General features: G+C 36.3%; 2 protein-coding genes across 2 annotated transcripts; both read right to left on the bottom strand.

The window, feature by feature from the left end:
- Positions 1-35,846: 35,846 nt before the first annotated feature.
- On the bottom strand, positions 35,847-95,528 carry ZNHIT6 (zinc finger HIT-type containing 6). Its single transcript, XM_032424710.1, has 10 exons — positions 94,666-95,528; positions 93,268-93,333; positions 93,074-93,180; positions 92,903-92,988; positions 83,343-83,446; positions 62,033-62,101; positions 61,201-61,281; positions 59,660-59,737; positions 40,641-40,765; positions 35,847-36,867 (listed from the first exon to the last, which is right to left on the bottom strand). The coding sequence occupies exons 1-10, from the start codon at positions 95,322-95,324 to the stop codon at positions 36,827-36,829; spliced, it is 1,416 nt and encodes a 471-aa protein (XP_032280601.1). The 5' UTR covers positions 95,325-95,528; the 3' UTR covers positions 35,847-36,826.
- A 17,037-nt stretch (positions 95,529-112,565) lies between these two features.
- COL24A1 (collagen type XXIV alpha 1 chain) lies at positions 112,566-497,479 on the bottom strand. The gene is made up of 61 exons (XM_032424689.1): positions 497,393-497,479; positions 497,046-497,176; positions 487,502-487,566; positions 461,185-462,536; positions 446,751-446,804; positions 444,083-444,136; positions 421,233-421,286; positions 418,000-418,053; positions 405,441-405,485; positions 400,555-400,608; positions 398,899-398,943; positions 391,616-391,669; positions 388,695-388,739; positions 370,650-370,703; positions 368,543-368,587; positions 361,398-361,451; positions 361,277-361,321; positions 360,976-361,029; positions 360,656-360,709; positions 355,801-355,854; positions 338,585-338,638; positions 317,581-317,634; positions 315,877-315,921; positions 311,522-311,575; positions 308,392-308,436; positions 278,550-278,603; positions 275,086-275,139; positions 273,530-273,583; positions 272,134-272,187; positions 262,910-262,963; positions 262,580-262,624; positions 262,415-262,459; positions 246,299-246,352; positions 237,762-237,815; positions 231,292-231,345; positions 230,844-230,897; positions 229,271-229,324; positions 228,995-229,102; positions 205,479-205,532; positions 203,532-203,639; positions 200,570-200,623; positions 200,261-200,314; positions 199,575-199,631; positions 194,570-194,623; positions 187,757-187,810; positions 187,593-187,646; positions 182,227-182,280; positions 181,003-181,110; positions 159,816-159,923; positions 158,089-158,196; positions 157,941-157,994; positions 157,215-157,277; positions 152,870-152,923; positions 148,570-148,605; positions 140,943-140,978; positions 140,820-140,846; positions 126,955-127,020; positions 126,140-126,308; positions 119,702-119,811; positions 116,678-116,893; positions 112,566-113,584 (listed from the first exon to the last, which is right to left on the bottom strand). Exons 2-61 carry the CDS (start codon positions 497,099-497,101, stop codon positions 113,438-113,440), a joined length of 5,127 nt encoding a protein of 1,708 aa, XP_032280580.1. The 5' UTR covers positions 497,102-497,176; positions 497,393-497,479; the 3' UTR covers positions 112,566-113,437.
- Positions 497,480-501,189: the final 3,710 nt, after the last annotated feature.

Genomic DNA, 501,189 nt, shown 5'->3' with positions numbered 1-501,189 from the left:
TGCATGCTCTCATTCTGTCCTTCAACGATTGCTCCTTTTGGAATGTGGTGCAGCCGTTAAGAGAATTCTCATGCCTGTGACTCTCCTCTCAGCTTTTCCATCCATGGAATGGGCCCCAAGTACAACCTTTTACGCCTTCCCTGCTCAAAGATCTTGGAAGGCTTCCTGAGGTACCACATGGTTCATCTTGAGTCATTTTCCATGATTCACCTGTGGTGTCAGAACCGATCCTCATGCAGCTTTTGGGTTGCTCTGTCCCCGAAATGTGCACACAAAAAAGATCACCCATTTTTGATTTAGGGGATGATACTTCCCTTTGTGAATGGTTTGTACACCATGCCAACTAGGGGGCTAAACCTGGTAAGGAAAGGGATGGATGGAAGTATAAGCCGAAGAGAAAAATCTGTCCATGATTACTGAAACGTACTTGATAGACGTGTGCCTATTTCTCACTGAGAACAGTACCAGGGATTAAAGGTCCCTGTACTTCAGGAGGTCACTGTCTGTGGGAGCGGCAGATCAAAACAAATCATTTTAATTCACGAGGAATGTGAGTGTGGGAGGTTACCTTGCATGGCCAAGGCCAGAGATGGGACTAGAACCCACATCTCCCACCCCCAGGACAGGATTTTTTCCCGAACCTTGGAGCTGTCACCAAGCTCAGCAGGTGTAACTATGTACAGGGCAGACATGTTGAAAGCCATTTTCTCTAGGGGCCAGGGGTTTGGGGGCTGAGAGAGGCACGCACAAAGCCCTGCAGAGCCAGACTGCAGAGCCTTTGCTTCAGGGCAAGCTGACAAGGGCCTGGGGAAAGGCATTCCAGGCAGAGGGAACAGCCTGGGCAAAAGCAAGGACGTACTCTGGACAGTCTTGGGCTGCTGTGGCTCATGATCGGGTGCAGAGTGTCTGCCTTCACGTTCTTCCATGTGGGGGGCCTCCCAAGGATGTCCAGAGAGCTCGGCCTCAGGTTCTTATTGTCTGAGGTCACTGAGCCTCCTGAAAGTATTTCAGGAATGTGGAGGCCTGACTCACTCTCTTCCTTGAGTTCACAGTCTGAAGTTCGTAAAATCGCTTTCTCCTTTAGTCATTCTTATTCAAACATCGGCCCACATGCTTCACAGATGGGGCTGGCAGGAGGAATCCGGGGACACATTTTTTGCTCAGGATGTGAAAGGAGATCAAGGGGAGATTATTCATCAGGGGCCAGGCCCCTTTCACAGGGGCCATCCACACACATAGGGAACAGGCTGGCTGGCTGGCGCAGGGAGCAGAGAGCCCTGGCAGAAAGGAAGCTGTGCAAGCTTTTATCTCTGTGCCTTGGTCTTCTCATCTGTAAACAGGGACAGTAACCACACCTGTTTCAGGGAGTCGTGATGACGGTTAAATGAGTTAATCCACATAAAGTACTCAGAACACTGCCTGACACGGAATAAGCATTTGAGAAATCCTAGTTTATTATTGATATTATTGCTCATAGTTGGCAAAAGAGTGAGTTTTCTAAACACAAAGTGATGGGGGACAGGAAGTGTTCCTGGAACAGGACCACAGGAAGTCAACCTGGAAGACGTCCCCTGCAGCGTACAGAGCTGTCTGGACGAGGATGACTTGGGCCACAGCATACCCACAGTGGGAACGGCAGTGCCAAGGCTTGGATGAGAAGAAACTCAAGTGTCACATCTGGCCAGATGCCAAAGACAAAGTTTCAACTACAGTCTTCTTCCAGGATGGAAACGGGTATCAAAATGCGCAGAGAATAAACACAGGGGACAGGGAAGAGACAGTGGGAGCATGGGCTGGGCTTCCAAATAGCCCTGCGCAGAGTTCCAAATTGGTCATTCACCTTATTTCTCCTGCTGCCATGTAGGCAATGAAATTATCAGCAAGGCAGGCTAAGCACAGATCAGATGCTCTATGTTCCTCCTTTCTGATTCCAGGTCATTTTAGAGGACTGAAAATGCCTGGAGACTTCCAGATCAAAACTGCCACACACACTGCCTCCAAGCTGGTTTTGAGATCTCTCCTAGAACACATCATCAGTTGTCTTGACTCAGAGTTGAGTCCAAGCGGTCTTTCCATTGTTGGAATTCTGTTTGGACAAGGTGAACCTCTCTCTACCTTTCAGAACACTCCTCAGGGAAACTTTCACTTCTGCCCAACTTAGACAAAGCACCAGGCACAGGAGTGAGCCCCAGAGAAGGAAAGCACCCAGCCCCGTGGGGCCTCGGGAATGTCTGGCCGGCACAGTGCTTGATTTCTTCCTTTTACTTCGGTCCCTCAGTCCCCATCGCCTCTCCTCTTCCCCTCAGTTGGAAAGGGCAGGCACCTGCCTCCTTGTGCTTCCGTCACTGTAGTGACCACAAGGTAAGAATCCCATATGAATTTGAAAGACTTTTTTTTTTACAAAAAGTAAAAATACTCCCAGTGGAAGAGAGGATTCAAGGGTTTCACTGAAAGGCATTGAAAAACACTATTACCGGCTCAAAGAGAAAGATGGCTGAACAGATATGAGAAGAAGGCTACATCAGCCCTATTTTCAGACCAATGAGCAGATATAAATTACATTACTGTCTTGTTTCATGAAAAGAGACTAGAGTTGAGACGAGGTGATTCTTGAAAGAAGAAAAGGTTATTAGATTCCTTACTATTAATCATTAAAATTTCTCAATTTTTTATTAACTAGCTTTTTAAAAAAATAATAAAATACGTGCTTATGGCAAATAATTCAGGATAGAAGGAAATAAGGTGAAAAGTAAAATTCCTTTCCTCCACTCCACACCCTCCTTCCCACACCTTCCTGAGTCCCACTCCCCAGGGAGAAACCACTTTTAATAGTTTCTTCCCCATTTTTCTAGAACTTTCTATGTACATTCCAATCTCCTCTGACACTACTCTCCTCCTTATTCACCCACAAGAGGCCTTCAAACTTGGGATCTCATAATATTCTACTTCCTTTGTCAGAAAAGTTCTTCTAGTCTTTGCAAGGCTGGCTCCATTATTCTGCTAATATCTACTTCAGAATTGTCGCCTACCGGAGAGATTTCCTGTGACCTCTCTAAATAAAGAGGAATCCTATCAACACCACCATTCTCTACCCTGACAGTCCATGCTCACCACTGCCTACCCAACCCTTAGCACAATGTCTAGCACGCAGAAGGTATTTGATAAATATATGATGGATACACGCATGAGTACATCAGGTGCGTGTGTGCACGCACACGTACAGATGGTATCACACAAAGAATTCTGCCCAAAATGGTAATAAAAATAATTAACATTTCTCAAGCACTTATGTTGCAAGGACTATTCCAAGCTTTTTACCTGTGTTCTTCCATTTGGTTTTTATAACAACCCCATAAGACAGGTACTAATACTATCTTAAATAGGAAACCAAGAGATGGAGCCACAGGGAGGTTAAGGAACTTCTTAAGGTCACACAGCCTGCAAATGACAGAGTCAGCACATATAAATTTACCTTCATTTAAAAATGACTATTTAGCCTTAATTAATATATTTTTAATTTTTAATATACACAACATAAGATTTACCATTTTAACCATTTTTAAGTGTAGTTTGGAGACATTAAGTAAATCCACATTCTTGTGCAACCACCACCACCATCCAACTCCAGAACTTTTCTCACCTTCCCAAACTGAAACTCTGCACCCATTAAACAAAAACTCCCCATCCCCTCCTCCCCCCAGCCTCTGGCAGCCACCATGTTATTTTCTGTCTCTATTAACTTGACTACTCTAAAGTTCCTCATATAAGTGAAATCATACAGTATTTGTCCTTCTGTGTCTTATTTCACTTAGTATAATATCTTCTTTAATTAATGTTTTAATGAATAATTTTATTAATAATTTTAATGTTCTGGGGCGCCTGGGTGGCTCAGTCGTTAAGCGTCTGCCTTCGGCTCAGGTCATGATCTCAGGGTCCTGGGATCAAGCCCTGTATCGGGCTCCCTGCTCAGCAGGAAGCCTGCTTCTCCCTCTCCCACTCCCCCTGCTTGTGTTCCCTCTCTGTGTCTCTCTCTGTCAAATAAATAAATAAAATCTTTAAAAAAATAATTTTAATGTTCTACTCAGACGCACGATACAAAACTCAAAAGGCACAAAAAGACATGGAGTAAAAAGCAAGTTCTCCTCCTACCTCTGTCTCCAAGCACCACAGGGCAACCACTCTTCCCAGTGGCCTTCCATATACAATTACATACCTACACAAATATTTTTTACACAATGAATAGCATATTCTGCATATTGCTCTGTTATGTGCATTTCCCGCTTAACTATATACCTTAGAGATAGCTCCACATCACTGTACATAGACCTGCCTCTTAGTTAATTATTTTTATTGAAATATGTACATACAGAAAAGCGCATATGCTGTAAGTATGTTTACAGCTGGATAAATCTTCAAAAGCTGAACACACCCGTATAAACAGCAGCCCGATCAAGAAACAGAATGTCACCAGTTCCCCGGGAGTCCCTCTCCGACACCTTTCCAGACACGACCCATCCCCTCACCAAGGGTAACCACTCTTCTGACTCCTGAACAGACTAGATTAGGTTCGTCTGTTTATGCAGGTTTTACGGAAAGCATCCCACTGCCCATACTCTTGTGTCTGGCTCCCTTCATTCACCATTATGCTGGGGAGATGCATCCACGTCACTGAATTTTGGGGGATAGGTAACAATATCCTTGGATCAGCGAAAGCCCCGTCCCCGCCGGCTGGAGGTCTTGCGTGTGGTACGCACAGTCTCTCCACCTCGCCCTCGAGACCCTTGAAGAGTCCACAGCTGGCCAGAATGCACCTCCAGCTGAAGAAGTGATGAAAACCAGCAGCCGTGGGTTGAGGTCTGTGCAGAAAGTCCCACGGGAGCGAGGAGAGGGGAGAAAGGCACAGCAGCCCTGCCCTCGGATCAGCACCCCTGCAGCCGCGGCTCAGGAAGACATGCCGCTTGAGGCCTCCTTCACTCCGCCAAGAACTCAAATCTCGGATTCCCTGAACATGCGGATTCATGACAAAGCACTGGTTTGCGTTCCCTTTGCAAATGTTACTTTTAAAGTGGAGTCAAAACTACTTCCAAGTGAAGAGCTAAGCAGCTTTAACTAATATCAGCAAAGGGCCTAAGAAAAGAGATGTAGTTGATGCATTCCATCTGTTTGTCTCTTCTGCCCTAAGACTCAGGACAAAATACCCGTTTGGGAAAGGAACTGTCACACACAGGGCAGGAACAACGTACCAACAGGCCAGAGTTGGACATGCTATCCAGCTTGGGCTGCCCACTTACGAATTCGAAATCCCTGTCAAATCAGTCCCCAACTTCACCCCCATCCCTGGTCTAGCAATGACATGAGTATGTATTTCCAGATATGAGCTGTTAAGTGGCAGAACCCATGGGCACATTTGTGTGGGGCCAATCATCACTGCCCTGAGTGGCTCAGGAGGCAACATGCAGGACTGCATTCTTGTGGTTTGCCTTTCCAGAAAGGCCTTTCCAAAGCACCACATGCTGCCCGCACTGGGTCCAGCAGAAGAGGGGGAGGCAGAGGATGTGCCCTATGGCAGACTCTGCTTCACCAGAATAATACCATGCTTCTTGCTTTGGCCCATTGCATTCCTTCTCCCCACAAAGGCCTTCTCCTGGAAGGCTGCACTGCATGGGCCCCCCAGAAGAGCTCCTCTCTATTTACGTGACAACCTGTAACAAATAAGTATAGTGGCTCCAGGGTATCCTGATCTCATTTGGGTAATTTAGCAGCAAAAATTTACTGAAAACTCAAGATAATCCAGAAATCATCCCCTGCCTTTCACTTAGGATGTGGAAGGAGAGAAAAGAAAGAAAAAAAAAAAAGAATAAACATAGGAACAGAAGAATAAAGAGCTTATGGGAGAAGGTGAAAACAAACCTTATCCCACGTCCAGACAGAATATTCCATTTAAATGCTTTATAAAGATTTTCGTTGATGAGTTAGAGAGTACTGTCTAAGGCATGCTACTTTATGGTGACTTCTCAGTCTGGTACTTATTGAAAGGTGTTATATACCCATTGCAGGCAAAAGGAAAAGATACAGGGGAGGACCACATACTCCCAAGGCTAGTTAAGGACAAAGGAGGGTCTGCCAAGGCCAGAGCCAACTTTTAGTCTATATCACTAAGGGTTGCTGTTCCTCTGGCCCAGCAGCCTGTGGAGGCCACTCCTGGGTAACCATCTACCACCCTGTTTGGCTGTATTCCACATTCCTTCTTGGAAACTTCTCTAAAAAAAGAGAATGGAGATGAAAAACGCCCACAGGGAAAGTTTTCATAAGGGCCCACAAACTCAACTGGCTGGAATCTGAAGAGGGCAAAATATGGAATGTTCACCCCGAATGACTGAATAGAAGATAAGCAAACATCAGGTGACAGAGCAAACACACAGGAAATATGATCTACCTGCCCCAGGAAGGACTACAGTTCTTGAGTTCATCTTTAAATGGGAGCAGGTTCTTATTGACTCTGGGGTTTTGAATCCAAGTCTGAGAAAAAGCTGCACTCTTGATTCTAGGAAGAATAGTAGAGTGCAAGGGCCAAGGATTTTTAGAGCTGGTATAGACTGGAACCAGCCCCGTGGGAATAGAAGTTCCAAGAATCAACAGTAGCTGGCAGCAGAGAGCCTCTCCAGGCTGGAGGATGGCAGGATCCTTGCCTGTCCATGCCAGAAGGTACCTTAGAGATGGCCCAACACGGAGCCCTTTGTTTTTCAGGTGAGGAACCCCAGGTCCAGAAAGGGTAAAAGGCTTGTCCAGAGTCACACAGTCGGTGTGTGACACACAGTTGGGAGCAGAGCCGGTGAGCTGACTTTGATTGCCCTGCCTCGGCCAATGTGTGACGCAGGACCACGACAGTTGTGGGTCAGAAAGAAGGGGAAAAGTTATGCGCTTTGAGAGTCATTAGTAATCCTATCATTAGACACACAGTTAACATCATTAACCAGCGAAACATGCTAATGTGTTTAGTGTGAGAGGCAATACTTACTGCACTAATGAGGTGACTGGTGCCAGGAGCCATTTATGGCAGACATTTTTTTTTCAAGTTTACAATTGTAGCAATAATACATACATAAAAAGAGATTTACACATTTCCTGTCTAAACACACACCTGACCATTCTATTATGTAGACTGAGTGAACATATGTCCCCTAATTTTGTCAGAAAAAAAAAAAACTTCAGTTGAATTATAGACAGACTGAAGACAAAGTTATATGGCATATAGTTTAAAAACAAAATTGGTTAGGTCCCCCTCCCCTTTTCTCCTATTTATTAGTTTTAGAAAAGTGACTTCATTCCTAATGAAGGTGTTAAGAAAGCAGACGCAAAGACAAAGGTCCATTCAATCAGCGCTACGCATGTGCCGGGAGGGTGAGGAACGGTTTGCCCAACTGTGGAGTCCCCAGCTTGGGGCAAGGTCCCATGCCCATGAAAAGCATGCCTATGAAAAGCATGGGTGAGTCAGTATATTTTAGATGCTTTTTTTTTTAAAGGCCCTTCAAGGAGCTAAGAGAAACTAGAGCACTCAGGTTGAGGGAGGATACAGACTTTTTTCTCATTGTTTCCTAATGTAGGTTAGAACATCAACAGTCTAGAATGCTGAAAGAGACCTCTTGTATTCTATTTGAGATAGATGAATGGCATACTGTCATAGCCACGTAGGTCTAGAAGGCCTTCAGAAATCACCTAATCCAGCATCTTCATTTTCCAGATCAGAAAACAGAGGCTCGGTTAGATCCAGTAACTTGATAAAGGTTCGCACAAGCTCTCTGTATGCTCTGCCAAGCTCCAGTGTGTATACTGGAGAAAGGGGTTGGGGGTAGGGTGGTGCAGACAACCTTTCAACAGGTCTGTGAATCTTCCAAAACGCAAGCCATACAAAAAATGTATACAGAGTGTTTTCCTGGAAGATTTCGATCTACATGAATTAAACTTGAAGATTTAAATGAAGATTTTAAGACATTACAATTATAATAATTATCCAGCCCTCCAAAGTGTTCATTCAGAGTAGGAAGCAGGTGTGAGCACTTTGGAGATGGGCCTTCTGTTCTCTTGGAGGTGCTCAGGCCTATGCTGACTGCTGCTGGTGACATGGAGTGGGGAGATCAGAGCAAATGCTGAGAGGAAAGCACTGTTCCAGCTGACAGTGTCACCAACTTGCTGAGACTCAGCATCCTCATTGCTTGCAGGGGGTGACCCTTGACAGCTGAAGTATACACTTTTCAGCAATTGTCCAGTCTGACGACAATTTTGTGATGACACAAAACCAAGTTTGGCCAGCACTGAACACCCCTGGCTCCTCCAAAGTGCTCCAAAGCTCAAAGCCCAAAAGAGAGCTTGATGAATGAGCCCACAGCCTTGGAACATAAATGGGATGCTGTTACCACTGCAGAATGACGGCTGCCATTTAATGAGCACTTACTATGTATGGTGCTCATGACCTGTTACCTCGTTTTTGCTCAACAAGAGCAATGCATGGTAAGGGTAACTGCTCTCTGTTTCAGAGATAGGAAAAAAAGGCCAGCCATGGCCCAGTAACTTGGACAAAGACACCTGGCCAGGTAGTGGCAGATCGAATTAAACTCCACTGTCTGACTCTAACTCCCCTGCCTCCTCGGTTAGGACCCAGGCAGGTGGAGCTGCACTCATGCATCAGTATTCCAGATTTTAAGTTATTGTCAAGAGCCCCCCTTAATTCCAGTGTTCGTTTGGAGGCCTGTTTTCTGAAACTTCACGTTTGTTTTTCATGCATGCCTATGACTTCCTTCAATTTCTCTGCAAATTTCCACCAAATAAAACCATATGCACTTCCACAGCAACACTGCAACACAAACATGGTGTAATCTTTGTCCACTGCAGTACACAGCTTGAAAGGTTTAAAAGAAAGAAAGAAAGAAAACCCAAAAAACCAAAAAACCCAAAAAAACAAAAAACAACGACATCTGTATACAGTTGAACCGAATCCCAGGGTAACAAATACAAAAATACACTTGGTTCTTTTCTTTAAATGTTTTCTCTTTTCTTTGTAATAGTTTTAGAACAGAAACTGGGTTGCAACACTTGTGACTAAGCAGGGCGCCCATCCGGTGACCGATGAGCCATCGGGGCGGCGCGGGCCTCCTGCGGGACAACGGCTACTGCCCTCCGCGCGAGCGCCAGTCCCCGCCCAGGAGCTCCCGCCGCTGGCGCTAGAGCACGCGGGGACCCCGGGGCCGCGCGCCCGGCCTCGTGGACCCCAGAGCGGCGCTGGCCTCCACGCCGGGTCGGGTTCCCGCGGGAGGCTGGGCGCGACCCGCCCCGCAGGACGGCGCGTGGCTGTGGGGAAGGGGGGGGGGGCTGCTGGCCCCTCCCGGCCCGCCCGCTGCTGCGCGGGGCGCGGGGCTCGGGGCCGCGGGGGCTGCCCGTCCCTGCCATCCCCGCGCGCTCCCTCCGCACGCCCAGGCGCGGTGCCCGCCGCGGCCCGTTTCATCCTCCGCACCAGCCTCCCGCGGCGGGATTAGCCACATTTTACCAACGAAGGCCTCCACCCTCCCGGAAGACAGCCACTGGCCCAAGGTGACACGGCTGGAAAGGAAGAGTGGAGGGACTTGAATCCAGGACTTTTTTTTTTCTTTTACTCTACTTCGCGTGGCCCCTGGCTGCTAGGGTTCGGGGGAACCTATCTGTAGCCCCGTGCGACCTGTGCGGTGACTCCCCGGTTGCGCCTCCAGGGGACCGGCTGGGTTTGGAGGCATCGGCTGCCGTGAAGCAGGTAAAGGCGGGTTTGTCTGTCTGCGGTCCCTGCTTTCCCCTCCGCTTCTCTCTCCTCCCTGGAGCCCAGGCTTTTTAAGCGCTTCCTCTGTCCTGACAAATGCAGACGCCTCAGAAAGGAAGACATCTCAAGCAACTAGTCAGTTGGGGTTGTGCGGTGACTGGCTCCTGTTCCTATAGGAAGGTCCAGCACTCACTAGCTGAAGGGGGAAGAAATTCACCCGGTAAATGCCATTCTCCGGGCTGCACATTCGTGAACCCGAGAAACTTGCTATGACCAGGTGCTAAATCCTGAAGAATATGTTCCTTGGCTGCTTCCTCACCGGACTTGTGCTGAGGTACCCGATGATCTACTGAGGTGGCAGGTAGGAGGCTGAGGGACAGCCAAGTGGTGATAACAAGAAAACCTGTCACTTCTGGACTACTTAGGAGGTGCCAGGTGCTCTGAGGAGCTCTTTAGAAGATTTCATCCTCACAAACCCAGGAGGCAGTATGATTATTCTGCTTTAACCCATGAGAGATCCAAAGCTTTCAGAGGTATCTGTCCTGTCCAAGATCCTGCGGTGGCAGAGCCGGGTTCTGCCCAGGGCTGCAGACTCCAGAGCCTGTGACTTCCCCATAGAAGGGGATGGGGACTGCTCATCGGAGACACACAAATAAGAGTGCACAGGGAGACCACATTATTCCTCAGACTCTCAGGCGAATTTGAACCAGCTTTAAGATATGGGGTGGGGGTGGGGGGACGGGGACATCCCTGCTTCTTGTCCAAATCCAAAGAGGAGATCCAAGGTTTCAGTCAGGAAGGCTCTTTTTTTAATCAATTGTTTTTTGTTTTCAGAACTAAGGTGGAAATGACCCAGTGAGGAAGGAAAATGAGCAAGGCCTGCCCTGGTCACATAATTAAAACATATATGCTGGCCAAAGGTACATCACTCCCCCACCTCTCCCTTCAGTGAGAGAAAGGCCCTTTCTGAACCGGAGGCCTATTAAAGCATTCCACTGGAGAATTCTCTGACCCTTCTGAAGGGATACTGTGAGAACCTTGTTCCTTAGAATGCAGTCACACAAAGGGTTTTGTGCAAATACCCAGCCATGATTCTATAAATGCAAAGAAGCATTAGGGATGGTATGTGAACAAAAGCTGGACAGAGGATGCACGCCCAGATGCTGAAGTTGGCCAGGTTGCAATCTGAATGATCTAATGTTTTCTGGCTCCTTCTTGCTTCGCTTTTCTAATTTGGTTTGAATATTTGCATTACTGTATTATTTTCCCTGTACAATTGCTGTTGTCTGTACACAATTAGGTCATTTTCCTAGTTGGGTGAGGATACGCTTCAGACGTGAGATGAACTACAGCTGGTAGCTGGTTCTCTCCTGAGATGTGCATTTAGATCCCCATCTTGTTGATCCCAAAGACTCTACCTGCACCCAAGATCCGAAAGTTTTAATGTAGGTCATTCAACCAAGTGGAAAGAACCACAGCATCCCTTTGTAATGGTGGGTAAGCACATCTTGTTTCTATAACTTTCGGGTTGATTTGCTGATCTAATCATGCTGTTCCTTGGGCCAAACCTAACCTTGTATCGTAATGCTCCAGACAAAAGAAAGGGCTGTTTCCTGGCGGCCTGTGGCTTCTTAGGTCTGTGGAAGTCTGCTAAAGTAGACCCTGAGCAAGGGAGAAGGAAAGGGAAGTACCAGGGTGAAGAGGATGGGCAAGCTGCCCCCAGAGGTGAACCCAGAAATGCACATAGATGTTCAAGCCAGTACAAGAGGTTGAACTTTGACCTAGGACTTTGAAGAGGGAATGAAAGGGGATCCCAGAGGAATGGAGGCTTATTTTGCAGATGAAAGCTGATTTGGGCCATGTTCACAAAGTGCTCTGCAATCCCTCACCGGTGTAAAATCTCACTGATACACATGCCTCTAATCCAGCTTTCTCACCTCTCTGGAATTTGTGGCCCTTTGGGCAAGGCCAGTGCTATATTTTATGTGTGTGATACCTTTAAAATAAGGTGGGGCCAAACAAATGGAAAGGACAGGCTGTGATTAAAGTCACCGGGGAAGCCCCCTGACTCTTAAAGTGCTTTGTAATCAGACATGACCACACTTAGCTCATCGAGTGCTGCATTCTGGCAGGACCATCTCTCTGGCTCAACCTTCTCATGGTTCCTGCTTGCTTCCTCTCCCCATTCCTGAGATCTGAATCTATGACGCTGACCTTGTTTCTCCTCTCTCCTTTCCTTTTTATCCAAATAATTCATTCATCATTTGTTTACTAGATATTTGATCACCTTCTGTGTCACATCTGTTCTAGATGCTGGAGTTACAACCAGTGAATAAGGAGTCTCTGCTCTCACAGAGCTCAGTCTAAAGAGGAACACTGACCACAAAGTGTGATAGGCATCATGTGAAGGGAAGCCCACTTCAAGCATTTAGCAGTGATTGAATCAGGATGCAGCTAAGACTCAAAGAGATGGTTCTCACAGATGGCTGATGACAAGATTGGAGCTAGAGAGACCATTCAGGAATCGAAGCCTGGCCTCCTGCCACCACTTCCTTCCTAAGGCTATCTAGAGTGCCACAGTTGGTCTTTTTTGGTCTTTTTCATCCAGTTACACAGAGTTCACACTTAGCCTTCTCCCAAGACTATGCTATTCCCACCTCAGTAAAACACTCATTTGTCACTAAAGCCAGATATGTGCCCTACCTCCGAGAACTGATGTGCTGATAAACTGAGCTGACAGATAGAAAAGTGCTTTGAGAACTGCACTGCAATACAATTCTAAGTACTAAAGCTACTATCAAAGTAACATTTAGTTCCATCGACAAATCAGCCAAGGGATTAACCACTAGTCAATACCAGGTTCTGTGGGAGTGAAGCTATCGAAGCTATCTTCATGGATATAGTATGGCTCCATCCCTAAAGGAATTTATGACAAGCTGATGGTACAAAGATAAAGAGAAAACAAAGTAGGCATTTATGGAGTGCTTGTCATGTGGTTTTCCTTACAGTATCTCAAATAATCCTCACAGTCGTCTAGGGATATAGGCATTATTTTCTTCCTGGATGGAACGCCCTCCCCCAATCCCTGTCTGTTCAAGCACAATATAGCATAGTAGCTAAAAGCCCTGGATCAGGACTCAAACTGCTTGAATTCATATCCAGGCACTGCCAATTGCTTTCTATATGACAGGGAACATTACTCAAATTCTCTATGCTTCAGTTGTAAAATTGAGATGCTAAGAATAGTACCTATCTTATGCTTTCTTGTAAGGATATCGTGACCATACATGTTAAGTACTTGCCACAGTGCTTGGTCCAGAGTAAGCATGAGATAAAAGGTAGGTATTATTATTATTATCCAGCTCCAACACCTTTGTATCTGCAAAACCTTCCCAGATCCCCCATTAGAATTGGTCTCTTTTACCCCTACATCCTCTCATCACTGTGGGCATGCCTCTAAGCATATTTTTAAGTGTACCTGGTTATTAGTGTCTGATACAGAAAAACCAATAAAAATGTTGATGGTTGGATAAATGGATGTTTCTGTCTCCCAAAATTATATCACATGTTCATAGAAGGCAAAATATTGTGTTTCTAGCTATAAGACAGAACATCTGGATATCCTAGATAAAATATAACAAATATACTTTTAAATGCATAGTCAAACTCTCATGCAAATTAGGGAAATCCTCATTACACATGTGTGTACGCACACAGACTGGGATTCAAAATGGTAAATTGCCACTGGAGCTCTGCTGCTTTGGGAAGCCTGTCTATCCCAGTGACTTTGAGGCTTGGTTTTAGGGGCATTATGGGAGACACGAGACCAGGCTTAGTGCCCTCAAAAGATGGAGAGTAGGAATAGCGAATTCTGCATAAAAGTGAGACTCACAAAAGGATACATACTAAATGAAAGAACAGACTAGAAAAAAAGCCTACCTATCTGCAATGAAGAGAAATGAGAAACTTTGTCTGTCTTAGCCTGGACTCGTAAGATGTTAAAACACAATCTTTCCCTCACACAAGTGTAGGATTTGAAATTTATACTATCTGCATGGTCTGGGAAACTTCAGCTGTAAATTAGTTTAAATTGGCCCCAGGTTGGTAGCATACCAGGGCACCTGGCAGAAGCAGCTCTTTTGTGGACATTCCACAAGCTTCATGGGAGTCTAACAGATAAAGTTCCAGTGAACATAAGATCACAATTAAAATGATAACCATGCTAGGAAACACACAAGCTACCCTGAGTGAAAGCCAGTAGAAACCACAATGAACAGAATTAGACATTATATAACAGTTCTCGTATACCAAATATCAAGTGTTTAAAATGTTTAAAGCAATAGAAAGGGGAAACAAAAACATGAAAAAAGAATAAACAGAATCTAAAAAGACCAGGCAGAATTGAGAAAAAGCCAAATACTACTTCTGAAAATAAAAAGGATAATTATTAAAATTAGAAACAGGAAGCAAGTACAACAGATACAGATAAAGAGAGAATTAGAGAACTGGAAGATAAATCTGAAGACATTACTCAGGATACAGCAAAAAAGGGGAAGGCAAAGAAATGGGAAACAAGATGTTAAAGAGGTCAGGAAGAAAAAAAATAGAAATGTGAGAAAGGCAGTATTTAGAGAAAAAGGGCTAAAATACTTCCAGAATTAAGGGAAAGAAGTAGGCTTGTTTAATCTTTGACTCTAAAGCATCTGGCAAGTGCCTGGTACATAGTAGATGCCCAGTAAATGTTTGTTAAGTTGAACTGACACATGTGCTATAGCATTTGCTTGTCCATTACTTCAGACACCTATTTATTTAAAAAATTCACCAGAGATACAGTTGTGAATGAAACAGACAAAATCCTTGTCTTTATTGACCTTGTGTTCTGGATGAAGAAGGCAAATAATAAACAAGTGAGCAAACTAATACTCAAGATCCTTTTTGATTATAAGAAGTGATATGAAGAAGTAAAAGCGTTATTTAGTAGATATATTTGGACGAGGATTTCATTGAAGAAGTGAGACCTCAATGATAAAAAGTCAAGTGAAAGAACACATCCTAAGCAAAGTATATAGCAAGTAAAAGGGCAATGAATGAAAAATAATGTGGCATTTTCAAGGAAGAGAAAGAAGCCAGTGTGTCTGGAGTTCCATGAGTGACATGGAGAGTGATATGAGATGTGATCTGAGAAGTGGGCAGGAGAAATGGGATTTTTTTTTTTTTCCTGAGAGCAGCAGGAAGTCATTGGAAGATTTTAAGTGTAGGAAGCAGTGTGTTCTGTTACCTTGGCCACTGTGTGGTGTGGGAATGGACTGTAGTGGGAAAAGAATGGAAACAAGGAGCCTCATTGGTGATTTCAGTTGTCCAGGCATAAGATGATAGAAACTCAGACCAGGATGATGGCTGTGCATATGGAGAAAAGTGTTTGGATTTAGCTGTTTTTTGATGTAAAAGGTGAAGGAAAGAAAAGGAGGAATCATGCATGATTCCTATTTTTGGATTGAGCAATTAGTTGAAGTGTAGTGCCATTTTCCAAGATGGAGAAGAGTTCTACTCTTCTCGAGTAACACTTGGGTGGGGGTGAGGTGGGAACATGAAGCAGGAGTTCTGTTTTGGGCATGTTAAGCTTGAGAAGCTTATCAGACATCTAAGTAAACAGCGCTATATAAGAATATGGAGGAGCTCAGGAAAATGAGCCCCAAGTGAAGGAACGGTCATATATTGAGATGTAGGTTTCTTTCAAGATCTCCTTAATAGTGTAGGCTTGGACAGGGGTACACATAGGAGACTGACCACTTCCAGCTGCAGACCCTGTGGGAATAGTCAATGTAGCTCCAGAGTTCAGAAGACTCTGCCTGCCCAGTGTCCAACCCAGAGGGGAGCCTGGAGTCTTCCAGCCCCATCTAAACCCATTGCTTTTGGTAGCGGCTGTAGTTTTAAGCCAGCGTGCAGTCTGAAAGATGCCAAAAGACTGAGTACAGAAACGGCGTGGTGACAAACCTAAGTGGCTCTTGTGTGAGGAAGGGTGGAGAAGTCATCAGATAATCTGGCTCCCACCCACTCCCACCCACCAGCTCAGAGCATTGTATCTAAGAGATCCAAGGGAGTAGAGTCAAGAATATGATGCATCAGGAGGTACAAAGAAAAAGGAGATCCCAGCATGAGGTAATGACTGTAAAATGCCATAGCCCATTACATAAGCGAAAGTGAAACCTCTGAGGAACAAATAAACAAAGGGTATCATATTGATATAAAAATACAAGAAGCTCACTCTGTGGTTGCTGACACACATCACTGTGGAAACAAAACCATGTCCAAAGTGGCTATGGTTAAACTTGGAACCACATGACAGGAGCTTTAGGAAGTTCCAAAATAATCAAGAATAACTTGAACAAAGTAGCATTCTTCCCCAGGCTTATGGTTTTGAGAGAAGGGACGAGCATTCCTCTGGAGAGGAGGGACAGCAATTCAAGGGGTCAAACTGACTCAAGGTTCATTTGAAAGAAGGAAATTACTGCAGCCTTGGAAAAGGACCATCAGTTGACTGACACTAGTCAGGATTCACTCTCAAGTCCATGAGACTATAGTAGAATACTTTCCTTCTCAGCACTGCCCCCCACATATGTATATATCCATCCTTACTGAGAAATCTGTCTTTTTTTTATTGCTCAGGAAAACCAAGACTATCACTTTAGTTCTGTACCTGATCATGTCCACTTTACCTTGGCCACTAGGAAACTCAGAACCAAATTAAGTACATAAAACTTTAGGTAAGCATGTAGCCTGTGTGGCAGCTTCATTGTTGGCTTAATCTTGTTTTTATATCCTTATTTTTCTCTCATTCACCATTTTCTGATTTAAAAACAAAACAAAAACAGTGTATTTGACCTACAATGTGTTTTGGAATAAAGTAGAATACAAATAAATAAACTTTCTGCCCAAACAAGGCAGCATGAAAAGCAGGCACCTGGTGGTATTATGCCATCCCAGTGAGCCAAAGAGGTTCTAATTACTGTCTGTTAGACACTCACGTCAGAATCATTAAGTTCATTAGATAGACAGGAATCTTGCTTCAGCCATAAACAAGATGACAAATTAAACATTCATGAACAAAAGAAGGAGGTATTCAAAGTAAGAAGGGCAGAGCCAATAAAAACAATCAAATGCGCAATTCTAATTCCTGTAGGGGGTGATTTCCACCCAGCCCAGGGTAAAGCTTCCAGGAGGAGCTCCTCTGGCCTGCCTGGGTGGTTCTCTTACAGAAACTTGGCTGTGTCCTGGGTATAGCTGGTCCCTCAGCTTTCACCTACTAGGATCGACCACAATCTTGTCTAGACAAGTGGGTCAAAACCTCTGGAAAGGTTACTTGGCCTGGTTTCTGATTATTTCTTTACATTTTAATAGTTTTTATTCATTTTTTGTTCTTTCTTAAATTACCAAAGTTATTCAACTTTTTTAAATTATAAAGGTAACACAAAGGCAATAAAAATTCAAGTAATATCAAAGACATAAAATAAAAAATCAAACTTCCCCTTCTTTACCTCCCATTCCATTGCTTCTCCCCATTCATCAAGAGTAACCAGCAATATCTGTTCAGTATGGATACTTCTGGATCTTTTCTATGCACATTCAGACATATTTACATATGTATACATATACTCATAAAGTTTATGTATAGCTTTGTGTTTTTTTAAAGAATTTTTTATTCACATTATTCTGTAACTTATTTTTTGCACTCATTAAAATATTGTGGATTCTACTTCTATTACATACATATCAACCACATTTTTTATAATGGCTCCTGAATGAATCATGAATCAGTAAAACTATACCATACTATATTCAGTCTATTAAGGAGCATTTACACTGTTTCTAATATTTTGATAGTACAAGTTAATGTCACAATGAACATTCTTATACTTGTATCTTTTTGCTGTTTTTCTTTCTAAGGAGAACTGCTGGATCAAGGGTATGCATGTGTTAAATTGTGATAGGCACTGCCAACTTGCCTTCCAGGAGGATTGACCAATTTGCACTTCTACCAACTATGAAAGAGTACCCTTTGTTCACATTCTCATCCACAATGGAGGGTGCCAGTTTTTTAAATTTTGGCAGAACTGATTGACAAGAACACAGTACTTATTTTAATTTGTCTTTGGCCAGTAGTAAGGCTGATCATCATTTTTAGTCCTTCTTTTTACAATGGCTACAATGAAAGACAAAGTTGAAGGTGTGGTTTTGGTTTCTTTTTGATACAGATGACCATCAAAACAGTGATATTTTGAGCTATTGATCCCTATGAAGATCCACATGTGAATGTTACACATTTCCATGTCAGGAAAGTCAGTCATAACTGAACTTCTAAGGCCAAATTGTACCTGGTGTTTATTCTTGGATTCATTTAATGGCTTTGGTCCAAAGTATTAAAAGATGTCAGAACTGTATTCTGATAATGTTCTCTTGTACCACCATTATCACACTAACAGTTATATGTAACAGAAACAACTCTGATCAAATTATGGAAAAAGAAACATATTAGACAACTATTGGGATCCCACTATTGAGTTAATTAATGGATGAAAGGGTCCCAGGAACACCATGGTGGTCTCACAGCAGGCATGGTATGGCTGGAAGGTCACCTCCAAACAGCAAATGTTTTAAGTTTCTAGATCTCTGTGCTCAAGCCTAATTCTCTTTTTTCTTTCTTCTTTCGTTCTTTTTTTTCTTTTCCTTCTTTCTTTTTCTTTTTCTTATTCTTTCTTTCTTTCTTTTTTCTTTCTTTCTTTCTTTTTCTTTCCTTTTTCTTTCTTTCTTTCCTTTTTTTTTTTTCTTTCCCTCCCTTCCTTCTCTTTCGAGAGAGCATGCGAGCAGGGGAAGGGGCAGAGGGAGAGAGAATCTCAAGCAGGGCTCCACGCTCAGCACGGAGCCTGATGTGGGGCTTGATCTTATGACCCCAAGATCATAACCTGAGCCAAAATCAAGAGTCAGATGCTTAACCGACTGAGCCACCCAGGCGCCCCCAAGAGTCTAATTCTAGGAAGAAAACATTTTATTGGCTTAACTTGGGCCTCAAGGGAGGGCAGGCTCTTAATTACAGTCCCAACAGACAACAGACTGAATCCAACAGGAAAGAGATCCTTCTTCAAAAGGAAATGAAGTACCCTTAGGAAGTGAAATGGATGCTCCTTAGCTAAAAAACAAACAAACAAAACTATCCCCTACACTCAACTTTACAATCGCCATCTCCTTCTCTTCACCTTGTAAACCTGCCCAGTCCCCACAGTCATACAGATAATCTGACAGCATGCTCCTCACATCCAAAAGGGGAGCTTGTGCGGCAGAAAAATGGACACCATCCTATTCGTTACATTTTGTGCAATGCTTGTTCAAGAACCTTCCACTGTTCCAGCCCTGGGATTAAAATATTGAAGTCTTAGAATAAGAACAATAATCCTGAGAGGTTTTTTTGTTTTGTTTTTGTTTTTTTTTTTAAGATTTTATTTATTTATTTGTCAGAGAAAGAAAGAGCACAAGCAGGGGTAGTGGCAGGCAGAGGAAGAAGCAGGCTCCCTGCAGGGAACTCAATGCAGGGCTGGATCCCAGGACCCTGGGATCATGACCTGAGCCAAAGGCAGATGCTTAACCAAGCCACCCAGGCCTCCCCTGAGAGGTTTTAATATTGGTCTTCACTCATTCTCCCTTCTCCTTGGTTATCCTTAAATGCACAGAAATTGTCTATTCATCTAGTCATCCATGCAACCACTATTTATAGAGAGCAACCTTGTGCTAGACATTGTTGTAGGTTCTGAGGGGACAGCAATGAAATGGAAAGACATGGTCTCTGTCCTGGTAATAGATGAGGCTGGAAAGAGTAAGCAAGGTTGGAACTTGGACTTTGGAGTTTACCTGAAAAGCAACAGAAAGTTACTCAAAGGTTTTGGGCAGGCAAGAAACATGATCAGATTATACTTTAGATAACATCATTCTAAATGGACAGACAGACAGAGTGGACTCCAAGGGTCAAGAACAGAAGCCAAGAGACCAGACAGAGGATCAATGAGGTAGCTAGAAAAGATGGTAGCCTGGACTAGTTTGGTTGGCCAAAGAATACAGAGATATGCACAGAATAAAGAGATATTTAGGAGGTAGAATGAACAGGATTAGGTGATTAAAGTGTTATAGGAAAGAGACAAATATAACTCTGGTATTTCTGGTATGAGCAACTGGATGACTGGTGATGACAATGGGTAGCCCAGGAGGAGCTGGTTAGAGGCAGGTGGAGAAAAGGATAAATTAGCTGTGGGTCACATTGAGTACATGTGTGATTTGCATGTCAAGTTAGGTGTCTGGTCTCAAGTTCAGTAGGGATATTCAGAATATGGAGTTATCAAGGGACATGAAGCCAAGGAGTTAGAAGACTCTGCCCAAGGAGAAGGTGTAAATTGAACACAGAGGGTCACCAACATTGGACTCATAGTTTAAATAAGAAACCCTGGAGTATTCTGCCTCAAGAATTATAACTCCGTATCCTGTGCAAGTCCACATCAAGTCTTCTCCATCGCAGTTTATTCTATAGGCCGTAACAACAGCCAGCTCCTTCATCTGAGGAGATTAATGACTTAGGCAACAGTCCTGGTGGATCCACCATTTGCTTCAGCTTGGAGAAAGATTCCCAACTACTTCTGTTCTGTTCCATCTTGTCTGCAGAAAGAGGTGTTCCTCATCATGCCCATATTCTCACACAAATTGTGCAGGTAGGTCCCCACCTCTGGTTCAAGCCACTGGACCCCGGGCTACACAGGCTACGGGTTGGTGGGGGTGGGATGGTGGGGTCAACCCTTGAGGAGAGCCCAGCCCTGACTAAGGCCCTGCCTTCTACTCTGTTCTTTTGTCCTCATGGCAGATTGGAGGATGGCATTTCCTCCACACAGTGTGGTCCCAGTTGCCCCCCTCCTGCCTCTCTCCCTCACTTCAGTGCTAGGTTAGCCAGTCACTGGATATGGAAAAACTGTGCATTTGCTGGATACTTTGGGTCTTTGTTTCTGTTTCTGTCTGAGGTACCAAAAAAAGAGAAGAAGAGAAAAGAAATACACAGGAAGCACATTAGTAGGCTGAGCTAGGACTGTGCTACACTTTCGGATGACAGCTTACCTACAGACAGAGGATTCAGGGATCAAGCTGGAGTTCTTAATATTGCCAGGAGATACCCAGAAGGCTGGGAATAGGGCGAAAGATCAGACACCTAAAGCTGTTGAAAACCACACAGAGTTTTGGTAAATATATGCACAATTTAAAAAACTTCTTTGCACAGCGCCTGGGTGGCTCAGTCGTAGGGCGTCTGCCTTCGGCTCAGGTCATGATCCCAGGGTCCTGGGATCCCTGCTCAGCAGGAAGCCTGCTTCCTCCTCTCCCACTCCCCCTGCTTGTGTTCCCTCTCTCGCTGTGTCTCTGTCAAATAAATAAATAAAATCTTAAAAAAAAAAACTTTTTTGCAAAAATATAGGTGTCTTCAGGTTAGCCCTCCCTGTTAATCCAAGGAATTGCTTGAGCCTCGTGGCCTAGTCCATGATCCCGGCTCTGACTGTGGCTGCCCATGAAGGCCTCAGTGAATTCCTCTTGGAGCCTCCAGACTTCCTTGGCTGGTAACTTGTTCCTCTTGGGACAGTTTTGCCTGAGTTGAACGGCCTGGCCCCCAGCTGTGTGCCGGCCCTCTCTCCGGTAAGAGGAAACGCTTTCAGTTTAGTCCATTAACACAAACATTCAGAAGCAAACATTCAAAAGCCACAGATCATGTTCACATAAATAAAACAGGATTAAGGAAAGTTGCACCCCAAGAAACCAAAGGGGCATTTAAAAAACTGCCCTTGCCTTCCAAGTAGGCAAGCGGGTGGCAAAGCCACAGCGATTCCAAAGGCTTGTGTGCCTGGTAGAGCTGGGTGGCGGAGGCCACAGACCTTTGAAGAGGAAATGCCATCCCCGGGACAGGCAGGCAGCCAGCCCCTGAGTCCTGAAAGTACCAGAGAGGAGCAGAAAGCAGTGAAGGAGAAGGGGGAGTGCAGTGAGGAAGTGAAAAAGGGGAGGAAGGAACAGAGCAAATAAATGGGGAGACTCTTCCCGACTAGGGTCCCCACACCCAGACCAAAGAGTCACTAGACAGAGCAATTCACTGTGCCCCTGAGACCAAGCCTGGGCATGGAGAGTCCTGGGCGGTGGGCACAGCCCAGGGTGACTAAGGCTTTGAGGAGGGGAGTGCGTCGCAGCTGAGGGGTGGAGAGGGGTGGTGGTGTCTGGGCTGAGAGATGCCTTCTTTTTGAACGCTTCAGAGGAAATTAACTTTACAAGGTGCCTCCCTGTCTTCCAGAGTTATTTAAAAGAAAGGAGGGAGTAAAGAAGAAATGGAAAAACGGTAATACCTCAGGAAGGGCTATGTGATCCTAAGAGAAGGAAATGAGAGGAAGATTAAGTGACGAATGTGCAACCTCTCCTCGGGGAGGAAGAACTCTGAATGTGACCTTGTGCAAATGAAAAAGAAACACAACCACCAATGTGGCAAAGGGCAAAATGCGCCCGTGTGCGCCCACGTGTGCGCGCACACACTCACACCCCCCAGCTTTGAATATCTAAATGACTAAATGCTGTAAGACTCCAAGAGTCTGTCAGTACTCCTGTCTCAAGAAGGCAGCACTGAATGCTAAAGGAATGGCAGCGAGTGGGGGAGTTGGTGTAAATCATGGGGTCACCAGAAGGTATAAATCTGGGAACCTTTGCAAGTCTTAACAGTGGGGCCAGTAGATGGATAGCTAGGCACTGACTGCTCTTTTGTTGAAGAAAAAAATAAAAAAAACAAAAAAAACCCCACTACATCTAAAAACTCGTAAAAAAAACCCCCCAAAACCAAGGAAGCCAACTGAAGCCATCTATTTCACAGGGTAGGAAGCCAGGTGTTTTCCTGCGTGTTAAAAAACCAGGATTTAAATTTTTAAAACCCTCCTGCCTGACAATAATCCTCAGATCAGATGAGGCTACCCTCGCCCAACTCTGGTAAGCCCTGCCAGTGTTTGAAAGCACAATCCTTAGAAGCCTGTGCCTGCCCAGACACATGCATCCAGTAACTTCTTAGATTCAAAACTGCGTTCAGGTAGAATGGCAAATCCCAGGTTGAAAAAAAAAAATTGGGAGAGAAACAACCCATCTATTGCTTCTTTTCTGTCTCTGCACTCCTAAGTCCTTTAGTCCCTCAAAGTCACTTAGGATGGCAGTCTAGAAGGACTTTGATGCCTCTAGAGGTGGCCCTCAGGGTGGGGGGCCTCCTCATGCAGGAGATACCCCTGGGCCTTCCAGATCGCACTGTGTTTAGCCCACTGGTGAAGGAAACAGCTCTAGCTAGTTTCTGCTGGCTCCTTCATCAAAGCTGCTCCTTGAACCTCTCAAAGCTCCACTCCTTCCAACATGGAAGCCCAAAGAGGGTTAGGAATTTTCTTCACCAAATTAACAGAGTATCCTGATTGATGTACTTTAGGACAGAAACTAACCAAAGCAAAGTATACAAGGTCATGATGGACAGCTCCATTCTTCATGGGCTAATTTTTATTTTCAATTTTTCTTATTATTTTGTGTACCAACAGATTTAGAAACAATCATAGCCATGGTATACTGAATGCTTTATCATGTGCCAGATGCTATGTATATATCTTGTATAATTCTTATAAGCCTGAAATGGGTACCATATTGTTTCCTTGGTTAACTGAGGCTCAAAGAGGCTGTATAGCTTGTGAGAGGCTATACAACTAGTAAATCATAGAGTCATAGTTTGAACTCAGTTCTATTTAACACCCAAACCAGTTCCTTTAATCAGTATACTAGATTGGCTCCAGGGGCAAAGATAGTTTTATTTCTGTAGCAGGGAGAAACTAGTAAGAAATTCCATGGTGAGACCTTTGACTAGTATAACCCAATGTTCTGCCTCCGATATTGAACAGCAAGGACATTAGGTAGGCAAGGCTAGGACACTGTATTAAAAAAGTCAAATAATCTAAATACCTTTTTATTGCTCATTAATCTATGTTTAACCCATTAATGTTTTCAGTCTACATAAATCTCTTGGATACTAGGTTCTATAACTTTATCATTTTATTCATTCACTATATTTTTATGTCTCCTGAAACTACTTTTGTTAAGTTTCAAGGGAAGCCCTCATGCTCTAGTATTCCCAGATTTATTTAAAATATTTTATTTATTTGAGAGTGAGCGAGAGAGAGAGAGAGGTAGTGAGAGTGAGAGAGAGAGCACGAGCAAGGGTGAGGGGCAGAGGGAGAGGAAGCAGCAGACTCCCCACTGAGCAGGGAACCCAACGTGGGGCTCAGTCCTAGGACCCTGGGATCATGACCTGAGCCGAAGGCAGATGCTCAATGGACTGAGCCACCCAGGCACCCTAGTATTCCCAGATTTAATAAAATTGCTGATAGAATCAAGATAAAAAAAAAAAAATCTCAACAGACTGGAATGAAAAGTAGTAAGAAAAAGCCACATTATTCTATTCAGGCTGCCTGAAGAGAAACATGAGGTCCAGGACAAAGGGTGGGATTACTTTGGTTTAGTCTTCACTGCATATATAGTAAGTCATGTTCTAGACACACAGGTTTAATAACAACAAAGACATTTGAGTGTTAAATCAAACAAGAATGATGAGAAAATGACAGAGTGATTCAAAACCACATTCCGTGAGTGTGCATGCAAGTGTATGTACGTGTGTGTGCACGTGTATGTGTTGTGTTGAGGAAGAAGTGGAGGGGGGCAGAGTAACTGACTTGAACATTTGAAGGTGGGGAGTGGATTCAGAGGGAAGAACTGGAACCAAATGCAAAGAAATTGCAAAGGGCTGATTTTGGTGCAGTGTAAGGGAGAATTTTCTAACTCTCAGAACTGCTAAAATGGAATGTGCTGCCTCAAATGGTGATAAGCTTCCCATCTGTGGGGGTATTCAAGTTGAGGCTGAATGACCATTTGTGAGAGATGCTGTTGGGGGAATTCTGACATTGGAGGTGGGTGAGGGTTCAGAAGTGACTCCATGATCTTCAGGATCCCTCCCAGTTATCAGATTCCACACTTAATATCTCTCACCCTTCATTCACCATCTGGGCAATCCCTAAAAAAGCTATTAATCTCTCAAAGCTTCAATTTCCCCTTCAGTAAAAGCATTACATAAAACCTGTGAAATCACAAGTTTGATGTGAAAGTGCTAGTTATATTTTACTAGGATTCATCACAATAATTATATTTATGAAAATAAAAAATATTCATGAATCACCTAAAAATCACCTTGCTTACCTCCTGAGGCACCTTGGGAGGCCCTGGACCAGCTGATCTCTATGATCCTTTTGGGTGTCAGATGCCAAGATTCTATGGTTCTGCAGACTTGACATGTTGGAGGTGAGCACAGAGGAGAGCTGTTTAGAAAAGATGACAAGACCACTAACAGGAGGTGCTCATTTAAACTTGCTCACATTCTCTCTATCATCACTTGGGAAATTGTTACTGCTGCAGTTGCGAATGAGAGTAAAGAAAGCATGCCAGAAGGACTGCAGAATGACAGGAAAATGTTACTAGGATCATCTCTCAACTCCACTTCTAGTTTGATTCTCAGGCTGGCTCTCCCTATGGCACCATATATGGGTACGCAGCCCCATGTAAGTTAGCCCAATGAGGAAGAGAGATGGAGTTTTAGCATTCTTAGTGAAAATGGGATTGACATGCCCATTCCTGAACCAATTACTTTGGCTGAGAGGGTGGAATGGGGAGAGGGGTATCAATCTCAGCCAAACCACACAGATGAGAATGAGGAGAAGTAGCTCTCAAAGGATATGTGGAGTATTAGATAGAAGGACTAAGCAATGTTGGATAGTCCAAGCTCTGGCCACCTAACATCATCCCACAGCTTCCAAACATACAGGCCACACTCCCTTCCCAAAGGGAGATAATATAAAAGCTCATCCAGTTACTAAAGCTAGATCCAAGTCCAATATTTAAGTCAATGTGCAAATCATGTCAAATAACTCTTCATGGTTCAGTGATCTGTGGGTAAATAGTTAAGTTTAACCACACCCTATATATAATAGGAAAGAGAAAACAGAACTGCAATAAAAATTCCAAATTGCAGAGGGGAGAATGTGAAACATCCGGTGGCCATCAGTCCTCACACATATTACAATCTTTTTGGGCAGAAATGGCAAAGACTCCCTATCTTGCAGTGAGGTGAAGGTCTGGGGTTGCCTCAATTTCACTCTCCAAGAGGATCTCCCTTGTCCAACCTCTTTAGAGGACCATACAGCTTTAGCAGCCACTGCTGGTTGGTGTAACACTAGAGTGTATGAGTGCTGGGGGATGGGGCTCTGAGGACCGATTTAGGGGTTGGGCAATCATTTTGGTCACTGGGGATTTCTCTGTGATATAAATCCCTTGTGACTTTTTTTTTTTAAGGATTTTATTTATTTGAGAGAGAGTGAGCAAGAGAGAGAGAAAATGAGTGGGGGAGGAGAGGGAGCAGCAGACTCCCTGTGGAGCAGGGAGCCGGATGTGGGACTGGATCCCAGGCCCCTGGGATCATGACCCGAGCCGAAGGCAGACGCTTAACTGACTGAGCCACCCAGGCGCCCCCCTCATGACTTTAGTTGGCTCCCATCTGTGTGTTTTTGGTTGTGATGTTTAACTTTATGTGTCAACTTGACTGGGCCAGGTAGTGCCCAGATATTTGGGCAAACATTATTCTAGATGTTTCTGTTAGGATATTTTGGATGAGATTAACATTTAAATTAGAAGACTGAGGAAAGTAGATTGCTCTCCCAAATGTAGGTGGGTCTCAGCCAATCAAATGAAGGCCTGAAAAGAACAAAAAGGCTGACCCTTCCCAGAGTAAGAATTCCTCTTCCTGACCACCTTTGAACTAGGACATTCCTTCAGACTTGAACTGAAACACATTAGCTCTCCTGGGTTTCTAGCTTGCTGTCTCACCTTGCAGATCTAGAATTGTCAGACTCCAAAATCACATGAGCCAATTCCGTATAATAAATCTATTTCGAACTGGAGGGTATTATGCTGAGCGAAATAAGTCAATCAGAGAAAGACAATTATCATATGGTTTCACTCATATGTGGAACATAAGAAACAGGTGAGAGGACTGTAGGGAAGGGAGGGAAAACAGAATGGGAAGTCATCAGAGAGGGAGAAAACCCATGAGAGACTCTTAACTATGGAAACAAACTGAGGATTGCTGGAGGGGAAGTGGGTGGGATGATGGGGTAATTGGATCATGGGCATGAAGGAGGGCACGTGATGTGATAACCACTGGGTGCTATATGCAACTGATAAATTACTGAACACTACACCTGAAATTAATGATGTACCATAAGTTGGCTAACTGAATTTAAATAAAAATTAAAGAATTTTTAAAAAGACAAGAAAAAAATATTAAATTTCTCTTTCTGTATACACACCCTTTTGGTTCTGTTTAGAGAACCCTGATTAATACACTGGTCAATTCTGTGGGTTAGTAATAAAAGTAGAGATCCAGTTGATTATAATAGCTTTTCATTTAGAGTACAGGTTTGGGATGGTTATAATTAAGGGCTTCTGCTTCCATATTGGCCTCTGTCTGGGGGCAATACAAAGCAATGACCTAGAGAGGGGAGGAACAGCCCCTTTGCCAGAGGGCTGCACACCAGCTGCATCTTTTCAAAAGGCATGGATGTCCCTTTGGACAGGTTGACAGGGTATAACAAGAGGATTCTAGAAGAGGCTTCGGAGATCACACTTATTCCAGGGCCTAATCTTTCCCTTCTCCCTTATTTTGCTCAAACTAACTTAACTGTAGGAAGGAATCTGGCTTTTCCATTCAGTCGAGGATCCCAAACTACTGCCTCAGTCTACTTGGGACTACCCATCACAAGCAGAAAGCATTTCTTATAGCAAGGCTCTATTTTATGCTTTCTTGTTTTTTAGAGGCATTAGTTTCAAGGTAAATCTCTCTTTCTTATAAGATTTACAAAGGCTTCAACTTATAATCAATCCATCCTACAGCCTGAACTTTTTGTCCAAGTCCCTTAATTTGGCACCCCAGGGAGACATATGAACTGAAGGTCCCAATATACATTAGACAATGGGAAAACCAACTATTCCAGTACCACAAAGCAAGAATTGCTAATGGTCAACTATAGTCCTTGTCCTCCAACACCCATTTAATTCTCCTCTCAGAGGAGGTCCACAACTTTTAGTCAATCACATTGCCACCCAGCGTCAAGACTTTCTTTGGTTTCCTTGTAAGTAGGTGTGGCCACATGGCCAAGTTCTATAAATGGGATGTCACAGAAGTGCTGTATGCAACTGCCATAAAATGTCCTTAAAGGGAAAGTTAAGATTATTTTTCCTTTATGGACAAATGTTGTCCCTACCAACACTCTAGTCTAGGACAGAGGCTCTCCTCACGATCTTGATTCAGCCAATTCCATAATCAAGGGCCTATAACTTGCCACACTTCATTTTCTGGTTTCAAATTCTGATATAGTTGACAGAAAATCCAACATACAAATACTTGAATAAGGAAAAAGAAAAGGAATGTATTGGCTAGTGCAACTGAACACTCCACGGGGATAGATGGCTTGGCTTCAGGCTGGCTCTCCTTACAGTAGCAAAACAGGCTAACCCACTTTCAGCCTTACATTTTTACAGCAGGGGAGAGTCCATGCCCTGCCTGTTTTATAGTTCCCTCAGATCGCACCAGCTTAGGCCACCTGCACAGTTGGAACCAAACATGTGGTCACAGGAGTGGGATACTCTGATCTGTTTAGGCTGATGAAAACCCACCCAGGAGCTAGGGTTGGGCTTAATCCCATCCAAACCAGATGGCTGAGAACAAAGGGGAGCTGGTAGTTTCCCAGAGGAACTCAAGGCATGGTTACCAGAAAGAAGGGGGATGCCTGTCAGGGAGCAAACAACAAGACTTTTACTATACCTTTTAATATAAGCCATACTTGTACCATCATTTGGCCTCAGCTTTCTAGATTCCTTACTACTCTTTGGAGAATGACAAAATGGGACTGTAGGAGATTACAGATGATAATGAAGTACTTCTGGGCGGGCTACATTACAGAATTTCAAATCAAGTACTTTTTGATGTGTGATATAAGCTGAGACATAACTTGCTTGCCCTCTCACTGCTAGGGGCGCCCAAGTTTGGTAGGAAAAAGAGAATCTGATTGCTTAGAAAGAAAACCAAGCCAAATCTCACAACTGCTCCCCTTGCCACTTAGGAAAGTGAGAAAAGAACCTCTGGATCGTGTTCTCCCTTTGACTGTCCACACACAGGTCAGCCACAAACAGTGGCTTCCTTCTTACAGAGTCCCATGAATTCATTCCCGGGGAGACCGGATGCCCGCTCCCACTTGGCTCTCCTCAGCACCTCAAGTTTTCCATTTCTAATGCTTAGAAGTTCTGTTTGTGAGGGTCCAACTGTGGCAGAAACTATTTACAGGCTTCTAAGATGTACTAGCGGCAGAGGCCAAAGATGTTGGCCGAACAACTGACCAACCTTTCCAGGGAGAGATCTGAAGCAGAGGGTGTGAACAAACACCTTCCAATCTGTCAGGAACATGGAAAAAACTGCTGTCTCCTCTGTGTTGGCGGGGGCCCAAAAGCACAGCATCCCAGCACCTGGTTATTAACCAGCCACCGAAACTTCAAAACACAGAGGTTGGACCCTACTGTTTTTCTTTAGGAACACAGAACAGTGGTCAAGAGTAGGACCACAGGGCTTCCAGTTTTCTAGGAAAACTAAGAAGTTACTGGGCATTTGGGACTATCTTTGCACCACAGATTTATACCATATGGACTTAAACTAGAATCAACTGTTCAAGGAGCCAAAAGAAATCATGACACCAAGAGGTGGTGTGTGACGGTCTCTTCTCAAAGTAGAAATAACTTTGAGTGCTTAGCAGAAACCTGGGAGAAGGGAGGTCTTTCTGAAGTTAAGAGCAAAACCACCATTCCAGAGTCCCTGCATGACGTACCCTAGGGAGATAGAAAATTCCCCCTTTAAAAATCAAGTGGTTTAATGTACTTCTCTCCTTGGTTATATAGTTTAAAGCATGAGAAGTGGCTTGAGTTCTATGGAATTAAGAATGAAAACTCACATTTCCCTGTTTACAAGGCCTTTCATTTGTCTGCTCTGGTCTTTTCATGGGTTTCCTCCCACCATCCCATTTCCACTTCCGAAGCCATTCCCGATTCCCAAGAGGTCCTGAAATGATGCTTCCTCCCATGGGTTGTCCTAACTACCCCCCAGCCTGAGCCCCCCCCCCCAAGCCTGTCCTGTCCAGAGGCAAGGCTCAATCGCTCTCAGCTGGAGTCACCAGCATGCCCAGCACATGTCCCTCCTGCAACATGACAATCATTAGCAGTTGTCTTTGCATCCTTATGTCCTTTCCCCGTGGGCCTATCCCAAGGAGTCCTGGAGAGCCAGGTGTCCTGAGGTCTGCTGCAACTGCTCTGAGCGGTGCTCAGACTGACAGTACACAATGCATAATGGCCAGCAAAACAGACTTGAGCCTAATACCCCGGAATCCACTGAAGGAAACTGGCATAAGCATTAACAGCTGCTTTCAAACCAACTGAAGTGACTGAAGTTTTTATGCTCAAACCAGCGAAATATGTGAGTACCATGGATGAAATACCCAGAGAGGAACAAAACATACTAGGAGAAACTCAGCCTGCTGTCCATCATCGAAGAGAAAAAGCTCCAAGCAAAGCAGTTTCACAAATTATGAAGAAACTGGCCTTTTCCAAAAAATGACCAGACCAAGCTCACTCAGGAGGTTATGTAGCCTAAAGGTTAAGAACATGACCTCTGAAGCCCAACTGGCCTTGGTTTGAATCCGGGCTCACCTCTTTACTCTCCATGTGACTGACCTGTGGCTCAGTTTCTCTGCCCATATCCTACAAAAGGGGGATGATGGTACTGTACTCAAGGGACTCTCGAGCCCACATTTTAACATCTCTGAAATCTTTAGTTGTGAAATAGCTTTTGGCCAGGCCACAGTCACGATGTAGTTCTCACTGCTTGTGCATACGTGGACTTGGTGGCTGTTTCTGGTGGCACGAGTGGATAACTGCAGCCTTTCAGTATTTGGGTCCACAAATCACTGTCTTGATTGCTGGGAAGCTCTCAGAATGCCTTACCCAGTAATTTCACTTAAGTTTTTCTTTTTATATTAGCACAGAGTGATACAAAAACTTGTCTCAATACCCTATTACATCAATTCTGCACTATTATTTCATATTTTACCATCTCGAGTCAGGATGTGTCACACAATTCTGTTTTTCATTCCTGTAGGTATACAAAATAGTGTGTCTTATAAATCGATGGGAGTGTTACATTTTTTTTTTAATTTTTAGTTTTTTTAAAGATTTTATTTATTTGAGAGAGAGAGAGAGAGAGAGAGAGCACATGAGAGGGGGAGGGCCAGAGGGAGAAGCAGACTCCCTGCTGAGCAGGGAGCCCGATGCGGGACTCGATCCTGGGACTCCAGGATCATGACCTGAGCCGAAGGCAGTCGCTTAACCAACTGAGCCACCCAGGCGCCCTAGATTTTTTTTTTAAAGATTTTATTTATTTATTTGAGAGAGAGAGAATGAGAGGGAGGAGGGTCAGAGGGAGAAGCAGACCCCCCGCTGAGCAGGGAGCCTGATGTGGGACTTGATCCCAGGACTCCAGGATCATGACCTGAGCCGAAGGCAGTCGCTTAACCAACTGAGCCACCCAGACGCCCGATGGAGTGTAGATTTGTTGAAATAAAATGACTAAAAGAGCTCTCTAAGTATAAACAGTCTAAATTGAGTTTTTAAAAAGCATTATGTCATTAATGTAACTGGCAGCCATCTTTTCTTTCTTAGTGTTACATAAAATACACATCGTATCATTAATGACATTTTAGGTTCAAAGAAACCCAGCAGTACCTATCTCACAGGATTGTGAGGATTCAGTGACTGATAGTTATGTTTACAATGGTGCCTAGATCATGCTAAGTTCTGGGTTTTTAGCTATTAATATTATCCTATCAGTCAGGGGTTTTGCCATAGATTGAAGGAGATCAATCTATAAAAATTAAAACTTTTTATAAAATCTTTTGATCTAAAGAGGTTTCCTACTCCTCCCACCTCATCTCAACGCCCGATCTTCCCTGAGGGCTTACGTCATGCCAGTAACTGTGCTTCCGTTCTCATGCAAGTATCAACCATAGATTTGGCCCTTTAAGACTAGAAGAATTTCACCAATAATTATATAGACAGGAAGAAAGATAATGCCAGGTACAGAGAGGAATCAAGAGAAGGAAAATATTCAAGCTCCATCATTTACCATTTAGCAATTTGGCCTAAGAATAAGCTTTAACCTCTATGCTTGGGTTTTTCATCTGTAAAATGGATTTAAGGTAAATCCTGTCAGTGATGCTGCCAACATGACCATTTCCATTCCCCACCTAACCCCTGTTCACAAGTGGCAGGTGGGCTCAAATTCTTAACTCTTGGTGGAGCTGAGGAATACGAGAGGGGAGGTGAAGCTGGGGAAAGAAATGGCAGGCTGTCTCAGGAAGTGGGGAAGCAGGGGGTGGGTTAATTTCAGATAAGGATGATGAAACAGGCATCACCTACCTAGGAGATTGCTGGACTCACGCTGTTATCCTAGAAGTACAAGTCAGATACAGGACTGACTCAGATTTGTCCCATCGACATTTCAGCCTGAGTGGCATCTGCCACCATGTGGTACCAAACTACAGAATGGACTTGGGACTCTACGGTCAGCTGCTTGGAATTCCTGGACAGTTAGTTGTACCAACGCAGCCTGTCCTATCTTTCAGCCTGCAACAATGCAAACCCATTTCACGTTACTGCATTTTTTGTTTTATACCCCACTTACTGCAGGGCTTTACTCTCACATCCACTTCACTAGACTGTTGTGAGAAATCTTAAATGTTGATCCAAGTACATAAAGTGCTTGGAATAATGGTTGGTATTTTGTAAGCTATTAATACATGTTAGCTATTACTCTTATTATTAGTATGATGTTAAACACATTTAATAACCAGTATGGCATTAGCATCAGACAATCAGGAGACACATCCAGTGTGAACATTAACTATGACTTCTATATGCGGGGATCACAACTATTACTGCTCAAGCCAGGTCTCAGAGAATAGGTAGAATGCGTTCATGGAGAGACAATGCACCAGAAGAAAGGCACAGAAGGGCGAAAAAACCTGGAATGTCCATAAAACCTTTATGTTGTTTCGTGACTGAGGCAAAGGGTGGAAAAAGAAAGGGGAGGAAGTGGGGGAGGGAGGAAGGGAAGGGAGAGAGACAGAGAGAGAGACACCAAGGGAGGAGGCTGTAAAACTAGGAGGTTGGGGCCAAGTCATAAAGGGTAAGGGTTTTGGTACTTTATTCAGCAAGAAAGAAAACCGGCAATAGATTTGCGTAGTAGCTCATCAAAGGCTAAAGGATGCATTCAGTTATGAAGTTCAAAATGAGCGAAGTTGCCACACTCCAATATGGAAAATGTTTACATTATAGTTCTTTTTAAAGAACATGCGCACACATACTTTAGATAGCTTTCACTGACCAAAGTTGAAAGAATACACTTTGTAGTGAAGTAAGATCCCCCAAATTTATTTAAGGGCCTATTTTTATTTAAGTAGTGTTCATTTTTAAAAGTATTTTCCTCCAGTACAACTCTAATTTCAATATCAAAATTTCTCAAATGTTGATGAAACTGGAAGTTTCCAAATCTGTGATGGCAACGGATTGGTGCTGTGTGCATGTGATGAAACCAACAGCAACAAAATGTCAAACACAAATGGAAAGTATTTTTTTTTTAAAGTCTATAATGGCAACTCAAAGCAGCAATGGCATCAAGTAGGAATTAAAATCTCTAGTTAAAGCCAATGCGGGTTTACAGGTTAGTTTTGAATTTTACTCCTTATGTTATTTCAAATCAGAAGACTCTTGCTACTCAAACTCAAAGAGGGTACAACGAACATCTGTTAGTTTTGTATTCTCAGTAACCATCTTGCCTCTCCTGTTCCCTACCCTCTTCCTTTTTCTGATAATTTCTCCTTCCTCTGGGGTAGCTCCTCTCTGGATCAGCTCAGGGATGGAATGTGATTGATTGTAGGCAAAATCAAAGTTCTTTCCCAAATTTTGTATAACGTGCTGCCATGCTTTATGATGATGTAAACTGACACTGTCAATGGCTGCCATCTACAATTCTCACCTCACTGCCTCCCTCCCCAAAGAGAAAGTTGGCCTGAAAGAGAAAACCAACCCAGGAAAACAAATCAGAGCTAAGTATGAGAGATGGAAAGATGGCTTCCTAGGGTGTTTGGACCAAGCCACGCCTGGACTTCCCTGTGTATGAGCCAATAAGTTGCCATTCATGCTTATGCTAGCCTGAGTTGGGTTTCTGTTACTTGCAACTGAAGAACGATTGGTTAATACAGTACCTACTTGAAAATAAATTTTAACACAGTAGTATATGATTAAATAAAAGCAGACTGGTATCTTTACTTAAAACTTAATGACTAATATGAAATCAGGTATAACACACCGTATATGTCAACCAAATTAAACCAAATGTATAAGAAAATGGTTGGCATTAGTTAGGTGTTTAACATTTCACTACACACTGTGAAACCTGAACCACACTACTTGCTACAGGGAAACAAATTGGCTCAACTACACTTTGGAATCTTAAATATCTATTATACTAACTCTCTTTAACTCCTATTTATAATATGAACAGGTGCAAGCTTTGTTTACTGTAATTTATGGCTATTAATCCCATATATAATAATTAGCAATTATGAAAGGCCTACCTTGCCTTTGAAATCATTGTTTAAAAAATAAAGAAGGCCAGGTGAAGCTTTCCTCCTTTTAAAATGTGATTCATGAACAAAATGCAGGATGTTGAACTTAACATGGGTCAGGGAGTTTGTTTATTCATCCGAATTTATCAAGAATCCAAACGGAGAGGGCCTCAAAAAAAAAAAAAATTAAGTCTAACTACTACGGACTTCTAGGGCTCTTGGTGAATTATTCCCACTTCACCCCCTCCAAGCAGTTGTCACAGTTACTCACTCAAACATGTTTATTGTAAATCCTGTGGGAATAAATATGTATATTAATCAAATGAGCTGATAGTTATATTTAAGGGAACTATGCTAAATTCTTTCCTAAGGAACAGTCTATAATTGAAAAATCTAATAGAATTCTAGACTATAGGGATGGCAAAGATGCACTGTATCATGCAGATGTTTTCCCCCTTTCGGGGGAGGTATAGGGCAGGGGGGAAAGTATAGGATAAATCCTTTGGTTGTCCAGTTTTCAATTAAAATTCTAGAAGACATGGAACTCAGTACTTTTCTTGGAAATGAGACTATGTCATAACAGATTTCACTATCAGGAAACTGCTCTCCATCTGATATTCAGATCATATGCTCCTGGTGTGTACTTTATCCCACTTTTCCCACTAACAATTCTGTGACACATTTGATTCAACTCATCCTACTTCTTGCCTGTTTCAAGAAAACAAATTTCACTTTTAGATTAAATATGAATCCTTTGAAATCCCATTTAGTTGTCTCCCCAGAAATACTGTGAAAAACCTAATTCTACACAAACCTTTCACGTATGAGGAAGATTCCTGAAGCTGCTTTAGGAAGTATAGCTATTTCTCAAATTGCAATACCTTATTTTCTATGAATTACAGTTCCACTATTACTTTTATACTAAGGGTCTTTGTGGCATTATTGTCTTTGGATTCGCTTCTCCAGTTTTGACCTCCAGGTTACACATAGTTGTGTTCTACAAGTTTCTCCTATGCTCATCTTCTCATTTCTATTTTTCCCAAGCCTCTTTAATTAATGCCTCTGGCTTCTTTTTCATCTAAAACTTATCCCAATTATAAACTAAAAATGAATTCACCAATGTCCCATTTTATCATTGTTTTCTTAACCATTAAGTACACAGATGCAACACAGATGTAATAATCTTTTACTCTTTTATAGCCATATTGCAATTTCATAACTGTATAAATTCCAATAAAACTAGGAAACTTTAATTTCAATATGTGAGATCATAATGTATACAGAGCTGCCATAAGGTATAAATTAAGCCATGTATATACATAAATGCACATATACATTCCAGTAACACTTTGAAGAGTTCCAAGTGTTTCTTTCTTTAGTTATTGCTGGATGTTTCAAAACAGCATAAAACTGCTCATCACAACACCCCTGTATGGTAATGAGGAGAGGGGAACGGGATGAAAGGCACAGAATTCATAATAAGACACAGCTCACTCTGCAAACAAGGAGAGCCAAATTTGTGAGCACTGATGGTTCAAACAACGAGAAGCCATTGATTTTGTGAACTGAATATAAGAAGTAATAGTTAATAGTATTTATTTATCCTTTACATGTGACACTGAACTAGATGCTACCCAAGTAAAAAAGACCCACTCAGTCATCTCAAGAGGGTGAGTTACAAATAATCCCCAAAGACAAGAATGGGGAACGATGGGTCAGTCCTCCTGTGCCTACCTGGTGTGTCACACAGCCTTTATGTTTAGTGAGGTTCTACCAACGAGACTGCCAGCTTTGTGGCTGACACAGGTGATTCTTGGGTTTGGTCTTGCATCAAACTAAACAAAAAAAGTTTTCAGCCTTGGAATTAAGCATATTAAAACCCTGGGCCTAACTGAAATAAGCACTATGCTGGTCAGGTGCAGAAAAGGGGTTATTACTAGGAATAAGGGCCTTACAAGTCAATCTAAGAGGCCAGAAAATACACCTTTTAAAAAAAACTTTTAGATTGTTTAATTACTCTCAGAGAAACAAAAAATTTCAACCACCCACTGACAATATCCCAGTCATCCAACAGCTAGTCAATGCATAGTCAGTCCTCTGCAATTGTCTGGGAATTTTCACCTTCTTCCTCCAGAAGAAGTGCTCAATTTTCATTGCCAATGTTCTTGGGAGATTCACTTTTCACTGAAAAAAAATAAGTAAACATACAGTCAAGTGTTTATACTGTTTCTGTTTAGCTTGTTCTGTTTTTCCTTCTTCTCTCCTCCCTTCTGATGCATACCAACAGCACTGCTCATGGGGACAGACAAACCATGTCATGTTCCAGGCGGCCGGGATATACAGTTCTGGCCACAATAAAGAAACGAAGTCTGAAAGTGGCAATTATAGTTTGTGAGGCAACATCCTTCCTGACTCTGTGGAAGACTTGGGAATGGTCACTTCACAGTGTGGTTATGATCCCATATTCGTACCAATGGAAAGATCACTATTATCACATAGGCTGGCCAAGTGTGGTTGGAATATATTTTTCCATAATTTTTTTTTTTTTAAACTTAAAATTGAGGGTCAGTGTATGTTGAGTGAATGTGGGCTCAGAGAAGACTAATCGCCATCTCCTTCCTTTCATAGGAAATATAACTTAGAGCAGAAATGGAGCTCCTTTAAAGGAGCTGTCCTGACTGGAGCAAGCAAGACTATGATTCACTTACTAAACTGAGAGTTCCTTAAGGAGAGAGACTAGATCTTTCCTCCTTATATCTAACCTCCCAGTGTAGCCTGTTTGCTGAATCAATATGAATGCAAGTCAACCAGAGTAACAGCTCTATTTCATTGCATAGTGAAGCTAAAAGGAAATAATATATTAAAACACTATGAAAATTAAGGTTAAAACACAGACTACTTTGCTTCAGCCGTATAGCCTTTTATTTCCATTGTGTAGATGAGGGAAATAAAGCTCAGAGGCAGAGTAAATGCTCAAGGGCCCACAGCTTAGTGAGAGCTGATGCTAGAATCATAAACCTAGATCTTGCCTCATATTCAACTATCAAGTTCTGTGGGGTTTGTCGATGGTACCTAGATTTAAGATTGTCCCAGCAACCACAATGTTTACTGAATCCTTTTTTATGAGTAAAGGATTGAAACAGGTTCAATCCAAGATACAGTCCTGATCCTTGTGGAATTTTATAAACTCTAGCACAGTCCTTCAAGTATCTCCACGATAATACAAGTCAGTTTTTCTCCTCTGGCTTTCTTTGCAATGTATACACATTTTATTATAGCACCTATTGCACTGTAAAGTTTACATGTGTGCTCTTGTGCCTGAGATCCATCCCCATCTCCTCACCCCAATATGTCACACACAGTGAAAAAGAGGAAGAGAAAGGGGGGTAAGGAAGAATGAGGGGAGGAGAGAGGGAGGGAGAATGGATGAAAGGATATATTGGCCCAACAAGAGACTGGTGAATGAGTAGCTCCTATGTTATATATTTTCACTAATTGAAGTCATCAGTTTGGGTTGGATTCCTTTTCAAAAGGCAGAGGCATTTTCTATTGGAGTTATCTTAGAACAACAGAGAAACACATTTTGCTGATATTTTTAAATTAATGGAGCTTTGTACTACTGCAGTGTGGGGGAAACCCTTCTCTTTCTTTGCTTCCTGAACTGTCCTGTTTTCTTCTTTTACTGCACTCCATTTTTTTTTTCTTAAGACTGAAAAGCAGCAGCTCTTATTAAATCATCTAAATCTACTAGCTACCTTTGGCAAATAGGGACCTGTGAAGCAAGTAACACCATTCTGAGCACTTCCCACTGGACTGATACAAGATGGGTGATCAGCACTCCACATTTTCAATCTAGTGGGCTACCTTAATGGCTCAATCTTTTATAGTCAATCTTTTACATTCCTTAAAAAGCAAAAAGCAAACAAACAAAACTTGCCTATTGCCCATCAATACTGGCAGACTTTTGAAAAACTGTGGCAATCTACAACTATAGCAAACATTGTAACAATGATCAAGTGTGAAAACTACTGAATGCCAGCCCAGAAACACATTTTTCCCAAACGAGAAGAGAGACACCTTGTGCTATGAACTCAAGATCAAAATCCAACATTTTTGCCTCCGGAGAGAGAAGGAATTTCAAGGCTTTCCAAAGAAAATGCCCTGTTCTTATATAACCCTCCTCCTGCATTAAGGGACCACCCTGCAGAATATCCAAAGCTATGAGAATATACAAAAAAACAGATACCCTGAAGTGCTCAAACAAAGAAATGCACGTACAAAACACCTGGCATTATTTTTAAAGTGTATTTATGATGTGACAACACTGATATGGTCCTTAAGATCCTGTCAGACCCTCATTAAGTTTTTCGCCACAGCAGCTCTAAAGGATCCTCTATCCTGAAAGCATGAGTCACTTGTCTTCCTGTAAATAAGTCAAATATCATATACCCACCAAAAAACAGCCAATTTTACTTAATCAGGTTCCAAGTACACTACAAAAATAGCCTTTTCATTTTGCTTCATTACAGGAAGCCTTCATTCAGTGTGCATTCCTAAACAAGGTGAAAGAGGAGCTGTGTGTGCTCTGTTTATTTACACAGACATGTTTGCCCTGGCTAGTAACCCACATTACTAAACAACTTTCCCTGAAACTAACATTTAGAGCTATGTGAATTATATAAGGAAAAAGTAAGGTATTACACAGCTAAAAAAAAAAAAAGTGAAATTGGTCATTTATAACACTCTTATAATTTGAGAAAATAAAATCAGATATTCTCAAATTGTGAAAAATATATAGTCAATAATTAATCTAAAGATTTAGAGGCCCATAACCGATTACTAGAAACTTCATGTTTGCTACCTAAAATTCTAGATTCAAATTGTGACGCTGACAAAATTTTGGCCACTTTGAAAAAAAAATTTCTCTTTTGCTAAGAAAAAAACCTATTATATACATGTAAGAGAACACCTTAAAACAAAGGTTACTGCCTATTTCAGCCTATACTGCTGGTGTAATAATAAAACCTAAACCACATGTTTCGAGTAATATTATTTAAAAAATAGATTTCAATCCAATCCAAGGATTCACTGGCCATCTGGAGACTGTTAAAATGAAACTTGGCCTGTAACTATTATTCTTAGCTGAAAGAGGTATCTAATGGTTTTGAGTTGAGTCACCTCTCTCCCTTTTAAAAAGTAATTTCTGAATTTTATTCATCCTCTAGAATTTGCATTCAGAAACACAAGTAACTTACTCTAATCAGCAGTTGCAACTATGGATAAGTCATTTTAGATACTAAACTTTTACATATACCATTTCCAGTTTTAATACTTCCAATTCTACTACTCACCAAAGAGGGACAAGTATCTACTTTTAAAGAATCACTAAAATGACAAGGAATATAGCCAAAGAAACAAACATCAAGGAAAATAAAACCAGTGTGTTTAAAAAAAAGAGATAAAGGTCAAGTCAATGTCACTAGCTTATTCTAAACACAGTCCAAATTTTAAACATGACATTCTTTTAAACATTATCCCTTTCTATAAGGTAAGATACTAAAAATGTTTTATAATCCCTCATTTTAGGAATCTCTAAAGAAAGAGTTTTAACTAGAGAGTAAATTTATCTGATATTGGACAGACTGTTACTTAAAGGCTATTAGCTTTAAAAAAGACAAAAACCTGTAGAACTCCAATAAGGCAAAGAATGTCGTTTTATAGCCAAACTTACCCTTTCATTTTGAATTGATATTATAAGCTACATGCTCTCAAACACGACAGAATCAGCAGCTCATTCATTTGGTTCTTTACATTAACTATAGCTAGCTATAGAGCAAATTCAGTTAAGTGTGTAAATACAGTGGGAAAACAAATATATAAAGAAATAAACACAGTTGTGTAATTGCTCAGGTTCACTAGAGTTATTCTAAGCATTACAGGAACAAATTTATATTTACCTTGGTGAAGAACTTCCATGTCATGACTGGATTCTTTTAATACCACATGTAATGTTGGATACTCAATGATCACTTTGTTCCTCAAATTGTCACGGAGACTTCTGTAAGGATCCAGTTCATAATACCTTACAATAAAAAAAGCAAAACAAAAATTAAAAACAGCCTTAATATTCAAAGTTACTGATAAGATATATCAGAGTCCCTTACATTAAAAAATTTTTAAATGTTAATGACATTAATTCAATAGTTATTTCCTTATAATATAGTAAGTTTAATGCCTCTAAAAAAACCAGTTAAAAGTGCTATTATTATACACGTTCTAAAGCTAAATAAAGAGCATATCAAATAATTTGACATTAGAAAAGCTTGAGAACAAGTCATTTTCAGATCAAGGAATAAAGACTAACTTTTATACAATATCTATGGTTTGATGTGTCATGAATTCTTCCTGGATCAGGCAATGACTAGGTCAAAACTCAAATCCTCAAATATATTTAGTTTGAGCCTTAAAAGAAAAACAAAAACTATCCCATGATAATTTTCAGTAATATATGGTGTTAAAATAACTGCTTACAAATACTTCTGTAAAAAGTTAATTCTAATTATAAATAGTTTCCAGAAATTTACATTGCCATACAATTAAATTTGGCCTTCCTTTATTTTGAAATAAAAAACAAACAAACAAAAAACAATGAGTTTCTGGATGAGCCTAAAACACAAAATTTAAGGAATATGGAGTCTATCAGTCATGACACAGCTGTCAAATGTGTCACAGGTAATTAGATGCTAATGTTCCTTAAGGTATGAAACTCTCAAGTCATTACTTAAAAAAAAACAAAAAACAAAAAACACTTTTTTTTTTTTTAGTTGATTAAAGATGCATTCCCCTAACATTCTCCCCCTTGCTTGCTTTCTGGAATAGCAGAGAAAGGGGTGGAATTTCATCTAGCTCATTAGGAGTTGCATATGGGTATGTGTTGGCATGTTAATATCATGTCACATTAAAGATGAAAAAGTTGAGAACATGTCCACCAGTGTAGTCATAATTCTCCAACTTCCATCTCTATTTTCTTCCACCAATGACAGATGATATTCACATGCAACACACACATCCTAAGGGATACCCAGCCTGATGGAGCTGTAACTCCATCCTTTTCCCTCCCACTCAAGAAAGCATACTGGATACAAGTGATCAAGAGTGAGGTTATCACTGGAATATATTTGAATCTGCTGTAATTTTGTTAAGAGTAAATCACTTACAAACTTTGGTATTTCCTAATTAGTAAGAGATTATTTGCACAGTAACTCGTAGCTGAGTGAGACATGCAGTGCACTTCTGAAGAACTCCTGGTGTAGTGATCTCTCTGTAAGTTTGTTCCATGGAATACTTCTCAAATAAGGGGAAAAAAGTGCTTAACAAAATGAAAAGACAAACCTGCTATAGAAACTGATTTCTTTTTCAGAAGTAGGTGACAAGTGAGAGAACAACTATACTTGACTTATGTTTGCCTGACTACATTCCCTACCCTTGGAATTCCATTCTTCATTTTAGAGTCATAGAAAATTTTTTATGTTGAAAAAAACATGAAATGCAAAATACTCAGTTTTCCTAAACCAGCCACCCCAGTGCCCATAGGCCACGGAATGCATACATTCTTTTCCCTGTGTAATGTAACACAGATGTTCTTACAATACTTTAAAAGTGGTTCCAGCATTCAAGGATTAAATGCTTCACATCTTTTAAACATTATTTCCCTTTGAATTAAGCAGTGTCTTTTTTTTTAAAGTTAGCAGTAATTACACATAAGAGAAAAATGAGATTGAATTAGATATCAAAGTATAAGATTAACTTTTAAAGTAAAATATAAAATGGATATAACCAAATTTTTCTTAGGAGAAAATAAGACTTGAATTCTCAAATGAGAAATTTTCAAGTAGTATCCTACAAACACTTGCAGTAACTTATCTTCTGTGAATTTAAATGAATCACAAGACTTCTATTAAGAAACATTTCACAAATAAGGGAATGTTTTCTACTTATTTCAGTTTTTGGTAATTTTCAGTGTAGACTTAACATTTTAGGTAATTTGTTTCTTTTCATAATATTCAATCTTCATTAGGTTTCTCTATAGCTCCAAAGTTGAATTAAAAAAAAAAAATTCTTCAAAAGCCACATGGTAACTGGAAGCCTAATACTCTTGCTGATACAGTATAAAATATGTTCCCAGCAGAGGAACATCTAGAGATACTTAAAAATTACCATATAAGTTATACATTACTTCAACCTTAAAACTACAATGCTTACTTGTTTAGTTAAAAAAAATTTTTGGTCCCTGTTTTATGTGCGTAGCAGGCCCTTCTACTCTTCTTTCTACTTTAACAAAGCACTTAGGATGCAAAAATTTATAAGAACTTATAATGAATTATTTTTAAAATACTGTATTCAAAATACAATGAAAATCTGGTATGTTGTATGGTTTTCATTAGAACCGCTGAATTTTGTGTTTACCCTAAAATGTTGCAAACTTCTAATCACAACAATATTGGTACTGAGTGTCAGTAAGCTTCTAGGCTTCAGCTTTCAAGTCTGTTAAAGAGGTTGGACTTCACTAGATCATCTTTTAGTTGAAATCCTGAATTTCTTTATTTTTCTACTACTAATGGTTACTCTTAGTCTACCATTAAAATTTGCCCGTAAATGTAAAAAGAAAATTATGCAAACTGTTTATAAAGAAAAGCCATCAAACACATATGGGGTAACATTTTGTGACTTGTAGTTAAATGAAGCAGCAACTTTTAGTGGCTGCTTGGGTTTGGGGCCCAACACTGTGAGTTAAAGTCCATCACTTACTGGTCTGTGATTCTGGACAAGTTACTTTACTTCTCTGATCCCTAGTTTCTACACGTGAAACTGGAGAATGACAGTGTCACTTCAGAGAGTTATTGTGGGCTTAAATGATAGAACAAAGACACTGCTAGCTCAGTTACTGAAGCCATGAACAAAGTTTTACATCTGTATAATTACCTAAAATAAAACACATTCTGATAGGAACTTTAGTTCAGGACAGTCATTGGACTTCTTCAGAGTAACAAAGAATGGCACTTATTATGTTAGCACGGAAACACATATTTGCCTTTTTATGCATTTTACATTTTAAATATAGAATTACAACTTTCAAACTATTATTTTAGATCACATTTCCTTCCAGGAGGCTAAAAGTACTTTGAATGTTTCCATTTCTATTATCTTTAGGCAAGTTGTAGAGTCCAGCTTGGCACTGCCTAAAACATTTAGGCCTTAGCTCTTTTGCAAGCCATTAAGTTACTGAATCCTAAGGGACAGCTTTATCTGTTTGAAATTTGCTCAGACTCTGGAGTTCCCATTAGTAGAATGGCTCTACTACCCTAAGACAAACTACTTAGGTTTGGAAGAATTAAGACACCAACATTTGTCTTTTTTTTTTTTTTTTTTAACCCTTAGGGACCCTCTCAGACATTTCCTCTTGTTATTTCACTTGCTCACCCTCACAGGCTTGCTAGCTGACCCTGCTCCAGGCAGCTTCACAGGGGCATTATAAGGGCAGCATGGCTCAGTAGGCTAAACAGCTGTTACAGTGATTGACATTATATAAATAAAAGTTGTCTTGATAGTCAAGGGTGTGTTTTTAATCTTGGCTCTGTTACTAACTTTCAAAGAAACTGCCCAAGTTCTCAACTTCTTCCTCTACTTTATTTGCAAATTAGGATTTTAAAAAAATTTCTCCTAACTCAAAAGAAGACAGAATTTTAAAGTCACAAACCACTTTATTTCCCATCACTGACACTCCTTAGATCATTTCCCTTTCCCCTCCTAAAAAATATTGAAACTAAATATGAATATTCTCCAAACTTAATAATCTAATAGTAGTCCCTAGGCCACAGAACTTTTCCCACTAAAAAATAAAATCACTGGATGAGGTGATCACCAAGTTGACTCCAGCTTTAAAATTCTACAAGTTTTGATGTATTTTTTAAGGATCTTATTTATTTAACAGAGAGAGAGAGAGCGTACAAACAGGGGGAGTGGCAGGCAGAGGGAGAGGGAGAAGCAGGCTCCCGGCCGAGCAGAGAGTCAGATGCAGGGCTTGATCCCAGGACCCTGGGATCATGACCTGAGCTGAAGGCAGACACTCAACTGACTGAGCCCCTACAAGGCTTTTTTTTTTTTTTAAGATTTTATTTATTTGAGAGAGAGAGAGTGAGTGAGAGAGCATAAGAGCAGGGTGAGAGGCAGGGGGAGAACCAGACTCCCCACTGAGCAGGAAGCCCGACGTGGGGCCTGATCTGGGGACTCTGGGATTATGACCTGGAAAGGCAGACACTTAACTGACTGAGCCACCAAGGCGCCCACCCTTACATGTTTCGATATTTATGTGATATTTATAGCACTTAACTTATGTTCTTAACCGTTGCATTTATTTCTCAATCTAGATTTCTGAGTTAAAAGTGCAACTAACTGATTCCAAATGTACAAGGTTGAATCTTTGGCTATTAAAAAAGTTACTATATATGTATATATGTATGTAAGCAAGCTCTATGCCCAGCGTGGGGTTTGAACTCACGATCCGAGATGAAGAGTCGCATGCTCTACTGACTGAGCCAGCCAAGAGCCCCAAATTAACCTTAATATAAATCAGTTATCTGATAGTTAACTGTTTTTAAGGTATGGCTCATCCTGGCGTAACTGAATTATGGTTTTTGAATCAACTGCAAACTAATTGTTTTAGATTCACATTTATCAAATTCCTTGAAAATAACAGAAACTTTAAAGTACTAAACTTTATGTAATAAAGTAGAAAGTAAATGGATTAGAGAAACAAACTGGTTTTCAAAATCCAAATGAAAAGGAAGAAACCAGATTGTTAAAGAAGACGCAGAGTAGGAGAAGAAAATACATAAACTGAAACATATAAAACCAAACTAAGTACAGGGGTCAGAGAGTTTAAATTCTTCTGTTTAAAAGAAAAAGGTACTATTTAAAATTTCTCCAAATAATATTCCTATGTCACAATTTCTGCAATTCATACAGTCCAAGTCATATTAGAAACAGATCTTGCCAAAGTTGAATTTTTTTCTTACCTAATTTCTCCTAGTTTTCATATTAAAAAAAAAAAAAAGCCAACAGTAGTTGAATTAATAATTTGCTGCACTTTATTTTGGGACTTTAATATAGCTATGTAAATGAGGACTACAAGTGCTTGATATGGGGCACCAGTCATGAGCTGCGTAGTACAGACATATGCCTCCTCTTTCAAAAGGAAAGCTCAACAGTTCATAACTGCAGTGGTAAATGATTCTAGTCTATCCACGGTATGAAAGCTACGGGATGTGGTAAAACAGTGGCCAATTACATATTTTAAAACTTTAAGGAGAGCCTTACAAGGCTCTTACTTGTTCTAGATGCCATTTGTTCAGTCTTTCCTGATCCTTACTGGAAGCTCAATTACTTTTAAATCCAGAGGCTTGGGTTCCAATCTTAAGATCCTTAAGGATCTTAAGGTCCTTAAGATCTGTGACTCCTCAAGGGTACTCCATTTTCTTCATCAGTATAATGACAGAAAAGTTATCTATTCAAGGGCTAGCTTGTAAAGATTTAATAAGTGAATTTAACAGATGAAAATGGCACTTGTCCAATAAGATTTTATACTCCAAAGATTTTTTATAATAAAGCATCTCTAGGAGAGAAATGACATACTAGTCAGGAATTATGTTCATGATGTATGATGAGACTAGTTAGTAGAAAAAGCATATCTTGTAGAGAGACCTAAGTCCAAATCCTGGCTTTGTAACTAGTTCACGATGTATGATGAGACCAGTTAGTAGAAAAAGCGTATCTTGTAGAGACACCTAAGTCCAAATCCTGGCTTTGTAACTATAAATTGGTTTCTTTTGGGTAGGTCAATTTCTGAGCTTAACTTTCCTATCTTGTAGAGATATAGTACGTACTTCATTACAATTAATGCATGTGGAAATGTAAACACTTATTCATCAATTAATTCCTCAAATATTTATTTAGTATCTACCACATACAGGTGGTCTGCTAGGTAACAGAAGTTCACAGAAATAAATCCCACAGTTTACTGAGGGTACTAGTCAAAGAAATAATTACCACATTTCATTGGGACAAGTGCTATGATAGAAATGTAAAGCTAAGTAGATACTCAAAAAACATTCTCTCTTCTTCCTTACTCACCTGCACATATTCTTTCAGGCTGCACAGTACACTCAATATCTAGGTACTTCATTTGCTAACCCTAGCTACCTCTCCCACTTAACTGGTTCTTAAAAGCCCTCCTCCTTCAAAGACTTTCTAATTAACATAGGGAATTTTAATTAGCCTTACTCTTGTCAACAAAACATATTTCTTTTGGTACTAAATTGACTGTAAGAGTATGATTACAGACTTAATCTTCAAAAAAATTTTTTTTAAGATTTACTTATTTATTTGGCAGAGAGAGTGAGCACAAGCAGGGGGAGTGGCAGGCAGAGGGAGAAGCAGCTCTCCTCAGAGCAGGGAGCCTGACACAGGGCTCTATCCCAGGACCCTGCGATCATGACCTGAGCCAAATGAGCCACCCAGGCGCCCCTTAATCTTCAATTTTTATTAGGAAGTATCATTTTGCAAAATATGATCAGTTTCCTCAGAGAAACTTTTGCTTAAACGTTAAATAGTTCATGAATTAACTACATCACAGAATTATATCACTTTAGAAATGGCAAGAATTTAGTCTTTTTTTTGTCTTCCAGCTGAGGGCAATGAAGCCCTGAGAAATTAAGTACCTTACTCAGGGTCATTCAAGGAGATGCAGGGTTGGGGCTACTGAAAGCAGATCTTGAATTCCTTCACTCTACTGTTTGCTTGTTCACTTATTCCTCACTCAATACATATTTACTGAGGGTCTACATTGTACCAGACACTGTTCAAGGCTCTGGGAAAATAGGGGTGAACTATTAGGTATTCACTAGAGGTCAAGGATGAAGGCTTTTCAGGAAGAAAGTATATGTATAAGGTACACAGAGTCAGGAGTAAGCTAGTGTCCACAGGACTAAGTGGAAAGTAGATATGGGAATATACATAGAATTCATAGTTTGGGTACTTATAAAAAAATTAAAGAGAAAGGCTGGAGGAGGTTGAACCTCTTTGGCTAAAATGAAATACCTGAAATCACTTAGAAATGTCAACTAATCATGTCATTATTACCACCGAAGAGTATATAAAGTTGGTTACAAATTACCGTATAACTAGAATGTATAAATTTAGTACATTAACATTGAGAATTAAAATATATTTCCCAGGACACCTGCGTGGCTCAGTTGGTTAAGCGTCTGCCTTCAGCTCAGGTCATGATCCCAGGATCCTGGGATCGAGTCCCACATCAGGCTCCTTGCTCAGCGGGGAGCCTGCTTCTCCCTCTGCCTGATGCTCCCCCTGTTCTCTCTCTCTCTCTCTCTGACAAATAAACAAATAAAATCTTTAAAAAAATAAAATATATTTCCCAAGCTTTTAGAGAAAACTCTCACTTTATATTTCTCATAATTTCTGTAACTAGTAATGAATATAGTATATATTTGAAATGAGATCACTATGGGAACTGTAGACTTATAATCTAGTAAGAATCTGACCATCACATCACTTTGGATCTTCAGTACAGCCTCTCAAATTAAAATTCTCAAGTTCACAACTACTGAAACTTTAATAGTTGTGCTTGCATCTGTCCTGTAAATACTAACCCAGCTTTGCCAACTGGCTGAGCTTCAGCTTCCCTACAGCTAAGTTTACAGTTCTTATCATAAAACTGCTTTAAGTAGAATTCCCCGCATAAAACCCACTGGATATGTCTTCTCTGATAAAAATATTTAGTACCTCACTCTACGTATTTCCTTTATATGTATGGACATTCTTCAGATTGATTTTAACATTTTCTAGTCTTCAAATGATCTCTTGCTTCCTTTGTTCTAAGGTCTAGATCTGAAATGTGGTCAAAGGTTAATACCATTTTGAGCACGTACTCATCTTGATCATGGCTTTCACTCTGAAAAATAATCAACAATCCCAAAAAGGCGTAACAAAGAACTGGGGTTGGGTTTACATAATCTAAGAACACGCATTATGTCCATTTACGGCATGTGCTCTATTGAAGAAAACATACTAATGCATTGGGAGACAGGCAGGCCTAGGTCTGGATCTAGGTACCACCATTTGGTGGTTACGAAGCTGCAGTCAGGGCTCTCTATGCAATTATAATGTGTAAAACTTAAAATGCATGTATAATGTAACATAATCATAATGTATACAAATGCTTACCAAAGCACCTATGAACCAAAGCACCTATGAAACAGTAGAGGCACTCAATAAGAGGTTGTTATTAATAGTTATTATGTTTCGTAAAGATACCTATTTGCCTCTAGATTTAACCTTGTTTTAAACTCACCCTTGCAGCAAACTTTTTTGTGTGTTTGGGAAAACTTATTCAGGATCTTCACACTTTTTTGGTTATATATAACTTAAAATAGTTTTGGAAAACAATGATACTTTTGTGTATATATATATTTTAAAGATTTTATTTGAGAGAGAGAAAGAGAGTGACAGAAGAGAGAATGCACATGCCAATGAGGGGAGGAGTAGAGGAGGAGGGGGGAGGGAGGGGAAAGAATCTCAAGCAGACACCGCACTGAGCGTGGATGAGCCCATTGTGGGGCTCAGTCTCACAATTCTGAGGTCACGACCTGAGCTAAAACCAAAGTTGGACGCTTAATGGACTGAGCCACCCAGGTGCCCCACTTTTGTATATTTTTAAATAGATTATCTTAACTTTCATTTAAAATCTTTACTCACAAGTTTAAATAGATGCAAAGAACATAATTTATTGTGTAAATACTGATTTAAAATGAAAATGTTACCTTACTCTTAAGTAAATTCACTCAAATCTAAATACCATAGCAATTTGATACCGATTATCATCCATTTAAAATGCTCTTCTCTTTTTTCCTTTTTTTCCAAGCTCTTCCTTAATAATTAGAAATCTTATATGGTTTCCTCTTCCTCTTGAACTTGTATTTCCACTCCCAATTCTCCAAAGAATTTTACCCTGAGTAATGCATTTATGTTTGAAAATCTTTTATTGATTACCCATTTATACTTTTCTGTAACAAAATGTGTATGTAAGCTAAAAAATTAATTTTACTACCTATGACCTTAATACTTTTAATGTTAAAAATACTTTATTAGTATAAAATTGATCAAAACACAAACATACTACATTTGAAGTAAAATTTTTACTGGAAATGCATCTCATGATGGGCAATCATGGGTGATGGCATCTTCTATTACAGGCAAGTTTGCTTACTATCGTTAAGTACTCATTAATAGAATCAAATTCCAAAAGGAAAACAAGAAAATTTAAGTAACCCCATCTAGAGACATACTGCTGTCTTTACTAACCCTTCAGCACAGTTACTTTCAAGGGATCTAATAAAAAGGCAACAATGGAGCCTGCAATTTTTGTAAGACAAGACATCTGAAAGTAATTAATGCTGTTCTTAGACATTCTGGAATTCCTTTAATGTTCTCTGATAATATATTTAATTCTGTACCAATATTCTCAAAATAATGTTAACTTCTAACACCTTGTTTTCTAATGGCAGGACATTTTTAAAAATCCTAACTTTTAACTACATACTATAAATTTCTTACTTAGAATATCTTCAAAGTATATTTTTTAATTATTTTCTGTAAGCCTGAAATAATTTAATTTTCCAGTTCCAGTCCAATTAGGCAAAGGGTACAGACTAATATCTTTAAAGATGTAAAAATTTGATTTCAAAAAATCCATCTTAATATCAAATTATGTATTTCTTTATACATCTTCAACAATTCAACTGAATAAACATCTGCCAAATACTTATTATACAGAAAACATGTCAAACACTGTATGGGAACCAAAAATGTCCTCAAGGAGTTTACCACCCTGGCCAGTGTTTCTCAAAGTATGATCACAGGGAAAACTTAGGACGCAGAGACTGTAAAAAATGCAGGTTTCTGGGTCCTATATGAAACTGATAAACCAGAGCCTCTGAGGGTAGGCTGGAAATCTGTATTTCCAACGACTGTCCTAAATGATTATGATAGACACTGAAATATGAGAAGCACTTTGTGAGAAAAGAAGAAATACAGGTTAAATGTTCAGTTGGGGAGATGTTTAAGGTAAGGAGGAATAATTGGCCAGTAGGGATACGGGTTAAGTGAAAAGCAAGGAGGGGTGTGGCAGGGCTATGAGGAAAGGCAGGCAAGAGACCAGGCTCTTAGAATCAACTAAGGCTGAGAGGTGGTATCTTGCAGGCAGAGCTGAGAGTCAGGGAAATCAGAATCTGAGCAAGTTACATGAACTGGAGATCAGCTCTGCCTAAGGTAGAAAAGGTCTTTGCTTGCTGGGCGGGGGGGGGGGGGGGGGGGGCTTAAGCGGGGGAGGGATTTGTGTTAGTGAAAGCCAAAAGGAGGTCAGGTGGGTCTCACTAGAGGCCTTTACATAGGCAAAATCAATTTCTCTAAAACAACATAGGAAAAAATATCTTACCTCTTTAATTTCACTAAAAATGATTTTTAAAATATTTCGTGTTACAGATCAAAAGAAAGTAAAGTAACTTTAGTTTTTATTTAAAAAACAACCTCTTCAGCATGGAAATAAAATCTAAGAGAAAGAGCTCATATTTTTGGTTTTTCTTTTTCAAAAAAAGAAAAAGAAAAAAAAAAGTGCTCCAAAAATTATTAACTACAACCAGCACAGTAGGAAACAGCTAATAAAATCTGTGCAAGTACAGTAGGGTAGTGTCCCCAAGAAGAGTAATAACCTTCTGTGATGCTCATTAAGTCAAAGCCTAAATAATACTTTAATTTCGCTTGGGTTTAAAGTCTAAACTCTTAACTTTAGATGCCAATCTTTGGAAATAGAATGAAGGCAACTGGTGTGTGCTTCCATCAAAAAATGCCAAGTCTCACGTGTCTATGCAAAATGCCCATGCCTTCCACTGGGCACTTGTTATGCCTTATATATAAAATACATATCTATTGTAGCATTTACCATATATCTACCTTCTCTCCTAGACTGTGAGCTCCTTGAAGGCTAGTCTTTTAGATGCCTGTGTAACCCTAGTGCTTAACACTGAGCTGGCATAGGGAAGGGACTCCATGATACTTTAGGTCAAGTTCATTTATCAAGAAGCCTGTCTTTTGAGCAGGAACTGCTTTTTCTGAAGTAACTTTTAATTATACTGGGCAGTTGTTATAATCTCTTTCTATTTTTCTCTCTCATTTTCCATACTGAGAATTGAAGCCCTCAACTGATTAAATGATATAGTGACAAATAACCAATAAAAAATGCTTTAGGGGTGCCTGAGTGGCTCAGCTGGTTAAGCGTCCAACTCTTGATCTCTGCTCAGGTCTTATCTCAGGGTTATGAGTTCAAGCCCCATGTTGGGCTCCATGCTGGGTGTAGAGCCTACTTAAAAAAAAAAAAAGTCCTTCAGAGCAGAGATTGGTAAAGTACGGTCAGCAGGCCAAATCCAACCCACTGTCTGTTTTGTAAGTAAAGTCTTACTGGAACATAAGTCATACCCATTCATTTATGTATTATCTATAGATGCTTATGTGCTATAATAGCAGAGTTGACAATTTTGACTGTATGGCCCACCATGCCAAAAATGTTTACTCTCTGGCCATTTTAGAAAAAGTTGTCCCAGTCCTGCTTTTGGGTATTAAAGTGGTATCAACACCTAGCAAATAGCAAGCATACATACATTTAAGTGAATTAGTACACTACTTATTAAAAAATTATCACTGAAATTCCTACTATGGGAAAGTCATTGACTTAGTACTGCAGGAAATATAAAGATGAAGATGCCTAATGTAGTTTTCAAAAGGGAGTTTATCATCGAATAGGATAAATCTTGTTGGGAGAAAAATAAGACATGATTGCAGGAAACTATGAGAAGTACAACACATTTTTTAAGGCTCAAAGGATAAGGAAATCACATCCAGTTGGTGGGAAGGGATAGGCTCCACTGCAAATACTGATAAACAATAGTCACTCAGAAAAATGGAGAGGAGAGACTCATTACGGAGGCAACCATGTAAGCCAGGTAAGGGAGAAATGAAAGATGGCTCTAAGGTCTTATGTCTCACTGTAAGAATGACAGTGCCAATAACAAGGATTAAGTATCAACATTTGCTGACTGCTTACTAGATGCCAGGAACATAATCAACCCATTTAATCTATATTTAAAAGAAAACACACACACACACACACACACACCCAGGAAGAAACAGATGCGGTGTGATGAGATCTAAATGGTCTGAGTTTAAGATTTAATGAGATGTGTTAAGATAGCTACAAACCAGGATTTGGAGTTTGGGAGAAAGGTTGAAAATATCTACATCTGGGAGTCATTGTACAGAAATAATACTTGATAACACCTTAAGTACACAAGCTCCTCAAACCTCATATTCTCCCAATATCCAATTTATGCTAAAAGAAACAGAAACTAACATGATTGGGTATCTGCCCCCACGTGGTTAATGGTGAGCATGTTGAGAGTATAGCTAATATTGAACTTAGTTCCCACAAGCATAAGAAATACAAAATGGCTGAAACAAGTTGTTATTTAAAAAAAAGTAATGCATAATACAGTCCACTGCTGGCTACATGGAATTTTTTTGTTTTAAACAGATTTCCTCCTTTTTCTAAGGAAGTGATCTTTAGGATTAAAACAATAATAAAACCCTTATATTGAGTCAATTCTGCAAGATGTTGACTGAATATCGCAATTCTCATTTTTTATAATTTTTTTAAAAAGATTTTATTTATTTGAGAAAGAAAGAGAGGGAGAGCGAGCACAAGCAGGCTCCCCAATGAGCAGAGAGCCCAGCGTGGGGCTTGATCCCAGGACCCTGAGATCATGACCTGAGTGAGCCAAAGGCAGACGCTTAACATCATTGAGCCCCCCTGGCGCCCCTATGGCAACTCTTAATACATGAAGAAGATGTACTGACCAAGAGTGATTTGCTATGTGCCAGGCACTGTGCTAAGCAGCTAACATCACAAAGTAATCTTCACAACAATGCACTATTGCTTCTGTTTTGATCCCCACTTTCAGGTGGGAAAACAGGCTTAGTAACTTTCCAAGGTTTGAACCAAATTTATAACATTATTTTGACTTCATAGAAAATCTACTTTGATGTTGGTTCTTGCATAAAAACAAAAAGGTTATTAATTGGAACATCTCATAATTTGGGTTAGGTTTGCGGAGCAGTGATCTAATAAGCTTAGTATTTACAATGGTGAGACTTTTGGTCTACAAGTCTAGTCTGGAACCTCTCAAAGTAAAATCAGGTCTAGTCCACAAATTATGTATTCCGAAAGGATAATATTACTATTTCTTACTGGAATATGATATAAACTCACTCTGAAGGGATCCTAGTAACAAATGAGTAGTATAAAAAGGCCATTGTTTTTATTTATTTTTAAAGATTTTATTTATTTATTTGACAGAGAGAGAGAGAGAGAGCGCACACAAGCAGGGGGAGCAGCAGGCAGTGGGAGAGGGATAAGCAGGCTCCCTGCTGAGCAGAGAGCCCGATGTGGGATTCGATCCCAGGACCCTGGGATCATGACCTGAGCCGAAGGCAGATGCTTAACGACTGAGCTACCCAGGCGCCCAAAAGGCCATTGTTTTTAAAAATAATGTTCCAGAAAATGATGCCACTTCTACTTAAAACTCAATGTGCCCTAAGACTCTCCAGGCCCTATCTGCATCTCTCCAAAAACAGATCCATGCCAGGAACCTTAGTCACCTTTGCTTCCTGTTTGTTTTCCCCCACTATAGTAGAACTATACCCCATTCATTCTTGTATAAACCCCAGTTTTTATTTATAGCCTTCAAAGATAAAATGTGCTTAATTAATGGTTTTTGAGTAAATTTGGCAAGAATTATCCCATAACAGCTTAAACCACATCTTTATCAAAAGTAGGACCTTATAGGGGCGCCTGCGTGATGCAGTTGGTTAAGCACCTGACTCTTGGTTTGGCTCAGGTCTTGGATCTTGGAGTTGTGGGATCGAGCCCCACGTTGGGCTCCGTGCTCAGAGTGAAGTCTGCTTGGAATTCTCTCTCCCTCTGCCCCTCCCTCCCAATGTCTCGCTCTAATAAATAAATCTTAAAAAAAGAAAAAAACCCAAAATAAAAAGGACCTTACATAAACATCAAAGCAGCAAAGTAAACATAAAGAACAGAAAATGTATCTCAACTTCCTTATGGGAAATAAATGGTTTCACTAGTAAATACAATACAGAAAACAGATTTGGAAAATTGCAATTGAATGAACAGTACCAAACTTGGGAGTATTCTAAATTCTTCAGTCAGTAACAACTTAAGTGAGCAGCAATACAATGACTGCCTCTTATAGTACCTGGCATTACCAACATAGGTTTGGCATTACCAACATAGGTTTGGCATTACCAACATAGGTTTTTCTGTTTCAAAACCACTCATTTACTTTCTGAGAATAGAGAGCTGGTTAAGAAATGATGTGGCAAGAGATAAAGGGTGGCCTGCTAACACAAGCACCTTTCATGAATTCTCCTCCACTGAGATTGTAAGCTCCACAGGGGCAGAAACGGTTCTCCTTACTGTCATCACCCTAATGTCTGGAATACCCACCTGGACCACAGTGGGCATCACTGTCTGCAAGTGAATGAATACACAAATTTACTTAAGAAGCCATATTAGCTCTTGTAAGAAAACACAAATTCAAACTCTGTGTATTCTGGAAAGAAAACTCCCAAACAGATCAGCAGCAAATTCCTTAGGGTTAGACATGCATTCTATAATTCCCTAAATCTAAAAATAAAAGTCATGTATGGCAAAGCTAAAAATGGAAACATTTAAGATTGCTCTAGCTGATCAGGTATATCATGAGACAACTATCATAAACCCTCCAAGAATGGAAAACACAGCCAGTAGAAACTGGCAACATCAAGGATTTGGTAAAAAGACTTTACTCTGGAGTCATGGGAATGCTGTAAATCGTAGGATACATTTAAAATCAACAGCCACAAGGAAACTACATGTTTTTGCCTTGTACTTTTTAGGAAATAATAAAATCCTATTTTAGCATGCTTATCTTATATTAGAAGCCTAACATTTTAAAACCTATAATAATCTTACTTAGATGTTCTCTGAATGTTTAATGATACTAGTGTAATTAAGTATACAATCAAATGTTAAGTGCTCATCTTATCCTATCTATGAATGCATTATCTGAAAAACACTGTGATTTAAAAAATCTTTAATTAAAAAAATCAAATGAAAATCTATTTCTAAAAGTATTCTCATGTATCTAATTTCATTAGTCATGATTAGAAAATACTTGAAAACTGGGAAGTTTTATAGAAATTAGGATCACTATATCATGAAGTTGACTTAACAATCAGAAATATATGATGTACCTTATCCCAACTTAGAATAAAAACTCCTTCACTGGAGTTTCCGAGGACCTAGGTTGTAACCTTCCCTTTCTTCCTAATGTTTTCATAGATCACTGAGTTCAAATAAACAACTCAAATGGGGAAATTTGGATGGCAAGTTTTTTATATAGATAAGAGAAAGTCAAAATATTTTTCATCTTATTCAGATTGGCTGAGGTTTAGTATCAAAACAGCCTATTCTAGGTATTCCTTGAACAACACTCACCTTTTACTTTATTCATCTATCATTGTTTTCCCTGTGGGGATTAAGGTTAACCCAAGGCCCAACTTTGGTGCTCTATGGGTTCCTAAAGAAGGTATAAAATAAGAGAAAATAAAGGACCCTAAAGGAAAATGAAGCACAGAAAAATTGAGTGCCTAGAATTAGGTCATTCAGTGTACTTCTCTGACCTTGTTTTGGGTTCAGGTTTACCCTCTCTGTTAAATTAAACCTTTCCAATCTGACTGGTATCTTCCTGTGCTCTGGTCTCTCTCTATCCTGATGTCTTTCTAATGCAATTGCGTGAAATGATTTTCCCAACTGCTCCCCTCTGGATCATGTCATGCTATAGGCATTTCTGCCAGCCACTCTCCTGGAAAACCCTGGTCTGCTAGGACATGCTGAGGTCTCCATCTCGAAATCTCTATCCTCTTTGCTCTTCAAGCATTTATAGCACACATTTCCAAATTAAAAATGAATGCTATCTGAGCCCAAACAGCCTGTCCTGTATTATAAACTTTAAAATACTCAGTATCCACCTTTTAACATGTACAATTTTGGTTTCCTTGAATTTTGGAAGAAGAGGATACTAATGCCAAAGAGTCAAGTTTGACTGGCTCAGTGAGCTGGCACATTTCTTTACTGGCCACTCCCCAGTTTGCCTTGACTTAAAATAAAAATAGAGCAAACCTCCTTCTGGTAATGGAGGAAATAAAAATGGAAACAACAAAGAAACAAAACAAAAATCATAATAAACTAACACAAAACAAAAAAGGAAAAAGAAAACCCCAACCTTTTGTTCTTAGCAGTTGTACCAAAATTATAATGGGTTGTTTTCCTTAGCTTTGGTAAAGAAATTTAATTATTAGCCGAACAGATTAGGTAAACAGGGTGACCGTGGTCAAGATGATGCCCAACCTCACCAAAATATTTTTATTAAGTCTAGAAAAGCAATATGGTATTTCAAACACATACTTGTTAAGAAAACAAATAATTACATTCATGCAGCCATTAAAATAGTAGCCAATGGCTGCTATCTGTAATTATTCAAGGCCTGGTAAGTACAACAAAGGAAATGATGAAGCAATCAGTTGGATGGGTAGCACTTTTACTGTCTCCCTTCCAATCCTTCTGGAGCCATTTACATGTTATCCCCACACTGGCAGTCTAGGACAAGGAGCTGGTAAATGCTCAGAGTGGTGCAGAAGTGTTAGAATGTTGGACACATCAGGGCGCCTGGGTGGCTCAGTTGGTTAAGCGACTGCCTTCGGCTCAGGTCATGATCCTGGAGTCCCTGGATCGAGTCCCGCATCGGGCTCCCTGCTCAGCAGGGAGTCTGCTTTGCCCTCTGACCCTATCCCCTCTCATGTGTTCTCTCTCATTCTCTCTCTCTCAAATAAATAAATAAAATCTTAAAAAAAAAAAAAAAAAAATACTTAAAAAAAAAAAAAAAAAAAAAAGAATGTTGGACACATCAGCAGGTTGTCATGAGAAGACTTGGGAGAGTATGTATTAGTTCCATGGCCCAGAGAAGATGAGATGAGACAACCATCCAGAAAGCAATTTCATTTTTCATAAAAACCCTCACAGGTGTTCTTTTAACAGGCTTATTGAGACTGAAGCCACAGTATACCCATCAAGAGTGCACCATGTAAATGTGAGTAACATTTACAAGAATTAACTAAGTAAGATATAGTAAATGTTAAGAAAGGAACTGAATTTAAATGAGATAACAGATAATAAAAGGAGAAATTATTTAATGACTGACAGGAGGTAAATTCCAAGGGAATGTTGCAAATTGTTTTGTTTAAACATGAATTGTATGAAATTTACTTTAAGATTTTACTAGGCAAAACTGAAAGAATGCACCTTTTACATCAGTATTTCTCACTAATTACATAAATGTTTGATTACCAATTTTAGAAATACTGACTTTGGTTAGCATGGATGTTACAACTGGATAAACTATCTTTGCAAAACCCACAAAACCTTCTATCCCTCTCTCATTTGAGATTCCAAATCTTTCAGGGGAAGGAGGAGAGTTAAAGCATGAACTGCATGTACATATACAAATTAAGAAGTCTAGGGAAAAAACTATGTGATAGAAAACTTGAATTTTTTTTATCATTGAACCATGATCAATGATATGAAGTTGCGAGTATTTGAGATATGTTGGTAAAAGGTGGTCAAGATTTGGTGTTTAAATCTGTTCTTAGCTACAAGTCTTACAATCTTATGTGTAGACATTTTGTAAGAATCCATTTATCTGGAGTAGTAATAATAAAATCATGCACTTACCATGTGCTGAATGAACTATCTTAATCTTTCACGACGATCTTCTTTATTTTTCTAACATTTTATTTATTTGAGAGAGAGAGAGAGAGAGGGAGGGAGGGAGGGGGCGCACGCACAAGCAGGGGGAGCGGCAGAGGGAGAAGGAGAAGCAGGCTCCCCGCTGAGCAGGGGGGTCTGACTCGGGCGGGGCTCCATCCCAGGACCCTGGGATCATGACCTGAGCTGAAGGCAGACGCTAACCAACCGAGCCACCCAGGTGCCCCTGGGATTTCAACCCAGCTCTGCTGGGTTTCACAGCTTGGACTCTAAAACCTCTATGCTACGCTAACAAATCAAATCATAGGTGAGACTGACCAGATACAGTCTGAGTTGATTCTAGTAGTTTTGTTACTTGAACAATGGAAGAGCATCAAAGGTCATAAAAGATCAGTGTTTTGTAATTCAGTACAACGACAACGTAACTGGCATGTAAGCAGACTTTGTAGAGACTCCCAGAGATGGTTTGGTGTAGTCTATTTTACCACTCCATTAATGAAGGAACAGAGCCCAGTAAAGTTAAGAACTTTCTCAAATAATATGGTTTGTTAGATCCCAGCTCTCTTTACATTTCTCTGCAGAGAAAGCAATATATGCAATGCTCAGTTGATCACATTAATTTTTGCATTTCCAAAGGCAAAAACGTGAACACTCAAACTCTGTTGTAGAGAATATTTCTTGAAGTAAGTTCAAATGGGAATTAGGAATCTTTTACTTGTACATAATGCCATTTTAAGATATTTTAACCAGAGTAATTTTTCAATTGAATTTATTCTGTAAGTGTGATTATTTTAAAATTTTAATTTGAAAATCATAGTAGTATAATAACCAGCTACTTAAGCTAATCAAGCTACTTAATTATATTACAGAATTAGAAAATATATAAAGAAATGGGGAGGGAAGCAATTTTACCTTACTAAATTTTGCTGCATATATTCAACCTTCATTAAAATTTGGACCCCAGTTTGAGAGCGAATGTAGGCTTTCAACCTGAAATAAAAATGTCATATTGAAGGAAGCAAAACTGATTTTTAATATATTTCAAGATAGTATCTATGGAAGACCAAATATTTATGAGTAGCTAATAATACTTAAAATTCAACTATCCAAGCATAGAAAAGAGGTTAAAGATATTTTCTAACCAAGGATTTGAATTTTAAAAAATTACCTTTCTTCTCTCTGTAAAATATCTTGAATTAAAAAATATCTATTTCAGTTAAATTAAGTTAAACTTGTTATTTTATTTATTTTAATTAAATGTATCCAATTTAGTGACAGGTACTTTGTCTTACTGCCAAACACATGACCAATGATAACAACTGGATTATCAGTAATAAGAAGGAAAGAAATCCAACCACTATACGTGTGCCAAAGACACTACTGAATATGGGGCATGGATCTGGTTCAGTCTGGGCAACACTTTTTATTAGAAGTAGAAGATGAGATTTAACTAGAATTGGACCAGACATTTTAGAATCCACCCAGTCTAAAATTTAAACACCAGGTTACTCTGGAACCAAACCAAGCATTCATATCCCAAGCAGGTACCATCTGGAGAAAACAAAGTCAAAGGGGTTCCTGCTCAGGAAAACTAATTCACACTCTAATAATAGTTTCCCTTTTTGAGTGCTGCCTACTGTGCGCTAGGCCCTGTACTGGGAACTTTATTTTTGCTTTTTTTTTTTTTTTTTGAAGCTTCAAATAACCTTAGCTAGTGGATATTATCATTCTCATTTTACTGATGAAAAAATTAAGGTCCAGAAGTTAAGTAACTTACTCCTTGATCACACAGCTAAAAAGGGACAGAGCGAGCTATTCTAGCCTAGATATTCATAATTGAATCTTTCTACTACTCTAGGTTAACCATTTTTGTTAATGCTATATTTCTGGACAGGAGGCAGAGTGTATCTTAATTAGTTTTATGAAGACTTGGCTGAAACAGAATTCCCTGTCTTTAACAGTTACTTGGAAACTCTTAATTTTCAATGTTTTTGATTCAACTCTAAAGAAGTTTGATTTGAGAGTTAACAGTGCAGACTCTGATTCCAGACTGCCTGGGTTTAAATTCCAGCTTCCCTGCTTATTTGCTATATGAATCATTTAACCACTTTAAGGCTTAGTTTCCCCATCTGCAAAATGGGTATAATAGCAGTAATCTACCTTAAAGGGTTACTGTGAAGATTAAATTAATTAACACATATTTATTATCTCTTTCAATGAGGATCTGGAAAACAGTAAATACTAAGTATTACACACTGTTTTTATTGCTATCCAAAAGCATCATCTGTGACTGACAAAGCCTTGAGTAAATACCAAGGAAATGGCACAGAAAGTAAACTGCACTGACATACCATATTCTAACAAAGTCATAGCTTTACATAATAAATACGCACATAACCAGTAACTCAACATTTTTAATAATTTCAGAAAATTACAATATTTTTGAACCATACCTTTGACGAATTACAGGATCAGACTTTTCAGGATCAATGTAAGGTCTTAGGATTTCATTAATAGTTTTATCATCTGGTACTCTTCCCAACAACAACAAAAAAACAAAAACAAAACTTACATTATAAGTTTCTACTAATGGTGTTAACTTGGAATTACTAAATCTTGTGGCTTTTTTGTTTATATGACTGAACACAGATCTTTTATTTTACTCTTGGCAAAATATAACATCCTTTTAAACAAAAATTACTTAGGAAAAAAGCTCAAAAAGACTTCTTGGACACACTTAAAAAGTCCTAAAAAGCAGTATTTTGAGAAGCTCCCTATAAATCAATTATAAAAATATGAAACCTCTTTTAACACACACCTGTGCTCACAGATGAGAAGAACGAACTCAGGGTAAATATATTTGAAAGCTGCAGAAATATAAAATCTGAAAAAAGGTTGCAAATGATGCTACTTTCAGTGCATGTTCAAGTTTATTCATTCTAAATCATAAGACCAGGGTAAAAAATTGATACTACTTTCCCTGGAAATAAAGGATTTCAGGTTTTTCAACTTTCCGGTAAATATGCTCATTGTTTAGAACTATAAATCTGTGAAAACAAAATTAAGACACTGCTTTGAATGAGTAACTTCCCTCAATCAATTATACATATTCATATAAAGTCCTTTCTGTGACTTTAGTCTGGTATACAACTTCAAAGATAACAACTTAGTTATCCATTCTACTCCTGACATACATTTAATGATGTCACATTTAAGTTAACAGTTTATTGTAAATACAAAAACACAATAAGAACAAAGAAGTTCTTAATAGTGGTAATACTATACCTTTTTTCTATGTACACAGCTTGACTCTGAGGAAACTGGAGCTTCACATGCCAACAAAACTGTTGTTTTCTAAATTAGAAGATAATCTTATGAGGATCAAGGTAGACAATAAAAGTTTGAGCACAAATCAAACCTCTTGGATTTTTGTTTTCCAATACTAATTCAAAAAGTATTCCTTGAATTTAATGATTTAATGTATCTTTTCTATTTTCTCTTTTCTAAGATTTCAGAGGCTGTGTTTTTTAAACAACATACCTGTAAGGATTTTTAAGAGGAAAACAAAATTAAGTGCAGCAGTTCTGAATTACAAGGACTTTACATTCCTGAATTAGAAGGCAATTTCTCACAGTTCAGGGGCTTTTGAGATCAGTGTGTTACTACTCGAAGTTTACAAATAAATTTGCTCATCTCTAAAAACAATGAGCTGATGTCTTTGCCTAACTAGTCTGGAAATTAGGTGAATGAAGTGTTGTCTGGTTGCGACCAGTTGGCTGCAGACACACTTCTGAGCAATGAGTACGTGCATTCAGTAGCAAAACAGTAGACAACAAGCTGGTTGCTAAGCAGAACGCACTCTGAGCTAGAGTCCTTTTGCTTTCAGGTCTAAACTTTGGTTTGATACAGGATCAACAGTAATAATTCACTAAATGTCTAATTTTAGCATAATGACCACATGTTCTATTTAACATACCTAAATTTGGTGACATTATATGCCATTCTTTCTTTAAAAAAAAATTTAATGCTTGAAATAATGAATCCAACAGAGAAATTTAAATGTTTTCACCATATGATGGTTTTACATGTTTTCCTTACTTAGAAGAAATTTCTAACAACCCACTGGCAAGTTAATGGCCAACAGTATGTCCAAGCAAATGACCAGCATCACTAGAAATCTAACCCCTAGCAGCATGGCTCCAAAATCTCAAATAATTTTCTTTCAATACAATCTAAGTATCTCTCACTAAACATTTATATGATTTAGTCAACTTTTTGTCAGAAGACAATAACCATAAAAGCAAGTAAAAATCCTTCTGTTATGGTAAGTCTACCACAGATCTGCTTATGGAAGTTTTCTTTAGTAACAAGACAGTTTTTGGCATTAGCTAGAAAAAATATGCTTGATTATGCTTATGTTGAAAGTGCCATTTACCATATAAGAAACAATCATGTTAAGTTTAGTGTTCGTTTTTTTGATAGAACAAAGCCATAAAACACCCTTTACTAATTTAAAGACCAGATGTCTAAAATCTCAGAGGAAAAAACTCTAAAAAAATCTGAATGCAAATATAACAGTTCCTGGTTTTAAATAAACAATTCTTCCAAAACAAAACACTCTGCAATGTTCGTTATCTGCCAAACAGGTATCACATCATATCACCATCAAGAGGCTCAGAGATTCCACATTTCTTTTTTTTCCTAAAGATTTTATTTATTTATTTATTCATTTGAGAGAGAGAGAGCAGGAGCACAAGCATGGGGGGGGGGCAGGGAGGGAGGGAGGGAGAAAGAATCTCAAGCAGATTCTGTGCTGATTGGAGTGTGGAGCCCAACACGGGGCTAGATCTCACAACCCTGAGATCACGACCTGAGCTGAAACCAAGTCAGATACTCAACCAGCTGAGCCACCTAGGCACCCAATTCCACATTTCTTAGTAAGAAATAAACTGATTTTTAAATCTTAATGTATAATATGGTTTCTTTCTAAATATATTTGTTTTTTCCATGTTAAGTTATAGGGGAGAAAAAAGATAATGAATTCGTCATCTTACGGAATTGTAAATCATATTCAATTACTCCAATCATTGCTTGAGTAATTTCAAGAACCATTTATCTTTCTTAACATTCAGTAGACCCTAAATACCTTTGGAAAGTACTTAGCATTCCAAAAACAAAGGAAGAAAAGCCCTTGGAAATAATTTTATTTGCTACAGTTAACTAGTTGTGATTGTAAAGAAGTCATTCACTACTGTTTTATTATATATACATTGCTAAATTAGGACTATTATAAAAATCTTTCCATATTTGGTCTCAGTTCAAACATGAACAAATTTGAAAAGTACGTTTACTTTTTAAAAATGTGACCTTGCAATTTTTCAAAAACAAAGAAAAAGAGTATAAAGAACACTCAATGTACCCATACTCAAGATTAAACCAACTTGCATATTGCCATATTTGTTTGAAATACTTTTTTCTTCTATGGAATAGAAAGTTATTTCTACTGTTCCTTGATCAAATTCCCTTCCCATCCATCATCAGAGGTAGCTAATTTCCTGAGGCTGGGTGTGTATTCTTGCCATCTATGGTTTTATATTTTATGTATATATACATACACATACCTATAAACAATATAGTATTTTGTGTAATATTAACATTTACTTCAAAGTTATCATACTCTATCTAAATATCCTATGCCTTGCTTTCATTTACATTATACTTTAAATTTATAATACATACAGATTAGTTCATTAGTTTAAACCGTTGTACAGTATTTCATTTTGTGAAAAATTCCAAAATCTATTTATCCATTCTCTACTGATAGACATTATGACTGCTTCCAATTTTTTATCATTTGTTCTTCCATATTAAATTACAGTATAGAAAAAAATAAAAGACTATCCCTAGGGATGGGTCTATCATTTACCTCTACTGGTACACAAAATTAAGTTAGCTTCATTGAAAAACTGCCTATACCTTTTAACTCTATGGTAGTGTAAAAAGCATTTGCAAACAGTAATTCAGAATAGAAGATTTAAGTGAAAGAATGGACAGAGAGGTTGAAGGGTACTGTATAAAGAATTCCTGAAATGGCTGAGTTAATCTATCTCTAAAGTAGTTGCCAATTATTTAGTGTTCCTGAAACTGATGTAGTCCTGCCATGGGCAATCAAATCTCTTCTAAGTCTCAAAGAATTAGGTTTCTGTAATTATTTAATTTTAATTCCAGTGTAGTTAACATATAGTGTTCCATCAGTGCTCATCATGATAGGCACTAGCATCTATTTCACACCCCCGCCCCCACTTCCCCTCTGGTAACCATCAGTTTGTTCTTCAAAGAATTAAGTTCGTTTCCCACTTTTCATAATTATATATAGCGATATATGCCCCAATTACAAAAATACACATACACCAAAATCCCAACAACATTATTTTGAGGGAGATTGTGAGTAATTTTATGTTTTTTGTATTAGTAAATTTTCTAAAAGAACATTGTAAAGGGAAAAGTAACACTTTGGTGAGTACCTTTATGCATACACACGTTTTTGTATTTTAGACTGTTTTGTAAAGACAGATTCCAAGGAGTAGAATCACTGGGCTAGAACAGGGTTTCATAACCTACGCAGCGCTGACATTTTGGACCACATACTTCTTGGTTATGGCGGCGGGGTGGAGGGGAAGGGGGTGGTGGTGGTGGGAAGACAGGGGAGACACTTTCCCCTGCAGGATGTTTAACAGCATCCCTCGAGATGCCACTAGCAACACCCATTCTTCCAGCTGTGACAACCAAAGAGGCCCCCAATTACTGCAGATGTCCTCTGGGAGGCAGAATCACCACTTAATGAGAACCAATGGGATAGAGGTTAAAACATTTACTATTACTCCTACTACATTAAGACTACTATTCCCTAAATTCAACAAAATGCCTTCAACTATAATAATGTCACTGTGTCCTTGCCATAATTACCAATGTTCTCACGAATGGAAATACTATACCCAAATATTCTAGGTAACTTAGGTACCTCAAGGCACTATGTCTAGAATTTGATAACAGACTAGTGAAGAAAACGGTGGGAGTTGTTAAACCTAATGTCCCCTTCTGGACCACCTGACAAAGTAAGAGAACAGTGACCTCTCTCTGAGTCCCATGAAACTAAAAAACTACTCATGCATAGCAAAGCTTTTTCTCCTATCCCCTCAATCATGCATTCTTAATGCGGGCAGCATCACCCCAAAGGGGGTAAAGTTTGTTCCTGGAAGGGCTAAAAAAAATCTTAAATACCATGGTGTGTGGGCTTCCAAAGGGCCACTGTATATAAACAAATAAGACAAATAAGTACACAATATATCTATGGTATCAAATATCATGGAGGAGCGATTAAAGGGAAAATGTCTAAAAGGGCTCCTTGGGAGGCAATAAAATAATAATAAAAAAGATTGAGAAACACATATATATATTAAAAGAGGAAAATAAATATTATTTTACACTTGGTTTTAATAAGGTAATACAAGACACTTACTTAACAGCTAATGCTTATTAGAAACTGTTAAGGGTCATTCTCTCCCACAGTTTCAAGAAAATAGTATGTGTATGATGACACAAATTTACAGGGGATGGAAGTTCTATACCCATGCCTGTAATTATTCTTCTAACTCCATGACTTAAAATCGCTAATTTTCATATCTGGAATCCTACCATAATTCCAAGGAAAAAGAGCAGAAAACAAAGGCATCAGGTCCTTTTAAAATGGCACTGATCTCTTGATACAGTAAGATTTTCAAGCTCATTTATAACCAAAGAAATATAAATAGAAATATTTTTACCTGTCAGATTTATAAGATGTTGTTAAAATTAGAAATACTAGAGAAGTGTGGTGAAATGGACACTTTCCATTGTTGATAGGAATATAAACTGGTGTAAGCTTTTGGCAGTTCAATTTCATAAAAGCTATAAATAAATATTCATAACGAAAAAAATACACATATTTTTGCCTCAAGAGTTTTATTCCCAGGAATTTATTCCAAGGAAATAATTGGACAAGTAATGACATATGCTCATGTCCACTGTGTCACTCTAGAAAAAAAAAAAACAATCTGAATGGATATCATCAAAGAACTGATAAATAAATTATAGCAGATCTACATAATGAATGAAAAGATGAGGCAGAACTATATGCACTAAGGTAGAAAAATGTACGTGTTGAATGAGGGCATATATCCTTAAAATATATATTCATACATGTGTTTACAAGTATGAAGGACATGCCCCAAACTTTTAACTATGGTTATTTCTTGCCATTACGGAAGGACTTAATCCTACTTTATATATCTCTATTAAATCTCTGACATAATGACTTGCTAATTTTTATCAGCAAAGTAAAAAATGTTTCCATTGGAAAGTACAGGATGGTAGTCCTAGAAAGGACAGGACTAATTTTAATTTAATTTTATTAATTAATTTTAAATTAATTAAAATTCATTATTAAATATTTAATTATTTAATTTTATTAATTAAATTTAAAAAGAATTAATTCTTTTTCAACCTAAAAATATTCCTTATTCGAAATGTTCTTTTAAGAGGTTTCCTTTTTTATCTCAGAAATTATTACCCAACCAGAACTAGGATTACTTATCTAATCATTTTGACAGCTTCAAAGCTATCTTCCTCAAGAAATATGCCACAGCTAAAAGTTACATATGAAGGCTGAATTCTAAGAACTAAGATTTCTAATATAAAATTTAAATGAGCTTGAATACTTTTGTTCTTAAAAAAAATCACCAATTTCCATTCCACTCTCTCACTGACTAACCAATATTTACTCAAAGACTCCAAAGGACTCCCCAGGCATTAAGGATGCGAACAAAGGGAATGAGGCCAAGGAAAGCTTCTGTTCGGAGCCTAAGTCAACCACCAATCCCGGGCACTGTGTTTCCCTTCCATATGGCTGAGAGAGGAGGAGTACAGAGTTTCCATATGAAAGCACCTTGTTCTTCATGGATGCTGTACAGAGGAAGAATACTCAACATGCTGTATGGACCAGAGGTAGGACAGGGCGAAAGTTAAGCGGACTCTGTGCTTGAATCCTACTCTTAACCAATTTATAAAACTTGATGTGATCTTGAGCAAGAGACAAATCTGTGACTCAGGTTTCTCACAGTAAAGTGGAGATAACAATAGTATTTATATCATAGGATCAAATGAGTAAATATACGTTGAGAGCTCAGAACATATAAAAAATGTTAGTTACTGTTATTGCCATTGTTATAATTCTACATTCAATTCAATGTTCTGAATTATGAAGCTTAGAACAGAAATATTCACAGGTCCTTTAACTGAGAATATTTTGCCACGAGTTCCTAACCAAATTCCACTTACACTGAATTTAGTGTTTAGTGGCTAGAGATGAAACTGAACATCTGGATTCGTCTTAGATTATTAAAAGCCCTGAATGTTCTGCTAAACACTATGGATTTTATTCTGTGGTTCATGCACCAACAACAAAGGTTTTTATTTTTATTTATTTATTTATTTATTAAGATTTTTTTGTTTATTTTTTAACAGAAAGAGAGACAGCGAGAGAGGGAACACAAGCAGGAAGAGTGGGAGAGGGAGAAGCAGGCCTCCCGCCAAGCAGGGAGCCTGATGCGGGACTCGATCCCAGGACTCTGGGACCATGACCTGAGCCAAAGGCAGAGGCTTAACGACTGAGCCACCCAGGCGCCCGATGCACCAACAACAAAGGTTTTTAAAGAATGAAATGAAGGGCTTAGAGAGAGACTCATCATCCTACTACTTAACTCCCCTAGTAAATATTTCTATAGTATATTCTACAGTAATACTGATTCTAAACATTAACTTTTCAGCCCTTGTTTGTAATTATTAAGGGAAACTTCTCACACTAATTTTGAGAAGCACAATGACAGATCATGTCAGTTCAAATACGTCTAAAATTTTTACTTCTGATTTTTAAATACAGGTGACTCCGTGGGAGTAAGCTAAAGCTAGAATTTCCACATGTCTATCTTCAGAATACTATACCACTAATTAAATTAGTAAAGTCTACAGATTATCAAACCTACCAGCAGATCCTTTTACCAGAGAGCACTAGCAAGTAGCAATAGTAATAACAATAGTTTATTAAGTGCTTTTAATATGTCAGACATTGTTCTAAATGTTTTACATGTATTAATTCATTTAATTCTTATAACTCTGAGATGAATGCCATTATTTCATTTTACAGATGAGAACCCTAAGATAGAGAAAAGTCCCTATTTCAAGGTCATTATTCAGCTGGAAAGTTGCAGAGGTGGGATTTGAACCCAGATAGTACAGTAACTCCAGAGTCTATACTCTAATCAGCTATACCATTATGAACTTACCAGAACTGCAAGTTCAATAACAAACCATGTATTTTTATGTACTGTTAATTCAAACGCAGCTCAGTTATATTTTATATATTTGCCTTTGTATTCTGTAATCATTTATGAGTTATAGTTTAATTGCCTCCTTGGCAATCTCTTACCACTATCCTCCTTCCTAATCCATAACCATACTTTGATGAATGGAACCCATTCCCTACCTCTAGGGGCATGCACTTAACTGGTTAACCAGGCTTAAGAAAATCACTATCCTAGATTTTCCTTGATACAACAGCTCAGGCTCAGGACTGGGCAGATGACCTAGGTGGTCCAATCGTGAATTTCAGGCTTCCTGTTCAGTAATGCTGGGAGAGAAGCACTCCTAGATGTTTACTGCAACTCAAACTGTTACCAGGGGCACACTATGACCATGAGGATTCAGCTGACACCACTGAAGATACAATGGAGAATCAGCAATAAACTGGGTTGTTGATGATGTAATCAAGTCATTTTATCTATTAACTCTGAAGTCCATCCTACCTCTGGACATTCAGTTATGATCGCTTTTTATAGCTCAAACCGGTTTGAATTGGGTATTTTATTTCAAGCAACATCAAGCATCTTGATATAAGGAATTAAAGTTTCTTCTTTCTAGGTTTCACCTTTCATTTTGAAGCAGTAGAAAGGGAAGATAGACTAATCTGTAAATTGTCAACTCTTATGAAATTTGGAAGCAGCACAAACTACCTGAAGGAATTTCAGGAAAAAACCATTTGTTCCACCATCAGTTATAAAACCTTACTTTAATTTAAAGTGGAAAGAAAATGTACCAAATTCTGAAACCTTCGAGGAGAAAACAAATATATAAAGTATCTACATAATCCTTCACTCACAGGCATTTTATCTTTTAAAATACATTTCAAGAGCAAATTTTAGAGTCTCAAGAATAAACATAACTATTCCTCATAAAAATAATCCATCTATTTTATTAGGATTGGTACCATAATAAGTGTTTTTGGAAGAGTGAATACAAAGGATCTGTGTAGTTACTTAGCATGGATTAAAATTACTGGAATTGGGGAGAATGAAAACCATAATTTTATATGTCTCACATCATTATGAAAATACTTTGAAAAGTTCCAGTTATATATTACATTTTGCTCTTTTAAAAATTAGTTTCACCACTACACAATAATAATAGGAAACAGGTTAAGTATGTGGTACTGGCTTTAGTAGACAGTATATTAAGAAAATGGATATAGCAGGTGAAGACTGAAATGAAAAAGTACATTTTGCTTCAAATAACTGATAAATACTTGAGCACTTAATAAAGCAGTTCTCAAATGGGAGCTGTACCAACCTGGGCGGTGGGGACATTTGGAAATGGCCAGGCATTTCTGACTGTTCCAAGACTGGGAAGCACTTTAGGCATTTTAGTGGGCAGAGACAAGAAATGCTAACCTTCCTGTAATGCATGGGAGAGTCCCACGCAACAAAAAACTGTCCTGTTCAAAATGCCAATAGAGCCCCTACTAAGAAACACTAGAATGCAGAAGGGAGAGCAGATATATATGCATTACCAAAAACCGAATGCCAGCACTAAATGCAGCATGTGTTTCATATTAACTGTGGAGAAAATATGCAGTATAGAAACTGCAGCAAACAGAAATAATGGAGAAGATGAGCTATCATGTGTATTTTCACAGATGGCTAGAAAATAATGGATGAGGAAAACATTCTAAGATTAAGCATGGTGACCAGCCTGGGTACACTCGGTTGAAATCAGGTGGGGACAAACTATGAAAATTCATATTTAGTATGGGTCCCTCATGCCAACAGGAACAGTTTCTGCTCCAAGTATGACTGTCTAAACTCCCTGGCATGGCATATAAAGTCCTGTAAAGCCCAGCCCCAGTGGGGCTCTCTCCAACCTTATCCCCTACCACTTACCAACTCCCAACCTAGTTCCAGACACACCAAACTACATACACTGTCTTAAATTTACTACTTTATCCTTTTGCATCTGATATCCTCACCACAAGATCATCCTTAAACCTACACTTAACTTCTTGATTTTGAGCAGGTGATCATCACAATAAAAACACATTTTATAAAGATGTATCAGACAGCTGTGTATCGAGTGACTGAGGTAGGGAGGCCACTAACAAGTTCCTCAATAGTCCAGGGTGAGACAAGGTGGGCCTGCATGGGAGAATACAGTTGATAAATGCTACAGTGAAGGAAGTGGAAAGGGACAGATGGCCGAGGCATATCATGAAGTAGTCGACCCGGGGACTGCGGAAGGACTTTCCTAACTGAACCAGGATGGGGACCCCAAGATAACCAAGGGTGTTTTCCATTTCCATGAATGCTGGCTAATTGCTATTATGGAAAAGTACAACCTCTGTGATGCTATGTCACAGAAACTTCCTCACCACTGCCTACTTGGCCCCCATAAGGAAATGCCTGTTTGGGGAACCAGTAAGTTTCTACTTTTTCACACTGTTTTTTTCTAAATCCCTGCTGTTGCTCTGAAATCCTTCCACCAAACTAGATCACTGCAAAATCCACTTGTCCCCCCATGACCACAACTGTTATACCCGTCATTTCCTTTTCCTTTGCTCTTTTCTAAAGTCAGTTTGCAGTCAAGTACAAACCCATACTACTTCTGGGTCATCACGCAAATAAAATACTGTGCTTTATGAAGTGTATCACCATATAACTGCTTAAGGAAAAAAATGCTACTGACACTAATAAAGAGGTAGATGGGTATATTACTGCAATATAATTAGAATGCTGTAATTTTATCCGAAGGAAAAAAAGTAATATTCCAAATCTGTAAAAGGTTATTTCTTTACAAGAGAGACATCTAGTGGTAGCTTCTAAAACAGGACTGGAGCTCAATTATTAATTCATACTGTTGTTAAATAATGGGCACACTTCTACCATCTTCATACTCTAAGAGAGACTTAGACTCTCTTAGACATTCCGTATTAGTACATTCAGACCTGTTCCATTCTTTTTCCATTGTAAAAACATGCCATAATTTAAGTAGTCCACTATTGGCAAATTATTTAGATTCATACCACTCTTTTGCTATTACAAACAACACTGCACTCAATATCCTTGTACATACTCCATTTTCCATTTAAATGGTTGTATCTATCAAATAAATTTCTAGAAATGGAATTGCCAGGTGAACAGTAATTATCATGTCTTCCTGATCCATCTCTTTTCCACTACCGACCTTACCTTTGTCCTGGGGCCAGTGTTTATTTTAAACAATTAGGACATTTTAGAAAAGATAATCTGAAAACCTTCTCAATAGCATACATTAAGAAATCCTGGAGAAATAAAATAAACAGACTGAGCTCATCAGCAAGTAAGAGATATCTTCCGGAACCAGAAGGAAGCAGGAACTAAAGATCCTGGAAGGATGCTAAAGCAACACCTGCTCTGGAAACCTTTGCCAATTTTGGTACCGAGAGGCTGTTGACAACCACGGGGTGACAGGAGACAAGATCTTGGGCCCACATATGTTGGAGACCTCAAACTAGGATCACAACATAAAACTACTGAAAGTGTAAACCAGAAAAATCCTGCCCACTAGCAAAGGAAGACAACTAGGAAACGTGTGGACCTTAGCTCCGGCTCTAGGGAGAAAGGTAGAGAGGGTAGAGGGAAAGATCTCAATTGAGAATGCGAAACTGTAGTTTCCTCACATTGGTTGGGATTCAAATTATTCCTACTAATATAGTCTGAGAAACTTAAGACTAAGAAATTAAAGAGGATCCTGAATTGGTGCCATGAGTATCTTGGCATAAGCAAATGCATGCCACCTTCTATGTCAACTTGTGTTCACAGCTACTTTTTAGAAGAAAAAAACAAGGAAACCAGCCACCATAGTCAAAAGTCAGCAGAAACAGCACACAGCAGTAACAGACTTCCAAGAACTTCTAATACTGGAATTATTTACACAGATAATAAATGTTCTAAATTATTAAACAAAGGGTTAAACATGAGAAAAGAATATAGTTTGATCTAAAAGAGCAGATAGATTTGGGAAAGACACAGAACTTCTAGAAATGAAAAACAAAACTGAAACAGAAAAACACTCAGTGCATGAGCTAAAGATAAGATTAATCAGACACAGCTGAGGAGATAGTGACTTGTATAACTGAATAAATTACCCCGAATGTAACAAAGACAAACAAATGAGAGATTAAAATAATGCCTTAGAATTTCCAGAACTGTCATATTCAGAAAGCACAAATCCCAAGGAAGATAAATTAAAAAAAAAAAATCACATGAAGACCCATATCATACTGAAACTGTAGAACTCCAAAGACAAAAGTGAAGATCTGAAAAGCAAGTGAAAGAAAAAAAAAAGACTATATAAAAAACAGTGTTCTCAAAAGTGGCAAAAAAGGTAAGAAGACAAGGGAATAAATAACTGAATAGAAGCATTAAAATAAAATATCAAGATATTTCATATTCAGCTAAACTATCATTCAAAAGTGAGGGTAAGCGATATGATCCCATATATGGAATTTTAAATAAGGCAAAAACTCATCACCAGGACATCACAGGATGTCCCTGGCAAGGAGAGGAGCTAATAAGGAAAGACCTTTCTGGGGTGATGGTAATATTCTATATATTCATAGGGACTGTGTTAAATAGATATAGGCATACCTTGGAGATAATCATGGGTTTAGTTTCAGACCACTGTAATGAAAGTAAGTACTGCAACAAAGCCAGTGAAATGAATTCTTTGGTTTCCCAGTGATAAAAAGTTATTTTTACACTATACTGCAGTCTGTTAAGTGTGCAGTATTATGTCTAAAAAAAGTACATACCTTAATTAAAAAATACTTTATTGCTAAAAAAAAAAGGCTAACCATCATCTGAGATTTCTGTGAGTCATAATCTTTTTGCTGGGGGAGGGTCTTGCCTCAGTATTGATGGCTGCTGACTGATCAGGGTGACAATTTTTAAAAGTAAGACAACAATCAAGTTTGCTGCATCGACTGACTCTTCCTTTCACAAATGATTTCTCTGTAGCATGTGATGCCGTTTGATAGCACTTTACCCACAGAACTTCTTTCAAAACTGAGGCCAATCCTCTCAAACCCTACCACTGCTTTATCAACTAAGTTTATGTAACATTCTTAATCCTTTGTTGTCATTTCAACAATCTTCAGAGCACCTACACCAAGAGTAGATTCCATCTCAAGAAACCACTTTCTTCAGCCGTAAGAAGAAACTCCTTATCCGTGAAAGTTGTACGGAGACAGCAGCCATTCACATTTTCCGGCTCCACTTCTAGTTCTCCTGCTATGTCTACCACATCTGCAGTTACCGCCTCCATGAAAGTCTTAAACCCCTCAACGTCTTCCATGAGGGTTGATATTACTTCTTCTAAACACACCTGTCAATGTTGATATTTTGACTTTTTCCCATAAATCACAAATGTTTTTCATGGCATCTAGAATGGTGAGACCCCTTCCAGAAGGTTTTCAATGGACTCTGCCCAGGTCCATTAGAGGAACCACTATCTATGGCAGCTATAGACTTAAGAAATCTTTTTTTTAAAGATTTTATTTATTTATTTGACAGAGAAAGACACAGCAAGAGGGGGAACACAAGCAGGGGGAGTGGGAGAGGGAGAAGCAGGCCTCCTGCTGAGCAGGGAGCCCGATGCGGGGCTCAATCCCAGGACCCTGAGATCATGACCTGAGCCGAAGGCAGACGCTTAACAACTGACTGAGCCACCCAGGCGCCCCTGAAAGGTATTTCTTAAATAGTAAGACCTGAAGGTCTAAATGACTCCCTGACCCATGGGCTGCAGAATGGACGCTGTGTTAGCAGGAATGAAAACATTCACCTTATTGTCCAGCTCCATCAGAGCTCTTGGGTGACCAGATGCATTGTCAATGAGCAGCAATATTTTGAAAGAAATCTTTTTTGTCTGAACAGTAGTTCTCAACAGTGGGCTTAAAATATTCAGTAAACCATGTTATAAACAGATGTGCTGTTATCCAGGTTTTGTTTTTCCATTTATAGAGCATAAGCTGAGTAGATTTAGCATGCTAGGATTTTTGGAACAGTAAAAGAGCCTTGGCTTCAACTTAAACTCCCCAGCTGCATTAGTCCCTAATAAGTAGTCAGCCTGGCCCTGAAGCTTTGAAGCCAGGTATTGACCTCCTCCCTAGCTAGGAAAAGTCTAGAGAGCATTTTCTTCCAATATAAGGCTGTTTTGTCTACACTGAAAATCTGTTGTTTAGTGTAATCACCTCTAATTATATTGGCTAGATCTTCTGGATAACTTGCTGCAGCTTCTACATCAGTACTTGCTACTTTACCTTGCATTTTTATGTTGCAGGGAGGGCTTCTTTCCTTAAACCTCACACACCAACCTCTGCTAGCTTCAGACTTTCTTCTGCAGTGTCCTCACTTCTCTCAGCCTTCATAGAATTAAAAAGATTTAGAGCCTTGATCTGGATTAGGCTTTGGCTTACAGAAATGTCACTGGTTTATCTTCTACCCAGACCATTTAATCTTTCTTCATATCAGCAATAGGCTGTTCTGCTTTCTTATCATTCCTGTGTTCACTGGAGTAGCACTTCTAATTTCCTTCAAGAACTTTTCCTTTGCATTCAGAACTTGGCTAACTATTTAGCACAAGAAGCCTAGCTTTAGGCCTATCTTGGCTGTGACATGCCTTCTTCATTAAGCTTAATCATTTCTAGCTTTTGCTTTAAAGTAAGAGACATGAGACTCTTTCTTACATCTGAACACTTAGGAGGTCACTAGAGCATTATTAATTGACCTAATTTCAATACTGTTGTATTTCAGGGAAGGCCTGAAAAGAGGGAGAAAGATGGGGAATGGCCAGTTGGTGGAACAGTCAGAACCCACGCAACATTTATCAATTAAGTTCACTGTCTCATATGGGTGCAGTTCATGGCACCCCAAAACAATTACAACAGTAACATCAAAGATCACTGATCACGATCACTGTGACAAATAAGAACGAAGAAGTTTGAAATACTGTGACTATTACCAAAATGTGACATAGAGGCATGAAGCAAGCAAATATGTTGTTGGAAAAATGGCACCAAACGCCCTGCTCGATGCAGTGTTGCCACAAACCTTCGACTTGTAAAAAAACACAGTATCTGCAAAGCACAATAAAGTGAAGTGCAACAAAAAAAGGTATTATGCATTTGTCAAAACTCAACAAGTGTACCCTTAAGATCTGTGCATTTCACTGCATGCAAATTTTATATCAATAGGAAAAATGAGCTTCCTATCTTTCAGATAACTGTTTAAACTCTGTTTTTTCTTTCACTGAACATATCATAATGTCATTTCAAGACAATTCTTCCACATCTAATTTGTTTTTGTTTAATGGGTACCTAGAATTCCACCTTGGGAACATACCATCAATCTACCTCAGTCCCATAGTAGTGACACTTGAGTTGTTGCCAGTTTTTACACTATTAAAAATAATGCTGGAATAGATATGTGTAATTCTGTAAACTGTACGAATACATTTGTGGGATAAATTACTTGAGTATGCATATATAGTATTTTGAGAAATAATACCAAGTTGCCTTCTAAAATGACCACTAATGTATATTCTCAACAACAGTGGAAGAGCAAATTGGCCTGGTTAACCCATACCTTCATTAGATATTATCAATATATACTTATAGGCCATGTATTTATATGTATATACCTTTCTATGATATATATATATATATATATATATATATATATCTTTCCATGACCATCTATTCCTATCTTTTTCCTAATTAGGTACTAGTCTTTTTTCTTATTCGCGCATAAACACTCTTTGTCATATATGCTAAAGATTTTTTTTTTTGTCTAATTAGTCTTTTGAGCTTACTACGGTCTTTTTTTTACCATACCATTTTAAAAAATTTTATGTTTAGTTATTTTTTTTCCTTTATGGCTTTGGATGAGGTATTTCCTCTCTTCAAGATTATGAAAATATACCAGTATTTCTTATTTCAAGTTTAGGATTTTGATCCACCTGAAATTCTAGTTAAAATCCCAGCTTTTCCCTGATAAACAGCAAGCTGACTCAACCCCATTTATTAATTATCTGTATTAATTTGAAATGCTACCTTCATCATATGCTAGAGTACCAAATAGCCTTCCACCTACTTTCTATAATTTAAGCTACCTGTGGATTTCTATGTCAACACCAAAAAATTTTACTAGAATTTCATAAATTTTAATGAGCCCAGCCTCGTTACTCCTCTTTTTCAGGATTTTCCTGGTGCTTCTTCCATGTTTATTCTTCAAAATGAACTTGTCATTTTATCATAAACTCCTTCCTTCTTCTCAAAAAAGAAAAAAATTCTCAAATCAAAACCAAACAAAATTAGTATTTTGATTAGGATCACATTATTCTTTTAAGAAATGTTATTTCTATAATACTGCATCTCCTAAGCACAGGTACCTTTTTCCATTTGTTCTAATCTTTTAAGTTATTCAGTAGAGTTTAGGTTTTCTTTATACAGATCTTTCATATTTCCTCCGTAGTTTTTGATTAGCATTGGGTGAAAGTGACCATAAGTTATACATCTCACAAAGAGATGAGGTAAAGGAGTTACCTCTGAAAGCGTCACTATTTTAAGGAATAGTCTGGGATCTGCTCCAAAGTAAGTAGGGAACCCTTCTACTGGACACATTTCCTTATCAGGCTCCTCTATTTTTTGAGAGAGAAGGTCAGTCTTGTTTTGGCTCAATTTATTCTTAATATAAGCATCCCTTAACTTTTCTTTGTTCATTAAAGTTACCCATTAGGACATTCCTACAAATTCACTAGTCCTCTAAAATTCATCACTATTAAATACATTTAAAAAATTTACTTTATTTTATTTTTATATATAGAGAGAGTGAGTGGGGGAGGGCGGGAGGGGAGTGAGAAAGAGAGAATCTTAAGCAGGCTCCAGCCCAGCATGGAGCCTGACGTGGAGCTCGATCTCATGACCTCGAGATCGTGACCTGAGCGAAAATCAAGTGAGGCGCTTAACTGAGCAAGCCACCCAGGTGCCCCACTATTGAATACATTTTTGATCTCACAGATTGATTAGTGTTATACCCCACTTTGACTATAAAATGAAAATTACACTTCCTATTCTTACAAAAAGTCACACATCACACAATTTTGCGTGTGAGATTTAAGAGATTCACACTCATACTGGTGAAAAACTCCTGCCATAAGGATGCCTGGATTTACAATGAACCTTCGCTTCTAAGGTACCCACTGCGCCTGCTATATAACCTACTGCTAGTTCTACAGAGAACTCAGGCACAATGGGACAGTAGTCACACTTCACATGTATTTATGTGGGGTAACACCCACAAAGAATTCTTCACTCTGTTCAAAAATTACCATTGGAACGTTTACTTCTAAACAAGTTCAATTTGAGTTTTTGACTATATTGTAACTCAAGCTGCTTAAACAAGCAAATGAGCAATTTAATATTGTGGGAGTTACAGCAATCATCTTAGTACCCAGGACCAAAATCTCACGTGAACAGTTACAGTAAAATCCCCAAATATCTGAAACCGAAAGTTTTCTCAGTAACTCCTCTGCCAGCAAAACCTGCCTGAGCCAGTTTACAATCATTATTTACCCATTATAATGTAAACATTTGTAGGTTTCACTGTAAACATAGTATCCTTTGATTATGTAATGCTGCTGAGACCGCCTAGAGGTGAATATAATAATTTTACCACATCCCCAAGGATTTCAGATAAGAGAAAGCAGACCTTGAATTGTCATTGTGTATTATTTACTAAGTGCCAGGTACTACTTTAGGTATAATTCCATTTAATCCTCTCAACACAGTAAATTCAATCTTGCCCAAGATCACCCAGTGTGTACTAAATGGTAGAGGCAATATTCAAATTCAGGTTTATCTGAGTCAAAGCATTAATCACTTTTGAAAGTTGAAAAAAAGTACTGAAAATGAACCTCTTAAAAATAGAATACTGGGGCATGGGAAGTGAAAATAATCCTTTGAAAAGATTTAGTATCCCCCCATCCCTCCTTCCAGCAATCATTTTAAATAACACATCATCTAATAACACTAAATCATAAAGTAACACTTAAAATCATTAAAACCTAGTCATTTTCATATGAATGGCTAAGAAAACAAAGGTATCCTAAAGAAGGTAATTCTAAATTTTCTAAATTTTGTTCCATTTTTTTCTCCTACAAGTGAAGTACAGGACCTTATATATTTATCTTGCTACTTATACACCACCTTTGAGCAATAGAAATTTTTTGCAATCCTGATTCTACTATACATTAAGTTCAAGAAGTAGGTCTTCTGTATTAATCTAAATCATTGGTTCTCAAGTAGGGGTAATTTTGTCTCTCCCCTTTGCCCCAACTCCGGGAAACATCTGGTAATCTCTGGAGACATTTCCTGTTGCCACAAGAAAGGTGGGTGGGCAGAGGCGTGTATGTGTGTGTGTTACCAACATCTAGTGGGTAGAGGCCAGGGATGCTACTAAACATCCTAAAATGCACAAAATAGCCCCCCACAACAAAGAATTCTCTGGCTCAAAATGTCAGCAGGGCCAAGATGAGAAATCATGATCTAAATCACTGATGGAAATGCTGAAGAAGAATGAACAAAATACTGGGACACACTAAAGAGATTTCCAAGCTGATTATCAATTAACTAACCAGCAATATTCTCAATATTCAGTATGGCTTTCATCTAACTGGGAACTCACCTTAATGCTTTATTCATCTGTCATCTGAATACAGACATTTTAAATTCAGTTAGTAGCAAAACCATTTTCATTTTAAAAATAATAATGGGCAATTTAACAAAACAAATGGAAAATTTAGTTGCACAGATTTTGAATTATTTTTATTATTATTTATAATTTATTATTTTTTTCACTGAACTGACCCCCAAAATGGTCCTATGAATGAAAGATCATCTTACCATAATGGATTGGATTAAGTCAAACTTTACACTCTGAAACATGTATTTAAATATTCCATATCTCAGTAGAATTAAATAAAAGCAAATTTTAAAAAAATGTCATTTCAACCTTTCAAATTAGCAACATTTTTTTTTTAAAGAGAAAACTCAGTGGTAGTGAGACGTTTAAACAGGTATTCTCATATACTACAAATGGAAATGAAAACTGGTTTAGTCCCAGTTTATTATTAAAAGTCACACTTCACAGATGAGGAAACTGAGGCAAAAAGAAGTTAGGTGGTTTAGCTTAGTATCACATAGCTAGGAGGAGGCTGATTATAAATTTGAATATAGGCAGCCTGGCTCCAATTTCTGCTCTTAACTACTCCATCTTACTATCTCTATGTTGTAGAGACTTTTTACAACTATTTAAAATGCATCAAAAATGATTGTAAGACCAAATTAAAGGATAAACAGACTGGTGAAAATATTCCCTATGTATGGAACAGAGTAAGATGAGCTATAAACGGGCACATCTTAAAAAAAAAAATTCAACAGCTCACCCTTTCCAATAATTAGATGTAATCTCTGTATTCTCTGATCCAGTAAGTCTACTTTCTAGGGACTGATTGTACAGAAAAAGTCATGTAAACACAAAACAATTTCTTCAAGAAGAATTATTTAATGTAATGTTTATTATGGCATTATTTCTAATAATTAGAAACTAGAAATAAGCTAAATGTTCATGAATATGGGAATAATTAAATAAATTAAAATACAGTAGCCATAGCTGGAATATACTACTTAGCAATAAGGCAGATTTGCATTAACAAGAAAAGAGCTCCTAGCTGCAGAAAAAAGTATTCTTTTATTTATAAAAATTTAGTAATGTTTAACTTAAAAAGAGTCATGTAACTTTGTTTACTCTTATGCATTTAATATTATGTTTTATTTTATTAATGGAAAAAAAGAAGAAAACATGATTGAAGGAAACATGAAGCGTTATCAGTGGTCATCTCTACATAATGGAATTGTAGGTGCTATTTTTCCTTTAAACTTTTTAATGATGAGGCTATATTATTTTTACAGTTGCTACATACACTGATTCCTTCCTACACTCCAGTTAGTGATTAGGTAAATTAATACATTAAAGGTCACAACTCAGGGCGCCTGGGTGGCTCAGTTGGTTAAGCGTCTGCCTTCGGCTCAGGTCATGATCCCCAGGTCCTGGGACTGAGCCCCACATTGGGCACCCTGCTCAGTGGGGATCTTCTTCTCCCTCTCCCATTGCCCCTCCCCGCACTTGTGTGCTTTCTCTCCCTGTCTCAAATAAAGTCTTAAAAAAAAAAAGTCACAACTCTACACAATAACTACCATCAGCTCCATTTTACAGATGTGAAAACAGCAAAGAAATTGACTCTAAAGCCTATTATGAACTATGCTGCTAATCTCATGTGAAAACACTAAAAAATTTTAAGAAAACCAACTCCAAATAACTATAAATTTATGAGCAAAAGGCATAATGTAAAAGGAGTCCAATTTGCTACTTCAGAGATCCGAGGTGTTCCAAAATAACCAACTATAAATTTGGGTTCTAAACCCAAGAAATATACTGAAAGTTAGAGGCGCCTGGGTGGCTCAGTCCTTAAGTGTCTGCCTTCAGCTCAGGTCATGATCCTAGGGTCCTGGGATCAAGCCCCACATCGGGCTCCCTGCTCAGTGGGGAGCCTGCTTCTCCCTCTCCCACTCCCCCTGCTTGTGTTCCCTCTCTCGCTGTCTCTGTCTGTCAAATAAATAAATAAATAAAATCTTAAAAAAAAAAAAAAAGAAATATACTGAATGTTTATTTTTGGAAACAAAACAAAACAAAACCTTCCTACATACATTCATGTATCTAGAGACCCCAAAATTTTTCATTTGAGGATATATGCTTTTTAGTACTAAGAACTAAGCTCTGATGATAATCTGAATGGTTTCCTTCATAACACAGGAATACATTTTATATTTGAGAAGACACAAACCAATTACCTTAAATTTCAAATAAATTATGTCAATTTCTAAATATGTCGGTTTCAAAATGCACACTGGAATCATCTCATATTTGATAAATGAAAAACATTACTTTATTTCTGAAAGCTACCCAGGAAAAAGGAAAACCACTTTTACAAATATTTGCCTTGAAATATATAAAATAAATGGATAACACCATCTTCTAATATAACTTCTTTTGAAAAGGTGGAAAGTTTATTAGAATAATGATTATTCTGATGGTTTTGCCTTTTCAGTTTATGAAGCGATAAAACTGTGAGGGAACCTTAGTTTACCTACTACAACCCCCACATCATACAGATGAGGCCCAGAGAAAGTAATTTGCTCAAGGCCTTGCAGTTACTAAGAGCCTGAAAAAGGTAAAACTCACTCAGGATTTTTTACTCTAAATCCAGAATCTTGACGTTTGAAAAGTATTACCTAATAATTTAGTGGGCTACTTACAGTATTTTGGGATCCTGTTCTCCTCTGTACTAATGGGACCTTTTAGACCTAGCACTGACAGAAAGCAGCAGACTAATCTCTATTATATTATCCGTACTCACAGATTTACTATAGAGTAAATGTTTTCCAAGCCTCTCTCTTTTCCAACATTGGCTTTCAAGTGCATCTTATTGGAACCCCAAAGTGGAAGCGATATAAAAACCAAATTGCTCTAGTCAAAATTGTACAGGGGTCCTGCTTTGATTTATCATTTTGTCCTTGTAACCTCTGAAATACTTCCATGGTACCTTAGGTCTCAGGTATACATATATACACACATACATATACACACACACATACCATAAGCCCAAATTTTTATTAGTCACATGACATAAAATTAGTGTAAGTTTCTAAATGCTTTTCTGTTTTTTTTTTTTTTTAAAGATTTTATTTATTTATTTGAGAGACAGACAGTGAGAGAGAGTGCACGAGAGGGGATAGGGTCAGAGGGAGGAGCAGACTCCCCACTGAGCAGGGAGTCCAATGCGGGACTCGATCCTGGGACTCCAGGATCATGACCTGAGCCGAAGGCAGTCGCTTAACCAACTGAGCCACCCAGGCGCCCATAAATGCTTATTGTGCAATTATCTTGGCATAGACCAATAACAAAAAGCTTACAGACTACACTTTGAGTAACAATGCTCTATAGCAAACCAAACCTTAAAAGATGTTCCTGATCAAATCAGAATACCCAATATACTAAGAATGCAGTTAGAAACTTACCTCTTATCAAAAAATGTTGAATTTTCTTTTCTCTTGGTGAATCCATTGGGTAGAAGCTTTAAGTTAATACCTTGTCTTCTGGCACGATTTTTCATAAAGTACATCTAATAACCAAAAATAAATAAATAGACAAATTAATTTTAAAATGCCTTAAATTTCAGAAGTGAATAAACAATGTTCAAAATATAACAGTTAAGATTTATTGGGTACTTATGTTTCACAAACTGCACTAAACAGCAATATCTCATTTAATCCTCACAATAGTATCAGATAGGCACTTTACTACCCCCAGTCTAGGAACGAAAGTTAATGAGATGCCAACATTATATAGCTATTTCCTGAGAGAGCCTGTGTATACTCAGGTATATCTAATTCTAGAGCCTGTGTTTTTAACCATACATTCTATAAGCCAAAAGAAGGATTTAATGGGATTTTTAAAAATATAGGTCATCTGGCAATTCATAGGGGCCACCTGTACAGTGCCTTTTCTTTTACCGAAGGGTTTATACCATATATAGCTGTCTACGTGCCTGCTTTGATTATTAGACAGGTAGTTACATTCGGGGGGAACCATGGCATTGCCTAGTACAAGGCCCAACTTAAAGTAGTCACTGCTGTAGAATACACAAAATGGGATATGTGAATAATCTGGCTCTGAAATGTGTTACTCCGCTGACCATCTGCGTTGGCTGAGCTGAACTAGTCAACTCCAGAGAGTAGTGAAGGAAGTAATATCATTAAGACTTCTTCCTTGATCACTCAAATGGCAAAGTATAAATGCAAGTTTTTGGTTAAGTGAATGGGAATCTAGAATTTGCAATGCAAAGAGTTTGACAATTAAATCATAAGCCAAGGGAAAAGAAGAATCAGTTATCATTTGTTAAGAAGGGAAATAATTTAAGAAATTACATGCAATTTTATAACTCATGGGACTTTGGTTTCAGTAATGGCAATGATTATAAGGACCAACCCTCCCACTGAAAACACCTAAGCATTACAGATAATGGAGGAAATAAATATATGTAATAAAATATATTTAAAAATCACCTTAAAAGCATTGAAGAGCTGAAAAAAAAAACCCAGGAAAAGACAAGCCAATATTTAGTGAGAAGTGAAAACTCAGAGAGGTAAGCAAAGCAATGAAGCCACTTTTGCAATGTCTGGCAAATATAGGCTTTCCCTTTCAACAGCCTTCTCAGTAAGAGGGTCAGAGTTAAGATCCTGTAATCTTCTAGGAACTCCTCCTCAAATGAATCTCAGTAACAGAATATGCCTATTAGGCAATAATAAGATAAGGATGAACCAGAAATAAACACCGTCCCCAGAGCATGCGAGGAAATTTATATTGGAATGACTGGAACAGAGGGGAAAAAGGAAAAACAATTCATCAGAAGCTGTGGCCATGGGCCAGTTCTTGCTAAGATTTGAAATGATTTGCCTTGCTTGTGTAGTCAAGGGAATCTTAAACTTTCAACTTGGTTTAAGATAGGTTCAGATTTGCAATATTCCCAGGTACCTGGCAGAATAAAAGAAGGCCTGCGTCCTACTCTTCAGAAAGGTCTCACAAGTAATTTAAGAAAAAAAAGGAGTACTCAATAAAAAATAAAGCATAAATAATGCAAGAAAACAAAGGTCAGTGGACAAGAACCAAAAGAGAAAAAAGAGGTAGCTGAGAATTCCCCATATATTCAGACACTAAAAGGATCATACACAGACTGTAGAACAGCTCTGCAAAATTTAAAAACGTAACAGCTTGAAAATATGTGCAGTGAAGAGAAACTATAAAAACTGACTCAGGAGATTTTTTAAAGAACTAAATAAAACTAGAACATTTCCAGAATACATTACAGAGACAAAAGAGATCTAAAACATTAGAGATGTTAAAGGGTAGGTAAGATACGGGGAGAAGACTTAACTCACTTTCAATGGTAGTTTTAGAAGAAGGGAAGGAATAAGGCAGAGGTAATCTTTTAATAGAAATGGGCTGAAAATGTCCCAGAACTGATGGACGATATGCCACAGATTCAAGAAATCTAACAATTCTCAAGTTAAGATGAATAAAAAGAAATTTGCATTTTCGTATTATAGCACAAATACAGAATACCAAAGATAAAAAAATGCAGCCAGATTAAAAGATTTTAAAGGCGGTTAAAGACCAAGTGGGATTTATTCCTGGGCTGCAAGGTTGGTTCAACATCTGCAAATCAATCAATGTGATACAATACATTAATAAAAGAAAGAACAAGAAATCATATGATCCTCTCAATAGATGCAGAAAAAGCATTTGACAAAGTACAGCATCCTTTCTTGATTAAAACTCTTCAGAGTGTAGGGATAGAGGGTACATACCTCAATATCATAAAAGCCATCTATGAAAAACCCATAGCAAATATCATTCTCAATGGGGAAAAACTCAGAGCTTTCCCGCTAAGGTCAGGAACACGGCAGGGATGTCCACTATCACCACTGCTATTCAACATAGTACTAGAAGTCCTAGCCACAGCAATCAGACAACAAAAAGAAATAAAAGGCATCCAAATTGGCAAAAAAGTAGTCAAACTCTCACTCTTTGCAGATGATATGATACTTTATGTGGAAAATCCCAAAGACTCCACCCCAAAACTGCTAGAACTCATACAGGAATTCAGTCAAGTGGCAGGATATAAAACCAATGCACAGAAATCAGTGGCATTTATATACACCAACAAGACAGAAGAAAGAGAAATTAAGGAGTCGATCCCATTTACAATTGCACCCAAAACCATAAGATACCTAGGAATAAATCTAACCAAAGAGGCAAAGAATCTGTACTCAGAAAAGTATAGAATACTCATGAAAGAAATTGAGGAAGACACAAAGAAATGGAAAAACGTTCCATGCTCATGGACTGGAAGAACAAATATTGTGAAGATGTCAATGCTACCTAGAGCAATCTACACATTCAATGCAATCCCTATCAAAACACCATCAACTTTTTTTCAAAGAAATGGAACAAATAATTCTAAAATTTGTATGGAACCAGAAAAGATCCTGAATAGCCAGAGGAATGTTGAAAAAGAAAAGCAAAGCTGGTGGCATCACAATTCCAGACTTCCAGCTCTACTACAAAGCTGTCATCATCAAGACAGTATGGTACTGACCCAAAAACAGACACATAGATCAATGGAACAGAATAGAGAGCCCAGAAATGGACCCTCAACTCTATGGTCAACTAATCTTTGACAAAGCAGGAAAGAATGTCCAATGGAAAAAAGACAGTCTCTTCAACAAATGGTGTTGGGAAAATTGGACAGCCACATGCAGAAGAATGAAACTGGACCATTTCCTTACACCACACACAAAAACAGACTCAAAATGGTTGAAAGACCTAAATGTGAGACAGGAGCCCATCAAAATCCTAAAGAAGAACACAGGCAGCAACCTCTTCGGCCTCAGCCGCGGCAACTTCTTCCTAGAAACATCACCAAAGGCAAGGGAAACAAGGGCAAAAATGAACTATTGGGACTTCATCAAGATAAAAAGCTTTTGCACAGCAAAAGAAACAGTCAACAAAACCAAAAGACAACCGACAGAATGGGAGAAGATATTTGCAAATGACATATCAGATAAAGGGCTAGTATTCAAAATCTATAAAGAACTTATCAAACTCAACACCCAAAGAACAAAGAATCCAATCGAGAAATGGGCAGAAGACATGAACAGACATATTTCCAAAGAAGACATCCAAATGGCCAACAGACACATGAAAAAGTGCTCAACATCGCTCGGCATCAGGGAAATCCAAATCAAAACCACAATGAGATACCACCTCACACCAGTCAGAATGGCTAAAATTAACAAGTCAGGAAATGACAGATGTTGGCGAGGATGTGGAGAAAGAGGAACCCTCCTACACTGTTGGTGGGAATGCAAGCCGGTGCAGCCACTGTGGAAAACAGTGTGGAGGTTCCTCAAAAAGTTGAAAATAGAGCTACCCTATGACCCAGCAATTGCACTACTGGGTATTTACCCCAAAGATACAAATGCAGTGACCCGAAGGGCTCCTGCACCCCAGTATTTATAGCAGCAATGTCCACAACAGCCAAACTATGGAAAGAGCCAAGATGTCCATCAACAGACGAATGGATGAAGATGTGCTACACACACACACACACACACACACACACACACACAGAGAATATTACGCAGCCATCAAAAAACCCTGAAATCTTGCCATTTACAACGACTTGGATAGAACTAGAGGGTATTATGCTCAGCAAAATAAGTCAATCAGAGAAAGACATGTATCATATGATCTCACTGATATGAGGAATTCTTAATCTCAGGAAACAAACTGAGGGTTGCTGGAGTGGTGGGGGGTGGGATGGATGGGGTGGCTGGGTGATAAGACATTGGGGAGGGTATGTGCTATGGTGAGAGGTGTGAATTGTGTAAGACTGATGAATCACAGACCTGTACCTCTAAAACAAATAATACATTATATGTTAAAAAAAAAAAAAGATAGTACGAAGGTTAAAAATGAAGGGGGGGAAATCGGAGGGGGAGACGAACCATGAGAGACTATGGACTCTGAGAAACAAACTGAGGGTTCTAGAGGGGAGGGGGTTGGGGGGATGGGCTAGCGTGGTGATGGGTATTAAAGAGGGCATGTATTGAATGGAGCTCTGGGTATTATACGCAAACAATGAATCATGGAACACTACTTCAAAAACTAATGATGTAATGTATGGTGATTAACATAACATAATAAAACAAAATTAAAAAAAACTAAATCTGAAAAAAAAATTTTTTTACCTAAATATATTCAAATATACACTGACTGAAAATTTAAAAATGATCCTGACTGAACTAAAAAAAACCAACCCTTTTTATTATCAAAAAAAAAAAAAAAAAGAAAGGGCAGTTAAAATTCCAGGTGACTGCAACAATAACAATGGAAGCCATAAGACACTGGAACACTAATTCTAAACCAGAATTCCATACAGAAAAATAATTTCAAAGTGAAGAATGGCAAATAAATAGAAATTCAAAAAAACCCAAAAATCCGACAGAGGAACCCAAGACATGGCAAAGAGCAAACCCTCTCTAAAGGAAATTCTGAAGGATATACTTGAAGCAGGAAAAAAGTGATCTCTCAGATGTAAGATTTAAGATGATGACAGAAGGAATAAAGAGCAAAGAAAGTGGGCTATATAAAGATAAAACTCAAGGGGCGCATGGGTGGCTCAGTGGGTTGTCTGACTTGGGCTCAGGTCATGATCCAGCCCGGTATCCAGCTCCACACTCAATGGGGACTCTGCTTCTCCCTCTTCCTCTGTTCCTTCTGCTGGTTGTGCGCGCTCTCTCTCAAATAACGTTAAATGGAATTTAAGGTAACTGCTGGTAAACTGTTATCTGCCTGCTACTTATCTTTATAAATAAATTCTGTTGGAATGTAGCCCTACCCATTCATTTATATATTGTTTATGACCATATGGCCTGGAAAAAATATTGACTATTTGACCCTTTACAGAAAAAGTTTGCCAACTCCTGTTCTAAGGTCTTTTGCGTTGTTTAGGCACAGGGTTCAGGTACTACTTAACTTTAGATACTGGCAAATTAAGCATGCATGTTGTAATGTCTAGCTTAACCAATGAAAGGATAGAAAAAGGGTGTGTAACTTCTAAACTGATAAAGAGAAAAAAATCAAATAACTAAAAAAAAAAAAGTCCAAAAGAAGAAAAAAAAAACTGGTACAAATAGCAAAAATAATGTGACACATTTAAAATCAAATATATAGGTAATTTTATTAAAATGTAAATAAACTTAATGATTTAGTTAAAAGTTACAGACTATCACATGGAAGAACTGGAAATATCCAGAACATAAGGACACAGAAAGGCCTTAAGTAAGGAAAAAACAGACCATGCAAATATCAAGCAAAGAACTGATATAAGCAATACTTTATAAGTATTAGTCAAAGCACACAAAAAGCTAGAGACAAAGAGGGTCACCTCATAATGCCCAAGGATAAATACACCAAGAAGTATTTCCTGAGGTATGCATTTAATAATTTAGCCTTAAAACATATAAAGCAAAACAAACTGAACCACAAGGGGAAACAAATCAAACAGGCCTGTTTATTTACTGGGAAATGTTAACATATTTCTTTTTGAAAGTTATAGAAGAAACGCATACACAAAAAAGTCAGTAATTATAAACAATTTGAACAAAATTAATAAACCTGACCTATAAAGGGTATATAGAGTACTATATTCAGCAACTGCAGAATATTCTTTTTTTCAAGCAAACAGAGAACATTACAAAATTTGATCATATACTGGGCCACAAACACAAGTACTGATGTATTTTAAAGGAATGTTCTCTGACTGCAGTGCAATTAAGCTAAACATAAAAAAGAAAGATATAATAAAAGTCACATTAAGAAAATAGAAAAAACACATAACAGCAACTGATCTAAGAAAAAAAGACATAAGTAACCAATATCACAAATGAAATTATTACAATTCCTATAGAGCTGTAAAGGAGAGGTTTATGAAGAACTTTATGTCAATAAATTTGAAAACTTAGGTCAAATGGACAAATTCTTAGAAAAATGTAATCTAGTAACACTAACTCAAGAAGACAGAGAAAACCTGAAGAATCCCACAAATAGTAAAGACTATACCTCAGTGGCCCAAACTCTAAGCCCATACTGGTTCCTTAATAATTTTACCAAACTCCCAAGGAAGAAGTAATTCCAATATTAGTGAATGCATCCAAGAATAAAATGGGAACATTCCCAAATAATTTTATGAAACTAGAATTATTTTGATATGGAAACCTGAGAATACCAAAAAGGAAAATTAAAGGTTAATCTCACTCATGAAGAGAAATACAAAATGAGAGCATGGATAAGGTGAACACACACATATAATTCACATGAATTCTGCAGAGTATAAAAAGCATGATATGATAATAACACACCATGCAAATTTAGCTTAAAATAGAAAACAAATTAAAAAGATCGTTCATATTAGAAAATTATAGATTAAAAGAACAAAAATGAAATAATCAAATACAAAAAAAGCACCTGATAAAATATAACCACCATTCATAATAAAATCTGATAGCAAACTAGGACTAGAACCTCTATAATCTACACATTAAATTTAATCTAGAAAAAATTTAAGAGCAAACATCATGGTGCAATCTTGGAGGTTTTCCTTCTATAATGAGAAGTTATAAAACAAAGACGTACAGAAGAGTTAACATAGCAGGCCTGAGACAGTTATCTTTAGGTGGTTTTGCTTGCAAGGCTGTCCCTTGGCTGGTGCCTGGAAATTTGAATGATTGTAAATGGTTCCCTACACTGACTTTCCCTAAAACAGTAAGTGTGGTTCACTGTGCCTGAATTATTTGTATAAACAACATGGTTTTATTTGCTTTCCTTCTGGGAGTCTGGAATTTGGCACTTGCTAGGCAGAGGGAGGGTGCTTCTGTGACCAGCTCCAATAAAAACCTTGGGCAGTGCATTTCTAATGAGATTGCCTAGTAGACAATACTTCACAAGTGTTACCACAACTCACTGACAGAGGAATTAACTGCATACTGTGTAACTCCAGATGGAGAGGATTCTTGGAAGCTTGCAACTGGATTCTTTCAGATTTTGCTCCTTCTCTTTTTGCTAATTTTGCTCTATATTCTTTCACTGTAACAATTTTTAGCCTTGAGTACAAGTGTATGTTGAATCATGAGAATCCATCTAGCAAATCAAACCTAGGGAGGACGTGGGACTTACAACATAAATATCTACTATCATCATTAGTACTTGACAATGAATGGGAAGTCCTAGCTATTCCAGTAAGAAAAAGAGAAGAATAGGGTGCCTGGGTGGCTCAGTCGTTAAGCGTCTGCCTTCGGCTCAGGTCATGATCCCAGGGTCCTGGGATCGAGTCCCACATCGGGCTCCCTGCTTGGCAGGAAGCCTGCTTCTCGCTCTCCCACTCCCCCTGCCTGTGTTCCTGCTCTCGCTATCTCTCTCTCTGTCAAATAAATAAATAAAATCTTTAAAAAAAATAAAAATAAAAAAAAATAAAAAAAAGAAAAAGAGAAGAATAAGGATAGAAAGATAAAAACAAATTGGGATGAACTGTTTATAGAGAAAATCTCAAGGAATCTATAGATAAGGCACAAGTATAGATTTTAATTCTATAAAATGCAGATTATAATGCCATAAAATAAATAACAACAAAAATTACATTCCTAAATACCAGTGAAGAGATTAAAAATAAAAAAGAAATACTATTTTAAAAAGCATGAAAAAATAGGGGCGCCTGGGTGGCTCAGTCGGTTAAGCGTCTGCCTTCGGCTCAGGTCATGATCCCAGGGTCCTGGGATCGAGCCCCGCATCGGGCTCCCTGCTCTGCGGGAAGCCTGCTTCTCCCTCTCCCACTCCCCCTGCTTGTGTTCCCTCTCTCGTTGTCTCTCTCTCTGTCAAATAAATAAAATCTTAAAAAAAAAAAATTAAAAAAAAAAAAAAAATGAAATGTCAAGTCTGTACCAGTAATAACAATAAAATAAGGTGTTTTAAAAGTGCTAAAATGCTGCAACTCCAAAGCTAAAATGGTCTTTGAAAAAGGAACATAATTCTATGACATGATTTAATAACACTATTAAAGAATTTCTAGAATAGCAGTTGCAAATATTTCAAATACATAAGCTTTAATTTGCATACTTAGCTTAAGGAATGCAAAAGGGATGAAAGAGTATGAAAATTAGGTGTAGTAGAAGAGAAAGCCCTCTTAGTTCTTCCTTCAAAATTAGAATCTAAACACTTCCCAATAATTTAACAGCATTATCCAAGCCACCATCATTTTTCACCTCAACAGCAACAGCTTTGTAACTAGACTCCCTGCTTTCAACCTTCCATTCTTGCCTACTAACGCTCATTTTTCAGACAGCAGCAAGAGTGATCTTTCAAAAAGCAAACATGCTCAAAACCCTCCCATGGCTTCTATTTTCACTTAGAATATATTAGGAGCCCTCACCAGTTTCTCTAAGCTCATGTTCAACATTCTCCTTACTCACCTATGCTTCGGTCACCCCGTCCCCATTTTAATCCTCAAATATACCAACCTCATTCCTAACTCAGTCTTACACTTTTGTCACTACCTGGAAGAGTCTTCCTCCAAAGATTCACGTGGCTGCCTCTTTCTCATCATTCAGATCACTGCTTAAATGTCATCTCTCAGAGAAGCTTCTCCTGACTACCATATTGAAAATACTCACGACCTCCTCCCAACAAACACCATTTTCATTTCCTTTTATCTCCTGTGCTTTATTTTCTACATGCACTTAACTCTATCTGAAATTATATTTGTTCCTCTACTCATCTCCTGTCTCTCCCCACAAAATACAAGCTACATGAGGGGAAGAACTTTGTTTTGGTCACTGATGTATCCCTGGTAATTGGAATAGGTCTGGATCAAAACAGCCACTTACTACATTTATTAGGTGAAAAAAACGAATCTAACTGATTAAAAGAATTCTAACTGGAAGAGATGGAAAGAAGTACTTACATGTTTATTGCTTATTGGTCTTTTCAAGAAAGCATCTCTAGAAATGTGGTCTGCTGTTCTTGCCACATCTTCCAAAAACCGATAATCTAAAAATTTCAAAATAGAAAAATAAACAAATGACATATGCCAATGGCCAGGAAGCATCAATCTGCTATGCATAAGATGACTCACCACTTAGGAGATTCATTTCAGTAAACTGTTGTATGGAAACATATGCAGTCTTATCTCGAACTCCATTACAGGTCAGTTCTGCTTTGTGTTTCTTTACACAGGGCAAACTGAAGAGACAAATGAGGTGGTACTTTTATATTGTGAGGTAAGAAAGGTACAGACAGAGGTAGTAAGGTAGGAAATTACATACATACCTGCAGGAATATCGCATACAACGTGGACATTTGTACTTTGCTTCTTCTGTACCACAAGTTTCACACCTACAAAAGCCCACAAGAAACTTAATAAGTTATCAAATATTAATTCTACTTATTGACTTATAAATTTTCAATGCTGAGTCAATTACTCATCACAATTTATAGACATGTAGTCAGTAAACAAAGTATATGGAAGTTACTCTGATAAAATACTTGATAGCTGTCAAACATCCTTAGAACATTCTCCTCCAGGAAACTGTCTTCATCTCCAAATGACAACTACATTTACAACATTGTTAGTACTACATAATCTAAAAAAACATATATTAAATTAAAAAAGAAATCTCACTTTTGACTTCTTTTTCTACTGCAATCAGAGAATGAGATTATTCATTAATATTTTAACTTGTAATTCCTGGCAGTCTGCTAAAGATTGTGTGTGTGTGTGTGTGTGTGTGTGCGCGCGCGCATATAACCAGAAGTCCAATCCATGAATTTACATACCTTAAAGCAAATATACCACAAAAAGAATATGAGACCAAGTCAAATTTACAGAGTATCAGCTGTATCTTTTCTCCTCATCTCCACACCCAACTTAAAATTAGCATTAAAATAATCTAGAAATGCTATTACCCTAAGCTCATGTTCAACATTCTCCTTACTCACCTATGCTTCAGTCACCCCGTCCCCATTTTAATCCTCAAATATACCAACCTCATTCCTAACTCAGTCTTACACTTTTGTCACTACCTGGAAGTCTTCCTCCAAATTATCATTATCATCTATCTCCAATTACTCTTGTAGGATCTTGGGATACTGACAACCAAACTACAGTCATTTCTATTTGGCCCACTGTGTTCTAGACAGTAATAGTCCCAAGAATCTGATCACTCTTATTTCCCATGCTGTCACATGATCATACACCATAAGGAAATTAAATATAAAGCAATAAATATGCATACTATCCATAGAGAAAGTAAACAGCTGGGTGAGTTCAAGTGCATTTTTGTCTAATTTTAACTTAATCCATGTTGTCATTGTTAGTTTTATTAGACTTTTCCTTATGTCTATCCTCTTTTAAAGAATACTGAGTCAAGAGCATATTAAGTCAAATCAGAATCTGGTCCAAGGGTTTTCTGGTCCCCAGAATTTTCACTTCCTTACTTGGTCATTGTCCACTGGCCACTAACAGCCTGACATATTTTCACTGCATTTGTTGTCCTTTGACAAAACCCTGCCTTACCAATTACCCCCTCCCTCCACCACCAACATGCACGCTCCAGGGACCCAAGTTTGCATTTATTTTTCATTATTCCACACTGCTAGATTTCCTTCAATCCAGACAACAGAGGACTCCACAGCTTTATTTCCCCAATGAATTTCTCCCTGTCCTACCTTGACATGGCCAGTTTCCGTTTGAAACCCACTGGGGGATTTATCTGAGGCTCTTCTTTCACCTTTGTATCATCCATCACTTCTTCCTTTGGGAAATACTTCTCTTCTTTTACACAAACTTCATCCATCATTTCCTCCTTTTTTATGTTTTGAGCAACAAACACCTCCTCTTTTATCTCCAAGTTATCTTTCTTCTCTTCCTTCACATCTAGCCAGTCCATCACCTCTTCCTTCACCTTCACTTTCTCTTCTTTTACCTCTGCTCCATCCACTTTCTCTTCTTTTACCACAAAACTACTACCCATCTCCTGCTTCACCTCCAAACTGCCTGGTTTCTCCTCTTTCACCTCAGGCCCATCCTCCACCTCCTGCTTTACCCACCGGCCATCCAGCATCCCGTCTTCCATTTCCGACCAGTCCATAACTTCTTGTTTCACAACCGTTAGGTCCACTCGCATCTCCTCTGCCGTTTGTCCACTTCCTTCTCTATCCTCTGTCTTCATTCCTGCCTGTCCATTCCCCGCTTCTACACTGCCAGCGTCCGTCCCTGCTGTGCCCCCGACTCTCTCCCTACCGGACTCGAGCCTTAGCCGCGCCCCCTCAGCTCCACTCTGCAGACCTCCTCCCAACGTCCCTTCATTTTCAACAGGCGTATCCATCAGCTCACGACCTCTGGCCTTCGCTGCCACTCTGTCCTTCAGTGTGGCTTGTCCACGCCAAAAAGAACGAATTCTGGGGCGGAACACCGACAGTCGCCCACGTGCGGGACCGAAAGCCCTATGCAGCAAACGCCGGCCTGCAGCTTTCGTCCAAATCGTCGTAAAGCAACACTTCCGCGCCTCGCCACTTCACGACTCGTAGAGCCCTTTACGGCTCTGCGGCAGTCCGGCCCAGAGACACTGCGAGAATCGGCGTGAGGCCACGCCCCTGTGAGCTCACTTTTGGGGCGGGGCTTCGTCAAACCCTGCCCCCGGGGAGGCAGCCTCCGGCCGCTCTTCCCGCCCCCAATCTGTGCTTGGCCATACTCCTCCGTAAAGAGTGGGGGTGAGGGGCGGAGCAGGGAGAGGCAAATCCCTGACAGTTTTGGAACGGTTAAGACCCACCCTGGTCTGTATGATCTTGTATGAAAATGGAAGAAACACTTGATGCCACGCCTCGGCAAGCTTCATTCTTCACCTATGCACTAGAGACGATGGTGTTGTTATGTGAAGATTAAATGGAATCATGCATGGAAATAAGCCAGTAGTTACTGAAATAAACTCAATAGATGGTGGCTATTGTCACAGGGAATCCTGAGAGGTTTCAGATAGGAAAGAAGGAATTAATTTTTATTCTTTAAGTTCCGTCAGTAACAGCCCACAACAGCCAGTTTCCCATTCCCAGCATCCTACAGGATTCTCTCTTTAAAACAAACAGGGTTGCTGGAGTGGTGGGGGTGGGAGGGATGGGGTGGCTGGGTGATAGACATTGGGGAGGGTATGTGCTATGGTGAGCGCTGTGAATTGTGTAAGACTGATGAATCACAGACCTGTACCTCTGAAACAAATAATACATTATATGTTAAAAAAAAAAAAAAAAGATAGTAGGAAGGGAAAAATGAAGGGGGGGAATTGCAGGGGGAGACGAACCATGAGAGACTATGGACTCTGAGAAACAAACAGGGTTCTAGAGGGGAGGGGGTGGGGGGAAGGGTTAACCTGGTGATGGATATTAAAGAGGGCACGTATTGAATGGAGCACTGGGTGTTATAGGCAAACAATGACTCATGGAACACAACATCAAAGAAAAATAAATAAATAGGAAAAAAAAAAGAACGTGTGTGTGTGTGTGTGTGTGTGTATCCCTAAACACTGGGCCAAAATTTCAATCCCCAGGAATAGAAGATCTAAAAAATAATACAAAAATGCAAAAAACAAAAACCACACTTTTGTCTATCTCAATTACTTTTCTTTTTTTTTTTTTTAAAGATTTTATTTATTTATTTGACAGAGAGAGACAGCAAGAGAGGGAACACAAGCAGGGGGAGTGGGAGAGGGAGAAGCAGCCTTCCCGCCAAGCAGGAGCCCCATGCGGGGCTCGATCCCAGGACCCTGGGATCATGACCTGAGCCGAAGGCAGACACTTAACGACTGAGCCACCCAGGCGCCCCTCTCAATCACTTTTCAAAATTATTATTATTACAGGCGCCTGGGTGGCTCAGTTGGTTAAGCGACTGCCTTCGGCTCAGGTCATGATCCTGGAGTCCCGGGATCGAGTCCCGCATCGGGCTCCCTGCTCAGCAGGGAGTCTGCTTCTCCCTCTGACCCTCCCCCCTCTCATGTGCTCTCTCTCATTCTCTCTCTCTCAAATAAATAAATAAAATCTTAAAAAAAAAAAATTATTATTATTACATACGGGGCATTAGGCACTTTCACCTAATCTTCACATCATGTCTGTGAGGTGAGGTATTTTTCTCACTGTGTAAGGAAACTTCATAGGAGATATATTTTTCTTGCTGCATAAAGGAGGCTTCAAAGAAATGGCTTCTCAGCTGTAGTTTGCTTTGTATTATCTCCTCAATGCAGGGCATTTAACTGTTCTCACTCATTTGCAAGTTGGTCAAAGAATGGGAATTTTGAATGGGTGAGCAGAGTGAGGGAGGGAGAAAATTTCGAAACCTAGTTGGGGCACCAGGGATTAAGTAGTGCTGGAAGGAGCACAGAAGTAAATTGGGAGAGTTTAGTACAATCTTCTTATGGGTTGTGAGAAAGAAGCTTCCAGAGGAATCATATGGATAGTCTCTTTTGGAGATACTTAGAGGTGCTAGCTGCCCGTGGAGTCAAAGAAAGCCTGATTGGATTTTCAGGCCAGATCACATATTTACACAGGGGAAAGGGGCTAAATGGTAGAAAGAATCCATGTGGTTTTTGCTAAAGACAAGATTTGTGAGATGGGAGCAACAAGAGGGAGTGTTGATCCTCAAGAGAATAAAACCATCCAGATTTCTATTTAAGAAAGGGAAAAGTTCTGGAACTACAGATCAGACACCAGAAGCATAAAGACTGTAAGATTTTAAAACTTTTGTCATTTCCCTACATTTGTTCTTGTAATCTGTGTTTTTTTAACAGTCACTGGAGGAAAAATTGTTAAACCAGTAAGGCTCCTTGATGGCTTTACAGCTAATCATTTACTTAAGTTAAACAATCCACACTGTGGGACGGTAGTTTTAATGGAGATACTGGAAGTTGTGGCGGTCTTGTTGAATGGTAGTTTTGAAGGAAAAGGGAGGCTTGAGTAGTCCTGAAGGAGGGAACTTTGGGTTGTTGGAGTATAGAGCACAGCATTGTATGCAAGGATGGAGATAGGACAAGGACAAAGAAAGGGAGGCAGAAGTTATGTGGAGCTGTCGCTGAATTCCTATCCAGTTCCTCAAACTCCTTTCTCCCCCTTTTCCACCTCGGTGGAGTAGGGGGACAAGCCCAGCTCCTTCACTATAGGATTGTGCCTATCATTTCTGTCTCCTGTCTCTGCACCAGGCATCACCTTGCAGCTTTCCTAACCACTTTGAGAAGTGGCCCTTTGTCAAAGTCATAGTTGAGTTCATTTTAACAGCCAGAAACTTAGGAGTGCTTTCTAGGAAAGCATCTTAGCTGTGACTGAAAAGCCATGAAAAAGTGTATCTTAGGGATGGTTAAATCATTTCAGCAGCTCAGCAGGCTCTTTGTGTAGTCAACCGTCTGCTTGACTATAGAATGAAGATTAGAAGGGCCTTTCCTGACCTGTCAGTAGACAGGTAAGAAAACAAAGACCCAGAGAAATAAAATGATTTGTTCAAGATTAAATGGCTATTTAGTGGCAGCACTGACACAGAAAATTAACATTCTGGTCAAAGCCCTTTGTTTGCACTTGAGCTAGCTTAAGATAAAGGCCAAGAGTTGGAATTTCAACTGTGTCCACACAAGAGCCAGGAACCAGAAAGCCTGGAAGTCTGAGTTTTATTGTGTATGGGTATGTGTTGTGATGTGTTGCAGGTTGGGCTATTCAGAAACAGATACTGATAGGAGTTGTTAGGGATCGCTACCTGTGAAGAGAAAGGGGAGGAAGGAGGATCGGCCAGAGAAAGCATTTAAATTGTGATGCAGGTCAGACCAGCCTTGGCCAACCTGACAGGTAGCTCAGAGAAAGCATTTTTCTTTAGAGTGTCCCACTTCAGGCAGAACTGCCTCATACTTTATATCTGGCCCCACTGGGTCATCTGACACAGGCTGCCCCAGCAAGGGCATGATCTTGGGCAAGAGGCTTCTCTGCAGCTGGAGCTGACAGCTGGACTGCACTCTTTGTGGCCAGGTAGCAAGTCCTTCTTTGAAGAAGATCTGGGTGGCACATATCCGTGGCTACCACGGTATGAATGTGTGCCTCTAGCCACATGGCCTTTTGTCACTGAGTTGGCTTCATTCTACTTTCTTTGTAGGGAAGTTGTCTCTCTTCTCCATGTACCTTGTTAAAAAAATACTGCCATTCCACAACTCCAAAGTTTATATATCCTCAGTGCTTATATAATCATGGAGACTCACTATTGTCTAATTCCAAATGTCTGGGGAAAAGAATCTGATTGGATCAGCCAAGTAAGGGAAGTAGGGAAAAGCTCTGGGTTTAAATCTCCTTTGCCAGTAGCTAGGTGACCACTCTGAGTCTCAGTCAATCTATCTGTAAAATGGCGATAGTTATATGTATTTCACAGATCTATTTTGAGAATTAAATAAGACAATGTATGTGAAAGAGCTTTGTAAACAGTAAAGCATTCTACAAATATAAGTATTATTTTCCTTATCCTACCAGTAATTTTGAGAGTCCTGCTGATGATAGCTTGCTTAATTGTTTTCTCTTTTGGATCATGGAGGACAAAGTTGAGATAATCACATTTCCCAGTTCTTGGCATATTCTTCTCATGTGCAACAATACTTTCCTTAATATTTTTGCTATTTGTACATCTCCACTATCATTACCCTCCCCTTCACTCTTATACATTTAATATGACTCCATATATATATATATATATATATATATATATATATATATATATGTCTGTGAAATACGTAGAATTGTTTTATTGTGTGTATCTTTTTAATAGCTTCATTGAGGTATAATTCACATAAAATAAAATATGTCTATAATAAACATACAATTCAATAATTTAAACTTGAAATTTTATACAGTTTTGCAACCATCACCAAAATCCAGGTTTAGAACATTTCCATCTACTCCCATCCAATACCCTTGTTCCCATCTGCAGTCAATCCCTGTTCCCATCCCCAGCCCCATGCAACCATTGATCTAATTTCTATTCCTATAGATTTGCCCCTCCTGGAAATTTCATATGAAATAATATAATAGGTGGTCTTTTGAGTCTGGCCTCTTTTATTAAGCTTAAAGTTTTTGAGGTTCATCCATGTTGTAGCATGTCTCAGTAGTTTATTCCTTTTTATTGCTGAATAATATTCCATTGTATGGATATATCACATTTTGCTCATTCATCAGTTGATGGGCATTTGGATTGTTTCCAGGTTTGGTGTTATGAGAAATTCTGCTTCTACATTCCCATACAAGTCTTTGTGTGTATATTCTCATTTCTCTTGAGTAGGTACCTAGGAGTGGAATTTCTAGACCATATCGTAAGTTTACATTTAATTTTTAAGAAAGAGCCAAACTGTTTTCCAAAGTAACTATACCATTTTACATTCCCACTGGCAATGTATGAGGGTTCCAGTTTTTCTACATCCTTGCCAACGGTTGGTATTTATTGTCAATCTTTTTGATTATGGATAGATAATGGTATCTCACTATGAATTTAATTTGCATTTCTTTAATGATTAATAATGCTGAGCATTTTTTCATGTGCTTACTGGCCAGTTCTCTATCTGAATTAGTGACATATTCAAATCTGCTTTTAATTAATTGTTTTTTATTACCAAATTGTAGTAGTTCTTCATATATTATGGATAAAAATCTTTTGTAGATAGCCATCAGGATGTTCCTTAATGATTCCCACCTCCTGCTATTCATGCCAATGTATAAAACTTTCCCAAATTATCCAGGATTGGCCTGTGTTACTGATAACATACAGCAGAAGTATATTGTGTTGCTCCTGAGATTAGGTTTGAAAAATGGCTGTGGTTTCTGTTTCAGGCAATTGCTCTCTTACTCCTCTCCTAGATCACTTACTCTGAGGGAAGCAAGCTGCCATGTTCTGAGTTGCCCTACCAGGAGGGCTCATGTAGCAGGGAGCTAAACTCTCTATTATAAGGCTGAACTGTGTCCCTCCAGATTTCATATGTTGAAACCCTAATCCCTAGGACCTCAAAATGTGGCTGTATTTGGAGATAGGGCCTTTAAAAGATGATTAAGTTAAAATGAGGCCATTCAGGTGGACCTTAATTCAGTCTGTCTGGTGTACTTCTAGAAGGGGAAATTTGGACACAAATAGAGATCAGGGATGTGTGCACACAGAGGAAAGACCACATGAAGACATAGCAAGAAGGAGGTCACCTGCAAGCCAAAGAGAGAGGCCTCAGAAGAAAACAAACCTGCCAACACTTGATTTTGGAATTCTGGCCTGCAGAACTGTTAGAAAATAAGTTTCTGTTATTCAAGCCACACATTTGACCTATTTTCTTATAGCAGCCCTAGCAAACTAATACACTGGGCAACAACCAGCGAGGAGCTGAGGCCTGTCAACAGCCATGGGAGTGAGCTTGGAAGCAGATTCTCCAGTCCTAGTCAAGGCTTGACATGGCTGCAGCTCTGGTCAGCAGTTGCTCCTCATATTCAAAAATTGGGTGACATAATAAATATTTGTTATATTAAACTGTTAAGTTTCGGGGCAGTTGCTACACAGCAATAGATAATTAATACCAAATCCTTGTATGGTTTGCAAATATATTCTCCCACTATGTGACTAGTTTTTAATTTTCCTAATTATGTCTTTTAAAGAGCACAAGTTTGGTATTTCAGTGAAGTCCAGTTTATGAGTTTTTCAAATGAATTCTGCTTTTCGTGTCACACTAAAAAGTTTTTGGCTAGCCCAATGTACCAAAGATTATCTCCTATATATTCTAGAAGTTTTATAGTTTTAGCTCTTACATTTAGAGCTATGATCCATGTTGAGTTTTTTTATAGAGCAAATTAATGATTTATTTTTCGCATATGGATCTCTTCTTATCCAAGCACCGTTTGTTGAAAAGATCATCCTTCCCCCTTGAATTGCCTTGATATTTTGTAAAAAATGAAGTCATCACAAATATAAGGGTTTATTTCTGCACTTTCTGTTTCATTGATTTATATGTCTATGCACCAACACCATACTTTCTCGATGATAATTTTATAGTAAGTTTTCAAACTGGGTAATTAAGTCCTCCTCCATTGGTCCTTTTTCAAAATTGTGTTGGTCATCATAGCATAACAGATAGAGATGTTGAATCACTATGTTGTACACCTGAATATAATGTAACATCGTGTGTCAACTATACTAAAAATTTTTTTAAAAAAATATGTTGGCTATTCTAGGTCTTTTGCATGTCCATATAGATATTAGGATTAGTTTATCAATTTCTACATAAGAGCTTGCTGGGATTTTGACAGGGATAAGGTGGAATATATAGATCACTTGAAGAGAAGTAGCATGTTAACAATAGTGTGTCTTACAATCTATGAAAATGGAATGTCACTCATTTATTTAGATTGTCTTTAATTTCACTTAACAATGCTGTGTAGTTTTCAGTGTACAAGTTTTTGCATGTCTTTTGCTTAATGTATTCCTAAGTATTTTATTCTTTTTTTTTAATTAAGTAAGCTCTACACCCAATGTTGGGCTTGAACTCATGACCCTAAGATCAAGAGTCCCATGCTCTACCGCCTGAGCTAGCCAGACATCCCAGTATTTTATTCTTTCTGATGTGATTTTGAAAGAAATTATTTAATTTCATTTTTGGATTTTCCATCACTAGCCTAAAACAATGCAATGGTTTTTTTATATTGATTTTGTATATTGCAACCTCACTATTCATTTTTTTATTATATATATTATATATAGCTGGATTCAATTAGCTAATATATTTTTTAGGAGATTTCATATATGTTTATGAAGGATGTTTGTCTATAGCTCTCTTTTCTTGTAATGTTGTCATGTTTTGTTATCAGAGTTCTTTATGCTTTTTAGGAGAGTTCCCTAACTAATTTCTACTTTGCTCATTTGTTATTTGATGGTATCCAATCTTAGCCAACACATCCACTAAGTTCATTTCAATCACTATATTTTTCATAACCCGTTTCTCCAGCTTCTTTTTGCTTCATATTACTAATATTCTCCCTTATCTCTTTGGAGATATTTCTTTTACTCATTTAACATTTCTCACTTTTTAAAAAAAGATTTTATTTATTTATTTGAGAGAGAGAGATAGCGAGAGCAGGAACACAAGCAGGGGGAGTGGGAGAGGGAGAAGCAGGCTTCCCGCGGAGCAGGGAGCCGGATGCGGGACTCGATCCCAGGACCCTGGGATCATGACCTGAGCTGAAGGCAGCTGCTTAACGACTGAGCCACCCAGGCACCCCTAACATTTCTCACTTTTTAAAAAATCTATTAATTTTGCTCCACTAGTACAAATTGTACAGTTTTCTAAGAAAGTTCTTTTATGGAATTACACTCTTCAGATGCTGTAATATTTTCCCCTGTGATCTCATATTCACTTGGGAGTATCAGCATCTTCAGCTGTTAATTCATACTTGAAAGGGAGGATCAAAAGCCTGAGACTTGGATTGTGATTCTTCTGATTTTTTTTTTTTTCGAGGTGGCTGGTAGGAAAGAGAGTGGATGAGTCTTAGGGTAGAATGCTTCTGATGTTATAGTCAGAGCTCCACTAGAACCACTCGGGCCTTTCATGAGGAAAACATGCCCCATATGCCTGCATTTGCCATCCCTTTCAAGAACTACTATATTCTGTGGTTTCACCCAGGGTAGAAGGAAGAGAAAAGAACTGTTGCAAGCCAAACTGTATGTATAGTTATCAGCTTCCCTGATGTTACTCCACCTCCATGGGCAGGTGTTGGGCTGGCCCTGCTGTTGGCCCTTGAGTTGAGGTGGGCTGTGATCCACCCAGGTTAATGTGGGTAGACAAGGGCAGAACCAGAGATACTATCCCTCCATTTTACCCTTTACCTCCGTCAGTGTCCATCTATGACTCTAGGCCTTCCTTTCCCACCACAATGGGCCCCAACTCCCTTTCATCTTCTACAGGCTTCTCAGTATTTCTGAGAAGGCTCCAAGATCCATTACCACCCTCTCATTTATATGACATCTTCAGGATTAGACTTGGGGACTCCAGGAAGTATTGGCTTCTTTTTATAATTGGCTATCTTTTTCAGCAACTGGATTCTCCAGATTTATTTAAAAAATAGGGATGATAGTAACTTTCTGAAATAATTTCAGAGGTGTCCTAAACATCCTTCCTACTGGGCTTCCCATGATATTGCTCAAATTTTTCCAGGATGCAAGATGTTTTATTATATCCACAAAGGTTTCATTATATTCGCAACTTTGAGGCAATGTAGCAATTCCCGTATACTTGTCCATGGACTGTTTTATCAGCATCACCCCGTGTGCTTGATAAGATTTCTGGGTCTTTCCATAGAGGTACTTAATCAAAATAGAGCTACTGGAAAATCTTTTAACAAGCATCTCTGTGTGTACTTACGATGTATAGGCAGGTTTGCGAATCACTGGGTGAAGGCATTACAATTACATAGTCCAAGATGGTAGCCACAGTAGCTATGGAGCCCTTGGAATGTGGTTATCCAAACTGAGATGTACTGTAAATATAAAATGTACACTGACTTTCAGAGATTCAGTACATAAAAAAAGAATGTAAAATATCTCATTAATAACATTTTTATATTGATCACATGTTGAAATGGAAATATTTTAGATATATTAGGTTATGTATAATACATTATTAAAATTAATTGCACTGGTTTTGTTTTGTTTTTACTTTTTTAAATGTGGCTACTAGAAAATCTTAAATTACATATGTGGCTTATATATTTCTATTGGGCAGTGTTGCACTAGAAGAGGTTATTAGAATTCAAACTCCAATTAGCTGAGATTTAGACAATAGAAAATTCAAGAATCAGCTAAATGTAGTGGTTCATTTGTTAATTCAGTCAATAAATATTTGTCTCTTCATTCTTCAGATTGTAGCCTGAGCATCTTTGCAAATCACAAGTCTGATAATGTCAGCCAACTCCTTAAAACCCTTCAATGTCTAATCGTTGTTCTTAGGATAAAGAACTAAATCCTTATCATGGCCTTGCAAAGATCCCTCATAATCTGACCCATATCTTCTCTTCACCCTCATGTCTAATTACTCATCCTTCAGATGGAAGAAGGCCCTACTTTCCTAGGGAAGCATTCCTTAGGCACTCCTCCTCCCCTCTGCTCCAGCCTAGGTCAGAGTTCATGTATATGTGTGTGTTTCTTTCAGAGCACTGGTTTCAAGTTGTAATGATATATTCATGAATACTATCATTTGATTAACATGGTTTCTCTCCTAGATAGGAAGCTCATTGAGCACAGGGACTTTGCCTTTTTTGCTCAATTTGAATTGCCAACTCAGAGCACAGTCTCTAGTTCACAATATGCAATAAAACATGAAGACATGGAGGACTTGAGCACCTATTTGCATCATACACTGTGCCATTCTATGTGATTATAAGCATTAAAATCTACACTTTGCCTTCAGGGAGGTCACAGTGTAGTGAAGGGAGACAGGCATGTGAAAAGCAGTAACAACTCACTGAAGCAAGTGTAGAAGACAGAATGTGACCCAAAGAGGAAGCAGCATGCATTCCTTTGTGGGAAAAGTTAAGAAAGGTTTCCCAAGGAGCTAACTTGAGGAAAGAGTAGGAATTGGCCAGGAGAAAAAGGCAGGAGAACTTTCCAGGCAAAGGAATGAAACATATAGTATGTTCAGAGAACATGAGATAAGTTAGGTATGGCTGGAGTATACAGACTTTGATGAGAAAAAAGGGTGAGCAGGTTGACAGGTAATCAGAGGCCCCGTCACCAAGGCCTTATAGGCCTTGCAGAAAAGCTTGCATTTCTTTATCCTATAGGTGATCGGGAGCCAGTTTCATTTCCTCAGCTTGGGTTCTGAGGTTGGGACACAGAGAAAAAACCACAGATTTGTTCTGGGTATGATTATTCTTTAGCAGGGGAGCATGACATACTATGATTTGGATGGGCCTATTATTACAACACAAGTAACTTGTTTCCAAAGAATTGGCCAGATCTATTACTGGCAAAAGCATTATTTGGATCAAACAAACAAATCATGATTCAGGAGGTTCAATCATAATTGATGAGCCTTTAGAAGGATCCAACAATTGGGTCATTACTATTAGAGGAATCCAGGACCTAATACAGAAGGCCTAACTATTTGCAGCAGGGGGGTACATGAAATAGATTTCTAAAAAGGTTTTAGAAAAAAATTTACTGAAAAATATCTAAAATATTTATTATCTTTTAACATCTGAACCCTGAAGTCAGCAATAATATTGGTTATAAAATCAAACTAAATAAAGTCTGATTGTTTTAATTTCTCACTTCCAACTATTAAACCAAAAAATTGTTGGTATCTAGTAATTAATTTTTGTTCAAAGTTTTTTATTTTTCATTGTAGGAAGACTTGGAAAAATGTATAGTGTTTTTCTATGGCATACTGAATTATGTAGGAAATATTTGGGAACAACTAAAAATTATTTTAACTGAATGTTCTATATATTGTCTGGGCATTTGTTTTGGTAGTTAAATGGCTTAACCTCTTTTACAAATTAAAACACTCAACTGAGAAAAATTGAATGTAATATCAATGAAGTTCAAATAAAGTTTTTATATTCTAATAGTTGAGGGAGATCTTTATCCCTTCATGAAGAATGTCTGTTTCATGAAACTGGATTTCCAGTGTCTGCTTCAAGAAATGAGAAGTTTTCAGGAAGGGGGTGGGGGGATGGGTTAGCCTGGTGATGGGTATTAAGGAGGACACGTGTTGAATGGAGCACTGGGGGTTATACGGAAACAACAAATCATGGAACACTACATCAAAAACTAATGATGTAATGAATGGTGACTAACATAATAAAATAAAATTTTTAAAAAAAGAAATGAGAAGTTTTCTTGAGTTTCAACTCTAAATTTGTCCTAAACTAGATACCTTGTAAAATCAAATTATTTTTAATGGATTGTTAGTGAGATTACTTTGCCCTTGTGTGCAGTCCTGAAATTCCACTGCTAGTATAGCCAAGATGATAGCTCGGATTCCCCACCAGTTGCTCTTCTCTACAGAGGTGCCATTTTTCTAAATTAGCTTTGAATTATACCAGGACTCTGAATCCAAAGCACACAGATTGCATAATTGTGTACCCGGGCTGAGGTGGTAACGACTTAATCATACCTTCAGAGCCAATTACTATGTAGGTCATGGTAGAAAAGCTGTGCTTGAAGAGGGCAGAGCACATTACATTGAAGGCTTAGCTGACACTTACTTCTGAAACTATGAAAGCTGCTAGTCTTGTATGGGAGGAGAAACTTAACATGTTGGTCAGAAAATGAGGTGTGTCACAGTGCGTACTGCTGAACACCATGTTTCTACTGCTCAGGTCATTTCTGTGCCACTAGCAACATTCCCTCTTTTTGTTTATTGTAGTCATCAAACAAAAACTTGTTATTTCCTATAGAAAGAACAACATTTATGTTTCATTCCAGGTAAAAAGCAGGGATAGATCTAGGTTTTGTGAAGCCCGAGGCTCATACAACTTAGGGTCCTCTTTATGGAAAATAGCTAAAAATTACTGTACTTTTGCAAACTTTACAAACATAAATGCCCACGTGAAGACATTTTTGAAGGCTACTTCAGGGTCCTAAAGCTTAAATTTATTAGTTTCAATGGTAACTTTGCCTCTATATAAAGCATATGTCATCTTCTCTTGCTTCTTTCAAGTTCACCTAAAATATGAAGGATGGAAGGAAGGAAAGAAAAGTACAGGAAAGTATAAATAGGTGGATAAAACCAAATAAATATTGTCAGTTTAAAATATTAGAAAATATCCCAAAGGATTCTAAATATGTGCAGAATTAAAATACCTGACAATAACATTCCAAAATGTCAGAGAGAGATAAGTGGAGTTAAAGTTTTGTAATATCCTTGAGTTGTCTGGAAAGTAGAAAAGTACTAATTTATGTGGCCTCTACAAAGTCAAGGATACTTATTATTGCCTTTAAAGTAGCCACTAAAAGAAAATAAAAATAATGTTTAACAAGCTAAAAGAGGGAAAATGGAATAAAAAAATATTTTACCAATCCAAAGGAAGAAAAAAGAAACAGAGATGCGACAAATATAAAATAATAGTAAAATATTAGGTTTAAAAGAAAATATAATAGTAATTACATTAACTAAACAGACTAATACTCTTAAGAGTCTAAAATTGTCAAAGTAGTTTAAATATAAATAAATCTACAAGCATATGCTGAGTATAACAAATATGCCTAAACAGAAGGATGCAGAAAGGTTAAAAATAAAAAGAGGAACAAAGATGTACCGTGTTGACACTAACAAGTTACAACACAGAATTGGTATGGTCCAAGCATTTACACCATGAAAACTGGCTAACGCTATAGGTAGGGATTGTTTCTCTTTTCACCTTGGAGGGCTAGTTATTAAACATTTACCAGTACACCTCTGAATAAAGCTGTGGTAAATTTGAATGCAACTAATTACAAGTATAAAGCAAAAATGTGAGATGTAAAAGGAAAAACAGGAGTGTCCATAATCACAGTTGGAGATTTTTAACACATCTCCCTCATATAACTAGTAGAAGCGGACCAAAAAAAAAAAAAAAAATTGCCCAGTATAGATAAAGAAACAGAGAATTAGTGACTTAACCAAGTACCCCAAACTGATGAGTGAGAGGGTTGGAACTGAATTCAAGTTTTATGCATCTAAATCCAATATTCCTTCTGCTCTGGTTTTAAATCACAAAAAAGATTGGTGATATTTACTTATAATGACCACTGTAATTCCTACATTAATATACAAAAATGGGGAGAAAAGGGAGGCACATTATGTACTTATATACTGTTATAGTTGTACCTTATTTCTAGAAAGCCTTTATATATAATCTATGTTCTAAAAATATAAAATTTATTGTTACAAAACAAATTATGGGCATGACTGTAAAACAGACGAATAATCTTATTAAGGGATTCACCACCACCTCCTCGGTGATAACTAGCATGGAGCTTATCCATTAAATCTTCAATGATGTTGTTGCTTCAACAAGAGCAGCAGCTAAGGCTTACAGAGTGATTGATGGCTTTGTGCCAGGCAGTTTTATACTTTCCCATGGTAATTTATTAAATCCATTCAACCAGTAAGTGAGATAATGTGACAGTTAATTTTATGTGTCAATTTGACCAGCCATAGGTGTCCATGTTAAAAATTATTTCTGGGTGTTTCTGTGATAGTGTTTCTGGAGGAGATTAGTCTTTGAACGAGTGGACTCAGTAAAGTAAATTGTCCGTCTCCCACAATGTGCATGGGCATCATCCAATCCACTGAGGGCCTGAATCAAACAAAAGGCAGAGTAAGGAAGAATGTGCCCTTTTTGCTTTGTCCGCCTGCTTGAGTTGGGACCTGTCATCTTCACCGGCCCCCAGACTGGATTTTAATCCATTGGCTACCCTGGTTCTCAGGCCTTTGGATTTAACTGAATTACATCACTGGCTTTCCTGGGTCTCTAGTTTACTGGCTGCAGATTGTGGGAATTCTCAGCTTCCATAATTGTGTAAGCCAATCCATCATAATGTTTCCATATAAAAACATAAAATAAAAAATATTTTTATATATCATACATATATATCATAATAATATTATATGTATATTATATATAAAATCTGTATTTCTACTTATATCTATCTATATCTCCCACTGGTTCTGTTTCTCTAAGAACACTAACTCATAAAGATTTTTACTTTTATTATCCTCATTTTGCAGTGAAGAAACTGAGGCAATGAAGAATAATATACCCAAAGTCACACAGCTAATGCCCAGAAGTACTCTTAACCACTACACATATTATACTGCCTATGATTATGTTGATTAATATGTCCTTTAAATTTAATATTTCAAAAACAAAAAAAACATAAGGTAAGGTATTTCTATTTTATATATATTTCTTAAATGATATCTAGGAAAACCACTTATGTCTCTGAAATAAATTTTTTTTGGGGGGAACGAAAGGTATGGCACATAGAAACTCTAGTTTCTTTTATTTAGAATCAACCTCTGCTCCTTTTAAAAAACAATTCTATGGTCCTCAAGCAGGAAATCAGACATATTTGCCATTGCTCCATTAAAAAAAATTGTGGTAAAATGTACAACATAACATTGGTCATTTAAATCATTTTAAGTGTCGATTCAGTTGCACTGAGTACATTCACATGTTGTGCAACCATCCATCTCCAGAACTCTGTCATCATCCCAAACAGAAACTCTGTACTCATTAAAAAATAATTCCCCATTTTCACCTCCCCCAGCCTGTGATAACCTCTGTTGTATTTCCTGTCTTTGAATTTGTCTATTCTTGATACTTCAGATAATTTACCCTTTTTTGTCTGGCTTATTTCACATAGCATAATGTTTTCAAGGTAATCAGTGTTGTAGCATATGTCAGAATTTCATTCCTATTTAAGACTGAATAATATTCCATTGTATGTTCATACCACATTTTGTTAATCAATTCAACTGTGGATGCACATTCGGGTTGTTTCCATCTTTTGGCTGTTCTGAATAATATCTCTATGAACACTTGTGTACAAATATCTGTTTGGGTCCCTTCTTTCAATTCTTTTGGGCATATACACAACTTAGAATTACTGGGTTATATTGTAATTCTATGTTTAACTTTTGAGAAACTGCCAAACTATTTTCCACAATGGCTGCACCATTTTACATTCCAACCAGCAACATACAAAGGTTCCACTTTATCCACATCCTTACCAATGCTTGTTACTTTCCTTGTTTTTCTTTTTTTTTGTTTGTGCTTTTTTTTTCTTTTTTTGAGATTTTATTTATTTATTTGAGAGAGACACAGTGAGAGAGGGAACACAAGCAGGGGGAGTGTGAGAGGGAGAAGCAGGCTTCCCACGGAGCAGGGAGCCTGATGTGGTGCTCGATCCCAGGACCTTAGGATCATGACCTGAGCCCAGGGCAGATGCTCAACGACTGAGCCACCCAGGCACTCCTGTTTCGTAGTGAGTGTCAAGTGGTATCTACCTATGGCTTTGGTTTGCATTTTCCTAATAACTAGAGATGTTGAACACCTTTTCATTTGTTGGTCATTTAATGTATCTTCTTTGGAGGAATGTCTATTAAGTCCTTTGCCCATTTTTCAATTGGATTGCTTTATATTTTGAGTTGTAGAAGTTTAATTAAATTAATTAATTGATTAATTAAATTTTGGTGCAAAATGGTGGGTTTTTTTTAAAGATTTTATTTATTTATTTGACAGAGAGAGACACAGCGAGAGAAGGATCACAAGCAGGGGGGAGTGGGAGAGGGAGAAGCAGGCTTCCCGCTGAGCAGGGAGCCTGATGTGGGGCTCGATCCCAGGACCCTGGGATCATGACCTGAGCTGAAGGCAGATGCTTAACGAGCCACCCAGGTGCTCCAAAAATGATGGTTTTATTAAAGCATGGGAACAGGATCTGTGGATAGAAAGAGCTGCCGAGCTGTAGGAGTTTTAAAAAAATACATTCTGGGATATTAATTCCTTATCAGATATAAGATTTGCACATTTTTTCTCCCATTCTGTGGGATGTCTTTTTACTCTCTTGATAGTGTCCTTTGATGTACAGAAGTTCTTAATTTTGATGTAGTCCAATTTATCTTTTTTTTTTTGAACATGCTTTTAGTGTCATCTCCAAGAAATCATTGCTAAATCCATTGTCATGAAGACTTTCCCCTATGTTTTCTTCTAAGAGTTTTATAGGTTTAGCTCTTATATTTAGCACTTTGCTCCATTTGAGTTGTTCTGTATATGATATCAGATAAGGGTCCAACTTCATTCTTTTGCATGTGGATATCCAGTTTTCCCAGCACCATTTGTTGAAAAAACTGTCCTTTCCCCATTGAATGGTCTTGGCACCTTTGTTGAAAGTCAGTTGACCATATATGAGAGAGTTTATTCTGTGCCATGACCTCATTTTGTACAAGTAGGAGATAAACCCTATAATCCTCTTATAGGTATGTAACAGATACTTTGTAATGATGCAAATGTACAGAGTACAGAAGGACTATGCCAGAGGGCTATCATACATAATAAAAGGACCTGGTAACAAAAGAAGAAAAACGAACACCACCAAAAAAAGATTTAAAGCACATTTTTATTATAGATAGGTAAGTGTGGTTTGCTGTGGCTAAAGATATGTTTATAATGGATGTACAAGCTTTTCTATATACCAAAAGGTATAATATTTTTCTTTTAATACTGAACTAGCACTTCTCTGACAAGGAAAGTCTGAATGGGCTGGGCCTATTTTAAATGGCTAAAGACTTTTTTTTTTTCCTGAATGTTGCTTTAAAGACTGGTAAATTGAATTCTTTTAGGTCCCAACACAGTAAATTTAAGAATAGTGAAATAAAATCAATGAATACTACAAAACATGTAATTCCTATGAAGCAGAAATAATGGTTTTTATAATTTAAAAGCAGCAATTTCAAAAGATTCGCTGAATTAAAACTTTACAAAATATATATATACATAGTATCATTCCAGATGATCATGGATTTTTAAAAATAGTATATCACAACCCCAAACTCTAACCCAAACCTACTACTGGAAGTAGCTGGCCTGTAATATTTTTTACAACAATTTAAAAAATAAAAACAAAAGAAACCTCCCAATTCTCTTGTGCGTGAGCACAGGTGATGACAGCGTGCTGGCTTTGATTCCATATCCACGAAGAGAATTTTAAAATAGAACAAGGACTTCACATAAATAATGTCTTACTTGCTATTAAGTATGTAGCCAAACAAATTAAAATAAGTACTAACAACCAAAACATATCTTGATGTAACCAGTACATACACTCTTAAAGAATGACAAAGACGAAAAAAGAAACAAAATAGTCTCTGAAAGCCACAAGCACCTTGTTTTAGAAAGAGCACCGAGCAACACAAAAAGGCAACACGTAAGAGGTAGTGCACCACCGGCTAAGATGTATATGCCCATTGGGGACCTGAATACAGCTTAGTGTTTGGGAAAATAAGACATGTTAGACTGTGGCTTGTAATTTTTAGACAGAAGCATGGCACATTTGGAAGCATTAGCCAGTATTGCTCCACAGTGCTCTGCATCTCCAGCTGTCTAATGGGTACTTTGCTCTCAGTCAAAAAATAGAGGATACCCTGAAGAATTCCATGTTTATAAATTTTCAGTTCTAGGGAATTCTCTAAGAAAGCTCAGATCAATATAATTTTTTAAAGAATTAAATACTTTATCAATTATAGTCCTTTAAAAAATGCCTTTTCTCCTTCTTAGGAGGAAATCTTTTCTTCCTGAGATTCTTTAAGATTTAGCCAATGCTTTATTCCATGCCTTTCACAATGATAGTATCTTTCTGTCTGAATTTTTCCCTCTGCAGCAATTACCTGGCCAACAGCACGAATTCTGAACTAATTCAGAAACCTTAGAGAAAGCATACGGAACTGCTTTCCATGTAGTACTTCCTCTGGGTTTTGAGATGAGGAAGTTTTTGTACTTCAGTTACTGGAAGCTGATTAGGGTCCTGGGTGTGAAAAAGGAATTTTGCCTTATGCCACCTGCCATCTTGAATCTGTAAAACAAGAACAAAATGCTTTGGTATGTAATTGTGTCATTAGCAGTCATTCTCAGCAGACAATGCCCTTCACTGTCAGACAACGAAGATTTAGTTAAGGATTAGAGATAACGAATAGAAAGTGCCCAGAACAAAGTCAGTGCTGGTATTGAGTAAGCGCTCAATGGTAACAATCACTAGGGCTAATTGAAAACATGGGTTCATTCCTTTCTCTAAATGGTACCGAGTGTTCTGATTTTTCAGTCTCAGGGACTACGGCTAGGCTTCTGCTTCTGTTGTCTGTGGATCATTGGACCAGATATAAATTAAAAGGCTGTACTATTCCTAATCTGACGAACACCCATCTGTTGTGTGTTCCTTCATCTGGGGCTGGTTCTTTAGGATGGGCATTCTTGGATGAAACGCAACGAGCTATCTCACCCTCTCTGAACTTCAGGCAGGAAATAACCAGAATTGCTTCAGTCAGAAGTAAATTATAATTATGTTGAATCACCTTTTAGGTTTCTTTTTTTCCAGTCTGTGGTTACTGTTTACACAGTTTGTTTCCTCTCTTCTTTCTAGGCCTTTCTGTTTTTCTTATTACTGTATGCTCTTTTGTTTCTGACAAATTCTACTATGGAACAAAAACATATCATAAACTCTCTTATGATTAAGATCAACAAGAAAGAATAGAGAAATACAATTGACTAGTTTTGTGAAGCTTTTTATTAAGGAGTTTATTCACTTACTCGTTTACAGAATTATCATGATATAAATTTTAAAATTTGAAGGATCCTTAGCGATTATTTAAGCTATAAATTCCATTTACTAGTCATCAGCTTGGTATGTGTGTGTAAGACACCATTAGATTAACTCGTTAAGTCTTTCAAGCAATATTTATTGAATACTAAGTACAATTGGCACAGTTGAATAAGATGTAATCCTCTATTTTCTAACAGTGCTTGGGAAATATGAAGATAAATAAATTAGTTCTGGCTTTTTTTTTTTTTTTTAAAGATTTTATTTATTTATTTAAGAGAGAGAATGAGAGAGAGAGCACATGAGAGGGGGGAGGGTCAGAGGGAGAAGCAGACTCCCTGCCGAGCAGGGAGCCCGATGCGGGACTCGATCCCGGGACTCCAGGATCATGACCTGAGCCGAAGGCAGTCGCTCAACCAACTGAGCCACCCAGGCGCCCTAGTTCTGGCTTTTGGATACTAGCAGCTTATAAATCTAGTTGGAGAGGGGAAACACAAACACATAGACATAACACAAGACAACACATAGTGAGCACAGCATAAATAACGTAGACAGTGAGTGCTAAATTCCTCATTTCCAACTGAAGTACTCAGGGAAAGCTTCATGAGTTCAGAATTCAGAATTTAAAATGGGCCTTCAAGTATGCCTAGTATTTCCACTTAGTTAGAGAGGTAGAGAAGGCATTTCAGAGAAAGATAATGACATGAGTAAAAACAAACATACAAACAAAAAACTGCTGGAAAAGTAGAAGATGGTTGCAAAAATAAGCCTAACATGGGGATGAAGTGCAGATTTTGATAGAAATCCAGGTACCACCATTCTCTTTACGTATAAAATTTGAAAAATAAAAACTCACCTCACACGGTTGTGAGGATTAAATGAGATTTCAGTTAAAGTACCTAGCAGTATAGTGTGGCATGGGCTTTGGAGTTATACACACCTAGGGTTTATTTCTTGCTCTCCACTAATTAGCTACATGATCTTGAGCAAGTTATTTAACCTCTCCGTGCCTTCACTTTCCTACCTATAAAATGAAACTTCTTTACAAAGCTGTTATAATTAAATAAAATAATGTATGTAATAAAGGGTAACTGCTATATAATAAGGCCCCAATGACTAATAGTAGGAATTATTGTTGATTTTATTATTATTATTAACAGATCAGTTTGGCCATACTTGAGGGTTAACAACCACTGAAAGCCCAAACTAGAAAGGCAGGTGGGGCCTGACTGTTTTAAGTGCTAAACAAAGAGCTGGTAAGTTTAGATTGTGTCTCAGAGATAGTAGCGAGTCACTGAAAGTTTCTGGAAAAAATTATTAAAGTTAAATGAGTTTCTTGATAATATTGATCTCTTTGCTTATAGAGAATGAGCCATATATTTCTAACTGTTTGCCTCTCATTTTTCACATACTCATGCACTATTTGTCTGAAAACAAAATGTGAAAAAGTAGAGTCCCCTGGAAATGGTAAGAGATGTTAAATCACGGGCTTCATGGTACACACGAACAGGAAACCAAGCTACTTAAAGTCATTAACGATATGTATGTAAAGTGGCTGCTCTTTATAACAGGGTTGGGAAATTCTTCTGTAAAGGGCTAGGTAACAAATGTTTTAGATTTTGTGAGCCATAGTCTGTCACATTTATTTGACTCTGTCATCATAGTGTGACAACAACCATAGATAATAAGTAAACGAATGAGTGTGGCTATGTTCCAATAACATTTATTTACAAAAACAAGTGGTGGGCTGGATTTGGTCTGTGGACTGTAGTTTGCTGACACCTGCTTTATACCACAGTATTTTAAAATTATAGATTTTTCAACATTTGTTACTTAATTTTAGTAAGAAAAATGAGCTATTATTCAAATATTGATTTTTAGGGCCAGTCAGTCTGCAATTCTGCCCATATTTGGTATCAAGTATAGGGACTGACAAGATGAAATACAACGGACTTGCCTCTATAACCTGTATTCCATACATAATGAGATGTCGAATTACAGTAGTGAAAATATAAGAAATCAATCTATTTATTTATATGCTCTTTCTATCCATGCAGGGGTAATATAAATATTTCATATGAGCAATAAAAATTAAATTTATGTATTAACGTCTGTTTTGCATATAAAAATCCATGGATGACCAGTGGGTGTGACAGAAGTTGACAAGATATGATATAAGCAAATGATTGATTCTGAAAAATGTAATGTCATTACAAATCGGGCACATTAAAACTTACTACCCTTCTGGATCTTCAGTTTGCAGTTAAAGTCTTAAATCCATTGTTTTAATTTTATGGCCTTATCAATTTTATGTTAGTTATACTGAACAATTCTAAAAGTGCCATCCCTTACCTTGCAGTCATCTGAAAGCACTTTCGGTTCAAGTAGAGTGTTTTCTTCAAAAATCTGGCCATTCCATCCCTTGAAGCCAATAGGCAATCCTGAGCCATTTGACCGAGCACTTGTCCACACTGGTGTGTTTAGACAGTGAATGGTGATAATATGGGTGGCTTCTGAGCTCAGTAAGTGAAGGAAGTTCATCTGGACTTTTCCAACTCCAAACTCCAACTAATGTCATAGAAATAATATACAGGTTATAAGGTGGCAATTGAGAAACTTATAATTTGGGGGAATCTGGGGAAAGTCCTTGAAATGCAGCCTTGAGAAAGCCCCTTTCCTTGGCATTTAAGTGCCAGTCAACAATATGCTGATAAATGCTTAACCACTGGCTCTTGCAAGGGTGGAGTGGGGGCGGTAATCCCTGATTTATAGCATTTTCCAATTTCCATGGTATAAACACTCCTACTGTGACTGGCTTCAGGCAATCATGGTAGTATCACTGAACACGGAGCTGGAAAGGGGTGTTAACAATAGGGTCTCCTGAATCTGTATGAGCTGGCTTCAGCATGCCATTAGGCTACTAGACATGACCAAAAAATGTTATATAAATTATATATAATTTATATACTTCCCTTTGAAGATCTTTTTTTGAGTTTCCAAAGATAAGTTACAAGTTGCAATAATACCTGTTGAGTAGTTTTAACTATGAGAGCCTTTAAAGACAAGGATAGAATCTTATTCTTTGTGTCGCCAGACCCTAATGCAGTTCCAGTCATAGAGTGGAGTCATCAATAAATGTTTATTAAAATGAATGAATGCATGAACAAGTATTAATAATAAAGTCAACAATACAGAGCAAAATTGGAGCAAGGAGTTCTGACTGCAGATTTCCCAGGCTTGGACAAGGCAGTAGATTTTTCTATAGCTTTTGACATTATTATTATTATTTTATTATTATTCAAGCAGGCATATTGTCATAACATAAGTGAACAAAAGTGGTTTCTACAAGGAATTTATATTAATTTCCAAACATAAAATTAGAATTTTATTTGTAATGTTTAGTCCATCATAAAGAGGCAGCAGCTAAAATGTGCAGTCTGTTGGTCTCTGTAGCTGTTATGAGGTATCAGAGAAGGAAAAGGTATCAGAGAAGGAAAAAAAAAAAGACAACAACCAAAAAAATTAAAGAAAAAGAGAAGAAAGGCAAAAAAAGAAGGTCAATGAGGATGAAAACATGGAAGGATCATCATAAGGAACATTAGAGTTTAAGTAGTTCAGGTTCCTTTATTTTATAGCTGAGAATCACAAACTTGTAAACTATTTAATCTTTCTGAGCCTTAGTGTCTTTGTTGGTAAAGTGGAGTATGACACTGACATGGCAGGATTGTTGTAAGGACTTAAGGTGCCAAATGTCACTTACCTACCACAGTGCCTGGCACAGAGTAGGCTCTTTTGTGGCTCAGAGTGTCATTTGCCAGGTTAGTAGAGGGACAGAGACTAGAACTCAGGTCCCTGATTCCAAGTCTACCATTCTTTCCACTACCTGCCCACTCTTTCTCAGGCTGAGTTTATAGATAGGAGAGATGGGAGAGTTGATTCAGCAAGGAAGGAATTACAGTGCAGCAACTTCACTGTTCCTATCTCCTTTGTACACACTTCCTGGTCCCCATCTGTCTTCTGTGATAATCCAAATAAAATTCCTGGGCCAGATCCAGGGGCATGAGGATGATCATGCAGATATTTTGGAATTAGGACTATCATGCTGATCTTCATCAGAGGAACATAGATTCCCTAGGAATGGAAGAATCTTTCCTGCCTCTGCTTTGAGAGTAATAATGGTGAATGCCCACCGCGATGAACTGGTGAAACACCCTTAATGAAGAGGGATATTTTAGAAAAGGGCAGTGAGACAATAAGCAGCTACAGAGACTAACAGACTGCACATTTTAGCTGCTGCCTCTTTATGATGGACTAAACATACAAAGGGCAGGTGTATCAGTTATTTGTCAATGAGAAATAAGTCCTTGGTAATAATACCAAACTGGTTTAACCACAAAAAGAAAGAAATGCAGTTTTGATTTCTTCAATATATGTTATAGGCAGAACTAAACTCTAGGTTTTACAAATGCTTGTTATAATCCCAGTATCATACCAAACTAACTTCATTCGTTTTATTATACTTGAAAGAAGTTTTAAAAAATATTCAATGGATGTTTAAGGGAGGTTCTTTGTGCTAAATCATCAAAAATAGCAAATTTTGTGGCAAAATTCCTCTTTTAATGATGTCATTTTCAGAAAACCTTTAGGTAACTGATTACTAATTATAAACATTGCAGCTGTTCGGGGATTTTCTAATGTATTTATATGCATAAGAAAATATGTTTCACTTTTTTTTTTTGAGAGAGAGAGAGAGCTTGCATGGTGGGGGGGGAGGGAGGCCAGGGAGGGGCAGAGGAAGAGGGAGAGAAAGAATCCCAAGCAAACTTCCTGCTGAGATCACGACCTGAGCCAAAACCAAGAGTCAGCCGCTCAACTGACTGAGCCACCCAGGTGTGCGTCCCCCAACATTTCTAAAAGGAAATTAAAAAGCATAATCAGTAGAATAAGCCATGACATGCCAATCATAAAATACACAATCAAAATATCAAGATTCTACTAGAATGTTTTTTAAAAACAAAAAATTCTTTCTTATATATGGTAGAGAATGATACCTTGCTTCCATTCATAAAAATCATAATTATTTAGGGGCGCCTGGGTGGCTCAGATGGTTAAGCATCTGCCTTCGGCTCAGGTCATGATCCCAGGGTCCTGGGATCGAGCCCCGCATCGGGCTCCCGCTCTGCGGGAAGCCTGCCTCTCCTCCTCCCTCTGCCACTCCCCTTGCTTGTGTTCCCTCTCTCGCTGTGTCTCTCTCTGTCAAATAAATAAATAAAATCTTTTAAAAAAATCATAATTATTTAAAGTGACAGAATTTAAAAAATCCTGTTCACTGATACTGGGCAAGTACCTGCATATATTCTACAATTCAATACATACCTTTGTTACAGAAACAGGAGATACACATGTCTGACCACCAGCACTGAAATTACAGAAAACCTCAATGGCATCTGAAGGGCATCCGAGATTTGGATCAATCCAGTATTTTCCTATTAATTCATTGTAAAACATAAAAATACTTAAACTCCACACTAAAACATATTTGAACCATCATTGCAAATTATCATACTTTAAAAATATATTTTTATAGTCTTAACTGTAAAAAAACTTAGAAGATTATAAAGATATTTACATTTAGTCAATGAATGAAAGCTGCGAGTATTATGTAAAATTGATACCCAAAATACTGGGTTTTTCATATAACTATCAATTTAAGGGCATTTTATAATTTTGACAAAAAATGATAGAATGGCTGAATTTACTGCTTCTTTCCACAGATGAGCTCATCAGCTTAAAGGGAACTGTCTAAAATTACATAGTTAATAGAAAAGTTGCAGTTGATGTGGTGTACTTGTATACATCTGTTCTATGTCATTACAGAGTTTAAAAATGAATATATATATATATATTAAACAGAAACAACTTCAATCTGCCTGAGGTAAAATATTATCTTTATGATAATTAGAATAAAAATAATAAAACATCCTTTGTTTTCATAGAAAGAAAATGTACAATTAAATGGTTATCATTTTTGTGCTTTCTTCATCAGATTTGTGAGAAAAATTGAAATCCCTACAGCCAGTGTAAGCCTGCCAACCTTTGTCTTCACTGAATGCCCAGCAGAATCAAATGGAGTCTTAAAGTCAGCCTATAGGAAATACTCAGGCTGAAAAAGTACTGATCTAGATCTTAATTCCAGAGTAACAGGCTCAGAATATTGAAGTAGAACCTTATTCTAACAGCAAAGACTAAGAATTTTTGAATGAGATAGCCCTGCTTTTTTTGCATTAAAAAGGCAAGACAGTCAAACGGTATTTGGCAAATGTCATTTCTACCGTAGGTAGAAGAAATCCTTGTCCGTTCCATCCTTACCCTATTGCAAAGATTCCTCTACCTCATGCTGGGCTTCCTCTCTGGTCCATTATTTTAGACTTCCAAAACATCCTCAACTCTTCTTTCCTTGACTATTCTACTAATCCTTCAAAATGAATACTTGCTGAACTGGTGGATCCAAGAGTAGGGACTGTCCTCTATTGCAGTGTTTTCAAATTTGGTGGCATTAGAACCATCTGTTAAAACTCAGATAGCTGGGCCTCATCCCCAGAGTTGCTGATTCATTCAGTTAGGGCTTGAGAATCTGTATTTCAACAGAATCTCATTCTGGTCCAGGGACATTTGAAGAACCACTGATCTATTGCAATATGGAAGAAAGGGGTGAAAGAAATCCTATCCTCTGGTCCCTTTTTGTCCCCTTCCCTTAGAATTTTGGACGTTTCGGGGCGCCTGGGTGGCTCAGTCGGTTAAGCATCTGCCTTCGGCTCAGGTCATGATCCCAGGGTCCTGGGATCGAGCCCCGCATCGGGCTCCCTGCTCCGTGGGAAGCCTGCTTCTCCCTCTCCCACTCCCCCTGCTTGTGTTCCCTCTCTCGCTGTGTCTCTCTCTGGCAAATAAATAAATAAAATCTTTAAAAAAAAAAAAAAAAAGAATTTTGGACGTTTTGTCAAATTTATAGAAATGAGTGCGGGACTTTTTACCAGGATCTAATGCAGGCTTTCAATTTTGTCTAATGGGGTAAAAACATTATCTTCACTACTATCTCTTCTCTTCCAAGAAACAGTTTCCTTCTATTATGTGAGCTAATAAATTCCTTATAAAAAGTTTTCCATCAAGCAAACTCTTGTTGTTATATAGGGTAGGATTCTTTGAATTCAAGCATTATGTTGTATAATGGTGACCTGGTAGGGACTTCGTAATTTTTTTCAGGATATGTTGAGCTATTAATGAAGCACTATACCATAATATATCTTTTGTAGGCCTAAATGTTCTAACCCAAAACTGGCTCTCCCCTGAGGACAGTGCTTCCCTTTCAGCCCTTTCAAGTTCTGCCACAGCCTCTATTAGCATTGTGCCGGGAGTAGGGAAGGTGTCTTTCCTGCTCTTCATTGCCACCTCCATTCTCCCTATTTTTTCCCTAAAACAACTCCATGGTAAAATTACTGTCATTACATTATGTCATCCATTACCCCTTCCCATTGCAGTCATCCACTTTCTTGGAAGATTTTAGCATTGGATGGCTATCACTTTCAGAAAATCTATTTATGACCCAAGTCTTGATGATTTTAAATTCACATGGATAGCACTTCCAACACCCTGGCCTCTCAGTTCCTTGAACTCTTCTGCCAGTGTTCTCTATCCTTCCACTGCTCCCCCCTACTGCCCCATTCACTTTAACCATTAACTTCCCAGGCCATATTCTAGCCTTTGTTATTACCTACAACTAGAATTCTGTCATAATTTCACCTCTTCTCTTTTAAGCTCATTCACTCTGGTGTCCTAACTCTAATAAATTCTTCCATTCCATCAGAACCTAATATCCATTGATACTACCACTTTTTTCATCATCTCTCATCATATGTGAATCATATGTTCAATTCTCTTCCTACCCAAGTAAACCCCTAGTCCTTTACTATAATTACTTCCTTGGAGACTTCCTTAACATCCCTGCCCTGCCTCACTTCAGTGTACTTGTCTTATAAAGTCCCAGTCTTATAGAAATCCAGTTTTGTGCCTAATCTGTGCCCGAACTCACGCAGCTAAATATGGCTAAAGAAAAACACAACCATGCAGGGGCGCCTGGGTGGCTCTGATGGTTAAGCATCTGCCTTCGTCTTGGGTCATGATCCCAGGGTCGTGGGATCGAGCCCCACTCTTGGGTCCTGATCCCAGGGTCCTGGGATCGAGCCCCACATCGGGCTCCCTGTTCAGCGGGGAGCCTGCTTCTCCCTCTCCCTCTGCCTCTCCCCTGTTCATGCTCTCTCTCTCTCTCTCTGTATTTCTGTGTCTCAGATGAATAAATAAAATCTTAAAAAAAAAAAAAAAAAAAAGAAAAATACAACCATGCTGACTTGACTCACTTTAAATTCAAATGTTTGTAAGGCTGCCAGATAACGACACTATGTTTCCCTTGTTAGTTCCCTCTGTCACTCACCTAGCTCACTAGTTGAAACCTTTTCTTCTTCCCTCAACTTTATTATACCTATTCCTTCATCCTTATTCTTGACTGATAACCTTTCAATTTCACTAAGCCAACCAAAGCAATCTGAAAGGAACTTCTCTAACCTCCCACTGCTACAACCATTTACCTATCTGTATTTGCGCACATATATTCTGTCTTCCTTGTTACTCTTGTGAATAACCTGTGTTCCTATATAAGGCTTACCTTGTCTATTATACCTTCAGTTTCAAATTCTTCCTCTCTTATTTTTCTTTGGGGTCTAATTCTGTTTGCTATTTCTGCCAGCTCTCATTCGTGGTGTTTTATCAACCAGTACTCCTTATTACCATTGATTATGTGCTGGGCACTCTATTTGAGAAATGATTTGTGGAAATAATTTGAGCCCTAGGATGATATATTTTATAGAAGATTTTAGTTTCTGTCAGAATGGGGTGGGGGTATGAGCAATCTGGAACCATCTTAGTCCAAGTTCAAAGCTTAAGATTCTGAGCTATCTTCATGATGTGAAGCTAGGTTACAATCTGTATGAATGTCTCTTTTCTTCCAGTTTATGTTTGGTCTTAGAATGCAGCCCTTTGAAAGCCTAAATCCCCACACTTGGTGGACCACAGATTCTAACTTTTGACTCCTAGCCCCATGAAGCCACCAAAAGCAGTACTTAGTTTGTGAACACACCCAGGGCAAAAGCAGCTCTAAATGTGTTCTGTTCATCTCTCTGCAGTCTTCTTCAAAATGTTGGCTTGAAATGTCCTCACTATTTTGTTAGCTATTTGATGCTTTTAACTTAAAAAACATTTTTAAAAAAAATTTAGCCAGGCAATTTGAATTACCTGCTTCATTATTGGAAATGATACTCTCTGGCTCTACAATTTTCTCTTAAAATTGGATAAAGTTTTAACCACTACCATTCCTCTAAACTGCTCCTGTGAAGGTCATCACAGAACCTCATGCTGCTAAATCCAGTAGCCTCTCTGTCTTAACTTTACCCGACTGGGACCCAGTTGATCCCTTCCTCTTCAGGCAAACATTTTCTTCACTCCACATGCATCTAGTTTTCCTCCTATCAGGTATAGCTGCTTCTTAGTTTTCTTTGCTGGTTCCTTCTCATTTCACTGATCTCCAAACATTGAAGAGCCCTAAGGCATAGTGTTTAGACCTCTTAGCTTTTCTTTCTCCACCTACTCTTTAGGGAGTCTTAAGCAGTCATAGGGCATTGGATGCTATTTATATGCAAGTAAATTCATAATTTTTACCCCTAGCCAGGACCCCTCTTTTTAACAGCCACCTTCCTCTTGGACATTCTTACTGATCCTTAACAGACATCTCAAATGAAACGTATCTAAAACTGAACTCCTGATCTTCTCCCTAAAACTTGCTTCTCCATCTCTATTACAGCAACCCCACACTTCCATCTGTTAGTCAAAAACCTTGTTAAGAGTCATCCTCTATCCTTCTATTTCTCTCTTAACCCACATCCAATTATCATCACAAACTGCTGGCTCTACTTTAAAGCATAGCCAAAGACTCGATCATTTCTTACCACTTCCTCTGCCACCAACTCTAGGTCAACCCATCATCATCTCTTACCTGGGTTTTTTCAATGGCCTTTTCAGTGGCTTCTTTTACACTTGTCTTCATTATATTTGCAATACATTAGCCAGAGTAATATTTTAAAAATCTAAGTCAAATCATATCATTTCTTTGCTGAAATACTTTTAATGGCTTCCCACCTTATTCAGAATAAAAGCTGGAGTCTTGAGAGTAGTCTATGAGATCCTATATTATCTGTTTTTTTGATATCTTTCTGACTTCATTTCCTACCACTTTCCTCTTACGCACTCTCTTTTAGTCACACTGGCCTTCTTGCTAATCCTAGAACACACTGAGGACACTCATTCCCAGGGCCTTTGCAGGTGTTCTTTCTGCCTGGAAAGCTCTTTCCCTAGATTTCCTGTAGCTTGTACCCTTCGCTCCTTCTGATATTTCCCAAATGCCATGTTCTCAGACATGCCTTATCTAACTACTATATTTAAAACTAACCCCACTCCACTTTCTATCCTATCCTCCTTCCCTGCCGTTTTGTGTTTCCCTATAGCATTTACAGTCTCCTAGGGATGAAAATACTTTTGGGCATTAAAACCTTTCTGATACTTTGCAATCCATACCACTTAGCTATTTTTCCTACAAGGAAGGCAGACCTTGAATTAGATTTTAGTCATTTGTATGCCTTAAAATGTCTTTTTTCCTTTCAATTCTATAGAATTGCAGTTTTATGCCTTCAAATATGGGAAAGAATCACTTAGAATTACTATAGGCAGTTGTAACTATAAATATCAGTTTAGTTTTTGTGGTAATCTAGGGCAAGAAATATCTATAGAAGTTAAGCATTTTATCAATATAAATAAAATGAATATTTTCATTGCACTTCTATTGGAAGTATGTGTTTTTGGACAAAAATGGGTGAGTGTGTGTGTGTGTGTGTGTGTGTTATGTGGCATATATGTATATAAGTTAAATAAAATATGGACTACTATTCACCCTACAGAAGGACATAACATGATTTTTTTTTTTCAAATCAGCATATGTGTCACTGTGTTAGAAATAGAATTTTTAGTAAAAAATGGTAACTACTAATAATGATTGTACAGCTGACCACAGACCCAATAAAAATTAAAGTTAAATGATATATTGCAACAGACAGGGTTCCCCTACTTATCATTAGATATATAACTGTTCTACTTGCTTTAAAACTTTTCCTTGATGCTTCTACTCTAAATTCATTTTTGCACCTCTGGTTAATGGATTTGGGGTATCCCTGTAGGGACAAAAAATTCCAAGAATTAAATGATGCATTTAATTTCCATTTTGTGTAAAAATCATAATGTTAGGAGGTATGGTGGTAGGGGCTCTATTATATGTTTTTTCATGTTGCCACCTCTGGTGGACCTGACAGGTACTCCTGTTAACCCAAAGGTCAGTCCTTTCTATTTTAATTTTTAACATGAATGTGATATGTTCCAGGCACAAAGTGTAAGCAAGTGATATAGTTAGGGTGGAATAGGAAAAATTGGGGATCAATAAGGCTTTGCAGAAGACATTTTTAATGTGAACTCTCAGAAAAGGATACTCTGACTTCAGAGTTATGTCTCCCTCTAAGAGTATTTGTTTTTTTGAAAACACTAAAATGCCTTTTACAAGGGTTTTATCAAAATCATTATGATTTGAAATGAATACACTGTAAATCTCAGACACACTGAAATGATGAAATTGGACATCAGAGTTTGAAAAAACCAAGAACTTACCATCTGATACTTTGTGTTCACAGTTAAGCAAATCTTTACAGATTCGTGCTGGGTTATCTCGTGTGCCAAGAGGATTCTTGATGCTGTGCAGTAAATTGCTAAGGTAGTTCAGGGTTTTGAATATCTCTGCACTGTAGTCAATTAAAGTCACTTCGGTATTCTGGTAGCTCTGCCAAGTCATCATAGGAATCATATTAGCAAAAAAGCATAGAGTAGCCATTACCAGTATGTAATCCTCATGATCAACATGGACCAAGGCAGAAGAAAAATGTATTCTTGCTGTATGCAATGAGTTGGGAGTGGGGTGTAAAAAACAGTTTATATTTAAATATAGGCTTATGTGTAAGTTTTATTAATCTTGATCCTAAATAAGAGATTAAATTCACTCTAAAGGCCTAGTTTTCAAGCTAACATGAAACTTAACAATTATTATGGCTACTGTAGTATAATGTTTTAAAGAAAATCATACATTGAATAGAGTTTAAATAAGAAAAATGAGTAACAATGATAGATCCCATTTTAAGAAATGGCTAGGCTTCATTTAACTTCATTTAACTTCATTTTCTTCTACAGTATCTAATTCCTTATTTAAAAAATTCCTTAAACATATTACATTTTGTTTTAAATGTTTTCCTTAAAAAACATTCCATGCATATATTTGTTTATTAAAAAATGCTTACTTTGTCCTTAAAAATAGTTTCATTATGTTCAATCTAAGTACAATCTTTGAGATAAAGCCACATTTTGGACTCTGAAAAAACTTTGTTTAATTTGTATATTGAGAGTGCCAATGTAAATAAAGCCAGATATATTACCTCCATCTGTAGGGCAGTATGTGATTCAATCAAGGCTTGAATAGCAGCATTGATATCCATTTGTTTCTGTGTAAAACAAAACCATTTGAGATTAGCAGTAACATCAACACTGAGGACTCTAAAGTAAAGGCTGTAAATTCTGAAAGCAGTGCTATTAAAGTATACCAGACTTATTACCTGAAGAGGGTTTGTAACTCTTATGGTTAGATCTTGCAAATTTTGCCTGGATATCTGAAAGGACAATATGCTGCCTTCATCCAAATCTCGAAAGTCTCCTAATTAAAACAGGACCAAAGTCTAGAGCCCTCAAATGAAAAACTATTTGTCACTGCTACATAAAAACACATGCAAAAGTTACTCAAATGGAAGAAGAATGAAGTATGACCCCCTCAGTTAATAAATTGTAAGGTGAAGAATAAATAACTGTAGTAATTTATAACAGTTACATTCTTGGAAGGAAAATATAATAAAATACTACTGTCCTGAGGTAGTCATCACATTCGTTTAATCTGATACTTTTGCGGTCTTAAAAACAATTTCTGAAGTTGGAAAATGCACCATTTGTCCCAAAAGAAATAATACAGCATGAATCCAATCTCCTCCTGTATTTAATAAAAGATATTTTTAGAGAAGGGCTCAGCATAACCATTAGTAAAAGTCTTTTTGTATTTTATTTTTTAAAAAGCTTGGATACTAAGAAGTATGAGTGGGGAGAAAGTTCTGTGAAATAGCATCTGTATCAACAAATCAAGCAATCTAATTTCTTTCAGAATGATTGTGCTGCTAAGATATCTTTTTACTTGGAGGGCCATACAATAAAAACTGTTTTCAACAGATCTCTCGTAACTCATGGCTAGTAATTTGAAAAACTATTTAAAATGATGGGACAATCAATAAAATACACTCTTCCTTGCCTCAACATGTGGTTTTCATATTGGAAAATAATTGAATCATTCTGTATATATATATACTGCCAAATACTGTGATACATATTGAGGACAAAACAGTACGCTAAAAAGAAAACTTCCCTTGTGAAGCTGAAGTTTAAGGGAGAGAAAGGCACTAACCAAATCTTAAAACTACGTACTTACAAATTGTGATATGTGCTAATGAAAGAAAAAAATGTGCTTGGACCCATAAAGAGATTAGGGGGTTTCAGTGAAATCTGGAGGAGAAGAGCTTTGGAAGGAGTAGGTCAGGGGAGGTTTCTTTGAAACAATGACATTTGATTTGAGATCTGAAGACTAAATAAGAATTTGGCTGGGGTGGGAGGGTGGTGGGATTTCCAGACAGAGTAATAGCCTTGCACAAAAGCTATCAGATAGAGAAGCGTGGTCTATTCACAAAGCAGGAAGGATCAGCCTTTCTGGTTCTATGCAGGATAATTCTGACCATCATTCCTGTATGGATGAGCAGATTTTGTGCATGGGTCCCATAAAAATATTCACACTAAACATGGGCAACTGAATTAAGTACTAAATAGTAGCCACCTTTGTATTTTCCAGTTGGTTTGTGAATAGGGCTTTGATCTTAGAAAACCTAGCATAAGCAGTTCCCAGACTCTTCAGCTCAAGACTTTATGCACTTTTAAGTATTATTAAGGGCCTTAAAGAACTTTTATTCATGTGAGTTACAGCTTTTGATATTTACCACAGTGGAAATTAAAACACAAATTTTAAGATTATTTGTGTTAACTGCTTTAAAATAACCCATATGTTAATACAAATATTTTAATGAAAAATAACTGTATTTTCCAAAACAGAAAAGTGTGATAAGAATGGCACTGTTTTACACGTTTGTACATATCTTTAATGTCTGGATTGATAGAAGATAGCTAGATTATCATATTTCTTTCAGTATTCAATCTGTTATGATACGTTATTTTAGTTGAAATATATGAAGAAAATCTGGGCTTATAGAGATATATAGTTGGAAATAGGATTCTTTTATTTTTTGAAAAGATTTTATTTTTTTATTTCAGAGAGAGCATGCTCTGGTGAATAGAGGGAGGGGTAGAGGAGGAGGGAGAGGGACTAGCAGATACCACCCTGAGCATGGAGCCCACGGTGGGCACATCCCACCACCCTGAGAGGAAATAGGATTATTTTAGTAACCTTTTCAGATAATTGTGGATATTCTTTGATACAACAGCAAAACTTGACAAATGATAGTTTAAGGGTTAGTTGAAATGTGAAATCTGAAATCAAGTCTGAACTTTTTGTGCTTTTTATATTAAAATCTATTGCTCTATCTTAAACTGTGAAAGACTCATGTATCCACGATTTTGTTACCATCATGCATTGCTTATTTAGAAAATACTGATTTATGGAATTAGGCAGATCTTCCAAATACTGACACATTTCATTATTAATATCACACAATTACTTTTGTTAACATCATCACCAATCTCGTCAGAAAAATATAAGTACAGGGAAGCTATCAAGCACAGTGGTAAATGCAAGTTTTCCCGAATTTTTATTTTTGCTTGGCATCAACTTCTGTCAGTTTTCTTGAAATGACAGGCTCACTTAATTCATGTTTAAGGAAATATCTGCCAAATACTCATGTCTGTATAACACTGTTAGTCTGTCAAGTAAATATGGTATTCTATGAAAAGAGCAGCTAGTTCAGTTTGAGGCAAACATTATACTTCAGTATGTAGCAGAAGCATTCTTCTATATGTTATTCTATTTCATCACACAGATTATTAAAAAGCTATATACTCAAGACTGGAGTATTTAGGAGACAGAAAAAACTGGAGTAATGACCTCGCAGAACTGTCTCTCCTATAAAAGCAATGAGAAAACTGGAAAAAATGTCAGAATGAAGATTTTCCAGGACTACGGAAATTAACAAAATGCTTGCAGCAATATGGGGAGCATTTATTTAAGAAAAATAGCTGAATCTCGTTAAGGGCAGTGAGCTTCATGTAACTTTAATTTGCCCCATTCCCATGTCTTCCTTCCTTTCTTTCTTTTTCCCCCATGTCCTCCTTTTCAGTTCTGTAGTAGCTAAAAAATAACACCACATAATTACAGTAAAAACAAGAAGCCTAAAAGCCATGGGGTGGGGGGGCATGCAGAATGGTGTTGGAGTTGCTTCCAAGAGTCATTTCCAGTGAATTATCATTATCTGACCTGTTTGGTGGTTCCCTGGAAGACACTACTAGCAAAGCTGTTTTTATTTTACCTGACTCATAGCTCATCCAATGCAAAACACCTTTTCTCTTGAAGCATTTTTCAAAAACATTTAGAGGGAATTGTTTAACTCTGTGGCTGTCTGGAGCATTGGACAACAGTTGGGGCAAACAATAAGTTAACAAAAAGCTTACAAGAAAAAGGTAGGGAATGAGATGTCCACAAAGACTCTGAAAATCTTTGACATATTTCTGGAAATCTAAAAGTCCATATGCATATGTAAGGTTGTGCACATTCTTAGAAAATATCTGAGATGACCCTAAGTTCTCTCCTCTGGCTTTCAGTCTCTGTGAAATCAGGAAGTTAAAGCTAAGGTGTAGTTTTCAGTTGCCTGGCTGAGCAATGAAGGGGTGCCCCAACATACACAGAGACATTTGGTAAAAACTGGGAGATTTACTCATTCTTTCATTTAAGGAAATCTCTTTCCAATTGTTAGCTGGCCACTAAGCTAATTGAGTAGACTTTAGTGGTCACACTTGTCAAAGAACACAGACTTTATAATATTCAGAAAAGTCACTAAACAAACAACAAGAAATAGCAACAAAAATAAACCCAGGGGCCGGGGGGAGCAATTTTATTTCTAGAAATGCCACATTACATTATTTACAATGTACAGTTTTCAACAAAACAACAACAAAAGACATGCAAATAAACATTAAAGTATGGCCCATAAGCAAACAAAAATGCAATCAATCGATAGACACTGCTCCTGAGGGAGCCCAGATGTTGTACTATGTATACAAAGATATTTATTAGCTATTTTAGATATGTTCAGAAAACTAAAGGAAACCATGTCTATAGAACTAAAGGAAAATATGAAAAAGATATCTTATAAATAAAGAATATCAATTGCAAAAAAATAGAAATTATGGAAAAGAACCAAATAGAAATTCTGCAGTTGGAAGGTACAAAAAAATGAAATGAAAATTTACTAGAGAGGCTCAACAGTAGATTTCAGTAACACAAGAATCAATGAACCTGAAGACAGGTTTATTGAGATTTTCCAGTCAGAAGAGTATACAGATAAAAGAGTGAAAAAAATGAACAGAGGCTCTGAAACTTATGGAACACCAACAAGAATAGTAACATATGCATAATGGGAGTCTCAGAAAGGGAGAAGAGAGAAAAAGGGGCAGAAAGAATATTTCAAGAAATAATGGCTGTAAGACAGAGATGAAAGAAATTAAACAAGAAGACACAAACAAAAGGAAAGATATTCCATGCTTGGATTAAAAGAATTAATATTGTTAAAATGCCCATACTACCCAAAGCAATCTACAGAGTCATGCAATCCCTTAACAAAATCCAATGGCACTTTTCACAGAAATAGAACAAACAATTCTAAAATTTTTATGGAATCACAAAAGACCTTGAATAGCCAAAGCAATCTTGAGAAAGAAGAACAAAGCTGGAGGTATCATGCTCCCTAATTTCAAACTATATTAAAATCTATAGTAATCAAAACAGTATGATATTGGCATTAAAGCTGACACATAGACCAATGGAACAGAATAGAGAACTCAGAAATAAATCCATGCTTATGTGGCCAATTAACTTACAAGAAGGGAGCCAAAAATATACAATGGGGAAGGGGCAGTCTCTTCAATAAATGGTATTGGGAAAACAGGACAGCCACATGCGATAGGATGAAACTGGACCACTACCTTACCCATACACAAACATTAACTCAAAATGGATAAAGACTTGAAAAAAAACACAGGTGGTAAGCTCCTCGATATCAGTTTTGGTGATAATTTTTTTTTGTATTTGACAACGAAAGCAAAGGTAACAAAAAATATAAACAAGTGAGACCACATCAAACTAAAAAGCTGCACAGCAAAAGAAACAATCAGCAAAATGAAAAGGCAACCTACTGAATGGGAGAAAATATTTGCAAATCATATAATCTGGTAAGGGGTTAATATCCAAAGTATATAGAGAATTCATACAACTCAATAGCAAAAAAACCCAAAACAATCCAATTAAAAATTGGGCAGAAGATCTGAATTGACATTTTTTCCAAAGAAGACATACAAATGGCCAAGAGGTTTATGAAAAGGTGCTTAACATCACTAATCATCAGGGAGGTGCAAATCAAAACCACAATAAGCTATCACTTCACAACTGTTAGAATGGCTATTATCAAAAGATAAGAAATAACAAGTGTTGGAGAGGATGTGGAGAAAGGGAAGCTCTTGTACAGTGTTTTTGGAAATGTAAATTGGTAGAGCCACTGTGAAAAACAATATGGAGATTCCTCAAAAAAATAATAGAATTACCAAATGATCCAGCTAGTCTAATTCTGGGTATTTATCTGAAGAATACAAAAATGCTAATTTGAAAACATATATGATTTCCTATGTTCACTGCAACATTATTTACAATAGACAAGAAATGGAAATAACCTAAACCACCTGAAACTAATACAATGTTATATGTCAATTATACCTCAATTATAAAAAAAGGAAGAGCTGAACATTTGATGAGAAACACTAACCTACAAATCCAAGAAGCTCAGCAAACTCCCCAGACACATCATAATCAAACTGTTGAAAGCTAAAGAAAAACAGAAAATTTTGAGAGCAGAAAAAGAGAAGACTCGTTAGACCCAGGAGATCCTCAATGAGGTTAACAGATAAATTTTCATAAAAAATCATAAAGGCAAGAAGGCAGTGGAATGACACATTCAGAGTGTTGAAAGAAAAAGACTGTCAACCAAGGATTCTATATCCAACAAAACTATCCTTTGAAAATGAAGGAAAAATGAAAACATTCCTAGATAAACAAAAACTAAGAGAATTTATCACTAGCAAAGCTTCCCTAGAAAGATAATAAAGGCAGTCCTTTAAATTGAAATTAAAGGCTACGAGGAAGAAACTTGAAACCAAATGAAGAAATAAAGAGCCCTCAACTCTATGGTCAACTAATCTTTGACAAATCAGGAAAAAATATCCAATGGAAAAAAGACAGTCTCTTCAATAAGTGGTGCTGGGAAAATTGGACAGTTACATATAGAAGAATGAAACTGGACCATTCCCTTACACTATACACAAGATAAACTCAAAATGGATGAAAGACCTCAATGTGGGACAGGAATCCATCAAAATCCTAGAGGAGAACAAAGGCAGTTACCTCTTCGACATTGGCCACAGTAATTTCTTTCAAGACATGTCTCCAAAGGCAAGGGAAACAAAAGCAAAAATGAACTCTTGACTTCATCAAGATAAAAAGCTTCTGCACAGCAAAGGAAACAGTCAACAAAACTAAGAGGCAGCCCACAGAATGGGAGAAGATATTTGCAAATGACATTACAGATAAAGGGCTGATATCCAAGATCTATAAAGAACTTCTCAAACTCAACACTCAAAAAGCTAATAACCCAGTCAAAAAACGGGCAGAACACATGAACAAACACTTTTCAAGAGAAGACATACAAATGGCTAACAGACACATGAAAAAATGCTCAACATCACTAGCCATCAGGGAAATACAAATCAAAACCACAATGAGATACCACCTTACACCGGTTAGAATGGTAAGAATTAACAAAACAGGAGACAACAAATGTTGGCAAGGATGTGGAGAAAGGGGAACCCTCTTACACTGCTGGTGGGAATGAAAGCTAGTACAGCCACTCTGGATAACAGTATGGAGGTTCCTCAAGATGTTAAGAATAGAGCTACCCTACAATCCAGCAATTGCACTACTAGGTGTTTATCCCAAAATACAGATGTAGTGAAAAGAAGGGGCATGTGCACCCCAGTGTTCATAGGAGCAATGTCCGCAATAGCCAAACTGTGGAAGGAGCTGAGATGCCCTTCAACAGATGAATGGATAAAGAAGATGTGGTACATATACACAATGGATTATTCAGCCATCAGAAACGATGCATACCCACCATTTGCATAGACATGGATGGAACTGGAGGGGATTATGTTAAGTGAAGTAAGTCAAGCAGAGAAAGGCAATTATCATATGGTTTCACTCATATGTGGAACATAAGCAATAACACGAGGACCATAGGGGAAGGGAGGGAAATCCAAAGGGGGAGAAATCAGAGAGGGAGATGAACCATGAGAGACTATGGACCCCGAGAAACAATCTGGGGGTTTCAGAGGGGAGGGGATTGGGGGGTAACAGGGTAATGGGTATTGAGGAGGGCACTTGCTGTGATGAACACTGCGTGTTATACTTAACTAATGAATCACTGAACACTACATCAAAAATTAATTATGTACTATACAGTGGTTAACTGAACATAAAAGAAAAAAGTATAGTTGAAGTCCAAAAAAAAAAAAAAAAAAGAGTACTGCTAAACATAGCTATACAGGTAAATATAAAAGAGAATATAGATTCTAAATAGTCAAAATAATCCTGAAAAAGAAGAAAAGAGTTGAAGGCCTCACACTTCAATTTCAAAACTTACTACAAAGCTACAGTAATCAAAACAGTGGTACTATCATAAAGATAGACATAGACCAATTGACTAGAATAGAATCCAGGAGTAGACCTTCACACATACGGTCAAATGATTTTTGACCAAGGTGTCAAGACCCTTCAATTGGGAAAGAAAAGTCTTCAGCAAATAGTGCTGGAAAAATTTGATATTCACATACAAAAGAATGAAGTTAGACCCTTACCTCACATCATATATAAAAATAAACTCAAAATAAATCAAAGACTTAAATAAAGGACTAAACCTATAAACCTCTTAGAAAAAATAGGGGAAAAACTTCATTACATTGGATTTGGCAATGGTTTCTTGGATATGACAGTAAAAGCAAGGTAAGAAAATACAGACAAATTGGACTACATCAGAATTAAAGACTGTGCAAAAGACACTATCAACAGAGTGAAAAGGCAACCCATGGAATGGAAGGAAATATTTGTGTCATATACTGGATAAGGGATTAATATCCACAGTATATAAAGAACTCCTACAACCTAACAACAACAAGCAACCCAATTCAAAAATGGGCAAAGGACTTGAATAGACATTTTCCAAAGAATATATATAACTCAATGAGCACATGAAAAGATGTTCAACCTCACTAATCATTAGGGAAATGCAAATCAAAACCACAAGTAGATACCACTTCACACCCATTAGGATGGGTGTTATAAAAAACAAACAAACAAACTAGAATATATAAAGTGTTGACAAGGATGTGGAGATATTGGAACCCTGTGCAGTGCTGGTGGGAATGTGTTAGGGTGCAGCTGCTATAAAAAAAACAGTAAAACAGTACCTCAAAAAATTAAACATAGAATTACTGTATGATTCCGCAATGCCACTTCTGGGTATGTACCAAAATGAATTGAAAGGAAAGACTCAAACAGATACCTGTACACCTATGTTCATAGCAGCATTATTCACAATAATCAAAAGATGGAAACAACTTAAATGTCCACCTGGATAAACCAGATGTATATATACAGACAATGGAATATTATTCAGCCTTAAAAAGGAAAGAAATTCCAACACACGCTGCAATGCAGATGAATCTTGAAGATATTATGCTAAGTGAAATAAGCCAGTCATAAAAGGTAAAATACTGTATGACTGTCACTTACATGATGTTCCTGGAGTAGTCAAATTAATAGAGACAGAAAGTAGAATGGTAGTTGCCAGATGCTGGGGAAAGGAGGAATGGGGGAATTATTATTTAATGGGTACGGAGCTTCAGTTTTGAAAGAGCAAAAAAGTTCTGGCGATGGATAGTGGAGATGGCTGCACAACACGTGAAGGTACTTAATGCTACTGAACTGTACACTTAAAATGGTTAAAATGATAAATTTATGTTATGTATATTTTACCAAAATTAACAATAATAAATAAATAAACAAACAAACAAACAAATAAATATGCTCATTATCCCTTACACTCAACCATCCCACTGCTGGGAATTAGTCCTATGGATATTCTGCAAAATGATAAGCATGGGGACTGGACATTTGTACTGTTTGTATTAGTAAAAGATTGGAAACAAACATCCACCAACAGAGGACTTACATGACTATTAAGTAAAATGACTATTTTTTAATTTTCTGTGAATGGGTGGCGGTGAAGAACACAATGGCTTTTAGTAGATTAATAGTGTAGAGTATGTTTCTGAATGCATAGTAAGGTACCAGCAATTTTAAATGTTAACCCAATGAAAAAGGCTTTTATTCCCCCTCCCAATAGGCATTAGAAAGAAAAGAAATGTCATAACAGTCACTCATAAATTTTCTTGGCAGTACACATATTTGTATAATTCCCAATATAGTCCCAAAGCCTAGCTCATGCCTGGCACATAGTAGGCATTCAATTTGTTGAAATTATTAATGTTTTCCCAAGGATAGTCTTTAGTGAGGGCAGGCTCAGAGAGACTATTAAGAGGATTTGCTGGGGGAAGACTTTCAGCAAATCTAAGTGCCCACATCTGAGTGTAAAACTCTCATTAGGTGCAGTGAAGGAATCCGAAAGCAGAAGCTCCCTCCATGTGCTCTTGTTAGAGAGAACACGTTCTCACATGAAAATCCCTTAAAGTTTATAAACATGAACATAAAATAGAATATAGAGAATAAGAAGTAATCAGATTGTTGGCACTAATGAGGGGAATTAGGATTCATTATACCTTGGGGGGAAATGAAATCTTCATAATTCTTCCCCAACTTATTTGAATAAAATTTAGATCTAATCTGAGCACTCTAGTATTTTGAGGAACAGTGTTATTTTTAAGGTTTCTGAAGTCTTAAGATAACTGGATAGGGTAAACATTGATGGGATAAGAACTGATTTCAGGTCATACCCCTCTCCACCGTGGAAGTAACCGCTTGTCCTAGGGAACCAGGACTATACCAGCAGCTGCAACCTCTATATTCACCAATCCAGGTTTCACAGTTGACCCTCTAATTGGAGTAAATCAGTTGAATACTCCTTATCTCATTTAATTATTTTTAATGATTACTGCTTCCACCCCCTACTCTAACACACATACTCATCTTGTTCTTCCCTGCTCCCCACCAATCATTTTTGGTTAACTTTGACAGCCTGTTGTAGATTTGTTAGTTTCTAAATATTTTACCATGTGCACTGAGGTCTGGCCATCACTGTGATAATATCCTCAAACCCAAAAGCACCGTCAATATATATTCCTTTTCCTGAAACACTTTTTAGCTATTCCTCTTTAGGAACTTGGGCACGTTACTTTACTTCCGTAGGTATTAAGAAAAGGGAGTTAAACTGGATTCGAGGTTTTCAAACTTATCTTGACCCATAGCAAGAAATATATTTTTACTTCATGATAAGGCTCACCCAAAAATACATACATTTAACTGAAAAGTTTTACAAAACCATATTTATTCTTACTAGGGTTGATATACTGAATTTTTTTTGCTTTTTTAATTGAAATAAAACTCACATAACATAAAATCCACCATCTTAACCATTTTTTAAAGTGTACAATTCAGTTGCTTTTAGTAATTCACTATGTTGTGTAGCCATTATCACTACCTAATTTTGGAATATTTCCATCACCTCTAAAAGAAACCTCATACCCATCAAGCAGTCACTCCCTGTATTTTTATCTCTTTCATTTAATTTCATTTTGAAAGAATTCTGAATAAGACTCACTAAACTGTTCCAATCCATGAGCGTGGAATGTTTTTCCATCTCTTTGTGTCTTCCTCAATTTCTTTCATAAGTGTTCTGTAGTTTCTAGAGCATAGATCCTTTACGTCTTTGGTTAGGTTTATTCCTATGTATCTTATGGTTTCTGGAGCTGTTGTAAATGGAATTGATACTTTAATTTCTCTTTCTTCAGTTACACTGTTAGTGTACAGAAATGCAACTGATTTCTGTGCATTGATTTTGTATCCTGAAACGTTGCCGAATTGCTGTATGAGTTCTAATAACTTGGGGGTGGAGTCCTTTGGGTTTTCCACATAAAGTATCATGTCATCTGCGAAGAGAGAGAGTTTGACTTCTTTGCCAACATGGATGCCTTTTATTTCTTTTTGTTGTCTGATTGCTGAGGCTAGGACTTCTATCTAGTACTATGTTGAACAATAATGGTTAGAGTGGGCATCCTTGTCGTGTTCCTGACTTTAAGAGAAAAGCTCTCAGTTTTCCCCCATTGAGAATGATATTCGTGTGGGCTTTTCATAGATGGCTTTTATGATGTTGAGGTATGTTCCCTCTATCCCTGTACTTCGAAGAGTTTTATTTTATTTATTTATTTTAAAGATTCTATTTATTTGACAGAGAGAGAGACAGACAGTGAGAGAGGGAACACAAGCAGGGGGAGTGGGAGAGGGAGAAGCAGGCTTCCCACTGAGCAGGAAGCCCGATGCGGGGCTCCATCCCAGGACCCTGGGACCACGACCTGAGCCGAAGGCAGACGCTTAATGAGTGAGCCACCCAGGCGCCCCGAAGATTTTTAATCAGGAAAGGATGTTGTATTATTTTGTCAAATGCTTTTTTAAGAAAAAAGAATCACTAATGAGTCACAAGTCAGTCTCAAATAATGGCTAAATAAATTACTAAGAGAACATCTATCTCTAATTCTATGATCCTATTCCATTCTAGACATTATTTCCCTCCAAGTGAAATATTCTATCTTGGAGGATTTCCACTGAAATTTTCCAAGAGATGCAACTTGCTTTTTAGACTCATTTATTCATTCATTCAACACTTATTAAAAGCTTGGATGGAAAAGAAATTAAAAAAATAGAGAGTTCACAATCTCATAATAGAAAGAGACTGGCATGAAAATGATTATCAATACAAAGGGGAAGTTCTACCTTGCAGTGTGATGAGAAGGAATTAAGAAGAATTTCAAAGAAGATATGATCATAAGTTGACCTTAGAAAAAATATATAGGTATTTTCTCATTGACATTTAGACTCCTTCTCAGGGTTACACTGCCGCTTTCCTACCATGGCCTGTGCAAGTCCCAGGCAGATAATATAAGGAAACTAGCTTTCATGCTGACCAAGAGGAAGGAAGACAAAAAGGAAAGAAAGGAAGAAAAGAAGGAAATAAAGAAACTAAAATTTATTAAGTATCTACAATGTGACAAGCACATATATTTTCTTATTTAATCCTCCTAATAATTCCTCAAAGTATATATTCTTATCCACGTTTTGTTCAGAGCAAAAATCTCTCATACTACTTCATTTTGGCTGTATAGGAACACATACAAACATTTTTCAAGTGAGACAGGGCTATGGTGCCACAAGGTTTGGTATTTCAATGTGAAAACTTTCACTAAACACCTCTAATTTGCCAGTGATCTTTTAGGACTTATATCAAAGTCATTATAAAGTGAGAAGAAAACTGATGAAGGTATTTGTAACCCATGCTTCGTGGAGAGCTAGAGGGGAAGGAGGACCAGAAGTAGAGAATACTTTAAGATTAGAGACAGGCATTCCTACTGATGCTCATGCCAGGGAAGGTTTCAATCCCCCAGTCAGATGGCCAGAAACGGGGAGTAATTTTTAAAAATCATGGGGAATGAAACTCCTGTTTCCAAGGATATAATCTTCCTGTGGCATCTTGCTTGAGAGTTATTCTTTGCCCTGATGAAAAGCTGAAAGGAATGAAGCATTTCTGGCCTGCTGAGAATAGACCACAGTGATCCACCTGCTAGAACTGTCAAAGATCCAAACAATACTAGAGCAGCATGTAGAAATAAGTAAGGCCAGAAAGCATAGGACTAGGCCTCGTTTAGGATAATACAGCCAATGATGGATCTTTTTTAGGCAGGAAATCTGAACAAGGACCATTGTATTTGACCAGGCTGCTGTAAGAGTGGGGCAAGGGTGAAGGTTGGGGATGGAAGGAGACCTCTTGCAGGAAGAAGGAAGACACATAGATTATTGAGTATGAGAGTGAATGCAAAGCATGTGGGGAACCAAACTTGGAACGTTAGAGTCCAGGAGATAACAGCTGAGAATGAGGCAACAGAAGCATTGCTTCAAAGATAAGGATAGAAAAAAAAAAGAAAAAAGATAAGGGTAGAGAGCTCTGGGATGTCATAGGTAACAAGCAAATACATAAATCTGAGGGCTTCTACAGCCACCAGCAACTGAGAAGGATTCACGTAAAGCCTAAGAAGTGGGTTACTGTTTGGTAGAAAAAGAACATTTAAAAAAGGAGAGCCAGAACTCAGAATTAGGGAGAAATGGAAGGAGTTAGTATTTTTTTGAGCACCTATTATGTCAGGCACTGTGCTGTATGCTTTACTTCTTATTTAAAACTCATGGGACACCTGGGTTCTTCAGTTGGCTGAGCGTCCAACTCTTGATTTTAGCTCAGGTCATGATCCCAGGGTCATGGGATTGAGCCCCAGGTTGGGCTCCCCCCCTCAGTGGGAAGTCTGCTTAAGATTCTCTGTCTCCTTCTGCCCCCCACCACTCTCTCTCTCTCAAATAAATAAACAAATGTTAAAAAAGTAAAATAAAACTCAAATCCACCCAAGAAAGTAAGAGACCTTTCCCATTTTATAGACAAGAAGTCTGGGGTTTAGATTTTGTTACTGTAGTTGGGAAGACTCTATATCAGATTAGCAAAAAGAACAGAGGTAGGGAGGAGAAACACCTTTTAACAGGGAATTAGAAGAAGCTTTAAAAAGCTTTAATGTAATATACTAAGATAAAGTAAACAAAACCAAGAAAACTTACCCTTGGGCCTGGTGCTCCAGGTGGACCCTATAACATAACAAATTTTAATTTTTCAGTAGAGATCTCAAACCAGGCAAGCATATAAGCATCGATGTAAACAGATATAAATGTAAATAAACTCACTGGAGGCCCTGGTTGACCTCTTGGCCCTTGGGGACCCTAGAAAAAATGGAGACAAAGCACAGTATGTATATCTTATGCTTTCAGTTTGGTATAAACAAGACAACTAAGATTCAACCTCTACCACTGCCTTTCCTGTGAGGCAGGTCATAAGATTCAAAGTTGCTTTACTGTATTGAAGTTATATGCTCTTTTTATTCAACTTTCACACACATTCATGAACAAGCTGGATATTTACTTTCATGTTTTATTGATATTACTAGGAACTGAATTTATTCGTTTTAATAAACAATTATAAATGTAACATTTAAAAAAGTTAATACTGCTTAAGTATGTTTTTCCTGTTATTTCTATCTACCATCCACCTTATCAGCAAAGATGGAAACTTTCATGTTCTTAGACACCTCCTTTTCCATCAACATCCACCTATAATTTGGCTACCTACTACTATTGAATTGACCTCCAAATCTCTCCAAAATACTACTTCTCCGTCTTCACAGCAACTGTCTTAGTTTAGTGTTAATCATGTGTTATACACTGAATGTTTGTGTCCCCCCTTCCCCCCCATCCTGCCCCAGATTAACATATTAAAGCCTTAATCTCCAATGTGATGGCATTTGGATGTGGGGTCTTTAGGAGGTAATTAGGTCATGTGGAGCCCTTATAAATGGTAGTGACCTTCTAAGAAGAGACACCAGAAAAATGATCTCTCTACCATATGAGGATACAGCAAGAAGGCAGCTGTCTGCAAACCAGGAAGAAGATCCTCACTTGACACTGAACCTACCAGCACCTTGATCTTGGACTTCAGAGCCTCTAAACTTAGAGAAATAATGTTTGCTGTTTAAGCCATCCAGTCTATGGCAATTTGTTATAGCAGCCCTAGCCAAGACATCACATTTTGCTTGGACTCCTAATCTGATGTCTTGACTTTATTCTTTCTACTCTGCTAACTATATTTTACTTATAAAATGGAAATCTAATCAGGTCATTATTTAGTTAAGATTATTCAATGGCTCTTTATTGTCTAGAAGATAAGTTATAAACTTCCTAACAGTGATAGCTACTATTTATTGAGAACTTACTACGTACTAAGTCGTGTGCTCACTTTTTGAGAACTAACTATATGCCAAGTTGTGTGCTATATTTCAGTTAAGAGAATGGCAACCAGCAAATAACCGGACAGAGCTAGGATTAAAATTGAAGTCAACTGAATAAAAAAGTATATGTTCTTAATCAATGTACACCACTGCCTCCTCTTCAAAATACGGGCCTCACCTCTACTTACTCCCCCCAACACACCTACACTCCATCCATAACCAACTACTTATAGATCTCTGAATCTTCAAAGTTCTTTCACACATGCTTTCTTTTGCATGTGCTATTTCCTTGACCAGGAATGCTCTTCCTTACTTTCTCTGTCTGTTTAACTCTAATTCCTCTTCCAGTATGTCTTTAAAACCCTATACCCACCTTGCTCACCCCTCCCTGGCTACCTTTCTCCTGTTCAACCAACCACTTCTGCATTCCATAGTACATAACACAGTGGAAAATCCCTAGGAACCCTTAAGAGTGTCTTAGTCACCTTTTCATTTTCTGGAACAAGAATAGTGACTACTTTGTAGCAGGTGTTTGAAAATTGTTATTGAATGAATGGATATTGTTAAAATTAACTAGTATTAATTTAGAAATTAGAATAATTAAAATGTGTAGAGCAAAATGTGAAAAGTTATGTTGACAGTTTTCAAAATGAAACAACAGTAATTGGGGCGCCTGGGTGGCTCAGTCCTGAAGCGTCTGCCTTTGGCTCAGGTCATGATCCCAGGGTCCTGGGATCCAGCCCCACATTGGACTCCCTGCTCAGTGGGAAGCCTGCTTCTCCCTCTCCCACCCCCCTGCTTGTATTCCCTCTCTCGCTGTCTCTTTCTCTGTCAAAAAATCAATAAAAAATCTTTAAAAAAAAAAAAGAAAGAAACAACAGTATTCACTGTTAAGAATGTCTGCTCAAACTATGGACTCTGAGAAACAAACTGAGGATTCTAGAGGGGAAGGGGGTGGGGGATGGGTTAGCCCGGTAATGGGTATTAAAGAGGGCACGTACTGCATGGAGCACTGAGTGTTATACACAAACAATGAATCATGGAACACTACATCAAAAACTAATGATGTAATGTATGGTGATTAACATAACATAATAATAAAAAAAATGTCTGCTCAAGGCGAGCCTGCGTGGCTCAGTCAGTTAAGCATCTGACTTTGGCTCAGGTCATGATCTCAGGGTCATGGGATCCAGCTCCACATCCAAGTCCCTGATCAGCGGGGAGTCTGCTTGTCTTTCTCCCTCTGCCCCTCCCACTGCTTGTGCTCTCTCTCTCTCAAATAAATAAATAAAATCTTAAAAAAGAAAAAGAATGTCTGCTCGGGGTGCCTGGGTGGCTCAGTCATTAAACGTCTGCCTTCAGCTCAGGTCGTGATCTCAGGGTCCTGGAATCGAGCCCCGCATCCAGCTCCCTGCTCGGCGGAAAGTCTGCTTCTCCCTCTTCCTCTGCCTGTCCCCCCAACTTGTGCTCTCTCTCTCTCTCTGAAATGAATAAATTAAATCTTAAAAAAAAAAAAAGAATGCTCAAACTTTCACTTATTTGATGGTCAGCTGAATGTTAAGATGACATTGAGTCAAATTCAGATTATGGTTAAAAGATGACAAGACACAATTTATCTTCAGTTGAGATTTGAATAATGTTGATGTTATGCTTGACTTATATTAAGTACTGCCAGAGCTGTTGATTCTAAATATCCTGTGACAACTAGAGCCAACAATAGTAACTTAAAAAATGATAGAGTACTCCAGTACCATGCTTGCTGGCCATTTCTTAGTTTGCATGGCTTATGATTACAATTTAAAGTAAAGAATGTACAAAACTTGTACCTCAGGAGCTGCATGATAAATTACGGAAATGTCATATCGGAGATAGCCTTTAAATATATAGAGGCTCAGAATGAATTTGGCTGTGTAAGTTTCTCCATTCTGGAACAACATTGTAAAAATAAACAATTGACATTTCACTCCACTTGGCATATTTCTGATATTTGCAAAATCTCTCTGGTGGTTCAGGACAAAACATATGTCTTATCTTTGACTTTGAAAGAGGAATTTATCATAAAAAGAAGAAACTATTTCTACTGCTGATTTTATTAATTTCTTTTCAGCTTGTTATCCAAAACAAGTCAGGTCATCGCAAATATGATCAAATGAAATACTTGCAACCAAACAAGACAGAGCAAGACAACCCTAAGAAAATAACTACATAGAACAAGGCAGTTAGCCAAGTAAAACAAAATATTATTCAAAAATATAGCATTTATTAGTTCTTTTCTATTCCTTTAGCTCACTCTCTCTAGATACTATAGAAAAAGTATCTAAAGCAGTTTATAAAAAAGCAGTTTAAAATGAAACTATGATTGTCTATGTTAATTTCCTAAAGGGAAACCAAATTAATGTGAATGGTTATGGTGATAATTTGGCCATAGTCAAAGCACTACTATTGGAAATAGACTCTCTTTCCATTTAATCCCAGAATTCACATTTGATCCTCCAAAGGTAACATATTTTTTCTTACTCTTTAAAAATACTGGTAAGTGCATGTCCTTGAACCCGAGTTTGCCTTTATGTAAATGCAATCTTGACTTAGTTTCATAATCTTCACTTTAGGCTGGCTTAGGTACAGAGAGCTTCCTTATTCTCATTTATAAATTGAGAAGCTTACATTATAGGATGTTTAGTGGCATCCCTAGTCTCTACTCACTAGATGCAACTAGCAACTCTCCCTTTTCCACAGTTGTGACAACCAAATATGTCTCTACATATTGCCAAATGTCTCCTGTGGTGTGTGTAGCTGGGGAGATGGCTCCTGGTTGAGAACCACTGATTTAGAGGGTTTAATTGGTAATTTAGTAATATTAAATAATATTTATTAGAAGTAGTATGATTAGGATGGAATCAGTGAATTATAAGGAACAGAAGATAACTACAATTAGGAATCTACTCATGTGGAATCTGCCATATAAATGGCTGAGGTATTCTTAATGTATGTATGTATGTATGCATGTATCTATCTTATACCATCTTCTTGCCCAAGTTGCTCCTAAAGCTTATTTTCTGAGACATACTATAATTAATAGAAAAGTACAATAGTGTGGGAATTGGGAGACCTGGGCTCTGGTCTTATCTCTGTACCTAATTAACTGTATGTCCTTGAGTGAGTTGCTACACATTTAAATCTCAGATATCTCAACTGTAACAAGATTTGGTGAAGATAAATCTCTAAGATTCACTTTAAAATTGTGATTTTCAAACATTTTATCAATTTTCTTCTTCATATTTTATATTTGAAGAAAGAAGGTGACCACACACATACAAGTTGGGAATTTTAAATTTGAAGTTTGTATGAATATAAGGAAGTATGTATTTGAATTAAAAGAGTTTGATAATTTTTTATTTGGATGAATTATACTATCTATGAATTTTAAAAAGAATCATATACATATGTACTTTAAATTCTTAATTTGTTAATATTTAGGACATATTTTCCCATAACTTAGCTTTTCCTTATAAGGCATCTTCTTCACTTTCAAACTGGAGGCAAATAAGATAATTCTGCTAATCAAGAACTGTAAAGACACATGAACTTAGACATAATATGTGAGAAAATGTCAATTGTATTCTTCAACATTTTACTGATTTTCATTAAATAATATGCTATAAAAATGAGGCAGCTAATCTAAAAATTTAAATGCTGAGATCATTCTCTATTTTTTCCACTTCTGTGGCTTTAAGCTATATGTTTCAAGTTGTGTCATTTTGTCAAAATCCTTTTCAGATGATTGACACCAGGGTATTATTTTTGTTATGAGTTAAAATTTTATTTTTTTACTAATTGTATCTTATATTTCTGGTGATCATTTTTGCATTACTTACTTCATAAATTAATCACATTCTAACGGTGTTTGGTGCCTCATGGAAACCAGGAGATTTTTATAACTTTTTAAGATTAATTTGCCATTAACATAATAGTTTTGAAGCAGGGGAGAGGAAGGGGCTCTACACACTATATGCTAGGAAGGCTTCTTAAGATGTCATAAAACTCTGGGTCAGTTTAGAGCATATATATATATATCTCTCTATATATATGCCTATATATATATATATATATATATAGGAGTGCGAGGACTTATTTTTAAAATAGTCCATAGGCAGGCAGATATGGAGCACATACAGGCAGATATGGAGCAAATATAGAATAGAAAGGAAAAAGTCACTCTTTAATATATGGCAATACAAAAACAACTTTCTTAGCGGTGGAGAGGACCTATTTGGGACCAACACTAGAGTTTATAATGTTAAATTGTAGAAGATATAAAGCTTCCTAGCCAAGAAACCCAAATTTATTCTAAAGGGGCTACATTCATGTGTTGTATAATGAGCTGTAACCTTTTTTTTTTTTTTAATTTTAAGGCATTGAGTAATGATTTGGTCTTGGTATAAAATGGCATAGCTTTATAAATTCTTATGCCATCCTCACAGAAGATTGAAAAATAAGATTTATAAATCCTGCTTGATAGATTCTTACATTTCTGATCTTTGTATGAAGAGCGAAGTATCATATTTGTCTCAATACAATAGATCTTGGCTAATAAAAATTCATTCCAAAAATGCCCCACGTACTGGTATTATTTGAGGATCATCCTCCGCCTTGAGGATATATTCGGAAACATAATAGGTACCTAGAAGTCTTTAGGCAGTCAGTTACTTAAACACAGAAATGGAAAATTCAATTCAACAAATAAACAATTTAAAATTTATCCTCGAGAGTCACTCATATTATACAGATTCTTCCTTTCAAATGTTTAAAGACAACTATCATGTCCTAACACCTCAAATGTTTTCTAATTCATTCACCGGTAATTTACTAAATGTTTATTGAACACGAGCTGTAAGGTAGGCACCATCTTAGGTGTTACAGACACAGCTTTATGACAAACAACAGATAAAACTGTCTGTGTCATGGAGCCCATAATCTAGTGAGGAGAGATATAAAAAGCAAGAAACCCAAATAAATACGTAATATGTCAGGTTGTAAGGAAGCAGATTAAGAGAAGATAGGGAATCTCAGGCAGATGGGGGCATTGCTATTTTACATAGGCTAGTGAGAAAAAGCCTCTCTGAGAAGAGGACATTTAAGTCGAGACTAAGGAACACTTCCCAGGCTTTGTACTATGTCCTGACTACTAGTTATTATGTCCACAGGTGGCAGTTGGGTTGAGGATAAAGTGTGAGCAAGTAAGTCCACCTTGAGCAAATTATCTTTAAATTACAACTTCATGAATAGGAACTACAGGGATAAAGAGCATGGGCAAGAAAAAAACAGGTGCAAAACTCGGGAAGTGAAGAGAGAGCAGTGAGAACAAAGGAAAGGGATGCTCAGGTTGCAGAAGTCTGGCAAGGGCAAAACATTCCAGCTATTTCGACTGGTTTTTCCAGGACATGGCTCCCAGATAGATCACTGATCTGAGAGAGCCCTTCTCTGAATGTGCTTGACTTTTGTCCATGTTCCCCTGTGGGGATGGCCTGACTGGTGCCACCACCTGCTTTATTCTGGATGCCATATGTCTATCAGCACAACCTAAAATTTCAGGCATAATCCGCTGAATTTGCAATCCGTCAGAGCCGCTGAATTTTCTTTCATACGATTTGCCTGTGACATTGTCATAGGGCCTTGCGGTTTCCTAACCCTGATTTGATCCCTCTGGGGATTCTTAGGCTATCTAAAATCACTTAATTTCCCTTCTTCAGCTAATTAACATAACTGCAACTTACTTATTCAGAGTCCCAAGCATACTCTACAGTGAAAAGAGAAAATGTCAGCTGTCAATGTAATTTCATTACCTTTTAAGCAAGACTTTTCTGCAACCTTTAAGTTTATTCTTATTTGCCTTCTGTACTTGGTTTCACTCCCCCTCATTTTACTCCATGCCTGCGCTCTGTTTAAGCTGGTGCTTTAGTAAGTTCAGCAGAATCTCTGCTGGGAAAGTGGCCTCTTTACAAAATATCTTCTTTAACCTGGAAGAACTGGCATCCCAGAAAAGTAGGAAATAGTGCCAGCGTAAGCCATAGAGGGCCAGAATGTGCTATGTACCTTTTGTCCATCTTCTCACAATTGTTTCCAGTTGGCTGCAATATATAGCTCATGATTTGCTTCTGCTTTGCCCCTCTTGGGCACTGACCGGACACAGCGGCCATACCCCTAAGGCGACCTGGCTGTGCTCTTCCCCCAGCACTGGTGTAGAAGGCTCACAGAGCAAATGCCTGACGCCCGACAAGGCAAATATGCCATTTCACACAGTGCCTGGCAAGAATTGGACTGGCAGGTTCTTAAACATGTTTAGGGGTTATATTCAGGTCTCACTACAATGTACCACATAGATTAGTTCTACTTCCTGAAAACTGTAATTTTATTTTTATTCCACAAGTATTAGAGACATAATAATGAAAAAAATCAAACAAGGCCCTTGCTTTTATGGAACTTACATAGCCTAGTGACAAGTGATAGTATAACCACAAATTTAAACTTACAGTTTCACCTCTAATGCCTTTTTCACCTCTGGGTCCCTACAAGAAAACAAAAAATGTTGGTTTAGTGCTACTGGGTTATTTACCCAATGTAGTTGAGGCTATATACAGAAACATGATAACTTATGTTTTTGTTTTATCTAGCAAGACTTCTTTAGCAAATTTATATAAATTCTAGTTTCCTTTTCCTAAAGTAAGCAAAGCAAAACATAAACAAAAACAATTTATTGATTTATCATGTTGTGCACAAAGTGAGACAGGGATAACAAGCACTCAGTTAAGTCAAAACAGCTTATCTGACAATCAAATACAGATCAATTTAGAAGGGAAGTTACCAGATTAAATTCTTCTAATATTGTTTACCTCAGCCTTTGAAAACCTTGTTTCTAGGGTGATGTCCTCCTTTTCTTTCATTTTCTCTTTCTATTCCTCCTTCTGAGCTACATCCCACAAACTTTGCTATGTTGTATACAAGAACATTCAGTTTGAAATATTTTCTAACTTTCCTTGAGACTTTCTCTTTGATCCATGGATAATTTAGAAGCACATGGTTTAATTTTCAAGTGTTTGGAGATTTTCTTATTATCTTTCCAGTTTACTGATTTTTACTTTAATTCCATTATGGCCATAGAACATACCTTGTATGACTTCAGTTCTTTTAAGTTTAGTAAAAAGTTTTTTAATGATTCAAAATATGGTCTATTTCAGTGATTTTCCATGTACACTTGAAGAGAAAGTATAGTCTGTTATTAGACGGACCTACTATTTAAAAAATTTCTGCTAATATTTTTGTTTTCATCCTTGTGGAAATTACATATGTATTTTTTATTTTAAAAATGAGATACTACTATTCATCTTTTCAAAACCTGAATTTATACTTTCACAATATGTTATGAATATTTTCCATATTAATCCACATTCTTCCAGATAATTATAATGCTTATTTGTGCTTAATCAAGTATAATCTTTTTATTGAATTTCCTATTAGATTATTTCTAATTTTGATCATGATACCACTGTGACAACTATCCTTGTACTCTATAAAAATTGTCCTCCAGAAAGTTTGTTTGAGATTGCATGCACGCCTGCAATATATGGGAGTGTATGTCTTCTGACACACCATGTACTATCATTCTTTGTTCATCTTGCAGGTTAAAAATACGATCTCATTATTTCACCACTGATATCACTTCTTTTGTGTTTCCTGTCTTGTTCTGAACTCCTTTTAAACCGGGATATTAACTTTCAAAAACTAATTTTTAAGATACCTTTATAGAACTTGTTTTTATGCCCCCCCCCCCACCTCCAGCCCAGTATTAACAAATTGGTATGTACGGTTTTCATACCTTTTTTCCTCATCAGTATTGACAAATATATTTATGTATGTATGGGGTGATTTGTTATATTTCATAATACTGATATCATATTATATACTCTTGTATGCATCAGATTTTTCACACTTAATACATCATGAACAACCACAAGGCAGCTGAACTAGATATAACTGTTTTTAATAGTTGCGTAGTATTCTATGAAATGGCTAGACCATGGTTTACACAACCATTCTTTTACAGATGAACATGTGATTTCAAGTTTTGGTAATACAGCCATTACTGTGAAAAAAATCTTTGTAAACATTCCTTAGTGTACTGAGTGCTTAATTTCTGTGGCAAAAATTCCTCCAGGTGGAACTGATTGGTCATAAGGTATATGCACTTACATTTTAACAAATATCTTTCCATGAAGGCTATAATTCACATTTCTACTAGTGACTGTTTTCCCTAATACCCTTCTGAGAAGTTAGATATAATATCTTATTATTACTTTAATTTGCATTCTGTGACTGTAAGTTACGAGAGCATCTTTCCAAATAAATATTGACCTTTTGGATTTGTTCTTCAATTTTCTATTGAGTTTTCTATCTTTTTCATACCAACTTGTAAGAGCTCTTTATACATGAAGTCATTTATGTTTTTGCAATTACTTTTCCCCAGCTTATATTAATTTTGTTTATGGAATCTTTTTCCATTCAAAATTTTAAAATTTTCAAGCAAACACATATTCTGTTCTTTTATATAGTTTTAAGATTTCCTTTCTTATATAAAAGGTCTTCTCAACCCTTAAGCTACACTTCAGCTTTCTAGATTTTTTTTTATACTTTAAAGTCTTTAAAAAAAAAGATTAAAGAAGTTGCGTGAAAGAGGGTTCCAATTTCTTACAGCAACAGTAGGACTAAAAATAATTCCATCTCCTTTCCCTATCACTGGTATAGGAATGGGCATGTGGCTGATCAATGGACATGAGGAAAAATGCTATGGGAGACTTCTGGAAAAAAACTTTATTTTTTCCCAAGATAGGGCTGTTTTCACATTGGATAATTATGTCTGGATGTAATTGCTGAGAAATTGTAGTCATCTTGCTAGAAGCCTAATTATGAAGCTAACACTCAGGATGGCAGAGTAGAGACATGGAAAGAACCTGGTCTTAGATAACATGATTGAGTCACTAAGTTAACCAAATCTGAAGCCCTTCCTACCTCTGGGCTTCCCATATGTGATATAAATTTCCTTATTATTAAAACCAGTTTGATTCTGGGTTCCTATTAATTTACAGCCCCAATCATCCAGATATACCATTTTTGTTATAATTAAATTCCTATATATTCTGAGATCTAATTCTGGGCTCTAGCCTGTTTACACTCATCTATTTGTTTATTCCTTTGTACTACCATATAGTTTCATTTACAATGACTTAGAAGTAATGTTTCCTTATTTGGAAAAGCAAGTCTTTCATCCCCCACCACTATTTTTTCTTTTTTTCCCACAAAGTATTGGCCATTCTCAAGTGCTTATTCTTTCATAGTGAATTTTTCTTAGAAGTTTCTTTGGAATGGAAAAAATGGAATATGGAAAATATTTGGTGTGCATGTTGAATATCATAAGGACCTTTAAGAACTATCTATAAACAAAAGATATTTTAATTGAGCCATTTCTTTATTATAGTTTCCTTGACCAATTAAATTTTCACATTTTTTGACAGAGGACAACAATCATTCAGTAATCACAAATTTGTGTTTCTTAGCTTGCTGAAGAACCACCCACCAAAATCTGAGAATTCTCCCGCTTACATAGCTCTGAGTGGTAAATGCTGAATATAGCTCTGAGTGGTAAATGCTAAAAATCTAGAGAAATGGTGAGTTACACTTTTTATTTTGTAAAACCAAAAATTCAGCAGTTTTGGTGGGAAATTCTTCCCTAATTTATCAAAGAGAATATACTTTATACTCAAAGCATTCCATTTTATATATTAAGACTGTGTGCCTCTCCATATAATACTTTCAAAGGATTCAAAATATTGATTCCCGGCAGGGAATACCTCTTTCCTTTCCAAATCTCAACTTGTCCCTACCTATTGGGTTCTTCCTCTTATAGGTTTACACTACTGTTAGTATTGTAAAACTCTCCCCTGACCACTCTGCCAACCATTGTCTTATTTTTCTGTTTTACTTCATACTCAAATTTCTAAAGGCACCGGCCTCTACTAACTGTCTCAGTTTCCTGTCCAGACACAGCTTGAATGGGGGCAGAAAGAGCACTGATCTTGAAGGAAGAAACATCACCTATGTAATTCACTAGTTGTACCACCATGAATAACTAGGTGAACCTCTGTAAACTTAATCTGTTTCCCCATGTCTTAAATAGAAATAATACCTACTTCAAAAGTTTGGCAGGAATTTGAGAAAAGTTATTAAATATTTATATTTATTTCCTTCCTTACTGCAGTCTGTACTTTATCTTCTACTACAATTTATTTTCTTAAAGATCACTGTTAACCACTCCTTACTTGAAACTCATCTATCTGAACCTTGTGCTTTTCTGTTTTCCTGGTATTCCCACCAACTGTCTCTTTCCTTTATAGTAGGTCGGCACTTCCAAAGACTCAAATCTTGGCTGCCTGCAGTTCTTTTGCTAAGCTTTCTCCTTCAGAAAATGGATTCCTTTTATTGCTTTAGTGATCACCTCTATACTAATGATGCTCAGCCCCTTCTCCCCTGCTCCAGTTCTATTTTCCTTTCTTAACTCAAGTTTTAAGTGTCTACCTCACTATATACACCCCCTTCATTACACATATGATCTCTAAGTTCTCAGGAACCACCTTCTAAATGAAAATGTACATCTATTTTTGCCCTTGGCTTCTCAAATAGCCAGGGTGATCCTTTTTGGATTACTCTAGAAATAGGGTTAAAGAGGAAAAAACAAGAATATGAAAAAGAAAAGGAAGACCTATATTGTAACAAACTTACAGTTCTACCTGTTGGGCCTATTATACCTTCTTTGCCAAAGGGGCCAGTGTTTCCCTGTTGAGGTAAAAGAAAATCAGTCAGTCTCACTGCCAGTATAATGCAGAAAAATTCTAGAAAATTTCTTGTGCAATGGTAAAATAGTCCATGTCCACATAATTCCAGTTTTTAGTATAAAATCTCATAGTATCAGAAGAAATCATAGTACTTTTGATTTGCCGTATGTGACACAATTCTATATATTATTATAGATTCCTATCAGGAGAGTTACATCTGTATAACTTCTAACAAACTGATAAATCAGCATCACAATTTTTATACGGTGATAATTTCAATGATGCCATTTTACATGTGGGTCGTTACATAACAAATGCAATCACTTTACATAAAAAGACTACATAGAATGATGAACAAAATAAAAAAGATGTGGTTCATATATGCAATGGAATATTACTCAGCCATCAGAAAGGATGAATACCCACCATTTGCATCGACATGGATGGAACTGGAGGGGATTATGCTAAGTGAAATAAGTCAAGCAGAGAAAGACAATCATATGGTTTCACTCATATGTGGAACATAAGGAATAGCACTGAGGACCATGGGGGAAGGGAGGGAAAACCGAATGGGAAGAAATCAGAGAGGGAGACAAACCATGAGAGACCCTGGACTCCGGGAACCAAACTGAGGGTTACAGAAGGGGGGGGTGGGGGGATGGGTAACCGGGTGATGGGTATTAAGGAGGGCACGTGTGGTGATGAGCACTGGGTGTTACACACAACTAATGAATCGTTGAACACTACATCAAAAACTAATGATGTATTGGGCGCCTGGGTGGCTCAGTTGGTTAAGCGACTGCCTTCGGCTCAGGTCATGATCCTGGAGTCCCTGGATCGAGTCCCGCATCAGGCTCCCTGCTTGGCAGGGAGTCTGCTTCTCCCTCTGACCCTCCCCCCTCTCATGTGCTCTCTCTCATTCTCTCTCTCTCAAATAAATAAATAAAATCTTTAAAAAAAAAATCTTTAAAAAAAAAACTAATGATGTATTATATGCTGGCTAACTGAACATAATAATAAAAAAAAGAAAAAAAATTTTGAATAACTTTCTTTATAAACGTTGAAGGAGATATCTGAGTGACATGCAGTATGGAATTGAGAGAAGGTTTGGGAAAGAAACACAGAACATCATATGTGACCAACTTCAGTTTCTCCATCTGTTAAATAAGATTGCCTGTGTCATAGGGCCATTGTGAGAATTAAATGTGAAAAATGATTTTGAAACTGTAAGCTGTTATTGATTATGAAGATAACTTTGAATAAGCTCAATCTGGTCAACTCTTCCCTAACTATGTATGGAACCTATCTTTTTTTTTTTATTGAAGTATAACTCACATACAATATCCTATTAGTTTCAGGTGTACATCACAGTGACTCAATATTTTTATGCATTACAAAATGACCCCACATTAAGTCTAGTTACTACCTAGTATACAAAGCTATTACAATATTACTGACTACATTTCCTATTCTGTAAATTACATCCTCATGACTTACTTATTTTATAACTGGAAGTTTGTACCTCTTAATTCCCCTCACCTATTTTGCCTGCCCCCAACCCCTCCCCTCTAGTTACCAACAGTTTGTTTCCTTTTATCTATGTATCTGCTTCAGTTTTGTTTTGTTGGCTTGTTTTATTTTTTAGATTCCACATACAAGTAAGATCATACTGTATTTTCCTTTCTCTGTCTGACTTACCACTTTTTTATGAATACAAAATACCTGTTGTAGTTATTTTCCCTCAACCCCCACTCCCACTCGCAGCAAATTTCAGTCTTTCTGGCTCACACTTAACCTGAATTCTTAAACGTAGTTATCTAATAGGCTTTCTCTTTGTCCAACTCCTGCCAAGGTACAGAAAATACTAGCAATTGAGATCATTATGTCATAAAGTCCATCCACAGATACCCTAGAATGAGATAAATTAGCTGGTACTATAAAAGTAAATCTAATGGAATCACTTTTAAATACAAAGACTGACTTTAAGTGATAATTTGTAAATATGGTACCCAAATCTCAAAGATCCACAATCAAATCAAGAGAGTTGATTTCTTAACCTAATCAAATTTAAGCCCTAGACTGGTTTATCACTGAAAAAAGTCAGCAAAGTTTTCATCTAATGAACTTCACCATGATCTGACTCTCTAAAATAATGATTTGTTAAAAGAATGGAGAGGTATACATGAACTCTAGAAAATAGTAGGCCAAACAGCAAAAAATTGTCTATGTTTATCTAAATGTGTCTGAAACATGAGGTGTTATTATTTTATTATTTATTATATATTTTATACTTTTAGAGAGGGAGAGAGAGGTGGTGGGGGAGAGGCAGAGGAAGAGGGAGAGAGAGAATCTCAAGCAGGCTCCACGCCCAGCAAGGAGCACGAGGCGGGGCTCCATTTCACAAGCCTGACATCATGACCTGAGCTGAAGTTAAGAGTCAGAGACTTAATGGACTAAGTCACCCAGGCGCCTCTGAGGTGTTATGATTTTAATGGTTGGTACCAGCTAACTACATAAATACATCTTTGAGATGAAGAACAATTAATCCAAATTTCCTACTTCAATTAATTTAATTTAATCATCTAGTATTTATTGATTATTGAGCAAGAACTAGTTACTAGGCCACTTAATATCCATTCTATATTCTAATTATGCAATTAGCAGGCAACCTTATAACATATTATTTGGCCAATCAGCTGTGGATTCAAATTTTGGCTCTTTGAGCAAATTACCTTTCAGAGACTTAGTTTCCCCACCTGAAAAATGGGGATAATATCATCTCACACAGGATTTTTATCAGGATTAAATGATATAAGGGTCACAACCTGAACACTGGTAAATAATAGTTTTTTGCTAAATAGTAACCTATCGTGACTTTTCATTGTCTTTATAATGACTTAATAAGAGATATCTGCAATTATAAATTAGTATTTGTGAGCAGTTACCAGAACTTTACTGTTGGTGAACTGATAAAGTTTCTGGAGCTGCAAAGCAGTATAGGCTCAGACTCTGGCCTAAAGAGACCCAGCACTTGGTAAGATTCTGCTTAGGACAGATGCGAGGCAGGGAGCCAACTTCTCTTTGACAATATCAAGAAAGGACTAGTTAATTGAGAAAGCTTCGTAAAACTAGAATGAAGGTATTTAATTAATAGAGAACTTAATATATGTAAGAACTTAAAAGTGATATTTATTATAAAGAAGCCTGTCCACATATAACCCACCTGTGGATAATCAAGAATTGGGCCTTATATAAAAGCACCAACTTTCCATGGTTCTTCGGAAATCATAAAAATAACTAATAAATTTGCACCTGAAGAAATGTTGAGGCGGGTCTTTAAACAAATATTTCTCATGAAAACACTGACCTCTGCATTACCGAAAATAATTTATTATAAGGGTTGGAGAAGGGGTGTAGGATTTCAAAAATTTGACTTTTCATTTAATATTTTGCACAAGATAGTGGTTTTCAGCTGTAAAGTTCTTTAAGATTCCTTTCTCCTGTTTCTGGACCTGTCTCCTTCTTCTTTCTGCTGTCTCCACCCTTGCCCCAGTAGCTGCTGTTAGTTAAGGGGGTGCTACTGCTAAAGTCAAACCACTCTTTGGTTTTATAGCTTTTTTTTTTTTTCAGTTTTATAGATCATCTCATCAATTAGGAGACTGTGGTTAATGAAAACAAAAAGAAAACAAAAGGCAAAACAAACAAACAAAAACCAGTAATTGCTGATGGCTTACCTATCGCTATTTCTATTTGCTACAGTTTGCAATTCTAGGCACTAAACAGCTAACTGGAGTTCTTCAAACACCAGTCTTTGCAACTCTTTAAGCAGTTCCTCATCACTCTCCAGGGATATACCTCTGAGCTGGGAAAACATAGCTATTGGGAAATATTTTTCAAAGTGTGGTGTGAGGAACTCTGGTGGCAAGCCTCCTCCAAGTGGTGTGTGGGGCTGGTCTCTGGTTGTATTAATGCTTATAACATGAAACTGCTTTATGTTTTTGTTCCTAGTGTGAGTTAATAAATACATTATCCAGTATCAACATTAATTCTGATATATATTTTCTAAAGTAAGAACTGGGAAAATGGGTGGTCTATGTTGTCCTTTGCTCAAATTAATATATGAACTGAAAAAGGCTGAGAACCTTTGCATGGGATCTACTGAGTTTCTATCTTAAAAGTCATTTTATTAAGTTATTAATTTGGAGTATATTAATTTTAGAGTTCTTAATGCTAATTCCCACAATAAGCAAAGAATCACAATTTCCCAGCAAGTAGAATGACTTTATACTTACTCTCTGCCCAATAGGACCTTTAGGACCTGATATTCCAACAACGCCAACATCTCCCTCAGGACCCTAAAAATATAATAAAAATAAAAAGTCAAAATCTTTAATTCTATATGAACATTTTATAAGTGAAATAATCTTGTAACAATCTATTGAGTCGGCTCTTAAAAAATGGAATGTTAATGTAAACGGATAGTTAATGATGTACATGCTGAAGTACTATGGAGGAATTGTTCTGAAGTATGCAAGTTACTTTGAAGTATACCAAAATGAATCCAGAGAGGGAGAGAGGGACAGAGAGATTCATGATAGCAGGTAGAATAAAAAGTTATGGTAGAATCTAGGTAATAGATATATGGGTTTTCATTCATTCTCTCAACTTTGCTGTATGTTTGAAAATTTTCAAAATGAAATGTTATATGCAAACAATGAATCATGGAACACTACATCAAAAACTAATGATGTAATGTATGATGATTAACATAATAAAATAAACTAAAAAAAGTTTGGGAAAATGGAATATGAGGGGACAAAGGTGAGTTATTCAATAAAATTGGTAGGAAAATATATAGCTACATAAAATTTAAAATTAATATTTAATATTCAAAATTCAAATATATAACTGTACCAATGGATATTTTGCAGATTAAGAAATACAAAGGCTCAAGTCAGAGACTAAATATTGGTATTTCGACATCTTTCTGATGAATAGCAGAAAATGTGTAAACATACTCTGGGGCCTGGGAATCCTTGGAAACCTGTCAAACCTTGAACACCATGTTCTCCCTGCAATATGAACAGACAGGATAATCATTATTGTGCAATGGTGGCCTGGCCTGTAGAATAATAATACTTAGTGAATTTCTGAGTTGGCACATACAGGCTGCCCTTTCAGACCAGGCTCTCCACATGGTCCTTGATCACCTTGTGCTCCTCGGTGACCTCTTTTACCTTGAATGCCAGGTTGACCAGGTAGTCCTTGTTCACCCTATGGACAAAAAAAAAAAAGAAAGAAAGAAAGAAAGAAAGGTGATCTTGACTTTAGAATCTACAAACATATTGGGTTTTAAATGAAACCCAAATACAGGTCCATCCTTAGGCATAAGTACAAGGCACTGGGGAAATCAAATTCTGCATGGTCATTCTCCCTGCCAATATTTTCACACAGTCATATTTGATTATAATAAGCGATAAGTGTAACAGTGGAGAAAGAATTCCAGGGATTGTGGTCATAAGTGTGGAAAGAAGAGGGAAGGGGGAACCTAAAAACTATGAGGAGGATAGTGGGGTTAAAGAGAGAATGGTGAGAGGTGGTATGTGTGAGGGGGTGTTTATATATAATGGAATTTGTATTTTATTTGAATTGGCATTATTTTGCTGTGTTTTCCTCACCATACAGAGATGATTCAGCTGATATCAGAAACAGAGCATGGTATCCTGAAGTGTGAACCCTGGTTTTTGCCATGGTTATCTTTTCAATCCTATCATTAAGAAATTTCCATTACTTGTTTCCCAAGGTTCCCTTTCGTATATATTCCCTTCATCTCCTAAAATTCCACTTTAAAGATATACTTAAGCACCACTGTTCTATTTGTAAAAGTTAAGTCTTTTCTAAATTTATTTCATTTTTGAAATGAAAGTTGCAGTATCTTTCACACCACCTCTAAAAATAAGAATCAGGAGGAGTTTAGAGATAGGTTAATGAAAAATGATACTTGGTAGATTTTGATCAAAGATTCTTTAAGATTAGCAAATTATTCTTCACTGTCTGGAAACAAAGATACAACTTTGGGACGTGACAAATATGGATCCTTTTTATTGCCAACTCATACTTGAGAGATAGGAATTTTATTTCACTTCCTAGTTTTAGCCGTGGCTCAGCTACATTGAATTTTAGTCGAAAGGGATGAGTCATTTCCAGTTTACCCATATGGGTCAGAATACCAGAATACATTCTTTAGGAGTGGAACTATGAAAATCAAATTAAGAGGTGATAATGATGAGGGTGCCAACATCTTAATCCTTGTCTTTTATGAAATTGCTTTAGATACTGAACTAAAGTTGTGTGGGTTGTATGGGTCAATTCTGCATTGAGATAATTCTAAAACAGGTTTTGTTTAGAAAGCCTTATTGAATATACACTACTCCATAAAATGAATGTTAATCCAAGATTTAATTATGATCACTTTGACTCTAAGAAATAAGCTCTACTCTAATCAGATTTATTAATTGGTTGGTTAGATTCAGATTCAGAGGAATAGGAAGTGTTTCTAAGAAAGTATGTCTCTGGAAGTAAATAAGATTTCTCTTTTTAGGAGAAGGTGGATGACAGGAAAGAAGAAACAGAACGAGTCAAAGAGCATTTTTTAAAGCATTGCCAATACTGAGTTAATGAGTTGTTCTGGCAAATTACATCCACTGTGGCTATCACAGGAGATGAGTATGTCCAGGCCACACACTTTCCTTTTCCTCCTAATGTGTATTTATTTTTGGTCAAATTTACTAAAAGCTATTAATCTTACCATCCTGTGATCTAGCCAATGAACTCAGGGACAATACGTTTGTCAATAGTGCTGTTCATCTATCAGAAAAAAATGTGAAAAGTACCTTTGGGCCTGGAACCCCTGGGCTTCCCGGAAGGCCTGATGAGCCCTTGGCTCCTCGAGGACCTGGAGACCCCGCCAGTCCCGTTCTTCCTGGGCTGCCTCTGGTGCCCTAAGAAATAAGATATAAAAATTGGGGCATTTCCTAAAAATCCATCCAGAGGCTCAGTATATGTAGGAGGGGTTGGTCTTCTGAAAGGCTGCTGTTGACACACGGCCCAGGTTTGAGAGTTATCCTGGGCTTCTTTCCCAAATAAGTGAAATATTCAAGTAATGTTTTGACTCACCTAAAGTCTCTAATTATAGTTAATGTAATGGTCTGAGGTATTTAAAACGAAAATACTGAGGCAGTATAGTCTGTCAGTTCCTTCTGACTTAAACAGCCTAGGTGTAAAGTATGTGTGTTGTATTTTAACATTCTGTATTGTATTCTGAGTATGCATGACAACTCTAATAACTGATTAATATTTCCTTAGGAAAAATATTCTATGGATATTAACTAGACCTATTGTGGTGATCATTTCTCAATATACACATATATCGAATCATTATGCTGTATATCTGAAACTAATATAATATTTTATGTCCCTTATATAGATTTCAATTTAAAAAAAGACTAAGAGGGTGCCTGGGTGGCTCAGTTGGTTAAGCGACTGCCTTCGGCTCAGGTCATGATCCTGGAGTCCCAGGATCGAGTCCCACATCAGGCTCCCTGTTCGGCAGGGAGTCTGCTTCTCCCTCTGACCCTCCTCCCTCTCATTCTCTCTCTCTCAAATAAATAAATAAAATCTTTAAAAAATAAAAATAAAAATAAATAAAAAAAAATAAAAAAAGACTAAGAAATTTTAAAAAAAGTTTGAGTGGTTCTTTTGTTAGCTCAGCATGGAAAATCACTTATTGATATGACTTAAATCATGTCCTCAAAGTAAACTTGCTTGAGATTATTAGCCTTGCGGCAAGAACAATGGCCTGGAATGTTAAAGACAGTGAAGCAGCATGAGTAGCCAATTAAAAAACAAGGCAAATGTTTTTGAGTGGTTTTCCTTGCCTCTTGATGAAGCAATAGATGCTACCAATACTACTCAGTTGTTTCTTTGGGGAGTCAATGCTGTCCTGAAGTGACTGAAGAACTAACTTACGTGAATAGTTTGTAGATTGACCATAGGTGAGAATATTTTCAAAGAATTTAAAACACTAAATCAGTACAACCTCAAGTGGAATCTGCTCAAATGTGATAAAACTGATAGCAATGCAAAGGGAGAAGATTTATTGAACAAATTTACAAAACTTGTGAAAATGTAAGGTATTTAAAGCTATGGATATTCATTGTATTATTCACCACCAGGTACACTGAGGAAAACACTCAGATCTAGCATGTGTTTTTGAACCAGTAGCGTCAACAGTGAATTCCATTGACTCTCGCAACCTTCATCTATTCTGTGATATTTTTTTGTGAAAATAGAAACTGAATATCCTAATTTTCTCTATCACACAGCAATCTGATGGCTTAGCAGGGATAAAGTTTTATTGATATATTTTGAGAATGAGATTGAAATGTTTTTGAACGGGAAGAACCACCCTCAACCTCTATTATTTAATAATGAATGGCTCTAGAAACTAGATTTTGCTGCAGACTCTATAATGTTTATCAATTAATTTAACTTAAAATTACAAGGCAAAACAATGTCTATATGTGAAACATATACTTTGGTAGTCATTTCTTTTTCTTTTCTTTTTTTAAGGGTGAGGGCAGGGGCAGGGGCAGAGGCAGAGGGAGAGTGAAAATCTTAAGCAGGCTCCATGTCCAGCACAGAGCCCAATACAGAGCTTGATCTCACAACCCTGAGATCATGGCCTAAGCCAAATTCAAGAGTTGAAAGCTTAACTGACTGAGTCACTTGGGCGCCCCAAGTAATTTCTTTTTTTTTTTTTTAAGTCATTTTTTTTTTAAAAGTATTCTCTATACCCAACATGGAGCTTGAACTCACAACGTCAAGATCAAGAGTCACATGCTCTACTGACTGAGCCAGCCAGGCACACCATGGTAAAGTTATTCTGATGACAATTAATGTTTGAATCACAAGTAACGTCAAGCAACTTTATACATTTCCTGTGGTGTCAAAAATTAAAACAATAAGTGAGATCTTCATTTCCCACACAAATTTGCAGTGGGTAGATTTTCTGAGCTCAGCTTCTTTCAGTAGCATTTTTTAGCACTAGAGGGAAGAAATCTCTACACCTCAAAATCCATTCAACTGTGCAGCTGAGGAGTTCCCACCTAACAGTTCAACTAGAAATGCTAATATACAATGTAATGACATGCTAGAAGGCAAATAATCAAGAGAAGAATCTAACAGCATTTTATAAATTCCTTCCAAGTAATTAATATGCACAATTAAAATCATATGTTCATGAATTTGGCAGTACCTATCAGTGTGAAAAGAATTTTCAAAGATAAAATATGGAAAACATGGAAAATCTCATTATAGGTCAGCATTAACAAATAAAAAGAAAATTTTGATGATAGGAAACTGTAATAAGCTAAATATTATCTCTCCTCCCACAAATCATTCTATTTTTTCTCATTAGTAGACTTGCATTACAAAAAAATTATACTATATTATTGTATTTTAAATTTCATAAAGAAAAATTTTGTGAAAAATCTATTTTCTCTGGTTACATAAGTTCTTAAATAATATCCTTAATTTTGCCTCTTGCTCTGCAAAGCCTAAAATAGTTACTAATATTTACAAAAAACATTTGCCAACCCCTATTTTAGAAGATGACTGCTACTTTCTGAGTTGATTCCTGGGATACTAAACTGGGGTGTGCAATCATTCTTCTAGGCATTCAGCAAATATTTGATTATGATATAGAATATCATTTATGTGAAAGGAAGGTACCATGGGAAGCCCTATGAGGAATACAAATATAAATAAAATATGGTTTTTGTTTTCAGGAAGCTTAAAATTAAGTGAAAAAGATAAAATGTAATATATAAATAAGTTATAATAAAGACAAATATTTTTAAAATTGCCAGATGAGAAGAGAGATACAAAGCAAATACTAGAAGGGTCCCCTTGGTGCTAATCAAAAAAGGAATTACTGAGAAAGTAGAGTAGAACAAGATCATAAGATAAAGATATTGCTGGGGCCCCTGGGGGGCTCAGTCAGTTAAGAGTCCGACTCTTGATTTTGGCTCAGGTCATGATCTCAGGGTTGTGAGATCGAGCCCTGCATTAGAGCCCCAGCTCTGCACTGAGCATGGAGCCTGCTTGGGATTCTCTTTCCCTCTCCCCCTACCCCCCCCCCACATATGCTTTCTCTCTCTCAAAAAAAATAAAAGATAAAGATATTGCCCTTAAAGTTACAAATGTGATAGGAGAGGTGATTTTATCTCTTACCATTTCTCTGTATTAGTGGCTCTCAATATACATAAGGAACAATTATGAGGACAAAATCCTCATTGGGGGAAGGTAAAAGGGAGGGGAGAAAGAGAGACAGAAGGACAGTAGGGGAGAGAGTGAGAAGAGGGAGGGAAAGAGAGAGAGAGACAGAAAGAGAGGGAGGAAACAGGGCAGGGTACAGAGAAAAGAGAGTGAGAGAGAGAGGGAGAGGGAGAGGGAGATCGATCCACATTGTGGACTTAAGATTCAGGTGGTATGGTTCTCCCCATGTTGCTTGCATCATTAACATAAGTGCACTAATCTCTATTTCCTTCCCCTTGGGACATGAACTTGAGAACCCTGGATTCATGTAATCTATCCTATTTCTTTTCCCTTGCCACACAAACCCTGGATTCATGACATGGTGTCATTTTAGAAATCATCAATGCAAATGAGAGCAAATCCAGTCATAGACTTTAGGATATACAATTTCAAAAATGTTCAATGAAGACATAGCTGTTATACCAATGACCAGGTCTCTAATAGGAATATGACTTTACAGAAAAGGCAAGTCTCAAAAACAAAATTCTGATAAACAGTGTCCTCCCCACTAAAAACAAAAACAGGTGAGAAACCTAAAGAAACCAACAGCTTGCAGAGAAGGAAGGGTATGTAAGCAAGGGAAAAAACAAAACAAAACAAAACAAAACAAAACATAGAGACCTAGGTCAATATATAGATTAGTTCCAGAGTTAAACTAGGTGGAAAGTAGATCAGTGTAAGGACTTTTTAAAAATTTTTTTAATTTTCAATTTTTAATTTTTTTTTTAAATTTTATTTTTACTATGTTATGATAGTCACCATACGGTACATCATTAGTTTTTGATATAGTGTTCCACGATTCATTGTTTTCGTATAACACCCAGTGCTCCATGCAATACATGCCCTCCTTAATACCCATCACCGGGCTAACCCATCCCCCCACCCTCAGTGTAAGGATTAAAAAAAAAAAAAAGGTGGATTGTCTTGCAAGGCTGTGAACATCCTCTCCTTAAATGTATTACAGAGGTAACAAATGCCACAGGAGAGGATACCACAGGACAGATTACCCTAGACAGTTTTAGGATACCTCAACATTCTGGAATTCTAATGTAGTAGCACTTCACTTGTAATTTTAGGCAATTTTTTAAGACCTTTATTCACCAACAGGAAAAAAATGTATCTTTTGGGTGATTCACGGACAACAGACATTCAGATACTGCTGAACACTCCTAAAGTCAATAGGTATTTTTAGCGGAGAATAAAAGGACCCTAAGACTAGTCCTTAGGGTTAACTGAAAACTAGAAACTTTACTTGCAGTGCTATCACACATTTAACAGAGCACAATGAATATGTTCCAAGTCATTTACTCTTCATGTTGGTTTCTTAGAGAGAAATTTGAGGATAGTAGCAGAGTGTTCTGGACAAAGTTCCAAACAATGTTTCATACAAGTAGAGAACAAATATTTCTTATTATGAACACAAAGATGGGTGAGTAATTTTGCTTTCAAGAGAAACAGATGCTAATGCCTAGGCATTCTTTCCTGTGTCTTCTAAATGATTTGTTTAAAACCCATCAGCAAAGAGCAAGTCATTCTGAGCAAATTTTTAAAAGTAAATAAAATCATATTTAATTTATTCATAAATGCTGAAACCAATAAACAGTTCACCTGAGTCTTAAAAAAAGTTAATAGTATGATAATAATACATGATGTCTCATGGCTAGAGACTGCTATTATCTTCAGATAGGAGTCAGATTCCCTGGTGAGTAATTTTTTTTTTAATTAACATATAATTGACATATAATATTATGTAAGTTTAAAGTCCACATATTGTTTTGGTACTTTATGTTTATGTATTACAATGCGATTATTACAGTAGTGTTAGCTAATACCTTTATTATAGCACATGTTTATAATTTCTTTTTTGTGCTGAGAACAGTTAAGATTTAGTCTGCTAGCAACTTTGAAATTTACAATATGGTATTGTTGACTATAATCACTATGTTGTGCATTAGATCTCCAGAACTTATTTATTTACTAGTTGTAAGTCTGTACCCTTAAGTTGGTTTTCAACTCTGCAGGAAGTGTCAATTTTGACTGGACTGAAACTGGTGACTGCTTGGGTCAGTCAGTAATCAATAATATTAGCCACAACAAGAGTTACTTTTTATTGTCTTCTGTGTATCAGAAACCGTAATGGTAAAGAGAGAGAGAGAGAAGGAGAGAAGGAGAGAAAGAGAGAAAGAGAGAAAGAAAGAAAGAAATGGAAAGAAAGAAAGAAAGAAAGAAAGAAAGAAAGAAAGAAAGAAAGAAAGAAAGAGAAAGAAAGAAAGAAAAAGAAAGGAAGGAAGAGAGGGAGGGAGGGAGGAAGGATAAAGAAAGAAACTACAATGGTAATATGGTTGTATTATTTTATTTAATCTGTCAGTGAAGGAAAGAAGAGGGCCCTCCTTATCTTTCACTTTGACTTCCCTGTGGGGAAAGGAAAGAAGGGTATGTAAGCATATACATGTTTATGTATAAAACTGCCTTTTTTCTGGAACTGAATGGAAAGATCTGGGATGGAAAATGGAGTTATCTGCATACATTTAGAGGACAGAAAGAGAAAGATTTTGGAACAATGATGACTAGTTTGTATATGATAGTGGAACATAACAAAGTGAATGTCACTCTGTTACTTCCTAGGCCCCTTAATTTAGTTGTCTTAATTTCATTATAATTGAAACAAATATAATAAGGAATAAGTAACAAAGAAATAAAATTTGTTAAATACAGGCAACAGTAGAAATCCACATTTTAAAGTAGATTAACAAAGGAAAACCATCTTTAAAACTATGTTGAATGAAAAGAAAAATATTTTTGATGTTAATTTTGATTTCTCAACAGCAGAATGATAAATTTAAAATGACACTAAACTTCAAATTAGTTGTTTTTCTTTAAAGTAGCACCTTGAAAATTACTAGAAAGTTTTTTTCCTTTCCCTATTTCCAAGCATCCTCTGTGCTCATAGCATTATGTTTATATAGTTATTTACTGTGTGAGAAAATAGCAATTAAAATTAATTTACTTTCTATAGTACAAAAAAATATGTATGATGCCCTGAATTTTTTTGCATTATTAGGCAACATAAGTACTGCATTTTTTGTTAAGCCAGCAAACCAGTGAGTTATAAAAGTAATGCTTTGCTTCCTTTATTCCAAGCAACTAAAAACACTTCTGTTTAAGGATTTCTCATTTTATTTGGTTTACTAAATATATCCCCCCTAGGAAAGAATTGGCTGTTTAAAAAATGTGGGATAGTAATTATTAGGTGATTATATGCAAGGCTATATTATATAAAAATAATGTAGCATTCATAACATTTTCCTTCAGTGCCAGTCATAAGTAATGTGGCCAAATGCTGGAAATAAGATTTATGAATGAGCTGTGCACTCAAGTCAGGAGGTAACTTTAGTTTTGAATCTCTAAACATATTAAAGCTTATGGAACTTGGAGCAGGGTTGAGACAAATCATAGAGTAGTGGAGACAAGTCAGGTTTGCTTGACTTAGGTCTATTCCCAAGAGTATACAAAACTAACTCTTGTTCAGCCTTAATGAATACAGGCATTTCAACATTGTATTACCTCACAGAAATTATTTCTACATTTCCATTAGAACTACTGATGGTTTACCAGTCTTGCAAAATGGACAGTGCAAATGTCACTCTAATATTGGGCAAAATTAATGTATCTTATGAAATCTCCTTTACTCAGGTCTTAATCTATAATCCAGGACTAACAGGGACTGGAAGAGGGTATTTCATTTATACTTTGGCTCTTAGACATGTCTAGGCTCACACTACTATGAGGAAATAAACGTCCATCTTTTATTTCAAAAATAACAAATCTATATCCATACTCTTATTTGATCCTCTGATAATCCTGTGAACATGCCAATTCTTTCCTAACTGCAGGTTTTCCCATTTTGGTTCCTTTACATAGTATGTTTTGTTCCTCATTCTTTATATGCCTAGCTCAGTCTTACCTTCTCAAGGGAGATATAGATAACTATACCCAAGTATGACCTCCTCCATGAGGCCTCCACTGTCTACTCCATCTATAATCTATCTCCCACATGCTCTATCTCAAAACACTATTTATTTCTTTCATAGTACTTAGCACAATTTGGAATTAACTGATTTCTTTATATATGGACTACTAACCAATTACTGGGCTGATTCATATTATATAATGAATTCTTTTTCTTTTTTTTAGGTCAAAAATGGTCAAATGTCAGTATGCCTGGGTGGCTCAGTTGGTTAGGTGTCTGCCTTCAGCTCAGGTCATGATCCCAGGGTCCTGGGATCGAGTCCTGTATCAGGCTCCTTGCTCAGTGGGGAGCCTGCTTCTCCCTCTGCCTGTCGCTCTCCCTGCTTGTGCTCTGTCTCTCTCTCTCCGACAAATAAACAAAATATTTTTAAAAAATGGTTAAATGTCAGACATTTCTTGCTGTTCCATGTATGTTTCATGGAGGCAGTTCTTTGTCTATCTTGTTCAGTGCTATATTCTCTAACTCCTGGCTCATATTAAGCACTGAACAAATATGTTGAATGAATGAATGTTAGCTTAACCATGGATATCTATTATTACGGGAAGATGATAATAGCAATAAGGGCATGTAGTCTGCTAAACACTTCACATACAAACCATATGAAATAGGTATTATTACATTCCTGTTATAGATGATGCTTAAGATGTTAAGTAGCTGACACATCTTAATTTTATTCAGGACTCCAAAGTCACAGTTATTATGCAAAGACCATTCATTCTTCAAATGTTTTTTGAGTTTCTTCTTCTTTTTTAAAGATTTTATTTATTTATTTATTTGAGAGAGAGAATGAGAGAGCGAGCATGAGTGGGGCGGGAGGGAGAGGGACAAGCAGACTCCCCACCGAGCAGGGAGACCGATGCAGGGCTCAATCCCAGGACCCTGGAATCATGACCTGAGCCAAAGGCAGACGCTTAACCAACTAAGCCACCCAGGCACCCGTATTGAGCTTCTCCTATGGACCTGAGGCTGCTGAGTGTTAGGGCTGCAAAGATGAATAAAACACAACCCCAATTCTACATGAGTTTGCCATCTTTTATTGCAGAAAGACATGAAGATATGTAATCAACAACCATATGATCTGTACTCTGATGGAAGCAGTGTATACAAGTTCAGAGCAGGGATGCTTAACTCTGACTGGAGAGTCCAAGGAAGAGTGTCTGAAGGAGGTAACAGTTCAGTTAAGTCCTGAAAGAGCAAGAAATTGTTCATCCTAAAGTTAGAGAGAAAGATGGAAGAGCTTTCCAAGCAGAGGGCATAAATGACATGTACAAAGGCATGAAAGTAAGGAAAATATACAGAATTTGGGGGGAATACCTAATTAAGCATAGCTGAATAGGTATAGCATAGTGGTTAAGAACACAGGCTCTGAATCTAGATTGCCTGATTTTGAATTCTGGCTCTATTATTTGTTGTCTATGTGGCCTCAGGCAGGTTACTTAGTCTCTCTGAGTCTCACCTTCCTTTTCTGTAACCTAGAGATAATAACTATACCTACTTCATGGGGGTTTTTGTGAGGATTAAATAACTTCATACATATTCAGCACTTTGAATAGTGCCTGGCACATAGTAAGCTTTTAATAATTGTTAGCTGTCATTATGACTGAAATGCACAGCAAATGTGAGGTGAAAGGTAGAATATAAGACTGGAAATGTAAACAGAGACCAGATAATGAAGATCAACATTCCACAAAGAGTATGAACTTTATTGGACTGGGAGTCACTGAAGATTCAACTAGGAAAGTTACATCCTTTAGCAAATCTTTCATTTTGTTGCTAATAAGCAGCCAAACAGACTGTGTTTTGTCTGTTCTGGAAGCGTTCCTAATGAGCAGTAAATGGGCCAAAACAAGCAGCAGGGGAAGAGGGAGAAAGTAGCAATCAGGATAAGCCATAACTGGAAATCACCCTCTTAATAATCAAGAGTTGACAGGATCTGCTGAATGTAGATCTGGCAAATGCAAGTATGTTTCTTTCTCCAAAATACTGTGAAGAAAGAAATGAATCTTCTCAGAAACAGAAGTTTCTTTAGTATGATTAGCTCACAGGCTAGAGAGCACAACAGATGGGTGGCAGGGCTGCTGGTGTTCCTAACAGAGGCTTCCATGGTGGTCCTGCTACTCTGTGCTTGGACTATGAGTGGGCTGATGAAGTGTGTTTTCCCTTCTTATACTGGACACAATCCACAGTGGAAAACTCAAGACTTTCGATGTTCTTTTAGGACAAGCATCTCATTTTCTACAACACTTAAGCCTGTGTTCACCTGACAAAGTGCAAAGTCAAGATTGAAAGGCCTCCATTTGTCTTAAGTCAAGATGTTAGGTTTGTTTCTTTCCCTCTTTTCCAATAACCAACTTTATTAGTTGCAGCAATAAAAAATAAAAAGACTGGTAAGCCTTCATTTTGATGACAAATAGATTTACGATCTTTGCAGAGAAAAGTTGTTTTCCTTTTTCATAAATGATGGAGACACTACACAAGTCCAACTCGATGAAAACAGCATGGTAGACTCATTTACTACAGATGTGCTAAGTTGACTAGTCTCAAAACACTCATTTATACAGAAGGAAATTCACACAGGCAACTGTGAGGCTCCCCAATACTGTCCTTCACTTATAGTCACATGACTTTGAAAAAACACTGAAACTGTGGAGTGAATATGCCAAGAATTCTTTAACTCCTTGGCCACATCAAAAAAAGAAAGAACATTGTTTAGGAAAATCAGGCAGTTGCATAATGCTAGAAATCCCAGAATAAATATTTTTCTCAGTGGAAAAATCCAGCAGTCTTTAAAGGTAAGCCAAGAAACACCACGGTGCCATGATTTAAAAAAAAAAAAAAAAGACCAATGGAAAGATGTCCTTATCCGTTGTTGAAAATATTCCAGGGAATATGCTAGTATTTAGAGACTGTGTTACTTTCTCTTAATTAGTTTTTCTATTGCCATAGTAAGTTTCAGAAATAAATAGAAATCATTTTACCTAGTGACCAGTTTAGCCATTGTTATCTAATGTCACTGACCAGACTAGTTCCTTATAAAGTATCACCATTCTAATTTCATATCATATATTCTACAGGAAACAGAAACATTTGTAGAAAGTATTTCCATATTCATAAATACTAATAGCATGTGTAAACTTTGGGGTTAAAAAGGGGATTCCTCTAGGGAAAGTTATTATTTTTTTTTATTTTGATGGATACAAAACACTTCAATATTTATGACATCCTGATATTCAAAGTATGCATGTGAAATTTTTCTAACTTATTCTTTGAAAATGCTAAAAGTAGGAGATGAATTATGATCTGATACCTAATTTCTTACTAATGGCAATAGCAGATACCATTCAATTTCATGGCCCTAGGCGATATACTGCAGCAATATTCAACATTATTGTAATTCACATCAATTTCTTTCATCACAAAACTCCATGAGATTTTTATACTAGCCCTATATAAAGGGACACGTAGCTCAGAATCTGTTTTTTAAAAATGACTGCCCAGTTAGAAGTAGAATAGTTTCAGAAGCGGAACTAGAATGTGCATGTTTTATGGTCTAATTTATACTCAGATTCTCCTTTCTCTTGATTATGTCTTCAGACTCTCATCTCTACTAGGTCCATCTAGCATTTAAATGTGCTCAAGGTTCTCTCACTTCAAAATAACTTCTACTTTAATTTCAGTTTCCTCTCTAGTTATTGCCCTACTTTCTCTTTCAGAGTTGAATTTCTCCATTGAATTGTCTGAATATCTGATTTCCTCACTGTCCACTCTCCTCAAGCTCTGCAATCCTATTTCTGCCCCCACTAATCAAATCAAATGGCTATTTGCTGAAGTTACCGATGACCTCCATATTCTAAAATATAATGGTTATAATTTTATCTTTTTTAGATTTTGGTACCAGTCAGGGTCCTTATTTGCAAACATCAGAAACCAATTCTGGATAATTTAAACAGAAAATTTACTGAAAAGTCATTGAATAGCTCATAAAATCACAGGTAAATCCAGAAAGCCAGGTTTTGAAAATGCACAGAATTGAAGGAAGTTTAGGCAGCCAGAGTTTGGACACTGCAGTGTGCATCACTGCGGCTGCTGGACATGGACTCCGGTCACCCCTGGAAATTGAGTACTACTGATGTTACTGCCACTGCCACTAGAAGAGAATCTCTATCATCCCTGCTTCTGCATATCACAAACTCCCCAGCCAAAGGTCTTGGTGGACACAACTGATTGGTTCGGCCTAAGTCATGGGCCTATATCCCTGTTTCAAGGAGGAACTGGAAGGTGTCTAGAATTTGACTTCTGTAGAAAGTGGCCTCTCATTGGGGTGCCTGGGTGGCTCAGTGGGTTAAGCATCTGACTTGATTTTGGCTCAGGTCACGATCTCAGCGTTGTGAGATCGAGCCCCGCATCGGGCTCCATGCTCAGCAGGGAGCCTGCTTGAAGATTCTCTCTCTCTCTCTCCCTCTGCCCCTCCCCCCACTTGCAGTCTCTCTCACTAAAATAAATCTTTAAAAAGAAAAAGGAAAAAAAGTGGCCTCCCCCACCAAGATCAAACAGAGAGTAAACACAAACATTTATAAACATAAAAATGAGGTTAAGATGCTGAGTAGCCAAAAAAACAGAAGCAAAATTAAAGAATACATGTCCAACACAATCTCTCAGGATTATTAAATATAGTTGATAACTTCCTCCTTGAAATATTTTTTCTCCTATCTATTATGATCACTCCCTGTCAGTCTCCTTTGTAGTCTCCTCTTTCCGCCTTTACCCGACTTCTTTTTTTTAAAATATTTTATTTACTTATTTGACAGAGAGAGAGACAGTGAGAGAGGGAACACAAGCCGGGGGAGCGGGAGAGGGAGAAGCAGGCTTCCCGCTGAGCAGGGAGCCCGATGCGGGGCTCGATCCCAGGACCCTGGGACCATGACCTGAGCCGAAGGCAGATGCTTAACGACTGAGCCACCCAGGCACCCCTTTACTTGACTTCTAAATGATGGCATTCCTCACAGCTTGATACTGGACTTTCTTTCCATTGTTTACTTAATATTGGTGTTTTTCTTCATTTGTTCCCCAAATCTATTCACTGCTTCTTCTCTATCTTGCTGTTTGGGAATTTGACCTTCATGGACTGCATCACCTGGGTTCCTTTGTCCTCTGTTGACTCTCAGTTGAGGTTGGCCAATGGGCTACATATCACTAGGATATTAGAGGAGGGAGGGGTACTACCTTTATTTCTCCCATTTCCTCCTGGCTTTGACATTCTGTCAGTGGCTGGGTTACTTTCAACTATAGCTCCTGTGAGGTGCTCCTTTTCTGACAGCTCCAGCTCTCAACTGGAGTCTCAACTTGACATTATTTCTTTCCTTTAACCTTTCAGCTCTAAGGGCAGTAACCACTTTCTACTGTTGATAGCCTCTGGATTCCCCCAACATCCCTCTTGACTGTCTTAACCCTGTCAACATTTCTGTAAATATTCTCTTTAATATTCAAAAGTAGGGTATTTCATCTACTTTCTAACATGACCGATTAAGTACATTTTTGTACACTAATGACTCTCACATTTATATCTGACCTCCTCTCTGAGCTCTAGCCTAGAATATTTAATTGCCTACTTAACATCTCCATCTGGATCTTATAACCTTGCCCATAAAATCTGGGTCTCCTTCAGTGTTTGCTTTTTTTTTAGTGATGGGCACTATGATGCACTGAGTTAGAAATTCGTACAAGTTAGAAATTTGGAAGTTATCCTTGACATCCATCTCTTTCCCTTACCTCCCATAATCAAATATCAAGTCTTATAAAAGCTACCTCCTAAATACTACTAAATCCACCCACTTCTTTCCATTTCCACTTCACTAGTCTAGTCCAAACCATGGACATATGTAGCCTGGAATACTGCATTACATAGTCTTCTTATTAGTCTCCTGCATGTACTCTTGCTCCTTTCAATCCATTTTCCATAATGAAGCCAGAGGGAGTCCTTTAAAAATGTAAAATTGGACAATGTCCCTCAATAGAGTCCTACTGTCTTCAGATAATGCTCAATATCCTTAATATGTCCTTCAACATGCCCCATGATGTGGTTCCTGTATACCTTAATGGTACCTAGTCTACATCTTGCTACACCTTGCTCATTAAACTTTAGTCACAATTGCTCTTGTTCTGGTACTTCAAACATACTAGGTTCTTCCTAGATTTTTCTATGCTGTTGTCTCTGCATAGAATGTTTCTTTCTGGCTTTCCTCACCCACAATAATCATTCCTAATTTACTAACTCCTACTTATTGTTCAGTGTCATCTCTCTCTCCCTACCCCCTCATTTCAAGCTACTTTACTGAGGTAAATTTGGCATAAAGTAAATTACAAAGTATATAATTTGATAAGTCAGCATAAAGGATTTCACACATCTGTGAAAACATCATCATAATCAAGATAACAGATCCGCCCTCTCCTCCAAAAGTCTTACCCTGTCCCTTTGTAAGCCCTCCTTCTCACACCTCCCTATATACACTCCATCTATCGGATCCCCCCAATTTGCCTTCTGTCACTACAGATTAGTTTACAATTTCTTGAATTTTACATAAGTAGAATCATATAGTATGTGCCTTTTATGGGTCTGTGTTTTTTTTTTCAAGTAGGCTCCGCACCCAGCATGAAGCCCAATGTGGGGCTTGAACTCATGACCCTGAGACCTCAAGACCTGAGGGGCTTGACTCAAGACCTGAGCTGAGACCAAGTCGGATGCTCAACCTACTGAGCCACCCAGGCACCCCTGTCTGCTTTTTTTCACTCAGCATATTTGAGATTCATTCATGTTGTAGCATGTATCAGTAGCTCATTCTTTTTATTGCAAACTAATATTTCATTGTACATATGTACCATAGTTTTTTTAGCCAGTCACCTTTTGATGAACATTTGGGTCATTTCCATTTTGGGGCTATTACAAAGATAAGTGCTATAAATATTCATGGACAAGTTTATGTGTGGACATATGTTTTCATTTCTCTTGGCTAAGAGTAAAAAGGCTGAGTCCTATGATAGGTATATGTTTAATGTTTTAAGATACTGCCAATGCCAAAATTAACATCTTAATAGTATTAAGTGTTCTGACCTGTGAACATAGTATATATACCACTTGTTTAGGTCTACTTTAATTTTTGTCAGAAATGCTTTATAGTTTTCAGCATATAGGTTTGTACTTTTGGGGGGTCAAATTATCCCATTTTGGTACTATTGTAAGTACTGTTTTTTATTTTTATTTTTATTTTTATTTTTTTTAAGGTTTTATTTATTTATTTGTCAGAGAGAGACAGAGCACAAGCAGGGAGAGTGGGAGGCAGAGGGAGAAGCAGGCTCCCCGATGAGCAGGGAGCCTGATGTGGGACTCGATCCCAGGACCCTGGGATCATGACCTGAGCTGAAGGCAGCTGTTTAACCAACTGAGCCACCCAGGCACCCATAAGTACTGTTTTTTAAATGTCACTTTCTGAATGTTCACTGTTAGTATATAGAAATACAATTCAAATTTGTATATTGATCTTACATCCTCCAACTTTGCTAAATTTACTTAATTTTTTTGGTAGATTCTTAAAGATTTTCTACATAGACGATCATGTTGTATATGAATAAAGACAGTTCTATTTCTTCCATTTCAATCTGGGTGGGTTTTATTTCTTTTTATTACCCTGACTAGAACCTGATTGCATTGATTAGAACCTCCAGTACAGTGTTAATGTGTCATTTAAATGTAAGAGGGTAATACAGATATCTGTAGGCATATGAGGCCTCAGAAGGTTTGTCTCACAAATACCTATATTGGAAATACTTTTTGGAGGAAGTACTGAAATAACAAAAGAAACAAATTCAAGAGATTCTATAAAGGTTATTGAAAGTAATAGTGATAAAATAGCTTAATTAAGTTCACTACTCAAAAAAGAAGCAATGGAAATAAAAACAGAAAGTAAATGCGTAAAAACTTAAAGTCAGGGGCACCTGGATGGCACAGTCAGTTAAGTGTCTGACTCCTGGTTTTGGCTCAGGTCGTGATTTCAGGGTTGTGAGATCGAGCTCCACGTGGGGCTTTGTGCTCAGCGTGGAGTCTGTTTGAGACTCTCTCTCCCTCTGCCCCTCCTCCTATGCTCACGCTTTCTCTCTCAAATAAATAAATCTTTTTAAAAAAAACCTAAAAGTCAAAGTTCAAGGCAATATAAAAAAATGATGAAGGCAAAGAGTAGTTTATAGAAACAAAAGGAAACGAGAGCACACACAAATACTTATTTTGTTAGAGAGAAGATACAGATAGCGATATATTTAACAAATCAATACAGTTAAATACATACACATTTGGTTTTAAGTTCAGTGCAACTGCTACGAGAACATCCACCAAAAAAGAAACGGCAACTTTGCAACAATTCTAAACAATGTCAGTGATAGAACAGTCTTTCCCATTAGTGCTGCTATCATCACGCTTATTTAGTTGGGTTTGGCTAATGGAACATCCTGGCAGGGGATTGGAGGTCAGGGGAAGACTGAAATCTGCAGCAGATTCAGGATGTCATGTAAGCTACCTTGCTATTTGCATCTTATGATTGAGCAAGGATAATACCCAATAAGGACCATAATTGTATATATCTTATAAGATTATTAGCCTATCTAATGGGAATCAAGAAAGAAAGAAAAAAAACGAAAACAAAAAAGATAGAGAAGGAAAATACAGAATCAAGATGGAAAATAGTGGAGAAATTTTAGATGCATCCTCTACGATCTACAGCAGAAGGATGTTCACTATTGCTGCTACTGTTCAACATAGCACTGAAGGTCCCTGCCAACTTATGTGGAAGGAAAAAGAAGTGAGTGTAAGAAAAGAGATCAATCTGCCATTATTTGAAGATGATATTATCTACCTCAAAAACCCAATAGAGTCACAAAAGGAAATTATTAGAAATTTTTAAGAATCCAGTTGTATAGAATATATCCTGAATCAGTAACATTTATTTAAACTAGTAGTAACTGGGGGCGCCTGGGTGGCATAGTCAGTTAAGCATCTGATTCTTGGTTTTGGCTCAGTCGTGATCTCAGGGTCATGAGATTGAGCCCTATGACAGGCTCCATGCTCAGCGTGGAGTCTGCTTAGATTCCCTCTCTCTCCCTCTGACCCTCCCTACCATGCTCTCTCTCTCTCCCTCTAAAATAAATACATAAATCTTAAAAAAAGAATTGTATAAATAAAAAAATAAAATAAACTAGTAATAACTAACTAGAGAATAAAATAATACACAAGGCCTTTATTAAGGGGCAATATTGCATATTGATAAGAGCAAAGAATATGGAGTTAGGCTGCTTTTGTGGCAATGAGACAATGAAAGTGACAATCTCTCAGTGCCTCAGTATGTATGTAGGTATGTATTTTTTTTTTAAATTGGGGTATAGTTGACCTCAGTTTCTTCATGTATAAAATAAGGATCATAACTGTATGTATCTTATAAGATTATAAAGATTAAGTGAGTCAATATAGTCAAACACTTATCACGGTACCTGGTACATACTTAGCATTCTATGAATTTTTGCCATTATTATTTTGGAGCTATTCTATTATAGCACAGTAAAGATGATAAAAATAAATATTTCCTCTCTTTTATTGGATAACTACAATGATAAGATATGAATTTTCTCCCAATATATCTATGAATTCAAGGCAAACCCAATGACAATTCAAATTTTCGTTATGTTTTTAGGGAAACTCAGCAAATCTAATCTCAAATGTATGTGGTAGAAGTATAAAGAAGGGGGACTTGCTCTATTAAATATGAGGACACATTACAAAGCCATAGAATAAGAACAGTGTGATAATACAAACAGACCAGGGGACAGCCAATTTTTTCTGTAAAAGGGCCAGAGAGTAAATATTTTAGATTTTGTGAGGCCATTGGTCTTTGTTGCAACTACTCAACTGTGCTTTGTAGTGCAAAAGCAGCTGTATGTAAACAAAACACTGTGGCTGTGTGCCAATAAAATTAATTTATGGATACTGAAATTTACGTTTCATGTAGTTTTCACACGTGACAAAACCTTCTTCTTCTGTTTATTTTTTTCTACCATTAAAAATGTAAAAACCGGCTTAGCTCATGGGCCATACAAATACAGATCCATCTGGTTCATCAGGTGTAGTTTGCTGATACCCAGAATGGAATGCTGATATAGACCATGTATAAATGAGAACTTAAATAGAGTTCGTTGGATGTTTTCTGTTTGTTTTTGAGATCCAGTCCCTGCCCTTCTCCACCCCACTCTATGCTCTGGCAGGTTCTTTACCCTCTAGCTGTTGGTTAGTGACATACGAAGGGGAGGTAGATGGGAGAGAGCCCCACTCTTGGTACAGGCAGAAAGGGAATATATTGTCGTTAGTGAATTTTTAAAACAATAATAACACCTTTTTTCATCATCATATACTGGCAATTCTAAACAATGTCAGTGATAAAACAGTCCTCCCCATTAGTGCTGCTATTATCACCCTTATTTAGTTGGGTTTGGCTAATGGGACATCCCAGCAGGGGGTCAGGGGGAGACTAAAATCTGCAGCAGATTCGGGATGCTATGTACGCTACCTTGCTATTTGCACCTTAGGATTGAGCAACGATAATATCCAATAATAACAGAGAGGTCTGTGGCTGGTAGAGATACTGTATGGACCTTCCGAGAACCCCTCTGTAACAGAATCACAGCTTATATCCATAAGGTTTTGAAGATAAGCCACGCCTTCCTTTGTCACGTGTAATTTCCCATCTGGAATGCAGTTCTGCCCTTGCACTGCTTAAAACTGAATAACAGACCTTGAGACATCAAACGACTATGTGCCCTGAATTGCCCATTATGAGCTAGGTGATATCTGATCCGCGGAATCATAAAACTGGATGTGCAGCAGCAGCATTCTCCTCCTAAATGGAAATGGCCTATATTGAGACTGGGTGCTATCAGGTCCAGAAAAAGCAAACAAAATACGGAAGCAGCCAATTAAGAGTTCCATGATACCTGCTCAACTGCTTTACCTATGCTCCTTCAGCCTAGAGAACTCCCTTTCCCAGTAATGGAGGACGGAAAAGCTCAGATCTGATCTATGGATAGATCTGCACTGAACGTCACCATCAGCTAGAAGTGAAAGTCTGCTACATTAAAGCCTGAAAGATATCATCAGTAAAGGGAGATCTTCCCAGCGGGCAGAACTTGGGCAATCCATATCTACGGGCAATCCATATATCCTTGTCTGGTTATTTGCCACCAAACAGCCCTGGTTGATACTCTTAGAGTCCCAACTGCCTTTTGGAATAGCCCTGAGTGCAAATAGCCTCAGCATCTGGCTTTAAGCCCCTTTCATTCTTGTCTGTTCCATGTAGGACCAGTGACTTGATTTCACGCATAATCTTTCACCCGCACAGTCAATAAAAACAGTGTGGCAGATTCTAGCAACAAGGCTTGGAGTGGCATCAGATGAAATCAGTATCTTATTTGTGTTGATTATTTTCTGCATTGGCTTTCTCTTAGCCATTAAATTACTGTCCTTTAAGCATGATGCCACTATTGAAGAAGGGTGTAGAGTTGTTAGAAAATGTCTATTTTCTTGCTAGAAACTAGCAGCAGGTAACAGTCACTTGCCACATTGCTGTTTTTATGCCTAGAAAACAATTCATATTTTAGTCATCTAAATCAATGTTTTCATTCCATGGAATTTTCAATCCTTTCTAGGGAGAACTTCAGGTGTCACATATTGCCAGAAAAAAAGTTGTCTGTCACATGAACCATTAAGTAAACTGATATAAAACATAATTGATAACTTTGACCTGTCACTAATATCTGATGATTGCCTAATATACTGGATTATCTGAAATTCTTATTAAACACATTTATGTAGGATCCTGGTTTCTATTATCCATATCTGGAATGAGTATCTGAATTAGTAGTATTAGCCAGACAAGAAATGATTCCCTCTTCCTAGTAATTAAATAAATCTGTTTGCTATTAGTAGTATTTACAATTCACTTTTAAAACCGTCCGTCCACATACATACCACCTCCATGATCAAGCTTGTGTTCGGCAGCAAGAAATATGATATGTTTTGAAGTGTGGTTTTTTTCGTTTCAACTCTCAAAATCTTATGTAAAGCAATAAGGTAAGATTCGCTATAACGTTTCCCAGTAAAACTTAATCCACAAAAATACAGACTCTCAGAACAATTCAATATGTTTTAAAAATCCCCAACCTCATTTTTAAAAAAGATTTTATTTATTTATTTGACAGAGAGAGAGAGAGCACAAGTAGGCAGAGAGCAGGCAGAGGGAGAGAGAGAAGCAGGCTCCCGCTGAGCAGAGAGCTCAACTCGGGGCTGAATCCCAGGACCCTGGGATCATGACCTGAGCCGAAGGCAGACGCTTAACCGATGGAGCCACTCAGGGGCACCCCCCAACCTCATTTTAAGACTAGGACATGGTGAGTCTGGAGAGCAGCATGAGAATGAGGGTCCAGTGCATAAACGCCCTTAACGACTGAGATCTCAAATGAAAGAAAATCCTCTTTCAACCAGACTGATGTTGATGGCAGACAGAAGTCTATAAAATAACTATTTTAATTAAAAATATCAGACTGCTGTCAAAGTTTTCTAGGTCTTAACCTGTTGCTCTGATGTTCTGACATATTGCCTCCAAAACAAATAGAAGCCATGTTTAGACTCCTTAAAAATATTCATCTTTTCAGATAGAATCTGGCTGTATTACTTCTGAAATAACTAAATTGTCTAGCTCATAGTTTCTTAATTAAATTAATTAATTAATTAGTTAATTAACTATTTCAAATGAGATATCTCATCATAATGAAAGAAGAATATTAGTTTGGGTTTGGGCTTAGGTTTAGCACCATGCTATATTTAAATAAACAAGTAGGATTGATTTAGTATTTAAGAAAAGAAAAACAGGTCCACAGATAACCACATCCAAATAGCAGAAATGTAAAAGGGTAAATATTACAGGGTTCTTGAAAGTACATGGTTTATTATTCTAATATTTCAAGTGAAAACACAACGTTAGATTAAAAAAATCTGGATTATGAAGACATTAGAGAAGGAAAGAGAAGAAATGGCTAAATGAAGACAAAATATGATTTTTAAGTTTCTGATCAAATAAATAAGATAAACATTTGCATAAAAGTCAGAAAGAAGCTATATCATTGCATCACCACTAGATGAACACAGAGAAAACATTCACACAATTTTTATAAAATACTGAGGCTGTAAAAGTAAAGGGAAAATGAATTTTTGCAGAATTTCCATTGAGTTACTGCCAACCCTTAAATATTCCAAAGGTGGCTTAAGATATTTGATGAACTCAAGACATAGCCAGGTTGTGTAGTCCCTAAAATTTTGCTTCTTTATGGTTCTTATTTATATGTTTTATATGTGCAAAAATGGCATGTGTTATTTATAATATGAGTTGTTAGATATAAAATATCCAAGAGAATATACTCATTGACATTCCCTGAAGATCATAAACACAATTCCAAAACAACTATTAAAGCAGGGGTTGGCTAATCTGAGCCAATATTAAAACTAAGAAAGCCCAAATATATATGGTCTAGCAAACAGACGCTTATAAATAAGAAAGGAAAAGTAAAGAGAGATTCATTCTACTCACAGGCAGTCCCTGTTTTCCTGGTAGCCCAACTTTTCCAGAGTTTCCTGAAATGCCATCAGCTCCCTGGTATCCTTGCATGCCTTTTGGCCCAGGTAGGCCAGGAAGACCCTTGGTAGTCAAAAATTAAGTGGATTATAGAGAGATGTTGTACAAATGTTTAAATGACAAATACCTGTATATTTGGGTATATTTTTAATACCCCACTCCCGGATAAATTTTCCTGTTTCCTTAATTCTTTTTTGGATTCAACAGAACAGGTAACTGTCTTTAAAAGTTCCTTAAACAGAAATGCCAAGCTAACTAAAATGTACTGTGCAAGCTTTTGAGCTTTAGTGCAATTCTCTTGTATTTTTCATTGTGCTGGCCTCTGCTCTATCCAGCTATGGAGAAAAGTCAGCCGTATCTTCACCTGTCAGTTTACGATACAGCTATACTTTACCATCAGCAAAACCTCATGTTGTGTTATTTTCTCAAGAAACAAGTTATGGTCCTTTTTGTTGCCACTCCAAACTAGATAATTATATGACTGCATAAAGGTCTGAACATTTTGTTTCTACTCTTGGGCAAGTGCATTTTATCTGTATGAATCTCTGATCTGAATGTGTTTATAATTTATGTTCATTTTCTTTTCTTTTTTTGAACCAACGCAGGACACCCAAAGTAGGCATCTAGCTCTTGGCTACGGAAGCCCAGCAGGAAGTAAGTCTTTGCTAATAAGCCAGTCAACACATATTTGCTTGGCTAGAGGAAACTGATGGCTAAGGTAAAATTAATCTTTGTTCTGCGATGAAATGATTTAAAACATTTTCTTCTAAGACTTTCTGTTCTACTTGCCAGGAAACTGAGAGGATGTGTCCTTCAATTACAATCCAGCTCATGCTTTTTGTTCATGCTTGAGGATCTCTGACCTTTGTCACCAATCATTTAGTCATATTTCAAGTTCCCTGTTTTCAGTCAGGATCAGAGAGTAAGATGAGTCCACAGAGAGAGCTCCATAACAATGGAAAATAGCATCCTTCAATTGCAGAGACTTAAACAGCAATCTTGGTTTTGAGCTAATGGTCATATTTTGTTCCCTGTGTTCCAGCTCGAGCTTAAATTTTTTTTTTGAAGACAAGCTGATTTATCCAACACTTGTCATAATTGGCCCCAAACTTTTCTGCTTGCTGAAGCTGCCAATTCTATTTAGAAAAACAAGAAAGATGAAAAGGGCCTGCTACTTACAGGAATCCCAGGTTTCCCAGAAGGACCAGGAGCTCCTTTTTTCCCCCTAGGGCCCTAAAAATGTGAAGCACAGTTGTCACTTAATTGTAATAAACTTAACTAAGCTGAAGGCATAGAAAAGAACCCTGAGACGGGGATGCTGCAGCCAGTCCTGCCTAGTCCTGGCTAACTGTACATCACCGAGATTTCTGTTTAACTTCCCTGGGAGCCATTTTCTTTATATGAAAATGGGAGAATTTGACCAGATAATCTATGAATTTCCATCTAGCTCCAAATTCTAGGATTTAAGAATTTAAATCTTGGCTCTAAAAGGGAATTAAATATTAGTTAATAAATGTCCACGTTTTCAGACAGGGCCTTTGTCTTCCTATTGAAAGTGGCTAAGTGCTTCACTAATTTCATGAACATTTATTGACTATTTTGTATGTGCTGGGGATGCAAAGTCAAAGTTACTGATCTCAAGGCACTCACAGTGTAGTAAGGGACATGAATCAATAGCCTAAAATGTGCTTATCTGGAAGCACGGAGAAGAACATACTTGTGAATCAAAGAAAAGATATTTATTTCCCACGGAACTCTTTGTTTTTCCATGTGTGAGATGTTTTAAATCATAATTGATTCAGCAGTAACTGGTCTGCCAGGATAGTTAGGAACTTTGCCCTTTGCGAATCATGCCATTATTCTGATGATATCCTAAAATTATTTTAAAAAGAAAAAGGTGGAAAAGAGTGACCTAGTTCACAAATAAGAAAAAGAGGCCTATTGTCATTACCAGACACATTTCTCAGAAGTCATCGAAAGTTCTCACAAACAGAATAATTCCACCAAAATGGGATGTTACGTTATTCAAATTTGAAGATAAATTGTGCCAAAGATTCAAACTGACAACAATAACAAAGTAAATAAGTTCATAACATATTACATCCTCTGAAAATGATCTTAACATTTCAAGAAGAAATAGTATATGCAGTCATAGAAAAAAAGGGTATTTTCTGTAAGAGATAAAAATCCAACTTTGTTAAAATTTGATAGTGGGGAGATATATGAACTAAGAGTTCTACCTCCAGCTTGGAAAACTATTTTACTCGCCTTAAAAAGTCACTAATGTAAGGTCCTTCTAAGGGTAAGGAAACCAGGAAATGAAACAGTAGATGATTTGACTTTAGTTGAAGAAGATGCAATTCCTGGAATAATATGATCTCTAAAATACAATATATCTTTTAGGACAAAATAAGGAAGTAAAATAAACAAATAAGATTTTAAATATTGAAAAAATTGTGATTTCAGTTATCTCTAATATCACTAATTGAATAGTATATGAACTGTGATAATATTCAAATATGTTAACCAGAGTGTTTTTTTCCTTTACAGTATTTTTCTTTATACAAAGTGATAGATCTGTTCTAGATTTTAGATTTTCAAAACAGACTTTTCCTTAGCTTATGAATTTCAAAATAGTCCTCTGAAACTCATGGTGGAGTAATAATTTGAGAAGGATATAATATTTTGGGAAGAATATATTTTTAAATGCAAAAGCCTGATTTTTAAAAATTTAAAGCCTATATTTGAGTATCAAAAACCAAGGTGACAAAGAATTCAAATCATGCATCTTGCCATAAAGAACAGATTTAGAATTATAATAGTATAAGAGAAAATTTTTCCTATTTAAGGGGATATAAAGATGTTCAAGTTGGAGAAAGGTAAGAAGAGAAGTAAAAGAGAAGCAAGACTGTTCAACCCTGACAGGGATCTCTGAGAAGGGCCCTTTACACCTCACTCTGCCCTCAAGTCCTAGCTTGGGTAGAAGCAATACCCTCAGATAAGTGTGGGGGATTTGGGCACAGAGACAATGGCTAGGGAGACTAAAGTCTTCATTTAGAGGCTCACATAAACTACACTGAGTGTCAGCAATAGAGTAGAAATTTCTGTAGGAGATGTCTAGGCCAGTGGGCTTGAGAAAGTCTGAGTCCCGCAAGCACCCAGCATGGTATAGGAATTAGAATGTATTTCCACGTGGCCAAGAACAGAAGCATATAGCAGTAAGGGCCTATATAAGGAGACTTTGTACCTTTTCTATACTCAGAAAATAGCTGTACATGTCAGCAAGGTAGGGCCTTGGTAGATGTCAACATGGTGGGATCATAAGCAACTGGGAATCTACATGGATAATATGCATTTCAGTGTATACTATTATAAATAGATGACCTAAGACCAAACTCACCTTCCATTCCTCTTCCCCACCACTGCTACCCAGAATGTAACTGCAAACTTGACAAGAGAGTGAATAGGGAAAACTCTAAATCAAATGTAGGATATTTGTGTGGATGGAGTAAAAGGCACTCAACTGATTAGATTTCCACCAATTAGGTTTCTACCACCAGGAAGGATGGGCACTCAGGACAGATGTTAAGTTCCATTATAAAGAACACAAAAAACAAAGTTTTATTTTTAGTATACCTGAGTTTATGTCTTATGGTTCAGACATACTACACATGTAAGTAAGGGTTTTACTCCAAATGTTCATATAACAAAATAAAAACAAAGAGATTCACATATCATCACAGATTGATTACATTTTGGGATGACCATATGTTGGGGATTATTTCAGAAAAGTTAAATGTTGTGTACTGAAATCTACATGTATGGGTCTATTATCATGAAAATTAGAATGGTATTCAGACTTGGATGGGCATCAGGAAGCAGCTCCCAATAGAATAACATGAAAAGGAAAGTATGACTATGAAGTATTTTTTGCTACTTGTAATAGGACAATTGTGGCAAAATCTGTCTATTGAAGACAAAAAGTGTTTAGCAAATAACAAAACTATAGTCTCTGCTGTTTTGAGATGTTCGATTCAGGAAATATTTCTTTATTACAGTTATTATCATCATACTAAAAGGAAGTAGGCCAGCTAGAAAAAAAACATAGTCTCACAATTGAGATTTTAAATGTATAACAAGATCAACAGGGGCGCCTCAGTCCTTAAGCGTCTGCCTTCAGCTCAGGTCATGATCCCAGGGTTCTGGTATCAAGCCCCACATTGGGCTCCCTGCTCAGCAGGAAACCTGCTTCTCCCTCTCCTACTTCCCCTGCTTGTGTTCCCTCTCTCTCTGTCAAATAATAAGTAAATAAAAATCTTAAAAAAAAATAAAGATCAACAAAGTGTAGAACATTGATAGAAGGTAGTCTAATTCTTTCGATAATGGACATTTTAAAATGTGTCATTATAGTCCAAACCCTTGTTTGCTTTTTATTTAAATGAAACTGAAAGACAGTTACCTCAATACTTTGCTAGTTCTAACTTTGTTAGAGAGGATAGCTTTACAATATAAACATAGATTTAGAGTTAGGCAATAATTACTCTTTTTCTCTTCTTTTTTTTAAACCAAGAAATTTCAATTCACTAAAATCTGGAATTTTGTTTTGGAAGAAAAATAAGATTTTGGCTTGAGTCTTAGTCTTTGAAAGCCATTATAGGACAGTTCACTACATTTGAATTAAAAAAGTCTTTGAAAATGTAGTGGTTGCGCAATCGGCTTGATTTGCTCTTTTTCTCTACAGTTGCCCACTGTCTCATGCATGAGAGGCCAATGAATAAGTTAGTTGGTTAAGTAAGATTAATCATATTTTACTTAATTTATAAAAGATCTCAAAGTAATAGAAGACTTTTGTATAACATTGAGAGTCAGGAAATTTCTAGTGTTGGTTCTGTTGTTAACTAATTCTGTGATCTTAGGTAACTCCCTGAAATTTAAATTTCTTCATCTGAAAAATGAGAGGGTGGTCCAGATGATTTTAAAGGTTCATTTGCAAACCTAAAAAACTTTGCAGCTTTGCAAAAACAAGATGACAACAATTGGACAAGATCCACCTGGCCACTGAAGGTGTCCCTCCTGAATAATACATGGTCAATGATTATTCTTGTAGCAATTACGACTATTTTAAATTCTAAGAGGGTTTTTAATGTAACCTTGAACTGTATGCCAGCATTGCCCAAAGCAGGATAGAACTAATTCCCTGGGATTATACAGAATTTAAACCATGGTTTCTCAGAATCTTTTGGCTCTAATACACAGGGAGAGTTGACCATGGCTGCTGGAAATGTAGTTGTCTGGTAAGAATATTTGAATTTCATTGACATAATTTTAATAGATAGTAATAAATACTTTAAAAATTTCTTCTTCCTGACATATGTCAAAAAAGAAAAAGAAAATACTGAGAATATGAAAGTATTGATTGTAAGAGATTAGAAATTTTAGGATCAAACCTTGGGAGAGCATTTGCATCCTTAGGCACTTAATGCAAATATAAGGAAATCAAATGAAAACAGTAGTAGTGTTCTAGGTTCATAGCTTTTTCCACTATTTTTTCCAATTTGGGTATTAAAAATTGTAAGTAAATGGGACAATTACCTTCTCTCTCTGCATTTTTTCTTGTTAAGACTTGCCTTCAATGGGATACTTTTATTTTTTATTTACTAGTTCTTATTTATTAAGGAACCTGACAGGGAGTTACTAGGTAGATGTCAAGACTATTCAAAATGGCTGTAGGTGAGTGAGCACCTATGTAATATCAGATTCAACCTAATTTTACTACTTATTCCTGCAAGTAGGAAACACAAAGTATGGATGAAGACTTAACAAATTAGGAGAAATGTGGTCTCAAATTGATTACTTTTTATCCATTCTCACCTAATTTATTATTAAAATACATGTGTTTTCTTAAGAATTTAATTTAAAATCAATAGCAGGTGAAATCAGAATGCTATGAAAAGCAAGGTAGCAATGAACTGATGGTACAAATTACAAAGCAAGTTATAAGGCAACAACCTTCCATAAGGTTGAGGCAACATCAGTGCATAGGGAAAGAGATGTCTAAATTCAATAGCTAATACATTTGTAGGTTATTTGATAACAGATAATTGGCTTGTCTTATGGAAAAAAATATTTTAAACCAATTGTGAGTCTGTGTCACATAGTCAAACTATTTCTACCCTTATCCTTACTACAACGAAATAGGTTTCACTGATAGGTTTTCACTTTTCAACACTGGTTTTAAGGCTTATTTATATTTTTGCTTGAAACCCCAAGGAGAGACCATTCGTTTTGGACAACTTTAGGCAATTTTCACAAAGCCAGAAGAGGCTGCTGGTAAAGGGAAATTGGGATGGCAGTCAAAACACATGAAATAATCAATAATCATGTTTTAGCACAATTATTAACAAACACTCTGATTAGAGGCCTACAGTGATCCTTGCTCTGGAAGTGTGAATGATCATTTAAATTACAATGAACAGTAGCTCTTATGCTCTTGCCTTCTCAAACAAACAATAAGTATCAAATTGTCTTAAATAATTTCAACTTACTTCAGATCCTCTCTCTCCTTTTAGTCCTCCTTCACCCTGGTCACCTGGCTCACCCTTTAGTAGGAAACCAAACAGAAACCATGTATGAAGCAGAGACCAAATAAGATATATAAACATTAATTTTTTTCAATGCCAGAATTACAAAGAGTGTTTTCAAAACATACTGGGGGCCCTTGTTGTCCAGCAGCACCTCTTGGTCCTGGTAAACCCACATGACCCTAGGAATACAAAAGATTATATTATTAGAATAAATAGAGACATGTAATTTAGAGAATAGGGTAGTATCACTTAAAATGGTAGCAAAATGTTACAAAATGCAATTTAAACATCAGGAATTATGATTCTCTCTCTGAAATGTTATAGAACATAGTATCTATTGGATATGATGATAACTGAGAAAGAGTGTAAAGTTTTGCTTTGTTTTGCACATAGGTTAATGTAGTGGGGTGAATGGTGGCCCACCAAAAGATGTCTATGTCTTAATCCCCAGAACCTGTGAATATGATTTCATTTGGAAAAATGGTCTTTGCAGATATCATTGAGTTAATGATTTTAAAAAGATATTATCATGAATTGTCTATGACAAGTACCCTTAAAAGAGAGAGACACACACAAACAACAAAGGAGAGGGCCATGTAAAGACAGAGGCAGACACTGGAGTGATGTAGCCACAAGGAGCACTGTCAGCCACCAGAAGCCAGAAGAGTAAAGGGAGGATTCTCCTCTAGAGCCTGTGGGAGGGAAGACGGTCTACTAACACCTCAATTTCAGATTCCTGGTATCTGGAACTATGAGACAATAAATTTCTATTGTTTTGTTGTTGTTGTTGTTTTTATTTATTTATTTTTTTATTATGTTATGTTAATCATACATCACATCATTAATTTTTGATGTAGTGTTCCATGATTCATTGTTTGCATATAACACCCAGTGTTTTAAACCACCCAGTTTACAGTAATTTGGTCAGGAAACTAGTACAGTAAATAACCATAGGAATAGAGAGTTTGAGAATAAATTTCTTTCTTCAACCTATTCCCACTGTGGAAGTGACTATGATCTCCATTTTTACAAACTAAGTTCATACCATTTGGATAGATTTATTGAGTTGAAAACTGGAAGTTGTTACTCTATATAATGCCAAGGCACATCAAGTGACTTTGATATTCAGCAATCTGTCATTACCCTAGTCCTCCTAAGAAGGAATGCTGACCTACCACATTTCCCTTTTCAAGTGTGTAAATAGAAACTAGCAAAAACCCAAAGGCATGTCAGGGTATGCATGAAGAATTCTGCATGTAATCTCTTTTATCCCCTTCCCTACTGTCCTCTTTGTTTCAGATTATTTCTTCCTACTCTCTGTGTATTACAGAAAGAATGCCATAGACTCATCTGTTTTCCTGGACTAGGAGAAGCAAGGATTGCCTACATAGGCTAACGAATTTATCTCATAGAAAGATCAGTTGAAGCCTTCTTTGTTTGTATTCTTTGAGGCAAATGTTTATGGTTTTAAGATCCAACTTCCTGATTAAAAGAAAAAAAAAAAGGAATCCTGTTTAAGAGAATGAACAGTGGCAAGAGGGAAAGGCTAGTTTGGAAAGCTTTCTATAGAACGTGGCCATAACTAAAGAGAATACCATGGCCTTACCTGACCAGAATCAGGTCAGTCAAGAGGAAGTTTGGTACAAGTAAATATGATGATTATAGGTCATTTATTGAGCAGAACTCAGGAGAGAAGTGATTGGTGAAAACCTGGAGTTACAAAGCGCAGTGAGACTGAGCATACGAGCGAACTATAAAACTCAAAACCATGAATGGCCAATTGTGATTTTGCTACCATTTTTGTCTGTAGTTTACAGGGACCCTTTTAGAATGATCACAGAATAGCTTCTCTTGGTTTTGTGAAGTCTGGATACAAATCTCACTAAAAACAAACATGCTTTCTAGGAGTTTCACTATAATTCCTCTGGTTCTTTCTATTACAATAAAAATTGACAAAGGCCATTTTTCTGCAGTGTTAAAAATTAAATATGCTGTAGTAAATATTATTATGAAGTCATGTAGGCCAGGTTATGGGAAATGACTGACTTTGCCTAATGATATTAGTGGTGGGATGTGCTAAATGGCCAAGAGGAGCTAGATGGTCAAGGATTTTATAAGGGAAGTGATGATAAGCTGAATCTTGAAGGATGAAAGTTCCAGGCAGGAAAGTAAAAAGAAGACATTCTGGCAGAGGAGATAGCATGGGGGAATAAATGGAGATTCATCTGACAGAACATGTTAAGAAGAGAATGGATTTGAGAGGGCTATCACTGGGGATAGGGAGTCTACTTAGGAAGTTATTAAAGTAATTCAGACAAAAATGATGAAACCTAAACTAAACTAGGGCAAAGTGGCTAGATAGCAGAGCTATCTGAGGTCGAAAGAAGTGGCCAAATGGATTTGAGAGATGAGAGGAGAGAGAAAGGAGTGAGAGGAGGGAAAGAATGAGAGAGACAAAGAGACAGAAAGAAACACAGGGAGAGCAATAGACACACACAGAGAAAAACAGACACATAGAGAGAGCAATAGAGAGACACAGACCTAGACAGACAGAGAGAGAGGGATGATTCATTTATTGGCTTGAACACCTTAATGTCTGATGGTAGCATTCACTGAATTGGGGACATAGAAAGAAGAGGATCAAATTTGGGGAGGATGATGGAACCGTTGTATAGGACATACTGAGGTAGAGGTGCCTGTGATGATATCCAATAGCAATTTGGATATGCATGCCTGACGCTAAGGAGTGATAACAACTGAGGATTTAAACATTGTTCTTTTATTGTGCGCAAAGATGTTATGGACTTTGCCAAACCAAAGTGGAATGGAGTTTGAGCTAGAACATAAGTTATTCAATGTACTTCTAGGATTCATCTCACACAAGTTTAGTCTGACTTCATCTTGGGTATGTGTATATTTCTGCCCATAGCTTTAAAAAGCCGATGTTGTCAGTATAATATGCTTATTCCCACTATGTACTCTGGTTTTCTCAAGCCTCAGATGAATTTATCTTGACCTATAGAATGTATAGCTTTCTGGATGACAGCTATAATTTACTATATCTGTTTTTATACTGATTAAATGTTCTTATTCTATATGTCTTCTGCATGTGATGTCCACAGAGGTAAGGACTGTGCCTGGGGTGTCCAGTATTAAATTCATGGCACCTAGTTCTGCTCCTGGCCCATGGCAGACTACAAAAATACAGAGACCAGAGATTTTGTTATGCATGATACATAAGATCTGTCATGTATAATAATGCCTAGTGAGTATTTACTGATGACAATGAGCAAGACACATGATTTTTATAATTCAAAAGGAAAAAAGAACAAAGGATGGTGAAAAAGATTTTTAAAAATTTCTAATTGTTCATAGCCAAATGGAAACAAAATCTGCATTATCCATTCCATTTTTTAAAAAGATTTATTTATTTATTTGAGAGAGAGAGAGGGAAAGAGAGTGTATGTCTGCACCCCAATGGGGAGAGGGGCAAGGGGAAAGAATCTTCAAGCAGACTCCCTGCTGAACCCAAAGCTCAATGTGGGGCTCTATCTCATGACCCTGATATCATGACCTGAGCCGAACCAAGAGTGGGACACTTGCCTGAGCCACCCAGGCACCCCCATTCCATTTTTTTTTATCCAGTAGGATAACCTTGAGTTCACCACAATTGTAAGAATATTTGTGAATATAAAAATGTTTTTAAAAAGGTTGGTGATTATTCAGCCATAAAAAGGAATGAAGTACTAATACATTCTACATTGATGAACTTTGAAAACATTATGTTGAATGAAATGAAGCCAGACACAAAAAGCTATATATTGTATGATTCCATTTATATGAAATATCCAGGATAGATAAATCAATAGAGATATAAAGCAGAGTAATGGTTGCCAAAGGCTGGGAGAAATACAGAGTGACTGCTTAATGGGTATGGTGCTTCCTTTTGGGGTGATGAAAATGTTCTAAAACTATGTAGTGTGTGATAGTTTTCAATATTGAGAATGTACTAAAAATCTCTGAATTGTACACTTTAAAATGGTTAAAATGGGGGTACCTGGGTGGCTCAGTCTGTTAAGGATCTGCCTTCAGCCCAGGTCATGATCTCAGGGTCCTTGGGATCAAGCCCCACGTTGTCGGGCTCCCTGCTCAGCAGGGAGCCTGCTTCTCCCTCTCCCTCTACCCCTCCCCCCACTTGTGTTCTCTCTCTCTCTCTCTCTCTCTCTCAAATAAATGAAATCTTAAAAAAAATAAAATAAAATGGTTAAAATGTATATTTTATATTATGTGTATTTTTTTTAAAGATTTTATTTATTTGAGAGAGAGAGAGAGCACAAGCAGGGGGAGCAGGCAGAGGAAGAAGCGGGCTCTCTGCTCTACGGGACTCGATCCCAGGACTCTGGGATCATGATCTGAGCCGAAGGCAGAGGCTTAACCAACTGAGCCATCCAGGCGACCCTATTATGTGTATTTTAGCACAACAAAAAAGAAGGCTTGATGATAATGCTAACCCTCATTTTACTAGAGTGAAAGGATAGTATATACATTTTAAAATTAGAGAAAAGCAAACATTTAAAAATTTCACCTGAGGCTACAACAGAATAACTCTAAATAAAGCATGGTTCCCCTGCATGAATCAAACTTGTGCTTGGGAAAACTTGGCAGGGGACAAGTGCGGATATTTCATGGCTCTCAGATGTCTAAGCAATAAAATTATCGTGGCTGTCTGGCTTAAGATGGCTTGTTTAGAATAAAACCAGCAACAAATGAAAAAATGACCTCTAAAACCTATAGGTTAGACAAAGGATAGAATAAGACAGAAAGGAAGATGTGGATCAAATTAATTCATGAAATATCCACAAGTGAAAACTTCACCAAGAGTATTTGTGGAATGAGGAAGGAGAAATAGATTCCACAGTAGGCCCAGGAAGAAGTTCTCAGATGAAGGATTTCTGAATAAGGTGTGACTATCCAGAATAAGGCAGGCAGGGTTTTTCTTCTGCTAGCCAGGTGAAGAGATTCTTTTCTTCTTCCAAAAAAAAATAGTTACCTGTTTGTTTGGCAGTAAATTTGCTGGTTTAGCTACCAAATGTTTTGTAGTTGGTAGAGGCCAAAAGAAGATAGTGCAAGAACCTGATTTTCCTGAGAATGTTTGAAGTTATGCACAGCAGAAACGAAGTTTTAGATGCTTCTCAAATTATTCTGGAAGCAGTGGGTTGGCTTCTCAACCCAAAGAAAACCTAATTTCAAGTAAATACACTGGCTTCCTTGGATTAAGAAACACTTATAGATACAAACTGTTATATAAATTTGAAATAGAATATATATATATGACATCCTAAAAATGTTTCTCCAAAAATAGAAGAAATGCAAGATGGCCACCACAACAATTTCACAAACATTTACAGCTACCTTCAACATTTGCTTCAAAGAGAATTTTAGGAAGTGAAAGTTGATTTTTTAGATTTCGGCCCTGAGAAAATGAATTTATTAATGATAATTATCTACCTACCAGCTTGTTCATTCAATCTGGCTATGTAAATCTTCATTTCAGATATGATTACTGAAATTTTATATGAGAGGGGTATATTGGATCAAATAACCCATCAATTCATTATTAAAAATGAATTATGTTTATATGCATATTATATGCTATTATATACAAAGCTCAGAACAAAACATTGTAGAAGACAGAAATCATATTCAAATTGGAGAGCTAAGATATCTACACATTAAAAATAATCAGCAAAAATATCGCAACAGAAGATGGTAAAATATTTCTGTTGAATGATTTTTATAAATAATAAATATTATAGGACTACAGAATAGGGAAAGATTCCTGTTCGGGTGAGTTGGGAAAAAAGAAGTTTGAACTAAATTATAAAATATAGATAGGATTTATGTAAATAAAGAGTAGATAATCCTGTGAGTAAGCACAGAATGTTGTGAGCAAAGGAAGGACATAGAAACTATAGGAAGAGAATTAGCAGATGACCATTTTGTTTCGCTATTGACACTGTAAATAGGAAGAGAAGAGAGATGAGGCAAGAATACAGAACATCCTTAACAGGAATGTGCTAATAAAAAAATGACACAGAATAAATTCTACACTTAGTCTAATATAATTTTGGCTGATGAAGTTGGTCTCATAAAATACTTCTAAGAATGGAAGAGGACAAGAATTGACAGAAGGCTTGAAAGTATGACATTCATCCTCCCACTTGGCAACTCTTTATTGAATTCCTACTATACACCAGGAACATTATGTTCTAGAAATTGGGGATATAATGATGAGAAAGCCAGACAAGAGTCTTATTTTCATGGATCTTACTTTTTGGTAGGGAAAAATAGACTAAACAAAAAAACCCCACAAATGTATAAAAAAAAGAGGTAAGATAATATAGATAGCATTAAATATGATATAAAGTGATGGATAGAAAGGGCAGTTAGAGAAGGTCTTTCAGGAAGTAACATTTTAGTTGAGATCTTAATGATGAGAAAAAAGCAGCAATGGGAGAAGACAAAGATGATTCTAGAAAGAAGGAACAGAAAGTACAAAGAGCTAGGCTTGTTCCAGGATCAAAACCACAAGACATTACTAATAACTCAGTGATGCTTCTTCTTTTTTTTTTTTTTTTAAGATTTTATTATTTATTTGAGAGAACAAGAAAGACAGAGAGAGAGAGAAAGAGAGAGAGACAGAGCATGAGGGGGGGAGGGGCAGAGGGAGAGGAGGAAGCAGACTTCCCACTGAGCTGGGAGCCTGACTAGGGGCTTGATCCCCTGACACTGAGATCCTGACCTGAGCCGAAGTCAGACACTTAACCGACTGAGCCATCCAGGCGTCCCAGTGATGCTTATTTTCATTTGAAACTGAGAAAAATCACAGAGAACACTAATTCAATGTAGAAGCAAGGTGTGAAATTTGCTGTATTTACCTTATAGCCCTCTGCTCCAGGCTCTCCTCTCTCTCCTTGTTCCCCAACTGGACCCTGCAGAGACCACATGCAAAAATAATCAATTTCACAGTTGGATCTAAGTATTTGTGAATGAAGATAATACAGTTAGTGTGGAATATTTTTTTCCAAAAATATGAAACCAAATGTATAACAATTTGCTTAGTTCCACTAAATAATTTCAAAAGATTGAATTTCAATAAAAACAAGAACATCATAAGCATGGAATTATTTAAAGAGAATCTCATAATGATTCTGCAAGAAAAAATATTGAAGAAATGAAGTCCACTTAAACAATATAAATTTTCAGATGGATAAAATATGTTAGGCATGTTGGCAAAATAACTTGCATTTTTACTTAATGTTAAAATGATAAAGATTTAATCTGAATCATTCATTAATTAGAAGACTATATTTAATAATCTTTTTATTGATTTATTTTTATTTTTTTGAAGTGCAGTTGACATACAATATTATATTAGTTTTAGGCATACAACATAATGATTCGACATTTATACACATTATGAAATGATTACCAGAATAAGTCTGGTCACCATCTGTCACCATATGTAGCTATTATAATATTATTGACTGTACTCACTATGCTATACTTTACATCCCCATGACTTATTTATTTTATAACTGGAAGTTTGTAACTCTTAATCCCCTTCACCTATTTCATCCATCTCCCTACACCGTCCTCTCTGGACAGTTTGTTCTGTGATTTAATAAGTCTGTTTATGTTTTGTTTTGTTTGCTTTGTTTTTTAGACTCCACATATAAGTAAAATCATACAGTATTTTCTTTCTTTAACTTATTTCACTTAGCATAATGCCCTGTAGGTGCACCTATGTTGTCACAAATGGCAAGATTTCACTCCTTTTTATGGCTGAGTAGTATCACATTGTGTGTGTGTGTGGGGATGTGTGTGTGTGTGTGTGCATACACATACTACATCTTCTTTACCCATTCATCTATCAGTAAACACTTAGGTTGTTTTCATATCTTGGCTCTTGTAAGTAATGCTGCAATGAACATATGGGTGCATGTCTCTTTTCAAATTATGTTTTTCATTTCCTTCAGGTAAATACCCATAAGTCGAATAGCTGGATCATACAGTATTTCTATTTTTAATTTTTTGAGGACTCTCCATACCGTTTTAAATAGTGGCTACACCAATTTACATTCCCACCAACAGTTCATGAAGGTGGGATTTTTTTCCACATACTTGCCAGCATTTATTTCTTGTTTGTTTGTTTTTTTTATACTAGTCATTCTGACAGCTGTGAGATGAAATCTCATTGTGATTTTGATTTGTATTTCCCTGATTAGTGATGTTGAGCATCTTTTCATGTGTCAATTGGCCTTCTCTATGTCTTCTTTGGAAAAATACCTACTCAGGTCCTCTACCCATTTTTAAAAAATCAGATTGTTTTATTTGTGTTGAGTTGTAGGAGTGCTTTATATATTTTGGATAATAATCCCTTATTGGAGATATCATTTGCAAATATACCCTCCAATTTAGAAGGTTGCCTTTTTGTTTTTTTGAAAAAACGTTTTAGTTTGATGTAATCCCAATTGTTTATTTTTGCTTTTGTTGCCTTTGCCTGAGGAGACAGATCCAAAAAAATATTTCTAAGACTGATGTGCAAGAGTTTACACCTGTTTTCTTTTGGAAGTTTTAGGATTTCTGGTCTTACATTTAGGCCTTTACTTCATTTTGAGTTTATTTTTGCATGTAGTGGGAAAAAAGTAGTCCAGTTTCATTCTTTTGCATGCAGCTGTCCAGTTTCTCCAACATTATTTATTGAAAAGACTATCCTTTCCCCACAGTATATTCTTGCCTCTTTTGTCATAGATCAATTGATCATAGAAGTGTGTGTTTATTTCTGGGCTCTCTATTCTGTTCCATTGATCTATGTATCTATTTTTGTGGCAGTACCATACTGTTTGATAACCATAGCTTTATAGTACAGTTTGAACCAGGCAGCATGATACCTGAAGCTTTGTTCTTCTTTTTCAAGATTCTTTTGGCTATTTAGGGTCTTGTCATTCCATACGAGTTTTAAGATCATTTGTTCTAGTTCTGTGAAAAACCCTATTGGAATTTTGCTAGGAATTGTATTAAATCTATAGGCTGCTTTGGATAGTATGAACATCTTAACAATATTAATTCTTCCAACTCATGAACATGGTATATATTTCCATTTATTTTTGTCATCTTCAGTTCTTTCATCAATGTCTTATAGTTTTCAGAATACAAGTATTTCACCTCCTTGGTTAAAATTATTTCTAGAGATTTTATTATTTTCAATTCAATTGTAAATGATTGTTTTCTTAATTTCTCATGATAGTTTGTTACTATTGTATAGAAATGCAACATTTCTACATATTAATTTTGTATCCTGAAACTTTACTTAATTTAGTAGTTGTAATAGCTTTTTGGTGAAATCTTTATTTTCCATTTATAGTATAATGTCATCTGCAAATATTGACAGCTTTATTTCTGTCTTACCAATGTGGATGCCTTTTCTTTCTTTTTCTTCTCTGATTGCTATGGCTAGGATTTCTAGTACTATGTTGAATAAGAGTGGTGAGAGTAGGCACCTTTCTATTGTTCCTGATCTTAGAGGAAAAGCTTCAGCTTACACCATTGAGTATGATGTTAGTTGTAGCTTTGTCATATATGGCCTTTCTTATGGAGGTTTTTATTGAGAGTTTTCATCATAAGTGGATGTTGAATTTCATCAAATGCTTTTTCTGCATCTATTGAGAGGATCATATGATTTTTATCCTTAATTTTGTTTTTGTTTTTTTAAAGATTTTACTTGACAGAGAGAGAGAGCTCAAGGATTGGGAGCAGCAGAGGGAGAAGGAGAAGCAGGCTCTCCGCTGAGCAGGGAGCCCAATGTGGGGCTTGATACCAGGACTCTGGGATCATGACCTGAGCCAAAGGCAGATGCTGAACCGACTGAGCCATCCAGGCACCCCATCCTTCATTTTGTTAATGTGTGTATCAAGTTGATTGATTTGAAATACTGAACTATACTTGCATTCCTGGAATAAATCTTACTTGATCGTGGTATATGATCCTTTTAATGTATTGCTGAATTCTGTTTGCTAATATTTTGTCAAGGATTTTTGCATCTATGTTCTTGCATGTATATTCTATGTTCATCTATGATATTGGCCTGTGATTTTCTTTTCTTTTTTTTTTTTCTTTGTACTGCCTTTATCTGGTTTTGGTATCAGGATAATGCTAGCCTCATAGAATGGATTTGAAAGCATTCTTCCTCTAATTATTTTTTGAGTAGTTTGAGAAGTATAGGTATTAATGCCTCTTTAAATGTTTGGTAGAATTCACCTGTGAAACTGTCTCGTCCTGGACTTTGGTTTATTGGGAGTTTTTTGATTACTGATTCATTTTTATTACCAGTAATCAGCCTGTTCAAATTTCTATTCCTTCCTGATTCAGTCTTGGAAGATTATACATGTTTAGGAATTTATCCATTTCTTCTAGGTTGTCCAATTTATTGGCATATAACTAATTGTAGTAGACTGGGAGATGCTGTTTTTATTTTCATTTGTCTTCAGGTATTTTTTGATTTCCTCTTTAATTCTTCATTGACCCCTTGTTTGGTTAGTAGCATGTTGTTTAGCTTCCGTGTACTTGTGGGGTTTTTTTCCAGTTTTTTTTTTCTTGGTATTTATTTCTAGTTTTATACTATTATAATCAGAAAAGATGCTTGATATGATTTCAGCCTTCTTAAATTTATTAAGACTTGCTTTGTGGCCCAACATGTGATCTAACCTAGAGAATGTTCCATGTGCACTTAAGAAGAATGAGTGTTCTGCTGTTTTTGAATGTTCTGTATATATCCATTAGGTCCCTCTGGTCCATGTGTTGTTTAAGGCTACTATTTTCTTTCTGGATGATCCATCCATAGATGTAAGTGCCCTACTTTATTGTATTACTGTTGATTTCTCCCTTTATGTCTGTTAATATTTGCTTTATAAATTTAGGTGCTCCTAAGTTGGTTGCATAGATATTTACAATTGTTATATCCTCTAGTTGAATTGATCCTTTTATCACTACATAATGCCCTTCCTAATGTCTTGTTACAGTCTTTGTTTCAATGTCAATTTTATCTGATATGAGTATGCTACCCAGGTTTTTTTCGTTTCCATTTGAATGGAATATTTTCTTTTCCATCCTTTCACTTTCAATCCATGTGTGTCTTTAGGTATGAAGTGAATCTCTTATAGGCAGCACATAGATGGGTCTTGTTTTTCTTATCTACTCAGTCACCTTGTGTCTTTTGATTGGAGCATTTAGCCCACTTACATTTAAAGTAATTATTGAAAGGTATGTACTTATTGACATTTTGTTAATTGTTTCCTGGTTGTATTTGTAGTTCTTTTCTGTTCTTCTCTTGCTCTCTTCCCTTGTGATTTGATGATTTTTTTTAGTGGTATATTTGGATTCTTTTCTCTCTCACTCTCTTTTTTGTGAATCTATCATAGGTTTTTGGCTTGCAGTTTCCATGAGTTTCATATTTTACACCCAATGTACATAGCAGTCTATTTTAAGTTGATAGTCCCTTAAGTTCAAGCACATTCTAAAAGTCCTACATTTTTATTCTCCTTCCCCATATTTTGTGTATTTGTTGTCATAATTTACATTTTTTATTTTGTGTATCCCTTAGCTAATTACTGTAGATATAGTTGTTTTTACTATATTTTTGGGGGGGCAGAGGGAGATGGGGAGAGAGAGAATCTTAAGCAAGCTCCACACCTAACATGGAGCCCAACACAGATGGGGCTTTGCATTTAGATTATATAGCTACAAATAGTGTATGCCTATAAAAATCATGTTATGAAACTAACAAAACAAAACTCCTTGAAAAGATGTGATTGGTGCTGTCAATCTATTATCTTCATTGCATTTTATCTTGAAACATCAAAATAATTTTAGAAAAAGACCTACTGGTTCACCTCGAGGCCCAGGTGGTCCTAGTACTGTGCTATCTTCTCCTGGATAACCCTGTAATGAAGATAATGATTTATAAACAAAACCAAATTAATAAAATAACCTTTGAAATATGCAGGCTATTATTGTCTAACATGTTATGAAATATACTATCTTTATCTATTTAAATGGAAAACTTTTACCTATAAAACTTAGCATAGGATATTTTATACAGGTGTGATTCCTATAGGTTCTAAGAAGTGTCAATCTGCTTTAATTACATAAAAAGCAGTTTAGGAATTTGCTCGAAATTTCAAGTTTGCAATGATACTGTAAATCAACAGGAGTACTGTTGTAGTTATTCTTAATCCATAAAAAATTTTACTACAAATGTACCAGTTATTTAATCTGTAGTCTCACAATTTCTTTAATAAGTAATTAATTTTACTTTTACAAAGCTTTACAGATTGCAAAGTGCTTTAACATATATTATTTCATGAATATCTTGAGATAGCCGATTGAAGACATCTTAATGACTTGTTTACATTTTTGTCTTTTATTATTTATCTTTTAGAATTTGCAGTACTTCCCAAGTTGAAAAGTGTTTCTTTTATTCTTTGAAAATGTTTCCATGCATATTTTCAGAAAGAACACAAAAATTTAATATTTAACTTTAGGATTAAAAAGTCAATATACACACATACCTTTTCTCCTTTAGGTCCTGGCAACCCAGAAAGTCCTGGTTGACCCTGATGGCCCTAACAAAAGGACAAGTAAGCAGACATTCTCCATACAATTTGTGCATGTTCTACCTAATAACACCAAGGTCATCCTATTAGATATGGCAATATTCTGAATGAAAAACGAGATTTATTCTCTAGGCGGTTGAGGCCTAAATATATTAGAAAGGTTGTTATCAGTGAGATTTCATCTTAATTTGCATATTTGAGATGACATCTTTATATAACTATTTTCATGTAAATACATTTTAATTTCCAATTAGAAATGATTACCCTATATCCTGGAATTCCTGGTTCTCCATGAGGTCCCATCAATCCTAAGTGTCCCTAAAAAACAAAGCAAATATTAGAGAGAAAACAAACAACTGTTTAAACCATTAAACTTATACTCTTATTATTTATTTATTTAGTACTTTTATTACTTAAAATTTAGATTTTTTGAGGTATAATATTTTACTTAGTCTGAAATGGAAAACAAAAAATAACACTCTAACTTTTGTCTTATTTTTCTTCTGAACCACAAAAGTCCTACCAAAAACATGTCTCTGTAGTTTATTTCTGGTATGAATATTCTTAATCATATTAAGAAAAATATTTTCAGTTGTTAGAATCTGGTAGGTTTCTAGTAAGTTCTTGGAAATGTAGTTTGCACCTGTCCAGGTTTATGGTAGATGTGCATCACTGAATATTAGAATATAGTCTGATAGTTTTTCATATTGTCACAATGGGATCAAGGAGAACATATTCATTGATAGTTTCAGATGCTTTGATAAACAAAGTTTCAGCTCTGGTCAAACTTGTTAAAATAGAAATGATTGACAACTTATGTACAATAATCACCCTATTATTGCTTTTCTTATCAATAATTTGCAGATGAGGATACTATATAAATTAGGGCTAATTAATAAATGCCCCCAAAATACTGAAAATGTGACTCAGATAACTGAAAAGAGCAAAAATAATAATCCTAATAATGAATGTCTTATCTTTCATACTATTAAAAAGTTTCCACATCAACTCTCCTATTTGAGTTTGAAACTAAACAGGAGATGAGAAAATTAAGGCAGAGACTAGGTATATGCCTAACCAAATATCAAACTAGAAATTCTAAATATGATTATTTATCCAAAGAACCCATGAGAACCACCTATCATTAAAGTGGATATAAAGTAAAAATATTAAAGTAAATAGGTATCTTACACAGCATCAATAAGAAGATATAATGGGAAAAAGGACTGCATTATAAATCATAAAATCCGTAAGAAACTAACAATAAACCTAACAAGATAGAGGTAAGAACAGAATGAAGGAAATAACAAAACTTGATTAAAAGGTATATAAGAAGATATAAGTAAATGGAAAGACATATAGTGCTTCTCTACTGAAAGATTCAATATTAAAGAACTTAAAGAGCTGATTTTAAAGTTCACATGGAAGAGAGAATTATGGTAAGAGATGAACTTTTTAGAGAAATGAAATATGGAGTACTTGCCCTGACAGATCTCAAAAAATACTGTAATAGTAAAATAATTTAAGTAGTGTGGTATTGGACCTAAAAACAGACTAACAGAGTGACAGAAGAAAACAGAGAGAATGAAAAAAGCCAATAAATATTTGAGAGTTTAGTTTATGGTAAGGGTAGTATTTCAGAAAAGTGGGAAATAGATTGACTATTAAATGATTTTGAGACAACTGAATATCAATTTGGAAAAGAGAAAATCAGTTCTTTACAACTTATTTCATAGCAAAGAAATAATTTTCATATAAGTTAGGGGTAAAAACAAAGCTATAAAAGTATTAGAAAGATATAGAAGAGTGTTTTTATATACTTTAGGTGGGAAAGGCATTTCTAATGAAGAAATAAAACCTAGAACTGTAAAGTAAAAAACTGACAAATTTGGCTATATAATTAACCTTCTGTCCAGCAAAAGATATCACAAAAAATATTAAAAGATAAATGATAGAAAGGGAAATGTATTTGTAATATATTTTATAACATATTTAACAAAATATATTATCTAAAATATATAAGGCATTATTGCAAGTCAATAAGAAAAAAACAACCTAATATAAACCATGTAAAGTACACATGAAAAGGCAATTTCCAGAAAAAAATACAAATTACTTTATTGCAATCAGGGAAATGTAAATAGAAAGAAAATGAGACACACTTATCAGATTGTAAAACATCAAAAGAGTTAATAGGAAGTATTGGTGGTGGGAGAGTGAATTTGATGAAACCTTTTGGGAAGGTTAAATATGTGTCAATATTCAAAAAGTGAATATTCTTTTTAAACAAAATCCAAAGTAGCAGCCTACTCTGATGGCAAGACTCCAGATTAATTCTGATGTTCATTAAAAATTAATCATATAAAGTACTTTAACATATAAGCCAAAAGCAGAGAAATATTAATAATTTAAATAAAAGGAAGTAAGAAAGACCTGAAGTAGTAAGATGAATATGTAAAAAGAGCCTGAGATAAACTTTCCTCAGACAACAGATGGATTATGCAATGCTCTCAAGAAGGCGTTGGTAAAAAGTCTAGCGTTTGTGACATTTAATGGAGAGTAGGAAATACATGCATTTTGTATATAAGCTTATGAAACAGTGAAAACACTAAACACTAAATCACAAATATTCTGCATCTCTTGTGCTAGGACTTTCTGAACTGGTCCAATATATTAGCAATAAAATTTTGCTATTATAGGTTCAGAGGTGTTATGCGACCCTTGCTTCCAACATCATATAAAATTCATGCAAAAGATTAAATATTAGATGTTATGGATATTGATCACAGCTGGTTAAAAAAATCTCCAGATAAGCATGTGGAGTCCAAGCTTATAAATAAAACCTTTAAATAAATCTAATTTTCAAAGCAATTTGCCAATCCTGACAGTGTAGTTTTATACAGATATTAAATTCTGACTTTAAGTGCAAAGAATATAAACTTTCTTACTTAGGAGTTATAATCTGATTTTTTTAAAACTTCATTTCATATTTTATTTCCATTTTGAGTTTTTTTTTCCCCTCTCCCTTTTCCATGTCCAGAAACCACTAAGCCATTTAAGTACTGTGGAATGCTTACAATTCTCCACAGCCCATGGAGGTAGATTATTTTCAATGGAACTATTGCTTTCTCTGTAAAATTAATCAAGGGATGAAACTTTAAGGACATGGATACATTTCTTTTCCATCCACAGTGAACTCAGGTCTGGAAACAAATCAAATACTAACCACAGCACCTCTAGTTCCTCTGGCACCCTTAGGACCACTTTCCCCAATTTGTCCAGGAGCACCTCTGCTTCCAATTTCTCCTGTGGGCCCTATTTGTCCTTTATCACCCTGTGGATGTCATTAATAAGAGAGAAAAGTGAGAAAAAACAAATTTTTACTTAGATGAATTAACTATATCATATACTTGGAATGACACCAGAGGATATTCTGTAAGCAAAATTCTGTAAATAGTAACTTTGCTTTAATTTAATAGTAGTAGAGACCATCACTGATAATAAGAAACCATCACCACCTAGGTTAACCTAAAGATATAACTAAAAGTAATTTAGGAGAAAGAACATTTAAAAAATAATTTTGGCCTAACAAGCAGGGGAGATTTGGTGTTCTTGCTGAATTACAAAATAACCAAGATTTTTATTTTGAAAGTTGTTATGTATGTATGTTTGCATGCATGCACGTATTTCTTGTCATCATGAGAAAACACAGGCCCTATGAGAAGCCTGTTTCTATAGACAACTTCAATGCCACAAAGATCTATTTAATGCAAAAAGGTTCCAGTGTACGGTTCTGTATATTCAGAATCATCACTCACTGGTTTGGAGTCTGCCTTTAAAAATCCATAACATTTTTTTTAATCGATAATATTTTTATATCATTTTGCATCCTTTTAAAAACTAGTTAGTTGCCTTCTGTTTTCCATCAAGCTGACTGATCATTCTCTACCACCAAAATACAGCTTCTTTGAAGCAACTTTAAGTACTATAATTCGTTTTCTGAAAGTGGGAACCAACCTGTTCTATTATTGATATTCAAGTAGATACAAAGAAAAACTAGACTGTGATCATAGTCAGGAAGTTTTTGGTATTCATAATAATTCCCAGGGGTGCAGGTTATTGTAAGGACTTATACTGTCCCACTTCTAATGTTGATTTTAGATATAACATTATGTATGATGAAAAGAGACTTCAATATTGGGGTTATTTTCATGGGCAAGAATAGCTACTAAATATTTAAGTGATGAATCACTGAATTCTACTCCTGCAACTAATATTATACTTTATCTTAACTAACTAGATTTAAATAAAAACTTGAAACATTAAAAGAAAAAGAATGGCTACTAAAATTTACCTCATTAATTTTTCTTTACCTTTTATTCTCACTTATACTGTCCCTACATTATGACAAAGATGGAGTGGGTGTATATTAGTAGAAATGATAAAATTAGACTTTGGGGACTAGATATGGTATGATTTGAAGCTAAATACAGTAATATATTCAGAACTGTTGTGGTAGAATTAAGAAAATCATTTCTGTCTCATCAATACTTGAATAAATTTTTGACCCCATACAAAGATGAATTTTTCATTATAACATTCTAGAATTTTATAAATATATCATTTTTTAGTAAAATATAAAAGAAACAAATAAACCACATTCTTTATTTGTGTTTCTTAGCCAATATATGGGAAAAATAAAATCAATCATTAACCTTTTCAATTTAGATAAACATAGTACAAATAAACACAGAAACAATTGTAGTCATATTCCTTTCCCCTAACCATTTTACTAAAGTTGTTACCAAATACCACAAATGGTATAATGTTTTCCTTTTCTCTCTTTTCCTGCCCATAGTCTACTAAAGAATTTTTGGCAAACAGGAAAAAGGAAAGGCAAAGATTTTTATACAAACTACAAAGTAGGAAATTTGCCTTTAAATAATTAAGGTGATGGGTACTCCTAAGTAGAGTTAAATATTAACTTATACAAAAATGCCTTTTAAAAACAATTTATAGTACTTTATTACTTTATATCTAGTGCAAATAAAAACATCACAACATCCTATGGAGCTCGGGGCACATCAGAAGAAAGATGTACCATAAAAAGATGTAAAAAAAAAAAAAAAGATGTAAAAAAAAAACCCATAAAAAGATGTTAAAAAAAAATTACCTTTTTCCCTGGACGACCTCTTTGTCCTGGAATTCCCACAATTCCTTCAGTTCCCTGGATATCCAATATAAAAAAGAAAATAAACTGTTAAGGAAAGGACTAAATGGAGTGTTTAAATACTTACATCACATAACCACTGCATTGAACACTATGTAAAAATGAGGATTACTTTTCAACAATAAATATTGTTTGAATATTTATTTATTTTTAAAGATTTTATTTATTTTAGAGAGTGCGTGCACGAGTCGGGAGAGGGGAAGAGAGATAGGGAGAGAATCTCAAGCAGATTCTGCACCAAGCACCTAGCCCCACGTAGGCTCCCCTGAGATCATGACCTGAGCCAAAACCTAGAGTCCGAGGCTCAACCAACTGAGCCACCCAGGTGCCCCTGTGTAATTGTTTAAAAATACGTCACAATGATTTAGAGGTCTAGCTGTTACTAGTGAGTAAAATTTACATATAGAAATCAGCAAAGATAGATAAAATTAAACTGTTCTTTATTAGAGGGAAAAAATTACTTGGTTTCAGTGTAACCCATTTTAATTGGTGAGAAAAGTAAACCCAGTGCATCCGTTTTAGCAGTTCTATGAGCTACTGTGGGTTCAACATCTTGTTGATGGTGTAGGATTATAAAATATATCTAAAACATGGTCAAGAAGAATCTCAAAATCTTATTGGAGTAGATTAGGAGATTTTCTTTAGTCTGTGGAAAAAAGGAGAGAGGGAAATACATGGAGAAAAAAGGAGGTAGTCATATTAAACTGTTTAAAACAATATTTTCATTTCAATCTGTATTTTGGTTAGACAGAAATTTTTAATATATACTTTTTTAAAGTAAAAATTGGCTAAAATATTTCAGATGTCATGTGAATTTGCAGGTCAACAATAATTAGGCTTAAATGAGACCACAGTAAGCCAGAGGATGCAAGTTCTAAAATGGCTAAGAATTAATCACAGCACTCCTTGCATTAGTTGGAAATGAAAATGGAAATCTCAAATTTGTGTCCCAAAGCTTGGCAAACGGCAAAAATGACGTAGACAAGAAATAAATTGCGGTTTACCACTGTGCTATGTGGGCTCTTGATAAATATTTGTTGAACGAATAAACAGATACCTAAGGAAGTGACTCATACCGTATGTTCCTGAGCAAATGCTCTTCTAGCCTCAGAAAGTCACTGAATTTAGAAGCCAAAATGGTTAAGTTCTATTGCTGTAGTTCTAGCTGCATCCAGAGGTTGAAATGATAGTTGCACTAACCCGAGATTTCTTTGTGGTTAATGTGGAGTTTTAAAAAGAGGCAGATTAACCTTCATCAGAGGTTAATAGTGTGAACTTTTAAAAGTTAGGCTGCTCGTTTCATATTCTGGCTCTGTACCTTACTGCAATAGGACCCTAAGTAGATTATTTAACTTCTAAAGACCCCAGTTTCCCATTAATATAAAAGAGGTAAAATAATACCTTTTCAAAAGGTTACTAAGATTAAATGAGATAATGCGTGAAATGCTTAGAAAGAACTGGACTTATACTGAAGAACTTAGCTCAGTGTTAGTTCTTACTAACTATTGTTGCCTTTTTAAGGTGTATTATGTAATATTTAAATATATATAAAAAGATATTAGAAGGTACAATAAATACCCATGTACCCACCACCTACTTGAAGAAAAAGAAGCAATATACATATGTACATACTTGAAGTCCCTTTACACATACCTTTCCAAACGCGTTACCCTCTCTCTTCACTCAGGTGCAACCATTGCCCTCAATTGGTTTATCATTCCCATGCATTTCTTTATACTTTTACTCCATTTGAAATATATGGCTATTCTGCATCTTTTCAAACTTGAAATAAGCATACTTTGTGTATACTTTTGAAACTTTTTAAACACACATTTTGTTTTTGAAATTAATCAATGTCTTTAATCCATTCACTTTGTTTTTAATTCTACAGGATTCCATTTTCTTATCACAACTTATTTAAACACTTTCCTACTGATGAGTTTTTGGTGTGGGTTTTTTTTTCTGTTATAGATAATGTGCTGCAATAAATACCTTGTGCATCCCTCTATGTGCCATGTCAGTTTTGTTTGTTTGCTTGTTTTGTTTTGTTTTTTAGGGTAGAGCCCCTGAAGTTAAATTGCTGAATTATAAAATATGTGCATCATCAAGTAGACAAGATATTGTCAAATTGTTCTCCGAAGTAGCTTTGTCAATTTACACTTCCACAGCAATGTTTGAGTCCAATTACTCCAAATCTTCTGTAATGCTTGGTACTATCAGACTTAAAATATATCCATCTCATTATGGAAAATGATATACTGTTGTGTTTTCAATTTGCATATTTCTGATTACTAAGGAGGAATGATTATCTATTCATAAAGTTATCTGGCATCTATATGTGAATCTCTGGCTCTTATCTTCTGTCCAGTATTCTCCTGAGTTATTCTTACTGAGTTATACATAAAAGGTTTTTTTTTTATTTATGTTATGTTAATCACCACACATTACATTAGTTTTTGATGTAGTGTTCCATGATTCATTGTTTGCGTATAACACCCAGTGCTCCATTCAGTACGTGCCCTTAAAAGTTTTTATACATATTCCTGATACTTGTATTTTGCTCATTCTATATAATACAGATCTCTTCTCTCAGCCTGCAGCTTATTTTCTCACTTTGTTTAACATAACTTTTGATTAATACAAGTTTGCAGTTTTAACGTAGTCATATTCATCAATATTTTCTTATTTCTTTCACTGTTTACGAGATCCTTCTCCTCTCCCTCAGGTGTTCATGAAATATTCTCATAAATGTTCTCATATTTAACATTTTGATTTTCACAGTTAGGTCTTCAATTGGAATTTCATTCTTCTGTGTGTGTGCACATTTGTGTGAAGGAGCTGTTTTATTTTGTTTTCCATTTGGATAACCAACTGTACCAGTACCATTTATTGAATATTTCATCCTTTCCTTAATGATTTGAAATCTATAATCAATTTATCAAACTTCAAGTTTCAAAATATGCTGAGATCTCTGTCTAGGTTATCTTCTATTTCCACTGGTCTCTTCCTGTGAATGAGTATGACACTGACCAAATTACTCTAGCTTTAATAATAAGTTATGATATCAGGTAGGGCAAGTCCTCTCTTCCACACACCGCTGTGCTCCCACCCCCTGCAACTTGTTCTTGAAAACTGTCTTGATATTGGCCCTTCGTTCTTCCACATTCCTTTTAAAATCACTTTTCATGAATCATGTCCTATAAAAAATTCTTGTGAGGATTTAGACTAAAATTATACTGGATTTATAGACTAATTTAGGGGAGAGATGATAATTTTTTGATATTGAGTCATCCTATCCACGAATATAAAATATCTCCCCATTTATTTAGGTCTTTGTTAATAAACATATTTTTTTCAATAAAATTTTGCAAATCTTTGGTTAGATTTATTCCTAGGCACTTAATTTTGTTGTTGATTGTATTGTAAATAGTATTTTTTAAAGTTTTCTAACTGCTTGTTGCTGGGGAAGAAGAATGGAATCTATATTTTTGCATATTCTTATATTTAGCATCTTGCTAAAATCTCATTAATTTTAATAATTGATCTGTAGATTATTTCTCTTGTTTTATTACACTGGCTGGGTCTCTGAGTAAATGTTGAAGAGAAATAGTGAATAGTGGTGATCTTTGCTCATTTCTTTGAAGTTTCACCATTACGTATGACAGTCAATATGGATATTAAATCTTTAGAAATACTTTTTGTTTCATCTATTGAGATTATATTTTTTTCTTTCTTTAATTTGTAGTTATGTGACTTAAACTTAAAGTCCTTAAAAATGTTAGGCTTTTGTTGCAATACTTGTATGAGAGGGAATTCATAAACCCTTTTCTTATATCAGCACTCCATAACTGCACTGAACTCAAATATTCAGGTGTCAGCTGACACTACTGTGTGGAAATGCTATCTGCCAACCAATAATGCAGTTTAAGTATCATCGTGTTTATATATTTAAATATTAATAAAAATTTGTGGATAAAGTAAAAATGTGACAAATTTAAGTCTCACAAATGTGTATAATTGAGAAATTTGTTATTATTCTGCAAGATGGCTTGCACATTCTTCAAACTTCCATTCTCACCTCATTTTCAAGTTAATAACCTTGCCTCATACTGCACTGAGACCAGCGGCAATCAAGCAAGAGCCATCTCTTCCCAACACCCAACCTACCAGCACGCCTCCTTATGTACGCACATATTGTTCCCCTTTTCTGACGAAGGAAGAAGTTTCCCTGTTTCTTCTCTGAGGCCAGCTCCTCACTTGCATCTAAACCCCATGTCCTTTTCAAGGCCTTCTCCTACACTTGCACTATCAATTTTTTTCTCTTAAATAATCACTTCCAACAGCAATTAAATATGCCAGGTAACACTCATTTGAGAAAAATCCTTCCTTGACCTCATGTCCCTCCCTCCCTTTCTATTCACTCATTCAATTTCTCATGTACTTTTCTAGTTCCATTTTTGCTTCCCCATCATAACAAAGCATTTTTTTTTTTTTTTTTAAAGATTTTTATTTATTTATTGAGAGAGAGAGAGAGCATGAGAGAGAGGAGGGTCAGAGAGAGAAGCAGACCCCCCGCTGAGCAGGGAGCCCGATGCGGGACTCGATCCCGGGACTCCAGGATCATGACCTGAGCCGAAGGCAGTCACTTAACCAACTGAGCCACCCAGGCGCCCCCATAACAAAGCATTTTGAAAGATTTGTGTATGCTCATTGTCACTATTTCCTTACTTCTCATTCTGTCTTCATTTGGGCTTTTGTTCTTACCACAACTCTGAAATTGCTTCCTTTTGGACAACTGACCTTCAAATAGCCAAATCCAATAATCCAATGGCTCATTTTATCTGAAACTATTTTCCATTCTTGCAACTTTTTAAAACTTTTGTTTACATGGCAGCATGCTTCTCAAATTTTCTACGTACTTAAAGCATCTCTTTATCTCCTTATAGCCTAATGATTCCTGAAGTTATGTCACCTGTCCTGACTGCACCAGTGACCTTCTGATTTTCCCACCTACTGACATCTTTTTGAATTTCTAATAGGCATCTCAAACTTTATGTTTCCCAAACTGAGCCTTGAACTCCCTCTTCAAACCCCTAAACCATGTCTCTCCTTGTCTTCCCCATCTCTGCTGTAATGGGGCAATATTTTGAAAATCATTAAAATTGCTTTTCTATTTTGCCTTTTTGAATATATAGACTTTACCCTATTCACCTTGAGGGGTTTGTATGCCAAAGGGCTGAATGTATTGAGAAAATTTTTCTGTTTTCATTGTTTCCAACTTTAAAATTCACAAGTTGAGCCTGGAGCACCCAGCACATGGGCTGTCCTATATTATAGAAAAGACACACTTTCCAGCTACTGCAATAGAACTCTAAGGCTTTTACTAGATTATAGAAGGATGAGGATATGACATAGGGGAAATATAGAGACAGCCAGGTTTGGTTTTTTTTGATTCCAGGAGTATGCAGGAAGGCAAAGAGGGAGGGAGAGACATAGATGTTCAGATTTTCCTCTTTCTGAGTTTTGGCAGAGTAAAACCTTTGTTCCCTACTACCTCTTCAGGATGCAGGAAAGTTACCTTCTTTTTAGATATCACTTGGTTTATGGCCACATCAATTTGGATGCTCAGGAAAGTAAAAATGAGGAACATTTGTTAAATTTTCCTGAGCTACTCCTTGATTCCTATATGATGTAGATGGGAACTTAGAAACCCCTGGGGAGCTTGTGTGTGTGTGTGTGGGGGGTGGTCATTACTCTAGAAAGATGGGGCTCTGCCATAAGGGCTGAGAGCAGATTTCCTGGACTAGAACTGAATGAGAATCCAGAAGACCTGAGAGGGATCTGCAGATTAGTGGAAGCTGACAGGGAACACCACCCCGCCCCCAACCAAAGAAATGAAAACTACTAGCTAGAGACATCATCATCACAGACCAGCAGGGTAGGCAGTAAGCAAATTGACAAGGGATGTTTCTATGTCCCTATCATTATGAATAACACCGGCATCTAGAACCAATATCTCTTCATCCTTGCCATCAGCAGACATTCAGACTCTCTAATGGAAAGGAGTAAAAGAGGGAGGTCGAGAACTGATCAATTTGAGAACCACATCGTAAGAGTCTGAGTCTTATCTAAAGAGACTACTAATTTATAGGAATAAATTGTTTAAGCTTTCAGCTGAGTTGGATTTAAAAATTTCTTCTCCTGGGGCACCTGGGTGGCTCAGTTGGTTAAGTGTCTGCCTTTGGTTCAGGTCATGATCCCATAGGGTCCTGGGATGGAGCCCTGTATCAGGCTCCCTGCTCAGCAGGGGAGTCTGCTTCTCTCTCTCCCTTTGTCCCTACCCCACTAATGCTCTCTCTCTCTCTTGCTTACTCTCAAATAAATAAATAAAATCTTTAAAAAATAAAAAAAATAAAAATTTCTTTTCCCCCCAGACACCAACAACTCCTCACTAATCAGTAAGTTAGAGCTTGTGAGGAAACCCAGATGAACCAAAAATAATGAAATCACATATTTGCACATATGTAAGTACCAATTTGTAGCCCCATACTACATTTAATAGTATGATTACCAATTCAATTACTCCAGCTAAAACCTAGGATTTATTCTTTATAAATTTTTTCCTCTTTCTCAACATCCAAACAATGAGCAAATCCAGTCAGCTATATCTCCAAAATATGTCTTGAATTGGATCACTATTCTCTATCTCTATTGCCCCCTTACATTCCAAACCACCATACCACTTTTCATCTACACTACTGCCACAGCCTTCTAAGTCCACTTTTAACCTCATAGTCTGTTTCTTCAAAATACCCCACATTATCACTAACAATGTTAATCAAACACATCTCCCTGTTTAAAACCTTCCAAATGGCTGTCCACTGAAATCAGAATCATCTCCAAACCTCTTATCATGGTCTGTAATCCTCCACATGATCTGGCTCCTTCTATTTCTCTGACATCATGTTTTCCAGTTGCTTATTACATTCTAGCTACTTGGCCGTATTTCTCCCTTTCTAACAGTGCATCTAATAAATGCCCTTTCTGCCTTAGGGCATTTGCATTAGATGTTCCCTCTGCCTAGAAAGCTTTTTCTTAGATATTCACATGACTGGCTTCTTCTTATCTTCAGGCATCTCGCTCAGTGTAACCCTAGGTAGTCCTTTTGTGACCACCCCAATTTAAAGTAGCCTATACTTAGTCACTCTTTATCCCATTACCATGTTTTATTTTCTTCACAGCACTTATCACTATCAGAAATTAACCATTCTTGTTTACATTGCCTTCCCACACTACAGTGTAAGTTCCAAGATGGAAGGGAACTTGCCTGTTTTGTTTATTGCTATAACATTAGTACCCAGAACTATGCCTGGTATATAATTGATGCTTAATAAATACTTAATAAACAAATGAATGATAGAATGCATGCCCAAAGTAGAAAATATTTAGCCTTAATCAGACAGTAACCTAGTCTACTTGGTATCCATTTGTAAAGAAATAACATCTTAAAAAGCATGTACTAAAGTTGGAAGTAAAACCAAAGTTTATGAATAAAAGGTGAAGAGTAGTGAGACATTTTTATACTACTAAAACTTCTAGTTTCTAAGAAATGTAGCATATGGATCTACTTGGAACATTTTGCACAGTAAACTTTTGTACACGGAAGAACACATTATGTGTGAAAAAGGGGGTTGACTGTATTCTATATTGTATTTTCTTCTGACATTCTAATCAGAAAGGTTTCCCCTCATTCTTTTGTCCACATATTTTTTCTCTTCAAAGACAGGTTGTTTTCTCTTCTTGCAGGGGTTGGGGGGAGGGTGGGTGGCAGTAAACTTCCACTGATATTAGGCTGGTTTATTTTAGTGTTTGTTCTGAGATGCATAAGAAACATCTTGCTCCAAAATGTCGGCTATTAAAAGTTAACATACCCACTGCAACCCGTTTGTGTATTTAGAGGCTTGCAGGGCAGACTGGAAAAATAGCAACAATTTCTAAATGTGCATATTTTAATAGATTTCTTCAACAATTATAAAAATAAGAATGCTTTGATATAAATGTCACGTTGACAATAGTTGGTTTGATGTTGAGCCTACTCATAAAATAGAAGGAGTTGGGATTCCAGTCTATTACTTTAAATATGTGAGAATAGCTGTATTGTCTTCAAAGTAACACATCACATCTATTTTTTAAACAACTTTGAGATATAATTCATATTCCATATTATGAACCCATTTAAAGTGTACAATTTAATGATTTTTAGTATATTCACAGAATTGTACAACTATCACCACAGTAAATTTTAGAACATTTTCATCGCCCCAAAAGAAACCCTGTACCCATAAGCAGTCATTTCCCATTTCCTCCCAACCACTGCCCTGCCCTCCAACCCCCAGCCCTAGGCAACCACTAACCTACTTTCTGTCTTTCTGGATTTGCCTTATTTGGGACATGTCATATAATATTTGGTCTCTTTTGACTGGCTGCTTTCACTAAGCAAAATGTTTTCAAGGTTCATCAAAGTTGTAGCATGTATGAGTATATCATTTCTTTGCATTGCCAAGTTATAGTCCATTGCATGGGCATACTACATTCATTAATATACATTTACTAATTCATCAGTTGATGATCATTTGGGTTATTTCCACTTTTTGGCTATCATAAATAATGCTGCTATAAACATTTATGTACAAGGTTTTGTCTGAACCCTGTTTTCAATTCTATTGGGTATACACCTAGGAATAGAGTTGGTGGATCATATAGTAACTCCATGTTTAACATTTTAAGAAATTGCTGAATTGATTTACAAAGTGGCTGCATCATTTTACATCCCATCAACAATGTATATTTACATCCTCATCAACATTTGGTATTTTTTTTTAATTTAAACGTTTTTTATTATAACCATCCTAGTCAAGTGAAGTGGTATCTCATTGTGGTTTTATTTGCATTTTCCTAATAGCTAATGATGTTGATCATCTTTTCAATTGCTTATTGGCTAACTATATATCTTCTTTGGAGAAACATCTGTTTAAATGTTTTTCACCTGGTTTACCTTTTTACTATTGAGTTGGAAAAGTTCTTTATATTCTGGATACAAGTCCATCATCATATATGATTTGCAAATATTTTCTCCCTTTCCACGGGTGTCTTTTCACTGTCTTAATGGTGTTTTTTGAAGTATAAAACTTTTAATCTTAATGGGGTCTAATTTATTTATTTTTTTTGTCACTTGTACTTTTGGTGTTACCTAAGAAAACTTTGCATAAATCAAGGTCATGAAGATTTACGCCTATGTTTTCTTCCAAGACATTTATAGTTCTAGCTCTTAAATTTCAGTCTAAGGCCCATTTTGAGTTAATTTTTGTGTGTAGTATAAGGAAGGGTCCAACTTTATTTTTTTGTATGCAGATTTCTACTTGTTCTAGCACCTTTTGTTGAAAAGACCATTCTCTCCCTCTTTGAATTATCTTGGTACATAACATGCTCTTGCAATTCAAATTTATTTTGTTCTATTTTTGTCCCCTACGTTTATTGTATCCATTGAGATAGCCAATAACAAAGTTTGCAAGTTATATAGTGATTCCTATCACAGACTATGCTCCTTTTCTGCTTGAAATATTGCAATGCCTTTTTACTATACTTTAAATAAAACCCAAACTTCTTACCATGATTTAAATAATCCTTCATGATCAGCTTCCTATTCATTTCTTTAAGCTCATCTCAAACAACTTTTCACTATTCATTATGCACAACTATAATTAGCTTCCCTTTAGTTTTCCAAAAACACCTAGACTATTCTCACTTCCACCTCTTGGCTCTTGCTTTTCCATCTACCTTGAATCATCTTCCAAAGTTCTTTGCGGGGCTGGTTCTTTTTCATTCTTCAGGTCTCAACTTAATCCTCCCCTATCCAGAGAAGCCTCCCCTCAATGCCTTGTTGGAAGCAGGCTTCTCTTCCCTTAACCAGCTATTCTTTTTCATCACCCTATTTATGACCATCATTGCACTTATCACTACTTGCAATGGTCTAGTCTATGGTCAATGTTCACAATATTATAAAATCTGAGATCAGGAATCTTGCTAATCTTGTTCCCCTTTGTATCCCCATTACTTAGCAGAGTTCTTGGTTCATAGAAGGTACTCAAAAACTTTGTTGAATTACTGAATGGACAAATACATTTTATGGAGTCACCATCTCTCAGGCTAATAAAAATTTAGGAACATCCAAGCTAATGCTTTTTTTTTTAAGCTATAGAGCCTTTTCTTCCAAAGAAAGCCTATATAGAAGCCAATATGTTAGATATATATACAAAGAATTTTTTCCTGACTCACCTAGTAATAGAAGAACACTCCTGCCCATTCAGCATCCCTCCCATCCTGGGAAGTTCTGCATAGTTCCCTTTATGTGTAATGTGTAAACTGAGAAACCAAAGAATGACTCACCCAACAATGTACAGCTCTTTAGTAGTAGAGCAGGGATAGTGGTAGAACAATTCTTGCATAATGGTCAGTGCAGGGTTCTTTCTATTTCTGTGTTGGTTTATGACACAACAGTTCAGAACAAACAAGCCTAAGACCAGAGTCATAAAAATCATTCAGAAGATAAAGATTTAAATAAGTCCTTTGCTTCTTAATGCCACTGACCTCAAATTTACAAAGTTACCATTTTTCAGGGTTTCCAAGGAAATTACCTCAGAAATAAGAGTCATGTATACCTTTATCATTCTTTTCTAACTATTGATCAGTCCTCTCATCTTTCTGACTTTGCTGTTAAAGATTCTACTGAGAAAGCTTCTTAGCTTTACTTGGCTTCATTTTTTCTTAAGACTTTCCCCCAGTAACAATGATCATACCATTTTATACAAATGGTAAAAATCACACTTCAGTAAATCCAACCAAGTTTTGTCCTAACAGAATAAAAGAAGACAATTTCATTTTTATATATTCAACTTTTAACTCTCATAGTTTCACATCTGTTTAGATGTTAGATACTACAGTGATAGATTTTTTTTTTTTTTTAGAAATGGGTGATAGACCATAAGTCAGGCAGATGTTTCTTCTCAGATGTTTCCAAATTCTTTCCCCATACAGAGTTATACATTTAAACAACTGAACACTTTAGCACAGAATTCAAGCATAAAATATACATTTTAAAATTCTGTTCAAAGAAGTCTACATCTTAGATTTGGGAATTTGTTACTGATGCTTCCCTTGCTTTATTTTTCAATCTAGTTCTCATTTTCCAATCTTCTAGAAAGAAAAGCATTTCCTTCCTTGAAAAACAAGTTTTATTTCTTTTTCTCACTCTCTTTCTTGTTTATTTTTTAAGAATAGGTAGCATCTTTGTGACATTGCCTAAGGAAGAATTTTTTAAAGTGAAAAATAAATCCAACATCAGGCTGTATGATTAAGCAATAGTTCCTTGGATCATAAAATTCTTTTGAAAAAATGTGCCATGGTATTTTTATTGAGTTTATGAGCTGAAAGGCATTTAAAATTCCAAGGAGAACAACAAAAAGAATAAAAAAGAAACACACATGTGTTGTTACTAAAAAAGGCACCAAAGATATGTATGAGGCAAGATTGTTCCTGGGAAAAATTATGAAGCAGATGAAATCTGTGTTTATCATTTTTCCATGTTTTGTTTTGAGCCCTTTTCATCTCTGTTCCGCCCATTACCAGCTGTCATGCTGCATTATCCCCGTCTGGGACTCATGCCTGTTATCCTATGGCATGGCTAGGCCCTTCTTTATCTTAGTTTTGTTCTCCTCACCAACATTTAGTGTTCTGCTGGGGAAACAGACTAGGTGATTGAAAAAAATCCATGCTAAAGTATTAATAATTTTTAATGGTTAATGACTTTCTCATATAAAAATGAATTTGATAAGAATTCTCAGAAAGATAATCACACTGTTTCAGCATTTGTTACTTGGCTTCTCTGTGAGTCCAGCCCTGATGACTCCTCTAAAAAAGATGAAAAATATCAAGAACTCCAAAAAGGCGAAATATAAGCCCGAGCCTTGTTACCTCATGGAGTAGTGTGGCTGAGAGGCACGGAAGTCATAATAAAGGAACTAGATAGAGCCAGCTCTGCTATCTGCTATATTCTTAGCTTTCTCTGACCCTGCTCTTTTTTTTTTTTTTTTTTCAGTTGTAAAGTGGGGAAAATAAAGCACCACTAGATTATTGGAAGGGTTCTATGAGAAAATCTAAGTGAAATTCTATTGTTCAGCCTGGACCCATAGTTTGAAGATAATTTGGAGAGGGGGTGATTCTCTAATGCTTTGTATTTGCTGCAGTGTAACACCTATCATAGTTTTCCAGGACTGAGAGGGCAAGAAAGAGGAGAAATGGGCACTTTACCACTTATGTAAAACCAGAGGGGAAAAAAGATTCAATTTGCCAATTGCTGAAAAACAGGCAACATTTCTGGTTCACCCTCAAAATTCAAATGTCATGTTGATATACACTGGTACAGTTACTTATTATTTTGGGGAAGAGGTGAGAGCATTATTTTAATTATTGCTAAAGGAATCAAAATTATTGGTAAGTGATATGAATGGTAAGACAGCCAGTTTGTGCTTCATTTATGGTATTTGTTGTATTCTTCCAGATAGAGCTTCTTCTCAGTTCTTGGAAACGTAATTGAGATTACTGGGGGCAGGAGCTATCTTTAAAAGGCTGAGTAAGACTCCCATGATATGGCAAAAAGAAAAATCATTTTCTGGGAAGGTCATAAGTGATGACTCCCAAGATAGGAGAATATCTTCAAAGGCAAGAATACTTAGAGAAGTAAAGAGAGAATAATCTTGGGGGAAATCTCATATTTAAAGATGGGAGGCAAGGAAGATGGAACAGTAAAATAAAAAAGCAAAATATCCAGAGAGAATATAGCAAATATCATAAATTAAGCATTTAAGTAAGAGACAAGATGTTCTCATTATTTATTTACAACTTCTATTTGCCCTGTGGTGAGAGAATCTGTCCAATGTGACATTTAGAATTTCCCTTGAAAGAATACTACAATTTGAGATCAGATATTGATAGCTTAAATTATGCCTGCAAAGGATTTCTTATGTCATTCTAGAGCTAGGATATTACTCTATAGTAATAATGTCAGCTGTATGAATAAAAATCAGAAATATTCAAAGTAAGTTTGAGATAACACAAAATGTTCCCCTTCAAATGCTTTATGACAGAAGTTCTATAGCTGAGGTGACATCATCAGGATAGTGACATAAGTCATTCCTGAATTCAGCCATCCTCAGAAGAAGATCAAGTAGCAAGTATCCACATAAAAGACCACCATTGTGAAAATCCCAGAACCTGAGGGTGAGGCTGAAGCACTCTCTTAGATCACAGAGTTACAGGGCCACAGTAAAAAGGTAAGAGTAAAGATTTCATTTTGATTGCATTGTCCTTTCCTCAGACCAGCACAACACTGCATCAGGTGGCTCCCTTGGCTTATAGTTTCTCCAGTGAGGAAAAGAAAACCCAAAGTGGACATTCAGCTCCCCCAGTGTTATGGAATGCTTCCAGAGTAGCCCACTAAGGTCTTATTTCATGGACATCACTGGGGAAGCCTGGGGGCTTGACCACTGAGGATCAGATAGAGACAGAGGACAGAGGCAAGGATTATAGCAACCTGTACCAGATCTTGGTGGACTGCATTCCTGTTTGCAGTAGCACCTGAGCAGAGATCCCAGTCAGTGATTCTGCACTTCTGCAGAGCTGAGTTGGTGGCTCCGACTGGTTGGGAGCTTTGTGGAAGGGTTCTGCATGATTTGGGTCCCCAGCCAAAGGATCATACCTGCTGTGGAGCCCATTATATGGCCCTGAGTTGCAACCTTGCCCAAGAGCTAACCATATACTCCCATCCCACTTAACCAAGATTGCCTGGGCATAGAACCTGGGCAGTTGTGGAGTCCATACTATATATAGTTCTACTCAGGCAGGCAACCAAGCCAGCAGCCCTGCCAAAATGTTGGGAATGACCACAGAACCTGAACAGTGGTCATGGGAAGCCTTGGAACCCAGCTTAAAGTACTGTCCAGCTGTGAAGCCCAGCCAACAGCTCTACCCAGCAGCAAAATCTAGCTTATGGGCCTGTACAATTACTAAACACAGCCTGCAACCTTGTATAGGCAAGAAGCCTGGGCTAGGTGGCCCTGCCCAATCACAAAGCATAGCCTTCAGCCCTACCCAATAAAAGCTCAGACAGTAACTCCACACAACCATGGAGCATATAGTCTCCAACCTCAGCCAACACTGAGATACAGCTGAAGAACCCAGTTAACCAGAAAGCCTGGCAAGTGACCTTACCCAACACAGGGGCACAGCCAGTGGGCTAAGTAATCATGAAGCATAGCCTGTGACTCTATACAAACTTGAGGCACAGCCTGTGGCTATGTCCAACTGTGAAGCCATGCTTGTGGTCTCATGAACATGGAGTTCAGCCAACAACACTATTCAGTTAGGGTGCACAACATGAGACCTTGCCTGACTACAAAGTCCAATCAGAGGTATTGTCCTGCCAGGGAATACAGCTTGAGACCTCATCATTCCAGCACTCCTACCCAGCCAGGGTGTCTATTCACTGGCCTCCCTTTAAAATGAAGCCCAGCCAACGGGCTCACCCATCTGCAGAGAACAGCCAGTGACAACCCTCCCCAGCTCAGACCATGGGTAGGGGCCTTGCCCAACTGGAGACCTCAACAGTAAGCTGTGCCTGCCCACAAATGCTACCAGTTAACCTGTCAGCTAAATACTACCAGTTAACCAGTCAGCTAAGCAGATTGGTGAAGGACTTTCCTTGCCAAAATAAACTTCTAATGTCTGGAAGAGGGACTGCTTATTCAAATGTGCAGATACCAGTGCAAGGATACAAGGACCATAAAGAATCAAGTAAAGATAACAATGCCAAAGGAAACTAATAAAACTTTAATAACTGATACCAGAGTAACGGAATTCTACGGACTTTCTGACAAAGACTTCAGAATAATCATCTTAAAGAAGTTCAGTGAACTCTAAGAACATACAAATAGACAAATAAAATTAGATAAACAATGTATGAACAAAATGAGAAATCGAACAAATAAATAAAAACCATAAAAATAAAGAAAACAAAAATCCTAGAGATGAACAATACAATGACTGACCTGAAGAATTCAGTAGAGAACTTCAGTGGTAGACTCAGCCGAGCAGTAGAATCAGTGAACTCAAAGACAAGTCATTTGAAATTATCCAGAGGAGTAAAAAGAAAAAAAAGGAACAAAATAAAGGGAAAAAAATCTATGGTACTTATGAGACAGCATCAAGTGAAATACATGTATTGTGATAATGCCAGAAGGAGAAGAAAAAGAGCAAAAAGTCTATTTGAAGATATAATGGCTGAAAATGTCCCAAACTTGGGGAGAGAAATGGACATCCAGATTCTTGAGGCCCAAAGGATCCCAAATAAGTTGAATCCAAAAAGAATAACTTTGAAAACACCTCATAATTAAATTGTAAAAAGTCAAAGACAAAGGGAGAATTTTGGAAGCAGCAAGAGAAAAGCAACTGTCACACAAAAGAGAGTCCCTGTAAGACTATACGTACATTTCCTAGCAGAAACTGCAGGCCAGGAGAAAGTGGAATAATTTCTTCAAAATATTCAAAGAAAAAAAGTTAACCAAGAATACTATACCCAGCAAAGCTGTCTTTCAGAAATGAAGAAGCTATAAAGACTCCCCCCCCCCCCCCCCCAAAAAAAGCTGAAGAGTTCACCACTAAACCTGTCTTACAAGAAATGCTAAAGGGCATTTTTCAGGCTCAAATAAAAGAATGTAATTAATGTCATAAAAACATGAATGTATAAAACTCACCAACAGATGTAAATATATATTCAAAGCCAGATTCTCTAATATTGTAATGATTGTGCATAAATCACTTACAACTCTAGTTAAAAAGTTAAAAAACAAATGCATTAAAAATAATAACTAAAATAATTTATTATTGTATCATAATATAAAAAGATGTAAATTGTAACATCAATAACCTGAAATATGAGGAAGGGAGAAGAAGTAAAAGTATAAAGTTTCTGTATAGTATGGAAGTTGTTATCTGCTTAAAATAAGATGTTAAAACATATTTATGTGAGCCACAAAGAATGTAGTAGATACACAAAATTTTAATAAAGGATTAAGTCATACTGCCTCAAAAAGTCATAAAATCACAAAGACAACACAAGAGAAAACAAGAAGACATGATCTATAAAACAGTCAGTAAACAATTAAAATTAAATGTCAATAGGAAGACCTTACCAGTAATTAATTATAAATATATTAAATTCTCTAATCAAAAGATACAGAATAGCTGCACGGATAAAAAGACAAGACCCACTCATATAGACTCACTTAAGCTTTAAGGACACACAGAGACCGAGTGTGAAGAAATGGAAAAAGATATTTCAAGCAAAAGAAATAAAGGAAACCAGAAGAAAGCAGGGATAGTTACACTAATATGAGACAAAACAGACTTTAAGCTAAATATAGTCAAGAGACAAAGAAGGTCATCATATAATGATGGTAATCAATAATATGTAATTATAAATATTAATCAATAATATATAACAATTGTAAATATTTATGCACCAAACATTGGACCTCTTAAATATTGAAGCAAATACTAACAGAAATAAAGAAAGAAATAAATAGCTATTCAATAGTAGTTGGGGACTTTAATACCCTACTCTCTAAAATGGTTATATCATCCAGGCAGAGAATCAATTAGGCAACAATGGATTTGAACAACATGATAAACCAAATGTACCTAACAGACATATATAGAACATTCCATCCAACAGCAGCAGAATACATGTTCTTTTTAAGTCTACATGAAACATTTTGAACAATAGATCATATGTAAGGCTACAATATAAGTCTCAACAAACTGAGGAAGATAGAAATTACATCAAGTATCTTTTCTAACCTCATGGCATCAAACTAGAAATCAACAACAGGAGGAGAGCTGGAAAATTCACAAATATGTAGAAATTTAAAAACACAGTCCTTAACAACCAATGGACCAAAGAAGAAATCAAAAGGGAAATTTAAAAAATCTTCAAACTAACAATTGTAAATATTTATGCCCCCAACTTGGGAACACCCAAATACATAAATCAATTAATAACAAATATAAAGAAACTCATTGATAAGAACATAATAATAGTAGGGGACTTAATACCCCACTTACAGCAATGGACAGATCATCTAAGCAGGAAATCAACAAGGAAACAATGCCTTTGAATGTTACACTGGACCAGATGGACTTAACAGATATATTCAGAACATTTCATCCTAAAGCAGCAAATACATATTTTTTTTGAGTGTACATGGGACGTTCTCCAGATCACATACTGGGTCACAAATCAGGCCTCAATCAGTAACAAAAAGACTTGAGATCATACCATGCATATTTTCAGACCACAATGCTATGAAATGTGAAGTCAACCACAAGAAAAAAATTGGAAAGACCACAAATACATGAAAGTTAAAGTTAAAAAAAAAAAAAGAAAGTTAAAGTTAACCAGGAAATTAGAAATAAAAAAAATACATGGAAGCAAATGAAAATGAAAACACAATAGTCCAAAACATTTGGGATGCAGCAAAAGTGGTCATAAGAGGGAAGTATATAGCAGTACGGGCCTACCTCAAGAAGCAAGAAAAGTCTCAAATACACCACCTAACCAACCTTACACATAAAGGAGCTAGAAAAAGAACAGCAAATAAAGCCTATAGTCAGCAGAAGGGAAATAATAAAGATTAGAGCAGAAATAAATGATATAGAAACAAAAAAACCCCAGTAATCGAACAGATCAATGAAAGTAGGAGCTGGTTCTTTGAGAGAATTAATAAAATTGATAAACCCCTAGCTAGACTTACCAAAAAGAAAAGAGAAAGGACCCAAATAAAATCATGAATGAAAGAGGAGAGATTACAACCAACACCACAGAAATACAAACAGTTATAAGAGAATATTATAAAAAATTATATGCCAACAAATTGGGCAATCTGGAAGAAATGGACCAATTCCTAGAAACATACAAATTACAAAAACTGAAACAGAAAGAAATAGAAAATTTGAACAGACCCATAACTAGCAAAGAAATTGAATCAGTAATCAAAAATCTTCCAAATAACAAAAGTCCAGGGCCAGATGCCTTCCCAGGGGAATTTTACTAAACATTTAAAGAAGAATTAATACCTATTCTTCTGAAACTGTTCCAAAAAATAGAAATGGGAGGAAAACTTCCAAACTCATTCTATGAGGCCAGCATTGCCTTGATTCCAAAACCAAGGACCCCACTAAAAAGGAGAATTATAGGCCAATATTCCTGATGAACACGGATGTAAAAATTCTCAACAAGAAACTAGCAAATCAAATCCAACAGTACATTAAAAGAATTGTTCACCACAATCAAGTGGGATTTATTCCTGGGCCGCAAAGGTGGTTCAATATTCACAAATCAATCACCATGATACACCACATTAATTTAAAAAAAAGGATAAGAACCATATGATCTTCTCAATAGATGCAGAAAAAGCATTTGACAACATACAGCATCTATTCTTGATAAAAACCCTCAACAAAGAAGGGATAGAGGGAACATACCTCAACACCATAAAGGCTATCTATGAAAGACCCACAGCTATTATCATCCTCAATGGGGAAAAAATTGAGAGATTTTCCTTTAAGGTCGGGAACAAGACAGGGATGTTCACTCTTACCACTGTTATTTAACATAGTACTGGAAGTCCTAGCCTCAGCAAGCAGACAACAAAAAGAAATAAAAGGCATCCACACTGGCAAGGAAGAAGTCAAACTTTCACTATTTGCAGATGACATGATACTCTATGTAGAAAACCTGAAAGACTCCACAAAAAATGCTAGAACTGATACATGATTTCAGCAAAGTCGCATGTTACAAAATCAATGTACAGAAATCTGTTGCATTTCTATACACCAAATATGAAGCAGCAGAAAGAGAGATCAAGGAATTGATCCAATTTACAATTGCACCAAAACCCATAAGATACCTAGGAATAAACCTAACCAAAGGTGTAAAAGATGTGTACTCTGAAAACTATAGAATACTTACAAAAGAAACTGAAGAGGACACAAAGAAATGGAATAACATTCCATGTTCATGGATTGAAAGAACAAATATTGTTAAAATGTCTGTACCACCCAAAGAGATCTACACATTTAATGCAATCCCATCAAAATACCACCAGCATTTTTACAGAGCTAAAACAAACAATCCTAAAATTTGTATGGAACCACAAGAGACCCCAAATAGTCAAAGCAATCTTGAAAAAGAAAAGAAAAGCAATTCTGGACTTCAAGCTATATTACAAAGCTGTAGTTATCAAGACAGTATGGTACTGGCACAAAAACAGATACATAGATGAATGGAACAGAATAGAAAACCCAGAAATGGACCCGCAGCTACATGGTCAACTAATCTTCAACAAAGCAGGAAAGAATATCCAATGGGAAAGAGAGAGTTTCCTCAACAAATGGTGTTGAGAAAACTGGATAGCCACATGCAGAAGAATGAAACTGGACCACTTCCTTACATCACACACAAAAATAAATTCAAAATGGATGAAAGACCTAAATGTGAGACAGGAAACCATCAAAATCCTAGAGGAGAACACAGCAGTACCTCTTTGACATTGGCTGTAGCAACTTCTTACTAGACACGTCACCAGAGGCAAGGGAAACAAAAGCAAACATGAATTATTGGGACTTCATCAAAATAAAAAATTTCTGCACAGTGAAGGAAACAATCAACAAAACTAAACAACAACCTAAGGAATGGGAGAAGGTATTTGCAAATGACATATCTGATAAAGGGTTATTGGGCAGAAGACATGAATAGACATTTTTTCAAAGACATAAAGATGGCCAACGGACACATGAAAACATGCTCAACATCACTCATCATCAGGGAAATACAAATCAAAACTACAATGACGTATCACCTCACACCTGTCAGAATGGCTAAAATTAACAACACAAGAAATAACAGGTGTTGCCAAGAATGTGTAGAAAGGGGAACCCTCTTACACTGTTGGTGGGAATGTAAGCTGGTGCAGCCACTCTGGAAAACAGTATGGAGGTTCCCCAAAAAGTTAAAAATAGAAGTACCCTTAGACCCAGCAATTACATTACTAGGTATTTACCCAAAGAATACAAAAATACTGACTTGAAGGGACACATGCATCCCTATGTGTGTATATATATATATATATATATATATATATATATATATAATGGAATATATATGTATATATGTATATAAAGGAATATATATATGTGTATATATATGTATATAAAGGAACACATATATATAATGGAATATTACTCAGCCACCAAAAAGAATGAAATCTTGCCATTTGCAATTACATGGATGGAGCTAGAGAGTATTATGCTAAATGAAATAAGTCAGTCAGAGAAAGACAAATACCATATGATTTCACTCATATGTGAAATTTAAGAAACAAAACAGATGAACATAGGGGAAGAGGGGAAAAAAAGAGAGGGAGGGAAGCCTTAAGAAACTCTTAACTACAGAGAACAAACAGAGTTGATGGAGGGGAGGTGGGCAGGGAATGGGCTAAATTAGTGATGGGGATTAAGGAGGGCACTTATGACAAGCACTGGGTGTTGTATATAAGTGATGAATCACTAAATTCTGCTCCTGAAACCAATAGTATGTTAACTAACCAGAATTTAAATAATAACTTGAAACAAAAATTAAAACAAAAAATCTTCAAACAAAATTGGAACCACAATATAGCAAAAATTTATGGAATGCAGTAAAAGCAGTTCTAAGAGGGGAGTTTACAGTGATAAATGCCTACTTTAAAAAAGGAGAAAGATCACAAATAAATAACCTAACTTTATACTTCAAAGAAGTAGAAAAAGAACAAACTCAAGCCAAAGTTAGCAGAAGAAAAGAAATGATGAAGATTAGAGCAAAAGTAAATAAAAAGAAAACAGAAAACAGAAAAATTAGAGAAGAGATTAACAAAATAGTTGGTTTTTTAAATGACAAACCTGACAAACACCAAGACAGAAAGGCCTCAAATACAGTTAGAAATGAAAGAGAAGACATTATAAATTATAACACAGAAAAACAAAGGATCATAAAAGACTACCAATATTTGTCAACAAATTGGACAACTTAGACTATATCTATTCCTAGAAGCATACTACTTACCAAGACTGAATCATGCAGAAATAGAAAATCTGAACAGACCAATAATGAATGAGATTGAATAATTAATGAAAAACCTCTCAACAAAGAAAAATCTAGCATTTGCTGATGAATTCCACCAAACACTTAAAGAAGAATTAATGGTAATATTTCTCAAACTCATCCAAAATTTTGAAGAGGAGAAATATACCCAAGCTCAGGTCAGTATTACCCTAATACAAAAGCCAGATAAGGATATTATAAGAAAACTACAGACCAAAGCCCTGATGAATATGGATGCAAAAATTCTCAACAAAATACTAGCAAACTAAATTCAACATCCCATCAAAAGGATCATACACCGTGTTCAAGTGGGATTTATTCCTGGGATGCAAGGATGGTTCACCTGCAAATCAATCAATATGATATACCCCATTCACAGAATTAAAGATAAAACCATCTGATCATCTCAATAGAAGCAGAAAGAGTATTTGACAAATTTCAATAACTTTTCATGATAAAAACTCTCAATAAAGCAGGTATAGAGGGAACATACCTCAACATAATAAAGGCCATATATGACAAACCCACAGCTATCATCATATTTAACAGTGAAAAGTTTAAAGGTTTTCCTCTAAAATCAGGAACAAGAGACCAAGGTGCCTACTCTCACCACTTCTATTCAATATAGTACTGGAAATCCTACCAAGAGCATTTATGCAAGAAAAAGAAATAAAAGGCACCAAAATGAGAAAGGAAGAAGTATAACTGTCTCTGAAGATGGCATTATCTTCATATATAGAAAACCCTAAATACTCCACACAAAAAAACCTGTTAAAATTAATAAATGATTTCAGTAAAATTGCAGGATACAAAAATCACCTAGAAAACCCAGTCATGTTTCCATACACTAACAATGAATTATCTGAAAAAGGAAGAAAGAAAACATTTCCATTTACAATAGCATCAAAAACAATAAAATATTTAGGGATAAATATAACAAAGGAGATGAAATATCTATACACTGAAAATTGTGAGACATTGATGAAAGAAATTGAAGACACATAAATGGAGAGCTATCTCTTATTCATAGGTAGGAATAATTAATATTGTTAACATGTCCATATTATCCCAAACCATCTACAGATTCAATGTAATTCCTATCAAGATTCCAATGGCATGTTTTACAGGAATAGAAAAAATCCTAAAATTCACATGAAACCAGAAAATACCCCAAATAACCAAAACAATCGTAAAAAATTAAAGCTGGAGGTATCACACCTCTTAATTCCAAACTGTATTAATACAAGACTATACTAATTAAAACAGTGTGGTACTGGCATTAAAAAAGACATATAGACTAGTGGAAAAGAACTGAGAGCCCAGAAAAAAAATGCATGCATATATGGTCAACTTATATTTGAAAAGAGAATGGTATATATATATGGTTTATATATACAATGGAATACTGTTCAGTCACAAAAAGAAGGAAATTCTGACATTTGCAACAATATGGATGGACCTGGAAGTCATTATGTTATGCAAAATAAGTCAGACAGAGGAAAAAAAATTCTGTATGATCTCACATATGTGTGTTATCTAAAAATCTGAAATCATAGGAACAGAGAATAGACTGATGGTTGTTGCCAGTAGTGGAGAGATAGGGGAAATGGTGAATGGATACAAACTTCCAGTTATAAAATAAGTAACTCATAGAGACATAATGTACAATGTGGTGACTATATTTAACAATACTGTGTTGTGTATTTGAAAGTTGCTAAGAGGGTAAATCTTAAAAAATTTCACCACACCACAAAAAGGTAATTAAGTAAAGCAATGGATGTGTTAACTAACCCTATTTGGTAATCATATGTGTGTGTGTGTGTGTATAAAATCATCACATTACACACCTTAAATTTACACAATGTTACTTGTCAATTATATCTCAAAGTGGGAAGAAAAAAAACTTCAAGGACTTGTGTGACACATGGAAAAAGTATCTTTCTTCCTTGGATGTTAGCTAGGCTGATTATCAGTCCCTGGTTTGGCCCTCTCTCAAGCCACAGTTCCACACCTTCAGTTATCCAAAGAACATCTGAGAGAATCAGAATGTGTGTGTGTGTGTGTGTGTGTGTGTGTGTGTGTGTGTGTGTGTGTACATGTAGAGGACTAAGTTCACAGAGTACTCAAAAATGAGCTCAGCAGTACTTACCGGAGGGCCCATTAGACCTGGTCTACCCAAGGGCCCTGAAGCCCCTGGTAAGCCTGTCTCTCCTTTTTCTCCATCCTCTCCGGGAAGACCCCTTCCTCCAGGGTTCCCCTGTAACCCAGTAAAAATTTTTAAGAAAGGGAAAGCAGTAAAATAAGTATACCACACAATAAGCAGATTTTTGTTTGGGACATAAAAGTAATCATGTAATTATGTAATATTTGAAAGATTTCACAAAAAATATCTACTTTTATATGTAATGAGAAAAGTATAATTTACCTTTAATCCATCTTTTCCTTGGAGACCTTCTTCTCCAGGAGCTCCTGGTTCACCCTATTTTGTAGCAAAAACAGTAAGATTAATTATTTTGCTAAATTGCTCACCTTATTTTTTGCTCCTGGTATCTATAGAAAGTAGCAGGTTTGTGTACATCTATTCCTACTTCTAATTTATTTATAAGGAATATTTGGCAGTATAATAAGCTTGATATAATTTGCTTGGAATAGCTCTGAAGATGATTTAAAGAATCAGTATTATAAATTCAAATATAAGATAGGCCCAGAATTTTAACTTTAGATTATTAAGGGAAATATACATTCATTTGGTAGCTCTGAAAATTTATATAGCTAGACCTGCGTTTCCTGAGTTCAAGGACTATAAATACTATATCTCTTAAAGTTGTAGTACCTTCCTATACTGAATTAAATGGATTAATATGACTTAATTCAGTTAAAACTAGATTTTTAGGGTCTGTATTTTCTCGCTTACAAGGGAGAGGTAACAATTAAGGCCCTGGTACATCAAGAAGCTGTCTTCCAGATATAGAACTTAACAGAAAAGTATAGCCATAGTCTATGAAGATATTAAAGTAATATTGGCTCTCTTGTTACCTAAAATATTTACAAGTGAGTTATTTAGTGCATCTTCACAGTTGCTCCTTTGCTCCCACCATTGACACTTCCATCACCCCAACCTCAGACTGCCCACCCCCGTGCAAATAAAGGGAAAATGAAAAAGAAACTGGATGTAAAACATGTCTCCCTACTTTGCCTTTTAGTATGCAAATGTATCTTGAGATTACCTTGGGCATTGTTTCTTGGGAAAAAGCTTACCACAGCTCAAATTACAGGCTGTCTATATTAGAATAACTTCTGTAAGCTCTCTAATTATACTTATTTATGATTATTTCCTTGAATCTTGTTAACTTTGTGACTTTAGATTTTTGTTGTTTTTCAAACATAAATTAGGTTTTAATCATTTGTTTGCCTTGTTAGGTCAGGAAATATCCTGAGAGTTGATGACTGTTATTTGTGAATTTCTTTTTTTTTTTTAATTTTTTTTTTAAAGATTTTATTTATTTATTTGAGAGAGAGAATGAGAGAGAGAGAGAGAGAGAGAGCACATGAGAGGGGGGAGGGTCAGAGGGAGAAGCAGACTCCTCGCTGAGCAGGGAGCCCGATGTGGGACTCGATCCCGGGACTCCAGGATCATGACCCGAGCCGAAGGCAGTCGCTCAACCAACTGAGCCACCCAGGCACCCTGTGAATTTCTTCTTAATGCAAACATGAGTGACAATCACAGCTACTCTGCGTTATGTGTAAAGCATTCTAAAGAGTACACTCCATACTGAGAAAAGGATGTATGAGGTTAGAACTCCAAATGCTACTAAATGACAATGTGAACAGGGTCTGGCATGCAGCTTTTAAAACTAAGAAATAAAGACAAACGTTTTTCTATTATGCACCAGAAAGGTTTAACTGTTATGCATTTTCTGAAGCTTTATTTATGCCAAGTTTTGAGTCTTTGAACCACTCAGGCCGGTGTATTACAAAGGTTCCCAGTAGACATTTACCCGTAACCCTGGTTCTCCAGCAACTCCAACATTGCCTGCAGGTCCAACATTTCCCTGAAGAAACAAAGGGAAAGATTAAAACTTTTTTCTACTAAAACAGTATATCTAATAATTATGGAAAGTGTATCATGAGGATAGGGCTTTCAAAACACTTCCCATTTTTTTTCTTTTCCCCAGATTTATTGTAATATATTGCCCCATTAGCTTTATCATTTGTATTTCTTCTCTCTCTCTCTCACACACACACACACACACACACACACACAGACTCAGTAGATAGATAGATAGATGATAGATAATATTTTTTTCTGACTCATTTGAAAACACTTCCCATTTTTATCTGCTCTCCTGCACTTGCTTTCAAGATGATGGGTATTTGCCAAAACATGGCAAACAGGGGATTCAGTGGTAAAAGTTTAGAGACCCCTTTACTATTTAGGAAGATTACCTTTGCACCTGGTTCACCTTGCAGACCAGAGTCTCCCTCCATACCTGAAGGCCCCTAGAAGAGAATGATTTGATACATCATCTGTATATATTTCTTCACCAATTGCAAAGGCAATAACAACCTCATAAGAAGATCATAGTAATTTGTAGCCCAAGGGTGAGATGTATGTCCAGGAAAATATTTCTGCTTCCACTTTATAAACTTGATGGCATAAGACCAGATAATTCTGGGATCTTTTAACAGTTCAAATGCCAAAATAACATCACCTGAAGTCAGGACTTTTAAGACCAATTTCTTCTATTCTTCCTGTCATCCTTTAATCCTTGGTCAAAGACAAACCACCTCCCATTTCCTCTTCTAATTTCCTACCCACATATTCTTACTATTCTCAGTGATTTTTACTTTTCACTCTTCCCATCTGTTTCTGTTGAGCCCTCTGGAGCACACTTCCTTTAAAAATTTGTTTTCTTTATTCATTTCATAAAAAAAAATCACACAAAGATGATATGAATTTATTCACATTTTAAAAGATGTATATGGCAGCTTTTCCACTTTCCTTTTGTGGGCGAGTCCAGTTGGGGAGAATTTGGCTCCTTTTACCTTGAAAACATACAGCTTCTTGTAACCTCTGGCTATCTCTAGGCCTGGAGCTCCTACAACTACTATTGTATTGTTTGTTTGTTTGTTTCAGAGATATTGATCTTGTTTTGGAGCACACTAAGTGTACCCCTCCCCCTTCCCTTCCTCATTCCCCCTTCCTCTTCTCTTCTCTCTCTTTCACTGTGTGCGTGTACTTATTGTATGCATGTATATGTATAACTATAAAAACACACATGTATTCTGTAATTCCCATGTTTTTGGAGTACAGGGGTAGCTTAAAGCATTAACTCACAGCACACTCTTGACAAAAAGCTTCCTGTTTCCCTTCTATCTTTCAGTGATTCCTCAGTAGTTCTGATCCATGGGTGATATTCTTTCTTATAACTATTAGAGCTTAAAGTATCTTTTATGTCATAGTATTTTAGATAAGAGGAAGTTCAGTTTTCCATTTTGACTCAGCTTCTGCAATACATATTCACTTTGCTTTTTTTCTAAAATAAAAGCTATCCATGCACAACAGTACAGATGGAATTATAATGAAAAGCCCCAGTCCCATTCCTCAGAGGCAACTACTTTATTTTTTTTATTTTTATTTTTTTAAAGATTTTATTTATTTGAGAGAGAGACACACACAGTGAGAGAGGCAACACAAGCAAGGGGGAGGGACAGAGGGAGAAGCAGACTCCCCGCTGAGCGGGGAGCCTGATGTGGGGCTCGATCCCAGGACCCTGGGATCATGACCTGAGCTGAAGGCAGACGCTTAACCGACTGAGCCACCCAGAAGCCCCAGAGACAACTACTTTATAAAACAATTTTTGTTTTCCTAGTGGTTACTTCATAACTCAAAAATTATACTTCTACTTCTCGATGTATCACCTTGCTAAAAGTTTAGTTTCCTTATTCTCCCTCCATTTTACCATCATTTCATAATTTTTTAATAGTTACATTATTTAAATTCTTCTGTGGGTTAGTTTTGTGACTTCTTTACTGTTACAAGAGACAGTATAGTACACTACTTAAGAGGAAAAATTATGAAGTGAGACTGCCTGGGTTTCTGCTCTGCCTCAGAAATGACAGAATTTAATATCCTACTTTAGGATTCATATTCTATCTTGAGAGAGAATTCCAACTCTCTTAGAACTTCTTCCATATTAAAATTGCTTTCAGGGGCGCCTGGGTGGCTCAGTCGTTAAGCGTCTGCCTTCGGCTCAGGTCGTGGTCCCAGGGTCCTGGGATCGAGCCCCGCATCGGGCTCCCTGCTTCACAGGAAGCCTGCTTCTCCCTCTCCCATTCCCCCTGCTTGTATTCCCTCTCTCGCTGTGTCTCTCTCTGTCAAATAAATAAATAAAATCTAAAAAAAAAAAAAAAAATTGCTTTCAATGTCACAGATCTCCTCTGGTTCCTAATTTATCCCAACCTGTCAGCTCCTCTTGGCTTCTTTTATTCCTTTCTTAAACGAACTCTATAATAAAGATCTGAATTCTGTGCTGTTTCTTTTCTTATACCAATCTTGGATTAGCACTTTAAATCATCTCCATTTCTATTTCCAGTTGAATACTGCTGGGAAAAAATTACACACTTGTGCAAAGTGGCATCATTACATGTTGAGAGGCATAGTGACTAAGACAATGGGTTGTGGAGAGAGACTGCCTGAATTGAAATGTAGGCTGTACCACATGACTCCTAGCTATTGCTCTTGAGCAAGTTACTTAACCATTTTATGCCTTTGTTTCCTCATCTGTAAAATGAAAATAATAGCTGTATCTATCTCATAGGGTGTTGTGACAATCCATTAATACAGCAAAGCACGTAAATACTGCTAGGCACATAGAAAGTGCTTCATAATTGTGGGTTTTTGTTATCATTATTATCAATATAATGCAAATTCATGGTCTTCTACTAAAAGCTTGACTTTTAGTAAGGTATATCTGCTCTTTCACTTGCCTATAGTCATTTCCCTCTCCCATTATCTTCAACCACTATTCTAAACCGGCAAATTTTCCTCGACTGACCTACTCAACCCCTACTCCTTATCACAACATAATTTTTACCTCCTACTCTGTTAAAAAAAAAAAAAAACCCTTCTAGTTATTAGGTATGACTTTTCTCAGCTTTCTTTAGGCTCACAAGATGTGGCATAGTATAGGTTATCAGCATCAATTTTTGAGTCAGATGTGGATTCAAAGCCAGGCTCTCCTACTTTCTTAACCATTACCTTGGGCAGATTAACAGATGATGACCCCCATCTCCCTAATATTCCTCTTTGGTCTCGTGAAAGGTATTGCCATCCATCCTGTTGCACAGCCTAGAAATCTGGGGATAATTTTTGACTTCTCTTTCCCCTTTACTTCCCATATTCTACAAATATGAAGGTTCTGCAGAATTTATATAAAAAACATTTCTCAAATCCATCCACTTCTCTCCCTTTCTATCCCTATACTTCAGTTCAGAAGTCCATCATTTCTTGCCTGGTTGAATGCTACGGTCCTTTAGTAGGTATTCATGGCCTCACTCCTGTCTTCTCAAATATGTCCTCTGTGTAGCTGATAGAATTAACTTATCGTCCAAAAAAATAAATCTGGCCTTATCACTGCTCTGCTTATCACATCTTACAATGACTTAATACAGCCCATAAGATAAAAAATTTAAGCTTCTTAACAGACTACACAAAACTTTTCATGATCTAACGATTTCTCCATAATTTCATCTATTACCACACCTTGCTTTGACTTTCAAAGAATCCATATTGCCTTATGTTTGTATGTTCTTGCTCATACTATTCGTTTTTTCTGGAATTTCCTTATCCTTATTTACTCTTTTCATATGGCTAACTCCTACTCATTCCTTAAAACTCATCTCATCACCACCACACATTCCCCACAAGTCGTCTTCTTCCCTGTATCCAGGTGGAGTTAAATGCTCATTGCCATGTTCCTATCCTGACCTGTGACTATCTCCATCACTGGTTCTAATACATTGTAATGTAATAATCTTTTATATGACTATCTTCTGGAATAGATTATAAACTCCTAAAGGAGTCAGGGACCATATATCAGCCATCCTTGTATTACCAGTGGATACAAAGTGCACAGCAAGAAAGCATGGCATAATCATGGAATTAAAAATAGGTCAACAAACCTGGAGCACGAGGGGGAGGAGAAGAGCTTTATTGGTATGTGGCTGAACAGCTCTGCATTAAGTCAGACAATGTAGAACATTACTTATCATGTTAAAAAGTTGGCATTTTATTAAAGGTCATGAGAGCTATAGAAAAATTCCAAGGAGAGGAATGATATGACAAAGAGAAACTGGCAACAATCAGCTAAGGAATGATAGAAGTTGCTGGAGACATGCAATAAGAGCAGAGGACTAGAGCACTGGCAATAGGGATGAAAAGGAAAGGATAAAATTGAGACACTGTGGGGGCTGTGGGGGCTCATTCAGAGGGAAATGATGGCTGACTGGAGAAAATAAAGTAGGAAGAGGAGCCTAGGAAGACTGAGTTTTGGGTTGTTGGACATGAGGAGTATCTTTCAATGAGATGGGAATAAAAGGAGGAAGAACAGTGGGAAAGTGATGGGTTTGGTTTAGATATTTTGAATTTAAGAAGTATGTGGGCTATTTAGGTGCATATGTAAAAGACAACAGGGAATCAGTAACCGCAGCTGAAGAGAAAGGCATGAGTTAGAGTCATCAAGATGAGAGCCCTAAGAATAATATTGGTAATTAAAGTCATTGTGATAATATGATTGCTAGGCTGAGAAAGAAGGACAGCTTCACATCAAGACTGAGAAAGGCTAATGAGAAGGTAAAGAGCAAAATCAAAAGAGAGCAGTTTCACAAAAGACAAGAGAGGAATTTATGTCTAATTTATTTACAGCTAAAGTTAACAAACAACAGAAATGAAGTAATTGGATTTTATAATTATAATGAGTATAGTTTATTATTCCAAAATATATCCTAAATAGGGGTCACTTTTTTTTTTTAAAGATCTGTTTATTTATTTGAGAGAGAGTGTGTGAGTGGAGGGAAGCAGAGAGAGACAATCCTTAAGCAGACTCCTAGCTGAATACGGAGCCTGATGTGGGGCTTGATCCCAGGACCCTGAGATCGTGACCTGAGCCGAAATGAAGAGTTGGGACACATAACCGACTGTACCACCCAGACAGCCCAGGGGCCACTTCTTAATATTCTTCTATAAAGGAGATATAACATCTTAGAGTGAAGGGTTATCAAGTTAACTCTAAATGAGTGAAGGGTAAGTGTTATTCACTTTTTGTTGTCATTTAAATGGGCTGTTAAGAGAACTCCATGTGTACAGGCAGTAACCTCCTTGACGTAGGCTGTAGCAACTATGCAAATATGTCTACTGCGGCAAGGGAAACAAAAGCAAAAATAAACTTTTGGAACTTCATCAAAATAAAAAGCTTCTGCAGAGCAAAGGGAACAATCAAGAAAACTAAAAGGCAACCTAAGGAATGGGAGAAGATATCTGCAAACGACATTACCTGATAAAGGGTGAGTATCCAAAATATATAAAGAGCTTACAAAACTCAACACCCCAAAACTAAATAATCCAGTTAAAAAATGGGCAGAAGACATGAACAGACATTTTTCCAAGACATACAGATGGCCTGCAGACACATGAAAACATACTCAACATCACTTATCAGGGAAATGCAAATCAAAATTACAATGACATATCACCTCACACCAGTCAGAATAGCAAATTAATAACACAAGAAACAACAGATGTTGGTGAGGATACAGAGAAAGAAGAACCTTCATACACTGTTGGTGGGAATGCAAACTGGTACAGTCGCTCTGGAAAACAGTATGGAGTTTCCTCAAAAAGTTGAAAATAGAACTAACCTTCCAGCAATTGCACTGCTAGGTATTTACCCAAAGAATACAAAAACACTAATTCAAAGGGATACATGCACTCCAATGTTTATAGCAGCATTATCAACGATAGCCAAATTATGAAAAGAGCCCAAATGTCCATCAACTGATGAATGGGTAAAGAAGATGTGGTGTATATATACAGTGGAATACTACTCAGTCATCCAAAAGAATGAAATCTTTTTTTTTTTTTAAAGATTTTATTTATTTATTTGACAGAGAGAGACACAGTGAGAGAAGGAACATAAGCAGGGAGCATGGGAGAGGGAGAAGCAGGCTTCCCGCCGAGCAGGGAGCCTGACGCGGGGCTTGATCCCAGGAACCTGGGATCATGACCTGAGCCAAAGGCAGATGCTTAACCAACTGAGCCACCCAGGCACCCCGGAAGAATGAAATCTTGCCATTTGCAATGAGGTGGATGGAGCTAGAGAGTACTATGCTAAGCGAAATAAGTCAGAGAAAGACAAATGTCATATGATTTCACTCATATGTGTGATTTAAGAAACAAAACAAATGTTCACAGGAGAAAAAAAGAGAGAGGAAAACCAAAAAACAGTTTTAACTATAGAAAACAAACCGATGGTTACCAGAGGGGAGGTGGGTGAGGAAATGAGTTAAATAGGTGATGGGGATTCAGGAATGCATTTGTTGTGATGAGCAGTGGGTGTTGTATGTAAGTGTTGAATCACTAAATTGTACACCCGAGACTAATATTATACTGTATGTCAACTAACTGGAATTTAAGTAAAAACTTAAAAAAAGAGAACTTTATGTGTATAAAATTAGATTCATAAAACAGTCATCCCTACTTTTAATGAAAGTTTAGGCTTTATTTTCTGAATATGAAACACAACACTACAGAATCATTCTTTAAATATATACCTAATGTATCAACTTTACCTTGAGAAGTCTTACAAAAAGTACTGGATATTGATGAAATAACAAAAAAGAGCCAGAAAAAAAGTTACCTCAGCACCCATTTCTCCAGGAGGTCCAGCATCACCTTGCAATCCTCGTGGTCCCTACATTAAAATAAAATTTAAGATCTGAGAATCAAAGTTTACTCTGTATTTAGATTAACATATGCATCTAAATATGGAATTTTTAATATATAATATGTAATAGAACACATAATACATTTATCAACTTTTTGTATAAACAATTATAACTTTATAGTTGATTCATCTTTATAGTTGATTCACAGTTGAGTCTGTGTGTGTGAATAGAAGGCTATGTTGGGATTCAAAAGAAAAGGAAAGAAAGGACAGTACCTTTCATGCTTTCGTTCCTTAATTCACTCGTCCATTCAATAAACATTTATTAAGCACCTAATAAGTATGAAATATCATACTAAGGGCTTTCAAAAGTTATCTTATTTGATGGACATGACAATTATATTTCTACTGGCTATTCATGGCAAATACGTGACAAACAAAATAGCATTTTTAAAGAAGCAAATATATGATCTCCAATGAAATAAAAATGTTAGAATTTGCTTGATGTCATACTTTATCATGGTAGTGAATCCAGTTCAACAATTTCTCTGTTTTACATGAACAGATATAACAATGTTTACCCATATGATTTAATCACTAAGGTGCAATAAAATGCATGTTAGGACTTTTATTGGAATCCTGGTCACTGTAATACTGAATAGTATAATTTTAAGTAACCAAATATTGAATATTCAGTGTATTGCATAAACATTAAATTGGCTAAACCAAAATGATCTTCTTAGTGTGCTGAATCCATTTAACTGGCTAGAATTATTTTATATAGATTAATACTTATTTAGCAACTACAATATAATGCTATTTCTCCAGCCATTCAAAGAAGATACTTGCACTATTTGACCTTTCTGGAAAGATAGTAGAAAGAACGTGTTTTCTTAGATTCAGAAAATAACAAGATAGTTAAAATTATCTGTGAGATTATACTCCATAACAATTTTATGAATACCTCACCTTTAAAAAATGTAGTAATGGAAAGCAAAGTGTGCTATGGTTGGTTATGTTAAACTGTTTTCTGAATTGTTACAGTCAGTAATGTTCATTTTAATTATTTGAAAAGTATGAAAAAACAAGATTAAGTATATTATCCATAATTCTACCATTCAGAGGCGACACTGTAAATATTCTTGTATATTTCCTTCCAGTTCTGTTGTGGGAGCATACTTACAAATAACTTTATATCTCCCTGTTTTACACTTACGATTCTATTCTGAATATAGACATTTTACCATGTTATTATAAATACTTCCTAACAAATTGTCCAACAGCTACATAAAATTCCATTTATCTCATATTCTGCAGTACCATAAATTAGTCATATTCTTAATACCAGACATTTATATTGTTTCTTTATCTTCTTTACAGTACAATTTTACTTTACTGGATTTATCATATGCATGTTAGACTCCTTGTCAGTGGATGTTAAGGTCTGTAACATCAGGTGATACTGTCAAATAGCTGAGATAAACATTGGAATGACTGCAAGGCTGGTATGCAGGCGTCACATATGTCGTCTCTACTCCACAGTATAGCCATTAAAGGCATTAAGAGGTCCCTGGTGCTTTTCAGTTATGGCTTATTAAACATTATGTATAGTATTTTAAAATTTGTGAATTCTCCTCAGAACGTGTTTCTACACTATTATAAACACACTGAGAGAAACATGTATGTGCAGAAATATGTGTGTATTCTGCATGTCCTCCCTTAGAACAGAGTCTGAAATGTACCATTATTTGGTCATGAAGTCAAGTAAATTTCCTGAAATGTTCAATAATTAACATTCTGCAAGCAATATATAAAAGTAAAATCTATTTCATTGAATCCATGCCAACACAGAATATTATTTTTTAAATTGTTCTTTAATTTGATGGACAATCTCTTATCTTAAAATGTGTATATATTTGACTATTAGTAAGGTTGAATATTGTTTTTGTTATTTGTTTATCAGCTATCTGTGATATTCTATGTGTTTCTTGATCATGTCCTCTGCCTATGTATTTTGGGAATCATTTAAAAGATTTATATGAGTTTTTTATGTGTTGTGGTCATGAACTTAGAGGCATCCTATTTTACCATTAACATCTGCCTAGTATGTAGTTTGTCATTTAATTTTTTTTATATATTGTTAAAAATAAACTTTCCCCCCCTAAGTATGATCACTGTAGAATACCTGGAAACTCATAAAGTAAAAATGATCCAAAATAACCACTTAACATTTGCTGTAGTTCCTTAAATCTTTGAGCATAAAAAAATTGGGATGAGAGAAATTTAAAATTTGTATATAGTTAAATCTGTTAGTCCTTGAAGACTTTTTCCATCACATTTAAGGTTAAAACATCTATTTCCATGTAATTGTTCTATATTATTTCTTTTAAAATCTACCAGCCCTAATCTTCCTTTTATGGCAGGTTAAAAATATTAAGCTATTTTGCCTGCTTGTTTTTATAAGTTATCCTTATGATAATTAAATCCCACACCTGATTTACATGGGTAATGGGATTTTTTAATGGGACTGTGTTAACTCTAATAAATACATTAATTTTAAAAATAGTCTTCTAGTTAGAAAATAATTTGACTTTTTACTTAAGTCTGTTTCTAGGACTCTTAATGAATTTTTGAAGTTTTCTTTGTATGTGTCCCATCCAATTCCCATTAAGTTTATCCTTAATTATTATGTTTTGTTTCTAGCTAGAGTGGGATATTTTTCTATTATATTTTATTACTTGTATATTATATGTATATCAGAAAAACGGATTTTTAAAAATGTCTATTTTACGTCTTGCCATTATATTACTCTACCTCAGAAATTGAAAAATACAGAATTAACTCTTTGGGTTTTATAAGTTTTGGGGGGTTTATTTAAATTTTCTCTAAATAATAATGCTTTTCTTTCCTTATATGATCGTTTCTATGTCATATACCACTACACTAGCTAAAACTTTTTGAGTAATGTTAGATAATATAGTGACAGTAGGAAATGTTATATTGTGGTTCCTATGCTTCTGGTGTTTCCATATTTCCTAGTAGGTTGGGTGCAGATATAAGATAAGCTACTTTACTTTATTACAGAACTATGTTTGATGTTACTAGAATATTTTGTTTCAATTAATAAACTTTATTTCTTAGAGAAGTTTTAGATTTACAGAAAAATTAAACAGAATGTACAGAGTCTTTATGTTGGATCGTGTCAGTCCTCTGACTTTGTTCTTCTTCAATATTATGTTGACTCCTCTGGGCCTTTTGCCTTTCCTTATGAAGTTGAGAATTTATCAATATCCACAAAGTAACTTGCTACTATTTTTGACTGGAATTGCTTTGAATCTATAGTTGTGACATCCTAACAACATTTACTCTTCCTATCCATGAACATGAACTATCTCTCCATTTATTTAGATTTCTTTTATTTCTTCAGTCAGTTTTGTAGTTTTCCTCACATATATTCTGTGTACATTTTGTTAGATTTATACCTATTTCCTTTTTATTTTTGATAGTAATATAAATGGTGTTGTGTTTTACATTTCAAATTCCTACACTACACTACATCAAAAACTAATGATGTAATGTATGGTGATTAACATAACATAATAAAAAAAATAAAAAATAAATTTCAAATTCCAATTGCTTATTGTTGGCATATAGGAAAGCAACTGACTTTTGTATATTAATCTGGTATTCTGATATCCTGCAACCTTGTTATAATTGCTTATTAGTTCCAGGAGTGGTTTTTATTGGTCAATTGTTTGGGGTTTTCCACATAGTTGGGTTCATACCTACTATATTTTTTACTGTTTTCTATTTGTTACTCATGTTGTTTCTTTCTTTTCTTTCTTTATCTTCCACTCTTTTTTAACCATGGATTTTAAGTGATTCCATTTTCTCTCTTATTTTATCATATCAATTATACTTCATTTAGAACATTTTTAATGGTTTCTCTAGAGTTTGCAATGTATATTTACAATTAATCCAAGTCTATTTTCAAATAACACTATACCACTACACTTATCCATAAGGTATGAGATTAAATACACTGTTGTGATTATTATTTTGTACAAACTACCTATTCTAGTAATTAAGAATAAGAAAGAAAAAGATTTGATTTTACTTTTATATATTCCTTCTAAAGTTCTTTCTTCCTTTCTTCTATCCTAGATTCTCATTTATATCACTTTCCTTCTCTCTGAAGAATTTAACATTTCTTACAAGGCTGGTCTACTAGTGACAAATTCCATTAGTTTTTGCTTGTCTAAGAAAGTCTATTTCTACTTCACTTTTAAATTCCCAGTCTGAAAATTTCAAAATTTCTTCTATATCTGAGTCTGTTCCTGATGCTTGCTTTGTCTCTTCAGACTGTTTTTCCCCTTTTTGCATGCCCTGTAATTTTTTTGTTGAAAGTCAAACACAGTGTATAAGGTAAAAGGACCTGAGGTAAACAGGCCTTCAGTGAAAGGTTTTAAGTTATCTGGTTGGGAATTAGGCTGTGTTTACTGTTTGCTGCACTATGGTGTCAGGAGCTAAATTTCCTCCTAGTGTCACTGTTTTTGTCTTGTCTGTTGTCTTTAGGCTTTCCCAGAGATGCCTTAAATAGGGTTTGGGTCTGCAGTTCTTTTAGCTGTAATCCTCAGCTATTATACAAGAGCCCTATTAATGTGATGGTAAGTTATAAGATGAGGAGAAACACTCTATATAGTTTTATGATTAGGTCTCAATCTTTCAATGAGCCTGAGTTGGGTATTTTCTTTCTCCCATGTCCAAGGCTAGAAGCATCTAGGGTTGGGGAACTGCTCTTCTCCCAAGTTCAGTAGGCTTTGGCAAAAACCCAAATCAGTTAGGCTCAGATAAAACAATTTCCCTTGAGGGCAAGCTTTGTTAAGGAGAACAGAGCACTCTGAGTGTATTTCAAAATGGTTACTTTTCCCATCCCACTGCTAGAAGAAGAAACAGGTGTGTCTCTGAACCTTAGAGTGAGAACCTAGCAGGTCTTTTGGTGGTAAAACTCAGGGACATGTGGCGCCTTGCCTCAGATGGGGTCCCCTCTTAGTTTTTTAACATTTATGATAGTCTAAATTGTGTCTTAAGCAATTTGTCAATTTTATATTGACAAATATAATCATAGTTAAAGTTCTCCTACCATCCAGTTATGGCCTTCTGCTCCTGGTAAGCTGTCGTTCTCTATATCCTCCCGTCTGTCTCTCCAGTTTTCAGGCGACAGTTGGTCCTTTGACCTCAATGATCTAAAAAGTGTTGTTGATTTTCAGTTTGCTCAGCTTTTTCCTTGTTTTAAGAAGGGGGATGACAGCTTCCAAGCTCCTTACAATTCAGACCAGAAACCATTTTACTATAATTTTTAACAAATCAAAAATAGTTGAATTTTATTTTATTTATTATTTTTTTAAAGATTTTATTTATTTATTTGACAGAGAGAGACACAGCAAGAGAGGGAACACAAGCAGGGGGAGTGGGAGAGGGAGAAGCAGGCTTCCCACTGAGCAGGGAGCCCAATGTGGGACTCGATCCCAGGACGCCTAACGACTGAGCCACCCAGGCACCCAAAAATAGTTGAATTTTATTGAGTACTTGTTTTTAGCATTTTCCCACTATATCTGTAATATGTTATATTATGGATTTCTTAATATTAAGTAATTTTTGCCTTAATTTTTAATTCTTCTTTCACTTTATTTATATTTCATTTCAGTCACTTAATTCTTTATATATATACAGTTGAATTTTACTCGAAATTTTTGGTATTTGGCTGAAATTTATCTTTAGCTTTTTCTGTTGGTGCTATTTTTGTCTGATTTTAGTACTGTCAAAATTCTACTGAGACACTGGTCTTTTATCTTTTGCTTCTAGAACTGTTGCCATTTTTTATATCTTCATAAGTAATTCAATGTCATGTTTTATCACATACTTTTTAATTAATCTGAGAATCCTGTTAATTATCTTGTAAGGTGAGTGGAAGTGACTTCTGGTATTCAACTAAGGAAGTGTACCTAGAAAATAATAGTTTTTAAATTGGAGGGCATATTGTAAAGCAAACTTATCAAGAATTGATTTTTTAGAAACAACAGCATTCCCCTCATGTTCCTTTTTCGGCAGTTTTCAATGTTTAAAGATATCAAAAATATTTATTTGGGTCAGCCAGAAACTTGGGAATCACTTTACATATGGACAATCTATCTCCTGTTGATTTCATATCTCCTTTTGAATCTTTTATATCTATCCACTTCTTTTCTCCGCTAATCAAAAGCATTCTATCATCTCTTATTTGGATTACAACAGAAAGCAGTGCTTATCCACTCTTAGTCCCTTCCAATTTGTTTGAATGATCTTTACAAAACAATAATATGATTATAAAACTAGCCCTATCTCTTCAATGACATCCCTTTGTTCTTATGATAAAAATATAAATCCTTGGGAATAGGGCCTGCAAAGCTACATGTTTTGTCCCCTGCTTCTTTTTCCATCCTCATCTTACACTTACATCCCACCTGACTCTGCCATTACCATGCTAGCCTTCTTTTAGATCTTCGAATAAATATGTAGAGCTTCCTCTCAGCTCATGACTTCTCTCTAAAATAACCTCTCCCCATCTTTGCCTAAGTATTTACTATTCATCCTTCAGATCCTAGCTCAAATGCTCCTCCTCTGGAAGCCTTTCCTAAAGACAGTTTCTCTGTTATACATTCTTTTAGAATTGAATTCCTACTTCACAGCATTTATCTCAGTTTGTAATTATCCTTTTATCTCTGTGATAATTTAATTAGTATATATTTCTATCATTAGACTGAAACCTCCATACTTACCACTACATTCCAAGTGCAGTTAGTTAATAAATAATTGTTGATTGAATGAATGAATGGCCAACTATCCAAATCCCAGTATTTGCATTGCAATGAGCAAACTGGTTTTGGAATTTGTCTGGGAAAAAGAGACAACTCTAATAGATGCTGACTATAGAAAGGTGTAGTCTTCTCTATTTTATTATTCTCAAAATATAAATATGTTTCAACATCTCTTCTGTGTCCTTCATTTTACCAATTTACTTCTTTTCTTTTCTATAATTTAATCAGGCAGCTCAAATATATGCAAGAAAGCCCATCATATCCATTATAAATTGATTTATATTTTATTTACCAGTCCTACTGACCCAGTGACCTGAATGTTAATTTTTAGGTGCTGTTAAACTATTTAGTTGTTTATGCCTACAGTAACAAATCTTTTCTTATATAAAGTCTAAGATATTGTCTCTGCTGTTGCCATAGCTCTTTTGACATACTTTACTTAAATGTGTTCCTTACTAAGATTAAGTTAGTTTCCATTGCATTTCACTTCATCTAATATCACTGGCTAAACAATTATGTTTTTGGGTATATGACCTTTTGTCAATTCAGTTTAACAAACATACCCTAAGTAGATCTAATATGCTACGCTTTATACCAGGCAGGATTACAAAGATGAGAGAAATGGTCTCTAACTTCAAAGAGCTACAGACTTTTTCAAAGAGATATTTAAGTAAATAATGCTAAAGAGAGTTGCATTATTTTTGGTCAAATAAATATTAATATTGGGATGGCAAGAGATACAAAACAGGGAGAGAACCAAGAGGATTTTAGTTTGATAAAATCAATACCATATCTAAAATTCTTCATTTGGAAAGAATTATATATACAGTCAAATCTTTACTTATTGCTTGGAGAGTTTATACCATAGGTTAAACATGTAAAGGAGGAAATGAATACAATTTGGTAAGAATAGCTCTTTGACTATTACACTTTCCACTTGCTACTAGCTAAATGAATTATGCAAAGGCCACCTGTAAACCTTTGGGTCAACATAGATAAGATCAACCCAGTAGAGTTTGAAAGACTATATTGTATTATACATCTTACAAGCATGTTACAGCATATTACATCTGATACCATTAACTAGAAGAATGACTTCACAGGCAATAAAGAATAAGTTGTGAGAAAGTAGGTGTGACAAAAATCTTTCCTTTTCACAATCATTTTCCATAGAAATTTTATAATTGAATCACATTTATAAAATCATGATGTAAGTTTTTGCATTATTGATATACCAGTATTTCTGTCATGTTTGTACATTTAGGCCCATCGGATGTAGAGCTTGACCTCTTTGTATGGTATTTTATTACAGAGTTGGCCTCAAAAATATAATTTTGTGTGTCTGTGGCAGTATAATATAGTCATAAGAAGAGCAAGCCATTCACAAAGAAAATTTCTCCAAGTCCATAAAACAGAGCTATCTTTGTTGAAAATAGAAATATATGAAATTTCAACAATTCCAGAAAAACAGGACCAAATCTGACTATATGACACCAGAAAGGTACTAAAACCTATATTCACAGCAAAATATTTTCTATATAATTAGGTGTCCATGATAAATGTGTATGTACCAGCCACAGCACAAGAGGGCAAGAAAAACACAATTAGAAAAGTATATATACATATACATATATAGTATAAAGATAAACTTACTGGTTCTCCTTCAAGTCCTCTGTCTCCTGTACTCCCAGGGGGTCCTTGTAAACCCTGAATAAACAAAGGCAAAATGTGAAGAAAAAGTGATGTTTGAAAATGTTTTACTTTCCTTACCTCAGCTTTCCTTTACAATCCTACCACCTAATTTTTCTGTCTACCTCTATTCTCTCTTTTCTTTTTATGGTAAAATATACATAACATAAAATATATCATTTTAACAGTGTTTAAATGTGCAGTTTTGTGGTATTAAGTACCTTTGCGTTGTTGCACTACTATAATCACCATCTATTTTCAGAACTTTTCAACTGCTCAGACTGAAATTCTATACCCATTAAATAACACCCTTTCACCCTCCCTGGTTCCTCTGGCAACCATCATCCTGCATTCTGCCTCTTTGACTACTCTAGGTGCCCCATATAAGTAGAGTTATACTATGTTTGTTCTTTTGTGTCTGGCTTATTTCACATGGCATAATGTCTTCAAGTTTCACTAATACTGGAGAGAAGGAAGATGTCAGTGGAGTAGGAGGATCCCAGGCTCCCCTCAGCCCAAAAATACAACAAGGTAACTATCAAATCATCTTAAATACCCCCAGAAACTGACCTGAATACTGACAGAACAAACTCCACAACTAAAGGGAGAGAAGAAGCCACATTGAAGGTAGGAAATGCAGAGACGAGGTTTAGGGGAGAAGCAAATCCTGACTGCTGTGGAGGGGAAGGAACCATGGTGTGGAGAAGGGCAGGAGAGAGGAGCACACAGAGGAATGCACAAGGAGAATGTTTCCCATAGCTATTGGCTTAGAAAATGAGAAGGGCTGAATTTTGTGAGTTCTTGCAACCAGTGGGGCTCAAAGCCTAGTTTTAAAGGCCAGCAGGCTTGGCTGGGATAGAGCCCAAAGGGCATTGTGCTGCTCTTGGACAGAAGGCAGGCAAACAACTTGGGAGCATACAGCACGGAAACAGCAATCTGAAGAGTGCTTGGGGCACACAATGGGGAGATTATACACTCTTCTTAGAGCTGATCCCTGAGAGGCAGTGTTCAAGGAGACACCTCTAGGGGAACAAAGAAGCTGGCCAGCACCATTTCCCTCCCCTATCCCTCAGCATAAATACAGCGGGAAGCAGTGCAGCACCGACACTGGCTGCCTAACTTGTTTACACCAAGCCCCACCCCCCTACTCTGCACTCTGGTGGGACTGCCTTTCTCAGTCATGCTTGCCTTGGTCCCAGCACAACGAGGCCCTCCCCAAGACCAGCACACATCCCTGTTCATACCACATCTCCCAACCAGAAAGTTTTGGAGAGCCTCAGTTCTGGAGGAGGTGGTGATAGGTCTTATTTCACCAGCAGACCAGAGCACACCTAGTTAAAACTGACCACATTCAGGTGAAGAACCAAACACTGCCCACATCAGACAAGAGGAGCCTCTGGAGACAACTGGCCTGAAGGACAGAGCAGCCAGAACACAAGAGCAGAGCACATGCAGCACACACTAGAGAAAATCCCTGAAGTGCCAGGCCCTGGGAATTACATGACTTCTTTTTCATAAGGCCATTACTTTCAGGAACAGGAGATATAACTGGTTTTTCTAACACAGAGAATCAGGCAGAGATTTAGATAAAATGAGAAGACACAGGAATTTATCCCAAATGAAAGAACAAGATAAAGTCATGACCAGAGATCTAAGCAAAACATATATAAGTAACATGCCTGATGGAGAATTTAAAGCAATGATCATAAGGATAGTCACTGGACTTGAGAAAAGAATGGAAGATATCAGTGAGACCCTTATCAAAGAGATAAAAGAGTTAAAAAAGAAATCAATCAGACATGAAGAGTGCAATAAATGAGATGAGAAACATGCTTGATGCAATGAGTATCAGTTTGGAAGAAGCAGAGGAACAAATTAATGACCTAGAAGACAAAATAATGGAAAGCAATGAAGCTGAACAAAAGAGAGAAAGAAGAATTATGCAAAACAAGAATAGAGTTATGGAACTCAGTGACTCCATCAAATGTAATAACATTTGTATTATAGGAGTCCTAGAAGAAGAAGAGAGAGAAAAGGGGGCAGAAAATTTATTTGGAGAAATAACAGCTGAAAACTTCACTAATCTGGGAAAGGAAACAGACATCCAGATCTAGAAGGCACAGAGAACCCTCATCAAAATCAACAAAAGTAGGCCCACACCAAGACATATTATAATTAAATTTGCAAAATTTAGTAAAAAAGAAAAATCTTAAAAGCAGCAAGACAATAGAAGTCTAATTTAACTTACAAGGCTAGCAGGAGATTTCCATCCATAAGGCTAGCAGGAGATTTCTCAACAGAAATTTGGCAAGCCAGAAGGGAGTGGCATACTGTATTCAAAGTGCTGAATGGGAAAAATCTGAAGCCAAGAATACTCTATCCAGCAAGGCTATCATTCAGCATAGAAGGAGAGATCAAGAGTATCCTAGAGAAACAAAAATGAAAGGAATTCATGACCACTAACCCAGACCTGCAAGAAATATTTAAGGGGACTCTGAGTGGAAAGGAAAAACCAAAAGTGACAATAAAAGGCAGGAAACACAAAATTAGTAAAAATGAACATTTCTGTAAAAATCAGTCAAGGAACTAAAAAAAAAAAAAAAAAGAAGGTATAATATACCTAAACGTGAGGAGGAGAGGAGGAGAGGAGAAAAGAATGGGCTCAAACTTAAATTACAATCAACTTAAAATAGACTGCTATATACAGAAGAGGTTATTTACAAACGTAATGGTAATCAGATATCAAAAACCACTAAGACACATGCAAAGAACAAAAAGAAATAAATCCAAATATATCATTATCAATATATCGGCAAACGATGAAAGAGAGAAAGGCAAGAAAGGATCAGAGAAAAATCTCCAGAAACAACCAAACAACAACTTCAATAAAATGGCAATAAATACGTATTTATCAATAATTACCTTGAATGTAAATGGACTAAATAATCAAAGACAGAGTGTCAGAATGGATAAAAAACAAGACCTATCTATATGCTGCCTACAGAGATTCATTTTAGACTTGAAGACACCTGCAGATTGAAAGTGAGGTAATGAAGAAATATGGATGTCAAATGGATGTCAAAAGAAAGCCACAGTAACAATACTTAGACACTACATGGACCAACTAGACCTTAAAGCAAAGACTGTAACAAGAGACAAGGAAGGACACTATATAATCATAAAGGGGATAATCCAACAAGAAGATATAATTACTGTAAATATTTATGCACCTAATGTGGGAGCACCCAAATACTTAAAACAATGAACAACAAAGATAAAGGAACTAATCAATAATAATACAATAATAGTAAGGGACTTTAACCCCCCACTTATACCGATGGACAGATGATCTAAACAGAAAATCAACAAGGAAATAATGGCTTTGAATGACACACTGGACCAGATGGATTTAACAGATATATTCAGAACATTTGACCCTAAAATGACAGAATACACATTCTTTTCAAGTGCACATGGAATATTCTCCAGAATAGATCACTTAGTAGGTCACAAAACCAAGAAGACTGAAGTCATACCATGCCCTTTTTCTGACTACAATACTATGAAACTAGAAGTCAACTACAAGAAAAAATCTGGAAAGATCAAATATGTGGAGGTTAAAAAACATGCTACAAAACGATGAATGGGTCAAACAGGGAATAAAAGAAGAAATGAAAAAGTACATGAAAACAAATAAAAATGAAAACAGAATGGTCCAAAACCTTTGGGATGCAGTAAAAGCGGTCCTAAGAGGGAAGTATATAGCAATACAGGCTTACCTTAGGAAGCAAGAAACATCTCAAATAAACAACCTAACCTCAAACCTAAAGGAGCTAGAAAAAGAACTACAAACAAAGCCTAAAGCCAGCAGAAGGAAAGCAATAATAAAGATCAGAGTAGAAATAAATGATATAGAAACTAAAAAGGCAATAAAACAGATCAATGAAACCAGGAGCTTGTTCTTTGAAAAAAATCAATAAAACTGATAATCCTCTAGTCAAACTTATCAAGAAGAAAGGTTTAGAAAGGGCCAAAATAAATAAAATCACAAATGAGAAAGGAGAAGTAACAACCAACACCACAGAAATACAAATGATTATAAGAGAATATTATGTAAACTGTATGCCAACAAATTGGGCAACCTAAAAAAAAAAAAATGGATAAATTCGTAGAAACAAATAAACTATCAAAACTGAAACAGGAAGAAATAGAAAACTTGAACAGACCAATAACCAGCAAAGAAATTGAATCAGTAATCAAAAAATCCCCAAAAAACTGAAGTCCAGAACCAGATGGCTTCACAGATGAATTCCACCAAACATTTAAAGGGCATGTACTGCATGGAGCACTGGGTGTTATATGCAAACAATGAATCATGGAACACTACATCAAAAACTAATAATGCAATGTATGCTGATTAACATAACATAATAAAAAAAATAAAAAATAAAAAAATAAAAAAATAAAGGGGAGGTAATACCTATTCTTCTCAAACTATTCCAAAAAATAGATAAGGAATGAAAATATCCAAATTTATTCTATGAGGCCAGCATTACCCTGATACCAAAACCAGATAAAGACACTACAAAAAAAGAGAACTATAGGCCAATATCTCTGATGAACATAGATGTAAAAATCCTCAATACTAGCAAATCAAATCCAACAATACATTTTAAAAATCATTCACCACCATCAAGTGGGATTTATTCCTGGGTTGCAAGGGTGGTTCAATATTCATAAATCAATCAACATGATACATCACATTAATAAAAGAAAGAATAGGGCGCCTGGGTGGCTCAGTCAGTTGGGCGGCTGCCTTCGGCTCAGGTCATGATCCTGGGGTCCTGGGATCGAGCCCCACGTCCGGCTCCCTGCTCAGCGGAGAGCCTGCTTCTCCCTCTCCCTCTGCCTGCCACTCTGCCTAATTGTGCTGTCTCTCTATCTCTCTGTCAAATAAATAAATAAAATCTTTAAATAAATAAATAAATAAATAAAATAAAAGAAAGAATAAGAACCAGATGATCAATGCAATAGATGCAGAAAAAGCATTTGACAAGTACAACATCCATTCATGATAAAAACCCTCAACGAAGTAGGTTGAGAGGGAACATACCTCAACATAATAAAGTCCATCTATGAAAAACCCACAGCTAATATCCCCAATGGGGAGAAACTGAGAGCTTTTCTTCTATGGTCAGGAACAAGACAGGGATGTCCATTCTCACCACTTCTATTCAATACAGTACTGGAAATCTTAGCCATAGCAGTCAGACACCACAAAGAAATAAAAGGCATCCAAATTGGCAAGGAATAAATAAAACTTTCACTGTTTTCAGATGACATGATACTACACATAGAGAACACAAAAGACTTCACCAAAAAACTGCTAAAACTGACAAATGAGTTCAGTAAAGTCACAGGACACAAAAATCAACATACAGAAATCTGTTGCATTCCTATACCCTAATTATGAGACAGCAGAAAGAGAAATTAAGAAATCAATCCCATTTACAATTATACCAAAAACATAAGATACCCAGAAATAAACCTAACCAGAGGTGAAGGACCTGTACTCTGAAAACTATAAAACACTAATGAAAGAAATTGAAGACAACACAAAGAAATGGAAAGACATTCTATGCTCATGGATTGGAAGAACAAATACTGTTAAAATGTCAATACTATGCAAAAGCAATCTACACATTTAATGCAATCTCATCAAAATACCAACAGTGTATTTCACAGAGCTAGAACAAACAATCCTAAAATTTGTATGGAACACAAAAGACCCCAAATAGCCAAAGCAATCTTGAAAAAGAAAAGCAAAGCTGCAGGCATCACAATTCTGGACCCTCAAGTTATATTACAAAGCTGTAGTAATCAAAGCAGTATGGTACTGGCACAAAAATAAACACATAGATCAATAGAACAGAATAGAAAACCCAGAAATGAACCCATAATTATATAGTCAATTAATTTTCAACAAAGCAGGAAAGAATATCCAATGGGAAAAAGACAGTCTCTCCAACAAATGGTATTGGGAAAACTAGATAGCAACAAAAAGAATGAAACGATCACTTTCTTACACCATACACAAAAATAAATTCAAAATGGATTAAAGATTGAAATGTGAGACCTGGATCCATAAAAATCCTAGAAGAGAACACAGGCAGTAACTTCTTTGACTGTAGTTACATCTTTCTAGATATGTCTCCTGAGGCAAAGGAAACAAAAGCAAAAATAAACTATTGGGACTTCTTCAAAATAAAAAGCTTCTGTACAGCAAAAGAAACAATCAACAAACTAAAAGGCAACCTAGGAATGGGAAAAGACATTTGCAAACGGCATATCTGATAAAGGGTTAGTATTCAAAATATATAAAGAACTTATAAAATATACAAAGAAATTTTTTTTAAATTTTATTTTATTATGTTATGTTAGTCGCCATACAATACATCATTAGCTTTTGATGTAGTGATCCACAATTCATTGTTTTCGTATAACACCAGTGCCCCTGCAGAATGTGCACTCCTTAACACCCATCACCAGGCTAACCAATCCCTCCAACCCCCTCCCCTCTAACACCCTCAGTTTGTTTCTCAGAGTCCATAGTTTCTCATGGTTCATCTCTTCCTCCGATTTCCCCCCCTTCATTTTTCCCTTCCTTCTCCTAATGTCCTCCATGCTATTCCTTATGTTCCACAAATAAGTGAAACCATATGATAATTGACTTTCTCCACTTGACTTATTTCACTTAGCATAATCTCCTCCAGTCCCATCTATGTTGATGTAAAAGTTGGGTATTCATCCTTTCTGATGGCTGAGTACTATTCCATTGTATATATGGACCACATCTTCTTTATCCATTCATCTGTTGAAGGGCATCTCAGCTCTTTCCACAGTTTGGCTATTGTGGACATTGTTGCTATGAACATTGGGGTGCATATGGCCCTTCTTTTCACTACATCTGTGTCTTTGGGGTAAATACCCAGTAGTGCAATTGCTGGGTCATAGGGTAGCTCTATTTTTAATTTTCTAAGGCACCTCCACACTGTTTTCCAAAGTGGCTGTACCAACTTACATTCCCACCAACAGTGTAAGAGGGTTCCCCTTTCTCCACAACCTCTCCAACATTTGTTGTTTCTTGCCTTGTCAATTTTTGCCATTCTAGCTGGTGTAAGGTGGTATCTCAGTGTGGCTTTGATTTGAATTTCCCTGATGGCTAATGATGATGAACATTTTTTCATGTGTCTGTTAGCCATTTGTATGTCTTCTTTGGAGGAGTGTCTGTTCATGTCTTCTGCCCATTTTTTGACTTATTTGTTTTTTTGGGTGTTGAGTTTGAGAAGTTCTTTATAGGTCTTGGATACTAGCCCTTTATCTGTAGTGTCATTTGCAAATATCTTCTCCCATTCTGTGGGTTGCCTCTTTGTTTTGTTGACTGTTTCCTTTGCTGTGTAGAAGCTTTTTATCTTGATGAAGTCCCAAAAGTTCATTTTTGCTTTTGTTTCACTAACCTTTGGAGATGTATCTTGAAAGAAGTTGCTGTGGCCAATGTCAAAAATGTTACTGCCTATGTTCTCCTCTAGGATTTTGAAAATATATAAAGAATTTATAAAAACATCCCAAATAATCCAGTTAAAAAGTGGGCAAAAGACATGAATAGACATTTTTCCAAAGAAGATGCACAGATGGCCAAGATATACATGAAAAGACGCTCAACATCACTTATCATCAAGGAAATGCAAATCAAAAATACAATGAGATATCACTTCACTCCTGTCAGAGTGGCTAAAATCGACAACATAGGTAACAAGGTGTTGGTGAGGATGTGGAGAATGTATGTATATGCATATATACATATATATGTATGTATATATATTCCATATATATGGAATATTACTCAGCCAGCAAAAAGAATGAAATCTTGCCATTTGCAATGACATGGATGGAGCTAGAGAGTATTATGCTAAGTGAAGAAGTCAGTCAGAGAAAGACAAATACCATATGATTTCAGTCATATGTGGAATATAAGAAACAAAACAAACAAGCAAAGGGAAAAAAAAAAGAAGAGAGAGAGGCAAACCAAGAAACAGACTCTTAACTATAGAGAACAAATTGATGGTTACCAAAAGGGAGTGGAGCGGTATGGGTTAAATAGGTGATGGGGATTAAGGAGTGCACTTGTGATGGGCACCTGGTAATGTATGGAAGTGCTGAATCACTAAATTGTGCACCTGAAACTATTATACTATATGTTAATTAATTGGAATTTAAATAAAAACTTAAAAAAACTTTCTTCAGTTTTAAAGTTCAGTAATATTCCATTTTATGTATATACTATATTTTGTATATCTATTCATCCATCAGTGGACACTTGGGTTTTCTACCTTATGGCCACTGTGAATACTGTGCCTATAAACACTATAGAAGGTTTAGTTTCTAAGTCTTTGCTTTCAATTCTTTGGGGGTATAAATCTAAAGTGGAATTGATGAATTACATAGTAATACTATGTTGAACTGTTTGAGGAGCCACCAAACTGTTTTCCATAGCAACCTCACCGTTTTACATTCCCACTAGCAATGTACAAGGGCTCCAATTTTTCTACATCTTTGCCAACACTAGTTACTTTCTGTATGTATGTATGTATGTTTTGTTTTGTTTTGTTTTTCTTTAATAATAGCTGTCCTAATGGGTAAGAAGTGGTATCTCATTGTGGTTTTGATTCACATTTCTCTACTGTCCAGTGATATTGAGCATCTTTTCGTGTGCTTATTGGCCATTTGTATATTTTCTTTGGAGAAATATCTATTCAAGTCCTTTGCTCATTTTTTCATCCAGTTGTCTTTTGTTGTTGTTGTTGAGTTGCAGGAGTTCCTTATATCTATCTGTATTCCCATACTTAATCCCCACTCATATACAGAGACAATTATCCAGAATTATTTTAAATTTAGATTTTTTATATTTTTAATATCTATATAAAAATGGTTTCTTTCTCCAAAAATAATAACCTTGTGATGTGTCAGTAAGTATAACTTATGTCCTTAAAACCTGGTAAGGCATAGGAGTCTCAGAACTTAGTTGACCAGAAATGACTAAACTGACCTCTCTAACATCCTTTATTTTCCCCTATTTTTACACCATGCCATCTATGGTACCATTAAATTGAGTCTTAGAAGTGGGGGTATATTCTAAAATGGAATATAAATCAAATTTTAGGTCCTTTTTGGTTCTCCCATTTAAAGATTTACTGAGTATGTACCATGTGCCAGACACTGATGACTATTACAGATAGAGAAAACACTGCCCTTCTCTATTTGCAATTTGCCTGTTCTACATTATTGACCTTGAGAAGGCTGGCAAATATTCAGTGGATAACAATCACCATTTTATATTAAAACTAAAAGCTAAGAAAAATATGAGATTAAATTGGAAGTAAAGATATTCAAAACTCCTAGCAACATAAAACTTTCTAAGTTATAGCCATTAATTCTCTATTTAGTTGTGTATAGTTATCTGGTTAAGGAAAGGAAAATATGTAAAATCACAGACTCACATCTGACTAAGGCCTTGTTTCAATCATGAAAATTATATGCCATCCATTCAGTCCAGGCTCCAATATTAAGAGACAGGATCAATATAAGGATCTGATATACCAACTGAAACATACAGCAAAAGTTCAGAACCTTGAATAATGTCTGCCCAATTTGCTTTGTAAAGTGGGCTTGTACACAATGTCAAGCTTGATATATACTTTTAATGATGTTAATGGTGCATAAAAGCTGTTTGGCAAAGTTATGAAATGATCTAAATGGATTTACTTATTTCTATTAGAGACAAAGAAGTAAAGCACAAGCTGGTACAAAATAAAAATCCCCTTTAAGGCTTTTCAGATAGTACTGAAAATATTCTTTTAGTAGAATTTCTTTCTACATGACTTCAACCCAGCAATTATGATAATGATGACTGGGAAAATAATGATTATTGTGGTTACTATGTATTGAGAGCCTATGCCAAGCACATAATGAACATCATTTGATATAACTATAAAAGGTATCTCATTTTATTTTATTTTTATTTTTTTAAAGATTTATTTGAGAGAGAGTGTGTGTGTGCGTGGGGTGGGGGTGGGGGGCAAAGGGGGAGGGAGAGAGAAATCCAAGTAGACTCTGTGATGAGCATGGAGCCCAACACAGGGCTTGATCTCATGACCCTGAGATCAAACCTGAGCCGAAACCAAGAGTCAGAAGGTTAACCAACTGCACCACCATGCTCCCCAAAAGGTCTTTCATTTTAAAGATAGGAAAACTGAGGCCCAGAGAGATGAAATAATTTGTATAAAGTCAAAACAGCTAGTAAGTGGCAAAACCAGTATTTGACTTCCAATGTCTGATTCCAATGCCATGCTCATCCACTATACTGTACTGCATTCTACTGATTTCAACAAGAAATCAAGCATTCGATGCCTCTTCCATTTACAGTAAATATATGGATAATCTTTAAAGACTTTTTATGGGAATAAGCAAGGGAGCAAGTAAATGTTTTTTCATTGTAGGATTATGAAAACTGTATGCCTCATTATCTGAAAAGGGAGAAAGCATAGAGTTAATACCATATACTTTTTATATTGTAGAGATTATGAAATAAATGTTTCTTAAGTATTCTGAGCTACTCCAGAGAAAACTATTTAAAGAAGAACTGTTAAGAATTTCCACTTCCAATATTGGCCAAGTAGCTCCTATCTAAACCACCTATATAGGGATAACTGTAAACCCAGGACAAAATATTTTTTAAAAATCTGAAGAAAAACCAAAAATAGGTAAAAAGTAGAGTGGAGAGGTCTACATGTACAAGAGAGGAATGGCACTAAGTGAGTGTCTGATTTTTTATTTTAAATGTGGCTTTAGCCAGAAGGTAAGCTATGTAGGATGATTAAGAAAAAAGGAGGATAGAAATCTGCAGTCTTACTGGCATGGAGAACCAGAGGGTAGAATGTGGAGTGACCACAGCTGCTGGGAAGTGATGGAAGAGAAAGCAAGAGAGGAGGAACCTCAAATTCTGAGGTAAACTCTGCTTAAATCTCTTGCTGACATTTAAAGTATATATCCATATGGTAGACACCAAGCATCCTAGCAAGGCCTAAAAGAACTGGACAGAAATTTCAGGAGCCATCTACTGCAGAGGAGAGAGAATCTGGAGTTTGAAAGCAGCCAAGTTAATGATTTGCCAAATCAAAAAACAAAATGAAACAAAAAGTACTCTTCAAAGAAATATAACAGAATTTGGAGTATCTACGATGAATCATTTAAAATGTTCAAGATATAGGGGTGCCTGGGTGGCTCAGTCAGTTAAGCATCTGACTCTTGATCTCAGTTTAGGTCTTGATCTCAGGGTCATGAGTTCAAGCCCCTTGTTGGGCTCCTTGCTGGGTGTAGAGCCTCCTTAAGAAAAAAAAAGTCACTACATCAAAAACTAATAATGTACTATATGTTGGCTAATTGAACATAATAAAAAAATGTCCAAGATATAATTCAAAATTACTGGACAGGAAAATTTTCCCATATTTACAAGAAAAGGCAATTAAAGGAGACCAAACTCAAGATTACCCAGATGTTAGAATTATCCCATAAGGATTTTAAAGTGACTATTATAAATATGTTCAGAAATGTAAATAAAAATACACTTATGATGAATAGACAAATAGGAAATCTCAGAAGAACATCATCTATAAAAATGGAAATTATAGAACTGAAAATTAAATATCTGAAATAAAACTTAAAAATTCCATATCATAAATAAAATTTCAGTGAATGGGTTTAAAAAGTGAGTGAAGATAGAGTTAGGTTATCCAATTAAAAAAAGAAAACAGGAAAAAGAAAGATTAAAATAGGAATGAATAAAGCCTCAGGGACCTGAGGGATGATATCAAAATGTTTAATGTATATTTAATTGGACTCCAAGAAGGAAAGGAGAGAGAAGACAGAATAGGGAAAAAATTGAAATAAAGTTAAAAAATTTCCAAATTTAGTGAAAACAGAAACTTACACACAAAAGAAGCTCAGTAAATCTCAAGCTGAATAAATGCAAAGAAAATCCATCTAGGCACATCATAGTCAAACTACTAAAGGCCAAAAGTAAAGAGAGAATCTTGAAAGCAGCCAGAGAAAAATGATACATTACATGCAGGGGGAATAATGATACCGATAAATGTGGACTTCTCATTGGAAATAACTGAGGCCAAAAGAAAATGACATGTCATCTTTATAGTGCTGAATGCAAACAAATAAAAGAAAACCCTGTCAGCCCAGAATTCTATATCCAGTGGAAAAATATGATTTTGCTCATATGTGGAATTTAAGAAACAAAACAAACAAGAAAACGGCGGGGGGGGGGGGGGGGAGAAAGAGAGAGGCAAAGCAAGAAACAGACTCTTAACTGTAGAGAACAAACTGATGTTTACCAGGAGGGAGGTGGATGGGGGGATGCGTTAAACAGGTGATGGTTATTAAGGAGTGCACTTGTTGTGATGAGCACAGAGTGATGTATGGAAGTGTTAAATTACTATACTGTATACTTGAAACTAACATAACACTGTATGTTAACTAATTGGAATTAAAAACCTAAAAAAAGAATTCATGTAAAAAAATGAAAGTGAAATAAAGACATTTTCACAAACAAATACAAAGAGAATTCATGACTGGCAAAGTTTGACTCTAAGGAATCTAAAGTAAGTTCTATAGGCTTCAAGGAAATGATACCACTTGGAAATGCAGATCTACAGAAAAGAATGGAGAATATCAGAAAAAGTAAAGGCATGGATAATAAAAAAAGCAAAGAAACAAACACTACTTCCCCCTAAATACCTTAAAACACATATTTCACTTATAATAAAACAAAAATATTTATATTAAAGCAAAATTTTAACTTTGCAAAATGGGTTTATAACACACATAGATGTAATACATAAAAACAATTATAGCATAAACAACAGGATATTGGTGGTGAATGGGTCTATATGGTTGCACGTTTCTTGCAATTATGTTAAGTATTACTATATTAACTCTAAGTAAATTTTGGAAAGTTAGGATGTATACTGTAATCCCTAAACCAGCAGCTGGCAAACTACAGCCTGGGGGTGCAATCTGGACCAGCACTTGTTTTTACAGAAAATGTTTACTGAGTCCTGACCTAGAATAATCACTTAAAAATAATAGTTCAAAGAAGTATAGCTAAAAAGCCATTACCTAAATTAAAATGGAGTGTTCAATGCCAAAAGAAGGCACTGAACAACAACAGCACCACCACAGGGAAGAACAATCATAAAATGGTTGACCAAAGTACAACCAAATTGATAATTACATTAAATGGAAATGGACCAAACACTAATTAAAAGGCAGAGATTTTTAGAATGAATAAATAATAAAAAAAAAGACCCAATTATAAGACACTCACTTTAAATACCAAAACACAGATTGGTTGAAACTAAATGAATGGAAAAGATAGGCCATACAAACTGCAAGCATAAGTAGGCTGGAGAGACTTATTAATCAAATAAAGCCAGTCTCAAAAACAAACAATATTGGGGCGCCTGGGTGGCTCAGTCATTAAGCATCTGCCTGCGGCTCAGGTCACGATCCCAGGGTCCTGAGATCGAGCCCCACATTGGGCTCCCTGCTCAGCCAGGAGCCTGCTTCTCCTTCTCCCACTCCCTCTGCTTGTGTTCCTGCTCTCACTATCTCTCTGTGTTAAATAAAAAAAAAAAAAAAAATTAAAAAAACCCAAAACCAAAAAAACAAACAAACAGTATTATCAGGAATAAAAAGTATTACTGGAGATATAGAGGAATATTTTGTAAAAATAAAAGGGGGTCAGTTCATCAGGAAGACATAATAATCATAAATGTGAATACTCTAAAAATAGCATTTCAAAATATATAAAGCAAAATTTGACAAATTTAAAGAAACAGAGAAAAACAAAATCATAGTTGGAGATTTAACACCCCTGATTCATCAACTGAAAGAATATCTAGATTAAAAAAAATCAATAATAGTTATAGTTTTTGTAAGATTTAGAAATCTAAAAACAGTTACCTAGGTTTTATCACCTTAATAACACCATGGATCATGGCCTTTCCTCTTAAGTCAGACCTACATGTGGATGGAAGGCAAGTATAGGAAACAGAGTTGGCCCATAGACAAATGTATTTTCCTGGTTATCTCGGCAACCAATGTGTTACTGTTTTTCATTTAATACCTGGCTTTAGAATTATGACAATTTAGAGATGTCTCTTTATTTTACACACAGAGAAAATATCATCCAGACAGCTAACTAATTTAATCAAACTATACAGCTATTAGGAGCATGTACTGGAGCAAATGTCAATTTGACCTTCAATATATCTTTCTATTATACAGCACTGTCTGCTTGTCGAGAGTTGCATAAATGACTACAGACATTGTGGAGGATCAAACAAATCTTCAGGGCCATCTGGATTTCTTGGATTGATTGATCCTAGCTTCCTTAAGATCTCAAAAGTCTATTCCAGTTCAATCAAGAAGAAGGGGACGATGTAGGTATCATAGAGCTATGTAAACCTCAAAAACTACTATAAACTCATGATTTAATGTCCAACCCATGTCATCCACTAAAGTAAATTTACTCGATTTCTTGCCTTAAGCCATGGTTACAAAATGGTTCTAATGTCTTTTATTTGGTTGAGGAAGTCAAACACCACATTTCACATTTATCTAGGCATATCTGATAGGCTGCAAATGAAAGTAAAATTCTAAGGAATGTCAACAATATATAAGATGGGTAAGTAATTTTATTTCTCTAGGCCTCCCTTCTCTACTATAAAAAGAATGAACACGATGAGCTTTAAATTTCTCTACCATTGCCACATATTTTAAGCTTTGTATACAGTGTAGCAAAGTGGAAAGAATCTACAGAAACACCATTTGCACTGATATTAACAGAAACCCAGAAAGAATGTTCTTTGGGGATGACTTTAATGGATAACACTGTCACAGACAAATTCTTTCTCTGGATATAGTCATTTTTCTCCTTTAGATCTCTGATATTTTAGATTTGACCACTGACAAATATAATGAATGCCATTATGGGAAACAACAGGCAGGGGGCAGCAGATTTCAAAGAGGAACAAGTAAATGCAGGGACATTAGTGACAACTACTATAGCAGAAAAAAACATTTTTCTCTTATCCTTTTCTGACTCTTCAGTTGCCGTCCATTTAAATTATTATCTAATTTTATAACTTTAAATTGTGTATAGATATGTATATGACAAAGCAAGATGTTATTATAAATTATAATTTTCATAAAAATTATGATTCTAAATAAAAACAGCAATATATGAAGTGTATGAAAGCTCATACAATTAAGCTTATGTACTCAAAAATTTATATATAGGTACTAGCATATATGTGTGTGTGTACATATGCATATGTGTATCTTTTTGTTTTTGTTTTTACTATTTCTCCCATTTATTAGTGAACGAAGACACTGTGATCTTTTTTAGTTGCCAAACTTCTGCTTATTTCTGTTCTATGAACATAAAAAAGAACTTGCAGCTACTCAGGGAAAAAATTGTATACTTCTGAAAAGATGTTTTGATGGTGGAAAAATAGCTAGTATTGTATAATCTTAAAAACTCTTAGAGCAGTGGCATGGCAAAGCATGGTGACACACATAGCTCCACGCTCCAAGGGTTCAAAGAACACTCAAATAGAATTAAAATGGAAGTAGGCAAGAAATTTCTTGATATATTAGCTTTATTCATATTCCATTATATTTATATAGTATCACACCATTTTATTTTGAAATGGATTTTATAGAAAAGTAATCATACCTAGGGTGGAGTGTAACAGTTATCACCACCAGTTTATAAACAGATAGCACTAAGGCGTAGAATGAGTAATCAACTTGCACAAGTAACACATCTACCTAATGACTGAAAGAAGAACTGGTATTCTCTTAGTCTAACGTACTGATAATAATAGTTGTGCCAGAGAATAAAATGAATAAAATTTATTCATAGCTTAATTATTCCTAATTACTTACTGGTTTCCCTTGAACTCCTCTCTCTCCGGGGTTTCCAGTCTTACCCTACATAAGGAAGAAAATGTTTGGGTCACGTAGCTCCCTCACCAAATATTAATCATACACCAAGAAAAACAGGGAAGATTTTATCTATTTATCTTTAATGTGAAATGTTTTACTACTTACAATAAGACCATAAGGCCCTCTTTTTCCTTGATCTCCTTTTTCACCCTAACAAAGTATCAATACCACAGGAGTTAATATGAATGTGAATTATGGTCTTACATGTGCTAGTATATACTCACATACAAGAAAACAGGACATCAAGTATATAATTCAATATTTTAAAAAAATTTCTCTGTGTGTAGTAAAAACTTTATATATGTTTCATACTTTTACTAAGAGAAAATTTAGAACCATACTTTTGTAAGGAAATACAACAGTTTTAAGTCAGGTAGAACACATATGGGCTCAAAAATCTTAACTGCATATGAAGTGAAAAAAATCAGTATTTACCTTGGCACCTTGTATACCTTGTTCCCCTAAGAGACCATCTGGTCCTCTTGGTCCCTAGGGATGGAAAAAAGTCCTATTGTTAATTTGAAATGTTATTTTTTTATTGTTATGCATCCTTACAAATGAACACCTTGTGTTCTTCTTGACAAATTCCTTCTGCTTGTTTTTATACCATGACCACAGAAAAGAATACAGCTAGATACAGTTCATATGGATGAACCTATGTGTATGGGATAATCAAGCCTGTGTTTTCAAGATCTATTGCCAAATAATTAATCAGGTGACCTCAAAAACAGCTGATTCAGTCGTTGAGGTGGTTATAATATAGGTTTGTTATTTGAATATTCTGTTCACCTTATTTACTCAGGAGCCATCCACGATCTATTCTAGGAACAGCTCTACATTAACTTAAAAGTGGCTAGCTTGTTTGTCCGACAGTCTTCTTAAGTTTTATATTTTTGGAATGGCACTCAGAATGAGTGCTGACTGCATTGTACTCACTATGCACCTGCTTGACAACACTTACTGGAAGGTAGCCAGGGCACAGAAAAGGGACAGAAAATACTGCTGGGAATCTTCATGAAAATGTAAAACTTCTCAGCTAAGTTGTTATCAATATTTAGTCATCAGTTGTGAAGAACTGCTAGTTGCAGAAGTCACTCTCTAATAAAATGATGGTATGTGTCTCCATGCCTAAATAATAACTATCCTTGGAAGATCTTAAAGTCCCTTTCAAAGGAATTAACTCAATTCTACAACACTGACAACACTACAATGTCTACTGTGGAAAAGGTACTGCATTAAGTGTTCCGGGGATACATAATTGTAAGAACATTACTCCTTCATGAAGCTTAAAGAATGGTTAGGTAAATTACACAAATGATGATAATATAGGTTGAGGTAAGGCAGTTTAAAGGCTAAAAGGATTCAAAGGAGGGAGAGAACTTTCACATGTTTGTATAAGGAATAAAGATAACATTTTGACAGCTGGAGATCATGCTCTAAAAGGAACTCTGGACAGAGGGATAGGATGAGAAAAGGGTACAGAGGCAGGAAAGAAGATACCCAAGAATGAAAAAAGTAGTTTGTTTAGCTGGTCTATTGACTACAAGTAGTATTTCTTAGTATTTCTATACTAAGTATTTTCTATAGTAAGAAATAATTACTAAGAAATAATTGTGGAAAGACTGGGACATAAAAGGTGAAAGACTGGAGTTTATATTTAAATCAATAGGTAATGAGAAGGCACTGAAGACTTCTTTTTTTTTTTTTTTAAGATTTTATTTATTTATTTGAGAGAGAGAGAGAGAGAGAGAGAGAGCAAGCAGGGGGGAGGGGCAGACAGAAAGGGAGAAGCAGACTCCTGCTGAGCAGGGAGCCAGACTCAGGGCTCGATCCCAGGACTCTGAGATCATGACCTGAGCCAAAGACAGATGCTTAACCAACTGAGCCATCCAGGTGCCCCAAGAAGGCCCTAAAGATTTCTATACAGAATGGTAATACAAATTTCCCAATACAACAAGCTGATTTGAAGGAATCCCCTAGGCTCCTTCTCTTTTATCCCATCTGAGGTCAGGTTGGTTTAGTTTTACGTTCTTAAAAAACTGCTTACTGTAATAGGACTCTCTTCCTGGGTACTCTTAGGGTACTGCATTCCCTGATCCTCTTAGGCACATTCAGGGGATTAGAGAGAAGGCTCACACTCCATGAGATCTATAGCTCCACTGGTTATACTAAAGTTAAAGCCATAGCTCTAGCCCTTCAATCTCAGTCTGTATTGAAGGTACTCCATGAGCTGGCCCTAACTTCTTTTTCTGCCCTATTTTCCCACAAAAGACTGTAAAACTGAGTTTCAGTCTTATTGTGTAGAACCTTGAATATCAAGTTGAGGAATATGGATTTAATTTAGTAGATAAGAGACTTTTAAAGTGTGTTACTCATTTAACAAACATTTGCTGAGTACCTATTATAAGCCAGTCATTGCTTCAGGCACAGAAGATAGGTAGGGAGAAGAGGACTCATCCCCAAATTCATAAGCAATCAAATAAATATATAAACTTAATGACAGTGAGTAGTCAAATGTAATGAAGTAAAATAAAGGACCTTATGGGACTAGAGAGAATTCAAGATGGGGAGCCCTATTTTAGACAGGGTAGTGTGAGAAGCCTCTCTAAAAGGGCATATGGGCAAGATCATTCCGGCAGAAGAAATAGAAACTACAAAGGTCCTGAGGTGGGCACATGCTTGGAATGATTAACAGTTAAGTAACTGAAGATGAAAACAGGAACAATTATTAAAGGATGATTTTGAAGTTTTAAGTGCAAAGATCCTTCAGGACCTTGTTCTAAACATCACCTTCACCTTAAAAATTCAGCAGCCTATAATGATTCTCTTTCTCTGTCACCTTCTAAACACATTCTCCTCTTTCTGCCCTGTACGAAAACACTTCACAAAATTTTTTGGAGTTATAACAGAAGGTGGCTGAAGGAGTATGAAAAGGAACGAGCGTCGTCTGGTGACAGTAGCTATACTTGTGACGACAGAGCATAACCTACAAAGCTGGTAAACCACTATGTAATACACCTGAAACTAATGTAACATTGTGTGTCAACTATACTTCAATTAAAAAAAAAAAAAGGAATACATGGTCAACATTCTTAAACACTGCAGAAAACAAGTGAAATCTAGACTGATAATGTGTCCATTGGGAATTAGGCACTTAACCCTTTTGCAACCTCAAATCTCTATCTTTCTTGGATATTTTGTTATAATAACTAGTAGAGTGATGACAGCATTAGTAGCAAACAAACTGGAAGTGTAGGTTTGCTTGGGTGGAGAGGGAGAGGGAGAATGAGGCGAATACAATGAATGTGATTCTAGACAAATCAACCACAATGAGACAGATATCTCTAAGGCTAGCGCTAGAGAGTGCGAAGTCATTCTGTACAGGTTTATTTTTTTTATTTTTTAATTTCTTTTAGATTTTATTTATTTATTTGACAGAGAGAAAGAGAGAGAGCACAAACAGGGGAAGCTGTAGGCAGAGGGAGAGGGAGAAGCAGGCTCCCTGCTGAACACGGAGCTGGATGCGGGGCTTAATCCCAGGACCCTGGGATCATGACCTGAGCTGAAGGCAGATGCTTAACCGACTGAGCTACCAAGGCGCCCCCATTTTGTCTAGGTTTAAATGGTAGCATCGATATGGATAAATCTTCAAAAGTCTTCCCAGACACAGAGTTGTAAATTTAGAATTAAAAAAAAAATTGTTTGGTCTAAAGATGGCAAGTCTCTTTCCTTACATAAAATCAGATTAAGTGGCTGCCTGGATATATACATAGAAAAGACTGCATCTAGGTCAGGAGGAAGATCTCATACTCAACGGCCAATTTCTGCTTCTGAACATAAATCACCTAATGTCAAGACTGAACTAGTGCAAACTCCGCTTTTATAATATGAAGAAATGGAAGCCTGCAGATATGAGTTGCCTGATTCATATGATGTCTAAATGTATAAAGACATCAGATAGTTGTGCTTTATTAAGTTTATAATATTTTTTCAAATGTTAAAAAGAAGCAAAGGTTAATCTTGTTAACAAGTGAATTTAGATTGAAATACAGGACCTGAAGTTTAGAGGAGGTTTATAAAATGAATATGAAACATTTACAAGTGCTGATTGGCATTATAATTGAAAGGTGCTCCCTCCAAAACTAAAGAATACACATAGTAATGATAATCACTCATTTTATAATGCTTTTGTCAAAATACTTTCACTCTAAATATACTTTCAGATTATTACTTCATTTACTAAACCAGGGAACAAAGAAAGAAATTTCTGCTCCTAAGTTGATGAGAAAGATAACCACATTTAGTTTTTGGTTTGTTTTTTTTTTTTTAAAAAGGTCTAAGTATAGTAATTGTATTAATTAAAGGCTATAAAGCCTAGGGTTGCTGGTTAAGAGGTTAAAGCTGAAAGAACTTTAGGAAAGCTTAATACTCTCTATGTTTCAGTTAAGGCTAAATTAATTAATTAAAAGCTTAGCTTTCTCAGCATCCATAAGTTTCACTCTGATATTGGTTATAAAAGTTACCTCTGGGTTAGTTTATATGCCTTCTTTGACTCCTGAGACAAAATAAGCTTTAGGACAAGCTCTAAGAGAGACCCAACAGCATTATAATAGGCATCTAATTGGGCATAAAGTTATTTTTTTAATACCTGCTTTAAAATATCTGGTTATCAGAGTACCTGGGTGGCTCAGTTGGTTAAGTGTCCGATTCTTGATTTCAGCTCAGGTCATGATCTCAGGCTTGTGAGATGGAGCCCTGCATTGGTCTCCATTCTGGGCATAGAGCCTGCTTACGATTCTCTCTTTCCCTCTCCTTCTGCCCCTTCCCCCCAACTCATGCACATGCGAGCTCAATAAAATAAAATAATAAAATAAAATAAAATAAAATATCCAATTATCTGTAAAGCTCTTGGAGAATGTATGTGAGCTAAATAAAAAATCTGATCTTTTCCTCATCATCTGTAAGAAAAGGTAAAGTTGGCTACAATAAGTGGCTATAAGTAGGTTCTAAAAACTGGAATAAAGTCTGATAGCTCAGCTATATAAATTAAGCATGTTTCATAAAATAACAAGTACTTGAATTGTAGGCAATAATATTAAAGAGTTAACAAAAGTCCTGAATAATCAATAATCCTAGAAGTATTAGATGATAGGAGACAAAACCACTCCTTCATATAAATGCTACAATTTTAAAAAAATTATCATTAACTACCACACTAATATAAACTGCGCACTAGTTTATGTAGGAAGCTTTTATGAGAATTACAAGGCCATCTCTATAATGCTTGTCATCAATTTTAAAGAGCTAAAGTATCTATGAATGAAAGAAACAACCCTTATTCACAGAACAAATGTCCTTCTAACTTGGATTCAGTATATTTATATTTCCTTTTAACCACATTCATCTGTCTTTGCTTGACCCCTCTATTAATTTTAAATTACTCAGATGCCTAACTAATTATGCCTAGCAGTCTGTTCTGGCTCTTGATTGATGTAGCTGGGACAAAATGTTCCCTTAAACAAAAACTAATATTATCTGTGATTTTGTGGGAAAAATCATTTCATTCTATTCTTATTTTTTTTAAAAGATTTTGTTTATTTGACAGAGAGAGAGAACAAGTAGGCAGAGAGGCAGGCAGAGGAAGAGGGAGAAGCAGGATCCCCGTTGAGCAAGGAGCCCGATGTGGGACTCGATCCCAGGATCCCGGGATCATGACCTGAGCCGAAGGCGGACACCTAACCGACTGAGCCACCCAGGCACCCCCATTCTATTCTTTTATGAATTTTTTCAGGAGAAGAAACCACACAAAAAGCTCTTCTTTAATACTTGGCGTGACCCAGGTAGTACCCGCATTGAATCTAAATGCAAATGTTGATGGCTGGTTTCCCAATATGATATGCGGTTCCTTGAAGAAGCCGCAATTCAGAATATTTATGGTCATATCCATTCTGCATCTTGCATAGAAAATCTTAAAACATTACATATTTCTAATACAGTTAATTCAATCTTTTTTCCTCATGTAAATATTAAGTAGCATAGAATAAAAAATTACTCAGTTGTACGCCTCTATACCCTCCTTCCCGAGAAAGGGTACAAAATCTGAAGTTGCCTAATTATCAAAGGCCCAATCCATGGGCAAGAAAAGAGAGGCTAACTCTGCTCAGTGTGTCATCTCTCCTGTCAGGGCAGCTGGAGACAGGACATAGAAGTACACACTGGAGAGACACCAAAGGATCAGTTACCTAGCCCCAGTGAGTTAAATGTGCACATGAGGGACAGCAACTAAAGTTGTGCTGGTTCCTAGTGACCCAGAAAGGCTAAGCCACCATCTTACTGGTACTGCAGTAGAGAATCTGCTAGCCTAAATTGTCTATATAATGGATATGATTGTATGTATTATATTAATTAGCTTTGGCGTATTAAATTATTTCACTACACTTAAATGACTATTCTTCAGCCAAACTTGGCAGATGAAAAAAAAAAGCTTAGAGTATGTAGGATAAATAATAATACTTTAAATTTATGCCAAATCTCCCACCTAAGACTCTCAAACCACAAGAATGATACTTTCAACCAATCCTGCTCTTTTTCAGCTATATAAGAAGCAGGATTATACAACCTTCACAAAGCAGGTTAGACAAATTTTCATTATATTATTTTATTTAAGTTGTTTTCTGAAATGGCAGACATTGTTGCTTGCCTGAGCTTTTCTTATCCTCTGGAAAAGTACCAATATTGTATGATACTTCAAAAGCCACTGGGCTGTAACTAATTAAATATTAAAACCCATATGGTCCAGATCTAAAAGATAGTTACCATTGAATCCTCCATGGTATGAAGAGAATGCTTGACAAATTATAAGAAACCAGTAAATGTTAGATAGTTGAATGACAGACGGATGGGCAGGCAGACCCCTAAGAGCGTGTCCTATTATTGATGATGTTCACATGGCCATGTGATAACAGTGTAAGTCACAGGCAAAACAGTAATAAGTACTAGTTCCATAATAATTATTCTCTGCGTGATCTCAGGGTTAGTGTGCATAGGGCACAGCTTCCTCTCCAGTGTACTATGACACAGTAGTGTGCCATGAAGGGGTTATAGGAATGCTGGGAAGATCAACCCCCTCAGCCTTTGGAGTGGTGGGGAAAAGCTGGAGCACAGGAACCTCCAGCCAGATACATTTTCATTTATCTCAGTGGGGAGACACATGTTCTTTTGTGTGTGTGTGTGTGTGTGTGTGATTGAAAAACAGTGGGAAAGATGGACCTAGCATATTGAGATCACATCCATAGTGGAGAACAGATTGATAAGAAGACAGTAGAAGTAGGAAGATATTACATGACATCTGGAATGGAACTTTCTAATAATATATTCTTAAATATTCTGGTCTTCAGTTCTTTTTTGTATTCTCAATGTTCAGGAATTGCCTGAAACATTCTCCTGCAAAGGAAGTGTTTTTGTACTAAACAAAGCCTTTATTTCTAAATAAGATTTCCTTGTTTAGAAAGTACTGAATGAATTTTAAGTAATTGTGAGAAGCCATTTTGGGAGAGAATCAGTAAAATGTATTTGGAGGATAAGAGGAAAATAGACCATTGAAGAGGTAAAAGTTGAGGACAAAGTCAGAAAAGGATAACAATCTATTGACTGATGAATGGATAAAGAAGAGGTGGTATATTTATACAATGGAATATTACTCAGCCATAAAAAGGAATGAAATCTTGCCATTTGCAACAATGTGGATGGAACTAGAGTATATTACACTAATTGAAATTAATCAGGGAAAGACAAATACCATATGATTTCACTTATATGTGGAATTTAAGAAACAAAACAGATGAACATAGGGGAAGAGAAGGAAAAACAAGATAAAAACAGAGAGGGAGGCAAACCATAAGAGACCCTTAACTATAGAGAACAGACAGGGTTGCTGGAGGGGAGGTTGGTGGAGGGATGGATTAAATGAGTGATGGGCATTAAGAAGGGCACTTGATGGAATGAACATTGATGTTATACATAACTGATGAATCACTAAATTCTACTCCTGAATCTAATACCACACTATGTTAGTTAGTGTTACGTTAACTAACTTGAATTTAAAGAACATCTTGGAAGAAAAAAAAGGGAAAACAAAAGGGCAACAATTACCCAGGGTTCATGGGGAAGTTAGAAAATCACGGAGCAAATGAACTTTCCATATGACTCAGGAGAAAACACATGTGGTTCAGGAGGAGTTCTTGCTTAGGTACATAGCTTCTATAAGCCTTCAATTACTTAATTAACAAAAAGTAAAACATAGCAAAAAGTATTTCTGCTTTCTTGCAACTGTCATAAAACTGGTTGAACTTTCTCACTTTGACTAATACAAAGTTGAATAAACACATTGGACCTGACCAAGTACTAAATGCTGGCAGGGTATAGACCACTAAATGACAGTTTGGGTACAGATCATCTACTGCCTTTTTATTTTATTATTTTAAATCTCATTTGGGCTAAAATATAAGTGGCCATCAGGATTATTTATAAATTGTAAATCTATAACCCAGTAAGGAAAACAGTTTTTCAGAAAAGAAATAATAATAAAGACAAATTTACTCTCTTTCATCAAATTTCACTTAAAACACAGGACATGAAACTAAAGTTATTATTGCAAACGGCATTCTTAACACTTTTCTCCCATTTGCCAACTGGAAAATGAAGTTTTTGTTTTGTTTTTAACTTTTGTTAGTTGGACACCATGTTTTAAAATATTTTCTTCACTAATTCTAAAAATCAAAGTAAAGCCAAGGGAGAAAGGAGAATTCTTACAGCCCACATATTCAGATTTATCAAGGAAAAAAAAAAAAAAAACCTCCTTAGTATTCTGTGTGGTGTCAAATAAGCATAGGCTTGGGAGATAGACACACTAAGATTTGAATCCTTGTTTTGTCATTTCTCTCTGTGTGCCTATAGGCCATATACTTAAACTCTCTGAGCTCTGTTTTCCTCAGCTATAATATCTGAGACAATACATCTTCTTTGGGTAGTTCTAAGTATTAAGTAATAATAGATGTAAAGGTGCCTGGCATGTGATGCAATAAATTGTGGTTCTTATTTCTTCAAAGGAAAAAAAAAAGGATTTAATGTTTAAAAACTCAAAGATTGAAAGATTTCTAATTTAATTCTTATACATAATCACCAAATGATGATGATTATATCACTTCTGATTCATAATTAATAAACAGGCATCCTGCATTTGTTTTCATTCCACTTCCTATTGCTCTTACTCTGTCATGATGTTACTATTCCTTGCTATGTAAGTCTCTTGTGAGTAGAAAAATGCTTAATTTAAACATCTTCACCTTTACAATTCTCCCAAAGAATGGAACTGGAAGTTGAAAATGTGAAAGAAGAATTCTATATGAATTAGTAAAATTTGTAAAACATAAAATGGAAAAGTATGGTTTTATGAGTACAAATGATAATGAGTCACACTTCAATTAATGTAGGTAGGTAGTTCATCTAATATAATGAAAACAAGGAAAAAAACCAACAATATCCAAGCACAATCTAGAAGACATAGAACTATTTTTGCTGAACACATCACTATTTATAAAGTCATTTTTTTTTTTTTTGAGGTTAATGTATTAGATTACTTCCTGCATTAGATAACTTACTCTTTGTCCTTTAGGACCTTGACTCCCAGGTTGTCCTCTTGCCCCCACATGACCCTACACATTGAAAATTTAAAAATTAGTTATAGAATTCACAGGAACATTAGCAAAATAGGAATTATAACCTTTCTTATGACATGTAATTCTCCTTGGGAATTCTTAAAATAAAATTGATTAATCTCCTTTAAAATATGCTTTATTTATGAAATAAATGCCATAATGTCTTTCCCCATTATTCTGCTATTCTTCCCTCTCCCAGTATTCCAACTAGTTTTCAGGAGGAACACATGGAGTCACAGTGGAAAGAGACACCTATTTAGCCAGTCTGAGTAGTCTAATCAGCTTGGTCCATCAAAAAAGCAATGGCTATTGCTGCAAGATTTCTTTCTCATTATTCTAGACATTTATGGTAATCCCATCACATAAAAATAGATTTTTTTCCTGTATGATGAAAAATGTCACAAAATACCCCAAATATGCCACAAATAGATGTAATGAAGATTAAGTTGTTACTTATTACTAAGTCAGTTACAATGAATTTTTATACTTGATAGTCTTTAATGAAGAATTAGAAAACAAAATTTATTTATCTATATGACATTAGGTAGATAAAAACAGTGAACTTTCATAGGATCTTAGATTTATTTATTATCTTCTGTGAATAAAAAGACTGGCAACTGTACCAATCTACATCCGTCTTCCTAATTTTAGAAGTCAATAACATGCCTGTCTATGTAACATGCCTGGAAAGTCAGGCCTATCTTCAAAACAGAAGCTTCCCAAAACAGCATAAACCATTTCTTTCTTTTTTTTTAAAACCATTTCTGATAATAGTTCTGTTTAGGGGATTATTAAGGCTTATCTTTTTCATATTTAAGTTGATAATAATGGCCAAATTTTGATAAGCAAGCTTTATTTCTTTAGAGGCAAGATTTTGTTATCTTTCTCTATATAATAAATGGAGTATTTTTAAAACTCAAGTTTTGGTCAATAAAGATACATTTTCTCTAACTTTTATCTGGTTGTTTGAGAATATTTGCAAATTTCTAAGAAAAATATGTTGTGACTTATTTGTGATTTGTTTATCCAAGCTCACATGTACGCTTGATTACTGACTCTGTTTTCTTATATGTGGTTATTCAAAAGAAAGTTTAAATTTCTTTTTGTTTTAGCTACAGAATTGTACTGATTATTAAAAGTAAATGATAAAGCAAGTAGAGGTGAGGAAGATTAAGATACCATGAAATATTCTAGAGTGTTTTACATTGAGGAAAGAAGTAGCCTTCATCAGTTTATACATTACTTATTTTGCATAAGAACAAAAAGTATAGTATAACCAAAATCACAGATTTAAATTTTAAATAGACATTCTAGAAGGGAATATAAAGTCTTTACTTACAGGTAATCCCAGTGGACCAATGGGTCCTGGATCCCCAGGAGGACCTGGATATCCCTATAATGAGTAAAAATATGAAAGACATGAAGTCTCTATCATATCTGATTATTTTCATTGAAGACAAACCAGTAAATTATAAATAGCAATAAAAGTGATAATGTAAATAAGATCTCTCTTTCCTATCCAAGATATAAAAGGCCATGGGAAATGTACTACAGTTAGAAATAAGACATGATTACACAGAAGCTGTATATACTTTTATTAGTAACTCTGCCTAGAAAAGAAATTGGCTAAACAGAATCACATATTATGACCTATTGAGAAGAGAATATTCATCTTATCTTTCTGTAGGTTTTGTTATGCTAGGAATAGATATATGTTATATTATATAGATTATGAAGCCATTTCATTGTCAGAGACTAGAGAATTCTATAATTAAGGAATGTGAATGTGTAGAAATACTCTACAACCTGTTAAATTTTAGAAGGAACACACCCTTTATGGCATTAATACTAATTTAGAGAATGTCTTAGTAGGTAGTAATTCCTGAAATTGATTAACCTAATGGGTATATTAAATTTCTTAGTTTACAGCAACTGGACATAGCTAAAAATGATGTCTTAGTAGGTAGTAATTCCTGAAATTGATTAACCTAATGGGTATATTAAATTTCTTAGGCTACAGCAATTGGACATAGCTAAAAATGAAATCTTATAGTGCTTTGCTGATAATACAGAAGTTAAAACTAAAGAATAACTTAGGTAAAATAAACTTGTAGACAGTATTATATGCCACCAGATCTATTACGATATATTTTCTGAAGCAAGATTCTTTTATTGATATTTTTTTTGTTCTAGTTCCTATCATGTTTAGAAACTATTTAATAAACTAAAAAAATAAGATCTATATATAATATTTGTCATCTATTACTACCTTAAAGATGAAAGAGAATAAGATGAATTCTGGATTCTGATGTTTCACATATTATCAAAGAATTACATCAGGACCACAAACTCATGGAAGCATGGCAGTGATGGTATGTGCCATAGAAACTATAAGCTATATATATATTTTTTATTATTATGTTATGTTAATCACCATACAGTACATCATTAGTTTTTGATGTAGTGTTCCATGATTCATTGCTCGCGTATAACACCCAGTGCTCCATTCAATACGTGCCCTCCTTAATACCAATCACCAGGCTAACCCTTCCCCCCACCCCCCTCCGCTCTAGAACCCTCAGTTTGTTGAAACTATAAGCTATAAAAGAAAAGTAGAATCCTAAGTGAATTTTCTTTTTCATCCATTTCAGTTAATTTATGGTGGGTTAATTCTTCTCTTAAAACTATTGACTCATTTGACCAAGTCATCTGATTTTCATGCTTTGCAGTGCCAATCAGCATGTGAAAGGTAAACTGTTTAAAGGAAAGGAAAATTCTAAAGGAAATACACTGTAAAATAGACATTTTCATTTACTTAAATTCCATTCAAGGCAATTTCACCTCTAGAATTATGATGTTTTTTGGGAACATATATTTCAAATCACTGACTCTTACCATAACACCCTTTTCCCCCTGGGGACCTAGTGGACCTGGACTTCCACGTTCTCCCTTTTAAAACAAAGAAAAAAGAAAAACATTAAGGCATGTTAATCAGTCATGACTGAGCTAAGCCTTGACAGGAAAATTGTCAGAATCATAACTTACATGCATATCTCATCCTAGCTGCCAACACTTTTTAATTTACAAATTTTGTATTTTTACCTTAAAGTTGCTAGACTTCTAATACAATAAAAATCCTCAAAATATATTTCAAGGGATAAAGTACTAAAAGTATTTTTATAAGTAGAAATGCTTATCATTTTGAGGCATATGAAATAGGATAGTAAAAGTATCAAAACATATTGTAAGAATTAACTAATTCCTATAACCATTGAACAAAATTTTATTTCTGTAGTCTACCACAATTAAATATAATTAAGATAATCAAATATGCCATAGCAGATTAAAAGAATTGATTCACATTAAAATTCCCAGGATTGTCATCTTAGTGTAGAACATTTGACCTTGCACAGAAGAAAATAAGTCAGAATAAAAACAATTACAAATCTAATTTTTTTTAACTGAGCTCATTTTATATTTGTTATATTGTTCTTTTTTATATATTTTTTGAAGATTTTATTTATTTATTTGTCAGGGAGAGAGAGAGAGAGCGAGTACAGGCGGGGGGGAGAGGAAGAGAGAGAAGCAGGCTCCCCACCGAGCAGAGAGTCTGATGCGGAACTTGATCCCAGGACCCCGGGATCATGACCTGAGCCGAAGGCAGACACCTAACCAACTGAGCCACCCAGGTGTCCCTATTTGTTATATGCTTAATAAAAAATCAGTAAGTATATATTAAGCACTTTCGATGTACTGAGAGTTGGAGAGCTATAACAGAAATTTGACTTAGTTTCAAGTATTTGGAGACATGACATTAACAAACTCTCAAGTATTTGGAGACATGCCATTAACAAAGGTCAATCAATTAGAAGACAATTAATTGTAAATTGTGTGGTGATTATTATTCTAAGTCCAGGAAGGAAAGAAATCAGGAAGGATTAGAGGAATCTGGCAAGACTTTATGGAGGAGACGAGAATTTGAGTCCTACAGTTTGTCTTTGAATAAGTAGAGGGAATGGGAGAGGATACTCTAAGCAAAAAAAAAAAAAAAGAAAAAAAACCAGTAAGAACAGGAATAGGAACAAGTATGTAATATATGAGACAGTGGAGAGAGAAAGGTTTATATTGGAGAATATTAGAAAATTTGTTGGATGACCTCAATGAGATACCACCTCACACCAGTCAGAATGGCTAAAATTAACAAGTCAGGAAATGACAGCTGTTGGCGGGGATGCGGAGAAAGGGGAACCCTCCTACACTGTTGGTGGGAATGCAAGCTGGTGCAGCCACTCTGGAAAACAGTATGGAGGTTCCTCAAAAAGTTGAAAATAGAGCTACCATATGATCCAGCAATTGCACTCCTGGGTATTTACCCCAAAGATACAAAAGTAGGGACCCGAAGGTACGTGCACCCCGATGTTTATAGCAGCAATGTCCACAATAGCCAAACTGTGGAAAGAGCCAAGATGTACATCAACAGATGAATGGATAAAGAAGATGTGGTATATATATACAATGGAATATTATGCAGCCATCAAAAGGAATGAGATCTTGCCATTTGCAACGACGTGGATGGAACTGGAGGGTATTATGCTGAGCGAAATAAGTCAAACAGAGAAAGACATGTATCATATGACCTCACTGATATGAGGAATTCTTAATGTCAGGAAACAAACTGAGGGTTGCTGGAGTGGGGGTGGGAGGGATGGGGTGACTGGGTGATGGACACTGGGGAGGGTATGTGTTCTGGTAAGCGCTGTGAATTGTGCAAGACTGTTGAATCTCAGATCTGTACCTCTGAAACAAATAATGCAATATATGTTAAGAAAGAAAAAAAGAAGAAGAAGAATGTAGCAGGAGGGGAAGAATGAAGGGGGGGAAATCGGAGGGGGAGAAGAACCATGAGACACGATGGACTCTGAAAAACAAACTGAGGGTTCTAGAGGGGAGGGGGGTGGGAGGATGGGTTAGCCTGGTGATGGGTATTGAGGAGGGCACGTTCTGCATGGAGCACTGGGTGTTATGCACAAACAATGAATCCTGGAACACTATATCTAAAACTAATGATGTAATGTATGGGGATTAACATAACAATAAAAAAATTAAAAAAAAAAAAAAGAAAATTTGTTGGATGAACTGATTAAGCCAAAATTATGTAGTACTTTGACAGCAAAGTAGAGGGGTTAATAGGGTCAGCAGTATGGAGTCAATGATGGTTTTTGAAAATATTTGATCATGACCCATCAAAATTAGTCCTCTGCTGTAGTACGTAGGATGGATTAGAGGATAGAAATATGACAGGGTAAATTTAACATAAACTGATAAGAGTATGTCTTGGGGGGTGGGGCGGGCTTTGGATTGACTATTAGAAAAGATGAATTACGTAGAAAAAAACTCTAACTCCTGCTAAAAGATTAGGCATAGAGAATGGAGGAAAAAGGAAAGCAAATATGGATTTTACTCTATTTATTCTGGAAGACTGGAAGAATTGAGATAGGTATAAGGCATACTAATATACATGAGATTATTGGGAAGAGACCAGTTAAAATCTGGGAAAATAGTGATAAATTTTAGACATGTTGACTTTGACTTAAACTAAAATTTTCAGATGGCAATAACTGGAATATTATCTAATTTACTTCTAATCCCAGCTCGACTTAATTACTCACAGAGTAGCTTTATGTAGTGATTGCACAAGACTCTCATGCTTAAAATTTATATCTAGCAAATCAGGTTTTAGTCAAATACCCAAAGTTTTGGTTTATTGTCTACAAGCCCATTATAAGATTCCATAAAAACAATTTAAAATGTCCTTGGTGGTCTCAAGTAAAGAATTACTTTTTATTTTCTAAAAAGACTTTCCTAAATTTGAAACTAAACATGGAAAATCACTCCCAAGGTAATGATTTCTAGGTAATCTTTAAGCAAATTACAATTTCCATTACAATATCCATGAATATCCATGAATAATTGCATACTGGATTCCAAGTGGAAAGCAAGAGATTGTGACTGAGACTTGGATCAGGTAAAGTGATAACTTAATCCCTTTCAAAACTGCTTCCTTTAGGGGGCTTGCTCTGATAAAATAGATTTAAAAATGGTCTAGTCATAAATCTAAACCATCAGTTTCATCTTTTCTCTTCAGACCACATCATCACAACTTAAAGAGTAATCGCCCTTTAAAAATTAGAAACATATAACCTATTAGCTATATTTCAATATATTTAAGATATTCAAGACGGATGATGCATTTTAAGTTATGAGTGATTTCTAATTAACATAAAATACCATATGAATGTCTCTCGTTTGAGTTTAGCCTAGAATTCTTACTGTTAAAAAAAAAAAAAGAAAGACATTACCTTTTCACCAATGCTTCCAGTAGTCCCAACTTCTCCAGGTAAACCAACAGGTCCCTTTTAGAAAAAAATATAACAGAAAATACACATTTTTACTGCATTGCTATTACAGCATCTTGGTTTTAAATCACCTTAATCCATGTTTCTTTTTAACTCATCCTAAATTTTATCTTAGAGTAAAATTCCTCCTAGTATAGATGTCCAGCCTATGACTTCACATCAAAAAGTAATCTATTCATTCAATCAACAAATATATATGAATGTCTAATATGTGTCAGGCTGAGCTGGTAGGCACTTAGTTTCATATCCAAACACAGTTCCTGTCCTTGTGGAATTTATAATCCAGTGGATGTTATAAAGAACTGTAGTTTTCGTAGCTTCTTGATGTGGATACACCAGCTTAAGAAGTCATTTCTGTGACTTCTTTGAAAATCCCTAATACTAGCACACATCCATTCATTAATTCATTGTCACTCAAGAAATATGTGGTGCCTGCTCCATGCTGGTACTACATTGCTTTGCAGAGATTTTGTTAGCAAGTAAGGCAAACCCAAGCCCTGCTCTCACACAGCAAGAAGTCTTATACAGAGACTGAAAACAACTAAATTAAAAAGTAATAATTACAAAACATCACATTGGCTAATATAGGAAACAACTGTGATAACAACGTAGAGAGTGAAAGAGAAGACCTATGGAGAGATGGTCAGGGTAAACCTCAGGTCTGACATCTAATCTGAAAACTGAAGAATAAGAAGAGGCCAGTTGGCCAAGAGAAGAAAAGAGGAAGAGTGTTCTAGACAGAGTAAACAACTTGAGTAAAGGATGAATTTAGTGCGCTGAAAGAAATGAAAGAAGGCAATCAGTAACACTGTTTCAGAGTGAACAAGGCTCAGTGTTCACCTACCTTGTCTTTATGGATTCTACTTCAAGCCATATAGAAAACAAAATAACATAGACCAAACTTTATAATAACAACATAATCTTTCTCATGTCTTCAGTTATGAAGGCCTTTTCTACTATTGTTTAAAGATGTATGAAGCATTTTCTTTTTCAATGGCTATACCGTGCTTAAATAGATTATTATATGATAATATGAGTTAGCATATAGAAGGCACCTAAATCATAAAAAAAATTATTTGCTATGTTGAAGCTAATTGAAGTTTTTGCATGGGACATGATTATATCCACATATATTTTTATTATTATTCTTATCAATCTCTCTCTCACTCTACCTACCTACCACTCTACCTACCTACCTCTCTACTTACCTACCTTTCTACCTACCTACCTACCTACCCATCTATCTATCTACTGATCATGGATACACTGACATACGCTATGTACTTCCTGTGTGTCTAATTTAATCCTCACAACAGCCATATTTGGTAATATTATCCTAATGCCCTTACAGACAAGGCAGATGAGTTAAACAGCTTGCTGAAGTGGATGCCTTTAAGTAGCGTGGATGAGTTTAAGTGGCCATTGAGCACTTGAAATGTAGCTGGTCAAAACTAACATGTAAATGTAAAAAGACATCAGATTTTGAAGACACTACAAAAAGAATGAAAAAATCAAATCACTGTTTAAATTGATTACATAAAATGATAATGTTTTGGATATATTGGTTTAAATAAAATGTTACTAAAATCAATTTCATTTGCATCTTTCTACCTTTGTAAATATGGCTACTGAAAAATGTTAAATGACATTTGTGACTGGCCTTATATCTCTATTGGACAGCACAGATCTATATTCTCAAACACTATGCTAATGTTAAGTTATATCCAGTTGGAAGTGACTTAATATATTTCTGTGATTATTGATTTTAAGAGAATTAACACTTTTACTCTGAAACAATGATCAATGGTCAGTTAATCAAATCTGAGAAGAACAATGAAATATAACTATTTGTGAGACAGTAAACAAAATAGCAGAAACTGAACACAGACTAATATTGATCCAGGGAAAAACTCTTTTCCTAACACATATAATCTAGGTAAGTGAATGGAGTAGGCCCATTTGACTTATCCCAATATTGACTATGTGTGCTAGAACAATGTCACCTACAGACCTATTTGGCTTAGCTCATAGCACTTGCTTACTAATTAATAGAAACTGAATTAGGTACTAAGATTTAAAAATGCAGAGATTTTTATATATAAAGCTTAATAAGATTGTTAGTTTCAGATGACCTAGCAAGCATAGGCAAGCATTTTCAAAGGCAAATCTGGATGGATCTAAGCAGCAGTTGCTACCTAGATGCATTCTTTAGGTTACCACAGCCCATACCAATTGCTCTCGTGTCTTATACCTGACCCGTTTCACTACTATATACTACCTGCCTGCTTCCAATAGGGCACTTGAGGTTGTCAGTCCTGATTTGAGTATTAGGAGGTGCAGTCTATCAAAAGGGCATACTTGGAAGATAGGCTCTCATTGGAAAATAGGCAGTTCACAGGCTTACATCTTTGCCCACAGGGAATCTTTAATGAAACTTAAATTAGGGGAGCATAAACAATGTATTAAGACTCTGATTCCTCCCAACACTTTTCTTCAGTTTCTTTTATCTATTTTCAAGTTATACACTTCTGGAGAAAATTCTAAATTAATGTTGTTGGAATGATGTACATTTTCCCAAAGGTGAAATGTATAAAATTTCATTCTTATTTCATTAGTTACTGATTATCTACCAGGTATAAAACACTATACTAGTCAATTTAGAAATAACTAATAACTAAAATACAAAGTAGATAGCAAAAATATTACAAGAAGATAAAGTCTACAGAGTATGGGAAAATGTAGCAGTCGGCAAACTGTGACCCCAAAGGCTGGCTACCTCTTTTTGCAAGTAAGTTTCACTGAGACACAGCAATGGCCACTTGTTTACCTATTCTCTACAGCTGCCTTTGTCCTCACAAAGGCAGACCTGAGCAGTTGTGACAGAGTCTGTAGGGCCCACAGAGCCCGAACCATTTCTCTTGGGGAACTACAAAGCAGTCATTGAAGCTATAGCCTTCATTTATAAGAAAAATAAGCAATTTATACTTTTTTGACCAAGAATTTTCATTTAAAAAGTTTTAAAAACACTGATTCTACGTCTAACACACATTAAGGAAAATGACAAAGCCTAGAGCCAAAACATGCTGTGTGTTAAGAGCTAGACAACTCTACAATAACTGAAAACATTTCACTTTTTATAAAATAGGATATGTAATAGTCTATTTATAGATTTCGTTAGCTAAAGCAGAAATTCAGAAGGCCAAAAAGCCTTACGTATAATGAATCACTTGTTAGAACTGAAAAGAAGTATTATTTTTTTTCTAAAAGTCAGTAAAAACTCTAAAATACACTAGTTCTATTTTTTTTAAAGTAACCACATCCTTCTTATTCACTAAAGACTAATGTAAAATTAGAGTATTTCCTAGTTGAAACTAAAATGTTCAAAAATTTTTTTATATAAAGTTCTTAGACTTGACAACTCTGCTTTAACTGTGGTTTAGAATCTATCTATATTGTTTCAAATTTTCTTTTCAGTGAAGAAACAACTGTAGTTACAAGATTAAAAAAAAAAATCTCAGACCCCAAAGCTCTTTAAATTCACTCGAAAATGGAATATTATAAGGCGGATTCTCTAGGATGTAGCTCTGTTTTACCTTAGAAACATATCAACTTCAATGTTTGTATTTATTAGTGTTATTATATTTACTCTCTTTAAAAATAAAAATTTTAGAAGTCATCTTACCACAGTAAAAGTAGTATTTGGTTGTACTAGATGAAATTGCTGATATTTGGCATTTTTTTTAACCTTAAACATTGGTAATTTTACATGATTCAATCTAGTATAAAATTCTGAGGGTAAAAGAAACAGAAGATTGGCCAGACATGAGAAAATGACAACTCTAAGCACTACATGGGAAAATATACTTCCATATCTATTATTAAGTTCTCCACCTAAAGATCTCATACCTTCACATGTTTGTTGAAGATACTAAAAATACAGACTGTTGTCAGTCTAGACAGATATGGGGAAGACACAGAAAAGTAGAAATAAAGTGTGTGTAATCTATGTGGGTAAGAAAGAGAAATTCATTTTTAGATAAGATGACTACGAGATATATATTGGACATTTTGGTAGGAATATTCACAACACAATTGAGTATACAGGTCTAGAGCTAAGGAAAGATATACGTGAACCATCAACAAAAAGACAGTAAAGAGTAGATGCATCACCAGAGAGTACGTGTCCTGAGAAAAGGAAAGGCCAAGAACAATAACATTTAGAAGGCAGGATGAAAAAAAGAAAACTTACAGAATTGACTATATAAAGAAAGTGTACTGTCAAAAGGAGGATACTGTCAGGGCGCCTGGGTGGCTCAGTCAGTTAAGCATCTGACTCTTGATTTCAGCTCAAGTCATGATCTCAGGGTCGTGAGATAAAGCTCTGTGTTGGCCTTGCACTCAGCACATTGTCTGGTTGTCCCTCTCCCTCTGTTCTTCCCCATGCTTGAGCACGCTCTCTCTCTCAAATAAATACATAAAATCTTAAACAAACAAACAAACAAAAGGAGGATATTGTCTATTTATTTATTTTTGTCCATAATGTTTCTTCAGACCTTTTCATTTAGGGGTAATTTTATGACTTGACAAACATGAATGGACCTTTTCTGTTTATTTGGAAATAACATCATTATTCCTAAAAGGCTAACCTTTGGATCACTTCACCCCTATTTTCAAATGAAATCTATAAGCTAAGGATATATTTGTTTGACAGTGTGACTTGGACTAAGCAACTTCAGCTCATTGTGCCTCATCCTTTACCATTCAGGAAGATGTAACCTCAAGTTCATTAGTCTGCATGTTCTATAAAGCAAGGATAATGTCTTATCTGATACTATATCCCTTATACCTGGCATACTTCCTGGAATATAGAACATAATTACTAAATACATGTTGAGTGAATGAGTCAACAAATTAGATGGAGCAGTAGTGGTGGAAACATAGATGAGCTGCCCACATCACCAGCAGAGATGCTTCAGCAGTAAGGCCTACATCCAAAGACTAACTAAAGTGAGGGTATAAAGGCATGTCCATTTTTGCCTAATATGGGATTGCTCTGTTGGGCCATATATGCCCCAGAGCCCCCTAAAGGATTGTTTGGACTCTCATTTCCTCCAGTGGAAGGACAGAGAAACTGAGCAAAAGCCCAGGATTTAAGAGAGTGATCAAACTCCAGGGAAGGTTAAATGTCTAACCAAGACAACTCTGTTAGCGCAAGGCCAGGGCCTTCGTTGGGGAAAAAGTGGGATCCTGACACTTGTCATGAGGACACCTGGATAGAGGTCCCTGAAGATTTTGAACCACCAGACTCTATGAGCTTACAAATTTGGTCTACCTCTCATTAATGCTAGCACTTTCTCCTTTAAGAAAACATGTGTCCCAGTTAGGATTTGTCCATAGATCCTTTTTTGGCCATTATGTCAAGAACTAGGGTTAAGTCACAGCATAACCGATCTGGGAGCTTGCTATGTCTGACATAGGAGGAAGAGACTATACCCCAAAGGAATGAAAGATCTAGCCAGTATATACTGGTAGGAATTGGGACAGTATGTGGGAACCTGATTTTAGAGGTACTTAATCAAGGGAGAAATAACATAATCTAAAAAACATAAATATAACATAAATTAGATATGAGAGTTTATTAATTTGGGAGCACTTATCAAAGATATAGGATTTAGCACCCTGGCAAGGACCTCAAGAGATTGTACAAACTCCTGCAGTGGGTCTAAGCTATGAGATAAGCAGCTCTGCCCCTTGGGCCTTATGACCGGGCAGACCCTATATTTTTTAGAAACATCAGAGGTGGGAAAGGAAGCCAGGGAGAGCTTACAGCAAGCCTTGATAGGAACAACACAAAAGGCTCCTTGGATTTTGTAGCAAGGCCATGCCATTTGCAGCAGAGATTTACATGTGTTTTGGAAAATCAAATTTTAGTGTGCTACTAGGCTCTAATAGATACTGAGCACCTAACCATGGACACCAAATGACCATGCATCTGGATCTATCTATCATAAGCTGAGTTGTGTCAGACATAAGGTGAGCAGTTCCAGTACAATCTGGCATGGAACATGAGCAGGACAGAGATATAGGCAAACTGAACGAACAAGTAGTCTAGACCCCCAACTAGGACCTCTTTTTCATCAGACATCTTTGGCTATCTAGGAGATCTCTTATGACTAGCTGCTTGAGAAGAAAAGTCCAAAACTTGGTTTATGGATTGGTAGGCTTAGTGCTATGGACTGGCTATTTGTGTCCTCTCAGAATTCCCATGTTAAATATCCAATGCGATGGTATTTGGAGGTAGGGTTTTGGGGAGGTAATTAGGTGGTGAGAGTGGAACTCCCATGATGGGGTTAATGTCCTTATAAGAAGAGGAAGAGAGCTAGCCCTTTCTCTGTCTACCATGTGTGGCTACAGTGAAAAGGCAGCCATCGGCAAATCAGGAAGTGGGCCTGTACCAACCAATGGATCTGTCCAACAACACGTTTGTTGTTTAAGCTACCCAGACTATGGTGTTTCATTATAGCAGCCTGAACTAAGACACTTACTACGTAGTTGCAAACTGAAAATGGATGGAAGCTGTATTATAGCTTCACTCAGGGGTGTCTTAAAAGGCAGTGGAAAGGGAACATTTCTAATGAGCAGAATTTCTGGCAGTGCACCAGACCATCCACTTTCTGGGAAGGAGAAGTGGCTTCAGGTTAGAATATGTACAGACTAGTGGGTATCTGTGAGTGACCCAGCTGGTTGTCTAGCCACCTGAAAGGAAGAAGATTGTAAGACTGGGAACAAGGTTTGAAAATGAGGCCCATAGCATAGATGGGTACATTCGACACAAAGAGCAAAGATTTTGTATCAAACATTAATGCCTACCAGAGAAGGTCAAACCTGGAAGACTGCCTGGAAGTATACAGAATGATTCAGAAATTTGACATCAGCAAGTCTTGGTCATTAGTCATCTCAGTGCTGGATGATGGGCATATGAATGAAATGGGCATGGTGGGAGAGGTGGAAGGTATGCATGGGCCTGACATCATGGGTTCTTATTTAACAAGGCTGAATTAATTACTGCTGCTACTGAATATTCACACTGCCAATAACAGAGAACAACACTGTACCCATGAAATGATGCCATTCTTTGAGGAGAACAACCAGCCCCTTGGGGGCAAATTCACGCCTGGAAAGGCCAAAGATTTACTCTAACAGAAATACTCTGGGAATGGGTTTCTTTCTTATCTTCAGGCCTCAATTAAGCAGCAGTATCTGATAACTTACAAAGTGTCTAATCTATCTTATGAGATCCCAAAAACATTGTGTCAGAACACGGTACCCATTTTATAGCAAATAAGTTGTGAAAGTGGACCTGGGTTCATGGGATTTAGTCGTTATATCATATGACAACAAGAAGCTTCCAACCTGATGGAGCATTGGAATAGCCTGCTAAAGGAGCAGTTAAAGTGCCAGCTAGGAGGTGATACTTTTTTTTTTTAAAGATTTTATTTATTCATTTGAGAGAGAGAGCGAGAGCGCACAAGTAGGAGGAGCAGCAGAGGGAGAAAGAGAAGCAGGCTCCCTGCTGAGCAGGGATTCCAATGCAGGGCTGGATCCCAGGACCCTGAGATCATGACCTGAGCCGAAGGCAGCTGCTTAACTGACTGAGCCACCCTGGGGCACCACCCGGAGGTGACACTTTTTAACGATAAAGCACCACCCTATAGGATAAAAAAGTATACACATCAAATCAAAGACAGTTATATGGTACTGGATCTCCAATAGGAAATAGTCATTGGTCTTGGAACCAAGGGGTGGAAGCAGAATTAATCCCACTTACTACCACTCCCAACATCTCTGTAAAGGACCCTATACTTTGCATCCCCACAAAAGGTAAGCTCTGCCAGAATAGAGGTCTTGGTCCCCAAAGGGGACATATTTTCATTAGGTGACACATTGATCTATATCTTATGGCTGCCCTTTTGAGCACTTCAAGTTCTCTGTATCTGGGCACCAGAAAGCAAGGAAGAGTCACCACCGTGGCGTAGTTAATTCAGCCTGATCATCAGAGGGAGAAGATTGCTATCATTTGTGGTCCTAAAGCTAGCTGCAGTGTTAGGGGCTATAATTTGTACTACTAATTCATTTTCTAAAGTTTTCCCTCAGGAAGAGAATCTACCAGAAAGAGGAGCAACTCCCTGAAAGGGTATGAAGTCAACCCAAGTAACACAAGGAGTAAACAGTTGTGAACATCAAGATGGGCCACCAAGATACATCACCAAGGAAGAATATGTTGCCTAAGCTGTCATCAACTTCATGTCTTCACCTTCAGAGGGCCTTCCTGACCAATGCACACCCCAGGGTGACCCATATACTATGGGTGCTTGAGTTGGAGTATAAAAGCCCAGCCATTCAGCCCAGCATGATGGGTTTATAAAGGATTCAGAGCATCCTATAGGGATGGTTGAGATTTAAGTATGGCCTGTATCGATTTGACTTCTCTATCTATTCAACCCAGTTTCCTCTTCCTTTTTCCTCAAGTGTTACTTTCTAATCAATACCCTGCAGCAAAATTCTATCTCAGCAGTCTGCTTCTGGAATATCCCACTTGTGCTCACAGTTTCTCCCTAAATGGGAGCCTCAATCTACAGAGGGCCATGGAATTATTACAAAGTGTCAGTGAGTCCATACATAGGTACTGAGAATATGCTAAATACAGAAAAGCAGGATTCCCATTTGTTGGTCTGTAAAAATGATCTTCATTTATGAAAAGACTGAGTATCACTAAGAGTAGTTTGAATTAGTAAAGGCAGATTCCCTTTTTACATATTCCCTTTGACAAGATATAACTGTCATACTTAGTGTAGCTACTAAGGTACACATCGTCAACCTACTTTTAATGCCTGGGTAATGACTGTTATCATTGTTAGGATAAACTGAACGCTTTATCCTTTTTACTAAAAGGAAATTGTTCCTTACATATATATGGTTTCTGGGGATTGACTTGCAGGTCCAAAGTATAAGAAAATAGCACTTGGAATGTATCCCAAATGCAACCTGAGGGAGACTCTCTGAGATAGCATCTGGAGTGAGATTTCATCCCTTTCCTTTTGTACGAAGTGATAAATCTTTTCTTGATAGATCAGGGATGAAACTTTTCAAGCTCACCAAAGACTGAGGATACTCTGGCAGCAAAAAACTATAGCTTACTGTAATTTGTTTTCCAGAATATTTGACTTACTTTACAAAAAATTCTTTAACTCTACTTCTCTTTCAAGTAAGGTACACTTATATACAGACACTTTCACTATACCAATATCTAGTGCCTAAGAATTTAAATAAAACAAATGAGCAAACCATGTAGCATAATGATTATGATAAATCATACCTGTTACTAAATACAGGAAATAGTTCTCTTACTTTTTTCTCTGGAATAATGTACGAGTATAAGTAAATAAAAACAGTGATTACTCATCTGTGTTATCCACTGTCTTTGAAACCAAGAATGTGCCCGATTAGCCTTATTAATTTAAAGTTTCTGAAAATTGAAGATAAGCTATCTATATCTATAAACACTGGTGACTTACTAAAGAAAAGCCAATTATTTAGAAAACCTGCATTCATGAACACTTTAAAAAGTATAGAAGTGCCCTAAAATAAATTCATTCATTCACTTAGTCAGCAAGCATTTGAGAATAGAATACATGCCAGATATTAAAAAATAATGCAGAAAATTTATACAGTCAGTTAAATTTAAAATACAGACGAGCATTTCATTATTTCAGAGGTTCCTGACTGGACAATAGTTTATTGTGGCAACACTTCCTCCACTTCATACTGTTGGCATTTGGATATACAGGTTTTCTAAAATATGTAACTCAACAGCCTGCTCAGTATCCAAACAGGGATTTCAGTTTCTGACATTTCCCTAACAACTACTTGACTCTTACTTCCTTGAATCATACATGTAGTCATGAAATGAAAGTTCAGAATGAAGTTTTGCCTCAGGAAGGTCTGGCAATAATTAAAAGAATATGCCTGGAATGTCTACTCAACAGATGCTTTTACTCACACGTATGTTATGAGAACCTTGAGAATAGAAAGGCAACTGGTGCTGTAGTCCCTGCACTAAATTGCCTGGCATCTGCTGTTCACATTATTCTGCTCTTCTGAATAAGTCTCATGACAATCTAAGGTGATAAAGTGAGTATCAACACAGGGCTACCCCTAATCTTGGTTGAACTTCTTAAATTATTGATTAAAAAAATAAGCTGGATGAGCAATAAGAGGAATTCTTATTCCTGCTGTGACACTTGTGTTGGAAAACATTTGAACTGTAAGCTCTTCCTAAAACTTGAATAAACTAGCAAGATCATTCACAGAAAAGAATAAGTGCTTATAATTACAGCATATTTTTTCCACTTAAAAAAAAAAAAAGCTTCTAACTTGTATAAACTCTGAGAGTGGCCTGTGTTCTGTTCGTCTTGATGTTCATCTCAACTAATCTCATTGTCTAGCACTTTCCCTAGCATAGAGCAAGTGTTGAGTAAGTATCTGCAGAATGAATGCATAGCATAAATTGGATGCTGAATATTTTTTTTTTGAATTTCAGTATAGTTAACATATTGTGTTACATTAGTTTCAGGTATATAATAGAGTGATTCAACAATTCTATACATTACTCAGTGCTCATCACAAGTGTATTCTTAATCCCCTTCATTTATTTCACCCATAACCCCACCCATTCCCCTCTGGTAAACATCAGTTTGTTCTCTATAGTTAAAAGTCTGTTTTTTACTTTCTCTTTTTTTCTTTGTTTGTTTTGTTTCTTAAATTCCACATATGACTGAAATCTTATGGTATTTGTTTTTCTCTGACCTATTTCACTTAGCATTATACCTTCTGGATCCATCTATGCTATTGTAAATGACAAAATTTCATTCTTTTTATGGCTGAATAATATTCCATTATATATATACCACTTCTTCTTTATCCATTCATCTATCCATGGACACGTGGGCAGTTTCCATAATTTGGCTATTGTAGATACTGCTTCAATAAATGTAAGGTGCATATATCTTTTTGAACACCCAGTAGTGCAATTACTGGACAGTATGATAATTCTATTTCTAATTTTGGAGGAAGATCCATACTGTTTTCTACAGTGGCTTTACCAGACTGCATTTCCACCAAAAGTGCATGAGGTTCCTTTTTCTCCCATCCTTGCCAACACCTGCTGTATCTTGTGTTTTTTATTTTAGCCATTCTGACAGCCATTCTGATGGGTGCTATCTCATTGTAGTTTTGATTTGCATTTCCCTGATGATGAGTGATGTTGAGCATCTTTTCATGTGTCTGTTGGCTATGTATATCTTCTTTGGAGAAATGTCTGTTCATGTCTTCTGCACATTTTTAAATTGATTTTTTTTTTTTTTGGTGTTGAGTTGTGTAAGTTCTTTATATATTTTTGATACTAACACTTTATCAGATATGTCATTTGCAAATATCTTCTCCCAGTCAGTAGGTTGTCTTTTAGTTTGTTTCCTTTGTTGTGCAGAAGCTTTTTACTTTGATGGAGCCTCAACAGTTTATTTCTGCTTTTGTTTCCCTTGCCTCAGAGATACATCTCTGCTATGGCTGATATCAGAGAAATTACTGCTTATGTTCTCTTTTAGGATTTTAATGGTTTCAGGTTTCACATTTAAGTCTTTAATCCATTTTGAGTTTATTTTTGTGTATAGTATAAGAAAGTGGTCCAGTTTCATCCTTTTGCAAGTAGCTGTCCAGTTTTCTCAACACCATTTGTTGAAGAGACTGTCTTTTACCTGTTGCATATTCTTGCCTCCTTTGTCAAAGATTATTGACCATATAATCACAGGTTTACTTCTGGGTTTTCTATTCTTTTCCATTGATCTATGCACCTGTTTTTGTGCCAGTATCATACTGTTTTGATTAATACAGCTTTGTAGTATATCTTGAAATCTGGGATTGTGACACCTCCAATTTTGTTTTTCTTTTCAAGATTGCTTTGACTATTCAGGGTCTTTTCTAGTTCTAGAGAAATTGTAGGATTATCTGTTCTAGTTCTGTGGAAAATGCTCGTAGTATTTTGATAGGGATTACATTAAATCTGTAGATTGCTTTGGGTAGTATAGACATTTTAACAATACTGTTCTTCTAATCCACCAGCATGGAATACATTTCCATTTGTTAGTGTTGTCTTCAATTACTTTTATCAATGTTTTATTTTTCAGAGTATAGGTCTTTCACCCCATTGGTTAAAAATCTAACTTAGGGATTTTATTATTTTTGGTGCAATTGTAAATGAGATTGTTTTCTTAATTTTCTTCTGCTACATCATTAGTGTACAGAAGTGCAACAGAGTCTATACATTGATTTTGTATCCTGCAACATTACTGAATTCATTTATCAGTTCTATTAGTTTTTTGGTGGAATTTTAGAGTTTTCTATATATAGTGTCACGTCATCTGCAAATAGTGAAAGTTTTACTTCTTCCTTGCTGATTTGGATGCCTTTTATTTCTTTTTGTTTTCTGATTGCTATGGCTATGACTTCCAGTACTATGTTGAATAAAAGTGGTGAGAGTGGACATCCTTGTCTTGTTCTGGATCTTAGGAAAAAAGCTCTCAGTTTTTCCTCATTGAGTATGAGGTTCTCTGTGAGTTTTTCACATATAACCTTTAATATGTTGAAGTATGTTCCCTCTAAACCTACTCTGTTAAAGGTTTCTATCATGAATGGATGTTGTACTTTGTCAAATGCTTGTTCTGCATCTACTGAAATGATCATATGGTTTTTATCCTTTCTCTTGTTAAGGTGATGTATCACACTGATTGATTTGCAAATATTGAACTACCCTTACATCCTGGGAATAAATCCCACTTGATTGTGGTAATTTTTTAATGTATTGTTGGAAAGGCAAAGAATGAAACTGAACCCTTATCTTATATCATACACAAAAATCAACTCAAAATGGATTAAAGACTTAAATATAAGACCTGAAACCATAAATCTCCTAGAAGAGAATACATAGAAAGGGTAGGTCCTTGACATTGGTCCTGGCAATATTTTTTTAGACTTCACAGCAGAAGCAAAGGCAACAAAAGCAAAAATAAACAAACAGGACCACATCGAACTAAAAAGTTTCTTCATAGCAAAGGTAAGCATCAACAAAATGAAAAACAGAATGGGAGAAAATACTTGCTAACCACATATCTGATAAGGGGTTAGTATCCAAAATATACAAGGAACTCATACAAATCAATAGCAATCAATCAATCAATCAATCAATAAAAATCCAATTTTAAAATGGGCAAAGGGCACCTGGGTGGCTCAGCTGGTTAAGTGTCCAACTCTTGATTTCGGCTCAGGTCATGATCTCAGGGTCATGGGATTGAGCCCTGCGTTGGGCTCTGTGCTCAGTGTAGAGTCTGGTTGTTCCTCTCCCTCTGCTCCTCCCCCCACTCTCCCTCTATCTCTACAATAAATAAAATCTTTAAAAATATAAAAAATAAATTTAAAAAATAATAAAATGGGCAAAGAATTTGAATAGACATTTTCCCAAAGAAGATATACAAACAGCCTTCTGGTACATAAAGGTGCTCATCAGCACTAGTCATTAGGGAAATACAAATCTCAGCCACAACGAGATACCACCTCCCACTTGTTAGAATGGCTACTATCAAAAAGACAAAAGATAATAAATGTTAACAAGGATGTAAAGAAAGGGGAACACTTTTATGTTTTTGGTGGGAATAGAAACTGGTACACCCCTATGGAACACAGTACGGAGGCTCTTCAAGAAATTGAAAATAGAACTACCAATGACCTAGCAATTGTACTTCTCAGTATATATCCAAAGGAAATGAATTATTATCATGAAGAGATATCTGTACTCCCATGTTCATAACAGCATTATTTACAATAGGCAGTGTATAGAAACAACTGAAATGTCTTTGTTACCAACTGTAACAATGTATTGTAAAATTGAAATTTTCTAAGAAAGTAGAACTTAAATGTTTTCACATACAAATAAAAGGTAAATATGTAAGGTGATGGATGTGTTAAGTAACTCTATGGGGGAATTCTTTCACAATGTATATGTATATTAAACCAACACATTTTACACTTTAAATATCTTACAATGTTATTTGTCGATTACACCTCAATAAAGCTTAAAAAATGAACTGATATAATAGAAAATTTTATTACTAGACACTTTAAATGATCTTTGATAATATAAAGAAGTAGAAGACCTCAAGAAAAAGCAAAAGCAAAAGAAAATGCTGCGAGGAGGGGTTTGAATGGGTTTGGGAGGAGGGGTGATGAGTAAATTTGAATCCAATGAGTCTGAGGTACAATTTTTAACTTTAAAGGAAACTACAGATCAGACAAATCTTTTGGATTTACCTTTATCTATTATTTATTTCTTAAATATAAGTTACACTTCATATTTAGGCTGTGTTTCAAAAACCCTGGTCTTTAAAGAACTTAATCTAGTACTGGAAAGCCATGTAAATAAGTAAGAGCAGTAAATGATGATAGAAGCATGGATAAGGTATAGAGGATAAAGCAATCAAGGTCTAGAGGAGGTGATGCTTAAGCTGACTTGTGGAAGAACAGTAGGTATTTGTGAACCAGAAAAGACAGGAAGGACATTACAAGTAAGTAATAAGAGCCAGATGAGCTGTGACCACTTATGTCTTACCTCCCTCCAGCTACTCTGAACCGCTTATAATATAGTTTTGCAAACATTGCAGATATTTCATGCCTCCCTATATTTAATTCTCATGCTGCCATTCCCATTGAAATGTCCTTCCTTATTCAGATTGTCTCACAAGAAGATGTCATGCTTTCAGACTTTGCTCAAGCACACGGAAGTCCTCTTAAGGTACAGCTCGTAGCAAATAAATTAGAAAAATTACCTTTCATTCTTAATTTATTTCAGTTCCATCATACAAAACATATACTATTGTCACTGTAAAATGGATTAGGCCTGTGTTCGTTGCTGTGGGAGGCAGTTTTCTGCATAGATAACTCAAATAAAAAAGTAACTGTGATATAAAGCAAAATAAGCTAAGGACCATGAGAGTGTAGATAAAGTACTGAAAGGCTTAACAAGGAAAGAGACTGAATCTAATTTCGGGCAGGGATACCAGAAAAGACTTCATGATAGAGCAGATGACTTGAGAGGGGTCTTGAGAGTTGATGCTAGGAAGACAATGGGAGCGGGAAAATGAAGGCCTTTAGAGGTTACAGAAATAATCCGAACAAAGGCATACATAAGTGGGTTCCTTTTAGGAACACTGAACGCCCAGTTTGGCCTAGGAAATTGGCAAGTGTGAGAAATAACAACTATAAGGATAGGTGAAGGATATATTGTAGGAGGTCTTAACAGTCAGGTTGAAAAATTCTTATACTCTATATTCTTAAGGCTTCCACAGACTCATTTCCCCCTTATAATCTACTATGTCCCATCCCCCTAGCATTTTGGGAGGAGCTTGTGTCATCCAGGTCTTTCCAGACTTCAGTGACTAAACTGATTTTATTGCTAATGATATAATCAACACACCAAAGAAACATAGATTTTGACAGAGAATTTTTCCAAAACTCATTTATCGGGAAAAAAAAAAAAACACCTCAAAAAACTGAGCGTATAAGACTTACATCTCAGAAGCTATGATCTTAGACATAAACATAGAAAGGTTATATAGTTATAAAAATTTTCTATAAGATACAAAGCTGGCTGTATTTATGGTTAAAATAAAATTATGATTTCACTTATTTTTCCTATGGTCAAAAGGGGAGTATTATACATGTATCTTTTTCAACAAAAATGCTGCAATGTTCCCCCTCAGGCTGTTCTGCCGAATTGATGAAAAAAAGAGATGTTTCATAAACAGAAGATAGAATGCAAATGCAAAATATCTCAACCTAATGGGAAATACAAGTCTAATGACATTCCTTAGAACTTTTCCCAAAGTAATGAAAGAAAAACTCACTAAAAATTAATATATGGAAATCCTTTGACTCAGAGCAGAACTTCAAAAATACATATATAATGTTCAGAAAAACGTTTCCAATGAACCTGTGCACATAAAAAACAGATTTCTTTGTTCTTGGAAAATACTTCCTGATAAGATTCTTAAGTGTTTGTTAAGGTAAAAAAAAAAAAAAAAGATGAATTGCAGTAGAGTACTTTGGACGTACATGTGGTCTACATATAAATGCAAATTAATTCATTATGCTAACGCTTGGTACACAAAATCAGTACATATTAGCAACACAACACGTCTGCTAGTTTAATCTGCTTTTTTATTTGAAGAAATCACACTCAAATTTAGTGCTTTTTTATTAATAATAAAAGAGTAATGAAGCAGAAACACATATGGCAGATTCATTTAATAAAGACCGGTGTAGCCCAAATAAAGTGTAACTTTCTGTGAAAGGAAAGGCAAACTAGAGCTTATAGGCCAAATCCTGCCTGCTGTCTATTTCTTTTTTTTTCACTATTTTTAAAAATATTTATTTATTTATTTATTTATTTGAGAGAGAGAGAGAGAGAGAGAAAGAGAGCACAAACAGGGGTGGGAGTGGACAGGCAGAGGGAGGGAGAGAAGCAGACTCCCTGCTGAGCAGTGAGCGCCACATAGGGCTCGATCCCAGGACCCTGGGATCATGACCTGAGCTGAAGGCAGATCTTAACCAACTGAGCCACCCAGGGGTCCCCAAAATAGTGTAGTTTTTATGCAAACATAGCTTCAAGGGAAGTCCCTTAGCACTCCCTTCCAACCAAAGTGCCATCCCCACACCCCTTCTACATATAAATTTAGAGCTGCCATTTCCTCAAAAACTGTGATTACCACATTGTAGTTATTTCTAATTGAGAAAACAGTAACATGTTTTTAGCCAAATAAAGCTGGGGGTTCGTTATCAACATATATCTTTATGATAGGCATGAAAATAATTTTTACTTCTTTTTTTTTTTTTTTTTTTTTGAAGACTATCTTCTAGGGTTCCTAGGTCGCTCAGTCTTCGGCTCAGGTCATGATCCCAGAGTCCTGGGATGGAGACCCACATTAGGCTCTCCGCTCAGTGGGGAGGCTCCTTCTCTCTCGCCCCCTGCCTGCCACTCCCCCTGCTTGTGCTCTCTAACTCTCTGTCAAATAAATAAATGAAAGCTTGAAAAAATTACTTTATCAATTCTAAAATAGGTAAAGTGCTCAAGTCTCTGTTTCCTTAGTCGGAAAGCTAATAGCACCCCAGGCAGTAGCACACTAAATGCTTACATGTGAAAAACACTAGTGCTACTGTTCGTGTTTGGAAGCACAAACTTCCATCTTCATCTCTCTTCTATTTGATTACTTTGAAGCAGTGTATTGTTATTTCAATTGGGCAATCTGGAAACTTTGTTAGACTAAGAAGGGTTCTCTTGTTTATTACTCTTTAATATGATATATATGATAAATACCTTGTTCCCTATCTTACTCCATGAATGTTGGATCTTATTCCTTTTCCCAGAATATTTTACCTTTTATCTGTCACTGAATGTATATTTAGTAAGGATAAAAGAAAAATATATATACTTAATATAAAGTATATAAACCTTTATATTTCTAAGATAGGCTGGGCTTTCAATAACTTCTGTGCTTTTAGCTTGTAGCGCAGTATGGTGTGTATCATTCATTTCCCCCACAGATAGAAATTTTGCCTTTTACTTTTATTTTATGATCATGTGAATATTTTTTCATTTTTGTTAGTTTCTCCTTAATAACCACTTATATGTGCTTTAATCTTGGTCTACCTCTTATGACATTTGCTTTGAGACATGAACAGTTTCCTATAATCTTCATTTTCCCATATACTTCAACTTTCATAGCTGTAGAAACAAGTTCTGTAGGACCACATTTAATAGAGTATTTGTTATTTTCCTACTAATTTATTTCGCTTTTTACAAAGAGATGTCATAAATGTTGAAAAAATGTATATTTTATAGCCCAAAGGATTCAGAAATCCTTCCAACTTTATAAACATTTCAACTTTTCCCAGAAATTTGCTGACTCCATTCTCTTAGAAAAATCTCTTGTGTTTGTGATTAAAAAATGGGTTAGCCTGGTGATGAGTATTAAAGAGGGCACGTATTGAATGGAGTGCCGGGTGTTATACACAAACAATGAACCATGGAACACTACATCAACAACAACAATAAAAAAGCTAATGATATAATGTATGGTGATTAACATAACATAATAAAATAAAATTTAAAAAAAAGAAGGAAAGCAGGAAATCAATGAACCCTAAAAAAAAAAACAAAAATACTATTGACATCTCAGGGGCCTGGGTGGCTCAGTCAGTTAAGTGTCAGACTCCTGATTTCAGCTCAGATTGTGATCTCAGAGTTGTGAGATCAAGTCCCACGTCAGGTTCTACACTCAGCATGGATTCTGTTTGGGATTCTCTCCCACTTCCTCTGTCTCAATCCCCGCCCCCCCCCACGCTCTATAATCTCTCTAAAATAAATAAATCTTAAAAAAAACACTGTTGGCATCTCATTTATGAAATAATAGCTCATCTTGGAGTTACCTGCACCTGATTTTCAGAGAATGGTAGGTTTCGAACTGTCTTTAATTCACTTCTCTTCAATTTACCTAGAATTGTAATGTCATATATTTTCTCTGTTCATATCTACTGGTATGTCCACGCACTTCGTGTGTATTCCCTTTTGATTTCACTGATTTACACTTTCTAATTTTCTTCTTTTTCTAATTTTCTACACCTTCATGGACTTAATACTATAGTGAAATTAATTTGCTGTGGATTCTTTTTTTTTTTTTTAAAAGATTTTATTTATTTATTTGACAGAGAGAGACACAGCGAGAGAGGGAACACAAGCAGGGGGAGTGAGAGAGGGAGAAGCAGGCTTACCGCTGAGCAGGGAGCCCGATGCGGGACCTGGGATCATGACCTGAGCCGAAGGCAGATGCTTAACGACTGAGCCACCCAGGCGCCCCTGCTGTGGCTTCTTAATCCAATAGATGATGCTATTTACACATTTCAAAGATGATAAATGTCAAATATATGATCCTAAAACATAATAATTTTGGTACATCTATGTTTTTGAGATACTTCCTCAAACCACAATGTGGTCCTTGGGGCCCCATAATCTCTAACTTTATATAGTAACAGGACAGTATGTATTCATTAGAAAGACAATTGGAAATCTTCATCTCATTGTTAAGAGGAAGCAGGGTGCTAAATTTCTTAACTTCTCTGAAACATGTTTTCTTTTGTATAAAAGAGAAGTAATTTTTATTTCCCAGAGCCTTTGTGAGGATTAAATGATACAACATATACAAAGTATCTCACATATCACAGATTTTCAATAAATAGTAGCTATTTTTATTATATTCAGGTAAACATCCTTCTCATGATGGTACGTATGGTAGATACACATTTCGTGTAACTTTCCATTCTGAGAAAAATTACCTTTCCCTGCCACGTAGGAGACATACAACAGCTTTGTAGCTGTCCTACAGGTATGTACAGCTTGGAAACAGGAGGGGTAGATGACATTTTTAAGGGAAAAGCACTGAGGCTACAGAGGCCCTACAAGGACAGTTTGATAGAGTTTCACTTTGTTCTTCTTATTTGGCTAAATGGTGCTATCAGCTTCTGGGACTTTTCCTCAAGAAAATATGAGTCACTTTTTATGCTTTAGGTTAGTCCATCTAAAGTAGTATTCTCCTTTTAATGAAAGAAAAAATGGAACTTATTAAATAAAATCAACGTATATGAAGTTTGATAATAAGTTCATGGTAATGCTACCAGAGAGCAACAAAACTCATCACTGTATTAAATGAGGTTTTGTGATGAGCACTTCTTAAACATTTTCTTCCAGATCTTTCGAAATCTTTCCTGATTCCATTGTAAATATATTAAATTATGTTTCAATAATTCTCAGAAATTAATAACCTTTGACAATATTTTAAAATTTAATTGCCAGCTTGGCCTAAGAGATTACCAAGCAAAATTTTATTTTGCTCATTTCCAAATCTAACTATCGATTCCCAAGTTTCCATTTAAAGACAGGACAACTAGAGTAGGCTGGGAAGATGGCAGAGTAAGAGGATCCTAAGCTCACCTCCTCCATGGATACAATTAGATAACACTCATATCAGTGTAAATCACCCAGAAAATGACCCAAAGACTGGCAGATCAAACTCCACAACTAAAGGTAAAGAAGAGGCCACATCAGAGAGGTACAAAGGGCAACAGTGTCCCCAACAGTAAAGAACAAACAAAATGGCAGTCCATGGAGTGCGAGAGGGAGCTGAAGGCACAGAGAAGGAAGAGAAACAGACTCTCACACCAGGAAGCCTGCATGGGGAAGATGAATCCCCATAACCTTTGGCTTTGAAAGTGAGAGGGGCCAAATTTCACGAGTTCTTATAACCAGCAGGTTTTAAAACCTGGAATTTTAAAAATCAGTGGGCTCAGCTCTGGGAGAGCCCAGAAGGCAAGAGGAATCTGAGTCCCATTCTTAAAGAGATCACAGGACAAACAGCCCCTGCAGATACAGCACAGAAGTGGCAGTTTGAAAAATGCCTGGGACATATAAGCGGGAGAGTAGTTTACTCATTTTGGAGAGTGTCTAGAAGGGACAGGGATCACTGGAAGACCTGACCAGGAACCACGGAGCTGGCAGGCACTATCTCCATCCTCCGCCCCCCCAGCATAAACACACTGCCACCTGTGGGAATCAGCACAGTGCCAGAATTTACTACCTAATTGCTTGTACCAAACCCCACCCCTCTGGGCTTCAGCAGATTTACCCTTTTCAGTCACCCTTGCCTAAGTACCCTGGCAGCAGTTCCCTTCCCCTAGAAGACCAGCACAAAGCTTGCCAACAGCATGTCTCCTGACCAGTGCACTTTGTGGATCCACCCAGGCCAGCCCCAGTCCCAGCAACTGTAGTGGCAGGTCTCATTTTGCAAGCAGACTGGCGGGCACCATACTAAAACCGTGTGCCTCACACCAGCCTGGTCCCAGCAGTAGCAGCATGCCCCTGCCAATACACTCACAAGCCTGTTTGAAGTAGAGCCACAAGCCTGGCAGCATGCAAATAGCTCCTTCAGGGGCCAGTATCACTTCAAAGTGACTACCACCCTGGGGTGAGGGAAAGATAACCACACACTAGACCAGATAAATTTGACAGATATATTCAGAACATTCCATCCTAAAACAACAGAACACACATTCTTTTCAAGATCACACAAAGAACATTCTCCAGAATAGATCATATATTAGGCCATAAAACAAATCTCAACAAATTCAAAAAGATTGAAGTCATACCATACATCTTTTATGACCCCAATGCTATGAAACTAGAACTTTTTTCCAGAAAAAGTCTGGAAAGAGCACAAATACATGGAGGTTAAATAGCATGCTCAATGAATGAATCAACCGAAAAATCGAAGAAATCAAAAATGACATGGAGAAAAATGAAAATGAGAACACAATAGTCCAAAATATTTGAGATATCCCAAAAGCAGTTCTAGGAGGAAAGTTTATAGCAATACAAGCTTAACTCAAGGAGCAAAAAACATCTCAAATAAGCAACCTAACCTTACACCTAAAGGAGGTAGAAAAAGAAGAACAAACAAAACCCAAAACCAGTAGAAGGAAGGAAATAATAAAGGTCAGAGCAGAAATAAATGGTATAGAAACTAAAAAAACAATAGAACAGATCAATGAAACCAGGAGCTGGTTCTTTGAAAAGATCAAGGAAATTGATAAAACTTTAACCAGACTCACACACACACACACACACACACACACACACACACACACACACATAAAAAGAGAGAGAGAGAGGAGTCAAATAAACAAAATCAGAAATGAAAGAGGAGAAACAATAAGCAACACCACAGAAATACAAAGGACTGTAATATTGTTTGCAAACCCTCTTTAATACCCATCACCAGGCTAACCCATCCCCCCACGCCCCTCCCCTCTAGAACCCTCAGTTTTTTTCTCAGAGTCCATAGTCCCTCATGATACGCAAACAATGAATCATGGAACACTACATCAAAAACTAATGATGTAATGTATGGTGATTAACATAACATAATAAAAAAAACAATAAACAACAAAAAAAAGGATTGTAACAGAATATTATGAAAAATTATATGCCAACAAATTGGACAACCTAGAAGAAATGGAAAAATTCATAGAAACATATAACTTACCAAAACTGAAGCAGAAATAGTAAATTTGAACAGACTGATGTAGTAATCAAAAAACTCCCAACAAACAGAAGTCCAGGACCAGATGACTTCACAGATGAATTCCATTAAACATTTAAAGAAAAGTTAAGGGTTCTAGAGGGGAGGGGGATGGGTGGATGGGTTAGTCTGGTGATGGGTATTAAAGAGGTCACGTACTGCATGGAGCACTGGGTGTTATACACAAACAATGAATCATGGAACACTACATCAAAAACTAATGATGTAATGTATGGTGATTAACATAACATAATAAAAAAAATAAAGAAAAGTTAATACCTATTCTCAAACTTTTCCAAAGATCTATCCTTTTCAAAGATCTATTCTTTGAAGAAAAACTTCAAATTCATTTATGAGACCAGCATTACCCTGATACCAAAACCAGATAAAGACACTACCAAAAAATAGAACGATAGGCCAATATCTCTGATGAACAGAGATGCAAAAATCCTCACCAAAATCTTAGGCAAACTGAACCCAACAATACATTAAAAACATCATTCACCACTATCAAGTGGGATTTATTCCCAGGACGCAAGGGTGGTTCAATATTCACAAATCAATCAACGTGATACATCACATCAACAAGAGAAAGGAGAAGAAGCATATGATCATTTCAGTAAATACGGAAAAAACACTTTTATCAGTTTTGGTAAAAACACCAACAGTATTTTTCACAGAACTAAAACAAACAATCCTAAAATTTGTAATGGATCCACAAAAGACCCCAAAAAGCCAAAGCAGTCTTGAGATAGAAAAACAGAACTGGAGATATCACAATTCTGGACTTCAAGTTATATTACAAATCTGTAGTAATCAAAACAGCATGGTACTAGCACAGTAACAGACATGAAGATCAGAACAATAGGACAGAATAGAAAACCCAGAAATAAACCTATAATTATGTAGTCAATTAATCTTTGACAAAGGAGGCAAGAACCTGCAACATGAAAAAGACAGTCTCTTCAACAAATGATATTGAGAAAACTGGACAGCTACATGCAAAAGAATGAAACTGGACCACTTTTCTTAAACCATACACAAAAACAAACTCAAAATGGACTAAAGACCTAAATGTGTGGCCTGAAACCATAAAAATCTTAGAGGAGAACACAGGCAGTAATTTCTGTGATATCAGTGGTAGCAACTTTTTCTAGATACGTCTCCTGAGGCAAGAGTAACAACAGCAAAAATAAACTATTGAGGCTCCATCAACATAAAAAGCTTCTGCACCGCAAAGGAAACAACCAACAAATCTAAACAACAACCTACTGAATGGGAGAAGATATTTGCAAATGGCATATCTGATAAAGGCTTAGTATCCAAAAATATATAATTAACTTATATAACTCAACACCAAAAAAGTAAATAATCCAATTTAAAAATGGGCAGAAGATATGAACAGATATTTCTCGAGGGGCGCCTGGGTGGCCCAGCTGTTAAGTGTCTGCCTTCAACTCAGGTCGTGATCCCAGGGTCCCGGGATCGAGCCCCGCATCGGGCTCCCTGCTCAGTGGGAGGCCTGCTTCTCCCTCTCTCATTCCCCCTGCTTGTGTTCCTGCTCTCGCTATCTCTCTGTCAAATAAATAAATTTAAAAAAAGACATTTCTCGAAAGAAGACATACAGATGGCCAACAGACAGATGAAAAGATGCTCAATAGCACTCATCATCAGGAAAATGCAAATCAAAACTAGAATGAGATATTACCTCACACCTGTCAGAATGGTTAAAATCAAAAACACAAGAAACAACAAGTGTTGGTGAGGATGTGGAGAGGAAGGAAACTTGACGCACTGTTGGTGAGTTTGCAAATTAATGCAGCTACTGTGGAAGACAGTATGGAGTTTCCTCAAAAAATTAAAAATAGAACTACCCTACAATCCAGTAATCACACTACTGAGTATTTATCCAAAGAATACAAAAACACTAACTCGAAAGGATATATGCACCCTATGTTTACTGCAGCACTAACTAGAATGACCAAATTATGGAAGCCACCCACATGTCTATCAATAGATATAAATACACACACACACACACACACACACGCATGCACACAATGGAATATTACTCAGCCATAAAAAAGAATGAAATCTTGCCATTTGCAACAACATGGATGGAGTTAGAGAGTATTATGCTAAGTGAAATAAGTCAGTCAGAGAAAGACAAATACCATATGACTTCATTCATATGTGCAACTTAAGAAAAAAAAAATGAACAAAGGGAAAAAAAAAGAGAGACAAACCAAAGACAGACTCAACTATAGAGAACAATCAGATGGCTACCAGAGGGGAGGTCAGTGTGAGATGGGTGAAATAAGTGAAGGGGATTAGGAGTACTTATCTTGATGAGCGCTGAGTAATACATGAAACTGTTGAATCACTATATTGTACACCTGAAACTAATATAACACTGTTTGTTAACAGCACAGGAATTAAAATAAAAAATGAATAAAGTAAAATATAAAAAGAGAGAACAAGGTAATAGGCCAATTGATAAAAATAAATAAATAAAGACAGGATAACTGATTTTTGATGTAGCTAAAAGAACCTTGGAACAGGAAGTAGAAAATCCAGATATGAAACCCAGATCCACTGCTTACTAACTGTATGAATTTGAACACATCACATAACTTCAATAAATTTCAATTTCCTCACTTCCAGAATATCAAAAAGTTTTTATCTTACTAGGGTCATTTCAAGATTAAATGAGATAATAGTTCTTCAATAAATAGATTTCCTTCCTTTCGTTTTCTCCTCTGACGCCACCTCTATTTGGTCTTGAAGGAATTGGTTATAAACCAACTCAGAATCAGCCATCAGAAGCTCTATGATTCTAAAGGTTTTGTAATGAGAAGTGGAATACCTGATTTTGAGGATTATCCATGGCCTTTCCTCTTCCTCTTCCTTTCTGCTCATCAGTCTTTTACTATACACTAGCACACCAGAGGGCAGGCAGAAAAATAGAGAGGACACAGTAGATTGCTTATGAAATTTTGCTAAATTGATAAGGAATAAATGATGTAAAATCAAGTAGTTGAGTTATATTTTAAGAGGTAAATCAATATGGCCAGAGTATAGGACACTTTTAACAATCCCTTCAAGTGGACAGAAAACTTAATGTAGTCACTTTATGAAAAAAAATTCCAAATTTTATATTCAAAATAACAAACCAGAAAAGAATCCTGGGGGTCACTGTCAATCATTTTCCAAAGACATCCCAGTTTTTTTGCTACCGGAAAAAGCCTACATGATTTTGAGTATCTCTGCAATAAAGGAAATAGAGGTTATTATCCCCTTCATGAAGAAGGCTGTGGGGCCGGTGCCTCTAAAATATTTAGTCTAGTTCTGTTTGCTATAATGGCAGGAATACATAATGAAACTGGAGGCAAGCCAGAGAAAAGAAGCCAAATTGGCAGGTGAGAGGAAGACTAGAAACATTTAAATTCTTAGAAAAGAGTCCAGCATATTCCTGATAGGAATCAGCATATTCCTGATAAGTCATAAATAGTTTAAGTTATCAAAGGCCTATTATATTCTGGGGACTGACTAGAATGCTTCCCTTTTTTGCAGCCTATGTTCAAATTATCACCTCCAATATATCTCATATGCATACACTTCTCTTCTATCCACTGCCATCACCCTGGCTCAAGTCATCTTTCTTTCTCATTGAGGCTACTGCAATAGCATTCTAACTGGTCACCCTCTTCTACTCTGCTCCTCATAACCATGTTCCAACTTCCCAATCCATTGCCACCAGCATGATTGTGAAACACAAATTAAATCTTGTCATTGGCTTACATAGAATACTTCAATGATTTTCCATCTACTTCAGGATCACGTCCAAAGTAAAAACATGGCCCCAAAAGATTCGGCTCCTCCCTCCTTTACTAGTACCCCTCACTTTACTTTTCCTTTGGCTCACCAAGGTCTATCCACACTGGCTTTCTTTCAGTTCCTAGAACAGCCAAATGCTTTTCCATATAAAAATAACCACCACCACCACCATTACAGCTTAAATTTCTCAAGTTTTTATTATGTGAATGGCTCTGTGCTAAGTGCTTTGAGTGCATTACCATGTTTAATCCTCACAAGAAACTCTATGAAGTAGTTATTATTTTTATCATTTTACTGTTGAGAAAACAAATATTTAGAGAAATTAAGTAATTTCTCTAAAGCAAAATAAGACCAAAGGTGGAAATCTGTTATATTGCATATTCCAGGAACGTTCTTTCTCCCCACTCTTCCCTAGCTAGATCATACCATGCTTTATGGTTACAACTCGTATGTCATTTCCTCAAAACAGACCTCTCATTTTCTGATCTAAATTTGGCACCTCTGTCACAGTCCCTTAAACTTTTCCTCTATAGAATGTATCATAGTTTATAATTATGTATTCTTTATGCAGGTATTTATTTAAAATCTGTCAAACCTCCAACAGACTATAAATTTCATGAAGGCAAGGATAATATGAATATAAATATAAATATCTGCTGAATAAATGATTGAAGAAAGTCATCCAATATTCTAAGAATGAAGTGTTGAATCACTCCATGGGAGAGTCTGAATGTTAGAAACTCTATTAAAATATTTTTGCCTGCAAAGAAAGCTGTCCCCTTATAATGTCTATCTACTGATCCTAATTCTCTTGATCAATACTAAAAAACTAGATTCTTTTCTCTTTTATACCTCTTCAAATACTTTTAGCCTAGAAAGTTAAAGACAAAGAGGACTGGCAATTAAGGTGGGATAATTCCAGATTCATAAAAAAATAGTATGCTAGAGTGAAGAGGATGAGGGGCATCTTTTGGAATTACAGACTTTTTAGGGTACATTTATAGAAATTAATTATTTGCCCACAGTAAATGAATGTAAGAAGTATATAGACATGAAATATAGGTGGGGCTACTGCGCTTGGCATGCTGTATCACAAACTGGGTTCTAATTTGTATAGATCTAGAAAGAAACAAAACTGGAGGAGGTCCAGTTAAAGGTAATTAAAAGACTGTACAAAAAGATTGGGAAAAGTAAAAACTAGCTATGCAATTACAACTAACCTTAGATATCCCCAAATTACAAGACTGATGTCAGGAAGTGCAATCATATCTTCCCATATCTCTTATGAGTTTTGTTAACAAAACTCTGGATTAGATGAACTATATTTCTAAGATTTTAAAATTAATAAGATAAAATAAAAGCTGGAGATTACCAAGAGCCAAAATAAAATGTTCTTTAGGCATTTTATATATTTTAATTAACTCAATATAGTCACTGAAGTTTTTTCTTTTTAAGTCTATCTCCCATCCTTAATGACAAAGATAGAACCTCAAAGATGAAAAGGCCCTCTTGTTTGATAATATATTTGATGTTTGAAGTCTCTCTACAACTTGTAGTCCAAGTGGCTGTTAGCTAACAAGTAAATATCCTCAGCTATATTAAATGACTTGATGATGGGGCGATCCTTAAATCATCACATACACTTTAAATATCTTATAACTTTGTCAGTTATACCTCAATAAAGCTGGGGTATGATGTTTTGGATTTTGAGATTTAGATTTTGAGTTTGGATCTCTAGGTTTAAATCTCAGTTCTGTGATTTATTAGCTATGTAACTTTGAACAGGTTACTTACTGTGCTTCAGTTTCCTCATTTCAAAAACTGGAATAACAAAATGTGTCTTTTAAAATTGTTTGAGAATTAAATGCAAAGCCACAATATTAAACATCACTTTGTATTATGCTTGGCATATAGCAAATGCTCAATAAATGTTAATTTCCCTCTAATAATAGGAATCCAGTCTCTGCCAAGACAGTCCATTTCCACTTTAGACAGAACTGGCACTGGGTTCTTATACTGTGTGGAACTAGTCCAACACTACTAATAAGTAATAACACTTAGAAGTTTAATATACGATGTTATATTAAGAAAAGATGCTCTTGGGGTGCCTGGGTGGCACAGTCGGTTAAGTGTCCGACTCTTGGTTTCTGCTTAGGTCATGATCTCAGGGTTGTGAGATCAAGCCCCACATCTGGCTCTGGGCTCAACACTAAGTCAGCTTCAGATTCGCTCTCCCTTTTTTTCTGCCCCTCCAGCTCATGCCTCGCTCACTCTCATTCAAATAAATAAATAAATAAATCTTAAAAAAAAAAAAAAAAGATTGGTATTTTTAACTTTGGCTATTAATTCTAGTTTATATATATTTCTTAACAATTTGTCACTCAGAAATGGTAGAATTTAATTTCTTTGAGTGACCTTGGAGAAATATGAGTTACAATTATATTTGAGAAGAACTCTTGAATAATCTTATTGATGTAAATGTTCCACTGGAATTACCTTCTCAGTAAAAACAAGAACAAAAAATTCTCTTTCTAGTGATTAAGGATTAATTGGTATGGCAATGATCTTTTAAGACTAAAGGGATTCTCTCCTTATTTTTATTAAGAATTAATGACAAAAAATAAGAGTATCAGAAATGTATTGCTGTTTTATCACAAGACCAGGAAATATAATTGTTGATTACTTGATATTGCAAAACAATTTTTTAGAAAAGTTTATTTTTATTTAAGTCATAAGATAGGTTAGAAGGAAAAGAATTTGCTCATTTAACTATTAAATGGTACCACTTGTTTTGTGATAAAACCCAGCACACTTTGTAAATAAATTCACTTGCCTTGCATCAATGTAATTTACTACTTTATAGATGTTATATGTGTTCATTTGTTAGAAAATATTTTAGTTGGCTTTCCCCAGTACAGATAATAAAATTATTTCTAACATATATGATTCAAATACAACACAAAGCCTCCTACTACTACAGAAATGTAAATTTAAACAAATCAAACTTTTTTTGAGGAAAGAAATTACAATATGCTTTCCAATACTTTACCTCTTAGCTTAATCTTCCAAATCTAAAGAAAATATTTTCAGACTTAATAGCTTACTATTTTATGGCTTGGTAAGTTATAGCTTTTTAATAATGAAAAATGTTAAGGTCAAATTTAGATTGAAATGATCAGAACTAAAATTAAAGACCAAATATTAAAAATAAGAATGCTCCTCGTATTATAAATATAATTTATATTGGACAAAAATATCAGTAACTCTATTTTCCCTCATTTCTCTTGTAGAGTAGGTTTTATCTGTTACATCACAAGTGACTTTAAATTTGTAGGAGCTAAGAATTTTTTTTTTTTAAAGATTTTATTTATTTATTTGACAGAGACAGAGACAGCGAGAGCAGGAACACAAGCAGGGGGAGTGGGAGAGGGAGAAGCAGGCTTCCCGCTGAGCAGGGAGCCCGATGCAGGGCTCGATCCCAGGACCCTGGGACCATGACCTGAGCCGAAGGCAGCCGCTTAACGACTGAGCCACCCAGGCGCCCGGAGCTAAGAATTTTTTATTCTGAATTTTATTAAGCACAGATGATGGTTAACATGACTCCTAAACATGCTTACAGATGACAGTAAAAATAAAAGAGCATAAAATAAGCTTACTGTTTCACCAATCTTTCCAATGTTTCCTTGATCTCCTACTTCGCCCTGTTAATAAATAATATAAAGATGTAAAAATGATTATTTTTCAAACAAGATCACTCATGACATTCCTTCCATTTTCATTTAATGTAATTAGTCAAATTCTTAAAAAAGCAAAGAAAACCTTATTCAAAACTCTGTTATAGTATTTCTGTGGAACATAGTCTTTCTACTATTTTCTTAAGTTACATTCTTCTATTTATGACTTTTAGTCACTTTTAAAACAATTTTGCAAATAGAATTTTTAAAACGAAATATTTATTAAAGTGTACTCTGTAAAAGTCAGAGTGGTAGGTGCCATGGAAGGTATTAAGAAGAATAAAAATAAAATAAAGCCTTTGCCCACAGGAATGCTCTATTTGTTTCAGGAGAAAAGATCTCACAATGCTGAGCAGAGCAGAATACCTGCCACAGTTAAGAGGTAAGGAGTTCAGAGGAGCATGCATACTGTGGGCTGGTTCAGCTAGAGTTGGCTTCACTGGGGAAGTAATGTATGCTCATAACCTTAACCATAGTCTGTAGTCCATAATGCTCTGAAAACTCAGTTTTTCAAAACTTGTTTGGTAGCAAACTTGACCTAACCTGAATTTATTTGACAGCAATGCTTTATCTGACCTGAGTGAGGTTATTTATAGTCTTGTTTATTTTAATTAATCTGAACACCCTTATTATATTGCACCACAGAAATATTAATGTTTCTAATTATGGTGTGCTGTCCCATGGCCTGCTGGTGGTGTTTAAGTAAAATGTAGTATATTCACCATATTACCTTTTGAAAATCCAAACATCAATGATTTCGAGTAATGGATTATGAAAATATATTTGAGTTGGACTCTGAAGAATAGGTGATATGTCCCTGGTGATGAGAAAGGTCCATTTTTGATGTTGAGGAATGCCATTAGTGAAGGCCAAACAAAGGCATAAATTAGTGAAAGGTAGAAGATTAAGTTCAGGGTACCATGTAGAGTTAATATGACAAGAATATTTGTTTTATTCATAGAAATAGGAAATCAAACCATCAGTTGCTATTTAAGAATTAGTAATTATATTGCAGGGTAGAATAGTAAAATGTTAAGCTGCACTGAACAATATTGCAGCCACTGATAACATATAGAGAGCTACTGAGCATTTGAAATTGGCTGGTGTGAACTGAAATGTGATGTAAGTATAAAATCCACACTAAATTTCAAAGACTTTGTAGCAAAAAAGAATATAAAATATCTCATTAATAATTCTAATATTGATCACATGTTGAAATGATAATATTTTCCTATTTTGGGTTAAATAAAATATATTACTAAAATTAATCTCCTTTGTCTCTTTTCGGTTTTTTTTTACTGTGACTCACATCTGTGATTCATATTATATACTCTGCTGGATAGTGCTGATTTTAAGCACTGAAACCTAATATTCATATGAGTAATCAATTTGAAAGACTATACAAATTTTCGTTTCAATTCCTGTATGCACTTAGATGTACAGTAAAGAATGAAGCATTGTAGTAGTTTGTAAATCCTAGCTTTTGACTGACTAGATAGCTTCTTTAGAAAATTTGTGGCAGAATCATATAGAGATTATTTATTTTCTTGTATTTCCCCCTCCTTACCCAATACCCCTTTCAAACTCCAAGGGAGATGGACTGTTTCATCCTTCGTAGTCTTAGGGGAGGTTTGTGTTAACAGGCAGAAAGCAGAAGTTGCTTGCAGATTACCTGCATTCCTGCTTCAGTTTTCAGAGAGCCTGAAGGTAGGAGGTTAAGTTGGTCTTTGAGGGCAACAAGAGAGAGAGGAATAGTTCCCCAGGTCTAGGAAGAGAACAGAGATCCTAGGGTTCTGTAAAAGGTGGTGTGACCGTTAATCAACTCCCAAGTGCTCCCACCAGGAATGCCAGATTCCCCAAAGGGAATGCCAGGTTCTAGTGAATAGCTATATGACACACCAAGACTAAAATTCCAGGGACAAATACAAGGAGCTAAACATGAAAGAACTCATTCATCTCCTGGGTTACAATGAGCCACCTAAATGCTAAGGTGATTCCAGTAAGGGGACAGGATGTCACTATGACTAAGATTCAGTTTCTTGCCTGTTTGACTAGATGGTAGCTCACAGGTGGATTTTTTTAGAGCAATCTGGGAGTACCGCGATTAAAGTCAGTCAAAGAGAATTAGGCTTTCTGTTTATAAATATTGTGTTTCCATTTTTGTGTATAACTTTTGTGTACAGAGAGACAGGCTGACACATTAGAAAATATTTTAGCTCATTTTATTAATTGACCTCAAAAAATATTGTTCATCTTTTTCTTAGATTCTAGTATCACAAAAATAGCTTAATATAACTTCTAACTTTAAGAAATTTAGCTATAACGCTATAAAGTTTTTTGATTTTTCCTTAAGTTTTAAATTTGTATAAATCACCAATTCTTATAAGTTAGTTTCCTTTAGACCTTAGTGTTGCACATATAAAACCAGTGCATTACCTTATATTTGTTGGTGTTAAAAAGTCACACAAAACTTGGAAACAAGGCAAAAAATTAGGTGCCACATTCTTTAAATTACATAAAGTGGTGAAGGCCACCTAGTGATTTTTAGGGAATGTCCTTAGAATCACTCTACAATTGCTTAAAAGACCCAGACTTGATGAAGATATATATATACATATATGCGTAGATATGTATATATATATATATATATATATATATAACAAATAGATAATATATATATATTTAGTGAACTTATATTAATTTGTAGATTTCTGTCCAGTGAAATGGACAGCCCCCAAAATTGTGGTTTATTCTCCTGTATCTCACCACAAATTTAACAATTTATTAAACTGCATATCTATCCAAATAAAGATATAGACATAAACACAGTCACAGTTATAGATATTTACAGACACAGATCTCTAGATATAGATCTAGATATAAAGATATATAACTTTTCAAATGCTATTTGAGCCAGTTTTAACATATCACTGGTTCCCTTATTAATAAGTTGAATAAAATCTTAGGTGTTCATTTTATATTTTTATGAAAGTAATAATTTTATCTTTCTGAAAACTATACTTTATAACTCCTAATAAGTCAGCTACTTTACCTTTAAGCCTTCTGGTCCTGGTTCACCTGCAAAACCCTTTTGACCTGGTTTTCCCTAGAAGAGAACAGAAAAAAAGAGATACGTTTAATCATTTTCATTTTTGGAAACTTCCAAACATTTATGAAATTCAGACCATTCTATGAGATGAAACCCTTCAAAATCACTTGATAAATGTATTTTAGCATACCCATTAGTATTCATTCTGCGGTCTTTAACTGTCTACTATGCGCCCTGCACAGTTCTAGGGGTTGGGGATTGAGGAATGCACTAAGCCTACCTGCCTTCATAGAGCTTACATTCTAATGAGGATGATACCATTTAATAAAATAAGTAAAATATATAGTATGTTAGGTAGTGGTAAATGTGAATGACATAGAGTTAAGCAAGGAAGGGGGATATAAACTGTTGTGGGAGTTTTGTTCAAATTTATGACAAGCTTGACAAGGAAGACCTCACTGAGAAGATGGCAGCTGAGTAAAGACTCACAAGGGACAAGTTATATGACTATCTGAAGGGAGAATATTCCAAGCAGAGGAAAAGAGCATGTGCAAAGGCCCTGAGCCAAGAATGTGACTGGTGTGTTGAAGAAACCATGAAGAGTCAATAAAGCTGGTGCAGAGTAAGAAAGGAGATTAGTAAGAAGATGAGGTCAAAGAAAGGAATGGGGAATGAGAAGCCAGGTCATGTAGGGCCTGGAGGGTTACAGTTAGGGCTTTGCTTTTTACTCTGAATGAAGCAGGAAGACTTAGAAAAGCTTTGAGAAAAGTAGTGTCATTATCTATGTTTTAAAAGGATCACTTTGGTGCAAGGGTGGAAGCAGGCAGTCCAAAGAGGACTGAAATAATCCAAGTGAAAGATGACAGTGGCATAGACCAGGGTGGTAACAGAGGAGGTTGTGAGTAAAATTGTGTATATAATTTGAAGGTAGAGCTTACAGGATTTGCTGACAGGTCAAGTGTAAAATGTGAGAGAAAGAGAAGAATCAAGAATAAACTCAAGATTTTAATCTGAGTAAGAGACTAAATGAAATGAGGAAGACTCTAAGAAGAAAGGTTTGGAGGGTAAATTGAGAGCTCAGTTGTGGACACTGTAGTTTGATAGTCTTGTTAGATATTTAAAGTAGAGAGATCTTGTGGTAGTTTTACATGTCCAGAGATTCAGAGGGTAGAAAATTCTGATCTGAACATATGATTTGGGCAATCACCAGCATTCTGATTGTACTTAAAGCCCTAAGACTGGACCACCTCATCTAGAAGTGAGTGTAAATAGAAAAGAGACCAAGTCCACAAACCAAGCCCTGGGTTTTGTGGATTTACAAAATTTTGGAATTTGAAGAAATGAGGAAAATATGCACATTTCCTGCCAGAGAGTTAGGAAGAAAATCATGTAAGTGAAGAAAGTGCTTCCAGGAGGAGGGTGTGATCTTGTCAAGTGACCATTGAATTCAGCAACATGGAAGTCACTGATGACCTTCATAGGATCATTTGTTTTGGAGTGGTGGGGACAAGAATGGTTTCAGCAGATAGGGTGAGGAGAAAAACTGTAAAGAGCACGTATAGATAATACTTCTGAAAATTTTTTACTGAAAAGGTAAGAAGAAAAAGGTAACACCTGGAAGAAAACCTGGGATCAGTATGTTTTGTTTTATGGTTTTCAAGCTGGAAGAACTAATAGCATCTTTCTTTGCTGATAGGATTGATCCATTAGCGAGAACGAAATTAAGATGCAGGTGAAAGTGGGAAATAGCTGGGTCAATGTTCTTCAGTAGGCCAAAGGGTAAGATATTTAGTAAACAAGTAGAAGATTTGACCTTAGCTAGAAAAATGGCCTCTTCATCCACAATAACAGGAGGGAAGGCCAAGTAAATGGTATAGATAAAGAGAAGATAGAAGCAATAGTAGAAACTTGTTGAAGTTCTCTGAATACTTCAATCTTCTCAGGGAACTAGGATGCAAAGTAATGGGCTAAGAATGAAAATTAGAGAGAAATGAATGTAGTTGAGAAGAGAGAAAGTGTAAAATAATAATTAGAAAATTAAAAGTAAATGAGAGGGGGTGGGGGCTGGGGGGTTAAGCATCTGCCTTCAGCTCAGGTCATGATCTCAGGTCCTGGGATGGAACCCTGCATCAGGCTCCCTGCTCAGCAGGGAGTCTGCTTTTCCCTCTGCCCCTCCCAACCTTGTGTGCGTGCTCTCTTTCTCTCTCAAATGAAAATAAATAAAATCTTTAAAAAAAAAAGTAAATGACTATGGGAATAAACTTCAGAATGCAATCAAGGGGATAATTTAGTGCTTTAAGCATGAGGAGGGATGTGAGGTCTCTGAGGAAAACAGGAATAATGGAAAGGCAATAGGATCACTAGCTTAAATTTCCTATTGGGACTGTTGGATTGGTTACACGAGAGAATGAACTAGAAAGAAAGGAGATTATGGGTTGGGGAGTGAGAAGTTTGAAACTGAAAATAAGGAGGTGCTATTACTGGTAATGACAACGTAAAGGTTATGACTACAGCAGGTAGTGCCTAAAGAGAGTAGAGAATAAGACCACTGAAGAAGAGGAAGTCAAAATCCCAGATATTGGTAAATCAATCCACAGTATGTGGTTTCTAGTATCAAACAACTGATACCTGATTATACAAAATTTGATTAAGGAGATCATTATGCCACAATCAATGTGTGTGACAAATTCAAATCTAAGAGTAAAAAACATGTGGGGGGCAATTGCTAAACAGAATACTAATTTATAATACCTATCAGGTATTATAGATTTGGATTTTATTATTCCTATCCATTAACAAATACTCTTATTTTTTCTTTCTTAAAACAAAACAAAACAATCCTCCAGCTTTCATTGTATTTTGACTACATGTAAAAACTTTAGCAACTTAAAAATTATATTTAGGACTTCGATCAAAAAAGTTGCTCTAATTTTTACCTCCGCCTTGCTTGGAATTGTCTAGTGGTTTTCTACCGAGCACAAAGAAAAGCAAAGAATAAAAAATCATCCTATTATTGTGAAATATCAATTGCTCTCTAAACAGAGATAGGAAGAGAAATGTAATTAAGAGTCTAAATTACTAGATTTGTCTATGATATTTACAAAAAAGTTTTAAAATGATACACTTTATTCACATTGTTTTGGAAAAAGCCTTAGTGAGAATATTTCTTTCATCTCTAATAATGTAATACTCAAGCATTACAGTATATTAAGAAATAGTTATACATCATATCTACATTATGAAAGGAATCTCACTGGAATCTGTATCAGCACATTTAAAATCTCTTTGAAGTCAAGAAATTCAGGGCATCAGTGCTGGAGTCATTACTTCTGGTCCTGTTTAAGTTCTGCCATATTTGGTTTATCTTGAGCATGTTACACTTGAGCACGTAAGAGTAAGGCCTTATTTTAATATTTTTAAAATGTGGACAATATCCTGCAGGGCTGTTTGCAGGATTAGAGATGAGTTATGTGACATACTTAGAGAAATACTAGGCTTAAATTGATCTTCAACCAATAGTAGCAAAAATAGTAATACATATTAAGGCTGAATTGATAAGAGGCAAACGCGGTTCTCCTGTTTTCTAGAGAAGTAAATTTTAAATGAGATCAATTATACTGGGCTCAAATAACAATAGTCTTCCTGTTATATAACTCACCTCACAAAAAACGAAATAAAAATTCTTCTTTCTCTTTAAATGGGATAGGGTAGTATATGTGCTAGTGAGGTAAAGGTGCAAAAGAAAAATTTACTGTCTCCTTAAATGTAAAAATGTTTTAAGAATCTGCATGTTATGACATTCTCAAGAAAAAAGAATGGGATGTATTTCATGTGAGTCTAATGGTCCCTCTTAAAATAAATGTGATACACACACTTTAATTACTTCGTAATAATGTAAGCTTTGGTCATGCATGCCCAAATTCTTAAATAACTCATTTTCAGAACTTGAAAACAGGTAATTCATATATTACCACACAATATTATCTGAAGAAAAAGTTGACAGGGAATACATCTTAGTTTCCATAATTTTACTGGCACACTTAGAAAACAGAAATTCCCAGAATATCACTAAAATGGCTAAGGTATTTAGCTTTCTATTACATTTTGAGAAACTTTATAATTAGCACAAATTACTAAGACCGTAAAACTACTGAAGGAACAAGCAAATACGCAGTAGGCATATCATTTAAAATATTGCTGGGAAATTCCAGTTATAAGCCTATATTATTTGGATAGACTGTATGGTTATAGTGTCTTTGTCCTTTATTATAACTTAAAATTTGGTGCTATTAAAAGACATTCACATAACAGTTATTTTAAGAGAAGCACTTTTTGGAAAGTATTTATATGATACCTACTCTTGGCCCCAGTTCTCCAAAGGGTCCAACTGGTCCTTCTTCTCCCTTAAAAAAAAAAAAAAAATCAGAACATATCATGGCCTGAAATAAGTATTTAAAAAGGTAAACCCTTATTCTATTTATTCTGAAATCTGAAACTCACTGAGATGTGATGAAAATAATGCTGTGACTTTCTTGTTTTTTTTAAAAAAGATTTTATTTATTTGAGAGAGAGAGAAAAAGAGAGAGAGAGACCAAGCAAGAGTGGGGGGATGGGCAGAGGGGCAGAGGGAGAAGTAGACTCCCTGCTGAGTGGGGAGTTGGAAGTGGGGCTGGATCCCAGGACCTTGAGATCATAACTTGAGCCCAAGTCAGATGCTTAACCCACCTATCCACCCAGGTTCCCCAACTTTCTTGTATTTTACTGTGCCATCCCATAACATTTTAATATTCTGAGTAACAACCCCACATCTACCCTAAAGGGGACATGCACTATTTGACTGTTTTTAAATTGGTAGATGATAAAAGTTATATATAGAAAGTTTAGAATGAATAAGAGTGAAAGTGATTAGGATATCTATCACAAAATCAGGATATCTGAAGGGGGTTAATATCTAAAACATATGAAGAACTTATACAACTCAACACCAAAAGCCCAAATAATCCAATTAAAAACGAGGACCTGAATAGACAATTTTCCAAAGACAACATACAGATGGCCAACAGACATATGAAAAGATGCTCAGCACCCCTAATCATCAGGAAAATGCACATCAAAACCACGACAAAGATTAAGAATCACTGAAATCATAAATTAAGGATAACCTTTACTTTCTTGGGCTCAGTATTTCTCCCATACAGAGAGGAACTCAATTAAGTTCTTAATAGATGGAAATCAATATACCTTGGTATATTAAAAAGTTATTGGTACAGGACATGTTTGCTCTTGGCACATTTTAATACTTCATTCATTCAATAAATATGGTTTTGAGTCTTAGTTCTGTTTTCAGCCTTAGAGATACAAAGGTATATTGGATCCTACCGAATGGAGTTAATATCTAGAGCTTCTTCTTGACTAATTTATAGGTCTAATATTCTTGCGGTGAAACCAGTTATAATGTCATAAAAATGCAAAATCTTGTGCATTCTTCTAAGGATCAAAAAATTTTTGAGTGGGTAGAGAATAGAGAAACATCAAAAAAAGAATTTTTATATATTATTCTCTAAGAAAATTAAAAATTAATAATTATTACATTTATTGACATATTTTCTAAAACATACTGACTTTTCACCTTTAAATAAAAAGTTGATGTTACCATATCTGAATAGCATCCATAGACCTATTTAGCAACATGTATTCTATTTTATTTATTTGATCAACAAACATTTTGCTCAATTCACAATTCAATTAAAATAAAATTTACTAGGTCACAAATATAAAACAGATACAAATAGTAAATATATATTCTAGTATATATGAGTGAGATTCTAGCTCATATTCTTCAGATATTCCATGGAGGTCACTGACATAAATTACTTAATGAATTTACAACACTGAAAATGATTCCCAAATCCCATTCCATAACTGCCAATATAAAATGATAACCTGAAATCCTCTATGGCAAAAATTGTCCACACTAAAGCAATGTTTTTCTTTAAACAAAAAATAAAAAGGGAAAATTTGAACTAAAACAATTGCTGACTGGATATTTATTTCTTCCATACCTGAAGTCCTTTGAGACCAGGTGGTCCAGGAGGCCCCCTATTTCCAAGGAGTCCCTATAAAAGCAACACAAGCACAAATAATAAAAACTTTATCTCAATTAATATTTTTCAATCAGCATTAATCTGGAGATGGTCAATACAATTTGGTACCATTCCTTTTCCATTATTAAGTTATCAAAATGAGGTCAGAGGGTAGGTGAGCAGGAAACTCCAGGGCATCCAAAAAATTGGGAAAGGTAGGATAAACTTATTTTTTTAAGTATGTTGGTGTTCACATAATCTGCTCAGTATGTTACTCTTCAACCAGACACTCAGAAAAAGTACTTCTAAATTTAAAGCAATGAGTGCAATTGTTAATTTGATAATAGTACAATAAATACATAATAGAGTATCCACAGGGTCTAAAAACAGATGGAAGCGATATGCACTATTTTAATATCTGTTAAGAGACTAACAGAATCCAGAACACATTATTTGCACTACATGTTCCTCAGCTTATTTCGCTTCTTAATACAAGCTGGTAAAAAGAGGGCAATTTGCAGAAGAAAGTAACAATCTGAATGTGATTAGGAATTTCACGATTAAAAAAACTCTTTCGGGGGCGCCTGGGTGGCTCAGTTGGTTAAGCCACTGCCTTCGGCTCAGGTCATGATCCTGGAGTCCCGGGATCGAGTCCCGCATCGGACTCCCTGCTCGGCGGGGAGTCTGCTTCTCCCTCTGACCCTCCCCCTTCTCATGCTCTCTCTCTATCTCATTCTCTCTCTCAAATAAATAAATAAAATCTTTAAAAAAAATAATAAAAAAAAACTCTTTCGTTAATCAAAATCAAAATCAATGTTTTTAAAAATCAAATGCTCTCTGAATAAAAATTCATTAAAATCACTTTAAAAAAATCTATTTCAGAAAACACCCTACAGTATCTATTTAACATGATGACATTTTTCTTGTTCAGTTCTGTTCCCTTAACTATACAATGTGTCCGCAAAGTTTTAAGTAAATCTCTTTTAAAAACTACCTTTTGCGTTATTACTTTTAGTGATTCTATAACCATTAAAAGATTTTATCTAATTTTTAAATATAGTAAATAACTATGCCAAATAGTGAACCTATCCAGGTGGGTTTAATCTTTAGTTCCAAAATGCAGCAGAGTGATAAACTGCACAAGAATCTTGTCTTCATATTATACCTTGCTCTATCTATGTTCTAATATAATCAAAAAATGAAAAATTCTTGGTCAGTTTTACAGTCTATAATATAGTATCACAAGCTTATGTATATAGCACCATTTAAGAAACTGTATGAATTTAAGCAATAACATTTTTGTGCAGCTATCTCATTTTTTATTGGAAGAGATGGATTAGATTATTGAAATGGGTGTATGTTCTTTGATGCAAGTCCAACATACATTTGAAAAAGCATCCTAATTTTACTTAGGGAAACACTTTCTCCTCACTCAGCCCACATGACTGAGGGGAGGTGAGTCCACCCCTGACTAAATTTGAGGGTTGACATGTGACATGTACCTAAGTCAGTCAGCATATTCTATACCCTAGAAACAGTGATTAGTTCAGTAATGAGCCAGAAACCCAATTCAGTCCAACTAAAGGAAATTTTAGACTACAGTGGAACAGCTGGGAGTAGCATTAAGGATGATGTAAACCTCTTTGACATTGGCCACAGCAACTTCTTTCAAGATACATCTCCAAAAGCTAGTGAAACAAAAGCAAAAATGAACTTTTGGGACTTCATCAAGATAAAAAGCTTCTACACAGCAAAGGAAACAGTCAACAAAACAAAGAGGCAACCCACAGAATGGGAAAAGATATTTGCAAATGACACTACAGATAAAGGGCTGGTATCCAAGATCTAAAAAGAACTTCTCAAACTCAACACCCAAAAAACAAATAATCAGGTCAAAAAATGGGCAGAAGACATGAACAGACACTCCTCCAAAGAAGACATACAAATGGCTAACAGACACATGAAAAAATGTTCATCATTAGCCATCAGGGAAATTCAAATCAAAGCCACACTGAGATACCACCTTACACCAGTTAGAATGGCCAAAATGGACAGGGAAAGAAACAACAAATGTTGGAGAGGTTGTGGAGAAAGGGGAACCCTCTTACACTGTTGGTGGGAATGCAAGCTGGTACAGCCACTTTGGAAAACAGTGTGGAGGTGTCTCAGAAAATTAAAAATAGAGCTACCCTATGACCCAGCAATTGCAGTACTGGGTATTTACCCCAAAGACACAGATGTAGTGAAAAGAAGGGCCAATGCACCCCAATGTTCATAGCAGCAAGATCTGCAATAGCCAAACTGTGGAAAGAGCCGAGATAGCCTTCAACAGATGAATAGATAAAGAAGATGTGGTCCATATATATACAATATAATAGTACTCAGCCATCAGAAAGGATGAATACCCAACATCTGCATCAACATGGGTGGAACTGGAGGAGATTATGCTAAGTGAAATAAGTCAAGCAGAGAAAGTCAATTATCATATGGTTTCACTTATTTGTGGAACATAAGGAATAGCATGGAGGACATTAGGAGAAGGAAGGGAAAAATGAAGGGGGCGGAAATCAGAGGGAGAGATGAACCATGAGAGACTATAGACTCTGAGAAACAAACTGAGGGTGTTAGAGGGGCGGGTGGAGATGGGTTAGCTCAGTGATGGGTATTAAGGAGGGCTGTAATGGGTATTAAGGAGGGTACGTACTGCATGGAGCACTGGGTGTTATATGAAAACAGTGAAGTGTGGATCACTACATCAAAAACTAATGATGTATTGTGTAGTGACTAACATAACATAATAAAATACAATTCAAAAAAAAAGGATGATGTAAACCTAAAGAGTGGAAAACCAGGAAGTGGAGAGAGCTGGAGAATGAAATCCATAAATTAACAAATGAAAAGAGCAGGAGTAATTGGATTCTAATGATACTGTTTGTGGTCCTGGATTTAGTTGTTTGAATTCCTAAACTTTTCTCATATTTATATAATCACGTTTAAATTGTGTTTTCATTACTTACAACTGAAAGAATTCTGACTGATAAAATGATTTCTAACTCTTTAATATCCAAAATACTCTTCTAGATCTCTAAGTGATATGTTTTAAGTATTTAGACTGACTTAAGGTATGGAATCAGAACGCTCTGATATTTCCATTGCATCACAGGACAGCTAATGTTTAATTATTTAATTCATTGTTCATTCATTTTTTCATCCAACATTTATTACTTTTCTACTATGCATTGGATCCAATAAACAGCACAACATTAGGCCCTGAGCATACAAAGACGAAGCACAGTTCCTATTCTCAATGAACTCATAATTTCTTAAGGATGAGGACACTTTAAAATAAAAATTAGTAAATAAGAGTTGTAATAGAAGTAGAAGCAGAAGGAAAGTATAATGGGAACTTACATGAAAGAGCAAAATCTTTTCTGGGAGGGTCAGAAATTTTTTTTTCAAAGATTTTATTTATTTATTTGACAGATAGATACATAGTGCGAGAGGGAACACAAGCAGGGGGATTGGGAGAGGGAGAAGCAGGCTTCCCACAGAGCAGGGAGCCTTAGGCAGGGCTCGATCCCAGGACCCTGGGATCATGACCTGAGCTGAAGGCAGACGCTTAACGACTGAGCCACCCAGGTGCCCCAAGGGTCAGAAATTTTTTAATGTTATGCTTAGTTATGATAGGCTAATAAAAACTTATAGCATAAAATAAGCAGACACCACACAATTATTAACAACTTCTGGGGCTCAAAATATATTGACAAATATACAATTTTAGATCATTGTATATGTGTAAGAAACTGGCTCAGCTCCATATCCAGGGTGTAACTAGCAGGGGGCTGAGTGATCAAAGAAAACTAGGTTCCCCTATTCTCTCATTGCAGCTATTTACTCTGCACAAGTGGTACCACTGTCCAAGAAACAAAAAATGACTCTCAGGAAACAGATAAACTCTTTTTCCTTTCTCTTCCAAGACCAATTTACAAACTTAAAAAGGTTATAAAAGCTGAGTTAAAAAAAAAAAAAGAACTAGTTATATGCTCTTTATAAGGAACACACATAAAACAAAAATACTGGGAGATTTAAAGTCCAAAAAGTAGAAAAAGATATTCAAGAGATTCACCAGCCCCAAAATAGCTGAAATAATCACATTAATGTAAGATATAACAGACTTTAAGGTAAAACAGATTATTAGAGTTAAGAGGGTCACTAAATAATGTGTTCATCAGGAAGAAATTAAAAACTCTCAATTTTTAGGCAACTAATAAATTCCAAATACATGAAGTAAAAACTAATAGATAAATAAAGATAAATTGAGAAATCTAAAATTAGAGAGGGGAATTTTAATACATCTTTCAGAAATTAGTAGATCTAGTGGATAAAAACCAGTACAAATAGAGAAGACTGAAATAGCAAAATTACTTGATCTAATGGCCATATGTAGAACAGTGAATCCCCAAGTTGGAGTTTACAAATTCTTTACAAGGACATGTGGCAGATTTGTGAAAATGAACCTCAAGAAAGAAAGAAGGCCGTAAATGTCTACCAACAGTCATATTGATTAAATAATTATATCTACATAGTGGGTTACTATGTAGCAGTAAAAATAAATAAGCTGTAATTACATACATCAACCTAGAGCACAGGGAAAAGATAAGACTGAGTGGCAGGAGCAAATCACTGAAGATTTTATGGAGTATGATTCCATCTATATGAATTTCCAAAACAAGCAAAACAATGAATATTGTGAGAGTGTATACACAGATAGTAAAAGTATGGCAAAAACAAGAGAGTGGTTAGCTATAAATGCAAGAAGGGAAGAGACAGATGTGATTAGTGAAGGATACTCAAGAAGCTTATAATGGTCTATTCCTTAATGTTAATACAGTTTGTTTTATTATCATTGTTTAAACTGTGTGCATGTTTCATATTTGTCATGTTAAATACACAAATTCTTGTTTTTTAATTGGAAATATATAGAATCTGAAGTTGAGTCTGGACTTGATCCAGCTCTGAACATTCCTAGGGCTATAACCTGAGTTTCCTTATCTGTAGAATCATGTTACCATCATCATCATAAGGTTATTGCAAGAAAGAAAAGGGTACCTTGAATATAACAGGGACTCAATAATTATTAGTTTCCTTCTCCTTATGCATTGCACGTTGATTAGTGTTTTCAACAGTCTTTGAACTGATATTGCACTATCCACCCTATATATTCACCACATTCATATTTATAATTTGCTATTGTTATTCTTCCAAAAATATCTTTCATCATCTCACTCCTCTTAAAATCTTCCATAGAGTAAGAGTAGAGTTTTTGCATATAACTGGAGTTAAGTTGTTGTCAGCTTAAAATAGATTGCTATAACTATAAGAGGTTTTATGTAAGCCCCACTGTAACCACAAAGTATCTATAAAAGATACACAAAAGAAAATGAGAAAGGAATCAAAGCATGTCATAATAAAAATTCAACAAAACACAATTGAAGACAGAGAGAAGAGGAACAAAGAAGCTATAAGACAAAACAATTGCAATTAATAAAATGGCAACAGTAAGTCTTTCCTTATTAGTAATTACTTTAAAGGTAAATGGATTAAAGTCTGCAATCAAAAGACTTAGAGTGGCTGAATGGATTTAAAAAAAGATCCAACTATATGATATCTACAAGAGACACACTTTGGATTTAATGCCATATGTCAGATGAAAGTGAAACATGGAAAAAGATATCCCATGCAAATGATAACCAAAAGAAAGCAGGTGTGGCTATATGTACATCAAACAAAACAGACTAAGTCAAAAACTGTCATAAGAGACAAAGAAAAACATTAACTAATGACAAAAGGGTCAATTTGCCAGAAAGACATAACAATTATAAATAAATAAGCACCCAATATCAGATACCCAAATACATGAAGCAATTATTGACAGAACTGAAGGAAGGAAGAGAAAGAAACACAATAAATGCAAAAGATTCCAATGCCTTATTTTTAATAATTGATAGAACAACCAGACAGAAGATCAACAAAGGAACAGAAGACTTGAACAACACTAAAAATCAAATGGACCTAATAAACATAAAGAACATTCCACTCAAAGCAGAATACACTTTCTTTTCAAGCACATATGGAACATTTTCCAGTACAGATCAAATAGATCATATTTTAGGCCACAAAACAAGTCTTAACACATATAATAAAATAGAAATTATACCAACTATCCTTTCTGACCTTAATGGAATGAAACTAGAAATCAATAGCAGAAGGAAAACTGAAAAAGTCACAGATAGGAGGAAATTAAACAACACACTCCTGAAGAACCAATGGGTCAAAGGAGAAATCAAAAGGGAAATTAGAAAATATCTTGGGACAAATGAGAATGAGAACACAATATACCTCCATTTATGGGATGCATAAAAATAGTACTAAGAGGGAATTTTAAAATGGTAAACACCTACATTAAAAAAGAAGAAAGATCTCAAATAAGCTACCTAACTCTATACCTCAGGAAACTAGAAAAAGAACAAACTAAGCCCAAAGTTAAGAGGTAGAAGGAAATAATAAAAATTAGAGCAGAAATAAGTGAATAGAGGATAGGAAAACAATAGAAAAAAATCAACAAAACTAAAGGTCTTTTTTTTTAATCAACAAAATTGACAAACCCTTAGCTAGACTAACAAAAAGACAAGACTTAAATAAAATAAAAAATGAAAGAGAAGCATAAGTACTAATATGAATAACTGCACACCAACATTTTGGTTAACCTAGAAGACACAGATAAAATTCCTAGAAACATATATCGTACCAAAACTGAATCATGAAGAAATAAAAAAGCCAACAGATCTCTAACTAATGAGATTGAATCAATAATAAAAAACCTCCCAACCAGGAAAAGCATAGAGCCCAATGACTTCACTGGGGAATTCTACCACACATTTAAAAAAAAAAAAAAAAAATGTAAATCCTTTTCAAACTCTTTCAAAAAGCTGAAGAGAAGGGAACACACCCAAACTCATTTTATGAGGCCAACATTACTATGATACCAAAGATAGATAAAGACGCTATAAGAAAAGAAAATTACATGCCAAATTCTCTGATGAATATTGGTGTAAAAATCCTCAAAAAAATACAGCAAAATGAATCTGACAGCACATTAAAGAACCATAACCAAATGGGATTCATCCCTGGGATATAAGAATTGTTTATATATGATAATCAATCAATGTGATATGCCACATTAACAGAACAAAAGACAAAAATAACATAATCATGTTAATAGATGCAGAAAAAGCATTTGACAAAATTTAATACCCTTTCATGGTAAAACACTCGACAAACTAAAAATAGGAGGAAATTCCTCAATCTAATAAAGGTCATAAATGAAAAGTCCACAGTTTATGTATACTCAAGAGTGGAAAGCTGAAAGCTTTTCTCTAAGATTAGGAGCAAGGCAAGAATGCTCCTTCTCACCACTTCTATCCAACATAGTATTAGAAGTCCTAGATAGAACAATTAATCAAGAAAGAAAAAAATGCACCCAAGAAGGAAAGGAAAAAGTAAAATTTCTGTTCACAGATGACATCATCTTGTATGTAGAAAATCCTAAAGATGTTACCAACATATTGTTAGAACAAATAAATGAATTCAACAAAATTGTAGAATACAAAATCAACATACAAAAATCAGCTGCATTTGTATACGTTGACAACAAACAATTTGAAAAGGAAATTAAGACAATAATCCCATTTACGATAGCATCACAAACAATAAAATACTTAGGAATAAACTTAACCAAGGAGGTGAAAGACTTATACACTGAAAATTACAAAACATTGCTGACAGAAATTAAAGATAACACAATTAGTGTAAAGATATATCATGTTCATGGACTGGAAGACCTAATACTGTTAAAACATTCATACTACCAAAAGCAATCTACAGACTCAATGCAATCCCTGGCAAGAACTCAACAGCAAATATAGAAAAAAATAATTCTATTATTCATATGGAACCACAAAGGACCCTGAATAGCCAAAAGAAACTTGAGAAAGAAGTATGCTGGAGGTCTCACATTTCTTGACTTCAAAATATATTAAAATGTTATAATAAAACTGTTTGGTACTGGCATAAAGACAGGTATATAGGCCAATGAAACAGAACAGAGTACTCAGAAATAAAACCACACATATATGATCAAACGGTCTTTGACAAGAATGCTAAGACAATACAATGGAAAAAAAGATAATCTCTTCCACAAATGGTGTTAGGAAAGCTGGATATGCAAATTGGACCCTTCTCTTACACCATACACATGAATCAACTCAAAATGGGTTAAAGACTTAAATATAAGACCTGAAACCATAGGCAGAAAGCTCTATTACATTGGTCTTGGAATGATTTTTTGGATTTCACACAAAAGCAAAGGCAACAAAAGCAAAAATAGACTAGTAAATACTTCTGCACAGAAAGAAAACAATCAACGTAGTGAAAAGGCAGTTTACAGAATGGGAGAAAATATGTGTAAACCATAAATCTGGTAAGTGTTTAATATCTAAAATATATAAGGAACTCCTACAACCCAACAGCAAAAACCAAATAACCCAATTAAAATAATGGCCAAAGGACTTTAACAGAAATTTCTCCAAATAAAACAAATGACCAAGTATATTTTGTAAAAATGTTCAACATCACTAATCATTGGGGAGATGCAGATCAAAGCCACCTCATACCTGTTAGAATGACTATTCTAGAGATATCACCTCATACCTGTTAGAATGACTATTATAAACAAACACAAAATAAATGTTGAAAGGATGTAGAGAAATTGGAACTCTTATGCACTTTTGGTGGGAATGTAAAACAGTGCAGCCACTGTGGAAAACTGTGTGGAGATCTTCCATAAATTAAAAACAGAACTACCATGTGATCCAGCCATCCCACTTCTGGGTATTTATCCAAAAGAACTGAAAGCAGGAGCTCAAAGAAATAACTGCACTCCCATGTTCAATGCAGCATTATGCAATAGCCTCTAGGTGGAAACAAGCTAAACACTCCTTGAAGGATGAATGGATAAAGAAAATGTGGATATTTAGACTACTGGGCAATGGACTGTTATTTAGCCTTAAAAAAGAAGGAGGAACTTCCATACTGTTTTCCATAATGGCTGCACCAATTGACATTCTCACCAGCAGTGTACAGAGTTTCTTTTTCTCTACATTCTTGCCAACACTTGTTATTTTCTTGTCTTTTTTTTCCTCCTCTTTTTAATAATAGCCAGTCTAACAGGTGTAAGGTAACATCGCATTGTGGTTTTGATTTGCATTTTCCTGATGATGAGTGATACTGAGCATCTATTAAAAAAAAAAAAAAAGGAAATTCTAACATATGCTACGTCATGGATGAACCTTGAATACCTTATGCTAAGGGAAATAAACCAGTCACAGGAGGACAAATAATGTATAATTCTACGTATATGAGGTGTCTAAAATAGTCATCGTCATAGAAGCAGAAAGTAGAATGATGGCTGGTTGCTAGAGGCTGGAGGAGGTGGAAATACAGCGTTGCTGTTCAGACTGGGTACAGACTTTCAGACATGCAAGACAAAATGGTCTAGAGATTTGCTGTACAACAATATGTATATAGTTAACATTATTGTACTATACACTTAAAAATTTGTTGAGAGTAGATTTTATGTTATGTGTTTTTATCACTACAACAAAACAAAATCTTCCATGAGATTATTGGCTTATTAGCATTTAAACTTCTCAGCTTTATATTTCAGAATTGTCACAATCTGACTCCTAACTTTTTTTTAAGACAAGTGGGTTTACTTTTGCGCTCCATCCCTGTGTTCATGTTTGTACCTGTTCTATAAAGACTCTCATTCCTTGACTCTACCTGGCCAAATCCAACCCATCCAACTTAAAATCCTAATTTTTCTGTAATACTCCTCAGAAAAATGGCCATATTAGTCATTCTTTCCCCTTCCCCTGAGCTCCTTATTGTTCACTTATGTGCCGCCTAGTTATGCTTTTTTAACTTTTCACATGTGGAAATCTCACGCTTTCAGAAAATTACAAGTTCCTAACAGAAGACCATCTTTTAATCTTGTTTTCAAGTAATTGCTTAACACAGTACATTGCTCATTGTACAAACTCCTAAGTATTTCGTAGCTGACTAAATGAAGTCTGGAGAATAAAATGATAAATGATATCAGAAACCTTGATTTAGCATATTAAATATAAGTCTTCAGGGTAGGGTCAAGGTGATCTTAGAAAACTACTTAGAGTTATACATTTTCCTCTTAGCTCATGTCTATACAGATGATCACATGACCTATTTTAATAGTTCAGTGTGAAGGTTATTTTCATATATTGTGTAACATAATTCACAAATAGTAGGCTTTCTCTAAAAACTTATCAGAGATGTCATACAATAGAAAATAACAGCCTGTTTTACCATCCCTAATTCCATAGCCAAAGTAACAACACAAATCATTATAACAACAAATAAATTATTTCTCTGTTTACTGGAGAACAGAGAATATTTACTGGGTACTCAGTTCCTGCAGTAAGCAGCAAAGGATGTGGTTTTTCTAATGTTGTGGGATGCTTGAAAGCAGATGGACAAACTGGGTAGCTCTTAAAAAAGGCTCGCTAAACTGTTTGTATCTATATACACATACACAAACACACATATTTTCACAATCAATGGAATCATAATCAACACAAGTTTCCAATCTTAGTTTGAGGTTCTTAGTCAACTGGCAGAAAATGAAGAGAAAATAAAAGGCTTCTTTAGAGCTGTGCCAAATTGCTCTGGAAAGAACCCAATTGGTTTACAAATAGGGTAACCATGTATTTCACATAGAGTGCACATAATTGGCTTGATGACCACCTTGAATAGCCTCGATGGAGCTTTAGTAATTTATATTGTCCCTCCTTTCCAAACAAGATAGGTATATTAAAATAAAGGAAGTTTTAAGATGCTTCCATGATACAGTGTACACTACCAAAGAAACTCATCATGCTAATAGGGTCAGTATGTTTGACTCTTTTTTTTCCCTTCTGTTTCTAGAAACAACTTCAATAAAAATAGGAAGCACCAAGAAGAAAAACATAATCAGACCCCTCTTAAACTGTAAGACAAAAATCACGTCCCTCTTCTTTTAAAATTTTCTGGTTCTTTTCATCTTTTCTGAAATATTATTTTAAAATTCGATGATATATAAACAATCAATCAGTCTAATGACATTGTTGCTGATGGGGCCTCAAGATCATGTTTACTGAATAAATTTAGATAAAGAATCCACAAAGTGATTATTACTCATTGGAAATTCAACCATTGATATTCATTAAAATGTCTGGTTTTCAGGGTTTTTGTCCCTGTTTTAAACAATGTAATTCTAAGACTAAAATAAGGAATGAGAAGGAAGTTTTAAAGATCACTGTTGTAATACTATTCAAGGGGTCAGTTGGATTTCTCCAGTCTCTGACATTTTTTTTTGACAAAACTTGAAGTGAAACAAAATTTCCAAACTGACTGACTGTCAAATGGGCAGAAAACTGTTGGAACTCTCACCAAAATCAAAAGAGCTGGTGAGCACCATTTTGTACATTATTCCTCCATCTTGGTGGTGCAGACAAGAATAGGGCACAGGTGTTCTAGCTGATCTGCTGGGGCCATCCCAGTGCACCCTGGTGTCCTGGCCCACACCAGCTCCAGCTATCCCCAAAAGGTGGCCCCAGCACAGCATGCCCAAGGGCCCCACACCTGTGCCCACCTCAGCTCCAGCTGTGCTATTACTACAGCCTTGGCATGGCATGCTCTGGGACCCACAGCCTTTGTCTGATCCAACCATACCACCAGAGGGTTCCCAGTAGTGTTCTGGGGAACCCCCTAGCCTGTGTCTACATCATCTCCAGCCATCCTATCAAGCCAGCCCCAGCATAGCATGCTATGGGACTATATAGCCAACACCTCATACAACCACCCCACCAATGTGGCACTGGCAGAGCTCAACCTGCGCCTCCCCAACCAGCCTGTGCCTACTCCATCTGTCCAACCAAAACAGCCCCGTGCACAGCATTCCCAGAAACCCTTCTGGCCTATGGCCTCTCCAGCTCCAGTGTCCTGTTAAGATGGCCAGAGTGCAATGCTTCTAAGAACCCTCCTGACCCATGCCTGCCAAAGTTGCCAAGCACATCTACTGTATACAGGAGATTCTCCTACACAAGTCCCCTCCTTCAAGACCAGGAGACAGCTATTCTACCTAATTTAGAGAAACAAATACAGAAACAAAATGAGGATACAGAGGAATATGTTTCAAACAAAAGAACAAGATCAAAAACTAAGAAATAAACCCTAATGAAATGGAGATAAGTAATTTACCTGATAAAGAGTTCAAAGTAATGCTCATAAAGATGCTCACCAATCTCAGAAAAATAGAGAAAAACAGTGAAAACTTCAACAGAGATTGAAAATATAAGAAAGAACCAATCAGAGCTGAAGAATGCAATAACTGAAATAAAAAATATACTAAGGAGAACCAATAGCAAATTAGTTGATACAGAAGAATGAATCAGCAAACTGAATGACAAAATAGTGGAAACACCTAATCAGAACAGCAAAAAGAGAAAAGAATTTTTAGATATGAGGATAACGGACCTCTGAGACAACATCAAGCATACTAATATTCACATTAGGATAAGAGAAAGAGAAAGGGACAGAAAAATAATTTGAAGAAATAATGACTGAAAATTTCCCTAACATAGGAAGGAAACAGACATCCAAGTACAGGAAGCAATAAGAACAATAAGAGTCCTCAACAAAATGAACCCAAAGAGATCTAAACCAAACATATTTTAATTAAAAATATTATAATTAAAATGGCAAAAGTTAAAGATAGAATCTTAAAGGCAGTAAGAGAGAGCACCTGGGTGGTTCAGTTGGTTAAGCATTCAACTCTTGACTTCAGCTCATAGTCTCAGAGTCATGAGATCAAGCCCCATATCAGGCTCTGTGCTGGGCATGGGGCCTGTTTGGGATTCTCTCTCTCCTTCTCCCTCTCCCTCTACTACCCCCAGTTCACACACATACTCTCTCTCGGTCTAAATAAATAAATAAATAAATAAATAAATAAATAAATAAATAAAGGCAGCAAGAGAAAAAACAAATAATTACATACAAGGGAACACTATAAGATTGTCAGCTAATTTTTCACAGAAACTGTGGAGGTCTGAAAGGAGTAGCAGGATATATTGAAAGTGCTGAAAGGGGAAAATTTACAACGGAGAATGCTCTACCCAGCAAGGTTATCATTCAGAATTGGAGGACAGATGAAGAGTTTCCCAGACAAGGAAACTAAAGAAGTTCATCAGCACTAAACCAGCCTTACAAAATGTTAAAGAGTCTTAAAAAAGTAAAGTCCATAATTAGAAATAAGAAAACATATGAAAGAAAGAAATCCCACTGGTAAAGCCAAATATATATGGTAAAGGAGTAAATCAGCCACTTAAAAAGTTAGTATGAACATTTAAAGACAAAAATAGTAAAATCAACTATAAATATAGTAAGTAGTTAAGGGGTACATGAAATAAAAAGATGTAAAATGTGATGTCAAAAAACATAAACCTGGGGGAGGGAAGAGATGTAGTGCTATTAGAATGTATTTGAACTTAAGCAACTATCAGCTTAAAATAGACTGCTATGTATAAGGTCAATATATATAAACTTCACAGTAATCAAAAACCAAAATCCTACAATATATATACAAAAAATCGAGAGAACAGAATCCAAACATAACACTAAAGAAAAGCATCAAGGGGCGCCTGGGTGGCTCAGCCGTTAAGCATCTGCCTTCGGCTCAGGTCATGATCCCAGGGTCCTGGGATCGAGCCCCGCATTGGGCTCCCTGCTCAGTGGGAAGCCTGCTTCTCCCTCTCCCACTCCCCCTGCTTGTGTTCCCTCTCTCACTGTGTCTCTCTCTGTCAAACAAATAAATAAAATCTTAAAAAAAAAAAAAAGGCATCAAAACACAAGAGACCAAAAGAAGAAAGGAACAGAGAAGAACTAAAAATACGACCAGAAAACAATGAACAAAATGGCAATAAGTACATACCTGTCAATAATTACTTTACATGTAAATGGACTAAACACTCCAATCAAAAGCTATAGGGTGACTGAATAGATAAGAAAAACAAGACTCATCTATATGCTGCCAACGAGAGACTCACTTCAGTTCTAAAGACATATATAGACTGAATGTGAAAGAATGGAAAGAGATATTCCACACAAATGCAAATGAAAAGAAAGCTGGAGTAGTAATACCTATAAAAGACAAAATGGATTTTAAAACAAAGACTGTAACAAAAATAAAAGAATGGTATTACATAGTGATAAAGGAGTAAATCCAAGAAGAGGAAATAACATTTATAAATATTTATGCACCCAACACAGGCGCACCTAAATCTATAAAGCAAATATTAACAGACATAAAGGGAGAAATTAACAGTAAAGCAATAATAGCAGGAGACTTTAATATCCCACTTACATCAATGGATAGATCATTCAGACAGAAAATTAATAAGGAAACACTGGCCTTAAACAACACATTAGACCAGATGGACTTAATAGATATACATATGGAATATTTCATCTGAAAACTGTAGAATACACATTATTTTCAAGTGCATGTGGAATATTCCCTATAACAGGTCACTTACTAGGCTACAAAATAAGTTTCAATAAATTTGAGGAGATTGAAATTATATCAAACCTCTTTTCTGACCACAACAACATGAAACTAGAAATCGATTACAAGAAGAAAACTAGAAAAAACACAAACACATAGAGACTAACAACACACTACTAGACAACCAATGGATCAACAAAGAAATCAAAGAGGAAATTAAAAAATACCTTGAGACAAATGAAAATAGAAACACAAGTTTCCAAAATCTATGGGAAACAGCAAAAGCAGTTCTGAGAAGGGAAGTCCACAGCAATGCAGGCCTACCTCAAGAAACAGGAAATAAATGATCTATCTTTACACCTAATGGAACTAGAAAATAAACAGAGAAAGCCCAAAGTTAACAGAAGGAAAGAAATAATAAAGATCAGAGTGGAAATAAATGAAATAGAGACCAAAAAACATTTTAAAAGATCAATGAAACTAAAAGCTAGTTCTTTGAAAAGGTTTAAAAATATTGACAAACCTCTAGTAACACTCATCAAGAAAAAAGAGAGTGAGCCCAAATAAAGTAAGAATGAAAGAGGAGAAAACATAGGCAGTACACTTTTTGACATCAGTCTTAGCAGGCCAGAAAGGACTGCCAGGATATATTCAGAGCACTAAATGAGAAAAATATGAAGCCAAGAATACTATATCCAGCTAGGCTGTCATTGAAAATAGAAGGAGAGATAAAAAGCTTCCAGGACAAACAAAAACTAAAAGAATTTGGGAACACCAAACCAGCCCTACAAGAAATATTGAAAGGGGTCCTCTAAGCAAAGAGAGAGCCTAAAAGTAACATAGACCAGAAAGGAACAGAGACAATATACCGTAACAGTCACCTTACAGGCATACAATGGCACTAAATTCATATCTTTCAATAGTTACCCTGAATGTAAATGGGCTAAATGCCCCAATCAAAAGACACAGGCTATCAGATTGGATAAATAAACAAGACCCATCAATATGCTGTCTGCAAGAGACTCATTTTAGACCCAAAGCCACCTCCAGATTGAAAGTGAGGGGGTGGAAAACCATTTACCATGCTAATGGACACCAAAAGAAAGCTGGGGTGGCAATCCTTATATCAGACAAATTAGATTTTAAACCAAAGACTATAATAAGAGATGAGGAAGGACACCATATCATACTTAAAGGGTCTATCCAACAAGAAGATCTAACAATTGTAAATATCTATGCTCCTAACATGGGAGCAGCCAATTATATAAGCCAACTAATAACAAAATCAAAGAAACACATCAACAACAATACAATAATAGTAGGGTACTTTAACACCCCCCTCACTGAAATGGACAGATCATCTAAGCAAAAGATCAACAAGGAAATAAAGACTTTAAATGACACACTGGACCAAATGGACTCCACAGATATATTCAGAACATTCCATCCCAAAGCAACAGAATACACATTCTTCTCTAGTGCCCATGGAATATTCTCCAGAATAGATCACATCCTAGGTCACAAATCAGGTCTCAACCGGTACCAAAAGATTGGGATCATTCCCTGCATATTTTCAGACCACAATGCTTTGAAACTAGAACTCAATCACAAGAGGAAAGTCAGAAAGAACTCAAATACATGGAGGCTAAAGAGCATCCTACTAAACAATGAATGGGTCAACCAGGAAATTAAAGAAGAATTAAAAAAATTCATGGAAACAAATGAATATGAAAACAAAACTGTTCAAAATCTTTGGGATGCAGCAAAGGCAGTCCTAAGAGGAAAGTATATAGCAATACAAGCCTTCCTCAAGAAACAAGAAAGGTCTCAAATATACAACCTAACCCTACACCTAAAGGAGCTGGAGAAAGAACAGCAAATAAAGCCTAAACCCAGCAGGAGAAGAGAAATAATAAAGATCAGAGCAGAAATCAATGAAATAGAAACCAAAAGAACAGTAGAACACATCAACGAAACTAGGAGCTGGTTCTTTGAAAGAATTAATAAGATTGATAAACTCCTGGCCAGACTTATCAGAAAGGAAAGAGAAATGACCCAAATAAATAAAATCATGAATGAAAGAGGAGAGATCACAACCAACACCAAAGAAATACAAACAATTATAAGAACATATTAGGAGCAACTCTATGCCAGCAAATTAGATAACCTGGAAGAAATGGATGCATTCCTAGAGATGTATCAACTACCAAAACTGAACCAGGAAGAAACAGAAAACCTGAACAGACCCATAACCACTAAGGAAATTGAAACAGTAATCAAAAATCTCCCAAAAAACAAGAGCTCAGGGCCAGATGGCTTCCCAGGGGAATTCTACCAAACATTTAAAGAAGAATTAATAACTATTCCATTGAAACAGTTCCAAAAAATAGAAATGGAAGGAAAACTTCCAAACTCATTTTATGATCCCCAAATCAGACAAAGACCCCATCAAAAAGGAGAATTACAGACCAATATACCTGATGAACATGGATGCAAAAATTCTCACCAAAATACTAGCCAATAGGATCCAACAGTACATTAAAAGGATTATTCACCACAACCAAGGGGGATTTATTCCTGGGCTGCAAGTTTGGTTCAACATCCGCAAATCAATCAATGTGATACAATACATTAATGAAAGAAAGGACAAGAATCATATGATCCTCTCAATAGATGCAGAAAGAGCATTTGACAAAGTACAGCATCTTTTCTTGATCAAAACTCTTCAGAGTATAGGGATAGAGGCTACATACCTCAATATCATAAAAGCCATCTATGAAAAACCCATAGCAAATGTCATTCTCAATGGGGAAAAACTGAGAGCTTTCCCCCTAAGGTCAGGAACACGGCAGGGATGTCCACTATCACCACTGCTATTCAACATAGTACTAGAAGACCTAGCCACAGCAATCAGACAACAAAAAGAAGTAAAAGGCATCCGAATCAGCAAAGAAGAGGTCGAACTCTCACTCTTTGCAGACGATAGGATACTTTATGTGGAAAATCCAAAAGACTCCACCCCAAAACTGCTAGAACTCATACAGGAATTCAGTAAAGTGGCAGGATATAAAATCAATGCACAGAAATCAGTTGCATTTCTCTACACCAACAACAAGACAGAAGAAAGAGCAATTAAGGAGTCGATCCCATTTACAATTGTACCCAAAACCATAAGATACCTAGGAATAAATCTAACCAAAGAGGCAAAGAATCTGTACTCAGAAAACTATAAAATACTCATGAAAGAAATTGAGGAAGACACAAAGAAATGGAAAAATGTTCCATGCTCATGGATTGGAAGAACAAATATTGTGAAGATGTCAATGCTACCTAGAGTAATCTACACATTTAATGCAATCCCTATCAAAATACCATCAACTTTTTTCACAGAGCTAGAACAAATAATCCTAAAATTTGTGTGGAACCAGAAAAGACCCCAAACAGCCAGAGGAATGTTGAAAAAGAAAAGCAAAGCTGGTGGCATCACAATTCCAGACTTCAAGCTCTATTACAAAGCTGTAATCATCAAGACAGTATGGTACTGGCACAAAAACAGACACATAGATCAGTGGAACAGAAGAGAGAGCCCAGAAATGGACCCTCAACTCTATGGTCAACTAATCTTCAACAAAGCAAGAAAGAATGTCCAATGGAAAAAAGACAGTCTCTTGAACAAATGGTGTTGGGAAAATTGGACAGCCACATGCAGAAGAATGAAGCTGGACCATTTCCTTATACCAAACACAAAAATAGACTCCAAATGGTTGAAAAACCTAAATGTGAGACAGGAGTCCATCAAAATCCTAGAGGAGAACACAGGCAGCAACCTCTTCGACCTCAGCCGCAGCAACTTCTTCCTAGCAACATCGCCAAAGACAAGGGAAGCAAGGGCAAAAATGAACTATTGGGACTTCATCAAGATAAAAAGCTTTTGCACAGCAAAGGAAACAGTCATCAAAACCAAAAGACAACCAAAAGAATGGGAGAAGATATTTGCAAATGACATATCCGATAAAGGGCTAGTATCCAAAATCTACAAAAAACTTATCAAACTCAACACCCAAAGAACAAAGAATCCAATCAAGAAATGGGCAGAAAACATGAACAGACATTTTTCCAAAGAAGACATCCAAATGGCCAACAGACACATGAAAAAGTGCTCAACATCACTCGGCATCAGGGAAATCCAAATCAAAACCTCAATGAGATACCACCTCACAGTCAGAATGGCTAAAATTAACAAGTCAGGAAATGACAGATGTTGGCAAGGATGCAGAGAAAGGGGAACCCTCCTACACTGTTGGTGGGAATGCAAGCTGGTGCAGCCACTCTGGTAAACAGTATGGAGGTTCCCCAAAAAGTTGAAAATAGAGCTACCCTATGACCCAGCAATGGTACTACTAGGTATTTACCCCAAAGATACAAATGTAGTGATCCAAAGGGGTACGTGCACCACGATGTTTATAGCAGCAATGTCCAAAATAGCAAAACTATGGAAAGAGCCAAGATGTCCATCAACAGATGAATGGATAAAGAAGATGTGGTATATATACACATAATGGAATATTATGCAGCCATCAAAAAAACCCACAAAAAACAAAAAACGAAATCTTGCCATTTGCAACAATGTGGATGGAACTAGAGGGTATTATGCTAAGCGAAATAAGTCAATCAGAGAAAGACATGTATCATATGATCTCACTGATATGAGGAATTCTTAATCTCAGGAAACAAACTGAGGGTTGTTGGAGTGGTGAGGGGTGGGAGGATTGGGATGGTGGGGTGATAGACATGGGGGAGGATATGTGCTATGGTGAGCACTGTGAATTGTGTAAGACTGTTGAATCACAGACCTGTACCTCTGAAACAAATAATACATTATATGTTAAAAAAAAAAAAAAAGAAGAAGAAGATAGTAGGAAGGTAAAAATGAAGGGGGGGAAATTGCAGGGGGAGACAAACCATGAGAGACTATGGACTCTGAGAACCAAACTGAGGGTTCTAGAGGGGAGGGGGGTGGGGTGATGGGTTAGCCTGGTGATGGGTATTAAAGAGGGCACGTATTGAATGGAGCACTGGGTGTTATATGCAAACAATGAATCATGGAACACTACATCAAAAACTAATGACATAATGTATGGTGATTAACATAACATAATAAAATAAAATTTTAAGAAATCATAAAAAAAGGTGAGATGATATATACAACAAAATATTGCTCCACCATAAAAAACGATGAAATCTTGCCATTTGTGACAACATAGATGGACCTAGAGGGTATTACACTAAGTGAAATAAGTCAGACAAAGGCAAATATCATATGATTTCATTTACCATAGAATCTAGAAAACAAAAATAAACAAATAAAACAAAATAAAAACAGACTCACAGGGGCAGGAAACAAACTGTTGATTACCACAGAGGACAGGGGTCAGAGCAGGGAGGCAAAATAGGTGAAAGACTTAAGAGTTACAAACTTCTAGTTAGAAAATATCAAGTTATGGAGAGATCATGTACAGAATAGAGAACAAAGTCAATAATATTTCAATAACTTTATATGGTGACAGTAACTACATTTATTGTGGCAATCATTTCATAGTATTTTAAGTTGTCAAATCACTATGATGTACATAGGAAACTAATAGGGTATAATATATCATAATTATACTTCTATAAATAAAGTAAATAAATAAATAAATAAATAATGCTAATTTCTAGTAATATATACACGACAACAGTAAAGGAAGTTAAAAATGCTTAGGGATCTTCAGTTATTTTGTGCTATGTATAAATTCCAGCACACCGTAGACTTTCTTGTATTTTAATCAGAGGATATTTTATAGACCCTAAAGGGTTTCAGTGGCCAGAAAACTCTCATCTATACATCATAGGTTATGTTTTTTTAGGTTTTTTTCATCTCTTCCAAGAAATCCTTTTTCAGTGATTTATGTTTTTTGAAAATATTATCCCCCTAATCTATGTCCATACCAAACAAGGAAAATCATTTTCCATGACCTGAACCCAAGAAGTTGGATAATATACTCTAGCTAAACAAAGGGTGCCGAAAGAACAACCAAACATGCAAGCTACTTCCTGATTATCTTAAAATAAGCTCTACAGTTTATTAAACGCACCTGAGACAGCTCAAAAACATCCAGAACATGTTCTGATATTCCTAAAGTCTTTTTTTTAACCATTCATTGAAATGTGAGATTAGAAAACTCTAGATACAATACTTTTTTCTTTTTCTTTCCTTTTCTTTCTTTCTTTCTTATTTTTTCTTTTTACCTTTGATCCTTCAGGTCCATTTTGTCCAGGAATTCCAATATCTCCTGGAAAACCCTAGGGAACATAAAAATATAGAGAATTTACTCAGCAGCCATTACTATAAATCCAATAAGCATATGAAAATTTCCTTTGCCATTCTCTCATTCCCAGTTAAAGTAATTTATACTGCTCAAAAACTCAGTATTAAAGGTCTATTATTAGGCAGTTGTTTAACACTGGAATACAAAACTGACAAAATTACTTCACCAGTTCTTCACCAGTTCTTCAAAATCTTCAGACCCAAAGAAAACTCTTTAATCCAGTCTAAGAGAACCAAAGTCTTAATCCAAAACCATCCACAACATGGAAAAAAGGCAAAAAGGTTCATAATAGGTCCTTTCAATGACCTACGGGACACATGGCCACCCAAGGATTAGGGGAATGTAATTTGTTAGATTCACTGTTTACTAACCAAATGTTAACTTGTAGATTTTTGTTAGTTAGAAATGCAAATAACTTTTGTCTGGTGAAAAAAATAACCATAAAGGTTATGGGTTAATATACAGGACATTAATCAGTTTTGTATCTAATTTAATTATCTTATTCTAACATTCCCATATTTAATAATCAATACTTAGCTCTTCAAATGCTCGTCAAACTCATCTTAATATCTTACTGGTTTCATCATTAATTAATGAGTTCAAAAAATTTTTTCACACCCATGTTTACTTTATATTTGCCTAAGAATCACAATTTTACCTTTTTGGAAATTGTATTTTAGCAGCCTAACATAGTTGGCTCAAGAAATAGAAAGGAGCTGTAGTGTTAAATAAAATCTGTGCTGGGGAAAGGTCTAGAACGTTGCTCTAAAATGGTTAGATCAATCAATGTTCTCACTGAAATAATGAATTAGAATGTGATTCATCATGATCAGTTTTAATAATGAGAATAAGATAATAAGTGCAGTTTTACCTCTATTGATTTTGTCACAGATAAAGCTGTTTCAGTATTTCCTGCTGACTTGGGCAAAGGAACAGAAGGTAAGACGAGTACAAGAATCAGCATCTTTTTAAAAAATATTTTATTTTATTTATTTGAGAGAGAGAGGAGTGGGAGGAGGGGCAGAGGGAGACTCCCTGCTGAGCAGGAGCCCAATGTGGGGCTCCAACCCAGAACCCTGAGATCATGATCTAAGCCAAAGTCAGATACTTAACTGACTGAGCCACACAGGTGCCCCAAAAATCAGCATCTTAAAAAGTAAAAGTTACAAGTAAATATGAATGTGAGCTAGAAAAGGTAGTTCAGTGAAGAAGTAAATATCATGGTAATAAAAATGCCCACAAGTTACATGGAACTGCAAGGATGATTCTGGAATACTCATCCTGGAAAGAAAAATCAAAAGAAAGTGATACTAACTCATCCAGTCCAGATTAGGACAGAAATGCCTTGACTCTGATTTAAAACTTGTATTCTATAGAGAAAAATATTACTTAGGGACATTTCTGGCAAGAGAAAAGTGATAACAGAAAAACTGGTCATAGGATCAGATTTAAGTTTAGCAACAGAATATGTTTAATATAGACTTGTTCATTGCTTTTCTAATGAAAGAAAAAATCAGGTTCACCTATGCCTTCTCTGCCTAAATAATTTTCCCTCATCTTTCTTCACCTGGAAGACTTATGTTTTAAATAGAATAGAAAATTGAATAATATTTTTCCAAGTTTTATTTAAATTCCAGCTAATTAACATACAGTGCAATATTAGTTTTAGGTGTAGAATTTAGTGATTCATCACTTACATACAAGACCCAGTGCTCATCACAAGTGTCCTCCTTAATACCTATTACCTCTTTAACCCATCCCCCTGCCCACCTCCCCTCCAGCAACCATCAATTTGTTCTCTGTAGTCAAATTATGGAAGGAGCCCAAATATCCATCAACTAATGAATGGATAAAGAAGATGTGGGATATATAATGGAATATTGCTCAGCCATAAAAGAAATGAAATCTTGCCATTTGCAACGACATGGATGAAGCTACTGAGTATTATGCTAAGTGAAATAAGTCAACCAGAGAAAGACAAATATCATATGATTTCACTCATATGTGGAATTTAAGAAACAAAATAAATGAACATAAGGAGGAATAAAAGACAGACAAACCAAGAAAACTGAGTGATATTTGGCTTCTTTTTTTTTATTATTTTTTTTTTTTAAAGATTTTATTTATTTATTTGACAGAGACAGAGATAGCGAGAGCAGGAACACAAGCAGTGGGAGTGGGAGAGGGAGAGCAGGCTTCCCGCCGAGGAGGGAGCCCGATGTGGGACTCGATCCCAGGACCCTGGGATCACGACCTGAGCCGAAGGCAGACGCTTAACGACTGAGCCACCCAGGCACCCGATATTTGGCTTCTTTGATCCCCAAACCATGAGTTAGTTCTCTTTTAAGAACTCTCACACTATCCTAGAGTCCTACAAGGTCACTTAATGTAGTGTTATGGCTTATATTATTTTCCTCATCAGATTGTAAACTCTTTGAAGGTAGTTTTATGTTTTATGAACTATAATATTTCCAGCAACTAGTACAACATCTGGTACATAGTAAGTGCTAAAAAATGTATTTTGTAGTTGTCATTGTCAAGTGACTGACTTGTTTCTCTCAGAAAAAAAACAAAACAAACAAACAAAAACACCCCGACAAGTCTGGTAGCTACTTTTGGTCCCTGGGTACCGGTTTACAACCACTGGTTCAGAGGATCCCATGGATAAATTCATAGTTCCTGTCCATCCTCCTGATGAACCTGAAACACCTTGTCATTCCAGAAAGCAAAAAGACTATAAAAGATGTCAAATTGAGAGTTATGTTAAAAGAACCGAGGGGGCTTGAAGAGGATCCCACTGAGCAGATATGGGATAATATGAACTTCAATAAGGATAAGAATTGCAATGGATTCAAACATATCAAATATGTTTAAATTCATGAGTTTTAATGATACAATTAAAGAACTGCCCACTTTTAGAGGATGAAAGGAAGTCAACTCCTTATTTTGAAAACTGGTAAAGGTGAAGAATCGAGCATTTATTCTACTTTCCCATATATACTGTGCCACTACTAACCAAATAGTAGATGAGGGAATGTATTCAGCCAACAAATAAAAAAGAAATGATATAGCAAAAATATCTCCATTTTGCAACCACCTAAATCTAATACATCTGGGCAGTTGAGTAATCAACTGTTACTAACTTCATAAAAAAAAAGGAACTAGACATTATGTGCTTTCTGATGAAAGAATACAGTATCACCTATAGTTTCACCAAAAACAAAGAAAACTGAATATGGCCAGGCCTCTGTATGTGACTATCCAGGTCACATGACCAGGGATCTTTAACAGCTAATTTGTAAGGGGGAAAAGGGAAATGGAAAGAGAACTTGTAGACTGAAAGACATAGTAACAAAATAAGCCTACACTACAGTTTTAACCTAACTTGAATGACAAACCATAAAAGAAAAAAGCACTGCCAACTTTTGGGAGGAGAGGAAGGCTTATGGTTGGGTTGAGATCCAAAAAAGCTGCTGGGGATAACTGGCAGTTCTATTCTTGACCTGCATAGCAAACACAATAGTGTTTGTCTTACAACTGTTGTGATACACATTTGTTTTATATAGTTTTTGTATCTGTGTTTTATTTTTCAATAAAACAGTAAGATAAAAGTTATTGAGGTGACTTCTGGGTAAACATGGAATATTAAGTATATCCATGAATATCTGTTCCTTCTTTTTTTTTTTTAAAGATTTTATTTATTCATTTGAAACAGAGAGATACAGAGAGAGAGCGAGAGCATGAGCAGGGGAGAGGCAAAGGGCGAGGGAGAAGCAGGCTCCTCGCTGAGTCAGGAGCCAGACGTGGGGCTCGATCCCAGGACCCTGGGATCATGACCCGAGCCGAAGGCAGATGCTTAACCATCTGAGCCACCCAGGCGCCCCTATCTGTTCCTTCTTAAACATTAAAATAATAGTAAAGGAATATTAAAAAGACATTAAGTGCCAAAGACCAGGGGAATAGGAGACAACAGATGTCAATAATTTGGAAGCCTTTTATTTCTTTTTGTTGTCTGATTGCTGTGGCTAGGATTTCCAGTACTATATCAAATAAAAATGGTGAGAATGGACATCCCTGACTTGTTCCTGACCATAAAGGAAAAGCACTCACCTGTCAGAATGGCTAAAATTAACAACACAAGAAACAATATGTGTTGGCAAGAATGTGGAGAAAAAGGAACCTTCTTGTACTGTTGGTGGAAATGCAAACTGGTGCAGTCACTCTGAAAAACAGTATGGAGGTTCCTCAAAAAGTTAAAAATAGAACTACCCTAGATCTAGCTATGGCACTACTAGGTATTTACCCAAAGAATGCAGAAGTACTAATTCAAAGGGATACGTGCTCCCCAATGTTTACAGTGGCATTATCTACAATAACGAAATTATGGAAACAGTCCAAGTGTCCATCTACTGATGAATGGATAAAGAAGATGTGGTATATATACATACACACATATAATATGCATATATTTAATGCACACTCACACAATGGAATAATACTCAGCCATCAAAAATAATGAAATTTTGCCATTTGCAGTGACATGAATGGAACTACAGAGTATTATGCTAAGTGAAGTAAGTCAGCTAGAGAAAGACAAATACCATACGATCTCACTCATATGTGGAATTTAAGAAAGAAAACAGATGAACATATGGGGAGGGGGAAAAGAAAAAAAGGAGAGATGGACACAAGCCATAAGAAACTTTTTTTTTTTTTAAGATTTTATTTATTTATTTGACAGAGAGAGACACAGTGAGAGCAGGATCACAAGCAGGGGGAGAGGGAGAGGGAGAAACAGGCTTCCCGCGGAGCAGGGAGCCCGATGCGGGGCTCGATCTCAGGACCCTGGGATCATGACCTGAGCTGAAGGCAGACGCTTAATGACTGAGCCACCCAGGTGCCCCGCCATAAGAAACTCTTAATGATAGAGAACAAACTGAGGGTTGCTGGAGGAGAGGTGAGTGGGGGATGGGCTATGAGTGATGGGTAGTAAGGAGGGCCTTTTTGTGATGAGCACTGGGTATTGTATGGAAGTGATGAATCACTGAATTCTACTCCAGAAACCAATATTTCACTGTATGTTAACTACATACAGTTAACATAAAATTTAAATTAAAAAAATAATAATTAAACAAATGAACTACCTAATAATAAAAAATAAAATAAAACGTTGTTATAGACAGTAGCATCATTTAGGCCATTTAACTCTTTTGAAAATTTTCAAATTTTCAATGATTTTTATATCGATCAGACTTTAAATATACATGAACACAATACAGTTGGCTTAAATTTATCTTAAGTAGTTTATAAGTCTGAACAAAGTAGAAATGAATATATCTCTTATAAAAACAATCATATTAAAACAGGATAAAGGGCGCCTGGGTGGCTCAGTCGTTAAGTGGCTGCCTTCAGCTCAGGTCATGATCCCAGGGTCCTGGGATCGAGTCCCACATCAGGCTCCCTGCTCGGCGGGAAGCCTGCTTCTCCCTCTCCCACTCCCCCTGCTTGTGTTCCTGCTCTCGCTGTCTCTGTCAAATAAATAAATAAAATCTTTAAAAAATAAAAATAAAATAAAAATAAAACAGGATAAAATTAATAAATCATTCAAGCTAGTGCAACACATAAATTATGGACTCCTAAAGGGCAAAGTTATTCAAAGCCTAGTTTGGTGCTTGGATACAGTATATTCAATAAAGATTTGACCGCTTCAATTGATGACCAAATTAAAATTAATTGTTTGAATAATTATATTTTCAATTTTGCAGTTTCAAAGTTATTCTTTGTCAAAAAAACAAACAAAACACTGCCCAAAAAACCCAAGTAGCATAGCTTCTATAGATAGGACTGTAACAATCGCAAACAAGAAAGAATGCAGTCAGAGGGAGAGAGGTTCTGTAAGGGGAGAATTCCATTTGAGAAATGGATCCAAAAAACAATCATAAGATTTTGTTCTTTAGCATTTGTGGAAGTACATGCCATGTCAGTAATATGGTGAATCCAAATAAGAAAGTAATAAAAAAAAGGATTAAAATGACCTTTTCGGAGTGAGAATAATCCATATAAAAGTTAACGCCAAAAAAAAAATATTTGACAAGGCAGAAGTAATAAATTCACTTTCCCAGGAAACTATAGAAATGAAACTTAAGCACAGAGCAGCATGCAACTGCAAATTAAGGAACTGTTCTGTCTTCTGGGAAAACCACAAATAGAAAATATGAGCCTCTGGAAAAATAAAGGCAAAATAAGGAATTCATCAAGGTATCTGGCTTTCTTTCACTGCCTTTTGCTGTTTTAGAACTAAAAACCATAAAAACAGATTTTTTTTCATTATGATATCATTGAAAATCTTCACAATCTTTGTAAATGATTACTGCTATTCATGTATTTTCCCTTTTGCAATTCTATATTTTTGAATAGTAAATATAGCACAGCTGAATTCCATTAATATGTAGCATCCTAAAAACTCAGCAGAGAAAATCCAGAAACAATAAAGACAATGAAAATTCCTTATAACACAACATACACTCTCTGACTTGTTTAATAAGACTTTGTTTAAATAATATTATCAGTATGTTTGAAGTCACTCTACAAAATCAATTGCAAAGTCCATTTTTATTTTACTGAAATCCACACAAAGCTATACTAAACTTCTAATTTTAAGGTAAACTATTTTGACCATTATTTGACCCTTAGATTTGGATAACCTATAGTGACGAAAAGCAGATCAGTGTTAGACTGGGGATGGGAGGAACATGAAAGACAAAAAGGAAGAATTACAAAGGTGAACAAAGAAATTTTGGGATTTTTAGAAAGATTTTATTTATGTATTTATTTATTTATTTGAGAGCAAGAGAAAGCTCACAAGCAGGGGAAGGGGGAAAGGGGAGAAAGAGGGAGAGAGAGAATCTCAAGCAGACTCTAGCTGAGCATGGAACCAACACGGGGCTCAGTCTCAGGACCCTGAGATTATGACCTGAGCCAAAACCAAGAGTTGGATGCTTAACCAACTGAATCACCCAGATGCCCCAGAAATTTTGGGATCTGATGGATGTGTTCACTATCTTGATTTTGGCGATGGTTTCACGAGTTATACATATGTCAAAAATTACCAATTGCACAATTTAAGTATATGTAGTTTGTTATATGTCAATTACACCTCAATAAAAGTGTAAAACAAAAGGTAATTGGTACTGGGTGTTTTAGATAATCACCATTCTTTGGTAGATGCAACCATTTAAAGACCCTTAGAAAACTTGTCCCCAGATAAAAATCAGGGAAGCTCAGATTTCAAATTGTTTTGGAAGTAATAACAGGACTATGATTTGATACTTACCTTTGGATAAGTATCATTCTAGGTACCCCACATCTATATATTTGACTCATTTAAAATTCTTGTAAGTGTCTTTAATTAAAGAATATCAGTTTATTCATTCAACATGTTACTATGTATCAGGCATCATTCTTGGCATTGAACATAGGCTAGAGAACAAAAATATTTCCTCATACCATACAGTGTATATTCTGGAAACGCTTTATCTCAGATTCTCCCTTCTTCAGTGTGTGTAAGTTTGTGGCAAGGAGTGGGAAGTTAGATGATTTTAAAAAGTTGATTTATATTGTTATGAGGAACTGCCATATATCTATTGCCTATTTTTCTTTTAAATGCATAGCCATGGGCCTGGGCCACTCTGCCTTGTTTCCTATTCTCTAGTTTCTCCAAATGGAATGAATATTGTGGCTATTTTGTTTTCCTTCTTTTTTTTAAATTTTTTTATTGTTATGTTAATCCCCATACATTACATCATTAGTTTTAGATATAGTGTTCCATGATTCATTGTTTGTGCATAACACCCAGTGCTCCATGCAGAACGTGCCCTCCTCAATACCCATCACCAGGCTAACCCATCCTCCCAACCCCCTCCCCTCTAGAACCCTCAGTTTGTTTTTCAGAGTCCATCGTCTCTCATGGTTCTTCTCCCCCTCCGATTTCCCCCCCTTCATTCTTCCCCTCCTGCTACATTCTTCTTCTTCTTTTTTTCTTTCTTAACATATATTGCATTATTTGTTTCAGAGGTTATTTTGTTTTCCTTCTAAAATCATACTGATTATCTGAGATTCAGGCCTCACTGAAAAGAATGCACTTTACTCCAAGAACCTGGCCTTGAAGCTACAAGCAATAAGTGATCATTGGGTTATCTTCCTTTGGAGAGAAAGAGTATATTTTCAGCTGTATGGGTGGCTGTACTGTGTTACCAGAGGCATTTTAAAAACTATATAAGTGTGTTGGGGGGTGCCTTGGTGGCTCAGTTGGTTAAGCATCCAACTCTTGGTTTTGGCTCAGGTCATGATCTCAGGGCCGTGAGACTGAGCCCTGCATTGGGCTCCATGCTGGGCGTGGAGCCTGCTTGGCATTCTCTCTCTCCCTCAGTCTACCCCTCTGCTCTTTAATTAAAAAAAAAAAAAAAAAACTGTATAAGTGGAAGAATGGTAATATGTAGATACTAGGCACCAAAGATGTAAAATGTAGAGAGCATCTTCTTTTTTGTATGCTCACCATCTCTGAAAAACTATTTTTCAATTTGCAGTCTATGTGCTTCTGGTCCCAGTCCCAATTTCCAGGGGTGAGTAAATGACCCAAATCTTGCCAATTACAGCATTCCAACCTCATGATTACTGTGATTGATTTAAAGATGATCATGTAATCCAAGCCAGATTGGCTGGAATCCACCTTAGAATTTTTGCTAGAGCTATAAAGAAAGAAGAATGTTTTTTTTTTTTTTTTTTGCTAAGATTGCTAACTCTGAGGGCAATATAAGCCTAGAATTGCCAAGGGCCACCTTTTCCATAATATGTTCCCGTGAATGAAGCCAACAGATGTAAATAAGGCTAAAAGATGGAGAGTATCTTGATTATATTCATCAAACTCCTGTATCCAGCCAAAACTCTAGGCACATGCACTGCTGGACTTCCTAATTACATTAGCCAATCCTGAGTTTTGCTTAAAACTGTTTGAGGTAGGTTTTGTCATTTTTAATGGAAACAAACTTGACTAAAACACTGAACTATATGCAGTTTTTTAAACACACCTAACTTCCTCATATATCTGTGCTGGAATACCATTGCCCTCTGTTTCCATTTGATAAGCCACTACTATTTCTTCAAGTCTTTGCTCAAGCAACTATACTTCTTAGAAGTCTTCTTTAACTCCCTACTCCATATAGAAGCCTTTCACGGTCCCCCTTAGCCAGAATCAGTAGCTTGTTCCTTTATATGTATACAGAACTCCTTGGACTCTTCAGGATTAGATATCCTGTTACCCAAAGGGTCTCTCTCTTGACAGGAGACAGAGCAAATATCCCACTAACCTAAACTTAGGGCTCTTAACAAGGCACTTTGGACTTTTTATGATGAGGTCTGAGCAAACAAAAAGGGAAGTCACCATACTGGCATGGTTAATTGACCCTGAAAAACAAAAATAGGCAAGACTTCTTTACACAAAAAGGGCAGGAAGGGATACACGTGGAACTCAGGTGATACACTGGACACCTCTTAGAACTCCTATCAAGAGTTCATATTCTCAGTAATGAAGGTTAAGGTCATACCACTAGCTAAGCCACCAAGACCCACTCAGGTGATAGCTGAAGGTGAAAGGAATTTAAAATGGGTAGTGAAGGAGGGAATGATGAATACCAGCTGTGACCCCAAGAGCAATCAGATCAGCAGCAGCCATAGTACATGCCATTTACATAGATCAATTAGACCAAAAATAAGTGAAGATATAGCAAAACCTAAACAACATAATAAAGAGCAAGTCACTATATACTATATATTAAACTTCACATTTAATGATAAAAATATACCTCCTTGTCAAGTGTATATTAAAATGTATAATGAAATGTCAAGTGTATATTAAATCACAAAAAATGATCACAACAAAAAAGAAAAGATTGATAAGTTCCAAAAAATAGAACAACATCCTCTGATAACAATGAAATAAAAGTAAGAATTATTAACAAAACCAAAACCAATAGGCTCTTCCACCTGGAAATTCTAAAACTCCTTTTTAAATAATTCTTGGGTGAAAAGAGAAATAATTGAAATTACAAACTATCTAAAAGACAATGGTAATAAAAATACTCCATACCAGAATCTTTGAGATACATTTAAAGTAGTAGGCAGAGGGAAAGTGACAATTCTTAATAGTTTTAGGAATGAAAATAAAATAATGAAAATAAATAAAATTAAATTCCTAACTAAAAAAAAAAAATAAACCAAGAGAATCTCCAAGAAATAATAAAGATAAAAGGAGAAACTACGTAATGAAAAGAAAAACAGAAAACAATAAATAAAAATTTCAAAAATTTTTTGAGAAAAAAAATAACTAGACAAACTGAATCAAGCCTAACCAAGAAAAAAAAAAAAAGAATAAGCACATATATAAATATTAAAAAAAAATTAATGGCACGTGGGAAACAACCATTAAAACAAAAATTTAAAAATCGTGAGACTATTTTGTGAATTTATATGGAAGTCAATTTGAAAACCTAGATGAAACAGATATTTTCCTAAGGCCAATATAACAAAGCTAACCCCATTAGAGATAGCTTAAAAAGGCTAATTTCTGCAGAAGCAGTAAAAAAATTCATCAAGGAACTACCCCATAAAAAAACATCAATTCCAGATGGTTTCACAGAGGAATTCCAACAAAGCCTCATAGATATGACAGCCCCAGTGTTCCATAAATTACTCCATAGCACTAAAAATTAAGAAGACTTCCTAATTATTTTCATAAAATAAGTATAACACTAATACCTAAACTGGACGAAGAAGTACCAAAAAAGATTGAATATTATAGATCAAGATCACTTATAAATATTGATGCAAAAGTCACAAACAAATATTAGTACATATTGATAAATATTGGTACAGCCATTTGGAAAACAGTATGAAGTTTCTTCAAAAAAATTAAAAACAGAACTACCATATGATCAAGCAATTCCACTTTTGGGTATTTATCTAAAGAAATAGAATACACTAACATAAAAAGATATATGCACCCCTATGTTCATCGCAGTATAATTCACAATAGGCAAGATATGGAAACAAAATCCAAAAATGGATTATCTAAAAATAATCCATTCAATGGGTGAATGGTTAAAGAAGTGATATGAAGGAGAGAGGATGGTGGCAAAGGAGGAGGACCCTAGACTCACCTTGTCCTGTGAATACAACTAGATAACTATCAAATTCTCCTAAACACCCCAGAAATTGACCTGAAGACTGGCAGAACAAACTCCACGACTAAAGGTAGAGAAGAGGCCACATCAAAGAAGGTAGTAGAAAGTGCAGAAATGTGGTTTGGGAAAGAAAGGATTATGGTTGATGTGGTAGGGAGGGAGTTGCTGTTGTGGAGGAGGGTGAGAGATAGACTAGCACACAGAGGAGTACATGGGAAAATGAATCCCCCTAGCAATGGCTTGGAAAGTGAGAGGGGCCAAATTTTATAAGTTTTTGCAACCAGCAGCACTTAAAGCCTGAAGTTTTAAAGGTCAGTGGGTATGGCTGATATAGACTCCAGAGGGCATTGCCCTGATCTTGGAAAGAAGGCAGGCAACCTGTTGACATACAGCATTGAAACAGCAATCTGAAGAGTGTCTGGGGCACACAGTGGGGAGGTTATTCGCTCATCTTGGAGCATATCCCAAAGAGGCAGCATTCATGGAAAGACCCCTCTGGGAACAAATGAACAGGCTAGGGCCATGTCCCTGCCCTGAACTTCAGTATAAGCACAGGGCGCCCTGCAGAAACCAGCACAGCCCAATACTCCCTACCTAACTGGCTTACACCAAGCCCTGTCACCCCATGCTCCAGTGGAACCGGCCCTCCCAATCATGCTTCCCTCAGTCCCAACGGGCCTCTCCCCTTTAAGATCAGCCCAAACCCTTGGTCACATTGCATCTGTGAGGGTTTGCAGAACATCAGTTCCAGTGGCAGTGGCAACAGGTCTCATTTCACAAACAGATCAGAGCATACCTAGTTAAAAGGCCAGGGACCAAACACTGCTCACAATAAGCAAAGCGAGCCTCTGCAGATGACTGGCCTGATAGATAAAGCAGCCAGGACAAAACAGCAAAGCACACATACCCTGGAGACACTCTCAAAAGTGCCAGACTCTGAGGAACAAGGGATGCTACACAGCAGGGCAATACAGGACCTCTTCTTCATAAGGCCCATTACCCTCAAAAACAGCAGACATAGGTGACTTTCCTAACACACAGAAACAGGCACAGAAACTTAGAAAAAATGAGAAGATAGATAAATTTATCCCAAATGAAAGAACAGGACAAGGCCACAGCAAGAGATTTAAGTGAAACAGATATAAGTAACATGCCTAACAGAGAATTTAAAATAATGATCATAAGGATATTCCCCAGACTTGAGAAAAGAGTAAAAGACATGAGGGAGACCCTTAACACAGAGATAAGGAATACTGAAGCAGAAATAAAAGGCTCCATAAGTGAAATGAGAAACATGCTTGATGGAATTAACAGCAGGCTGGAAGAAGCAGAGGAACAAATTAATGACCTAAAAGACAGAGTAATGGAAAGTAATCAAGCTGAACAAAAGAGAGAAAAAAGAATTATGCAAAAGGAGAATAGACTTAGGGAACTCAGTGACTCCCTCAAACATAATAACATTCATATTATAGGAGTCTCAGAAGAAGAAGAGAGAGACAAGGGAGCAGAAAATTTATTTGAAGAAATAATAGCTGAAACTTCCCTAACCTGGGGAAGGAAACAGATATCCAGATCCAGGAGGCATGGAGAACCCCTATCAAAATCAACAAAACAGATCCACACCAAGACATTGTAATCAAACTGGCAAAATATAGTGATAAAGAAAAAAATTTAAAAGCATGAAGACAAAAGAAGACAGTAACGTACAAGGGAAAACCCATAAGGCTAGCAGGGTTTTTTTCTACCGTTGAAACAATGTGACATTTGGTATGAATAGACAATCATTCAAGTGGAATAGAAAACAAAATCCAGACAAAGGCCAAAGAAACATGAAAATTTAATATTTGTAGAGGTAGCTTTAAAATGACTAAAGAAAAGACCAATTGCTTAAGAAATAGTCCTGGAACAACTGATAACCCGTTTAGAAAAAGACAAAATTAAATAAATATATCACAACATTCAAAATTTTTAAAAAAGTTACAAGTAATCTGTTCAAGTTACTTAGGCTGCTATCATTCAGAAGTACTAATCCCAAAAGTATGTTATTTTTCAGATATCAACTTAAACCTTTTACCACCCAATAATTAAGAAATGTTATCATAGAAGTATAAAAACTAGGTGTCATCATTTTGGCTCCTAATAGATTTACTTTTACTGAATTGTACTTTGGCATTATGACATCAGTCTGAAAGATGGAAATCACACAATACCATGAACTGCTGCCCTTCTTTTGAACTATTAATGTGTTTTTTATAGAAGGGAAAAGAGAGTCATATAACTGATCATGCATCACTGTTTTGGCCAGTAGGAAGTTCAGACTAAAATTTACAAAACAGTTCCAAAAAAATGTACAGGACTTTGTGGCTATATATTGAGAAAAGACAGTTTTTCAATCTCAGCTGAGTTCTTTATTTTTTTTTAAGGTTATTTATTTATTTATTTATTTGTCAGAGAGAGAGAGCACAAGCAGGGGTAGCAGCAGGCAAAGGGAGAAACAGGCTCCCCACTGAGCAGGGAGCCTGATGCGGGACTCGATTCCAGGACCCTGGGACCATGACCTGAGCCAAAGGCATACACTTAACCAACTAAGCCACCCAGGCATCCCCTCAGCTGAGTTCTTAATACCACTCAGAAATTATTTTATAAGTCTTCAGTCACTCCCCTACTTACTCTTCACAGATCTCCTCAAGCACCCTCTTTCCGCATGCCCACAGTCCTCTAACTCTTGGGATTGTCTCCTACTTATACAGAAAACAAAATCTACCTTATTTCACCTCCTTAACGTCTCCCTTTGAAACAAATCCCTATACTTGTGCTATGCACAACTCATTTATTCTTGATCTTTTTTGCTTTTTAGAGAAATTTGAATTTCCCCCCCAGGTGTTGCTTAAGTCCAACACTCAAATTTTTACAGTGATTTGTTCTCATTCAGTTCTAAATATTTTCTAATTTCCACTGCGATTTTTTTCCTTTTCTGTATGTTTTTACATTACCAAAGTTTATCTTACAGCTCTTATATTGTTAATTTAAAACTTAATTGCACTGTAGTTAGAAAATGTATCCTTCTGGGGGTGAGCGTCCAGGTGTGGTATTTTCGAACCTTATTTCATGTACTTTCCCTAAATGATTTCATCTGTTACAACTGCTTCAAATAATACCTCTATGTGGATGACTACAAATGTTTATCTCTAGTCCTATTCTCTTCTGAGTTTTAGGCCTATAGTTTTCTATAGACTTATCAGGTTAATTTCTTGTATGTCCAACAGACACTGCAACCCTAACAAATTCAAAACCAAAGCATTATCTCTACCACCCCTCTGAAAACTTTCTTCCTTCTCCCTTTTTATTCTCTATTTTTAGAATGGTGATCCCACATTCCACCCAACTCTTCAAACAAGAAACATCAAAATTGTCTCTTATTCCCATGAACTGGAGTGTTCATGGGAATGTTGTTCACTGGAGTGTTCAAGTGCTGTGAATTCTATATCCTAATTATTTCTGGAAGCCGTCCTTTCTTCTCAATTGTAACAGGCCCTCATCATTTATAGCCTGCCTTGCATCATCCTCTTAAATAGTGTTTAATTAGTTTTGTCACCTCTCCCTCTCTCCTTCTCTTTTACCGTTTTGCTCTTGCTACCACAAGTGTTGAAAACACAGTCTGATCATTTCATTCCCTTGCTTAAAAATCTTTGATCACTGCCTAAATAAAGTCCGAATTTAACACAATATATAAAACCCCTTATCTGAGAAAATTTATCTACTGTGCAAGTAGAAACTTTTCAGGCTTTATGTAATATTAAACATACTATTGTAAATTCTTGGACCTGCAACTCTATCAAAAGTCTAATGTGATGGGTATTAAGGAGGGCACGTATTGCATGAAGCACCGGGTGCCATATGCAAACAATGAATCATGGGGCACTACATCAAAAACTAATGATGTATGAGAAACAATGGACTCTGAGAAACAAACTGAGGGTTCTAGAGGGGAGGGGGGGGGAGGATGGGTTAGCCTGGTGATGGGTATTGAGGAGGGCACGTTCTGCATGGAGCACTGGGTGTTATGCACAAACAATGAATCCTGGAACACTATATCTAAAACTAATGATGTAATGTATAGGGATTAACATAACAATAAAAAAATTTAAAAAAAAACTAATGATGTACTGTATGGTGACTAACATAACATACATAATATAAAAAAAAAGTCTAATGTTGAGAAGGAGTTGGATACAAGTGTTTCCTCATATATAACTGCCTACACATTATACTTTTATGATTAAAAAAAAACTTATGATCTTTAGATTAAACCACTTTTCCAAAACAACCTTGTACCAATTACATGAATACAGGTTACATCTTTGGCCCAATGAAAACATTTAATGCAGGTGAGCAGGAGGCGTGAGCACAGCCTGACAAGGCTGGAGCTCAGGACCTTGTATTAGCAGTACAGAAATCAAATACAATGAGACAGTGTTTTGAATGATGATTGCAAATCATAAAATCTCAAAAGAAACATCTTTGGAAGACCAAGTAATAAGTAAAAACATGGCCCATGCATCCTTTAACCTGGCTTTAGGAAAAAAGGAGAAAATGATCCCAACCATACAGATAATTAGGAGGTGACACATTCCTCCCTAGCACACATCCTATCTGTAACTAAAGTTACAATAGAACCCATGTTCATAATAATAACCTTTAAAGATAATAAAAGATAAATTAGGTTCTGTATCCTCAGTATGAGAAGACAGGTAAATAGAATTAATTCCAAGAAGGTTTTCACAAAAAAATTATTAAAAGCATACAGGCTTACAGAAGATATAAACTTATATTAATGTGTTAATTACTATTTTAATTATCTGTTAATAATTGCTTCAATTACTCAAAACAATTTCCTTCTTCCCAGAATGCTGACATCGATATATTGCTGTATTTTATCTCTTACTATGTCCTTGTTAATAAAACTAGGTACAATGTAGTTTTTTAGATTTTTGAACTACCAATATCGAGTGTGTTTTTAAATGAGACAACAAGAAAGAATAGGCATTTGCTGAAGAAATCAGCCAACCCTGAAAGAGAGATGCAGGGTAAGAAGTAGATTTTATGGTTTACAAAGAGAGGGAGAAAGCATCAGTACAGTGCTATTTCTAGAAATTCTGCCTACTGCTTTGACATTGTTTATTGTTCTGATTTATTTATTCTGAAGCCAAACTCATTTTTTCAGCTTTATTGCTGTTTCTATGATTCTGAATTAGATGTGTATGTGTATTTATATGTGTATGTACATATATTTTTTTGGCTTATATTTCTGAACTAGAGTGAGCTTCAGAATCTTTATTTCCATGTGGTACATATCTTTGACTCATAAAATGATTTTTAAAAAACTCAAATGTTTCATGTTAGAAGCTTGTGTTCTACGTGAATTTGCAGGGAAAAAAAAGACACTCTACATCAAGTATTCAGCCAAAGTCAAATTTCAAAGAATAAACAAGCAAGTTTGATATATGTACTATAGACTTAATTGTATTTATTCTAGAATATGAGATCTAAATGATACATGCATACAGCAAACATTGGAAGCATTTTGTATTAAAAATTCAGTGGAGTTTATCCTGAAATTTGATTTCATGCCCCAAGTATGTGTTATTAATAGTTGTGCCAAACAAATAAGTCAGCTGTGATCTAATCAGGACTATAATGTGGCTAATACCTTTCTGTTTCCTCGGGATCACTGTTGCATACCTTTTAATATGGGAGAAAAGATTTAGTCCAAACTATTTACAAAGATGTGAATTTTAACAAGAATCTTTCTTAAGCCTGTTATGTAAAAACATGCTTTACAATCAAGTTTAATTTTTACTTTTGTTTCAAATTTAGTATCTTCCAACCAACATTTTACCTCTGGTCCTGGAGGGCCACATGGTCCTTGGGGTCCCGGGTCACCTATCTGGCCCTAAAATGGGGGTGGGGATCAAAGTATAAGTATTAATCTGATATATACAATTTAAAACAGAAACAGACATATGGTAAGCAAAAAGAACTCAATGAATTATGCCACACAAAATTATAATGACTTTTCAGCAAACAACAATGAATATATTATGTTAAACAAAGTTGTAACTACCATTCAGAAAGACTTAATTTGTAACCATCATCACTGTGGAAAACTCATTTAAATAAAAGATGTATGGATATAATATATAGTTACTCCTAAGTGTTGGAGATACAAACAAATTGAGTTAAGTGCTCAAATCAAGAAAAAAGTAGTGTGTGTATGTGTAGGTTACCCAGAGATAAGGCAATAAAGTTTGACTCAACAAGATAGGGGACTCTAGATGAGGAACTGCTTTCATAACAACCAGAGTCTGGGACTGTCCCTGAAAATTCCTCTCTCCTTTGATACTACAAGAGGCCTGATTTAGTAATTAAAAATCATCTGGATTTAAGTCCCTGCTGCTTAATCTCTCTTAGGCTCAGTTTTCTTAACAATAAAATAGGAATAATAGTGATAACAAGTACTAACATTGTTACAGGGTAATTGTGAGGATTAAAGGAGACAATATATTTAAGGTGCTTAGTTTAGCACAGTGCCTGGCAATAAATGTTAACCAATTTTATAACCATTAATCTTTCCCTTTATATCCTCTGTCCTCTTCTGGGTACCTATAATTCCTAGATTGTTTTGATCATTATATTAAAATGTTGAGGATTTATTGTCAATATTTCTGCAGCCATTTTCTGACATCTGGATTAACCATGTGAAATCAGGGCTGGAGAGGAAGTTCAGAGGAGAGAAAAGTGGTTATAAAGCCTGAAACTAGAGATGAAAGGAGGCAGTAGTCTGATACCCTTGCTTTCATAAGAAAAATTATTGAATTCATTATTTCTGTCATATTAAATTTCTATGTGAGTTTCAAATTTGACCTAATAGGTCTCAGATTACATAAAATTACAAGAAATAATGTGTGCTTATCCACGTTTTAAGAAGTAAAGCACAGTTTTCCATAAGCACTTAAGTCATTCTCATACAACGCTTAAGTATCTGGGTATCTGGATACAAAACAGTACACAATAGAACTACTGCAATCAAATCCAGAGAAAAGTAATGAAGTATTATATAAAACTTGATTTAGGTTCTCCTAAATAAAGTCATAATTCATCATAATCAGTATCTAGAGTCTTAAATTCTTAAAATGGCAAGTACCTCTCTTAAAGAGATAAAGATGGGGCTCTCACTGGAGACCTCTGGTGGCAAAAAAACAAATGAGAAGCTAAACTTACAAGCTTTGAGGAAAAAAAAACATACTCTATGTCTTTGTTTTCAGAAAAGTTAATTGACAACCAGATAGTGAAAAGCACAAATTTTGGAAAAATTTCATTCTTCAGAATAAATCTTCATTTTTGAAAAACTTCAACTGGAAGTTTCCTTGAATGTCAAATCTCCTTTATAAAAACTGAATTTTCAAGTAAGTTTTAGACAATGGAGTAATGATTAAGTAAATCTCTATAATTGACAACTTCTAGTTAAAAATATGGAAAAACATAATAATTGTCTTTGTTTTCTTTGTTTTAAGGAAAGAATATTTCTTAACTTCTGATTGGTGATTGTCTCTGGTTTTTAGATGCTTGTTGAGCAAAAGACTCCCTAATTCCAAAATGAAGAAAGCTTTCCAAATCAGGACATTCTTTCTTTTATCTTGTAAGTATTCTTTCATGTTACAACTTAGATTCATTTGGGGAAAAAAAATATCACTAATGCCGGCATCTTAGAAAACAGAAAGCCAAAAGTAGGAGATATAAAATAAGAAAGACATCCTTATGACTTTGACATTCTTTGTCATGATAGTAAACAAATGATTTAGATAGGCACTAACTTGTATAATTTCTTTTTAATATAACAGGTTCAGCACAAGCAATTTTTCATTAAACAGGTGTCTCCTTCCAAAACTAGGGAAGGTTTCCAGGTCAAACCCCTACAGTTTTTTTCTATTAATAAGATACAAACAAGTGATAAAGTGAGAGACTACAGATGCTCACAAATATTAATTCATAAACAAATAATGCAATATATGTTAAGAAAGAAAAAAAGAAGAAGAATGTAGCAGGAGGGGAAGAATGAAGGGGGGGAAATCGGAGGGGGAGAAGAAACATGAGAGACGATGGACTCTGAAAAACAAACTGAGGGTTCTAGAGGGGAGGGGGGTGGGAGGATGGGTTAGCCTGGTGATGGGTATTGAGGAGGGCACGTTCTGCATGGAGCACTGGGTGTTATGCACAAACAATGAATCATGGAACACTATATCTAAAACTAATGATGTAATGTATGGGGATTAACATAACAATAAAAAATATATATATATTAATTCATAAATATCTAGCCTATCTTCAGTCTGATGTATATTTTTCAAAGATTTGATAAAACAAACAAAAGATGGTCAACTATCTTCTACCAAAGTAATCCCTGCTGACATTAAAATGTTTTTTTTATTAGAAAAATATAGAAAGGTACAAAATGAGCAAGTAAAAGCCTCACTTTTATCATCTTAATACTCCCTGCATCACAGCCCTAAAAAAAACATATTAGAGTTGGTTCTGGTGATTTATTTCAGGAAAAAAAAAATAACATTAAGGGTTTTAGGACAATGTGTTAAAGGTGAAACAGGCTCTCCACCGTTTTTTTAGGTTAGACTGGAGAAATACTGGTAAACACTATCACTGAGAGAGGAAATTAAAGAGTCACAGATCTGCAAGGAACTTACACAGTGGTTAAATGCTCAAGGTCATAGCAAGTCAGTGTCGGGGGTGGGACTAAAATCTAAGTCTCTGTTTCTCAGAGCAGTATATCCCCCCTGCCTCACAACAAACATGTTATCAATATAAACTGTATCAAAAAGTAAGGGAGACATTAAAAAGGTTTACTTTGTATAAGCATGATATCTGACTTTCGTTTTCTCTAGTAATTAATTGTAAAGCATTACAGAATAATATTGATACCATTTATTACTTAGTATTGGCCTTAGAAAATGTGTTGTACCCGCTCCTTTTATTATTATCAAAAGTCAGAAAACCTTCACATTATGAACAACTGAGGATGTAAGAAGTCTAGGGTCTTACTTTGCCAACCACTGCAGATATTGTAAGTTCCTGTTATGTGATTAGAATCATCCTTGAAAAACGGAAGCTTTTTGTTGGTTTCATGACCTATTTTTATGTCCCTTATGTATACTCTTCGGAATTTCTGAGATTCAACTCCAGAGCCCAAGTCCAGGGCAAAAAAGTAAGAGTGAAGCTCATCACCAGCATGTCACTTGACAAAAAGATACTGAACATTTTTCTTTGGAATAAATACTTTCTGAGAGATGTATATGAAATGCTGTCACTGTTAGAAGTCATACAGAATGAAGTATATAAAGTACTATAACTTAATGCTGCTTCCTCTGACAAAAAAATAAACAAACCTGAGATGGGAGGAGGGAGTTAGAGGAAACACGATGATTTGCTCAGGGAACAACACTCTTTAAAATGTATATTTTTTTTAATGAATTTTTTTTTTTTAAAGATTTTATTTATTTTGACAGAGAGACAGAGAGACACAGCGAGAGAAGGAACACAAGCAGGGGGAGTGGGAGAGGGAGAAGCAGGCTCCTGGCTGAGCAGGGAGCCTGACGCGGGGCTCGATCCCAGGACCCCAGGATCATGACCTGAGCTGAAGGCAGACGCTTAACGACTGAGCCACCCAGGTGCCCCTAAAATGTATATTTTAATGTTATATTAATAAGTTATAATCTTCCATCTATTTTTTTCTATCTACAATCACCTACACCTTCATAGAGTTGTAATCAATATTAAAAATCCTAAAACAATCTTAAAATATTAAACCCTCAAACAGTATTGCATAGTGGCTAAGTACATGAGCTCTGACACATGATTACCTAGGTTTTCCCAGGTGACCAACAACTAACTATGGAAACTTGGGCAAGTTATTAGACTCTGTGTTTGTTTCCCTAATCTGTAAAATAAGAATAATAATAGTACCAACTTCATATGATTTTTGTAAAGATTAAATCAGAGGCACAGACCTTAGAATAGAGACTGGTACTTTGTAAACACTCAGTAAATCTTAGCTATAATAATTATTATGACTTTTAATATATAGAGACATACTGTTAACTCATGTTTTAACCATTATTTAAATGATTTTAATTACTCAGTAATTTTAGTTTGAGTTGGGTTTCATGTTAACTACAATATAAAATATTCTTTTTTTTCCCAACTAATTGATGCCCAAAGGTTAAAAAAAAAAAAAAAAGACAAAGAACTAGTATATTTGTGCCCACAGACTGTGACATGCTATCTTTTCTTCAAAATATTTCTCTAATGAAATATATTGGAATGAAAGATATTTGGAAAAATTAAAAGTATTATTTAAGGTGCTTTGTATTTTCTGTCTGAAATGTCCATTGTTTACTTTAGATACTATCCATAACAGATCAAACAAGATCTTTAGGGCTCACAGAAATTTGGTTTTGGCCTGGGATGAGGTGGGGGGCAGGAAGGATGAGGTCCAATACTCTATGGAATGCGAGCTGAAAACTTGAAGGATTAGCTATACCCTAAAACTGAAGAGAAAAAATGCCAGACTGGTAGGCTTATCTCCCACTTCTTATATTCTACTAATACCAACAAGTGTGAAGACTCATGCCATGATGTACACTTCGTTAATGGGAAAGAGCAAAGCAAAAGTTCAAACCTACTGAAGGTCCTGGCTTGCCTCTGATCCCTGGTGGTCCTGGAACACCAACAGCACCCTAGAGGGTGAGAATAATGGAGAAAATGAAAGCTATCACACCACAAAAGGCAGCTATGCCTCTGTATACAAACTGCTTAAAAAATTAATGGAGTGAATCTAAAAACTTTGAGAAAACCATTTCAAACAAGACGTGTAAAACCATATTGATACCATATCCTAACAAACTACATGGTTAAAATAATCATACTCCTTTCTTTTTAAAGAATTTATACCTTTTCACTGAATTTTTTGTATTTATATAAACTAAATGGAAAAAAAAATTACCTTGTCTCCAGGATACCCTAGTTCTCCTGGCTCTCCTGTAATGCCTTGTTCACCCTAGAGGGCACAATTTCATACAAAGACACTTAAGCAACACAAACATGGCAATATTATAAGAAAGTAAAATTAATTAAAGAAGAATAGTTTCTCTATTTTTCCTACTTCTGATAAAAACTGTATATTTGACAGTACAGATTAGATCCCATATATAAAAACAAGATATTTTATAAGTTGTATTGACTAAAAAGAAAAAAATAAATGTGATGAGAAATTATCTCTATGATAATGTAAATATTTAAATCACCTTATCACCTTTGATTCCAGGTAGGCCCTTATTCCCGGAAAGACCCTTAAAAGAAAAGTGATATTTTGTGACATCGTCGAGAAATTAAGGGGAAATATCCATTATGCAAATAGAGACATACCATTGGGCCAGGAGTTCCAGAAGGTCCAAATGGTCCAATAGGGCCAATACTGCCCTGAAAAGCAAAAGCAATTAGACAGAAAGGTATCATTAAGCATCCACTAGGATTGGAAAGAGAATATGGTAAAATTAATGAACTAACCCAGAACAGTTCATCTCACTAAGCTCCCACATGTGCCTTGTTCGTCCACAACTTCTTTTCCTCTCCACATTAATAAATCATACCAATGTTTGAAACTTTAGCGAGGTCATCCTACTCCCTGAAGCTATTATACCAGTCTAGTCCACAAGGATCCTCCCCTTCCTTTAGTTCGTATAATGCTTAACTGTCCATGACATGCATCTTGAAATATTTCTCTAACTAGATAATATCTTGAAGATAAGGGAAATATTTTAGTGCCACATTCCCAGGAGGTATTCAATAAATACTTCATTTGATCATCTTATATTTTTATTTCACCCATTTATTCAGGAATTATTTGTTGGGCACTTACTATGTTCCAGGCATTCCAGTGATTTTATTTTGTGATTTGAAATTTGCAAATGATAAAATTTACCATAATTTCAGGGATAAACTGAGTACTGAACAAAAGACTCTACTCTTCTGGGCTTCTGTCAGTCATACATCATTTAACATTTGTTGAACATAACATGTACACAGACACTGTAGTTGTGTGGAGGAAATAAAGATGAAAAAGACATAGTCACCAACATCAAGATTCTCAGTTTAATGCTCCAACGCAAGATTCCTCAAAAATGTAACTATCATCTCCAGTAAGCAAGTGATTTTAAAAAACTCCTCAAATATATCATCTTAGAAGACAAAGGACAATAGCCACAATAAGGGTATTTCAAAGTAAAATTTGAAAAAAAATGGCTTGGGGATCACTTACGATTTTCATGTCACTGACACCTTCATTATCCTTCTTTCTCTTGCTACCTCTCTGTGCCTAGCTTCTGTATCATCCTTCATCTTCAAAGAACAAGTTGGCTTAAACCTCCCTTTTATGGTTTTCCAACGTTAAGGAACTTCTAAAGGTGTATCTGTGGCAATGCTAAAAATGTTGCCCCTTTTACCAAATTTCTTAGGAAAGCATCCCAGGCCTCACTACCAGGTTTGCACCAACCCTTCCCGTCTTGTCTACTTCCATTTGTCCCTACTCCTCCTTTACTTCTCCCTCCTCCAAATCCCACATTCTAGCCACAACGGACTGTTTTCCATTCTCTGAACATGCTCTCTCTTTATCACATGCTCCAAGCCTTCGAAGATATGGTTACCAATACTGGAACGGCTTTCTACTGCACTAGTGAGTACACTGTATTATACTCCCCCCTGTGTTCCTAGTCCACGCATTCTGTGAAAGCAGAAGCAAGTTTATTGATTTTTTACTTCCCAGACAGAACATAGTAATTGGTACATAATTGTTTTGAAATAAAGTATGGAATGAATACTGAAGGACCTGTCAGAATAGCCAAAAACAAAAAAACAAGAAATAACTAGTGGTGGGGATGTGGAGAAAAAGGAAGCCTTGTGCATGCTGGTGGAAATGCAAATTGGTGGAGCCACTGTGGAAACCAATATGGACATTCTTCAAAAAATTAAAAGTAGAATTACCATATGACTCAGTAATTCCACTACTGACATTTACCCAAAGAAAAGGAAAACACTAATTCGAAAAGATATATGGACCCTATGTTTATTGCAGCATTACTCTCAACAGCCAAGACGTGGAAGCAGCTCAATGTCCATCCATAGACGAATGGATGAAGAAGATGTGGTATACAAACACACACACACACACACACACACACACACACACACACACACAGGAATATTACTCAGCCATAAAAAAGACTGATATTGCTCAGCCATAAAAAAGACGCACGCGCGCGCACACACACACACTGGAATATCACTCAGCCATAAAAAAGACTGTTGTTTCTTGCCACTTGAAACAACATGGATGGACTTAGAGGTTAAAATGCTAAGTAAAATAAACAGAGAAAGACAAATGCCATATGATTTCACTCATATGTGCAATTTAAAAAACATGTGCAATTTAAAAAACAAAATAAATGAACAAAGAAAAAAGGCAAACAAAAAACCAGACTCTTAATTAATTAAGACTCTTAATGCAGAGAACAAACTGGTAGTTGCCAGAGGGGAGGTTAGTGGTGGGATGGCTGAAATAGATAAATGGGATTAAGAGTACACTTACCGTGATGAGCACTGATTGATTGAATTATTGAATGATTATACTGTACATTTGAAACTGATATAACACTATGTTAATTGTAGTTCAGTAAAAAAAATTTTTTAAACAGTGATTTCAAGAACTCTATCTCCCAACATAACAGAGCATTGCTAATAGTTTGCATTCATATAATACAAATTTCAGAATGGAAAATATGACATCTTTACTTTTGTGTGAGTCCTAAAGTCTGTGAAATATAACTGAGATAAATTATTTCCAATATGTTTAATCCTGAAATATATGAGACTGTGAGAGGGAAAGAGTAATATTTTCCAACTTAATAAACAGATATGCAATATTCATATATCACTGACAAATTCTATCAGTAGGAAACAATTGTTCTTATAATTACAGTGGCTAGTTTATTCAAAGTTCATAGCTTAAAAAATAATGAGAGTTTCAAAAAATACAATAAGCATTTCTGTTTGGAAATTATGCAGCAATAATCTATGTAAGTATGGAAGACTCTGAAAAACAAACTGAGGGTTCTAGAGGGGAGGTGGGTGGGGGGATGGGTTAGCCTGGTGATGGGTATTAAGGAGGGCACATTCTGCATGGAGCACTGGGTGTTATACGCAAACAGTGAATCATGGAACAGTACATCAAAAACTAATGATGTAATGTATGGTGATTAACATAATAAAAACATTAAAAAATCTTATAAACATAAACAAACATTTCTTTGTCATCCTGTTGGTTATTTCTATAGGCAATAATACTAACTTTGTTTCAGTAAATATATCACTGCATAGACTAATATCTTCAGATGAATGTACTTTGTATGCACAATCTACTGTTTTACTTTTTTAGTGACCCTAAAAGAATTAACACAAAATAGTAAGTGTTGAGAGATATCAAAGATGTAAAAGATTATAGTAAAGATATAAAAGATTTAGGGATGCCTGGGTGGCTCAGTCAGTTAGGCGTCTGCTTTTGGCTCAGGTCATGATCCCAGGGTCCTGGGATCGAATTCCACATCGGGCTCTTTGCTCAGTGTGGAGCCTGCTTCTCCCTCTGCCTATGCTGCTCCCCCTGCTTGTGCTCTCTTTCTCTCTCTGTCAAATAAATAAATAAAATCTTTAAAAATATATATATATAAAAGATTTAGTAAAATAGGGAATTAAAAAGTAAAATAGTATGGGTATAGAAAGCTCCAAGAAATAGCAAACATTTTGTGGTATGTTACCAATGGTGTGGAAAATCCTAGTCCTGAAGAACTATAGCTTTCTCAAAGCAACCTGCAATAGGCTAAGAGCAGTTTTCAGTTCCACAGGATAATGTGAAAGTCTTCAGAACTCTGCTTACCATACTCCTCTTCCATGAGAAGACAGAGCAGACAGGAGAAACACTTCCATGCGTGGCAGCTTAGCTGAGAGTGTCTGGGATACAGCACCAAAGGCAGAAGAGCCTCCCACACATCCAGAAATAATAAAGAACTTTCAAGTCAAAGTGAGTCAAAGAAAAAGAGATTCAAGGATAGGTTCTTCATATAAAATGAGCAGCTGCTAGCCAATTAGAGCTCATACGAGTGAGCACGCTGTAGAGAAGACTGTGGGTTCTCTTCAGGCTTTCCAACCACGCCCACCCACACTCACAGGTAATAATCACTATCACTAATTAAGAAAGCAAATGACAATCAGCTGCAAGGAAAAAATCATTTGGAGAAAGCTGTATCATCTCTCGTCAGAAACTATACTTCCTGTAAGGGAACAGGCAGATGTGTGCTTGCAGATAAACTGAGCAAGCAGTTTACTATGTTTACTATGAAATATAAAGGTTCTATATAAATCTTTCACAATTATCTTCAAAACCTCACCTCCTTCAATTCCACCCCCATCCCCCCATACTTCCTAGGCTATAATCCCACGACTCCTCTTCCCCTTGCCCAAACATCGCATTTTTTTCACCTCTTCTGTGCATTTAAAGAGGCATTCTGCCTAAAGAGCCCTTTTCCTGTCTACTCCACACCACTCACGCATAACCTTCAAGATATAGTTAAAACACATGTTTTGTGAAGCCTCCTCTCTCAAGATAACATAAATTGTTCCTTTCTCAGTGGTTTTTAGTCCATTAGAGCAGTGATCACATCGTATGATATACCTATTTTTCCTTCTATGCCATTGGATTATAATGTTGCCAAAAAACAGAAATCTTGTTTGTATTTTTAGGCCTAGCTCTAGTTCAGCATTTGATACACAGTAGGTGCTCACACTGTTTTGATTTAAAAATTCAGTAAATGTAAAATGGAGGTTGTAATAACTGTTCTATCTACTCGAGGAACAAATGAGATATGTGTGTGAAAGTACTCTGAAAAGTATAAAGTACTATCAAATCAATGTAGAGATGAGGATTACAAAGATGACTGTTAGTATCATTCACCATTTTCTTTTCTGTAGAATCTCTTCCCAGCAACCAAAGGGTAAATTGAGAAAGAGAAAGGACAAAAAACAAAAACAAAACAACAACAACAAAAAACCAGTTATTTTTACTAAGCACTTTTATGTGTTGGTACTGTGCGAAGTCCTGGAGTTGAAAAATGAGTAAGAGTTAACTGTTAGGTAGAAAGGTACACGTAAAGTGTTTCAGGTAGACAAATAAGTGCCAGTGCAAAGCCATATTGTAGGAAGGCTGCATGGCACCTGAGAATAAACAGTTTTGCTAGTGCACAAAGTATGTCTCAAGATGCAGATGAGAACCAAAACAGTCTAGACATGCTAAGAATTTTGGTCTTAAACTTGAGCGTAATAGAAGAAGCTGCTGAGTTAACCAACTGAGAGGTTAAATGAAGAATGCATAAAGACTATCTCTGGAATCCAACTCCCTTCCCCAGCTTCCTTTCTTCCCCATCGGTAAGGCCACGACTACCACCTACAGGTTTAATCCTATTCTAAGTTCTGAGAAAAAAAAATTGGTCCTTTGGGTTCCACCTTCAAGCAGAGCTTCTCATGAAGCCTAAAGAAATCTCCTAAGATAAATGGTATACATTTCAAGGTAATACAAGTTTTAAGGAGGTGGTAGAGCACACTGGTAGAATTTTGGGCTCTGGTTTAGATCACCTGGCTTCAAATCTGGGCCTAACACTCATAAAGTGAGTGCTCTTGGCTTGTTCTGAGAATTAAATGACCTAGCACTGACTAGCACATGGAAAATACTAAATAAAAGTGAGCTGTTATTGGGGTGTCTGGGTGGCTCAGTTGGTTAAGCATCTGACTCTTAGTTTCAGCTCAGGTCATGATCTTAGGATCATGAGATCGAGCCCTGCTCTGAGCCCAGCATTGGGCTCTGCGCTCAGCAGGGAGTCTGCTTGAGCTTCTCTTCCTCTGCCCCTTCCCCATGCTCTCTCTCTCCCTAAAAAATAAGTAAATCTCTTTTTAAAAAAAAAGTGAGCTGTTATATTATCATGTAAAAGAAAAGTTTAAATGTCTTAGACTCACTCAGGTTCTCTGACTTTTAATTCTATACTCTTGCCAGCCCCAAATGGCAAGTTAAAACTTGTTATAATGATTTTTACCATAGTTCCAATAATTGAACTCCTGATGTATTCCTTTGGTCAGGTTGTCACCTTCTGCCTTGGGCAGTTAAGGTGGGGGAAAAAACATTAAATTTAGACTCAAAAGACCTGTGTTCAAATTCGAGCTAAAAATAATTGTGGCTGCAATTTATGGCATAAAACTCTGGAGTCTTAATTACCTACTTCATGTGTTACAAGCAAGCCCTAAATTGATTTTTAGGGAAAATCTTACCTCTGCCCATGGTCATTTCCTATTTTTATATGGATATACATATAATTTTAAGATTCTATTTTCATTGGGCTCCTTACATTTTATAGAAGTATGTGAATCTTGCCTTTGGCTCAGCTGACTGTTAAAGCACATGGCTCTTAAATTTATATAAAATATCTGCAACTTACATCTCTATCATGAACCATAAGCTTGACTGAGAGAATATATTTATGAAGATATGGCAGAAGTAGCAGTCTGTTTGCTTCAATGAATAATCTAAAATTTATCAGATCACTACATATCTGGAGTAGATTATTTTGGTCTCCACAGAATTGCTTTTACTAAATTATACTTTGCCTACATTAGAAACTCCAGTGAAACTCAGAGTTAAATTCACTGAATAAAAGTGAGTAAGTGGACAAATAATACAATCACTTATATTTTTAGTATAATAAATTAGGTATTAAAATGTTAGCAGCAGGGCGCCTGGGTGGCTCAGTCAGTTGGGTGTCTGCCTTTGGCTCAGGTCATGATCTTGGGGTCCTGGGATAAAGCCTTGTGTTGTTAGGCTCCCTGCTCAGTGGAGAGTCTGCTACTCCCTCTCCCTCGCCCTCTGCCCCTCCCCCCTGCTCCTGCACACACTCTCTATTTCAAATAAATACATAAAAAAAAATCTTAAAAAAATGTTTAGCAGAATTAGTGAAGTGCAACTACTACCTATTGTTCAGGATGTTTCCCAACCATTTATTCAATTTTATTCCAGAAATAAAATATATAGTTACCATGTGCTATAACATGGTATGGTATGGGATATTTAGACCTATCTTTATCTAGGCAGGCCACATGGTATGAAAGAATATTCCAAAGGAGAGAAGTGGCTGTTCTATGTCATACTTTTGAAGAAACAGAGTCTTAGGTATCTATTAATGAGACAGACATAAATACATATGTACACATAAATCTGTAGAAGTTTGTTATTTTAGGTTATCATAAAATTTAATTTTTTGATTCATACTCCTGGTCTAATTTGTTTCTCTGGTGGGAAAATACATTTGAGCAAGTCTGATATCCAACAATGATGCTAAAACATCTCATTTTTCTAAAGACTTTAAAATGCATCTAACAAATATAAACAATATTTTATAAGAACGATAATACTTGATACTCACTCTAAGCCCAGGAAATCCCGGAGGACCAATGCTACCTACAAGTCCCTACATAAAAGAAATGTATAAAGTTGGTTAAATACAATTGCAAACTACTAAGAGCATTTTTCAAAGACAAAGACAAATATTTCTAGAAAAAAAATATGTCAAATTTTACCCTCGTGCATCCTCCTAAGAAGTGTAAATCTCTGGTGGCAGTTTAAGTTCTTCAAAAATGCCCCTGGCACCATGCTTTTGGATGCCAGGACTACCACCTAGCCTAGGATATAGATTGTTCTGTGTCTTTTATATATCTAATAAAGGAAGTAAATCCTATAAGTAGTCAGCATTATAGACATAACCAACCTATGTATTATATAAAAAGATAAGTTGTCAGTGTATAGAGTTAGAAGAGCATTTTCAGATGGTTTAAAACACTACCCACTCTTGAAGTATAATATTTAAATTCTCTAAACTTCAGTTTTCTCATTGTAAAGTAGGAATAATAACATTTGGGGATGCCTGGGTGGCTCAGTCAGCTAAAGTGTCCAACTTTTGATCTCGGCTCAGGTCTTGATCTCAAGGTCGTGAGTTCAAGCCCCATGTTGGGCTCCACAGTGGGCATGGAGTCTACTTAAAAAAATAAAGGAATAATAACACTTGTTCTCACTGATGTAAAGATCACAATGAAAACTGTTATAATGTACAAAAGGTTTTGAAAAATTTCTCACAAGTGTAAGAAATTACCAATATCATTATATATACAATAAATGAGATTTTAAATTATCAATATTAATTTTTCCACTTGATTTGTGATGGTCTTTTGAACCTGTCATTATAGTCTTTATGATAATTCCTAATCCACTCCATGGCAGTGTCACATGATACAAAGTACAAGAACGCCACCCCTTTTTTGCATTTCAAGTTCTGTTTTGAAAATAAGGTACAGTAAAAAATATAGAGAATTATAAGCCAATAAACTAAAACAGCCAGTTTATTATTATATCTTAAAGATAGTAAAGCCTGAAAATGCTCTTCAAGAAGCATTATATTTAAATAAAGAGCAGATTTCAAAAAGAAATATTTTAAACCCTAACAATCTTCATGTATGTTTAACTGACAAAAAATTAAATGAGATGGCTTCACAGTAGTTATGCAAATACATAAATGGTATTAAAGGAAAAAGTAAATAATGCTTACTTTTTACTCTTGAAATACTCTTGCCCCAGGATCAAGGGCAAGAAAACTATGGTAAACGTTCTACTTAAAACATCATTCAGGTTTTTAACAATTTATTTGGAAATCAGTTCTACTCTTATCTGCCAAGACTTACAACAAATAAAACTTTGGCTAAATTAACTGAATAACTAATAAAGTTATAATTTAGAAAAATAAATTAAAAAGAAACTATTTTCTAACACTTTAAGTATAAATGCTAGTAATTTACCTATATCTAAATATAGGAACTACTCCTAATTTAGGCTATAAGGATTTAGTGATTGACTCTAATTCACCTTAAAATCTTATTAAAAGAACGTGTGCATGGAATAGATTGGAGAGAGCTGATAGATGTTTACTGAGAGCAAAAAAAAAAAAAAATGAAGATTTTTCTACCTAATGTCAAAAAAACAACAATCCATCATCATTCTTTGATAATATAATTAAACTAATTATAGAATAGTAACTCTTTAATCTGAAAATAATAGCTGAATAATCCCAAAGTAGAATACTTCTCTAGAAATAAATACCCAAAAGTCAGGTAAACCAATGACAGGCTTGAGCAGTCACTGAGTGCACAATTTTTACATGAGGCTTGCTAGGACCTTCATGTACATGAAAGGCTTCCCCTCATCCCAAAAATATACAAGTCAGTATTATGATTATATATTTCTAACATTTCACTTACGCAGGTACATTTAACATGGTCACAACGATTTATTTTAATGATTATCTCCCAAGACAGAATTGACTCAGAACATTTTTGTCTTTACAAATTGGAATGTGCACAGAGGTCTCAAAACTGTTTGGCCCATCGTACTTATTTGAATGTCATAATGAGGACGGCTAGTGCAGGTGCTGTGGTGTCTGAGTGATGTCAGATCGCAAGGCTGGACCACCACAATGTACTCACAGGACTGCCATCAGGGCCAGCAGGGCCTCTGTCTCCAAAGTCACCCGGAAAACCCTGGCCCAGGGAAAAAAGAAGAAATGTTATTAAAACCAAGATGGATAAAGAATTCATTTTTTGTGTTTTCTGATAAGGAACTGACTAATAGGAAATATTTCTTTCCTAACCTCTAAATTATAGTGCAACAAAAACTTGTATTTGTTTTGTATAATACTTCATTGATTTTGTTCAGTACAATATTTCTGCATTTTACAAAAATTATTTTATATGCCAAATAACATATACAAAAAGTGAAGTTGGAGAAAATATACATTTGTTCGTCACTATATAAAGAGTCACTGAATGAGAGAAAACATAACAAAGATTTCTGCCTGACCAATCCGTTAGTTATCTCCGTGATTTCATGCCATTCCTAAACCCACATCACAAAGAATGAAATGGCTAATATTATTTAAGCATGTATTTAGCACATTTTCCATGTGTTAGGGCTTTAAACACTTTATTATATACATACTACTTCTTTTTATCTTCATAACAAGTCGAATCAATGAATAGTAATATCCTCACTTTGCAGTTGAGAAAACTGAAGCACAGAGAGCTTAAGTCACTTGCACTCACCAGTCAGGAGTGGGACTGAGATTTGGATGAAGGAAGTCTGAATGCAGAGTCAGTGCTCTTTCTCCTCATCTACACTGAATATTTTAGTTCATCATTTCAAGATATGATAAACATGTAACAAATATCATTTAAGTACTATGTTATTGGGGAAAGCCATAATGCACAAAAATCCTGCAACCACAAAATGCAGTGACACTGAAAATCACGTTTCCCAAACGCCTACTGAGGATTCTACAGTGTAAAACTATGAAGGATAGTAAGTAACACACTTTCTTAATATATATTCTTTTGTAAAATAACTCAATGACTCAGTTACTCTTACTTTATATACTAAAATTCTTCTCTAAAGATTTGCCACTAGATTTATCAACTTTAAAGCTCACTTTTTAAAAGCTACTTAGCAAAATGGTTTATAAGATTTATTATTAACATTTTAATAATATTCCTTTTTAAAATTTTTGTAAGACTAACAGAAATAAAAGTACATTATTAGAGTCTTCTAATCTCTTTATTTAGGCAGTTATTAAATACATATTTAATAGATTGCCAAAAATCACTGGTTCACTAGCACAAACATGAATGGGCAAAATTTAAAAGATAGTTTAGCAATGGAAAAAAAGGATGATGTTTCTAAGGCATAGTTAACTCATACTAGAAGCAGTTTTTCTTATTCTGTAATCAGAGGATAATGCAGAAACCATCTGTGTAGTCAAACATATTGTAGCCATATCCCCTTCAAAGTCAGTTGAAGTTCAGGCAGGCATTTTGCTTTCATTGTCCTTGGAAGTCAAATTCTGTTGTCAACAAGTTCACATGTCTGCAATATATCACACTCTCCGGTATGAGCTAATAAGGGTATTTCCAAGTATTTATGATGTACAGGTAATGGAAAAAGTGGAGGAAAATTCTGTAATAAATCTGAAACATAACAGATGATTGATTTTTTAGATAGATCATAAGTAGGTTTTTCAAAATGTTCAGTGAAATAATAAAGACTGGGGTACATATTGCATGATTCCATTAATGTAAAATGTCCAGAACAGGCAAATCCAGAGACATAGAAAACAGATTAGTGGCTGCCTTGGGCTGGTGCTGCAGGGAGAATGGGGCAGTGACTGCTAATGGGCACAGGGTTTTTTTCTGGGTGAAGAAAATGTTCTAAAATTAGTGTGACAGATACACAATTTTGTCAATATAATAATAACCACTGAACTGTACATTTTAAAAGGGTGAATTTTATGGTATGTGAATGAGATCTCAACAGTTTTTCTTAAAAAATGAAGACACAATCAGTCTGAACAAGGAGCAGAGAGGGACTACTGCAGACATCCTTGGGGACTCACTCAGGATTGCCTAGAAGATGTGCTATTTGGGACTGAGTGGCCCCATCCTCATCCAGTAGGAGGAGCTGCTCTCCAGTTCAGCTTTCCATAAAATTTGTGGTTTCTCCAACCACCCCCCCCCCGCCCCCGCAGGAAGGGAAGGGGAGAGAACTATGATCAGTTCTTCACTTATAACAAAACCTGCACTAGCATAATAAATAATAAAATACTTATTAATTTCAATGTCCTATTCTGATAGTTCAACATTATAATAAATATTAGCTGTTCAACTCGACTTTGTCCCTGAAACAATTTAGTTAAACTGAGTAATACCTACTTTTAAATTTTTTATGTATTATTTCTCCTCTCACTTTACTACCCATTAAATATTTAATTTCATTCTTAATTCTCTAGTCTAGACAGATCATTTGTTTTATTATTTTTTATCCTTCCTATATGTTGACCATTGTGTCATCAACTTCTGAAATAATTCCTATTAAATCTAGACATATTTTCCTGTTTAATGAAATATAGCACAGTTCATGCCACAAAAAGTAGCATTATATTTGGCTATATACTGGACATATACTTTCTTTTATTTTTTTTAATATAATTTAATTTTATTATGTTATGTTAGTCACCATACAGTACATCATTAGTTTTTGATGTAGTGTTCCATGATTCATTGTTTTCATATACTTTCTTTTATAAAGCATCATGCCAATGTTTTATGTTGTTGAATAAGTCATGTGCTTGCTGTTTATCAGTTGTTATTTCATTTCTAGTAATTACATGCATGATTTTTTTAAATGCAGGAGAGTTTCTGTATTCCTTTAATTAGGAGCCTAATGGTTTGCAGCCACAAATCTCCATTGTCAAAAACTGATCTTAAAAGGTTGGTTGTGAAACATGGAACAATAGTGACAAAACACTTTGCCTTTGAACTTAGAATACAAAAGATAGCTTCTACAGTTTCTCCATTTGAAAGAATTTGTTATAAAATAAAATACCAAATTTTCTCTCACATTTACCAGTAGAAAATTATAACCATTAATTTAAATCAAATTGTGCTTTCCTAGGAATGCCTTTACACTGCCAAAGGATTTAATAACCATTTTCCAGGGGTATCATCCATAGGGAAGCTTGAGTTTTTGCCTTTCTTGTCCAATTTGCCAATTTCATCAATGTAATAACTGTCTACTAATGGGCAAGCCAGAGTTGCACTGCTTCTTCTGTGTTGTGCATAATTTTCTTTCTTACATTTTAATCGTTTTGATGAGTTATAAAATTTTATCTTATGAAGAATATGACATTTCAGGGATTTCATTCAATCTCTTGCAGTCGTGAATAATGTTCTTGCTCACTTCCACTGTTGGATCAGTAACAGTGGACAGACTTTAAGGTGACCTCCTATGATTCTGACCTCCTGCTATTCTTGCTTTTGTGTGACACCCACCCTGTGAGTGAGAGTGGGACTATGATTTGCTTATTCTAACAAACAGAATATAGCACAGGTGATGGGATGTCACTGATATGATTATGTTATACTATATAAGACTCCATCTCCCACATGACAGGCAATTGTGAGTGATCTCTAGGAAATGTGGACAGTCCATAGGACTTAAGGGTGGTCTATAGCCAAGAGCCAGCAAAAAGCCCAGGGCATTTAATTCCACAGCCTTGAAAAAATGATGTCTTCTCACAACCTGAATGAAGCTGGAAGTGAACTCTTCCCAAGCCAAGCCTCCAGATGATCGTGCAGCCAGCTGACACTTACTCTGCCTGCAGCCTTGTGACCCTGAGCAGAAGACCCAGTTAAGTAGTACTTGGACTCCCGACCCAGGAGAACTGTGAGAAAATAAATGGGTGTTGTTGTAAGCCACTAAGTTTGTGGTATTTGTTATGCAGTGATAGAAAACTAATAAAATTGCTAATTAAATTTTTAAGTAGAGATTGTGTAAAGTCTTATTTGCAAATTTTACTAAGTGGTAATGTTTAATATAAAACTACTTACATTGTTTCTAGATTTTAAAAATTTAAATAGATCACCTCTCTGAAGACTTTCTATGGATTTTTTTATTTTCTATTGCAAATTATAATTACTATCAATATTAGTTAAATTAAAATTTTATATTTACTTAAAATTTTTAAAATTTAATCTAATATCTATATTTTAAAAACTTCATCATTTTAGCATTTCATATTCATCTAATTGCTAATGCAAAACTCATGCTTCATGAATTTTGTGTTTATAGTTATGAAATGCAAATTTAGGAGTAATATAAATTGCTTAATAATGCAAAATATTTCAGTCTCTAGGTGCAGCTATTGAAAAGACTACACTAGTTCTATTACCTCTGAAACCATAAATCATAACAGAAAAAGAAGGAAGAAAATAGAAGTCTGCATTATTGGGAAACAGTACTTCTTTGTACAGGATTCTATTGCATTCATACTGAAAGGAGAATTAGAGAAGTTAATTAATTCATCTTTGCTCTCACCTAAGTGCTTCTACTTCCTGCCTAAATCTCACCACAATCTTGAGCAGTTTCTGTCTCTAATTTTGGCAGTTGTACCACCTACAAGGCTTCATAGCATTCAGACATGAGATTATAGGCCACAGATATGGAGAAGAATTTCTCTGAGGCCTGAAGACATTAAATTGTGATAGCCAGTCTCAAAGATGGACCCCCATGATTCTCACTTTCTGATATTAATGCCTTTGTGTAGTCCCCTCCCATTTTGAATCATGGCCGGTCTATGTGACCAAAAGAATACACTTTGGAGGTTAGGTCATAAAAGGCACTACACCTTCTACCTTGCTCTCATGGACCACTTCATTCTGGTGCAAACCAACAACCATGTCCTGAAGACACTCTAGTTGCCACATGGAGAGGTCCCTATGGAGAGGAAATGAGGCCTTCCAGGAAACTAGCACCAAACTGGCTGGCCAGCAAGTGAGCCCCCTTAAAAGCAGATCCTCCAACACCAGTCAAGCTTTCAGATGACAGTAGTCTTTCCCAAAATCTTGACTGTGACTTCATGGGAAACCCTATGCTAGACCCACCCAAATAAAGCATTCCCAAGTTCCCAACACACAGAAACTCTGAAAAATAATATATATTTATTGTCATTTTAAGCCACTATCTTGGAGTAACTTGTTATATAGCAATAGATAACAGTAACAAGAGTGGTTGTCTAGGATTACAGGTCATATTATACCAATGCTAACTGCTGGATCCTGAGCGACAGGGCACTCATGTGTTTTGTTTTTGTTTTATTTTTAATACATTTATTTATTTGTGATGTACAGGGTCCTCAAAAGTATAGCACCCAGATCAAGTTTCTCTCTTGCCTGGGTCTAACAATGGTACTGTTAATCAAACATGGTAGTTATCAAACACTAAGAACTCTTCTAGACTTTGTATGCCTGAATGTATGAGTGGTATTAATATTTTAGAGCACAGTTACTAAACTTGGTAGTATATCTAAATATCTTGAAACAGTGGAAAACTTATTGCTTAGGGAGTCTAGTAAAATCATTTTCCTAGTTCGACAAAGAAATTAGAAAAATACTGCATATAAAATAATTAGGAAAGTATGAGGACCAAAATAACTATAAAATACTAATGACTACATTTACAGAATTTGAAAAAATAAAAGCAATGCAAAATTTTTCTGTTAAAGGCCACAGTTAACTGTGAACATACTTTGTTCTTTTCAGAGAACAATGGTTTGGAAACAACATCAATCTAAAGTAGAGATAAATAAGAATTATCATAAAAGACATATACACTAAATAAGCATTACCAACAAAAACAGGAATTCAACTTTTTGTAAGACTAAGCAATGAAAAGAGAAGATCAGACTAACTTGTCTAGGGTTAGAAACACTAAAATAAAACCTGGTAGTTGCTTCTACACCTTTTACACATGAATACATATTACCACGAAATTGTGATATTTTTAAATCCTTCAAAAATAGAGTACAATTTCTACAGGAAAAGGCTAGAATGTGAAGTACTCTGTGAAGATTCATTCAGTCTCTTCCCCTTTCTTTTCCTCACAGGTAGGACAATTTGATCCATACTTTAAGGGTCAACCATTTTCTTGTTGGTTGAAACTAATTTTAAACTTAGGTAGGAATTTAAGGAGCTCTAGCCCAATTCTCAGAGACTTAGCATGAAGTCAGGCTTACTGTTTACCTAGTTACGATCTGGGCCTCAGTTCTCAGATTCAAATTCCTGCTTTGTTCTTAAAGACTGGTTACCATCTTGTACTCCAGTGGTGGGAATTGCAATCTGCCTTATTCTTGTGTCCACGAAGCAGTTTTGGTATACATGTTCAATCCCTCGATCCTAAGGGCCCCAAATTTATTCTTGCCATTTTTCCCACACAGGGAATACAGTCCCTGAATTCAAGCCAAGTCTTATGGCCATATTTGCACTCACATTCCTGACTTTGAAAACCTACAAGTCTCTGAATTTTCTCTTATGTTATCTGCCCTGAAAATAACTGCCTGCCTCAATTTCCACCTGTTAGTGTTATATCTCTATGAAATCATGCTCTGCCTGGTCTTCCTCCAAATTATCAGCTGTAGTTCACTGGGTGTCTTTCTTCTCTATCTATCCCAACCTGGAAGGTAGGTTTAATTCAAAGTCCTGGCCTATTCCATATGTCTTGTCAGGCTATAGGTAAGCAAAATATAGTCACTACAGACTACAACCAGTAAGTTAAAATCAGAAAATACATTTTTTCTGAAAGAGACAGAATCACTTAAAAATTAATAACATTTTTTTCCAGAATGCTCTAGCAACAGTAGTACTTTCTCCATAATCAAATTAACTATGACTTTTTCTTCGAACAAAGAAAACACAGTCTCCAAATTCTTGATAAAATGTATGTATCTGAGACACTATTATGCAATACGTAGTTAAGACTGTCTTGGGCTAAGGATAGAAGCTAATAACAGATGTCCAACAGAAGGATTTTATATTCTGAAATTCTAACACTGGAGTTAGAAGCCAAAATACAGTTTACTTTAAATAGATTCTTCTAACAGAAAGATGTATGAGAAAAGAGGAGGAGACACTCCTTTCTATAGTTAGAAAAGTAAACATCTCTGAAGTCCAGGTGCCTTAAGGGTGTTATTTTGTCTGCCATTCTAAGGCTATGATATTTTGATTTGCATCAGAAGAAAACTGAGTATAATTTTTCTTTGTCAAACTTTAATGTAATATGATTTGATTATTTATAATCTACTCCTATCAGGTCTGAAAAACTCCTTCAAAAACCTCTATACTGGCGACGGTCGCGTGCACGCGAACCGCAGCCCCCAGCCCCGCCGGACAGAAACCGGAGCGATGGTCGCACACACGCGAACTGCAGCCTCCGAGATGGAAACCCGGTGCACCGGGGTCGCACCGGTGAACTGCAGCCCCTGGGGAGGAATCTCAGAGCAGCGGAGTCACGCGCGTGCGAATTGGGAGCGGCTGGCAGTTTTAGAAGCACATAGGGCAGAGATGTGCCCCGACCTGGAGGCAGGACTGGGAGCACTGCGGAGGGGCGCACAACCCAGGCCGCTGCAGTTTATAGCAGCACGGACAGAAACGGAGACGGTGTGGCCTGGAGAGCTCACTGAAGAACAGACTGTGATCCCTCTGCTCTGAGGCAGAGGGTTGGAAATGGTCTCTTCTGCTCTGACTCACGGAAGAGACGTGGAAAGCCACCAGGGAAAGGCACCAGAGAACAAAAGCCCCAAAGATTGATTCCCACTGAGCCCATCCCCCGCCACAGGGGCGCAGGGCAACTCCGCCCAAACAGGGTTGCCTGAGTAACAGCGCGGCAGGCCCCTCCCGCAGAAGACAGGCTGGGAAAACAAGAGGCCAGCAACCCTAAGGTCCCAAGAAAACAGGTGCATCTTGCTTGGGTTCTGGTCAATAATTTGGACTCTATACATTCCCTCAAACACCCATCAACAGAATGACTAGGAGGAGGAGCCCCCAAAACAGAAAAGACTCAGAGATTATGACTTACGCTGCAGATTTACAAATGGATGCAGACACAACCAAGATGTCAGAGATGGAATTCAGGCTAGCAATTGTGAAGACAAGGGCTAGAATGGAGAAATCAATTAATGGCAACATAGAGTCTCTAAGGGCAGAACTAAAAGGTGAATTGGCAGAACTTAAAAATGCTATCAATGAGATCCAAACCAATCTAGATAATCTAACAGCTAGGGTAACTGAGACAGAAGAGAGAATAAGCGATCTGGAAGACAGTATAATAGATAAAAAGGGAAAAGAGGAGGCCAGGGAAAAACAACTCAGAATCCATGAAAATAGAATCAGAGAAATAAGTGACACCATGAGGCATTCCAATGTCAGAATAATTGGAATCCCGGAGGGAGTGGAGAGAGAGAGAGAGGGCTAGAAGATGTATTTGAGTAAATCGTAGCTGAGAACTTCCCTAATCTGGGGAATGAAACAAACATTCGAGTCCTGGAGGCAGAGAGGACCCCTCCTAAGATCAAGGAAAACAGGCCAACACCCCGGCATGTAATAGTAAAACTTGCAAATCTTAGAACCAAGGAAACCATCTTAAGGGCAGTTAGGGGGAAGAGATTCCTTACCTACAGAGGGAGGAACATCAGAATAATGTCAGACCTATCCACAGAGACCTGGTAAGCCAGAAAGGCCTGGCAAGACATATTCAGAGTACTAAATGAGAAGAACATGCAGCCAAGAATACTTTATCCGGCAAGGCTTTCATTTAGAATGGATGGAGAGATGCAGAGCTTCCACGACCGGCAGAAGTTGAAAGAATATGTGACCACTAAGCCGGCCCTGCAAGAAATATTAAGGGGGGGTTCTATAAAAGGAGAAAGACCCCAAAAGTGATCTACAACAGAAATTTACAGGGACAATCTATAAAAACAACGTCTTCACAGGCAACATGATGACAATTAATTCATATCTTTCAATAATCACTCTCAACGTGAATGGCCTAAACGCTCCCATAAAACGGCACAGGGTTGCAGATTGGATAAAAAGACAGGACCCATCCATATGCTGTCTACAAGAGACTCATTTTGAACCTAAAGATACATCCAGACTGAAAGTGAAGGGATGGAGATCCATCTTCCATGCCAGCGGACCTCAAAAGAAAGCTGGAGTAGCAATTCTTATATCAGGCAAATTAGATTTTAAACTAAAGTCTGTAATAAGAGACACAGAAGGACACTATATCATTCTTAAAGGGTCTATCCAACAAGAAGATCTAACAATTGTAAATATCTATGCCCCCAACATGGGAGCAGCCATATACATAAGCCAACTGTTAACCAAAATAAAGAGTCATTTTGATAACAATACATTAATTGTAGGAGACCTCAATACTCCACTCTCAGCAATGGACAGATCATCTAAGCAGAAAATCAACAAGGAAACAAGAGCTTTGAATGATACATTGGACCAGATGGACCTCATAGATATTTACAGAACATTCCACCCTAAAACAACAGAACACTCATTCTTCTCGAGCGCACATGGAACTTTCTCCAGAATAGACCATATACTGGGTCACAAATCAGGTCTCAACCGATACCAAAAGATTGAGATTATTCCCTGCATATTCTCAGACCACAGAGCTCTAAAACTGGAACTCAATCACAAGAAAAAATTTGGCAGAAATTCAAACACTTGGAAGCTAAAGACCACTCTGCTCAAGAATGTTTGGGTCAACCAAGAAATCAAAGAAGAACTTAAACCATTCATGGAAATCAATGAGAACGAAAACACATCGGTCCAAAACCTATGGGATACTGCAAAGGCGGTCCTAAGGGGGAAATACATAGCCATCCAAGCCTCACTCAAAAAAATAGAAAAATCCTGAATTCACCAACTAACTCTACACCTTAAAGAACTAGAGAAAAAGCAACAAACGACGCCTAAGCCACGCATTAGAAGAGAAATAATTAAAATTAGAGCAGAGATCAATGAATTAGAAACCAGAAACACAGTAGATCAGATCAATGAAACTAGAAGTTGGTTCTTTGAAAGAATTAATAAGATTGATAAACCACTGGCCAGACTTATCCAAAAGAAGAGAGAAAGGACCCAAATTAATAAAATTATGAATGAAAGGGGAGAGATCACGACTAACACCAAGGAAATAGAAACAATTATTAGAAATTATTATCAACAACTATATGCCAATAAACTGAGCAATCTGGATGAAATGGAGGCCTTCCTGGAAACCTATAAGCTGCCAAGACTGAAACAGGAAGAAATTGACAACCCGAATAGGCCAATAACCAGTAATGAGATTGAAGCAGTGATCAAAAACCTCCCAAAAAACAAGAGTCCAGGGCCTGATGGATTCCCTGGGGAATTCTACCAAACATTCAAAGAAGAAATAATACCTATTCTACTGAAGCTGTTTCAAAAAATAGAAACAGAAGGAAAACTTCCAAACTCATTCTATGAGGCCAGCATTACTTTAATCCCCAAACCAGGCAAAGACCCCATCAAAAAGGAGAATTTCAGGCCGGTATCCCTGATGAATATGGATTCCAAAATCCTCAACAAAATCCTAGCTAATAGGATCCAACGATACATTAAGAGGATCATCCACCACGACCAAGTGGGATTTATCCCCAGGATGCAAGGGTGGTTCAACATTCGCAAATCAATCAATGTGATAGAACACATTAATAAGAGGAGGGAGAAGAACCATATGGTCCTCTCAATTGATGCAGAAAAGCATTTGACAAAATACAACATCCTTTCCTGATTAAAACTCTCCAGAGTATAGGGATAGAGGGAACATTCCTCAAGCTCATAAAATCCATCTATGAAAAACCCACAGCGAATATCATCCTCAATGGGGAAAAGCTGAGAGCCTTTCCCTTAAGATCAGGAACACGTCATGGGTGCCCACTCTCACCACTGTTGTTCAACATAGTACTAGAAGTCCTAGCAACAGCAATCAGACAACAAAAAGAAATAAAAGGTATTCAAATTGGCAAAGAAGAAGTCAAACTCTCTCTTTTCGCAGACGACATGATACTTTATGTGGAAAACCCAAAGACTCCACCCCCAAATTACTAGAACTCATCCAGCAATTCAGTAATGTGGCAGGATACAAAATCAATGCACAGAAATCAGTTGCTTTCTTATACACTAACAACGCAACTGTAGAAAGAGAAATTAAAGAAACGATTCCATTTACAATAGCACCAAAAACCATAAGATACCTCGGAATAAGCCTAACCAAAGAGGTAAAGGATCTATACTCTAGGAACTACAAAACACTCATGAAAGAAATTGAAGAAGACACAAAAAGATGGAAAAATATCCATCGGAATAATAATGAATAATAAAAATATCAGAAGAATAAACATTGTTAAAATGTCTATGCTACTCAGAGCAATCTATACCTTCAATGCCATCCCGATCAAAATTCCAATGACATTTTTCAAAGTGCTGGAACAAACAATCCTAAAATTTGTATGGAATCAGAAAAGACCCCGAATCGCCAAGGAGATGTTGAAAAAGAAAAACAAAGCTGGGGGCATCACATTGCCCGATTTCAAGCTATATTACAAAGCAGTGATCACCAAGACAGCATGGTACTGGCACAAAAACAGACATACAGACCAATGGAACAGAATAGAGAGCCCAGATATGGACCCTCAACTCTATGGTCAAATAATCTTTGACAAAGCAGGAAAAAACATGCAATGGAAAAAAGACAGTCTCTTCAATAAATGGTGCTGGGCAAATTGGACAGCCACATGCAGAAGAATGAAACTTGACCATTCTCTAACACCACTCACAAAGATAAACTCAAAGTCGATGAAAGACCTCAATGTGAGACAGGAATCCATCAAAATCCTAGAGGAGAACATAGGCAGTAACCTCTTTGACATCGCCCACAGCAACTTCTTTCAAGATACATCTCCAAAAGCTAGTGAAACAAAAGCAAAAATGAACTTTTGGGACTTCATCAAGATAAAAAGCTTCTGCACAGCAAAGGAAACAGTCAACAAAACAAAGAGGCAACCCACAGAATGGGAGAAGATATTTGCAAATGACACTACAGATAAAGGGCTGGTATCCAAAATCTATAAAGAACTTCTCAAACTCAACACCCAAAAAACAAATAATCAAGTCAAAAAGTGGGCAGAAGAGATGAACAGACACTTCTCTGAAGAAGACATACAAATGGCTAACAGACACATGAAAAAATGTTCATCATCATTAGCCATCAGGGAAATCCAAATCAAAACCACACTGAGATACCACCTTACACCAGTTAGAATGGCAAAAATGGACAGGGAAAGAAACAACAAATGTTGGAGAGGTTGTGGAGAAAGGGGAACCCTCTTAGACTGTTGGTGGGAATGCAAGTTGGTACAGCCACTTTGGAAAACAGTGTGGAGGTTCCTCAAAAATTTAAAAATAGAGCTACCCTATGACCCAGCAATTGCACTACTGGGTATTTACCCCAAAGACACAGATGTAGTGAAAAGAAGGGCCATATGCACCCCAATGTTCATAGCAGCAATGTCCACAATAGCCAAACTGTGGAAAGAGCCGAGATGCCCTTCAACAGATGAATGGATAAAGAAGATGTGGTCCATATATACAATGGAATATTACTCAGCCATCAGAAAAGATGAATACCCAACTTTTACATCAACATGGATGGGACTGGAGGAGATTATGCTAAGCGAAATAAGTCAAGCAGAGAAAGTCAATTATCATATGGTTTCACTTATTTGTGGAACATAAGGAATAACATGGAGGACATTAGGAGAAGGAAGGGAAAAATGGGGGGGGGGATTGGAGGGAGAGATGAACCATGAGAGACTATGGACCTGAGAAACAAACAGGGGTCTAGAGGGGAGGGGGGAGGGGGGAATGGTTAGCCCGGTGATGGGTATTAAGGAGGGCACGTACTGCATGGAGCACTGGGTGTTATACGAAAACAATGGATCGTGGATCACTACATCAAAAACTAATGATGTATTGTATGGTGACTAACATGATATAATAAAATTAAAAACTACAAAAAAAAAAAAGAGGGCACATACTGCATGGAGCACTGGGTGTTATACACAAACAATGAATCATGGAACACTACATCAAAAACTAATGATGTAATGTATGGTGACTAACATAACATAATAATAAATAAATAAATAAATAAATTAGATATAAAAAAAACCACTTCTACTCTTTGTAAAAAAAAAAAAAAAACCTCTATACTTTGACAACAATTTTCTAGGCGTTGTTGAGAGTAAATTCCAGCTCCAATTTCATTTTTATCTTAAATCCCGACAAGTCAGTTCTGGCATAAATATTTTAGATCTGTGGAGTCATATAAATTTGCTTAACCTACTTAGTACAACAAAGAGACTACTGATTAAATCAATCCGGGAGCCATGTAAAATGCTTTTTTTTTTTTTTTTTTTTTTTTAGCAACTGTAGAATTTCCTGACTGTGGCACTCAAGAATGAAGTTTGAAAACTTTGCATTAAAAAAAAAGCTGCTTACAATTAGGTAATACGTATAAAATCTGATGTTAACAAATATATATGAAACCGCTCCCTGCCTTTCTCTCTCTTTTTTTAATAGCATTCTTCTTTTCTATTATATATCAGTGGATGACTTATGCTTTTAAAGAATCTGGCTCATCAGATATGTTCCAAGAAGTTTTTCAAATAAAAACAGTAAAGCATATAAAATAGAATGGTAGTTCTATGGTATTTAAGAGTCCTGGCCAATAAAGATTGTCTACTACCTTGTTTTTATCAGAGATCTCTTGAGAAAGAAATTGAGACCAATTCAAGCTATCCAGAGACAGCAAAAAGAATGGACGAATAGCACTTAGAGCCCCATGTCTGTTCTCTAATATTAACTGACAGTAAGGATTGTGATCCGATTATAATATGTAGGGAGTGAAAGAGGGGAGGAAATAAAGAGGTAAGAACTATAATATCTCAATGCCCAAAAGCATGAGTACATAAATATTTACTAATATGTAACTGACTACATGAGGTCTTTAAAAATAATTGTAATGATAATTAGTAAATACCTTATCCTAAAATCTTGAAGTCAAAAATAGCTTATAGTACAGGGAAGAAAAAAATTCTTAAATGCCAACAATGTAAGACCAAAGAACAAATAAATTTGTTAATATAACTACTTTTATATACTCTGAGCCTAAAATATACCAAGTTTCCAATAAAACCAGTTTTGTTACTTTTCCTGGTGGAAAAAATAAAAACACATTGTGTTATAAATATCAAATCAATCCGTAAACACTGAATCAATACAACGTTTTATTTTGGGGAAAAGTTTCTGGGAAGTAAGATTTAAAATGAAATAACTTTTAACCCAAACATTAAATTTAAAAATAGCAGTATAAGACTAAATACTAAATAACTCTTGAACAACCAAAATAATATGCTATTTTGAAATGTTTCCATTTTCAAAAGAGCTCATATAATATTTATACTATTTAGGAGAAGATATCTCTTACTTGTAGGTCTATCATTTTATTAAAAAAAATACAGAAATCACTAAGGAGGCTGGTTCACAACAACTTAATTCCATGCTTAGTGTTCATTCAGGAAAATAAGTGATGATTTGGCCAGCAGTGTGAGTATATGATTGATAGCAACAATTTCAGAACCGAACAATTTTGGACAGGATTTTTACTACTCCTCTATGTTCTGCACTATATGTACATAGCATATGATGTCTATATATATAAGAGAGAGACATAGATATTAATATTTTGGTAAACTTCATATCAAACACACAGCTTTAGTACACAGATTAGAAATCGACTCAATAGCTCATCTTGATTAATATTTAGAAAGGCCTGAACTTGGATTTTTGAAGTTTTCTATGTCAATTTTGACTGTCAAAGTGTTTCATACATACATAATACAGAAAGTGAAGTAATTTATTTTACCAGCTTCTGGCCTTAATTTCAGAGACTTTAAAAACCTGTGTAAAATATTAGATAAAACTTAAGGAGTTATCTAAAAAGAATTATTAATTTTCTACAAATTACATTATAAAAATTACTTCAAACTGAATCATATTCTATGTTTGTAAGACTGCATACTTCTATCTACCTAAAATTTGAGGAAATGAGCTAATTTAACACACAGAAAGAATAATCAGATTAATTAAAGGGGAGTGATGATTATAATAAAGTACATCTAATAACATTCATACTAATGATAGTAAATGAAATAACATGGAATCCACATAGCAGTACCCTAATAAAGCATGAATCCACACTTCTAAATATCTCTGAAGTCAGCTGAAAATTGGAAGTAACAGTCTTTGACATATGTACAGCCAAAAGTTTCTTAGATACAAGTACTTTTAGATTTCAGTATTTCCATGGTTTCTGTTATATTCTTTCAGATATTATAGGTTTTGTCCTCTTCTTTATGGTGGGCTGAAATGCTTTAGTTTTGCCTCTGTATTTGAATATCTACTTCATATATAATAACAAATACTATACATAATTTAAGAAATTGCCAAGAAAAAAATGGCCAAATTTGTATTCCACACACCTAATATTTTCTACATCAGAGAGTGGATAACTCATCAAAAGATATTTTCCTTTTACTGTTATTAAAACAGTAATAAGTAACCATTCTTCTCATGGAATTTGAATCATCTAAATTGAAATACAAGTGTCCCATAATGCATAATATCCCACGCTAATATGGTTTGCCCTCACTTAATGCCAAAGCTATTTGAAGATGATTTTACTTATAATAAACAGAACATAGGGGAGCATTTATACATAAGATAGTATTCTAGAACAGTGTCTGAGGTCAGCCTTGGCATAATTTGACTTGTGGCTGTAACTGTATCTTACTTTAAGTACTGTGATTTCCTCATAAACATGGCCAAATCATTTTGTGGTAAAAACAAAAGTACATATAACATACATGACATATTATAGCACCAGACAGATTTTCTACTATAAACACTATTTAGGAAAAATGAGGTACATATGTTTTTCAAATATAATTTTCCCAAGGATCTAAGTCTGTGAGAAGGGCATATGTTTTTAAAGCAATAAAACTTTACAAATTTTGTAATGTAAAGAACAGAGTAATCAACCCAGTAATCATTCTATCCATTATTTTTTCCACAGTTTTCTTGAACTCCTCTTTTGAATTCAATAACATCTGTTGGATAATTTTATAATTCTCTAGGGAGCAAAAAACCAGAAGTTATCTATAAATTTCCATGGATAATTTGAGTTCATGATGGAGCAGGACACTGGAAATCACCTATACATTTCCAAGATAAAGTTAATATCTATATAAAACCAGCCATATTGCTAAATGAAGCTGGTAGCTATGTAAGTGATATATCACAGGGGCTTTGGGAAAATGCTGTATTTTTTCAACAATCCCTAAAATTCCACCATTGTAGATTATTTATTTTGTCTTAAACTACACTTAAAATATAATTACTAATGGGTAAGGTAACAGTTAAAGCATTAGAAATAATTTATATAATACCATAAATAACTTTATTATTCTTTTACTGATGTCATACTTTGATAGGAGGAGGATGGAAAAAAATAAAGACGAAGAATGGAGAAGACAAGAGTAAAGAAGATAAATTTCACCTACTGTCAATTTTGAGACAGCCCACATCTGCATATTTAAATTAGATATTTGAACATGATAATTAGAGAGCTATTCTATTGGGGTGTGTGAATGAGGGCTTAAACAAAAAGAAGTTACATAACATTTTGCAGTATAAGAAGTGTAATCAAATGGGATGGCATGCAAAATATTTATCAGAGTGCATAAGAATTAAAAATGCAGGTGGTGATGGTGGCAGTTTCTGTGGTTAGAAATGCTAGAAGATGAGCTTTAAAGCTGAATATAAATGTAAGAAAACAAAATGGTTGGCTTATTTTTAATTTCTTGACAGTTTAGTAAACTTATCTTAATAAACTGAAATTTTTAAAGTGAAACTTTAAAATAATTTTATCACATTTTGGCCAACTGTCATGAAAACATTAATCATGCAATTGTAAGCAGTGTGAGTCACAGAGAGCAGAAATACTGAGGGAGTAAGGAAAAGGACCCTGGATTTATATGCAGAGGAGCTGAGATCAATTCTTGATTTTACCACCATTACCCATGGAATTCAGAGCAAATCTCTAAACATCATGAGCCTCATTCTCCTCAACTATGTAACAGTGATATTAATACCTATTCTAATCTACCTTCAAGAAATACTGCAAAGCACAAGAATAAAATGCTTTAAAAGGACATGAATATTCTGGTGAGGTTTGTAATCTTTTACAATTATCATCAAGGTTTTATTTACATACACCAACATTTTAGAAAAGCTGTTATGAAAAACCCAATTTCCTTCCTTATAGATTAGAAAACACAGTGCAGCACAAAAAGTGCTACCCTAATAAAGACCTGTGGATAGCAGTAAACACAACACAAGGGACAAGGAGGTGGCTAGGTAGCTTTACTAACTCAGCCAGGATAACAGGGGGATGCTTCCCTGAACCACAGTTTTCTCATTTGTTAAATGATGGGGGCATGGGTTGATGTCAAAATTTCCACCCATCTCTGAAATTATTATATTATCTGGCAAAATTCACCTTCCTTGATTTTCTTAAATCTGAAAATATAAGAAGCTGTAGTGAACTAGTTTTTGAGCTAATATCTGAAGCAGGCATTTTTAAAACCAGTAAAACATGAGGGTGAATAGTGCTATCATTAGTGTTTTAAATGTTCATGTATTTTCTCTGACATTTTAGTTCCTTTTCATAGAGATAAAGGTCCTTTACACTGGTCTGTTAAATGGGTTAGGAGCATTAAATTTCATTATTTTTTAATCTAAGATTTCCTTCACAATCTCAGGTATTATTTGATAGACTGTTAAGGTAGCAAAAATTAAATTCTGTTGAATGAGATAAATTGTAGGCAACAAGAACAAACTACATTTATATTTGTATAGGTGAGAAATATGCACATAATCAGATTATATTTCTCAGAACTGAACCTCAAAAGACAAAAGTTGAATTACCTGTCTTCCCTTAAGACCCCTCTTTCCCCGGATCCCAGGAACACCCTAGAATATATAAAAGTCAAAAATAAATATTTGTTGAAAAAAATGAATGAGTTAGATATTACAGATCTTTTTTTTCTCAAACATCAATTAATGAAGTATGACGAAGAGAAAAATGAATTGTTCTTTAAGCTGGTATGACATTCAGAAAAGCTTCAATATATTAATTTAACTGAAGTGTCTCCTTTTCTTCTTCATAACAGCATCTTGATTTTATTCTGGAATGTATCCTATCTGTACTTTAAAATGGGATCCTGACATTCCTCTGGTGATAGTTATCTGTCCAGAGGTAGGCATACAACCAAAGCTGGCACAACCAGATAAACAGGAAGGTCTTAGTTTTCCAAAACCTACGGGACAATCACCTCATCTCTGTCTCCCTATCTCTCTGGCTGGACATAAACGAAAGCACAGTTAGCTCTTGCACTGGCAATTCGGCAATGGTATGGGAAACCTGCCTTAGTGTAAAGCCAACATTAGGCAAGGCAAAGCAGAAAGATGATATCACCGTGCCCAAGATCATATTGTGCCTAGATCCCACCTAACTTATAGATTTCTGGTCATGTAGGAAGCAGTAGGGCATAATACGTAAACACGCAAGCATTGGAGCCGAACATCTGTGTTCAAATCCTGGCTCTGCTCTTATTACCTGTATATAGTCTTAGATAAGTCTTTCTGTATGCCTCAAATTTTTTCATCTACAGTGAGAATAATAATAATAGTACCTATCTTACTGGGTTTTGTGAGCATTAAGGGAGTTAATTCATATAAAGTATTTGCATAGTGCCTTGCATATATATAACCATTCAGTAAACTGTTTGTTATTATCATTACCATCATTATTAAAAATTTCCTCATTTTTAAGCCAGTTTGAGTTGGGGTTTTCTGTTACTGACAGTCCAAAATATCCTCACTGATATAATCATGTTGAGACTTAGAATCACTTAGAAGCCTCAGAGACTAAGATATCTGCCAGAACTATGTAGCTTGGGATTTATAGTACATACAGATAAGTTAGAAGATATCATTAATTGAAGTAATCCACCCACTTTCAATTCAACAGTGTTTGATAAATACTTATCTAATGTCTTATCAAAAGAGTACGGGTGAGCAATAGGACTTATTTCATTAAGACTTTATATATTTTTACATAATATAGCCAACCATTTTTTCAAAAAATAAGGTAATTATTTTTTATAACTTCAGTAGCTCTACAAAATCTCTGCAGGAAACCCAAGGATAATACAGACAAAATTATATAAGCACTTTGTCATATAGATATATATACACATATGTACATTACTGATTCCCAGGAAGGAATTTTTCTATTTGTTTTCAGGACTGATTAGCATTATACTCTTTTTGTCTGCTCTTCTCTACGCTTCTTCTTTACTCTCTTCTCTACACATACACAGTTTATAACATAATAACAACACCCAGTTAGCTATATTATTCATAGTTTTTTTATTATTCATAGTTTTAATGAAAAATTTGAAGTAGCCAAATAATATTAGGACATGTTATCCATGATAGTCATAATATCACAAAATTGTCTTATATTTATGATTTGAGACAGGTGTTAATATTTTCACACAGACTGGTCAAAACTAGTGAGCATGATTACAGGCAGTGTGCCTAATGTTGGTCAGTGATGGGATCCTTAAATTCAAGTTGATATCATTTTGCAAGAATATATAATTTTGCTTTATTTATTACATTACTAACTAGAAATAAGGTCAGGGAAGTATTATATCATGAGCAGCAGAGTAATAACAATGTAAACTGTATATACTCCCTTGGTCAATGAGAAGCAGTTCAATTCTTTGCATGAATAGACTGGAAACATGATCTATAAATCTGCTGTATCACATGGCAATTAAGTAGCTTAGTTGTGGGATCACACTGAAGATATTTCTGCAAGTGAAAGAAATGACTTGTATATTCACCAAGGGAAAATCTTCACCTCATCTCAGCAAAGAAGACTGGACATTTTGATTGTCACTGCAGCACATTTAAACTCTGAATATTTCTCCTCTGTCAGGAAATTCACAAGTGATTACAAGAAAATGTGATATAATTCACTCAAACTATATATTTGAAAAATTCATCCAGCAAAGAATAATCAGGTTTACTTTCACTTGCAAAAACCAGTTTCCAGAAATGAAAACTCTGGCTTGAATAGCACACCTATAATAATAGTATTGAATGCTAAATTCTGAATATGATTCTCTATTTTCAAACCTAATATTGTTCAATTCTATTTTTTCAATGAATACTGACAGTAAAATGAAAGAATACAAATAGAAACCAATGAACTGCATACAACACTGAAACCTAGACATGATGGAGTTGGAATGCCAGAACTCTGTACCTATCTTGATTAACTGTTTTAAGACAACAACCATTTGCAAAGATTCTATCTTTATTCACAAGTACCTTCCTTTATTCACAGTAGGTATCTGTCTCATACCTACATTTATGAACAGCTATCTTCCATTATTAAACAAAAAATATATCTTCTGAGGCTGAATTACTTACTGTATGTTATACTATAAAATACAAGACCTGTCAAGAGCTTATGCTTAAAGATTAATGAATTATAAAATACAATTTTCATAATTAGTTTAATATTTCAACTTGTGTTTTTTAAAAATTGAATTTAAAATAGCTAACCATATATATTTGTATCATCTTACTTCCTTAAAACAAAATTCAGTAAAATTCCAGAGAGTCTAATTATATTTCTGGTAGGTGATTTTTCTTAAAGCTGGCTTGCTTCACTCCATAAGATTACGTGCCTGATATGTGAGCTTATAAACTCTGTTGTACTATTATAAGCATATCACTTTAGAAATAATATTTGAAGGAAATGGACTTACTCTTTCTCCTTCAGGTCCCAGTTGTCCCACTTCTCCAGGAGAGCCAATAAAACCCTTAGAGTAAGCAAATAATCTTTATATTATTTCATTTGAATACTTACCCTGCAAGTAATTCCAAATAGAGATCATAAATTTGTTCATAATAATATGAAACTCTAAGGCGTAACAGAATAAATAACTTCGTGCCCTTGCTTTATCACCTTCCTTCCAGAAGTTACAGATCAATCTTTTCATTAAAAAAAAAAAAAAGTAGGGAACATAACTTAAGACACAGTGACCAATGAAAATCAAGACCAAATCCTTTTCTTTGTTGAATTTTATAGTGGGAAGAAAATATATAATTAACTAAAATGTAAGGCAGAATGGAAGTACCAAAAATACTTAGTACAGAGGAAGAAGAGATTCATTCCAATGTGGCAGGAGGTAAAGGCAATAAAAAAAACACTTCAAAAGAGACTGGCACTTGAGATAGGCATACAGAGTAGATAAAATCCTGACAAACAGAGGATGGAGAAAGGAAAATCCAAGCAGAACAATTATAGGAAGTGGAAACAAAGAACTTCAGGAAGTGTCTGTAAATAGTAACGGATAACATTATACCTGTAAGATGCTTTGGAGAAGAGCAAAGATCCATTGTATCCTAAAGAAGATTCCAACTGGTCTGACAATAAGGGGTACATATAAATAACAATGCAATGTACTTTATCCTAACATACTTTAGTTATATCTCTGTGGCAAATAAAAATCTCTTCATCAATTTAAAAGATAAAGTGTATGATAGTTTGGAGACTAGATTAAGGAGACCTTTAAATTTCAAGCTAAGAATTTTAGACTTTATATTTTAGACAACTGGAAGCTACTGCCTTTAGGGGATTGTAGTAGTGCCCTGAGGTTAGGTTGTATTTCTAAAACATTAATCTATTGACAGGATATAGAATACATATGAGATAAGAAACAATGAATATAGGAAAACCTGTTAGAAGGCTCTTTCAATGGTCCAAATTTGAAGTAATATGAGCCTGGATCATTGATTCAAAAAACATTACTTAAGTGCCCACCATGTGGAATACCATAAAAAAAATAAAATAAAATAAAAAAAGAAATCTTGCCATTTGCAACGATGTGGATGGAACTAAAGGGTATTATGCTAAGCAAAATAAGTCAATCAGAGAAAGACAATTATCATATGATCTCACTCATATATGGAATTTAAGAAATAAAACAGAGGATCATAGCGGAAGGCAGAGAAAAATAAAACAAAATGAAATCAGAGAGGGAGACAAACCACAAGAGACTCTTAATCATAGGAAACAAACTGAGGGTTGCTGGAGGGGAGGTGGGTGGGGGAATAGGGTAACTGGGTGATGGACATTAAGGAGGGCACGTGATGTAATGGGCACAGGGCATTATATAAGACTGATGAATCACTGAACTCTACCTCCAAAACTAATAATACACTAAATGATAATTAATTGAATTTAAATTTAAAAAATAAAGAAAAATAAAGAAAATCCATTCACATGTGTAAAAGAAAAACTGTGAGCAAATCCAGAGAAAATTACTAAAACAGCGTTGGTCCAGGATATCCCAATTCAAACTGCCAATGCAACACTGCCAAGAAGGTTCAACTGACTTACACATCATCACAATAAATGGGTTTTTTTGTTTGTTTTGTTTTTTAAGTAGGCTCCACACCCACTGTGGAGCCCAACACGGGGCTTGAACTCATGACTTTGAAATGAAGACCTGAGCTCAGATTGAGTCGGATGCTTAGCCAACTGGACACCCCAGGTGCCCCAATAAATGTTTATTTTTTAAATAAATACATATGTATAAACATTAGGTCAAATAGTTTTGCATATTGAGAAAAAAAGTGCCCATGATATGTCAGGAACTGTAATTAAAAGATGAATATGAAAGTCAGTGCCCTCAAGAAGTTCATAGTTTTTTAGAAAAGAAGGTCATACAAAAAATAATTATAATTTCATATATTTATAATATGATTATGTGATATATGATGTGATAAATACAAAATACAACAGAAATTTGGAGGCAGAATGACCAACATCACCCAGAGGTATTATTTAGGAAAGCTTCACAGAAGAGGCAACATTTGAGCAAGGCTAACAATGTACTATCATTCATTCAATCAATAGGAATGACATGACATGGCATTTACACAGAATTGCAAATAGTTCTCTATGCATGATAGGCAAGCGGTGAGGTTGGAAAGGGTAGCAGTGGCCACATCAAGAAAAGTCTTGTATGTAATGATGGAAAGTTTGGAATTTATACTGTGAGCCATTAAAAAAATATTTAGGCATAGCTCTGATACAATCAAATTTTTAGTCTATAAAATTCACTAGGTTTATAGTGGATCAACAAGTCTTTGTAACTGTCTCTAAAGACTGAGGCAAAAGATGACTCTAAGGTTTGTAGTTGGACTGATAAGCAAGTGGTAACCACTGGTAGAAATATAGAAAACAAATAGGAATGCTATTTGGTAGAAAGAGGGTAAGTTTTCTTACTCATTTTGAGTCTATGGTGTTGATGAGGCATTCAAATGTAATTATCTTACCAGGGAATTGGAGATATGAGACTCACAGAAAGAGCTCATAAAGAGATAAGGTTTGTAGGACAGGTATGTTGGAAGCCTTACAGGTAACTAGAGCTCTGAGGAGAAAACAGAAAGAAAAATTATCACCAAACCAGAGAGAGGCTGAAATGGAGGTGGGAAAAGCAGAATCATTTTACAGATACAGAGAAAAGCCCAAGTATAAGAGAATTTGAAGGAGAGATACAGGAGGCCATTTTGACTAAATTCTATAAAGGCTACTTTAATCAGAGAATGGGTGACTTCAGAGTGGATGCTTCCATAATAATATACATTAAGAAAGAATTCAGATTTTTTTAAAAGTAAATGTCATTTGTAGAAGCAGAATGGCATTATTCACAATAGCCAAAAGGTAGAAGCACCCCAAATGTTTAACACATGAATGGATAAACAAAATATGGTATATACATACAATGGAATATTATCCAGCCTTAAAAGGGAAGGAAATTCTGACACATGTTACAACATGGACAAACCCTGAAGACAATCAGGCTAAGAGAAATAAGCCAGTCACAAAAGGATAGATATTGTATGATCCCGCATCCATGATCCCACTTTATGGGTACCTACAGTAGTCAAATTTATAGAGACAGAAAGTAGAATGGTTGCCTGAAGTTGGGAGGAAGCGAGAATGAGGAGTTACTATTTAAAGGGTATGGAGTTTCAGTCTGGGTAAGTTCTGAAGGTAGATGGTGGTGATGGCTGCACAACAATGTGAATGTACTTCATGCCTCCTGATATGGACTGAATTCATATGTTGAAGTGTAGTCCCCAGTGTGATGGTATTCCGAGGTGGGCCCTTTGGGAAGTAATTAGGTCATGAGGGTGAGCCCTCATGAATGTGATCAGAGGTGATTCCTATCTCAGCCATGTGAGGATACAGTGAGAAGGCAACTGTCTACAGCCCATGAAGTAGGCCGTCACCAGGTACTTGATCTGCTGGTGCCTTGATCTTGAATTTCTCAGATTCCAGAACTGCGAGATACAAATGTTTGTCATTTAAACCACCCAGTCTGTAGTATTTCTATCATAGCAGCCCAAACTAAGACCACTAAACTATACTCTTAAAAATGGATAAAATGGAAATGTTTATGTTATGTAGATGTTACAATTTTTTAAAGTAAATATCTCAGGAATCATTTCTGTTTTGCCTGGAATAACAACCTTGGGAGGGACTTAATCTTTGAGAGTGAAAGCTAGTTGGGTGTTGCCATAGTAAGAGCAGCATTTTTCTTTGACAAGGAAAAACACTTTTAAAATTCCCTATGTTCTAGGGGCGCCTGGGTGGCTCAGTTGGTTAAGCGACTGCCTTCGGCTCAGGTCATGATCCTGGAGTCCCTGGATCGAGTCCCGCATCAGGCTCCCTGCTCGGCAGGGAGTCTGCTTCTCCGTCTGACCCTTCCGACCCTCTCCCCTCTCATGCTCTCTCTCTCTCAGTCTTTCTCTCTCAAATAAATAAATAAAATCTTAAAAAAAAAAAAAAAAAAAAAAATTCCCTATGTTCTACAGTTTGTATGAACAAGCAAAAATTTTTTAAAAAGACAAAATTAGTTTCCTTCTACTTAACTTTAGTAAGTGAAGCATGTATAATTTGTTTGCTTAAACGCCAAGCGTGTGGAGGATGTGAAAAGTTTCTTGTAAGATGAAGCATCCAAAAACATTCCTGATATCAAAACATTTAGGATTATGATGACATGCTATATATATTTTCAGAATCACCAGCTACAGATAGCCTCAAGTTTAAAAAGACTTAACTTTTATTTTAATATATACAACTGAATTTTTCTTATAAATAAAAACAATAGACACCCTAACTGGTATACACTTATCATTGAACTAAGTAATCAGCTGAGAACTCAGGAGAAAGTTAGACCTCTACTCAACATAGCCTGAAGAGGGTGCAAAAACATTTTGCAATTAAAGATTCTAATGAGTAATTATATTGGTGTTTCACAAAGGTTCCTTAATAATTATTATGCTGATGCTAACAGAAATAAAATGCCAGCAGCACCCACTAAGAAATCACATGGGATTGTGGTCATTCTCAAGACACTACCCCTAAACTAGAGTTTAATGTGTAATGAAACAAAGAACATTTAAAAAATAACAACATATATGCTTTTGACTTTTAGATAGAAGGTTATATATCCAGTTAGAGGCCAATCTGTGTCACCAGTAGGACCACTAAAAAGTCAGAAGAGGCCCTACACACTTCTACTTCTTGAGGCACCGAGCATATAATTACACAAAGAAATGCCAAAAGAGGGTTGCAAAATATACATTTAACCTAGAAGTAATATCAGGGCACCTGGGTGGCTCAGTCAGTTAAGCATCTGCTTATGGCTCAGGTCATGATCCCAGGGTCCTGGGATCGAACCCCACGTCCAGCTCCGCACTCAGCGGAAAGTCTGCGTCTGCTTCTCCCTTTGCACCCCCCCACCCCTGCTCGTGCTTGTGTGCTCTCTCTCTCTCTCTAATAAATAAAATCTTTAAAACATAAAAATAATATCATAATGCCAAAAAATGGAATCAAATAATGCTGCCAGTCAAAAGATCATTTATCAACATGATTTATAAAAATATTAATTTACAGTATATAGCCTGTGGTATAGTCCAGTAACAGGACACAAATCAAATGAAAAACATTTTATAATCCTGTTGATGTGTTTTTTGTGATTTTTGTCTTTTTAATCAAATGTGGATTTGAAGTTAAAGTTAAAGGTCTACATTTGAGACCCTCTGTGAGTGTGAAGCCGAAAGAAAAAGGCTTCCTGAATCCTCCTGTATTCCCAAAGGAAAATTAAAGAATCAAATCAATTAAATCAATCAGAAAATAAATTATATTTGTTATTTTTTATTTATTTATTTTAAGATTATTTATTTATTTATTTGACAGAGAGAGACACAGCGAGAGAGGGAACACAAGTAGGGGGAGTGGGAGAGGGAGAAGCAGGCTTCCTGCCGAGCAGGGAGCCCGATGCGGGGCTTGATCCCAGGACCCTGGGATCATGACCTGAGTGGAAGGCAGACGCTTAACAACTGAGCCACCCAGGCACCCCATATTTGTTATTTTTTTAAATGCTTTTATAAAGCTGGCTGTTGAAACCTAAAGCTGTAACTTAAAAAGGGTTACAACACAGACAACAGTTTCCATACAAGTGAAGAAAAAAGCAACAAAAGGATGTATAATACAATGCAAAAGGATGTATAATATAGTGGTATAAAGAAGAACTTAGAAAGGTTTTGGGAATCACTGAAGCAAGATGAGAAAATACAGTAAGAGAAAACTACATGGTACCAAATAACATGTCTTGGAGTTATGAGTTCATGCACAGAAAAGACTCCCAAATTCCAATAAAATGATAAAGTCTGCATAGAAAATGCATTCTATATGCTAGACACTATGGTTTAAGAATGTTAAGCTCAGGCAGTTCTTGACCACTATTCTCTACTTCCCAGACCCAAGTCAATATGTGCTTTTGGTATAGTTTCTAATAAAAAAATACATGACCTTTCTCCATTATATTTTCACTTAATATAAGGGTAGAGACAGTATAAGATAGAGGAAAGAGTACATAGCTAAATATGAGAAGACTTTGGTTCTTTGGCCAGCTAGGACTTTGCCAACTTGTGTAAATTCCTTAGCTTGCTATTTTCTCATCTGTAAAATTACTTCACAGGATTGATAGCAAAATAAAAGAAGAAAAAACGTATGAAAGTATTATTTAGAAATTTTAAATTTAAAGCATCATTATAGCACATACTGTTTAAACACTTTATGCTTTATTTGAAAAAGGTATTTTATTTTTTATTTAGTTATATTTTTTAAGAGAGAGAGAGAGAGGGATGGGGCAGCGGGAGAGGAAGAGAGAGAATCTTAAGCAGGCTCCACACCCAGCACGGAGCCTGACGTGGGGCTCCATCTCACCACCCTGAGATCATGACCTGAGCCGAAATCAAGAGTCGGATTCTTAAGTGACTGAGCCACCCAGGTGCCCCTCAAAAAGGTATTTTAGATAATATAAGGCATAGACGTAGATTCTGGAAAACAACTTGCTTTTAAAAGTAAATTTTAAAAACAAAAATTCCAGTTTACTTTTTCTAATTTTTCCTAGACTAGATTTGATTTTAATTTGTAGCACACTACATAAGATATCACAGTAGTTTTTTTCACTTCCTTAATGATTAAAAGTGACTAAACTCTTTAGTGGTTTGAAGTGCAATGGTATACTCTTGATATAATAAGCTTATTTCCTTCTTTGCAGATATTTTTTTTTACTGCAGATAGTTTTTATATCATATTATCTCAGCCTTGAAATGAATATGAAATTTTTTTGCCTCTTCGTATTTTTTATCATGATTTCTTAGGTCTGTATACGTTCGTATATAAATTATACTACAAATGTTGATAGAGTCCATTCTAACATACCAGACATTATGCTAGGAACCAGAAAATAACAGAAAAGAATGAGGTAAAACCTACTACTATAAGGCTGCTTTCTGTGGCCATTAACAGTGAAAGCATCTATTAAACAAATGTACTTCTTTTCAGGCTAAACTGGCATTACATTCAAAGTTCCTACGGAAGTATGAAACTGATACCTATTTTATATACTTCATTCGATTTTTATGCAAGCATGCTTACAAAATGATGAAAATGTTTACTTACTCGTACACCTTTAGGACCTGGATTACCTTCTGGTCCAGCTAAACCCTAGTGTGAACAAAAGACATCATTATCATACTACAGTATTTTGAAAGCATTGTTGATAAATAAAATAAAATGGTCATAAAAAGAGGTATCATTTTCACAAGTATAAAATTCAGAACTAGGTATACTTAATGAAGACTATATATGTTCAAGGAGTTTTAGAATTTCAGAACCAAAAGAGTTACTATATATAATCTATACAAAAATATATTTTAGATACCTAAACAAGGTAAATTAACACACATTATAAGATACAGAAAAAATAAATTTTAATTAAATTATTTCTCATTGGAAAACTGTGTTCTTTTAAAACACTTCTAATTAACTTATCTAAAATACATTCCCATAATTTAAAAATCAATACATTTTTAACTTCAGATCAATGTCCATAAGCTTGAGTATTTATATATGTTTCAGACCACAAATCATCACTTGGTGGTAAGACTCTAATATACAATACTCTCCATGTATTTTTTTTTTTAAAGATTTTATTTATTTATTTGACAGAGAGAGACACAGTGAGAGCAGGATCACAAGCAGGGGGAGTGGGAGAGGGAGAGGCAGGCTTCCCGCTGAGCAGGGAGCCCGATGCGGGGCTCGATCCCAGGACCCTGGGATCATGACCTGAGCCGAAGGCAGACGCTTAACGACTGAGCCACCCAGGCGCCCCTCCATGTATTTTTAAAGGCCTAAAATATGGAATTTTGTTAACTATAGATTACTTTTTGGCATTTTCATTTCCCTCATTCTTGAGAATAAAAAAGATATTATAACTATAGCTTTCTAGTATGCTAAATGAATAATTAATTTCAAGAGTAAGTCTTCAATTCATGAAAACCTCGGGAAGAAAATTTGTTCTATTATTAGTCTGTATGAAAAAAAGTTATAAATGAGAGGAAAATAAATATAAAATGTTTAGAATGAATTTTCAAAACTGTATAAAAAGACTTGAATTCATTTCAGATAAAATTATTCGGTAGTGGTATACATAGCACTGCCAAACTGTGTCTCAAGTTTTTATAACTCTGCTATTAAAAAATAACGCTTGTTATACAGTCTTAACTCTTACCATTACTTCATTATAGTGAGTGGCAGTATTGTAAAATCAGTGGCAGGATTGTTTTAAAATCTTATTAGACCCTTGGGCATTTTAATTTTGAAGTTTCCACTGTATCACAACACACATGTTTAAAAACCCTACTCCCATTTTTTTTTTTTTTTTTAAAGGTTTTATTTATTTATCTGAGAGAGAGAATGGGAGACAGAGAGCATGAGAGGGGGAGGGTCAGAGGGAGAAGCAGACTCCCCGCTGAGCAGGGAGCCCGATGTGGGACTCGATCCCGGGTCTCCAGAATCATGACCTGAGCCGAAGGCAGTCGCTTAACCAACTGAGCCACCCAGGCGCCCCCCTACTCCCATTTTAAACAAAACTTTCTACAGTAACATTTTTAAAGATTTTTACAATTTTAATTTTGAAATTATTTTGCCATGAGTAATTCATTATTTAATAGAAATAAACCAATTATTATTTGAACATTAACTCTGAAAATCAGAACATACAATGCATTAATGAAAAGGAACATAAAAGGAGAAATGTAAATATAGTTACCTCACCTGCCTGCCAGGGTAACCACGTGAACCAATATTACCAGTGAATCCTAGAATTCCCTGAAATAAAAAATAAAATAAATAAAACAATACAACAAAATCAAAAGAAGACCAAGGAAACAAATTTGGCACAATTATAATACCCAAGTTTATAAAGAAATTTTCCCCCATAAAAGTACTAAGGGTCCTGCACATTGTTTATCTGACTGAAATCACCTATTTGGAATAAAAATGAGCCAAAATTATTAAATAAAAAAATAAAACTATCAGATTGGGGCCTTAAATGAGACACAGACTATTCATAATGATAAATCTAGGATGGAAAATCCAGCACTACATAAAGAAGACACTTATTCTAAAAAAAAGAGTTGATACATTTCCTAATAACCAGTATCTTTTTACATTGAATTCCTTCTTATCTCAATCATCTCGCAACTCTCCTTAAATGTCTAAGCATGAAGCCCAGAAGACTAAAAGGGGCAAACCTCTTCTTCCTTCCTAAAGTAAACTCATTCTTACAGCAAGTCTGATTAAGAAATGGATATTAAGTGGTAAGTACCTTTATCATGACATAGATCCATCTAAAAATTCAAACTAACTTCGGACGGTAAACTCATTTTAAATTGACAACTTTGTATTTTTAATTTTAAAACAAGGTTTGCTGAAGAAAGGAGACTCAAAGGCATAAGAAAGGAAACTTGCTACAGAACTGGGGGGGCGGGGGTCAAGTGAGAAGAAATACCTCCACTTTGTTTTTACTTTTCTTTCATTGATAAATTCATTCATTAGTTTATCCAGAGTTTAGGTGTATTAAATAATTCTTGAACCAAGGAAATGCCAGAAGACTATATGTTGAACTGCCTTTACTTAACCTCAGATAGTGACAGCAATGTTAAATTTCATAGATTATTTATTATGTAAAATTCATTTCCTTCTTATTGTTTGTAAGAGATAAAAGACACTAGCCCTTTGCCCTTCTGCTCTGAAGCACACAGAAGTGTTACTTTCAGTTTAAGCACAAAAACACTATAAAATTCCTAAAAATTTGGAAAATCTATAGTAAGAACAGACAAAGGAAAAGGCAATTGGAGGATCACAGATGAACATTGTATTAGACATGAAGGCTCCTAATATATCTTTATGTCCACTTTTCTCAGAATCTCTCTCAATTTTGTCCTCTTCTCATTTCTCTCCCTCCTCCTCTCCCCTTCCTCCAACAATTACCATTTACTGAGCCCTTTTTATGTGCCACTCACTATGCCAAGCACATTACATCAGCTTTACATCTATGAGATAGATACTATTTTCTCTATTCTACATTTGAAGAAAGTAAGATACAGAGAAGTTATGAAACTTGCCCAAGATGCCACAGTGAGTAAGTAGCAGAGCCCGAATATGAACTCAGACAATCTGACAAAAGTTGTCATGTCATGCACACACACATACATACATATATATATGTACTATATACGTATAGACATTCATCCATTATATATATATGACAATGGATAATTTAACAGAATGTAAATAAAACAGTGGCTTTCTGAGAAGTACAGAATAAAATTCTTATCTACATATGGAGGGATTTATCCTATGAATTTCAGAAACCATATTTCTGTACTAAATATCACCTTATTAAAAACATGTTCAGTATATAATATCATATTCCCATAACATTCATTTAGCACCTATCATATGCCAGGCACTATTTTAAGTATTTTATATGTATTATCTTATTTAATCTGCCTAAACCCTATAAGGTAGGTGCCATTATCCCTATTTTATAGATTAAAAAATGAAACATACAGTGTCAGTCACCAGTGGAAAGTCACTCAGCTAGTACATGGGAAGCGAGGATTTGAATAAGCATGTCTAATTCCAGAGACCACCATCTAAGGCTGCTTCCCTAGCGTAGTTCTAAAGTGTACATAACTTCCAATAGTACTCTAGGGAAAGCCCTCTAATTATGAGATTTGCTCCAGTCTATTTACAATTGCTTCCTTTATGCTTCATCCAATTCTAAAATACACAGGCCTATATCCAGACATTCACAAAACCTTATATTTGGGTATGCCATTAGAAAGGAGTGAAGCAAATTAAAAGGGCTGTTTTTATTCTGTAGGTCACTGTCTGGCTAAGACCAACCACCATCCCTTTCATTCCTCTCCTAGCCAAATTAGATTAATTGAGCTCTATTAAAAAGCAATCTGTTTTAAGACATAAAGGAAATCTGATTTTGAATGGATTTTCATAGAAGGTGTTAAGGCAACATGTAGAGATCTAACATATTCCAGCTGCAAAGAGAAATACAGAAAAGAATTCTGGGGGATGGCTAAATTCTGCTATCCTGGAATGGCAGTAGACAAAGTAAACAAGTAAGCCTTCAGCAGTCTTATATGGCATAAACATGTATAAGCAAACCACACCCTAAAATCACTATGACAACTACAGAAGCTCAAAAGAAACTCAAAGCAAACCCTACAACTTAAAATTCACTATGCACTTAAAAATGGTTAAAAACAAAAAAGTTGGCCCACTTAAATCTATAGATTGAATGGAGCAATTTAGACGCAAAGATCTATCTCTAGCCCCTGGAGAAATCAGGAATAGGAAACTTGCCCCAATCCTACTTCTAACACCAAGAATTAAAAGCACACGTTCTGAGAAAATCAAGACTTCACTGGGAATCCCAGCACTGCTATCAAGTAGAATTAGTAAAGTAGAATAATAATATCTAGGTCACAGGATTATTGTGTGGAGAAAACAGAACAATGTGTAGAAATATATTTAAAAGTGGGAGAAACTGCAACAATCCTTAGCATTGCCGTGCATTAAATTAGTTAACATATGGAAATACTCAATAAATAATTATACTACTAGAAGTTATAGTTGATAGTAGGTATAGTTTAGCAATTAATAAGAATTCAGTAAATGACAGCTCTTACTACTGGCACTTGCACAGATGATAAAATTATTTTCCAAATGCTTATTGACCAATTTATAGATATTTACAAAATTTTTCAGAAGTAAATGTCTCCTAGCAAATTAGTTATGCTCCTCTTAATATGGAGTGTGTTCACAGTTAAAATGCAAAATGATTCTAGATGTATTTCACAGTTACCACCAATTTTGCCTTTTTTCTGGAAATAAACAGAATGGAAAGCCGTAACTGCTCCAAAATACATTTTCCAACCTTTAAAACTGATTTTAGACTCTTCTAAAATGCACACCACTCTCAGAACAATAACAAGTATACTAAGAACTAGGTTATAGAGCAGTTGTGAGAACACTTGTAAGTATTAACATGGTCAATTTTTCATTTACTTGTGAAATATTAGGTTTTCTTTATTAGAACCCAGACATTTGTGTCAAAGCAGTTTTCTAGAGATTTTTGTTTTTTTAAGGTTTTATTTATTTATCTGACAGAGAGAGAGGGACACAGTGAGAGAGGGAACACAAGCAGGGGGAGCGGGAGAGGGAGAAGCAGGCTTCCCACGGAACAGGGAGCCCAATGCAGGGATCGATCCCAGGACCCCGAGATCATGACCCGAGCAGAAGGTAGACACTTAACGACTGAGCCACCCAGGCACCCCTAGAGATTTTTTTTTCTCCCCAGGGACTAATCCTTCCTGTGCTTCTGACTTTTTTCCCATAAATGCTTTTTAGCACTTGTTTGATCTTCAAGAAACTGAGATTGCACTTGTTACGGATACATATATCGCTTTACTTGCTATTTCTAGTAATTAGTAATCTTGAAAAACTGTGCCTCAGGACTGAACAGTGTATACTGTCCCACTTAACATGAATGAAAGAGAAAATTAACTTTATTTCATTTATATCTTTCCCTCAGGGACATTCTATCACATTTCTTTCTGGAGCTCTCTTTAGGGCTTCCTGAGGCTCTTTGCTGAATCTCCAATAATGGTGTCCATCACCCTAGTTAGTTTCTTATCTCTTATCCTTTTCACTGCTTTATTTATACTGACCTAATATATACTGTATTGAAAACAAGAGATATGGCTTTATTTTTTTTCCCTATGACATATGATACATTATTTTCTGGTGGGAGAGAGAAAGAATAACATGATTAAAAACTAAATAGTTCCCAAACTATTCTGACTTTAAATATGTGCATATGTGTATAATGGACAATAACATATGTGCTATTCTAATTTGGATTTTTATTAAAATTTATTTACATTCCCTTATGCAAAGGTCAGGAAATTAACAGCTATTAATAGGCTTTTGTAAATAGGCAAACCCCTGAAACTGTATAAAAAATCAAATGTGTGGGGCGCCTGGGTGGCTCAGTCGGTTAAGCATCTGCCTTCGGCTACATTCATGATCCCAGGGTCCTGGGATCGAGTCCCGCATCAGGCTCCCTGCTCAGTGGGGAATCTGCTTCTCCCTCTCCCTCCACCCCTCCCTTTCACTCGTGTGTGTGTGTGCACGTGCGTGTGCACAAGCACACTCTCTCTCAAATAAATAAAATCTTAAAAAAAAGCAAATGTGTGAAAGAAAAAACGAAAACAAAAAATAAAAATAAATAAGTGTGTGCGTGTGTGCATTCATGTGCATGAATATGTGTGTTTTCTGGGGAAAGAGTTCATAGCATTTATAACATTCTCAGAGGGACTTGTGAACCTCAAAAGTTTAAGAACTGCTGTTCTGGAACATCTTAGGCAGATAGTTAAAGTCAGTCAGGAATTCAGGAAAAAAACAAAAACAAACCTATAACATGATCAATTGAAAAAGTCTGTCTTGCACTAAAGAGAGTGAAAATCATTGAGAAGGAAATTTAATAAGTGGGGAAAAATAATCTCTCAATGGAGTTCACTAATGTGTGTCTTTTTTATTGGAGAAGATACAGGTTTTATAAATGAAGTACTTACTGGTTCACCTTGGAGTCCTGGGAGCCCTGGATAGCCTTTGAGTCCCTGCAAGGTTAAAGGTGAAGACATGCTATGAACCATAAGCTCATACAAGCCGAAAACTAAACAAAGGTTCTAAGTTGTTTTTATCCCAACTTTTGGTTTCCTCATCAATGCATATTTATAATTTATTTCTTATTTATCTTTTTAATATGAGTACTTGAATTATTTGTTACTATCAACAAAAATGGTAGCATACTATTGAATAGAGAATAAAAACAGCATCTTTTATATAAAGCTGGTATCCAGCAATGGATCTGTTAAATCTTACCGAAGCTTTTTAAAAGTTGATTTTAGTTTATTATTTATTTATTTATTTATTATTTATTTATTTATTTATTTATTTATTTATTTATTTATAGAGAAGCGAGGAGGGCAGGAGGGAGAGGGAGAGAGAATCCTAAGCAGTATCCATGCCCAGCACAAAGCCCAAACCAGACTCTGTCAAGTTGGTTTTAGTTTATTAATGCTGAAGCAAAATGCCCTCAGACATAATCTATTTGTAATTACTGAAAACCTGGACCATAATCTGGCCATTTCTCTAATCCAAATCATTGTCACCACACTCCATGAATGACCTAAGAAAAACCAAAGAGGCTGCTCATGGGTCTTATGAAAAAAAGGGGTTTTATAGAGCTAAAAAATTAGTATCAAAAATTTTTTTCCATATAATAGAACCCAAATCAAATCTTTAATCTCCATTACTAATACCCTAAGATATAAAATAGATAATATCCTTTTTCTTCTAGAAAGATCTGTGAGCAAGATGAAGGAAGCTAAACAAAAGAACAGGAAGAAAGAAATAAAGGAACACTTTGGAGTTTATTTTTATAGCTCTAATCAATAATCAGTAAATCAACCGTTTACTAGGTTTTGACATACACAAAACAACAAGAAAAATTTCCTTTTCTTAGGAATCTCATAGGACTTCTGGGCACCTGTGTAGCTCAGTTGGTTAAGCATCTGATTCTTGGTCTCGGCTTAGGTCATGATCTCGGGTCTTGAGATGGAGCCATGCATAGGCCTCTGCATTCAGTAGGGAGTCTGCTTTTCTCCCTCCTCCCCTCTTCCTCAAGCATGCGTGTGTGTATGTGTGTGTGTGTCCTCTCTCTCAAAAAAATAAATAACTCAAAAAGAGAGAGAGAGAACCTCGTATGCTTTTAAGCAAATTCTAACTCAAAAACTGAAATAATTTTGAGCTTACAAATATTAAAAACTTGAAACTAATGTACTGCAAACTGAAGGTAAGTTTTTAGAATTTCAGGATATAGAATAATGGAGTCAAAGAGTCATTCAGGATTAATCACTGAGGGCTTTATCAATTTGTATTAATGAATTAGAGAAGGAAGTAATGCTTTGGCTAGACAATGAGGAAATTAGAAGAGGCGCCTATTTGAAAAATAAGGAAGTGATTTAAGCAGCTTCTGATATGTTAAACTTAAAGCAACAATAAAATGCTGAAGTAAACAGGTCTCTTGGGAACCAGAGAAAAGACCGGAAAAACTAAGAAAACAAGTTTAAAGACAGATTTTTGTGTTATCTCTATATTATATGTAAGTGTATTAGCCACAATGAGGTAACAAAAGGAAAAAACAAGAGGGCAGAGGAAAAGGACTGTCCTGTGGGAGCTTGGTCCTTTTGTGTTTAGACTATTAGAAAGAGAACAGAGAAGTGGTCATGAGAAAGAAGGAGGGGAAAAAGAGGGGGGAAAAGGAAGAAAGGAACTTCACTGAGCTACTGTGTGCCAGATGTTGTACCAGCCACTTCCAAATACCTCTGTTGATTCGATGGCAATCCTACAAAGTAGATATTTCCCCTATTTTTACAGACAACAAAACAGTTCTGAGAATTAAATGATTTGACCAAAGTGATACAGGTAGCAAGGTGGAATCATGTCAGTTTGACAGATTTATCAAGAATTGAGTATCCTGCCCTTCTACTTATTCTAGATGCACGTAGTTGTCAAATACACTCATTCTCATCAATATACACAAATGTTAATTATAGATCACCAAGACAAATCAACCAAAGGAATTATATATTTCATAAACTTGGTGTTATTAAAATTACTCATTTACCAACAACATCTAATAGACCCAAAGTTTTAGCTCAATTTTGCCCTGAGTTTATACTTTTTTTAAGATACCTAAATATCAGCCTAATTACAAAACATGAGACATACTGTTCTCAGTTGTCCAAGTGTTAGGTGAGATTCCACAAGTAAAAATATTATCAGAGCTAAGTTTCTTCACTTTTTATAATAGAACATAAGAAATGTCTTCAGCATTAAGGCAGCGGTGGTGGCTCCCTAGGATGGGACAGCAGCTCTAGGAGGGTGGGTGCTAAGAAGGTCCCAAGAAGTGTCAGGAAGATGAGGAACAAGGAGCCAGGGTAAGAGGCACATAGGTAGAGAAACCCCTGTCATAAGCCTATTTCCTTTTCCTTTTTTTTTTTTTTAAGTACATGTTTATTTATTTACTTATTTATGTTTATTTCTGTGACTACTTGAGTCTAACTACATGCTTCCCTTTCTTTGTCTACCAGATGTTTTTCCAACCAGAGTTTCTTCCCTCCCCTAGCCCATGATAAACAGAATGCAGAGGTGGTACAACTTCTTTAATTTATCTGAAATACTTTATAATGGTGAACTAGACATATTAAACATGGTATCTTCTGTATGTAAAATTTCCTTTGAAGGGATTGGTCCATATCCAGAGACTCTAATAAGGAGGCAGCAACAGTCATGATCTTTGCTTCATGAACTCACTCCTACTCCACCTCAGCCACAGGACATGACACTTGATCTAAGGGAGACCAATATGAAGTCTGGCCAGTAGCCAATGAAGTCACTTGGAATAAAGAGTTTTGCCTAAATAGGAACAAGTCAGGTCAGTCAAATCCTTTTTTTAATTAGGTTAAACTATTTTTTTAAGAAGGAAAGAAAGAAAAATTCAGGTACTTAGCAGTGTGAGGGGGGGAGCTGAATTTCCTTTTATTGTTAGCATTCTGTGGTTACTTGGGTCTATAAGAAAGTCACTACTTTTTTTTTTAATTTAGCTTTCACTGAATGAAAAACAAAGGCATTTTATGAGTCAATTTGGGCTTAGAGGCTAAGAAGAATTTAAGTAAGATTGATTTATATATCAGAGAAAAAACAGATTCAGGCATATGATATAAAATAAAGATAGAGACTCTGAGATGTGTAGAATAGAAGAGAATGGATCAGGTTGGAGGCTTTTACAGTATAGTGAAAGATAATTATAAATCAGATTTTAGTGGTGGAGTAAGAGATGGTATATAAGCTCCTTACAGAGCTTAAACTGAAGTTCTTTATTTTATTCAGTGTGGTATCCTCAGTGCCTAAAACAGTGCCTGGCTCACAGAAAGTGCCCATTAATTAATTAATGATGAGTCTTGGATGAATGAATGAACTGATGGAAAGACTTGAATGGATTTGAGTTACTTGAATAGAAAATAGATTCTAATTCTTTTTTTTCTTAAGATTTATTTATTTATATATTTGAGAGAGAGAAAGACAGAGAGGGTGTGGGGGTGGGGAGAGAATCTCAAGCAGACTCCCTGCTGAGCACAGAGCCTGATGCTGATGAGCTCCATCTCACGACCCTGAGATCATGACCAAGCCCAAATCAAGAGTTGGATACTCAACTGACTAAGCCACCCAGGCGCCCCAAAAATAGACTCTAATTCTAAGTATCTAATATGACATCTCAATTCTCTTAATGTTAAAATGAAAGGTAAATGAGTAGGACAAAGAATGTCTTTGCTACTTTTTAATGTGACATTATTATATCTATAATACACTGGAGTTAGCACCACTATTGTAGAAAGGCCTCTACTCATTTCCTATATCTGTGACTATACTCCTTATTTATTTTCTACTTAAATACTAGTCTGTAAAGTTTTTAAAAGCAAAGGGAATAAGTTCCTGGGGAAAATGCCTACATTTAAATTTTGGCATAGCTACAGTCTAGGGACTTAACATTTTATTTTTAAAAATTAGTTTATAGTATAGTCTTGTGAAAATATTACTTGAGTCACTGTTTTCTATACTCATATAGGAAGAATAACAAAAAAGTCCAGTAAATAACAACATACAATTTTTCTCAGATGAATACATTGAAAAAAAACTGATGTGAACACATTCCTTAAGGAATGCCAATAAGAAAATTTACAAACCCTGTTTTAAAACAGATTAAATAATAAATTCAGTGGATACAGTAGAATCAAAACCAGAAATATTAAGAGATGGGAAAAAAACAAATTTCAAGTTATATACCTGAACTTGACCCAAGTAATTAAAATTTTGGATACATAAATAAAATGTTTATCCATAAGGAAAATAGTGGTACCATTTATGTACAGGCTATCCTCACTTGGCATGGTACTACAGGACCATAAAACTGATCATCCAAGCTAAAACCATGCAAAGCAATATTAATAATGGGAAAAATTACAAATGTTCTGTGACTTTTAAAAATTTTGGTCAAAATGTTAAAAATTCTGCCAGTTACAATTGTGTAGGGAAATGAAAAAATGTTAAATTAATATTTAGAGTACAATGTAATTTAAAATATTAAAAACATTGAAAAAGTGTCATTTCTTTGAAAAAACTTATAGAGTAGTTTGAATAGTGCTGGCCTTCTTGTATAAATTACCATACTGAGCAAGCATATTTTCTATGCTTTGGCAAACTGTCAAACTCCTTTCCAAGTCTGGATCGACTTTGAACATTTTATCCTTTGTACTTTCAATGTCATGAAATAGTTCCAAAAGTTCTTCTACTGTGAAGCTTTTTTGCTGGTGTTACCTCCTCTGGGACATCTCTGTCATATTCATCACAACTCTTTCTTTCCTCATTTATGTCAAAAAGTTAACCTTCACTATGTTCCTCTGGCTGCATCATCTAGAGTCTCTCAAATGGCAGCCATGTCCCAGGATTAGCTATTTCGTCTATAATTCCATTTATGTTCAATTCTAATTTTAAGTCCTCTGTTATCATTATTCCTTTATTTTGCTATACTCTCATCTTTGTTGGTAAATTACATCTTTTGATTATCCATTTGTGTAAAATATCACATAGGTTTATCACTGAGAGACAAGGAAGCGACACACTATACACTTTGCTGTCTGTGCATGAACTGACTAACAGATGTGCCTTGAACGATCACCAAGAGACTGAATGAAATGATGTGACTGATCGTACCTGTTATTTATGTAGTTTTTGTAGTTTATTTTGTTTTGTAGACTGAAGAGAGAGTAGCAAAATCTGTACTTTATGCAATTAATCACAGTTAACAATTGCAGTAAGTACAATTTGGAACACGTTGCTGGGAGACTGGTGATATTTAATTAAACATGGTAACTGAAATCTGTGTATATGGGAATCATACAAAGTGAGGAATGCCTAACATATATATATTTTTTTTTTTCACTAGATGGAAAAGACTTATATTTACTCAGATAAGGATTTTTCCTGCATATGAGAAAGCATCCCCTACAGTATAAGACAGCTTCTGTATTTGTCACCCTACCATTCTACCTTGGGCCTCCTTCTATAGACTTTAGGTTTCAGAAAGTAGAAGGATTCCTCTGTAAAACCCACAAAAATGCCAAAGAAACTGGAGAGTAGATGATTTGCCTCTGGCACTCCCTTTCTTAAAACCCTCCAGTAGCTCTCTATTACCTGATAAATTAATATATATGAGTGATACATGATACAAGTTCCTCTATAAGTTGGCCCCTGAATATCCCTCAAGCCTTATCTCCTTCTTGCCCTTGAGCCTTTCTTTACACTGTCACCTGTGTGTTAGACAACATACACATGTCTATTAACTACAGTATCATCAGGATAACTGCTGCTCATCCTCAAGATGCAGTTCAGATGTCGCCTCCTTCCCTGTGCCCTAAACACTCTCCCACCTCCTGCCCCTGGAAGTTTGGATAACCCTCAACTATGTCCTATAATAACCTTTTTATATCTTCACTTTTGCCCTTGCCATGGCATAATTCACCTTTGTAATTTACTTTAGTGTGCTTTCTTTTTTAGACAGTAAACTACTTGAAGACAGGAACTATACCTTATTTACATAACACTGGTTTCCTGAATGAATTGCAAGGCAAAAAGATATGACTAAAACAACTGTAGCATTCCAGACTTAGTGACAGATTTTATCTCCAGAAGGAAACTGCTCTTTGGTTTGAGGCAATTTCCCTGGATCTTTTGCTTCTGTCTAGTGTCAAGAAGCTGAGGCAAAGGTGGGCTAACCTTGTATATAATCATGTGAAAGGCAACATCACTGAGAGATTAGTAAACAGGTTAACTAGTTCTACTCAGACTACCAAAAATGGGCTGAAGTCCTGAAAAGAGGACCCAGGGAAAATAAGACACTCATTTGAAAAGCAGATACTAAGGAAGAAGATGACCACTAGGATTGGGTGAAAGGGCACAGTCAATTAAACTTAAGAGCAGCAATCTTCAGTCACTCACTAAGAATACATGCCAGACACTAGGCTGAGATACCACAGTGAACAAAATATAGTCCTTGCACACAAGGATGCCTAAGTCACTCATATATTTCCCTTTAGCCATTGCTACTTCACTGTAGTCTGATATCAATATTAAATTTCATTTCTCTGTAATATAACAGCATTAGTTTATAGATTAGGTAATTCCAACTTTCCAGTGAAACTTGTCAAACACTACAGGACTCATAGCAACAATGCCTTGAGGAATACAGACAAAGGCCTATAACCATGTTTTGGCTAAAATAACCAGAGGAAACTATGGCAAAATTGAGAAACTGTGATAAGATGACCATAAAAAAAGAAACCCTAAGCAAGAAGTCAGAATGAGATGAAAATCAATACCTATGAGAATATAAGCACTTCTTGGGGGAAGGCAATACATTTCCTTAAGTCCTAAGAATAAGAAGTTTAAATTTTTAAAAAAACAAATAAATAGAAGGAGGATCCCAGATAAATGGAGAACTTGAAGGGACTCAAATTATAGGATGACTACCACACAAACCTCTCTATTCTACCTGTCTCCCCTTCTTGGAACATACTTCCCTCATGCATACAACAGACTTGTGCCAACATTTGCTGCAAACTCCTTGCAATGCTGACCCACTAACCTCCTTTAATCAGCACTCAGTTTTTACTCTGGTCCCATCAACCCTAGTAACAGTCCTTCTCAACTAGTTCTCATGGAGAAAAAGAGTATGATAAACTAATTCTCAAAATGGTGCTACATGACAGATAGCAGCTTTTCCTGAGGACACAGAATTTTATTTTTAATTTCTGAAAACTGAAATACTTTTAGCCAAATGAGTTTATCCTTACTGTTAAAATGTCAATCACAAAAGCCAGACAGAGGAAAATGTCTTTGGACACAGGGAAGTTTTCAAAATCCCACAAATTACACCACTCTGGCAACCACTGGCTTGCCTGTGGGGGAGCTCAGTACCAAACTGCCTGGCCCTCTGTGTCCCCTTCAATTAGTGGGAACGGGGGATTGAGGAGGAGCTGGCCACGGTGGTGCCAGCACAGTTCCTATGCAGTAGCATTTGTATTAGACTTTCAGTACTACACCTGGAGTGGAAACCAACCCAAAGTGAAGTGTAGCTTTGCAGGTTTTTACCAGGAGAGTGGGCAAGTGAGAAAATAATCTATAGAGATAACTCTATAGAAACAGTAGAACTCTCCTTATTTCTCCAGGCACCGATTTCATGCCAATCCTGATTTTTTATTGTTGTTCTCATGGACATTCAGTATTTTAGCTCCTTAGTACTGTCCTTGCTTTAAATAGATTATGAAAGCTGTATAGTTTTTGAGTGACTAATAAATCCCAGTGCATTCCCCTTGATACTTTCACTGTTTTTTTCCTTTCCAACTTTATAAAGATATTTACTGTGTACCTCATATGTAATGGAAATGTTTTTAAATAATTGAAAATAATTCCATTAAAACAGAGTAAGAATTCACACTGATTTGTAATTATTGCTAAAACCATAGTAGTTAGTATTTTTCACATTCAGAAAAATACTGCCATACATTATGCATAAAAATCTGTATGACAATGTGTGCATCATATTTCACAATTGCTGTGAGTTATATGCCTGTATGCTAAGATGTGCTTAACTGCTCCCATCTGGCTTCTCCTCTTGATTCTAGAAAAACTGCTCCAATTGAAATCATTGTTAATGTTCTTACAATTTTAAATAGCAGACTTCCAATATTAATATAGAAACTGATTGGCTATATTAAAAAACAATTTAAAACTCCATGTGGAGTCCAAGCTCAGAATTATGACTCTTGTCCTCCATCCAACACAGCATGCACTCTGGATCCAACTTATCTGCCTTTGGCACAAATTTAGACACTTAGTGAGAAGTAAAAACATACTTTAGTTCCTAGGAAAATAAGAGGACATGAAAGTGGCTAAATTGAGGCAGTGTAACCAGTCAATCTGGGGAAACACAGTGCTTGTTAAGATGTTAATACTGGTTTAAAAAAAAAAAAGTTGGGAGGCGAGAAATAAAAAAGAAGAAAAGAAAGAAGCAAAATAAACTCTACCGAAGAGGGAAAAAAAAAACATGGCTACTGATTTATTCACTTCATTCTCTCAATATTACTTCTAGTTTTCAGAATGTTTACAACATCAACCTTCTGTTTATCTCAACAGTTTTCATGAGCTCTCACTGTGCTCCACATGTCTTTCTTGCACCCATTTCAAGATTACTTGAGTATGGCTTATATTAAAAGAATTTTAGTATTTCCAGATAGTCCCAGCAAAAAGGAATAATGAAGTCATTATTATATGTCATCCAAAACTATATCTGTTCCCTTGGCTCTCATGGAAAACAAAATTTTACTTCTTCTTACATACATGCCTGGGACAGTGAAAAGTACTGAAATACACATCTAACAAAAACTAGCTTAACAAACTAATTAATTAATGGGGAAGCAGTATTTGAAGTTAGTAAGAGCAGTCATATGTCAAACAGGCTTGGATTTGAGTCCTAACTCAGCCAATTAATAATTGGGTAAGTCATTTATACTAAACATACTGTTTGTCTCAATGAGGTTTTTTTTTTTTTTAAAGATTTTATTTATTTACTTCTTTGAGAGAGAGAGAGAGAGCATGCGTGTGCACACGAGTCGGGGGAGAGGCAGAGGGAGAGCCAAAGAAACTCAAGCAGACTCCACGCTGAGAGCAGAGCCTGACCTGGGGCTTGATCTCACCACCAGAGATCATGACCTGAGTCGAAACCAAGAGTCAGACCCTCAACTGACTGAGCCACCCAGGCGCCCCACAATGAGTTGTTTTTAAGATGAAAAGAAACAGGGCTCAGCAGAGCAACCAGAATATTGCACATAATAAAACAGCTACTACTGATATTAGCATAATAAATGTAATGATACTTCACAAAATAGTTTAATAGATAAAAAGATGTAGTAAACTTCATCTTAATCAAACCCAAGTATCTTGTTTATCTCTCATAATATGCAAAGAATAGTTAAACGCACAGTGGATTCAGTAGCAATAAGTTTCATCTCTAGATCCTGCCATAATTTTGAGTGACCATGAGCAATTAATTCTCTTAACCTCTCTGGGCTTATTTTAGATTTCTCACTTACAAAGTGAATAACTTGAGTTCTTGTCTTGACCTTCAGAATTCACCTAGCACTGACACTCTGGGTAGAAATGCAAGGATGAAAGAAACAGGAGTCCCAGGTTACAGCTAATATGAGCCATTATTCTAGGTTCTTCTAGCATGGATCCTGTTTGCCAGGAAGTAACCTAGAGTGACCTAGGTTTTTCAAAACATGAACCAAAATTAGTTAATTCCATAAAAACAGCTCATGATTTACCAGAACATTTTACCTAATAACTGGTCTTGCCCTTTCCCCTTCTGTACAAACCACAGTAATAGTCTATCAAGCTCATTTTGAACATACTTCTATTATATATTCATTTTAAAATAAGACATGCCCATAGTGTGATAGAAATTTGTCCCAAGCATGCTATGTGGAGAATTAGTTTAGGTTTAGATTGACTCCTTATGTCCTTTTCCTAGCAATACTTATTTTTTTTAAAATCTGTATATGGTTTCTATTAATAGCCTCTCTGTATTTAAGAAGAGGAAAAATCCTCAGAAAAACTACAAAATCATTTCAAATGTTTCAACATTGTTCTAAACTGCTATCAAATCATAGTAAACCATTAATGCTTCATTTATCAGAAAGTAATTTGGTTTCTAAATATTTTCAATTTAGGGCGCCTGGGTGGCTCAGTCGGTTAAGCAGCTGCCTTCAGCTCAGGTCAGGATCTCGGGGTCCTGAGATCGAGCCCCGAGTGGGGCTTTCTGCTCAGCAGGGCGTCTGCTTCTCCCTCTCCTTCTGCTCTCTCTCTTACTCTCGCTCTCTCACTCTTGCTCTATCTCAATAAATAAATAAAATCTTTAAATAAATAAATAAATAAATAAATAAATAAATATTTTCAACTTTATCTCTAGAGAAAATTGAGCTACAGCTGCTAATTGATCACTGGCTTCTATATGATCGATTTTAACATAAAAAAGGCAGATTTTGAAAGTTTCAAAAATCATATAAGAGGAAAAGAAGTCTGTGAAAGATAATCTATAACCCGATTTGTTTAAAATAAAAAAAAATCTTAAAATAATGCTGTATTTCACTTTATTAGACTTACACAGACCAAAAAGCATATGTTAACCTTAAGATTTTAAAATACTTATAAGCCAAGACATATAATACATGCACAGGTCTTTGGAAGTTAATATCTTCTGCTTTAAGTAAGCACAATTTCAAAGTTAAAATGATAATCTGCTCTAATGGTTAAAATTAGCCTTTTAAAATTTGTCTCTATAGATAATTCTTTATATACTCTTCTACACAACAGCCACTCAAAACTTTACTTAGAGTTCCCTTTTCTGGATTGCTAATTTCATGAACCACAGGCATCATTTAACTTTGGAAAGTAATGATTAGTTTTTCTGTCATATGCAGTATCATTCTTTAGGATGAAATAACTGTATATTTAATAGCAAATAAAATAATTAAGATACTTTTCATGAGATTGTCTCTATTTGACGCTATTTGTCAGTACAGTTTCTTCAGAGGTATACTAAGTAGCATTAATCAAACAGATTCATGATTATATATCAAGACCAATTCTGTTAGAAATGATCACACTCCAGTTTCCTGTCTCCATGGGAGCAACCAACAACCTCAAAGAAGTGATCAGATTCTAAGCAATGTCTATGATGAAGATTAGTCTGAAGGCCATAAAAATAATGGTAGTGCGGTCGTGGGAGGAAAAACACTCCATAAGATCAAAATCTTTGTCATCATTTTAAAATTCAGCCCTTTAGCAGGAGTTATGAAGGAAAACAAACAAGGTCATGCTTCCAAAACCAGATAAAGAGCTAATGGCTAACAGTTATTAGGGCTTGCTATTTGTCTGACACTGTATTACTTGGATGATCTCATTCCTTGTTGCCAAAACCTCCCTATGAAGTGCGTAATATTATCTTCATATTTTACAAATGAGGCAACTGAAGGGTAGAGAAGTTAAGCACCCTACCCAAAGGCATTGGGCCCTAGAAAATGGCAGGTGGGATTAGAACCAAGTAACCAGAGCCTAAATACCACTTCCAACATAAATCTCCCAAGAGGAAAGGAATATGAACAACTAAGACATCAACATAGCTTATTATTATTTGTATTTAGATATCCATACCAAGTCAAATACTGCCCTTCAATATTTTGGGGCCCTTAATACTTTAAAAGATATTTTGTATCTTCTTTTTCCCCTGTAGAAAGTCAACAACTCAGTGTTTGGGAAAACAAAACAAGCCGAATATATAGAGGAGATGCAGGAAACTACACAACATATTTTATATGAAATAATTCTAGCAGCTGTGTTAATATTTCTTTTTATCTCAGAAAAAGCCTAGTCATATACATACTACTACTGTTTTTTACCAGTTATCCCCAATCCTCACTTCTTTCCTACTCTTCAGGCCACACATTCGTGTATATATCATGGCAGAGATTATTATTTCCTAAGAAAATAAGAACACTTTAAAAAAGCCAAAACTATTACCTATAACCAAGTATACCTTACTTCACATATAAAAGTTAAAAAGTGACTTCAGAGTTTCAGAAGTAGGTTACTGCCCTAATATTAAAAAAGAAAGAAGAAAAACTTCAACATTCTATCAGTGACTGACTTCTTTCTTCATTTGAATTTTGTCCCCGTCATTAACTGAAGGGTTTTATTTTTCATAAGGTACTGCCTTTTGTGGGCACCACTTCCCTGGATTAGGACACCATCCTAATCCCTTTCGCTGAGAAAAGGAATTTAAAACATTGACTTTGGGCACAACTTCAAAATGAGATTTTAAGAGTTCAAGAGCTTCCACACCCAGATGACATCCAATTATGTCAAAGTAAAATTATGTCTTACCAGTCTTACCTTACTACCTTGCATACCAGGGGGCCCCATTAATCCAGAAAGGCCTTGATTGCCCTAAGAACAAAACACAAACAGAAGTGTAATGTTATGAAAAGGAAATGAAAATTAGAATTCCCTTGCTGCCGGATTTCATCTTGGACGTCAAAATCTTACTGCATTCATCTCTGATCTTCGCAATCCGCCTCAAGTTCCATCTCCTTTCTGAGTACTTTTGCGACTTTTTCTGAGGCTATTTCTCTCTTCCCATGCTGAGTACCACTGTACTTCCCCGCCTCCATAACCGTGCTCCTTTTTCCTGATGTTCTTTTCTCTAGGAATGCCCTCACTCCCCAAATTCCTGTAGTTCCAAGGTTTACTGTGTTTAAAAAAAAAAAAAGTTTGCTTAAAAATTCTCCAAGCACTTTGTGTGGCAGCTGTGGAGGGCTTGGGCTGCCTCCTGGCAGGACTCCCACTAGGAACCTCAAGGCAGGGTTGTGGGGAGCAAGGGCTGGGTTCACTGGCACACCAGAGAAAGGGACACTTCCACTTCCGGGCTGCACTGGTATTGGTCGCTGCACCACTGGGAAGTAAATGCTGTGAAAATTTTTTGGGAGGACGTGTGTTTGGCTCCAGCAGATGGGACTTCACCTATTAAGGCGGTCCATCCTCCTGATCCCCCAGCTTTGATGAGGGCCTGTGAGACCATCTTAGGGTAAGAGGGAGAAAGTATACTCATGTGAGGGAGATGGAGTGTCTGGCGGGTAGAGATGACAGTGGGAGATACAGAGGAGGCTGTGTGAATTGACAAGGAGAAAACATCAAAAAGAAATGGGAAGGTAATCTTGAGGCACTTTGTTCCAAGTGGTTTTTCTTAACTTCCCTTTCTCTCCCCTTCTGCTGCAACAAATATATTGTGCATGAAAAACAAAACAAAACAAAACAAAACAAAAAAACCACACACACACAATGTTGTGAAAGAAAAAAGGGTACTTAGGTAATAATCCTAAATAAATTCCTAAGTGACTGTGTTGTGTTTAATATTTAGTGCATCAAGTACCTTAATATGTCATCAAATTAAACAATTAGAACAGGAAAGAATGTTTCTGATGATTAACAATCAAGTACCTTTCCATTTGTACTAATTTTAATACTTCTTGACATTTTATTAAGATGGCTTCCATTTGTGATGGGATGACCATTTTATACAGATAATTTTTTTTTTTTTTTTTTTTTACATTCATTACTCTGATAGAGGGAAAAGAAAGCTGCACTAGGAAACAGATTATTGGAGGCTTGTCTCCTTCTACTACATCTAATCATGGGTGGATCACTTGATTTCCCTTCAAAGTTCCTCCCTGAAAAATGAGAATAATATCTCACTTGACTTAAAGGAAAGGAAAAGGGAAAACCACTATTTAAAAGTTATTTTTGTGTGCCACTGAGATCCCCAAAGGGCTTAAACACTTAAATATGCTCTATGAGAGACGTTCTTTAATATGTGTTCCATGCTGAAGGACTAGCCCCTGCACTTCTTTTGTGTCGTCACTGACCATATATTTATTGTAAAAACGACAAAGTGATTAAAAATAAAACACAATTGTTTTCCAAGCTCCTCAACTCTCACTAATATGATGTTCATATTTTTTTATTCATAATGTATGTGTATAACTGATATCCTGCCTCCTCAGTTTGAACCCAATCTAATGTAAATACAATGTCTAAGAAATGTTTTTAAATTTTACCATTTTAAAAATACATCTCTCAATTTTAAAAGCTGGATTTCACTTAAAGCTCAATGGCAACATATTATTAAATCCTGTATCTTACTCCCTTACTCCTATATAGCATTAACCACAATTAGTATATGAGTAACTCAAGAAGTGAAAAAAAGACTGACATACTTCCAAGCCTCAATGCCAATGCTGAATCATCCTGTATTTTATACAGATACTGTACACATTCTGAACCACCCTATATTTTGTACAAGGAAGCCACAAGTAAAGATAAAACCAAGCATTTGATATAAATGTGAATGCTTAATTTTGGGGGTTTGTTTAAAGCAGTCACCAAAACAGAATGGACCTCTAATTTCTAAATTTTAAGTAAGAAATCAAATGTTCTATATTTAAACATTTTAAAAGATGGCATTTTGTTTCTCAGATTGCAGGATATTTTTCCTTGCAATAACAAAGGGACCAATGAAAATATGTTTCTAATAAATTTCTATTCTCTTTCTAAATTATTTATATTCAGTGAACTCAGTTCCATCACAGGAATAAAATTCTCAAGGTTCTAGATTAAAAATTTTTTGAGGATTTACTTGTTGGTATAATACCTGTAAAGTTCATTAATATGGTGTGGGTTTTTGTTTTTTTTTTTAAGTTTACAAGAGTTTCTGTAAGCCAATTAAAGATCAGATTTCAACCCAGGAACGACCAAAATTATTCAGGGATTTTAAAAGTTTGTGAATGTATACCATACAAACAAAAACATCCTATAATGTATCACATTCATTAAGTACTTGTCCAAATAGAGATTCCCAGATGTATTCCTAAAGACTCCAATTTTACTCATCCTCACTGGAAAACAGTATCTTCCTCCTAACAAAGTTTTTGTTGCTAGCTTTATTAAAAATGTTAGTTTCTTTTTACCTAAATGTGAATGTGTATGTTTGACAGCATTACAATAAAATGAAATGCATACTAGACAAAAAGTCAAACAAATATATCATTAACTCAGCCACTTACTATCCATGAGTCATTTAAATTCTATGAATTCTATTTTCTTAACTGGAAAACAAGATAATGATGACTGTTTCTCTTACAATTACTGGGGACTTAAAAAAGATAAAGTACGTGGAGCTAATCTAAAAAAGGCACAAAATAGCATTAGAATTTATGTATTATTTTGTGTATGCCTTTTAACAGCAAATTTTTGAGATTAGGGCCACATTCTGCTCTCATCTTTCACCCCACCCATCCCTAACTGGCAGGTAGCACAATGGTAGGCCATAGTAGACACTCAATAAAATTAATGTTAAGATTTTAATTGATGACATTAAGCTGATGATATAATTTATTTTTCAATTATTTCCTCCTTCATTAAAGTTCTCTATCTTCTCTGTCTGGTACCTTCTCTAGTTCTCTGTCTCCTCTGTCTGATATCAAGTAAAATCTATATTTTAAAAAGGTAAAAATGAATTTTTAATGCTTGAAATATATCACCATGATTTTTTTCCATGGGCAGCTAATTACCTTTTCTCCAGGAACAGCTTGACCAGGGGAAAATCCTGGATCTCCTTTGGGGCCCTAGATAAAACAATTATAAAACCCTTGGTGAAGCATAAATTACATATAGTATATCACACTTCTTCAGTTGAATGCATCATCAGATAATATATATATGTATATATATATATTACATAGTATTAAATAAAATTATTTTAAATCGAGATGGTCATGCCTTATTTGCTTTCTTATTGTACATTTTTATTAGCCTTATTTTTAAATGCTAAGAAGATTGTCAGACATAGATGATTTTTAAAATCTAATAAAATTATGCTACTATTGAAACATCTTTCCTTAAGGGACCTATATAAAGGCTTCATTAACAACCATTTTTGTGATGTATTCAGTTATAACTCCTATTTTAGCATTGGAAAACTAGTTACTTTTAGTAAAAGAAATCTGCTTATAATTCTTAAAATTTTATGATATCATTCCAAGTTTAAATATTTTCCAAAATCTTGCAATGTACATGCATTACTTTTGCAATACAGAAAAAATAAATCAAAAAAATACCTCTAATTGCCAAAATAGATATAAAAATAGTTACTTTTCATACTCTGGGAATCATATTTTACATTTCAAGAGAAATATGACACTAGGTTTCAACCAAATTTTTTTGCACAATATTAAAGTAATCTTTCTTATTATGCATACTGGCAAAGTATCTCTTTTTCTACTTCCCATCTCATAAAATTAAGAGGCCACAATTGAAACTCTTTATAATTCCAATTATGATTTCATTACCATTCTCAAGTAGTAATAATTTCCATTCCTAAAGAGTTCTAAATGTTATTTTCATACTATAAGAAATAATCATGTGTTCTTTCACAAATTCAGGGACGCTTGAAGCAAAGAAAATTTTTTTTTTTTGTAAAGATTTTATTTATTTATTTGAGAGAGAATGAGAGAGAGCACATGAGAGGGGGGAGGGTCAGAGGGAGAAGTAGACTCCCTGCCGAGCAGGGAGCCCGATGTGGGACTTGATCCAGGGACTCCAGGATCTTGACCTGAGCCGAAGGCAGTTGCTTAACCAACTGAGCCACCCAGGTGCCCGCAAAGAAAACTTTTAAGGAAAGGTTCTTTTCCAGGTTGACCTCTTCCCTTCCATAGCTATCACCACTTCTATCACTAAGGCTACAATTTTAGACCATTAATTACAAAATTATGGGACCTGAGAAACAGCTTTAGTGATATCTCAATATTTAAGAATTCAATCCATCCTCCAAAAAAAAAAAAGGTAATATAGTTAGAATTTATAAGAGATATTAGAGCTTATCTAGTAAAACACATTCTATAGATAAAGAAGCAATGAGGTCCAGAAAGGTTAAATGATTTGATTAAAATTGCTTAGAAAAGTACTGGCAAACCAGGTCAATTTTCCTTCTCATATCACAGTGTCTATTAAATAAAAATCTTATTTATTTGTTTTAATATATTTCAGTCTTTTATTATAAAACCTAGCCAATTGATTTGAGGCAATACTTACAAAGAATTTTAAAAGAAGTTAAGAAATGATAGCCTTTGAGAATTTTGAATATAATATAATTCTTTGTGGTCAATGTTTTTATTTATAAATATCACATTAAAAATTCTTATTTTTAGGTTCTTTCTGAATTTTCTATTATCTGTCTACTTTCTTATTATCATCAATATTTTAACATTTCATCTTCATTAGAAAAAAAACCTGAGAAGGTGGAGAAAAGTAATCAATTGATCAATAAAAATCAGATTTAAAGACAGAGCTTTTTCTTATTCATAAGCTTTATGTATCTGGACAACATATTTAAAGAAATACATGCCAGATCTCTTTTATTCCCACACAAATGTGCATGAGATAATTGATCAACTTGTTCTACAACCATAATTCTAGTCAACATGAAGGGAATGCTCTTAACTTGGCCAGTCGTGGGCTGGGATCCTCCATAGTATAAAATGCATGAGCAGAAATTATTGAACATGCCAACCTTACCTAAAACGTCAAAGAAGTAGGACATATTTCTCTGCATTAAAGAATACTCCAAAATTTCTTACTTTCTCCCTCATTTTGTATTAATTCTATGACTCCCAACACACTTTTAGTCATACTTGATTGGCTTTTCAAATCTCTTTGGAATTAAAAGTAAATAATTATAAATTAATTAATCATAATTGACCTTGAATTTCAATATTGACTTCTACATGACTTTTGTTAAAGGAGCTATATATCCTTTTGAGTGTAAGAGGAAAAGGAAGTTGCCTACCCATTATTACTCAAAGAATTCTCAAAGTCCCACCTATTCTACTGTTCTGCTATATAGCCTAAAATCCTCATTATCAGGGCGCCTGGGTGGCTTAGTCAGTTAAGCGCCTACCTTTGGCTCAGGTCATGATCCCAGGGTCCTGGGATCGATCCCCATGTCAGGCTCCCTGCTCAGTAGGAGCATGCTTCTCCCTCTCCTCCTCTCACTATTTCTGTCACTCTCTCTCTCTCTCTCTCTCAAATAAATAAAATCTTTAAAAATAAATAAATAAATAAATAAAATAAAATCCTTATTATCAGCACAGCTCTTTTAGACTATTATTGGATCTCCGAGGGCCCTCTGTCTAGGGAGGAAAACTCCCTAAGTACTAGCCCCATTAACATGTTAGAAAAGATTTATCAGATTAGAGCCCATTCAATATAATGGAAAGAACATTGGGATTTAGAGTGAAAACACTGAACAAATCATTTAATCTCTCTAAATTTGAGATTTCTCCTCTGTAAAATGGAAATAAGAATAACAATACCTGCCTAGTTTAGCTTGTAAGATATAGGTAAAATTCTCTATAGAGTATAAAAATGTAAGTATTAAAAATAACAGGACTAAAGACAATCATTAAAACCAATTTTACAATCATTGCCATCTTAAAAAGCAAAGAACACAATTCTTGAATGAATTATTGATGGAGCAACAAAATTTAAATGAAAAAAAATTGGAATTAAAGACTCAAATATGGATAAGCTAAATTGGGAGAGTCTCATAAAAGAAACACAAAGTGACATGATCTTGAGGTAACATCACTTGAATATTCTTCATTTAACATTACTAATAACTATATAAGCTCCATAATATCAATTTTAAGCATTATGTAATATTCTCTAACCAACACTTCCTATCTTTTTAGCTCACTCTCTTAAGCACTCACAACTTTAACAATTATTTGACCTACTGTAACTGCTAATATGTGATCCCACCACATTTTCACTGTCTCATCCCCATGTGGCCTGACTTCCAATCTTTTAGCAGCCTAAATACCAAGGTCTGACATTATAATCACCTCCCGACATACATAAATGGCACCATTTCTTCTTTCTCCCTCTGTCTTATAAGCTTACCTGGCAATTATTAAATCTAAACTTACCCCTACTCTGTCCCATCCCCTAGCAGCTAAATGTGACTAAGAGAAAACAGTCATACTGACAAATTTCACTTTAAATTCATGACTTTTTACATTAATTGGTTGTGTTTTCTTTTGTTTTTTGGTGTGTCTAATAATTACCTTAGTCAATTCACTTTCCCATTTTCATAGATAATTATATTATAACTTTCTCTCTTCACTCTGAGTGGGTGATCTTGCTTTTAACATTCACAACCTGTCACAACCAAATCCACTACCCCACCTAAATCTGTTCCAAAATACTCTGCCTTCATAACCAAACCCACCATTCTCTCTCATCAGGACATCATCAATACACTGTCTTCCCTACATTATTTTAATTTTTATTTATTTCCAGGATAATTGGTATCACCAAGTAAACACACTGTAATTTCTCCAATCTTAAAAAAACAACTTTTCTTGAGCTACATCTCCCTTCTCTGCTCCATTACACTATTTCCCTGTTAGAGCAAAACTCCTAGAAACTTGTCTGTATTAACGAAGAGACTTCTTCCATTCTCTCTTGGACTTAGTTCACTCAGGCTATTGTCCCTACCCTACCTCACTGTCATTCTTTCTCAGTTTCCTTTGCTAGTTCCTCTTCTTCTTCCTAATATACTAAACTCTGGGGTACCCCAAGACTTGGTCCTTGGACACTTCTATGTCTATATTTATCCGTAGGTTAAGACAAGATACATAAAACAACTATTTGAATGCACAGGAGAACAATCAAAAAGAAGGACACACTGGAGGGAATTCAACTCTTGCAAGAAAAGAACCACAGTTGGTACATACACATTTATACAACTTTTCTTCTAAGGACCCTCCACATCCTGCGTGGAAGGATTAGAATTGCAGCAGAAAACCACAGATGTTTTGGCTAATTGTGTCAGAGGACAGATTGTGAGACTACCTGAATAACTGTAAATTGAGGGGGGAAATCCAAGAAAGGAAGGAAGGAAGGAAGGAAGGAAGGAAGGAAAGAAGGAAGAAAGGGAGGGAGGAAGGAAGGAAAGAGAGAGAGAGAGAGAGAAAGAAAGAAAAAAGAAAGAAAGAAAGAAAAAAGAAAAGAAAAGAAAAGAAAAGAAAAGAGGAGAGCTTCCCCCCAAAATCTGGATAAAGACTCTCTTCAATTCTTGGCTGATACTAAATGTGGTTGCATGAGACAGATTCCAAAGAGTTCACCAAAAAGCAACAACCAGAAGGCTAAAATAATTGAATATAAATTTCAGCTGCTGGCCACCACAGGAGAAATAGTTTGAGTCACATCATTTTAAGGGACATGGTAAATGCCTTAGTAATCACCTTTCCATTGAAATTCAGGAAGGGCTATACTTTAGAAGTAAATATGATATCCTTGGACTAACACTAACACTATAAGCAAAACTGAAACAAATCTGTCCCTTAAAGTTTAAGTACAGGTTTAAGGTGATGAGTCAGTTATTTAATTGCCTATAGAACAAAAAAAATCAGTGATTATCAAAGGATTTCAAAGAAAGATAACAGAATCTAAAGTTCTTCCACACATCACCCATAATATCCAGTACATAATCAAATTTTTCTAGACATACAAAGAAAAGTAAAATCTGACCTGAGTTAAGATAAAAGTGGTCTATAGAAACAGACCTCAGAAGGACCCAGATATTGGAATTAGCAGTCAAGGATTTTAAATTAACTATTATATATATGTTCAAAGATGTAAGGTAAATGGTCATCATAATTAGTGAACACAGAAATATCAGCAGACAAGTGAAAACTATACAAAAAACAACAATAGAATCCTAGAACTGATAATATAGTATCTGAAATGAAAAATTTTCTGGATGAGATTAACAATATATTAGAGAAGGCAGAAATTAAGTTTAGTAAACTTAAGAAGAGACCCATAGAAGTTAACTAATCTGAAGTAAAGAGAAAAAAATGCAAAAATGAGCAAAGCTCTAGTGACCTGTAGGACAACATTAAGTAGTCTAACATACATGTAAATGGAGTCCCAGAAGGAAAAGAGAGAATGAATGGGACAGAAAGATTATTTGAAAAAATAATGACCAAAAATATCCCAGATTCATTACAAACAGACCAAAAACTTACAGATCCAAGACATTCAGTGAACTCCAAACAAGAAATATCTAAGGGAAACTACCCCTATGTATATCATCGTCAAACTGCTAAACGCCAGAAAAAGAGAAATATCTCAATAGCACCTGTGAAAAATGACACATTACACAAGAGAAATAACAATGTGACTAATGACTAACTTCTTATCAGAAACAGTGGAGATTACAAGATAAGAACCACAAGCATCTTTAAAGTTCTGGAAGAAAAACACTCTCAACCAAGATTTTTGTACTGTATAAAAATATACTTCAAAGAACATAGATTAAAAAAATTGGGGGTAAATAAAAACCAAGAGAATCCATCACCAGCAGAATTGCACCCCAAGAAATACTGAAGGAACTTCTTTTAGCTAAAGGGAAGTGATACCAACTAGAAACTCAGCCTATAGGAAGAAATGAAGAGCCCTGGAAATGAAAATAAATGAGGAAATATAAATGATTCCCTTGTTTGTTTCTTCTCTTAATTTCTTTAAAGACTGATCACTTAATACAAAAATTACTGCACTGTATTTTAGAGCTTATAATGACATAGATATAAAATAAATGACAACAAAACACAAAGGATAAGGACAGTGCATAAATATAATCATAAGGGTCTTATATTTTAAATGAACTGCTAGCATATTAACTCTAGTAAACTAGAATGAGTTAAGAATGCATATTGTAATCTCTAGAGCAACCATTAACATCAATCAATCAGAGGTATAGCTGAAATGCCAATAGAGAAACTATGTGGACTATTAGAGAATATTTTATTAACCCAAAAGAAGGCAGAAAAGGAGGAATAAGGACCAAAAAACGCATGAGATAAATGGAAAAGAAATGACAATGTAGGCTGAGACCAAATCATACCAATAATTACACAAATATAAATGGACTTAACATTCCAATTAAAAATCAGAGATTATCAGACCAGATAAACAGTGAGATCTACTATGTATTGTCTATAAGAGATGTATTTTAAATATAGAAAGGGAAAGGGAAAGAAAAATATATACCAGTCAAACACTAATCATAAAAAAGCTGGTGTGGCTCTTACTATCAGACAAACTAGACTTCAAGAAAAGGAGTACCACTGGAGATAAGGAGAGACACTTGATAATGATAGAAAGGATCAGTTCATTAAAAAGACACAGCAATCCTTAAACATGTATGCACAACACAGAGCTGCAAAGTAAATGAACCTAACACTGACTAAATACTTCCTAAACACTAAACAGAGAAACAGACAAATCCAAATCGTAGCTGGCTGTTTTAACACACCTGTCTCAATAATTAATGGAATGACTATATTTTTTAAAAAACCCAGTAAGGATAGAGAAAATTTGATCACCATCAACCACCTTAATCTAATTGGTATTTATTGACTACTACAACCAAAAACTACAAAGTACACAATCTTTTAAACTTTGCAGCAAGGAAGGGAGTGGCATGATACATTCAAAGTGCTGAAAGAAAAAAATCTGCAGCCAAGAATACTCTATCCAGCAAGGCTGTCATTCGGAATAGAAAGAGAGATAAAGAGTTTCTTAGATGAACAAAACCTAAAGGAGTTCATGACTGCTAAACCAGCCCTACAAGAAATGTTAAAGGGGACTCTTTGGGTGGAAAGGAAAGACCATAAATAAGAGTATGAAAATAAGTATATCTGTAAAAATCAGTCAAGGGATTCAAAAAATAAAAGGATGTGATGTATGACACCATATATCTAAAATGTGCTGGGATGAGGAGTAAAGAATGAGTTCAAACGGAAGTGACCATCAACTTAATATAGACTGCTATATGCATAAGATGTTATATAAGAACCTGATGATAACCACAAATCAAAAACCAGTAATAGATATGCAAAGAATAAGGAGAAAGGAATCCAAGTATGTCACTAAAGATAATGAGCAAACCATGAAAGAGAGCCGGATAAGAAAAGATCACAGAAAAACTACAAAAACAAGCACTAAAAAAGTAACAAAATGGCAATAAGTATGAATCTATCAATAATTACTTTAAATGGGAATGGACTAAATGCTCCAATCAAAAGACACAGAGTGACAGAGTGGATAAAAAAAAACGCATCTATATACTACCTACAGGAGACTCCTTTCAGCTCTAAAGACACCAGCAAATTGAAAGTGAGAGGATGGAGAGACATTTATCATGCAAATGCACATCATTGAAAAAGAGCCAGAGCAGCAATACTTATATCCGACAAAATACACTTTAAAACAAAGATTGTAACAAGAGACAAAAAAAGACACTATATAATCATAAAGGAAACAATTCAACAAGAAGATACAACAATTGTAAATATTTATGCACCCAACATAATAAACATAAAGAAACTAATCAGTACTAATACAATAATAGTAGGGCACTTTAACACCCCACTTACATCAATGGACAGATCATCCAAAAAGAAAATCAACAAGGAAAGAGTGACTTTGAATGACACACTGGATCAAATGGATTTAACAGATATATCCAGAAAACTCCACCCTAAAACGGCAGAATACACATTCTTTTCAAATGCACATGGAACATTCTCCAGAATAGATCACATATTAGATCACAAAACAAGTCTCAACAAATTCAAAAAGATCAGTCTTACAATACATCTTTTCTGGCCACAATGTTATGAAACTAGAAATTACTGTAAGAAAAAATATGGAAAGAGCACAAATACATGGAGATTAAATAACATGCTATTAAACAATTAATAGGTCAAGCAAGAAATTAGAGAAAAAATAAAAAACTACATGGAAGTAAATGAAAATGAAAATATACAGTTCCAAAATATTTGAGATGTAGCAAAAATGGTTCTAAGAGGGAAGTTTATAGCAATATAGACCTACCACAAGAAGCAAGAAAAATCTCAATTAACAACCTAACCTTACACCTCACAGAGCTAGAAAAAGAACAACAAACAAAACACAAAACCAGCAAAAGGAAGGAAATAAAGATTAGAGCAGATATAAATGATATAGAAACTAAAAAAATAATAGAACAGATTAATGAAACCAGGAGCTGGTTCTTTGAAAAGATCAACAAAACTGATAAACCTCTAGCCAGACCAAAAAAAAAAGAAAGAAAGAGAGAGAGAGAGAGAGAGAAAGGACTCAAAATCACAAATGAGAGAGGAGAAATAACAGCCAACATCACAGAAATACAAACAATTATAAGAGAATATTATCAAAAATTATAGGTGGACAATTGGACAACCTAGAAGAAATGGATAAGTTCCTAGGAACATATAACCTACCAAAACTTCCCAAAGTGGAAAAGAAAATTTGAACAGACCAATTACCAGCAATGAAATTAAATCAGTATCAAAAAACTCCCAACAAACAAAGTCCAGAACAGATGGTTTCGCAGGCGAATTATACCAAACATTTAAAGAAGAATTAATACATATTCTTCTCAAATTATTCCAAGAAATAGAAGGGTAAGAAAAACTTCCAAGTTCATTCTATGAGCCCAGCATTACTGGAATACCAAACCAGATAAAGATACCACCAAAAGAGAGAGAGAGAGAACTATGTGCCAATATCTCTGATGAAGATAGATGCAAAAATCCTCAACAAAATATTAGCAAATAAAATCCAACAATACATTTTAAAAATTACCACAGTGAAGTGGGATTTAGTCCCAAGATGCAAGGTAGTTTAATATTTGCAAACCAATCAACGTGATACATCACATCAACAAGAGAAAGAAGAACATATGTTCATTTCAATAGATGCAGAAAAAGCATTTGATAAAGTATAACATCCATTCATGATAAAAACCCTCAACAAAGCAGGTTTAGAGGGAACATACCTTAACATAATAAAGGTATGTTTGAAAAACCCACAGCAAACATCATACTCAATGGGGAAAAACTGAGAGCTTTTCCCCTAAGATCAGGAACAAGACAAAGATGTCCACTGTCATAACTTTTATTCAACATAGTATTGGAAGTCTTAGCCACAGCAATTAAACAACAAAAATAAAGAAAAGGCATCAATTGGTAAGGGGGAAGTAAAACTTCCATTATTTACAGACGACATGATACTATACATAGAAAACTCTAAAGTCTCCACCAAAAAACTACTAGAACTGATAATTCAGTAAAGTTGCTGGATACAAAATCGATGCACAGAAATCTGTTGCATTTCTATACACTAATAATGAAGCAGCAGAAAGATAAATTAAGGAACCAATCCCATTTACAACTGCAACAAAAATAATAAAATACCTAGGAATAAATTTAACCAAAGAGGTGAAAGAGCTGTACTCTCAAAACTATAAAACACTGATGAAAGAAATTGAAGATGACACAAACAAATGGAAAGACATTCTATGCTCATGGATTGAAAGAACAAATATTGTTAAAATGTCTATACTACCCAAAGCAACCTACAGATTTAATGCAATCATTATCAAAACACCAACAGTATTTTTCACAGAACTAAAAGAAAGAATCCTAAAATTTGTATGGAACCACAAAAGACCCTGAATAACCAAAGCAATCTTGAAAAAGAAAAACAAAACTGTAGTTATCACAATTCCAGACCTCAAGTTATACTACAAATCTGTAGTAATCAAATTAGTATGGTACTAACACAAAAATAGATGGATCAATGGGACAGAATAGAAATCCCAGAAATAAACCCACAATTATATGGTCAAATAATCTTCAACAAATCAGGAAAGAATATCCAATGGGAAAAAGATAGTCTCTTCATCAAATGGTATTGGGAAAACTGGACAGCTACCTGCAAAAGAATGAAACGGGACCACTTTCTTAGATTATACACAAAAATAAATTCATAATGGATTAAAGAGTTAAATATGAGACCTGAAACCATAAAAATCCTAGAAAAGAGCACATGCAGTCATTTCTCTGACATCGGCCATAGCAGTATTTTTCTAGATATGTTTCCTGAGGCAAGGGAAACAAAAGCAAAAATACACTATTGAGACTACATCAAAAGAAAAATCTTCTGCACAGCAAAGGAAACAATCAACAAAACTAAACAACACCCTACTGAAGGGGAGAATATATTTGCAAATGACATATCTGATAAAGGGTTAGTATCCAAAATATATGAAGAAGTTAAAAACTCAACACCCAGAAACCAAATTATCCAACTTAAAAATGGGCAGGAGACATGAACAGACATTTCTCCAAAGAAGACATATAGATGGCCAGCAGACACATGAAAAGATGCTCAACATCATTCAGCATCAGGAAAATGCAAATCAAAACTGCAATGAGCTATCACCTCTCACCTGTCAAAACGACTAAAATTGAAAACACAAGAAATTAAGTGTTGGTGAGGATGTGGAGAAAAAAGAACCCTCATGCAATATTGGGAATGCAAACTGGTGCAGCCACTCTGGAAACCATATGGAAGTTCATCAAAAAGTTAAAAATAGAACTACTCTCTGATCCAGTAATAGCACTACAAGGTGTTTACACCCAAAATACAGAAATACTAATTCAAAAAGATACATGCACCCTGATGTTTACTGTGGCATTTTTATAATAGCCAAATAATAGAAGTAGCCCAAGTGTCCATCGATAGATGAATAGATAAAGATGTGGAGTGTGTGTGTGTGTATGTATATATATAAAACATATAATGAAATATTATTCAGTCATAAAAAGAATGAAATCTTGCCATTTGCAACAACATGGATGAAGGTAGAGTATAATGCTAAGCAAAATAAGTCAGTCAGAGAAAGACAAATACCATATGACGCCACACATGTATGGAATTTAAGAATCAAAACAAATGAGCAACAGAAAAGAAAGGAAAGGAAAGGAAAAGAGAAGAAAGAAAAGGAAAAAGAGAGATAACGCAAGAATCAGAATCTTAACTATAGAGAACAAACTGATGGTTAGTGATGGGGGGTGGGACGGGGGGGATTGGGTGAAATAGGTGATGGGGATTAAAGAGTACACTTCTCATGATGAGCACTGAGTAATATACAGAATTGTTGAATCATTATATTGTACACTGAAATTAATATAACACTGTTTACTATACTGCCCCTTATCCCTGCCTGCATTTCTTCTGACAATCCTTCATTAATGTGAGCAAAAAAGGCCATCAGCATGTTGACATTAACCTAATAGGTAGACAGATATATGACCAAAGCCCTGATTGGCATGACTCAGCACACCCTGATTGCTTAAGATAGTTCTGCAAAAGAGTTCATAAAAACCCCTAAACTTAGAAACTCCCAGGGCAACCCTCTCAGGTCTCCTCCCTCTCGGGGAGCTTTGTACTATTGCTCAATAAACTTCTCTTTGCTGCCCACCAATCTTAGTCTGGTCTACCTCTTCATTCTTCGAAACGACATGACCAAGAACTATGGGCACAAAGGTGGAGAAATCCTGCCAACACAAGGTCCTACATAATCCGGCTCTGGCTATCTCTCTGACCTATCTTCCAGGATTTATCTCATTCAGTTTATCCTCAAAACTGCCAAGCAGCCTCCTGCCTCAAGGCCTTTGGATTTACTGGGTTATTTTCATTGTTCTGCAACCCTTTCCTCATCAGGATTGCAAAAATGGTAATTTTAAATTCTAACATGTTTCCCTCGTTTCCTAGCTTTTTCTATAAACTACCCTTCATCAACTATTTGGTTGTCCTGAGCTTAAATTCTATAAAAAAAACAAGATAGTTTTATAAGAAAACTTTTATTCCTTCCCCTTATTTTTCTTCTATTTATCATTTTTCAAAATAATGATACTGTGGTATAATAAAAATATATATTTGGTCTTTGTTCCTGGCTTCTGGTACAGAGCTCCTAAAACCCTTGGAATTTCCTGAGTCATACAAGTGTCTTTTGTTATTCATAACAATCCCCTTTAACCACATCTAAGCTTATGCTAATGAGGTGACTCACGGTGGTACCCATAGATAGCTTCAGGATGGAGGCTAGTCACCAGAAAGGCAAACAAGTGGCTAGAGGGTGGGAACTTAGGAGGAGGGGGGAGAGGGGGGAGGAGGGTAAGAGACTGAATTACACAAAATTTTGAACAAAGAGATTCCAAGAGCTTCCAGGTTGGTGAACACACTGATGTGCCCGGAAGGTGGCACACCTGGAGAGGGCGTGGAAGTTCCATACCCTGCCCTATATGCATCTCTTCCATTTAGCTATTCCTGAGCTGTATTCTTTATAATAATCTTGGAAATTATAAAATTTATAAAATTATAAAAATCTTGGAAACCTGTTTTCCTGAGTTTGTGAGCTGTTCTAGCGCAGTATTAAACCTGAGGGAGTGGGGGGCTGTGGGAACCCTTGAATTGGTAGTCAGCCAGACAGAAACATAAGCAGCCTGGACAACTCCTCTATGGCTGTCATCTCAAGTATAGACAGTCCTGTGGGACTGAGCCTTTAAGTCTGTGGAGTTTGACACTAACTCAGAGTTGAATACCCAGTTGGTGTGAGAGAATTCGATAATTTCAGAGATGTAACTCCTTAGCATCCTCTAAAGGTGACCAGAGAGGGTTTGTCTGTCTGTTTGTATTTAGCATCATTATAACTCATGGATTTAGAGCTACTTGATGGGATTCAATCCACTGCAATTATTATCCTTAATGATGTTCAAATCACATCACTCTTTGGCTAGTGGAAGTCTTTCAAACTGGCTCCAGAATCCTTCTGACATAACCCTCATAATCTTTGATACCCAGAAGGTAGCATTTTTAACACATTTAAGTCATATTTTAACTGAAAACACAAGCACAGAATCAAAAGAAAGGATCATATTATTTTTTCTGGTCCTTTATAAGATGATCCCTATGTTGACCAGAATAACAGAAGCACCTTGGTCTTCAACATTTTAAAATACTTTATATTTTCAAAATGCTGGACTGAACATTTTTCATAGCAATTTGATTCAGCAAAAATTCTTAGAATGGGTCAGCATCTATGCTCAATACATTTATTTATTCACATGTAAAGAAAATGGGACTTCTAGTTTAGAAGACATGGGGACTTTGGGTCAAAACCAGGAACAGAAATAGCACTAAGGTTATTCTTTGGAATTCAGTATTAAGTATTATTTATAACATTTAATTTAATATTACTAATGGGACAATGTTATTGTAGTTTATTAAGGTTAGATGATTCATATAACTGGATTAAACTTGGATTTTTTGTTTTATTGGTAAAGATTTTTTTAATCTAATTTAATTTTAAAACACTTTTTGAGTATAGTTGATATACAATGTTACATTAGTTTCAGATGTACAGTATAATGATTCAACATCTTTATACATCATGCCATGCTTACCACAAGTGTAACTACCATCTGTCACCATATAATGTTATTATAATATCACTGACTATATTCCCTATGTTGTGCCTTTTATTCACATGACTTACTCATTCCATTACTGGAAGCCTATATCTCCCACTCCCCTTCACCCATTTTGCCCATCCCTCTTCCCTTTGGCAACCATCAGTTTGTTCTCTGTATTTATTGGTCAGATTCTGCTTTTTGTTTATTCATTTGTTTTTTGTTTTTTTTTAGATTCCACATGTGAGTGAAATCATATGGCATTTGTCTTTCTCAATAACTGGATCAAATTTGAAGGAACTATTGGCCTTGACTAAAGTAGTATAAACTGTGAATGTTTATGGGAAGGTTTTAAGTTTCCTTTAAGAAGTGTTTTTAGGAAAGGAACCATCTTGACCACAAATAGATTGCCTGGACTAGAATTATAAGTATATGGTAGGCTGAAGATATAGACTCTGCATTCATTACTCAGGTTTAAAGATCTACTGCATAACTAATCATGTGTTTAATTAATAGTAATAAAAATATTCATCACTCTGCAAATAAAGTTCATTAAGTAGATAAATATGATAAACTGTGAACCAAGATGGCATTTGCTGACAAGGAAAAAAAAAGCTATTCTCGCTAGTAAATAAGAAATGGAATTTACTTTCTTCTATTTTTTTGTGAAAGCAATTTATCTATGTAAAAACACTCTCCAACATGATCATTCCCTCCACAAATAATTTAAAGGGAGAGAATATGAAACTTAATGAAGCTCAAAACAGCCTGTATCCAAAGTTTTGGTAAAATCCCTAGTGTACTCCTTTATTTTTTATCACTTTCTTTTATTCACGTATATTTTATACACAGTGAAATGCTCTGATTTTAAGTGTTATCGTTTGATGTTTTGACAAATGAATATACCCATACACCATACTCCTATCAATATATAAAATATTGACATCACCCTAGAAAGTTCCTAAGGGCCCCTTTTCAGTCAGCCTCCATTCCCAGAGAAACTACTATTGTGATCTTTTCCACTATAGGTTTGTTTTGCGAGTTCTGGATGCTCATACACAATGTATTCTCATGTGTTTTGCTTCTTTCATTTGGCACAATGTTTTTGAGACTCATTCATGTTGCTGCATGTCAGTATTTAGCTCCTTTTTACTGTTGAGTAGCATAGTATGAATAAACTAAGATTGGTCTATCCATTCTCCTATTGTTAGAAACTTGGGTTGTTTCTAGTTTCTGACTTTTGTAAATAAAGCTGCTATGAAATTCCAGTTAAGTCTTTTCAGACATACTATTTCCTTTTTTCTTGGATAAATACTTAGGAATATAATTTGTGAGTCATAGGGTAGGTTATGTGCAACTTTATAAGAAACTGCCAAACTATATTCTAGGTCCTTGTACCACTTTATACTCCCTCTAGCAGTGTGTATGAGTTTCAGATGCCCTAACTCCTCACCAACATTTAGTGTTTGTAGACTTTTTAATTTTAGCCAATCTAGTGATTTTGAAGTGGTAATTAATTCTGACCATATTTGCATTTCCCCTGTGACTAATAATGTCCAGCAGTTTTTTTCTGATACTTATTGTCCATATTGGAATTTACTTTCTTGCAATTTTTCTTAGAAGGACATTATTTCTACAATTAGTCTCCTGATTTCAGCTAATGATTTTAGTTAATGAGCTCAATAGTCTTTATTTTGAATCATACTAGTGTTACTAATGCTGAAAAAAAATTGCTATGGCCACTAAAATTTTGTGTGACACTTCATTCTATTATTTAACGATTTAACAACATAGTTCTCAAGGACTAGAGATCAGTTACACTCTTTATGCAGTTTATCTTTATATGTTATTATCAGTATCCACAGAATAAGCTGGAATGTTGGAATAGACATGTTTTGTTACTATTGTTAAATGAATGCATAAAGTCTTTAAATTCCATTAGGTTACCCCACCCCCCTTCCACCTTCAGGTAGTGTTTTATAAATTAATTACTCACTATTTTGAGAGACAACCTGGTGTTAGGAAGAGAGTAAGACAGATACACTTCTTTTTTTTTTTTAAGATTTTATTTATTTGACAAAGAGAGACACAGTGAGAGAGGGAACACAAGCAGGGGGGTAGTGGGAGAAGGAGTAGCAGGCTTCCCGCGGAGCAGGGAGCCCGATGCGGGGCTGGATCCCAGGACCCTGGGATCATGACCTGAACCGAAGGCAGACGCTTAACAACTGAGCCACCCAGGCGCCCCAAGACAGATTCACTTCTGAATATAACTCTACCAGTTACAAGTTGTGTTACCTTTGTTAAGTACTTAGCTCTCTAGGTATGTTTTCTTCTGTGCAAAGCAGAAGGTACTAAAGCCTACTCTGAATAGTACTTTTAATTGAAATGAACCTGAATGAGATGCCAGACATAAAATAATTGTCAGATATTAGAAGCTTAATAAGTACCAGTTCTTCTCTTATGATACCAGTGCCTTATTACTAATATTAACTCAGCTTTTTGGTTCAGTTTTACATTTATTGAGTGCCCAACACATGCTGGGCACTGGGCTAGACACAAATGCAAAAATGAATAAGTTCTGGCCCCTGCATTCAAACAACTAAGAGTCTATTAAGAAAGACCAACACATAAGTGAGAACTCATTTTGTCTGAAGAGAGATGAGAACTACCAAGATCAGTTTACATTTCCTGTCCTTTATGATAAATACCAATTTAATGTAAAAACAAAACAGAAAATAAAATGGATTAGTTTTTGCATCAATCTAGAATATCTTAGCAAAATAAGCTTTATTCTTATAAATTTTAAAATAGCCTTATAAGTAGAACATATTTATATACTGTCTTAAGGTATTTTCATTAGTAAGATTCACAAGACTTATTTTTTTTTATTTACCAAATAAGAAGTGTGGTACTTTTAGCAAGTCACATTTCTAATTTGCCTAGTTGCCTCATAAGTAGCTCCTTCAAGAAAAGAAAAATAACATTTTCTTAAGTGTCAACTATATACAAGCATTCTACCAGATGCTTTGTGTGCTTTAAATCATTTAACTTATAAAGGTACCTTTTCATTCTAACAATTTTTATAAGATGCATTAATCCAAATATGTTTGTATAGAGATTCCATTACGTGTTGCCATTTCCTATTTCAGTTAAAACTTTCTAAACTGCGATTGCCTTAATTTGCTCTTTCCATAGATTCAGGTAGCCTCCTTTTGAAGTGGACAGATTATTTCTTTGTGCAAGAAACAAGATGACTTTTTATACAATTTTCTTAGAGGCCAACAATTCTACCTCTTATTCTTGCTAAATAATAACTGAGAAAAGAAAAATATTTAGGATTGTCTTTATACTTTAAAATTTCTTAAATTAGAAGAAATCTTTACTCCCTAAAGGAAAACAAATCCTATGACTACATGTCAAAATTTATCATCAAGACCTTGCACTCTGCCTTTTTTTTGCATTATCTTGAAAAAAAATTATAGGAGGATTATAAAGTTTGAATGTTCTATTGATCTTGATTAATCTAAAGTGCATGGTAAATATCTAGGAAAGTTTTCAATAAAACCACACCCTACAAGCTTTTTGGATGCATTAAGACACAGTGGTAATTTTTAACAGCTGTCACAAATCTAACGTCCTCTGCAAATATGTGCAATTAAAACAAATCATGGGCAGTTTTGCCTATTTTGGACATAGTTGTCAAATTATTAAGTTAAATATAAATTAAAGACTAATATTCCAGTTTATAAGATTAAGTCCTCAAGACTTAATTAGTTGCTTACAAATTAAAAGTAGGGCTTTTTAAAAGTCCCTCATATATGGTTACATAAAAATACTTTATTGGTGAATAGTTATAAATAGTCAAAATATATCCACACTACTAAATATAATATTAAAACTTGAGATTCAGAGATGCCTGGGTGGCTTAGTTGGTTAAGCATCTGCCTTCAGCTCAGGTCATGATCCCAGGGTCCCAGGATGGAGTCCCATATCGGGCTCTCTGCTCAGCAGGGAGTCTGCTTCTCCTCTCCCTGTGTTCTTACTCTCTTGCTCTCTCTCTCAAATAAATAAATAAAATCTTTAAAAAAAAATTGTCTGTCTTTTCTCTCATTATTACACATCTAGTTGATAGAACTGCAAAAGCAGCAAGAGAAAAACAACTTGTTCTGTACAAGGAAACTGCCATAAGACTATCAGCAGATTTTTCAGCAGAAGCTTTGCAGGCCGGAAGAAAGAGGCATAATATATCCAAACTACTCAAAGGGAAAAAAAACAACCAAGAATACTCTACTGGTAAGATTATCATTCAGAACTGAAGGAGAGATAAAGAGTTTTCCAGACAAGCAAAAGCTAAAGGAGTTCATTACTACTAAACTGGCCTTATAAGAAATATTAAAAGGACTTCTTTAAGCTGAAAAGAAAGAGCATTAATTAATAACAAGAAACAATATGAAAGTATAAATCTCACTGGTAAAAGTAAATATATAGAAAGGAGTGGATTATTATAAAACTTCTATGCAGGTTAAAAGACAAAGGTAGTAAAAATAACTATAATGGTGAGTTAAGGGACACATGAAATAAAGAGATGTAAAATGTCACATCAAAAAAATAAGATGTGGGAGGGAGTAAAAATGTAGACTTTTAGAATTTGACCAAATTTCAGTTGCTGTCAACTTCAAAAAGACTGTTTTATATACATATATATAAAATATGTGTGTGTGTGTGTGTGTGTATGTATATGTTACACGTGAGCCTCACATTAACCAAAAAGCAAAATCCTATGCTAGACATACAAAAGACAGTAAGAATGGAATCTAAGCACAATACTAAATAAAGTCATAAAAACACAATGGAAGAGAGCAAGAGAAGAAGGAACAGAGAGTCACTACAAAAACAGTCAGAAAACAATTAACAATAGGCAACAAGTACATACCTATCAGTAATTACTTTAAATGTAAATGGATTTAATACTCCAATCAAAAGACACAGAGTAGCTGAATGTTTAAATAAACAAGACCTATCTATATTCTGCCTACAAGAGACTCACTTCAGATATAAAAACCACACAAAACCTAAAGGCAAAGGGATGGAAAAAGAAGTTCCATGCAGATGGAAACCAGAAGAAAGCTGGGGGAGCTATACTTACATCAGACAAAATAGACTAAAACAGAGACTATAATAAAAGACAAAGATGGACATTACATAATGATAAAGGGGTCAATCCAACAAAAGGATATACATTTGTAAGTCTTTATGTACCCAACATAGGAGCACTCAAATATATAAAATAAATAATAACAGACCTAGGAGAGTTTAATATCCCATTTCATCAATGGATAGATCATTCATATGAAAAATCAATACGGAAACAACGGCCTTGCCTTTAATGACACATTAGACCAGATGGACTAAATAGATACATACAAAACATTCTATCCAAAAGCAGCACAACATATATTCTTCTCAGTGCACATGGAACATTCTCTAGCATAGATTATGTATGTTAGGTCACTAATCAGGTCTCAATAAGTTTAAGACTGAAATCATATCAAGCATTTTTTCTGACCACAATGATATGAAACTAAAAATCAATTAGAAGAAGAAAACTGAAAAATCACAATAATGTGGAGATTAAACAATGTGCTACTGAATAACCAATGTATTAATGAAGAAATCAAAGGAGAAATCAAAAAAATACCATGAAAATGGAACTACAATTTACCAAAATCTTTGGGATGTAGCAAAATCTGTCCTAAGAGGAAAGTTCATAGTGATATAAGCCTACCCCAAAAAGCAAGAAAAATCTCAAACAATCTAACTTTATACTTCAAGGAACTCAGGGGGAAAAAAAGATGAATGAACTAAGAGCTGGTTCTTTGAAAAGATAAAGTTGACAAACTTTTAGCTAGACTAACTCAGAAAAAATAGGATTCAAATAAAAAAAAAAAAAGATTTACAACAGATACCACAGAAATAAAAAAGGATCATAAGAGATTACTATGAACAATTACATACAAACAAGTTGGCCAACCAAGAAGAAATGGATAAGTTCCTAGAAACACAATCTTTTAAGACTGAATAATGAAGAAATAAAAATTTGAATAGGCCGATTACTAGTAAGGAGATTAAAGCAGTAATCGAAAACCTCCCAACAAACAAGAGTCTAGGAGCTACAGCTTCATTGGTGAATTTTACCAAATATTTAAAGAAGAGTTAATGTCAATGCTTCTCAAACTCTTCCAAAAAACAGAAGAGGAGAGAATGCTTCCTAACTTATTTTACAAGGATACCACAAAAAAAGAAAACTACAGGCCAATATCCCTGATAAACATAAATGCAAAATCCTCAACAAAATAGTAGCTAACTAAATTCAACAATAGATTAAAAGGATCATCAAGTGGGATTTATTCCAAGGATGCAAAAATGGTTTGACATCATCTGTAAATCAATCAAAATGATACACCACATTAACAAAATGAAGGATAAAAATCATAGATCATCTCAATAGATGCAGAAAAAGCATTTGACAAAGTTCAACATCCATTGATGATAAAAACTCTCAACAAAATGGGTATAGAGGGAATGTACCTCAACATAATCAAGGCCATAAATGACAGCCCACAGCTAACATCATACTAGATGGTAAAAAGCTAAAAGTCTTTCCTCTAAGATCAGGAACAAGGTAAGGATGCTCACTCCTACTACTTTTATTCAATATAGTATTAGAAGTCCTAGCCATGGTAATTAGGCAAGAAAAAGAAATAAAATGCATCCAAATTGGAAGGGAAGAAGTAAAACCATCACTATTTGAAGATGACATGATAGCATCTATAGGAAACCCTAAAGACTCCACTGGAAAGCTGTTAGAACTAATAAATTCAGTAAAGTTGCAGGGTAAAAAATTAACATACAAAAATCTATTGCATTTCTATATACTAACAAAGAACTATCAGAGAAATTTAAAAAAATCTCATTTATAATTGCATCAAAAAGAATAAAACCTAGGAATAAATTTAACCAAAGAGGTAAAAGACTTGTATGCTAAAAACTGTAAGACATTAACAAAAGAAATTGAAGACACAAATAAATATAAGACATTCTGTGCTAATGGAGTAGAAGAATTAATATTAAAATGTCCATATTACCCAAAGCAATCTATAGACTCAATGCAATCCCTGTCAAAATTCCCATGGCACATTTCAAAAAGACAGAACAAATAATCCTCAAATGTGTATGGAACCACAAAAGACCATGAATAGCCAAAGCAATTTGAGAAGTACAACAAAGCTGGAGGCTTCATGCTCCCTGATTTCAAACTATATTACAAAGCTATAATAATGAAAACAATATGGTACTCACTTAAAAAGAGCCACATAGATCAATGGAACAGATTAAAGAGCCCAGAAATAAACCCATGTATATATGGCCAATTAACTTACAACAAAAGAGGCAAGAATATACAATGGGGAAAGGACAGTTTCTTTAATAAATGGTGTTGGGAAAACTGGACAGCCATATGCAAAAGAATGAAATTAGACTATTCTCTTATACTATACATAAAAATAAACTCAAAATGAGTTAAAGACTTTAAGACCTGAAACCATAAAACTCCTAGTAGAAAACATAGGCAGTAAGCTCCTTGATATCATTCTTGGCAATTTTTTTTTAGATCTGACTCCAAAAGTGAAGGCAACAAAAGCAAAAATAAACAAGTAGGAATACAGCAAATTGAAAAGCTTCAGCAAAGGAAATCATCATAAAAATGAAACGCAACTTACTGAATTGGAGAAAATATTTGCAAATTATATATCCAAACTCATACAACTCAACATCAAAACAAAACAATTGATTAATAAGTGGGCAGAGGATCAGAATAGGCATTTTTTCCAAGAAATACAGATGGCAAACAGGCACATGAAAAAGTACTCAATATCACTAGTCATCAGAGAAATGCAAATCAGGACCACAATGACTTATCACTTCACACCTGTTGGAATGGCTATTATCAAAAAGACAAGAAATAAGTAGTGTTAGTGAAGACTGGTAAAGATGTGGAGAACAGGGAACCCAAATGCCCTGTTGGAAGGAATGTAAATTGGTACAGCCACTATGGAAAACAGTATGGAGTTTCATCAAAAAATTAAAAATAACAAACTTCCAGTTATAAGATAAATAACTGAAGGAGATGAAAAATATAGCATAGGGAATATAGTCAATAATATAAAATAAAAAGTGATCAGAACTACCATATGATTCAACAATTCTACTTCTGGGCATTTTATCAGAAAAAAAACAAAAACACTAATTCATCAAGATATATGCACCCCTGTGTTCATTGCAGCATTATTTACAATAGTCAAGATATGAAAAGAATCTAAGTGTCCATCAATGATTGAATAGACAAAGAAGATGTGGTGTAAACACACACACACACACACACACACACACACAATGGAATACTACTCAGCCATTAAAAAATGAAATCTTGCCATTTGTGACAACATGGATGGACCTTGAGGGCATTAGGCTAAGTGAAATAAGCCAGACAGAGAAATATAAATATTGTATCATCTCACTTATATGTGGAATCTAAAAAACAAAACAGGTGAACAAATAAAACAAAATTTACATATTCCTTGAACAGAGTAGTGGGTGCAGGGACGGAAGAGGGGTACACACGTCCAGTTGTGAAATAAATAGGTCATGGGGATATGATGTGTGGCATGGTGATTACAGTCAATGGTACTGCATGCATATTTGAAGGCTGCCAGGAAAGTGGATCATGAAAATTTTCATCATAAGAAAGAAAATTTTTTGTAATTTTTTATGGTGATGGATGGTGGCTGGACTTACTGTGGTGATTATTTGCAGTATGTACAAGTGTTGAATCATTATGTTATACAGTTGAAGCTAGTATAATGTTTATGTCAACTATATCTCAATTTTTAAAAAAGTTAAGGACCTTCTTTAATAATGTGAGGGAAATAATGTGATACTCACTAGTCATCACTCACCTTTGGACCTGGCAATCCAGGTAACCCAGGATTTCCATGTGGCCCTGGTATGCCCTGCAAATAGTAAAAAGGTCAGATCACTCTTAGAACAGATCTAGATACAAATAATAGACAGTGTTTATTGCAACGTTCAGATAAATATTACATAGCATAATTTCATTAGAATGTATGTCACCTTTTCTTTCCCCCCACAAAGTTCTTTATCTTTTCCTAGATGTTGGATATTTCATCTTGGAAAAGAGAGCTACTCTAATTATAGTATATATTTCCTTCTTTTGATTCAAAACACTGCCTTGAGATGCTTACCTCCTTTATTTTTCACCCCTATCTCCAGCCATATTGCATAGTGCTACTTCTAAAAGCTGTGCAGAGTAAGAAGCCTAAAAATAAGAAAGTGCAAATGTTTATTCTTCTGCCAACATGTGCTAACCCTTTCTGCACTTGGGTTTTTGCTTATGCCATTATGTATGCCTTAAAGACTTATTTCATTTCACTTTGCCCCCCTACAGCTGCCCAAATCATTCTTCAAGTGTCAACTAAGATCCCACCCCATTTTTAAATCCTAGCTACACCATCATAAAGTGACTTCTCTTTCCTAGTAACTTCCATAGAAATTGCTACATGTAAAATTCATTTGCAATTAATTGCACATTGCTTTAGGACATTTCTCACACTGTTCTAATCTGTTAGTTAAATATTTTATTGCTATTTTAACTATCTTATGACATGCTATTTAGTTCTAGGATTGAAATTTTTTTTAAAAAGGGACTGTTTTTCATATTATCAGTATAGTACTTGGAACATATTAGATACTTAATAAATATTTGTCAGTAATTGCTTCTATTTACCAACTATTCATAGATAACTGTTAATGCTTTATATTTCTTATTACTAATCCTTATAACAATCCTGCAAGGTGGTTATTTTTACTCCCATTTACAAAGGAAGAAACTTAAGCTCACAGAACCGACAAGTAGAGGAACTAAGATGCACCTCCAAAAAGCCTTCCTGGTTTGCAGACCCCTATATTCATTTGGGTTTGGTGCCCACTTCTGGGCTCTTCAGCCATACCTCTAGGTTAACATATAACATATAGTTAATAATTACTTATTTTTCTGTCTTTTCAATTCTGAATTAATAGAGCATTGTGTTTCAGAAAGGAGAGGGGCATCAGCAATGGCAATATTGAAGGTATAACTAGCAAGATTAAAACTAAGGGAAAAGGATTAGATGTTATGGCATATGTCATTTGTAACCTTCAAAACATAAATTTTAATAAATAGATGGAAAAATTTATGGGGATTTACAAATGATTTATTGGTGGAGATGTAGGGCAATGGCATAAACTATTATTTTACAAAGCTCAATAGTGCAACCGTGAGCTAGGACAGTAACTTTAGGAAAAATTAATGTCAGTGAAAGTTCGAGTTTTATTTTTTAAAGGATAATTAGTTGGTTGTTGCCAAATGAGATAAAATCTCAGGAGAGGAAAATTGCGAAGTGGCAAGTTTTAAGTTAAATAATGGAATGGAGATAAAATTAGGAACACAAATGTAATAATTAGTCTTGAGAAGAGGAATAGTGTTCCTTCCTTAAAGAAAGGATTGGACAAATAAATTTTAAAAAAAAAGATAGAGAAGGAAACTGCTGTATCATGAAAATAGTTGGACTCAGACGTTGAAGGTCATGCTGTGGGAGAACAGCCTCAGTAGTGGAAAGGGAATGGAGTTAGAGCAGAGAGATCCACTCTCTCAGAAGAGTAGGATCCACACAGAGAGCAAGGAGGATGGAAGAGGTGTGCCAGCTACAGGAGAGTGGGCGCATTGATGAGAGACTCTGGGAGGAACATGATAGATCATCAAGTAGAGAGAAGTAAACCAAATGCTAACAAACTACCACCAGTGAGCATTCCTGAAGCCTCATACAGACAAGACTTTGTTGTGAATATGGATGGCTCACAGTAATATTTCAGGATATGATTTCTCATTATGTTGTTTGTATGATAGATAAAAATCAGGATAGAAAGAAAGTGGATTGTCCATGGCATGTGCATTTGTCTTTATAACACACAGTCGTAATTCCTTTTCTGGCTCTTTGAAGAATTTCTGTTAGTAAAAGTCCACATTGATTTTTTTTTTTTTTAGTTTTGAAAGAAATGAATTTTAACACAGCAGTAAATCTTTTGTTGGACCTGTGTAATGTGAGAAACTACTGCTGATGCTTACGGCAGCTTTTTCCTCAGGACAATTATTTTTCTAGTCAGTTGTTCCAGCATTTTCCACTATGTAATCCAGGAACATACTATTTTAAGGCAGCCCACTCCTCTTCATTTCCCAAAGCAAATGAACCCCACCTTGAACTATCAACTACCGATGAGATCACTTTATAACTAAGAATAATGTTACAAGTAGCACTAGAAGAGCTACTAATCTACAAATTTGATAATCCTTCTTGGGCATGTTCACAGAGAATGCTTTGGCTGGGTGTTTACTCTCAAATAAACAAGTTGCACATGTTCCTGAGTTTCTCTTGAGCTGGCAAAGGTAGGGCTACATTTGAAGATCCAGGCAGGTTTCCAAAGGAAGTACATACGGTACAATACTAGGGAAAACATACTGCAAAGTTACTAATTCTAACAGCAAGTGGGACACGGAGCCCATTTACTTACCCGTGGACCTCTCTTTCCTGATGGACCTGGAATACCTGCTAGACCTGGTGGACCCTTGGAAAACAAATGCCAAGATGTTAGACGTCTAATAGACACATCTTTTCTCACGAGTCTCATTAAGATTCCCGCACTAGGGCTTTTTCTTTTCAGTCCCCAGTTTCCAGCTAATGATGATTTTAAAGTAACATGAATCCCCTCACCCTAATCAGCAGGGGTGAGAGTTGGAACTCAAGTGTCCTCTTTAATCTGGCCAGAAACGGCAGCAGGAAGTCTGTGACTTATGGTTACAGCCACTGTATCTGGTTTTTACAGGGACCATAACTAGTAGTTTTGTGGGTAATTTTTACCTAACTTTACTTTTACTACTGAAGGCAGAATTCAGTTTAGGGTTTGGAGACCAACAACTACAGGGTTTTTTCAAACACATTTCAAAAGACTTGCCCTGAAAAATTAAAGCACTGACAAAATTAAAGCACTGACCGTATTATGTTCTTTTAAAAAACTTATAGCAAGAATCTGTGTAATGTGTTAAACTGTTATAATGAGATCCTTCTAGTATATTCAGTAATAAATCTGCCTTACACCAAATACAGCATACCAGGAGGTCAGTAATAGACTTAAATGGTTTGCAAAACAAAGTAGGAAAGCAAAAATTGATCCATTTTAAAGTGTTCTGAGTTCTTTAAATGTTACTTATTAAATATATCAAATAAGAAATAGGAAACTACTACTTCACTTCCTTATGTAATGCTTTATGTCATCTTTTTTACTTACTTTAACAATCAACTGGGGTAGGATAAATGTTCATTTGAGATATGGTTAACATATTCACTCATCTTTCATTCACTTAATTGTTACTGAGCACTCTGCTGACATGGAATTATTCTTGGTGTCTCTAGAGCATACACATATTCCATTTTACAAATGTTCATTCAATATTGCCTTAAAGTGTAGTACAAACATTGAAATTAGACATATCAAAGTTAAAGTACTAGCCCTATCATTAACAAGTAGCATGACCTAATGAGTCTCATTTTTATGCAGCATTTTTTCTCATTTCTCATTCTTGATATTAACTATTGAAACTTTCTTCTTTTTTATATTACAGTCATTTTGAAGTTTGTAATGCTCTTTATATATTTCAAACTGTCCATTTTCCTTTAATTGTATTTTTTCTTCTCTCCCCTAACTTGATAAAAACCTTTCATGTATTTCCTAGTATTGAGAGATAAGTACTATTTCTATTCAACCTCAGACTGAGGGCATTCTCTTTCCTGAACCGTTCAAATATTTTAACAGCTATTATTATATTACTAGCGTCCATCAAAAACTAACTTCCACTTATTTTTTTTTAAATTGGAATTCTTTTCAATAGTTCTGGTTCTGTTGTTATAATCAGAAATTAAAGGCTATTTATATGAAGTCCCCAAAAATAAGAAAAATGAAAAACTAAATGGAAAATTAAAACAGCATGTCTATTATTGGTTTATTGCCCTATCACACTACATTACAACAAAAGAAAACACCATTCCATTCACATGGAAAAAGTAATTAACATTAGATACTGGGGAAGAAAGAAAGCATATTTTATGTCCTGATTGAAATATTTAAGTTGTTTAATAAGCACTAAATAAAAATCAATTTTAGCTTTCTTCACAATTTTGCATTTTCAAATCTTTCAGAACAGATTATTAATAGGGATTTCTAGAAAACAGGGAAGCAAACCGATTTTATGTCATGACTGACTTGTTTGAGGAAAATAAGTTATTTTCTGTAAATAAAGTTAATTACTAAAAATGGCACTTTAACTTTGAGATTATTAGTTATTAAGAGAAAGTATAATTCAATGAAAAGAACAATGGTTTTGCAATTGTCTAGTCTAGATTCAAGTCATGCCTCAATCATTTACTAACTGAATGACCTTGCACAACTCAGTTACTCTTTCTTTAAAGCCTTATCTTTAAAGCCTTATCTTTAAAATACTGATGATAAAAATATACCTCTCAGGAGGAGCAAGATGGCAGAGGAGTAGGGACCTAAATTTCGTCTGGTCTCAGGAATTCAGCTAGATAGGGATCAAACCATTCTGAACACCTACGAACTCAATAGGAGATTGAAGAAAAGAATAGCAGCAACTCTCTGAACAGAAAAGCGACCACTTTCTGGAAGGTAGGATATGCGGAGAAGTGAATCCAAGGCGATATTTGGGAGGCTAGACAGCGGGGGAGGGGGCCTCTGTCCACCGCTTCAGGCAAGTGATAGAGAAGCGGAGCACAAAATCGGAACTTTTAGAAGTCGGCTCTGCTGAGGGACATCACTCCAGTGGCTAAGCAGGGGGTGGAACCCTCGCTGGGACAGTGTGGTCTCAGGACCCTCAGGGTCACAAGAAGTTTGGGGGTGCCTGAGTGCGGCAGAGCTCCCAGGTATCGGAGGGGGGAAGCCGACTGCAGAGACGGAGCCGAGGAGGGGGCTCTCAGCTTGGGGTTGCCATAAACCGTGATCCGCAGCACAGTCGGGCCACTGCTCCTCCAGCAGGGACCCAACAAGCGGCAGATCCAGGGAGACTCCCCTTCTTCCCCTGGGGAGGAGCGGCGTGGGAGCACACTGCAGGGATCTGCTGGGTTTGGAGACTCCACACGGGGTCAGGTGCCAGAGATAGAAATGCTCGGTCACAGGCCGGGTGAGCACGGAGTGCGGTTGGAGACCGGGGAGACGGGAGTGACTGACTGCTTTTCTCTGGGGGGCGCACTGACGAGTGGGGCCCCGAGTTCTCGGCTCCTCCGGGGTGGAGATTGGGAGGCCGCCATTTTCACTCTCATCCTCCAAAGCTGCATGGAAAGCTTGCAGGGAACAAAAGCTCCCGAGAGCAAACCTGAACAGATTACTTAGACCGGACCGGCAAGGGCGGGGCAATTCTGCCTCCGGCAAAGACATTTGGGAACCACAGCAACAGGCCCCTCCCCCAGAAGATCAGCAAGAACAGCCAGCCAAGACCAAGTTTACCGATCAATGAGAACAGCTGAACTCCAGCGCTAGGGGAATAATGCACATAGAATTCATGGCTTTTTTACTATGATTCTTTAGTCTTTCAAAGTTAATTTTTTTTTATTTTCTGTATTTTTTCTTCTTCTATTTTTTTTGAATTTTTCTTTTTCCCCTTTTCAACTAAAATCTTATCAATCCCTTTTTTAAAAATCTTTTTACTTTTAATTTTTAGAGTCATATTCTATCTCTTCATTGTAGTTAACCTTATTTTTTGTATATATATCTCTATATATAAGTTTTTCTCTCTTTAAAATTTTGGGATACAGTTTCTTCTAACAGACCAAAATATACCCTAAATCTCTAGTGTATGGCTTTGTTCTAGTCTCCTGCCTGATCACATTCGCTCCCTTTTTTAAAATTTTTCTTTTTTCTTTTTTCAACCAACTTCTTATCTTCTCAATTCCTTTTATAAAATCTTTTATAATTTTCATCTTTACAGTCATATTCCATCCCTTCATCGTATTTACCCTTATTTTTGTACATATATAAGTTTTTCTTTCTTTAAAACTTTGGGAGGCACTTTCTTCTAAAAGACCAAAATACACCCAAAATCTAAATGTGTAGCACTGATTTATGCACCAGTCTGATCATATTTGAACATATTCTTTTTTTTTTAATCTTTTTTTTTTCTTTTTTCTTTCTTTCCCTTTCTTTTCCCCTGGTTTCAGGTCTCTTCTGATTTGTTTAGTATGTATTTTTCTGTGGTTGTTGTTACCCTGTTAGCATTTTGTTCTCTCATTCATCTATTGTCCTCTGGACAAAATGACAAGATGGAAAAAATCACCTCAAAAAAAAGAACAAGAGGCAGTACTGACTGCCAGGGACCTAATCAATACAGACATTAGTAAGATGTTGGAACTAGAGTTCAGAATGACGATTTTAAAGATACTGGCTGGGCTTGAAAAAAGCATGGAAGATATTAGAGAAACCCTTTCTGGAGAAATCAAAGAACTAAAATCTAACCAAGTCGAAATCAAAAAGGCTATTAATGAGGTGCAATGAGGTGCAATCAAAAATGGAGGCTCTAACTGCTAGGAGAAATTAGGCAGAAGAGAGAATTAGTGATATAAAAGACCAAATGATGGAAAATAAAGAAGCTGAGAAAAAGTGAGATAAACAACTACTGGATCACGAGGGCAGAATTTGAGAGATAAGCAATACCATAAGATGAAACAATATTAGAATAATTGGGATCCCAGAAGAAGAAGAAAGAGAGAGAGGGGCAGAAGTTATATTGGAGCAAATTGTAGCAGAGAACGTCCCTAATTTGGGGAAGGAAATAGGCATCAAAATCCAGGAGGCACAGAGAACCCCCCTCAAAATCAATAAAAATAGGTCAACACCCCAACATCTAATAGTAAAACTTACGAGTCTCAAAGACAAAGAGAAAATCCTGAAAGCAGCTCGGGACAAGAGATCTGTAACCTACAATGGTAGAAACATTAGATTGGCAACAGACCTATCCACAGAGAACTGGCAGGCCAGAAAGGACTGGCATGATAGATTCAGAGCACTAAATGAGAAAAATATGCAGCCAAGAATACTATATCCAGCTAGGCTGTCATTGAAAATGGAGAGATAAAAAGCTTCCAGGACAAACAAAAACTAAAAGAATTTGTGAACACGAAACTAGCCCTACAAGAAATATTGAAAGGGGTCCTCTAAGCAAAGAGAGAGCCTAAAAGTAACATAGACCAGAAAGGAACAGAGACAATATACAGTAACATTCACCTTACAGGCAATACAATGGCACTAAATTCATATCTTTCAAAAGTTACCCTGAATGTAAATGGGCTAAATGCCCCGATCAAAAGATGCAGGGTATCAGATTGGATAAAAAAACAAGACCCATCGATATGCTGTCTGCAAGAGACTCATTTTAGACCCAAAGCCACCTCCAGATTGAAAGTGAGGGGGTGGAAAACCATTTACCATGCTAATGGACACCAAAAGAAAGCTGGGGTGGCAATCCTTATATCAGACAAATTAGATTTTAAACGAAAGACTGTAATAAGAGATGAGGAAGGACACTATATCCTACTTAAAGGGTCTATCCAACAAGAAGATCTAACAACTTTAAATATCTATGCCCCTAATATGGGAGCAGCCAATTATATAAGCCAATTAATAACAAAAGCAAAGAAACATATTGATGATAATACAATAATAGTAGGGGACTTTAACACCCCCCTCACTGAAATGGACAGATCATCTAAGCAAAAGATCAACAGAGAAATAAAGACTTTAAATGACACACTGGACCAAATGGACTCCACAGATATATTCAGAACATTCCATCCCAAAGCAACAGAATACACATTCTTCTCTAGTGCCCATGGAACAGTCTCCAGAATAGACCACCTCCTAGGTCACAAATCAGGTCTCCACTGGTACCAAAAGATTAGAATCATTCCCTGCATATTTTCAGACCACATGCTTTGAAACTAGAACTCAATCACAAGAGGAAAGTCGGAAAGAACTCAAATACATGGAGGCTAAAGAGCATCCTACTAAAGAATGAATGGGTCAACCAGGAAATTAAAGAAGAATTTAAAAAATTCATGGAAACAAATGAATATGAAAACACAACTGTTCAAAATCTTTGGGATACAGCAAAGGCAGTCCTAAGAGGAAAGTATATAGCAATACAAGCCTTTCTCAAGAAACACAAAAGGTCTCAAGTACACAACCTAACCCTACACCTAAAGGAGCTGGAGAAAGAACAGCAAATGAAGCCTAAACCCAGCAGGAGAAGAGAAATAATAAAGGTCAGAGCAGAAATCAATGAAATAGAAACCAAAAGAACAGTAGAACAGATCAACAAAACTAGGAGCTGGTTCTTTGAAAGAATTAATAAGATTGATAAACTCCTGGCCAGACTTATCAGAAAGAAAAGAGAAATGACCCAAATAAATAAAATCATGAATGAAAGAGGAGAGATCACAACCAACACCAAAGAAATACAAACAATTATAAGAACATTTATGAGCAACAATATGGCAGCAAATTAGATAATCTGGAAGAAATGGATGCATTCCTAGAGATGTATCAACTACCAAAACTGAACCTGGAAGAAATAGAAAACCTGAACAGACCTATAACCACTAAGGAAACTGAAGCAGTAATCAAAAAATCTCCCAACAAACAAGAGCCCAGGGCCGGATGGCTTCCCAGGGGAATTCTACCAAACATGTAAAGAAGAATTAATACCTATACTTCTGAAACGGTTCCAAAAAATAGAAATGGAAGGAAAACTTCCAAACTCGTTTTATGAGGCCAGCATTACCTTGATCCCAAAACCAGACAAATACCCCATCAAAAGGGAGAATTATAGACCAATATCCTGGATGAACATGGATGCAAAAATTCTCACCAAAACACTAGCCAATAGAATCCAACAGTACATTAAAAGGGTTATGCACCAGGACCAAGTGGGATTTATTCCTGGGCTGCATGGTTGGTTCAACATCCGCAAATCAATCAATGTGATACAATACATTAATAAAAGAAAGAACAAGAACCATATGATATTCTCAATAGATGCAGAAAAAGCATTTGACAAAGTACAGCAACCTTTCTTGATCAAAACTCTTCAGAGTATAGGGATAGAGCCTACATACCTCAATATCATAAAAGCCATCTGTGAAAAACCCACACTGAATATTGTACTCAATGGGGAAAAACTGAGAGCTTTCCCCCTAAGGTCAGGAACACGGCAGGGATGTCCACTATCACCACTGCTATTCAACATAGTTTTAGGAGTCCTAGCCACAGCAATCAGACAACAAAAAGAAATAAAAGACATCCAAATTGGCAAAGAAGTAGTCAAACTCTCACTCTTTGCAGATGATAGGATACTGTATGTGGAAAACCCAAAAGACTCCACACCAAAACTGCTAGAACTCACGCAGGAATTCAGTCAAGTGGCAGGTTATAAAATCAATGCACAAAAATCAGTGGCATTCTTATACACCAACAACAAGACAGAAGAAAGAAATTAAGGAGTCGATCCCATTTACAGTTGCAACCAAAATCATAACATACCTAGGAATAAATCTAACCAAAGAGGCAAAGAATTTGCACTCAGAAAACTATAAATTACTCATGAAAGAAATTGAGGAAGACACAAAGAAATGGAAAAACGTTCCATGTTCATGGATTGGAAGAACAAATATTGTGAAGATGTCAATGCTACCTAGAGCAATCTACACATTTAATGCAATCCCTATCAAAATACCATCAACTTTTTTCAAAGAGCTGGAACAAATAATCCTAAAATTTGTATGGAACCAGAAAAGACCCCAAATAGCCAGAGGAATGTTGAAAAAGAAAAGCAAAGCTGGTGGCATCACAATTCCAGACTTCAAACTCTATTACAAAGCTGTAATCATCAAGACAGTATGGTACTGGCACAAAAACAGACACATAGATCAGTGGAACAGAAGAGAGAGCCCAGAAATGGACCCTCAACTCTATGGTCAACTCATCTTCAACAAAGCAGGAAAGAATGTCCAATGGAGGAAAGACAGTCTCTTCAACAAATGGTGTTGGGAAAATTGGACAGCCACATGCAGAAGAATCAGACTGGACAATTTCCTTACAAGACACACAAAAATACACTCAAAATGAAGGAAAGACCTACATGTGAGACAGGAATCCATCAAAATCCTTGAGGAGCACACAGGCGGCAACCTCTTTGACCTCAGCCACAACAACTTCTTCCTAGAAACATTGCCAAAGGAAGCAAGGGCAAAAATGAACTATTGGGACTTCATCAAGATAAAAAGCTTTTGCACAGCAAAAGAAACAGTCAACAAAACCAAAAGACAACCGACAGAATGGGAGAAGATATTTGCAAATGACATATCAGATAAAGGGCTAGTATCCAAAATCTATAAAGAACATATCAAACTCAACACCCAAAGAACAAAGAATCCAATCAAGAAATGGGCAGAAGACATGAACAGACATTTATTTAAAGAAGACATCCAAATGGCCAACAGACACATGAAAAAGTGCTCAACATCGCTTGGCATCAGGGAAATCCAAATCAAAACCTCAATGAGATACCACCTCACACCAGTCAGAATGGCTAAAATTAACAAGTCAAGAAACAACAGACGTTGGCGAGAATGTGGAGAAAGGGGAACCCTCTTATACTGTTGGTGGGAATGCAAGCTGGTGCAGCCACTGTGGAAAACAGTATGGAGGTTCCTCAAAAAGTTGAAAATAGAGCTACCATACGACCCCGCAATGGCACTACTGGGTATTTACTGCAAAGATGGAAATGTAGTGATCCGAAGGGTTACGTGCACCCCGATGTTTATAGCAGCAATGTCCACAATAGCCAAACTATGGAAAGAGCCACGATGTCCATGTCCATCGACAGATGAATGGATAAAGAAGATAGAATATTATGCAGCCATGAAAAGGAATGAAATCTTCCCATTTGCAATGACATGGATGGAACTGGAGGGTATTAATGCTGAGCGAAATAAGTCAAACAGAGAAAGACATGTATCATATGACCTCACTGATATGAGGAATTCTTAATCTCAGGAAACAAACTGAGGGTTGCTGGAGTGGTGGCGGGGGGGAGGGATGGGGTGGCTGGGTGATAGACATTGGGGAGGGTATGTGCTATGGTGAGCGCTGTGAATTGTGTAAGACTGTTGAATCACAGACCTGTACCTCTGAAACAAATAATATATTATATGTTAAAAAAAAAAAAGAAGATAGTAGGAAGGGAAAAATGAAGGGGGGGAATCGGAGGGGGAGACGAACCATGAGAGACTATGGACTCTGAGAAACAAACTGAGGGTTCTAGAGGGGAGGGGTGTGGGGGGATGGGTTTGCCTGGTGATGGATATTAAAGAGGGCACATACTGAATGGAGCACTGGGTATTATACGCAAACAATGAATCATGGAACACTACATCAAAAACTAATGATGTAATGTATGGTGATTAACATAACATAATAAAATAAAAAAATAAAAAGTAAAATAAAAAAATATATACCTCTCAAAGTTCTTGTGAACATTAAAGATACTAGAGGTATAAAATACCTATCACTATGGCTGATATATAGTAGTTAACCAGTAATCTATAGGGTAATAAATTTTTTAAAAGGTATATGGGCACATCAAGCACTCAATGTAGGTTATAATGTAATTACTAGGGTAATATATACTAAGGCAAATATATTCACTAGACCAAAACTTCTAAAACCTAGTAATGCTTGGTCAATTAATCTTGGAAGCCCTGCGTCTAAATTTTCTTTTTTAATTCCTTCACTCACTCATTCATTCACTCATTCGATAAACATTAGTCAGCATCAAGCCCTCCTGCAGCTTACAGTCCAGATAAAAAACACCCATTAACAAATAAGCACATAATTATACATTTTAGTTAGTGATATGAAGGAAAAGAACAAGCAAGCAACAGAGAGATTAACATAGTTAGTGCACCAAATTTATTTGTGGTATCAGAGAAGACTTCTCTGAGGAAGTGCTAAGTTAGACTGAAAAGATGAAAAAGAGAAAAGAGAAGAAAGTTAATCCAGAAAATTGGAAGAAAACGAATGAGGGCATGAGTAAAACAAAGCAAACCAAACAAAAAGCACAGTCTTACTGAGGAATTAAAAGAAAACTCAACTCAGTGAGAGTTGGGAAAGTGGGACAAAATGAGGCTGCAGAGATAAGAAGGAGCCAGATCACATACAACTGCATAGGTTATAATAAAAAGTCTTTCATTTATTCTAAATGCTTTATTCTTCTGTCACTGAAGAATTTAAGCAGCTAAATGATGTGATGTGATTTGTGTTTTTAAAAAGATCACTAGAGAATTTAGGCAGAATGAGAACATTTTTTAAACTACCCTCCCTCCCTCAAAACCCACTGAAAACAACAAAAAAAAAGGCAAAAGAAAAAACATCATCTCCAACGAAACAAGGAAAGGACCACAACCACAAACCACAAAATATGATGATTATCTTCCAAATACTGAGAAATTTTGTGGTAAGGAAAGATGTTGAGAGATGACCAAGAACAAAAAACCTCCTCAGACCTCAAATCTTGGACAGGCTGCAGATATCTAAATGCATATCAATCCTGAAAGTTCATTCCAAAAATCCTTTGATTAACAATGATGAGGTTTAAAGGGAATGAGAAAGCCACAATAGGTATGATTAATGACCCAGTGAAGACCCAGCTCCAAACAGCCAAGAGTAAAGAAGGTAGATTTGAAGAGGAAGAACCCATCATTTTTATGATCTGCAACTAAACCTCCTAACCCCAGGAGATTTCTGGTGGTGAGAAGGGATAAAAAACAGGAGCATAAATCATCATATTGGTTCTTAGAGGGCCTGTGAAATAAAGGGCTTCATAACAAATTGTACATGAAAATAAGAGGAGATATGTCTCTGGGTAGAGGACAAAATAAATACGATCAGATGGTGTTTAAAGGCAGCCACCTAAATTTGACACTGTGTACCACTCCACCTTACTTCCCTTTGCCTTTCCCTGTACTATTCTAAAACAAATAGTGGCCCAGTTAGAGTTCTCTTTATTTTAAAAATGGCTAATAACCAGAAAGAAACCAGCAGGCGATCTATACATACATATCGAGGAGAGGGGGAAGTATGAGGACAGAAACGTAAATTAAAAGTAGATGAAAATTATTTATCAGAGGAGGAATTACTCCACACAACAGAGAAAAAGTTCAGTCATATAGATGCAAAGAATTTCAAGATGCCATTTTTCTATAAAAAGAGAGCTTAAAAAAGAGTTATAAGAAATAAAAACAACAATGAAGTTCATGAAATGTGAACCAGAAGAGTTTAAGAAAGACATGAAAAGAGCAAAAAAGAAACCATTATGGATGAAAGCCATGCCAGATACAATAAAATCTGATTAAATACAATTGAAAAATCAATAAAGGTATGTGAGTGCAGAATAACTGAATTCACACAAAATTAAATAGCAAAAAGCAATCACATAGACATGCTTGTAGAGAAGATAATAGTATCTATCATCACAAAGGACATCCAACATATATGTATGTTGGGGTGTCTGAAGAAGCTGGAAAAATGGAAAAGAAAAATATTTGAGGAAATAAGGGAAGATGTTTCTATAACGAAATAAAAATAATCTTCATATTAAAGGAGTACCAGAAAAAAACCTGATACAGACCTAAATAGGTTTAATGAACTTCAGAGATGATGAAAGAACTGCACAGGTGTATGGTGGAAAAAATCATCACCTACAGGTAGGAAAAATCAGGCTGGCCTCAGAGACTTCACATAGTAACATCTACTTCAAGAAATGGGGCAACAATCCCCACAAAGTTCATCATTTCATCACCATTCACACTTTCATTAGCTTTTAAAAAATCTACCTTTAGTCTTCTACCTTACGCTTAAGTTGGACCCATGAAGTTCAATAGTGACTTTCCTATCAGAAGAGCCAATGCATTTCCTGCACTGTTTTTCAGTACGCATCCTTCTTGACTTCTACGTAGCTTTTGGCGCTGCTGATCAATTTCTTCTCAAAACTCTCTTCTACATTATACTCTTCTCTCCCAGCTGACTGTTCATTCACATTTCTGCTTTTTTTCTGCCATAATCCCAAAGCAAATATTCCCCATGATTTGGCTCTTGACCCTATGCCAAACTCCTTTCCCTGAAAATTATCCAACCCTATAGCTTCAACTATAATATTGATAGGAAGACTCCCAAATCTATATCCTTATCTTGATCTCTCTTTTCCACTTCATTTTCTTAATTTTTCCAACAGCAGACTGAATTTTCTTTCTTTTTTTTTTTTTAAAGATTTTATTTATTTTTCAACAGAGAAAGAGGGAACACAAGCAGGGGGAGTGGGAAAGGGAGAAGCAGACTTCCCGCCGAGCAGGGAGCCCGATGTGGGGCTCGATCCCAGGACCCTGGGATCATGACCTGAGCCGAAGGCAGACGCTTAACCGACTGAGCCACCCAGGCGCCCTGAATTTTCAACAGTATCTTCAATGTTCTAACTCAGTTTCCTCTCCTAAAATTGACTTCCTCTCTTAATTACTGATTTTAGTAATGGTATTACCATTCTCTCAATCCACAGACTTAAAAACTTTAGACATCTTTGATTCTCTTCCTTTCTGTTTGGTCCCTAGGTCCAATTAATTTCTTAGTTCTACCAAATCTTTCTTCAAAATATTTCTTAAATCCTACCTTTCCTCTTCATTTTCACTGCTGTCATCCTAGATAATGTCCTAGTCTTGTAACATCAAGATAATAGCAGCAACTTCTTGTCTATGCTGGGCACTACTAACAGAATGACTTCCCTATTAGTATCTCTGCTCAGAAACCTACAAAATTCCCCATGAGAACAAGATAAAGTTAGAACTATCAGTTTGACAATTATAACTCTCCATAACCTGACAACATCTAACTTGGATCTTATATTTGTCCAACATTATTCAGTCTAACATCATGAAAGAGCTGGAGCTTTAGAGGCAGAAAATCTGAATCCAAACCCTGGCTCCATCATTTATTAGCATTGTGGTTATGAGTAAGGAAATTAACTTTTCTGGGCTTCAGTTTCTTCACCTGAAAAATGAGGATAATAATACCAACCTCACCAAGTTTTTTAAGATAAGATAATGAATGTAAAGGGTATGGTAGAGCATCTGCCACAAAGTAAAAACTCAATAAATGATAGCTGTCATGCCACTTTTCCTATATAAAAGACCAGTTCCTTTCCCCTATCAAAATCTATCCATTCTTTGAGGCCTAAGTTATTACTAACTTTGTCCACAAAAACCTATTTTGAACAGCTCAGCCTTAAGTGATCTTTCATAGGGATCTCCTCAGAAAATATTTCTCTTATAAACATTTGTACCTCATACCCTTAGTTTGTAAGCTCCTTCTGAAGAGTGACTATGATATACATACTTTGTGTTCTTGTTTTGCCCATACCAGAAACTAAGTAAATATCTGTTAAATATTATTGCTTCATCTACCAATTTTGAAATGACTATTTTGGGATTTATAGAAGAGCTTAATGCTCATCTCATCATACTGACTTTTTCTGAAGAAAGTAAATGGCTTCCATAACTATTTATTTAATTTGACCTGCCCAGTAGCTCAGTTTTATTACTAAGATGTTAATAATTAATTGCTATAGCTGACAAGAGTTTATTTCTCTATAATAATACATTCTTCAGATTTTATTTTAAAACCTTTAAACATTAACTCTAATAAGAATTGTTCAATACCTATCAAATCACTTCAAACAAGAACCACAAAGGAAGCATAAGCTAAGCAGGTGACGTCATCTTCTCCCATTCAATTGCCTCTGGAACCAAACCAATGACTCAAATTTTATTTTCATCAAAGAAAGAAATACTTTAAGATATATTTTAGTCTGCTTGCAATTAGAAAATTATTTTCTAAACACATACAGGTTGATTACTTAAGATATAAAACATAAAAGGCAAAAACATGTTTCTAATGTGATTTTAAATAGATTTAAATAAGTTTTAAATGACTAAGAAATTTTTCAAATGTTCATCTGTAATTGCCCCTACACAACAAAAGAATTTCAGGGCTGAAAACATCTGTCTATTATCTCATAGTTTTGTTTATATATTATTAAATAAGTGATTTGGCTGGGTTTTTTCCCATTGAATAGACAGATGGGCTGTTAGCTATTTTTTTGTATTAGGTAGCTGGAGATTTTATTAATTCATAAACGTAAATGAACTATGTCATTAAAGATTTAATGAAATATGTTATTCTTAATAGATACTAAACTATTTCATTTAGAATGATAATGCAAGGGTTTTCTTTTTTCCAGTCAGTGATTCACTACAAAATTATCTCTATCTAAAATAAATTTTTATACTCTATTTTAATCCACTTGATATTACTTAAAGTGGATAAATCCACTTTAAACACAAAGATGTGTTTAATGATTATCAATTAATTTAATTGATGTATTTAATGTATTTTTCTTTAGTGTACTACAACTTTCATATTCTTCTCTTAACATGATTATGTATTAAGTCTATGGTTTTTCTATAAAGAATGCTGATCTATATTTAGCAGTTGAATTCCTGGTTGAATTTCAACTGGACAAGAAAAACATAGCTTACTCATCACTTTACCAGAATTAAGTAACCTTTCAGTCTGCCAATAAAAACAGCAACAAAAATACAACATTTGAGCCAGGGTTGCATTCTGGTTGGATGTATTATAATAACGACAAATTCACTCACTATAGCCAGGATATATTTCTGAAACAGATCCGATCTGTTCTGTATTGTTCAGTCTAGAGATTTCTTTTTGATAAGTTAATACATTAAGACAGATTTAAAAAAAAAAAAAAACAACTTACGGGAGGTCCAGTGTCCCCTTTTGGCCCTCTTAGAGTCTCCATTTCGAGCATTGTATTAAGATCCTCATAATAATAATAATAATCATAAAGTTCAGTCTCATAGGTACTTTCGATGGGGTAGGTAGCGTCAGGATCAAATTCACCTTCTGTCCTCAGGTCAAGGTGATTGTCCACAGCCGGCTCATCTGTCACTCTGTATAAGGTAGTGTTTAAAATCTGGTGTAGTTCCATGAGTTCATTAGTGTGTAGATTTGCTGTGATAGCCTTCTTGAGATTAGTAATTGTTTCTTGTTTCATATGTGGAAGAACAGATGATATTTTCTTAAATGGTGACAAACCAGTTACTCTATCATTATGTTGTGTGATATTGTCAGACACATTTGGGAGAGAACTAAATTTCTCCTTGCTATTTGTTCTCGCCTTATTGAGATGATGGGTCACTGACAGGCTTAAATTTGTCTGAGTATGTTCCTCAGTGATCATTTCTTTGGCCTGAATTCCATGGTTTACAAGATCCACAGCAGAGACATTGCTTGAATGAAGAGAGGTTGACTGAGATTTTGATATCTGGTGTCCTTGTTGTTTATGGACTGTGGCAGAATCGTTATTTACGATATTTGGGATGCTTTTGCCTTTGGTAAATGTGTCCTCTGACAGCAATTTTTCACCAAATTGTTTGGGCAAAGGAGAGTTTTCCAGTATCTCAGCTGGTACGATGGTTGTATGAAGAAGGCTTATCTCAGGGCGACAACGCTGCTTCACATATTTGCAATAATCTGCAGATGCTTCTGCAGAAGGAATAATATCCAACTGACATACTATTCCTTCAAAATGTACAGAATTATTATTCATACTTCCTAAGGTAAACACACTGTTAGAATCAAAAGTCTGAACTTCCAAAAGAGTCTCTCTGCTAAAATATTTCTTTCCACACTCAACAAACATTGAGACAACTTGGTTTCTAATAGTAATAGCAAATGAGTGCCATCGCTCATTGTGAAAACTGTAGTTGAAAAATACAGACTGCTTTCCTCCAAGGTATACTACTAATTTTTTAGGTAATAATTGCACTCCTAATTGCAGTCTATTTTTATTTCTAATGCTGAAGAGAAATGCATTGTTTACTCTATGTGACTGCAACCCAATTAATATTGTAAATGGCTGTTCTAAGTTGACTGGTAAAATTTTCAAGAGAGGTGACTCAATGTAAGCATCATTTGTTAAAATGACACCTGATTCTGTTAAATGGAACCCCTGAGGTAATGGTGTAGGTGATGATGGTACAGCAGTCACTGATGATGAATGTCTTACATCTTTGCCTCCAAGGCCTAGCTGATGAAGAATATCTATGCCTGGGAATTAAAAAGAGAGAGAGAAAGAGAAAGAATCTTACTCTTATGCATTCATGTGTTCATATAAGTGTTTGAATATGAGAACATATTCCTTGTCTGTATCAACAGTAATCCCTAAAATAAGCATGCTTTATCAATTTCCAGGTAATGAAAGATAAGGAGAGGAAGAGTAAAATGTTATACTCATAATTTGAAACACACACATACATACAAACATAGCCATGCGAGTGTGCACGCACGCACATGCACACACACGCACACACACTAATATTCCTAAACCCAAAATTCAATAAATGTTCCCTCATTTTTCCTGATCAATTAGGAATCTTATTTGTTACTCCAATGAATATTATTTCTTTAATTTAAAACTTAAAACTTTATGACCTCTATGTTAAAGAGGAACAGGGGACACAGTTACCAAAAAAAATTTATAACTTGGAAACCATTTTATAAATTAAGTTCACATAATCTTTAAACTATAGTTTTTCAGGCTATTTTCCCTTGTGGCCTTCTGGGAATTTACAAGTTATATAAAAGTTTTCCCTATGCCTAATACCTTAAGTTTGCTACACATAGAGTATTCAGTCACCTTGATATCTCCTAGACAGGAGAACCTTAATTCCTATTGTTGATGATCACATACTTTTTCTTTCCATTCCAAGTTTCTCTTGCTTCCATTATTTTCTCAGTCCTCCACAGTAATTTTTATCCAAACAATTTTTAGCCTCTTTTTCAATAATTATTATATAATATAGATTTTATGTAATACAAAATTTTATAAAATTATGGCCTTTCCTGGTTTATTTTTATTGTGGTGTTACTAATAGTATACTGTTTCTCTCCTTTAACCAATTATAAACTCTTAGAAGACAGATTCTATGTCTGATTCATTATTGGATATCTACTATTCTTGCCTTGCAAATAGTTCTACAATTTCTAGATTAATGAATATGCCCCACCAGGATCTTATCAGATGCCACGTTTATCTCTGAGAGAGTCTTATAAGATAAAATACAATTTGTAAAGAATGATGAATCATTTCTTAGAGATATAGAACAGTTTCGTCAGCCATATGATCTTTATGATTTTGGAGGTTATAAACCTCCCACCTGTATCTTTGTACATATATAATCATTTCCAATAAGAAATGTCAAAGAATATTAATTCATAACTGTGATAACAGAAAAAAATAAACGTTTTTGAAGATTAGCCAAAAAAACTGTGAATCATCTTAGTTTTTCTTTTATAAAAAATTAGTAGATATTTGATGTTCATGTTTATTACAAATAGCAAACATAATGGCAAATATAACTCATGCATAATCTAGCAATACAATTAAAATGTTTTCTCAGCAGAGAGCTTTACAAAATACTCAAGTGTTTTAAGGTTATAACAATCATTATATTTATAAAGTAGTTGTAGTTTTATAATAGTTTTAAAAGTTATAAATGTTTGTATCTAAGACACAGTATGACAGCAACTCAATCTTTTCCACCAAAACATTACTAACAGCAGTTTAGAATTATATATGTCTCCAGGAGTTTGGAGGAATATTTTAAAGAGACCCCATAAAAACACAAAAAATATCTTGACTTCTCATATTTTATAATTATAATTTAGGAAACACTTTAATTTTACTCTATAATATGGCTTTTTTTTAATATAAAACATAAATTACAAGTTAAATCAGTTAACTATCCCCATCCCCAATCTTCATGGAAAATTTATACTTCTGAAACATGTCTGCTTAGTCTGACTTTGGGTACTCTTGCCCAATATATCTGCCTCTGTGGGTGTGCATATCTCAATCTGAGAAGTAAACTATGTTAGAAACACTACTCCTATAAAAATCACAATGCTTAAAATATAATCATATATTATGTGAAAGTTATCATTCTAAGATGCCAGATAGGCTATCTTTACACAAAGGAAGTGCCACATTTATGTGGTATGATAACAAGAGCTGCTCCTTGCCCAAAGAAAACTTCTCCTTGCATTTAACAATAACCCCTGCTATCTAGTACCTCAGATTTCCAATGCTATTAAAGGAAATATTCCTGGAAAGAGTATTATTTGAAAACTTCATTATATATATGTGTGTGTGTTTAATATTTCGTATATATTTTTCCTTTAATTCTATTTTACTTGAGTTTTTATAACAAATAGCTGAGATTAAGAAAAAATGGCTTTGAGAATTTGCTATTCAGTAAGTGTCTTGTTATTGAACCATCCTTGCATTCCTGAAATAAAATCTACTTGATGGTTATATATTATTCTTTTGATACCTTGCTGGGTTCTTGAAAAATAATGTATGTAGAACCATCACATCAATATTTATAAGTTAAGACTGGTCTGTGTTTTTTCTCTTATTGTACTATCTTTATCAGACTATAATATTGATTCATTATTTTCTATAGCCTAATTTAAATTGAATTTATTAGGCTATGTTTTAAAAACATAAAGTACAAATTAGATACCATTCTCTCATCACAATGCTAAAAAGTTACATTTTAATAACAAAATTAGAAAACAAAAAAACAAACAAAACCCTTTAACTGGAAAATGTAAAGGTTTTCTCCTAAATCATTTGGATCAATGGGAAAATACAAATAAAAATTACATGGTTTTTAGAAAACAACAAAAATGAAAATACTGCAGATCAAAATCTATGGGATACAGCTCTAGAATTATCTTTTAGAAAAAAAAGATTTATATTTTTATTCTGTTACCTTTAAAATTATAAATTTACACAATGTCCCTAGTCCTCTTTATTTAGACATATCTATTATTTCTTTCCTATGAACAGTGTTTCCTTTTTCTTTTTCTTCCTCCTCCCCTTTACCTTACCATCTAATATTAGCCAATAGAATTAGCGTTCTTAGCATTTACCTTTTTATTATTAAATATCCTGATAGTATTTTTTTATTTGCTTTATCAGCTTTGGATAATATTAATTCCCAGCTTCTACATATGAGCCAGTCAGCAAACTTAATATACCTCCTGTCTTTTTTCCCTCTTCCCCTCCCATTTGTCAGTGATTGTACCATTCCTACATTAATTCATATGGTAACTTATATGCAGTTCTGTTCCCACATTTTCTTCTGATAAATATAGCCAGTCTTTTGCAGTCATTTTCTCAGTTATTTATTTTTAATGAAGTTATCCTCTATTAGTCTCCTCAAGAAGCATTCATGGGAAAATTTCCTGGATGTTTGACTTTTTAGAATTGTTTGTTGTTATCCTTGTATCTTAAATTTCATTGGATATAAAATTCTTTGCTGATACTTTCTTTCCTTAAATATCTTATAGATATGATTCCACTATCTTTAGGTGTGGAATGTTAGGATAGAAAAATCTGAAGTCAGCTAATTTTATTTCTCCCCTAAGTGACTCAATTTTTTTTGTTACCAACATGCCCCAAAGAGAAGTTCTTTATCTTTGAAGTGAAGTGCATGCAGATTTTATTAGGATATGGCTTCATATTGACACTTCTGGATAAATATTTCCAGGCATACAGTATGCCCATTTGTTGTATAGATCCAAGTTTTGTTGTTGTTTACTTCAGCAAAGTTTTCATGAATTATATCCTTGAATATTTGTTCTATTTTATAGTTTTGGTTTTCTTCTTCAAAAATTCCTATTATAAGTATTTTAATCTCCATTGCTATCTTCTATGTCTATCATTTCTCTGCAATCTTTTAAAATATGTTCTTTATCTTCAGTTCTGTTATTTTCTCACTTCTGTCTTTACAGTGTTTCCTATAATATCTAATCTCTCTTTGTGCTCCTTCCAATCTCATCTTGATTTATATTATAAAGGTTTTTTCCTACTACATCTTTTCTGAGTTCTACAAGCTCACAATTCATATCCTTTTAACATCTTGCCATATCTTCCTTCTCTTGAGTTCTTACATTTCTGTTTTATGATCTTCCTTCATAGAGGTGTTTTTTTTTTTCTTACGTGTGCATTCTCATTTTGCTGCTTTCCCCTATATTTTCCTTACTGTACCTTTCTATTTATGCTGTGCCAGTTGCTTTTAGTTACTTATTATTTCATAGCCCAACAATTTATAAAAGGATGCTGAGGGAGAAGACAGAGGGCCATGCCTTCCAAATCTCAAAACCCAAAGGCTGTTTCAGCATTACCAGCATTCCTTCTCAAATGGCTTTTTGATATAGCCTCACCTTCTTCTCTAAATCAAACCTATCTAGCAGAACTTCTACAGCCAGCCCAGCTGGCAACACCTTACTCTCCTTCCCCTATATCTGCTCTCATTGGTATATGGTTCAGAATGAATCCTTCACCTTACAAAGTAGGTTTGTGCATGTTCTGAGATCTGTCCCCACTGAGCCATCTAGCTATTATCTGTACTTCTTTCTTGTACTTGCTCCTGGGCAGCTTCTGTCCTCCCCAGATCCTATAGCACTTGTTTTGTACAAGGGCTCAAAGTTAAGTACTTCAGGGTATGCTCCTCATCTTTGAGAAGTGTGTGGTTATGCTGGCACTTATATGTTTTCTCAGCATATTTTAAGAGTTTGCAGATTTTATCAGTCCCCTAGTTTTGCTGAAAATGGAGTTTTCAAGGTTATTTATTATTTCATTCATCTTTTCTTTTCATATGATATCCAGAAACGGAAGTGGGAAGATAATATCTCATGGTTTCATGTTTATACTTAAAATCTATACCTATTTCACAGATGAAGAATCTGAGGCCCAGAGAGATTACATAACCTAGTCAAGTCATATAGCTGATAAATAGTAGAAATGGATCCAATCAGGCCAATCAGTATAGCTTCAAAGTCTCTAATCTTTGCCCCACCACACTGCCTCACAGCCACTCTATGCTCCACATCACCTCACATATCCCTTGGCAAGTCTCGTGAATCAATCATGGTTATTTCTTCCCACAGAATCTCACAGTGGGAATACTGTCTAGGTAGCCACCAGAGTTGGTATCTGAGTGGATATCTAAACGTTAATCCAGTTTTAAACTTTCAAATCTTAGTGTGAATATGTTTAGCAAATGCTTTGAGCAGATATTGATAGGAGAACAGAGAACTCTTAAGGAAAAAAGGTATAGATGAGAGGGAGTGGGGAGAACAGGAGAAAGAAAGTCTCCTATCAGAGGACAGATTCTTCATTGTTAATTTAGGTTTGACCCTGGATATCACCAAACTGCAATTTAGAAGTTAAATTTAGATCATTGGTTATGTGGGAAACAAAGGCAGAAGAGAAATTTTTAAATTTCCTTACTACCTACAGCCCACTGACAAGTCCTTGAGACAGGCAGAGTGACCTTCCTCTAGGGACTCAATGCCTCCATGTTAATACTTAGCTAAGGGTAAAAAGCAACGTTAGCCCAACCCCCAGGATCCTGTAAGTCTACTTTAACATATAAAAATTCCTTTAGAAATTTCTTTTATCTCTAAACCCCCCAAGATATCTGTTGGCAATCTTCCCCCAAGCATATGGCCTACCGACATATATATCTGAAAAGTCTCATGACTAAGGTTTTATTAGATGGTAATAAATGACTTTCCCAACAATAGCTAGCTCCCTCAAGGTCCTGGAAACCTTGCTTCCAAAATTCCTTAGAGACTTACACTATCCCTAACCCCCTCCCAACTTGAAAGTATATAATGGGCCACTCCTCAGTACCCCATGGCAGCTCTTTCTGCTCACAGGTCCTGTCCCCATGCTTTCATAAAACCACCTTTTTGCACAAAAGACGTCTCAAGAATTCTTTCTTGGCTGTCAGCTTCGAACCCCAATATCTTTCCCTTTATCAATTGGTACTGATGAATACAGCAAGAAAAAACTTAGTTGTCTATAGTAAGTTACTTGTTTCATGAGTGGCCCTAACCACAAAATCAATCCAATTTGTGTCACTTAGGAAATCAGTTACTATTTAAAGAATACTGATTACCAACTAGGCACTTCGTTAAGCTCTTTGCATTTTTTTTTTCATTAAGAAAGTTTTTTCCTTTAGAAATTTTTTTCTAAATAATTTTTTTATTTGAGTATAGTTGGCACACAATGTTACATTAGTTTCAAGTGTACAACATAGTTATTCAACAAATCTATATGTTATGCTATGCTCACCATAGCATAAGTGTAGCTCCCATCTGTCCCCATACAATGCTATTATAATACCATTGACTATATTCCCTGTGCTGTACCTTTCAACCCCATGACATCATTCCATAACTGGAAGTCTGTATCTCACACTCCCCTTCACCCCTTTTGCACATCCCCCAACCCCCTTCCCTCTGGCAACCATCAATTTGTTCTCTGATTTATAGCTCTAATTCTGCTTTTTGTTTGTTTATTCGTTTGTTTTGTTTTTCAGATTCACATGTGAGTGAAATCATATGGTATTTGTCTTTCTGTCTGATTTATTTCTCTTGTTCTTTGCATTTTTTAAAGAATAAAAATAATAGCAGAATTCATTAGTTCTATGTACCAAGCACTGTTCTCACAACTTTATTAAGCCACATAATGCTCACAATAACCCTATGAGGTAGGTACTATGGCTAACTCTGACAGTCATAAAAACTAAGTCACAGAGAATTTGAATAACTTTCCCAAGGTCACCTAGTAGGAAGTGTAGAGGCAGAATCTGAAAGCAGGCAGACCCCCTGACTCAATCTCTCAGCATGGCCACTTTTAGGAATGCATATGTCACCTAACAGCAGAGCTGATTTTATCTTTCACCTATTTGCTTCTTAAACAGAGAATAAATCATGGTGTCACCAAGACAACGGGCTTTGCTCTTTTTACTGTAAACACCAAGCCTAATGACTTTACCCAAAACATGATTTCAATAACCACATATGCTGACTCACAAACCTCTCTTCTGGACTTGCATATCCAATTGCCTACTGAATTTATGCGGTAGAGATTAGATGTCCTGCAAGCACTTCTAACTCAATATATTTTCCGCCACATTTGTTCCTCTTACTTTAATGCATCTCTTAGTGAAGAACCCTACTACAAAACCACCAGCCAGAGTGATATTTTTATAATGTCAATTATATCATGCCAATCTCCTGAACAAAATCCTCCCATGGCTTCCTGTTACAGTAAAAATACAATCCAACTCTTTACATGGTGCAGGAAACCTATGTGGTCAGCTCCCTTCTTTCCTCTCTTATCTCATCTCTTTTCATTTCATCCCACCTTACTTTGCACCAGCCACACCAGTCTTTTCTTATTCCTTCAAACCACTAAACTCATTTTGAATTCGTGGCATTTGCACTTATTGTTCTTTCTGCTTAGAATGCTCTAAACCTTTCATTCATTCAGATCTAGGCTCAAATGTGACCTCTTCAGAGAGGTCTGCCCTGACAACAATGCCTAAAATATAAAATTGTCCTCCTCCTTGCCCCAGTGATTCTCCAACATCTTACTATGCTTTTTTTTTTTTTCCTCACAGGACAGAAAATTTAGGGGGCAATATATATAAATATATCATATATCATATATATCACATTTTATATATGTGTGTGTATATATGTGTGTGTGTGTGTGTGTGTGTGTATACACACAGACTTGCCTATTGCTTTTCTCCCCATTTGAAATGTAAATCTATGACGGTACTTCATCTTGTTTTACTGTTATATTCCAACATATAGAATAATGACTAAAACAAAGTAGGTCCAAAATATTGCTTGAATGAATGAATGAATCAATACAGCCATCTAACCCAAAAACCTGGTCATCACCTTTAATACCTCCTTTCCACCCATTCTCCATAGCTATTCAGTCACCAAGTCCAACACAAACTTTAGTTAAGCTATCTTTATCCTTAGATTATTATCTTAGTCTCCTAATAGATTTCTCTGCCTCTTTTAAGACACCCTTATCCAATCTGTAATCCACACTGCTGCCAGAGAAACCTTTCTCTCTTTGTACAGAACAAAATGAACATTTAGTTCATGACACTGCTTCCTATAACACATCAGTGGTTCTCAAAGCTTTTAGTGTAAAACTGAAACTTTTTTTTTAAAGATTTTATTTATTTATTTGAGAGAGAGAATGAGATAGAGAGAGCATGAGAGGGGGGAGGATCAGAGGGAGAAGCAGACTCCCTACTGAGCAGGGAGCCCGATGCAGGACTTGATCCCGGGACTCCAGAATCATGACCTGAGCCAAAGGCAGTCGCCCGACCAACTGAACCACCCAGGCGCCCAAACTGAAACTTCTTATTTTAGCCCTCAGGCCCTTAGTGATCTAACCCCTGCCTGCATTTCCAGTCTCATATCTCATGCCTTCCTAATGAGCTTTCCCATTTTTAATTTATGCTAAACATCAAAGGTGATCAAACCCAAAAGACCAGAACAGGAAGATTTAGAATGTAGGGAAAAAAGGATCACTCTCCACAAGAGAATACACTAGAAATAAAAAAGAACCATTAAACAAGGAATGAAGTATCCATTCTCTTTCAGCCTTATGGATGTCCTGTTTAAAAAAAAAATTTTTATCATTTTTCATGCCCTCACTCTTTCATTGAAAGATTATGACTTCATTTTAAAATAATTTTTGTGTTAAGATATTCCATGGAACTGTGTATGTCTGTGACACCGTTGATGAGGTTGAGCAGATTAGCATATTTAAGATTATCCTTATAATTGTGAGTGGTATGGTGGCCTTATTGCAAACTGTCAAATTATGCAAGTGAATCATTGGGACCCCCGTCTTGATTTCATTTTCCCCAGCCCTTCTTTTCCACCCTTTCCACTATGGCACCCAAAGTCCACTACTTGTGTAGTAAAAAATTTAACCTTGCCCAAAGAGCAGTCAGATGTTTGTCCTCAGCTCCTAGGAGGCACTCTCTAAGCCCTTGAATATCTTGCCTGATAAAAATATCTTTGTTTATCTGGGGGTTGTGGACCACACCAGATAGTCCAACAATGTGATTTATGGTAAGGGCTTTGGTCATGTGGTATCTGTTCAACCTCAAGAGGGACTAGAAACTGAGGTCAGCTACATGGGCAGTCCACTGTCTATGTGACAGAGCCCCAGTAAAGACTCTGGACATGAGGGCCCAGGTGAGTTTCACCAGTTGGCAATATTCTGTGCATACTGTCACATATCATTGTGGGAGAGCTGGCACTGACTCCTGGGAGAGGACCACTGGAAGCTCCATAGGTGGGACTTTCCTAGACCCTAACCCATGTGTCTCTTCTGTGGGCTGACTTCAATCCATATTCTTTTGCTGTAATAAACTGTGAGTATAACAAATTTCACTGGGTTCTATAAATCCTTCTAAAGCATTACTGAGACTGAAGGTTGTCTTGGGGACCCTCAAACTTGCAGTTGGTGTCAGAAGTAAGCTTGGTCTTGCTGACTGCCCCCTAGTTTACACTAGCCCTTACACATTTCCTTCAGTGGTATCTGCTCACTCCATGGCATTCTCCACTCTCAAGTTTTTTTCTTTTCTTTTTCTTAAATTTCTTGCTATATCAAAATGTATCTGTGTTTAAAAAAAAACTTGTATAGTAAGCACCACTGATACTATTATCACTAGTTAGAAGAAAAGAAAGGGGGAGAAAGGGAAGAAGAGAGGAAAATGGGAAGAGAGATAGAAAGTGGGGAGAGGAAGGAAGAATAGGAAAGGGGAGAGAAAAAGGAAAAACTGAGTCTCAGCCAATGATAAAATTATAACTCATTTCCCAGTATTTGACTTTAAATCCAGTGGCTATATAATTAACTCTATGGTGCCTAAAGAAATAGATATGGGAAAGCCAATTGTTATACTTGTTTTACAAGTTTTATAAGCACTTCTTTTTATAAGAGAGCCAAGGAAACATTGTAGCTGTCAATATTCAACAATATTCTATCATAAATTGGAGGAACAATAGTAATATTATGTTTGCCCCTCAAAAATGTAAGGATTCCCATATTTATTAGTATGTGGTAGCATGAAAGATTTAAAAGTTGTCAACTTTTAGATAAAAGGTAAAGAGTAATATCACTTAACAGAGTACAGTGTTAACTCATTAAATAACTAAATTAATATAATATAGCACTTAATAAATTCTCAGTTTAAAATTTTTATATATCTGGGTCAGCAAAATCTCCAAGCTATATTCTCTTTAGTTTGTAGAAATGAAAGAATTGAATGATTGTTTAAAATAAAATCACAAAGGGGCGCCTGGGTGGCTCAGTCAGTTAAGCATCTGCCTTCAGCTCAGGTCATGATCCTGGAGTCCCAGGATGGAGCCCTGCATCAGGCTCCCCACTCAGCGGGGAGTCTGCTTCTTCCTCTGACCCTCCCCCCTCTCTGCTTTCTCTCTCTAACTCTCTCTCTCTCAAATAAATAAAATCTTTTTTAAAAAATAAATAAAATCACAAAGTTGTAAATAAGAAAAATAACATAAGCCTTAATATATTTTCTTTGCCCATTTACCCAAATTGATTAAACTAACCAGATAATTGTCCAATAACCACTTTCTATTGTTCTATATAGTCTCAGCCAAATAGTTAGTGCTAGAATCAAGACTCAAATACAAGCTGCCTAGCTTCCAGCTCACTGAGTTAAGGAACTAAAGGAAGTTGCTTAAATTCAACTATTTTAGTTTATTTCAGTTTTTCAATATTATGAGCATATGGGAAAAAAGAGGGATCTTGAGTATTCTTTTTTCCTAAAAAAAAAAAAAATTATTGTGTCTTCATCATATAACAGGCATGCACTAAACACTTGACATGTATTCTCTCATTTTACCCATACAACAACCCTATGTAGTAAGAACTATTGTTATCTTTACTTTGGAGTTGCTGAAAATGAAGCTCAGAGTATTTAAGGGACTTGCTCCTGATCACATAGCTAGCAAGTACTGGAACCTGGCTTCTAGCTCTAGAACACCTGTGCTTTATTTAGCACCACTGTCACACTGGGTATGTGTGACTTGAAAGTACTCCTACTGTAAATAACACATCTATTATGGATAAAGAGATAAAAGCAAACTTATTCATAAAATGAGAAATGAAGCTTTATCCTATGTGTAAAGATTTTGGTTAAGTGTCCATAAGGGGTTTCGGCAGAAAATCCTTAGAGTAACTGCAGCTAGAATGAGCTGATTCTCTGTTAATAATAAACACATTTTGGATTCATTTCCACAGGAAATACTCTTTTTGGAAATAGTATTCTACACACAGAGATTTCTATACATGTGGTTTTCATACTTCGGGATCATGAGCCTGAGAATGCTGTGCATGTTGAGGATTAGCTACATGTCGTGCATGTTGTACGTTATCCTGTAGAGGTACTGCAGCTAGGTCCGTCTCTGGCAGCCAGCCCACCAACACAGACCGAGTAATAAGGAAAGCAGACCTTGTCAGATAAGAAAAGGGATCTGTCTCTGCCAAATACTCAGAAAACTCAGCCTTAAATAAATTTTTCCTTGAAACAGAATCATGTATTCAATAGGTTATACCTAAAACTTGATTATAAAACAAATGCAAAATTTAAAGATTTTTATTTATTTATTTATTTATTTATTTATTTATTTGAGAGAGAGAGAGTACTCATGCACATGAGCAGGGGAAGGGGCAAAGGGAGAGAGAGAAGTAGACTCCCCACTGAGCAGGGAGCTCCACATGGGACTTGATCCCAGGACCCTGGGACAATGACCTGAACAAAAGGCAGATGCTTATCTGACTGAGCCACCCAGGGGCCCCGTAAAATTAAATTTATTAACAAAGTATTTTAAATTATTTTCTTGGCTGTGTTAAACCTTCAAGGAATAACTGAAAACAGGGCAAATAACAGATGATTATATCTGTTTGGTCTTAAATCTCACTAAAATGGGAATAAGGAAATGTGCTTTAAACCTACCTGGGCAAAAGGAATGGCTGGAAGAGACAACAGCAGATAAGAGATATCAATAAATTCTTGAAAGATGAAAAGCACAGGAAGGAATTAGCAAAACTGAAGAAAAAAAACCCTGAAGACTAAAGGCTTGTAGCATAGCGTTGTAAGTGCTAAGCAGGTGGGCCAACTCACATCCCAAAACTCTGAAAAGGCTCAAGAACTGAAGATGCCAAGTCAGTGAATTTGGAGGGAGGCATGGGGCTTCAAGTGGGGGTGGGGGTAAGGGGTGATAAAAGTCTGTATAAGAAACTTTGAAACCACAACAGAATATTAAAGCTTACTTGTGTAGAAAATTGAATCACTCATAGCAGTAGACGGAAGAGAAGCACCATATGAGAACAAGGGGATTCAATTAAACTCTCTGTACTGAAAGATGAGACAGCCCCTCTTGCCCCACCAGTTATATAACTTAACTCCAATAACAGAGGCAACCAGGATTATACTCCACAGGTAAGATACTGAAGAATTCTTCTCTAAAGAAACTGTACAACCTTAGACACTTGTGGGTCCAACAAGAAAATGGTCAGCTAAGTTCCTAGTGCAAGGCCTTCTACGCAAAATATACCAGTTAGCAAGCCAACCCATGAAAACAGTTCCCAAACATATTTTAGTGCCTTACTTTTAAATGACAAAACAGGTGGTACAGACATAAAGACTTTTTCCAACATAAAAGACAGACCAAAACAAACAAAGATTTGTAGGAAAGAAAGGCAATGTGGGGAGCACAAGAAAAGTTCAAAAAAGTTCTTTTTTTTTAAGATTTTATTTATTTGAGAGACAGAGTGGGCAAGAGAGAGAGGGAGAGAGAGAGAGAGAATGCACACGAGCCAGGGGAGGGGCAGAGAAGCAGACTACCCGCTAAGCAAGGAGCCTGATGTGGGACTTGATCACAGGACCCTAGGATCATGACCTGAGCTGAAGGCAGACGCTTAACCAACTGAGCCACCCAGGTGCCCCCAAAAAGTTAATCTACCTTTACATACATAAGAGTAGGTATTGCATCAAAGAAACAAGAACAAGATGCTATCTTTCTTTTTTTAAAGAACAATCTGAGTAAGAATGCTCTTAAAACTATAAATAGAGCAGAAATAAAAAAATTAAATGTTTGGAATGGTGACTCATGAAAATCTAATTATAAAATATAATAAAAAACAAAGATGGGAAATAAGAGCTAAAAATAAGAATATAAGGATCCCATATCCTTTTTTTAATGTAACTAGAACTTAAAATACCTCATTTTTATTTTTTTTATTAGCATATAATGTATTACTTGTTTCAGGGGCACAGGTCTGTGATTCATCAGTCTTACACAATTCACAACACTCATGATAGCACATACCCTCCCCAGTGTCCATCACCCAGCCACCCCATTCCTCCGACCCCCCTCCACTCCAGCAAACCTCAGTTTGTTTCCTGAGATTAAGAGTCTCTTATGGTTCGTCTCCCTCTCTGGTTTCAAGCTGTTTCATTTTTCCCTCCCTTCCCCTATGATCCTCTGTCTTGTTTCTCAAATTCCTCATATCAGTGAGATCATATGATAATTGGCTTTCTCTGATTGACTTATTTCACTTAGCATAATACCCTCTAGTTCCATCCACATCATTGCAAATGGCAAGATTTCATTTTTTGATGGCTGCATAATATTCCATTGTATATATATACCACCTCTTCTTTATCCATTCATCTGTCAATGGACATCTAGGCTCTTTCCATAGTTTGGCTATTGTGGACATTGGTGCTATAAACATTGGGGTGCAGGTGCCCCTTCAGATCCCTACATTTGTATCTTTGGGGTAAATACCCAGTAGTGCCATTGCTGGGTCGTATGGTAGCTCTATTTTCAACTTTTTGAGGAACCTCCATACTGTTTTCCACAGTGGCTGCACCAGCTTGCATTCCCACCAACAGTGTAAGAGGGTTCCCCTTTCTCCACATTCTCACCAACGTCTGTTGTTTCTTGACTTGTTAATTTTAGCCATTCTGACTGGTGTGAGGTGGTATCTCATTGAGGTTTTGATTTGGATTTCCCTGATGCCAAGCGATGTTGAGCACTTTTTCATGTGTCTGTTGGCCATTTGGATGTCTTCTTTAAATAAATGTCTGTTCATGTCTTCTGCCTATTTCTTGATTGGATTCTTTGTTCTTTGGGTGTTGAGTTTGATATGTTCTTTATAGATTTTGGATACTAGTCCTTTATCTGATATGTCATTTGCAAATATCTTCTCCCATTCTGTTGGTTGTCTTTTGGTTTTGTTGACTGCTTCCTTTGCTGTGCAAAAGCTTTTTATCTTGATGAAGTCCCAATAGTTCATTTTTGCCCTTGCTTCCTTTGGCAATGTTTCTAGGAAGAAGTTGTTGTGGCTGAGGTCAAAGAGGTTGCCGCCTGTGTGCTCCTCAAGGATTTTGATGGATTCCTGTCTCACATGTAGGTCTTTCCCTCATTTTGAGTGTATTTTTGTGTGTCTTGTAAGGAAATTGTCCAGTCTGATTCTTCTGCATGTGGCTGTCCAATTTTCCCAACACCATTTGTTGAAGAGACTGTCTTTTTTCCATTGGACATTCTTTCCTGCTTTGTCGAAGATGAGTTGACCATAGAGTTGAGGGTCCATTTCTGGGCTCTCTCTTCTGTTCCACTGATCTATGTGTCTGTTTTTGTGCCAGTACCATACTGTCTTGATGATTACAGCTTTGTAATAGAGTTTGAAGTCTGGAATTGTGATGCCACCAGCTTTGCTTTTCTTTTTCAACATTCCTCTGGCTATTTGGGGTCTTTTCTGGTTCCATACAAATTTTAGGATTATTTGTTCCAGCTCTTTGAAAAAAGTTGATGGTATTTTGATAGGGATTGCATTAAATGTGTAGATTGCTCTAGGTAGCATTGACATCTTCACAATATTTGTTCTTCCAATCCATGAGCATGGAACATTTTTCCATTTCTTCATGTCTTCCTCAATTTCTTTCATGAGTATTCTATAGTTTTCTGAGTACAGATTCTTTGCCTCTTTGGTTAGATTTATTCCTAGGTATCTTATGGTTTTGGTTGCAATTGTAAATGGGATCGACTCCTTAATTTCTCTTTCTTCTGTCTTGTTGTTGGTGTAGAGAAATGCAACTGATTTCTATGCATTGATTTTATATCCTGCCACTTGACTGAATTCCTGTATGAGTTCTAGCAGTTTTAGGGTGGATTCTTTTGGATTTTCCACATAAAGTATCAAATCATCTGCAAAGAGTGCGAGTTTGTCTTCTTCTTTGCCAATTCGAATGCCTTTTATTTCTTTTTGTTGTCTGATTGCTGAGGCTAGGACTGCTAGTAATATGTTGAATAGCAGTGGTGATAGTGGACATCCCTGCCGTGTTCCTGACCTTAGGGGGAAAGCTCTCAGTTTTTCCCCATTGAGTACGATATTCACTGTGGGTTTTTTCATAGATGGCTTTTATGATATTGAGGTATATACCCTCTATCCCTATACTGTGAAGAGTTTTAATCAAGAAAGGATGCTGTACTTTGTCAAATGCTTTTTCTGCATCTATTGAGAGGATCATATGTGGTTCTTTTCCTTTCTTTTATTACTGTATTGTATCACATTGATTGATTTGCGGATGTTGAACCAACCATGCAGCCCAGGAATAAATCCCACTTGGTCATGGTGAATAATCCTTTTAATGTACTGTTGGATCCTATTGGCTAGTATTTTGGTGAGAATTTTTGCATCCGTGTTCATCAAGGATATTGGTCTGTAATTCTCCTTTTTGATGAGGTATTTGTCTGGTTTTGGGATCAAGGTAATGATGGCCTCATAAAATGAGTTTGGAAGTTTTCCTTCCATTTCCATTTTTTGGAACAGTTTCAGAAGAATAGGTATTAATTCTTCTTTAAATGTGTGGTAGAACTCCCCTGAGAAGCCATCTGGCCCTGGACTCAAGTTTGTTGGGACATTTTTTATTACTGCTTCAATTTCCTTAGTGGTTATGGGTCTGTTCAGGTTTTCTATTTCTTCTTGGTTCAGTTTTGGTAGTTTATATGTCTCTAGGAATGCATCCATTTCTTCCAGATTATCTAATTTGCTGGCATATTGTTGCTCATAATGTTCTTATAATTGTTTGTATTTCTTTGGTGTTGGTTGTGATCTCTCCTCTTTCATTCATGATTTTATTTATTTGGGTCCTTTCTCTTTTCTTTTTGATAAGTCTGGCCAGGAGTTTATCAATCTTATTAATTCTTTCAAAGAACCAGCTCCTAGTTTTGTTGATGTGTTCTACTGTTCTTTTGGTTTCTATTTCATTGATTTCTGCTCTGATCTTTATTATTTCTCTTCTCCTATTGGGTTTAGGCTTTATTTGCTGTTCTTTCTCCAGCTCCTTTAGGTGTAGGGTTAGGTTGTGTATTTGAGACCTTTTGTGTTTCTTGAGAAAGGCTTGTATTGCTATATACTTCCCTCTTAGGACAGCCTTTGCTGCATCCCAAAGATTTTGAACAGTTGTGTTTTCATTTTCATTTGTTTCTATGAATTTTTTAAATTCTTCTTTAATTACCTGGTTGACCCATTTATTCTTTAATAGGATGCTCTTTAGCCTCCATGTATTTGAGTTCTTTCCAACTTTCCGCTTATGACTGAGTTTTAGTTTCAAAGCATTGTGGTGCAAAAATATGAAGGGAATGATCCCAATCCTTTAGTACCAGTTGAGACCTGATTTGTGACCCAGGATGTGATCTATTCTGGAGAATGTTCCATGGGCACTAGAGAAGAATGTGTATTCTGTTGCTTTGGGATGGAATGTTCTGAATATATCTGTGGAGTCCATTTGGTCCAGTGTGTCATTTCAAGTCTTTATTTCTCTGTTGATCTTTTGCTTAGATGATCTGTCCATTTCAGTGAGGGGGGTGTTAAAGTCCCCTACTATTATTGTATTATCATCAATATGTTTCTTTGCTTTTGTTATTAATTGGCTTATATAATTGGCTGCTCCCATATTAGGGGCATAGATATTTAAAGTTGTTAGATCTTCTTGTTGGATAGACCCTTTAAGTAGGATATAGTGTCCTTCCTCATCTCTTATTACAGTCTTTCGTTTAAAATCTAATTTGTCTGATATAAGGATTGCCACCCCAGCTTTCTTTTGGTGTCCATTAGCATGGTAAATGGTTTTCCACCCCCTCACTTTCAATCTGGAGGTGGCTTTGGGTCTAAAATGAGTCTTTTGCAGACAGCATATCGATGGGTCTTGTTTTTTTATCCAATCTGATACCCTGCATCTTTTGATCGGGGCATTTAGCCCATTTACATTCAGGGTAACTTTTGAAAGATATGAATTTAGTGCCATTGTATTGCCTGTAAGGTGAATGTTACTGTATATTGTCTCTGTTCCTTTCTGGTCTATGTTACTTTTAGGCTCTCTCTTTGCTTAGAGGACCCCTTTCAATATTTCTTGTAGGGCTAGTTTCGTGTTCACAAATTCTTTTAGTTTTTGTTTGTCCTGGAAGCTTTTTATCTCTCCATTTTCAATGACAGCCTAGCTGGATATAGTATTCTTGGCTGCATATTTTTCTCATTTAGTGCTCTGAATCTATCATGCCAGTCCTTTCTGGCCTGCCAGTTCTTTGTGGATAGGTCTGCTGCCAATCTAATGTTTCTACTGTTGTAGAACATATTTTGTCCCAAGCTGCTTTCAGGATTTTCTCTTTATCTCTGAGACTTGTGAGATTTATTATTAGATGTTGGGGTGTTGACCTATTTTTATTGATTTTGAGGGGGGTTCTCTGAGCCTCCTGAATTTTGATGCCTGTTTCCTTCCCTAAATTAGGGAAATTTTCTGCTACAATTTGCTCCAATATAACTTCTGCCCCTCCCTCTCTTTCTTCTTCTGGGATCCCAGTTATTCTAATATTGTTTCGTCTTATGGTATCATTTATCTCTCGAATTCTCCCCTCGTGATCCAGTAGTTTTTTACCTCTTTTTCTCAGCTTCTTTATTCTCCATCATTTGGTCTTCTATATCACTAATTCTCTCTTCTGCCTCATTTTTCCTAGCTGTTAGAGCCTCCACTTTTTAATTGTATCTCATTAATAACCTTTTTGATTTTGACTTGGTTAGATTTTAGTTCTTTAATTTCTCCAGAAAGGGATTCTCTAGTATCTTCTATGCTTTTTTCAAGCCCAGCTAGTATCTTTATAATCGTCATTCTGAACTCTAGTTCCAACATCTTACTAATGTCTGTATCGATTAGGTCCCTGGCAGTTGGTACTGCCTCTTGTTCTTTTTTTGAGGTGAGTTTTTCCATCTTGTCATTTTGTCCAGAGAAGAATAGAGGAATGAGAGAACAAAATCCTAAAAGGGTAACAATGACCCCAGAAAAATATACACTAAACAAATCAGAAGAAACCCAAACCAGGGGGAAAAGTAAGGGGAAAAAAAAAAGTATATGATCAGGCTGGTGAACAGGACAAAGCCACACACTAGATTTTGAGTGTATTTTGGTCTGTTAGAAGAAATTGCCTCTCAAAATTTTAAAGAAAGAGAAACTTATATATATATACAAAAAATAAGGTTAAATACAATGAAGGGATAGAATATGACTGTTAAAATGAAAATTAAAAAAGATTTTAAAAAGGGAATTGATAAGATAAGATGTTGGTTGAAAGGGAAAGAAGAAAAATTCAACTAAAAAATTAGAAAAAGAAAAAAAAAGAAAAATTTAAAAATTAACTTTGAAAGACTAAAGAATCATGGGGGAAAAAGCCATGAATTCTACGTGCAGTATTCCTCTAGTGCTGGAGTTCTGCCATTCTCATTGAACTTGGTCTGGGTGGCTGTTCTTGCTGATCTTCTGGGGGAGGGGCCTGTTGCCATGGTTCCCAAATGTCTTTGCCGGAGGCGGAATTGCCCCACCCTTGCTGGGTCCAGGCTAAGTAATCTGCTCAGATTTGCTCTCAGGAGCTTTTGCTCCCTGCAAGCTTTCCGTTCAGCTTTGGAGGACGAGAGTGAAAATGGTGGCCTCCCAATCTCCGCCCCGGAGGAGCTGAGAACTCGGGGCCCTGCTCCTCAGTGAGCCCCCAGAGAAAAGCAATCAGTCACTCCTGTCTCCCCGGTCTCCGGCCACACTCCGTGCTCACCCGGCCTGTGACCGAGCGTTTCTATCTCTGGCACACGATCCCATGTGGAGTCTCCAAACCCAGCAGATCCCTGCGGTGCACTCTCGTGCTGCTCCTCCCAGGGGAAGAAGGGGAGTCTCCCCGGATCTGCCACTTGTTGGGTCCCTGCTGGAAGAGCAGTGGCCCAACTGTGCCACAGATCAGTTTATGGCAACCCCTAGCTGAGAGCCCATTTTTTGGCTCCATCTTTGCAGCCGGCTCCCCGCTCCAATACCTGGGAGCTCTGCCGCACTCAGGCAGCCCTGGTATTCCTGTGACTCTGAGGGTCCTGAGAACACACTGTCCCAGCGGGGGTTCCACCCCCCACTTAGCCACTGGAGCAATGTCCCTCAGTGGAGCAGACTTCTACAAGTTCCGATTTTGTTTTCTGCTGTTCTATCACTTGCCAGTAGCCAGCTCCCTCCCCCCACAGTCTCTCTTCCCATATATCGCCTCGGATTCACTTCTCCACACATCCTAGCTTCCAGAAAGTGGTCACTTTTCTGTTCCTAGAATTGCTGCTATTCTTTTCTTTGATCTCCTGTTGAGTTTGTAGGTGTTCAGAATGGTTTTATACCTATCTAGCTGAATTCCTGGGACCAGAAGAAATTTAGATCTCCTACTCCTCTGCCATCTTGCTACCCCACCCAGATCCAATATCCTAACTACAGAATTTACAGAAAGATGAAATAAATATGAAGAAAGAACTAACACAGAAAAACTCCCAGAAAATGAAAGATGTTTCTACATTGAAAGTCCTACTGAGTGGCCAGCACAGTAAGTTGAGAAAAGATCTGTACAGGCAGAGGCTGCTGGGAAGATGGCGGAGTAGGACGTCCCTGAGCTCACCTCTTGCCACGTGGCCGCCTAGAGAGCACCCACAGCGGCATAAATAACCCAAAAAGCAGCCTGAAAACTGGCAGAACAGACTCTCCACAGCCTGGCATAGACAAGAGGCCACAATGAAGCAGATCCACCCCCTGCGATCGTTCTTGACAAGATCCCGTCAAAGCGGTGCCACAAGCCTGGCAGTGTGCGGGCAGCCCAGACAAGGGTGAGCACCACTCCAAAGTGAGTCCTGCCCCAGGGAGAGGGGAAGATAACCACACACCAGTCTGACTGACCCCAGCAGTGGGCTGGGTGCAGGCAGTGGGTCTGACTGCAGGCCCCACCCACCAACAAAAGCTTCTCCGGGGACGACAAAGGGACAGTGCCTGCACTTTGGTGCTACTGCATCTCTGGCAAATGCCTGGTCTGACTCAACTCAAGCCCAAGGCAGCCCCGGAGCAGCCCACTAACACCACAGGCACCAGACTCTGCCCACAACAGGCAGACAGCCATCGCAGACAACAGGACTGAAGGCAAACATGTCCTAGCCACAATGGTAGGACACCCCTGGAGCAACACACATAGGAGACACCCCCTGAAGCACCAGGTTCTGGGGAACAGACATTGCACTGCAGGACCTCTTCTTCATAAAGCCACTACTTTCAAGTGCAGGAGATGTAGCTGACTTTCCTAACACAGAAAAACAGACAACGCAAGAGACAGAATGAGGAGACAGAGGAATATGTCCCAAATCAAAAAACAGGACAAAATCAGAGCAGGAAACCTAAACAAAATGGAGGTAAGTAATATGTCTGATAGCGAATTTAAAGATACTCTCATAAAGTATAATGCTCATAAAGATACTCGCTAGAATTGAGGAAGGACTGCAGGACCTCCATGAGACCCTCCACCAAGAGATAGAAGACGTAAAAAAGAACCAATTAGAGCTATTGGACTCACTAAATGGAAATAAAAATAGACCATCTGGAATAAATAGCAAGCAAGAGGAAGTAGAAGAAAGGATCAGCTACCTGGAGGACAGAGTCATGGAAAGCAATCAAGCTGAGCAGATGAGAGGGTGAAAAAGATATGCAAAATGAAAATAGGCCGAGGGAACGCAGCAACACTGTCAGGCATAACAGTCGCATGATAGGGATCCCAGAAGGAGAAGAGCGAGAAAAGGGGGCAGAAGATTTGTCTGAAGAAATAATAGCTGAAAACTTCCTGAATCTGGGGAAGGAAAGAGAAATCCAGATACAGGAGGCACAGAGAGCCCCCAACACAACCAACCCAAAGAAGTCTGCACCAAGACACAAAGTAAATAAGATGGCCAAAAGTAGTGATAAAGAGAGAATTTTAAAGGCAGCAAGAGAAAGGAAAGCAGGTACATACAAGGGAAACCCCATACGGCTATCAGTGGGCTTTTCAGCAGAAACTCTGCAGGCCAGAAGAAAGTGGCATGGTAAATTCCAACTGCTAAAAGGAAAAGATCTACAGCCAAAAATACTCTATCCAGCAAGGCTTTCATTTAGAATAGAGGGAGAGATCAAGTTTCCCAGAAAAACAAAAATTAAAAGCAAAACCAGCCACATCCCTGTCACACACGATGCCATCAGCCTGTGGGTCCCAAATTCACAGTCCAGCTGCCCTCCTGCCGGAGTCAGCATGCACGGCCTGCCACCTGCTAAATGCCAAGTCAAATGCCTTCACCTCAGATTGCCAAGGGCTCAAATTGACACTCTTCCCCTCAAATTCCAGCCCCTGTGCTCAAGTTTGTGCACAAAAGTGGGCATGATTATAACAGCAGAATGAAGCAACCCAAACATCTAACTATTTCTGTGGAATATAGAATGGATAAAAGGAATGTGCTAGGCTGAGAACATCTCCAACAAGCACATCAAAGAACAATACATACAGCATGATTCTGGTTAGTAAAAAAAAAAACAAAAAAAAACCTGAGAAGAATAAAACAAGATGAAACCAGAGAGGGAGACAAACCATAAGAGACTTCTTAGGCATAGGAAAGAAACTGAGGCTTGCTGGAGGGAGGTGGGGGGGGGATGGGGTAACTGGGTGGTGGGCATGAAGGAGGGCACATGATGGAATGAGTACTGGGTGTTGTATGCAACTGATGAATCACTGAACTCTACCTCTGAAACTAATAATACACTATATTGTTAATTAATTGAACTTCAAATTTAAAAAAAGGAAACCCCCCCCCAAAAAAATCTGTACAACGCACATCATTGTAAAATTTCAAAATACCAAGGATAAACAAATGATCTTAAGGATTTAAGGAGGAAAAGAAAAAGGTCACATGTAAAAAATTAATATAACATCAGACTTCTGAACTGCAAGCCAGGAGAAAATGGACAAAAGTCTTTAAAATGGAGAGAAAACTATTTACAGACTAAAATTCTGTACCCCCTCAAATTACCTTTAACTTTATGGGTAAAATAAACACATTCTCAGGATGCTACTGGATGATACACTCCACTCAAATAAGGAAATGAACGATGAAGATGAAAATATGAGTTCCAAGACACTGGATCTGACACAGAGGAGAGACATTAACTCCTCTACAGGAAACTTAGAGAACTACCAATCCATAGTAGAACAGGAGAATTTTAGCTTCTAAAAGGAATAGCTCAAAAAAAAAAAAAAAATCAGATGGTTAGTGTATTTGTTTTTTTTTTTCTTTTGGAAAATATTTTTCAAAGTTTTTAAATTCTTTTCCAGTATCTAAGAATTATTGATAGTGATATCTCCTGATTAAATGTTACATTATTGTTTCATGCCAATTTAATAAAAAATCTACTTTAGGAAAAAAGTACTTCTAAGTTTAGAGTACTACTATTTTTATTTCATTTTTTAAAAAGATTTATTTATTTATTTATTTATTTGAGGGAAAGTGCACTCATGTGCGCACACTCATGCACATGTGAGCAGAGGTAGGGGCAGGGGGGGAGGGAGAGAAAGTCTCAAGCAAACTCCCCTCTGAGCACAGAACCCAATGTGGGGCTCAATCTCACAAACCTGAGGTCATGACCTGAGCCAAAATCAAGAATCAGCTGCAGACTGAGCACCCCAGGTGCCCCTTCATTTCTTTTTTTGAGCTCAAAAAAGTATCCAATTTTTGGAAGTCAAAGAGGTTTTAAAAAGATTTTTCTTTTTATTAAGAACTCACAATAAAATGTTATGGTTATAGGAAAACTAAAAATCATGATGTTCACTCTGAAATAAAGGAGCATATTTTGTATTCTATAAATGAAATCTCAAGGCTGAAAGACATTATTTCCTTCATTGGTTCTGAAATTTTTTTTAAAAAAAATCCATTCAAAAATATTCAGTTTTCCTTATATTCTTCTTTGCCTGGGTTTTTAATATCTTGATAATGCTACCTTTTGTAAATTATCAAACTCAGGACAACAGCAGATGGCAATTGTGAAGCCAAAAGATGTATACTAGAAAGAGGCTTTTTTATTGTTATCAGAGATGGACAGGCCTAGATTCAAGTCCCAGCTGTATACACCTGAGCAAGCCCCTTCCGTGAACCTCAGTTTCTTCATCTATAATCCCTATCCTGCAGGCTCATTATGAAGATTAGAATAATAAATGTAAAGTGCCAGCCAAGGACAAGCCACAAAATATATATGTAATTAATAATGACAATTCTCCTTCTCTTTTTGATCTTCTCTGTGGTCCAAGAGGCTTAATTTTAAAGAATTTATAGACTTTGCAATCAAAATACCTGAGTTCAAATCTTGGTTCTTCCATTTATTTGCCTGTAACCCTTGGGGTAGTTACTTATTCTTCTTAATCTTGGTTTCAGCAATTCTATCATGGCATAATCATAAAGACCCTGTGATGAGGTAGTGGTGAATATATATTCTACAAGCATGGGGCTGGCACACCGTAAGTTCTCAGAAGGTATAACATAAGTAATAACAATGAACCAAAAGATACAGTTTCTCTCCTCTTCATGGCTAATTAAAGCAAAATAAAGTAACAGAAATGACTTGGTCAAGAATAGCATTTCAGGAAGTTATACGTGACATGTGACCTAAATTAACCATTTCTCCGTAAAACAGAAAATGCCTTCCAAGATATCTTTTAATTCATCTACGTGCTACTTGACAGAATACTTATCTGTCTACTTGTCAGTTTGGTCAATCAGGTGAAGCACCACCCCTTCCTTTGTGCACCCTCTCTCTACCTACGTATATTTCATTTCCTTCTCTCTTTCTTACTATTGTTTAGTTGATTGACCAAACTGACAAGTGGCTTGTGGAATTGGTCACTGAATTGAAATGTTGGTTTTGTCAGAATAAATAATTTGGCAGCCCTCCTGATATAAGACAGAGGAGTAAAAAAAAAAAAAAAAAAAAAAACATGGGGCCATGATGATAGTGTCTGTAGATCCAGCATACTTCCCGGGTTTTTTCTCTTTGACTTTGGCTTTTTATTTTTTAATCTTTGACAAAGTCACTTGTTTTTACACTTTGAGGCCAGATACATTATCTTATATATATTTCCATCACTGGCAACTAGGATATTATGTGGCAAATTGAAGATACTTTTTAAAACGTTGTTTAATAAATAAAGTAATTTGAGTATACATAGATTCCTGAAACTCTATCACCATACTACCAGAGGAACTAGCTAGCACGCAAAAACAAAACATTGAACTATTTTCTAAACCTTTCCATTTGAATTAAATAAAATCCCAAACCCACTGGTATGCAAATTGTATTTTGTTTCTTAATGATGTAAATCTAGATGGAACGTTTAGTATATGCATGTGTTGTTTCAAGAAGTGCAAAGGTAACTCAGTCACAGTTTTGCCACCCCCAAGAACTCCCACTTCAAATGAAGTCACAAGCAAAGCCTTTTCACTATACAAAACTTCCCTTTTATAAAGAGTTTGCTTAAAAATGTAAGTAATTTCTTAAAGGTCATATTTCCCCCCAAAATTGGTTTCTTCACCCTTACATTCTCATTGTACTGCGTAGAATTTTTTGTTGTTTCACTTTGGATTTAAGATTCTGATGATTTTAAAGTCATATACCTCTGCTGTTTGGAAGCAGAATTTTTATATAAGCAAATAAGTAACAAGGTAACTTTCTTACCTTGTTCTTGTGCATGAACAGCACCTCCTGCCACACATAGCACAATAAAATGAAGAAGCAATTTCCTAAAAAAAAAAAAAAAAGGAAAATTTTAGTGGATATTTATAACCTATAAATCATATAAAATACAAAATGAACTCTAGTACAAGATTAAGAAGTGAGCTATCATTTTTTAAAAGATTTTATTTATTTATCTGGGAGAGAGAGCGAGAGAGAACAGGAGCAGGTGAAGGACAGAGGGAGAAGCAGACTCTCCGCTGACCAGGGAGCCCAATGTGGGGCTCGATCCCAGGACCCTGGGATCATGACCTGAGTCGAAGGCAGATGCTTAACAGACTGAGCCACCCAGGTGCCCCAAGAAATAAGCTATCATTTTAATTAACACAGTATTTTAATACTCATAATGGCTAAGAGCAAGGGCTCTGAGTTTAAGTTCCAGCTTTGCCACTTACTATATGACTTGGGCACACTTTTTATCACCCTAGTGTTTCTTCATCTGTTAAATGTATCTCATAAACTTTTTCAAAGATTAACTGAAAAATTTCATGTAAGGCACACAAAACAATACCTGGCACATAGGAAGCACTCAATAAACGTTAACTAGTATAAATGATATTATTAATATTATGACTACATATTATACCAAATTATCATACATACAATTTTATACAAAGTAATATAAGTTTATGCAAAGTAACAGAACTTATAGTCACTTAACCATAGTGATTATAAATTGTGGAACCAGTGATTTGTTTAAATGAATGTTTATATGTAAAGCCATTTGATTATCATATCAAAGCCATTTGAATATCACTTGTACTAGATTCATGATATTTGGGTTCTGAAAATAGCAATGGCCTGTAGATGTCAACATTGAACATTTTGATTAGCAATAATTGTGAGCACAATACTCAATCACTGCATATCAAAATGTTCATTCATAATGATTAGCTGACTTTTGGTAGATTTTATTGAGTAGTCTTCATAATTGGCTATAGCTACCTCTCAAGTAAAAACCATAGAGATAATTTCAAAAAGTAATGGTAGGCTGGTTAAAACAATAGTTGATCACATAATTCTTCTTTTTTTATTATTATTATAACCCAGGGACTTCCCAAATGACATTTCTGTAAAATAGAGTTCTGTGAGTGATTACAAAGTTCCTGGTGTGCTAATAGTAATTGGTACATTTCCTGTTTATTACCAATGATAAATATGTTTTTATCTTCTCAACTAGTATAAGGAGCATGTTAATATAACAAAGATAATCTTTTACAAAGTGAGTCAATAATATGTAATTATACTTTTCTCCTTGGTATAATGGAACTATAATTTATATTAAAATGGCCTTAACCATATTTTAGTAAATGAAAAATGCACACGCTATGGTCTTACTCAGTACAGAGCACAACTTTTATAAGATAAGTTGATAGAATACTTAAAACTGTCATCAATTCTATAATCTAATCAACTGAACAATTACAGAAATTTCAACTGGTATGGGCAAATAGCTGAACCATATATTTTAATGAAGCATATAAAAGATTCCTATGTATGGTGTTATCCATTTAAAACAATAGTTCTCAAATGTTAATTTGCTAAAAGAACCACCTGAGATGCTTGTAAAAAATGTAGATTCTAGGCTTGCTTCAGAGATTATGATTTATAAATTTGGACTGAATCCTCAGTTTGTATACATCTTTAGGTGATTCTAATATGGATTGTGCATATATCAAACTCTGAGAAACAACAATTTAGAACATTTACTATTTATAGTTACATTGTACTTAAAACACACAAATATTATTAAATCACAATCTAATTTTATGACATGACCTAAGATTATTTGACCCTTGGGGGGGGTGTTGTTTTTTGTTTGTTTGTTTGTTTTGTTTTTATCCTTTTCTCCTGCTCTAGATCAGTGGTTTCAAACTTTACTGTGCAGCAGAATCACCTGGAGGGCTTGTTAAAGATTCGCTGGGCTCCACCCTGAAAGTTTCTGACTCACCAGGTCTGGGGTGAGTTTCGAGAATTTGCATTTATAACAAGTTCCCAGGCAATGCAGATGCTGTGAATCTGGGGTTTACGCTATGAGGACCACTGCTCGGGAATAGATGCTCAAGAGATGATGAAAGGCCTACCTGTTTTGAATCTGGTTTTTACCCTCACTGCACAGTGGAATCACCTGGAGAGCTTTAAAAACTACTAATACTTGCATCTTGCCCTCTCCACCTATGCCCCCAGAGATTCTGATTTTAATTTGTCTGTGGTACAGGGATTTTTAAACACTCCCCAGGTGATTCTACTGTGCAAACAAGTTGAGGACCTCTGTGTAAGATTAAAATGATATCTCTAGGTTCTCGAGGATGGATCCCAAAGTGATCTAGAGTTTGAGTAAAAAGAGGCTCTTTTCCTTTCAACTTTATATTTTCAGGAAATAACTGGCAGGATATATAGACCAGTGAGACTAAAAAATAGCTCAGGATTACAATCACTGAAGGAGAGTGCAGCAGATTATGCTGTCTTAGCAGAAAATGGAATGTGAAACGAATCACGTCTCATCTGCCTCACTCAGAGTTTAGAAATAACCCAACAGGCGCTCTTCTATTCAGAGGAAGGTAATCTGGCTCACTCAGAGTTTAGAAATAACCCAACAGGCGCTCTTCTATTCAGAGGAAGCTAAGTAATGAAGAGTACAACAACCAGCAGTATTCATTTAGCAATTCAGCCAACTCGTAGACTTCCCCAATGACCTCAGGGGAGAAAAATGAAAAATAAAGTTCTTTCTAGACATGTTAACAAGTCCATTCCTGTTGTAAGGCAGCAAAACCTGAACACATCAAATATCATCCCTTAGCCAGGTGATCTTAGGGGATTATGACAAATCAATTGAGCCATACCTTATGTAAGTGTACCTACGTATTAAAACCGATGACTAATAGAGAAGTAGAGATTGATGACTGAGATTTTTTCTCTTTTTCTAATTATGTCCCAAACTAACAGCCACCTAAGGAAGAACATATGGATATACATATCCATAGCAATATGGATTCCATTACGCCTGACCTCCCCTCCCCTGAAGCTACAGCCATATCACATTATACTGTATTCCCTGGAGAGACCTTGTAAGTATCTTAAAGGCCCTCTTCGTCTCCACCTGTCAGAATCTTAAGTATCATCAAAGCCTAATTTGAATAACATCTGCTCCATGAAGTTTCCATCATCTCTAAAGAAGGCTGGATTTTTCCCTCCTCTCTGTACTCTTAATGCTTTAATTGTAACTTTATTATATCCCATATACGTTGTACCTCTTAGGATTAATTAGTAAGTAAATACCTGAACAAGCAACAGGTCTTCACCTTTTATCTATTTCTTACATGAAATTGACAATAAACATTTTTAACCGACTGAGCCACCCAGGCGTCCCTTTAAAAGAAATATTTTATTTATTTATTTGTCAGAGAGAGAGAGCACAGGCAGGGGGAGTGGCAGGCAGAGGGAGGGGGAGAAGCAGGCTCCCTGCTCAGCGGGGAGCCCGATGTGGGACTCAATCCCAGGACCCTTGGATCATGACCTGAACAGAAGGCAGAAGCTTAACCGACTGTTTAATAAACACTTTTAAAATGGAAAGGAGTAATAGTAACATCTCCCAATGACTGAGGAATTCAGTTTTTCCCTATGGATCTAATTCTTTTAACACTTGGGAAAAGTAAAGTAAAATAAGTAAGAGTACTTTTACTTGGCTGTCCAAAGAGAGAAAGAAGAGAAAGAAGAACGTTTAAAAATATCTGCTAAGATAGGGTAAATGGAAAGGCTTCTTTTTTTTTTTCTTCATTGTGACTGTTTTTCTCATCTCTGAAGTGGGAACACAGAGAAGACATCAAGCTTAATTGACGTATTCAGTGAAAGAGCCAAACTCCATCATTGTATGAAATGGATGTCTAATGAATCCAAGCTTTCTGGAAAATGTCTAGTTGGGCTGGGCTTGTTTATTTCTTTGGTTTTGCCCCCCTCCCATGATATCACATTTACTATACATTCACTTAAGAAAAAATGTCACATTTCCACATTAGCAGATGATAGAGTTCTCAAGGGCATCAGCTGTGCTTTATGCTTTATGTACCATGTATACATTTAGTGCTAAGACATGCCAGAGTCGTTGAATAAGTTAAAATTAAAACTGCATTAGGTTGGAGAGAAAACAGCATGGTAAATAAGAAAGTAAAACTAGACTGGGAGTCAAAAGACTAAAACTGGTTCTATTTCTAACTTACTGTGTGACCTTGGGTGGTTCATTTCAATGTTCTGAGTCTTGGTTGACTTCTCTCTCATGGGATGAGATAATATAAATTTTATATTTTGCATTCTAAATATAAAACCCTAAAATCTGTGTCTATGGTAGGATCCTTTTAGTATACTGGCATTAAAGGACAAAGATTAAATTATTTAGCAAGATGTTCCATAAAGTACTATATATAATAGACATGATGTTTAACCACAAATCTGGAAAGGTCTTCCTGAAGGTCTGGCCAATATTCTTTTAATTATATAACCTAAAATAGTCTACTAAGTTTGCTCATTTTTCCACATATTTACTTTCACAAAAAGTCTAGTTGGTATATTAAATATGACTATTTTTCAAATATTTGGAGCATGTCTGCTTTTGGTCACTTTTCTGTATGTCTGGAGTGTATGTCACTAATAGAAACTACCAGAAGTACCTGTACTCAAACATTTCACAAAAACAGACCAGATCTAAAAGAAGTAAAAACTATGGTAACAGTCAATAAAAGTTCAGAAAATATAACCCACGATATTAATATCTGAGGATCTCTAGCAAAATATGAAATATTTCTGTGTCTGGTCTGCTAGCCACATTTTCAGTATAGCAGAAGCCACAATCAAAACATAACCAGACATGTGAGCGATGAAGCCTGGAGGGGATGAGACCGGAAATAGGTATCCGAAGACCATACTCCAAATATTTAAGGAACTAATATCCATCCCAGGCATCTTCCCTAAATAATTCTTAGGGCTATTCAACTTTCTCTTTATCTGAAGGGTTTAAGTTACTTTAGGAGAATCCCAGGCATCTTTTCGTTCAGGGCACCCATGAGACTCTCATGTATTGTGTCTGCAGGCTACCGAAGCTCATTCCGACATAGATTCCAGTTATAATTATAAGAAGGACTTGTGAAATCTTGTGAATAGGGAACCTTTTTTTTAATGAGTTGGTGATTTTAATCTAAACCAATTTCTAAACCAACTGAAAACCATACGTGTGATATATATCGATAATTTCAGCAATTACCATTACACTACATTTACAAGCCAAAAACTCCTTTAAGTTATGACAACTTTACAAATTTTGCTCTTTACTAGCTGCAAAGATCCAGAAATAGTAACATTTCTGTCCTTTGTTGCCCAAATAACTGAAGATCAGTTCTCATCCCAGCAGTGGGGATAAAGTTGGATGATTCAGGGAGTGAAGTGTTGTCACTAACTTATATACAATGAATTTCTGAGACTATCAATTCAGCTTAGTAGGTGCTTGTATAACTAATGCAGTGGTGAAGCATACTAGAATTTTTGGTTAAATTTCAAGCAAACAGGCAATTCATGAAGTACAAGGGAGATAAATGCTTAAGGACTTCAAGTGATCAAAATGCCTAGAGTCCAGTCAGTAGCAGGGAAGAAAAATACCTCAGCTAGTCCATCCTCGTAATACCCCAGAGATTGTTAACATGATTGCTGCCTAGCCTGGCAAAGTTCCTGGCACACACTAGTGTTAACTAAAGTTTTTTAAATGAATGAGTCAATCTTCAGTTAGCAAGACTATCAGGTGGTCTTGAGTTTCAATAAACATACAACTTCTCCAGCATCTTCTACATGCACACTGATCCCAAGATCAAGAAGTCAGGCCATCCTAACCTCCATTTATTTAGCTAAGAAAGTAACCTGGTTTAAAGACCTTTCAGAATCTGGTCTCTGGTGTCCAGATCCAGCTCCAGTTACTCCTCCTCTAGAAAGTGTGCTCTACAACCAACTTCACTTCTTTCCGGCCCTCAAATGAACCTGTGCTATCACCTCTCAGCCTTTTACTGTTCTGTCTGGAAAGTTCCATGCCTTTTCCTGTTGGGTCTCAGTGAGAATTTCATTTCCTTTGGTCAGCCTTTCTTTCCAGGATTTCCCTTCTGTATCTACCCCACCTACCCAGGACTTCTAGGTGTCCTCCTGTCTGTACCTTTACCTCATTTTGGTATACCTGGTTGTTCGTTTTCTGTTTCCGATACTAACCTGGGCACATTGGGAGGGCAGCAGTTGTGTTTCTGTCTTGTTCCACCACTGTATCCCTTCTGCTTAGAGCGATGCTGGGCACGTAGTTGGGGCTCAGAAAACATTTGTTGAATAAATGAGTGAATGATTGAGTGAATGAATGCCAGAATAATGTTAGCCTTTTATGCGAATGAAAACGAAATGGTCTTTACCTCACTTCTCATTCAGAGTTACAAATTCTAAAATAACTCTTAGTTGCAAAGCATGGCAAGGAAACTAGCACAGCTATTTGAATTTCCACAATAAAATTTATTTTTTTTCTCCTGCCTCTTCAGATCACCAAGCAGAATGTCTAAGCAACACACTTTCCATAAGTATAATCCCTCTCCTTGAGACATCAGTTTATTTTAAACATCTACTTGAAAGCAAAGATAACTAAGCAACTTTAAAGAAGTTTCATGCCAACTAGGAAATAGATGTTTATATCCAAAACTGCCCCCCACTCCCCCACCCCCACACACACCTTGGTTATAGAAACCCTTTAATTACAATAATAGCCTGCCTGGGGAAATTTCTGATACTGTTAAATCATTGTATCTAACACTGACTTTTGGTTTTAATTTCCTTTAATATTACTTCCACAAATTCACATTAGGTAACTCACTCAAAAGCAGCCCTATGAAATAAAATGTCTTTAAGGATCCAGTTTTAAAACTGTAAATGTTTTTGGGTGAGTAATCAGAATTGTGATTTTAAAAAACTGCTCCTGTTCTTACAAAAACATCACCACAAAAGGATGGTGGAAAATTAAAACCTCAAGGATTTCATTAGACACTCTAAGGTTTAATTCAGTGGACTGACATTATCATCAGCTAATCAGCTGCTTCTGCCAAGTCCCCTCCCTATAGGGTTGGTAGTGGTGTTTTTTGTTTTTTTTTTTAAGATTTTATTTACTTATTTGGCAGAGAGAGAGCACAAGAGGGGAGGGAGCACAGGAAAAGTCTGAGAGAGAAGCAGGGAGCCCAATTCGGGGCTGGATCCCAAAACCCTGAGATCATGACCTGAGCCAAAGGCAAAGGCTTAACTGACTAAGCCACCCAGGCCTCCCAGTTTTTCTTTTTTAAAATTGAAGAGCGCTTAATTCTTTAAGGAAATTGGATTTTTTTGAGAAACAATTTTCTCAGATCAGTCAGTAACTACTCTTTCCCCTACTTGGCATGTGTATGGTTGGAGCTATAAGGGGGTGCAATCTGATGTAACCTTGAATTCCCCTTATTCTCTGCAGCCCACCCCCACTGACAACTGTAGTGGAACAAACTGGAAGTCAAAGGAGGCTGCAAGGTCCCTGACGGAGAGACCTTCTAGGCCAGTGCCTTCACCCAGGATCTGCTCTCAACCCCAATTCTCTCAGCCAGGGTTCTTCACCCGTTCCACGTAGTTTCATTTTTCCTCAGTTCCTTGGTGTAATCCATTCTGTTTGGTTTCTCTGCCTCCCCACCCCCAATCATCTGGACCCAATTTACAAACCCCAAACTGCCCCCAAATTTATGCAGGGCCTTTTCTGGGAGCGTCTGGAAGGGAAGTGTAAACCAGACAAGACAGAGGCCAGGAGCAGAAGATCTGCTTTAATCTGAGAGGTTGGTCACAACTACCAGCCCGGCGGATGGTGGGGCACCGACGCAGGCCTTGCTCAGTGGCCAAGGAAAAGCCCTCCGGTGGGAGTTGGCCGGCAAGGCAAGAAGGGCAGAGGGATGAACGCGGAGGTTGCGGGCCGGCCAGTAGGTGGACTGCCTCACCCACCCTCTCCTGGTGTCTCTGGACCCGCGGGAGCCCGCAGCTCTTGCCACCATTCCACCGACTGGCATCAGCAGGAAGATGCGCGCGGTCCCGCACGATCGGCTGCGCCCGGAGCCCGGCTCTCCGACTGGGTCCACGCTGAGGGGCTTTTATTGAGAAATGTGGCGGGAAACGTGCCTGGGAAGCCGGCGCGACCCGCGTGAGTCGCCCTGGGGAAGTTAAGCGGCATTGCCTGAGCTCTTTCGCGACCCGGGCCTCCCAGGTCCCCGGCACCTGGCCCCAGGCACGGGATTACGAGCTTGCCTCCCCAGATTCGCCCGGTTTCGGGCGCGCGAGGAGGTGCGTCCTCCTCCGCCGGGAAGCCCAGCTGCCCAGGCTCGCAGGGGTCAGAGCAGAGAGCGCGCGAGCCCCAGCCACGGTCGGCGGCACGCGGCTGGGAAGCACATGTGCACACAAACACTGCCACAAGGCGGTCTCTCTCCGCGCCCCGCCTCCCTCCGCCTGCCCTCAGCGGGCACGGTCAGTTCTACCCGCGACCCTCACCTACTCTCCCAAGGGACAGATCGGGGCAGAGAATGACCGGAGCCGCTTTGATCCCTCCCGCCCCAAGGGCCTGAAGCAAACTTGCATAACCCACTGACCTCTTCCAGGGGGAGGAGGGCAGCCAACCAAGGCATGCACCCCCCTCCAGGCTCTTTTCCCAGTAAGGGAGTGAGCAGGAGCAGGTACAGCGCCCAAAGAGGCGGTGGGGTGCCAGTCAGGGCCTGCGCGAGCACTCTGCGGGAGGAGCAGCCCCGCCCCCGCGTCCAGCCCCTTCCCCAGTGATAGGCCAGTGAAGCAGGACGCAGCCTCGGCCCCAGATGGGCAGCACGTGTGTTGGCCTCCTAACGACAAGAGGCGATTGCCTCTGAGTCTAGCCGCGCCCCGATGCCCGAGGTTTTGCGGGTACCCTCTCCTCCAGTCCAGCAACCCCGCCCCACGTCTGTACCCCGCGGTCCAGGCTGCGCGCACAGATCCCAGAGGACCGCCGGCGCCCGGGCTGTCCCCAGGCTGGACGCCCGAAGAAGCACCACCGGGAAGCAGAACCTCAGCCAGGGCCCTGAGAAAGAAGGGGGGGAGGGCGCGAGGGCGGCGGGAGCTGGAGCTCCAGCGGGCGTCTGAGCTCAGCTCGGGAGTCGCGGGAATCGTGGCCGCCGGCACCGGGACGCGCGCCAGCGAGCTTTCCCTCCCCAGCCGTAGGACCTCTTTAGCATAACTTTTTGAGAGATCCGCTGGCAGGAGGCTTCCTTTCAAACACCGTATTTTACAAATTGAGGAGACAAGAGGAGGATGCCACGGCTGCTCTCTGGCTCCCAACTTCATAAAAAGTGCCAAGGAGCAGGAGCACAGATCTCCAACCCGCCCAGCGGGTCCGGAGGCTGGGGAGAGGGGTGGGTCTAACCCCAGCCTCCCGGGGAAGTGAGCTACTTACGTTTTTGCCGTGTGGGAGACCTTTCCACGCCTTGTCCTGTGGGCTCCTAAATGCATTTGTATGCATTTGTCCCTGCAGCGAAGCGCTAACGGAAAACAGAAGGCAACTCCGAACTGCTAAGGGTGCAGGTACTGGCCATGAAAAAGGAAAAAAAAAAAAAAAGTCACATGAAAACGATGCTCCAAAACCGCAACAACAACAACAAAAAGGGAGGAGGGAAATAGGAAGAGGAAAGAAGTAGCACCCAAAGGGTAGATCAATCAGCTAGGCTTAGCTCCCTAGCTCGGTAACGGACGAGCCCGGGGGGAGCGCTCCCCTGGGAGGGCGGGCGAGGAGCAAGACCTCACTGGCAGGCGGCGGGGCGCCGGCAGCAGCTGGAACTCCGCCGCGAGTGCAGCCCTCGAGTTCACTTGCGGTTCAAAGGCGACTCTGTGACTCCAGTGGAGTGCTTTGGGCCTGGGAGGAGAGAAGGGCTGGGGGAGGGAAGGAGATGAAGGGGGTGTGTGGGGGAAGTCCTTGGAAACAACCCGCGCCGGAACATTTGTCAGACAAGCACACACACCCACTTCGGAAATCTAGTCGGTGCGAGGGGGCCGGTGGCAACTCCAGGCGCTCAGCGTTGACTGCCGCCGGCTGCTTCCCCTGGAAGAAGAGGAGCCCAGCAACTCCCGCCGGTGTTAAATTTCACCGCTCACTGACTTGCAATGACATCACCAAACACAGTGCACACCTCCCCCTCCGCCCCGCAACCTACCCCCAACCCGCGGGGTCCTCCCGCGCCCGGGTCCGCAAAGCCCCTGAGCCCGCCGCGCCTGGGGAGCGCCCGCGGCCGCCCGGGCAACGCCCGCAAGCTCTTGCTTCCCACGCCACCCTCCTAGTGTCCCCGAAGCTCGTAGGTGACTAGTATCCTTCCTTCGTCCCTTTTTCGGCAGCCCCCAAATGATGTTTTCCTCTTGCATGTCTCCCATCCCCAATCTTTTTCTCTGTCCTCTTCACGCACGCCCGTCTGAAATCCTACTCAGCGGAGCCCTTCATTCTCGACCTTCTTGCATTTTTTTGCAGTGATTCTTGTGGCCCACCTAAGTCATATTATAAACGGACTGCGACGGTTCTCATTTCTACCTTTCCTTCCTTCACTCTTGCCTTTCAGTCTGCCCCTGTACTACTTTGCTGCTGATTTTTCTCTCCTGTAATCCACTTTTCTGCTTTCTGCCCTTCCCTAGCTTATAAACATGAATTAATGATCTGCATTTATGCACCTAGAACATGCTAACAGACCATGGTCTTTCCAATTTGAATACCTTCTCCAATTTTTGCAACAAATTTCTTTTTTGACATAAGCCTCCATGCCCGCACAGCCTTTCACAGCCTGACAAGTCCACCTTCCAAGTTTTGGGGGGTAAAAAAAATTAACCTTCTGATTTTATCTTTATTAATAAGACTGGAAATTCCAGGAGGCCAGGGATCTGTTATCTTGCTCATTGCTGCATTTCCAGCACCTAAAATACTACTTAGCATGTCTGTTTAACCAGTGACTGTTGTATACCATTGAATATCATTTCTCTAACAAGTTTTCCTGGCCTATTCTGTGTGCCATCCACAGCTAATGATCCCTCCACATGCTGAAAAGCATCCTACAGTACACACACATTATAAAAGTTAAAGCAACCATATTGATGAATAGAAATGATTGATGCAACCTTTGGAATTTTAGGAATTATTTCAAAAAAAATGGGGGATTTTTTTTTTCCTCCAGGAATATAGAACTTAATTCATCTTCCTTTCCATCAATTTTTCAACTTTTTATTTTGAAATAATTTTGAAATAGATTTACATGAAAGTTACAAAAATAGTAGAGAGAGAGTTCCTGTAAACTCTTCCTCTAATTAGACTTCCTCTAATACTGATATCTTACATAACAGCAATACAATGATCAAAACCAGGAAGTTAACACTGATACAATACCATTAACTAATCTATAGCTCTTATTCAAATTGTGCCAGTTTTCCAAAATATCCTTTGTCTGGTCTAGTATTTAATTCAGGATCTTATACTATGTTTAGTTAATTAACAGAGAGATTCAATGGTTAGATCTCCTCAGTTTCCTCCCATCTGTGGAAGTTCCTGTCTTCTTTTGTCTTTCATGACTTAGACCCTTTTGAAAAGCACGGATTAGTCATTTGGTAGAAGGTCTGTCTCTCAATTTGGATTTGTGTGATGTGTTCTCGTGATTAGGTTCAGGTTATGTATTTTCGACATAAACACTATTGAAGTGATGTTGTCTCTTTCTCAGGATGTAATATTGGATGTATATAATGTTGATATATCTTATTACTAGTAATGTTATCTTTGATCACTTAGTCAAGGTGCTACCTGCCAGATCTAACCACTGTAAAATCCTTCCCACCTCTTGATTTTTGTAACAAATAGCTACAGCTTTCTGGAATTCTTCTAGAAATCCAGGGCTGAGTGAAGATAGTTATTTTAAATAGCCTTAAACTACAGTTTTTCTATTTTTGGATAACTAGTCAACTAAAGAAAGACGGGTAATTTGGTTTGGTGGAAAGAATAGGTAAGAATTAAGCAGTAACTCACCTAATCTCTCTCTCCATTTTCCCATCAAATTATTAAGGATTAAAAACATTTTTTTTCTATTGAGTATGAATATTTGAATGCTATATGAAATTGAATTATTATTAAAATGTATCTCAGGTTCTTTGACTATAAGAAGAGAACAGTTGCTCATTATAGTTAATAGAGCTCTTATCATCCAGAAGATTCCAAAGTGTACACACAGCCTCAAATAGAGTATATTTGTTTGTGGGAGCAGAGGCATTTGCCTAGTAAAAAATAAACAATGTAAGGTTTAAATGCTATAGAATTTTAAGATGGTGGAGATTCACATAGCTCAAATTGATCAAGACAGAGACCTTGGGACTTAGCTGAAAAGTGAAGAGGATTTACATAGGTGGAGCAGAGAAAGATAATGTGCTTGGAAATGGAGAACAGGAGATTCAAAACAATGGGCAAAACGAGGATATCTTAATTATATTCAGAGGGAAAGAAATAGATTCATTAGTTTGTATTAGAAGTTTGTGCAGTGGAAGAGAGATTGAGGGCAAAGTATGGAAGTCTCTGAACCCCAGGATAAGGGTTCATTCAATCATAGAGTAAACACTTAGTGTGTTACCTACTATATGCCAGGAAGTCTTCTAGGCACTGAGTTACATTGGTGAACAAAATGTATGAAAATTCCCTTCATGGAGTTTACATTCTACCATTTAAGATTTGATCTATGGGCAATAGGAAACAAATTAAAGAATTTCAAACTGATAAATGATTATGTTCCAAATTCCCATTTTAAGAAGACTGATCAGTACCAGATGCCAAGATTGAAAAGAGAGAAGGTTGGAGGATAAGTTAGATGTAAGTGTTGAAATATGCTAGTATTTTCAACTATGGGAGAAATGGTAGAAAACTAAATAAGGGAATCATTATTAAAAGAAATTAGGAAGGTCTGATAAGTGGTCACATTGGGAAGGGAGAATGAAATTTCAAGTCTGAATGACTGAAAAATTATGCCATTGGCCAATGTCAAAGGGAAGACAACTAACTTGTTTTAGACATATTTATCTTGATGTCTTGGTAGGAAATTCTATTGGAACCATCCAAAGATCTGTTGGAGTTGAAAGCTAGAGTTCAGGAGAAACTCCAGAGCTGGAGTTTTAGATTTCTTCATTATCTGCACAAAGTGGTATTTGAGGCTTATCTATTTTCAAAGAAGTGAATGTCGAAATGGAGAACAGAGCCAAGGATATAAACTTAGGTTACAGGAAGTGGGGAGAAACAATGCAGAATTAAAAGAGAGAGAACCAAAAGTATGCAGCATTATTAAATAATAGTATAGGAGTTCAAAAAATAATAATATAGTAAATACTTCATAATATTTACTATGCATAAATATTGTTTTAAGTATTTTTTATATATTAACTCATTTTATCCTCTTAGTGAATCCTATTAAGTAGGTACTGTTTATCATCCTCATTGTACAGAGGAGGAAATTAAGGCAGAAAAAGATTACAGTGGAACCTTGAACAACTCAGGGGATTAGAGTGAGTTACCAAGGAAGGAAGGAAGGGAGGAA

Source organism: Phoca vitulina, unplaced genomic scaffold (genome assembly GCF_004348235.1).
Source record: "Phoca vitulina isolate PV1807 unplaced genomic scaffold, GSC_HSeal_1.0 scaffold2, whole genome shotgun sequence".
Lineage (NCBI taxonomy): Eukaryota > Metazoa > Chordata > Mammalia > Carnivora > Phocidae > Phoca > Phoca vitulina.
This window is presented reverse-complemented; position numbering and strand designations above follow the sequence as displayed.

Coding starts and splice junctions, on each gene's coding strand:
- COL24A1 (XM_032424689.1), bottom strand. CDS start 497,101: ATGCATTTAGGAGCCCACAGGACAAGGCGTGGAAAGGTCTCCCACACG. Junction 315,922..317,580: donor CTGGTCTCAAAGGACTTCAG/GTATGGAAGAAA, acceptor TTTTTTTTTAAG/GGAGAAGAAGGACCAGTTGG. Junction 127,021..140,819: donor CTGGAGCACCAGGCCCAAGG/GTAAGTTTTCTT, acceptor TGTTTTACACAG/AAACAAATGGATATCAATGC.
- ZNHIT6 (XM_032424710.1), bottom strand. CDS start 95,324: ATGGATACGCCTGTTGAAAATGAAGGGACGTTGGGAGGAGGTCTGCAG. Junction 93,334..94,665: donor CGGAAACTGGCCATGTCAAG/GTAGGACAGGGA, acceptor GGGCTTTTGTAG/GTGTGAAACTTGTGGTACAG. Junction 40,766..59,659: donor ATGCAGCAAAATTTAGTAAG/GTAAAATTGCTT, acceptor TTTTATTGTAAG/GTATTATGAACTGGATCCTT.